The sequence below is a fragment of the Balaenoptera musculus genome, chromosome 5 (genome assembly GCF_009873245.2).
Source record: "Balaenoptera musculus isolate JJ_BM4_2016_0621 chromosome 5, mBalMus1.pri.v3, whole genome shotgun sequence".
NCBI lineage: Eukaryota > Metazoa > Chordata > Mammalia > Artiodactyla > Balaenopteridae > Balaenoptera > Balaenoptera musculus.
The window spans coordinates 28,316,229-28,892,944 of NC_045789.1; the positions used below are offsets into that span (position 1 = coordinate 28,316,229).

General features: G+C 37.9%; 2 protein-coding genes, 1 long non-coding RNA gene and 1 pseudogene across 3 annotated transcripts; 2 read left to right on the forward strand and 2 right to left on the reverse strand.

Annotated features, from left to right (window-relative positions):
* Nucleotides 1-8,165: 8,165 nt before the first annotated feature.
* LOC118895708 lies at nucleotides 8,166-13,114 on the forward strand. The gene is made up of 3 exons (XR_005020007.1): nucleotides 8,166-8,205; nucleotides 8,495-8,575; nucleotides 11,996-13,114. It is a non-coding gene; the product is annotated as an uncharacterized LOC118895708 (long non-coding RNA).
* A 64,398-nt stretch (nucleotides 13,115-77,512) lies between these two features.
* On the forward strand, nucleotides 77,513-79,192 carry POU4F2 (POU class 4 homeobox 2). Its single transcript, XM_036853688.1, has 2 exons — nucleotides 77,513-77,797; nucleotides 78,251-79,192. The coding sequence occupies exons 1-2, from the start codon at nucleotides 77,513-77,515 to the stop codon at nucleotides 79,190-79,192; spliced, it is 1,227 nt and encodes a 408-aa protein (XP_036709583.1).
* Nucleotides 79,193-96,487: 17,295 nt separating this feature from the next.
* Nucleotides 96,488-97,735, reverse strand: LOC118895972 (annotated as a pseudogene).
* Nucleotides 97,736-149,511: 51,776 nt separating this feature from the next.
* Nucleotides 149,512-413,816, reverse strand: TTC29 (tetratricopeptide repeat domain 29). Its single transcript, XM_036853302.1, has 13 exons — nucleotides 413,720-413,816; nucleotides 412,949-412,995; nucleotides 407,243-407,340; nucleotides 405,167-405,250; nucleotides 371,828-372,051; nucleotides 366,665-366,850; nucleotides 339,658-339,870; nucleotides 331,884-331,969; nucleotides 295,039-295,130; nucleotides 270,406-270,529; nucleotides 256,206-256,434; nucleotides 150,211-150,280; nucleotides 149,512-149,647 (listed from the first exon to the last, which is right to left on the reverse strand). The coding sequence occupies exons 3-13, from the start codon at nucleotides 407,332-407,334 to the stop codon at nucleotides 149,623-149,625; spliced, it is 1,425 nt and encodes a 474-aa protein (XP_036709197.1). The 5' UTR covers nucleotides 407,335-407,340; nucleotides 412,949-412,995; nucleotides 413,720-413,816; the 3' UTR covers nucleotides 149,512-149,622.
* Nucleotides 413,817-576,716: the final 162,900 nt, after the last annotated feature.

Below are 576,716 nucleotides of genomic sequence, written 5' to 3' on the forward strand. Positions count from 1 at the left end.
ATAGGCAGTAATGTAGCAAATATTTACTTTTATACTTTGTCACATTGGTTACTCAATCTCTGAATATAGTTCACTTACTTATAATATTTATGAATGTTTATTATGTGCTAAGAATAGGAGTACACCTTGTGATTGAACCCGTCCCATCAGGCTATTGAAAAGATTCAGTGGGACGTACGTTGTATGTACGTTGCTTTGCATGGAAAAAATGCTCAGTTATTCATTTATTCCACAAATACTTATTGAGCTCCTACTTTGTGCTAGGCGTTATTCTGTAAATACTGGGGTTACAAGGAAAAGTGAGAGACAAGGTTTCAGCTTTCCTTGTGTGTTCCAATAATGACATAAAAGAGAAAATTAACAAGTAGTGATAACCGCCACAATGAAAATAAAACAGGTCGCTTGAGAAAGTAACAAGGAGGCTACTTTGAGTGGTCAGGGAAGGCCTTTCTGAAGGATGCAATTTAAGCAGAGACCCAAATGATGGGGGAACATTCATGATGCTGATATCTGAGAGATAAGCACCTCAGGCAGAGGGAGAACTGGTGAACAACCTTTGTAAATGCCCTAAGGTGGAAATGATCTTGACATGTGTATTAAGTTTCCTATTTGCTGTAACAAATTAACTCAATGGCTTAAAACAACATAAATTTATTATCTTACAGTTCAGGGGCTCAGAAGTTCAAAATGGCTCTCACTGGGCTAAAAATCAATGTGTCCACAAGTATGCATTCCTTTCTGGGTTTCTAGAGGAGAATCTTTCCTCTTCCTGCTTCTAGGGGCTCCCTTCATCTTCAAAGTCCACAACTGCCCATCCAGTCTTTCTCATGAAGAATCATTCTGGCACCGCCTCCCTCCTTCACTTACAGAGACCCTTCTGATTCCAATGTGCATACCCAGATAATCCAAGGTGATGTTCCTATTTAGTTTAATCCTTAATTTAATCGCAATAACATAGTCACAGGTTCTGAGGATTAGCATGTGGTCATCTTTAGGGGCCATTATTCTACCTACTACCGCATGTTAAAGGAAGGAAGGCCAAAGGACTGGGATACAGTGTGCTGGGGAGCCAGAGGAAGCAGGGCCAGAGCCTTTGGATCATGTAGGTATTTGTAGACCAGGTAATAAAATTTAGATTTTATTTAAGTGTGGTGGGAAGCTATAGGAAATTTTTAAGCAAGGAAAAATCATTCTTAGGTCACTCTGGCTGTTGTGTGGAGGAGGAATTTTAAAGAAGATGGAAAAGGAGATAGGAGGCTTTTGGAGTAGTTAAAAGAAGAGATCCTGCTGGCCTGTGCTGGAGGGGCAGTGGTAATGGGGAGGAGAAAAGACAATCATTTCCAGTTATGTCACAGAGGCAGAGACAGCATTTGCTGTTGGACTGGATGTAGATGAGTTAGGGAAAGGAATCAGGGATTTATTATTTATTTAGCTAAACCTAAGGTTTAGCTAAATCCACTGTTTATTTGGGTGAACATTGGTATCCATTTACAAAGATGAAAGAGATAGGGCAGAGCAGATTTAGTGAGGAAAATCAAGATTTATTTTGAGATAGCTTTGAGGGGCCTGTTAGAATTTCAGGTGGAGGGAATTCCCTGGCAGTCCAGTAGTTAGGACTCAGCCCTCTCACTGCTGGGGCCCTGGGTTCGATCCCTGGTCGGGAACTAAAATTCTATAAGCCACGTGGCACGGCCAGAAAAAAAAAAAAGAAAAGAAAAGGAAAGAAATTCAGGTGGAGGGAGATCAGGCAGTTGACCAAACAGTTCACAGAGGGAGATCAAAGCTAGAGAGAAAAATATAGGAGTCATAGGCGTGAGTGGTCTTTAAAGCCATGCAATTGGATAAGATTACCCAAACAGAAAAAAGTTTAAATAAAGGACTATAAGTCAACTACCACCAACTAGAAATCTCACCCTCTTTCCAGAAATATGGCCCCACTCGACTCAAAGATCTTCAATGGCTTCATATATCCCACAGAATAAAAGTTTAATAAAAAGGCACCTGGCAATGCACAGAAACAATTTAGATGGTAGTGTCCGGTTCAATAATCAACCCATGTAATTTATCATTGATGAATAATTTGTGAAAATTATATAGGGTGCGGTGATATTTTATATTTTTCTTTTGAGAAGTTAAGTCATTTGTATTCTTTTTAATGATTGGAAGTAATTACAAATTAAATGAAAAATCCATAAGGACATAATCTTCAACATGTCATGTAATCTTCCCACAAATGTATATAACAAATGCAACTGTTTTGATCAGAGAATACTTTTACACTAGTGAATATTGTTGGCTCCAAAATGTTACCATGAAAGGAAATGCTGACTTATTTTCCTGTACAGTATTCTAAATATAGCAAAGATAGAGATAAATAGTGGCCTCGCCAATTACAGCAGAAAACTACCAATACATGCATAATTTGAAAATATATCGTAGCTAGCTAGCTAATTTCCAAAATAAATATCTGGTAGTCCGCTTCTCTGAGCGTTGCTAAAATGCTTTATGGAGGTAGAGTATTATTTTCTTCTTTGCTATTGGCTCTCCCTGGAACAATTCACAGACTAATATTAAAAACAGTTATGAAAACCAACTCAAATATAGGAGGCCATGCTTTACATTAGACTAGAAGTATAACCACTTCGGTTTTTCCTGCACAGGAATTTAGGCACTTAGCTCCTATTGTACTTGTGTTAATGAGAGTTATGCGTGTAGATTCCCTCAATTTAAATGTGTTTCTGCCCTCTTCACATTGATAGGGACTGGGTTTGTCAGGTGGAGATGTAATGCTACTTTCTTTAACCCATAGTGGGTGAAGTGTCTCTTTGCAGAAGACCTTCTGCTCCTGTGGTTTGTGGAAACTCTCTAATAGTTTCTCAGTCTCTTAAGTGGAAATCTGTCTCAGGAAATTAAGGACAGAGAGGAGAGTCAACAGCCATGGATGATAACCTATGGGGAGGCCCAGTAAATAATAGAGGGAAATGCAGCCCAAAAGAGAGGGATCATTTAAGGCTATTAGATGACAAATCCACTTCAATGCAGTTATTATACCTGTAAATATAGAAAAATGATAATGTTGACAACTCTTCATCACACAATCTGGGTCATTAATAAATGATGAAGGATAGAAAGAGTAAAAGAAATAAAGCTGAGACTTCCCTGGTGGCGCAGTGGTTAAGAATCCGCCTGCCAGTGCAGGGGACATGGGTTTGAGCCCTGGTCTGGGAAGATCCCACATGCCGCGGAGCAACTAAGCCTATGTGCCACAACTATTGAGCCTACTCTCTAGGGCCCATGAGCCACAACTACTGAGCTCATGTGCCACAACTACTGAACCCACGTGCCTCGAGCCCATGCTCCGCAACAAAGAGAAGCCACCGCAATGAGAAGCCCGTGCACTGCATCGAAGAATAGCCCCCGCTGGCCTCAGCTAGAGAAAGCCCGCACGCAGCGATGAAGACCCAACACAGCAAAGAAATAAATAAATAAATTTATTTATTTAAAAAAAAAGAAAGAGCAAAGATCTAAAAGAAATTCAGAGAGCCTTAAGTCTCTGTGATGTGGAGACCTGTGTGTATTACACTAGTTTCATGGAGCTCCCCAAAGCTGCACATTTCATAGACTTGATTAATTAATATAAAGGCTGTGTACGTAATTAGAATGGGTGCTAGGACCCATTCTTAGTGGCAAAACTCCTGATTCTAGCTGGGCACATGGCCACCAAATAAAGATTACAACTTCCTTTGCAGCTAGTAAATGGGCATGAGACTAAATTCCAGGAATAGAATGTGATTGGAAGTACCTGATTTCTAGGATGATTCTTATAGGAAGGCAATGTTCACTTTATACCCTTCTTCTTGCTGGCTATGATGCAGATGTAAAGGCTAAAATCCCAGCAGCCAGCTTCCACCAAGACTGGCAGAGTAGCAAGACAGCGGGTGCATCCTGGAGCTACCATAGTAGCTCTAGACCAGATTGTATGTGTGTAAGTGAGAAACAGACTTCTATTGTGGTCATTACTATTATTGTGAGTTTTCTGTTGCTTATAGCCAAGCCTAATTTTAATTAATATGCCATACATTTTTGAAAACTTGAAAAGTAAGCAGTGATCTCTTGACCTAATGAGTGATCAAAAAAGTGAATTGCTAACCCTAATGCCTAATTGCTTGCTTTCCGCTCATACAATCTTTTGAATTTACACATAGTAGAAACTGAATCATCAGTGATAAATTAATTTTTTTTGTTTGTTTTGGTTTTATTTTTCTACATAATTTATTGTGAGGTTATCAATGTCAGATAAAATATTGATTTTCATCACTTGCTTCTGTTCATCTGTTCTGATCCAGTTCCTCATTTTTCCTTCTAAAACATTGCATGCCACACTTGAGATAATGAAGAATTTCTGAACACCACAGCTAAGAACCTGGACATTCATCTGTAGCTACCTATGTGCTCCTTACATGCAGCTGTGGTCCTAGTGCTTTTTTCACAGCTCTCCTCTATGACAAGTCCTTGGAAAACATTTATCCCAATGACCTTCATGCATCTTCAAAACTCAGGCTTTGTTGCACCTTGAAGGCTCTCCTGCTGCCTGGCTGATGTGACTGATGGTGCCTCATACACCTTCCTTCCTTGGCAGCTTTGCAGAAAAGCAATAGATTATTAAGTAGGAAACTAAGACTGGAGTTTGCTGTTGTGATTGGCCTACCTGTCTTGGTGGATCCAATTTGTGCATACTGTTTGGAGGAAGAAAAAGTTTGACCTAGGGGCCAGAAGCTGTATCTGAAGACACTTTAAAGCCACACTGGCCAGGCATCTATAAATATTATTTTTGAATACACTGCATCTCCTAGCATCATTTTTGAGGCTGACTCATGATCTCTTAAGTGGCCTGGGTACTGGTATTGAAACTCTTGAACAGTGAGGAGGAAAACAGGTGCCACTACCATTCTCCGAGGAAAGTGTCACTCTATTCTTCGACTGGAAGGGCTGTGGCAATTGTGTTTCCCTAGAAACAAAGGATTGAATAACTGGACCAATGGCATGTCCTAATTCGTTCAGTTGATCAAAGTGGAGCTCTTAAATTCACATCTCCAAATTACTAGCCTGGTATTTCTCTTATACCAGCAGTGAGCACACTAAAGCCCACCCCTTGTGTTTTGTTTTGTTTGTTTGTCTTTTGTAAATAAAACAAATCCTGAGGCTATAAATAAAGTTTATTGAAACATGGCCACAGCTCTGCCTGTTTGTTTGGTATTATCTATGGCTGTTTTTCCTGCAAAGTAGGGTTGAGTAGTTGCACAATGATCTCCTTACCCAGCAAAGCCAAAAATATTTATATCTGGCCTGTTCCAGACATTTGTCTCTGTAATAAATATTGGCTGCCCTCTCCCTCCCCAGACAGCACTGCCTTAGATAAGAAAAACTTAAGGTTCTTAAGATTCCTCTTTGACTTTTAAGTCCCTCCTATGCTAAGATAACTCCCCACCTCTGTCTACTTCTGGGTGCAGCTGACATGCTTTGCTAGGGCATGAGTAGAAATTTATTGTCAAGTCTCACTGTCAAATTTGCCTGCAACACTTCCCGACAATATAAAGACCTGAAGCCAAAGATGGTATCTATACCACTTAGTACTTGCATCTAGAAAGTTATGTCCTTGGGTAGCCAGACGATGTCATGACATAATTTTTGTTCCTTTCTGGAATGTAGAAAAAAATACAGAGGAAATGAAACCAACAAATGATCAAGGAAAGAAACAGGAAAAGGATTCAGCTGACAATATATGGCTGAGGGAAAGAAGTAAAGTTAAAGATAGGACCATCGAAAATAGCATAGAAGAAAAGCAGTGCAAGGAGGTATATTAAGGTAGGCAGAAATAATTCAGATAAGGCAAATAGACTTTCCTGGTCAAGTCATTCATTTCTGGTTGAAAGTTATTCACATGTTTCTTCCATGTGTTGCAGGAAGGGGACCCCTTCCAGGGCCCGAGAGTGAGCTCTTGTCTAACACTTGGAAATGAATTGTCCGAGGAGACACACGTGCTGACAAAGCAAGAGACTTTGTTGGGACGGGGTGCCTGGGTCGAGAGCAGCAGAGTAAGGGAACCCAGAAGGACTGCTCTGCCACGTGGTTTTCGGTCTCAGGTTTAATGGTAATGAGGTTAGTTTCCAGGTTGTCTCTGGCCAATCACTCTGACTCAGGGTCTTTCCCAGTGGCATGCACATCTCTTAGCCAAGATGGATTCCAGCAAGAAGGATTCTGGGAGGTTGGTAGGAGATATGGACTGAAGTCTCCTCTCTCCTTTTGACCTTTCCCGAATTCTTCTGGTTGGTGGTAGCTTGTTAGTTCCGCGTTCCTTACCAGGAGCTCCTGTTGTAAGATATTACATGCAAGTGGTTACTATCAGCCTGGCCAGGCTGGGTGGTTTCGGTCAGTGGTTCCCCTAACACAGGAGTGCTTACCCAAAAAAGATCAACCCTATTTGGATGTGTCACCATTTTCCTGGGATTTTAGAAATTTAAAACTGAAGGTAAAACTGATACCAAGCAGGACCCTGTGGGGCTCCTGGGCACAAAAGCCTTTCTGTGTCCCCCATTTCTTGATTATAGGCAATAGGCTTCATTCAGCCTCCGTGACCTTCCCTGAATTCCAATGAGCAGGTTCAAACAGTTACTAATCAGGGAAGGGAGGAGATGCGGGAGACACGGGAGGAACAGCTCAAAGAAACAATAGTGCAGCCTTGGGGCAGGGTCCTGGTTCCCCCTCAAGGATACACATAACGCTATCTTTGAGCTGTTTTGCAGATGCTGAAACGCCCACCAGGTGGGAGAGGTTAACGGTTAATGAAGGTATACTGTCCACAAGCACACAGACCCCAGACCAGTTGGATCCAGAAGGTTGATGATACTGACTCCCATTTACCACCAACCAATCAGAAATTGTCCACTAGCTGATCATGCCCTCTTTGAACCATTACTATAAAACTCCTCACTACCCCCTCCAGGTTGGGACACACAGTTTTAAGGGCATTAGCCCGCTGTGGCCCCCATGGCAAAGCAACAAATCTATTCTTTTCTGCTTCACCCAAAACTCTGTCTCTGAGATTTAATTTGGTGTCGGGGTACAAAAGCCAGATTCGGCTTCAAAACTAAAACAATTTTTTTTTTTTTTAATTTTTGGCTGTGTTGGGTTTTCGTTGCTGTGCGAGGGCTTTCTCTAGTTGCGGCGAGCGTGGGCCTCTCTTCATCGCGGTGCGCGGGCCTCTCACTGTCGTGGCCTCTCTTGTTGCGGAGCACAGGCTCCAGACGCGCAGGCTCAGTAGTTGTGGCTCACGGGCCCAGTTGCTCCGCAGCATGTGGGATCTTCCCAGACCAGGGCTCGAACCCGTGTTCCCTGCATTAGCAGGCAGATTCTCAACCACTGCGCCACCAGGGAAGCCCTAAAACTAAATTTTAAAAGTAAAAATAATTCTAGTCCAACATGCTGATTATACCAACAAGAACCAATTGTACCCCTGCTGAAAATCACAGCATGGTGACAGAGCTGGGACAAGCAATCGGAGCCCTCAGTCACTCTGTGCTTTCTCCCATATACACTACAGTAGGACATACACCCTCCCAGAAAGCTATTTTAATGGTGAAAATTATTAGACACAGAATTCAGTTTGGGGAAAGAAAGTACAAAACCTTTGGAGATTTAGAGTTGTCTTAAACAATTGGAAGATAAGCCTTTAGAAGTTCCTTTGAAAGATAAAGTCAATTCCTAATGTACCTGTGCTAGCTGCAAAATGAATGAAATGTAACAGGACTTTGATAACCCAAATATATCTTCAGATTAAGAACAGAGAAGGGGAAAACTCCACTAATATTTTTCCTCTTTCCTCATGTGGTAAACAAATTAATAAAACGATTTTGAGTATTTTAATTACTGTAACTTTTTGATGTATTTCCCTGAACTGTGTGCCATCTTCCTTTTACCATCTACTTCCAGTAATTAAAATTTCTTATCATTTCTTTATTTCCACATTCTTTTTTTTAAAAAAAATTATTTATTATTTATTTATTTATTTAGTCTGTGCCGGGTCTTAGTTGCAACACACAGGATCTTCGTCACAGCATGCATGCAGGATCTAGTTCCCCAACCAGGGATTGAACCCGGGCCGCTGCATTGAGAGCTCGGAGTCTTACCCACTGGACCACCAGGCAAGTACGTATTTCCACATTCTTAAATGCCTGAGCTTTTATTTTTCTTAAAGTGATCTCAATCACTGTATTCCCATAGTCCTTTATGGAACAGTGTTAGAGAGTATGGAGTGTTTTAGAGATAGAAATGAGAATAAAAAGGTAAACCATGCTACTAGATATATAGGAATATTAATTAGGTCGTAATAATACTTAAATGCTTCTTTGTGGTGGCAATAGCACATCTTCCTTACAAGTTCTCTTCTTTGTCTTACCTTGAGTGGCAGGTAATATTTTTTGTGTCTCCTCTTCAGCTGGGTGCCAGCTGCATTGTCTCAGTGGCTTTCCAAAGGAGACTGACGGACCTACTCCATAAATACTGACTGGAAGCCAGAGTAAGGCAAGAGGCTCTGTTTATTGGCCATTAGTCATCAATAAATAATAGCAGTGTTAAACAGTAAACACAGAGCTCTGAGAATATCATCAACATTACTTACAAAATAAATGTTTCTGTGATATATCAGTGTGTGGCAGTCAAATCCCCCGAGGGCTCTAGGACTGAATTTGTCATCTGCTGTGTTTTAAACTGAAATATCTTCTTAAAAAGCTCTTTCTGGCTCTCTGCTCGATTGACTTGTAAGAAGACTGGGATTTTCTCAAAGAATAAGATCTTCATTTCCTCTGGTTATGTGTCATGTCTTTATTGGGTTGACTTCATGAAGAGCTGGCAATATCTGACAAATATTTTGGGTCCCTATACTTGAGATATATGTTATAGGAAGCATGCCTAACCCCACTGACTACCTAGCCCAAGAAAGCAAAGTATAAACCTTGGGGCTTTAAGAAATAACTAACCACAAGCAAGATATTGTAAATCTTTTTTTGTATTGCTTTCTAGAAGAACATGGGGAAAAGCAATAAAAAAGTACTTTGTAAATAGTCTGTTTCTCCGCACCCCCTTTTCCTTGAAATCATATGCCTCCTCACTTGGTACCACGTTGCAAACAGCTGGAGTCTATCACTTCTCATTATTCCCACTTGTTGAATGTCCTAAAACCAAACACTCTAAAAGCAATAAAGAAGGAAAGAGTAAACATGTTCTAAATGATTCCATTTTCATGCTTTATGACTTTCTCATGATCATTTTAGTCATCTACCTGAAGATTTATTTTGAAGGCTAAGTGGTGATTACACAGATGAATAACCCATTTGAAATGCCTTACTTTAAAACACTAGAATGCGAGAGAGTGAAAACCTGGAGCCTTCAAACTCCACATCCACCATTTGCGTAAATTACCTGACCACAGTTATAGGTCTGTTTCTTCATTGGCAGAACAGAGTCGTCAAGGAGCAAGGTTGCTATCTGGCATATGTGAGTTCTCAAAAATCATAGGGAAGACATGATTTTGTTGTTACTTTTTAAAATTGTATAAAAATCTCATGCTGTCTCAATTGAGAGGCACGTGACCCTCTTATTCCCCAGTGAAACTTGTTATGGTTAATAATATTTACTTCACAAGGTTGTCATGACAGTTAGATATAAATTACCTAGCAGTAGAGTTAATGATCAATAAATGTTCATTCTTATCCCCTTGTGTTTTGTCTTTCTTCCCATTCTATTTTGTTTTAATATTTATTTATTTATTTTATTATTTATTTATTTATTTTGGCTGCGCCTGGTCTTAGTTTCAGTGTGCAAGATCTTTAGTTGTGGCATGCAATCAGGATCTAGTTCCCCAACCAGGGATCGAACCCAGGCCCCCTGCATTGGGAACACGGAGTCCTACCCACTGGACCACCAGGGAAGTCCCTCTTTCTTCCTGTTCTTAAAAAGGAGAAAAGTCAGCAGTGATCCTAAACATGAATATTTGTGGAATGGACTTAAAAACAGAATAAGAGGAAAGTCTCAGACTTTTTAATGATAAACATAAAATGATAGCAAGACATATAATGCCTTTCTAATGCCTTTTGCACAGGGAAAATATCATACGATTTCCCTCATTTTGAAAACACAGACAAAGAAGCATCAAAATGTTAATACCTTCCCTGAAGTTACCTAAGATCAGATACAAAAAGAATGTCAAAATCTCCAAATTGAAATTCAAAATTCTAAAACCAAATACATTATTTTTAAGATATTATTTGGTGTACTGTATGTGTGTCAGCAACCAGTAGTGAAATCACTAGTTAATTTTAGGTTATGATTTTCTTCTGTGCTTTTTTGTTTCTTTTCTTTTCTTTTTTTTTCTTTTTTTTTTTGCCGTGTCACGCAGCCTTTGAGGTACTAGTTCCCCAACCAGGGATCAAACCCAGTCCCCAGAAGTGAAATCGCTGAGTTCTAACCACTGGACCACCAGGGAATTCCCTCTTCTGTGCATTTTTAAATGGATATCTCAGTACAGGTTTAGATCAGGAAGGCAACAGGGCCTAAAGAGACCCACAGTGGAGAGAAAGAATGAGGCTATAAGCAAGCAAGTACAGGTGCAACTGCCATGGCTGTCATGGTGGAGAAGCTGTTTTGTTTCAGTAGTTGATATCATTCTCCTCTGCCTCTTACTGAACTTCCTGTGTTTCTATAGCTGAGTCTGTGAAACTTTATTTTCTGCTACTTTAGAGCCAGGTCCCACTTGCATAGTTGCCTGGGGTCTCTCCCAAGACTGCACTCTTCAAGACTGGTTCTCTTCCTATTTCTTCTTATTGCATTTGCTGACTTGGCCCTCTGTCAACTTACACGTGCTTCACTGCTGCCAGGTTATTGCCCTCTGCACCCAGGATGCTAACCGTGTGATCTCTGCTAGTCCTAGGACACCCTTTGCTTGATAGAGTATAAAACACATCAATGCCCTGTGACAGTGTTAGAACATCCCCCAGAATGCTGTAAGTGGGTGACATACAGTGTTTGCATGCAAAGATCTCTAAATATGTTCCAGGACGTGGCCTCATTCTCAGACCATGGCCACCTGAGGGATGAGAATTTTGCTCCTGTCTCCAGGTTGAAGGTTTTCCAGAGAGTCACTTTGATCTAGTTTCAGAGGGTCCCTGATGGGATAGCTTTAGTGTACCCCTGTAGCTTGGATCCTGCTGCAGTTCAGTATCCTCAAGATGTCTCTAATCCTAGTTTTCTTGAGATAGACATCCTTGGAGGTTCTAAGACCAAGCCATGCTTCCAGATGTTCATGGATCACAAAGAACACGGGACCAGGCCACTGCCTTTCGATGCTTCCAAATAGCAGAGTAGGATGAACCGTACACAACGATCCACGTGAACACTTAGCCTTATTTGCAGTAAGGACCCAGATAGGCCATCAGCCTGCAGCTACTTGGCAAAGTGCACTTCAATTTCAAGCTGATGGGTTTACTTTCCAAGGCTGAAATTGTTGTCAGCAATTTTTATTTTAAATAGAAGTTGCAGTCACTGGTCTTTTAGAATAAGTCATATTTACAAAGGTGCATTTTATAAGAACATCCTAAAGTGCTGTATGAATATCATTTCATTTATCTTTATGACACCTCTGTGAGGGAGAGCAGCCCATATCATCCTTCCCATCATCACCAGGCTTAGTGTTCAAATGAAAGCACACAAAGGCTTTCTAGAGAGCAGCACAGAGCTCACAGTGGACCCAAGAGTAGGCCTGTTGGGGTTGTATATGAATATTCAGCCTCCAGCAAAAGGCTTGGGGCATAATTCTATCAACCCAAGAAAATAACACTTTCTTAAGTGTTCTTAAGGGCAGAAGAAAGGGGTCTCACTACAAAATGTGCCCGTTGTGTTGAAGACACTTTCTTTTTGATTTCTTGTTTCTCTGGTTCTCCAGTTACCAGTTATTATTATCACTATAGAAAAAGAGTGGCAGGGAGACATGGAGCCAACTGGACCGTGAACCTGTGAAACTGCTGCAGGAAAGAAAGTGGGGTGCGAGAGGATGACCACGTCCCAGGTCTCAGGCAAGTCCCTGGATGGCTGCCAAGTGTGGGTTCTTGGCTTTGTGCAGGAAAGAATTCAAGAGTGAGCCATAGTAAAGTGAAAGAAGGTTTATTCAGGGAAATACACACTCCATAGACAGAGTGTGGGCCATACACACTCCATAGACAGAGGCGAGAGGCCCCAGGATACAGGATTGTCAGTTTTTATAGGGGTGGGTGATTTCACAGGCTAATGAGTGGGATGATTTTTCCAACAATTTGGGGGAAGGGGTGGAGATTTCCAGGAATTGGGCCACCGCCCTCTTTTTGGCCTTTTATGGTGGGCCTTGGAACTGTCATGGTGCTGGTGAGTGTGTCATTTAGAGGCTAATGTATTACAAGGAACACATAAGGAAGCTCAAGGTCTAGTGGAAGTCAACTCATCCACCATCTTGGACCTAGTTGGTTCTAACCAGTTTATATTGTGTCCTCAACAGCTGTGTCATTCTTTTAAAGGTTGTGCCCGGCCCCCTTCCTGTCTTAAAATGTTGGTCCTGTTATTTGAAATACTCACCTGTCTCTAGATCAGAGACCAACATTTTTATTCGGCATCACTTACAAGTAATTAGGATAGTCCATTAAACATATCCTAAGAACCTTTTATTTCCAAGGGTTAAACGAGTCTGATTTGACTGTTTAGTAGAGGTCTTGATAACTGTACAGAGTGTTGACAAAAAAAGTTGGGAAGGGTGAAGGTAATAGAAATTTATCTCTTTCTTTTACTGAGAAGTAAGGAAAAGAGTATTGAGTATCTACATTGTACCAGTAGCTCTTTTAGATGAGCTCATTTATTCACTGAATTTTCAGAGTTATAATTACCATGCTACCTGCCAAGAAACCATGGCTCAGAAAAAATAGATGACTTACTCAAGGTCACACAGTTAGTGAAAGTAAACTACAGAGTCTGGATTCAACCCAGGCCTTTCTAATTCTTTTTTTTTAATATAAATTTATTTTTATTTATATTATTTATTTTTGGCTGCATTGGGTCTTCGTTGCTGCTCACGGGCTTTCTCTAGTTGTGGCGAGCAGAGGCTACTCTTCATTGCAGTGCACGGGCTTCTCATTGCGGTGGCTCCTCTTGTTGTGGAGCATGGGCTGTAGGTGCATGGGCTTCAGTAGTTGTGGCACACGGGCTCAGTAGTTGTGGCTCACAGGCTCTAGAGCGCAGGCTTAGTAGTTGTGGCACACGGGCTTGGTTGCTCCGCGGCATGTGGGATCTTTCCAGACCATGGCTTGAACCCGTGTCCCCTGCATTGGCAGGCAGATTCTTAACCACTCTGCCACCAGGGAAGTCCCCAGACCTTTCTAATTCTTAAACTCTGGTTAAGAGCTGCTTAGGGATTGTCCTTATATGCTAATGTGAAGTTACTCAAGAATATAGCAGAAATACTCTTACCAAGAATCAATTGTATTTGTTCCCAAACCAGCCTGTCTTTTGTACTTGTTATTTGAATTATGTTATTTAATTTAATTAATTAATAACACCCTTCTGGACTAATAAAATAAAAATACAAAGGAAAGAGGTTTATGTTTCTATGAAGACTAACTAGAATGCTTTGGAAATACAAACTGAGCAAGACCCTGTGGGCCCTTTTGGGTACAAAAGCCACTCCATGTGCCTCTTTTCTTGTTTGAAGGAAAAAGGCTTTCAGCCTCCTAGACTTTCTGTGAGTTCCAAGGGCAGCTTCAAACAGTTACTCATTAGGGGAGTGAGGGAATGCAGAAACAAAGGAAAGGCAGTCAAGAAACAATGGCGCAGTGATGGGGCAGGGTCCTGATTCCTCCTTAGTGAATATACATAACAATCTGATATGTGTCTCTGAGTTCTTCTGCAGGAACTAAGGCCCCCACCCAGGTGGAGGATGTCAACTTCAGGCTGAGCACAGGCACATGGACCCCAGACTGGTGGAAACCAGAAGGATGATTCCTGGAACACTGCCCTGTTGCCTCACTACCAACCAATCAGAGGAAGGTCTCACACCCTCCAGCCCTTCCCCCAGATCTTGCCTATAAAAACTCTTCCCCAAAACCCCCTTGGGGTTTTTGAGCACGAGCCGCCCCTTCTCCTTGTATGGTCCTTGCAATAAACCTTCTCTGCTCCAAACTCTGACGTTTTGGTGTGTTTGACCTCAGTGTGTGTTGGGCACACAAACTTAAGTTCAGCAACACTCTGTATTCTGGATTTCTTCTTGTTTTTATAGATGTGGTTCATCTTCTCTTCCCCCAGTAGCTTTGCTCTTCTGCACAATTTCTACTCACTCTTCAGGACTCGCTTTAGGTGTCTCCTCCTCTATGAAGTACTGCTGACGCCCCTGGGACAGAAAGTGAGGTCTGCCTCCTATTGTGTCTCCAACCCCCATACACCTAGCCTCTGATACGGGGAACACCGTGTGCAAAGAAGCCAAGGAGAATTCGCCAACAATAGATGGAGAGGATCAAAGGTCACTGTGCTCTTGGGGAATCAGGTGTGCTGGACCAGTGTCTAAGCAGCTGTGGACTTGAGGAGAGCAAATCAGGGAAAAAAATCCCAGCTGTGGGATCCATCCTCCCTGCCTGAGCTATCCTCTGTGGAGATTTTTTTTTTTTTTTTTTGGTTGCGCTGCATGGCTTGTGGGATTTTATTTCCCTGACCAAGGATCGAACCGTGGTCCTTGTAGTTGAAGCTTAGAGCCCTAACCACTGGACCACCAGGGAATTCCTGCTCTGTGGGGGATTATCCCATAAATGCTGAGAATCAGTTTCTTTCTTTCTCTTTTTATTTTGGCCGCACTGTGCACTGTGTGTTTTCAGGATCTTAGTTCTCCGACCAGGGATGGAACCCAGGTCCCTTGCAGTGGAAGCACAGAGTCCTAACCACTGACTGCAAGGGAATTCTCTAGAATCAGTTTTAATCTTGCGCTTTTTATCAGAATCTTCTTATCAGAATCTTCTCTTTATTCACACTGAATATCACCTTATTTTTTTGTATTTATATTAATCTGCCCAGTTAAATTATCAAGGGGAAATACCAAAGGATTTACAATTTCCCAGCAGCTTGACCTTGCCTTTTGGCCTTCTACAAGAACTATAAATTCAGTCTGGCAGCAAAGTGAATTCTCAAGTTTTTCTTATGCTTATACAATCTCTAAGACCAATGTAAACTTGAAATTGGTTATTCTTAGTGTCTGGCATTTATTTCATGAAGGTGGAGCATATTTGGAAATTATCACTAAATTTAATTTTTCTCATTCTAAAACTATTTACATACGTATCAGCTGTTGTTAAGAGGCTCCATTTTTATATTCTTAAAATTGCACCAAGTAAACATTATATTTACATATAGTTGTATGCAGTAGTTTACAGTTAAGGAAACCACATGAATTCATTCACTTCTCATAGTGGCATAGACAGAGCAGGTATTATTTCCTCATTTTATTTAAAGGAAACTCAGGGTTGTCTGAGGTCTCTGCCCAGGCTTAGCATTGATTCAAAAACAAACAAACAAATCAAGTTATCTGGTTCCTGAGAAGAGCTGGTGCATAGGCAGTTGCAAGCATTCTTTTTTTCTAAGAAGGAAATGTATTGGATATAGTATTTTAAGCTTGGTAAAACCATTTTTCAAGTGTTAAAATCTATCGATAATACCAAGGAATAGAAAATATGGGCTCAAAATTAATTCTTCCTTGACTTTTTTATCATGACCTTGTATATAAGAACAATGGTTTTATTAACTAGACACATCTATCATTAGCTTATAAGAAGTCTGTTTTACCTCTTCAGCCATCTGAGACAACTTACGTATAGAATTAAATATTTACAAAAAAAGAAATGTAAAGGTTTTTTCTGATTTCTCTAATTCTCAAAGTAGCATATCTACATTTTTAAATACTACAGAAGGAAATCAGGACAGTGTTTACATTTGTTACTATTTTTATGGCAATTAGTCAAACTAGGTGGAAAAAAAAAGAACCTAAGATTTTAGTGACTAAAAAGTAAGCTCCAAGGAAGCGGGAACTTTGTCTCTTTGTTCACTGGCACATTCCAAAGGCCTTGAACAGGGCTGGAATATAGTAAGTACTTAATAAATATTTGTTGAGTTAATAAATGAACAAACAAAGGAAATAGACAAAGTCGAGGCTCGCAACCTTACGTTATTGGAGAAATAAAAAGAATTCATTTATTCGGCAAATATTGACTGAAGGCCTAAGAAGTTCTAGACAGATTCAGAGGCTCTGGACTAGGACCACCGTGCCCCTGCGGCTGCCCAGGGGGAGGTGAAGCCGAATCCAGCCTCTGTACCCCGACACCAAATTAAATCTTGGCGACAGAGTTTGGGTGAAGTAGAAAAGAATAGCTTTTTTGCTTTGCCAGGCAAAGGAGGCTAGAGGGAGCTAATGCCCCCAAAACTGTGTGTCCCAACCTGGAGGGAGTAGTGAGAAGTTTTATAGTAATGGTTCAAAGAAGGTGTGATCAGCTCGTGGCCATTCTTCTGATTGGTTGGTGGTAAGTGGGAGTCAACATCATCAACCTTCTGAGGGTCAACCCCAACCGGTCTGGGGTCTATGTGCCTGTGGGCAGCATACCATTAACTTCTTCCACCTGGCGGGCGTTGCAGTATCTGCAAAACAGCTCAAAGATAGTGTTATGTGTATCCTTGAGGGGGAACCAGGACCCTGCCCCAAGGCTGCACCTTTGTTTCTTTTAACTGTTCCTCCCTTGTCTCTGCATCCCCTCCTTTCCCTAATGAGCAACTGTTTGAACCCACCCATTGGAACTCAGGGAAGGTCATGGAGGCTGAATGAAGCCTATTTCCTGTAATCAAGAAATGAGGGACAGAGAAAGGCTTTTGTGCCCAGGGGCCCCACAGGGTCTTGCTGGATATCAGAGGTATTCTAATTTAGCCTGAGTGACTAGGGAAGGAGGAGCTGCCCTTTGGGATCTGAATGAAATGAAAGAGCTAGCCAAGCAAAAATAGTATGACCTACCTGTTGTTGCAGCATTAAATTAGATGATGCATAGAAAGCACTTATCTCAGTGATCAGCAACTGGTAGTGCTGAGGTTCAGGACACAACATCCCAAAATGTGATCCCTTGGCATATTGAATATTTCAAGCTGAAGGAATATGAGAAATGGCAGGTGAAGGAAGGACTTTCTGGCTTCCCCTGAGGCAGGTCACAAAACCCTCATATGAGAGGTGCCTCCCTTAGAAAGGAACATCCTTATCTCCAAAAACGGAGGGACACCAAGAGAACCCCCCCCCTTTTTTTGGTCTTATCACATTTTCCCACTACTCTCCTCTCTTCATCAAACCCGGCATGAAAACATTCAGGTTTAACTGCTTCTTCAGGTCTTATTTCCTTATGAAATCTCCAGTGTCCTGTAAAACCTACATTAAATAAACTTGTATGCCTTTCTCTTGTTAATCTTTTGGGACAGGGACCCAAGTCAAGAACTTAGAAGGGCAGAAGAAAAAGATATTTTTCCTCTCCTATAGTAGATATTATTGTTATTTCTATAGATGGCAACCAAGATATTTATTCACCATGTTCAAAACCGAGACAAGTCCATGGTGCTATGATGCATATGTATCTCTAGATGGCTTTTGGGGGTTTTTGCAAACCTTGGGCTTGCGTGCTCCAAATCCTTGGAAGGAAGGAGGACTTAACTCCTGCCCCCGGAGGATCAGGATCTGCTATACATTCTGACTTTCTATATCAAAACCCAACATTTCAAAGCCTGCATACCCCATTTTGACAGATATTCTAGTTGGTTTTAATGACCCTTGAACAGGATTAGGCTTTGCACATGGTCTGCTTTTTGTACTTGGACCATAACATATCAGCATAATATAAATCCTTGATGCAATGTTAAAGATTTGCCAAATCAAAATATTTCTGACTGGTTATCTGGATAATATATGATGCCTTATATTTGAAAACATAATATTAATTTTTGGCCTTTCGAAAGCCTGTTTATATATTCTGTATTTTACAGATTTGAAAAGTGTTTTCTTAAATTGAACATTAAAATTGCTACTGGTAATTCTTTACACTTCTTTCCATCTCATTGTACAAGTAAAATATGCTATGTTGTAATCAACTGGGGCAAAAAAATTTAAGAAAGAAACTAAAGATCATCTGAGATAACCACTATTAAAACTTTAGTAACCATCCTTTAACATATCTCTTCAGACTAATATATGCAGACTTATATATAAAATGTTGAGGGAATTCCCTGGGAGTCCAGTGGTTAGGACTCTACTCTTCCACTGTGTGTGTGTGTGTAGAGGCCTGGGTTTGATGCCTGGTTGGGGAACTAAGATCCCACAAGCCACGCTGTGCGGCCAAAATAAATAAAATTAAATTCTGAAAAAATAGGATCATATTATACATGTATTTTATTAAGAATATTCTTTAAAGCATTTTAAGTTCTTTATGTATTTCCTCTCCCTCACTTGTCCATCCCTCCTCACCATTCCTATAAAAAATGTTAGAAAACTCTTTTTCTCTCTTGAACACACAGTGTGAAAATCCCTCCAATCAACTAATACAGACCTAACATGTTTTCTTTAGTGAATGCATGCCATTTCATGGTATGAATGAACCCCAGTTTATTTATCTATATCTCTAGTGATCAGCACTCCCTTTATATTCCTGTTTTTTACCCCAATGAACAAAGCTACAGTAAACATCTTTCACATGCACCCTTATGGGCTGGTAGATTAGTTTTTATGGTACTGCTAGGAGAGGGGGTGTATGTACGGTAATCTTAGTAGAGATGTCCAGAATTGCATTCTCAAAAGATGTTAACAGTTTACATTTCCCCTTTGGTTTTAACCAATGTTTACTTTTAGTGTTTATATGCATATATGCATACATAATTGGGGGTAATTACTATATACATTACTTCCTTAGTGATGCTAGAAAAATTCAGTGATTATTCGAGTTTCACCAGGCTCATTGATCCTGTCACCTGTATTTTAAAAGTAAGTGAGGGACTTCCCTGGTGGTCTGGTGGTTAAGACTCCGTGCTTCCACTGCAGGGGGCACGGGTTCAGTCCCTGGGTGGGGAACTAGGATTCTGCATGCTGCATGGCATGGCCAAAAAAAAAAAAAAAGTAAGTGAAACAGGCCTTCAATAGCCATGTTTCTGAAGCTCTGACAGGTAACAAAATAGAGCTCTAACCGCCAACAGTTCTGAGAGCCGCAGTGGGAAGTTATTCACTCATTCCACCGGTTCATTTATTTATTTATTTATTTATTTATTGTTGGCTGTGTTGGGTCTTTGTTGCTGCACATGGGCTTTCTCTAGTTGTGGCGAGCAGGGGCTACTCTTTGTTGCGGTGCGTGGGCTTCTCATTGCGGTGGATTATCTTGTTGTGGAGCTTGGGCTCAAGGCGCGCAGGCTTCAGTAGTTGTGGCACGTGGGCTCAGTAGTTGTGGCGCATGGGCTTAGTTGCTCCGTGGCATGTGGGATCTTCCTGGACCAGGGCTCAAACCCATGTCCCTTGTATTGGCAGGCGAATTCTTAACCACTGCGCCACCAGGGAAGTACCTCCACCGGTTCTTGAAGTTAAGAATGCTCTCTGCATCCCATTCAGCAGAGGACAACAGCTCCATTTTGCCAGCATTGCTTTCTGATTTTCATCCTGCTGCTATGCTATTTGCTTCTAGCACCTGAAAGCACTATAAAAATGCATTTTAAATCATTGACTAGAATTTCTATGCTCTGATTTGCATTACAAACTTTTTAAAAAAAGGACAATTTAGAGGTATGAATCGCAGCATCTTGGTAGCATTCTTATTTTTTAAGTGCTAGAAAAAAAAAATTAAGATCACCCATCTAAGAAATGTAATGCCATTTAACCCATTGTACTGATACAGGATGAATTATTTATAACCTAATTATTATAATTAGAATTAACCCACCAAACACATTCAGGCTTGGGTTTCACAACAATGTTCTGATTGATTTTCTGAAATACACAATCACTGGCATGTATTTGCACAGGTGGAAATCAGTGTCTCCTCAGTGGTCCTCCCAGATATAACAGTCTGTTAACCTGACTCTTATGCTAAGCTCTGAACTGTAAACTGAAAAAGGGCAAAAGACTATTCATCATCAAACACCATATTTTCAGTCACTTCTTCAAGTAGGAAAAATTAAGTTACCTTCTACTGTAATCACAGAAAAAAATGTCTAAAGATGCCCTATTATTTATTTTTTTAATTTATTTATGGCTGTGTTGGGTCTTCGTTTCTGTGCGAGGGCTTTCTCTCTAGTTGTGGCAAGTGGGGGCCACTCTTCATCGCGGTGTGCGGGCCTCTCACTATCGCGGCCTCTCTTGTTGCGGAGCACAGGCTCCAGACACGCAGGCTCAGCAATTGTGGCTCATGGGCCTAGTTTCTCCGCGGCATGTGGGATCTTCCCAGACCAGGGCTCGAACCCATGTCCCCTGCATTAGCAGGCAGATTCTCAACCACTGCGCCACCAGGGAAGCCCCCCTATTATTTTTTAAATATTTTAATTTTCTTGGAGTATAGTTGATTTACAATGTTGTGTTAGTTTCAGGTGTATAGCAAAGTGATTCAGTTATACATATACATATACTCATTCTTTTTTAGATTCTTTTCTCATATAGGTTATCACAGAATATTGGATAGAGTTCCCTATGCTATACAGTAGGTCCTTGTTGGTTAAAAGATGCCTTCTTTTTAAAAGCCTGCTATTGTGATTATTTGATCCACATCATAAATTCATCTCCAAGTATGATAGAAAAGCAATCTTGGTATATAAATGAAGCCCAGACTTTTTTTTTTAAATCATCTGTCCAGTAGCTGTTTATAAACAGCTGGGCGAGCCCCAAATGAAACGCCCAGCAATAATCATTGCATATACGCCAGTCCCCAGTGAGCTGTGTATTAATGTCTGGCTTGGTAATTTAATGGCACCTCTAGGCATAAACAAAGGTTTATTAAAATAGTAAGTAAAATATTCCTGAACACTGGATCACTTTTAAAATTTTCCTATTCTGCTTTTGAAAATTAAGAAAGCCTATATTGTGATGCTAAAAGACACTGACTGAATCCACACTTGGTGTCCTTTTATTTAGGTTGTATTTAACATAGCCCAAAGTAAATAATCTACCTATATTTATATTAAAGTTTTTTTATTTCTGGGAGAAAAACCATAATGGGAAAGAATAGAGTCCCTTTCTTCAGGTTTGCTTCTTCAATCTACCTCCTAGTTTTACTTCCACTTTCTCCCTGCACAGTTTCTACCCTCTTCTCCATGGCAAAATCTCTGAAAGCTTTTTTTTTTTTTTAATGAAAAACAAATAATGAAAGTAAATGAATCTTACAGAATCTACCTCATGAATCCATCTTGGATCTGCAGCTTTGGAGTTCTCATGGTCTCCTTATAACCATGGTATCCACATGGCTTCTGGTGGGTCATAGATCAGAATAATTCTTAGTTTTTCAAACTAATAGTTTTTCAAACTATTTTCCTTTTTTTCAAAGGAAAATAGTCCAAGGCTATCGCCAGCATCATTGCGCTTTCTTTGTAGACTCCCAGCAGGTAGAATACACTGATATCTTGAGAATATTGACTTCAGAGAATGTGGTTATAATTTCTTCTGTGGATATGTTACATCACTATACTCATAGCTTAGGGTCTTTCAGCTTAAAGAAACATCAAAACTGTACCTAATGGTATGATCTGCCCCACCCTCTTCTACAAGTGACAATACAACTCTTTTCTTTTTTAAATTATTTATTTATTTATTTTTGGCTGCGTTGGGTCTTCGTTGCCGCACGTGGGCTTTCTCTAGTTGCAGAGAGCGGGGGCTACTCTTCGTTGCGGTGCGCAGGCTTTTCATTGAGGTGGCTTCTCTTGTTTTGCAGCACGGGCTCTAGGCGCGCGGGCTTCAGTAGCTGTGGCTCGCGGACTCTAGAGCGCAGGCTCAATAGTTGTGGCTCACAGGCTTAGTTGCTCCGCGACATGTGGGATCTTCCCGGACCAGGGCTCGAACCTGTGTTCCCTGCATTGGCAGGCGGATTCTTAACCACTGCGCCACCAGGGAAGCCTAATACAACTTTTTTTGAAGAGACTAGAAGCTCATAATTCTTAACTTTCTCTTAGATATCTATCTATCTATCTGTCTCTCTCTCTCTCTCTCTCTCTACCTATCCAGAAGTTAACCCAATATCATAAGACACTGATTTGTAAAAGTTTGTCACCAAATCTTTTCATGTAGATTTTACCTTACACTATGAAATTCTATTGCTACTGGTACTTCACCAATGGATAGTGCTCAGTATACATCTGGTTGACTTTTCAATAACCAAAAAAGATATTTGATGATGATATTTAATGAAACTTGATATACATTTTTTAAATAATAGAAGTTGGTAGTGACCTGTGTCAGAAGTTTATTTTGCCTGCACGTATAGTTACAGGTAGCAATTTTAGCTATGCACCCATACCAAATCACTTTGAGTAACTTTCATGAGAGAGTTTTAGCAGTAATGACTGGTTTAGGTACAGTTTTCTGACCTAAGAATATATTTAAGGACCTCTGGGGGATATCTTCTTTCAGTCCTTTGAGTTAATATTTTAATCTAAAATCTGTTTTATATAATGTCTCCCAAAGCAGACATTGTTTTCCTTCATTAAAAAGGATAATGTTCCAGTCTTCATCCAGAAAACGTAGTTTTGTTTTTTGGTTTTTTTGTTTTTTTGTTTTCTTTTTGGCCACTCCCTGTGGCTTGCAGAATAGTTCCACTGCAGGGGGCAGGGATCGAACCCGTGCCCCCTGCAGTGGAAGCACAGAGTCTTAACCACTGGACTGCCACGGAAGTTCTCAGAAAACTAGCTTAAAATTATAATCATGGGGGTTGCAGGGGGAAGGGATAGACTGAGAGTTTGGGATTAGCAAATGCGAACTATTATATATATGTATAACTGAATCACTTTGCTGTACACCAGAAACTAACACAACATTGTAAATCAACTATACTTCAATGAAATAAATTTTAAAAAATTACAATCATGGGCACAATCTACTATGTTGAGTAATACTTATTTGGGTGATTTATTTCCCCTCCAAAAACGTATACTTATTCTTTATATCTTTCAACAATGCAGAGTGTGGGCAAAACAGTGTCACTTTATGAGCTCTGTCCACAGGTTTTAGTAAAAATAATTGCTTTACCAATAAGAAGAATGACAGGAAGTTAAGAAATAAAGGACAGGCTGGTCTCAAAACGAAGAAAATTGCCCTAACATGAGGATAAAGTTTAATTAGGGAAGCTCTGTGGTGCCCCATCTCATAAAACTCATTTTATTAAATGTATGTCCCATATTTTTGCCAGACTATATTGCTTTCTGCCCTTAAAATCCAGGCATGAGGATATGAAATTATTTTCCCACTCAGTCACTGGCTTCAGGAGACAGGGTCCTGATTTCACCAGGGTCTTTGGTCCTCTTGCCCTTTTGTATCTTATTCAAAAATTTCAGCAAATTTGACCTCTGAGAAGGTACAATTTCCTGTTAGCCTTATAGTTTGCCTTTTCTGTTTGCATATTTGGACACCGCTCAGAAGTAGAAAGTCTTAAAGCTGAGCTTGGGGGTCAGCACCAATATCAAGTGAAGTTTTGCTGTCAACGTATTTCACAACTCAGCCAGTTTCCTTACTTAGGACTTGACATCTGAATCCTATTCTTCTTACGGTCTGTTTTGGAGTGACATGTTTGTATAGTTCTCCCCATAATCCACTCTTGAGTATTATCTGGTTAGTTCTGCAAAATGTCTTTGTCTCCAACATTGAGCCATGCACTTGAAGGGGAAAAAACCCATGAGTTTCAGAAGTATTGGTTACTGGGGAAGGGGGTGGGGGGGAGGTGCTGTCTACACTGCTAACATCCAGACAAGTGCTCAGCTCCCCAGTCCTTCATTGGTAGCGACCCAGCCAGACCAGAACATTCTTTTGTCGAATTTGGTCCTATTTGAGAAGAAGCAACATTCCCAATTTCTACTTGAATTGTATTTCACAGATTCACTTGTTAGCTAGCTGCTTGGAATGCACTGTCCAATGAAAACAGTGTTAAAAATCGGAGGCCGAAATGCAAACACAGGTGTTTGGGAACGGGCAAGAGTGAAGTAGGCAGGGAGGAATGTGCATGATTTTTAAAGATTTCAGTGAAACAGAAAATACTGGACAAAAGCCCTGACCTTTATTCCCTGTCAAATGCTGAGAGATAAGCAGATAGCCCTGAGCCCCTCTTGGCCTGATGAGGAGACTCAGCTTTGACGGAACAACAGAGGGTCACTCATGACTGATTTGCATAACTGGGTGATGATTGGGAGAGAGGAGGTGAAAAGGTAGGATCAGGGGTTGGGTTTTGACTCATTTTAGTAGTAAATTAGGGCAGAAATGATGGTCCTGTGTGAACTTCCAACACAGCTCTCTTACCCTGTCTGGGGACACTGTAGGGAGATGGTTCCCCATTCCTTTTATAGAAATGCAGAAAGAAATGAGCAAGGTTTTTGCATAAAGCAGCTTTAAGCAGAGAATTTTCAGACATAACACATTTTCTTTCCTTGTGATCTATCTTCTGAAAAGAAGCGCACAGATTTTGATCTACCTTGCTTACAGTAATCCATTAATCCTACTCACTTCCTGTAAGAAGAGTCACTATACAGTTATGTTAGGGAGTCTGAGGCCTTATAAAATGTCTATAAAATGCTATGTAATAAATACTAACATTCATATGGAAAATAGCAGAAAAATAATTTTATAATATTAGTCAAAATGCACGGAAACAGTGAAAACTTAAAGAAAACACCTCAGGGAATTCCCTGGCAGTCCAGTGGTTAGGGCTCCATGTGTTCACTACCGTGGCACAGGTTCAATCCCTGGTTGGAGAACTAAGATCCTGCAAGCTGCTCTGAGCAGAAAAAAAAAAAAAAAGGAAAAAGAAAAAGAAAACACCTCAGATGCTAGAACTTGAAGAACAGTAGGTTTAATGTGGATGAAATACTGGGGGGAAACGTGAGGAAATTCTGAAAGTGACTATGTTTAATTTCAAAAGTTATGAAATTGTTCTTAATACAAGAGTTGCCTAGCACCGTCAGGGCAAGGATGGCAAACACATGGACTTCAGGCCAAAGTTTAGAGTCAAACTAACATTAGGATGAACTGACCAGCTTTCATCAAAACTGGGAGCCTGGCTCCAAAAACTGTATTTTTTTACATTTTCTGAACTAACATTATTGTATCATAGATTAACATTTAAAATTGCTATAATAATGCTATGTGAATGTAAAACTACTGGCTTTGTGAGGGGATGTTTGTGAATTTTTTTTTCTCTAGTGTATAATAGTGTTGAATTGATTAAAAATCTCCCAGAATTAGTATTCCCTTTTATCACAGTTTAAAAACATAGTAAATCACTTGTATCTATGCCTTCGGGTCTCTAAAGTATTGTGGAATTTTCAAGTGTCTATATCTGATTGTCTAAAAATAATATTCACAATATAGCTGATAAATAAATGTTACTCCCCTAAAAAAAATTTAAAAAATTAAAAAAAGAGGTGTGTTGAGAGGTGTGCTGTTTAACCTTTTAAAATTGGAATTTGAATAGTTTGGGACGGGGCAGACACACTCTACCACTCCTGTATTTCTACTCCTAGTTGCTTCACACATTTATAGTGTACTGGGGTTCTGAGGTGAATTTTTTGGCCCTAGATTATGTTACTCTGGAACTCAGAAATGTTAAGAAAAGCAGTCTAAGACAGAAGACCAGGAGGGGAGAGATGAAAATGCAAGGGTTAGAGAAAGATAAAAGGAGAGCTGCATGGCAAATAATTATTTGGTTCCTTTCCTGCACTGAGCACTGTTCAAAACACTAGGTAAGAAAAAATAAATAAAACAAAGTCCCTACTCTCATGGAGGTTATATTCTAGTGGAAAGAAATATAAAACAAACAAATCAGTACTGTCAGTGGAGGTAAGAAACCTGAAGAAAAATGAAGGAAAATAAGAGCTGTAAGTCATGGTGGGGATAAAGAAAGATGCTAATATGTGGAGTGGTCAGGGAAGGACATTTTGACAAGGCTACATTTTTTTAAAAATTTATTTATTTCGTTGTGCTGGGTCTTAGTTGTGGCAGGCGGGCTCCTTAGTTGCGGCATTTGAACTCTTAGTTGTGGCATGTGTGTGGGATCTAGTGCCCTGACCAGGGATCGAACCCCAGGCCCCCTCCATTGGGAATGTGGAGTCTTAACCACTGCGCCACCAGGGAAGTCCCTTGACAAGATTACATTTGAGCAGAGACTTAAAGCATGTAAAGGAATGGCATTCCAGGCAGAGAAATGGGAAGTGCAAAGGTCCTGAGGCCAGAGCATGGGCAGTGAGTTAGAGGAGAAAGGAGGCCATGCTGGGGGCAGAAAGCATGAGCGGGGAAGTGATAAGACATGCGGCAGTGGGCCAGATGATGTAGGGCACAGCTGTTAGGCTGCACCCCAAAGGCCTACAAGGCCTATACTTGCCCAGCTTCAGGACTGAAGAAAGAGCTCGGAGTCAGCGACAGAGACATCAACAGTTTAATGGATGGAGGATCTTACACATCTGAAACAAGGTCCTGGAGCGACACCCCACCATGTGGGGCAGGACACTGCAGCAGCCTTGGCTCCAGGGAAAGGGGAAGTTACCAGTTAAAGGGGGAATTGATGTCAGGTTGGCTCATTGGTTACCAGGGAAACTAGCAGAGGGGCACGCTCACACAACCCCTTTGATAAGCTCTGGTGGTGGAGATATTCTGATCTAAAGTTTAGAACAATCACTAGCTGGGGCCTTGGGCAAGTATGTATCAATAGGAAGTCAGTCATTGAAGTAGCGTGTAGGTGAAGCAGGCACTGGTCAAGCAGGGGATGTACAGAGAGCAAGAGAACAGTCATCTTGGGTGGCCTGACCATACATACAACAGCCATCCCAAGACCTTTGGCATTTCCTCTGAAAGAGATGAGAATTTTGATCAGAGTAATGATAAGATCTTGCATGAATTTCAGAAGGATCTGGTTGTTGTGTTGAAAACAGAGTCAAAGGCAGAAGTTAGTAGAACAGTTAAGAGTCTCTTGCAGTACTAATTCTGGGTCAGGAGGGTAATAATGGTAGGGATGCTGAGAAGTGGTCTTTTTAATCTTTGATGGTAGAACAAATAGGATTTGTTGGTGGATTAGGTGTAGAGTATGAGCAAAAAAAAAAAAATGGAGTCAAGGTTCACTCTACTTTTGTGTATGTTAAAAATGTCCATGACAAAAGTGAAAAAAGAGTCAAGGAAGACTCAAGATGTTGGGCTTGGGAAACTAAGAGAATCAAGTTTCCATTTACTGTTATGAGCAAAACCAGGGAGAGGAACACATTTGAGAGGGTGGGATCATGGCTCCAGTTTGTGATATGTTATTTTTGAGATGTCTGTTTAGACTTCCATGTGATGATACCAAGATGGAAGTTGATTATTTGAGTCTAGAATTCAAAGGGGGAAGTGTGAGCTACAGATAGAAATTTTAAGTTATGTACAGCTAGTTGGCATTTAAACTTAGAGGACTGAGTGAGATCATGTGAAGAGTGAATGACAAAGAAGAGACCTGAGGAGGAATACTTTGGCACTCTCCAGTTTGGAGTCTGGAATATGAGGAGGAACCAGCAAGAATATGACAAGAGGAATGACCAGAGAAATAGGAAGATAAAGAGACAAGAAAAGAGAACATTTTAAGAGGAAGTGATCGACTGACACAAATGCTACTGATAATGCAGACGATGAGAACTGAGAAAAAACCATTAGCTTGGCAACATGGGAATCACTGTTAATCTTTGAGAGCTAGGGCTTGCAAGTGGAATTGGCTCAGGAAATATTAGAAGAAAGGCAGACAGCAAATGGAGTTCACCATTTGGAAGATATTTGCTATGAAGGGGAGCAGAGAAATGGGGTGGTATCTGGAGGTGCACGTGTGATCAAGGTTAGGTTTTATTTTTTAAAAAATGAAAGAGATCTAGTTAGAGAAGGAGATATCAACAACGCAGAGAAGACACGCAACTGCAGGAAGGATACTCTTAGTGGAAGAGAAGCCATTTTATTCGTGGGGGATGGAGGTTGTCCTTAGTTAGGAGCAATGTATTCAGTGTAACAGAAGGGAAGGCAGAGGTTGGGCATCGAGGGAGGAAAGTCTGTGGATTTGGTGGTGGGAGTATGAGGAAGTTCCTTCTAATGGCCTCTATTTTTTTAGTAAAATGAGAAGCAAGGTCATTAAAAGTAAGAGTAAGGGTAAAGGATGAAATGCTGTAGGTTTGAGGAGAGAAGAAAGTTGAGAAATAGTTGTCTGGGAGAATAAGAGAGGAAAGGGACCAGTCAAAGGCAATAAAATTTCCTGGCAACAGTAAGGGCTCACCTGAGATTAATGATAAGAAATTGAAGTACTATGTGCCAGCACAAGTGTGTTTTCTTTTAGCCACCTTCAACAGTTCAGGGACAGGGAGGAGTAGGTGGAAGTTTTGATTGAATTAAGAATGAGTGGGGCTTCCCTGGTGGCGCAGTGGTTGAGAATCTGCCTGCCAATACAGGGGACACGGGTTCGAGCCCTGATCTGGGAAGATCCCACATGCCGCGGAGCAACTGGGCCCGTGAGCCACAACTACTGAGCCTGCGCGTCTGGAGCCTGTGCTCCGCAACGAGAGAAGCCGCGACAATGAGAGACCCGCGCACCGCGATGAAGAGTGGCCCCCACTCGCCGCAACTAGAGAAAGCCCTCGCACAGAAACGAAGACCCAACACAGCCATAAATAAATAAGTAAATAAATAAATAAATTTAAAAAAGAAAAGATGACTACTATCTTAAAAAAAAAAAAAAGAAAGAGTACATTTGATGACAGGAGAGAAGGACAGGAAATTGGGATGTATGCAAGGGAATGATCATCATGTTGAGCCACTGAGTCTTAATTAAAGAAAGAGGTAAAATAGGACCCAGGGAGGTGGGGGACAAATGCTGAGGTCAATAGATAGGTGTTCCTCCTGGGCTAAAAAAATGATGAGAGTGGGAGTGCATGATGTCTGAAATTAACATTATGCAGGGGATGCAGTTACTAGTAACAATACCGTCTAGGGCGTGACCCTGGAGAAGGTGGCTGGAGTGATACAGAGAATAAGATCAGAGGAGAAGAGGACATCAAGAGCCTGAGGTGAGTTTATTGCAATGATCTTTCCAATGATTTTGAAATCACCAAGAATTATGAGAAGAGTGCTGTTGGAGAGATTGACAGTGGGTCATGCATGAGACCCTTCAAGGAATGATGAGACGTGACTGTAAAGTCTGTAGATGCTTGACACATGGAGAAGTGGATGACCAAAGGCTGAGCTTCAAAGGAAGCAAGAATGTTTAGGGAGAAGAAAAGGGGGAGCATCTGGAACTGGCAGTGAGTACTCACAGCTGTAGGAAGAACAGGTTTCATTTAGAATAAAGAGGTGGAGGTAACATGGAGAAGACCTTGAGGATACAGGAAATTTTGCTGATGACAGACAATGAGTTCCAGAGGGCACAGTGAAGAGTTTGTGTCAACCATGTGCAATTAAGAGTTTGGGAAGAGTGTGAGATTGGGTCGTATAAGAGGAAGGACAGAGCTGTAGGGGGATGTGATTTAAAGGTTGAGTCGTGTTGGGGCTTCTCTTGATGGCTGAGATAGCATGTGGGCGTGTGATTTGCAACTGAAGAAAAATTTCTAAAATGATTTACTGAGTTTTGAATGTAGACAACATGGGAGAATATGGCTTGTGCGTGTGCTAAAGCCATTTCTTTAGACAATTTACCACCACGACCCATAGACAGTGCTGTTGGCCCAAGATAGCTTGTTTGCTGTTCAGCATAGAGAAGGGAAGGGAAGGAGGTCACAGGTTGGGTATGATGGGGAGAAGGCAGTACATCTGCCACGAGGTAAAATGCAGAGGTTGCTGGTAGACTTAAGAGATCTCCCTTTCTGGATTAATCATTCTTATACAAAATTAATTTTCTGTAGGATAGACAAACAAGCAATGATTCTCAGAAAGGACTGGGACTTAAAAAAAACAAAAAACAAAAAAACCCTTGAGTATAAAGACAATTATGGAAATATATAAAGTGAACATGATGGTGTGTTTGCTTTTTATCCTTTGGATTAAAAAATTAGAAACAGAGCAAGAGACAAACGTCAAGAACCACTGAAGACAATTCAGGATGCCAAGCCATTGGGATTTCTCTTATTTCACCTCTGGGACAACCATGTGCAATTAATCGTGGTAGACAACTGGATGAGAAATCACTGACTAAATCCTGATATTTGTCTGAAAACACATGCTCTGTAAAAGGCAAATTCAGTTTTTGGTATAAAAACAAACAAACAAAACTCTCTCCCCTTCTCTTCGCTCTTCTCCTGCTTGCTTTGGGGATTCAGAACACAGAGCTTAGAAAGCCGGGGGCACAGCGACTTCCTTTTCAGAAGGAGGAGAGGCTGAGAGAAGTTGCTGATCAGAGACCATGAGCTTCGCATATTCATATTCCTCAGTTGCTCAGCACTAGAAAATTCCGGTAATGAGCCTGTGAAAACTCTAGCAGCCTTTGTATAGCTTGGGGGTTTGCTATTCTCGTGCCCTCTGTGTAGAATTGCCTCTTATCAAACCAGGAGGCTCTCACTCCTCAAACTGAATCAGCACTTGTACGTTGAAGTTTTCAACATCACCCACAAGATTTTTACGGGCTTGTCAAAAGACTCTTCGTAGTCTCTAACCATGAATAAAAATGATTTCAGATATCATCTCTATTGCATATTTTATTTCATGGGATTAATTTAATTGATTGAGCTGAATGGTTAAGGGCTGTTAAGTGGCTGCTAGTAATAAGGAGAAGTTTTAAATTTTTAGGAAAATATTCCAAGTACATACTGACATTTTATTTAAATGGTTGAAGCTCTTCTTTAATGTTAACACAGTTACACCTTGATTAAACAATCTTCTAAGACAAAAAAAAAAAAAAAAGCCAACAAACTCCTTTACAATGAAATCAGCCTTATTAAGAAAAAAATCTGCAACTATCACATGAAGTTGCTTCGCTTGGGATTTATTTGCACATTAAAAATGTTATATGATTATCTCTGCCCACATCTCTTATTTGGCCAAATATAGTCAAAAGTTAATAACACTAGCCCTGGGAAAAATTACTATTTTCTAGTTTCTCCTGGGTACATCATCCTGGTTAGGCATTTGAGGGCCAAGGTATTATTTTAAAATTTGTCTAGCGTTTATGAACTAAGCTCCAGGAAATTTTTTGGAGAGAATTACTATTTCTTCTCCTTATTAAAAATTACAATAAAAGACCAGAAATCTTCACTTTTCCCCCACTGTTAGGTAGACAGTGGGGCCTGACCTACTTCTTCCTTAAGTGTGATTCATTCTAGAATAATGGAGGACATTCTAGAATAATGGAGATCTTCAGCATGTGCTATAATAAAACTTTCTGTCTCTGAACCTTGAACAAAAGCTGCTCTTCAGCGGCAATGTCTTCTAGAACAAATCAAGGGCACCCCACACGATCAGCAGCTGTTTCTATCAACTGTTCCAGTCTGCAAGCAATTCAGAGCAGTGTTTATCACAGTGTTCAAAATTATCCATGGTATTTGTTAAAAATTCCTGGACCTTACCCCAGACATAATGAATCGGGATCACTGGGGGGATGGGCTGAAAAATCTGCATTTTACAAACTCAGAGTTGAATCTTTGCTTACATCTCCTATTGGCAACTAGTGTGCAGCTGTGCTCCCAAAAGAACTTTTAAACAGAACTACTTTAAATGTCTGCAGAGAAGACAAACAGTATGAAATATCATTATGTCACAAACCTAGCTCTTCGTCTGACATATCATGAGTGGGCTCAGAGGAATCTTTTTGATGACCCATTTAACTTTTACTAATTCCTCAAAACCCCTTACTCAGCCTTCTTTACCCTTCTTCTCAGCACTTTACCTTGTGTCCTACTTCATCAGGAAACTAGAGGTGATCATCAGTAGACATTCACTCTTCTTTCTTTCAATAATTATATGAGCTTCTAACTCCCTGGAATAATTCAATCCTGCTCAAAATCCCTAGACTATTATGACTGATACAGGCTACTTCCAACCTTCTCCTTTTATTTACAAACAATGATTTTAAAAAATATACCATTCTAGACTTAATGTTCAAAACTCCAGAGTCACATAGCCAAGTGTTACTTGAAGTTTTAATTGGGTACATGTATAATAGTCATCTCAGTGTAAACATATTGAAAACTGAGCTCCTGTCATCTTCTTCTGCAGTCTTCATCACCTAAGTTTATGACAATTCCCTCCCCATAGTTGCTCAAGCCAATCACTTTGGTGTCATCTTGGACTCCTTTATTTTCCTAACAATCCACACAAGCCCATCTGCAAAAGCTGGCACCTCTACCTTTAAAATATATCTAGCATAAGATCACTTTTCACCACCTGCTTTACCATCTTTCTGTCCCAAACCACTCATCCCTCATCTGGATTATTAAAAGCCTTGTTCTCTTCTGCTCTTACCTCTCTGCAGGCTATTCTCAGTGCAGTGGCTAGAGTTAACTTGAAAAACTGAAGGCAAGTAATATCGTTTATTTGCTCAAAACTTTCCAGTGTCTTCCCATCGATTACAGTAGAAGACAACTTGCTCACTATTATCTGCAAGGCGGCCCTTTCACCTCTCTAAGCTTCATCACCTACCCTTTCCTTTTTCTCTTTGCAGCAGCTACACAGCCCTCGTTACTGGTCCTAGAGCATGCCATTTAGGCTCTCAAGGTCGTTGCGTATGCTTTCTTACTTTGCTAGCTCTCTCACATCCTTCAAAAAATGACCTTCTCTTTGAGGCATTCCCTGGCCACCCGATTTAAAATGTCAATTTCCTCAACCCCTGATATTTTCTATCTCCTTTCCTTAATTTATTTTTTCTTTTTAGCATTTAATGTTATCTTACATGCTAAATATTTTACTTATTTGTCTTGTTTATAAAATATCCTCTTCTAGAGGGCTCTCACCAGAACCTGACCATGCTGGCACCTGATCTTGGGCTTTCAGCCTCTAGAACTTGAGAAATAAATTTCTGTTGTTTGGAAGCCAAAAAAAAAAAAAAAAAAAAAATCACGCAGTGCAAGTTTTGACATATTCTGGCTTATAGCAGACACACGAATAAATGACAATTTTTTTTGGTAAAAAATATGTGCATAATTAAACATGCCTCCATGAAATCATAAAAAAAAAAATCCTCTTCTAGAAGAGCCATGAAAGTAGAGTATTTTTTAGTTTTGTTTAATATTATAGCCCCAGCACCTAGAATGATGTCTGGCGCATAGTAGGTGCTCAATACATATTTGCTGGATTTTGACTAAATAATTCTTTGAAATGTTGACACAGATCATTCCTGTCATAGTTGGTATATATTTCTGGAGAAAGACTCATTAAAGTAAGAGAATAAAAGCGTCTCCTGTATTTGTAGCATTTGGACTATTCACGTCAATCAACAGATATTTATTAAGTGGATGGAGTGGAAATATCAAATGATGATAATAAAAGTGATGAGAATATGATATAAAGTAATGGTGACAGAAAAGTCACTGCTTTTATGGAGTGAAATGTTAGGATGAACTATAACTTTTATTCTTGTGGGAGAAGATAGTCATAAATAAACCAACCAACCAACAAACAGATAAAGGACAGTACTAATACACCAAATGATAAATGCTATGGAAAAGAAAATGGTGGATAAAGGGAAAGATAGTCATGGTGTGGATGCACTTTATTTATTTATTATTTTGTTGAGGTATAATTGCCATATAACATCATATTAATTTCAGATGTACAACATAATGATTCAATACTTCCATGCATTGCAAAGTGATCTACACAATAAGTCTAGTTACCATCAGTCACCACACAAAGTTACACATTTTTTTTCCCGGTGCTGAGAGTTTCTAAGATTTACTGCCTTGGCAACTTTCAAATATGCACACCAGTATTATTGACTCTGGTCACCATGCTGTACATTATCAATGTGCTATTTTAGAAAGCCTCTCAGAGGAGGTGATGTTTGAGTGGAGACCTGAAGGAAGGGAGGAAGGAAGCCAAGTGGATATTTGGAGTGAATGTGTTTCACACAGAAGAGATTGCAAGCACAAAAGCCCTGAGGCAAGTGTATACTGGGGCGTTGAGGTGACCATAGTTAGGCTAAGGAGGATGGGGCAGAGAGAGCCTGAAATACAGAGAGGGACGTTGAGGAAAGTCAAGGGATGCCCTGGGCTCAGCTCATTTGAGTTCTTGTAGGCTGGGGTAAAGCTTTTGGATTGTACTTGGAGTGAGCTGGGAAGCCATTGGAGAGTTTTTGAGTAGAAGACAGTCATGATCAGACTTGCATGTTAGAAGGATCACCCAGGCTTCTGAGTGGAGAATAGGATGTGGGGAGTTAAGGGCAGCAACAAGGAAGCCAATGGCCATTGTCAAGAAGGAGTTGATGGTATTAGTAAAAGTAATAGAGAGTGGTAAAATTTGGAAATGATTTGAAAGTAGAGCCAACAGAATTTGAGATTAGATGTGGAATATGATAGAAAAGATTTAAGGCAACTCCAACATTTGGGGCTGAATAGCTGGGAGACTGGAGTTGCCACATCATAAGAAGGGGCAGACTTTGAGGGGTGGGGTAAATACCTCAAAACAATAATTTTTTTTCATGCTAAGTTTGAGATTCTCAAACTCTCAAGCCAAGAGTTTCAGTATGTAGTTAGTTGTATGGATCTGGAGTCCAGAGAAGAGATAGAGGCTGAAGATACAAATTTGAGGGCCTCAATAGATAGTATTTAAAGCCATGAAGTTTCCAGAGAGTGAATATAATAGAGACAAGATCTGAAGAAATATCAAAGATGAGAAGGAATCAGCAAAGAAGCTTGGGAGTTAGAAAGAGAATCTAGAAAGGGTAGAGTCCCATAAGCCAAGTGCAGCAAGTGTTTCAAGAAGGAGGGAGAGATTTTCTGTGTCTGACAGGTAAGACAGTAAGAGGAGGACAGAGAAACACAGAGACCATTAGTGACCTTGACAAGAGCAACTTCACAAAATGGGGAGACAAAAGCATGATTAAAAAGAGTTCAGGAAAGAATGGGAAAAGAGGAAGTGAAGACAGTGAGAGTAAGACAAATTAGCCTAAGAATTTTACTACAAAGAGGAGAAAATAATGAGCCTATAGCTGAATGAAGATGTAGGATCAAGAGATCTCTTTTTAAAATTTAAGTTGGGCAATATTATTGCACGTTTATAGGCCAATGGGAATAATGCAGTAAAGAGGGAAAAAAGTCAATGATTCAGGAGAAGGGACCACTAGGAGAGTGAGATCCTTGGATGAAAGAAGGAATGGAAATGGAATTGGGGATTGGCTTTAATTAGGATAAATAAATATAAACTCACCGTTTTGGGTTTGGTTTTCTCACAACAGGAGAGAAAGCATAATAGGTGGGCACCAATACAGGTGGCTTTGTAAATTTGGTTGTAGGAACAAATAGTAAATGCTTTCTGATCGTTTCTATTTTCTCAATGAAATAAAAAAGGTCAAGGTCATCAGCTGAGTGTTGAGGAAGGACAGGGAAAGGAAAGAGGAAGGACTGAGAACCCATGATCTGGGGGAACTTAGAGCAATTGGACTGGGTCAGTGAGGTGGGATCACAGGACAGTACTAAGTGGACACAGAGAGCAGTGATGAATTTGCAGTGAGACCAGCAGGGCAGAGGAGGGGTTGGATTTAACCACTTGGGCATTTCCCCACATAACCACTGCTTGAAGAAAGAAAAGCAAGAGATTTAAAGGTATGCCTAAGGAATAATTTTAATGAAGGATAACTGGGTTGGAACTATGTCAGAAGGGAAGAAAAGACATGAGGGGTGTGGGAATACTCTGGCAGTCCAGCAGTTAGGACTCACTGCTTTCACTGCTGAGGACCCAGGATCAATCCCTGGTCAGGGAACTAAGATCCCACAAGCCGGGCCGTGTAACCAAAAAAGTTTAAAAAATTATATGAGGGGAGTGAGGCTGAGTGAAAAGGTGGCCAAAACAATCAAATTGGAGGTTCCAGTGGGGTTGATGAATCATCGGTGTCAAGATATCAGAGGGAGTGAAGTAGAGTTGGAGTGAAAGTGCTTGAGAGTGAATTATGGGAAAGGCGGTGATGAGGTCTAGATGACCCTGGAGTTAGGTGGCTGAATGGCATGAAGGACAAGATCCTTGGAGAGAGGCAATCAAGGGACCAATAACTCACTTTAATGGAAGGATCATATCAGTGATAATGAGATGACTGGAGAGGCTGACAGTGAGGCAAGAGCTAAAATCTTTAAGGACTGATGGAGAGTGACCTGGAGAGCTGTAGGTGATGGCAACTTGGAGGCACAGTGGCAGAACTGACAAAAGTTTGAGCTTCCAAGGAGTTGCTGGGTTTAGGGAAGAGGAGAAAGCATGGTCTGGAAGTGTCCATGAAGTACACAAAGGACAGCTACCCCTTCTGGGCCCAGGGATAGGAGACAAAAACAGTCACTACTTGAGGGGATTTTAGGGGAAGTAGTGTTTTCAGGGGAGGGCTGGGTTAGAGTTGCAGCAAGATGAGATTGAGGGTATAGGAGATTTTGTGGGGTTTTTGTTGTTTTTGTTTGTTTTTGGCCACGCCGCACAGCTTGCGGGATCTTAGTTCCCTGACCAGGGATTGAACCCTGGCCCTTGGCAGTGAGAGCATGGAGTCCTAACCACTGGACTGCCAGGGAATTCCCTAGGTGATTTTGTTGATACAGATTTGAATTCTGGAGGTTACAGCAAAAGTGACCGTGACTGCAGAGGGAAGAAAGATTGGGACAGATTATTACAGGATTCCCAGAGCCTTAGGAAGTGGGCGCTGGAGTAAAGCAGCATGATCTGGGAGTCTTGGCTTTCTTGAGTTTGCCAAAGTTAATAGGGATGGAGAATATGATGGGATTTTTCCTAGTGGATTCTTGGGCAGATAAAGGTGCAGAGGCTGGGAGTGCATCGAAGAGTGAAGTCAGGGCTCCTGCCCACAGCAGGTAGAGCTCTGAGGGTTCACGGTTCAGTCATTCTGACGGTGGCTTTGAGGCTGACGCAAATGTAGCGGCACCAGGGACCCTGGGGACTTTGACAGAGTCAGTGTATGCAATGGGGCCTTAGTAATGGGCAGAGGGAAGTTCTTGACGGCCTTCCATCAGAATGGGCAAAATAGTTTTCTCCATCTAAAAGAATAACAAATGTAACAAATGTTCCCCCTGGAGTTAAGTCTTGGGAGCGTACACGTCACTCTACAAAACCGGGGTGCAGGGTGGGTCAGACTCAGCCATAAAAAGAAACGAAATTGAGTTATTTGTAGTGAGGTGGATGGACCTAGAGTCTGTCATACAGAGTGAAGTATGTCAGAAAGAGAAAAACAAATACAATATGCTAACACACATATATGGAATATTAAAAAAAAAAGAAAAAAAAATGGTACTGATGAACCTAGTGGCAGGGCAGGAATAAAGATGCAGACGTAGAGAATGGACTTGAGGACACGGGGAGGGGGAAGCTGGGGCGTAATGAGAGTAGCATCGATATATATACACTACTGAATATAAAATAGATAGCTAGTGGGAAGCAGCAGCTTAGCACAGGGAGATCAGCTTAGTGCTTTGTGATGACCTAGAGGGGTGGGATAGGGAGGGTGGGAGGGAGGCTCAAGAGGGAGGGGATATGGGGCTATATGTATGCATATAGCTGATTCAATTTGTTGTACAACAGAAACGAACACAGCATTGTGAAGCAATTATACTCCAATAAAGATCTATTTTAAAAAAAAAAGGAAGATGCATGTTCCACAAACTACATAATGGAAGCAAACTAGTTCATTTAAAAAATTACTGGGGAATTCCCTGATGGTCCAGTGGTTAGGACTCCACGTTTCCACTACAGGGGGCAAGGGTTCAATCCCTGCTTGCGGAACTAAGATCACACAGGCCGCGCCGCCCGGCCAAAAAATAAAAAACCACCACAAAACAAACAAACAAACAAACAAAACAAAAACAAAAAGCCCCCAAAAAACACTTAAGATTCTTGGTTTTGTTGGCTTAGAATTTGGGAGATGAATAACTCTGAGATGGCTTAATATGAGTTTCATTGAGAAGGAGATGACTTTTTCATGGAAAATGTTCACAGGCTTATGAAGTTGGAGCCCATCTTAGCAGGGCCTGGAAGAGTGTTTCCCAACACAGGAAGCTTATCTGTGTTGCTGGATGTCCTCCCCATAGGGCACTGATACCAGTCAGATCATCTGGTGGTTTTCTACCCATTACTTCTGCAAAGAAAATGTTAATGGTATATTGAGGAATTTAAGACTCTGAATATCTTCTTTTCAAGGAGAATGACATTTAGGATGGAAAATAAAGGAAAGCACTGCAGGGTAAGGGAAAATGGGTAGGACTTCTCTCCCTCTTTCCAAATCAGAAACTGCTTCAATCTGCCTTTTCCCTCATGAGTCAGAAAAATAAAGTGATACAAAATCCAGTCTATTCCTATGCCTTGAGGCATGACTATAACTAAACCATTAGGGGATGCAAATTGAATCCTCTCTGACTAAAATTCAGTGTATAACTTACTGTTTGGGCCACATGCAGAAACCATCCATTCATAAATGGGCTTTTCCTCTGAACGTTCACAGGCAGGCTCTGCTCAAGCAAGGAGAAAAGTTTGACTCACAGGATTATTAAAAATGAAACAATACTTTAAATTTTTCCTTAAGTTAGCTGATAATATGCTGAGAATGATATCAGTTTTAGTCACTGAATTTTGAAAAATGAGACATTTTATTAACTTGATAGTTTATGAAGAGAAATGCAAGTGATGAGGAGTAGATAGCTTGTTTCTTACCTCATTGTTTGGGAGCCTGGAATTAAACTATTGTCAGACAGTTTTGTCCTGCCTCCCCACCAGTGATGGATAGGATTGAAGCATTCATTTACTGTAAGCTCCTGTGACTCCTTACAAATGCTAATGGGAATAGTACTGCTGTTCCTTATGAAAATTAAAAATAGGATTACATTATGTCCCAGCAAGTCCATTCTGGATGTATACCCAAAAGAACTGAAAGCGGGATCTCAGAGACACTTGTGCTCTCTGTACACTCAGGTTCATGGCAGCATTATTCACAATAGCCAAAGGTGGAAGCAACCCAAATGTCCATTGACAGATGAATGGTTAAACAAAGCGTGGTGTATACATACAATGGAATATTATATAGTCTTAAAAAGGAAGGAAATTCTGACACATGCTACAGTGTGCATGTATCTTACATGTGCCAAGTGAAGTAAACCAGACACCAAAGAACAAACACTGTATGACTCCACTTATATGACTTGCCCAGAGGAGTCAAATTCGTAGACACAGAAAGTAGAAAGGTGGTCGCCAGGGGCTGGGGGAAGGGGAGAATGGGAAGTCATGGTTTAAGGAGTATAGAGTTTCATTTTAGGATGATGAAAACGTACTGGAGATGCATAGTGGTGATGACTGAACAATAATGTGAATGAAATGAATAACACTGAACTTAAAACTGGTTACAATGGTAAATTTTGTGTTATGTGTATTTTACCACAATTAAAAAAAATGCTAAAGGCTCTATGGATTTGCCTGTTCTGAGCATTCCATAACAATGAGCTCATACAGTATGTGGTCTTTTGTATCTGGCTTCTTTCACTTCCTGTAATGTTTCAAGGTTCATTCATGTTATAGTATGTGTCAATACTTCATCCACTTTTATTGCTGAATAATAGTCCATTGTATGGATAAAGCAACATTTTTTTTTCAGGAGCTGGATGGAAGAGGTAATGGAGAGTGACTTTTTTTTTTTTTTTTTGGCCTCACCGCATAGCTCGCTGAACCTTAGTTCCCTGACCAGGGATTGAACCCGGTCCCCAGAAAGGTCATATCAGGTTTGGAAGAATGGTCTGATCTTTCTTTCTGGTCCTCTCTTTCTAATCATTCTCTTGATCCCTATAGAGCCAGGAAGGAGACTTAGTCTTTAAGATACAGTCAACACACACTACTGTATATAAGATAGATAACCAACAAGGACCTACTGTACAGAACAGGGAACTCTACTCAATATCCTGTGATAACGTATATGAGAAAAGAATCTGAAAAAGAATGAGTATATGTATATAAATAACTGAATCACTTTGCTGTACAGCTGAAACTAACACAACATTGTAAATCAACTATACTCCAATAAAATTAACAGAAAAAAGATACAGCCATTTCCTTTGCCCCACCTTGATGCTGCTCTCCAAAGACAGGGGAAGAGTGCCACTCAACCAGTTCTCCAATTTCCTCACCAACATTTTATATTCTATTGTGAGCTATTATTAGGAAAAATGGGTCAATGAAAGAATAATTGGATTTCCCCTCTCTGAACATCTTAGGGATAGTTTAGATGCACCTCCTGCTTTTCCTACTTAAGAGAAAGACACTCAGGGGAATTCCCTGGTGGTCCAGTGGTTAGGACTCCACACTTCCACTGCCGAAGGCCCTGGGTTCCATCCCTGGTTGGGGAAATAGGATCCCGCAAGGCTCGGCCAAAAAAAAAAAAAAAAAAGACACTCAGAGTGTGTGCTCAGAGGACAGGTCTTTATTATGCATCTTGATTTAAGAGACAACTTACCAAACAACAAGTCTTGAGATAAAGCTGAGCTCCCCATCCATCCCCAGAGCTGGTGATTCCTTAGCTAATTAGATTGTACATTGAAGATGGTGGGCAGGGGGTATTAGTATTCCTGTAGTTGAACATACTGAATTGATGCGAAATTTAGTGTTTCTAGGACAGCAGAAGGTAAGAGAGTAAAAGAATAAGAATGTTTGCTGAGAAGCTTAATCCTTTAGGTTTGAGGCATTTACTGGCAGTAGAAAAGGGACATTTTAGAGAGAAAATCTCAGTTTTATGCTATTTAATGTAAGAAACTTCAAGTATGTCAGATTGCTGACACCTCAAACTTTCTATGGCCAGCTGCTCAAAATATTTATCTCTTTATGAAAACTCCTTAAAATATTGTTTCAAAAAATTCTGTCCATTCAGGTATCTTTGCAGAGGTGAATAATATTTCAATATGTTTGTAAAAGCCAAATGCTTGGCCTGTGGCCTCACTAGGGGTGGGTGTTATCATGCTCCCACCAAAGAAAAATATCTATCTTATTTAAAAAAGAAATCTTTCATTTTATGCTCTATGGGAAAGTTTAAAATAGAGAAATATTATTTTCCTTAGAAGGCCTGATAAATAATTCAGACTAGCTATAAATCTTAATGAAAAAAAATCTTTTTTCTTTTTCAGTGAGTCTCAGTCCTCTGTCTGTAATGGAATATAGTTGTTCTTTGGCTATTCCACATCTAATCACAATACTTTCTGGAAATGGCCTCTGGTTTTCTTCTCTTTCTCATTCTCAATCTTTGCGATTCTGGTGAAATATATTCCAAGGGTGGACATGTGACCCAAGTCTGGCCAATCAGACTGGGGATAGTGATTGGTTCAGAAAAGGAACATGATCCAAGTTAGACCAATTAGAGACAACAATGTTAATTTCAGGACATCATCGGTATCAGCTGGTACATTTTCAAACAAGTTACCATTATAGGTAACTGGGGTTTAATCTTGCTTTGAAATCCTGGAAGCAAATGTAGGACACATACCTCAGAGTTATCCCACCCTGGGGGCAAAGGAATTGGGTATTTTTACCCCACCTCCCATCAGTCATTTGTTGAGGGCTACTGGTGGTGGTGGGAGAAGATCATTAATCCCTTGCATTTTGGGCTTGGGTGATCAGAGAAAACCCTCAGGCAAAGAAATACATTTGGAAGTTGGTCCTGTATGTACTGAAATAGTAAAGGCATGGGGAATATGGGTGGGGCATATCCATCTACTGCCATAAATAATGATCTTAGTACAATACTTATTCCAATTTATCCTAAACACTTGGTAAATATCAATTACTGATGATATTTATTCATTCAACAAATATATATTATACTATGTATTAAGGTAGATTTATTGTGCTAGATGCTGGGAATAAAACAAGATAGAGAATATCCCATCCTTCAAGAAGCTGACAATCTATAATAGAGACAAACAAGTAAGCAAGAAATTATGTGCTAATGATAGGAAAGTATGGATTGCTGGGAGAACATGCATGAGAAGAACCTAACCCAGAATGTGTTTTCTAAGCACCTCCTCAGCTTTTGGCAGCAGGAAGAAGACAGTTGGAAGAAGATTAAAAAAAAAAATAGGAGACAGAGGTGGGAAGGAAGTGGAGATTTCACTGTACATCCTTTTGTATTGTTACATTTCATACTATGTGCATGTATTAGGTATATAAAAAAGTTAACTTTTTGATGCAGACCTACTAGAGAATGGACTTGAGGATATGGGGAGGGGGAAGGGTAAGCTGGGACAAAGTAAGAGAGTGGCATGGACATATATACACTACCAAACGTAAAACAGATAGCTAGTGGGAAGCAGCCGCATAGCACAGGGAGATCAGCTCTGTGCCTTGTGACCACCTAGAGGGGTGGGATAGGGAGGGTGAGAGGGAGACGCAAGAGGGAAGAGATATGGGGACATATGTATATGTTTAACTGATTCACTTTGTTATAAAGCAGAAACTAACACACCATTGTAAAGCAATTATACTCCAATAAAGATGTTTAAAAAAAAAGAAAAGAAAAAAAATTGAAAAAAAGAAGTTAACTTTTTAAAAGAATAATCATTTCATTTTAAAGGAGTAAATCTAGTAAGCGCCAACATAGAATAAAATTACCAGCTGTGCTAGTAATCTAAGCGACCATCTGTGAAGGGTGGCAAAAAAAGATCTGCAGACACAAGTTCAGTTTGGGTGATGTGGACACATGTCACACAAAGGCACAGCCGGAATGCAATAGCATCTAGAAAGTTTTGAACTAACATTTTGCACCCTGCTGGTCCAAGGGAAGGACCACCAGAGGTGTGGCAGTAGGAAGGTCAGAGAGTGGAGAGGCAGAGATGAGGTATCTTGTCATCACGTCTCCAGGGCTGTCAGAGAAGAGGCTGCACAAACAGGCCATCACAATTGCTAGGTCTTCCTTGCGGGGCTTTGGCGGATGCTCAGGAGACAATCACTGAATTAAATTAATTCTATTTGAAATGGATAAATTAACTTACTACAACGCAATAGCACTAACCATTAAGAATATCCCTGGCAGTGTATATATGTCCATGCCACTCCCTCACTTCATCCCAGCTTACCCTCCTCCCTGCCCCACCCCCATGTCCTCAAGTCCATCCTCTATGTCTGCATCTTTATTCCTGTCCTGCCCTTAGGTTCTTCAGAACCATTTTTTATTTTTTTTTAGATTCCATGTATAGATAGCTAGTGGGAAGCAGCCACATAGCACAGGGAGATCAGCTCAGTGCTTTGTGATGACCTAGAGGGGTGGGATGGGGAGGGTGGGAGGGAGACGCAAGAGGGAGGAGATATGGTGATATATGTATATGTATAGCTGATTCACTTTGTTATAAAGCAGAAACTAACACACCACTGTAAAGCAATTATACTCCAATAAAGATGTTAAAAACAACAAAAAAAAGAACATCCCTGGCTCAGGAATTCCCTGGCAGTTGAGTGGTTAGGACTCCGTGCTTCCACTGCAGGGGGCGCGGGTTCCATCCCTCGTCTGGAACTAAGATCCCACAAGCTGAGTGGTGTGGCTAAAAAACAAAACCCAAGAATATCCCTAGCTCCAATTTCACACTCACTCAGAAGCAGAGTTGGCTCTCTGAGTGAACTTCCTGGCCCCTTTGATAGTTATACGTTTCTTTTTTTTTTTTTTTTTAAATGAAAGTCTTTTTTTTTTTTTTTTTAAACACTATTTTATTTATTTTATTTATTTATGGCTGTGTTGGGTCTTCGTTTCTGTGCGAGGGCTTTCTCCAGCTGCGGCAAGCGGGGGCCACTCTTCATCGCGGTGCGCGGGCCTCTCACTATCGCGGCCTCTCTTGTTGCGGAGCACAGGCTCCAGACGCGCAGGCTCAGTAATTGTGGCTCACGGGCCTAGTTGCTCCGCGGCATGTGGGATCCTCCCAGACCAGGGTTCGAACCCATGTCCCCTGAACCGGCAGGCAGATTCTCAACCACTGCGCCACCAGGGAAGCCCTGATAGTTATACGTTTCTTAAGTGAATGCATTGGCTCTTCTCTGCTGGGTTAGTGTGACTCAGGGACTCTAAACCTGACCATTACCTCAGGGTAAACTGACAAAAATCATGTTTCTTGACCTACAGAGCCAAGCACAGGACTTGAAGTACACTAGCCCCACCAAGGTAAGCACCTGGTGAGTGAGGCCCTAAATCACATCTCTATTTCATTTCACTCTAACTACAAGTGCACACCCAGAATTTTGAAGGTATCCACGGCTGTGATGAAGTTCATTCAACTCAGGGCCATCCCATTGCTCAAACTGGAGGCCATAGTTCCCAAGGGCAAAATCCACGTACCTACCTCAGGATTTAATCAATGTTAACATTTTACTGTATTTGCTTTATATATATATATATTATATTGTAGGAAATAAAATGTGCTGTAGTGAACTTTGTACCCTTTTATGATCCCGTGCTCCTTACTCTCTCCTTTTCTTCTGGAAGTTAGATTATCTGAGGTTAGTATGCATTGTTTTTACCCATGTTTTTATATTTTTTACTACATATTTTTGAACCTCTAAGGAATATAATATGGATTTGTAAATTTTTAAGCTTTAGATGAGTGGTATTCTTTTCTCTATATTATCCTGCCCTTTGTTTACTTAACATTATGTTTCCTAGACTTATGTAGCTAAGTTGGTGGTACTTACATTTAAAGTGTTTTCTTTAATTAATTAATTTATTTATTGGGCTGGGTCGGGTCTTAGCTGCGGCACACAGATCTTTCCTTGTGGTGTGCAGGCTTCTCTCTAGTTGTGGTGCACGGGATCCGGAGCATGAGGGCTCAATAGTTGTAGCATACGGGCTTAGTTGCCTTGCAGCATGTGGGATCTTAGTTCCCTGACCAGGGATTGAACCTGTGTCCCCTGCATTGGAAGGTGGATTCTTAACCGCTGGACCACCAGGGAAGTCCCCATTTAACGTTTTAATATGCATACTCACCAACAAATTTCTCCAGTCATCTCAGGCTATCCACTGTCTCTGCACTGCTCCTCAAGACAAAGACCCTGGTCTGCTCTAACCACACACTGAAAACCCTTTTGTCATCTTTCCTGTTATTGTTGTTTGGAATTTAATTCTAACTTACGAATACAAATTGCTATTATTAATTTTTCCAGTTTATACGTTCCCTGTTTATTTCTCTGGATCCAATTTCTTTCTCCCTGAATTATTTTCTTTCACTGTTGTTTCAGATCATCATGAAGTTTCAGTGTCCTCTTGACTGGAAATCCACACCACATTTTCCACAAAATGAGATTATATTATAAATGTAGTGTTGAAATTTTCTCTTTTTGTTGAATGATAAATATAGTTCTACAGATTCATTTCTAAAGCCCATTTAGTTCCGTGATTTAACGCACTAATCCCCTACTGATATTTAAATTGTTTCCAAATATTTGCTAATAAAAATAGCGTTACAGTGAGTGGCCTTGAATACCTGGGTCTCTGTGCATTGGGCTGGTTCTTGTCTTGGTTAAATTATTAACCAGAGCATTTCATAGTCAAAACTACATACATTTCAACTTTTGATACATACTGCCAACCTGCCTTCAGGAAAATTATTACACTCCTGCCAACATTGTGTGTTTCCCACTTTCCAAACATTTCATCTAAAACGGTTTATCAATCTTTTAAGATTTTTGACCCACTTTTCTTCGATTATTAGTAATGTTGAGAGGCCACACTGACCTCCCTCTGTTCACAGAATGCACTTTGATCCTTCTCACCTGGGAGGTCTTCATGTGTGCTCTTCCTTCTGCCCAGAACATGCTTCATTTTTTTTTTTTCATTAAAAAACTCTCCAATAATTCCATGACATTGAAAGCACAAAATGTTGGAAGCTGGCCCATACTTAGAAAGGAGTATGACGATTTGCCAAGATGTAGAGAAGATGCTTGCTCCATATTGTAAATTTGCCTCACTTTCTACTCAGCTTTCAGAGGCCATCTTAAGCATCCCTCAGAGAAGCCTTCCCTGGATCCCAGATTAGTTTAGGTCATCCTGTTACAGCTTCTCAGAGCACCCTCTGCTTCCTAACATGAAACATAAGTGTTGACATAGTAATCTGAATGAACGTTTATCTCTGTTTATTCTGCGAGATTGTGAGGCCCATGTGGGCAGGACCTTGCCTCTCTCATTCACGATATCCCAGCACCTGGGACAAGTGATCTATGAATCCTTTTTGGCGAGTGAATGAATGAAGCATGCAGCCATTGGTTTGCCAGAGAATATTTTGTATCATATTAAGAAAATATTCAAACTCTTTCAGTTTTTAATATTAAACTTTTGCATTAGTCTGCTTCTGAGACAGCAACAAAAGTAATAAATAAACAACTAGTTCTTCTAATTCCCAGTGCTAACATAGTTTCCTCTTTTACCTAACAAGCTACTGACATACAATAAAACCTTTGTTGAAGACCTTGTATATGCTGGGCATTGAGAATACAAATCTTTAAGAAGATGTGTCACTAAGAAGTTCTTCATCTAGTACCGAGAAACAGGCTTATAAACAGCAAGGTCAGTAAAATATGCTATTGAACTTGAGGTAGGGTATGGAGGGAGCACAAAGATTTCATCTAGGGGCAAGAGCCCTCAATGATCTTGAAAGGTTTTTTCCCAGCAGAGAGAACAGCAGGAGTAAAGTCATGGGCATCTGTTGACAGATTCAGGCAAACACCACAATGAGAAAGAAGGTTGAAGAGTTAAGTAAGAGACCAGACCTTGGTGAGCCAAGTGGGCTATGATTAACAGTTTGGACTTTATTCTTTAGGCATCTATTCTTAGATGTTTCAGCAGAAAGATCTAAGATTGTTGGTGATTTTAAGAAGTAGTTGGAAACACTTGCTTAAAGTAAAAACCTAGCGGATAGAGCCTTGTAAATGTGTTACAATGCTGTCTACCTTTGTAATCCTGTTTTCTTCAAACATTTTCAGTGCAGTCTATTAGGAAAATGTATTTCTGATTTTATCATGTTGGTCATCAAGAATTCAATTCCCTTCATCATGTGTTTATTGAACCCCTATTATGTCTAGGTCATTACAGAAAGTACAAAAATAAATTAGACATGGTCTTTCACTTTGTACGACCAAAGGCAACAAAAATTGTATAACAATAATCTTATGGTCACATGGGGCAGGGAGGCCTAGTTCTGAATTAGCTTACCAAAATTCATTTACCTTCCTCTTTGCTGAAATACATTTATTTCCCAATAGGATATCTTTGGAGGGAGAAAAAAGGAAAATATACAAACAAATCTCATACGTAAAACCTGGAATCTAGGGACTTCCCTGGTGGCGCAGTGGTTAAGAATCTGCCTGCCAATGCAGGGGACATGGGTTTGAGCCCTGATCCGGGAGGATCCCACATGCCGCGGAGCAACTAAGCCTGAGCGCCACAACTACCGAGCCTGCGCTCTGGAGCCCGTGAGCCACAACTACTGAGCCTGCGTGCCACAACTACTGAAGCCCACGTGCCTAGAGCCCGTGCTCCGCATCAAGAGAAGCCAGCACAATGAGAAGCCTGCGCACCGCAACGAGGAGTAGCCCCGCTCACAGCAACTAGAGAAAGCCCGCGTGCAGCAACGAAGACCCAACGCAGACAAAAAACAAACAAACAAGCAAAACAAAGAAACCCCTGGAATCTAAGGAAAACTGCTATCCATATGACACAAAATGTTTCTCAACATCCCATTTTTTCTTTTCTTTCTTTCTTTTTTTTTTGCCACCCCACCTGGCTTGCGGGGATCCTAGTTCCCTGACTGGGAATCGAACCCATCCCCCCTGCAGTGAAAGCGCCGTGTCCTAACCACTGGACCACCAGGGAGTTCCCTCTAACACCCTATTTATGCCACCTGTAAACAGAGCCCGCTCCAGCCGGTACCTACCACAGGTCTGCCCCCACCCAAGTCCCTGCCTCCGCCTCCCACACCCAACTTATAAACTCTTGGGCCAGGCTTCTCACTTCTTTCATGCCCCAGCTGTTATTGGAGCCTCCTCTTAACCCACAGCGTGCTGTGGGAGCCACCCAGATGCTGATTCTCCACCAGCCCTGATCCTGTTCTACATCATATCCGGGTTTAGAGAAACGCTAGTCTGGGGGCTGCTCCAACCTTACAGGAAATTGGGCTCTGGACTGAGAAAGATTCAAAGTTAAAACAGTGCTCAGGGTTTGGAAAGGCTTAGGGGGAGTAGGTAAACTCTGACTTCTTAGGAGTAATATTGAAGCTGCATTGATGACTTCAATAGCCTTTTGGAGCTTGCCAAGAATGGTGTGATGAGGGCAAGACTTGAAATTGACCTGCATTAAAATCCCAACTCTGCTATTTGTAAGCTGTGCGAGCGTCAGCAAGTTACTTAACCTCTTTCAGCTTCAGTTTCCTCATCTGTAAAGTGGGAGTAATTTATACACTTTAAAATATTTTGTGGGAGACTAGAAAATCATATTTGTAAAGCACCCAATACATAGTAGACACTTTATAAATGCTGCCTATAATTATTGTTTTATACGGAAATGCAAATGAGATTTCAAACTAATTTTGGGAACACCACCTATTTATAAATTGGGACTACCCATAATCAATACTTCACTAACATTTTTTATCACTCTTAATATTTAATAAAAAAGCTGTTTAATGTGAGACAACCTTTCAAATCTTTCACCCTTTTAATACAGAGTTTTCAACAGCTATTAACTTAGAGTTGTAATCATGAAATGCAGAATAGATACTATATATGTTTATATAACAATGGAGTATATTCATAGAAAAATTGAATATTTTTCTACCCTAACATAGCAAAAAAGAAAAAAGAAGGAGTTTCTATCTTTACAATTATTCCAATTTTGTAACATGCTTTGTAGTTTCAAGAACAGAAAGATAAGGATCTTTAAACTTGCTTTGAAATATAACACAAACAAGCACAGAATTCCCTGGTGGTCCAGTGGTTGGGACTCCATGCTTCCACTGAAGGGGGCACCGGTTTGATCCCTGGTTGGGGAACTAAGATCCTGAATGTCACGTGGCCAAAACAAACAAACAAACAAGCAAACAAAAGCAAGGTGATTTTAGATCCCTGGTTCTTGAAGGGATGATTTATTCCTGTTCTGAATCATAGCCCTTTGGCTCAGCTATCCACATTGTGGCCTGACTTCTCACCTTCCTGATGCGTTAGGTGTCCGAGCACTTAGTCTGCAACTTTGGGTCTCTCTCCAGGTGAAGCAAAAAATCTATCTGACAGGATTCTTATGAGGATTAAAGGAGAAATCCATTTTAAGTCCTACTGCAGTGCCCTGGCCCATAGAGACCTTCAATTGATATTAGCTATTATTTATGGTTAACACACATTGAAGCCAGCTACACTGTATGAGACAGTACTCTGATTCCATCTTATGCTGGGAAGCAACTGCACCTAATTTTCTTATTGCACCCAATCCATCAATCTAAGCCTCCATGATTGCTTTCCTGGACCAGTGCCAATGCCTCCTGACTGGTTTCATCATATCCACGTTTGCCCTTCCTACCCTCCATTCTCCTCACAGAAGCCAAAGTTATCATGTTAAAGATAGATCAATATAATTTGGGGAGAGGACAATTGAAATAAAATTGTTCTAAGGCACTTCTATTTTTGGGGAAGAAGAGTTAATATATTGATTAACTTTAAGCTTTTTCAAGTTGTTAAGTAACCATGGTAAAATTTCAAAGATTACTACTAACAGAATAAAACAGTAAATAATGAATTGAGAAAACAAAGAAACAGGAAAAAAAATTAAAATAAAAAATTTAAAAGTCAGAAATGTAACCAAAAGAGAACCCTCTTGCACTGTTGGTGGGAATGTAAATTGATATAGCCATTATGGAGAAAAGTATGGACGTTCCTTAAAAAACTAAAAATAGAACTACCATATGACCCAGCAATCCCACTACTGGGCATATAACCTGAGAAAACCATAATTCAAAAAGAGTCATGTACCAAAATGTTCATTGCAGCTCTATTTACAATAGCCAGGACATGGAAGCAACCTAAGTGTCCATCAACAGATGAATGGATAAAGAAGATGTGGCACATATATACAATGGAATATTACTCAACCATAAAAAGGAATGAAACTGAGGTATTTGTAGTGAGGTGGATGGACCTAGAGACTGTCATACAGAGTGAAGTAAGTCAGAAAGAGAAAAACAAATACCGTTTGCTAACACATATATATGGAATCTAGGGAAAAAAAAAAAAGGTCATGAAGAACCTAGGGGCAAGATGGGAATAAAGACACAGACCTACTAGAGAATGGACTTGAGGATACGGAGAGGGGGAAGGGTAAGCTGTGACAAAGTGAGAGAGTGGCATGGACATATATACACTACCAAATGTAAAATAGATAGCTAGTGGGAAGCAGCCGCATAGCACAGGGAGATCAGCTCAGTGCTTTGTGACCACCCAGAGGGGTGGGATAGGGAGGGTGGGAAGGAGGGAGATGCAACATATGTATATGTTTAACTGATTCACTTTGTTATAAAGCAGAAACTAACACACCATTGTAAAGCAATTATACTCCAATAAAGATGTTAAAAAAAAAAAGAAATGTAACAAAAAGAAAGCTGAGTTTCTATACAATATCATATGAAATAGATTTTATCTTAGAAATTATTTTTAAGGATAAGAGATGTCATTTTATAATGATACAAATTCACTTCTTAATAATGAAAGATATAACAATTCTTAAGTGATACACCTCTAATAATAAATTGACCTCAAAATATGTAAAGAAAAATGTTTGAAGCTATAGGAGAAACTGAAAAATGCACAATTATAATGGGAGGTTTCACCACCTTTCTTCTGAAGCTTGATAGATAAAACAACAAAAAATTAGTAAGCAAATAAGACTTGAAGAACACAATTAGCAAGCTTTATTTAGTAAACACATACAGAAGTCTGGACCCCCGAATTAGTGTAAACTTCTGCCATGCAAGACCTAATGCATCATTGGCTGCTCACACAGTTAAAGATTACCGAAAAATACAGCTGCCATGCCAACATCAGATGTGTTTAGAACAGAGCTGGTAAACACCAGAGACTTAGAGGGAATGCTCTGGGTCTGCAATCAGTGCTCCCAGATGAGCTAGAAACACCAGGAGACCTTTTCCGCCCTGATCATCTGAGAATTATCTTAGATGATTTATTGGCTGAAATCTTGGAGTCATCCTTGAGACTCTTTTTCTTTTCATCTCGTACCCAATCTATTAGCAAATCCTATGGTTTCTACTTTCTAAATATATCCTGCAAATGAAACGGACCGTTTCTCACTACTTTCATTGCTGATATCCTAATCCGAGCTGCATTCATCTCTTGTCCGGACTACAGCTATAGGCTTTCAATTAGTGTCCCCACTCCCAGCTTGATCTTCTATAGGCGACTCTCAACACAACAACCAGACTGATGTTTTAAAGCCAAAACTTACTTTGAATCACATTCACTACCCTGACTTCAGTTCTCCAGTGGTTTCCTGTCACATTGGGAATGAATCCATTTTTTCCATGGTTTACAAGGCTCTGCATGATCTGTCCCTTGGCGACCTCTCTGAGCTCATGCCCTGCTCCTCTTCTTCCTCCTCCTCCTCCCCATCCCCTTCACTCCACTCTAGTCATACTGGCTCCTTGTTGTCCTTCAAGAATCATGCCCTCTCCTGCCTCTGGCCTTTGTGCAACTCTTCCACCTTCCTGGAACTCTCTTCTTCTATAGATGGGCCTTCCCAAACCCACTTTACCTAAAATAGCACCCCTTGATCTTCTCTATATCTTTACCCTCTTTTATTTTTCTTCATTATTTTTAAGCATCTGATTTTATACATCTATTTAGCTATTTGTTAATTATCTGGTCATCCCACTAGAATGTGAGTTCTGGAGTTTATCTTCTTTGCTGTTGATTCCATAGCACCTAAAATGATATATAACACTTAGTGAGCATTCGATACATTTTTTTCAAATGAATGAACATTTTTTGTCTTACAAAGCATGTATGGTTGAATGACTGGTATGAAGAATATACAGCACTGTAAACCTCCATTTTTCATCTTCCCTCCAATCCAGGCCAAACTGAGAATGTTTTAAAACATAAGTCTGTTCTTTATATTTTAAAATACATCCACACCTCAAAACCTCTGTATCATACATCTAAAGTTGAACTTTCTGAAGATGCATTCTACTTCTGAAATAAAGGATTCCAGAGAAAATTATTATTTTGGGGGTAAGGACATAGATCATGAATCGCGTTACTGATGATCATTCCTATACACTTACCCAAGAAATTCTCTCCACCGTGGAAAACATTTTCTTGGCAGCAAGGACCTTTAACGTGAATGAGAAAAAATGAAAAATTTGAATACTGGGAAAAGACCCCCACACAGCTCTGGGTTTAAAGATTTCTTTCTCTTCCTACCTATATCCATGGTAGACTATAAAATCCTTCTCCAAGTTTTAGGAAATAGACAAGAGGAGAAAAATATCATGTAGAAAGAGCGTGACCCACGAGAGCCTTCTTCTTGCATGTCTTGAGTTATACACATTTGAACAATGGAAATTAGGGACAAGATTAAAACAAAGAAGGCAAAAGTGAATGAACTCTGCCAAGAAACAGAAAGCCTATAATCTAAGGAAAGAACTTAGAACAGTTGCAGTCAAAGTAACTCAAGTTCTCTACAACTACTGAATAAATGTTAGTATTTGAAAGTGGCCAGACAAATGTGGGTCAAAGTAAAATGAGGAATACATGGTGGGTCAGAGGCACACAGCTAAGACAGTGAGCCATGAACATCCTGTTGGACACTGGTTCATAAATTACTACACCCTCAAGACAGGGGCTTGGAGGTAAACTACAGGTCAACACTGGGCATCATGGCCGGTTCCTTCTTTAAATTACCTGAAAATAAACTGCTCATAATAGGGTTGCAGTTAATTTATCCATTTGTTGTCTCTGTAAAGAACTGAGCAAACACAATTCCTTTAGATGTTAAAGAGGTGAGCTGGGAGGTCTGCTCTGACATTTGCATTCTCAGAGACAGAAATATAAGTGTAAAATGGCTCTTTAACCCTCATTTCTGTTTAGGAGATTGGTCCCTTCAATTGACACAATATATTTGGATTATTTAGTATTTCGACTAATTCTTCCTTGAAAGGAAACAGACTGAGAGTATATATTGAATTTTTCTGAATAATTACACAAATTTCCCACATTATTCTGTATGTCTGTATATTCAGGCAGTTTCTTCAAGTTTAATACATTTTTCTAAAGTCCAAAAAGCCACTCCATCAAATTTCAATGTTTTGATTCTCAGAAAAAAAGTTTAGCCAAAATACACTTTTTTTTCTTTTACTAAGAAACTGAGATAATAGTAGTGCTTTATATCACTGGAGATGAATAAGAATTACTTAATTAAAATTAACTCCATAAATAAAAAATCTGGAAAAAAGAAGTCTGCAAAATCTCCATGGTAATTTTGACATGAAAGCCCTATTACCTAAAACTGAATATGTCCATATTTAGTTTTCAAATATAGAATTACTTGTCCTTTTAGAAAAAAGGAACCAGAAACAAGGTGTCTTACAATACATATAGTCTGATACCATTTAAATAAGCCTCAGGCATATAAACACATATGTACTTATACATAACAACATTTATCGTTACTGGATTCCTTATGGCTGAACATTAAGGATGTTTCTTTTTATTTTTTCCTATTATAAACAAGCTAAAGAACACAGACTTGATTTCCTAAAGAAAAGCTTTAACACATTATGGAGATTAGACATTAAATTTTCAACTAACCATCAGTATATCAGTGTAGGGGGATTATGGTTGATTTTTTTTTTCTTTGTGGATATCACTCTGGACTACACTTTTATTAAACATTTTTATATTTTGTGTATCATGGATTTTATATTAATTTTTAGTTTTATAAAATAGTGCATTAAACTATTATCTTGGTTGCTGAGTATTTTTAAATTAAAAAAAATTTTAATTTAAATTGGAATGTAGTTGATTAACAATGTGTTAGTTTCAGGTGTACAGCGAAGTGATTCCCTTATACATATGCATGTATCTATTCTCTTTCAAATTCTTTTCCCATTTAGGTTATTACAGAATATTGAGCAGAGTTCCCTGTGCTATACAGAAGGTCCTTATTGGTTATCTATGTTAAATATAGCAGTATGTATATGTCAATCCCCAACTCCCAATCTATCTCTCCCCCTACCCTTCCCCCCTGGTAACCATAAGTTCCTTCTCTAAGTCTGTGAGTCTGTTTCTGTTTTGTAAATAAGTTCATTTGTATCCTTTTTTTTTTTTAGACAGCATATAAGCAATATCATATGATAGTTGTCTTTCTCTGTCTGACTTACTTCACTTAGTATGGTAATCTCCAGGTCCATCCATGTTGCTGCAAATGGCATTATTTCATTCTTTTTAATGGCTAAAAAAAATTTAATCCGCATTATGTACTTTCTCAAAAAATAAATATATATTACTTGCTTAATTACACAATAGTAAAGGGGACAAAAACAAGCAAAAAAGAAAAAGAAACAAGGTGTCTTAGCATCTCCCGAATGTTACTGCATTCTGTCCACAGCTGACACCTATGATTTTCCTTACCCTTCTAACAACAAGAATCTACATTTAATAAGGCATTCAGAATTCTGTGTTAACAAGAGATAATCGAGGATCAGGGCCCCTTCCCTAGCTTGTCCTCCTCCCCACAGTTAAATTTTGTAAAATACCCTGCAGATATAGAGCATGAGAGAGAAAAAAGGAGAAACACCATGTGGTATAAGCTAATAATTATTTATATTCTTAATCAAAGGCTTGGCATTTTACATGCATGGTTCACTACTCTGACCCACCCAGGCCCTGAAGCTATTTTTCTTTCTTCAAATTAGGAATTTGCTGATCAAATCAAATGCTGATTCTGTATCTAAAATGATATGTTTTCTCTTTGTGCAAGTGATTAGTCCCACTAAGAAACTAATTGCTGCCATTTCAAATTGCACAAGTCGCAAAAAATCGCTTTCCTTAAGAAAGAATTCCAGCTATATCCCTGATATTTTTTCACCATTTTATTTATTTTATTTTATTTTTTTGGCTGCGCTGTGTGGCAGTGAAAGCACAGAGTCCTAACTACTGGACTGCCAGGGAATTCCCTTCACCATTTTAAAGCCATGTTTTCCTTCAGCTCTGTTGTTCCATCCATAAAAATGGCAAAGAGTAATTGTGAGGTAATAAGGCCAACATGGGTTAAATTTAAATGTATATTTCCTTTGACAAGTGTGTTATCTCTTATCAATCTTATATGCATGTGGACACTTACATGCACGTTGAATTATTGAAGATAATACCTCAGTATTGTCTTCAGTTTTACGTATTGCCTATTCACAGGTTTAAGTTCTTTTGGCAATAGGTCAACTAACTGCTTATTTTACCAAGTGATCCTAAGTAGTTTAGCCTCTTTTTGTCATGTCCACCCTAACAAGTAGGTAGACTAAACAGCAATTTGCATACTATGATTTCAGGGCTGCTTCTCTTTCTCCACCATTGTCTTCTTTGCTAATGTTGGACCCTTTACAACTAGACATTCACTTTGAGAAATTCTATTAAAATGCAGATTTTCCCAGATAAAGTGATTCATGATACCTGCCTGATAGAGTAGCAAGTCAATTACACCTCAGTGTGAACGAATATATCAGAGCCTTTTCTGAGAGCTGGTTTTGAGGATGATGGGAGCAGAAGACCCTGAAAGAAAAAGGGAATGAAGGGAATGAAGCAATCAGGATAAAGAAAGAGAAAAGACAGAGGATCCAGACAGTTCTTTTAAAGAGGTGTGCAGGCAGAGTGATATATATATATATATATATATATATATATATATATATATATATATATATATATATATATAATATCACATCTTCTTTATCCATTCATCTGTTGATGGGCACTTGGGTTGCTTCTGTATCTTGGCTATCGCAAATAACGCTGCTATGAACACTGGGGGCATGTATCTGTTTGAATTAGTGTTTTTCTTTCCCTCTGATAGAAACCCAGGAGTGGAATTGCTGGATCGTACGGTAATTGTGTTTTTAATTTTTTGAGGAATCTGCATACTGTTTTCCATAGTGGCTGCACCAATTTACACTCCTACCAACAGTCCATGAGGGTTCCCTTTTCTCCACATCCTTGCCAACATTGTTATTTGTTGTCTTTTTGATAATTGCCATTCTGACAGATGTGAGGTGTTATCTCATTGTGGTTTTTATTTTTTTTAATTTTATTTATTTATTTATTTATGGCTGTGTTGGGTCTTCGTTTCTGTGCGAGGGCTTTCTCCAGTTGCGGCAAGTGGGGGCCACTCTTCATTGTGGTGTGCGGGCCTCTCACTATCGCGGCCTCTCTTGTTGCGGAGCACAGGCTTCAGACGCGCAGGCTCAGTAATTGTGGCTCACCGGCCTAGTCGCTCCGCGGCATGTGGGATCTTCCCAGACCAGGGCTCGAACCCCTGTCCCCTGCATTGGCAGGCAGATTCTCAACCACTGCGCCACCAGGGAAGCCCCTCATTGTGGTTTTGATTTGCATTTCCCTGTTGATTAGTGATGTTGAGCATCTTTTTTGGTGCCTGTTGATCATCTGTATGTCTTCTTTGGAAAAATGCCTATTCAGATCTTCTGTCCATTTTTAAATCAGATTGTTTGCTTTCTTGCTACTGAGTTGTATGAGTTCTTTGTATTTTTTGGTATTAACCCCTTACCAGATATATTGTTTGCAAATATCTTCTCCCATTCAGTAGGCTTCCTTTTTATTTTATTAATAGTTTCCTTTGCTGTGCAAAAGCTTTTTAGTTTGATATAATTATGTTTGTTTATTTTTGTTTTTGTTTCCCCTGCCTGAGGAGATATACCCAAAAAAAATGTTACTAAAGACCCATGTCAAAGAGAGTACTGCCTGTGTTTTCTTCTAGAAGTTTTCTGGTTTCAGGTCTTACATTTAAGTCTTTAATCCATTTTGAATTTATGTTGGTGCATGGTGTGAAAGAGCAGTCCAGTTTGATTCTTTTGTATGTAGCTATCCAGGTTTCCCAACACCATTTATTGAAGAGGTGTCTTTTCTCCATTGTGTATTCTTGCCTCCTTTGTCATAGATTATTTGCCCGTATAAGTGTGGGTTTATTTCTGGTCTCTCTAGTCTGTTCCACTGATTTATGTGTCTGCTTTTGTGCCAGCACCATACTGTTTTGATGACTGTGGCTTTGTAATATTGTTTGAAATCAGGGAGTGTGATATCTCCAACTTCGTTTTTCTCTCTCAAGATTGTTTTGACTGTTCAGGTTCGGGGGCGGTGGGAGTCTTTTGTGTTTCCATACAAATTTTAGAATTATTTGTTCTAGTTCTGTGAAAAATGCCATTGGTATTTTGATAGGGATTGCATTGAATCTGTAGATTGTATGTTATACGTGAAAGTTGTTAAGAGAGTAAAAGTCATGAGTTCTCTTCACAGGAAAAAATGTTTTTCTATTTCTTTAATTTTGTATTTATATGACATAAGGGACATTCACTAAACTTACTGTGATAATCATTTCATGATTTATGTAAGTCAAATCATCATGCTGTACAGCTTAAATGTATACATTGTTGTATGTCAATTATGTCTCAATAAAACTGGAGGAAAAACAAATAAATTAAAAAAATAAAGAGGTGTGCAGGTTGTTTTCCTATGGAAAATGTCTTTATAGGGAAATCTTCAGTGAACAAAATGTACTGCCCCTGAAACTTCTTTGAGGGCTCTTTTTATTGAAGAATAATTAAAAGCTGCCAACTACTGCAACCCCAAATGTTTGGTCTCAGTAAGAACATCTCCAGTGTTTCCTCCTCTCTTCTTGTGTTGCTGGAAGAAACTCAGCCAAATGATAGGGACAGTTATTTGGTAAGAGACTGAAGTTGCCAGAGGAATGAAGACTGGAAACAAGCAAAATTAAATGAATTTACCACTGGGGCTTTTAAACATCCCATCTGTAAGGGGATGGAAACTTTAAACTTGCACTTAAGTATTTAATGCCAAAGGGAATCAGACTTTTTGTGTGTGTGTTCACTGTAGTAATGCTTGATTCACTTAATGGTTTCACATATGTAAGTGATTTACTTACAGGGTTTAGTGTTGCACAAAATGAACTGAGATTTAAGGGGAGACTTGTTTCTTTCTGATGCTATAGTACCTCTTTTCAGACTTACTTCTGTTCAAAATAATATTTTAAAATATAGCACTAGTGCTTATTTTAAGAGCTAAATTAACTCTCAGGGAGAAATCAATAAGGACATGATATTACTGAATATATTTTAATTCATTGGTAAAATTGGCTCTGGAAATAGTCTGTATCCTAGACTTTGTATGGTAAAATTTTACTAGGACACTTTTTAAATGCCTAATTTATAACTCTCAGACAATATACTTCAGGGTCTTCAATATACTTACAGTACATAAAATGCTTAATTGAACATTTGAACCTCAACTAAAAATTCATTGCATCCTGCTATCACTAATGTTTACTTTTTTAAAAATTTATTTTATTTATTTTATTTTTGGCTGCATTGGGTCTTCGTTGCTGTGCACAGGCTTTCTCGAGTTGCTGTGAGTGGGGGCTACTCTTCATTGTGGTGTGCGGGCTTCTCATTGTGGTGGCTTCTCTTGTTGCGGAGCATGGGCTCTAGGCATGTGGGCTTCAGCAGTTGTGGCATGTGGGCTCAGTAGTTGTGGCTCGCAGGCTCTAGAGCGCAGGTCCAGCAGTTGAGGCGCACTGGCTTAGTTGCTCTGCGGCATGCGAGATCCTCCCGGACCAGGGCTTGAACCAGTGTCCCCTGCATTGGCAGGCAGATTCTTAGCCACTGCACCACCAGGGAAGTCCACTAATGTTTACTTTAAACATTTTCTTTCATCTGCCTTTTTCTAAAAGAAAGAAAAGTGTAAAACTAGTCTTCACACTTATAGTTATTTGTAAACTATACATTTTAATTGTATCCACTTTTCTTCTATAAGATCTTTGAGAAATAAAAAAATTCAAAAATTTTGAAGATGACCATTTGTGTATTGATCTTGGATAAACATTTAAACATTACACACTAGCTAATAAAGACATTAACCTGTAATTTGAGCAAGAAATGACTTTATAGTTGTTATTTTTTTTAAAAAACACACAGAAAACATTATTAGTCAAGACATAAACTGCAACTGTACAAACTTCCAAACCATTTTGAGATTAACCTAGGCCACTTGCTACAAGAAATTTATAGGCCAACGTGCTATAGTTGATCCAGGCCTATCTGTAAGATCATAGAAGTAGAACAGGCAGTTAACTAGATTGTCTTAAAATCCAATGCAGATCAGCATCATACTGGGGCAACGGGTATCTTAGAAATGTCCTTTCCTGAAGACTGAAAATAATTTAAATTTGATAAAGGAAAATAGATTCTGAGCTACCACTAAAAGTGGCATAAATCAACAGCCTTGATTATTGAAAAACTCAATAATTCTTACTGGAATCTGGACCTTTTTTAGGATATTTCAAGTCCCCAGCTGGCCCTAATCTCTAGCCTTCAGATGCAAGATCCTTCTAATCATATGCTACTGTTTTCCTGTGGAACACACATTAGCCAGGCATGCTACTAATCAACTCAATAAGAAGGTTAACTCTGTAGCCAGACTGCCTGGTTTTGCTATTTTACTCACTGTAAGACATAAGCAAGTTAGTTAACATAACTATGCTTCAAGTTCCTCTTCGGTAAAATGGAGATTATAGCATTATAATAATGTGAAATAGATATTTAAATGAATTTACACGTATAATGTTCTGATAAGTGTTCCCAGTACATAGTAGGCCCTAAGTAGATATTATTATGATTATCATCATTATCATCATCATCATTGTGTAGAGCAGAATTGGCAAACTTGGGAGCCAAATATTGCCTGCCACCTAAAGATAGTTTTTACACATTTAAAGGGTTAAAAACAAAAAACAAAGAAGAATATGCAGCTGAGACTTATGTGGCCCTCAAAACTTAAAACACTACCTGACCAATTACATAGAAGTTTGCCAACCTCTTGTCTTGTCTAGAGGATGCCTGTTTAATTGGAATATTTAGTCCATTCACATTTGATGTAATTACTGGTATATTTGGTTTAAATCAACCATATTACTATTTACCTTCTGTTTGTTGCCTCTGGTCTTTGTTCCTTATTATTTACTTTCATACTTCTTTTAGGTCAATCGGGTATTAAAAAATTCTATCACCCCTCTCTACTAGCTTTTATTATTCTTTTAGTAGTTACCTAAAGATTACAGTACGCATCCTTAACTTTATAGAGTTAACTATACATTAAGATTTTTATCCTCTCTTGGATAATGCAAGGATTTTAACACACTTGAACTCTATTTAATTCCTTCCCCCTCTTTTGTGTTATTGTTGTCATATATTTTGATTCTGCATACATTTATATTCACTCTGTGTTAATCTGTTACAATGCTCATCAATTCTTCATGACTTTAAATGCTGCTTTTTTTGAATCATTTTTCTTCTTCCTGAAGAACTCACTTTAGAATTTCTTTGAGTAGAGGTCTGTTGGTGAAAAATTCTTTTGGTATTTGTCTGAAAAGTCTTCATTTCAAAGCACCTTTCCCAGTTATTGGGTTATGGACTGGCAGAAAACTGTCTTTCAGTGCTTTAAATATCTCATCCCATATTTTCTTCAGAAAGTCTGCTGTAAGTCTTATTGTTGCTCCTTTGAAGTTCATATACATTTTTCCTCTTGCTATGTTAAGACTTTCTCTTTGCTTTCAGCAGTCTTACTATGAAATGACTAAATAATGTTTTCTTTGTATTTATCCTGTTGGAAGTTCATAGAGCTTTTTGAAGCTGCAGGTTTTTTCTACATATTCCATCTTTTTTCTCTCCATGATTCAGTCCAGACCCATATTCCGGGCCAATAATCCTCTCTTCTGATGTGTCTAACCTGATATTAAACATATTTTATTCACCTCTAGTATTTCCATCTGATTTTTTATGGATTATAACTGTCATCTACTTTCTTAAGACTGTTAATCCCAGTTATTTAAAAGTGTTTGTCTGATGACCAAATATCTATATCACCTAGAGGGTCCATTCTTTCATCTGTTTTTTTCTCTTTATTTTTTGGTCTTTTGGTCCTATTTCCTTGTATTATTGATAATTTTTTTCATGAATGCCTTACATTGTTTAAAAAAAGCTATCCATTCTCAGGCACAGTCCATCCTGGCAATACTGCTTTTAAACCAGGGCAAACTAGGAACTATACCAGGCCCACACTTCAGGAGCCTTACACTTTGGTGTACCTTCCTTAAAAGAAAAAAAAATTTTTTTTTGGGCTGTGCTACACAGCCTGCGGGATCTTAGTTCCCTGACCAGGGATTGAACCCAGGCCCTCAGCAGTGAGAGCGTGGTGTCCTAACCACTGGACAGGGACTTCCCTACCTTCCTTGAAATTTTTAAAGTCATCCTCTGATGCCTTGAGTTGGCAAGGACCAGTAGCATCATCCAGACAGGGCTTGCCATGCTCAGACCCTGTCTTGCATGGGTCCTAGTTGCCAGAAGCACTTTGTGAAAAATTCTAATTCCTCTTCTGTTGCCAAAATGGGACTTAGCCAGCAGGGCTGTCTTCATGCCTGTACTGGGATCTGCATGGACCCTGGTCCCAGTTTTCATCCTCAGCTTGTTTTAGACCTTCTACCTTCTACTTTATCCATGGTTTCAACCAGATACCCCAAAGACCCCCAGGACTGGAGCCTATGGGTTATCCTAAATTACTGTGGCCTTATTCTTGTTCCAGGAGGGCAGCTTAGTAAATGGATTATTACTGCTGACCTGTGTAGTATTTCTTTCACAGGATAGTATGAGATTGGGTCACCAGAATGCTGTTGACACTCTGATTTGGGGCTTGAGTCAGGTGTCTCATACTGTGTATTGACTTTTGCCCATCTGTCTTCTAACCACAATGTCACCTCTGGTGTGCAACACCCAAGGGCAGTGGAGAAGGGGAGGGTGTCAGGCTTTTAGTGATTGTCTTCTGTCCCTGAAACCAAAAGTGGTTATCTCACCATCTTTACCATCTTGTCAGGCATCCTCTGGATGGCCATGCCTTCCTCCTCTGAGAGATTTTGAAATCATGGGTCCACAATGCTAAAGATCTTCTGATCAATGTCCTCTCTTGGCATTATTCCCAGGTAGATGCCATGTTCTCCGGGACTGGTTTTATGCCATGCTGAACTAGGGATGGATATCCTTGAGTGAAGAAGACCACTCTTTTTCTCTGCCCATAGGGGCCTCACCTATCCTCCTTGTTAGTGGTGGTATGTGGAAGGCAGGGGTACAGTTAACACTGTACAATCTAGAAAGGCACTGTTTATGGCCTTAAAAAGTTCAAGAGAAAACAGGGTTGGAAAATATGTTATTCTACCTTTGTTCTATAAAATTCTGAAAGGTAAATTTAACATCATCAGAAAACAAATTATAATTCACATTTTTCAGCATGCTCTGAGTATGACTTGCATTTGAGGTCATCATCAACAAAGCACAACACAATGTTTGAGAGAGTCAACGGAAATCAGTATTCATGGATGGCAGGATGGAGAATGCAGACTCATGAGTAATGATGAAGCTAACATTAAGAAAATGGTATTAAGACACTGCAGAACAAGAAAATCTGTATCTCATGAACACAAACAGATTCTAAAGAGCTATCATTTTCTTATCATGGGAGATATGAAATCAGCCAGGAAGAGCATATTTAACAATAAAGAATGTGAAGAGATGGTCCTGGTCATGTACAGGAAGAGATGGTGCCTGCATAATATGAAGAAAGAATCTTCACACATACTGATTGGACAATAAACACTATGTAAGTATCCCTTCTCTATCCATCATTCTGAATTTTCATCAGTAAATCCCTCCATCTCACAAGAGCCCATGAATCTCATAATACATTTCTCAATCAAATTATTTATATAGACAAAGCCCTATGAGGTTTTCTTTTCTTATATTTTATCTAACATTGCCGTGTTGGCAACTAATGGGGTAGTCAAAGATTGAAGTTACTGCACCATCTTGAGCATAAATCTAATCATCATTGTGTGTTAATTTTTCAATTAAAAAAAAACAACTAGTTTACAAAAGTTCTCCTTTGTGTATATCAGCTAGGGAACCAAGGTAGAGAATATAATGGATCCTGCCTCTGAGAACAGAGATGCTATTTTAACACTTTCTCAATAAAGTGTATTTTTTCCCTTAAACTAATCAAGTGTGTATTTTTTTTCCCTAATAAAATATTGGAAAGGGTGAAAATAAGGAGTCTGATAACATACCCCTTCTTGTCCCTGTCTCTTAGCTACCTAGGGAGCATCTTGGACCCTGCTTTAGGCAAAGAGAGGCGATATGGATTGCAGTTGAAATGATTTAGGCCATATTTAGAGGATCATTTTGTAGGGTCCCCAGCTAAGCATGTGATAGTCAAGGCTGGCTTCTCTATGTAATCTTGTGAGCTTTTCCGCATTTCAGAGATGCACTATAAAATTTAGATGGCAAAATGCATCTTTCTCAAGTCAATTAAATACCATTTCCAATCTATAAATATTCACTACAGCTAGTGTTAGTGAATGAGTTCAGCTGATGGATCACTTAGCTACAGCACTTTAAATAAGAGGTGCAATGAATCTTATAGGAAAAAGTATACAACCTAGGAAAGATATCTATAACTACATCTAAATCTGTACACACATGTAATTCTGGTAATAAGAGGAATACAGTTCATCATAGATAATTTGGGAAATTAAAATCTCTCACAATGCAACACTCAAAGTACTTATTTTTTCACTATTTTCTGTGTATCTATATACTTCTTTTGAACAAAAAGAATCTTTGTTTTATATCATGTTTGCTCTTTCTTAAAGAATGTATTTTCCCATGTCATTAAAAATTCCCTGAAAACATGATTGCAGTGGCTGAGTACTATTTAATAATATGGCTGTACTACAGTTATTAAACTATTTCTCTGCTACTGGACACTCTCCAGTTTTTACTCTTATAATCAAAGCTGCCTTACATCTTTGTGGGCATTGAAAACAAATTGTTTTCTTAAGAGAAATTCCTAGAAGTGGGATTCATAGGAGAAAATGAACCTTTAAAGCCTTTGATGTATCTTAATGAATTTATTTCCCAGTTACATTCCTACTAGACAATGACACTTATGCTAAAGAATTGAATCTATCTTTGTGTGTATATATATATATCCTTGAAAAATACACAGCTTTTTTTTTGTGTTCAAGTATAAAAATAGCATTATAGTACATACAGTGTTCAGTTTTCACTCAACTTTTTAAAGCCTTTCTATATTGCCATAAGAGTCATTGCTTCTATCTGCTGCCTCTACCTCTCTGACATTATAAACAACACTGATAGGAACATCTTCAAATATTACCTTTTGGATCTGTAGGAAAAGTTCTTTGGAGTATAACCCAGCAATGGAATTGGTAGGTCAGAGGTTATCTGCATAGTCGTGTTACTAAAGATTACCAGTTTGCATTTCACAATGGCCATCCAATACTTATACTTCTATCAATATTGTGTTATGATTTCTATTCTACATCCTTAATAACTTTTGGTATTATCTAACTTTTCAATTTTATGAAGATGATAGCTATAAATTGGTACCTCACTGTTTGTTTATTTTTAAACTGTTCTTAAATTTATTTATTTATTTATTTATTTTTGGCTGTGTTGGGTCTTCGTTTCTGTGCGAGGGCTTTCTTTAGTTGTGGCGAGCGGGGGCCACTCTTCTTCGCAGTGCGCGGGCCTCTCACTGTCGTGGCCTCTCTTGTTGCAGAGCACAGGCTCCAGACGTGCAGGCTCAGTGGTTGTGGCTCACGGGCCCAGTTGCTCTGCGGCATGTGGGATCCTCCCAGACCAGGGCTCGAACCTGTGTCCCCTGCATTGGCAGGCAGACTCCCAACCACTGCGCCACCAGGGAAGCCCCCTACCTCACTGTTTTAACTAACATTTGTGTGGTTACTTAAGCGAGATTTGGCACTTCTCCAATCTTAGTTAGCGCTTGGCTTTGCCAACCTATAAATTGCCTATTTATGTCTTTTTCTATTATATTTCTTTTCATGTTAGTTTGCAGGGGTACTTTGTATGATCTAGTTTTTCCTTTGTCGTTTTTAGCCAATACAAATGTTTTCTCCCAGTCTCTCATTTACCTGTTAATTTGAGGTCAGGTTCTAAAAAGATTCAGAAAAGAATAAGCATTGGTGAGATTTTAATGCACAGCAGTCTCATCATTTGCTATCATAACAATCATCCATTGTCAGCCAGCGAATAAATATCAAGCACCTACTCTATACAGGATGCGATGATAAGCTTGTTAAGGGCACGGAAGGAGTTAAACATAGACTCTGTCTTCGGGGATCTCACAGTCTCATCTAGGAGATCAGACAAGAATAAAAAATTATACAAATGGAAAGTAATACATTTCATAAGTGAATTATTATAAAGTGGTATGGGTCTGTAGGGATTGAGTTTGAAGGTAGAGCAGGCATCCAGGTGGAGAAATTGAGTAAACTGTTGGAATATGAAACTGACTTTCAGAAGACATCAGAGTAATATCGTTTGGGGAGGCATTTGGGTGAGAGTAGAAGCTATGAAAATGCTTTAATTAGCAAAGGAGAAGCAGAAATAGAGTTTATAGATCCTTAGGTAATCACTACCTTCAGAAAATGGGAGAGTAGCCAAGGAAAAGAAGAAAGGAAACTGTCTCAGAAGGTAGATGTGCAGAATACTCTTGACTTGAGAAAGGGACCCACATGCTTAGGTGTAGATACTGGGTATGTTATTCTTTCAAAATTTATTAGCTTTTTAAGGAAATAAGTTAGAAATCATGTTAAAATGGTAGGGGAAGCCTGGTGACAAAATTTTGGGTCTTCTGAGCAAGATAAAGCATTTAATCAATAACAATTAATCCCTGGTTTCTCTGAATGTGTCTCTGAGTTAATGAATAAATGATATATACGCCTACATTTTTGATAGAACAGCCTTGGGGAGATGGATCACTGGGGTGCTGGCCTTGTTTGATGGGCAGGAGAGGATAGGACAAGAATAACGAGAAAGGCCAAAACCTGGTTTAAAGGATGATTCTGTTGAGGTTGGTAAATCCTGCCTTTACAGACCATAGGCTGAGATCCAAGCCAATCCATTTCAGGAAAGAGAGAATTGCCAGCCCTCACATTCCATAATGACTATTATTGGTATTGTATTATTAGCTAGTATTTATCAAGTACTTATCACATACAAGGAAATATCCTAAGCCCTTTACATGTTACGTGTTGTTTAATCCACTCAGTACTCTGGGGGAAGAATATGCTATTATTATCCACGATTTTCAGAGGGGTAAAATGAGAATTGGAGTCAATAAGAAGTAGAACTAGCACAAAATTCCAAGTTTGAAGCCTACGCTTTTGGAACAAGTACCGCAGAGTGTGTAAACTAAGAGACCGTTGGTATCCTATGAGGCAGCATCATGAGTAGAGAGTTAAGAAGTGATTGGCTGGTAATAAGATGAAAGCAGATGAATGGTAGTAAATGCAACTACCATTTGCAAAACTCTGATGGCAAAAGGAAGAGAGATATTGGAGGAAAGAAATGTAAAGAGTTTTTGTTTTATTTAAATTTTATGGCCAAAACATCTTGAATATATTAGTAGGGTAAGGAGAGAGAGACTGGAGAGGAAAAATTGAAGATGCAAGAAAAAGAATAAATTGACAGACCAAGGTTCAGAAGGTGGTGAGAGGATAGAAATCACGAGCACATTAAAGGGTTAACTTGAAGGAGGAGGTGAACACTTATGGGAGAATCGAAGGAGGAGACGCTGGGTAAAAACACAGAAAACATGCCTAGGTGGCAGTAGAAAACTTAAAGGAATGTGTGGCAGTAAAATAATTTATTTGTAAACTGTGAGGTGAGGTTTTATGCTCAAAATCATGATGGCAGAGGTAGAAAATGTTTGCAGTAGACACTGTAGGGCATGAGATGGAGAGTCAATTAACAGCGAGTAAAAAGGATACTAAGCAGTAGAGAAAATAAGGTTAAGGCTGGAATATAGGTCGGGGGGTAGCTGCAAATAACAGAAACTACTTTGTTTTAAACAAAGAGAGATTTCATACAGGCAGGTGCTTACACATCTTTGGAAAGAATGAAGTCACAAACTCTACACTGAACTTTCTGGAACAACACCCAGAGCCACAGTGCAGAACTAGTCTGCCAGGAAAGCTGTGGGCTCTCCCACAGTTAAGAAGGAGGAGAATAAGAAAGGCACTGGTGAAACTCCAGACTTCAAGAATATACCATCTTAGCAGCACGTAACTGTTGGATCTAAGGAAGTACCACTCCTCTTAGGTTCACACCAGAAGAGAATAGCTGAGCTACACCTCTGCCTCTCGGTCACAGCCAGTACCTGAACTGTAGGAGAGCCTGGGAAATGTAGTTTTTAGCTTCACAGACTGTGCAGTAGAGGAAGGCACATCAGAACGATATTGAGTTTCAAGCTATTACAGATATACGTATCTGTATATATCTGATATATATATATATATCTCAGATGGATAGCATGAATATACAATAAATTATAATTTAAAGAGAAACTAGCCTATTATCCTATCGCCAGTGAAATCAGCAGCCTATTGGCAAAAGTGGAGAAAACAGGAAAGGTAAGGTTGATATGGGAAAGGTAAGGGAGCAAAGAGATTAAGGGGTCTAGCAGGGTTACTATAGAAATGACTTGTCATATGGTCCAGACTAGACAGTGGAGTCCAGGAGAAACCAGTGGAACATGAGTATAGGAATATGCCAGATAAGCACAATGTTGACAACGCCTTCTTTGGCCTTGCTTTGACAAGCAAAGAAGGGGTGTAATAAGCACATGACATCACAAAATATATAGATTTTGTGTTTTGAAGAGGAGAGATCTTAATGCTTTCAAATACAGCTTGCTTGTCATAATGCTAGAGCGATTTCCTGTCTTAAGTGCATGTCAGGAAAAACTAGTCAAGGCACTAGTCAAGTTATAACATCTTCCAGAGCACATGTTAGCTGAACTCTACCTTGATGATCTATTTATGAGTATAAAGGAGAGAAAGGAAAACAGAGACAACAACACATCCTTAGGTACAAATATTATAATTCTATGATTGATTTGCTCACTTCTATATATATGAGATTTACAGGCAAATCATAGGCAATATGTAAAATTTTAAGAAAGGATAAAATGTTTAAATGTGAGTTTGTTGTCATTGTGGTCATGGTGTCCTTCTGCTGCATTTAAACAAAAACAGAGTGGATGCCTACACGGACCCTATCATGCTTTACGCACTCAGGTCATATTTATACAGCCAAAAAGTATTTATAATCTTTGTAGGCAATCTATTAGCATTTCTCCTTAGGTTTTTCTGTTTCCTATAAAAGGCATGCTGTTTTGTTTCTAATTTATCTGGGGATGGGGAAGGAAGGAAGCTTCAAATTCTTTAGATTTAAAAGATTTGACATGGGCTGTAGGTCTCCACTTCCTTATAGCTTCCCAGCAGATGCCTCAGCCATGACTTCATTGAATTCCAGTTGCATGTCTGCAAATCTCTCCTTTTGTAAGAATTCCCTTTATCTCTGAAAAGAGGCAGTGAAGTTTGCTTTCCGCCAGGCTGCTTTGATTTCCTCCCAGTGTCTCCAAACATCAACAGAGCACTCTAGGGCAGTCCCATGTGTCTCTCAAACAAAATAAAGAAGAATATGCAGTGAAAATCAGAATGGAGTCACTGTATCTTCCTTCCCAACATCTTTTTAAAGTTCTAGTGCATGATTAAAAGTTTACTGCATGATTAAGTGTAGAAAACTGCTCTAAAGCCTTGGAACATTGAAAAACACATACTGGAAAGAAAATAAATATAATTTAGGTAAAAGAAAAATACACACACATTTAAAAAAAAATACTGGAACGTAACACCTCTGGTGAGAAGTACAAGAAAAAGGATGACAATGAATCCTTAAAGGATGACTCATCTTTTTTAAAAAAGTGATCACAAGCAAGAACAGGGAACAAACTGCTGTCTTTAGAGGGTCATTATTTTGTGAAATCCTTGTGGGATGGGATTGTCCACCCAAAATCTATTACAGAAGCATGGATCTCTTAGACACCTATAAATATTTGTCAGTGAGGATAGTTAATAGACAAGCCATCTGGTGCCCCTGATCTCCACAATTCGATAAGGTCTGTATTGTAATTGCTCAAGAGATTTCTGTTGCATAAACTCTGACACTCAGTGTATATGAAGAGGAAGATCCAAGCTAACTCTGAGAGAATTAAAATATGTGGGGACAGTGTGTGGGGGGGTGGGAAACAAGGAAACTCCTCTCCTTCGACAAATGCACAGTCCTTCGTTAACTTCTCATTAGCAGTCTGTTCACATCTCATTCCCATTAAGAGTATTCCGTTTTCTTTGTCTAAAGTGTTGAGTGGTTATGAATAGTAAGGATAGACTATCTGTAATTATTTTTTAATTATTAATGGTTTTGTTAGATCCTTTCACTTTTACATTACATTTCTGTTAATGTAAGTTAAATCAAAATGTACTTCAGTTTCCAAGCTGTTCCTCAGTGTATTTTTTCATTCTTTCATAACATTACTTCAGATTTCTATAAGGTGTCTATGAGAAAGCTTGTCTTTCTGGAATCAACCTCACCATGCTAATAGATTCAGGGACCATTCTATTCTGCAAATCCACTAGCCATAGCTTTAGTAATCACAAAATTTCTAAATTCCCAATAGTACTTAACGTCAGAGTCACAACATGTACAAAAGTCATTTGATATTAGCCAGTATCTTTAAGCTGAATGCAGGAGCATCTATTTTATTTAGTGCTCCCACATGAAGATCTTTTGGCACTTTATAGATATGGAGATTCTCAAGTAATCAGAAACCAAAGGAGAGGAGAAAATGAGTGACTCTGAAAGGAACAGATATCAGAGCAAGAAACTACTGTCCTGGGTTTGTGGTCCAGCTAAAAAATACTTTGAAGAGTAGTTTAGTCAGAACAAATATTCAAGCAGTGTGCCTTAGGAAGATAAAGACGAAAGAGAGAGAGAGAGAGAGAGGAAATTTCCCTGGAGAGAAAGAAAAAAAAAGTCCACCTTTTAATCAATTTTTCCATCACCAGCAGAATGGCACTTTTTGATGGGGCACTGTTCCTTCAGAGAAATGTTCCTGCCTTGTATTTACTAAGGGTACTGATTTCAGATCTAGTGTTAAGCAACTCACACAAATTCAAGTACAGCCCCAGTGAGCAAAAAGAAGAGAGAACGGGTGAGATTTTTTATTTTTAAACTACACGCAACACTCAGCCCCAGGGATTCTTGTACCGTTACAGTTGGTGACTTCTGGAAGAAGTTACTAGATCAGCTCTGAGGAGTGGGAAGAAGGAGGAACCCAGTGCAGGGCAAAATTCCTGGCTGAGGCCGGCTGCAGCTACCTCCAAGGAATCAACGAAGGAAGCCAGATCTTGGCCCAAAGTATAGCGTTAACATACACTGCACCGAACACCAACGCTCCGAAAAATGACTGGGTAAATTATGCAGAGGGATTTCTGGATTTCTTTCAAGTAATTAAGTTTCGATTTCTTGCATTTATTTTAGTTCCAGGAAGCGCAGGGCGCCATGGATCGCAAAAGTCTTCATTGATTGTTCCAATGCTTTAAGTTTGATTTCGAGAACTGGACTTAACTTTGGGAAGAGAAACACACGGACCAAGGAAATTCACTACGACGAAAAATAACAGTTTCGTCGGGGAAAGTAAACACAGGGGCTCTTGCATGAGGACAAGAACGCGGAGCTCTCTCTGTCTCTTCCCCCCCAGCCCCTTCCACGGAAGGTGGGGAGGGGAGAAACAGGTGTGAATCTGAGTGAGTGTGCGTGAGTGTTAGCGCTTGTGTGTCTGCATGCGCGGGTGTGAGCGTGCCTGTGTGTGTGTCCGTGCCTGAGTACGTGCGTCCCCGCGCTCTGGGGAGTGCGGAGTTGGAAACGGAGGACTCAACGCTTTCCCTCCGGCCGATGTTAATTTCTCGGCGCCTGTTGTGTTTGCTCCAAAGGTTGGTCGACTCCAGTGGGTGAGTCAGCAGTCCCCGCGTGCGGGTTCCTCGCCACCCTCGGCCTCAGCCAACCTACCCTGCGGAATCGTGAAGGCGTCTAGGAGCCTCGCAGGCATCCAGCGGGCCTGGGGCTGGCTGCGTCCCGCGTCCCTTCTTCCCAGTCTGCTTTTTTTGAAATTCAGCTCTGCGCCTTTCCCTCCACCGGGGAAAGAGGGAGCCGTTACTTTCCTTTCTACCTTGCCTCTTCTCATCCTCTTGTCCCCTGCCCGGCCACTGTCCTCAGTCCACAATTATCTAGAGAGAGCCCCACTCGGCTCATTCGGCGACTACAGGGGCCTGGCCCTGGCGCAGGTCTCTCCCTGCCCTCAAAGTGCGTCCTCCCGATCGCCAGTGGCCATTTGTTTTTACCCCCGCCCCTCCCTTCGCTCTGCCAGGCCTTGATGGGAGGGCAGGAGTTGGCGAGCCCGAATTTTGATCTAGGAGGGCCTGGGAACTGCCGGATGCAGAGGTTTCCGGAGACACTTGCTGAGTGCTTGCAGTGAGAGGCGGAGAGAGAGAGCGTTAGCCAGGAAAGCACTGAGGCGAGGCTGTGCCCTCGGCCACAGGGGGTGCCTGGGAGCTTTGGGCGAAAGAGGGGCTCCTTGGAATCTCTAAGCGAGGTGGACTTGGGACTCACGGGAGAGCCAGTAGAGAGAGAAAGTTAGAGACAAACACGAGAGCAGAGGTGGACGTGCTCGGAAGAGGAAAGGTGTTTGAGCAAAACGCACCCATAGTCCCCGAACTTAGCCCCAGGACGTACGAAACCCAGGAGAGCTCTCCCTCCCGGCCCTTCGCTCTGTACCAGGCTCTCTGGGCGCTCCCAGAGGTCTCAGTTTCAGGGATAATTCCCTCCTTTTTTTCTTTCTTGGTACCGCCGAGGCCATGGAGGAGTTTAATCATCCCATATCCTTCTGCCCCAAGCTACAGAGTGCAGAGAGCTCAGAGGATCTGACTCTATTCAAAATCCAGAGCCGATTGACCTTGAGGAGATGGGATGGGGGAGAATCCATCCTTTCCCTCTTTCCTCCCTCAAACCCTGTTTACCCGAGATGGACATGGTGCATGAGTAGGGTCAGATCTCTCTTTTAAGATATCTTCCTTGTAATCCAACTCAGTTCTGTTTGAAATACGGAGAAATCACACTGCCCTTAATGGATTAAAATTTAATAAAACACATTAGGTCCAGTAAAATATGAATGCACTGCTTACAATTTTAGTACTAAATTAGGTCCCAGATACAGGAGAGGAGACAGTGATTTCTCCCCTCGGGATGGCTGCGGGCCGATTTCGGGGTGTGGGGGGAACCTTCTGCAGGGACCCCGCTGCCCGGGAGCTTGGGTGGAACCTCAAGCGATTCCTCGCCTGTCGGAAGGGAAGCTTGTCATGTCTCTCCACATCTGGCAGCGGGTGGGACAGAAGCTATTGTCAAACAAAGAGGCTTGGCGAGAAGAAAAGGCGCCCCTCGTGTAGTCACACAGTTGATTCATTTTCCATTTCTCTACTTAAAAAAAAAAAATCACTTCTCTGTTTTCGGTTTATTAGGTAGATCTGAGGGTGTGCATAGGTGCCAGCACAGATAGGTGCTGGGACATAAAAGTGTACGTTGAAGTCATATGAAGCAGATTTCCAATGTTGGGCCATTTGTTGCCACCCCTTGGGTTTATTCCCAACTTTCGGTTGTTTAGATGGTTTCCGCTACCTGGGGGGCTGGAGTTTTACTTCCTCAGAAAGCAGCTTCCACGCTTGCTGGAGCACTTCGCAACATTGCCTGTGGACAAAACCGAAATGGGTTTTATTGATATCACCGCAAAGACGTTGGTATTCTGGGCACTTCTGGTAGAAGAGATTGCAAGATTGCAAGTCGTGGTGATGAAAGAAGAATTGCATTTTCACTCTAATACAACACAATCACTGCTATTCACTTTTCACTTTGAGTGAGAAAAGGAGAAATCGAACTCTGACCTCTTTTTGAAAACATGTATGTTTTCTAAGAGGAAGTGAATACGGGTAAATAAACTCTTGACTTGCTCTACAACTACATATTAATTTATCTCACCTTGATAATTAGAATAAAGGGCTTCCTTTTTTTCTGTCTGGAATTAGAGATATCACTGAGAAGTATCTGAAAGATTTTTCAAAGTTATATTGAATTAATTTAATGATATATTGATTTCAGCCACCAGGAAAATATTCTCTTGGGAGTTGTCCTGCTTAAAATAGTTTTCATCACTAAATTCCACATCAAACGAAGTTTGTCCAGTCATTTCAACAGTGCCCTCTTTATTTCATGAATTTATTTTACTCCCTTATTTACCATATGAAGTGGTGACAAGTGTTTAGCATTTTGGAGATCAGTTGTCAGTTGCTATTAAAATCAAGATTAATTCGTATTAACGACATGCATTTCTCAATACTCCCGGGTGACAACATACATTAAAACAACTATTGCAAGTAATTAAGCTCAATGAAGGGGGAGGGGAGAGGGAGAGGTTCAAAACACCCCCAAATATTTGATTTTGCAATCCAAGTTCAGCTGACGGATGCCACAATAATGCTTGGGAAACTCCTCAGGGTTGCTTTTCACTTTACATCTAATTAGGCACCTAATGAAAGAGAAGAATTTTTTCCCCTTGTGGTTTTTTTTTTCTCCTTGATATTCTTATGCCTTTATTTAAACACATAAACACCCTGTTTAGGAGGTGCAATACCCAAAAGTTTCTCCCGTGATTCACTTAGTATTATAATCTTGGGGAACTGGTAGATGCAGACCTTTGCCTTCCATTTATTTTCCTCCTCCACTCTCACTTTTAGCCCTTTGGTTCTTACACAGTATTGATAGAATACATACCGAAAATATTTTAATGGATTTTTTTTTTTAGGCTTTAGAGATGCTCAACAGTTTATACTAATTAGACCATCCAAAGCCTTTTGAAGATTAAGCAGATTGGACAACCCTTGTTAATTAGAACATAATTTGAAGTTTGAAGTTATATCACTGATGAAGTAGTCTAATTAGTATGACGATACGTTAATGGACCAGTGAGACCCAGCAACACTGGAGTTTGGCGTGAACCTCTCCAAGGTTTGCACGAAAATCCTCCCGCCTATACTGACGTTAATACAAGATTTCTATAGACTTTAGCCTTTCCACGATGACATACAATTTATAGTGCACACAATGCATTAGCCCATAGTACTGCTCAATTTTTTCACTATTATGAAAACTAATAAATTCGTCAAGCTGAATTAAGCATACAAATCAGATGAGGCATAGCAGATTACACAGTGAAGCGCGGTGTCTCCCGAGCCTAAATGAAATTTCAATCTAATAATTCCTTCCTGGCCCAGTCATAATTTGTTTAGAGATGTTGTTCTACTTCTTTCAAAGCGCTATTCGCACTATAATTAAATGATACTCAAGCCTTTAACTTTGATTTATTTCATTTCTAGAATCTTGAGACAGTGAGAGCTGTGCAATGTCATTTTTTTATTTCCTTGAAATTACCCTGGCTGTTGTTGAGGTAGAAATTAAACACCTAAGCATTTACTTGAACCGACCTGCGCAAGACACATTCATTCATGTCAACACCCCCTCTCCAGTCCCGCGTCCAGGCTTCTCCGGGCTTCTGCTCAGGAACACTGCTGGTAGGAATTCCCTTCGGCTGCTATTTATTATTTCCCTCCACATAAGGTAGGAGGAAGGCATGCCCCGGGGTTGCAAGGGGGTTAAGCACCATGGACAGAGCCCGTCGCGCGACGTTTGCGGCAGCCTGCCTAGTACTCTGGCGACTCCCGAGGACTGAGCTCCCGACTTGAACCTGCCATCTCGCCCCGCAGGGGTCATGGGTGAACGAGAGACCCCCTACTTGCCGCCGCCGCGGGGCTTCCAGGCGCTGACCACTCGAGGGTCCCCCTTCGCCACGCTCGTTCCCACTCTGTTTCGTCCCAGCGCGCGCCAGCGCCTCTCAGGCCTGCCGCCTGCTCTCGCACCTGCTCGCCTTCCCCAGGCACCGTGTGCCTGCACCTGCTCCCAGCCATCCCCGTCCGGGTCGGGCCACCGGCGGGCTCCAGCGTCCCGGTCTTAGGGCCTTCCACCCTCGCTTGTATCCCGCTCCTCCCGCGCTCTGGGGAGGTGACAGCAGCCCCAGCACAGAGGAAAGTAGAGAGAAGACCGGAGCGGGGAGGAGAGGAAGGCGGCGCGTGTGTGTGTAGGAGAGGTTGTCTGCTTCTTTTACAAATGGAACCAAGAGTGTGTGTCCACTTCTAAGAAAAGTGGTCCACGATGGGACAAAAGTGCGAGCAAAGTGTTGGCTAAAAATAGGCTCTCTGCACCGAGCGGCTGTGGAAATGAAGATAAGTGGGGCTTGTGCCAGCCCCTGAGGGCGTGTGTGTGTGTTTATTAGGGTGAGTGTGTGGGGGGATATTCTGCGGCACATGCGCTCTGTGATCTCTGGCCCTGCCTCTCCGTCAGTTGCCCCTTCCTCCTTTGATTGTGGCTAATGAAGTGGCAGGGTTTGCCAGTGGATCCGCCCAAGACCCAACTCACACTGCACTGGAGACAGGGAGGAGGAGGAGGAAGATCCGGAGGAAGAGAAAAGAGGGTGGAGAGGAGTGTCTGTCGGTGGTGGCGTTGGGGGAGTACACTGGGGTCTGGCTGGCGGGGGGGGGGGGGGAGGAGTCGCATGCGCACAGGCGACCGGAGCACTCTCCTCTGCCGTCCAATCCGCTGAGAGCTGTGAGAAACCGAGTAAGAGAAAGCCCTGCAGCCCTGCGGACCCCAGGTCTCTTTGGCACCAGGCACCCGGCAGGCCGAGGGGGCGCAGAGAGAAGCGCCAAGGGCTGCTCGTACCAGCCGGAAGCGCAGAGCAGAGCAGAGGATCCAGGTCGGCGGCAGGGTCCGCGTTCTCCACTGTGGTGGCGAGCCAGGGATCAGGGTCACCCGAGCTGCGGGGAGAGGCGGGCCGAGTTGGGGGCGGAGGCCTGGAACTTAGCGGTAAGCAGGAGGCGGGGGAGGCAGCTAGGTAAGAGGCGTTCCTTGTAGTCTAGGGAAAATCCCACCCAAGGCTGCCTTGGTCCGCAACTTTATTTAGTAGTTTCTTTTCCCCGCGAGACGGAGACGGAGTGGGAGAAGCAGGAGGGGCAGGAGGCCGGCGCTTAGGTAGGAAGTGCCCCGCGACTGGAGCGCAGACCTGGCCGGGGGGGCGTGGGTTTGAGCAGGGGCACTGCTGTAAGTGAGAGCTGCGGGGCGCAGGGAAGGGGAGGCGGCATCAGAGCGCCGGCGGGGGCAGAAAGGGGAGGTGGAGGGCGCGGCGGGGGAGCGGGAGGCGGGTGTCGGGAGAGCAGAAAGGACCAAAGCCTGGAGGAAGCCGAGAGGGAGAAGGGGCGACGCCAGAATCCGAGCAGGAGAAGCCTGCGCTTTCAGGCAGGGGAGGGCGGGGGCGCGCGGGAGGGAGGGCGGGCGGGCGGGGGTGCGGGGGCAGGCGCGGGGAGAGGGGAGTATAACTCGGCGGCCGCGAAGCGCGGGGCAGTTTCGCGTGCCCAGGTCTGCAGCCAGCGCCAAGCGGAGCCCAGCATCAGCGCAGACTGACCTCGTAGCCAGCGGTGGAGCGCGGAGCCGGGGCAAGGCGCGCCGAGCTCGGAGCGCCGGCGAGTGAGAGCAACTCTGCCTCGCCCTTCCCCGCTCCGGCTCTCGCCCAGCGCTTCTGCGGAGGGTCCCGGCAACCGGGGCCAGTTGCGTGCGCCACATACAAGCGCGCGGGCAGGCCGGGAAGATGATGATGATGTCCCTGAACAGCAAGCAGGCGTTCAGCATGCCGCACGGCGGCAGCCTGCACGTGGAGCCCAAGTACTCGGCATTGCACAGCGCCTCGCCCGGGTCCTCTGCACCCGCGGCGCCCTCCGCCAGCTCTCCTAGCAGCTCGAGCAATGCTGGCGGCGGTGGCGGCAGTGGCGGGGGCGGTGGAGGCCGGAGCAGCAGCTCCAGTAGCAGTGGCAGCAGCGGCGGCAGCGGCGGGGGCTCCGAGGCGATGCGGAGAGCGTGTCTTCCAACCCCACCGGTGCGTATTTCTGCATAATCACCGCTTAAAGGCACATTTTGACAGCCCCCTTTATCTGCTTGATGTTTTTTTCATGTCTGCACAGCAAATCACCCCGCACCTCCAACCCATTTTCCCCCCTCTCTCTCTTATGTATTCAGCGGGTCTTTCCTTTCATATTAATTTTTAAGACCTGGAATGTTGCCTGTGCGCGTGTTGTGTTGTGTTGTGTTTGCAGGCTCACTTTCCTCCTCCTCGTGCACTCGTGGCTTCTCTCCGTGGCTTCCCTTCTCTCCTCCTCACCTGCTAGTTTCAGGATTGTTATTATTATTTTTTTATTTTTTAAATTTATTTTTAACGTTCTGGGAATGTTGTAGGCGCGGCGGCGGTGTCGAGCTCTGGGCCGGAGCTTCCGGAGAGAGTGCGCACAATTCCCCGCTGAGAGTGATGTGTGCCTTTTACTTGCAATTGCAGAGCAATATATTCGGCGGGCTGGATGAGAGTCTGCTGGCCCGCGCCGAGGCTCTGGCGGCGGTGGACATCGTCTCCCAGAGCAAGAGCCACCACCATCACCCGCCCCACCACAGCCCCTTCAAGCCGGACGCCACCTACCACACCATGAATACCATCCCGTGCACGTCGGCTGCCTCCTCTTCGTCGGTGCCCATCTCGCACCCGTCCGCGCTGGCGGGCACGCACCACCACCACCACCACCACCACCATCACCACCATCAGCCGCATCAGGCGCTTGAGGGCGAGTTGCTGGAGCACCTGAGTCCCGGGCTAGCGCTGGGTGCCATGGCGGGCCCCGACGGCGCCGTGGTGTCCACTCCAGCTCACGCGCCGCCCATGGCTACCATGAACCCCATGCACCAAGCCGCTCTCAGCATGGCCCACGCGCACGGGCTGCCCTCACACATGGGCTGCATGAGCGACGTGGACGCCGACCCCCGGGACCTGGAGGCGTTCGCCGAGCGCTTCAAGCAGCGACGCATCAAGCTGGGGGTGACCCAGGCCGATGTGGGCTCCGCGCTGGCCAACCTCAAGATCCCCGGCGTGGGCTCGCTCAGCCAGAGCACCATCTGCAGGTTCGAGTCTCTCACGTTGTCTCACAACAATATGATCGCGCTCAAACCCATCCTGCAAGCGTGGCTAGAGGAGGCGGAGAAGTCTCACCGCGAGAAGCTCACCAAGCCGGAGCTCTTCAACGGCGCGGAGAAGAAGCGCAAGCGCACGTCCATCGCGGCGCCGGAGAAGCGCTCGCTCGAAGCCTACTTCGCCATCCAGCCGCGGCCCTCTTCCGAGAAGATCGCCGCCATCGCTGAGAAGCTGGACCTTAAGAAGAACGTGGTGCGCGTCTGGTTCTGCAACCAGAGGCAGAAACAGAAAAGAATGAAATATTCCGCGGGCATTTAGGAGACCCACGGCCTCTCCAGGGACAGGCCCCTCCTCATCTCCTCTTTTCCCTCCCTCTCTCTCCTGCCTCTTCCCCCCCCCCCCTCCACTTTTCGCGACGAGAAACAATTCCATTAAATGTGAATCCAGAGAAAGCGAGGATTGGAGAGCGAGCGAACGAGCAAGCCACTGAGCCCAAGCCCGGTGAGAATGTGAAACGATTTCTCAAGGGAAAGAGTAACAAAAGAAGGGATTTGTCAAGTTGTAGCAAAGTTGCCCCTTTCGACCCCACCCCACCCGGAAAAGGCACCTCGGCCTCTTCAGAGGAAGTCTGGAGCTGGCTGTTTGCAGGAAGGCAGACGAGACAGCCTTTTAAAAGGCCCCCAGAATGATCAAGTAAGATTTGTTTTTATTCCTAAAGACATCACCCTTGTTCAAGTTTAAAAGTACACTTTGCAGCTATTTTTCAGAAATAGAAATTGATTCAGGACTGAAACTTTAAACTAGAGTTGATGCTTAATGTGATAGAGACATCTCTAAAGTATTTTGAATTAAAAAAAAAAAGATGGCAGATTTTCTGCATTTACACTGTATATTATATATATATTTTTATTGTGGTTCTTACCCCCTTCTTCCTTCTCTAAAGTGTTAATGCTTAAGGAAGGAGTTGCGCCTGCTGTGTTCACTGATCTTGAAAGCTATTATTAGATTATTGCTGAACAACCCTCTGTAAATTATTAATTTATCTCTCTAGCAACTTAATTTGTGCACATTCTAATTAATTAAACTTATTTACTCTTCAAAAACGGGAGAACGTATGGCTAGTGAAGTTAAAAAATTTTTTTTGTTTGATGAGTTTACTGAATTTTTACAGCTTTCCTCTTATACTATGTTCCTTTTGGCCCATTTGTATATTCTCACTTTGAATGAAGATTGCTTTTTCTTTGTTTTTACTGGTAGTGTTCTGATTTGTGAGTCGACACTCAGTAATGGATGTCTTAATCGTGTAGACCTGATTCACTGTCCAAAGTATTGTTTACTTCGTTACATATTTAATGGGGATTCCCACATTGTCCCTACTACACAGGCACTCTCTCACTCACTCTTAGACACACACACACACACACACACACACACACCTCTAATGGAAGAGAAGAAGTCAAGCAGTTGGAAGCATGACTATGATACATCATTTTCTAGCTTTAGGTGCATTTGTCACTTGGTGTTTGCCCCTCCAGATTCTAAGATTTCACCAAGGTATTTCAGTCTTCTAGTTTTCAATTGCTCTGTTGACTACATTTTAACATTTACAAGAATCCTTCCGTTTTTCCTTTCGGAGGTTTGTTTGTAGGAAAACAAATTTGAACTATAAGAAAGACAGTGCACTGCTTGTAAATTCACATTGTTTGGTAGAATTCTTTTGAAACAACAACAAAAATTAGGTACATGATGACTGGTACCTTATCTACTGTAAATACTTCATTCAAAATGATGCACATATAGATATATTCTTACAAATTTTGCTGTATTGCTGTTCCATTTAAGGCTCTCTGAAGTCTTGAGTTCTGTATATGACCTGGTTTCTTGTTTTTGTTAATAGATGGTTTATTTACTATGGTAATGTATTAAGTTATTTTTGGTGTTGTTTGATTGTCTTTCATGAAGAGATGATTTTAATGTTTTATTGGCAAAGTATGATGCTTTTTTTTCATTAAAATATGCTATTGAAATTAAATGGCTTTTAAAATGTGATGTTGTTTTAAATCATTTACATGGGAATTATTTTGATGGGGGATTTTTTTAAAGCAGAAACACATTTTAACGGTTTATAATGCAGTGGTTGTTGCCAAAGTCTGGCTTGGATTTAGTAGAGGGTGTTTCTCTAGGAAAATATAAAAGAACAGGGTTTATAATAGCCTTCTCATAGCCAGAGCTCATCTCACAGGGTGCTTTGCTTTTCTGCCCAGATGAGGTCACAACATTTGGCTCCAAATACCTCTCTTGAAGTTCTTTCTCCAGATCAGCAAAATTCTGCGAAGACCATCTTTGTGAGCAGAGGTATTGCATGGGTAAAAGAAAGGAACCCAGTTCAGTTTTCAGCAGCACTGGGAGACTGGGTGTGGCAAGTGTCAAGGCCTGGTTGGTGGAATAGGACACCCTGGCTGAGACCTAGGGGATGGCCCACCAGAGTTCTCAGTTCAGTCACCACTCCTGGAGAGCAGTGCCCCACAGCCAGAGCACAAAGCACCTAGGTTACTGGGTTATGAAGTAAAGCACTTCTCTCTCTCTCTTTCTCTCGCCCTCTCTCTCTCTCCATTGCCATGACCTTTAAGGAAACTCACATTCTGCAAGAGGCAGAGTGGGGCTGAGGAAGAAATCCTGGGTGGTTAGAGGGAGCAAAATTTTGCCCCCTTTCTATGACTCATCCAGACGCCAGAGTTGGTGGAAGTCTGTCTACTGGTGGTTTGGCACAAAGAAATTTTGCCTATTTGATACACTGACTTTTATTTTTCTGATCTTAGTTTAAAAAAACCTCCTCACAAATTTTAATAATTTTCAGACTGCCTACAATATTTGGGCAACATGTTAAGTTTTCAAAGTTTTTATTTTTCAGGAAAGCTCTGGTTTAGATATTTACATTATTAATGATGAAAGCATCATATTAATTATAGGTACAACAAGAGAGAGGAATCAGGCCATCCTCCATGGGTAATTCTGCTAACCAGAGCTGTTACCTCTCTAATATGGAACTGTCTTGGAATATTTCTTATTTTGAGGATGAGGTAAGGAAACATCCCATGAGTCAATGAAAATTGTTATAGTGGCTCAAGTTGGAATGAAATGTTGTTGGAAAACTGATTATGACTTTCAGATGTAACAAAAAGAGTTCTGAAAGTTGGATGGATAATGGGTGGAGGGACTTCTTTCCCTATAACTGAATAAAAGGCACCTGAAAGAACAAAATCCATATGTCCATTTAGAAATAATGAGATACATTGCATAGATATCTAAGGAAATATAGAAAGTTGTAGAGATTTAAAAGAAAGAATTGTAATTTCATATATAGTGATATTGATAGTTCAGTTTTATTTCTGTGTTGTGAAGGCTGAGTGTCCTTTCTTCCACTTTACCCCCTACTATTAGATTCAGTTTTCCTGAAAATCTTTTCAAACAGCCAGTCTCCAATCTCACTGTACTAGGTACTGGTTTCAGCACCACGGATAGTAACCACATGACTCAGTCTTGCTCCAACACGTTTGACCATACAGTTCTAGCCAACTGGAGAACTTTCTGCTTGCTTACTTTTTCTGGAGTGTGGAAAATGAATTAAATGGCTTGAATGTATAGCAAACCAGACTTTCTGATCTAGAATAAAAATTATCTTCAGTAAATAACGCCTCCTCCTTCCCATATGTGGCTGTTAACTAAGCATCCAGGAAATGTGTGTTAGGAGGAAGGGGAGTCAGTTAGGGGAAAGACAGGTGTGCTTGTGTTTTCCTTCTACAAATATAACATCTTTAAATGAAGAGAGAAATACTGTAAAAGTAGTAGAAATTAAGAAGTATAATGGATAGAAATAAAATAGGTGGTCTTTTTAGTGCATTTTGAAATATATGATAGCTTGCATGTATGCATGTTTGTCCTAGATTTTTGTAAGGAATGTGACAGGAAAGCAGCTATCCGTTTACTTCAACAGTTGATAGTGAACACCTATATTTCCCCCTTCATTCATCAACTGTTCTTTGTCTCCTGTGTTCCTGGACTTCTACAACTATCACATTTTAAGTTCATCTTCTTGATGTTATCACAAGGGTAAAAAAAATTTCTTGCCTACAAAACGGAAATTATATCCATTATTTAAGGCTGCTTAAATGTGTTTGTTTTATGAGAAAAGCAGAACTTTAAAAAGAAATATATTCTGAAAGTTTTTAAGTGAATGATAGTTGCAGAGATATACCAAAACAAAGAGATTTGAAGAGGATTGGTCTTAAAGAAGAAATTAAAGGTAAAACTAGAAGGATCTGTTTATAAACTGCTGAGAAATATCCATTTGGTATTGGATTTCAAAATACTCAGATAGATAAATAGCAAATTGTGTCTGAAGACCCTTGTCATATCAATCAAATCCATTGGCATTCATGACTCCTTTCCTAATTTTTTCCCCTAAAGGTCCACAATGACTATTTTATCAGAAAAAGGTATTTTATGAATTGACTTAGCTGCATACCTAATCTTCCTCAATATGACGTTTCAGAATTATGTAGTTTATTTTCTTTTAACTTCTTTAAAGGCAAATGATCCAAATGATTCAATGGGTAATCATTTAAGTCTAAAATGGAATGGAATAGTGACTAATAGCAAAGATCATTGTGGCCTGGTTGAGAGCTAAGTACTCTCTACACCAATTGGATAATACTATTATCTGCAATTTTTTTTGAAATTTGACATTAAATCAGTTGGTCAGTTCTTTATAGATTAAGTTTCATTGATACACAGCTTGGGGAAAAATAATGGAAATATGAAAAAGCAAATGAAATAACTGGGCTTTACATTCAATGTAACACTCTCCTATCTTCTATAAAATGTATTTTAAAAATAAATAACAATACGTAACTAAGTTTTTTTTTACTATCAAGGACAGATTCTGGGACCTCTTTTTGCCAAGAGAATTGGAATTTGGGGGGTAAAAATGCTTTATTTTAAACTTTAAATGAATCAATTCATTTTGATCTATCTGTTGGGGAAGCCCTTGAGGAGATGGTGGAAAAGGCATTAAAAAATTCACTTGATCTTAAAAGGTGTATTATTCAGAAGATGAAGCTCAAATTTTTCTAAGCAAGCCATAACAGTAAGTTTAGAAATTCATCCTTTCAATTGTTTGGCAACAACAATTTATATTTCTAGGTAAATGGTCCACATTAGAACTCAAAACTATGCTTTACTTTTTAGTTAGCCTTGGAGGGAGGGGCTGCAACAGAAGGAAAAAAAAAAAAAAGAAGAAGTTGGATTGGTATCCTGATAGGACGAAAAGGAAGACAAAGGTTCCTGGATAGTTATGATAGAAATATTCCTGAAGTCTGCATTTGTCAGGAGACAGATTTATGACAATGTGAAAAAATAATCACTAAAATTTCCCTGCTTTTCTCCTTTAAAGGAGACATTCCCTGTCCTGAAAGGCTATTATGAGCGAATTAATAAATTACACAGCGTATTATTAAATCCAGATAATTACAAGGAATAAGTAAGTAATCATTAGTTATCTCAGCTAATTACTGTGGGTCACAGCCAGCCGGAATGTGAAATCCTCCTCGGGAATTGAAATTAAGTTTGCACAGTGAGTCTCTCTGCTTGACATCCCCAGTCTGTAGGCACATGGCAGCTCCCTTGTGAGCCAGTCTTTCTATTTAACTTGGAGAGAATAGAAATAAAATTAAGTGGCGATGTGATAATAGGAAGCTGCTCAGAAAGCAAACTGTGGGTTTTATTCTACTTAGAGATGAAACGCTTTATTTACACCAGTTTCAAAATTTTTTGAAGTACCCTTGTTGAGACAGGCTTCCTGAATACTCACACTGACACACACACACACACACACACACACACACATACAGGCATCTGGTGTGACAGTCCGATTAGTAGCATATGAAGAAGGCTCAAGAAGAACAAACGTTTTGAGGTGTCTGTGTGTTTGTGCGTGTGTGCGTGTGTGTGTGTTTGGGGGCAGCAGTGAGAAAGAAAGAAATAAAATGAAAATAGTACGCTTTGCTTTCATCCCACACAGTGGAAAGGCTGTCGAAAAGTGCAGCCTGGTCTAATAATCTGTTTGTTTTGTTTGGGTAGCAATATGCTTTCATCTTGCTACAGGAAGAACCAGCTTAGTGCAAATGTTGTCTCTCGTTGATCTTTCGCCAGATGCTTCAAGAACTGATGTCACCTTTTTTCTTTTTCCCCCATATAGCATCACTTTCTGAAACCAGTCTCCACTACCCTTTCTCCCTCCATTCCCACCCCACCCCTAGGCCTTCTCAAAGGGCAGAGAAGACAGTCAAGCCTGGTGCCTGCTGGAAAGTTGAAAACGTATCTGTGTGATAAAATGTGTGTATCACAGGGCTGGGAAACACTGGACGTATGAAGAAAACTACTGTTAATATATTAAAATGAGGGGGGACTCTAAGAGCTTTTTTTTTTTATCAATTGCAATTAGATGGACAGTCTTTCCGCTCATTCCCTGCCCTAGTCTGGGATGATAATAAAAATTTAATGAAGCCTGGGACGAACAGAGAGCTCTGTCTAGGGACTGTGGAATAGAATATTTTAACTGTACATTTATACCAACTGTCTGGCTTCAAAGACGTGACTGCTTTTAATCTCGAATTAGAAAACCACAGACTTGAAATTAAATATTAGATACCCTCGGATCCCCTTCCTTTCTGAAATATTGTCACGACTCTGTTTTCCTCCATTGGCCTGTAACACACATATCTTAGGTCTCCAATTACATTTCCGTGAATAATAGATGGCTTTGATAGGGTGCAGTATTCTGGTGCTTTTGTTTTTTGTTTTTTTTTTTAAATAGAGTTAATGCAATATTAATTGGCTGTAGACGTTATAAGAATGCACAGCCCCCTTTTCAGGAACAAATCGATGAGATAGGGATGTGAGAGAGAGAGGGAAGGCGAAGGCTTTCCCCAGCCTAGGTCACTTCTTTGTGGAGGGGACCTTCTTAGAGCTTTGGGTAAGTGAAGGGGCGCCTTGAGTTCCACGACCCTGGCAGCCTGGAGCGAGGACCTACCGGTGAGGGCAGCGGTAGCGAAAGGGAACTGTGCGTGTGAGAACCAGGGCGTGGGGTCAGTGGTCACCGAGAGGCTTTCCTCTCTGTTCAAGGCTAAGGCTTCGTGATTGCCTGGCCGGCTCTGGCGGTGCACAGGAATCAAGATCTTTGCACCCACCCGCTGGCTTACCATCACTTACACCCGCCGGCCTTGGGTTGCCTGCAAGTCCCAATTCCCCTCTCCTCCAGGTCCGGGTGCACGTTGATGAGAAACTGATTGGGAGGGGGTGACTGTTACAGTGCACAGCTTTAGGGGGCGGGGAGCAGAGCCGCCCTCTGCGCCGGACGAGCTTGCCCTGGCCCCGCGTGGCCCCCAGAGCCTGCGGGGAGCAGGCGCCTTGCCAGGCGCTCAGCCAGGAACCTGCGAGAAAGAGAGGCCCGGGCGCCTCGCCCCCTTGCATTTTACTAATCACTTCTATTTAAATTCTAGCGCGGTCCGCCGCGCTCTCTCCGGGAAAGCTCTGGAGAACTGGACCCATCAATTATTCTGAAAAAATCCCAGACTACGTGAGGCTTCCAGCCTGCGGGAGGGAGGCGGCGGGAGGAGGTGGAGAACCTAACTCCTACCCCTCTCCCCTCCTCTCCGCCCTCCCCAGCGCGGATCCCTCGGTGTACGCTTAACTTCAGGTTCGGGGCCCAAGGGAGCGCTTGCGCCTTCTGAGGGTTTGAGCTTTGTGGACCGGGAGGAGAGGTGGTGGGATTAGGCTGGCACCTGGCCTCGCTTTTCCTTCCACCCGCGTGGAAGGGTTTCAGTCCTGTGCAGCCAGATCAGATGGATCGCTGCTCCCCGGGCTGCTACCGACCCCCACCGCTCACTTTCTGCCGGGTCCCTAACGCGGGCCGAGGGCTGGAGGGCTGCTGGGCGCGGAGCAGTCTCTGCTCAGCCTTCTTTTACTCCACAGCCCTGCAAGGCTGAGACCTTGGGGACTTTCTAGTTCAGAAGCCTTTTAGGAACCTCGATTTAAAGTTCTCTAGCACTCACCCCTGCTCTCCCAGCGATTCAGGCTCCAGGATGCCCCGAGGCCGAGCAGCTAGCCGAGCGCGCAGCTGGACGCGCAAAAGGAACGCATTCGCTCTAAAGTAGGGAGGCGGGTGAGCCTGGATCGTAATTACTGCCCCCACCCAGCCTCACCACCCCCCGCCCCAGCACTGGGTCTGCAGCCATTACTCCAGCTGTCACTCGGCGGAAAGCAAGAGCCCTCCCCCATCCCCAGACTTCGCAGTAGCCAACGGAACCCTGCGTCCGCTCACCCTCCCCTAGGGTCTGAGTCGTGGTTCTTCAAATTTTGTTATAATTCTTCATAAACACATTAGTTCCTCTTTCCCCATAACCCTCCCATTTTCTGGACCTTGGGAGCATATTCAAAGTCGTAATGTGTGCCTATTGGTGAGTTTTTTGTTGTCGTTGTTGTTCTTGTTGTTTTTGATGGGCGGGTTCTCTTGTAGCTTCCCGATTTCCCTAAATAATTTGAGGCTACAAGAAAATGAGAAGTATGCGTCCAATATTTTTGAAAGAAGTCAACTGGCTTCTGGAATACTTGTAAGATGCCAAAGTCGTCCTGTTAATCGGTAGGATTTGGTTTAAAAAAATCAAACAAGTAATTGATGGGTTTGTAAGTGATTGGAAGGCATAAATCAACACCCTCTGCACGAGTGGCTGGGGTAGTGACTGCATTTTCAGAAGGCCTGTGTGACTCGGAGGTTGGTGGACTCACCAGGAGGTGGAGGGTTAATACACACAGGGCCAGACAGTCCGACTTTCCCAGTGGGCCCCCAGGGCTTTGCTAAATGGCAGTCTGCATCTTTGTGCATTTTGGTTAAAAGGGGTGGAGGCTCCCTGATTTCTAGGGACAGAGTAGGTCCTTGGCTTGGGGAGTTATTGGCCTGGTTGTGTAAGGTGTTGGAGGCGAAGGTGGCGGAAGGCAGTAATCCTGTTGTGTGGGGGGCAGTCACCGTATGCTCCAAGTTCAACAGCAGTCCAGGGCCCATATAGGTAAGGGTAGATGTCACAGGAAGGCCCCTGACTCTTGCCCGGAATAGTCACCTTTTCTGTTCCAATTCTAGGTGAACCAACTCACTTTGCAGTGCGTGGGAGGCACACCTCTGACCAGAGTACACTGAGCCTCTGCAGGCTTGGCCTGAAGCCACAGACTGGAAGAGAAGTGGAGATCCCCTGCTGCAACACGGGCATTTTCCTCGTTGTTTGTCATTCAGTAACACACATGTAGCTGGACGTTCACACACCAACACACAGGTTCACTCAGAGCCATTCCCTGGGGCCCGCATGCCTTGGTGAAACTTTTCAAACTCACTCAAAATCTCTCCTTCTTAGTCTATCCAAGACACGCGATTCGCCTGGGAAGATTCTCGAGGCTCCGTGCGTGCCTCTTCTTAGTGCACCAACAGGCTCTGACCTTCTGTTTGCCACAGGTGTACTTCCTGCCCATCCTGCCTTTACGCGGAGCTCAAACATGGTGTCTTTGGGGCAGCACCTCTGGCTCCGAGAGGGAAGCGGTCTGTGGCTCCCAGGATGGGCGTGAGGACAGGACCTGTGGCTGGACTCAGCGGGGGTAAGGAGCCAGAATTAGATCGAGGGTTCCCTGTGAAATCAGGATTCAGTGCTTCAGGCTCTGGGCTCTCCCGGACTTCAGCGTGGCTTCCGGAGAGGGCGGCCTGGCTCACCGGTTGTAAGTGTCGTTTTGGTACCATCTTCGAGGTTCTAATTAACAATGCCACTCACGTCTTCACCTGGAGCCAGAATGAGGGCAACTGCTTTCTCCTCTTCCTCCAGAGTCTTTGGTCTTTGGGGTGGGGTTAGGGGGTGGGTGGTGAGTGGGGAAGAGAACCCAGACCCTGGCTGCCCAGCTAGGATTTCTGATTCCTTTTGAGAGGAAAGTCGTTTCTGAGGACGTGGGGTTCACGTCCCTAAATTAAGTCTCTAACTTCCGCGAAATGGTCCTAAATGGGTTAGATAAGAATCAGTTGGCAACTTGCACTTTTCTTTCATCAACTTTTCACTTTGGAGCCCTGAGAGCTTTTAATTACAGTATTGTCAGAGGGGCCCATTCTTCCATTTCCTAAATCATTTCATTGATTTTTTTCCCCCTCATGCTGCCTTCTTTTTCAGTAAGACTTATTTTTATCCCCCTTGGGATTCACTCAGAGTTTGAGAGGTGAACAAGGAAAAAGAGGGTGTATGGGGGGAGATGGGTGGTTAATAGGAGATGATCTCTACTTTTACCCGGGGAGAGGAAGACGTGCAGAGTGACCACATCTGCCGTCTCCCTATCTTAGATAGTGTAGATGCCCAAAAGAGAAAAGAGAGCTATAATGAAATAGAAAGGGCACATCACAGGGAGCCAGAGCAGCCCCATTTGGTCAGGTATCCTCTATGTGTCCCCAGGAGGAGTGGAAGTACCACATAGCTGGGAATTAATCTGGAGAATATGAGTTCATTCACTGTAAATAAAATCACAAAATTCCCTAAAGGTGACATGATTTATCCACTCTGGGCAGGAGGAAAAAGTGGAAGAAGAAGCAAATCCAGCTCTCTAAGCTGTAATGTGCCAAACATCGCTTGGCATTCTAAAAAGCTCAGCCACTTTTCTCTCTCCCAACCCAGTGAGATCAGAATTCTGCAGTTTTGTGATTAATTTTGCTGTTCACATAATTCTAAGTTTTATTTTTCCAAGTTAGTTTTTACCATCCAATTCTGCCATCACACGGAGCATCCAACAGCCAGTGGAAAACAGAGGGGAGGCTGGATGTTGCTGTCAGACAAAATGAGAGCTGAGTCTGCTCTTTCTACTTGCTCCCATTGCTGCAGAATCTTACACTGGTGGGTAGAAGAAATGTCCAGATGTTTCCCCCCTGTCCTGTTAGCCCTAGAAGTGTGTGTGATTGGGGAGGAGGGTTAGAGGGAAGAGTAGACAGATTAATGGAAGATGAGAGCAATCGTATTTATTGTACCCCAATTTAAAACTACTTCATAACTCAGTAATGATGGTTAAGAAGCATCCTTACTCTCCACCATTTAACTCCTGGCTATTAGGTATCAGTTACTGCAAGATAAAATGATTTAATCAGTCTAGGAGAAATCTCTTTAATGCTCAACGCCTCACCCTTCCATTTTCCCCTCCCCTGTGCTCTTCTCATTACTCTTAGCTCTCAAATGGCTTGGATGAGGAAATCTTAGAAGCTGGTGTCACTGGTAGAAATAGCTCCCTTATTGAGGCAGGATTTCTGTATTAACTTTAACACCGCCCACAAATTGCTTATGAAAAAACGACCCCCTCCCCCCAAATCCATATTTATATTGTGTATGTAAGGCAGAGAAAACTGCCCTGAGATGCAGTAATGCTTGAATTTCCTGCAGCAGAAAGGCTGAGGTTTTGTTTGTTTGTAATTCATAATAAACAAGTCATTGACAAGCTAGAGTTTGCTGGTTTTTCAGGTTATGCAAATTCACTCTTATGCAAACTCTTTCCCCTTGTTCAGGAAAGGATGTTATCTCTGAAACTGCAACCAGAAATAGATCTAAGCAATCCCAGTGTTAAATGTGGCAATCACCCCAGCTGATGTCAAATAGACGTGATAAAGCAGAAACTGGACACAGGTAACACAGTCTTAGGGTAACTCCTCTTCCAAGCTTCCCATGAACCACCAGAGCAGGAATAGGCTGGAAGGAAATCAACATGAAGAATCAGTCCCCAAACCCTTTTATACACTCTGATGGCTTGAGACTTAACTCTTAAAATGTGGAAGGCACAGAAGGAAAAAAAAAAAGAAAGAAAGAAAGAAAAAGCAAAGCTACAGATGTCTCCTCCACTTTAAATTAGGTAGGTATTAGAGTTCCTCCAATCTTTCCTATCTGAACTCTTCTGCTCTCACATTCTTTTCCACTCCCCTTCTTCCCATCTCACCATTACCATCATCATTTCCCCCTTCCTCCTCCCCCTCCTCCTCCTCTTCACTTTCCTCCTCCCAATCCCTTCCTCTTCCCAGCACTGTCTTAGAGAACCTGAATTGTGTGCAAAGCTAGGAATGAGAGCTCAAGCAATTTCACAGCGAAAGGATTCTAAAAAGTGATCAATAGAGCGTAGATCCCAGTACAGTTGACGGTGTCTTTGAAGATGATGCGGGGATGTGTGTTTAGGGAGCATATAACGCAGATGTGGGTCCCAGTGAAGGAGAAAGTTGTGGCTGTTCTGGGTATCTCAGTGGGTGTGAGGTGCAGGTCTAGGGAGATGAGGCTGAATGATCTTCTTTTGTGAACCTCTTTAACCATGTGGAGGAGATGCCAAGGACGTCTTTTACTCTTTCGGTTGAAGAAGAAGCACACATTGACTCTAGAAGCTATCATATTTACTACCTAAACACATTGACTTTTAGATGGAAATGCCATCAGTTGTCTCTGCCCAGTTCTCTTGCAGATCTATTAATCATATCCACAAGGATTGCCAAAATGGCAGGGCTCTCTTCGCTTTTCAGTTTATACAGAACAGAATCATTTACATAAAGTCCTTAAGGCAAATAACTGTTGGGGCTCTAATTTATATCTGATCGAAAATTAGCCGTCATTATGCGCTCCATTAGCAGCGTCTTTAATGTGCTTCTGAGCACCATTTGTCAAGCGGCTTGTTAATATCTTTCAAGTCTTTAAAGTTGAGAGCTCATTAAAGAGTACGGTCTGTTATTGATGTAATTTAGATGAGTTTGGAAGAGCAAGTACACCATGCCTTGAATGGGCAACCTCCAGAAGCCAGGGCAAGGGGGCATGTGGTGGCCAAGTTCGCTATTAATGATTTCCCAGAAGGCTTCATGCTCCCTTGATGGAAGATTTCTGGATCCTGCAAAGGTGTTTTGGAAGCCCCCCCACCGCTCCTTGACCTGGATGTAAGTCATTCATTTCTCTGGGAAGGAGTATGTTTGTCTTCAATGTTTCTTTTCTTTTTTTTTTTTTTTCTTCTCATCTATTCACTGAACCTTATGAGGTTTGGGATGGGGAATATGAAAAAAATGGGCTCTAATCTAAAATCCTTTATAAGAGAATTTGCCAGTTTTCTTTTCTTTTTTTTTTCTTCATACCTCCATCCCTCACTTAGTGCCTAGTTGTTTACTTCCTGAGGTTCTGCCCTTTATTCCACAGGATGGAGGAAGTAAATATCCATTGAGAAAACCATAGGCCTAAAGACAGAGCTACTGCCCCTGAACCTATTTTGACACAGGTATAGTAAACCCACTTAATTATGTACATATTATTACATTATCTATCAACCACACCATCAGAAGAGCATAGAGGCCAATAAATTACCTCAGTTATTTATCTGAAAATCTATATATTTTGTCATTTTATTTTCTGGAGGAGATTATGTTAGTGTAACACAATAAAGACAAACATTAGTACAGCCAGAAAATTGCAAGTGAGTGCAACGATAATTCCACTAGACGGAATAAATAACAGAAAGCTGCATTTTGTCCTGAATTTTCTGGTAGGTTAGATCAGCCTCCTTTGGATTCAAGTACTGAGCGTATCTGTGAATCTTGCTATCAGGGGTTTGTTTGTAAGATATTGCACCCCATTCTAAATCTCACATTAAAAGAAAAGCATTCCAACCACCATGATTTTTTAACCCCGCTTCTTATCACTACTCTAAATTCACTTCCCCTCCTGAGACCTTCTGGGAACTCAGAGATTAATGCAAGATAATGAAAGACATTAGGCATTTTATTCTCTCCTCCAAATTTCTAAGATTCTTTCAGCCTTAGCTTGTGTGTGAAGATAGCTCTACTTTATCAGATTAAGTAAAAAATAAAACCAAGAGTTTAGGAACTGGACCTGGATGGGGTTGGTTCAAATACCTCAAAGTCTTTTTAGGGAAGACCCATCTCCCCCTTTACCCCCTCTTCCAAGAATAATCTTATTTTCATCATTTGTTAAACAGTTTATTCTTACACTCCACACCTTAAAAGAGTTCATCACATACACACGGAGAAAGAGAAGAGAGAAAGATGTAATAGGATCAATCTAAGGACATATTGAGGTCATATAACAGCACAAATATTCTCAAGTGCTCTGTATAATGTGCAGTGGGGATTTTGGGCAGTTTTATTGTGTGGTAGGATCCTCATCTCCGTTGTTTTTTACAGGATTCCTTCAGGCTAAAGTAATAAAGCGAGTAATTAGAATGCTAAAGACAGATGTAAATAACAGGAATGAGACAGCGGTGACAGATGAGCGGCTGGGTCAGGAAAGAGCCCGGTTGGTGTAAATGACACCGCTTCCTCGCTCCCGATCCCCTCCCCCACCCCATTCCCTTTTTCTCTTTCGGCCTCGCTGTCCTCCCAGCCGTGGCCTTAGGCGACCGACCGGGGACACACCGGTCGAATTGCACTCGGGAGGCGCAGCGCGGCTGCCGGGTTGGACAGCCGCGCGGGGGGCGTCTCGGGAGCCACAGGCTCACCCACCGATCGGCCGCGAGGCGGGCGCCAGTCGGGTGCCAGGGCCTTCCCGGGGTCCCTCCCTGGCCGCCAGGACTGGGAGGTCGCCGCAGCCCCCGGTCGCGCAGTCCGCGCCTCCCTGCAGCGCCCCCGCCTGCGCCCCGCCGGGGACCTCGGGCGCGATGGCTGAGCGCCGCAGCCGCTTCGTCCTCCCATCCGGCCGGCTGCCCTCGGGCCTTTGTCGCCTTTTCTCCCAAACCTGAGCGAAGAGGCCTGGGAGGTGCCTTCACCGCCCACTTTGGCGGAGGAAGACGGGCCCGCCCAGGCGTCTAGCTGGCCATACGGCTGCGGCCCGATGCCCTGGAAGCGGCCCAACTGCGCGCCGGGGTCTCCAAGGCCCTTTTCCTCCGGTGACTCCCACCCTGGAAGTGCATTGTAGGGCTTCCTTGGACTCCCCAAGGCCACCCCTGGCAGAAGCCAGCCCTTCCTGTTGTAAATGTACAAATTACCCCACGAAGAACCGGAGAAAAGCAACTCACCTTGCCTTTTGATTAAAAGATGTAGCAGCAGTTTGCCTTTCCCACCCCTGACCTATCAACAGCGAGACGCGTAGGAGAGCAAATACAGTAATTAGTAAGTGAATGCATTTCATTCCTTCGCAATAATTTAAATAGACCGGAGCAGCCTGGTCCCAGCTTGTTATATGGAAGTTTAAAAATGTAAATCCTACTTAACCACTATCTTTGGCGTTAAAGAAGGAAGAATAATCAGATCTCATCCAAATCTCATTAACAGGTCGTTTAGTCACGAAAACCTCATAGATAACTTTACGGGTCTGCTTTACAGAAAGACCTCTTATTCATTCTTAGAGGAGCCTTAGCCCTAAAATTGGGGCCTATGCAGGTATGAAGATTCATTTTAAGGAAAATGACAATTCTAGGGACACTGCTGCCCTTTGGAGTGGCATTGGTTAAGAGTAGACATAAATGAGCATTCATCCTCACCTTCCCGGTTTAGCTTTAGAGCATTAAATGCCATCAGTATTCTTCAGATTACACACACACACACACACACACACATCAGACAAACAAAAAACTCTTGAGTGAGCCAAATTGGCCAGGAGGCAGCTCCAGTCTCCCCTGGTAATGTTGGTACTGGGGTAGGTTAGCAGGTGCGTATGAAACACAGTGACGTACATGTCAGCTGAGGAATTCCCCTGTTCCTTCCCAGATTGTTAACATTAGTTATGCCTATCAGCAGACTAAGATGACCATTCTTCCAGACTTTTAAAGGAGGCTTGTAAATGGTAGGGCAAAATGAGAAATGTATATTTATTAATTTGGGTCTTAATTTTTAATACCTGATCAATAAATATATTTTCATCATTTGTATCAATAAATGCAATGGATGCATTTCTGAACCTGATTCCTGCCTGATTCAGACTGATTATTATTTTGTTTTGAGTTAACATTTTATTTTTAGACAACTCTCTCTTCCTTAAAAAAGAAAACACTGAGGAATGTCTGTGAACTGTTTATGAAGCTGGTGATGACGAGCACTGTTCCTCTTAGGCTCTTAGGTCAAATCTATAGGGCAAATTTTTGGAGGCTTTTGTTAAGTCTATACTTGATGAAAGTGAGTATTTCAGTTAGGCATGACTAAAGAATGAGAGCTCCTTCCCAGATGAAAAGTTTATCAACATTGGTGGGTATTGATGAGGGATCACCATAAATTTGTGGAAAATTGGTAGCCTGCTTTGCATGATATATATTTTTCTATCTTTAGTAACTGGAGGTCTGATCAATTTTAAAAAGTCTGACCTTGGAAAACTGAATTGGGTCAAAAACGAATGCTCATGAAGAAACATATGGGACTAATGGATAAATTCCCTCTGTTTATGTGTAGCCTCAGGACCTAAAATGCAGGTCTGATCTGAAATCTTGATCTAGTCCTCTGATAGCAACCTTCACTTATGCACTTGTGAAGCAGCTTCATACATTCCGACTAAGAATCAGGCTGGTGCTGCTGGTGGTGCTAGAAGGTGGTAGGTTATCATGTAAATATGTGATGTAGCCACATTCTGGGTGTGGATTGCTTATTGCTAAGGTAGCTATGCAACTGGAAATGAGGAGAAGCAGAAGGAATGGTGGAAAAGAGTTAGAGGTCATGCTGGCTTGGATCACTTTTGTAGGAGGTGAGAATTACTTTTGGGTTTCCTTTTATTTCATGAAGGACCTTTACTGTGTGCAGAAATATTTTCTGTTAGAGAAATTGCCAATGTTAGGTTGTGACTCATTAGTGGGTAATGAACTTAATTTAGTGGATTGTGACCAGCATAAAGAAAAATTTAAGAGAATGAAATAGAATAGAAACAATCAATTGGATCTCATTTTGTGAGAACAAGCTTTGCTTCATGAAACTTGTTTTACTTTTATTTATATCTGTATGTTTATATTGTGCCATAGTTTAAAATATATATTTTTCAATTTTTTAAAAATTTTATTGAAGTATAGTTGATTTACAGTGTTAATTTCTACTGAACAGCAAAGTTGACTCAGTAAAATGTATTTCTTATTGTGTGTTTTAGTCAAAAACATTTGAAAACCATTGTTGTAGGGTCTACATCCTGTCCTGCTTTCTCTGAGAACTCTTTCTGGGTTATACAAGCCCCTAATGATTCATCAGTCCCTTTGCCTTTTATCACTTATTTGTGCCACATATTTGATGCCTTTCTAATGCTTTCTTGTATTAAACTTCTCATGTGTACACGTCTTTTCTGTGTAATTGAATTTAAACTTCTTCAAAGTTGTGAATGTTAGGCTTCTTTGTATACTTAATTCTTGGTCTCTAAGGTAACACTGTACACATAATGACTAATCGGCAAGCAAGTCAGATCTCAGCTCATATGTCATTTTTCAGGGATGCATTTCTTTTTTTTTTTTTTTTTTTTTAGTTCTGCTATATTTGTTAAATGGCTCTTGAAGTATTTGATTCTTGGTTGAAGGTAGAAGATATCCACATTGGTATAAAGGGAGTAGTTATTTTCAGAAGTCTTTTTATAAATCACTCTTCTTGAGAAGTTCTCCTTTTCGAGACTTATCCAGGTTTTCAAGAAACTGCTCAAAAACTTTTACAAAAGGAGCTAGACTGGTCTTCTTATAATCTCTGGTTCTATGTTTGATATCAGTTTCAGCGCTATTCTGTTTTTCTTCTTAATTAGTGGAATTAACATCCAATTCATGGCAAATGGAACTTATGGTTGGGACAGTAAATGGATCAAACTGATCCACTTTCTGTAAATCAATAGGCACAGAAATGCAACCTGTTTTAGGATGAACACTAAAAGGGCTCTTCAGTAAATGATTGATTCGTTTGCTAACATTAAAATCCAGTTGTGGAAAACAGTACTGGAGCATGATCTCCCACTCAAGCCAGGGTCATTTTTGCTGTTATTCTGATACCTGCTGGCTGCTTTCTTTAAATGCCCCCAATGCTGAAGTGAATTGTGATGCTTTTGGAAGCTTTGTTGAAGTTCATCATGCATTGTTTCAGGAACAAGGGTTAAAATCTTATCCCAGTTTTCTTTATTCTCAAGAATATCTTAATCAACCAAAGCATATTCTTCAAAGTATTTTTCATTATATTTATAGATTTTCTGACAAAAGGGTGAATTTTTGTTACTTAGATGAACTTTCTTTTTAACGTCCTGACCACCCTTTACAAGATTCAAATATTCAAATATCCCAGAACGTACTGCAGAGGACAGTTTTCTAACTGATTCATCACAGACCCAAAAATGAACATCTCTCCTTCCGGAATATACCCGGAGATGATGTTTAAATCCAAAGTCCTCCTTCAATGCTCAGTTGATGATGTATATGGCCATCGTCATGAGGGTCCAGCACTTAGAACACGTCTGCACAACTACAGTGTCTCCTCACATCGTCATAGTCTGTCATGTCAATGTCAAACACCAGTTCTTTTTCCTGAGCCTGGAAAGCTCCCAGATGCACTGTATTGTGTTGATTTGGTCTGTGGGAGTATACTAAGCCTATATCAATCTTGTATGGATTCATTTTCTGCATCTCCTTTTCCAGATCACTCTGGTTGTTGAAGGATTGGTATTGAATGTAAATATCACCTTTCAATGTGAATGAAAATTCATGATGTTGCAAGTAATTCTTTACCACTCCGCCATAGTTGAGCCAGTGATAGTACTGGGCTTAGGGAAAGAGCCTCTGGTAATAAAGCTTAAGCAGCTTGCGCAGCTGGGTGAGGTCAAATGCCTTCATGGAGCGTGGAACTCAACTCAGGGAGTGATGCATTTCTTAAACCTGTTCTCTGCCTCTGCTCTAAGCTAGATCATGTCCCTATTACTGGCTCTCAGAGCATTTTATTTTTATTTATTTTATTATTTATTTATTTATTTTTCATTTTATTTATTTATTTAACATCTTTATTGGAGTATAATTGCTTTACAATGGTGTGTTAGTTTCTGCTTTATTCTCCTGGCACTTTGTAATGCCTTCATAACAAGTACTGGAGTTTGAATATAAGTATTTGGGTGACTAGGTAAACTGTTTCCTCCACGAAAGAGTCAACTTCCTCAAAGTGGACAAGATCTGTCGAGCTCACTTGTACCGAGCACAGTACTTGGCACATGATGGGCACTCAATAAATATTTGTTGACTGACTGATTGATTGACGGGCTAAATGACTTAAAGAATGACCAGTAGTTCTGGCAGAGGCAGCAGGCCCATTCTTACTTGTTATCAGAAAGATGTTTTGCTAATGAATGTGAGATGAGAAAGAAAGACTCAGATCTAATGATTTGAGGAAGTTAGAGCTTTGTATGGGGACATTGTTGTTTTTCTTCAATTGTGCTATCAGCACCTTATTTTTGGTTTGCCTGTACCTGGCTATGGAAGTGTGTCTGTGAAGAAACAGCTATGTGAATGACACCTCCGGATCTTTGGATAACTGCTACAGAGAAAATGGATTCTACTGTATGAGGTTCAGTTTGTGACATACATAAGAAATCCCCCTTAGAACTTGTAAGCTGTTTCTCCTTTTTGATAGACTGACAGTCTTCTTTTTATTAGATAAATAAGAGCTGCTACCCCTCTGTTTCCCTCTTTGCCTTGGCTCATAATGCAGACCTAAGATTTGGGTTTAAATGCAATAGGTTTTTTTCAATATGTGTATTTTGGGAATATGTATTTATCTTCTCTTTCTCCAGCCTTTTATAGCTTGCTTTTTTTGCGGTTTGTCTTTTATTTATTTATTTATTTATTTATTTATTTATTTATTTATTTATTCATTCATTTGAGATTATGTGCTTCTGGTTTAATTATACCTATGTTAGAATACTGTAGAGGAAATGGTATCAGCCTTGGTGTTGGAAAGACCTGGGTTCAAATTCTGAACAAATTTGGATGGTAATACTTCCTAGCTATGTGATCCTGGAAAAAAACACCCCTCTGTGTCTTAGTCTTCTCATGTGTAAAATGAGACCAACACTACTTTCTTCATTGTTTTAATTATTATCTGAGTTATTAGCACAGCGTTCAGCACATTTTAGGTACTCAGAAAACATTAGTTCTGAGTACCATTTATGGTGTATAACTTCAAATCCTTTTTGGAGGGAGGTAAATAGGATCCGTGATAACCAGAGGGTTTGGTGTGTTAATGTTACATTTTCTATTATTTTTGAGAACTTGGGAAAATAATCTTGTTTCTCTCAATCACTTTATCTACAAAATGAAGAAAATAATAATTATATACTACCTCAGGGAATTATTTGTTAATACTATTGATGTGCACAATATTTGAAGATGCTCATCTATTGTCTCAAGGATAATCTTGAAAAGGATAAAAGAGATAATTTGATATGCTGAGAAAGTCATTTCTAGTTTCAATAATTAGGTTTTTGTATTAATCACGTAAAATGTATTTTTTTTAAAAACTAGCGTTTTAGGTGGAAATTCATCTTATGTTTCTTGAGAAAATTGAAGATAAAATAATTCACATTCTATGCTATCCTAAATGGTTATAATGTAGAACCAGGTATCAGAAACAAGTCAAATGTCTGGTATCTAGGAGGTCGATAACCAGGGAATGAGACACTAGTATCTGATGTTCCAGGTAACCAGGAGTTCAATGTGTAGAGTATGAAGGTAGTTCAAAATATGATTCCATCAACAGATGCATAGAAAGGAAATTAACAGGGTATTTTTCTCTAGTTTCCTTTACACTTTTTGGGCTTTATATATGAACCTATGGTTATAGGTGTATTCTGGAAGTAATTGTCATTTAGGGAATTCTGCTATTATATTTATGGTTTGAGTGAGATATGAGACCTTGTTTTTCCCATTATATGATTTTTTTAAACCAAGATTCCTGGAATTACTATATTAATGAGTAAATTGAACATTGAAATCATTAGTTTAACAAACTTTGAGTTTCAGGTATTTTGAAAGATGCTGGGGATAAAAGACATATTTTATCTTTGAAAAGTTCATGGATTTGTGGGGAGAGAGACACCTGAAGAAGATGATGAGCAAATGGTGAGAGCCGTGGAGTCAAGTCCCACGTGCTCTGGCAGGAGGGAAGCTGGAGCAGCAATTTACATTTTATCAGATAGCGGTTTATACCAACCCACTCTTCCCTTCACCCTGCAGCACATACCCTGAAGTGACACAGGTAGGATGAAGAATTTCCTTTCTTTGGATCTTATTTTGGCTTATGTGAAACTATAAATATTTGCTAAGGTCAAGTGGAGAAATGAGATAACTGTCATGGAGGTTCAAGGAAAGATTCTGTTTTGCCATTGAACTTTGTATGCCTTTGCCATTTCAACTAACATATTTTTTAAAAAAATAATTAATTAATTAATTTTATTTTTGGCTGTGTTGGGTCTTCTTTGCTGTGCGTGCTTTCTCTAGTTGCAGCGAGTCGGGGCTACTCTTCATTGCAGTGCGCGGGCTTCTCACTGAGGTGGCTTCTCTTGTTGTGGATCACAGGCTCTAGGCACACGGGCTTCAGTAGTTGTGGCTCATGGGCTCTAGAGCACAGGCTCAGTAGTTGTGGCGCACGGGCTTAGTTGCTCCGCGGCATGTGGGATCTTCCCGGACCAGAGCTCGAACCTGTGTCCCCTGCATTGGCAGGTAGATTCTTAACCACTGAGTCACCAGGGAAGTCCCTAACATGCTTTTTGATACATATATTTGCTCAAGAATTTTAGGTTTACCCACATTTACTGTAAACATTCTTGGCTCAGCAAAAACAATGCTCCATCCCCTATCCCTTTAATGAGAATCGATCATTTCTTTTGGTTTCTAGAAAGCAGAATATTAGAACTAGAAAAGATTTTCCTTTATTTTACAAAAATGGTAAAATGGTTTTATGTTTAGAATCAACACAGTTTTGAGAAATTTAATAGGTCATCAACTGGGCAAAGTTTCTCTTTTACTCTCTTTGTGGAGCTGTATGATTGTATTTTCTGTGCTACTGCTTCAAAGATGGTTTCACTTTTATTATTTGCAAAACATGTCAGTTCAATATCTGGGGAAATGTTTTGGGGCGAGAAACAGCCACTGCATGCTTTAACAATTGTGGATGTGAAGAGTGGTGGTTTTGCGTGATGAGAAACTCATACTGCTAATAAACTTAAGAAAATGATAACATGTTAGTAAGCATCAGTTATCTATTAAAAACCTATGTTTTATTTGCTTTTAACATATAGTAATCTGGCCACTATGTAATAATCTGAGCACCACATTTCCCAGCAGCTGGGGAGCTGGCTTTGGCAGCTTTGGCTGCCCTTCAGGACTTGGCTGGGAGCCAGGCCACAAGAAAAGGCCATGTGGGTGAGGAAAATTAGTTAAGCTTTTAATTAACTCACCCTTTGTTGTTGCAGGGATGGGTAGAGACTCAAATCTTCAGTTATCCTTCAAATGCTCAATAAGCCCACTTATTGAAGTAAGCGATAACACAGTTTACTGAGCTGTAGGTATGAGAGTACAGAGGTATAGCAAGGCTTTAAAAAGATACTCAGCAGACCTAGGAACCTGCAAGAATTTGTATAGAGATGAGAGATCTGAGGCATCTCAAGGAGCTGGGAGCTCTGCTCCAGTCAATTGTAGCCACCATTCTGGGCATGGAAAGCAGTTGCTTTCAAAGTAATAAGACATTTGAACATGTTCCACTTACATATTTGTATGCAGCTAACCTGGGTATTTCCAGACATTCAGTTTATTTACACCCGTGGACTATAGCCCTTGTAGGGTCCTTAGTCTGGGCATGTTATCCATACAAATCTCCTTTTAAATCCCCCAATTCTTATAGGTTACAGTTTTGAGTGGTCATATACTCAAGTGACCACCGTCTCTGAAGTCAACTTTTACATTTTTAATAATAAGAAATGTTTATCGTTCTCACATAATAGGAAGTCCTGAGAAAGGGCACTCTGAAGTTGGTTCACCCAATGAGAAATCAAAATTTTATCCCCTGAAGGCAAAGCAGGAAGAACCACACTGCTTAGTGCAATGTCAAGCATGATCTAGAGAGCAGAATTGGTCATTTGCATCTCAGACTCTTTAATGCATGCAGCCCAGCCCACAGTGTAGGTGGCTGGCGGCTAAGTCAGCTGCCTGTGACTTTTGTATTGTATTGGGAGGTTGGGGTGGAAGGTGAGGAGCACGAGTGTGTATAATAAAGATAATTTGATTTCTGTTTATTGTCTGGGAGATTTAGTAGACATTACATATGATATAAGGGATGATAAAAGTTGCCTTCCTTGATTGTATTTTTCAAATTCAAATTACAGTTTTCACTGAGCTTTTGGTTTCCAAAGGCTGTTCCCACATTACCTAAAGCTAAACAACTTATTTCTCTCCTTCCTTCACTTCTTCCTTGCTTCCTCTCCCTCCCCATACATCCTATTCCTCTTATTCAATCTCTCCCTTAAACCTCTCTTCTGTCTTTTCCTTAGGATAGATTTTATCTGAAATCTATTTTACATTACAATGGTTATTTAAGTTTTTAATTATATAGCTAAATTTTAATAGCTAAAAATTTTCTGTGAAAGTGTTAAATGAAAGTGATTCTTTTTGATTTTTATACTAGCATTTTGATTTTAGAGCTGAGCTTAAAGTCTTGGTATATATAAGAAGCACATTGGTAAACTGAAAAGTTTCAAATTCATCCTGTGAGAAGGACTCAAGGGGAAGAGAACCAGCAAGCACTAACAAAAGAGGTTGGATTTATTGTGCCCTATATTTTTGAAGCACAGTAGCTAAAGCTTTGTAAAAACACTTGCACATAATAATAAAATGTTATAGTCAAAAGAAGTTTGAGAGATGATTTAGTCCAAACTTCTTACATTATAGGAACAAAGAGATGAAGCGACTTATCCAAGGTCACATAGCGAGTTAGCAATAGTTTGTGCTGGAATTCGGGTAGAAGGAGCTTTTATTATGTGCCTTTTCATCAGATAATGACCTCATAAGAAATCAGGATAACATAAAAGCAAAGTAAATAATTACCAATGTCAACCTATGTATTTTCACTTTCATTACAATTATTTTCAAAGCAGTTTTTCATTTTTCTGACTGTGAGGCTGAACTCAGAGAGACCATGACAAGAAACTAGTCTAGTCTGTCTCCGTAGCATAACTAGGAAGGGGTAGCTGTTGTGTGTGCCTCTGTCTCTGAAGCTGTTTCTTCCCTATTGCCCTGACTTGCCTTGTTGACCTCTTGACTAGAAGATAATTCTTTTTTTTTTAATTTTATTTTTTAATTGGAGTATAGTTGCTTTATAATGTTGTGTTAGTTTCTACCGTGCAGCAAAGTGAATCATCTATACGTATACATATATCCCCTCTTTTTTGGATTTCCTTCCCATTTAGGCCACCACAGAGCGTTGAGTAGAGTTCCCTGTGGTATACAGCCGGTTCTCATTAGTTGTCTATTTTACACATAGTAGTGTATATATGCCAATCCCAATCTCCCAGTTCATCCCACCCACCCCTTCCCCGCTTGGTATCCATACATTTGTTCTCTACGTCTGTGTCTCTATTTCTGCTTTGCAAATAAGTTCATCTGTACCATTTTTCTAGATTCCACATATATGTGTTAATATATGATATTTGTTTTTCTCTTTCTGACTTACTTCACTTTGTATGACAGTCTCTAGGTCCATCCACGTCTCTACAAATGACCCAATTTTGTTCCTTTTTATGGCTGAGTAATACTCCATTGTATATATATATGTATCACATCTTTATCCTATTTTTTTAAATCTAATTTTATTTTTTAGAAGTTAATTCTTAATGATCTTTCTCATCCTCCTTTGTAGACACTTGAAGAGTGCTGTGAATTACACTCTGCCTGGGACAACTGAAGTTCTGTATGTCAAGCATTCCTTTCCCCTCTTCTGGTAAGACTACCTGCCATGTGTTGATTTATCTCACCCTATGATGTCATTGATGTCAAGCAGTGGCATACCTGTCTGGGTCTTAGCAGTTGATCTAATGGGACATGTGACCCAAGCCTGGCCAATGAGACTTCTTTTTTTTTTTTTTTTTTTTTAATTATTATTTATTTATTTATTTATTTGGCTGTGTTGGGTCTTTGTTTCTGTGCGAGGGCTTTCTCTAGTTGCGGCGAGCGGGGGCCACTCTTCATCGCGGTGCGTGGGCCTCTCACTATCGCGGCCTCTCTTGTTGCGGAGCACGGGCTCCAGACGCGCAGGCTCAGTAGTTGTGGCTCACGGGCCTAGTTGCCCTGCGGCATGTGGGGTCTTCCCAGACCAGGGCACGAACCCGTGTCCCCTGCATTAGCAGGCAGATTCTCAACCACTGCGCCACCAGGGAAGCCCCCAATGAGACTTCTTTCCCTGAGTTTTTATATACCGAAAGTTGAAGTGCTCTGTCCTTTGGGGTTTCTGAGCTGTGATGCTATAACTTGGGGCTGTGTGAAAGAGTAAGAGACATGAGGAGAGGGGAGAAGGAATGGGGAAAAGAAGCAGAAGAACAGAGGAGGGAGGAGTGAGTTGAATTCCTTAATTCAGTTATTTCCAAGGTCAATGGCATCCATATGCTTCCCAGTTACATCAGGCAGTAACTCCTTTTATGTAGTTAAGCCAGTTTGAATAGGATATATTTGACTTGTCTCTGAAAGAGTCCTAATATACATCCCCACTTTTATCTGTAGTTCCAGGTTAAACTAAAGGCCTATAATGTAAATTTCCCACTCTGCCTTGCTCTGATGCCAAGTGTTAATCATAATCAGCATCGGTATTAATTACAATAGATCTTCATGCTTAAACTAAAAGTGCTGAATTGGTCAGCATTTGAATCCAGATTAGTGACAACAAATAAATTACACTTTAAATTAATAAACGAGGTGTTGAATGAGTATTAAAATTTATAGGATGTTTATTCTCACCTTGAATTTAATATGATAGGTTTGTTACTTTTTCTCTCTGCATCCCTCTCTAAACTGTCTATTCTCAGGTAGAAAAATTCCAGGAAAAGATTATTTTTTTTGCTATCATTAAATTCTTGATTTGTTCATGAAAAAGAAAATCTTATATTTATTTCCTTCAAGAGTATCCAGTATATTTCTTAGCTTTTTGTAATGTTTGGATTGTATCTGAGACCGTATTTGAGGGTAAATTATGTCCATTCCAGGTGTCTTGAGTTGCTCCCAAAGTGGGCTGGTAGATATATGTCATCAATTTGATCAATTCCTAAAAGACTTCTACCATAAAGTAGATGTGAGAAGGTCTCCGGGGGGTGGGGAGATGTGTGTGTGTGGGGTGGAGGGGTGGAGGGATGGGGGGCAGGGGGGTGGGGAGGTGGACGCAGGCTTGCTTAAAACTGTAGCTTCTCAAAGCCTTTAAAATGCTAATTTGCACAGTTAATCCTCCAAAGGAGACTGCAAAAGGTAGCATTTCTCAAACTTTTTTTTTTTTTAACCCTGGGGTACCTTTTTCATCATCAGTTATGTGTTTGGTCCTGGAGCTATAGCAGTGAACAAGGTAAGAAGTTTCTCTGCTTTCACAGAATTTGTAGAAATTACAGTGGATCAGTTAATTGCCTTGCTGAAACATAAGTACAAATGAGCACCTATATATCATATGCCAATATATTTAAGAGCTATACATTAAGCTAACAAATTGTTAAAATGTGTTCCATGTTCTTACCTTGACTGACATACCTACAAAATGACCTGGAATGCAGACTTTCATTTAGAATTTTTGGATTCCTTGGCATTTTGTGCCCTGGCTCTCTGCTTTCTGAGTCTCTTTCCCACTTCTCTTCCCACCCCAGGAGAAGTTTTGCTTGCATGTTTGCGGACACCACAGTCTCTTCATCCAAAGTCTACCCTCCTGGTCCTGAGGAAGCCCCGAGCACTGAGGGTGATGGGGAGTGCCTAGGATAGAGACCCCGGAGCTGGTTCTAAGTAGTACTACTCACTATATCACCTATGAATATCCTGTGTTCTGAGGGATGCGCTTTGGGAACCTGACGGAGTTCATCATTTTGAAAACAGTGACAACCTTGAGAAGATTATGCCATAGAATTTTGTTTCATTTTGTTTTGTTTGTTTTGTTTTTTTCATGCCATAGAATTTTTTAAAAAAATATTTATTTATTTATTTGGGGGGGTCTTAGTTGCAACATACAGGATCTTTAGTTGCAGCATGCAAACTCTTAGTTGTGGCATGTGGGATCTAGTTCCCTGACCAGGGATTGAACCCAGGCCCCCGGCATTGGGAGCACGGAGTCCCAGCCACTGGACCACAAGGGAAGTCCCCAAGCCATAGAATTTTGACTTAACTATAGTGTTGTCTTTTGTGACAATATGCAGGTTAGAATGTTGAAACAGTTAATAAAATTCTGGAATTATATTAAATTAATCCACCACTTTTCCAGAAGTCAGATTTAACCTATAACATATTTTGTCTTAAGCCTGGAAGTAATTGACAAAAGCTTCTGAACACCAAAGATCTGCCCAGAGCACACTGGGATCTGTAAGAGAAGTTGAGCGCTACCATTCAGGTCTCACCCAGTGTCTGAAAAACAGGCAGCACATACTGTTAGTAAGTTGAATTAATAACAGATAGCAGGGAAAAGAGAGGAGTGCAAAAAGTTGACAGAAAAACTATAAAAACACAGCCCAGCCATCAGTGGCAGGTAGCGTATAGGAACAGACAGCCTTACACCCCTCAATCCTTGCTTCATAGGACTTTACATGAGTCTCCATAGATTTAAAGAGTGAAATTATGTTTATAATACTCTTTATTTAAAAAATGATAATGTGGTGCGATAGACTCTTTGTACATGTTTAGGATGGAAAAAAAACTGCTTTGAGATAATGGCTTCTGTAATTAATAACATTCACTTATGTGGAATATCTAACAAAGAAATGAATGTATTTAGTATTTGCGGAAAACTTCCAGATTAATGGCATTCACCAGCATACGAATTACCACGCTTACACTTAAAATGCCGCACAGCATGACTTGTTTTTCTTTTAAAGGAGGCTGTACGTTTTCAGCCTTCTCTTACCCACACTGCGCAGAGTTCTAGGAAGTCCTTTGGAGACAAGTGTTTATCTCTTCACTGAAGGACATACTAGGAAGAACTCAGGTCATTCCTTGATAAGGGCTCCTTTAGCACTTGATGGGAGAATCCTTCCTGCACACTGACAGACCAGTTTTTTGGGAGCTGGAGCAGTGTTTGTTGAAGGATATTGGATCATTGCTTATTGGACCTGATTAAAGGCTCCTTTTATTTCCTTTAGAGTATGTTGCAGACATTTTCTGAAAGCATTTTGTGATCTTCCTCTGGCAAAATGCTTATTTGCCAGTGTATCTAGTGGACAAGGAGGGAGAACAATGAATGTGCTAGTATTATGTATGTACCATGAATTTAAGTTGTTGATAGACATTGACTATGACAATACTGTGCTGCAGCTTTCCTTATTCTTTGCAGCTGAGGTTCAGAGAATTACACTTGATTGCACACTATCTGTTCACAGAAATTATAAGAATGGCATGCCCTAACAGTGCTTATTTACACAGAACACCCTAGTTTGCTGTTTCCCCTCCAGCTTTTCTTAAACAAGCAATTTATTCTCAACAGTTTTAAATTTAAAATCAATATTTCTAATAAAATAGTTTTACGCTTTTCATCTTATGAATGGACAAGTATTGGAAGAGAATCCAAATGAGTTTAAGCAGTAAAGACGAGACTATCGATAAAACATATTCTAGGGGAGTCTGTGAAAACGAAATATTTCTGTTTTATCTTTCAACACAAAAATAAATGTGAATGGACATATAATGCAACTTTCACCCATTAACTAGATATTAAGTAGTGAAATTGGTTTCTGGGAAAGAAAGTAGATTGGTGTAAAATTTAAAAAATGATCGCTTATATGTGGAATATATTTTTAAAAAAAGATACAAATGAACTTATTTCCAAAATAGAAAAAGACTCACAGACATAGAAAACAAACTGATGGTTCCCAAAGGGGAAAATGGGGTGGGATGAGGGATAAATTAGGAGGTTGGGATTAACATATACACACTACTATATATGAAATAGATAACCAACAAGGACCTACTGTGTAGCACAGGGAACTATACTCAATATTTTGTAATAACCTATAAGGGAAGAGAGTCTGAAGAAGAATATATATATATCTATTATAGATATGTATATATATCTGAATATATATATATCTGAATCACTGTGCTGTATACCTGAAACTAGCATGATACTGTAAATCAACTATACTTCAACAAATAAAAAATGAAAATAAAGAAAAAATAAAAATTTTTAAAAATGCATTTGGTAGTTTGAAAATAATAAGCAGTTTGCTCTTTTAAGGTTCGTACTGAGTACTCTTCACTGACAGGATCTTCAGCAGAACACATATAGAAAAAATTTACTTTGCGGGGCCAGGTATTCATAAGCATTCTTGAAGTTGCTCCAAGTGCTTATACTGAGATACTACTGAATTATTCTCCATTAATTTGGGGAAGTCAGATGATAAGTTTTTGAAACTACTTAAAATTACACAGATAATACATATTTATTGTAGAAAACTCACAAAGTACAAATAAGTAAACAAAGAGAATAAAAATCATAAATAAGTAAATGAAAAAAATCACAAAAAGATGAGTGTCATTCATATTTTGCTCTATTATATCTGTGTGATTATAAAAAAGATTATATTATATACTTGCTACTTTATTTTGTTATGAGTTGGCAATACATAATTTTTGTGACACAAAATTTAAGAATCTACTAAAGTATACGTTTCCAAGTCTAGCTTTCATTCATGTCTCTGTTTTCCCTATTACCCAGACCGACTTTTGTTAGATTTGTGTGTAGCCTTCCACTGTTTTGTTTTCTTAAGTTAAATTTAAAAATTAAAACAAAACAAAACAAAACAAAAAAATATATATATATATATTTAGGGCAGTTTAAATTGACAACGAAATTGAGAGAAAGGTACAGAGATTTATATACCCCCTGCCTCCACACATGCATAGACCCCCAATATCAACGTCCCCTGCCAGAGTGGTACATTTGTTACAATGGATGAACCTACATTGACACATCGTTATCACCCAAAGTCTGTTGTCTATATCAGGGTTCACTCTTGCTGTTATATATTCTGTGGGCTTGGACGAATGTATAATGAAGCGGATCCACCATCATAATATCATACATTGTATTTTCACTGCCTTAAAAATCCTCTGTGCTTCGCCTATTCATCCTTCTCTCCACCCTTAACCCCTGGCAACCACTGATCTTTTTGCTGTCTCTGTTGTTTTCCCTTTTCCAGAATGTTATATATTTGGAATCCTACAGTATATAGCCTTTTCACATTGACTTCTTTCCCGTAGTAATATGCATTTACTATTACTCCATGTCTTTTCATGGCTTGATAGTTCATTTCTTTTTAGTGCTGAACAGTATTCCACTGTCTGGATGTACCATAGTTTATTTAACCATTTACCTACTGAAGGACATCCTGCTTGCTTCCAAGTTTTGGCACTTATGAATAAAGCTGCTATAAATACTTACATGCAGGTTTTTGCGTGGACATAATTTTCAACTCCACATACCAAGAAGTATGACTGCTGGGTGGTATGACAAGAGTATGTTTAGTTTTGTAGGCAACTGCCAACTGTCTTCCATTTTTCCATTCCCACCAACAATATATGAGAATTCCTGTTGCTCCACATCCCCATTGGCATTTAGTGTTATCGTTTTTCTGGATTTTGGCCAAGAATGACCAAATAGTTATAGTGGTATCTCATTTTTTTTTTTTAATTTGCATTTTCCTGATGACATATGATGTGTAATATCTTTTCATATGTTTATTTTCCTTCTGTATATCTTCTTTGGTGAGGTATCTCTTTGGTTCTTTGGCCCATTTTAAAATTACATTGTTTGTTTTCTTATTGTTGAGTTTTAAGTGTTCTCTGTATATTTTGGATAACACTCCTTCATCAGATGTGTCTTTTGCAAATATTTTCTCCCAGTCTGTGACTTCTCATTCTCTTGATGTTGTCTTTTGCAGAGCAGAAGTTTTTAATTTTAATGAAGTTCTGCTTAGCAATTCTTTCTTTCATGGATCATGCCTTTGCTATTGTATGTAAAAAGTCATCATCATACCCAAGGTCATCTAGGTTTTCTCCTATGTTATGTTCTAGGAGTTAGTTTTGCATTTTACATTTAGGTCTATAATCCATTTTGAGTTAATTTTTGTGAAGGGTATGAGTTTGGGTCTAGATTAATCTTTTTGCATGTGGATGCCCAGTTGGTTCAGCACCTTTGTTGAAAAGATGATTTTTGCTCCATTGTATTGCCTTTACTGCTTTGTCAGAGATCAGTTGACTGTATTTATGTGGGTTTATTTCTGGGTGCTCTATTCTGTCCTAATGATCTAATTTGTCTGTTATCTTGCCAATACCATACTGTCTTGATTACTCTATAGTAAGACTTGAAGTCGAGTAGTGTCAAGCCTTCAACTTTTATGAAATCATCATTTGTTAAATTTTGGTATAGTATCAAAGAAGAATACCCACAATTATCTGAGAAGAATGTGAAATACTCCACCCTTTTTCAACTGCACATCTATGTGAGGTTGGATTTTCTTTATAATAGTTCAAAGCAATATATTGCTAATAGATTGAATTTAGAAGCAGATGTGAGAATCCAATTGTGTTTTATTAAGCCAGACATTAAAGATACTTGCAAAACTTTAAAACACTTTCACTAAATTTTTTATTTTGGAAAATGCAGTTGTTTTCATAAAAGCATACCACTTGTGTTAACATGTAATGGGTTTATTAAAACGTTTAAAATAAACATTTTTAAAATTTCTATTTCAGGGCTTCCCTGGTGGCACAGTGGTTAAGATTCCACCTGCCAATGCAGGGGACATGGGTTTGAGCCCTGGCTGGGGAAGATCCCACATGCCGCGGAGCAACTAAGCCCATGAACAACTACTGAGCCTGTGCTCTAGAGCTCGTGTGCCACAACTACTGAGCCCACGTGCCACAACTACTGAGCCTGTGTGCCACAACTACTGAAGCACGTGTGCCTAGAGCCCGTGCTCTGAAACAAGAGAAGCCACTGCAATGAGAAGGCCGCGCACGGCAATGAAGAGGAGCCCCCACTCGCTGCAACCAGAGAAAGCCCGCACACAGCAACAAAGACCCAATGCAGCCAGAAATATAAATAAATAAATAAATAAATAAATAAATTTATTTTAAAAAATTCTTTTTCAATTTCTAATATGGTAAGTATCAATATATATAGCCTACATAAACGAAATCTCTTTGGGGTCATCAGTAATTTTTCGGAATCTGAAGCCCCCTGAGACCAAAATGCTTGAGAATCATATTCTTGCTTCTCTGTTAGGGTTGGGCAATTTGAAAATGGGTGAGGTCTAAAGGTTCAAGGCAAATCATTCGTTAGGGTGGTTTTTTTTTTCTTTTTTTTTAATGTGCATGATCTATTCTCTGAGTTAATTCTCATGTCTCCATTGATACAAGTGGAAGTTTGTTCGCTTTAGAATAGTGCACAAACTGAGCTAAACTATTGTGAACGTGTTTTTTCTTTTCCTCTTCTCTTTCTATTTTTACCATTTTGCTTCTAGCCCAATGATTCCTACTTATAGCGATACCTTTTATGCCTTAAATAATCTTGTTTTTAGTCTTTTATTCAGAATTCACCAAGAAGCCTACTTTGTCCACTCTATTCTGAAGCAGTGCTATCACCATGGGGGAAGTACACTGAGCATGGGATATGGCTATGTGTGGTGAGAGGCTGCTATGAAGTTTTATAAGTGGCAGAGGGTTATGGATAAGAAGTCATCATTATCAGCAAGAACAAAAACAACCATAAGACAATCCATTGAGAATCTTTATATTCCATCTCTATGTTTTTGTATCTGGGAAAATTTAGTTTGGAGATAAAGAATTTCTATATATATCTATGTGGATATGGGGTATAATGTTCTGTCTAGGAGACAGATGTTTGGTTACATACTTCCTTTTAGGGATGCACCATAGTTTGGTGTTAGCTAAAATATTTGGCCAACGTTTTTGTCTTTGGTTCAGGCTAAGGCTTTTGGAAGGATGACTAGACAAATGTCTACTTCAACTGTCATCCCTAAACATTCAGCAATGTGGTCATATAAGTTAAACCATGTTGAATCAGCATAACAATGCCAAGAACAAAGCATATAATTCAGATTGACTACTACTACCTGCATATTCACTTTCAAACAGATTACATTCTATATGTAGTTTGGGATGAAAAACATCTCTGTAGATTCTAAATGTTGATAGTCTATCGATCTGTTGAAGTATAAATGTAAATGATATTGCAAAAGTAAAATGCAACAATAATTAATGATTGTAGAAATTATTTTATATACAAAAATAACCAGAATATTTCAAATAATAAATGTATAAGGAAATAGATATAAAATAAAGATTAATATTAAGATAGAATATGTTAGCTAAATAACTTTAGGAAGAATATTATATCTTCTTAGATCCAGTGAATATTTATAAAATTTAAATAATACAAGAAAGAATAATAGAAATCATAGCATAGAGATTAGAATTAATCTTTGAAGTTGTATTAGTATTCAAATATTAATGAAAATTACCTTTAAATCTATTCTTCTTGTACAGTATTTTTTAGTTATTTAATTCCGTTTAGGCCATGAGTCTTTCAGGAAAAAGTTCTCTTTAGAAATTCTTCACATCTTGAAGGATGGATAAAAAGTAAAATGTTAAATTTGCCTTGTTCAATTTGACAAGGTGGGAAAACAACCCAAATCATGTACAACATCTGTAATAGATCATCTTTGATCTAGACATAACAAAGAATATATAGAATAAAGGAAGACAGTGTTAAACAAAAATGAAGAACTTCTAAATATGTCCATCTACCAACCTCAGTTGAAAGAGTGAATCTATTTAGTATAACAGATGAAGTGTATGAAGTGTATGGTGAACTCAGGATCAATCCATCAGCTGACAGTATTGAGGAACTGATTTTCCTATATTATGTCAAATTTAAAAAATTTTACTAGTGGCTTTAATGAAAAATTATAGTAAAAACTACTTTTGGGGTAAAATCCCAAGATTCTGACATCTGAGAAGTTCAATCTATGGTGGTCACCTAAGGGTTTGGTCTTAGATTTGGCTGAATGTTGATTTTAACATTTGTTTATTTTGTGTTACCACGTAATTTGGTGCATCTCTACTTTTTTAAAGCGTCACCCACCCCCTTTTATAATGAATGAAAACGGAAGAGCTAATAGTGCTACTAATGAGGTAGGACATCTTTCCTCTGTGTTTTTCTTTGTTGTTTATTTGTTTTGTAATTTTTTCTTCCCTGAAATGTTTATTTGCTTTCTGTCCATTTTTTTTAGGGAGTGATGGTTATCTTTTTTACTTACAGTTTTGTAAGAGTGCTTCACAAATTCTGTTTATCCTTGTTTTATCATTCATTTTGTGGCTTTTGTTTCCCCACTCTGCTTTTGATGTCTTTTGATGAACGGAAATTTAAAATTTTAATGTGTCACGTTTATCGGTATATTTTGTTTGAAAAGTTCTTTCCTAACGTGAGGTCATAAAAGTATTCTCTTATATGTTTTTCTAAAAGTTTTGAAGTTTTGCCCTTCACATGTAAATCTTCAGTCAGTTTGGAGTTTATTTTTTGTGTGTCTGTATTAAGGTAAGGATCCAATTTTATTTCCATTTGAATAGCCAATTCTTTCAGTACTAGTCATTGAGTAATCTGTTTCAGTGATTTTCGATGTCATCTCTGGCATAAATCAAGGTTCCATCTGTGTGTGGTTCTGCTTTGGGCCTCTCTATTCCATCGGTCAATTTAGCTATTCATTTATAAATACTACATTTTAAAATTACGGTGGATTTATAATGTCTTGATTTTAGTGCAGAAAGTGTTTTCCTAACTTACTCCTTTCCTCCTTCTTCAACAGTGTCTTCACTATTTGTATGCTTTGCTTCTCCTCATAAATTGAAAACTTGGGTTACCAATTTTTTTGAAAATTTTGCAGTGATTTTTGTTTCTTGAAGTAAATGTTACATACCATAAAACACAGATTTTTAATGTACAATTCAATGAGTTTTGAAAAGTGTATAGCCTTATATAGCCAGTAGCCAGTCAAGGTAGAGAATGTTTCTATCACCTCAAAAGTTCCCCTGTGATCCCTTTCAGTTAATCCCTACCTGCCAGAAGCAACCACTGTTCTGGTTTTCTGTCATCATAGGTTAGTTTTGCATGTTACTGAATTTTAAATAAATAAATTCATTTGGTATGTACTCTTTTCGGTCTGACTTTTTTGCTTAACTTAATGTTTTTGAGATTTATTCATGTTTTGTGTATATCTGTACACATAAATACTATTTTTTAAATTGTTGAGTAATTTTCCACTGCATGGATATCTCACAATTTGTTAGTCCATTCTGTTGATGGTCATTTGCATTGTTTTCAATTTTTGGCTATTATGCATAAAGCTGCTCTAAATATTCACATACTTTGTATGGACATACATTTTCATTTCTCTTGGTAATTACCTAAATGTGGAGTTGGAGGGTGATAGCATAGGAATATGTTTAAATTTATAAGAAAATGCCAAATAGATTAATTTTTTTTTAATCAGTCATCAATTTTATACACATCAGTTTATACATGTCAATCCCAATCGCCCAATTCAGCACACCACCATCACCACCCTACCGCAGTTTTCCCCCCTTGGTGTCCATACGTTTGTTCTCTACATCTGTGTCTCAACTTCTGCCCTGCAACCCGGTTCATCTGTACCATTTTTCTAGGTTCCACATACATGCGTTAATATACGATATTTGTTTTTCTCTTTCTGACTTACTTCACTCTGTATGACAGTCTCTAGATCCATCCACGTCTCAACAAATGACTCAATTTCGTTCTTTTTATGGCTGAGCAATATTCCATTGTATATATGTACCACAACTTCTTTATCCATTCATCTGTTGATGGGCATTTAGGTTGCTTCCATGACCTGGCTATTGTAAATAGTGCTGCAATGAACATTCGGGTGCATGTGTCTTTTTGAATTACGGTTTTCTCTGGGTATATGCCCAGTAGTGGGATTGCTGGGTCATATGGTAATTCTATTTTTAGTTTTTTAAGGAAGCTCCATATTGTTCTCCATAGTGGCTGTATCAATTTACATTCCCACCAACAGTGCAAGAGGGTTCCCTTTTCTCCACACCCTCTCCAGCATTTGTTGTTTGTTGATTTTCTGATGATGCCCATTCTAACTGGTGTGAGGTGATACCTCATTGTAGTTTTGATTTGCATTTCTCTAATAATTAGTGATGTTGAGCAGCTTTTCATGTGCTTCGTGGCCGTCTGTATGTCTTCTTTGGAGAAATGTCTATTTAGGTCTTCTGCCCATTTTTGGATTGGGGTGTTTCTTTCTTTAATATTGAGCTGCATGAGCTGTTTATATATTTTGGAGATTAATCCTTTGTCCGTTGATTAGTTTGCAAATATTTTCTCCCATTCTGAGGGTTGTCTTTTCATCTTGTTTATGGTTTCCTTTGCTGTGCAAAAGCTTTGAAGTTTCATTAGGCCCCATTTGTTTATTTTTGTTTTAATTTCCATTACTCTAGGAGGTGGATCAAAAAAGATCCTGCTGTGATTTATGTCAAAGAGTGTTCTTCCTATGTTTTCCTCTAAGGGTTTTATAGTGTCCAGTCTTACATTTAGGTCTCTAATCCATTTTGAGTTTATTTTTGTGTATGGTGTTAAGGAGTATTCTAACTTCATTCTTTTACATGTAGCTGTCCAGTTTTCCCAGCACCACTTGTTGAAGAGACTGTCTTTTCTCCATTGTATATCTTTGCTTCCTTTGTCATAGATTAGTTGACCATAGGTGCGTGGGTTTATCTCTGGGCTTTCTATCTTGTTCCATTGATCTATATTTCTGTTTTTGTGCCAGTACCATATTGTCTTGATTACTGTAGCTTTGTAGTATAGTCTGAAGTCAGGGAGTCTGATTCCTCCAGCTCCGTTTTTTTCCCTCAAGACTGCTTTGGCAATTCGGGGTCTTTTTTGTCTCCATACAAATTTTAAGATGATTTGTTCTAGTTCCATAAAAAATGCCATTGGTAATTTGATAGGGATTGCATTGAATCTGTAGATTGCTTTGGGTAGTATAGTCTTTTTCACAATATTAATTCTTCCAATCCAAGAACATGGTATATCTCTCCATCTGTTGGTATCATCTTTAATTTCTTTCATCAGTGTCTTATAGTTTTCTGCATACAGGTCTTTTGTCTCCCTAGGTAGGTTTATTCCTAGGTATTTTATTCTTTTTGTTGCAATGGTAAATGGGAGTGTTTCCTTAATTTCTCTTTCAGATTTTTCATCATTAGTGTATTGGAATGCAAGAGATTTCTGTGCATTAACTTTGTATCCTGAAACTTTACCAAATTCATTAATTAGCTCTAGCAGTTTTCTGGTGGCAGTTTTAGGATTCTCTATGTATAGTATCATGTCATCTGCAAACAGTGACAGTTTCACTTCTTCTTTTCAAATTTGTATTCCTTTTATTTCTTCTTCTTCTCTGATTGCCATGGCTAGGACTTCCAGAACTATGTTGAATAATAGTGGTGAGAGTGGACATCCTTGTCTCGTTCCTTATCTTAGAGGAAATGCTTTCAGTTTTTCACCATTGAGAATGATGTTTGCTGTGGGTTTGTCATATATGACCTTTATTATGTTGAGGTAGGTTCCCTCTATGCCCACTTTCAGGAGAGTTTTTATCATAAATAGGTGTTGAATTTTGTCAAAAGCTTTCTCTGCATCTATTGAGATGATCATATGGTTTTTATTCTTCAATTTGTTAATATGGTGTATCACATTGATTGATTTGCATATATTGAAGAATCCTTGCATCCCTGGGATAAATCCCACTTGATCGTGGTGTATGATCCTTTTAAAGTGTTGTTGGATTCTGTTTGCTAGTATTTTGTTGAGGATTTTTGCATCTATATTCATCAGTGATATTGGTCTGTAATTTTCTTTTTTTGTAGTGTCTTTGTCTGGTTTTGGTATCAGGGTGATGGTGGCCTCATAGAATGAGTTTGGGAGTGTTCCTTCCTCTGCAATTTTTTGGAAGAGTTTGAGAAGGATAGGTGTTAGCTCTTCTCTAAATGTTTGATAGACTTCACCTGTGAAGCCATCTGGTCCTGGACTTTTGTTTGTTGGAAGATTTTTAATCACAGTTTCAATTTCATTACTTGTGATTGGTCTGCTCATATTTTCTGTTTCTTCCTGGTTCAGTCTTGGGAGGTTATACCTTTCTAAGAATTTGTCCATTTCTTCCAGGTTGTCCATTTTATTGGCATAGAGTTGCTTGTAGTAGTCTCTTAGGATGCTTTGTATTTCTGCGGTATCTGTTGTAACTTCTCCTTTTTCATTTCTGATTTTATTGATTTGAGTCCTCTCCCTCTTTTTCTTGATGAGTCTGGCTAATGGCTTATCAATTTTGTTTATCTTCTCAAAGAACCAACTTTTAGTTTTATTGATCTTTGCTATTGTTTTCTTTGTTTCTATTTCATTTATTTCCCCTCTGATCTTTATGATTTCTTTCCTTCTGCTAACTTTGGATTTTGTTTGTTCTTCTTTCTCTAGTTTCTTTAGGTGTAAGGTTAGATTGTTTACTTGAGATTTTTCTTGTTTCTTGAGGTAGACTTGTATAGCTATAAACTTCCCTCTTAGAACTGCTTTTGCTTCATCCCATAGGTTTTGGGTTGTCGTGTTTTCAGTGTCATTTGTCTGTAGGTATTTTTTGATTTCCTCTTTGATTTCTTCAGTGATCTCTTGATTATTTAGTAATGTATTGTTTAGCCTCCATGTGTTTGTGTTTTTTACGTTTTTTTCCCTGTAATTCATTTCTAATCTCATAGCGTTGTGGTCAGAAAAGATGCTTGATATGATTTCAATTTTCTTAAATTTACTGAGGCTTGATTTGTGACCCAAGATGTGATCTATCCTGGAGAATGTTCTGTGCGCACTTGAGAGGAACGTGTATTCTGCTGTTTTTGGATGGAATGTCCTATAAATATCAATTAAATCTATCTGGTCTATTGTGTCATTTAAAGCTTCTGTTTCCTTATTTATTTTCATTTTGGATGATCTGTCCATTGGTGTAAGTGAGGTGTTAAAGTCCCCCACTATTATTGTGTTACTGTCAATTTCCTCTTTTATAGCTGTTAGCAGTTGCCTTATGTATTGAGGTGCTCCTATGTTGGGTGCATATATATTTATAATTGTTATATCTTCTTCTTGGATTGATCCCTTGATCATTATGTAGTGTCCTTCCTTATCTCTTGTAACATTCTTTATTTTAAAGTCTATTTTATCTGATATGAGTATAGCTACTCCAGCTTTCTTTTGATTTCCATTTGCATGGAATATCTTTTTCCATCCCCTCACTTTCAGTCTGTATGTGTCCCTAGGTCTAAAGTGGGTCTCTTGTAGACAGCATATATATGGGTCTTGTTTTTGTATCCATTCAGCAAGCCTGTGTCTTTTGGTTGGAGCATTTAATCCATTCACGTTTAAGGTAATTATCGATATGTATGTTCCTATGACCATTTTCTTAATTGTTTTGGGTTTGTTTTTGTAGGTCCTTTTCTTCTCTTGTGTTTCCCACTTAGAGAAGTTCCTTTAGCATTTGTTGTAGAGCTGGTTTGGTGGTGCTGAATTCTCTTAGCTTTTGCTTGTCTGTAAAGCTTTTGATTTCTCCATCAAATCTAAATGAGATCCTTGCCGGGTAGAGTAATCTTGGTTGTAGGTTCTTCCCTTTCATCACTTTAAGTATATCATGCCACTCCCTTCTGGCTTGTAGAGTTTCTGCTGAGAAATCAGCTGTTAACCTTATGGGAGTTCCCTTATATGTTATTTGTCATTTTTCCCTTGCTGCTTTCAATAATTTTTCTTTGTCTTTAATTTTTGCCACTTTCATTACTATGTGTCTCGGTGTGTTTCTCCTTGGGTTTATCCTGTATGGGACTCTCTGTGCTTCCTGGACTTGGGTGGCTATTTCCTTTCCCGTGTTAGGGAAGTTTTCGACTATAATCTCTTCAAATATTTTCTCTGGTCCTTTCTCTCTCTCTTCTCCTTCTGGGACCCCTATAATGCGAATGTTGTTGCGTTTAATGTTGTCCCAGAGGTCTCTTAGGCTGTCTTCATTTCTTTTCATTCTTTTTTCTTTAGTCTGTTCCGCAGCAGTGAATTCCACCATTCTGTCTTCCAGGTCACTTATCCGTTCTTCTGCCTCAGTTATTCTGCTATTGATTCCTTCTAGTGTAGTTTTCATTTCAGTTATTGTATTGTTCACCTCTGTTTGTTTGTTCTTTAATTCTTCTAGGTCTTTGTTAATTATTTCTTGCATCTTCTCAATCTTTGCCTCCATTCTTATTCCAAGGTCCTGGATCATCTTCACTATCATTATTCTGAATTCTTTTTCTGGAAGGTTGCCTACCTCCACTTCATTTAGTTGTTTTTCTGGGGTTTTTTCTTGGTCCTTCATCTGGTATATAGCCCTCTGCCTTTTCATCTTGTCTATCTTTCTGTAAATGTGGTTTTTGTTCCACAGGCTGCAGGATTGTAGTTTTTCTTGCTTCTGCCATCTGCCCTCTGGTGGTTGAGGTTATCTAAGAGGCTTGATTGGAGGCTCTGGTGGTGGGTAGAGCTGACTGTTGCTGTGGCGGTCAGAGCTCCATAAAACTTTAATCCACTTGACTGTTGATAGGTGAGGCTGGGTTCATTCCCTGTTGGTTGTTTGGCCTGAGGCAACCCAACACTGGAGCCTACCTGGGCTCTTTGGTGGGGCTAATGGCAGACTCTGGGAGGGCTCATGCCAAAGTGTACTTCCCAGAACCTCTGCTGCCAGTGTCCTTGTCCCCACGGTGAAACAGAGCCAGCCCCTGCCTCTGCAGGAGACCCTCCAACACTAGCAGGTAGGTCTGGTTCAGTCTCCCCAAGGGTCACTGCTCCTTCCCCTGGGACCCGATGCACACACTATTCCATGTGCACCCTCCAAGAGTGGGGTCTCTGTTTCCCCCAGTCCTGTCGAAGTCCTGCAATCAATTCCCACTAGGCTTCAAAGTCTGATTCTCTGTGAATTTCTCCTCCTGTTGCCAGACCCCCAGGTTGGGAAGCCTGACGTGGGGCTCAGAACCTTCACTCCAGTGGGTGGACTTCTGTGGTATAAGTGTTCGCCAGTCTGTGAGTCACCCACCCAGCAGTTATGGGATTTGATTTTATTCTGATTGTGCCCCTCCTACCGTCTCACTGTGGCTTCTCCTCTGTCCTTGGATGTGGGGTATCCTCCTTGGTGAAGTCCAGTGTCTTCCTGTCGATGATTGTCCAGCAGCCAGTTGTGATTCTGATGCTCTCACAAGAGGGAGTGAGGGCACGTCCTTCTACTCCGCCATCTTGGTTAATCTCCCAAATAGCTTAAATTTATAAGAAACTGCCAAATAATTTCCAAATAGTTTCCAATAGTTTCCATTTTACATTCCCACAGCAATGCATGAGAGTTCCAGTTGCTCACATCCCTGCCCAATGTTTAGGGATATCAATCTTTTTAATTTTAGCCATTTTAATGGGTGTGAAGTAATATCTCATTGTGTTTTAATTTGCATCACCCTGGTGACTAGTAATGTTGAGCACCTTTCCATGTGCTTATTGTTCATTTGTAGATGTTCTTTTGTGAAGTGTCTGTTCAAGTCTTTTGCCTATTTAGTAAATTGGAATTGTCTTGATATTGAGTTGTATGAGTTCTTTCTGTATTCTATGTATAAGATCTTTTTCATATATTTGTATTGTGAATAGTTTCTCCCAATCTGTGGTTTGAGTTTATTTTCATAATAGTCTTCATTACCAGTTGAGCGCTGCTGATCTTGAGTTGTCTGTGATTTTGTTCATTTTCAAATGTCTTTTTAAAAAAAAAATTTTTTTTAATTTATTTATTTAGGTTGCGCCAGGTCTTAGTTGCGGCAGGCGGGCTCCTTAGTTGTGGCATACAAACTCTTAATTGCAGCATGCACATGGAATCTAGTTCCCTGACCAGGGATAGAGCCTGGGCCCCCTGCATTGGGAGTGTGGAGTCTTATCCACTGCGCCACCAGGGAAGTCCCCTCAAATGTCTTTATTCCAATCATTTGGGATATATTCACTTGACAGAGAGTTCTCTTTGACAGTTTTTTCCTTCAGCAGTTTAAAAATATCATTTCATTGTCTTCTGGTTTCCATTATTTCTGATGTGAAGTCTGCCATGACTTGTGTTGTTGTATATTATGTACCTTTCTCTCTATTAGATTTTCTCTTTAACTTGGATTGTCAGTAATTTGACTATGATGTACCCAGGTTTTGCCCACTTTGTATTTATTGTGTTTGGGTTCACTGAGCTTGTTGGAGCTGTAAGTTGATGTTTTCCAACACAGCTGGAAAATTTTGGCCATTATTTTTTCATATACATATATATATGTTTATGTATACATATGTATATATATTTTTTCCTTTGTCTTCTCTCTCTTCTCCATCTGGGACTCTATTTATACTACATGCATTAGACCATTTTATATTATCCTTCAGGTCACTAAGTTTGTTAACTTTTTTCAATTATTTTTCTCTCTGTTCTGTTGGATAATTTTTTTTGACTTGCCTTCAGGTTCATTATAACTTTCTTCTACAGTCTCCAATATACTCTTAAACCCATCTGGGAATTTAAAAATATATATCAGCATAATTTACAGTTATAAGACTTCCATTCAACTCTTTTTTTTTATAGTTTCTATTTCTTTGCTGGATTCTTCATATGCTTACTTATTTTGATCATCTCTTCCTTTAGGCGCATGAACAAATTTATAATATCTGCTTTAAAGCCCTTGTCTGCTAATACTAAAATGCACATCATCTCAGGTCTGTGTCTATTACCTGCTGTTTTTCTTGGTTATCAGCCATAGTTTTCTAATTTTTCATATATCTAATAATTCACTATTGTATGCTGGACATTGCTATGGTACATTTTTGAGAGACTAGATTTTTTTTTTTTTTTGAATGCTGTTGAGTATTGTGTTGTAAGACACAACAAATTACTGGCAGATCATTTTGGTTCTGACAAGTCTGCTTTGATTTTTTTCCCTATATTACACTTATTTGTGAAAATTACAAAAATCTCTCATATATATATTTACACACACCAATTTGCATGAAGCTCAAACATCTTGTACCACTTAAAGATATTTTACTAATCATGAAATTATTACATTCTATTATTATTAATTTCTTGTAAGTATATTCTATTTCCTTAATTACATTGTGAGCCTCAGGGATGGATCTTCATTTTATAGCTTTTTGTAGTCACGGGATTTGACACACAGCTGGCACTCAATAAAAGTTATTATTTTAATGAATATGAAGGATGTCTTGCTGTGGTCCTTTGGGCTTTGCTCCAGTGTTTCTTCCATACCTAGTTTTACTCCAATTTTATGAGTATCAAACATTGAGTTTATTCATTCATTCACTCACATACATCCATTAATCTGTTCATTCAACAAATATTTATTGAGAACCTACTATATGCCAGTTCCTATGCTGGTGCTGTGATTACAACAGTGAATAAGATGAACAATGTTCACACCCTCAGAGAACTAATGTTAGTGGGTACTGAGAGTTTAGCCTTGCTACTCCAAGGTATTCCTGGCTTGGCATCCATTTTGTTTGGCTAACCAACCCACAGGGGCCTTAAAAGGACACTATTCCCTTTATGCAAAAGCATGCCCTAGATAACAGAGTCACAAGTAATTTTAAGTTCTTGATATGATTTCCCCAACAGCCCTTGTGATAAACAGTCTTCTCTACTTTCCAGGACCTTCTCCTTGTGTGCCTCTTAGATAAGAACCTATGTGGAGCTTACTGAAACCCTGCTTCTTTTGATTTGAATTGACCAATCTGGTCTTAGTCAGAACCCTAGAGCACTCCACCCGTGGATGCTCATAAAGGCATGTGCCTCAGGTCCTGCCCCTCTCTCTGCTTGTACCCTGCCTGGCCTCCCAGTGTGGCCCTTCAAAATGTGCTGTGTACTGCACAAGACCTGTGAGCAATAAACTTCTTTATTTCAATTATTCTTGTGGTCTTTTGTTCCTTGTCATCTGGCACTCTGTGTTCTACTTAACAAATGTTAATTTAACAGTGAGGGAGACTAATAATAAGGAAATAAACAAGTAACCACATAGATAAAGTGAGTATTCTATGAAGATAAAGAGTAAAGGAGGTAGTTATTGTGATGAAGATGCATGTGTATTTTTAAAAATAGAGTTGTAAGTAAAGGCCTGTCTGAGTAGGTGATATTTTAGCATAGACCTTAAGCAATCAGTCAAGCCCTGATTGGTAGCACTTGCAAATATCCATGGTGTAAATGGTTCCAGTGTTGCTGAGTTCAAGCTGCCAATGTGACATCAATGAAAGTGGAACTGGGATGAGATGTACAGTAGTACAGTGTTATATAGCATTTCCACTGTTCAGTTATAATAGATGTAAATAACATCTAGAGCATGGGTAACAGTGAAATGAGGTAAAATACATTGTAAAAGGTAAAGTAGTAAAATGAATACAATAAAATGAAGTTTAATTTTTAATAATGGCTGTATTTAATGATAAACTTGTAAAATTCTTAAAATTTAACAATTAAATCTTGCAAAGCTGTGTAAGCTGGCTCCAGCACACTACTGGGGGAGGGTGACTGGTGCAGTGCCCTTAGAGAACCTTTGGGCAAACCTCTGTAACATTACCTGTGTGCCCTTTGGCTGATACCCCTACTCTGGAGCATACCTTTCAGACCCTTATACATAGTCCTGGAGGGGTTTGTACAAGCGTCCTCATCGAAGATTGTAGGATGGGAAATTGGAAACAATTTTAATCCTAGGGGAATGGAAAGCTATAATGTGGTGGACACAAGATCCGGCACAGTCTCCTCTCTGTCCATTGAAGACACAAACATACACCTAACAACATTTTATGTTTGTCAAGGACATGCACCTTAAGGCACACTAGAGTAGGGGGTGACGTGCCTAAGGAAAGAAGTGAGCTTTGGGATTGATGGTAGAAGGAAGAAAAATAGACTTGAATAAAATAAAATCAGAATTGGGCCTCATCCCAATCAATGAGGACAGTAAGCCCTGATCTGAAGGTCTGGATTTCTGACCTCTCCATGGCCCAGGTGCAGAAGGAAGGCCTATGAAATGTGAGTGGATATGATATATATATATATATATATATATATATATAACTTATAAGCAGAAATTTTTAAGAGCCACCGTATATGTCCACCACTCTCTCTTTTCTCTCTGTCATGAGAATGGTGATGTCTCAGTTAGGGGTTTCCTCAGCTTGGATTCTGGAGTAAAGAGATTATGAAGAAGAACAACACACAAAGCCAGCATATAATATGTGAGAAATCTACTTTGTTGTTGTGAGCCACTGAGATTTCTTATTGCTGCATTATGTAGCCTAATCTTACTGATACAAAATGATAATTATTATTAGCATGCTTATTATTAAACATGCTATTTTAAACTGATGCATAGTGTATCTGACACATATTGTAAAATAAATAAATAAATAAGATCTTGAGGGTGTCTGGCTGTTGAAGAAAGACTGGAATAGAATTGCAAGTGTCTGGGGCAGCAAAGCCAAACTTTCTGAGTACTTCCTGATTCTGCCATAATCTTGTAAGCTAGATATAAAATATAATGATGTGTCATTATTCTTAAGATCTGAAGTGTATATTAGAAATAAGAGGTTGGAGTTGAATAATTTGCTAATGTGTTGCATTGTATTTACAAAGTGTATCTTATGCAGTCTTTACTCCTCAGCTCCTATATATGCTTCTTAAGAGTAGAGATTGTGGCCTATTAAAAAATATGTACTCACAGCCTATTACACTGTTCTCATAAAACAATCTCTCTCTAATGCTTTTTGACTAACTGGATAACCATTAGAAAATATTAAATTGTGACAGGCTTCCCTGGTGGTGCAGTGGTTGAGAATCCACCTACCAATGCAGTGGACATGGGTTTGAGCCCTGGTCCGGAAAGATCCCACATGCCACGGAGCAACTAAGCCCATGTTTCACAGCTACTGAGCCTGTGCTCTAGAGCCCACGAGCCACAACTACTGAAGCCCACATGCCTAGAGCTTGTGTTCCGCAACAAGAGAAGCCACCACAATGAGAAGCCTGCTCAGTGCAACGAAGAGTAGCCCCCGCTTGCTGCAACTAAAGAAAGCCCACGCACAGCAACGAAGACCCAATGAAGCCAAAATAAATAAATAAATTAATTAATTAATTTTAAAAAAGAAAATATTAAATTGTTAATCTGGAGGGTTTGAAAAAAGGAGAGTTCTGTTCATCCTGTATATATTTGAGAGTGAGTTTGATTTTCCTAATCACATTCTATTTGCTTTGTTAGCTAAGTTATTGTACTAAATTCTGAAGCTTATGTTTCTCCATAAGTTTTTTATTGGGAATTTAATGGTTTCTAAGTTATTTTCACATAATTTGGTTCTTGTGGATTAACTGGGTAAAGGAAGAATGAAGACTATTCCTTTTTCTTTTTATGTCTATCAAAAAGTCAGAGGTTTAAGAATATATTAGAAGTTGATTATAGCAATAATACCTTTTTAAAAGGGTAGATTAACCTAAATTGACTAAATTGTGATTAAAGAATGATGTTAAAATTTGACTGAACAATTTCCCCCTTGAATCATTGCATGACTTTAAAAATGTCTAAGCTGATTAAAAAAAAAAAGTTCTGCAGTAAGTCTAGAAATGGAAGAGCAACTAGAGTATTATTGATACATTCATAGTAAAAATTCAGTGCATGAAAGGAACTTTATTGCAAACTTGTAATTATCTTGTATATTTTCATTTTTTAAATGTTTAAAATATCCTTAATTAAATGGTTATTTAATTACAACCAAAAGTACTTAGTCATTGAGGCTATTAGGGAAGAAATTCCACCAAAAATGGATGAAATATCAAAAAAAAAAATAAATTAGTGCTTGTGACTCAAAAATAATCTTTTTGATTGTGGGCTGGAAGGCATGAATTTTTTAAAAAATTTACTTCTTAAAAATTATTCTTTATTATTGTTAAAAACTAAAATTTCAGTGAGTAAATTTGAAGATCTAATTGGCTTTATTCAACAGTTCATGAGTTGGGCAGCATCCCATCTAGTAAACAGAAGGGTGCTCCAAGGAGCCTTACAAAATGGAAGGTTTGTATAGGCAAAGAGAGAGTGGGGTAAGGAAATTATCAGGAAAAGAAAAGAAAGATTGTTTCCAGCCAGGTCATCTTTTGGGGGGAAGGTATGCAGATTACCTCACTAGAGCTAATCAGGAAATTTCAGATTATCTGTTTAAAATCACATTCCTGGGAGAGGTTGAAACTGCAGTTAAGCCTTGGTTTGCTGTTGTGGAGACAAATGAATCCACCCTGAACCTGTTATTTCTTTTCTTTTCTTTTTCTTTTCTTTTCTTCTCTTTTCAACAATTCCCCCTTTTGATCAAACTCTCAGCCTGAGAGATGTGATAAAAAATTAAAGAATTAACACCATTCTCATACCTCTCTGTAGTTATCTCATTTTTCTTCATATTTGATGTGATATCCATAGGTCATGATGCTTTTCCATAATCCCTATGACATTCACGAGTCAGGTTCGTTATCCTTAAATCCGTCATTCTCTTTGTTTCTTTTCTGATGTTCCAGTCTTAGAGAGATTATTTGCTTGGTGGTTAGTGGCTTCACAAGCATTTAAACTTTTTGAGAGAATACAACATGCCAAGGGGATTATTATGATTACAATAAGCAGGATAATTTCCAACATTTAGAGTGCAATTTGGAGCCATAGTCCCCAAGACCCAAACCAATCAGAGAAAGACCCCCATTGAAGGAGTCACCCCTTTAAGCCAAGTGGCTTGATCAAGTGATCTTACATAACTGTGTTTCAACTTCCCCAAAAGTGTCAGTCCTGGTATAGCAGGTGGTGTTGGCCACAGAATAGACACCTCTTTGTTTGGTAAAAGATAATCAAGGGCCATCTTTTATCAAGAACAACTTTGGCCAGAGAGGCTAGTGATCTATTCTGGCAAGCCAATGCCTTAGCAATGGAATCTGTAATATTGTCAAGAGTTAAGAGGAGGTTTCTTAGTATATTCTCATTTGTATTTACTCTTAACCAGGGAATGTATTTAGTCACAGGTATTTCTGTGTTTACCTGTTCAGTCCAGGAGATAGTCAGGTTTTTAGTGAGTATGGGAAGAGAATCTCACAGCCTGAAATAAAGAGTCATCCTAAATCCCTTGCAAAGATGGGAGCTGCTGGTGAGATCTCTTAGTGAGTGGGGACAATTATGATCTAGATAATTATGGATAGATCAGAATCTTTGATGATAAATCCAGCAATCTGAAAGGTTACCCCCGCCCTTAGCAATGGCCTGGGAGATACAGATGAAGGTGTTAGCTTTCCAAGCAAATGCTGGAGTAAAGAAAAGGAAAAGAAGGAGAAAGAGTTTCCTGTTTAGTTAAAGTATAAAGTTTTGATCCATTATCTTGGGTGGAGGCAGTCTTACCTTGTAGACTACCTGTCAGCTATTTCCTTTCCCCATCAATTTGATTCAGAGTTCTTCAGTGTCTGTATCAGATATTAGGTGGAGCCTTCTTTAGCTGTGAGATGTATATAAAAGGCTTAATGCTTTCTAGTTTTTCAGCAGCATCAGTGTTCAGGAGTACTTGGTAAGATCCCTTCTGATAGGGCTCAAGTGCTATCTTTGTTCTTAGTGATTCCAAATCAGAAGGATGGGAACTTAGTTTGGTGAAGCATAGCCAGATATTTGAGGAAACCAGAAGAATTTAGGATCCAGTCCAGTTTACAGGTATGTAACAGAACCTTGAAGACAATTAACAGGACTAGAATCTTATATATACAATGGTGCAATTGTAATTTTTCTCTCTACAATTAGCCCCATTTTTTACCAAAGATAATCACAGTAAAACTAATTTATTTGTATTAAACTTGGCCTGATTATTTATATAAGTGCAGCTAGAATAGCGATTGGTCATATAAGTTCTTTTTAAGACTGATTTGTTGGTAATAAGAATACTCACTGAGAGTTTCTGAATTCTGGAGGGACCAGATAGGGAGAAAAAAGTAAATGTTTCATCTTTGTTCCCAAAGATATATCTTACCAAATCATAGATAGCTTCAGAGAAAAGATTTCATTACATCTGGAAAAACATTAAAGATGTTCTGAACTTTTTTTTAGCATTTTGAGAGGTATAGGCAAGGTTTGGGGAATTGGTTAAAAAAAAAAATGCAGATGACCTTTGAACTTTTAGAGCCACACGTTTGGCCCTGCAGCAGAAATTTGCAAGACAAAGACAATTGCTTCCAATTCCCCAAAGAAATGGATTGCAGCCTGAATGATAAAGAGGTTGACTCACCCTTCCAACTACATTTTCTCTAATTTACTTCTTTCCCTCTGGGCACATAGTTTTATTTTAGCTTAGAAGAGAGGGCTTGAAAAAATTTTCTATCAGGCTCTGGTTATCAGCTTCCAATTTGGCCAAATTTCTGATCATAAAGTTATTAAATCCTCTCAAATATCTTGTCAGGTTTCAGCTGGGACAAACAATAAATATTTCTGGCAGTTTTAAATAACCTCGTAAATTTTAATTTTAGTTTCCTTTCTCTGTTTAAGGGAATAACAAAGCAGTTTTACCAGAAAAAACCTCAGAGTCCCATCAACTTTGGGAGGGGCCCATCTGGGGCCTTTCTGAAGGTAGATAAGAGGGCACTGAAGAATTTGCATAGGGCCTTTGAGGACAATCTCGATTTCTGAGCCAGTGTTTTGATGATAAACCCTTAGGAGGGTGTAATGGGAGAGACCTAGGAGTTGTTTTAGATGCCTTTTGCATCTTTAATTTTTCATTAGCCGTTTGTAACGAATCTTTCAATGAAGACATTTTGGAACACTGAAGCCTTTTGTAAGCGTCTGTGTACCAGTTAAAATAGGCATCCCATTCTATTTGTTCACCTTGAGATCCCTTGCTCTCAAGTGCATTTCTTAAATGAGTGATTTTGTCTAATTGGAGTAAAATTTTGCCATTTTTGTAGATATCCACAGCTTTCGGCACCACAGTTCCAGACATAAAATAAGCAGGTGTGGGGCTTCCCTGGTGGCGCAGTGGTTGAGAATCTGCATGCTAATGCTGGGGACACGGGTTCGAGCCCTGGTCTGGGAAGATCCCACATGCCGCAGAGCAACTGGGCCCGTGAGCCACAATTACCGAGCCTGCGCGTCTGGAGCCTGTGCTCCGCAACAAGAGAGGTCGCGATAGTGTAGGGCCCGCGCACCGCGATGAAGAGTGGCCCCCGCTTGCCGCGACTGGAGAAAGCCCTCGCACAGAAACGAAGACCCAACACAGACAAAAATAAAAAAAAAAAAAAAAAAAAAAAAAAAAGCAGGTGTGCCAGAAGGTGGAGTGTCCAATTCTTTGAATATAAAGGATCCCATTATCAATTAGCCTTTATCTACATGAAACAAGAAATATGAACATGTGAATATACTGGAAGGAACCAAGAGATGTTACTGCATGCTGGCCAAAAGAAGGCCCTGTGTGTACCACTATCAATGCCTGTGGAACCTTGGACATGGAAAAGGATTGAACCAATAAACCCCAAGGACTGGGAACTGTGGACTGATTTGAAACAAAATGCAGAACTGCAGCTGCCCCCAAATTCCAAGAGTGGAATCTGGGGATGGATTCCAAAGAAATAGGGAACTGTGGACTAAACCATCAGCAGTTCCCAAGGTGGAATCTGGGAGCAGAATCAAGGGCTGGGGTTATCCACTCAAAAACCCGGGAATTTCAGTCTGAAAGGCTAGGGGCTTGAGTCTAGGCAGTATGGTTTGCCAGCTCAACTGGGCTTCAGGCAGAATCATCTACCAGTTCAAGTTGACCTGTTCAGTAAAGGAAAACCAATTAGATTGGGAGCTTGAATGCAAGAAGAGCAGAGCTCAAAACAAGAGGAACTCAACGATGGCCCCTTGGAAATAGCGAGAAAGAGAACACAAAAAGCGTTCTCAGGGTGCCACACTTGTGTTTCTCATTGACCCCAAATGCTGATCACGTCACTGCCACCAAATCTTGTAAAAAGCAAAATTCAACTGAGTAAATTTGAAAATCTAATTGGCTTTTTTCAACAATTCATGAATCGAGCAGCATCCCATCTAGTTCTTAGAAGGGCAGTTCGAGGAGTTGTACGAAATGGAAGGTTTTTATAAGCAGAAGGTGGAGCAAGGAAATTATTAACAAAAGAAAAGACAGAGTTATTTCAGGCCAGGTCATCTTCTTTTTGGGGAAAAGGAACGGCAGGGGTCTTATTATACAGATTACTTCACTAGTACAGATCAGGAAATTTCAGATTGTCTGTTTAAACGCCACGTTCCTGGGAGACATTGAAAATACCATTAAGTCTTGGTTTGCTGTCTGTGGAATAACTCCACCTTGTTATTTCTTTTTTAACATTATATAGGCAAGTTTGAAAAATATAATGTATACCCATGTTCCTACCAGTCACCTTTAGCAAATCTTTATCTTATTCTGTATTTACTTCAGTTAGGAATTTTTAAAGAAATACGAAATTACAGATATAATTGCTGCCTCATGTGTATCCCTCCATGATCCCATTTTCCTCCTTCCCTCCATAGAGGTAATCACTAACCTGAATTTGTTGTTAATTATTTTCATGCTATTTTTGTTTTTTAGCTACACACATGTATATGCATATGTAAAGTATATAGCATTGTTTCACATGTTAAAAATTTTTTTAAACTATACCCATCATTTTATATATATACATATAATGTACAAATCACTCTGAAACATTTCTTTTTGTATAAATTATGTTTTTGGAGATTTGTCCATGTTAATACATGCAGCTCTAGTTCATCCATCAACTACTGTATATGGTTTCCATTGTAGGAGTACCACAGTGCATCCATTCTCATTTTAATAGTTATTTTTCAATTTTCATTACCATAAACAAGGATACAATAAAAATTCTCAGTCTGTCTCCTTACTTCTTTAGGGTATGTGCTTAGAAATGGAATTTCTGGTTCATACATTCTAAGTATCTTCAATTTTATTATCTAGTGTCATGTCAAATTTACTAGATAGTGTCCAATTGTTCTCTAGAATGTTTATTTCTCCATATCCTCATCAACACTTGAGGTTATTAGAATTTTGTATTTTTTGCCAAAGTGGGTGAGTATAAAATGTATCTTCTTATTTTACTATGAATTTTCCTGATTAACTGTAAAGTTGATTATATTTTCATATCTTTATGGGCCATTTGGAGTTCTTTGCCTATAAATTGTTCTTATACTCTGTTCATTTTTCTGTTGTGTTTTTTTTCTTACTGATTTTATATGATTTATCACATCCTAAATACTTACATTTTATTGGTTGTATATACTGCAAATTATTCTTATATTTACTCCATTAATACTATGTGTCTGGAAGGGGTGGGAATGTATACCAAAACATAAACTTTTACCTTGACAGGAAATTTTATTTATCACTTATGTAGCACTTACAATGGGTCAAATATTTTCCTTTGAGCACTTTACACACATTAACTCATTTTAAATTTGATAAAGCCCATGAGATAGATGAGATAGGTACTATCATTATCCCATATTATTTTTATTGTTACTTCAAAAATAATAGCTTTATTGAGATACAATTCACATATCATAAAACTTACCCTTTTAAAAATTGTACAGTTCAGTGATTTTAGAATATTCACAAAGGTGTGCAACCATTATACATTCCATTGTATGATAAACCACATTTTATTTATCCATCCATCAGTTTATGGACATTTGGGTTGTTCTACTTTTTGGCTGTTATGATTAATACTGCTGTGAACATTTATGTACACGTTTTTGTTTGAACGTATGTTTCCACTTCTTTTGGGAAGATACCTAGGACTGGACTTGCTGAGTCATAAGTTAACTCTATATTTAATTTTTTGAGGCACTGCCAAGTTGTTTTCTAAAGCAGCTGCATCATTCGATATTCCTGTTAGCAATGTGTGAAGGTTACAATTTCTCTACATTCTCCTCAACTTGTTACTGTCTACCTTTTTTTGTTATAGTCATCCAAATGGATGTGAAGTGATCTTGTAGGTTTCAGTTCAAATTCTACTTCCCCAGAGAGTCCTTCCTTTATGGCCCTTCTACATTATTATCTAGCACATCTCACTTATATCCTTCAAATTTTTATAACAATCTGTCTTGTTTATGTACTCACTTGATAAGACATCGTTTGTGTTCTCCATCTTGAATATTGGCTTCATGGATGTAGCTTCTCTGTCTTGTCTACTGTAATTTACAATATCCTCAGTGCTTGTTGCTTCAATAATGACAGTTCAGGACATGTGGTTTAAAAGCTAGAATAAATTACAGCACCTGGGCAATTAGCAGAGGTGAATAAATAACTGCATTGGGAACCTCAGTCTTGAATGAATTGTCACCTTAAAAAGCAATTATAGTTTTCTACAATGTGTGAAATAGACAAAATGAAGACAATTTCTTGTAATACCAATGGACTCCCTCCTTCCTGAAGATTCTCCTCCTTCTTTCCTTTTTTCTTTAAACCTAGATTGAATCTGAGTACCGAGTTGAGTGGCCGATTAAAAATCAGAAACCTTTAGAAATGGATAGGATGAGAAAAATATCATATAGTTTATTTTACTGATTAAGAAACAGAGGTTCAAAAATGAGGGAATTTTTTCCCCCAAGGTCACAACAGAAAAAGTCCAGACATTATTTTGTTTTATGTTTATTTATGTATTAATATGCCAAAAGCACATGTTCATGGATTTAAATACAGAAAATTAAAAAAAATAAATTTACATCACCTAAAATTCTACCTTTCATTTTATATTTCTTTATTATTATTATTTTTTTAATAGTAATTTTTTAACATCCTTATTAGAGTATAATTGCTTTAAAATGGTGTGTTAGCTTCTGCTGTATAACAAAGTGAATCAGCTATATGTATACAAATATTACCATATCCTCTCCCTCTTGTGTCTCCCTCTCACCCTCCCTATCCCACTGTTCTAGGTGGTCACAAAGCACCGAGGTGATCTCCCTGTGCTGTGTGGCTGCTTCCCACTAGCTAGCTATTTTACATTTGGTAGTGTATATATGTCCATGCCACTCTCTCACTTCGTCCCAGCTTACCCTTCGCCCTCCCCGTGTACTCAAGTCCATTCTCTATGTCTCATCTACATCTTTATTCCTGCCTTGCCCATAGGATCTTCAGAACCATTTTTTTAAAATTCCATATATATGCGTTAGCATACGGTATTTGTTTTTCTCTTTCTGACTTGCTTCACTCTGTATGACAGACTCTAGGTCCATCCAGCTCATTACAAATAACTCAATTTCATTTCTTTTTATGGCTGAGTAATAGTCCATTGTATATATTGGCCACATCTTCTTTATCTGTTCATCTATCGATGGACATTTAGGTTGCTTCCATGTCCTGCCTATTGTAAATAGAGCTGCAATGACAGTTTGGTACATGACTCTTTTTGAATTATGGTTTTCTCAGGGTATATGCCCAGTAGTGGGATTGCTGGGTCATATGGTAGTTCTATTTTTACTTTTTTAAGGAACCTCTATACTTTTCTCCACAGTGGCTCTATCAATTTACATTCCCACTAACAGGGCAAGAGGGTTCCCTTTTCTCCACACCCTCTCCAGCATTTATTGTCTGTAGATTTTTTTGATGAAGACCATTCTGACCAGTGTGAGGTGATACCCCATTGTAGTTTTGATTTGCATTTCTCTAATGATTAGTGATGTTGAGCATTCTTTCATGTGTTTGTTGCCAATCTGTTTATCTTCTTTGGAGAAATGTCTATTTAGGTCTTCTGCCCATTTTTGGATTGGGTTGTTTGTTTTTTTGACATTGAGCTGCATGGACTGCTTGTATATTTTGGAGATTAATCCTTTGTCAGTTGCTTCATTTGCAAATATTTTCTCCCATTATGAGGGTTATCTTTTCATCTTCTTTATGTTATTCTTTGCTGTGCAAAAGATTTTGTTTCAATAGGTCCCATTTATTTATTTTTGTTTTTATTTCCATTTCTCTAGGAGGTGGGTGAAAAAGGATCTTGTTGTGATTTGTCATAGAGTGTTCTGCCTATGTTTTCCTCTAAGAGTTTGGTAGTTTCTGGCCTTACATGTAGGTCTTTAATCCATTTTGAGTTTATTTTTGTGTATGGTGTTAGGAAGTGTTCTAAATTCATTCTTTTATATGTAGCTGTCCAGTTTTCCCAGCACCACTTATTGAAGAGGCTGTCTTTTCTCCATTGTATATTCTTGCCTCCTTTATCAAAGATAAGGTGACCATGTGTGCATGGGTTTATCTCTGGGCTTTCTATCCTGTTCCATTGATCTATATTTCTGTTTTTGTGCCAGTACCATACGGTCTTGATTACTGTAGCTTTGTAGTATAATCTGAAGTCAGGGAGTCTGGTTCCTCCAGCTCCGCTTTTCTTTCTCAAGATTGCTTTGGCTATTGAGGGTCTTTTGTGTTTCCATACAAATTGTGAAATTTCTGGTTCTAATTCTGTGGAAAATGCCATTGGTAGTTTGATAGGGATTGCACTAAATCTGTAGACTGCTTTGGGTAGTATAGTCAGTTTCACAATGTTGATTCTTCCAATCCAAGAACATGGTATATCTCCCCATCTGTTCGTATCATCTTTAATTTCTTTCATCAGTATCTTACAGTTTTCTGAATACAAGTCATTTGTCTCCTTAGGTAGGTTTATTCCTAGGTATTTTATTCTTTTTGTTGCAGTGGTAAATGGGAGTGTTTCCTTAATTTCTCTTTCAGATTTTGCATCATTAGTGTATAGGAATGCAAGAGATTTCTGTTCATTAATTTTGTATCCTGCTACTTCACCAAATCCATTGATTAACTCTAGTAATTTTTTGGTAGCATCTTTAGGATTCTCTACGTATTTCATGTCACCTGCAAACAGTGACACTTTTACTTCTTCTTTTCTGATTTGGATTCCTTTTATTTCTTTTTCTTCTCTGATTGCTGTGGCTAAAACTACCAAGACTATGTAGAATAATAGTGGTGAGAGTGGGCAACCTTGTCTTGTTCCTGATCTTAGTGGAAATGCTTTCAGTTTTCCACCATTGAGAATGATGTTGGCTGTGAGTTTTTCATATATGGCCTTTATTATGTTGAGGTAAGTTCCCTCTATGCCTATTTTCTGCAGGGTTTTTATCATAAATGGGTGTTGAATTTTGTCAAAAGCTTTTTCTGCATCTATTGTGATGATCATATGGTTTTTCTCCTTCAGTTTAATATGGTTTATCATATTGATTAATTTGCATATATTGAAGAATCCTTGCATTCCTGGGATACACCCCACTTGATCATAGTGTATGATCCCTTTAATGTGCTGATGGATTCTGTTTGCTAGTATTTTGTGGAAGATTTTTGCACCTATGTTCATCAGTGATATTGGCCTGTAGTTTTCTATTTTTCTGACATCTTTGTCTGGTTTTGGTGTCAGGGTGATCGTGGCCTTGTATAATTAGTTTGAGAGTGTTCCTCCCTCTGCTATACTTTGGAAGAGTTTGAGAAGGATCGGTGTTAGCTCTTCTCTAAATGTATGATAGAATTCGCCTGTGAAGCCATCTGCTCCTGGGCTTCTGTTTGTTGGAAGAGTTTTAATCACAGTTTCAATTTCAGTGCATGTGATTGGTCTTTTCATATTTTCTATTTCTTCCTGGTTCAGTCTTGGAAGGTTGTGTTTTTCTAAGAATTTGTCCATTTCTTCCAGGTTGTCCGTTTTATTGGCATAGAGTTGCTTGTAGTAGTCTCTCATGATCCTGTGTATTTCTGCATTGTCCATTGTTACTTCTCCTTTTTCATTTCTAATTCTATTGATTTGAGTCTTCTCTCTTTTTTTCTTGATGAGTCTGGCTAATGGTTTATTAGTTTCGTTTATCTTCTCAAAGAACCAACTTTTAGTTTTATTGATCTTTGCTATCATTTCCTTCATTTCTTTTTCATTTATTTCTGATTTGATCTTTATGCTTTCTTTCCTTTTGCTAACTTTGGGGATTTTTTGTTCTTCTTTCTCTAATTGCTTTAAGTGTAAGGTTAGGTTGTGTATTTGAGATGTTTCCTGTTTCTTGAAGTAAGATTGTATTGCTATAGACTTCCCTCTTAGAACTGCTTTTGCTGCATCCCATAGGATTTGGGTCATTGTGTTTTCATTGTCATTTGTTTCTAGGTATTTTTTGATTTCCTCTTTGATTTCTTCAGTGATCTCTTGGTTATTTAATAGTGTCTTTTTTAGCCTGCAGGTGTTTGTATTTTTTACAGCTTTTTTTCCCGTATAATTGATATCTAGTCTTGCAGCATTGTGGTCAGAAATGGTATTGATACGATTTCAATTTTCTTAAATTTACCAAGGCTTGATTTGTGACCCAAGATATGATCTATCCTGGAGAATGTTCCATGAGCACTTGAGAAGAAAGTGTATTCTGTTGTTTTTGGATGGAATGTCCTATAAATATCAATTAAGTCCATCTTGTGTAATGTATCATTTAAAGCTTGTGTTTCCTTATTTATTTTCATTTTGAATGATCTGTCCATTGGTGAAAGTGGGGTGTTAAAATCCACTATTATTATTGTGTTACTGTCTATTTCCCCTTTTTTTAAAATTTCATTAATGTTGTATCTAGTTTATTTATTTATTTATTTTTGGCTGCATTGGGTTTTTGTTGCTGTGCGCGGGCTTTTCTCTAGTTATGGCAAGTGGAGGCTACTCTTTGTTGCGGTGCGCGGGCTTCTCATTGAGGTGGCTTCTCTTGTTGCGGAGCATGGGCTCTAGGCGTGTGGGCTTCAGTATTTGTGGCTCACGGGCTCTGGAGCACAGGCTCAGCAGTTGTGGCACACAGGCTTAGTTGCTCCGTGGCATGTGGGATCTTCCTGGACCAGGGCTCAAACCCATGTCCCCTGCATTGGTAGGTAGATTCTTAACCACTGCACCACCCGGGAAGCCCTATTTCCCCTTTTATGGTTGTTAGCATTTGCCTTATGTATTGAGGTGCTCCTATGTTGGGTGCATAAATATTTACAATAGTTTTATCTTCTTCTTGGATTGATCCCTTGATCATTATGTAGTGTCCTTCTTTGTCTCTTCAAATAGTCTTTATTTTAAAGTCTGTTTTGTCTGATATGAGAATTGTTACTCTAGCTTTCTTTTGATTTCCATTTGAATGGAATATCTTTTTCCATCCCCTCACTTTCAAGTCTGTATGTGTTCCTAGGTCTGAAGTGGGTCTCTTGTAGACAGCTTATATACGGGTCTTGTTTTTGTATCCATTCAACCAGTCTGTGTCTTCTGGTTGGAGCATTTAATCCATTTACGTTTAAGGTAATTATCAATATGTATATTCCTATTACCATTTTCTTAACTGTTTTGGCTTTGTTATTGTAGGTCTTTTCCTTCTCTTGTCCTTCCTGCCTAGAGAAGTTCCTTTAGCATTTGTTGCAAAGTTGGTTTGGTGGTGCTGAATTCTCTTAGCTTTTGCGTGTCTGTAAAGATTTTAATTTCTCTGTCGAATCTGAATGAGATCCTTTCTGAGTAGAGTAATATTGGTTGTATGTTTTTCCCTTTCATCACTTAAAATATGTCCTGCTACACCCTTCTGGCTTGCAGAGTTTCTGGTGAAAGATCAGCTGTTAACTTTATGGGGATTCCCTTGTATGTTATTTGTTGCTTTTCTCTTGCTGCTTTTAATATTTTTTCTTTGTATTTAATTTTTGATAGTTTGATTAATATATGTCTTGGTGTGTTTCTCCTTGGATTTATCCTGTATTAGACTCTCTGCGCTTCCTGGAATTGATTGACTGTTTCCTTTCCCCCATTAGGGAAGTTTTCAATTATGATCTCTTCAAATATTTTCTCAGTCCCTTTCTTTTTCTCTTCTTCTAGGATCCCTATAATTTGAATGTTGGTGCGTTTAATGTTGTCCCAGTGGTCTCTGAGACTGTCCTCAATTCTTTTGTCTTTTTTCGTTATTGTGCTCTGCAGTAGTTATTTCCACTCTTTTATCTTCCAGGTCACTTATCTGTTTTTCTGCCTCAGTTATTCTGCTATTAATTCCTTCTGGAGAATTTTAAATTTCATTTATTGTGTTTTTCATCATTGTTTGTTTGCTCTTTAGTTCTTCTAGGTCCTTGTTAAATGTTTTTGCATTTTCTCCATTCTGTTTCCAAGATTTTGGATCATCTTTACTATCATTACTCTGAATTCTTTTTCAGGTAGACTATCTATTTCCTCTTCATTTGTTTGGTCTGGTGGGTTTTTACCTTCCTCCTTCCTCTGCTGTGTATTTCTCTGTCTTTTCATTTTACTTAACTTACTGTGTTTGGGATCTCCTTTTCGCAGGCTGCAGGTTCGTAGTTCCCATTGTTTTTGGTATCTGTCCCCAGTGGGTAAGGTTGGTTCAGTTGGTTGTGTAGGCTTCCTGGTGGAGGGGACTGGTGCCTGTGTTATGGTGCATAAGGCTGGATCTTGTCCTTCTGGTGGGCAGGACCACATCCAGTGGTGTGTTTTGGGGTCTGTGAACTTATGATTTTAGGCAGCCTCTCTGTTAATGGGTGGGGTTGTGTGTCTGTCTTGCTAGTTGTTTAGCATGGGGAATCCAGCACTGGAGCTTGCTGGTCATTGACCGGCGCTGGGTCTTAGCATTGAGAAGGTCATCTCTGGGAGAGCTCTTGCCGATTGATATTACGTGGGGCTGGGAGGTCTTTGGTGGACCAGTATCCGGAACTCAGCTCTCCCACCTCAGAGGCTCAGGCCTGACACCCGGTCAGAGCACCAAGACCTGTCAGCCATATGGCCAGGTACGTGGGGTGTTTCTTGCCTTTTGGGAAGTCTGAGGTCTTCTGTCAGTGTTCAGTAGGTGTTCTCTAGGAGCTCTTCCACACTTAGATGTATTTTTGATGTGTTTGTCGGGAGGAAGGTGATCTCCATGTCTTACTCCTCCACCATCTTGAAGGTCCTCCTCCCACTGAGTCCCTGAGCTCACTACCTCTCCCGCCTCAGGAGGTGCTGGGTGTCCCTCTCGGTGCCTCTGCAGCTTATGCCTGAGGAGCTTTCAGGCTTTACTTGAGCATTTCTTTTCCAGACTGTGTCCAGAAACCTTCATTAAATCTTGATTGAGATAGTTTGAGAAGAGGGCAGTGTGGTATCTCATTTGTCACAGGGCAGAGCTAAATTGGACTCCATGTTCTATCTGTTTCTTTGACTTTTTTTCTAAAACTCTACCTTTTAGAAATAACTGTTAACATTTTATGGAATATCTTTCAGGAATTGCTTCTATGCATATTCAGTAATATAAATGTAAATATAAATGTTAAATTTGTAGTAAATTGTTGCAGCAACAACAGAAAACTAATATACCTAGTATGAAGGTACTGTAAGTTATTTGACCAATTACTTATTATTGGGTATTTAGGTTGAATCTTGGTTTGGTTCATTTGTTCTTATGCCAGCATGAGAAAGGAACTTCAATAAGCAGTTTTGCACCTTCAACATTTCTCACTTGTCTGATTATTTCCTCAGATAAGCTCTTAGAGATGAAATTGCAGGGTCAAAAAGTTTTTAAAGGCTTTTGGCACCTGCTGTCAAATTGCATTTAGATCAAAAACATTTTTTTTTTTTTACCACTTTATTTTACTGAGCATTGGAACACTGGTGATTTTTATTCTTTTAAAATTTTGATCATATGATAGGTAAAATATTAGGATTACATTTTTGTTTTAATTTGGATTTTTTTTGACCACTAGTGGGTGCAGAACATGTTTTAAAGTTTAGGGATTAAAAGTGGTGACACGCTAATTGTTCTCTGATGCCAAATTTATTCACCCTGGTTAATTCTATTAGATTGTCTGAATAACAATGAAAATGTTTTCTTAAACTACTGAGACAATTCACATTTATATAAATATATATAATATATAATTATATAAAATATAAAATATAAAGTTATTGTATATATACTCAAAATTTTTGAGATAACAATATAATCAATTGCAATTTCATGAAGTTTATGGGTATGATTTTATGAAGAAATGCTTATTTCAGATGGAGGTTAAGAAGTTAGAAACAAAAGCAACAGGTTTGTAAAGCAAAGCAATTTTTAGTGAAGTATTAATTAAATCTAAAGCATTTGAATCTTTTTCTTTCTTTGATTTTCAGTCAATTTGGGTCATCTTTTTTTAAAAAAATAAGAATCTGTAAATAATTGCATGGCCACATTACTCTCCAGGGCACATTTTATAATTTCTGTGGTACGTGTGTGTGTGTGAGGGTGGTGGGGAGAAGAGATAAATACCAGTTAGTAATAATGATAATATAATACATTCTTTGAAAAAATATCTGGGTAAAGTAACTTTGGAAAGAAGGCACTTAATGCTTTTCACCTTAATGGAAATTATGTTCATTTCTTTTTTCTAAGTACTCCCTATATTTCACCATTAAATGAGGCTCTTGAAAGTCAACCAAATATGTGTTCTACATTTCTATATATACCGTCATTCCTGTGCAGATATGTTATCCCTATCCTATGAGAGGAAAGGAAAGCCCCTAGAAGGGAAGAAGTAAGGGGACAGAATAAAGATAAAGGGTCCCTTAAAAATTAGATCAGTGCATATCTACACCAGGATACTATCAGTGTTACCTAAAATGTGGGGGAACAAAGATATTTGCTTACTGTAACTTGGGATACAATTTTTTTTTTACCACTTTTAGGGAATCTTATTAGAAAGTATGAAAAACTGAAAAGGCATGATGATACCATAGCAGTTTTTTAAAGGAGAAACTGAAAGCTCAAGTAATTGTGGTACATTAGGGAATGTTGTATTTTAGGCACTGTCATTTTGATAAAAAAGGAATTTGAGACTATTGTAAATACTTATACTTTCTCAGTGAGTGGTCCTCACTGCATTATTTATGGAGGGACCTTTTATAGATAAGAACTAGCATTTGATGCAATTGTGATTTGCATCTGTCATCATAAAACCTTGATTTTGTTTTCAGATTTGTTTTCAGTTTCACAAATAAAAATGACTCAAACTGAAATTTAAGGAGAAACCACCAAAGAAACCTTTTGATTAAATCTATCAGAAGGGATAACAGTGTGGCTGTTTAGCATTTGATTGTAAATTCTTTTTTTGGTTGACCTTCCCGGCAGGTTTACGTTGGATACATCTAATTTCCTAAGTGTTTTCCAAGATGTGGGCATTTTGATTAAAAATATTCCCACAACTTTCCAAACATCTTTTTAAGGTATCTTAAAATTAATTTAAGAAGACACTATAGGAAAATGCTATTATTACAGAAACAGTTTCAGAGGAAAAAAAAATAAGATGTGTTATTTGGATTTAGAACTTCAAAGCTAGAATTGTTCTTATAAAAGGAAAAAAAAGTTTTCTCATGGTTAATCTCACTTTTTAAATGGAGTGAGATGAGATGGGGTATTTGAAATGAAAATGGTTAAGGAATCACTTTTACACCATGGTGGCAGAATGTTTTTTGTCTTTAATATTTTTTATTGTTAAAACACCTACACACAATATATAGTCATGTACGTGGAAAATTTTAAACCAATACATGTACAAAATTAAAATTATTCCCCCTTTCCCATTCCCTAGAGATAATCACAGTTCACACTTCGATTTAGAACATTTAAGAGCTTTTTCTATACACATATAAATATATATGTAACCATGAATACACAGAACTGTATTTAAATAACACTGTGATCAGACCGAATTTACTCCATAGTCATATCCTCTTTGTTTTTTGCTTTTTTTAAAAGTCAGATTTATTGAGTTATAATTTATACAGTAAAATATATCCTCTAGTGTAGAGTTCAGTTACCTTTGAGAAATGTTTATAGTAGTACAACCACCATCACAATCAAAATACAGAACATTCCTATAGGCCCCAAAATTCCCTCATACCCTTTAACAGTCACTTCCTTTTCTCTGCCCCCAGTACTGGCAGCTATTGATCTGACTTCTGTTCTGTACTTTTGTCTTTTTTAGAATGTTATATAAATGGAATTTTTGTGATTGGCTTTTTTCACTTAGCATAATGCTTTTGATGTTCATCTTGTTATATTTAGTTGCTTTCATTTTATTGCTGAGTTGTATTTCATTTCATAAATATATTACAATTTGTTTATTTACTCACCATTGATGAACATTTGGTAATTTCAAGTTTTTGGCTATTATGAATAAAATTGCTATAAATATTCACATACAGGTCTTAGTGAACATGCGTTTTCATTTCTCTTAGGTGATTAAGAGTAGGTTGCTGGTCATATGGTGTATATTTAAATTTATAAGAAATTGCTAAACTCTTTTCCAAAGCAGCTGTATGGTTTTGTGTTTCCATTAGTGATTTTGAGAATTCTACTTGCTCCAGCATTTGGTATTTTCAGACTTTCATTTTAGCCATTTTAGTAGGTGTGTAGTGATATCTCATTGTGGTTTTAATTTGAATTTCTCTAACGACAAATGGTACTGAGAATCTTTTCATGTGCTTATTTGCTATATTTGTATCTTTGGCAAAATGCCTGTTCAAATCTTTTGCCTATTTCTTAAATCGCATTCTTTGTCTTATTACTGAGTTATGAGAATTCTTTATATATTCACAATACAAGTTCTTATCAGATAGGTGTTTTGTAAGTATTTTCTCCTATTTGTAGGTTTCCTTTACATTTTGTTGATGATTTTCTTTGCTGTATAGAAGCTTTTTAGTTTGATGCCATTTGTTTATTTTGCTTTTGTTGCCTTTGCTTTTGGTGTCAATTCCAAAATTATCATCACCAAGACTAATGTCAAGGAGATTACCCCTTATGTTTTCTTCTAGGGGTTTTATGATTTCCGGTCTTGCATTCAATTTTTAATCCATTTTGAGTTAATTTTTGTGTATGGCGTAAGATAGTGGTCCAGTTTCATTCTTTTGCATGTGACTGTCCAGATTTGCCAATACTACTTATTGGAGTGACTCTCTTTTCCCCACTGTATATTCTTGGCTCTTTTTCATAAGTTAATTGACCATGTATGCGTGTGTTTATTCTGGGCTCTCTATTCAATTCTATTGATCTATGTGTCTGTTTTTATGTCAATACCATATTGTTTTGATTGCTAGAGGCTTGTAATATAGTTTGAAATCAGGAAGTGTGATGCTTCTAGCTTTGTTCTTCTTCATGAAGATTGCTTTGATTATTTGGGATCTTTTGTGTTTCCATACAAATTTTAGGAGTTTGTTATATTTCTTTGAAAAATGCCAGTTGGAATTTTGATTGGGATTGCATTGAATCTGTAGATTGCTTTGGGTAGTATGGACATTTTAACAGTATTACTTCTTCTCATACTGAGCATGGACTATCTTTCCATTTATTTGTGTATTCAATATCTTTCATCAATGTCTTATGGTTTTTAGTGTACAAGTCTTTCACCATCTTGGTTAAATTTATTCTTAGGTACTTTATTCTTTTTGATGCAATTGTAAATAGGATTGTTTTCTTAATTTCTGTCTGATAGTTTGTGTATAAAAATGCAACTGATTTTTGTATGTAGATTTTTTATCTTGCAACTTTGCTAAATTCATTTATTAGTTCTAACAGTTTTTTGGTGGAGTCTTCAGGGTTTTCTATTTATAATACTGTGTCGTCTGCAAATAAAGACACTTTTACTTCTTCCTTTCTGATTTGGTTGCCTATTATTTCTTTTTCTTGCCTAATTGCTCTGGGTAGAACTTCCAATACTATGTTGAATCAAAGTGGCAAGAGTGGGCATCCTTGTCTTGGTCCTGATCTTAGGGAAAATCTTTCAGCTTTTCACCACTGAGTATGATGTTAGCTGTGGGTTTTTTATAAATGGCCTTTGATATATTGAGGTATGTTCTCTCTATACTCACTTTGTTGAGAGTTTTTATCATGAATGGATGTTGAATTTTGTCAAATGCTTTTTCTGCATTTGTTGAGATGATCTTATGATTTTTATACTTCATTTTGTTAATGTGGTGTATTATATTGATAGACTGGCAGATGTTGAACCATCCTTGCATCCCTGGAATAAATCCCACTTGACCGTGGTATATGATCCTTTTAATATATTGTTGGATTTGGTTGGCTAATATTTTGTTGATGATTAATACATTGTTGTTCAGCAGGAATGTTGGCCTGTAACTTTCTCTTATGGGATGTCCTTGTTTGATTTTAATATCAGGGTGGCCTTGTAAAAAAGAGTTTAGCAGTGTCCCTTCCTCTTCTATTTTTGGAAGAGTTTGAGAAGGATTGATATTAATCTTTCTTCAAATGTTTGGTAGATTTCACCAGTGAATCCATCCAGTCCTGGACTTTTGTTGGGAGCTTTTTGATTACTGAGTCAATCTCCTTACTAATAATCAGTCTGTTCATATTTTTGTTTCTTCATGATTCGGTTTTGGTAGGTTATATGTTTATAGTAATTTATCCATTTCTTCTATGTTGCTCAATTTGTTGCCATATAATTGTTCATAGTATTTTCTTATACTGTTTTGTATTCCTGTGGTATCAGTTTTAATATCTATTTTTCATTTCTGATTTTATTTATTTCAGTCCTCTCTCCTTTTTGTTGCTGAGTCTAGCTAAAGCTTTGTATATTTTACCTTAAAAAAATAGATGTTAGTTTGTTCATCTTTTCTATTGTCTCTTTAGTCTCTCTTTTATTTCTGTTCCAATATTTTAAAATTTCCTTCCTTGTACTAACTTTGGGCTTCATTTGTTCTTATTTTTCTAGCTCCTTGAGGTGCAAAGTTAGGTTGTTTATTTGAAATATTTCTTTCTCTAATGTAGGCATTCATCACTATGAACAGCTCTATTAGGACACCTTTTGTTGCACCCCATAAGTTTTGATATGTTGTATTTCCATTTTCATTTGTCTCAAGTTTTTCTTTTTTTTTTTCTTTGACCCATTGGTCATGCTGTTTATGAACCAGTAACATGTTGTTTAATCTCCATATGTTTGTGATTTTTTTCACTTTTCTTCCTGTAATTAATTTCTAATTTATTAAGACTTGTTTTGTGACCTATTATATTCTGTGTGTGCTTGAGAAGAATATATACTCTGTTGTTTTTGGATGAAATGTTCTAGATATGTCTGTTAAGGCCATTTGATCTAACGTGTCATTTAAGGCCAATGTGTCCTTGTTGATTTTCTGTCTGTATGATCTGTCTTTGATGAAAGTGAGGTGTTAAAGTCCCCTACTATTATTGTATGCTGTCTATTTCTCCCTTTAGGTCTGTTAATGTTTGCTTTGTATATTTAGATGCTCCTATGTTGGGTGCATAAATATTTACCAATGTTATATCCTCTTGTTGGATTGAACTGTTTATCATTATATTAATGTCCTTATCTCTTATTACAGTCTTTTGACTTAAAGTTTATTTTGACTGATATAAATATAGTTACCCCAGCTGTCTTTTGATTTCCATTTACATGCAATATCTTTTTCCATCCCTTTACTTTCAGTCCCATTTGTCCTTAAAGCTGAAGAGAATCTCTTGCAGGCATTATGTCTCTCTCTCTCTCTCTCTCTCTCTATATATATATATCCGTTCAGCCACTCGATGTCTTTTGATTGGGCAATTTAGCCCATTTACAGTTAAAGTAAGTATTGATAGGTATGGACTTATTACCACTTTTAAAATTGTTCTCTGGAGGTTTTGTAATTCATTTTTTCCTTCTTCTCTTGTTCTCTTCCTTTGTGATTTGATGATTTTCTGTAGTAGTATGCTTAGATTTCTTTCTCTTTCACTTTTGTGTATCTACTATAGGTTTTTGCTTTGTGGCTACCATAAGGCTTACATAAAACCTCTTACATTTATATCAGTCTATTTTAAGCTAATAACAACTTAAATTCAAGGCTATGCTCTGTCCTTTCCCCATTAAGTTATCTTTCTCTTTTTCTTCTCCTTTTCTCTTTCTTCTTCCTCTTCTCTTCTTTTTTTTTTTAGAAAGAAATCCTAAGTTATTTATTTATTTATTTATGGCTGTGTTGGGTCTTCATTTCTGTGCGGGGGCTTTCTCTAGTTGCGGCGAGCGGGGGCCACTCTTCATCGCAGTGCGTGGGCCTCTCACTATGGCGGCCTCTCTTGTTGCGGAGCACAGGCTCCGGACGTGCAGGCTCAGTAGTTGTGGCTCACGGGCCTAGTTGCTCCACGGCATGTGGGATCTTCCCAGACCAGGGCTCGAACCCGTGTCCCCTGCATTGGCAGGCAGATTCTCAACCACTGTGCCACCAGGGAAGCCCATCCTCTTCTCTTCTTTATTAATCTTTTTAAAATAAATTATTTGTGTTTTATGATCATTAATTCTTTTGTCATTTTAAATTCTCCTGCTCTGTCGTTGGTATTTTAACTCCATTTAGTTAACTTTTCACCATATTAATATTTTTAATGTAGTCACATATGTTGTAGTCATTGTTCATTCTGCAACTGACTTTGATTTTTGAATTAGGAAGGCATTCCCCAACCCAAGGTTAGAAACACAGTCCTCTCTGTTTGATCCTGGTTTATTTCTAATTCTATCTGATTAGATGATGTGAGATAGGGAACACAGTCTAGATTTTGTTCCTTAACAGATAACCAGTGGTTTCAGAATGTTTATTATATATGCCATCCTTTCCCAATTGTTTTGAAATATCACCTTCATCATAAACTAAATTTATATATATAATTTCGGCTGTTTCTGAATGCCCTTTTCTGTTCCATTGATCTATTTTCCTGTTCCTGACTAACACCACCCTTTTAAATGACTGTTTCTAGCTAAACCAGGAAATTTCTGGAAAAAAGAGATCTGGTGATCTCCAGAGAAGGTGTTAAAAGATAAGCTGAGGCATTAAAAAAGGTTAAAACCCAATGTGAATCAGGTAGTAGTGCCAAACTGGAAATGGTTAGGAACACCACTGATAGGAGGTAGGGGCAAGACTTTTATAAAAGCAAGGAAATTATTTGATTAGCTATAGCTTAAGCAGTTGTCTTATTTGGGAAACCATAGTTGGCTGTTTGTGATTGATTGTCTTTAATTTTGATTTCTTAACTTTGAGGCAATTACAGGCTTAGGTTTTAGCTTATTTACTTAGGCCACCAAGGCATTAGAACCACCTCAGTCCAATGGCCTCCTTGTTTGTTAATTTAACAAAGATTTGTTCTCAGAAAACCTCCTTAACCAATTTATTTATCTGTCTCAATATTTTGTAAGGCTTGATGGAGACATCTGGGGTTTCCTTAAAGAGATAAACACACTTTAATTCTACTTTTTGGGCAAAACAAAACATAGAAGTCTGTGGGAATGGCAAAAAAAAAAAAAATAATTCAGGAATCAGAGATGCTGTGGAAATTGGATTTATTGATTCAATAAACAACAAAGGATAATTCTTCTATTTTTCCACTTACCCCATCTACAGTTTTTGGTATTTGCACCGAATCATCACCTTGAGCAGAGTGTGGATGCATCACTATTATGTGAAAGCAGTATGACTCCACACCTCAGTGTTCTAGGGTTAGTCCCCAAACTTGAATCATGAGGAATTAAAAAGAAGCAAAATTAAAGTGTATATTGACTAAGGTTAAGTGGGAGTAAAAGTCTTTATTTTTGGTAAAGAATTTCATTTGTGGATTCCCCTAGATCTGCAAATCTCTAGAAATTATACACATAATTATTTCAGCTATGTCCTCTCATTTTGTAAGTCACATTAGGGGAGGGGCCTAAGACTGAAGGATTTTCATAGTCTTTTAAGATTGGTATGGATACATTATATACTATATACTATATAGTATATATATACTATATACTATACTATATACTATATACTATATACATTATATACTATACATTATATACATTATATACTATCAGCTAAAAGTATCATAAAATATACTTTTACACAGTGTAATGTTGTAATAAGAAATATATATGTGGTCTTCCTCTCTGGTTTCTGGCACAGAACTCCTAATATTATATGATAAATTAATATTTGTTTTTTTGTCCCTGGCACCTTAAACAACTCTGGAAAGGTGAATAAAGGTGAAAGGAGCATGTTTTGTCATTAATAACAAGACCTTTTCAACCACACCTTGGTTTATTTTAATAAAGTGACTTTTTTGGAAAGCCCATAAAATAAGGGGCTAGTGGTCAGGGGAGTCAACCATGTGACTAGAGGGTTGAAACTTTCCACCCTATGTCCTGACCTCTGGGGAGAGAGTGGCTGGAGGTTGAGTTAATCACTAATTGTCAATGATTTAACCAATCATATCTAGGTAATAAAGCCTCCATAAAAAACAACTGAGAGGATTTGGGGAGCATCTATGTTGGTGAATGAACTGAGGTGCTCAGAGGGAGCTACTCCCTGAGAGGGCATGGAAGCCCTGTTCCCCTTACCCCATGCCTTGCCCTATACTTCTATTTTTCTGTTCATCTATATCTTTTATTATACTCTTTATAATAAACTGGCAAGTGTAAGTATCTTCTTCCCTGAGTTCTGTGAGTTGTTATAGCAAATTATTGAAGCTGAGAAGGGGGTTGTGGGAATCCTCAGTTCTGGCCAACTCAGCCAGAAGTACAGGTGACAAGCTGGGGCTTGCAATTGGCATATGAAGTGGGGGACAGTCTTACGGACCTGATCCCTTAATCTGTGGTCTGTGCCAACTCCTGGCAGTTAGTGTCAGAATTAAGTTAAATTGTAAGACACCCAGTCAGTGTCTGCTGAGAACTGGAGTGGAAAAACTCACACATTTGGTGTCAGAAGTGGGGCAAATAGAGGAAACGAGTTTTCCTTTACCTTGGTGAAGCAGACTGTTTTGAGCAGTACTTATCAGTATGATAGTCTCGATTGGTTACAATCCTTTTACATATGTTGAAAAGGTTTCCAGGAATTTTAGTAAATCTTTTCCTACCTTTATTCAGCATAGACTTCCTTAAGCTTAAAACAATTTTCTCATTAGACACAACCAAATTTTGATTCTATAATAGCATTATTTCTATTGCTTCTCAGCCTTTTGGCTAACATCAAGTGTAATAGCACTATTTCTGGTAGAATAATGGATAAGAGGAAAATTTTACAGTTTAGCTTATGGATAATTATTGATATTTCTAAGCATTTGGGATATATTTAATTTTCATGGATTTAGATGTTTTAGACTAAATTTGTAGTAGCAAATTATAATACAAAATCCAATGAAAATGTAGTCATAGTTTTATTATAACTCTATTATTTGTAACATACTCATATTACAGGTATCAAAGACTGAAGTGATATGATAAATTACTTCTTGATTTGTTGTTGAGTCAAAAGTTGGTTTAAGTCTCATTTTTTTTGATTATCTGGAAATCTGAAATAAAATAAATTATAAAATTAAATTTTATATTGGACTAGAAAGCAAAAAAAAAAAAACAAACAAAAACCTTGCTTTTAAGATATTGCAATTGACCTTGAATAACATGGTTTTGAACTGTGGGAGTCCACTTATATGCAGACTTTTTTCAATAGTAAATACTACAGTACTATACAATCAGTGGCTGATTGAATCTGCAAATGCAGAGCCTAGGATATGGAGAAAAATATGTATACAGAGGGCTGACTATAAGTTATATGCATATTTTTGACTGTGGGGAGGGTTGGCATCCCTAACCTCCATGTTGTTCAAGGGTCGACTGGATTTTGTATTCTGTAATTTTTAGACATAGCTTAAAAGATCAAAAGTACTTAACCTTATGTATTATTTAAAAGTACCTCTATGATTTCTTTCTTTCTTTCTTTTTTTAACCAGTGTTTCAGTAGTAGCTTATCAAGTGTTAGATGAAGTTACCTTTTTTGTGTTTGGAGAATTACATTATACTTAGCATCTTGCATAATGTGGATACGTAATAGAAAGTTTAACTTGATTTATCATACCCACTGAGGTCCTCTTCCGAAAATTCTGAGGTTTGATATAAACTTTCCATTGTGGATCTTCTAGACCCTCCTAAAGAAAAAAAGATGTATATATTTAATGGTTTATCACAAATACAGTTTACAGTTCTTTTGAGTTTGAACGTGGGAATCTCTTTTCAGGGGTATCTACCCTTATCACCTGTATGACAAAAGTTTATGTATCACTTGTATCACCAGTGCAGATTATATTGGTCAAAGATGGCCACAATGATATCTCTCACTCTACACGTTCCTCAAAACTATGACCTTGCCACTTCCCCTTCAAGAGGTGGAATCCAATTCCCCTCCTCTTGAAACTAGGCTAGGCATAGTACTATTTTGTAATCAATAGAATGTGGAGGAAGTGACTGCATGACTTCCAAACCTAGATAAGAAGAGGCTATGCTGCTTCCACCTGGTTCTCTTAGGATGCTTGCTTTGGAGGAAGCCAGTTGCCATATAAAAAGTCCTACCACCCTGAGATTGCCATCCTGGTGAGACCATGTACAGATGCTCCAGTTGACAGTCCCAGTTGAGCCCAGCCTTCTAGCCATCCCGCCAAAGCTCCACTCTGTGAGTAAAACTTTCTTGGATCCTTCAGATCAACCCATCTGTAAGTTGAGTATTATCATTGGGTAACCTCAATGGATGTCTAGCCAAGCCAGGTTCGAATTCCTAACTCACAGAATTCTTGTGATATATGAAATGGCAAATGGAACAGCCACTGTTTGGAGATAAGATAACTTGTTAAAGCAAAACTCTGAAGGACAATTAATTTATAGAGCAATATAAAGAATCCAAATAATCAAATAAGATATGGGAAATTTAGACATAAATAGAAATATTAATTTATTACTTAACTTTCATATCTGCTCTTCTACTTTTTTTTTTTAACATCTTTATTGGAGTGTAATTGCTTTACAATGGTGTGTTAGTTTCTGCTTTATAACAAAGTGAATCAGCTGTACAAATACATATATCCCCATATCTCCTACCTCTTGTATCTCCCTCCCACTCTCCCTATCCCACCCCTCTAGGTGGTCACAAAGCACTGAGCTGATATCCCTGTGCTATGCGGCTGCTTCCCACTAGCTATCTATTTTACATTTGGTAGTCTATATAAGTCCATGCCACTCTCTCACTTCGTCCCAGGTTACCCTTCCTCCTCCCCGTGTCCTCAAGTCTATTCTCTATGTCTGCGTCTTTATTCCTGTCCTGCTCCTAGGTTCTTCATGACCAAGTTTTTTTTGTTTGTTTTGTTTTTTAGATTCCATATATATGTGTTAGCATTTGCTATTTGTTTTTCTCTTTCTGACTTACTTTACTCTGTATGACAGACTCTAAGTCCATCCACCTCATTACAAATAACTCAATTTCATTTCTTTTTATGGCTGAGTAATATTCCATTGTATATATGGGCCACATCTTCTTTATCCAAACATCTATCAATGGACATTTAGGTTGCTTCCATGTCCTGCCTATTGTAAATAGAGCTGCAATGACAATTTGGTACATGACCCTTTTTGAATTACGGTTTTCTCAGGGTATATGTCCAGTAGTGGGATCGCTGGGTCATATGGCAGTTCTATTTTTAGTTTTCTAAGGAACCTCCATAAAGTTCTCCATAGTGGCTGTATCAATTTACACTCCCACCAAGAGTGCAAGAGTGTTCCCTTTTCTCCACACGCACTCCAGCATTTACTGTTTGTAGATTTTTTGAAGATGGCCATCCTGACTGGTGTGAGGTGATACCTCATTGTAGTTTTGATTTGCATTTCTCTAACGATTAGTGATGTTGAGCAATATTTCATGTGCTTGTTGGCATTCTGTATTTCTTCTTTGGAGAAATGTCTATCTAGGTCTTCTGCCCATTTTTGGATTGGGTTGTTTGTTTTTTTGATATTGAGCTACATGAGCTGCTTGTAAATTTTGGAGATTAATGCTTTGTCAGTTGCTTCATTTGAAAATATTTTCACCCATTCTGAGGGTTATCTTTTCGTTTTGCTTATGTTTCCCTTTGCTGTGCAAAAGCTTTTGTTTCATTACGTCCCATGTGTTTATTTTTGTTTTTATTTCCATTTCTCTAGGAGGTGGGTCAAAAAGGATCTTGTTGTGATTTATATCATAGAGTGTTCTGCCTGTGTTTTCCTCTAAGAGTTTTCTACTGTCTGGCCTAACATTTAGGTCTTTAATCCATTTTGAGTTTATTTTTGTGTATAGTGTTAGGGAGTGTTCTAATGTCATTCTTTTACATGTGACTGTCCAGTTTTCCCAGCACCACTTATTGAAGAGGTTGTCTTTTCTCCATTGTATATTCTTGCCTCCTTTATCAAAGATAAGGTGACCTTATGTGCATGGGTTTATCTCTGGGCTTTCTATCCTGTTCCATTGATTTACATTTCTGTTTTTGTGCCATGACCATACAGTCTTGATTATTGTAGCTTTGTAGTATAGTCTGAAGTCAGGGAGCCTGATTCCTCAAGCTCCATTTTTCTTTCTCAAGATTGGTTTGGCTATTGAGGGCTGTGGCTAAAACGTCCAAAACTATGTTGAATAATAGTGGTGAGAGTGGGCAACCTTGTCTTGTTCCTGATCTTAGTGGAAATGGTTTCAGTTTTTCACCATTGAGAACGATGTTGGCTGTGGGTTTGTCATATATGGCCTTTATTATGTTGAGGTAAGTTCCCTGTAAGCCTACTTTCTGGAGGATTTTTATCATAAATGAGTGTTGAATTTTGTCTTCCAGGTCATGTGTCTGTTTTTCTGCCTCAGGTATTCTGCTATTGATTACATCTAGAGAATTTTTAATTTCATTTATTCTGCTGTTCAACATTGTTTGCTCTTTAGTTCTTCTAGGTCCTTGTTGAGTGGAGCTGGGTCTTAGCGTTGAGATGGAGATCTCTGGGAGAGCTTTTGCTGTTTGATGTTACGTGGTGTTGGGAGGTCTCTGGTGGACTCATTTCCTGAACTCAGCTCTCCCACCTCAGAGGCACAGGACTGACACTGGCTGGAGCACCAAGACCCTGTCAGCCACACGACTCAGAAGAAAAGGGAGAAAAAAAGAAAGAAAGAAAAAATAAAATAAAATAAAGTTATTAAAATAAAAAATAATTATTAAAAATTAAAAAAAATAAAAAGTAATTTAAAAAAGAAAAAAGGAAAGAAAGAAAGAACAGAGCAACTAAACCAAAAAACAAATCCAGCAATGATAACAAGCACTAAAAAGTGTACTAAAGAAACAAAACAAAACTATCCAAAAAAAAAAAAAAAGGACAGACAGAATCCTAGGACTAATGGTAATAGCAAAGCTATACAGACAAAATCACACACAGAAGCATACACATACACACTCACAAAAAGAGAAAAAGGAAGAAAATTTATATATCGTTGTTCCCAAAGTCCACCACCTCAACTTTGGGATGATTTTTTGTCTACTCAGGTATTCCACTAATGCAGGGTACATCAATTTGATTGTGGAGATTTTATCCGCTGCTCCTGAGGCTGTTGGGAGAGATTTCCCTTTCTCTTCTTTGTTTGCACAGCTCCTGGGGTTCAGCTTTGGATTTGGTCCTGCCTCTGCATGTAGGTCACCTGAGGGCGTCTGTTCTTTGCTCAGATAGGACGGGGTTAAAGGAGTAGCTGATTAGGGGGCTCTGGCTCACTCAGGCTGGGGGGAGGGAGGAGTACGGAACGTGGGGAGAGCCTGCTGCGGCACAGACCTGCATGACATTGCAATAGCCTGAGGCATGGCATGTGTTCTCCCGGGGCAGTTGTCCCTGGATCACAGGACCCTGGCAGTGGCGGGCTGCACGGGCTCCCGGGAGGGGAGGTGTGGATAGTGACCTGTGCTCGCACACAGGCTTCTTGGTGGCTGCAGCAGCAGCCTTAGCATGTCATACCCGTCTCTGGGGTCCACGCTGATACTCGTGGCTAACGCCAGTCTCTGGAGCTCGTTTAGGCAGTGTTCTGAATCCCGTCTCCTCGCGCACCCCACAACAATGGTCTCTTGCCTCTTAGGCAGTTCCAGACTTTTTCCCAGACTCCCTCCCGGCTAGCTGTGGTGCACTAGCCCCTTTCAGGCTGTGTTCATGCAGCCAACCCCAGTCCTCTCCCTGGGGTCTGACCTCTGAAGCCTGAGCCTCAGCTCCCAGCCCCCACCCCTCCGGCAGGTAAGCAGACAAGCCTCTCAGGCTGGTGAGTGTTGGTTCATACCGATCCTCTGTGTGGGCATCTCTCCACTTTGCCCTCTGCACCCCTGTTGCTGCCCTCTCCCCTGTGGCTCTGAAGCTTCCCCTTTGCCACTCCCCCCATCTCCACCAGTGAAGGGGCTTCCTAGTGTGTGGAAACCTTTCCTCCTTCACAGCTCCCTCCCAGTGGTGCAGGTCCCGTCCCTATTCTTTTGTCTCTGTTTTTTCTTTTTTCTTTTGCCCTACCCAGGTACGTGGGGAGTTTCTTGCCTTTTGGGAGGTCTGAGGTCTTCTGCCAGCATTCAGTTGGTGTTCTGTAAGAGTTGTTCCACATGTAGATGTATTTCTGATGTATTTGTGGGGAGGAAGGTGATCTCCACATCTTCCTCTTCTGACATCTTGAAGGTCTCCTGCCTTTCTACTTTAGACTTGAATGCACTTATCTAATAAGATGCTCTTTATCCTTGCTTATAACAGGCCTCAGTGTCCAGGTCCTCTTTCATTTCCTGCATTCTACTTTTCATAAAGTGCTGCATATTTCATATTTTGTCCCCATGTCCCACCTACCACAACTCCTGAAACATTTCCACTATATTCTCACTTTATTTTCTGAAATTCCTTTTACTTTCTTGTTCTGACAGAATCTTGGCTGTCCTCTGAGGATACTGCCAGCCCAGAAGCCCTTCTTGTTTTTCTTTTCATCAGTCCTCTTACCATTGTACTTGCAGAAGGGCAGGTGTCCTCCTCCTTATTGTTCTCTTTCAGCGTATTTGCCCTCCCTTCTTCCCTTCCTAAAACTCACATCATCAATTTATATAATCAACTATTGTTGTGATATACCTGCAACTGGATCATTCTCAGTTCATTTCATCATTGGTTCATTGTCAATTTCCCACTACTTTCTTAATTTAGCAATTTAAATGTACATTTAGAAGATTCTTTCACCCTGGGTCTCAATTCCTTGAGCTCTGTTCTTTTAGATCTTGTCCTTTACCTTACCGTAGCCATTAATTCCCATGGTCATTCTCAGACTTTTTCATTACCAGTAACTGCAAGCCCCCCTCAAACTCAGTTTCCTGCATTCAACTAGTAGACTGCCAGCTTTTATTTTTTCTGGATCACTCCCTCTACTACCCCACCACCAGCAATTCTTCAACCCCACTGGGACTTCCAATTCTACCATCTTTTCATTGTTCCTCCCTATCTGGATTTCTTCTTTCCCTTCTTTGTACCATTTAAACTCCATGGTCATTCACCCTCTTGCATATAGGCTGACTTCCTTATCCTTTTTTTCTCACTTTGTTATATTCGTTTGACAAAACTATAATCCCAGTTAAATCCAACTCTCTGCCTATTCCTCTCCTGCAGTGAAAGGCTCGGTGTGGCTGGAAAAACATACAAGTGGGTCTCACTTTAAATTCATGGTCACCGACATTAGGGGGAACTCAATACTTTCAGGCCATCCTATTAAATGTTCCTAGTCCATTCATTCTTCCACTCTCCTAGATGACTGATTTACTCTTTCTTGCATTTTCTCAAACCTCCAACTCTCTATATTCATTATCATTCTCAGCTGATGATTTATTTTCCAGTTTCATAGAGGAAATAAAACAGAGTAGGAAAAAGCTTCCACAAGCTGTGTCAAGTTACTTGCTTGTTTCTGTTCTATATGCTTCATGTCCCCCATACTCCCATCTAAGGTCAACCCCTCTAAGTCTTCACTAGATCTCATCCTCTCTTGCCTACATAAGACATGGTTCTAGTAATTCCTTCTGTCTTTCACTTATCAGTTTTTTTGCACTCTACTAAATCTTCCCCATCAGCATATACATATTTGGTTGAAGACACATGAGTAAGTTCTCATCAATGAATGTGGACAGAATGATACATACTGCTTCTGGGTCTGAGCATTAGGCATTGGGCATTCACTTTTCCTTAAACTTTCCATTTTCCTCAATCTTGAACATGGAAATTTATGATTCAGTTTCAACCATGCAGACAATAACAACATCCAAGTCAATCGTTCTCAACTGGGATGATTTTGCTCCACAGGGCAGATTTGGAAATATCTGGAGATATTTTTGTCATCAGAACTGGTCGGTGGAAGTGCTACTGGCATCTAGTGGGTAGAGACCAGGAATGCTGCTAAATATCCTACAATGCTCATGACAGCCATTCCCCACCCTTCTCTCCAACAAAAAAATCATCCAGCTCAAAATTTTAATAGTGCTATATTGAGAAACCCTGCCCTGGGGGATGGTGGAACAATAAGACAGAAGGTCATGGCCCCCTGAATGCCTGTGGGACTACCTTGTAAATGTAGACAGCTCACTTCAGGATTAAGGAAGAAACAAACTTCTATATTCTTAAGCTACTGTACTTTTGGGACTCTTTGTAATAGTAGCTTAGCCTTTACTTTAACTAATATATTCTATCACCTTTTGAAGTAAAGAACTATCCTGGGCTTCTCAGTTTAATATTTTGATTGCATCACAATACAGAGAACCATCCTGACATCCTAATGCCTGTTTTATACTATCTAATGTCTTAAACTCAGCATTCCCTTTGGTTTGGCAGGATGTAACAATATTTTTTAAATTGGAGAAATTGTTCCTGGATTTTCCAAGTTTGAAATTATGCCTGGTTGGTCGCAAATAATTGTTTAGCATTCATTCCCCAGATGCTCAGCAAAGGTGATTTTTATTGTGGAATAGTTTTCAAGTAGATTCTCTGAGAAGAATAGCTACATCTGCAGCTACTCTTTTACTCAACTTGGGCCACAATTGCTAGTTTAAAAAAAAGACATTCACACTTGCTGTGTTAGGAAACCTTAGCAAAGGTTAATTTATACAGGGGAACATTTGAAGTTATCATTCAGGTTTTCTGAGACTTCTGTTCATTTGCAACAAGGTGAGCATCATGGGATTGTTGACTCTTGGTTCCATCATGCAAAAGCACTCATTTTGATTCCTAACCTAGGTTTCCTGTTGTGGGTCTGTTCTTAGGGTATGATTTGAGATGTTTGATCTGTAGATCTTCAAGGAAGCTGGAATATTAGGACCCATATCACTCCAGCAAGGGAGACCAGAACCAATGCAAAGCTGAGAGTTTGGTATTTGCTTACACCGCCTCCATTTCAATAGCAATAGGCACTTCCCTGTTGCTAATAGTAAAGGCTCTCAAAGGGTAGATTCCCTCAAGTGAGCAACAAAAGGATCTCATTTTACCACATTTTAGCCTACCTTGTACCAAAGAGCAATAGAATAAGTCAATGATGCTGAATTGCAATAAACCTACAATCCGATTCCTTTACTTGAAACAATGGCATATAATTTTCATATAATACAGTACTATATATAAATGAGATTTAAAAAAAATGTTATCTGTAGGGGAGTATAAATTGAAATGGGAGAGATGCTACCTGGTAGTTTTGTGACTGAAAAGGTGAATGAATTTTTATCATTTCGTCATGCAAAACATTTTTAGTGGCCTTACTAGAAAAAGGTAAATAATAACTCATACATAAATGTTGTGTCATAGTTTATAGACTATAACCCTGGTAATGGATTCAACCTTTCCACAACAAATCAAAAGTATTGTTGTATGCTCACATGAATATACAGCGGTCATTACCTTAAATTTAAAACTCACTGTAAGCAGCAAACACGTAGAGCAGGATATGAAGGATGTATTGTATCAGTGTGGTCTGCAGAGAATTTCTTCAAAACGTTTTTGCTTTGTTGAAATATGTGTTGCAGTTCAAAGTTAAAGGGATTACTTCTGAATAGTCGTCATAGGGTTGATTACGTTTGTATATTATATTTAGCTGGACACTGCAGGCTATTATTCCATTAGGTTTGCCGGTCCTGCTATTGTCAAAAAGTTGATCACCTAATGTTAAAAGACTGTGCTTTCTGTTGACCTTATCAAAATGTCTCAAAAGGCTTTGTTAACAAATAAAATTCAGGTTGTGTTTCATGAAAATGATTAAGAATAAATACCATGTATGAAAACTGCTCGTATCTTATGGGTGATCTTAGCATTATGCCATTATTAATGAGGAGATTATATTTTCCTTTAGTATTGCAGCAAAATTCAATATTAGTAGAAATAGTTCTTTTTCATGCTCATAGTAGACAGTCTCAGAAACTGATTTCCAAAAAGAGGACAGAAATAGCTCCCCCTCTCCCATGTATTCAAATCACATAAAATTAACACCATGGAAGTAAGCCCAGTATATCAATATTAATACAGTGCTATATGTACAATGGCCTATTACAGTGTGGTTTTAGAAGGTAACTGTACTGAGGAGAACAGAGTAGATACACTGAAAATTTGTCATTCATATTTGATAATCAGAAAATCACTTTAAATAAATATATTAAAATTTAACTGCTTATCTTCTAGACAGTGTTATATAGTTTCATTCATTTAATCACAACAGTTGGAAAATTTTAAAGAAACGAGTTGAATATATATTCTTATAAATCCCAAGTCCAATTGCCAATATAAAGCATATTTTGATAACCTTGACTTTTAACCTATGTCATTAGGAATTAATGACAGACTAAGTAACAAAATGAAAATATATTTTTGATAAAGATATTGACAGGGATGGTTTTATTATTTAAATTAGCCTGTATAAAATTTTCACTAGAATCACAAAAGCTGTTCTTTGAGAACAAAGATGATTTTGAAGCTATCTCAATTGAAGAGCTCGTCTTTGAATTATGTTCCCAGAAGTAGTGATGGATTGGCACAGACTGCCGTGTCCTTTTTGGCATGGTCCTCCTTGTAACTGATGGTGTGTAAAATGGCTGGTCAGAGATATAGCCTGTGAGCCTGGAGCACAGCCAGACACACATTATGGCCTCATTGGCACTGTTCTCTCATCAACTGAACTTTTTAGCAAGTGGAAGTTTCCTAATATTTCTTGTACTTGCTTGCCTTTAGCCACCCCACTTGATACTCACAATAGAGAAGGCCTTGGGTATCAGTCAGTAGGAAGCAGATGGCACATTCAACTGGGATTTTGAAGAGATGTTAACGAAGGGGCTATTAAGAGATGAGGGCAGGGCTAGAATGACAAGAGATCATCAGGCACCCAGTGACTCCCAGTGGAGGGATGCTATGCCATTATCTTCCCCAGGCTGAAGTTAAAGGGGGACAGGATGGTGTTATTGGACCCAGAGTGAGGGATGGAAGTTTAGAATAGTGCTCAGCCAACTGAACCTAGAAGCAGCGGTTGTAGTGTCACAGCTGTCAGAACTGAGCTGAAGTCAGGGCCTAAGGAATAATTCCTGACCTTTCCACCTCCTAACCTCCGAGCCCCTGCTGATGACTCCCTTTAGATAAATCCAAACCAGGAAGACAGCAGGCAAGTTAACCTGTGAGATGCAGTCTGAAATCAGTCCCCTGGGACACAGAGCAAAGTGGGAGAATGGATCTTGTGCATGTGCGTGTGTGTGTGTGTGTGTGTGTGTGTGTGTGTGTGAAATTGCATATAATAATCACAAAGTGCTAATGTCACCAGTTTGGTCATGTGAAGCATGGTTTAAGTGTCAACATACTTGATGCTAGTATATGAGTTGATATTTCTCTTTTCCTTGTCTTTCTTTCCCCTTTCTCTTTCTTTTTCTCCTCCTTGCACCCCCCCCTTTTTCTTTTTTTTGGTAATATAGGTTTGTCATTCATCGCACTTCTCATTTTACAGTTTATAAAAATTCTATGAACCGAAGCCTGAGATTACAGAGTTAATCCCACTTTACCAAAAAAACAAACAAAACAAAAACAACAACCAAAACCAACCAAAAAAACCCAAAAAATCAAAACCATCCAAGTTTTCTTAGTAATACTTTCCTATTTTTTGTTAACAAACACAAAGGTAATCTCTTCCAACTGCGTTTTGAAGCAGAAGTCATGATGTGGTTATTCTATATCTGATGAGTATAATAGTCAAGATATAAACACTTTTAAGGCAGAACACATCAAGTTTGGGTAGATTCTCTTAAGTGTCAAAAACTGACATGTGACCTTTCATATTACAGGTTCTGGTATATAGCAACCCCCTTTTCAAAGGCTTTTGTTAATATATGAAGCCTATTAAAATTTGTACAAGGATCAGAAGTATATTTGAACTCAAAATTATAGGTTCTTTCACCTCCCTTAAGCATCATTATCTTAAATAGAATGGAGCCAGACTTGGATGAAGCATTGAAGAGATCACATTGACACAGAATTCTCCTGAGTTTCTTTTTCTAGATATCTAAACTTTTAATGAGAGTATCTTATTCACATCTGTCAATCTGTTCAGACACTGAATACTTTCTTAAGATAAATAAATATAGTGTTGATGTCTTCATACAGTTTTTAAAATTTCTCCAATTAATGCCACATTACAAATTCTGCAGTTTTTCTAGTCAAGATGGAATAACCAAAATCAGAGTACCCTCTTTCCTGAAACAACTCCCCTTCCTCCAAAAAACCCCCTAAATCTCAGACCCTACTCTAGACCTAGTAAATCAGAAACTGCATTTTAAAAGAATACCAAGGTCATTTGTTTGCTCACTAAAGTTTGAGACCCATTGTTTTGTATAACCTTCCTCTTATTTATACCTACTATTTAAGGTAGGAGAAAAATAGCCTGTTTGTTAAAAGGAGGAAGGATAGCTGCTTGTCTTTTGTTCAGTTGCAACATTCAGACCATGAGTAAAAATTAAATTCATTTCCATGGATTGAGAATGTATTTTGTATGAGGGAATGTGATAGAACTTTAAAAAATTTTTTAAATTAAAAAAATTTCATATCCTAACTATTGTCATACATATTTTATTGAAATATATACAGTATTGTGCTAGTTTCTGGTGTACAGCAAAAGTGATTCAGTTTTGCATACATACATACATATATATATATTCTTTTTTGTATTCTTTTTCACTATAGGTTAGTATAAGACATTAAATATAGTTCCTTGTGCTATACATTAGGACCTTGTCTTTTAATCTATATTATATATAGTAGTTTGTATCTGCTAATCCCATACTTCTAATTTTCCCTCCCCCACCCCCTTTCCCCTTTGGTAACCATAAGTTTGTTTTCTATGTCTGTGAGTCTGTTTCTTTTTTGTAAATAAGATCATTTGTATCATAGTTTAGATTCCACATATAAGTGATATGATATTTGTTTTTCTCTGTCTCATTTACTTCACTTAGTATGATAATCTCTAGGTCCATCCATGTTGCTGCAAATGGCATTATTTCATTCTTACACTCCGGAAGTGCCTGATCTCAGAAGCTAAGCAGGGTTGGGTCTGGTCAGTACTTGGATGAGAGCCTCTTTTTTTAAACTGCTCAACCTCCCTAACATGCAGATAAGGAAACCAAAGGTTGAAGGGATTGACTTTTTTTTTTTTATTGAAGTAGAGTTGATTTACAATGCTGTGGCAATCTCTGCTGTACAGCAAAGTGACTCAGTTATACACATGCAGCAACCTGGATGCGACTAGACATGATCATACTAAGGGATTGACTTTTGCTTAATATAGCACAGGTGAAAATTGGCTCAGTGGAGATGCAAACCTAGGTCAGTTTGGATCCAAAGCCCATGTTCATAACTTCTATACTCACTCTCACTCCAGTGAATTCAAAAGAAGGAAGGTAATAGGAAAGCCTCTTAGGCAGCTGTATTGTGTTAGGCTTGGAGAGGAGGATTTATTTGACCTTGTGGAGAACTGCCATGAAAATCCTATCTAGTCCTTTATTGTTGTTTGTCTATTTTCTTGTCTTCTAGAGATGGTTTCTAATATAGCAGTTAAAAAAAACTGCCACATGCCCCAGGGATCTCCCTGAAGACCACTAAGCTGACAGGAAATCTAGGACAACTGGGCTTGGGCAATGAGGAACCTAATCCAGGGTTTCCATCAGGTGCGTTGTTGCCTTTATTTCATTATACTTTGACTCAACCCCTAATGGATTCAGCTTCGTAAAGTCAGAAAAAGAGGGAAAGAAAAGCAATTTATTCATCTTGTCACTGGAACTCACTGCAGACATGAACTTTCTCTAAAAATGCAAATCATTTGGTACAACACAAGAGAAACTCAGTAGCTAAAGCTCTTAGAGGAAAGCGCTTTCCCAGAGCTAATGTTTTTATGCTCAGTGATTGAATAAATCGATCCATTTATTACAACATCTTCACTTAAGTTTTTTTATCCCTAGATGAATGTGTATAAGGGTACTAGGGGACTTTCTTTATCACTAAGAAAATTGATTACACTTGTTAATTTGGCTTTTAATCCTAGATATAACAAAACAAATACCATAAACAAGTGTAGAAGAAATCAATATAGATCTGCTCAATATCAGATTGATCAAAAAAGGATTTAGTAAGACTCTAAGATGTAAAATACTAATGTACAAACAAAGCCCTTACTTATGTAATATGGTTCTAGATGAGCTAGGATCTGAGAGAAACTATTTCTGAAAACAGAAATGGTGCACTTTTGTTGCATTAAAGAAAAATCCCCACAAGCCTTACCTATCCAAGGTATTTAATGTGAATATTTGTTTTTAAAAGATTTCTTGTCTTTTGTCCAGCCAATCTTGTTAATTCACAGGGAACCATATCATAGATTTGTTATGCTACATAAAGCAAACATTACACTTAACAAGTGTAAGGTTGGTCATAAAAATAGATAAAACAACACTCTTCAAGGCTCAGATATCACAAGGAAATGTTGTCAGCCATTCTTTTCAGAGAAGGTGAGGACAATGAGAAATAAAAATTATACACAAAGATTTCTAAAATGCTACTTAGACCAGCTCTGGGCCATTACCCATGTGTTTTGTAGAATCCAAGTAACAAACCAATTGCTCAGTGAACACTCTTGATTAAACATATTTTTAATTCCAGTTGTATAATAATAAATGAGACAGAGATTCACGATACTTTACTCTCCAAATGACACAAATTTTAAATTGCTTTTCCAATAGTGGATATAGCTTATGTTGCCCATACGCTGTGTCTGTCCACTGGTAACCCCTATTCAGTTGTCATTCATTCAACAGATATTCACTGAGTACCACCTGAGTGAAAAACCCACATTTGTGAGATAGGTGTTGGGATACAGTTGGTAGCAGTATTCAAATTAGATGGATTCAGGAGTACATGGCTGGGGAAGGGGTTGCAGTGGGGGACTCAATCTATAATCACAGCATGATTCTCTGTACTAGTGCCTGGTCTTCAGAGAAGGAATGAGAGTTTTATGTACAATTTATTAAAGCAATTAATAGGATAGTCTAGGAGGGAGCACAGGGTTTCAAAACAAACACTAAGACATTAACAGAATACATATAATAAATACATTTAAATGCTTGTCTCAGGGAAAATAAGCCTGTTGGGTTTTCCATGGTAGGACCCAGATTCCTCAATAGCTTGATTGATGGGTCAAAAATTTGAAGAACAGAGAATCTCTGTGCTAGAACATGTTCCCTTAATGGGTGCACATTACATACTGCACACTTATTTTGACTTATAGATAAGAAGAAGTCATTTCTGAAAAACTTTTTGTGGTTTGAACTTAAGTATATAATCACCATTTCTTTGTTATCTTCGTATTATAGACTTTTCTTTTTTGCAAAGTAGTATATTCATCCCTGTACCTTGCATGATATCTTAGAGATAGTACATATTTAATGTTTTCTGAATAAACACAGTTTTTAGCTTGTGATTTACTTTAAAAAATGTGACATGCCATCGACAGATGAATGGGTGAAGAAGATGTGGTGCATATATGCAATGGAATACTACTCAGCCATAAAAAAGAATGAAACAATGCCATTTGCAGCAACATGGATGGACATAGAGATTGTCATACTAAGTGAAGTAAGCCAGACAGAGTAAGACAAATATCATATGATATCACTTATATGTGGAATCTAAAATGTGACACAAATGAACTTATCTACAAAACAGAAACAGACTCACAGACATAGAGAACAGACTTGTGGTTGCCAAGGGGCAGGGAGGGAAGGACTGGGAGTTTGGGGTTAGCAGAAGCAAACTATTATATATAGAATGGATAAACAGCAAGGTCCTACTGTACAGCATAAGGAACTGTATTCAATATCCTGTGATAAACCATAATGGAAAAGAATATTAAAAAAGAAGGTATATATATGTACAACTGAATCACTTTGCTGTACAGCAGAAATTAACACAGCATTGTAAATCAACTATACCTCAATAAAAAAAGAATCTCAACTTCGCTTGTACCAAAGAAAGAAGTGACATAATAAAGTATTGCTTGGCACATAGTAGATAACCAATAAATGTCTGTTGAAAGACAGAATGAATGACTTATGCCTGTTCTTAAACATTTAGGTAAGAGCACAAAACATATATAAAGACAAAACTATTGGTTTGAAAAGGTAGCTAATTAAAAAAATTCTCCAGCAAGATCTACAGACAACTCTTTAACGAGCACATAAGAAATACACAGTTTTTAAGGACTGGTTTTCCTCTTGAATATTTTATTTGCTCATCTTGCAAGTAAAGCAGACAAAGTCTAAATGTTTAGTCAAAATATCTGAAGTTCTTCAGGGAAGAAATGGGATCTTTATGCACAATTGCGTAAAATAATTTAACACAGTTAAGTTTGAAGAACTATTTTTTTTGAGGGAGGATTATCATTATTTTTTTTAATTGAAGTACTATATAGTTATTTACAATGCTGTGTTAGTTTCAGGTGTACAGCAAAGTGATTCAGTTATACACACATATGTATCTATTTTTTTTTTCAGATTCTTTTCCCTTATAGGTTATTGCAAAATATTGAATAGAGTTCTCTGTGCTACACAGTAGGTCCTTGTTGGTTATCTATTTTATATATGGTAGTGTGTGTATGTTAATCCCAAACTCCTAATTTATCCCTCCCCTGCCCTTCCCCTTTTGGTAACCATAAGTTTGTTTTCTATGTCTGTGGATCTAGTGCTGTTTTGTAAATAAGAAAGAACTGCTTACTTAATTTTTCCTTCCTTCCATCTTAAAGAAGATTTAACCTACACAAAGTATCTTAATTTTCATGGATTCACTTATTTTAAAGAGCAATGAGGATATGGAGTCACCTTTCTCTGTATTGGTTATGTAATTGTATTGGGCGTAGAGGGCAGAAGAGAGGAAGAACAGCAGAGTTGGAAGACTGTTTTTCCTTACTACACAAATAACTTCCTCCCTTCAAGTTTACCTTCTTTGGCTTTCTTGCACTGTGGTTGGGGGAAAAAAAGAAAGGCACTATATCCTTTTTTTTTCTTTCATCAATTTTTTTTTTTTATTAGGGTATAGCTGCTTTACAATGTTGTGGTAGTTTCTGCTGTGCAATGAAGTGAATCAGCTATATGTATACATATATCCCCTCCCTCTTGGACCTCCCACTCCCTCCATCCCACCCATCTAGGTCACCACAGAGCACTAAGCTGAGCTCCCTGCGCTATACAGCAGGTTCCCACTAGCTATCTGTTTTGCACATGGTAGTGTATATATGTCAATCCCAAACTCCCAATTCATCTTCCCTCCATCCCCACCCCCTGCCCCCCTGTGTCCACAGGTTGGTTCTCTACATCTGTGTCTCTATTCCTGCCCTGCAGATAGGTTCATCTGTACCATTTTTCTAGATTCCTCATGTATACATTAATATATGATATTTGTTTTTTTATTTCTGACTTACTTCACTCTGTATGACAGACTCTAGGTCCATCCACATCTCTACAAGTGACTCAATTTCATTCCTTTTTATGGCTGAGTAATATTCCATTGTATATATATACCACATCTTCTTTATCCATTCATCTGTCAATGGACATTTAGGTTGCTTCCATGTCCTGGTTATTGTAAATAGTGCTGCAATGAACATTGCAGTGCATGTGTCTTTTTGAATTATGGTTTTCTCAGGGTATAGGCCCAGTAGTGGGATTGCTGGGTCATAAAGCTGACAAATTTTATGAGGGAAGACACTACATAAATTATGCTTTAATGAATGGGAAGATATTAAAAATGATAACAATACATATTCAGATGACAATAATTACTGGGAAAGGACTACTTTGATGGCTAAGCCCATGAGACTGAATTAAGTTGAAGAAGAATATAAAATAGGCTTTTCAGTGATAAGACCACATCGAATTTATGTGTGTGTATATATATATAATATGTAATTGTAAAAAAAATTTAATATATAAATAATAAAAATATATAAGTGAATATAATATAAATATATTAAAATATGTATGATATAAATAAAAAATACATTTTAAAATATATATATTCGATTGCCATTTTTATGTGACCTAGGAAACTGGGAGTAAGAAACCAAATACTCCATGTAGTTTAAAGTTGTGTGGATTTGCTCCAGCATATTGCAGCATTTCATTGCACATATTGCACATATTGGGAATGTCAAGTAAGTTACATATCAACTTGAATAGAGTTGCATGTATAAATGCACCTAAACCACCTATTTAAATCATTTCTTTGACACAGCCTTGTTCTCACATGACAGTTATCTCTCACTCACGCTGACCTGTTTTCTTATTTAAATATTGTCACATAATTACACTTATTTTTTTTTTTTTTTTTTTTTTTAGTTGTTTTGTTTGTTTTTTTATACTGCAGGTTCTTATTAGGCATCAGTTTCATACACATCAGTGTATACATGTCAATCCCAATTGCCCAATCCAGCACACCACCATCCCCACCTCACCGCAGTTTTCCCCCCTTGGTGTCCATATGACCATTCTCTACATTTGTGTCTCAACTTCTGCCCTGCAAACTGGCTCATCTGTACCATTTTTCTAGGTTCCGCATACATGCATTAATATACGATATTTGTTTTTCTCTTTCTGACTTACTTCACTCTGTATGACAGTCTCTAGATCCATCCATGTCTCAACAAATGACTCAATTTCGTTCCTTTTTATGGCTGAGTAATATTCCATTGTATATATGTACCACAACTTCTTTATCCATTCGTCTGTTGATGGGCATTTAGGTTGCTTCCATGACCTGGCTATTGTAAATAGTGCTGCAATGAACATTCGGGTGCATGTGTCTTTTTGAATTACGGTTTTCTCTGGGTATATGCCCAGTAGTGGGATTGCTGGGTCATATGGTAATTCTATTTTTAGTTTTTTAAGGAACCTCCATACTGTTCTCCATAGTGGCTGTATCAATTTACATTCCCACCAACAGTGCAAGAGGGTTCCCTTTTCTCCACACCCTCTCCAGCATTTGTTGTTTGTAGATTTTCTGATGATGCCCATTCTAACAGGAGTGAGGTGATACCTCATTGTAGTTTTGATTTGCATTTCTCTAATAATTAGTGATGTTGAGCATCTTTTCATGTGCTTCGTGGCCATCTGTATGTCTTCTTTGGAGAAATGTCTATTTAGGTCTTCTGCCCATTTTTGGATTGGGGTGTTTGTTTCTTTGATATTGAGCTGAATGAGCTGTTTATATATTTTGGAGATTAATCCTTTGTCCGTTGATTCATTTGCAAATATTTTCTCCCATTCTGAGGGTTGTCTTTTCGTCTTGTTTATGGTTTCCTTTGCTGTGCAAAAGCTTTGAAGTTTCATTAGGTCCCATTTGTTTATTTTTGTTTTTATTTCCATTACTCTAGAAGGTGGATCAAAAAAGATCTTGCTGTGATTTATGTCAAAGAGTGTTCTTCCTATGTTTTCCTCTAAGAGTTTTATAGTGTCCAGTCTTATATTTAGGTCTCTAATCCATTTTGAGTTTATTTTTGTGTATGGTGTTAGGGAGTATTCTAATTTCGTTCTTTTACATGTAGCTGTCCAGTTTTCCCAGCACCACTTATTGAAGAGACTGTCTTTTCTCCATTGTATATCTTTGCCTCCTTTGTCATAGATTAGTTGACCATAGGTGCGTGGGTTAATCTCTGGGCTTTCTATCTTGTTCCATTGATCTATGTTTCTGTTTTTGTGCCAGTACCATACTGTCTTGATTACTGTAGCTTTGTAGTATAGTCTGAAGTCTGGGAGTCTGATTCCTCCAGCTCCATTTTTTTCCCTCAAGACTGCTTTGGCTATTCGGGGTCTTTTGTGTCTCCATACAAATTTTAAGATGATTTGTTCTAGCTCCGTAAAAAATGCCATTGGTAATTTGATAGGGATTGCATTGAATCTGTAGATTGCTTTGGGTAGTATACTCATTTTCACAATGTTGATTCTTCCAATCCAAGAACATGGTATATCTCTCCATCTGTTGGTATCATCTTTAATTTCTTTCATCAGTGTCTTATAGTTTTCTGCATACAGGTCTTTCGTCTCCCTAGGTAGGTTTATTCCTAGGTATTTTATTCTTTTTGTTGCAATGGTAAATGGGAGTGTTTCCATAATTTCTCTTTCAGATTTTTCATCATTAGTGTATAGGAATGCAAGAGATTTCTGTGCATTAATTTTGTATCCTGCAACTTTACCATATTCATTAATCAGCTCTAGCAGTTTTCTGGTGGCAGTTTTAGGATTCTCTATGTATAGTATCATGTCATCCGCAAACAGTGACAGTTTTACTTCTTCTTTTCCAATTTGTATTCCTTTTATTTCTTTTTCTTCTCTGATTGCCGTGGCTAGGACTTCCAGAACTATGTTGAATAATAGTGGTGAGAGTGGACATCCTTGTCTCGTTCCTGATCTTAGAGGAAATGCTTTCAGTTTTTCACCATTGAGAATGATGTTTGCTGTGGGTTTGTCATATATGGCCTTTATTATGTTGAGGTAGGTTCCCTCTATGCCCACTTTCTGGAGAGTTTTTATCAGAAATGGGTGTTGAATTTTGTCAAAACCTTTTTCTGCATCTATTGAGATGATCATATGGTTTTTATTCTTCAATTTGTTAATATGGTGTATCACATTGATTGATTTGCGTATATTGAAGAATCCTTGCATCCCTGGGATAAATCCCACTTGATCATGGTGTATGATCCTTTTAATGTGTTGCTGGATTCTGTTTGCTAGTATTTTGTTGAGGATTTTTGCATCTATATTCATCAGTGATATTGGTCTGTAATTTTCTTTTTTTGTAGTGTCTTTGTCTGGTTTTGGTATCAGGGTGATGGTGGCCTCATAGAATGAGTTTGGGAGTGTTCCTTCCTCTGCAATTTTTTGGAAGAGTTTGAGAAGGATGGGTGTTAGCTCTTCTCTAAATGTTTGATAGAATTCACCTGTGAAGCCATCTGGTCCTGGACTTTTGTTTGTTGGAAGATTTTTAATCACAGTTTCAATTTCATTACTTGTGATTGGTCTGTTCATATTTTCTGTTTCTTCCTGATTCAGTCTGGGAAGGTTATACCTTTCTAAGAATTTGTCCATTTCTTCCAGGTTGTCCATTTTATTGGCATAAAGTTGCTTGTAGTAGTCTCTTAGGATGCTTTGTATTTCTGTGGTGTCTGTTGTAACTTCTCCTTTTTCATTTCTGATTTTATTGATTTGAGTCCTCTCCCTCTTTTTCTTGATGAGTCTGGCTAATGGCTTATCAATTTTGTTTATCTTCTCAAAGAACCAACTTTTAGTTTTATTGATCTTTGCTATTGTTTTCTTTGTTTCTATTTCATTTATTTCTGCTCTGATCTTTATGATTTCTTTCCTTCTGCTAACTTTGGGTTTTGTTTGTTCTTCTTTCTCTAGTTTCTTTAGGTGTAAGGTTAGATTGTTTACTTGAGATTTTTCTTGTTTCTTTAGGTAGGCTTGTATAGCTATAAACTTCCCTCTTAGAACCGCTTTTGCTGCATCCCATAGGTTTTGGATCGTCGTGTTTTCATTGTCATTTGTCTCTAGGTATTTTTTGATTTCCTCTTTGATTTCTTCAGTGATCTCTTGGTTATTTAGTAACGTATTGTTTAGCCTCCATGTGTTTGTCCTTTTTACGTTTTTTTCCCTGTAATTCATTTCTAATCTCATAGCGTTGTGGTCAGAAAAGATGCTTGATATGATTTCAATTTTCTTAAATTTACTGAGGCTTGATTTGTGACCCAAGATGTGATCTATCCTGGAGAATGTTCCGTGCGCACTTGAGAAGAACGTGTAATCTGCTGTTTTTGGATGTAATGTCCTATATATATCAATTAAATCTATCTGGTCTATTGTGTCATTTAAAGCTTCTGTTTCCTTATTTATTTTCATTTTGGATGATCTGTCCATTGGTGTAAGTGAGGTGTTAAAGTCCCCCACTATTATTGTGTTACTGTCGATTTCCTCTTTTATAGCTGTTAGCAGTTGCCTTATGTATTGAGGTGCTCCTATGTTGGGTGCATATATATTTATAATTGTTATATCTTCTTCTTGGATTGATCCCTGGATCATTATGTAGTGTCCTTCCTTGTCTCTTGTAACATTCTTTATTTTAAAGTCTATTTTATCTGATATGAGTATAGCTACTCCAGCTTTCTTTTGATTTCCATTTGCATGGAATATCTTTTTCCATCCCCTCACTTTCAGTCTGTATGTGTCCCTAGGTCTAAAGTGGGTCTCTTGTAGACAGCATATATATGGGTCTTGTTTTTGTATCCATTCAGCCAGTCTATGTCTTTTGGTTGGGGCATTTAATCCATTCACGTTTAAGGTAATTATCGATATGTATGTTCCTATGACCATTTTCTTAATTGTTTTGGGTTTGTCTTTGTAGGTCCTTTTCTTCTCTTGTGTTTCCCACTTAGAGAAGTTCCTTTAGCATTTGTTGTAGAGCTGGTTTGGTGGTGCTGAATTCTCTTAGCTTTTGCTTGTCTGCAAAGCTTTTGATTTCTCCCTCAAATGTAAATGAGATCCTTGCCGGGTAGAGTAATCTTGGTTGTAGGCTCTTCCCTTTCATCACTTTAAGTATATCATGCCACTCCCTTCTGGCTTGCAGAGTTTCTGCTGAGAAATCAGCTGTTAACCTTATGGGAGTTCCCTTGTATGTTATTTGTCGTTTTTCCCTTGCTGCTTTCAATAATTTTTCTTTGTCTTTAATTTTTGCCACTTTGATTACTATGTGTCTCGGCGTGTTTCTCCTTGGGTTTATTCTGTATGGGACTCTCTGCGCTTCCTGGACTTGGGTGGCTATTTCCTTTCCCATGTTAGGGAAGTTTTCGACTATAATCTCTTCAAATATTTTCTCTGGTCCTTTCTCTCTCTCTTCTCCTTCTGGGACCCCTATAATGCGAATGTTGTTGCGTTTAATGTTGTCCCAGAGGTCTCTTAGGCTGTCTTCATTTCTTTTCATTGTTTTTTCTTTAGTCTGTTCTGCAGCAGTGAATTCCACCATTCTGTCTTCCAGGTCACTTATCCGTTCTTCTGCCTCAGTTATTCTGCTATTGATTCCTTCTAGTGTAGTTTTCATTTCAGTTATTGTATTGGTGATCTCTGTTTGTTTGTTCTTTAATTCTTCTAGGTCTTTGTTAATCATTTCTTGCATCTTCTCAATCTTTGCCTCCATTCTTATTCCGAGGTCCTGGATCATCTTCACTATCATTATTCTGAATTCTTTTTCTGGAAGGTTGCCTATCTCCACTTCATTTAGTTGTTTTTCTGGGGTTTTTTCTTGTTCCTTCATCTGGTGCATAGCCCTCTGCCTTTTCATCTTCTCTATCTTTCTGTAACTGTGGTTTTTGGTCCACAGGCTGCAGGATCGTAGTTTTTCTTGCTTCTGTTGTCTGCCCTCTGGTCTACACTTATTTTTGATATCTGTTATCTTGCCCGAGGTTGAGTGATACTTTTCTTTAAGATGGTACAAAAACAATGTATCTGGAATGACGTTAAAGATGAGTGATCACTGATGACTCTATGATGCTACTTTTTTAATACTATAATATATAAATTAAGTGTAATAAAGAACTTCAACTTTAGAAAGTAGAATAAATAGAATATTCTCATTGCATTGACACTATTACAGTTGAAAAACTTTATTTAAATCCTTTGTGAAAGAGTGAAGAAATAATAGGCCTTGCTATAGGCTGAATGTTTGTGTCCCCCCAGATTCACATGTTAAATCCTAATGCCCAAAGTGATGGTATTTAGAGGTGAGGCCTTTGGGAGGTGATTAGATCATGTGGGTGGAGCCCTTATGAATGGGATTAGTGTCCCTATAAAAGAAGCAGCCAGAGAACTCCCTCATCCCTTCTGTCACATGAGGACAGCAAAAGGATGGCCTGCAATGAACCAGGAAGTGAGCTCTCACCAGACACTGAATCTGCCAATGCCTTGATCTTGGACTTCCCAGCCTCCAGAACTGTGAGAAATAAATTCCTGTTCTTTACAAGCTATCCAATCTATTGTATTTTTGTTACAGCAATCCAACGGACTAAGATAGGCTCTAAGAATTCTGTAATTATTCCTTTGCATATCATATTCTTTACTTTAAAAGTTAATTATTTTTTTAAGAGGTGATACATACATGTACTTTTTTTTAAAGGTTGGACAGTAAAAAATCTGTTCAAAATCCTTGATCCCCAGCTACTTACTTTTCTTCCCTAGAGGCAAACACTGTTACTATTTCTTGAGTGTCCTTTTGGAAATACTTCATGCTTATATAAAAGAATCCATATTCACATATAAATATAGAATACATATTTTTCTTATTTATACACAAATGTCACCATACTATACACATATTTCTGTACTTTAAAAAAAACTGTATATATTGGATATTGTTTTCTTTCTGTCTTTTTTTAGAAAAAAATAGACTTTATTTTTTTAGACTAGTTTTGGGTTCACAGAAAAACTGAGTGAAAAGTACAGAGCGTTCCCTCATACCTCTCATCCCCATATGTCAGAGTCTCCCCTACTATGAACATATTCCATGTTCCATGGGTTGACTCTTGATATTCTATGGGTTTGGACAAATATATAATGACATGTATCCATCATTATAATATCATACAGAATAGTTTCACTGCTGAAAAAAATCCACTGTGCTCTACCGATTCATTCCTCCCTCACCCCCAAACTCCGGCAACCACTGATTTTTTTTTTTTACTGTCTTCATAGTTTTGTCTTTTCCAGAATGTTACAGAGTTGGAATCATACAGTATGTAACCTTTTCAAGTTGGTTTATTTCACTTAGCAATATGCATTTTTTTCTTCCATGTCTTTCCATGGCTTAACATTTCTTTTAACACTGAGTAATATTTCATTTTCTGGGATGTATCACAATTTATTTATCCATTTACCTACTGAAGGACATCTTGGTTGTTTCCAAGTTTTGGCAAATATTAATAAAGCTGCTGTAATCATCCATGTGCAGGTGTCTGTGTGGACATAGTTTTCAACTCTTTTGGGTAAATACCAAGGAGTGTGACTGCTCAGTGGTAAGATAAGAGTATGTTTAGTCCTGTAAGAAACTCCCAAACTGTTTTCTAAGGTGGCTGTAACATTTTGCATTCTCACCAACAGTGAATGAGAATTTCTGTTGCTCCACATCCTCACCAAATTTGGTGCTCCAGATTTTGGCCACTCTACTAGGTGTGTAGTAGTATCTAGTTGTAGTACTATCTAGTATCATTAAGGAATTGCAAATTAACATTTGCAATTCCTTAATGACATATGATGTTGAGCATCTTTTCATATGCTTTTTTTTGCCATCTGTGTATTTTCTTTGGTGAGGCATCTGTCCAGATCTTTGGCTTTTTTTTTTTTTTTTTTTTAAATTGGGTTGCTTGTTTTCTTATTGTTGAGTTTTAAGAGTTTTTTGTATATTTTGGATAAGGTCCTTTATAAGAAGTGTCCGTTGCAAATATTTTCTTCCAGTCTGTGGCTATTGTTCTCATTCTCTTGACTATTATTTTTCAGTACATATGGAGTTGCTTCATTTGTTGCTAACAGTGGAATAGTGTCTAACATATGGATGTACCATAATTTAACCAATCACTAAATGCCTTGTTGAACATTTAAATTGTTTGCAATGTTTTATAATTAAAATACTTTAAATCAATACTTAAACCTTTGTAAGGCTTTTGCATTTGTTCATCCTTCAGCCTGGATTGTTTTCTCCTCCAAGAGATGCTTATGTCTCACTCCTTTACTTTATCCAGGTGTCTCCTGAAATGTTACCTCCTCTGAAAGGTCTTCTACATCCATTCTATCTAAAGTAGAATTGTTCCATTCCATCACTCCCTGTCTACACATAGTGGGATATATATGTACACATATATCACATTTTACTGCATATTATATTATAATGTATTATGTCATGTTATATGTTTATGTTTTCAGCTGTCTAGATTCCCCTCTAGTGAATAAGTTGCATGAGGGTGGAGACTTTGTTTTATTTGTTGCCAGTACCTCAGACAATGCTTAGTACATAAAGATGCTTAGTAAATAGTTGAATGAATGAATGAGTGAATGAATGAATGTGTTGGGTAAACATAAAATTATGGGTCAAAGCTGCATGCATTTTAAATTTCTGTATTGCCAAACTACTCTCCATAGAGGTTGTATTTATTCTTTCACCAGTAATACATGGGAGATCCTGTATCATCACACGCTCACCAACATATTGCATTATTAAACTTGCCAATCTGACAGCTGAAAATTCCTTCCTACACTTTTTTTTTTAAATTAATTAATTAATTACTTTATTTATTTATTTATGGCTGTGTTGGGTCTTCGTTTCTGTGCGAGGGCTTTCTCTAGTTGTGGCAAGTGGGGGCCACTCTTCCTCACGGTGCGTGGGCCTCTCACTATCGCGGCCTCTCTTGTTGTGGAACACAGGCTCCAGACACGCAGGCTCAGCAGTTGTGGCTCATGGGCCCAGTTGCTCCGCGGCATGTGGGATCTTCCCAGACCAGGGCTCGAACCCATGTCCCCTGCATTGGCAGGCAGACTCTCAACCACTGCGCCACCAGGGAAGCCCCTTCCTACACTTTTTAAAATTTAATTTTGGCTGCGCTGGGTCTTCGCTGCTACGCACGGGCTCTCTCTAGTTGCGGTGAGTGGGGGCTACTCTTCGTTGCGGTGCACGGGCTCTAGGCGCACGGGCTTCAGTAGTTGTGGCTCGTGGGCTCTAGAGCACGGGCTCAGTAGCTGTGTCGTGCGGGCTTAGTTGCTCCGTGGCATGTGGGATCTTCCCAGACCAGGGCTCAAACCTGTGTCCCCTCCATTGGCAGGCGGATTCTTAACCACTGCGCCACCAGGGAAGTCCCCTTCCTATACTTTTAATTCACATTTTTCTTATCATGAGTAAAGGCAGCAATTTTTGCACATTAAAATTCACTTTTTAATAAACTCTTCATATCCTTTTTCCATTTTTAAAAATTGAGTTATTGGTCTTTGGCCTACTGATTTATGACCTTTTTCGTAAAAGAGATGAGCTCTTTGTGACATTTGTAGATTTTTTTTCCAAGTTCACTTTAAAAAAAAACTTGTTTGTGGTGTTTTGTCATGCAGAATTGTTTTATTTTATGAAGGCATATTGTCATGCTTTTCTGTTTTGGTTGTAGAGTTGGGTTGGTTGCCTTGTGATCTCAGGTCTTTTATGGGTTCAAGAAAATTTTTTTTTGCAGGTTTTGTTGTTGTTGTTGCTGTAAGGATGAGAATGACATTCTTTCTAGTTTTCTGCATTTAAGCAGAAGCTAGAAGATTTTTGATTTTTACACATTAATTTTGTGTCTAGCCATCTTATCAAGTTCTGTTGTTGTTTATAAGGCTTTTCATTTGCTTTTCCTTGGTTTTCCAATTGAGGAAGTATGTAAATAAGTATACACTCTTGTCCTTTTCCAGTTCTTATATATCTTCTTTTTTTCTCTATAACAGTGTTAAATGATACTAGTGATAGTGGTTATCTTTATTTTATTATTGCCTTTAATGGAATTACTCCTAGTATAGATAATGAATTTTATTAAATGTATTATGAGCATCCATTAGGAATAATCATGTGATCTTCCTCTTTTCAGTTGTTCATTCATTCAACAAATACTTGACGAGTGCCTATAATGTGTCTATGTTCTAAGTTTTGGGGATACAACACTGAGGAAAGAAAACAGACAAAAATCCTGTTGTCATGATGTTTATAATTCTAGAGGTTAAAGACAGACAGTAAATCTTGATAAATAAAGCATACTTTATGTTAGATGATAACATATGCTATGGAGGGAAGCATATAAACACATGGAATGTACGTATGAGTGTGTGTGGGGGATGGTTTGCAACTTTTAAAAGTATGACCAGGTGATATTTGATTAAAATTCTTAGGGAAATAAGCTATGGGAATATCTTGAAGAAGAGCAGCACAGGCAAAAAGAACAGCAAGTACAAAAGTCCTGAGGTGGAGACATGCCTAGTATGTTCCAGGAACAGAAATAAGACCTGTGTGGCAAGAGGAGGCTAATCAAAGGTGGGCAGGAATAGTAGGAATGATTATCAGAGAGGTAATAGGGGGCCAGATCATGCATGGTCTCACAGGCCATTATGGGTATGTTAGCTTTTATTCCACATGAGATAGGAAATCATTTGGAGAGTTTTAAGCAGAGGAGTGACATAATCTAACTTGTATTTTAAAAGGGTTACACTGACTACTGTGTTGAGAATAGACTGTGTGAGAAGATATTACAACAGTCCAAGCAAGGTATGGGGGTGGCTTGGACTAGGAGATAGTAAGAAGTTACATGATACTGGATACATTTTCAAGGAATAGGATTTGTTGGCAGATTTGATGTGGGAGGTGAGGAGATTAAGGATGACTCTCAGGTTTTAAATTTGTGCAAATGTCCCATTAATTAAGACATGAAAGCCTGGGGGGAGGGCCCTTTGGGCTTATTTGAGGTAAGTGATAAGAGGATGATTTTGCACATTCCAAGTCTGGGATGTGTGCTAGACATCCAAGTGAAGGTGTCAAGTAGGAATTTGTGTACACAATCCTGGAATTCAGGAGAGAGCTCCAAGCAGTATATATAAAGTTGAGAATTATTAGTAAATAGATAATACTTAAGGCCATGAAATTGGATGAGATCAATAAGAGAATGAGTGCAAATAGAAAAGAGAAGAAACTAAAGCTTGAGCCATGGGTCACTCTAACATTTAAAGATCAGGAAGATTAGGTGGAACCAGCAAAGGAGATTGAGAAGGAGCGGCTAGGGAGGAAGGAGGAGCTGTAATAGGGAAGAACAAATCTGACTCCATATTAGATCTGTTCCTTTCACTTTAACCTCACTTTAACCTTTGGGCTCTGTTGCCTGTGCTTAGTCATGCTGGCTCTGTACATTTTGTAAAAGAATGTTGCCTACAGCTTGAAATATACATGAACACTGTGGCTTAGCTGTGACCTCACCTACACGGATAGCCACAAGAACAAAGAATCCAATGCCAAGAAGTTTGCAACAACTAACCCCGCCCTTCCCTCACTTTGCCTTTAAAAGACCTTTGCTGAAAGTCTTCGAGGAGTTTGGCATGAGCCACCCATCTCCGTGCATGGCCCTGCAATGAACCTTTCTCTGCTCCAAACTCCGATGTTTCTGTATTGTTTGGCCTCACTGTGTGTCGGGCACACAGAATTGCATTCAGTAACAGAGCCAGTAGGGTAAGCCATTTGAAAAGAGTATTTAAAGGAGGAGGGAGTAGTCAACTCTGTTCAGTGTTGCTGATAGTCAAATAAGATGAGGAGGGTTGAGAAATGACAATTGGGCTTGGCGATGTGAAAGTCATCAATGAGCTTGAGAAGAGCAACCTTGGTAGAAGGTGAGACTGATGAGAGTGGATTCAGGAGAGAATGGGAAGAGAGTAATTAGAGACAACTAACAAAGATGATCCTTTAAAGAGTATTGTGACAAAGTGGAGCAGAGAAATGAGACAGTAACTGGTGAGAAGTGTGAGGTCAAAAGACTTTTCTTTAAAGATGAGAGAAATTACAGCATGTTTGTATACTGAGAAGAATGATTTACAGACCATTTGATGCAGATGGAGAGAAAGGGGAGAATTGTTGGAGGTAATGGCTTTGAGAAAATGAGAATGGATGAGATATAGTACACAGGTGGACAGTTTGGCCTAGGCTAGGAGCATGACAGTCAATCCTCAGTAAAAGGAGAAAATGTATATTGAGCGGAGGTGTAGGTGACTGAGTAGAGGTGATAATATTTTTTTGAAATTTTCTTTTGAGTTTTTTTTAATGAAATAAGAAATAGGGTCATCAATTGAGAGTGAGGATGGGTGAGAAAATGTTGGAGATTTGGGTAAAGAGGACAAAATGTGAAGTAGCTGTCTAGGAGAAGGGAGAGAGAATGAACTCGGGATATATAGTGATTGGGGTGAGCATTAAGGGCCCACTTGAGGTTAGTGATCATGAATTTAAAACCAGATCAATTAGCATGGTTGTATGTTTTTCTGCATCAACATTCTGTTGTAAGGATACAAACAGGAAGTAGGCAGAGAGTTGAGTGTAGTTAATGTAATGGTTTTACCAGGCAAGTATGCAGAAGAAAGATAGGTAAGGGATGGATCACAGACTTTAAGCTGCTTAAAGACAGAAGTAGTTTCCGTGAGGCAATTTCTTCCTGGAATTTTTCAGGAAATTTATGTGTTTTGCTAAATCCTGAATCCCAGGAAAAAAAGATAAGTTGATAAATTGGGGAAACAGGTAAAAGTATTAGAATTCCCATGTGAGACAAAGTTTAACCACATAAAGATGTTAGTTTGGGGGGAAGAAATCCACTAGCATCAAGTTGAAAGCAAAGCAGGAAATGCTGACACTCAGGATCAAAGTTAAGGTTGACATTGCTGGAAACTTAATGAGAGCATGTAAGAGAGAAATAGTCGTGTTCTAGTCAGGCTTGTTTTTAGGTGTTGCCATAAGTATGTGCTTGTGGCACTGTCTGCTGCTAAGGGTGAGACGTCTTGCAAGCAAAATAAATGTTATTCAGCTTACATGAGTAGTATACTTTATAGAAATTCTGTGAATGGTGTTCCAAGAAATAAGTTTTGGAAGAAAAAAAATCTGTAAGTTTGCATTTTGAATATGTAATTCTGAGTAGTGTTTTTATGCTGCTAGGTGATTGCAATGTTATTTGAATACTCACCCAATAATGTTTGCTGGCATTTTCTAGTGTTTGAATATTCACTACAGGCAACAGCTCTTTGTAAATTTTACTCAACTTAATATTTCTTTATATATTTATATTTTTTAGATTGTAGACTATTTAATATATTGATAGTAAGTCAAGAGGATAAAGATTGTGGAAGCGTTTTAAGAATAACTTATGATTTGGGGAATTCCTAGAAATTTTGTTTCTCATTCCCAACACCCAAAGATTAATATATGCTGGGAACTTGGAAACAGTAGACAGAAGTGGGAACATGAGGGAACTGAGGGTAAATGAAAAGGTGGTAGGACCCACTGATGGTAGGTCCTGATAGGAACCCATTTATTATAGGAAGCAAAGTGGAGGGACAGGAGATAGTGGGGTTTTTGAAGTTGAGTTTATGAAGGCAGTGCAATTTTCACTATTGAAAAGGTCTAGGTTTAACGACAAGAATGAGTAGGTAAGATAAGATGGAAGACAAGGTCACTGAAATAGAGGAGGTCAAGAAACTGAGAGGAGAAAATGCTGGAAGGATTATTATGTGTAGTAACAATGAACCAGGCGCTGAAAGCTTCAAAGGATGAAAGGAGATACCTGGAGAGAGATGACTGCAAACCATAAGAGGTAGAAGAATATAGTCTCATTACTTGGGATTTATAGGTAGGGTTTTAGCCTATAAAAAGTGGCAAGGTCAAGGTTACTTGTGATACCTTTAGGCCCAAAGTATATGGGAGAGAAAACAGCCATCACTTGAGAGCACTGCAGAGAAAGCAGTGTCCTTGGAGGACAGCCAGGTTTCAGTAAGCACAGGCAGCAAAAGGAATATTGGGAGAAAAGGTGGAGGGTATTGCTTTTTTGACCATGGATTTCTGAGGACTTACTGAAAGGATTTCAGTGGTTGAAGAGAATTAGGAGATGGGATTGGGGAAAAATGTGTATATAGAAAACCTTATGGTAGGAGAGTCTCAGGAAATCGGAATTTTTTGTCATCACTGCTCTGAACAGTGATAATAGACATAATAAGATTACTCCTAATAGCCTCAGATAGATAGTGGGGTTAAAGCTGGGAGTCTGGAGCCAACACAAGGAGTTTTGTCTGGAGCTCACAAAGATTGGCTGCCCTCTCTGTTCCTGCCAACTTTGATGTGGAGGCATAAGTGAAGTGACATTATCCAGAACACCTGGATCTCTGGATGAGTAGGAGGAGCTCTGGGATTCATCTTGACTCTTATAGTGGAGACTGAGGGAAAGGCAGTCTTATCCCAGTTGCAGTGAGTTATATTAATAGATCTCCTAATACTGGGCTATCTTTACACTCTTGTTAGAAACCTCAGTTGGTCACGGCATGTTATTCTTTTAATGGTCTACTTCAGGGGTCCCCAACCCCTGGGCTGTGGACCGCTACCGGTCCATGGCCTGTTAGGAACCAGGACACACAGCAGGAGGTGGATGGCGGGAGAGTGAGCAAAGCTTCATCTGCCGCTCCCCATTGCTCGCATTACCCCCTGAACCATCTCCCCACCCTCACCCCCTGGTCCGTGGAAAAAATGTCTTCCATGAAACTGGTCCCTGGTACCAAAAAGGCAGGGGACACCTGGTCTACTTGAGTCTGCTTATTCAAAATTTTGTAGTGTTGTTTGAAAGTGAGATTGGTCTATAAATATTTTTCTCTTTTAGTGCTTTGTTAAATTTTTTTTTTTTGTATTTTATTTATTTGGCTGCATCAGGTCTTAGTTGCAGCATGTGGGCTCTTTGTTGTGGTGTATGGGCTTCTCTCTAGTTGTGGCGTGCAGGCTCAAGTGCATGGGCTCAGTAGTTGCAGTACGTGGACTTAGTTGCCCCGTGGCATGTGGGATCTTAGTTCACCAACCAGGGGTCAAACCCACATCCCCTGCATTGGAAGGTGGATTCTTAACCACTGGACTACCAGGGAAGTCCCAGTGTTTTGTTAAATTTTTGTATTAAATCTTATACTGGTTTCATAAAAATAATTGGATGTTTCTTTTTTCTTGTAACCTTGAAAAGTTTAAATAGCACTGGGGTTATCTATTCCTTAAAAGTTTGGTAGAATTCAATTGTGAAAACTTTTTATAGGGTTGAAATGTTACCATTACTTTTTGTTATATTGAATATTTAGAAAGAGGATACACATTTTATCTTTGTAGCCTTAGCACCTAGCTCAGTGCCTGAAACAAACTATATTATTATCATCAACATTATAAATTTTGATTCGTATTTCAAGAAGAAAAAGTATATTAAAATACCTTAACATGAAGATTTATATTAGCTGTCCCTCTCCATTTTCAAGGCTTCCACCTTAATTTACCCTCTATTACCTGATCTATTACAACAGTCTTCTAACTGGTCTCTCTGGCTTCTCTCTTTCTTATCTCCAATATCCATCTTATATTCTACTCCCAGATTAACCTTCCTAAAGGGCTGCTCTGCTCATTTGACACTTGCATAAAAACCTTAAAAATTTTTTTTATTTTATTGAAGTATAGTTGATTTACAATGTTGTGTTAATTTCTGGTGTACAGCAAAGTGATTCAGTTATATTTATATTCTTTTTCATATTCTTTTCCATTATGGTTTATTACAGGATATTGACTATAGTTCCCTGTGCTACACAGAAGGACCTTGTTTATCCATTCTATATATAACAGTTTGTATCTGCTAACCCCAACCTCCCACTCATCCCTCCCCACCTCCTCTCATCCTTGGTAACCACAAGTCTGTTTTCTATGTTTATGAGTTTGTTTTTGTTTTGTAGATAAGTCCATTTTTTGTCATATTTTAGATTCCACATATAAGTGATATCATATGGTATTTGTCTTTCTCTGTCTGACTTACTTCACTTAGTATAATAATCTCTAGGTCCATCCAACCCTTGCATAAAAACCTTGAGAAGCTTCCCAGTGACTAAAACACAAGTCCAAACTTTTCACTGCTCTCCATGTCAATCCACCTTCCCTTTGTCTTCCACTATTTCCCCACAGATATACTATGTTTAGGTAAGCTGGCTTCCTTGCCATTTCCCATACAATTTTTGTCTTATCATTTCTGTCCTTTGTTCATGCTATGCCACTATTTATTTAGACTTTTTCTTCTATTCCCTTGTCCCTACTGGCCAAAGAATCCTGCTCATCTCTCAAGTTCACCTCTTCCATGAATTCATCCATGAAGACAGAGTTATCTCTCATAGTTCTTTGAAAAAAAAACATGTGTATTTATCTTGTATCCTCTAGTAAAATGAAAACTTCTTGAAGGTAAGAATCCTAACTTAGAGATCTTTACAACACTTAGAGCATTTATTCAAAAATTAATTTTTGAATGGGTGAATGAATAGATCTATAAACTGATAATGATTTATTCTAACAATTTAAGGTAAATACTGAACATTCTCCTTTAGTATGGATTTAACATGCTATGGAATTTAGCATCATGTTTTGATTAATACATGAACATTTAGATGAAATATATATGTTTTACACACTCCTGTAAGTATGATATATATCACAATTACAAAAATTCATGAGCTTGCATGAAATAATGGCAGTCATAGACCTAATTTCAAATATGTTTTCCTTGAAAAAATAATAGATTAATACTTAATGGACTTTAAGAGGCATATTTTAAAATATTATTAGATCTATTATTTAAATAGAATCTATTTACTGCTTCAAGACGGTGGAAGAGTAAGATGTGGAGATAGCCTTCCTCTCCACAAATACATCAGAAATACATCTACATGTGGAACACCTCCTACAGAACAGCTACAGAGCGCTGGCAGAAGACCTCAGACCTTCCAAAAGGCAAGAAACTCCCCACGTACCTGGGTAGGGCAAAAGAAAAAGGAAAAACAGAGACAAAAGAATAGGGAGGAGACCTGCACCAGTGGGAGGAAACTGTGAAGGAGGAAAGGTTTCCACACACTAGGAAGCCCCTTCGCGGGCGGAGACTGCGGGTGGCAGAGGGGGGAAGCTTCGGAGTCGCAGAGGAGAGCTCAGCCACAGGGGTGAGGAGGGCAAAGCTGAGAGATTCCCACACGGAGGAGCGGTGCCAACCAGCACTCACCAGCCCGAGAGGCTTGTCTGCTCACCCGCTGGGGTGGGCGGGGGCTGGGAGCTGAGGCTCGGGCTTTGGAGGTCGGATCTCAGGGAGAGGACTGGGGTTGGCTGCGTGAACATAGCCTGAAGGGGGCTAGTGCACCACAGCTAGCCGGGAGGGAGTCCAGGAAAAAGTCTGGAGCTGCCAAAGAGGCAAGAGACTTTTTCTTGCCTCTTTGTTTCCTGGTGCGCGAGGAGAGGGGATTCACAGCGCTGCTTAAAGGAGCTCCAGAGATGGGCGCGAGCTGCGGCTATCAGCGTGGAACCCAGAGACGGGCGTGAGATGCTAATGCTGCTGCTGCAGCCACCAAGAGGCCTGTATGCAAGCACAGGTCACTATCCACACCACCCCTCCCAGGAGCCTGTGCAGCCCACCACTGCCAGGGCCCCGTGATCCAGGGACAACTTCCCCGGGAGAACACACGGCGCGCCTCAGGCTGGTGCAACGTCACGCAGGCATCTGCTGCCACAGGCTCGCCCCGCATCTGTACCCAACCCTCCCCCCGGCCTGAGTGAGCCAGAGCCCCCGAATCAGCTGCTCCTTTAACCCCCTCCTGTCTGAGTGAAGAACAGATGCCCTCAAGCGACCTACACTCAGAGGCGGGTCCAAATCCAAAGCTGAACCCCGGGAGCTGTGAGAACAAAGAAGAGAAAGGGAAATCTCTCCCAGCAGCCTCAGGAGCAGCAGATTAAATCTCCACAGTCAACGTGATGTACTCTGCATCTGTGGAATACCTGAATAGACAATGAATCATCCCAAATTGAGGAGCTGGACTTTGGGAGCAATGATATATATATTTTTTCCCTTTTTCTCTTTTTGTGAGTGTGTATGTGTATGCTTCTGTGTGTGATTCTGTCTGTATAGCTTTGCTTTTACCATTTGTCCTAGGATTCTGTCTGTCCGTTTTTGTTTTGTTTTGTTTTGTTTTGCTTTTTATTAGTTAAAAATTTTTTTTTCTTAATAATTATTTTTTACATTAATAACTTTATTTTATTTTATTTTATCTTCTTCTTTCTTTCTTTCTTTTATTTTCTCCATTTTATTCTGAGCTGTGTGGATGACAGTCTCTTGGTGCTCCAGGCAGGCATCAGGGCTGTGCCACTGAGGTGGGAGAGGCAACTTCAGGACACTGGTCCACGAGAGACCTCCCAGCTGCACGTAATATCAAACGGCGAAAATCTCACAGAGTTCTCCATCTCAACGTCAAGACCCAGCTCCACTCAATGATGAGCAAGCTACAGTGCTGGACACCCTATGCCAAACAACTAGCAAGACAGGAACACAACCCCATCCATTAGCAGAGAAGCTGCCTAAAATCATAATAAGGCCACAGACACCCCAAAACACACCACCAGATGTGGACCTGCCCACCAGAAAGACAAGATCCAATCTCATCCACCAGAATACAGTCACAAGTCCCCTCCACCAGGAAACCTACACAACCCACTGAACCAACCTTAGCCACTGGGGAGAGACACCAGAAACAATGGAAATTACGAACTTGCAGCCTGCGAAAAGAGACCGCAAACACAGTAAGTTAAGCAAAATGAGAAGACAGAGAAACACACAGCAGATGAAGGAGCAAGGCAAAAACCCACCAGACCTAACAAATGAAGAGGAAATAGTCTACCTGGAAAAGAATTCAGAATAGTGACAGTTTAACATGATCCAAAATCTTGGAAATAGAATGGAGAAAATACAAGAAACATTTAACAAGGAACTAGAAGAACTAAAGAGCAAACAAACAGTGATGAACAACACAATAAATGAAATTAAAAATTCTCTAGAAGGGATCAATAGCAGAATAACTGAGGCAGAAGAACAGATAAGTGTCCTGGAAGATAAAATAGTGGAAATAACTACTGCAGAGCAGAATAAAGAAAAAAGAATGAAAAGAATGGAGGACAGCCTCAGAGACCTCTGGGACAACATTAAACACACAAACATTTGACTTATAGGGGTCCCAGAAGAAGAGGAGAAAAAGAAAGGAACTGAGAAAATATTTGAAGAGATTATAGTTGAAAACTTCCCTAATATACGAAAGGAAATATTTAATAAAGTCCAGGAAGCAGAGAGAGTCCCATACAGGATAAATCCAAGGAGAAACACGTCAAGACATATATTAATCAAACTATCAAAAATTAAATATAAAGAAAACATATTAAAAGCAACAAGGGAAAAACAACAAATAACACACAAGGGAATCCCCATAAGGTTAACAGCTGATCTTTCAGCAGAAACTCTGCAAGTCAGAAGGGAGTGGCAGGACATATTTAAAGAGATGAAGGAGAAAAACCTACAACCAAGATTACTCTACCCATCAAGGATCTCATTCAGATTTGACGGAGAAATTAAAAGCTTTACAGACAAGCAAAAGTTAAGAGAATTCAGCACCACCAATCCAGCTTTACAACAAATGCTAAAGGAACTTCTCTAGGCAGGAAACGCAAGAGAAGGAAAAGACCTACAATAACAAACACAAAAGAATTAAGAAAATGGTAATAGGAACATACATATCGATAATTACCTTAAACGTAAATGGATTAAATGTTCCAACAAAAAGACATAGACTGGCTGAATGCATAAAAAAACAAGACCTGTATATATGCTGTCTACAAGAGATCCACTTCAGCCCTAGGGACACATACAGAGTGAAAGTGAGGGGATGGAAAAAGATATTCCATGCAAATGGAAATCAAAAGAAAGCTGGAGTAGCAATTCTCATCTCAGACAAAATAGACTTTAAAACAAAGACTATCAAAAGAGAGAAAGAAGGACACTACATAATGATCAAGGGATCAATCCAAGAAGAAGATATCACAATTGTAAATATTTATGCACCCAACATAGCAGCACCTCAATACATAAGGCAAATACTAACAGCCATAAAAGGGGAAATCGACAGTAACACAATCACAGTGTGGGACTTTAACACCCCACTTTCACCAATGGACAGATCATCCAAAATGAAAATAAGTAACGAAACCCAAGCTTTAAATGATACATTAAACAAGATGGACTTGATATTTATAGGACATTCCATCCAAAAACAACAGAATACACATTTTTCTCAAGTGCTCATGGAACATTCTCCAGGATAGATCATATCTTGGGTCACAAATCAAGCCGTGGAAAATTTAAGAAAATTGAAATCATATCAAGTATCTTTTCTGACCACAATGCTATGGGACTAGATATCAATTACAGGAAAAAATGTGTAAGAAATACAAACACATGGAGGCTAAACAGCACACTATCTAATAACCAAGAGATCACTGAAGAAATCAGAGAGGAAATCAAAAACTACCTAGAAACAAATGACAATGAAAACACAGTGACCCAAAACCTATGGGATGCAGCAAAAGCTGCATCAAAAGCAAGCCTAAGAGGGAAGTTTATAGGAATACAATCCTACCTTAAGAAACAAGAAACAACTCAAATAAACCACCTAAGCTTACACCTAAAGCAATTAGAGAAAGAAGAACAAAAAACCCCCGAAGTTAGCAGAAGGAAAGAAATCATTAAGATCAGATCAGAAATAAATGAAAAAGAAATGAAGGAAACGATAGCAAAGATTAATAAAACTAAAACCTGGTTCTTTGAGAAGATAAGGAAAATTGATAAACTGTTAGCCAGACTTATCAAGAAAAAAAGGGAGAAAACTCAAATCAATAGAATTGGAAATGAAAAAGGAGAAGTAACAACTGACACTGCAGAAATGCAAAGGATCATGAGAGATGAGTACAAGCAACTCTATGCCAATAAAATGGACAACCTGGGAGAAATGGACAAATTCTAAAAAAAGCACAACCTTCTGAGACTGAACCAGAAGAAATAGAAAATTTGAACAGACCAATCACAAGCACTGAAATTGAAATTGTGATTAAAAATCTTCCAACAAACAAAAGCCCAGGACCAGATGGCTTCACAGGCGAATTCTACTGAACATTTAGAGAAGAGCTAACACCTATCTTTCTCAAACTCTTCTAAAATATAGCAGAGGCAGAAACACTCCCAAACGCATTCTACAAGGCCACCATCACTCTGATACCAAAACCAGACAAAGATGTCACAGAGAAAGAAAACTACAGGCCAATATCACTGATGACCATAGATGCAAAAATCCTCAACAAAATACTAGCAAACAGAATCCAGCAGCACATTAAAAGGATCATACACTATGATCAAGTGGAGTTTATCCCAGGAATGCAAGGATTCTTCAATATATGCAAATTAAACAATGTGATACACCATATTAACAAATTGAAGGAGAAAAACCATATGATCATCTCAATAGATGCAGAGAAAGGTTTTGACAAAATTCAACACCCATTTATGATGAAAACTCTCCAGAAAGTGGACATAGAGGGAACTTTCCTCAACATAATAAAGGCCATATATGACAAACCCACAGCCAACATCGTCCTCAATGGTGAAAAACTGAAACCATTTCCACTAAGATCAGGAACAAGACAAGGTTGCCCACTCTCACCACTATTATTCAACATAGTTTTGGAAGTTTTAGCCACAGCAATCAGAGAAGAAAAAGAAATAAAAGGAATCCATATCAGAAAAGAAGAAGTAAAACTGTCACTGTTTACAGATGACATGATATTATACATAGGGAATCCTAAAGATGCTACCAGAAAACTACTAGAGCTAATTAATGAATATGGTAAAGTAGCAGGATACAAAAGAAATGCACAGAAATGTCCTGCATTTCTATACACTAATGATGAAAAATCTGAAAGTGAAATTAAGAAGACACTCCCATTTACCACTGCAACAAAAAGAATAAAATCTAGGAATATCTAGGAATAAAGCTACCCAAGTAGACAAAAGACCTTTATGCAGACAATTATAAGACACTGATGAAAGAAATTAAAGATGATACAAATAGATGGAGAGATACACCATGTTCTTGGATTGGAAGAATCAACATTGTGAAAATAACTCTGCTACCCAAAGCAATCTACAGATTCAATGCAATCTCTATCAAACTACCACTGGCATTTTTCACAGAACTAGAACAAAAAATTTCACAGTTTGTATGGAAACACAAAAGACCCCAAATAGCCAAAGCAATCTTGAGAAAGAAAAACGGAGCTGGAGGAATCAGGCTCCCTGACTTCAGACTATACTACAAAGCTACAGTAATCAAGACAGTACGGTACTGGCACAAAAACAGAAATATAGATCAATGGAACAGGATAGAAAGCCCAGAGATAAACCCACACACATATGGTCACCTTATCTTTGATAAAGGAGGCAAGAATATACAGTGGAGAAAAGACAGCCTCTTCAATAAGTGGTGCTGGGAAAACTGGACAGCTACATGTAAAAGAATGAAATTAGAACACTCCCTAACACCATGCAGAAAAATAAACTCAAAATGGATTAAAGACATAAAAGTAAGGCCAGACACCATCAAACTCTTAGAGGAAAACATAGGCAGAACACTCTATGAAATAAATCACAGCAAGATCCTTTTTGACCCACCTCCTAGAGAAATGGAAATAAAACCAAAGATAAACAAATGGGACCTAATGAAACTTAAAAGCTTTTGCCCAGCAAAGGAAACTATAAACAAGATGAAAAGACAACCCTCAGAATTGGAGAAAATATTTTCAAATGAATCAACTGACAAAGGATTAATCTCCAAAACATACAAGCAACTCAATATCAAAAAAACAAACAGCCCAATCCAAAAATGGCAGAAGACCTAAATAGACATTTCTCCAAAGAAGATATACAGATTGCCAACAAACACATGAAAGAATGCTCAACATCATTAATCATTAGAGAAATGCAAATGAAAACTACAATGAGACATCATCTCACACCGGTCAGAATGACCATCATCAAAAAATCTACAAACAATAAATGCTGAAGAGGGTGTGGAGAAAAGGGTACCCTCTTGCACTGTTGGTGGGAATGTAAATTGATACAGCCACTATGGAGAACGGTATGGAGGTTCCTTAAAAAACTAAAAATAGAACTACCATACGACCCAGCAATCCCGCTACTGAGCATATACCCTGAGAAAACCATAATTCAAAAAGAGTCATGTACCACAATGTTCATTGCAGCTCTATTTACAATAGCCAGGACATGGAAGCAACCTAAGTGTCCATCAACAGATGAATGGATAAAGAAGATGTGTGGCATATATATGCAGTGGAATATTACTCAGTCATAAAAAGGAACAAAACTGAGTTATTTGTAGTGAGGTGGATGGATCTAGAGACTGTCATACAGAGTGAAGTAAGTCAGAAAGAGAAAAACAAATACCGTATGCTAACACATATATATGGAATCTAAAAAAAAAAAAAGAAAAAAAATCGTGAGAAGAACCTAGGGGCAAGATGGGAATAAAGGTGCAGACCTCTTAGAGAATGGACTTGAGGATACGGGGAGGGGGAAGGGTAAGCGGGGACAAAGTGAGAGAGTGGCATGGACATATATACACTACCAAACATAATATAGATAGCTAGTGGGAAGCAGCCACATAGCACAGGGAGATCAGCTCAGTGCTTTGTGACCACCTAGAGTGGTGGGATAGGGAGGGTGTGAGGGAGGGAGATGCAAGAGGGAAGAGATATGGGGACATATGTATACGTATAACTGATTCACTTTGTTATAAAACAGAAACTAACACACCATTGTAAAGCTATTACACTCCAATAAAGATGTTAAAAAAATCTATTTACTGATCCTATTTTATGTTATTATGTTATCTAGCTGTAGTAATGGATAACTTATTGTTTAAAATCACTGGTTTTCATCTTAAGAGTGACAAATGCCTACCAAAGATGTCTTCCTGAGTGGCTTTCTCAAGACCTCAAATAAGAGATTGAGGAAATAGAACTATTACATTGATGATTTTCAGATAATATTTGAAGAAGCCAGGCTGTTATTAGCATGTAAACACAATATAACAGCTTTTCAGTGTACCTAGATATTTACTTCTGAGAGAACACTGGAGTCTCTTTACACTATAAGTGAGGTATTTTTTAAAAATGCAGAGGTTCTCCATAAGGAGTGAGGGCTCACAGCCCCATATTGGGCTCCCCAGCCTGGTGGTCCTGTACCAGAAGATAAGCCCCCAGAACATCTGGCTTTGAAGGCCATCAGAGCTTGTGTACAGGAGAGCCAGAGGGCTATAGGAAACAGACTCCACTGTTAAAGGGCTCATGCAGAATCTCACTGGCTCTGAGACCTTGGGCAGAGGCAGTATTTTGAAAGGAGCCTGGGTCAGAACCACTTGCTGAATTTGCAGAGCCTAGTGGAGAGGTAGGAGGCAACTGGGACTCCCTCCGGGGACAGGGACACTGGCAGCAGCAGACAGGGACACTGGCGGCAGCAATTTTTGGGAGTTCACTCTACCACTGGGACACTGGTGTTGGCAATCTGAATTCAATAAAGTTGTAGGATACAAATTAATATGCAAAATGTGTTGCATTTCTATATACTAACAACAAAAGTTCAGAAAGAGAAATTTTTTAAAATCCCATTTACTATTGCATCAAAAAGAATAAATCTAACTAAGAGGTGAAAGACCTATACTTGGAAAACTATGCAACATTAATGAAAAAAATTGAAGATGACCAAAGAAAGATATACTGTGCTCATGGATTGGAAGAATTAATATTGTTAAAATGACCACAGAGCCCAGGGCATTCTACAGATTCTGTGCAGCCCCTATCAAAATAGTAATGGCATTTTTCACAGAACGAGAACAAATAATTTAAAAACTTGTATGGAAACAAAAAAGACCCTGAATAGCCAAAAAATCTTGAGGAAGAAGAGCATAGAGGTATCATACTCTCTGGTTTCAAACTATACTACAAACCTACAATCATCAAAACAGTATGGTACCAGCACAGAAACAGACACACAGATCAATGGAACAGAATAGAAAGCCCAGAAATAAACACATGCTTATATGGTCAATTAATCTATGTCAAAGGAGGCAAGAATATACAGTGTCTTCAATAAATGGTGTCAGGAAAACTGGATAGCTACATGCAAAAGAATCAAGCTGGACTACTTTCTCACACCATGCACAAAAATAAATTCAAAATGGATTAAAAACTTAAATGTAAGACCTGAAACCATAAAACTCCTAGAAGAAAGCATAGGCAGTATTCTCTTTGACACTGGTCATAGTAATATTTTTTTGGATATGTCTTCTCAGGCAAGGGAAACAAAAGCAAAAATTAACAAATGGGACTACATCAAACTAAAAAGCTTTTGCATACCAAGGAAACTCTTAACAAAGCAAAAAGGCAGCCTACTGAATGGGAGAAAATATTTGCAAATGACATATCTGATAAGCAGTTAATATTCAAAATATACAAAGAACTCATGCAAGTTAACATCAATAAAAACCAAACAGCCCAATTAAAAAATGAGCAGAGGGCCTGAATAGATATTTTTTCAAAGAAGACATATGGATGGCTAACAGACACATGAAAAGATGCTCAGCATAACTAATCATCAGGGAAATGTAAATCAAAACCACAGTGAGATACCACCTCACACCTGTTAGAATGGCTATCATCAAAAAGACAAATAAGTCCTGAGGATGTGGAGAAAAGGGAACCTTCATGCACTGTTGGTGGGAATGTAAATTGTTACAACCACTATGAAAAACAGTATGGGGGTTCCTCAAAAAATTAAAACTATCATATGGATCCAGCAATTCCACTTCTGGGTATTTTCTTTTTTGATTTGAATTTTATTTTATTAATTTATTTTTATACAGCAGGTTCTTATTAGTTATCTATTTTATACATATTAGTGTATATATGTCAATCCCAATCTCCCAGTTCATCCCACCACCCCCCCCCACTTCCCCCCGTTGGTGCTGGGTATTTTCCCAAAGAAGACAAAAACAGTAATTTGAATGGATATATGCACTCCTATGTTCATTGCAGCATTATTTACAATAGCCAAGATATGGAAGCAACCTAAGCGTCCATTGATAGATAAATGGATAAAGATGTGGTATATATATATATATAATGGAATATTACTCAGCCACAAAAAATAATGAAATCTTACCATTTGCAACATCATAGATGAACCTAGAGGGTATTATGCTAAATGAAATGTCAGACAAGGAAAGACAAATACCATTTGATTTCACTTGTATGTGTAATCTAAAAACAAAATAAATGAACAAACATAACAAAGCAGAAACAGACTTAACAGATGCAGAGAACAAACAGGTGTTTGTCAGGGGTGAGAGCGTTGAGGGGATGAGTGAAATAGATGAGGGAGATTAATAGGTACAAACTTCCAGTTACAAAATAAACGAGTTACATGTTTAGTCATGTATAGCATGGGGAATATAGTCAATAACATTGTAATATCCTTGTATGGTGACAGATGGTAAGTAGACTTATTGTGGTGATCATTTTGGAATGTAGAGAAATATCAAGTCACTTTGTTGTGCACCTGGATCTACATAGTGTTGTATGTCAATTATACTTCAAAATAAGACAAAACAAAAACAAGAAAACCAAAACCACACACTCGGCTGCATAGAAACATGCCTGGGAGGATGCATACTAAGCTGTCAATAGTATTACTCTTCAAGAAAGTATCTGTGCGTGGAAGGCACTCTTACTCTTTACCGTATACATTTTAACTTTATCCTTCGTAGAGCATTTGGGGAAAGGATGCTGTCTAAGTATTAATGGGTGTGTGTGGAGGCTCAAGTTAAAAGTTAAGATCAGATATAGAGTGGTAAGGAATGTGACATTTTGGTTAAAAAAAAGAATTTATTTCTGTCACTTTTGGAATAGCAATAGAGCGTATATTGTGGGAGCTACTAAAGAATTTTATAGAGGGGGACACTAGGATTCTTTCCATACTTCTCTCTTTCTGGAAGGAGAGAATCCTTGCATTCTTTACAGCTGGGATGGTATAGAATCAGTCTATATAGCAAATATATCTAATAATTATAAATAAAAAATATTTCGAAACACTAAAATTTTTTTTTGTTTATACACATCAGTGTGAATTAACCTGCCTTCTTCCTTCCCTCCCTCTTTTCTTCTTCCCTTTTCCATTTCCTTTCCTCCCTCCTCTTCCTCCTCTTTTCATATGGAAGTAAGAGGTAGGAGGAAAGGAAAGGAAAAATGACTAGATTGAAGTAAAGGATAGATTAGAACAGCCTACGTTACATAAAACATCTTTTAATGATATAATTTTCTTCTCAGAAGAGATTTGAATGTAATATAAAACAAACCAAGATAACAGAGAACACAATGCAAAATAAACTCCCCAGACAGGCCTTTTTTTTTTTTTTTTTTTTCAGCAAAAACATTAGATAAGTTCTCAGCCTGACATCACAGGAGAAATCAGTCCTCTGGTCCTGAGCCTTTCACTCTCCACCAGCATTAGTTGAAGACCTTTTGTCCTAGCAGGAAAGGCCAGGTAAAGTCTCCAAGTCTCATGTGGGAAACGTGCTCAGGAACACGGTTTTTAAAAAGAAAAACATGCGAGGAAGCTTGAAAAGCATTTTATAATAGGTCTTAGGAGGGTTGAAAGAATGCAGTTCATAGTGAATTTCAAGACAATCAGATTTCATCTGAATAAGTGTTTTAAATGCTCCAAACTGGAAAATTTCTATTATCTTCCTTACAGATCACTGAAAACAAGTGCCTGGCCCATGCTCTACCCAAGGTACAGTCACTCTGTTTTCAAGCTCAAAACAGATATTGATTTTTGTTTCAAACTTTAATGCCAAAATTAGCAGTGTCAGGTTGTATTAGAGGCGGATGGTTTAGAGAGTTCAAGAGTGAACAAGCAGCACAGCCAGATTGCCTTTTCTGGGTTTTTTTTTTTTTTTTTCTTTTCATGTCTTACAGACAAAGCATGGAATATAAGACAGCCTTCAGTTTTACGGCACCCAAAGAAATATTTAGTCCAATTTCACTCATGTCTTTTGCCCATCAGTTTCCTTCAAGTGTCAGTTGAGGGGGCATAAGTACATCTAGTTTGAGGATGATTATAGTTTGCTTTAATCTCCTTCTTCTTGGCATTTTGCCTCTCACTTAGCTTTGGAAAAGCCAAGATTTGTCTAGCAGTTTAAACTGACAGAGCATTTCATCTGCATTGTCCCATAAAGGGGGAGGCGGCTCAATTATTGAATCGGTCCATCAGCCGAGTGTGCATCCTTTATATCTGGAATTGATTGAAAGGAAAGAACTACAAATTGCACTGTGAGAGCTTCCCTCACATGGAACATTTAATCAAAGGAGCAGCCCCAGCCCCATAATAGGGACTTTTAGAATGTTCATTCACTATGAGGAGCAAATGCCCACAAAGCTAAGTCACCCAACCTTGACTTGTCAATAAGGAAGGGTGCCTTATTGATAATAGTGGCTTATTTATCAATAAGGAAGAGTGTTGCCAGAGTGGCTTCGGGGAGTGAAGAGGGGAAAGGAATGAGTATGGATATCCTTGATATCCTGTGAAATACCTCTAAGTCTGTACAATTAATATCTCAGCGTATCTGGTTGTTGCTTCTCTGTATTCTGAATGAAGGTGGCTTTTATTAGAGGGCTCCCATGCAGAGTGTGCTTGGAGTGCATGTGTACGTGTGTATGTGTGTGTGTGAGAGAGACAGTGAGTGAGCGATGGAGGGAAGGAAGGAGGGGGAGGGAAGGGGAGGGGATGCAGAGGAGAGAAATGGAGAGTGAATAGGTAAACAGTAGCAGAGTTACAACCTAGAGGTTCTTCAAATACAGATGTGATGTAGTAAATGCCTATTAAGTTTCCCAAGCTGTCTTCTCATATACATTCTAGTCCCACAAAGGGTGTAGCCCAGTTACTGAATTACTCCCTGAGCATTGTGTGGAGAGGCAGTAACTAACTCAACAGCAGGACGGGTCTGCACTCCCACTGGTATGGTGAATGCCTGTCTCATCAACCGCTGAAGTATGTTGTCATCTGCTCACTTGTCTGTGTATGAGCTCTTTGATTACACGGATTGTGTTTGATTCATCTTCTATTTCCAGGGCCTAGAGAATGTCTGGTTTCTGGTTTGTACTCAAGTTGAGAAGTGAGTGGCTAGTGAGCTATATGGTTACTCCCTGTGGGGATGTATTAGAGGTGAAGATGGGGAGTGGTCCCCCCACGCTGTAATATTTTAGGAGTAAAAAAATCTAAACAATTAAGAGGAAAGTGGAGAGAGATTCCCTGTCATTCATCATCAACAGATCAAGAACCAGAGAGCAGACAATGCTGAACATTAAGACCCAGATGCCTGATGTGGGTGTTGAATTATCACCAGTTTTGATCAAGCTCCTGCCATATTCAGTTGGGGGAATATTAGAGGTCTGAGACAGACAGTGGCGGAAGTTGGGAGACCGATGGGTAAGGCAGGAATGAGGCAAGAGCCTAGGAAAAAAAGAGCATAGGGCATGCTGAGCCGACTGAGATTAAGTAGAAGAAATTTGTTGGCAAGAACCAATGTCTCCTGGATGCAGAAGGGGAAAATGAAATGCAGGCAGGCAGGTAGAGCACCCCTGGTCATGGAGCTGGGACTGGCTGTGGGTGTCGGAGAAGTCAGCCTCCAGTGGTTGGCCATGGCCGTGTTCTTTGGTGATTGCAGTAAGTAAAGCTTAGCTAGGCAATCAAGAGAGAGAAAATGAAGAATGCCTTTTCCTTCCAGTCTTAGCTATTAAATAAAATTTAGCTGAAGTCTGAAATACAGGCCATAGTTTAGTATTAACTATAGTCATGCTTAATACCCCTTGGGTGGAAGGCCACTTAAACCATACCTGATGGGAACAATCTTTGTGCTTTGGAAACTCCAGGTCTTCTGATACAAGATGTAGTGCCCTTCTGCCCACCCTACCTTGACTCATGCTGTACCATTGTTTTCAATAATCTCTGGAACAGCATGGTCACGTGTCAATAGGGTGAAGTACCTAAGGTTTATTATTTAAATGTTAATCTAGAGATGGTGATGGTTTTTTTTTTTTCTTTTTTGTGCAACTTTAAGCAATCTTTATTGAAAGAGTTTTTAGAACAGTATAAAATGGTGTACATGAAAATGATTCACTTAGCCTTTATCTAATTGGTCATTTTTATCCTTTCAGTGAAAAAAAGTGGAAGAATCCACTTATTCAGACAGGGTTTTCCCCCCTCCTTGAAACTGAGATAAAAACAACAGCAGTTTTTAAACTTTGTTTCTGGAAGAGAGATCCATTCCTTCTTGGTGACGGTTTTCTAAAAAAACATTTTTTCTCTTGCCTTTAGTACCGGCCTCTAGCATTTCCATTGAAAGAAAGGGCCCTGTTACCTAACAAGGTATTTCTCTAAATGTGTTCTGTTTAAAGAATGCCACAACAGGAAAACCTATTCGCTTTGCTTTCTATACTGTGATTGGGAAGCACAGCTAGTTCACTCTGTCAAAACACCCAGCTCAGCAAATGATGTTAGAGAAAGAAGCTCAGTCTCCTAGAGCGAGTGGAGTTTACAGACTAGCCTTCAGCTTGTAGATCCTCTGTACCAGCCCTAGGGGAGGATAGATTTTATAAATAAAATATCTGTGAACAGCAGTAGTCACAGCATTATTACAAACTTAAAAAATATATATCAAAGGGCACGGTTACATGAAGCCAGCATTTGCTTCTCTGAACCATCCAGGGCTGCACCACCAAGCAGGACTTGTTAGTTTGCTCAAAAGAAGATGGCGAGTTGTATTTAAAAGTAGGGATGTTAAAGATGTCACAAACTCCAAATATGTTGGTGCCGATTTTCCAATTGCCTTAACATTACGACGTTAGCTATTTGTATTTGGGAAGCAATTATGCTGTTTGATGGTGAACCCTAACTTGAGAAATTAAAGCAGTCACGATTTTCCTTTTAGTTTGATCTTGCGGCAAATATTCGAACATAATGAAATAATGGTTTATAAGTATTTTCCAGATAATTTTAGTTTAAACAATACCACTTTCAGGTAATTTTTATTTTTTGTTTTTGGGGTTGTTGTCTCTTGCCCTCCCCCACCGAGATGAAAATGTGTTTAGAGAATGCTGGAGAGAAGAGCTCCTCACTTCCCTGATTTCTTGAGTTGGTCTGGTTTCTGCCCCTTTCCAGGTGTGATTGAAATAGAAATTTAAGGTCCTGCATCACAGGTCCAAAGGTAGCTCAGAGAAGGACCCAGAACCAAGTCTAGCCTATCCCAGGAGCTAGTTTATTTCTGGAAGCTTCCATTCGAAAAGACTTTGGGTCTTCTTAAAACAAATGTATATCTCCCTACTCAATATATTATAGTTTACTGAAATTTGACTCTCATGTTTAAAAAAGAGTCAGACTCTGATTTTCCTTAGTGAAGTCTTTAGTCAGTTTCAGATACCTACTTATTTTATTATGCTCATGTCTTAGGAATCCTATTAAGTAGATGTTACAGCTATGAAGTTTGAAATGATACATCCTATGGACAGCATTCGAAGAGCAGAATAAAATTAGGTGTCTGAAGTCTAACATGATTTTGTCCAAAAATTATTCTGTGGTTTGACTGTCAAAAGGTTCTCTGTTTAGGAAAGTAAAGGGATAGCTCTGTAACAGGCTTAAGGAAAGCTGTCCCCATATGGACGAGGGAATTTTCAATACAAACTACCATCTTCTGCGCCATTCCATTGCAAATGCAATCTTAGATGGTTGGCAGCTATGCCGTGCCTCTGCTTCTTTTTATAGTCTAGGAAATAACCCTCAATTACATGAATTAGAGTAGGTCAATTAAAGAACACCAGGGCATAAAGCTTATGAAGAAGATTCTCTTGTGTCACAAATTATGCATGAAAAACAATTCTTCCTCTCTTATTCTTTAGTAATTGGTAATCTTTCTAGAACAAATATATTCAAGTAAGCTTCCAATGCACACTTTGTACATCGCATGCATAATCAGTGTTGAAATGAGAGCTGGATGTTGGTGAATAATATTTTTTGAGTCAAGGGTCAAGGCTGCCTTGTATTCCTCTGGGTAAGATGTAGAAGTTGCAGGAGATTTTAGTTGAGTATTATCCCTAAACAGATTTTCTTTATAGACTTGTCTCTTTGCTCCCTTTTACTTACTCTTTCTTTAGTGTGGTGTAGTATACATAATTTAAGTAACCAGGGAATGTCTCTGGGCTCAAAACCACCTGCTGGCTTATATTAGCTAATTAATGGTGATTTATCTGAGTTACTAATTTGAGTGGAGCTGATTGCCTTTAGGAATTTGGGAAACGTTGTAAGAATTCTGATTAAAATTATGACTTTGTGATGGACAGTCTCCTTAAAAAGCTTTTAAAAAATGTTGCCTGTTAGCAGATTAAAAAAAAAAAAACAGAACGAAAGTGCCAAATCGATGACCTTGTGCTGTTTTCTGGCTCAAATCATGTCTTATGGCAGCTTGCTTCACTCTGCGATTCAATTTTATCTCTGCCAGGCTTCTTCTCATTTTGTCTCTTACATTAGGGTTTATTTGGCTTTGACTGCTTGAAAAATAGAACTGATCTTGAATCCATAGAGTTTAATCATTTTTGCAAAAACTGATACAGTAGATTTATTTTAGCCAAACTTCTGTGTTAGGCTGGCTTGATTCCCAGGGCCTCAATGTGTGAATTTAATGGTGGTACAATGTCTGAGGTAGGAATATAATAGAAAGCTCTCAGAGGTATATCTATTGGATCAGTATAATTTCATTTTTTGTCTGCTGGTCTCAATGTCTCTTAAGGCAATGTAGTGTGTAGACAACAAAAGCTGGCCATCTCTCTCTACTGTGATCCCATGGATGTTAGAGCCACTCAAGAATTACCTTCTCAGATAAAGTATATAGTACGCAACTGTTAAACATACAATGAGGCTTCTATGAAACATCAATTTTATTAACTGTATTTAATTAATGAGTGGTAATGAACACGTGGTTACTGCTTTGAGTCTTTTGGATTTAGGAATAATTTGTCTAACCTAGGCAATCACCTCCCCCCCCCCAAATTAATGCAAGTAATAATAAAATGCATACAGTGAATTTTTATATATATATATATAATATATATATATTTAGTTTCTACTTATTACTTATTAATTCACAATATATCTTTTAAGGAAGAAGGTACTTTTCACATATGTACACTATTACAGTTAAAAAAATTTAACTATTGAAATATAGGCATAAAGGAATTCAGGGCTGAAAAAGAGATGAGAATTGAGTTCTCAGTGACCTCAGACTTATAGTTTGCCTGGCTTATCTGATACTAAGGAGTGTGGATGAAATAGGATTTGCCACTTTTTTCTGACTTCTGATACACTTCCATGATGACATGAACACCTTCCTTTAAAAAAATAATAATATACTCCCATGTTCTCCATTAGTTTTCAAATTTGACAACCAAACAAAGTTTTGTTATTTGAGTTTTGAGCTGCAAACGATTAAGCTAAAGTTATTTCTGGTTTTGGGACTTGTAGTCAGTTCCCTAGGGATGAAGTTTTCCTAGCAGTCAGTGCTTTTGCCTTTTCAATAGTTCTCTCCCCTCTTTGGTTCCTCAGAGTGAGGAATTTCAGTTCCCAGAACTTCTCTGTCTCTATTTTAATTGCACAACTTTCAGTCTTTGGCTAAAGTGCAAGGTTCTTTAGTCATGCTAAATTCAAACATTTTCTTCTCAGTTGTTTGTGCTCTACTTCTGAGTGCTGTCTCCGCCACCTACCCTCCCCCCACGCCCCCCATCCCCGCCTTGAACTATGACAGCTTTAAGTAAATGAGAAGCTCCTCTTAAAAGTCAATGAGCTCTTCTTCATCTCTTCATTTACTTTACATTGAAGAGCCATATAGTCTTGGGGATAGGGATGAAAAATTGCCTGGTCTCCACTACACATACTTAGTTCTCCTACTTCTGACTTTACTAAGTACAAGGCAATCCAAGTCAAAGTCCAACTCACTGCATGGTGGTTATAGATCTCAGGCATCCCCACCTTCACTGGAACATAGTGGAAAGTACGGTAAAACAGAACATTCATCTGCATGCAAATTAGTGTGCATATTGTGAGATTGCAAAGGGTTTGTTAAAGGTGATAAGTGATGGAATTTAAGCTACTGCTTTTAAGTTAACACAATGAGAAAATGTACTTAGCTCATAACTTTCAGATATTGATAGGTTTAGGTAAATGACACATTTTTGAAAAAGGTAAAATCTCTCAGTGGTTAACTGATTGAAGGCAGAGAGCATAGCAAAGAGAGAAGTAGAGGCTATATCAGTTTCTTTATTTTAGTTACCACCTAAAGTGAGCTCCAAAAGTGGAAGTCATAGACTGTGACCTCCAAACTTGCTGCACTTATAGACTTCACCAAAAAGCCTCCCTTTTTTTTTCCATCTGCACCTTATCCCTTTTTCAGAGATGGCACATTAATATTTATAGGCTAACTCCATGCAAGTTCTAAACTTTGTTCTAGAGAAAAGATGACACTAAATAACAGGGTTGATTATTGCTAAGCCAGAGTGGAGGGCAATGACGACAGTGACCTGAATTTAATTCCCACTTTTCCATCCTTCTTCTACAACAATGCAACATAGTGATGTTCCCAGAGCACAAAGCAGAGGATACACCCCCAAAGCATCTTAATCAAACCATTTTTTTGAAAGTCTGACTTATGGATTTGATGTTCTTGGTGATTTCTAATGCTCAGAACTAGTTTGGCCTTAAGTATTCAATCACCTTGTGATCTGTTCCATTTCAAGAGTGGTAGAGGGGAGAAAATAGACTCCAAGTCTGACTTATGGATTTGATGTTCTTGGTGATTTCTAATGCTCAGAACTAGTTTGGCCTTAAGTATTCAATCACCTTGTGATCTGTTCCATTTCAAGAGTGGTAGAGGGGAGAAAATAGACTCCAAATCATAGCTACTGTCTTGTGCAAGGTTCTTATTAAAAACAGCATATTTCTGTAGCCCAGAGGGCTTACAGCCTCTTCCAAAGCAGAAGCACTGCTCTAAGCTAACCTCAAGGGGCTACTCGAGAGAGATGCAGCCTTCACCCCTCTCACGGGGCAGGGGGGGACTGATAGTATCATATCCGATCCCAACTCCAAGCCTCCGTCAGCCCAATAAGAAATATTCCTTAAGGCATTACTGACATGCAGTTCCCTGGTTAATTGGTTAATAAGTATTTCAATAAGAATAATTAATTTTAAAGAGAAAGAAAACACTTCACAGTAGAATCCATTTAGGAGAGTACATATACTTAGGCTCAGTGAGGTAGGAGGATTTTGGTTTTTTATCATGTTCGAACATAGATATCATTTGCTTCTGTTATATCACTTGTGCTTGACATTTTATCTACAGATGATCAAAATATAATAAAGGGATCACCTCCAGACTGAGGCTCTTAACAATGATGAGCAAAGAGATGCTTGGAGACAAGATGCTGAGGAACAGAAATGCACTGAATAAATTCAGTTCAAAAAGGATGATCATGTCCTGAGGTTACACTAATGTGAGTGTTTTTTCTTATTGTGTGCTAAAAGTGACAGCAGCTATAAAGAGTTTTTTTTTCTTTTTTTTCTCATTTTTTTCGCACAGAGATCACCAGTTTCAAGTTTACTGATTAGACTGTTTCATTTTTCATGCAAAGGCTTGTTGACTTTAAGTTTGGCCATAAGCATTGTTTATATATTTTTATATGTGTTACCAAAAAAACCTTCATTAATATTATAAGTCAGATCTTAATGTACGATTTCATCATTGTATAGATCATAAAATTGCAATGAAAGGTTTGGAAGAATTTTAGGGCTTATTTAAAAATCGTTAGCCTGGTGTATCTTAAAGGCGTGTATGTATAGGTATGTCTTAAAGTGTAATTGTCTGCTATTTTTAACATTTAGAACATTACATCCTCAATATAAAAAAAAGAGAAAAGTTTGTAACTTTTTTTTTTTAAGGTTTTTTGGCTGCATTGGGTCTTCGTTGTTGCACACGGGCTTTCTCTAGTTGCAGCGAGCGGGGGCTACTCTTCATTGGGGTGCACGGGCTTCTCATTGTGGTGGCTTCTCTTGTTGTGAAGCACGGGCTTTAGGGCATGTGGGCTCAGTAGGTGTGGCTTGCGGACTCTAGAGCGCAGGCTCAGTAGTTGTGGCGCACAGGCTTAGTTGCTCCGCAGCATGTGGGATCTTCCCAGACCAGGGATAGAACCCGTGTCCCCAGCGTTAGCAGAATTCTTAACCACTGTGCACCAGGGAAGTCCCAGAAAAGTTTATATTAAGGTAAATTCACATGGAAGAGGTAAAATTTTTATAGAAAGTAATTCCTTGTAAGTTAAATTATAATTTAAATGTCTAGTTATTTCTTTAAAAGAAACCCAAATCACAAGTTAACGTTTAGTAAAATGCATTCAACTTCCAGGTCTTAATTTCTAAATTAAAGCATGGGCTAACTTTGAAAATAAAACTTTAATTTTTATCTTACCTACAAAATTGAGAGCATTTTATATAATTGCTCCCTGAAAGCATCTCTGCATGTAAGTACATGACCCTTCAGTGATATCAAGGTATTCATCGTCTTACTTCAGCACAAATGCAGTTGATTTGGTTTGTCATGTGGCTTCAAACCAAGTGAATCGATTAGACAGGCAGCCTTCAAGAGACAGGCAGACCTTGGCATTTGCCCAGATTTACCATTTTAAATGATGATGATACTCTATGGCTGGAAATAAAAAAAATCTTGATCTAGGAGTGCGAATTCAAAGGATGTAAATCAACTGTCAATAACATTGACTGAAATGTTTTTAAAGCTTCAACTCTCTAGAGGAGACTGTTGCTCAGAATATATGGCCTCTGCCATAAACACATATGCAAGTCAGACAGCTGAATTCTCAAGGAGAGCAGAATGCTAAGGGCAAGTTGGGGGTTTGAGAAATGGAGTACATCTGAGGAGCAGAGAGGTCTTGAGTCAAAAAATTATTTACTCACACTCACAGTGTCTAAGTTCAGCTGTGCTCTGCTAAACGTTAGGAAGAAAGCAGTCAGATTAAGCCAACCAATTCTAATGTATGAATGGCCATAACCTTCTTACAGGTGTTTACATTTAAAAATGAATGTTTGTTAACTTAAAGAAATACCTAATTACTGAACCTAACTAGAAGTACCTAATTACTGAATAGAGAAGCAAGATATATATAAGCAAGTAATTTTGACACGTGAAAAAAATGCTTTTGATCAGGAGATCATTATGTACAAGCCTGGTCTTTGGGTTGGTGTCTACCACAGAACAAATCCCTCTTTCATTTGTTACTATTTTCCTAGCTGTTTCTCTCTCTTTACTTCTGTACCAATAGCTATTCTCAGAAGTTTACAAATCATTTTAACATTCTTACGTCATTGATGATAGATGAGGAAGCTTCATTGTTTGGATGGGATTGGCAGACCTGAATGTTTCTAAGTGAATATTTTAATAATATATTTATTGTACATGGACTACCTGTCTGATTAAAAAAAAAGTAAACAAGAAAACTCAGTATTTTTTAAAAGTCAGTTTGTGATAAAGCCATTAGTCTCATAACTGCTAAATTCCATTGCAAGTGATATTCCAAACTGGGTTAAATGACATTATGTATAAATATATTTCAGCATTAGGTTTTATGGGATCTTTGGCAGAGGATGAAATCACAAGATATAATGAGTTGTTAAATAACTTTTTTGCAATCAATTTATTTTTTTTATTTTTGGCTGCGTTGGGTCTTCATTGCTGCGTGTGGGCTTTCTCTAGTTGCGGTGAGCTGGGGCTACTCTTCGTTGCAGTGCGCAGGCTTCTCATTGTGGTGCTTCTCTCGCTGTGGAGCACGGGCTCTAGACACATGGGCTGCAGTAATTGCAGCATGCGGGTTCAGTAGTTGCAGCACGTGGGCCCTAGAGTGCGCAGGCTTCTGTAGTTGTGGCACACGGGCTCAGTAGTTGTGGCTCGCTGGCTCTAGAGTGCAGGCTCAGTAGTTGTGGTGCACGGGCTTAGTTGCTCCGTGGCATGTGGGATCTTCCTGGACCAGGGCTCGAACCCGTGTCCCCTGCATTGGCAGGTGGCTTCTTAACCACTGTGCCACCAGGGAAGTCCTGCAATCAATTTATAAGCCAAGAAGAAAATACAAACTCTAGTTGGGTTAGAGGGATTGTCCTTCTAGGATTGTGAATTGAGAGGAAGCCTTGGTGGGTTAATCATTGTTCTTAGAACATTTAGAAGCTGTTCAGTTCTTCAATGAATTGTTTAAGGTTAAAGAAGATCACTAACAAATTTCAACCCGAATTCCTTTGGAATCATTCACTGAACTGTGCTGTAAACGAAACACTGAGTCCATCATTCCCTTAGCAAGTTGACGTTATAGATCTCTAGAGTTTCCTTAGGTTTCCTTCATAATATTTTTCACCTCCAGCTTTGGACGTGAGAAAAAAATGTTTTCTTATGATCTTAGTGCAAAAATTTCATTCTACTTGTGATTCTGTAATTTATTCCCCTTATAGTTAATTATATCTGGTCTTGAATCAGAAAGGCCTAGTTTCAGTCCTAGTTCTACCACCCTCTGTCTGGGTCACTGGGGTCAAATTACTTAACCTCTCCGAAACCTCCATTTTCTCAATTGTAAATTGGAGTCCTCCTCTCCTCTGCTGTCTCTCTTCTGTTTTTGACAACTGACCTTGGTGCCTCACTCTTCTGTTCCAATTACCCATGCCTTAGACCTTTCTCTACTTTTCTTCTCCCACAAATGAAAACTTATTGTTTTGTCCCATTGCCTCAAGGCCTTGCTCACATGTTAGCTAGCTAATAATTCCTCTCCAAGAAAACAAAATGACTTAATCTACTGGAAGCAGACATTTCTTCTTAATGATAATAACTTATATTTGTATAATGATTTATAGTTTATAGTGCCTATACATATATAATCCCAGTGAATTCACATGGCATCCCTGAAGTTGGGTATTATTATCTATATTTAGTGGATGAGGAAATAGACACTAACAAGAGGTCAGGAGATTTTCTCAAGAATATGTGCATAAGTTGAGACTCAAGTTCTAGGCCAGCTTACCCTAAGTGCAGTATTCATTCCACTTCACAGCTGTAATCAGGTAGTATCGAGAAATATAGGAATCTCAGAACTGAGGAATAGCTGATAATGCAAACATAACAATGGAGAGATTCTACCCATCATTCATAGCCATGTGTTCTAAGACAATCTATTTAACCTGTCTGGGCCTCAGTCTCTGCAGCTTTAAAATTCAAGGGCTGGACAAGGTGACCTCTTAGGTTCATTTCAGCTTTAACATTCCATGATTCTATGAACATTAGCATCATAGTTGCAATTTCTATACCAATTTTCACTTTCTTTTCAGTTTATGTCAATAGTTTGCACAGAGAATTTAGTTATCAGCAAGTATAACAGTGTTTAAAAATGTGTTATCATATATATTTTTAAGAGATAAGGAGAGAGAGTAGAGAAAATTGGGTATTAAATTTAAAGATTCAAATAGGAAAGTATAGCTACGAATTTCTCTTAACCAAACAACAGCTTCTGTGGGGTTGCCTTCTATATGGAAAAGTGCTTAGTTATAGGAGGGATGTCCATGGAGTAAGAAGGGGGCACCACTTAGCCATCCCCATCAGTCATATCAACTCTAGCCATTAGGGGTTGGAAATGTGCAAATAAAGAGACGTGGAAATAAGATCTTCAACATACTTGTGGATTAAATTTTAAAAAGTCAGATGTAAAACAGTATTAAGCCATGTAGTCAATACTGGTGTTGCCTAAGTTAAATACAATTCTCTACTATTATTATAAACTGTCTGAGAAAATCTGGCCCAATTTTATAGGACAGGCTAAAAGCAAAATTAAAGAAAAAGATGACATTTGGACGGTTTTTTCCCCCCCATTAACAAAAGGAGGCCGACTGAGCTGTGAAACTGTGATGGAAATATTAGAGCTGTTGTGTCTGAAGAAAAGGCAGTGATCATTTCATTTTTCCTGTCCTTTAATGCTCCAGGGTTTTGGAGACGAATAGGAGCAATAAGTTCACTTTGCAGAATTAATGCAGTAATTCTTTATCATAAGAGCAGAGCATTACCTCAATCTGATTTTGCTACGAAATGGTTCAAAGTCTATTTTTAATGATGGCCCTAATTTGTTAACACCTTTTAAATTATTAATCCCCTTTATATTCAAGTAGTTATTGCGTGTCATAACAATGTATCTATGCAGGGAAATTTAATAGTATTTTCTAGATGTCAAGAAAAGGCTTGTTCTGCAAAATGCTATTAAAACTGATAATGAGCTAAATAGTTGCCATAGCAAACACTGAAATTACTGTATCAATCAGCATTGGGTGCTCTTATTCAATAAACAGAAATTAACCTATTAACTATGCCTAACTTTCGGCAACAAAACGGTTGCTTTCAAGCATTTCTCTCCTCTTCAAATCTTTCTTTTCTTAAAACTACATATTGCTCTATAATATTAGAGTTTTGAATCAAGTCCTTGGTATCAGTATTTATGGTTGAAATTCTAAAAGTACACATGACATTATGTCATGAATGTTTTATGTTAATGATTGCAAATATTTACTTTCCTTTTAGATGGAGACTGATATTTTTGAAATAAAAAATACCATATCTGAAAAGTTAAATACTCAAGTTTTTAAATCATGTTTCAGAATATTTTCCTGATTTTGAGGATTTAAAATTTCTTTCTTATTTTATGAATTATGGGTTTTTACTAAGGCATACCCACAAAAAATATAATAGTGAAATGTAGTACAAGGGTATACCATTGGTTATTTAGTTTTTAGATACTAAAATAAGGATAAAGAATATATTTTTATACATGTCCCAAATAAAGATGTAGATTCAAAAGCATTTTACACATTATTAAAGGCAACAGAAAGTCAGTCCCAGAGTCTGCTGTGATTCAAGCAGAACAGAACAAATGTATCTTCACATAGTGGGTGTGCCTTAGTTCTAATTATCACCTTAGTTACGCTTTGGGCTGATAATCAGTGTCACACAAAAATGACCCAGAACTGGCTTTCATTCGGATACTTTTCTGTTATTTCTCATAAAGTTTAAGGAGCTTGTATGTCTTTAGTTGCTTTAATAATTTCTAAATTTCTAAAAAAAATATTACACTGCACACTCTAGGTCATTTAAAATAACATTCAAATGTTGAACATTAGAAATTACACGTGTAGCTGAACACAATAAAAATAATAAAAAAAATAACACGGGTTTTGTGCTTAAAGCATTTTGTGTCTGTTGCAACTCCCCTGAAGTAGAGAGGGTATATATATCATCTTCATTGAATAGATTAAAAGGCAGACCTATAGAAGTTAGCTGATTTGTTCAGCTAGCAGGGGCAACTGGGAAAAGAATCTAGACTTCTTAAGCTTAAAATTCTAGTGGGTCTCAATCCTAGCTGCTTCTTAGAAATCACTTGGGAAGCTTTAAAAAAATACCATTGTCTGGATGCCACCCAGTGAATGCCCATTTATATCCAAATCCTTGGGTATGAGATCTCTGCATCAGTGGTTTTAAAAAGCTGACAGAGGATTCTAAAGTGCAGCCTGGGTTGAGAACCGTAGGGAACTTGTTAAAATGCAGATTCTGATCCAGTAGATCTGGGTGAGCCTGAGCTTCTGCATTTCTATTGCAGGTAAAACTCCCAGGTGATGTTCAAACATTTTGAGTAACAAGGTCATCCTTCCTCCTTCACATCAGTTTCTATTACTACCTCAATGGGAAATTGTAAAACATCTTCACTTTCTAAAAAATAGGATCTTTTATATTTAAGGAATTAGAGGCAAGTATTTCCTTGAGTAGGTCTGTAATTTGACTTAAATAAATGATAATTTGTTTGACAGTAATACACTCAACTGAATTCTGATCTTTAAGGGGCTCAAAATTAAGCATAATCTAATAAGAGATAAACTCCAAATTCAGAAAATTTGGTGTCAATGACCAAACGGCATAGATCTTGGTTCAAAGCATGGATTCTGCGATCAAACAAACCTGGGTTCAGATTCCAGCTCTGTCACTCACTACTGTGTCTCCTAATCTTCCTAAACCTCAGTTTTCTAATGTGCAGAATGGTAGTACTAATAATATTCGTTTATTTATTCGATAAATACATTCAAAGCCTACTCAATGCGAGGCACTGATATTCAGTGGAGAAGAGGGTAGCCAAGGTCCCTGCCACCAAGAAGCTTACCTGTACCTAGCTTATAATATCTTTGTAGGAATAAAAGAGATACTGCCTAGAAATTGCTTAGTATGGGACCTAACATATAAGGGCTCAATAAATGTTAGTCATTATTTTATAATAGCTCTAAGACTTAGTTGTTATTATGTCCAATTAGCACATACTGCTTTGATATGTTGATAGCCCCAATAAGGACAGGAACCATTGATTAAATATACTAATCATAATTTTGGATACAGAAAAGAGCTTACAGGCACATTATGTGAATATGCCCAGGAGCAGAGAGCTTAAGCCTTCAATATTACAAAATGCATGGACTTTAGTTCTTAGTTTTATGGTCAGTTTTTGGTCAAAGGCTGTATGTTGTTTGGATGTTTCTAATAAAACTGATGACTATGTATGTCTGTAAATGTGATCAGTAAATTCAAGTAGTGGCAATATTGAAAAAAATTTAAAATTTCCTTGAATGCAAATTCATTGCTAAAAGCTTTGCATCTCATTAGCTTAGTATTGTTGAAAATGGCTCATTAAATTATGAAATATTTTTTAAAGCAGATTTTCCATTTTTTTACATTTTTAAAGAGATACCTTTTTTTTTAAGTTGAGGTATAGTTGACATATCACATTATGTTAGTTTCAGGTGTACAATATAATAATTCAATATTTGTACACATTGTGAAATGATTACCACAATAAGTCTAGTTACCATCTGTCACCATACAAAGTTACAATTTTTTTTTTTGTGACAAGAACTTTTCAAATATGCAATACAATATTATTGACTATAGTCACCATGCTGTATAGTACTTCCCTATGACTTATTTATTTTATAACGGGAAGACTGTACCTCTTGACCCCCCTTTGTTTAGCCCCCAACCTCCCTCCCCTTTGGCAGCCACCAATCTGTCTTGTGTACCTATTATGTTTTGTTTTGTTTGTTTGTTTTGTTTTTTTAGATTCCACATATAAGTGAAATCATATGGTTTTTGTCTTTCTCTGAATTATTTCAAATAGCAAAATACCCTTGAGGTCCATCCATGTTGCTGCAAATGGCAAGATTTTATTATTTTTTTATGGCTCTTCTTTATCCATTCATCCATCCATGGACTCTTAGGTAGTTTCCATATCTTGGCTATTGTAAATACTGCTGTAGTGAACATAGGGGTACATATCTCTTTTCAAATTAGTGTTTTCATTTTCTTCAGATAAATACCCAGAAGTGGAATTGCTGGATCATTTGGTAGTTCTATTTTTACTATTTGGAGAACCTCCATACTGTTTTCCACAGGGACTGCATCATTTTACATTCTCTCCAACAGTGTATCTGGGGTTCCTTTTCTCCACATCCTCACCAACACTTGTTATTCCATCTTTTTGTTAATAGCCATTCTATCAGGTGTGGTTTTGATTTGCATTTCCTGATGATTAGTGATGTTGAACACCTTTTCATGTGCTTGTTGGCCATCTGTATGTCTTCTTTGGAAAAACAGGTATTCAGATCCTCTGCCAATTTTTTAATCAGATATGTTGTTGAGTTGCATGAGTTGTTTGTATCTTTTGAATATTAAACCCTTACTGGATATATGATTTGCAAATATCTTCTCTTATTTAGTAGATTGCCTTTTTGTTTTGTTGCTGGTTTCCGTCACTGTGCAAGAGCATTTTAATTTGCTGTAGTCCCACTTGGATATTTTTGCATTTGTTGTCCTTGCCTTTGGAGTCAGAGCCACAAATTTATCACCAAAACCAATGTCAAGGAGATTAATGCCTCTGTTTTCTTCTAAGAGTTTTATGCTTTCAGGTCTTACATTCAGTCTTTAACCCATTTTGAGTTAATTTTTGTGCATGGTAAGATAGTAGTCTAATTTTATTCTTTTTCACTGGCTGTCCAGTTTTCCCAACACTATTTATTGAAGTGACTGTCCTTTTCCCATTGTATATTCTTGGCTCCTTTGTCATAAATTAATTGAACATATATGCATGATTTTATTTCAGGACTCTCTATTTGCTCCATTGATCTATATGTCTCTTTTTATGCCAATACCATACTGTTTTGATTACTGTAGCTTTATAAGATAGTGTGAAATCAGGGAGTGTGATGCCTCCAGCTTTGTTCTTCTTTTTCAAAATTGCTCTGGCTTTTCAGGATCTGTTGTTGTTCCATACAAATTTTAGAACTGTTTGTTCTATTACTGTGAAAAATGCCAATGGAATTTTGATAGGGATTGCATTGAATCTATAGATTGCTTTGGGTAGTATGGACATTTTAACAATATTAATTCTTCCAATTCCTGAACATGGAATATCTTTCCATTCAATTGTGTCTTCTTCAATTTCTTTCATCAAAGTCCTGTAGTTTTCAGTGTACAGTTCTTTTATCTCCGTTGTGAAATTTATTCCTAGGTATTAAATTCTTTTAGATGCAATTATCAATGGGATTATTTCTTAATTTCTCTTTCTGATAGTTTGTTATTAATATATAGAAACATAACCGATTTCTCTATATGAATTTTGTATCCTGCAACTTTACTGAATTCATTTATTAATTCTAAGGGTTTTTTTTTTTTTTAAGTCTTTAGAGTTTTCTATGTCATTTTCAGAATAATATCCTCTGCAAATAGTGAGTTTTACTTTTTTCTTATTTGGATGCATTTGTTGGCAGTCCTAACTCAATACTATGTTGACTAAAAGTGGAGAGAATGACCATCATTGTCTTTTTCCTCTTCTTAAAGGAAAACCTTTCAGCTTTTCATCATTGAGTCTTATTAGCTGTGGGACTGTCATACATTGCCTTTATTTAGCTGAAGTGTATTACCTCTAATCACACTTTGTTGAAAGTTTTTATCATGATGGATGTTGAATTTTGTCAAATACTTTTTCTGCATCTATTGAGATGATCTTATAACTTTTATCCTTCATTTTGTTAATGTGGTGTATCAGGTCGATTGATTTGCAGATGTTCAACCATCATTGAGTCCCTGGAATAAATCCCACTAGATCATGGTATATGATCCTTTTAATGTATTATTGAAATTGGTTTGCTAATATTTTGTTGAGGATTAATGCATCATTGTTCATCAGGAATGTTTGGCCTGTAATTTTCTTTTTATGTGATGTCCTCATCTGGTTTTGGTATTGGGTTAATGCTGGCCTTGTAAAATGTTTGGAAGCATTCCTTCCTCTTGAATTTTTTGGAAGAGTTTGAGAAGGAAGAGTATTAAATCTTCTTTGAATGTTTGGTAGAATTCACCAGTGAAGCCATCTGGTCCTAAACTCTTGTTTGTTGGGAGGTTTTTGATTACTGATTCAATCTTTTTATTAGTAATCATTCTACTTATATTTTCTATTTAGTCACGATTCAGTATTGGTGGGTTGTATGCTTTTAAGAACTTATCCATTTCTTCTACGTTGTCCATTTTGTTCGTGTATAATTGTTCATAGTAGTCTCTTATGATTCTTTGTGTTTCTGTGGTGTCACTTGTAATTTCTCCTCTTTCATTATACTGATTTTGTTTATTTGAGTCCTCCCTCTTTTTTCCTTAGTGAGACTAGCTAAAGGTTTGTCAATTTTGTTTATCCTTTAAAAGAACAAGATTCTAGTTTCACTGATGTTTTCTTTTGTCTTTTTATCCTCTACTTTATTTTTTTCTGCTTTGATTTTTATTGTTTCCTTCCTTCTACTAACTTTAGGATTCTCTGTTCTTTTTCTAGTGTAGAGTTAGATTGTTTGTTTGAGATTTGTATTGTTTCCTGAGGTAGGCTTGTATTGCTATGAACTTTACTCTTAAAACTGCTTTTGGTGCATCCATAGATATTGGGTTGTTATATTTCCAATTTCATTTGTCTTGAGGTATTTTAAAAATTTTCCCTTTGATTTCTTCTTGACCCGTTGGTTGTTTAGTAGCATGTTGTTTAATCTCCACCTATTTGTGATTTTTCCAGTTTTCTTCTTGTATTCAATTTCTAGTCTCATAGCATTGTGGTTGAAAAAGGTGCTTGATATGATTTCAATCTTCCTAAATTTGTTGAGACTTGTTTTGTGCCCTAAAATATGATCTATCCTGGAGAATGTCCCATGTGTACTTGAGAAGCGTGTGTGTTCTGCTCCTTTTGGATGAAATGTTTTGTATTTATCTGTTAAGTCCTTCTGGTCTAATGTGTCATTTAAGGCTGATGTTCTGTTATTGATTTTCTGTCTGGATGATCTATTCATTGATGTAAGTTGGGTTTTAAAGTTTCTACTATTATTGTACTGCTGTCAGTTTCTCTCTTTAGGTCTCTTAATATGTGCTTTATGTATTTAGGTGCTCCTATGCTGGGTGCATAAATATTTACAAATGTTATATCCTCTTGTTGGGTTGACTCCTTAACATTATGTAATGTCCATCTTTGTCTTTTATTACATTCTTTGTTTTAAAATCTATTTTGTCTGATATAAGCATAGGTATTCCAGCTTTCTATTGGTTTCCATTTTCCTGAAACATCTTTTTCTATCCCTTCACTTTTAGTCTGTGTATGCCCTTACCTCTGAAGTGTGTCTCTTGTGGGCAGCATTAAGATGGGTATTGCTTTTTTAATCCAATCAGCCACTCTGAGTCTTTTGATTGGAGCATTTAGATCATTTACATTTAAAATAATTATTGATAAATATGTACTTATTGACATTTTGTTAATTGTTTTCTGGCTGTTTTTTAGTTTCTCTCTGTTTCTTCCTTCTTTGTTATCTCCTGTTATTGATTGATGACATTCTTTATTGTTATACTTAGATTCTTTTCTTGTTATTTTTTGTATATTTACTATAGCTTTTTGCCTTATGGTTACAATGTGACTCACATATAATAGTCTACTTATACAATAGTCTATTCTAAGTCAATAGCAACTTAAGTTTGACTGCATTCTAAAACTGTACATTTTTACTCCCCCCCAACAAGTTTTATGTTTTTGATGTCTTTTTAACATATTTTTATTGTGTGTATCCCTTAACTAATACTGTAATTATAGTTGCTTTTTTCTTTTAACCTTCATCCTAGCTTTATAGGTAATTAACGCACTACCTTTACTGTATATTTACCTTTACCAGTATGATTTTTAGTTTCATATGTTTTCTTGTTACTAATTAGTGTCCTTTCTTTGCAGCTTAAAGACCTTTTAAAATTTCTTGGGGGCTGGTTTAGTGATGATGAACTCCTTTACCTTTTGCTTGTATGGAAAACTCTTTTCCTCTCCTTCAATTCTGAATGATAATCTTGCTGGGTAGAGAATTTTTGTTGGAAATTTTTCCCTTTCAGAACTTTAAATATATCCCTCCATTACCTTTTGGCTTACAAAGTCTCTGCTGGAAAGTCTACTGATAGTCTTAGGGGGCTTTCCCTTGTACATATCAAATTATTTACCTTTTCAGTTTTTAAGATTCTCTCTTTATCTTTGACTTTTGACACTTTAATTATAATGTGTCCTAATATAGATTTATTTGGGTTCCTCTTATTTGGAACTCTCTGGACTATTTGATCTGAAGGTCTGTTCCATCCTCAGGTTAGGAAAGTTTTCAGCCTTTTTTTTTTTGGCTGCGTTGAGTCTTCATTGCTGCATGCGGGCTTTCTCTAGTTGCAGCATGCGGGGGCTAGTCTTTGTTGCAGTGCGTGGGCTTCTCATTGTGGTGGCTTCTCATTGCAGAGCACAGGCTCTAGGCACGTGGGCTTCAGTAGTTGCAGCATGCGTGCCCTAGGGTGCATGGGTTTCAGTAGTTGTGGTGCATCGGCTTAGTTGCTCTGTGGCATGTGGGATCTTCCTGGACCAGGGATCGAACCTGTGTCCCCCTGCATTGGCAGGCGGATTCTAACCACTGCATCACCAGGAAGTCCAGCCATTATTTTTTGAAATAAGTTGTCTGCCCCTTTCTCTCTTTCTTCTTCTTTTGGGACCCCTATAATAAGAATATTGTTCTACTTGATGTTATCCCATTGGTTCCTTAAGCTATCTTCACTTTTTAAAATTCTTTTTTCTTTTTGCTGCTCTGTTTGGGTGAGTCCCAATGCCCTGTCTTCCAGATCACTGATCCCTTCTTTTGTTTCATCAAGACTGCTGTGAACCCCTCTTGTGTACTTTTCAGTTTAGTTACTGTATTCTTCAACTCTGTGCCCTCTGTTTGGTACTTTCTTATATTTTCTATCTCTTTGTTGAAGTGCTCACCATGTTCATCCATTCTTCTCCAGAGTTGGTGACCATTTTTATGACCATTACTTTGAACTCTTTATCAGGTAGATTACTTATCTCCATTTCATTAAGATTTTTTCTGGGGTTTTATCTTGTTCTTTCAGTTGAAATCATATTCCTTTTTTGCTTCATATTGGTTGACTCTCTGTGTTTGTTTCTATGTATTAAGCAAACAGCTACCTCTCCCAGTCTTGAAGGAGTGGCCTTGCATAGGAGGTGAACCTTGTCATTCAACCTTGCCCAAGCTCTTGGTTGTCTGTCAATCCTTTGTGATCTAAGTAGCCTGATACATTCCTGTTGGGTCCCAGTTGTTGAGGTTGTGCCAAGACCCATCTCATGTGGCCCTTTTTTCCTTTGTTGTGGAGGAGCTGTTCAGCTAGTTTTCAGTTCTTTTTCAAAGGGAGTTGTTCCATATGTAGCTGTAGATTTGGTGTGTTTGTGGAAAGAGGTTAGATTTGCCTTGGAATAATCATGTATTGGTGTAGTCCACATATTCTTTCATTCTCCTAGAAAATGATTTCATGTTTTCTCTTTTCTCCTTAAACCTCCCATCTGACTTCTAGATAATAATGTTGTTTCTTTTTTCACTAAGAAAACTGGAGCAGTTAAAAGATAACTTTGATAAACTCCCAACACATCTACTTACCTAACTTGCACTGTGCCTGCACTCCTGTTTCAATGGAGATGTGTCCATGCTGTCATCAAAGGCCAACCCTGCTATTTGTGCAGTAGATCCTATTCCCTCTTGCCTAACCAAGAACATTGTTCCAACAATTCTCCTCTCTTCTTCACTGTAATTTCTCCCCTCTCTATTGGGTCATTCCTACCCTATCCCAACCATTAACTCTGGGACCTCATATGCTATTACTTGTTTTCTTGTTCACCCATCTTAAGACAAAATGACTTCAAGCATAACAAGCACATCATTTTTTAAGCCCTTGGGTATTTTCCTTACTTTTTGCCAGATTGGCCATTTATTTTTAAAGTTAAAAAAAATTTGTTCTACATTTCAATGGAAATAGTGTCTCATGGATACACAGTCATCTGTGCTCTCTCCTGTCCTCTACTGCTAGCTCTTCTAAATCCTAACTTTTACTTGCAGAGTGACCTCATTTTCTCTTTCCTCATATGCTCTCTCAAGGTTATTTCATGAAGTACCACTGCTTCAAATACTATCTATAAGCTATGACTCTAAATTTTTATCTTCAGCCCAGTCCTTCCCTCTGAGCTCCAGACTTATATATCCAACTCTTGCTTGAAACCTGTAGTTTAGGATCTAAAAAACATCTTAAACATCTACAACAATACATCAAAATAGAACCTTTGGTTTTTCCCAGTCAAAATCATGTCTACAAGACAAAATTTTAAGAGTCATCTTTTATTTCTCTTTGTTGTTCATCCTCAAAGGTAATCCCTCCACAAGCCTTGGTTCTATACAAAAATGCATCTCAAAACTGTCTGCTTCTCTTTATCACTACATCTGGGCCACCACCTTGATGCAAGCTAAATTCTCAGAAAGGGAGAGCATTTCAGCATGTAATTTAGCCATTCATTGTATTCAGGGTTTTTTTTGGTGGAAATTAAGTTGAAAAATCTCCTTCCCACTTTGCTTTCTGTATTCTGCATGCTTAGGTTCTTATAGATTCTCTGTTGTAGAGAAGCAGTTGCATAGGTATGCACATCAAACAGCAACTTCCATACCCACGTTCAGACACAACTACATCTTATGTTTGCATATGTACAGACGTGAGTACACATTCTACATCAGGAAAGAAATGGACTACACATTAAGTTAATATTTAGAAATGATGAGCAAACAAAGAGCAACTTTGTAAAAAGCAGTTTTGAAATGCTGTTTTAAGATTTGTAGGCTGGGCAGCAACAACTTTGAACAATAAAAGGAGGAACTTAAAATCTGAAGTATGTTTGGTCTCAATATAACTTGGTTAGAATCCCTGTAAAGATAATGTATAAATATAAGAATAAAATAATAAACATCTCAGACCAGAATTATTATGTGAGAACTTTTGAAAACCATTTTATAATCATTTATTGCCAACCACAATGGAATATTTCCTGGTAATAATTTGTAGCATTTCTTAGTAATTTGATTCCTTTCAGTTAATTTCCAGATTTTCCTAAATAATTTCTAACTGTCCCAGTGTTTAAGTATAGCTTGATACTATAAACAAATAGGAGCAATAAGTTTCTAAAGGAATTCACTGTAGCTTAGGAAAAGCTTTGAAATAATATTGTTAACTGAATTCAAGCAAAATATATGGCACATTCTTAAACTGGATCCATTGGTAAACATTGTATGATATTTGAGATCTATTAGTAATTTAAAATATTGACTTAATTTAATATTTTAAATAAAAAAGATAATATGATTCTCTGTTTTAATTTCTGTCATGATAGTCATGATAGACTGGGGCTTTAGAACAGATTAGAATTAGATTAGACTTGACTTTATCTGGCTGAGTCTGGGCATAACTACATTTACCCCACAGTCACTGGCTCTCAACTATTGGTGAAACTGCCAAGGGCTCATTTTACTTCCTTTACATTGGTCCTGAATCTCCTCTTAATGGAAGACTACCCTGGAAGCTAGTCAAAATGAGATCGAATTTATAGGTTTTCATGAAGAATGGAACCACCTGCTATTTCCACTGCTTTTAGAGCCTCTTATAACTAGATAGCTGAAGCTCAAAAATGAATCTTAAATTCAATACTACATTCAAATAATCGTTTGGGCCGGTAAGATGTTATATTTCACGCCCAGCTCATCTTAGTAATGACATTTATAGCTACTTGGGATTCTAGACCTGTAGAGATTCTCAAAAATTGGAATATTTCACAATTTGAAAGTATTATATATATTTTTACTTTTCTTTGAAGTGTCAAGGATAGTAAACACAATTCTAACTCAAAATTTTAGCTTTAAGAGAAAGCAAAGAATGTTTAAATGTGATATAAAGTTACCTACTTCCTTCTAAAATCCTCCAATTTGAAATAAATGTGACATTATGCTTTGTAGTAGAACTTTTAAAATATTTTAATCAAATTTAAACAGTTGTGAAAGGGCAATTTTAGAGACATAAAATTCCAAGAGTTGATATATTCTTCCAGATCTGCTAAAATATTCCTGCTTCCCCCAAATTAAACCCAGTAGAATACTTCTTCTTAAAGCACTTTTCAGTCAACATTTATGGGTAGAGATCACAATGTCCCAGTCATCCCAGTAATACACAGGGCTGGACATCTTAATGGATATAGCATGGTCAAGTGAGTAATTTTCTAAATGAACCATTCTAAACTGTGTGTGTGTGTGTGTGTGTGTGTGTGTGTGTGTGTGTGTAAATGTATGAGTACCTTCACTTTCTGCACTATAAATATATCTTCTTATTGTTCAAATTGCTTAAACTGTTTAATAAGTACAAAAATAAAAAGAAGCATGTTCCACTGTACAATCTCATGAGACCAGCAGTCTCCAGCTCTCTTCTAAAGATCGTGTGTCCCATTTGGGAAAATGAGATAAGACATGCAGGCATGTATATAGTGGAAAATATCTGTAGGAATTTCTTTTTCTCTAAGACTGAGTGCTCTTCCACGGGTTAGTTTCAGTTTTCACTCTCTGGGGTTTCTCATAGCTCTAGATTTGTCTTTTCTGGAGTCCATTTCTTAAACAGCTGAACTAATATTTAGTTAATATTCTCTCTCTCTCTCTCTCTACATATATATATATATATATATATATATATACACACACACACACAAACTATCTATATCTATATCTATATCTATATATATCTATATCTATATCTATATCTATATCTATCTATCTATCTATCTATCTATCTATCTATCTATCTATCTATCTATCTATATATATATATCTCATCGTGCCAGGGGTTTTTCAACTCAATTTTTTCAATAGTCTTGTAAAGTTGGAATGATTTGTTCATATAACAAGTTAAAAAATGAAGATCAGATAGTAAATGGCTGGACTTGTATTATTATAGAATCCACATCTCTGTGTCTCACTACAGATAACTTCTCTTGATTCCAGGCCAGGGCACTGGAGCTTGTGGATTTGCATGAGTCTCACAAACATCAAAATATCCTGACAATCTTGGAATTGAGGACTTATAACAGATAAACTTTGTGTAACTTACTAGTTAGGCATACAACATAAACTATAAGAAAGGCAATGATTTATAAAGGAAAAGACAATGTCAGCAGACATACTTTGTTTACAAAAATACATCTTCCCCTTCTTGAAATAACAGTGTATGTTCAGAAATACACCTGACAATATAGTGTCTGTGACAAAGAATGAGAGTAGAAAAACTGTTAGATTGGATTATCCAGTATTAGATGGCTTTATATCTTTCTCAACCAAAAATATACTTTGAATAAAAATATATAGATTCCATCATATTGAAATGAGTTAACTTTTATATTAACCTGAAGAAAAGGGATTAAAAGAATCAAGCTCTAAACACTCCTGAAGCTGAGATTTTTGAAACCAAAATAGAAAATATGGTGCAACTTCAATATCCGGAAGCAAATGATGGTTGAAAACGTGTAATTTTATAGTTTAAGATTAAAATCTTGAAATGCACATGACAAACAAATCAGTAGACTATAAAGTTTGCTCGGCACAATGTAAATTTAATATAAGGACTGTATTCTGAAAGATTTACTCAATAAAAGCAAGCATTATATAAAACCAAGTCACTATATTTTGAATTCAGTAAGACTTCATTACAAGCAAGGTTCACTAACATGCTGCTTCAATACTGCATTATCTCAAATTATTCACCTCTGATGTAGGAGTACCAGAAAATGAAATTTTATCACAATAGACTTTTGAAATGTTTTGCCTTTGCTATCTTTACAAAGTGAAATACACCTAGCTGTGCACATATGGAGTGCCTCTCTACAGAAGTCTTTGTATGCACATATGGATTATTAAAGAAATTTGGTGGTAGTAGAAATTCAGTGGTAAACTAGATGACTATTCTGATAGCGAAGAGTAAACCTCTATTTTTTAAAATTTGTTTTTTATTGTGATAACATTGGTTTATAAAGTTATATGTTTCATGTGTGCAATATTATATTTTTACTTCTGTATGCACTACACCGTGAACACCACCAAAAATTTAGTTTCCATCTGAAACCATACAGTTGATTCCTTTACCCATTCCCCCCACACCCCCATCCTTCCCTTCTGCTAACCACTATTCTGTTTTCTGTATCTATATGAGAAAATCTTGACTATTCATTTTCAGTAAACAAAAATCTAAAATGACAACCATAAGTAAACCTCCAGGCTAATTACTATGAGGAAGAAAACAAACTGAAAAACAAAACAAAGGCAGCTATTAAACATGCTGTTTGACTAATTAAAACATGGTATCTACAATGACATCTTTTTAGATGTAATACCCTCACTTATAAGTGAATCTTGTGGTGCAACTTTCAATTTCAAATTCCCTATCTTTATTTTTACTTGTACAAATTGATTTCTGACATTCTGATCTAACACATGCAGAAGACAATGAAAGTTTAATACTTGGTAGTACATTTCTTCACTCCTTTTACACAGTACTGAAGTATTATCTGGTTTCCTAATAGTCCCTTCCCTGCCATTTCAGTGCAGAGAGTGACCACTTTTAAAATAAATTATTGAGGTCATTACTTTATAGATATTAAATATTGTATCTTGGCCATTTGTATGGAAAATATTATTATTTAAATTAATGGTTGTTGAGAATGTGTTATCAAGAGAAGGGAAAAGTCAAATAAATAACAAGATAAATGACTTAAATTATATTCCAATGTTACATAAAAAATAAAATATTTATTATGTATTTACTGCGACATTACTCTGTTGGTGAAATGTATAGAAAAATAAATTTGGGAATACCACATTCAATGCAAGAACAATGCCCGTTGTTTTCATTTAATAAGAAATGATAGTGACTGATTTTCTTATGTCATTGTAATCTATTCCATAATGTAAAATGCTGTCCATTATAGTATTTTTTGTTTGTTTTTAAGAGTACCATATAATACCTATAATACCATTTCTTTTGGGATATAACATAACACATTAAAAAAAACATTATCTCAATTACTTTTTCAAGATAAAAAGGAAAATATAGGGTTTTTTATAGATAGAGCAATTAACCTAGGACCCTACTCTTTTTAAAATGGCTATTAATAATTTTATTTTATTTATTTTTTAAAGTAATTTTTATTGGAGTATAGTTTCTCCTAGGACCCTAATCTTATATGGTACATTCAACCTAAGACTCATTTTTTCCCTTTTTTTTTTTTTAACAGATTTTATTTATTTATTTTTTGGCTGTGTTGGGTCTTTCATTCCTGTGTGCGGGCTTTCTCTAGTTGTGGCGAGCAGGGGCTTCTCATTGTGGTGGCTTCTCTTGTTGTGGAGTACAGGCTCTAGAGCACAGGCTTCAGTAGTTGTGGTGCGCGGGCTTAGTTGCTCCGTGGCATGTGGGATCTTCCCAGACCAGGACTTGAATCCGTGTCCCCTGCATTGGCAGGCACATTCTTAACCACTGTGCCATCAGGGAAGCCCCCCCCTTTTTTTTTTAATAGAGGTAAAATTGGCATATAACATAATATTAGTTTCAGGTGTATAGCATAATAATTCGATGTTTATATATACTACAAAGTCATCACCACAATAATTCTAGTTACCATCTGTTACCATACAGTTGACCCCTTCCCCTTTGATAACCACCAATCTGTTCTCTGTATCTGTGTGTTTTGTTTTGTCCATTACTTTTGTTTTTTTAGATCCCACATATAGGTGAAATCATAATGTATTGGTCTTTCTCTGGATGACTTATTTCACTTAGTTTAATACTCTCAAGGTTCATATATGTTGTCACATACAGCAAGATTTCTTTCATTTTTATGGCTGAGTAGTATTCCATTGTGTATTTTTACCACGTTTTCTTTATCCATTCATCCACTGATGGAAACTTAGGTTGTTTTCATGTCTTGGTTAATGTAAATAATGCTGCAATGAACATGGGGTGTATATATCTTTTTGAGATAGTGTTTTTGTTTTCTTCTAACCACCCGGAACTGGGATTGCTGGATCATATGGTGGTTTTATTTTTAATTTTTTGAGGAACTTCCAGGCTGTTTTCCATAGTGGCTGCATCATTTTACATTCCCAGTATCTGTGTAGGAGGGTTCCCTTTTCTCTACAACCTTTCCAACACTTGTTGTTTCTTGTCATCTTGGTAACAGCTATTCTAACAGCTGTGAGATGATAACGCACTGTAGTTTTGATTTGCATTTCCCAGATGATTAGTGATGTTGAGCATCTTTTCATGAGCCTGTTGGCCATCTGTATGTCTTCTTTGGAGAAATGTCTATTCAGATCCTTTGCCCATTTTTTACATTGAATTGTTTGCTTTTTTGTTATTGACTTGTATGAGTTATTTATATTTTGAGTATTATCTTTTATCAGATATATGATTTGCAAATATATTCTCCCATTCAGTAGGTTGCCTTTTTGTTTTATTGTGGTCTTCTCTGCTGTGCAGAAGCTTTTTAGTTTGATGTAGTCCCAGTTGTTTATAGTTGCTTTTGTTGCCATTGCCTTTGGAAAAATATTGCTAAGAGTGATGTAAAGAAACTTACCAGCTATGTTTTCTTCTAAGAGTTTTATGGTTTGTGGACTTATATTAAAGTCTTTAATTCATTTTGAGTTAGTTTTTGTGTACGGTGTAAGACAGTGGTACAGTTTCATTCTTTTGCATATGGTGGTCCAATTTTTTCAACACAGTTTATTGAAGAGACTGTCCTTTCTTCATTGTATATTCTTTGTTCCTTTGTCTCAAATTAATTAAGCATATATGTGTGGGTTTATTTCTAGGTTCAATAATTTGTTCCATTGATCTGTGTCTCTTTTTATGACAATACCATACTGTTTATATTGCTATAGCTTTGTAGTATAGTTTGAAATCTGCGTGTGATACCTACAAATTTGTTCTTCTTTTCAAGGTTGCTTTGGCTCTTTGGGATCTTTTGTGGTTTAATGGAAATTTTAGGATTATTTGTTCTATTTCTGTGAAAAATGCCATTGGAATTTTGATAGGAATTTTTTTGAATGTATGGATTGCTTGGGTAGTATGAGTATGGACATTTCAACAACATTAATTCTTCAAATTTATGAACATGAACTATCTTTCCATTTATTTGTGTCTTCTTCAGTTTTTTTTCATTGATGTCATAGTTTTCAGTGTACAGTTCTTTTACCTCCTTGGTGAAATTTATTCCTAGGTATTAAATTCTTTTTGATGCAACTATAAGTAGGATTGCTCTCCTAATTCTTCTTTCTGCTAGTTTGTTATTAGTGTACAGAAACATGACCAATTTCTGAATATTGATTTTGTATCTTGCAATTTTATTGAATTTATTATTAATTCTAAGAGTTTTTTGGTGGAGTCTTTGGGGTTTTCTCTATATTAGAATCATGTCATCTGCAAATAGTGACAGTTTTACTTCTTTCTTTCCTATTTGGATGCTTTTTACTTCTTTTTCTTGCCTAACTGCAATGGCTAGGACTTTCAGTACTATGCTGAATGAAAGTGGAGAGTGGAACATCTTGTCTTGTTCCTCATCTTAGAGGAAAAGCTTTCAGTTTTTCACCATTGAGTATGAAGTTAGCTGCAGGCTTGTCATATGTGGTCTTTATTAGGTTGAGGTACATTCCCTCTATACCCACTTTATTGAGAGTTTTTATCTCGAATGAATGTTGAATTTTGTCAAATGCTTTTTCTGCATCTATTAAGATGATCTTATAGTTTTTATCCTTCATTTTGTTAATGTGGTGTATCAGATTGATTGATTTGCAGATGTTGAACCATCCCTGAACACCTGGAATAAATTTCACTAGATCACAGTGTATGAGCCTCTTAATGTATTGTTGAACTCAGTTTGCAAATATTCTGCTGAGAATTTATGCATCTATGCTCATCAGGGATATTGGTCTGTAATTTTTGTGTGTGTGTGTGGTGTCCCTTTTTGGTTTTGGTATCAGGGTAATGCTGGCCTTATAACATGTGTTGGGAAGCACTTCCTCCTCTTGAACTCTTTGGAAGCACTTGTGTAGGATAGGTATCAAATCTTCTTTGAATGTTTGATAGAATTAATCACTAAGGCCTCTGGTCTTGGACTCTTGTTTGTTGGAAGGTTTTGATACTGATTCAATTTCCTTACCAGTAATTGGTTTATTCATATTCTGTATTTCTTCATGATTCAGTTTTGGAAGGTTGCATGTTTCTAGGAATTTATTCATTTCTTATCTGGCATTCATCGTATTCTCTTATGATCCTTTGTACTTTTTTTAGTATTTGTTGTAACTGCTCTTTCATTTCTGATTTTATTTATTTGAGCCCTCTCTCTTTTTTTCTTAGTGAGTGTAGCTAAAGTTTTGTCAATTTTATTTATCCTTTCAAAGAACAAGCTGTTAGCTTCACTGATCTTTTCTAGTGATTATTTTAGTTTCTATTTATTTTATTTTGGCTCTCATTTATTATGTTCTGCTTTCTGCTAACTTTGGGCTTCATCTGTCTTCTTTTTCTAGTTCCTTTAAGTATTAAGTTAATTTATTTATTTGAGATTTTCTTGTTTCTTGAGGTGGGATTGTATAACTATGAACTTTCCTCTTGGATCTGCTTATGCTGCAGCCCATAGATTTTGGTATGTTGTATTTCTATTTTCATTGTCTCTAGGTATTTTTTAATTTCCCCTTTGAGTTTTTACTGACCCACTCGTTGTTTAGTAGCATGTTGTTTAATCTCCATCTATATGTGGGTTTTTCAGTTTTCTTCTTTAAATTGATTTCTAGTTTCATACTGTTGTGGTTGGAAAAGGTGTTTGATATGATTTCAATATTCTTAAATTTACTGAGGCTTGTGTTTTGGCCTAACATACAATCTATCCTGGAGAATGTTCCATGTGCACTTGAGAGAAATGTGTATTCTGCTGCTTTTGGATGGAACGTTCTATAGATATCTATTAATTTCATCAGGTCTAATGTGTTGTTTAAGGCTGATGTTTTCTTATTTATTTCTGTCTGGATGATATACCCATTGATGTAAGTGGGATTTTCAAGTTCCCTACTATTATTGTATTGCTGTCAAAATCTCCTTTTAGGTTTGTTAATATTTGCTTTATGTATTTAGATGTTCCTATGCTGGGTGTATAAATATTTACAAATATCAAATCCCCTTGTTGGATTGACCCCTTTATCATTATGCAATGCCCTTCTTTGTCTTTTATTACATTCTGTGTTTTAAAGTCTATTTTGTCTAATACAAGTACAGCTATGCCAGCTATCTTTTGTTTCTATTTCCATGGAAAATCTTTTTCCATCCCTTCCTTTTTATACTGTGCGTCCTTAGATCTGAAGTGAGTCTCTTTTTTTTTTTTTTTAACATCTTTATTGAAGTATAATTGCCTTACAATGGTGTGTTAGCCTCTGCTTTACAACAAAGTGAATCAGTTATACATATAAAATATGTTCCCATTTCTCTTCCCTCTTGCATCTCCCTCCCTCCCACCCTCCCCATCCCACCCCTCTAGGTGGCCACAAAGCACTGAGCTGATCTCCCTGCACTATGCGACTGCTTCCCACTAGCTATCTATTTTACATTTGGTAGTGTATATATGTCCATGACACTCTCTTACCCTGTCACATCTCACCCCACCCCCTCCCCATATCCTCAAGTCCATTCTCTAGTAGGTCTGTGTCTTTATTCCCATCTTGCCACTAGGTTCTTCATGGCCTTTTTTTTTTTTTCCTTAGATTCCGTATATATGTGTTAGCATACTGTATTTGTTTATCTCTTTCTGACTTACTTCACTCTGTATGACAGACTCTACCTCCATCCACCTCATTACAAATACCTCCATTTCATTTCTTTTTATGGCTGAGTAATATTCCATTGTATATATGTGCCACATCTTCTTTATCCATTCATCTGTCGATGGACAGTTAGGTTGCTTCCATGTCCTGGCTATTGTAAATAGAGCTGCAATGAACATTTTGGTACATGACTCTTTTTGACCTATGGTTTTCTCAGGGTATATGCCCAGTAGTGGGATTGCTGGGTCGTATGGTAGTTCTATTTGTAGTTTTTTAAGGAACCTCCATACTGTTCTCCATAGTGGCTGTATCAATTTACATTCCCACCAACAGTGCAAGAGTGTTTCCTTTCCTCCACACCCTCTCCAGCATTTATTGTTTCTAGATTTTTTGATGATGGCCATTCTGACCGGTGTGAGATGATATCTCATTGTAGTTTTGATTTGCATTTCTCTAATGATTAATGATGTTGAGCATTCTTTCATGTGTCTGTAGGCCATCTATATATCTTCTTTGGAGAAATGTCTATTTAGGTCTTCTGCCCATTTTTGGATTGGGTTGTTCGTTTTTTTGTTATTGAGCTGCATGAGCTGCTTATAAATCTTGGAGATTAATCCTTTGTCAGTTGCTTCATTTGCAAATATTTTCTCCCATTCTGATGGTTGTCTTTTGGTCTTGTTTATGGTTTCCTTTGCTGTGCAAAAGCTTTTAAGTTTCATTAGGTCCCATTTGTTTATTTGTGTTCTTATTTCCATTTCTCTGGGAGCTGGGTCAAAAAGAATCTTGCTGTGATGTATGTCATAGAGTGTTCTGCCTATGTTTTCCTCTAAGAGTTTGATAGTGTCTGCCCTTACACTTAGGTCTTTAATCCATTTTGAGTTTATTTTTGTGCATGGTGTCAGGGAGTGTTCTAATTTCATACTTTAACATGTACCTGTCCAATTTTCCCAGCACCACTTATTGAAGAGGCTGTCTTTTCTCCACTGTATATGCTTGCCTCCTTTATCAAAGATAAGGTGACCATATGTGCGTGGGTTTATCTCTGGGCTTTCTATCCTGTTCCATTGATCTATATTTCTGTTTTTGTGCCAGTACCAAACTGTCTTGATTAATGTAGCTTTGTACTATAGTCTGAAGTCAGGGAGCCTGATTCCTCCAGCTCCATTTTTCGTTCTCAAGATTGCTTTGGCTATTCGGGGTCTTTTGTGTTTCCATACAAATTGTGAAATTTTTGGTTCTAGTTCTGTGAAAAATGCCAGTGGTAGTTTGATAGGGATTGCATTGAATCTGTAGATTGCTTTGGGTAGTAGAGTCATTTTCACAATGTTGATTCTTCCAATCCAGGAACGTGGTATATCTCTCCATCTATTTGTATCATCTTTAATTTCTTTCATCAGTGTCTTATAATTTTCTGCATACAGGTCTTTTGTCTCCTTAGGTAGGTTTATTCCTAGATATTTTATTCTTTTTGTTGCAATGGTAAACGGAAGTGTTTTCTTAATTTCACTTTCAGATTTTTCATCATTAGTGTATAGAAATGCAAGAGATTTCTGTGCATTAATTTTGTATCCTGCTACTTTACCAAATTCATTGATTAGCTCTAGGAGTTTTCTGGTAGCATCTTTAGGATTCTCTATGTATAGTATCATGTCATCTGCAAATAGTGACAGCTTTTACTTCTTCTTTTCCGATTTGGATTCCTTTTATTTCTTTGTCTTCTCTGATTGCTGTGGCTAACACTTCCAAAACTATGTTGAATAATAATGGTGAGAGTGGGCAACCTTGTCTTGTTCCTGATCTTAGTGGAAATGGTTTCAGTTTTTCACCATTGAGGACAATGTTGGCTGTGGGTTTGTCATATATGGCCTTTATTATGTTGAGGAAAGTTCCCTCTATGCCTACTTTCTGCAGGGCTTTTATCATAAATGGGTGTTGAATTTTGTCGAAAGCTTTCTCTGCATCTATTGAGATGATCATATGGTTTTTCTCCTTCAATTTGTTAATATGGTGTATCACATTGATTGATTTGCGTATGTTGAAGAATCCTTGCATTCCTGGGATAAACCACACTTGATCATGGTGTATGATCCTTTTAATGTGCTGTTGGATTCTGTTTGCTAGTATTTTGTTGAGGATTTTTGCATCTATGTTCATCAGTGATATTGGCCTGTAGTTTTCTTTCTTTGTGACATCTTTGTCTGGTTTTGGTATCAGGGTGATGGTGGCCTCGTAGAATGAGTTGGGGAGTGTTCCTCCCTCTGCAATGTTTTGGAAGAGTTTGAGAAGGATAGGTGTTAGCTATTCTCTAAATGTTTGATAGGATTCGCCTGTGAAGCCATCTGGTTCTGGGCTTTTGTTTGTTGGAAGGTTTTTAATTACAGTTTCAATTTCAGTGCTTGTGATTGGTCTGTTCATATTTTCTATTTCTTCCTGGTTCAGTCTCGGCAGTTTGTGCATTTCTAAGAATCTGTCCATTTCTTCCAGGTTGTCCATTTTATTGGCATAGAGTTGCTTGTAGTAATCTCCCATGATCTTTTGTATTTCTGCAGTGTCAGTGGTTACTTCTCCTTTTTCATTTCTAATTCTATTGATTTGAGTCTTCTCCCTTTTTCTCTTGATGAGTCTGGCTAATGGTTTATCAATTTTGTTTATCTTCTCAAAGAACCAGCTTTTAGTTTCATTGATTTTTGCTATTGTTTCCTTCACTTCTTTTTCATTTATTTCTGACCTAATCTTTACGATTTTTTTCCTTCTGCTGGCTTTGGGGTTTTTTTGTTCTTCTTTCTCTAATTGCTTTAGGTGCAAGGTTAGGTTGTTTATTCGAGATGTTTCCTGTTTCTTGAGGTAGGCTTGTATTGCTATAAACTTCCCTCTTATCACTGCTTTTGCTGTGTCCCATAGGTTTTGGGTCGTCGTATCTCCATTGTCATTTGTTTCTAGGTATTTTTTGATTTCCCCTTTGATTTCTTCAGTGATCACTTCGTTATTAAGTAGTGTATTGTTTAGCCTCCATGTGTTTGTATTTTTTACAGATCTTTTCCTGTAATTGATATCTAGTCTCATAGCGTTGTGGTCGGAAAAGATACTTGATACGATTTCAATTTTCTTAAATTTACCAAGACTTGATTTGTGACCCAAGATATGATCTATCCTGGAGAATGTTCCATAAGCACTTGAGAAAAATGTGTATTCTCTTGTTTTTGGGTGGAATGTCCTACAAATATCAATTAAGTCCATCTTGTTTAATGTATCATTTAAAGCTTGTGTTTCCTTTTTTATTTTCATTTTGGATGATCTGTCCATTGGTGAAAGTGGGGTGTTCAAGTCCCCTACTATGATTGTGTTGCTGTCGATTTCCCCTTTTATGGCTGTTAGTATTTGCCTTATGTATTGAGGTGCTCCTATGTTGGGTGCATAAATATTTACAATTGTTATACCTTCCTCTTGGATCGATCCCTTGATCATTATATAGTGTCCTTCTTTGTCTCTTGTAATAGTCTTTATTTTAAAGTCTATCTTGTCTGACATGAGAATTGCTACTCCAGCTTTCTTTTGATTTCCATTTGCATGGAATATCTTTTTCCATCCCCTCACTTTCAGTCTGTATGTGTCTCTAGGTCTGAAGTGGGTCTCTTGTAGACAGCATATATATATGGATCTTGTTTTTGTATCCATTCAGCCAGTCTGTGTCTTTTGGTGGGAGCATTTAATCCATTTACATTCAAGCTAATTATCGATATGTATGTTCCTATTCCCATTTTCTTAAATGTTTTGGGTTTGTTATTGTAGGTGTTTTCCTTCTCTTGTGTTTCTTGCCTAGAGAAGTTCCCTTAGCATTTGTTGTAAAGCTGGTTTGGTGGTGCTGAATTCTCTCATCTTTTGCTTGTCTGTAAAGGTTTTAATTTCTCCATCACATCTGAATGAGATCCTTGCTGGGTAGAGTAATCTTGGTTGTAGGTTTTTCTCCTTCATCACTTTAAGTATATCCTGCCACTCCCTTCTGGCTTGCAGAGTTTCTGCTGAAAGATCAGCTGTTAACCTTATGGGGATTCCCTTGTGTGTTATTTGTTGTTTTTCCCTTGCTGATTTTAATATGTTTTCCTTATATTTAATTTTTGACAGTTTGATTAATATGTGTCTTGGCGTGTTTCTCCTTGGGTTTATCCTGTATGGGACTCTCTGTGCTTATAGGACTTGATTAACTATTTCCTTTCCCATATTAGGGAAGTTTTCAACTATAATCTCTTCAAATATTTTCTTAGTCCCTTTCTTTTTCTCTTCTTCTTCTGGGACCCCTATAATTCGAATGTTGGTGCGTTTAATGTTGTCCCAGAGGTCTCTGAGACTGTCCTCAGTTCTTTTCATTCTTTTTTCTTTATCCTGCTCTGCAGTAGTTATTTCCACCATTTTATCTTCCAGGTCACTTATCCTTTCTTCTGCCTCAGTTATTCTGCTATTGATCCCATCTAGAGTATTTTTAATTTCATTTATTGTGTTTTTCATCATTGCTTGGTTCCTCTTTAGTTCTTCTAAGTCCTTGTTAAATGTTTCTTGCATTTTGTCTATTCTATTTCCAAGATTTTGGATCATCCTTACTATCATTATTCTGAATTCTTTTTCAGGTAGACTACCTATTTCCTCTTCATTTGTTAAGTCTGGTGTGTTTTGACCCTGCTCCTTCATCTGCTGTGTGTTTTTCTGTCATCTCATTTTGCTTATCTTACTGTGTTTGGGGTCTCCTTTTCACAGGCTGCAGGTTCGTAGTTCCCGTTGTTTTTGGTATCTGTCCCCAGTGGCTAAGGTTGGTTCAGTGGGTTGTGTAGGCTTCCTGGTGGAGGGAACTAGTGCCTGAGTTCTGGTGGATGAGGCTGGATCTTGTCTTTCTGGTGGGCACGTCCACGTTTGGTGGTGTATTTTGGGGTGTCTGTGGCCTTATTATGATTTTAGGTAGCCTCTCTGCTAATGGATGGGGCTGTGTTCCTGTCTTGCTAGTTGTTTGGCATAGGGTGTCCAGCACTGTAGCTTGCTGGTCATTGAGTGATGCTGGGTCTTGATGTTGAGATGGACATCTCTGAGAGATTTTCGCCGTTTGGTATTACGTGGAGCTAGGAGGTCTCTTGTGGACCAGTGTCCTGAAGTTGGCTCTCCCACCTCAGAGGTACAGCCCTGATGCCTGGCTGGAGCACCAAGAGCCTTTCGTCCAGACGGCTCAGAGTAAAAGGGAGGAAAAATAGAAAGAAAGAAAGAAAGAGGCTATAATATAGTGAAGTAAAATAAAGCTATTATAAAGCAAAGCTATACAGACATAATCTCACCCAGAAGCATATACATATACACTCACAAAAAAAAGGAAAAGGGGAAAAATTAATATATCCTGCTCCCAAAGTCCACCTCCTGAATTTGGGATGATTCGTTGTCTATTCAGGTATTCAACAGATGCAGGCACATCAAGCTGCTTGTGGAGTTTTAATCCACTGCTTCTGAGGCTGCTGGGAGAGGTTTCCCCTTCTCTTCTCTGTTCGCACAGCTCCTGGGGATCAGCTTTGGATTTGGACCCGCCTCTGTGTGTAGGTTGCCTGAGGGCGTCTTTTCCCCACCCAGTCAGGACGGGGTTAAAGGAGCAGCTGCTTTGGGGGCTCTGGCTCACCCAGGCCACGGGGAGGGAGGGGTACAGAGGAGGCAGGGCGAGCCTGCGGCTGCAGAGGCCGGCATGACGTTGCACCAGCCTGAGGCGCGCAGTGCGTTCTCCTGGGGAGGTTGTCCCTGGATCACGGGACCCTGGCAGTGGCGGGCTGCACAGGCTCCCGGGAGGGGCGCTGTGGAGAGTGACCTGTGCTCGCACACTGGATTTTTGGAGGCGGCAGCATCAGCCCCAGCATCTCACGCCCGTCTCTGGGGTCCGCGCTGATAGCCGCGGCTCGCGCCAGTCTCTGGAGTTCGTTTAGGCGGCGCTCTGAATCCCCTCTCCTTGCGCGCCACGAAACAAGGAGGCAAGAAAAAGTCTCTTGCCTCTTCGGCAGCTGCAGACTTTTTCCCGGACTCCCTCCCAGCCAGCTGTGGTGCGCTAACCCCTTCAGGCTGTGTTCACGCTGCCAACCCCAGTCCTCTCCCTGCGATCCGACCGAAGCTGAGCCTCAGCTCCCAGCCCCGCCCGCCCTGGCGGGTGAGCAGACAAGCCTCTCGGGCTGCTGAGTGCTGCTCGGCGCCGAGCCTCTGTGCGGGAATCTCTCCACTTTGCCCTCCACACCCCTGTGGCTGCGCTCTCCTCCGTGGGTCTGAAGCTTGCCCCCTCTGCCACCTGCAGTCTCTGCCCGCGAAGGGGCTTCCTAGTGCGTGGAAATCTTTCCTCCTTCACAGCTCCCTCCCACTGGTGCAGGTGCCGTCCCTATTCTTTTGTCTCTGTTATTTCTTTTTTCTTTTGCCCTACCCAAGTACGGGGGGAGTTTCTTGCCTTTTGGGAGGTCTGACGTTTTCTGCCAGCGTTCAGTGGGTGTTCTGTAGGAGCAGTTCCACGTGTAGATGTATTTCTACTGTATCTGTGGGAAGGAAGGTGATCTCCGCATCTTACTCTTCCACCATCTTCTCTCCTCCCTGAAGTAAGTCTCTTGTAGGTAACATATAGATGAGCTTGTTTATTTATCTGTTTAGCCACTCTATGTCTTTCAATTGGAGAATTTAGACCATTTACATTTAAAGTAATTTTTGATAAATATGTACTTATTGGCCTTTATTAATTGTATTTTGGCTGTTTTTGTAGGTCCTTTCTGTTCCTTTTTTCTTTTCTTCCCCTGTGGGTTGATAATTTCTTTAGTGTTATGTTTAGATTCCTTTCTTTTTATCTTTTGTGTATCTTCTGTAGGTTTTTCTTTTTTGTTACTATGAGGCTCACATATAACAGTCTACATATATAGCAGTCTATTTTAAGTTGGTGGTAACTTAAATTTGAACACATATCAAAAACTCTACATTTTTACATCCCCACCCCTCCTTTTTTGTTTTTGATATTATATTTTAAATCTTTTTATTTTGTATATCCCTTAACTAATTATGGTAGTTACAATTAATTTTATTGCTCTTGTATTTTTACCTTCATACTAACCACTACTAACCATAGTGGTTGATCCACTGCCCTTGCTATATATTCACCTTTACAAGTGAGATTTTTACTTTTGTATGTTTCCTTATTATTTGTTAGTGCCTTTTCTTTTCAGTTTAAATAAGACCTTTAAAAATTTCTTGCAAGGCTAGTTTAGTGGTGATGAACTCCTTTATCTTTTGCTTGTATGGAGATTCTTTATCTCTCTTTTCATTCTTATGATACCCTTGTTGAGTAGAGTATTCAGGGTTGGATGCTCTTTCTTTTCAGCACTTTGTAGATATCATACCACTCCCTTTTGGCCTGCAGAATTTCTGCTGAAAAATCAGCTGATAGTCTTATGGGGGTTCCCTTGTACATATCAAATTGTTTTTCTCCTGCTGCTTTTATGATTCTCTATTCAACTTTAGACATTTTAATTATAATGTGTCTCGGTGTGGATCTCTTTGAGTTCTTCTTATTTGGAACTCTCTGGGTTTCCTAGACCTGGATGTCTGCTTTCTTCCCCAGGTTAGAGCAGTTTTCAGTTATTTCTTCAAATAAGCTTTCTCCCCCTTTCTCTCTCTCTTCTCCTTCTGGGACCCCAATAATGTGAATGTCATTCCACTTGATGTTGTCCCACGGGTCTTAAGTTATCTTCAGTTTTCAAAATTCTTTTTTCTTTTTGCTGCTCTATTTGGGTGAGTTCCAATGCCCTGTCTTCCATGTCACTGATTTGTTCTTCTACTTCACCTAGTCTGCTATTGAATGCCTCTAGTGTATTTTTCAGTTCAGTTCTTCAACTCTGTGACTTCTATTTGGTACTTTCTTATATTTCCTATCTCTTTGTTGACATTCTCACTGTGTTCATCCATTCTTCTCTTGAGTTTGGTGAGCATTTTTATGACCATTACTTTGAACACTTTATCTGATACTTATCCCTGTTTCATTAATGTCTTTTTCTGAGGTTTTGTCTTGTTCTTTGGTTTGGAACATATTCCTGTTTTCTCATTTTCCTTAAATGTCTGTGTTGTTTGTATGTATTAGGTGAAACAGCTACCTCTCCTAGTCTTGAAGTAGTGGTCTTGTGTAGGAGATGAACCTTATCATTCATCCTCACCTTAGCTCTTGATTGTCTCTTGAACCTTTGCGATTGTTTTAGTAGCCTGATTTATTCTTGATATGTCTCAGTTGTTGAGGGTGTGCCAAGACCTCAGTGTTCCAAAGGAAGTGATCTCAGTCAGCACTTCAGTCAGTGATCTCAGATCAAGCTTACTGGAATCTAGATTCTCAGGCATCAGCTTTAAAGTACACAGATATATACAGTCCTGTGGGACTGGAATTGTAGATGCTGCTGACTTTCAGACTAGAAGATCTGAGGATGTCCTCAGGGCAACATTTGCAAGAATCAGGGATTCATATGAATGTAGAGTCTCATTTCTGTGAGGTACCAATGAGCTGTGGTGAGTTCAAGGGAGGACACATAGATGGTGCATATCTGTAGCCTTTAGATTTATAGCAAACCTGAAGCCTGTACCTCAGGTTAAAGCTCTAGGACAATTAAAAGGGCCTTTTTCACTTGTGGACTGGTGGTGTGTTTCAGGCTGCTGTCTGTGGAGTGTCCTGGGTGTGGTATCCTGCCCAGAACTCTGTCTTCCCAATTATTAAAGTCTTGTTGTGTCCAGGAGCACAAGCCTTTCTGTCCATCAGAGCCAGGCAATCAAGAGGTATCCCGTGTGTGTACTGTGCTGACCCACCAGCTTCAATGAGGCTGTGGAAGAGTATTGGATTGGGCATGCCCTTGGTTTTAGCGATGCCAGAGAAGAGTGCTAGGGTGGAGCACACCTGTGTTTTAAGCGAGGCCTGGGATGAGCACTGGGTGCACGGCATGCCCTCAGCTTTATCCATGTGTCTGCACATGCCCACCTGTGCTAGCAAGGTAAAGGGAGTGTGTAAAAATAGTGCTCTCCAGTGCCTCTGTCCCTGAGGAAAATTCCAACTAATCCCTGCCCCTCTGAAAGACACTATAAGATTAGCAACTGAATCTCCTTCACATATATTTCAGTCACCTCTCAAACTGTTGCCTTTTCACTGGCTCCCGGGATAAGTGAGTTTGCACATTAGCCCCTCAACAGGGGTATCTTAGATCCCCACAGTCCTCCAGATCCCCTGGATACAATCCCTGTTTGTCTCTAAAACCAGATTTTGGGGGGTGGGGGGGGCTTGTTTCTCTGGTGCAGGTTCCAAGGGTTGGGGTGCCCGATGTGTGGCACAAACCCCTTTGTCCTCAAGGGAGAGGCTCTGGGTCTGTGAGAGCCTTCCCTAGTGTGTGTCATTGCACCAGGAGTGAGGGTTTTGGTGAGACCATGTCTCTGACTTTCCTACCGTCTCACTGTGCCCTTCTATCCCTTGTTGTGGAGGAGGATGTTAAGCTAGTTTTCGGTTCTTTTTCAGCGGGGGTTATCCCATAGGTAGCTGCAGACTTTGTGTGTCCATGGAGGAGGTGAGTTCAGAATCTTCCTATGTTGCTATCTTGGACCATCCCCCAAAGACACACTTCTATCTCTAAACTTTCTAAAAACTTGTGATGTAGACTGAAAAATTAACTCAGTGCTTGAATTAATTCAGTAGTTTTCAAATCCCCTTATGTTTGTAATCTTCTGTTTAGATGGCAGAGGGTAAACCTTTTAGATAAATTTACCAGGTACCAAAAAAAAAAAAATTTAAATGGTAAACTTGTTGCAGGCAGTAGAGTAAAACGGAAAGGGTGTGAGGTGTGCTTTTTGGATATCCATTCAAGTTCTGATGCTGCCACCTCCTCTGTTTGGCCTGGGGTAGGACAACTCACCTCATGTAAACATAAGTTTCTTCATCTGTAAAATGAAGACTCAACTAGAAATCTGGGACTTTTATACATCACTAAAGTTCTACAAAAAGAAAATTTCCTTAAGATTACCCTGCATGTTTAAACAGACTAAAAATGAATGTACTTTAATCTTTTCTCAGTGGCTAAGGGCCATCAATAGAAAAAACAATATATGTGAATTTGTAAGGTTTCTTTGCTCCCACATAAATTGGCCCCAGACTACTGAGTGCTTGTACGAATGTTTATTTATGTGTGTGTGTGTGTCAACCTTCTTCTTATTTTCATCTAATGTTTATTGATGTTGTCACTGTGTCTGTTTATAACATGCTGCCTTGTTTTTAATATATTTATTAAGGGGTAAATATACTCTTCTATAAAGTATGTTGCAATTGATTCAACAGTATCAACAAAGTAAATGTTTGGTTTGTTGAAGTCATCAAAGTTTGACTGATTGATAAGTGAAGTATTTATATGCTCTAGTAGTAAATCCATTTTCTTTTGCTTTTTCCCTTAGAAGATGGAGGGAGGTTGTTAAAGTATCTTTTCCTTAATGACACCTACTTGAAGACAGTTATTAGAGAATCTTATCTCCCCACAGTCTAAAGTACTCTCAACCTTTACTCATGTGTCACATTTTCCCAATGATTAACCTTCTTCATTATAATTTTGTAAATCCCGCTCAGTGCTTTCACATGCCTCTCAAGCTGTCTGGTTTCAAAGGCAAAACTGTAGTCTAATAACAAGACTTACTATTTCTATGAACATTTCTGTTAATAAATCTTAAAGTGATATTAACTCTTTTGCTGTTGTTTCCATTTTTCTAATAGTATCTATGACTATACATACCCATGAACCTACACACACACAGACACACACACACACACACACACACACACACACACACACACTCTCACTCTCTCTCAATTGAAATAGTAGACTTGGTTGGCTAAGGAGACCAGAAGAATATTTCTATGAGTTACTTATAAGGCCTGATATCAGTAATTTAAATTTTTCTGAGAAATAAAACTAATGAATGGGGCTGTGTTTTGGAATCAGGTCATAATTTTAAAGCAAGAAGACTCCCTCTTCCTATTACTCTTCCTGCAGTGTGCCATGTTTGGAAGTCTCCTCTTACAGGTGTGTGTAAGTTGTAATGCAGGGGTGGTTAGTATCTGTTCTTCTATAAAAGTCTGGCACTGCCAGGCAATACTATGGGTAATAATCATGACTGTGTTTGAAATGCATGCTTTAAAATAACACAGTTGAGTCAACATGTAAAGCTTAATCCATTCTCCTCACATTCAGTACAAAGATAATTTGGATCTCACCTCATTTGTTTTATGCACACAAATGAAACCAGAGCACCATGCTCTACTCTTTTGATCAGTATTAATTTCCAGTAAATTTTCCCTACACAAGGTCCTACTCTAAAATCCCAAGGCAGTCTTGTATCACCACCTTCTGTATAGTGACTTTAAACCTCAGTTTCTGAAATCCTTTTTGTTCCTCAAGACTTTCCTAGTTATTTTGATACAGCATAGGAAACAATCTGTTTTCCTTTTTATTACCTACTACTCCAACATCTGTAAGTATTGGCTAACACTGTGATCAATGTCTCAGAAATAGTGTGTAGGGATGGACTATTGGTTAGAAAACTATATAAAATTTGGAAGCTGATATTTAGGTTCAGAAAAAAAAAAAGCTTTATAAATGTCACAGTGCTGAAACAAGGAAAAATAATATTATATATATATTAATTTAATGTAAATATTATTTAAGATAGAATCTGTTTCTCACATGCAAAGGGCAGATGGGAAATTGCTCAAAGTAATATGAAGGTAATGGTACACAAGTATTATCCTATTGCATTAGGATAAATTTCCAGTAGTTTATTTGAGTTGTTGAGATCAATTCCCATAAGTTTAAAATGGGACCAATGAAAGAATTCTATTAAAATCCTGCTCAAACACAATGTAAGATAATTTTATGTACACCTATTATACTCCCCATATGTCACCTTATAAATTTCGTGTGTGTGTGTGTGTGTGTGTGTGTGTGTGTGTGTGTGTGTGTGTGTGAAGAGTGAAATGGAGGTAGTGATAGTGAATTTAGTAAGCCAAATATTTGCGTTGTTCCCAAAAGGGGGAAAATTGATTTACATGATTGTTTGCTATTAAGGCTCAAATGAGTCTACCATGATTCGGTTTTCTCTTACGTTTTTCAATTTTGACAGCTGTCAGTTTACAGTTATGACTACTTTATCTAAGCATCACAAACACTGCATTAGTATCTTCAGAAAATATACTGTGAAAGCTGCAGTTTCACTGTCCCAAATCAATTACCACATTCTTAAACTTGCAGTGTAGTCGTTTGTGGGCACTGAGGCAGCCAGCGGAAGGGTATTGATTGAAGTATAATGTCATGTGTAGCAGGAGAGAAAGATGAAAAGTATTTTCTGCTTAATGGGTTGGTATTAAGTAGGAGGGAATGGCTTCTAATTAGCCAACAATTGCTGTGTTTCCCAGTTTCCCTCCTTTCCCTCCTCCTGTCCGTCACCAGCTGCCAATCTGCCCCCATTTTTTTGTTATTTGGAGTGCATTGCTCACTGCAGTGAAAGCCTTTGTTTAAGAAAGAGGGCTCCCAGGGTCTCAGCTGCCTGGGTACAGCTTGCTGCCTACGATGAGTAGCAACTGTCAGTTTATTTTATCTCAACCTTTTCATCATTCTGCTGAAACTGATCGACTGAAACCACCTGAGAGAACTGAGGATTCCGTACCTACAAGTCATTAGCTAGGACTGCAGCCTCTCGCCACAGAACAAGTCAACTGCACACTTCCCGAAATGCAGTCCACTTTAACCCCATGTTTCCCCATGAACACACAAGAATTCTGTCCCTTTTTTGTTTTTGAAGCAGAGTCAACAGGAGAGGATCCCTTTGATGTACGGGCATGTAAGTCAGGACATTTTGCTTTCGCTAAGGATGAGGATAATGTCCCCGTGACAGGCTTTGCTATGGTGATACCAGCGATACGGGGGACTTTGTTCCATCCACATCAAAAGTGAATGTGAAATTGGAAAAAATTTTACAAAGTGACTTTATGACGTCAGGTCTCAAGCCCCATTCTTTACCAACATCAAATGTGCCAGATTGAAGCCTGATTTCACATGCGTGTGATCCATATGACAGCTGTTTAGCGGGTTTCCTGTTTCATTTTAGAACCGAGTAAAGACAAATTTCCCATACACTTTAATGATACTGTGAAAACTTTTTTCTAGAGAAACCATCTAACCTGTTGTACCCGTAATGCATCAAAACAGAATGACATGATGAGAAAATTCCCCCCGTGCCACAGTGGAGGATATGTTTAGTAAATATCAGTGACACACGAACCTATTGAGAAATGATATGCCATACCATATACCACTGCCATATACCACTTAGACCTGTGGAGTTGTGAATATGTGGTATTTAACCATGTTTCAACATGGGTAGGTAGACTTCTTGGGGAAGTGAAATTTTAGAAACATTTAGAAGGAAAAGGGAAGGTAACTGAACAGAGAAAAAGATTATTATTTCTGATAAATGATGTGAACTAACAATAAAAGTTGGAATTAAGAAGGAAGAGTTCAAAGGCCTTCACTTGATTTTAAAATAGATATATAAAGGAAGCCAAGGGAAGAGAGGTATTGGTTTACAGTGCTTTCCATTTATCATATATGAATTTAAATATTGATAAGAAATGTTATCTGAAGACTCACTAAATAGGTTTGCATACATTAGTGAAATATCACATATTCATGAGGAAAAGCTAACCTTGCATTATCTAAACCTTAAAATATTGAAAAATTTAAGAGCAGTTCTCACACATGAGAATCACCTGGTGAGCTTGTTGAAAGTAGATTCTCAAGCCCCTTCACTGGATATTCTGGTTCAATGAGTCCGTGGTAAGGCCCTAGCATACGCATTTTAACAACCTCCCACCATCACCGATCAGATAATTTTTGATGCAAGTGGTCCTTGAGTTACACTCTTGAGAAACTGCCTAAGGCTTATTGTGAAGTTTAATTTTACACAGGGTATCTTCAAATACTTGAATCATAATAGAAAATGCAAAGGAATATCTTGAATCACCAATGAACAATTCTAATTTCAATGTCATTTTTCCTCCTAAGAATCTTCTACTTAAAATTTCTTTAAAATCATTAAAAATAAAATAGATTAGACTACAATAGAAAAATACCAGAGTGCATCACATGTAGTAAGTATGGTTTTGTCAAATTCTTGATTCAATTGCTTATTCTGCATCACAAGGTAAAATATATTTCTTACTGTAGGTTTTAGTCAAAAAGGCCACTGCTTTACAACCTGTTCTTCACACAGCAGCCAAAGTGATCTTTTTAAAAAGTCAGAGTCCTATTCTCAGACCTCAGTAACAATTTTCCATCACAATTGGAATAAAATCCAAAGTCATCACTATGGCCTGAAAGACCTAAATTAACTAGCTACCACTGGAACCTCAGTTCTTCCTTCTCCTCACTCAATTTTCTCCCACCATATTGGTCTTCTTGTTGTTACTCAAACAAGCCCAGCTTTACCTGGATATCTTCTTCCCACCCTCCTAGATATTCACACAGCTTGCTTCATCATTTCAATTCAGGTTTCTTTACAAACCATGCCTCTTTTGAAAGACTCCTCTGAACTTTCTGTTTAACATAGCCCTCCCCAAACCCAAGCACTTTGTGTCCTCTTACCCCTCTTTATTTTTCCTTCATAGCAATCAGCACTATTTCTAGTGGTTCTCTGACGGCATCTAAACCTCTGTTTCCATGCTTAAGATATTCCCTACTTTATAAATTTAAGTGGAAAACTGGGACTTGTTCCCACCTTACTCATTGAAAAGCCAGATATTCTCTTTCACAGCTTCCCTTGCAGCTGGGCAGGGTCATGTGAGCCAGTCTCCACCAATCAGCTGCACACATGTTGAACTTTGCCTCGGGATCTGTGATTTGTTAGGCAGGGCTGGTGAGACATGGCATCAGGCAGGATTCTATATTGTAAAGCTTCCTTAATATTCTCATGACAAGAAATTAACCTACCAATGTGTATGTGCTCATTAATTTTTTTCTGAACATTTTTTGCTGTTGTATAAACTAAGCTTAGTATCTGCAAACCTTAAAGACCTGCCATATACATATTTAGTTGTAGATCAGAACAGTTAGTTCTTTTGTATCCCCTGTTATCAAGTTTGTATAAATATTTATGTGGATCTAAAAATAGTTGTTGAATTATTACAAATATAGATTGTTTCATTTATAGGTATTTAGAATTTGCTTTAATTTTAGTATATGGCTTGATCTTTCTTTGTTTCCCTTCAAACTGATGTACTAAAGAGAGTCAAGAAGTCTCCTGGAGAAAGAGCAAAATAGATTGGTTTTGATTTATCTATCTTTTACAAATTATATTTTTCTTGGCATGTATTGAGAAGGCTACCAGTATAAAGCTGATGTATTTTTTTAAAAGGAAAATTCTATGTTAGATATAGAAAGTGACAGTATTATGCATAATTATCTATGTAATTACACTTGCACATGCTTGAAAATTTTTAGCCAGGAAATTCTTAATAACATTTGCATGGTTAAATGAGACAGCAGAAACAACTGGAAAGGCCTCAGGGCATGGTCATCTATTTAAGCATCCACTTGGATTTTCAACATAATTAGTCATATAATTGTGTGCCTAAACTTAGTAGATTCATGTAAGTAATCATAAATTATTTAAAAGCTGCGTGTGTAATGTTTTGTTCTCTGTTTCCTGCCAATCAAATTACTAAGGAATATACTATATTCACATTTCATCATATAAATCTTCAAGTAAGATTACAGTGTAAAGCCCTGGATGAAAGTGAATGAACAAGTGAATTCATTCAGATGGTATATATATGCATATGCATATATATATATCCAAAGATATATTAGACATATCTATAATCTATATATCTATTGATATATATATATATATTAATAATATATCTATTTGGACATCAATATTTTAGGGAGTATTCTTATGATAAAATTGTATCATTCTGTTCATCTGTCTCTACTAAGATTTATATGGAAAAAGAGTTTCCTTTCCTAATGTTGTATTCAACACAATGAATTTTTAATTTTTATTAATTTGGTTTTTAATTTTAATTAAGACCTAAAGGCTGGACATAATAGCTTCCTTCTGTAGAGCAGATTTTCTCCTTTTCATAATCCTGTTAGTGGGCGGTGGTGAAAACTTGGGCCAAACAAATGTGAATAGTAAAAATATTAACCTCAAAATTTATGATGGTCATTTTGACCGAAATTTCTCCCCCGGTTTTTCTCATTAATCTTCTCCCTGACTATTGATTTTGAAGCTTCATTTCATTTCATATATCTTCATTGTTACTTTTATATCTGAGTTACAAATATGTGGAGACTTGAGGAAAACTATGTATCTTTTCCCACGAGCACATTTAATAAGCAAAACTAGATCTTTGAAAGTGTTAAATTAAACTTCCTTTGATAAGAGTGCAAAATACACTTTATTACCTACTGATACAATGAAATGTATATGTAGTCTTAATTCTGAGAAATCAGACTGGTTTCACTAAAGGCCAAAATTAACTGGTCTTTTCTCACTTTGAGTGCTTGATTCCATGTTAGAAGTCAATAAATACAGTCCCTTAGAGGCACAGCACTTAAATGAGCTAACTTTAGTTTTCCCTATTGGTGTGACAAAGTCCAACTTTGTTTACCTTGAGGGCATGATGAAAGAACATCTATTTGGCTCAGATTTTTTGATTGAAGGTTAGCAGGCAATGAAAGGAAGAAAAAAACCTGAGTACACTGTCCTGTTAAAGGATTTGGGGTGACAAATATTGGTGCTGTTAATAGTTATTTTATTGCTACAGTAGTTCAGATGATTCAAAAAGTAACTGTATTCAGGTGCATTTGTAGTGTTTTCAGGGATTCACTTCAGGAAGGTCAAGACACCAGTCAGGATGATATGGCATTAAAATTAAGAAATATACTATCATTTCATCTGATTAGACTCTTGCTCAATATTTCCCATACTGAGCACATTGTACCCACCCCGGGAGGCAGACATTATCCATGAGAAGTGAAATATACATCCAAGGATTGTTAGTCAAGTCAGTCATCATAACAAGGCATTATAAATGATTTCTAATTTCTAAAAGAATATTCATCATGAAAAGTATTTATTTTTCTATTAATTATGCTAGGGAAACTAGATTATAAAAACATTCACTCAGGTCTGGGAGTTAAAAATACAGCGAGGACAGAGTAAAAGAATTTACAGGAAAGCAAATTCTGGGACCATGGATATAATTTTTTATTGATGTTGTGGTTAAAAAAATTAATAATAATGAAAATACCAAGGTGAGAGGTAAATAGAAATAAAACTCCCACACAATACCCAAAGTTTCGGGGAAACTCTGGAAAAAATTAGAAGCCAACAGAATTTGTGCCTTCAATATGTTCATATTTTAAATGTTAATGTTAACTTCTTTTTTTCAGAAGAAATCATATGGAATTGTCCAAATAGAGCCTTACTAACAAAGGATTAAATATACTTAGGAGAGGGTTGTTTTCCCCACAATTCTAGCAATGGTAGAAAGTATTTAGCTAAATTGACAGAGTATTTGGGATCCATGACCGCAAGTAAAAGGACATAGTTAGAAGCAGAGGTAAGACCCCCTCACCGGGAATGAGATAAACATAAATGGGTGACAACAGGGTTCCCCCAGAACTTCAAACCCTAGCCTTGCACTGGTACAGCTACAGCATTTACTCTGGTTTTACAATGGTCTAACCAAGCAACCAACAAACTTTTCATAAGCTTTTCAAACTAGCAATTAAAGACAAAATTGAAATAAAACCAGATTAGAAAAACCCAGCTACATTTTTCTTAGAAGTGATGAATTCAGTGTACATTGGAAGGTTAAAACTGGTAACGCCATCAGCTACTAAGAACTGTGAACAGAATCTAAAAGAAGTATAGTTTTTGTCTGAGCAATCAAGAATTCTCTTTTATTGAACCAAGGCAGCCGATAGAGAAGGAGGCTCTCAGAGGGGGGAAAAAAGAAAAAGAAAAAAAAAAGATCTTTCAACCCAAGGGATCTTGAGCTACATTATTATTTCCCAATGAAGTGAGCATTAGTTTTCTGAAGACATACTTGATTCCTAAGAAAGCAAACTTGTCATTTGTAGAAAATATATGAAGATGAGTGAACTGTATTTGAATGAGGAAATTTGAAATTAAGGCTCAAGTTCTGTGCTCTTTTTTATTTAAAAATTTGGCTACAATTAAGTATTGATTTGTCTTTTTCAGCCTGTTTCATCTTTGGAATTATTTTCTTATCAGGTACAGAAGCCACTGAATTCTCTAAGCTCTTTCGTGAAATTAGAAGTACACTTTGATTAATCTATCATGATTTAAATGATAGTAACAGAAAAGATGCTTATCTTTCTTAAGTTTTTTGACAGTAGCATAGAGTATATAAAGAATACATTTTACTGTTTTATCTCCCATTTGTCTTATCAAACTTGTTTTCCTGTGACTAGGAATGGAAGTGAAAAACAAAGGATTTTAGGGATCTCTGCCTCTAAAAAATTATAGGCAGACCTACAACCTATAAACACACAATTTATAAATTGTCATAGAAAACTGCTATCCCAGCTCTCCCACTGGAGTTCCCACTGCTACTATCTAGGGAGCCATCACAAAGAATCCTGAAGCTTGTGGATGTCAGGGCAGGCTAAATTAAGCTGTGGTAACAAACAACTCTGAAAATCTCAGTGGTTCACCACAAAGAAGGATTATTCTGTGTTCACACAAAGTCCGCTGCAGATATGAATGGCTTTCCAGGACAAATGTAGATATTTAGTGATCCAGGCTGCTTCCATCTTGTGGCTGCATAGTGTTTTTTAAGGCTTTCTCCATGATCACTGTAGCAGGGAGAGAATCAGCTGCAGTATCTCAGGTGGACTCTGCTTTGCTTTCACTGGGAAGTAAATTTTGCCCATTGGCCAGAACTAGTCACAGAGCCCTGCCTAATTCCCAGAAGCTGAGAAATGCAGTCTTCCATGTGACCAGAAGAGTAAAGAAGCAGACCTTGGCAAGCACTTGTAATTTCTACTCCCTTCCACAATGGTTACTGAACTGTCTGAAAATTATATGCAATAGTTGTATGTTTTTCTGAAGAGAGGAGAGAGACCTTAGCTTTCATCAGATTCCTTAAGGGGAGAGTGATCTGTCATCTGAAAACCCTAATAAGCATTTTTTTAAAGGTGGAGATTTATATTGAAAAAAGGAAAGCTCTGAAATTCAGGAACAGCTCAGTGAAGTTGAATTTAGGGCAAATTCCAAGACTTAGGAAGACCAGTCCATGTATTGGCCTCATTATTCATAATTGGCTTGCCCCTTACTCCCTGAGTGATTTCAATCCCATGCGATAGTACAATTAAGTTCTTGCAATAGGTAATCTTCCAACATTTAAAAAATCCTAGTTTTTCGAATAGGTTAAAGCACTTTCAGTCATTCATAATAAGGTGTTATCAGTTCAATTAGATTGATTTCTTCCACATCATGCTCATAACTTTGATCCTCTGAAGAACAGGTATCCTAATTAGAAAAGGAATTAAGTTGGGAGAAGGGGTAAGTAAATTTAGAATGTGGGGCATTTTTAAAATTCAGAAAGAATGTCAGATTTTGAGATACTGCCTAATGCTTGAAAAGTGAATTTAATAAAAAGTAGGTTTTTCAACAAACTGTCCACAGTTCAGTATTCGTTGAACACTATTACGTGCCAGGCATCGTGCTAGCTGCTGGGGCTTTGACAACAAACACAGTTGCCACTCTGTGCTGTGATAATGTGTCAGCACTACTTGGCATTTTATTGTCAGAGTGCTTTTAGCTGCAAGTAACAAAACCGAGCTGAAAGTGGCTTAAATAGGGAAATTTATGTCACACACAAAAAAACTGGTGGTGGCAATTACAGGGTTAGATAATGTAGCATGCAAGGATGTCATTAAGGATCTAGATTTTTTCTATGCTTTCCCACCGCCATCCTCATCATTTTTATATCTTAGTTGCACATTGGCTGTGGCAGCTCCAGGCAGCACATATTCATATATCAACATTTAAAGTCAGGAAAAAGGGAATCGCCTTGTTTGTGCCTCTTTTTAAGAATGAAGAAAAACTTTCTAGGAATTCCTCAGGAGATCTTCTTGTATCATTAATTACAATTGTGTTCCGTATCCCCCCGAAAGCTATCACTTGGCAAGTATAATGAGGTCATGGTGACTGGCTTATATTAGTAAATACTCCACCATTGGGGATAGAGAAGGTCCATCCTCTGCAAGGACATGGCAACTTGAAGAGAGAGAACAATCAGGATTATGTTAGCAGGAAGGAAGTTGGGCAATGGCCACTGGGTAGGGAACCAACAGGGTCTTCCACACAGATACATTCTGTCACTGGACCCTCAAGGCAACCTTGTGGGGTGGGAACTGTCATCTTTCTTTATAGATGAGGTAAAGTTACCCAGGTCCACCAGCTATGAAGTGAAGGAGCTGGGATTCAAACAGAGATTGCCTGACTTCAATCACCACACAATATCTGATGAATCTGGTCAAAGAAAACTGCTAATCACTGAAACATGCCTTTTCCAAATTCACAGCCTTGTCTCTTTTGAATTTACCTTAAATCTGTACTTCAGTTTGTCTGTCGAAAAAGCCTTAGAGAACTGTTACTGTAGAGTATGACTAAGGAACTTTGAAGTAACTGTATTTCAGTTTATGTAATGATTCTTCTCATAAATCTTCATTTTCCCCTCCCCCTTCACTATATGTTGATATACTTGTATTATGGCAAAAAAAATGTAAAGGAGTTATTATATGGAGTTTACTGCAAATCATATTGAGAACATGATGCTTTAAAAACCCATACTAATTCTTCTGGTTTTCAAGATTTCCTTAAATTTAATTAGAACAAAGTGAATTTTAAAAGCATAAGAATTTTCTTAGAAACCTAGGAGTCATAGACTTAAAGAACTAAAAAGAAATTCAGAGATCATGTAGTTTAATTACCTTCTTACACTGATTTTACAAATGAGGAAACTTGTGCAACACTGAAAATCCTAGTTTGCAAAGATACTGGGAATAAAAGACATAGTATATGAAATAATTATCCATTTGATGTATCCTACATCACACACAAACCGGTCTGACAATAATAAAACCAATATAAATACCAATAGTATGAATACTGAAAACAGTTTACTTGTTTTTTGGAGGGGGTACACTTTTTAGGATTTAGCCAACTAGAGACACACAGTCAAATTTCTGTTTTAAAGCTACTTCGAATATTTCATTTCTCTGTGACTATATCACCAACTGGATACATATTTAGGATCATTAGTTTTATTTTATTTTGGATTTTTAGAGACTGCTTTTTCAAAGTTTACGGGCTCCTTGGAGAAGTGGCTGATGGCAGATCTGAAGTCAAAGGTGTACATTATGAGTCTGAAACAATTTTCATAACACATAGCAAGGAAGCCATCGAAATCCACAAAGCCTACACCAGAGGCTGTTTGCGGGAGGCTGGGATGATTTGGGGCTGAAAGATACTCAGGATAGAAATGGATCACTCATCCTAAACCAGATTGTTTTTTTCAATCCAAGGAAAAACAAGATGGAACTCAAAATGTTGATAAATCCCCTTTAAAGAGACCCAACCACTAGGCAATGAGAATATAGCTTCAAAAACAGGGGGTTCCCAAAAAAGGGATTGATGGGATGAGCACTAAGAAATTCAGTCCAAATAGGGAGCTATTGTGGTTCCCAAGTTGGCAGCTGTCTGCCTGGCTGAAACTGAAAGTGTTTTTATAGAACCAGATTTCTCCATTTAATTTAATTGAATTCCACATTTCTTATAAACTCCACAATACTTTGTTATTACTTTTGCTTTCAACATTCAATTATTTTTTCAAGCAATTTTTAAAAGAAAAATATTTTATTTTTACTGACACATTTCTCATTTCCTTATTCATTCTTTATATAGATCCAGGTTTCTATCTAGATTCATGTTCTTTCTGCCTAGAGGAGTTTAACATTCCTTGTACTGGTGTATTAGTGATGAATTTTCTCAGCTTTTGTATGCCTGGAAAAATCTTCATTTTAACTACCTTTTCTTTTTTTTTAATTTTATTTATTTATTTTTTAACATCTTTATTGGAGTATAATTGCTTTACAATGTTGTGTTGGTTTCTGCTGTATAACAAAGTGAATCAGCTATATGTACACATATATCCCCATATCCCCTCCCTCTTGCATCTCCCTCCTACCCTCCCTATCCCACCCCTCTAGGTGGTCACAAAGCACTGAGCTGATCTCCCTGTGCTATGTGGCTGCTTCCCACTAGCTATCTATTTTACATTTGGTAGTGTATATATGTCAGTGCTACTCTCTCACTTTGTCCCAGCTTACCCTTCCCCCTCCCCATGTCCTCAAGTCCATTCTCTATGTCTGCGTATTTATTCCTGTACTGCCCCTAGGTTCTTCAGAACCTTTTTTTTTTTGTTAGATTCCATATATATGTGTTAGCATATGGTATTTGTTTTTCTCTTTCTGACTTACTTCACTCTGTATGACAGACTCTAGGTCCATCACCTCACTACAAATAACTCAATTTTGTTTCTTTTTATGGTTGAGTAATATTCCATTTTATATATATGCCACATCTTCTTTATCCATTCATCTGTCAATGGACACTTAGGTTGCTTCCATGTCCTGGCTATTGTAAATAGTGCTGCAATGAATATGACTCTTTTTGAATTATGGTTTTCTCCGGGTATATGCCCAGTAGTGGGATTGCTGGGTTATATGGTATTAACTATGTTTTTGAAAGATACTTTCATTGGGTATAGAATTCTAGGTTTGATGGTTCTTTTTTTCTTCTAGTACTTTAAATAAGTTGCTTCATTCATTCTTGTTTGATTTACATGTTTCCAGGGAGACTTCAGCTCCTATTATGTTTGTGCCACTGCACCACTACCATAGCTGCTTTTAAGATTTTTCACTTTATCACTCATTTTAAGCACTGTGATTATGGTGTATCTTGGTTTAATTTTCATGTTTCTTTTGCTTAGGGTTCATAGAGCTTCTTAGATTTGGGTTTATAGATTTCATCAAATTCAGAAAAAAAAATCAGCCACTCATTATTATTTTTATTTATTTATTTATTTATTTATTTTTAAACATCTTTATTGAAGTATAATTGCCTTACAATGGTGTGTTAGCTTCTGCTTTATAACAAAGTGAATCAGTTATACATATACAATATGTTCCCATTTCTCTTCCCTCTTGCATCTCCCTCCTTCCCACCCTCCCATTATTTTTTAAAATATTTTTTCAGTTCCCTCCTGTTTTCCTCTTCTTTGGGGTCTCCAAATTACTCACATTTAGGCTTCTTGAAGTTTACCCATGGTTCTCTAACATGCCAGTATTTTTTCTCTGTATTTCATTTTGGATAGTTTCTACTGCTATATTTCCAAAGCTAATCTTGTCCTTTGCATTATCTAAATCTGCTGCTAATCCCATCCAAGTTTTGTTTTTTTTTTTCATCTTCGACATTTTATTTCTTACTTCTAGAAACTCAACTTGGCTTTTTAAAATATCTTTCTTGGCTCTTTATGTTTAATCTTTCCATTACATCCTTCAACATATGAAATATAGTTTTAATAACATTTTTATGTCCTGTATGCTAATTCTATCATCTGTTGCATTTCTGCATCAATTTCTATTTATATATTTTCTCCTCATCATGAGTTATATCTTCCTGCTTCTTGGCGTATCTATGTAATTTTGATTGGATGCCAGAGTCTATGGAGTTTACCTTTTTGGGTGCTATATATTTTTACTCCTATAAATATTCTTGAGTTTTGTTCTAGAATTCAGTTAAGTTACTTAGAAGCAGTTTGATGCTTTTGATACTTGTTTTCAAACTTTGGTAGGTGGTACCAAAGTAGCCTTTCATCTTGAGATAATTTTTCTCTACTATTAAGGCTTATGAGTCCTCCACATGATGCCCCATATTTTATGAGGCTTTTCCATTCTGGCTGGTGGGAGCATAAACAATTCCTGGCTCTGTTTGAGCTTAGGTGATTATTCTGCTTGAGCCTTTTGGGTGGTTCTTTCCTTAGCCTTCCATAGTTTCTTTACATGCACATACTGATCAGTATGCAGAAGACTCTGCATATCTCTGGAGCTCTCACTCAGTCAATCTCTCTCACTCTTTCCTTCTCTGCAGCTCTCTCCTTTCTAGTACCCTTTGCTGTGAATTCTAGCCATCTTGGTCTCCCTGGACTCCTAGTTCAGTCTCCTCAACCCAAGGATCTCCTGCGCTGCCTCTACCTTCGTTCCCTTCCTTGTGTTACAGCCTGGCAACTTCCTCTAGGCTTGCGGAAATCATACAGCTCAGCTCATTTTGTTTCCCTTTCTCAGGGATCACTGTCCTGCACTGTGTGTTGTCCAGTTTCTGCAAACTTTTGTCTTATATGTTTTGTTTGGGTTCTTTTAGTTGTTTAAGATAGGAAGGTAAATCTTTTCCTTGTTACTCCATCTTGGCCAAAAGTAAAGCCCCACTTGTTTCTTTTCACTGAATATTTTTAACCAGACTTTAATTTAAAATGTAATCTTTTAAAAAGTTAGATATGGCTTTTACTAGCTATAAGATAATATGTAAGGAACTGTAAGGCATGGAAAGAATCCTGGACCAGAGTTCTAGAAAACTAGATTATAGATCCATTTTGTCTTTCAGATTATTGCATGACTGCCTTCCCCTGGACCTGAGAACATTTGGAAATAAAACATGTGGACCAAGTAATTTTTTTGGTAACCACACAACTCAGTCTTTTCCTGATTCTATAAAACCAAAAAAAAAAAAAAAATTCAAGAAGATTTTAACTCATTTTCAGAAGATACAAAGGTATTAGAGGAGTGCACAAACTAAAGTGCATGAAGAAGAGATAATGATGATCAGAGAACCAGGCATGTATAGGAATTGGAGGCCCCAGGAATAGTGGGGAAAAAGTAGGGGCTGAGGAAATGCTGAGGGGAAGTATGACATAGGTTTGAAAACAGGCGGATGAATTGAAAGTCTGTGGATAAAATGGTTAACTAGGTTTAGCAACCTCAACAGTGTCAACTAACCAGGGAAAAGTTAAATTGCATGTGACATCAGATAGCTAGAAACTCCTTTATTATAAATTCTAGCAGAAGGATCAAGTAATACATCTGGCATTTTGGCATTTATACAGCTGTTTGATATATTATAGTGATGATTATGATGGGGATGATAATAAAAATAATAATAATTACCTCTTGTGGAAACCCTCAGAAACCAGTGTTTACGGGGGAAAACAACAAATAAAATGCTCATGAAGCTCTAGATTGTATTCTTAAGGACTACAAAATATCTTACTTGTTTAGAAGATGCTCTTACTGAGGAATTGTGGTTGGTTCCAGAGGAATCTTATCAATGACCTATTTCAAACCTCAGATAACAGGCTAAAGAGACTTGAAGTGAAATCTATTGCCAAAAGTCATGAAGCTAATTAGTCTTCAATAGGGTATTATAACCCGGGTCATCAGACTCTTGAGTAACAGTCTCTCTCAATTACACCAAGCTGCCAGTAGGGTGAGCTTTGATTCATCCACAATTTTCACGAGAATCTTCTTTTTATATGTCATGTTTTTTAACACATTATTAGAGACGGGTTTGCTCTATGACGATAGGATGATATAAAACCTGCTTGCTGACTTTTTGGCTAGTTCCATAACATTTCCCTCATTGTTATTGTTATTTAACAAACAGAAGTAGAGATCAAAGTATAATAGAATGTGAGACTCACTTGTGAATGTGGTTTATTCACATCCTTTAAAATGGTTAAATTCATAAATGAAAAATACAAGAAAAGGATAGGGTAGGAAAACGTGGCTTGACTTTAAACCAAGGAACACACATCAAGCCAACACAAACCAAGGTTGAGAGACAAATTCATGCTCTTTCTTGTTTTCCTTTAAGTATATTAAATGATTCATAAAACTAGGATGATAGTTTTGGCACTCAAGGAAACCTTTACATGCTTTTTGGTAGAAAACAGTAAGTGTCTTTACTGACTAGCCAGTGTGTTCATCTTAATACTTCTGGTAAGGAAAATAAACTATATTCTGGAGAAATCAGCAGAAATTCATAGACACTTAAGCCTTCCAGAGCAAATTTCTGTTGCTTCGGGCTTGAATAATTTTACTGAACTGTAATAAAATTTGAATTCCTTCTAAATTCCTAAATTTGGGAGGAGAATCTATTCTTATTTTACTATTGGAAGGGAAAGGAGGAGTATGAAATCATTCCAGCCATATCTAAACGTATCAGAAGAGTATGAAGGTTCCTATATTTGCTGTGTTCCCTCTGAAAGATACAAAGATGAGAGGTGATTGCTGGTGAATCACTGTTCTATTTTATCTAGAGACCTGAGTGCTCTCATTGCTCTATTCCCTTAGGGGGTCATGTTCCTCTGCTTAAAAGAATATTGCCTGCTCTGTGAGCTAATGATTTGTTTGGAGGATGGAAGTCTCACAGGTGAAGATAACTGCACAGCTTTTATAATGTATCTTTCAAATCTTTGATCTGCTTTTTTCTGAATACCTGGGACCCCTCAATAGCAAGATTAAAGATGCCTCTTCAGAGAAGAAAGGTAAACTTTGAAAACCTAAAAGCTCCTCAGATTTCCAAATAATATTTCTGTATTTCTTCATTTTGTCAACATCGTACTTGCTGTTGTCCTGCATTCATGTGATAATTGGATGGTAATCAAAATACAGTGTTAGATCACTAGTTTGTGGTTTTTTTCCCCATATTTTTCAAGGAGGCAGGGAACTACAAATCTTGTTTCAAAAAGGGGTTAGTGCAAACTAGCCTATGGCGAGGACATACATACTCATTTGATTCTATTTAATCTGACAAATATTTACTTAGTACCTAGTAGGTGTCAGACAGTGTGCCTTGTTTTGTAGGGAATACCAAGAATCAGGACCTGTTTTCAAGAGATTCATACTCTAATTGGGCAGACAAGGCAATTACAGAAATGGCCATGATAGGATGCAGAATATGACAAATGAAAAATGCTTGCAGAGAAATGAATGACATTCAATATGGGAAGAGAGAGAAGAAATAATGTTCAAGTGAGAGGGGGTGAGGGAAGATTTCAGCATTTGAGAAGGACCTTGCAAGGTGGGAGAGATTTCCCTGGAGGGAACTGGAGCTGGAAGTAAGGTGATAATAGTGTATGTTGCGTGTGTGTGTGTGTCTGTGATTGTGTGTGTGTGTGTGTGTTGTTGGGGGAGGGAGGTGGTCAAAAAGGGTTGAGAATCTTATGTTTAACTTGTGGACAGTAGCGAGTCCATGAAGATTTTTAAGCAGAGCAAAGATAGAATAATACGAGTTGTGGTTTAAGAAATATTTTTGAAGCATTTTAAAATTTTAGTGTAAAATTTAGCTTTTTAGTGTATTTTGAGGTAAAACTATGTCTGTGTAAACAACAGGTGTTTGATAATGTCCTACAGGTCTTACTTCCAAACAGAATACCTATCATTTAAAATGTTGACTGTACCAATAGTATGAGAACTAACTTCTCATTTATATTTGAATCTTAAAGATTATTATTTTCACTCTTATAATGATGTAGCTCATCCACGCATAGATTTCTATTCTTGGTCAAATGAATCAGTAAGGGGGTGTACTTTTATAGCATTCTGGCAAATTTAATCTTCTCCACCACATGAACAGCTGGATTTTTACTGTCTGAGTAATATTTTTTCTTAATTTATATTTTATTGAGGTAGCATTGGTTTATACATTGTATAAGTTGCATGTGTACAACACTATATTTCTACTTCTGTATACTTCACAGCGTGCTCACCACCAAAAATTTAGTTTTCATCTGTCACCATACAGTTGCTCCCCTTCACCCATTTTGCCCTCCCCATTTTCCCCTGTGGTAACCACTACTCTGTCCTCTGTATCTATGTGTCTGTTTTTGTTCATTGGTTTGTTCATATATTTTGTTTTTTTGTTTGTTTTTTATATGTCTGAATAATATTTTGAAGTGCATTTTTTGTTTCCTCCTAAGCCCTTTAGAGCACAACATGCCCTTACAAAAAATGGGGAGATAAAACGTAACAAGAATAGAAAAATAAATAACTTCGTAGAGTAAAGCAAAGCAAAATAGATTTTTTAAAAGCCAAAAACAGGATTGCAATAAATGGCTCTTATCAGAAGCTAGTTTTGAGGAGTATTTTGTTTTTCATGATTATCATTATGATGATTAGGGTTAATCCCAGATAAATGTGAAAATGTGAGTAGCTCAATGTATTCTCCACCAAACCATTTATCAAAACAAGTAATCTAATAGATGGATCATACTTCCTCTGCTTTAGCTCCTGGGCAGAAAAAGTGAGAGCCTAAAGGGAAGATAACGCAAAACTACAGAACGAATGCCCAAATATATGACAAGACAACATCCTGGATAAGCAAAGTATTATCTGAAAGTAGTTAGTTAATAGTCAACTATAAATATTTCTTGAGCACTGAGCACATTGAAATTCAACAAGCCCTCTATTTCTGAAGACTTCATCTTGCTTTCTCTTATTATGGATCTATTAGGAACGAGACCTTTCCTTATTTTCTAACTAGAGGACAGACAGTGGTGAAGTGGTATTCTACTGATGTAAAAGAACCAATAAAATTTCTTTGTGCCAAATTTACTATTATTTACTATTTATTCTATGGAGGAAATAAACACCAAAACAAATTATTGTTTCATCTAAATGGCCTAAGGGGGAAAAAAAAAAAAAGAGTTCCAAATAGGAGATGCCCAGCAATTCCACTCCTGAGTATATAGACAAAAAAAAAACCTCCACTAATTCAAAAACATGCTTGCACCCCAATGTTCATATTAGTATTATTTACAATTGCCAAGGTATGGAAACTACCTAAGTGTCCATCAACAGATTAATGGATAGAGAAGATGTGCCATTCACACACACACACACACACACACACACACACAATGGAATACTACTCAGCCATTAAAAAGAATGAAATTCTTAACTGGGGACTAGAGCCCAATCAAGTTGATACATAAAACTGACCCTTACATTCCCCCTCTAGTTATTTGTTTGTTTTTTTTTTAATTTAATTTAATTTATTTATTTTTTCTCACTACATTAAAATTTAATATATTGCCCTGTCATGATAATGCAGTCCTAAATTTCCCTTACAACTTTATTTACCACTACCTACCCTGCATAAATCCCATGTTTTAGTCAAATTATTCTAGAGTAGTGGTTCTCAAACTTTGCTGGGCATCAAAATCACCCGGCAAGCTTGTTAGATTTCTGAGTTCTTCCCTCATTAGGTCTGGAGTGAGGCCTGAGCATTTGCATTTTTGTTGTTGTTGTTATTTCTGAGATATACATTTTAAAGTAATAACTAGAATTATGACTTATAACATTATACCAGAACATATAAGATTTTTAGAAATTTCATGTAATGTCTGAAACATTTATATTAACACATTTCCATACAAATAACCCAATGAAAGTTTAGTATTAGTTGTTTTGTTTGTTTGTTGTTTTATACTGCAGGTTCTTACTAGTCATCAATTTTATACACATCAGTATATACATGTCAATCCCTAGTTATTTGTTTTTAATTGACTATTTTGACTAATTATCACAAGAAAAGTATGTAAGGAAAAAAAGTAGAATTAAGAGAAATTACTATCAAATATTTTCTCAATTAGCATTCACACCTGAATTGAGAAAAAATAGGAAAACTTACTATCATCAGAAAAGTAAGAGTATAATACTAACTAGCATCTATGAACATTTGCTCTTGTCCATAAGGTACAACACTGAACATTTTTTAAAACATAAACCTATTTCATATTCCTTACAACTGATCAGTACCTACTGTTGAATATTTAAGATAACTGAAAAAATGGTGATTTATCAAGTTGAATAAATCTATCAATATTGTATGTTCCCTTACACATTGAAGGTATGATACAGCACAAAAATGCATCCAACATTCACATAGTAATGAATAAATAAAAATAAAATTGCCAATGGTCGAATAAAACTTTGCAATGAAAATGACTTAGCCATTAAGAATGGTACAAAGATCTAAATTGTTTTCAGAAACCAAGGCCTTACCAATAGTCGGATCAGGTGCAATGTCACTTCTACTCTCCTTCCATGACAGCAGGTAGTCAAGGCTGGTGAGATCTGCAGATTCTATATAACTATTAATGGTCAGCATCATCTGATGAGCTTTTGCTATTCCATAATGAACTTTTGTCTCATCCATCAGAGGTATGTTCGTTATCTCTGCTGTCGTGTCATAAGCTTGCTGAAAGTATTCAGAAGCTTTGTTGTAGTATCCCTAAAAATGTAAGAGAAATAATTTTTTTCTTAATTTTAATTTATCATTCCACATGTCTGCCCACCTTGGCATGTGCCACAGCGATCCTTCCACAGTTTTAGCAGTTCATCTTCAAGAAGAAAGAGGTGGCAAGCGGGGCCTCTATTAGAATAAGTACGTTTCCTTTTAAAAGCTGTGATTAATATCCATGCGATATCTTGAAGTTCATTCACCAAGAAAGGTGTATCTACCAGGTTGAACTGTATGAAACTTAATCTTTTTTGGATTAAAAATGGTCAAATATTAGCATTTTGCTTCCTAATATAAGGAAGAAAAAAGAAGTTTGGGAAAGAGTGAACTGATTCACATTGATTTGGATGGAATTTTCTTACTTGTTGCATTGGATTTACCAAATGAAATCTTTTTAACCAGGTTTTGTTTTCAGTCACAGCAAGAGATCATCATTCTAGCCAACCCATTTAATCAGTGGTGAGTGAAAATGGATGTATATTCCTGTTCTTCCATTATTACTCGTGTTTTCCCATGTGCACATATTCTTGACTAAGAATGTGGAAGAAGACAAGATTTTGAAATAACATGGTCTTGACAACAGCACTAGCATAACTCAAAAGATCATTTAAATGTTTATATCTTCTCCAAGTCCCTTGCAACATTTTAAGTTGCAAAAATTCAAGGTTTCCTCCCCTTCCCTTCCTTCTTTCTTTCCGTCCTTCCTTCCTTCCTCCCTCCCCTCTCTCTCTCTCCCTCTCTCTTCCTTTCTCTCTCTCCTTCTTTCTCTTTCTCCCTTTCTTTCTTTCCTTCTTTCTTTCTCATTCTCATCTCTCCTTCTAAAAGCTATTGTCTACAAATAAATAACATTTACCTAATTCTTATGAAGTGTCAGGGACAGTGGTAAATACTTCATATGTATTATGTCATTAGCTTTCATAGGTCACCCTATGAGGAAATATTATTCTTATTTTACAAATAATGAAATTGAGCCTCAGAGAAAAGACTATCTTCTGCCACCTCCCCAAGTCTTCTAAAAATCCTCCTTAAAAACTCTTCCTCAAAAGGGGATATTATTTTTACAATTAAGCTATACTTGTAAAGACTCTAGGGAAGAAAAATTTCCTTTCTTCACTGATTTATAACCCTGGGGAGTCCATCCTCTTCCCTTTCCTCCCCTCTCCTTTCTTTCTCTCTCTCATATGCACAAAAACATGTATGCACACTCTTGAAGAGAAATGTTTTACTATGAGCTTTCAAGTCATTTTTCTCACAATGTTTTATGAAGGAACTGGAAATGAAAAAAACACCATAGAAACAGCTTTATACCATATTCCATTACAGGTAAAATGCATACTCAACAACCACACATCTCTGTACAGTCATAGAGTCCAAAGAGCAGAAAAACTGATTGAATAAAGAGGCTGCTGGCAAGGTGAGGAGGGGGAGGAGTAGGGCTTATGTGACAGTTATGTTACATACATGAGCAGCACATGTAACACTGCTATATACCCACAGGGACAATTTAGGTGAACCATTCAAATGGCTCACTCCAATTAAATTTTCCAATTTAAACAGACTTCCTCTATATTACATCAATAACAATTTTTGTTTGTTGAGGTGAACAATTCTTTCTCATATTTCAAAGCATAAAACAGGATTTATATGAGACTAAGATCACTTAATTAAGAAAATATAAAAGTATATCAAAGATATTTGTATGTCAATGAAATAAATTATATGATTGAGAAATAATATCAATATTGAAGACAATAAAACTAATTAAAATTATAGATTGCCCTGTTAGATATCAAAGATATGGGACAAAATAGATGAAAATATATGACTAGACCAAACGTTTCTATTTTTAAAAACAGAGAAGTATAAATATCTAATTATTGTTCTAGCTATAATCCTGAGCTTTAGGCTGTTCATTGCTTTAGGTGAGGTCTCAGTTAGGAGAATTAGGGACTATAAATAAATGGACATATATTTGAATTTCCAGAATTTTTTTGATATATTATTATTTTGGAACAAACTCATTCATCCAATGAATAACTACTATTTACCAGGCCCATGCCAGGCAGTAGAGATTTAGCAGTGAACAAAGTTTAAGGTCAAGTAGGTGAGCTTGCTGCTAGTGGAAGTAGTCATCTGCCTATAACTTTTATTAGATCTTTTTTAACAAATGCTTTTTCCCCCTGAATACTTCTATTATTATAATAGGTAATTAGGCATTGTAATTAGGTAATTATTCTTCCCTCAAATTGTGTCTAGTGTTCAATCTTGAGACACACACATACTTGTCATAAAACTGGTATCAAGCTAGATTTTTCTAGTTTAAGGCACCCTTAAGAAATATAACATTAGTTCTTCTCAGATGCAAGAATTTTTATACATACCTTTTTAGAACGAGGTTTCATTAATGTGCATTGTATTTCCAGATTTTTCATTCTTAAAGAGTTTACTATTGAAATTTAATCTCTTCTCTAAAGGTTCTGTCCAACTTTCCACAGTTCCTGTTATCAGTGAATCCCTATGCTGTTATAAAATTCAGAAGATTCTAGTAATTAATCCTGGCAATCTTAAATATGAGTTTGGGAATACAGAAGTGAATTTATAGAAGTGAATTTATGCACTTCATAAGTGCATCTTATTGGAAGAGAAAACTTCATTTAATGTTATAAATATCACTAATAAGCATTAGGTGGACAATTTCAGGACAAGATCTTGACATCATAGACGTTGAAACACAAGTTGAATTATTACACTATAACATAGAATTTTCATGCATTATTGTGATTATTATCAGATCCTTCTTAGTGTCTGAATTGTCACTCTCTCCAATGAGCAAGCTCAAAATAAATGGGCATTTTCTCAGGACTAAGGAAGAATCTTTTCTTACACAATTTCCTTACTGTGTTAGTGTTGGAGCTACCTTTGTTTTAACTATGTGATTATGCTCTGCTCTTATTAGAGAATAAAAGATGTCATGAAGGGTCTATACCTAGTTATTTTCCCTAAAATATTCTCACTTGACCCCTTTACATTGATGATATATTTTCAATTAAAAACCAATCACATCAGGTGGGTGGGATGGGTGGCCCATCTTCCATGATTATATAGTAAAAGGTAAACTAATTAGGATGTTTTTAAGATGTGTTAACTTAAATTATAATAACACTATAATAATTAGAGAAAACTGTATTTTTCCACATACAGTTTTATATTATAATTGTGGTCTTATAACAATATTATTTCTTGGAAATTATTGTTAAGAATACAATTAGAATACATTGCATGAATAATATGAAGCCAGAAAAGGTATGATAAGGGCAGTTGGTAGAGATTCTTAAAAGGTAGACTGACAAATATCAGTAATATTAGAGTTGCTTTTAAAGATTCAGTGCAAGTTTTCAAAATGCCAAAATATTGGACAAAAATGAAACAGAAGTTTGGAATTTCAAAAGTGAGAGGCTACTACTCTCAACTGGTATAAAATTGGTTACAAATTTATGGATTGATTCAATGAACTCGCATATTTTTGTCCACAAACTCTGTGCCAGGTTCTCTTCTAGAAATTGTAATGAAATTTTAAAAAAGGCAGATCTGGTCTCTTTTCTCATTAAGCTTCCATTCTAGACACATTCAACAACAAGAAGAAAATATCACAAACAAGAAAACTATGAGACAAGTGCTGCATGGAAAATTAAAGTAGTATTAAAGAGTGAGTTCGTGGCTACTTTTGATTGGGTTGACTCAGGGAAGACCTTTCTGAAGTTGTGGCATTTAGCTGAGCTCTGAATGACAAGAAGCCAGCAATGTGAAGTTCAGATTGGGGAGTGGTCCACGCAAAGCATTCCAGCTAAAGCAAATGTCCTCAGGCAGAAATCAGCTCAGCATGTTTGAAGAACTCCACAAAAGTCCCTTTGGCTCTGGTGGAGAGCATAAGGAGAGTAGAAGGCAATAAAGTCAGAGACTGGGAGTGGGGGAGGTAATGCATCTCATATAGATTGTTTCAAGTCAGGGTGAGGATTTATATTTATGTTCTCAGAAGACTGGGAAGCAAAGGAAGTATTTTAAGCCGAGAAATAACATGATTTTATTTACATTTTGAAAGGATTACTTGGGCTTCTGTGTGGAGACTGGATTGGATGGAGGAGAAATGGGGAAATGGGTTCAGAGCTTATTGCAATAGTACGAGTGAGAAAACATTGTGTCATAACCAGATGTGGTGATAGTAGCAGAGATAGAGAGAAGAAGTGGGTGGATTTGAGATGCGTTTTGGTGGCATGAAGGTCAGGTTTTGCTTCTGGATTGGATATGGAGCAGGAGGGGAAAGATGAATCAAGAATATCCAGATTATTGGCTTGAGCAATCGAGTTGATGGATAATGGTACCATTTATTAAGATGTGGAAGCCTGGGGAGAAGTAGGTCAAGGAGGGAGGAATCACATTAAACTTGAGACGTCTATTAGAAGACATCCAGGGAGAGATGCTAGGGAGGCAGCTGGCTTTACAAGTCTGGAGTCCCAAGGAGAGGTCAGGGTTGGAGATATAAATTTAAGAGTCATCAGTGTATGGATGGTATTTAAACCATGGGCCTGTATGAGGTCAGATAAGGAGAGCTCACAGATTGAGAAAAGAAGGTTGCCTATGAAATGCCTGAATAGTATTCTATCCTGGTTGAACATTAAGTAGGAAGAGAAACAGAATTTAGGGGAAAGCTGATGAGTTGAGTTCAGTTTTTAATAGGTTACATTTGAAGAGATCTAAGTGAAGATGTCAAATAGGCAGTGAGAATGAGTCTGCAATGGAGGAGAGAGATCTGAGTTTGAGATATTAAGAAGGTAAGTGCTATTGTGTACCCAGTCTATGCTAGGAACTATATTAGGTACCACGTACATGTTTTAAAATTTCTAATCCTCATATAACCAGTCTTCAAGGTATCTTGTTATTGACATTTGAAAGATGAGGAAACTGAGGATCAAAGAATTAACTTGCCCAAGGTCGCATTTAATAAATAGTTGAGTGCAGATTCAAAGTCAGGTGGGCAAAACTTGGTGTAGTTCCTCTGTCTTGCTACAGTTTCCTTCAAGGGAAAGCTTAATAGATAGTGTGTGGTGCAAATAGTTTGTGAAACTGTTTGGGTGTAAAATTGGAACAAAGGAATTTGATACAATTAGGAAACATTCATAAGCAACTGAATAGCAGACATGAAATAACTCTTTGTCAATGCTTTCCTAGGAAATGGCTTTGTAGAACTAGGAGGAAATTCAGGATGTCATCAAGGCTATCACTTTGTCTCAAAATTACAAGGAGAAAAGAATAACTATCACTTAGTTCTAATCCACTTAGCTATACATTTTCAAATTATACTCATAGTAATGATATAACAACTCGGAGTCAGCATGAGAAGTCATCAGTAGATTTTCTGACTTGAGAAAATACCCGCAAAGAATCACAATAATGCACAAAAACTGAGTGTAACATTAACAAGTTTAGTATCAAATAAAGCTTTCTCTTGAAGTCTATGATGTCATAAAATTATTATAGTATTATGTTCTTAATACTATACTATTTATCAGTGACTATTTATTACATTAAGATGTAAGCAACCATGAAGGTATATGAATCAACTTGTACATTTGAAGGCATGCACATTTGAAGAGAGCATAAATACTTGGAATCCTACAAATTTTATACTAGAATAAGGATAAGCTGGTAAAAAAAAAATTAACTTTTGGTAGTTGACACAGCCTTTGGATATTACTCATGTCTCTAGCTTTAGATATTAAACTCTTCTTTAAGAATTACTAATCAGAGAATACAATACATATTGTTAAGATACAAACTCTTGGTAAAAAAAAAAATTAAGAAAATGCAAGTATAAAAATATTACCCCTCAGAAATGTTTATTGTTTTTACCTTCCTTATGCTTTCTGTAATTGGGAAAATACAGGCTAATACTTGATGTCCACATTATACTAAAAAACTGAGTCCTGGATATTGTTTGGTGGTAGGGTAAAACAATTTGTGCTTTTTGCACTTCTCTTTTGAAGAACAATCCTTTTAAAAGGTAGGACTATATTTACTAGAAATGTCAATTCTGCCACTATAGGATAAGCTTGTCCATTAGACTGTAAGCCTTACAAGGGCATAAGCCTTCTCTCTCTCTTTTTTTTTTTTTTTGCCACTGTATCCTGAAAAGCAAACAAAAGGAAATACAAATACAACAAGACAGGAGTCACCAGAGGCAGAGGGTAGATCACAGAAATGGGGGTGGCAGAAGGAGCACCCAGCAGAGAGAAAAACCTGGGGGTGAAAGACTGGGGGGGCACAAAGAAAGAGGGACAACAAATCAGGGGAGACCAGAGGGAGAGGAGAGGACAACCGAGAGGGAGAGAGCAGTTCTAGAAAGACAGGGGCAGGAGAGAAGAGAGCAAGGGGGGCGAGGGAAGAGGAGAGAAGAAAGAGGGTGACAGTCAAGACAAAAGGGGGTTACTGATTGTGAGTGAGAGGGGAGTGGAGGGAGGAGACCAATGAGCCAGGGTGAGCAAGAAAGAGGGGTGTAAAAAAAGATGAGATGCCCTGTTTGAAAGCATGCTTCCCATAGCAGGAACTGAAGATAGTAATTTTATTAATTCAAATTAATTTCAAGCTCTTATTTCCTTAAAAAAAAAAAAGCCTAAATAGGGACAATCATCGACAGGAAGACATTGGAACTCACCAAAAAAAGATACCCCACATCCAAAGACAAAGGAGAAGCAACAATGAGATGGTAGGAGGGGCGCAATCACAGTAAAATCAAATCCCATAACTGCTGGGTGGGTGACTCACAGACTGGAGAACACTTATACCACAGAAGTCCACCCACTGGAGTGAAGGTTCTGAGCCCCACGTCAGGCTTCCCAACCTGGGGGTCGGGCAATGGGAGGAGAAATTCCTAGAGAATCAGATTTTGAAGTCTAGTGGGATTTGATTGCAGGACTTCAACAGGACTGGGGGAAACAGAGACTCCACTCTTGGAGGGCACACACAAAATAGTGTGTGCATCGGGACCCAGGGGAAGGAGCAGTGACCCCAGGGGAGACTGAACCAGACCTACCTGCTAGTGTTGGAGGGTCTCCTGCAGAGGCGGGGCATGGCTGTGGCTCACTGTGGGGACAAGGACACTGGCAGCAGAAGTTCTGGGAAGTACTCCTTGGCATGAGACCTCCCAGAGTCTGTCTTTAGCCCCACCAAAGAGCCCAGGTAGGCTCCAGTGTTGGGTTGCCTCAGGCCAAACAACCAACAGGGAGGGAACCCAGTCCCACCCATCAACAGTCAAGTGGATTAAAGTTTTACTGAGCTCTGCCCACCAGGGCAACAGTCAGCTCTACCCACCATGAGTCATTTCCATCAGGAAACTTACACAAGCCTGTTAGATAGCCTCATCCACCAGAGGGCAGACAGCAGAAGCAAGAAGAACTACAATCCTGCAGCCTGTGGAACAAAAACCACATTCACAGAAAGATAGACAAGATGAAAAGGCAGAGGGCTATGTACCAGATGAAGGAACAAGAAAAAACCCCAGAAAAACAACTAAATGAAGTGGAGATAGGCAACCTTCCAGAAACAGAATTCAGAATAATGATAGTGAAGATGATCCAGGACCTCAGAAAAATAATGGAGACAGAGATCAAGAAGATGCAAGAAATGTTTAACAAAGACCTAGAAGAATTAAAGAACAAATGAACAGAGATGAACAATAAAATAACTGAAATGAAAATTACACTAGAAGGAATCAATAGCAGAATAACTGAGGCAGAAAAACGGATAAGTTACCTGGAATACAGAATGGTGGAATTCACTGTTGCAGAACAGAATAAAGAAAAAAGAATGAAAAGAAATGAGAAAGCCTAAGAGACCTCTGGGACAACATTAAGCACAACAACATTCGCATTATAGGGGTCCCAGAAGGAGAAGAGAGAGAGAAAGGACCAGAGAATATATCTGAAGGGATTATAGTTGAACACTTCCCTAACATGGGTAAGGAAATAGCCACCCAAGTCCAGGAAGCGCAGAGAGTCCCATACAGTATAAGCCCAAGGAGAAACATGCCAAGACACATAGTAATCAAATTGGCAAAAATTAAAGAAAAATTATTGAAAGCAGCAAGTGAAAAATGACAAATAACATACGAGGGAACTCCCATAAGGTTAACAGCTGATTTCTCAGCAGAAACTCTACAAGCCAGAAGGGAGTGGCATGATATACTTAAAGTGATGAAAGGGAAGAACCTACAACCAAGATTACTCTACCTGGCAAGTTTCTCATTCAGATTCGATGGAGAAATCAAAAGCTTTACAGACAAGCAAAAGCTAAGAGAATTCAGCACCACCAGACCAGCTTTACAACAAATGCTAAAGGAACTTCTCTAAGTGGGAAGCACAAGAAGAGGAAAGGACCTATGAAAACAAACCCAAAACAATTAAGAAAATGGTAATAGGAACATACATATCAGTAATTACCTTAAACGTGAATGGAATAAATGCTCCAACCAAAAGACACAGGCTTGCTGAATGGATACAAAAACAAGACCCATATATATGCTGTCTACAAGAGACCCACTTCAGACCTAGGGACACATACAGAGTGAAAGTGAGGGGACGGAAAAAGATATTCCATGCAAATGGAAATCAAAAGAAAGCTGGAGTAGCAATACTCATATCAGACAAAATAGACTTTAAAATAAAGAATGTTACAAGAGACAAGGAAGGACACTACATAATGATCAAGGGATCAATCCAAGAAGAAGATATAACAATTATAAATATATTTGCACCCAACATAGGAGCACCTTACATAGGCAACTGCTAACAGCTATAAAAGAGGAAATCGACAGTAACACAATAATAGTGGGGGACTTTAACACCTCACTTAAACCAATGGACAGATCATCCAAAATGAAAATAAATAAGGAAACAGAAGCTTTAAATGACACAATAGACCAGAAAGATTTAATTGATATTTATAAGCCATTCCATCCAAAAACAGTGGATTACACTTTCTTTTCAAGTGCGCATGGAACATTCTCCAGGATAGATCACATCTTGGGTCACAAATCAAGCCTCAGTAAATTTAAGAAAATTGAAATCATATCAAGCATCTTTTCTGACCACAACGCTATGAGATTAGAAATGAATTACAGGGAAAAAAACGTAAAAAACACAAACACATGGGGGCTAAACAATACGTTACTAAATAACCAAGAGATCACTGAAGAAATCAAAGAGGAAATAAAAAAATAGCTAGAGACAAATGACAACGAAAACACGACGATCCAAAACCTATGGGATGCAGCAAAAGCAGTTCTAAGAGGGAAGTTTATAGCTGTACAAGCCTACCTAAAGAAACAAGAAAAATCTCAAGTAAACAATCTAACCTTACACCTGAAGGAACTAGAGAAAGAAGAACAAACAAAACCCAAAGTTAGCAGAAGGAAAGAAATCATAAAGATCAGAGCGGAAATAAATGAAATAGAAACAAAGAAAACAATAGCAAAGATCAATGAAACTAAAAGCTTGTTCTTTAAGAAGATAAGCAAAATTGATAAAACATTAGCCAGACTCATCAAGAAAAAGAAGGAGAGGACTCAAATCAATAAAATTAGAAATGAAAAAGGAGAAGTTACAACAGACATCGCAGAGATTACTACAAGCAACTCTATGCCAACAAAACGGACAACTTGGAAGAAATGGACAAATTCTTAGAAAGGTATAACCTTCCAAGGTTGAACCAGGAAGAAATAGAAAATACGAACTGACCAATCACAAGTAATGAAATTGAAACTGTAATTAAAAATCTTCCAACAAATAAAAGTCCAGGACCAGATGGCTTCACAGGTGAATTCTATCAAACATTTAGAGCAGAGCTAACACCCATCCTTCTCAAACTTTTCCAAAAAATTGCAGAGGAAGAAACACTCCCAAACTCATTCTATGAGGCCAACATCACCCTGATACCAAAACCAGACAAAGATACTAAAAAAAAAGAAAATTACAGACCAATATCACTGATTAATATAGATGCAAAAATCCTCAACAAAACATTAGCAAACAGAATCCAACAACACATTAAAAGGATCATACACCATGATCAAGTGAGATTTATCCCAGAGATGCAAGGATTCTTCAATATACGCAAATCGGGCTTCCCTGGTGGCGCAGTGGTTGAGAGTCTGCCTGCCAATGCAGGGGACACAGGTTCGAGCCCTGGTCTGGGAAGATCCCACATGCCACGGAACAACTGGGCCCATGAGCCACAACTACTGAGCCTGTGTGTCTGGAGCTTGTGCTCCACAGGGAGAGGCCGCGACAGTGAGAGGCCCACACACTGCGATGAAGAGTGGCCCCTGCTCACCAGAACTGGAGAAAGCCCTTGCACAGAAATGAAGACTCAACACAGCCAAAAATAAATAACTAAATAAATTTATTAAAAAAAAATATAAGCAAATCAATCAATGTGATACACCACATTAACAAATTGAAGAATAAAAACCATATGATCATCTCAATAGATGCAGAAAAAGGTTTTGACAAAATTCAACACCCATTTATGATAAAAACTCTCCAGAAAGTGGGCATAGAGGGAACCTACCTCAACATAATAAAGGTCATATATGACAAACCCACAGCAAACATCATTCTCAATGGTGAAAAACTGAAAGCATTTCCTCTAAGATCAGGAACGAGACAAGGATGTCCACTCTCACCACTATTATTCAACATAGTTTTGGAAGTTCTAGCTATGGCAATCAAAGAAAAAGAAATAAAAGGAATACAAACTGGAAAAGAACAAGTAAAACTGTCACTGTTTGCAGATGACGTGATAATATACATAGAGAATCCTAAAGATGCCACCAGAAAACTACTAGAGCTAATCAATGAATTTGGTAAAGTTGCAAGATACAAAATTAATGCACAGAAATATCTTGCATTCATATACACTAATGATGAAAAATCTGAAAGAGAAATTATGGAAACACTTCCATTTACCATTGCAACAAAAAGAATAAAATACGTAGGAATAAACCTACCTAGGGAGACAAAAGACCTGTATGCAGAAAACTGTAAGACACTGATGAAAGAAATTAAAGATGATACCAACAGATGGAGAGATATACCATGTTCTTGGATTGGAAGAATCAATATTGTGAAAATGACTATACTACCCAAAGCAATCTACAGATTCAATGCAATTCCTATCAAATTACCAATGGCATTTTTTATGGAACTAGAACAAAAAAATCTTAAAATATGTATGGAGACACAAAAGACCCCGAATAGCCAAAGCAGTCTTGAGGGAAAAAAATGGAGCTGGAGGAATCAGACTCCCTGACTTCAGACTATACTACAAAGCTACAGTAATCAAGACAATATAGTACTGGCACAAAAACAGAAACATAGATCAATGGAACAAGATAGAAAGCCCAGAGATACACCCACGCACCTATGGTCAACTAATCTATGACAAAGGAGGCAAGGATATACAATGGAGAAAAGAGAGTCTCTTCAATAAGCGGTGCTGGGAAAACTGGACAGCTACATGTAAAAGAATGAAATTATAACACTCCCTAACACCATACACAAAAATAAACTCAAAATGGATTCGAGACCTAAATGTAAGACCGGACACTATAAAACTCTTAGAGGAAAACATAGGAAGAACACTCTTTGACGTAAATCACAGCAAGATCTTTTTTGATCCACCTCCTAGAGTAATGGAAATAAAAACAAAAATAAACAAATGGGGCCTAATGAAACTTAAAAGCTTTTGCACAGCAAAGGAAACCATAAACAAGACGAAAAGACAATCCTCAGAATGGGAGAAAATATTTGCACACGCATCAACAGAAAAAGGATTAATCTCCAAAATATATAAACAGCTCATGCAGCTCAATATCAAAAAAACAAACAACCCAATCCAAAAATGGGCAGAAGACCTAAATAGACATTTCTCCAAAGAAGACATACAGATGGCCAAGAAGCACATGAAAAGCTGCTCAACATCACTAATTATTAGAGAAATGCAAATCAAAACTACAATGAGGTATCACTTCACACCAGTTAGAATGGGCATCATCAGAAAATCTACAAACAACAAATGCTGTAGAGGGTGTGGAGAAAAGGGAACCTTCTTGCACTATTGGTGGGAATGTAAATTGATACAGCCACTATGGAGAACAGTATGGAGGTTCCTTGAAAAACTAAAAATAGAATTACCATATGATCCAGCAATTCCACTACTGGGCATATACACAGAGAAAACCATAATTCAAAAAGACACGTGCACCCCAGTGTTCATTGCAGCAGTATTTACAATAGCCAGGTCATGGAAGCAACCTAAATGCCCATCGACAGACGAATGGATAAAGAAGTTGTGGTACATATATACAATGGAATATTACTCAGCCATAAAAAGGAATGAAATTGAGTCATTTGTTGAGACGTAGATGGATCTAGAGACTGTCATACAGAGTGAAGTAAGTCAGAAATAGAAAAACAAATATCGTATATTAATGCATGTATGTGGAACCTAGAAAAATGGTACAGATGAACCGGTTTGCAGGGCAGAAGTTGAGACACAGATGTAGAGAACAAACGTATGGACACCAAGAGGGGAAAGCTGCTGGGGAGTGGGGATGGTGGTGTGCTGAATTGGGCGATTGGGATTGACATGTATACACTGATGTGTATAAAATTGATGACTAATAAGAAAGAACCTGCTGTATAAAAAATAAATAAAATAAAATTCAAAAATTCAAAAAAAAATGCCTAAATAATTCTGAAATAATCAAAATCAGTTATATGGCAAATAAAGGACTATAGTGGTTCAGGGTATGAGTTTGAATACCACTGCCCCTTGGAAGCTTGGAGACCTGGCATAGGTTACTCAAACGCTCTGAGCTTCGGGAAAAGGGGAATTGTGTGATATCACATAAGGGTATGGATATTAAGAATGGCTGTACCACTTTATATAGATGGCACTTGCTTCCCCTGCCAGGTACTGTTCTAAGTGCCTTCCATATATTAAGTCAACATTCACAGCAACCTTATGAGGTGAGAAAATTGAAGTCCTTAGAAGGTAAGTATCTTGTCTCAGGTCACAGATCTTGTTAGGGAGAAAACTGGGCTTTTAATCCAGTATGGTCTCAGAGTTAGTACTTTTCATTATTATATACATTGTCTCTCAAAAAGATTCAGACAAGGTGTATCAACACAGTGTGAGAATGTCACTACCCTCAAAAATGATAGATCCTACTCATGATCAAAACTGCAATTATAACTGGAGAAACAAGCCTTTTTCATACTGCTTCTAAAGGAGAATCTGCGTAATAAAAGATAAAGTCAGGAGAAAATAAACCAGAAGTCCATTATGATGAATGCATTTCACGAGTAATAGCCCCTGAATGAGATACTTTTATTTTAGACTTTTTCCTCTTCTTTCCCTCTTCTTTCACATAGCCAACCTATTGCTAGATTTCCATATTTCCTTCAGAATTACTCTTGGGATTGTCCATTCTTCACCTGAGGGACCTAACGGAGGCATCGCAGCTGGATTAATAAAACAAGAATTTGGAGCAAGAGAGGTGAATGTTAGTGCCAGCAGATAAGAGCCAACTGTTATAACAAAGTTTCTTTGAATTGACATATTTTAATTGCTCTTCAAATCCCAAATCACTTGACTCTGCGTTGGCTGTGAAGATAGGAATCAGCGTTAGCAGATTGTGGTGACTGGGCTAAGATGGCGGTCAGGTCCTGGAAGAGGAAGAAGTAAGAGGCATTTCTCTTCCCAGTCACTGCCTTGTGCATTGACTAAGTCCTGCAGTCCTGGAGCCATTCTGTACAACATGCTATGAGAAGGTGAGGATCAAATAAAAACAGAAGTTTAAAATTCTGCAAATTTCTCCCGTATAAGTAAGAAACACATTATACTCACTTTTTCGTTGTAGATGTCTCCAAGCATTGTACTTGCTCTCACAAAATCTAGGCTTTGAAAATTGTTTCTTGCAATTTTCACAACTTTTTTCAAGTATTTGACTGCTTCTGCCATCTGTCCTTGGCTAGAAAAAATAAAATAAGACACTATTGGAGTGTCATTTCATTTAATATCACAGTAAAGAGAAGATTTTTTTGTGTCTTTGCTTTAGAAAGTGTAAGACAGTTATCAGGATAATGAAATGTAAAGTGTATATTTTAAAAATATGCAGCTCGTCTTTGATGGAGTATACAGTGAGTTAGAACTTAAGCCTTTAAACTCTTATGCATCGCTGGTAGGATTGTAAAATAGTGCAGCTGCTTGGAAAAACAACTTGTCAGTTCTTCAAAAAGTATAATATACAGTTACCATATGACCCAAGAATTCCACTCCTACGTATATACCCAAGAGAAATGAAAATACATGTCCACACAAACACTTGGACATGAATGTTCATATCAATGCTATAATAATAGCTAAGAAGTGGAAACAATCCAAATGTCTATCAATTGACTGGATAAGCAAAATGTGCTGTATTCGTATGGTGGAACATTATTCAGCCACAAAAAGGAATGCAGTAGTTATACATACTCGACATGGATAAACCTTGAAAATATGCGAAGTGAAAGACGCCAGTTACACAAAAAACCCCACATATTGCATGATTCCATCTACATGAAATGTCCAGAACAGGCAAATCTATAGAAACAGGAAGTAGGTTAGTAATTACCAGAGGCCATGGGGGTGCGGTTGGGGGAATTGGGAGTGGCTGCTAATGGGTGTGGGTTTCTTTTAGAAGTGAAGAAAATTACCTGAAATTAAATAGTGGCGATGGCTGCACAACTCTGTGAACCTACTAAGAACTACTGAATTGTAGACTTTAAAAGGAGAAATGTATGGTATATGGATTATATCTCAGTAAAGCTGTTATTTTTAAAAGAAAATAAAACCTCTAAAAAGGTTGAAAATTTCCACATTCCTTTGCAAATGAAACCAGTTCTTTGAGGGGAGTCATATGCAATTCATATAATACGTTCTGGAGGTATTAGAACAAATATGATGAAAATAGAGGACTCTGAAATCTCCTATCCAGGATTCAAGGAAGGAAAGATAAAGCCTGAAGATGGAAGGAGCCTTGCTCCTGGCACAAGAATCTGGCAAACGGCAAGAATTTACATAACAAGAAATAAGACTTTATTGTCATACATCACTGAGATTTTGGCGACTGTTAGCACAGCTCAGATAACCCAGAATGACTAAAACAAGTTTGGCTATTTTTTTTTCTTTCATAAAGAATAGAGGGGTCAGATCATTATACTGTACATCATTATACTGTAAAATTAGTGCTGTATGTCAATAACATCTCAATAAAACTGGAAGAAAAAATAATAAAGTACTTGTATCTAGAATATTGAACAAACAAACAAATAAATAACACGTGGGGAGCATCGGCCAAAAAAAATAAAAGAGAGGCACATCATTTTAAAGATTTCAATGAATTATATTCAGAAACTTCTATTATTTGAATTCTGCTCTCATTTTACAAATCTGAGTCCCAAATACTCATTAGTTCCTCATGATCTGAATGCTACCCCAAAGATATACAAATCTTAGTTTCATAGGAGTAAGAGCTAAACAGTAAAATAAGAAGTGGAAAGAGTCTAAAAATTTCTCTAAAGGAGCTAATTATTTGAAAGCCAGTCTAAAGAGACGGGCTCTTTTCTTCTAGGAGCCAGTTGTAGTGATGTTCTATGTGAAGAACACTTGGGGGCCTACAACATTAAGAACCAAGGTGAAAAATCCTTGAGCAATCAAAGAGACAAACAGTAATTTTTGAAAACAGCTCCATCCAAGGTATCATAAGCTGTGACTGCCTTTTGCAGAGGTAGTTGAAGCCAAAGTCCCGCTCAAGGGACATTTGACTGCTGGTTCAAAGACTGCTGATTCAGAGCCACAAGGAATTAAAACGTTACGGACAAAGCAAGAAGTGATTTCAAAATAATGGCTCCAAATTAAGCATGCTGAAGAAGTTCAATATCTGTTGAATGGCTTTTTTTTTTTTTGGTCAATCCCTAAAAAAGAATGGTAGATCTAAGATGATATGCAATTCCATTATCAAATCATGTCAGAACTGTTGAAATTGTTTTATTAAAGTGACAAAATCCAGAATTAAGAGATTTTAAAATAACAAAAACCCCTGTAATTGTGTTCTTCAATGGAGCATAATAAAGGAAAAACTCTTACTCCTGAACGTGTCTGAATCCCTAGAACTACCTCTCTTTGCTTTCATAGGTCAACAGTTCCCAGTGAGCATCTGTGCCACGACCCTTAATAAATCACAAGATGAAATTCTGAAAGGAAGAGGTTGTTTAACAATTGAGCTGATTCTTGCATGGGCATTTCTTTATGTTTATAGGGCAAGGATTTACTCATAGGAGCTCCAGATAGGATGGTGTCAAATATGGCATATGGAGAAGCTTTGCTACAAATTTTTAAATTATTGCAACTATAGAAAAATCTAGCAACTCTAATACATACTTCACTGATTCTAAAACACCTACTTTCCCATATTTTAACATTTCTGAAATCGGGATCCCTTAGAACAGGTGGCATCTTATAATCTCTGTCAGACAGGAAGCAGTCAAGTCATAGCTGTTGCTGGATTTGTCCATGTTTCTGGTTATGACTTGCAATTGCAATGCCTTGATCTTTCTGTCAACAACTATTAAAGGATAATTTCAGAAAGAAATATGAGGATGGGTTGTTTTCTAAAAACCTTTCACTGAAATTCTGGAAGATAAGAGAGTACTAGCTTCAAGATTGGTAGACTGAGTGTCCATGACTTGGAAGAAATACTGGAGTGGGTACTGGGGCACTATTTTAAGAAAGGCTACATAGCACCAACGTTCTTGATGACACAAAAGATAATATGGATGAGGAAAAAAAGATAGTGACAATTCTGAGTTTAAAAGTGATTCAGAAGAATTGGACTTTGAATGCAAAGATGTTTGAGGAGTATAATAACCTTACTTTGTTTGTATTTTCTTTTTACATGAATTCTCAAGAGTCGTAAAAAATACCTATGTGTGAGTCTAAAATAGCTCTTTTATTAAGTATAAGATCAAAATTCTAAGCAATAGGAAACTATTACATCACAGTTTAGTTTGAATATTTTTCTTCCTTGGGTATGCAGGGTGTGTAGTCCAATAAAAAAAAGTTAGATTCGGTGAAATCTGAAAATAAAGCTACTCGTTCAGTATAGTGGATTAGGTTAGTTCATTGGTTAATAAATTTTTGATTAAAATTTTCTAGGAAGTTTAAAATTCACATTCAATTTATATGTGTATACATGATATGACTAGGACATATGAGATCGAACAACTCTAAAACTGGTCTAATTACTTTATAGTTCTAATAAATTTCTATCTGTACTGACTCAATTTAATTTTATGCAAAAATTAACTTACCTAATTTTTTGTTTGTGTTTATGTCATATGTGTATAGCCATAAAGCAATCAAATATTCAACACTGTTCCGTTTGTATGCTGGGCATCAAAATATTAACAGTTCTAACCTTACACATTTATTTGTGAAATGGCCCTCATTTTCCTGGTTGCAGTTAAAATAGCAAATTTAACATTCACACAAATCTCTGAGCAACTAGAACTCACTACAGAATCATTTTTTCCAAGAATATCTATAATCAATAATCAATGAGCATTACCATATGGAATAAATAGTTGGAAAAGCACTAAGAAGTAAGATAAAAGGTAATATTTGGTTTTTAGTGGTAAGAACTTGAGATTTGTCACACCAGAAATGGTCAGTATATGGAATAAATAAGTTCATGCAAAAACATTTTCATACATTTAGAATTTTCATAAAATAATCCCAAGAATGGGGTGCATATGTTAGCATCACTATTGGGAAAATTAAATTTGTTTGGCTGTTTTACGAATTCAAATAAAATGAGTTGGGAAATTATGCTTATAACCAAGGAAGAATTATCTAAGATTAGAACTCATATTTAACTTGGAAAAAATGTCAAACTGCCGTGAAACACTGACTGAAATGAAGTATTTTGTCTAAGTGCTATTATTCTATAACCCGTATGGAAATAAACACAGCAGCTCTGAGGAAAAACTGCATATCATTAGTCCACAGTCTTTGATCTATACTAAGCACTTAATAAAATTAGTCTTTAAATGTCAAAAAAAGAGGGGCGAATTGTATGGTTATTTAAAAGGATAAAACCTTTAAAAAGTTTCTATCCGCAGAGCTGGGTCTCTGGCAAGGACAGAGAAAGGGCATAGGCAGCCTTGTGACGAAGCGGACCGTGGAACAAACGTGCCGTGACAAAGGCACATGCGTGACGCTGGGACTGATTCACAGACAGGAAGGCTGTTCCAACAGCGAGAGGCCAGGGGCAGCTTCCTGCAGGAGCTGGGGAGGAGAGCAGCGGCCATGGGGGGGTCTCCTTGGAGATGTGATGCTTCTGCCCTCTCCAGGGGACTGGAATGTTCCACCTGACTGTTCCACAAAGGAATGGAAGTGAAAACAGGCAGCAGGTCCCTTTTGCCTATTAAACTAACATTAAAATGTATTTAGCGGAAATACCTAGTGCTGGCAACAGTGTAATGAAATTGGCATTCTTGTATATCTCTGGAAGCATCTGGTAAACCAGCAAATGGGAATAATAATAATAAATAATAATAATAATGAATTGGAAAGTATCAGTTAACACACCTGAGGAGCTATTATAAATTTTTGTTTCATTGGGCTCTGCAATCAGACATGTGGAAATCTGTCCTAATGGGTGTTGTTTTAAATAGAAGGGGAATGATGTTCACCACTGCATTCGTCTGCAAACAAGTGGAATCAAAATAGATGTCAAAGAATGGTTATGTAAATTGATTCTAACAACGCAGTGGTTAGTGGCCTTTAAAATATTTTTTTCTGAAGAAATTCAGCCACCTGCAAATAAAAATCTTAAGATATGTTAAGTTAAAAATCATGACTCAAACTTTACTAAGTATGTTTGCAAATATCTAATAAATAATAAACACTGGGGAAAAATACTGGAAGGAATTACAACAAAATAACAGTGCTGTCATTAAGATGAAAAAAAAAAAAGTTTATGAAAGCTGAATGGTAGTTTGTTCTTGCAAGTGTCCCTCAGTGGTGAAATCTCAGGTATCACTAAAATCACCTATACAAGTGGCAAAATGCTTAGAAAGACATACAGGTTCTAGCAGAGTTCTTGGCATGTATTAGGCCTTCATATATTTCTGAATAAAGAAACAGTCGAAAATTTGAGAAGGGAAACACTTATGTAGTACACATAAAAGTTAAGCTTCCAGGTAAGTCATTGGAGAACCTGTCATTGGATATTTGGAGACCATCACTGTAAACTGTCTCCTGGATATCTCAGTAACATCAAGAACATCTTTTTATTTTGGGAACATCTTTGAGAGACTATCAAACACCCTAGAATGTTCTTATGACTGCGGTATATGGTTCCTGCCCCTAGGCAGTTTCACTGTTTGGAGAGATTAATTTATACATTCATATGCGGGATTAACTGTGATCAGTACTATGAACTGTCTGTAGTGCCTTGAAACCTGGAGCACATTCATTTGAATATCTTTGCAAGAGCAGGTCTAGTGTTTGTGGGGTAAATTTGGTCTTAAAAGGGAGCCAAAAGGATATGGAGCCAAATCTAGTGAATACAATGGGGATCTCAAAGCATCAATAGAAATTTGAAAAATTGTAATATGCATTGTGGGAGATATCTCTGAACTGCACAAAAGGTTTAGTGTGCTTATAGAGTCACAGACTCTTTGCTCCACTCCATCTTTCTTCCTCTTCCACCCTTACCCAGGTCTTCAGCACAGGTTGGGGGTCACTGCTGTTAACCACCCATCTTTCTCCAAATGTTTCTCTCTGTCCAGTGCTTGGCACTCCCAGCCAGTCTCTTATTCTCTCATTTTTCCTATATCTCTCATTTTCTCAGTATCTTACTGACACTGAGGTCTCTGCTTACCCAAAGTTGGCTGTTTCCAGGGTTCTGTCCAAGGCCTTTCTCTCCCCTCCATTAAATGCTTCTACGGGCAATTTCATATACTGCTACGGTATGTCCTAATTCCTATATGCACATGCCTGGCACATCTACATTTCTAGCCCTGATTTCCCCCTGTACTTCACATCCATATTTCCAATTGTCCAGACATACAAGGCATGCAAAGGAAGACAGTTCCCTCCAAGTGATGTCATCTAATGATGAGAATGATGGCATTTTGGGAATTAATCATCAGGAAACCCTTTCATAGTATAGCGGTATAAAGTGTTCACAAGTAATTTAATGTATTTTGTTCTAAAAATGGGATTACCCAGAGAGATTATTTTCTATGTTTTCTAAATGTGTCTCTAGATCCTTTTGGCTGTTTTCAAAGATCAAGCCCACCTCTCAATCAGTGATGTGTGGCTATAGGAGCTATTCAAAAGGATATGCGACAGCTCAGAAAGTATTTCAAAAGAGTTTGATTTTAAGCAGGTAGTGGCAGGATTAGAGGTATAAACTTGCATAACCTCCCAAGATTTGATGAGAACAACATTCATTTTCATAGATAAGCTGTGGTATGCTTGTGAAAATAAATTAAATTGCTTTAAAATCACTATGTGTGCTATGGTGGATATTAGAAAGATCTAAGCTTGAATCCCAGTTTGGCCTCTTAGATGAATAACTTTGATGACATCTGCACTCTTTCTCAGCTTGTTTCCTCATTTTAAAAATGGCCATAAGTTACTGTGAGATGAAAAACTACATATATGTATAACCTGGCACATAGGAACAATTCAATAAATGACAGCTAGTTATTATTATTACTTCTCAGTGAAATAAAAAGCTATCATATCCATAGCTCTCTACTTGGTATTATCTGCCACTAGCTGATAGAAAAGTCAATTTAGCTAAGCATTACTTTTTGAAAGTCTTCCATTATGCAATGAATTAAACACCATAATTTGAACACACACTCTGCAAGACAGGCACATAAAGCCTTGATGTCTATTTTCTAGGGGGCACAGTCAAAGAACTAACACTTTTTGTTTATTTGAGTATCAGGTACTGCCAATGCATTCTTTTTTCCTTTCTTATTGGTAAAAGAATGCTCTACATATCAGAAATGGAATGGAATTTTATATACCCAAAGTTGTGAATACTGCTTTTTATGATTCTGTTCTCACCTTTTCATAACAACATTGTGAATAATCTTCTTCCACACTTAGGCATAGTTCAATTCTCCAGAAAAATTATGAATTGTTTGAGGAATATTTCAAATGCAGACATGGAGTAAAATATCATGAGAGGTGCACTCATTAATTTAAAATTTGTTTGGTGGAACAACTAAAATGGTATTGAGAGAGCTCGAGAGTATAAAAAATTAGTAAATAAAATAGTTATTTTACTTAGAATTTTAAGCAAACTTGCGGATTTCTAGGACTAAATTTATCATATTAGTGTTAACTCTCAAAGATCTTTCTTGTACTGTAATATTCAAGAAAAAATTGATGAAATAAGAAAAAAGTAGAGACTTTGCATAGCATTTTAAAACTGTAGGGGAAGATTACTATTTTTATTCAGCTGAAGCTTATTTATGTTCATGTTTCTAAAAGCTGATCTATTTTTTTAACATCTTATTTAAAAATTTTTTTTAATTTTTTAACATCTTTATTGGAGTATAATTACTTTACAATGTTGTGTTAGTTTCTGCTGTATAACAAAGTGAATCAGCTGTAAGTATATATATATCCCCATATCCCCTCCCTCTTGTGTCTCCCTCCCACCCTCCCTATCCCACCCCTCTAGGTCGTCACAAAGCATAGAGCTGATCTCCCTGTGCAATGCAGCTGCTTCCCACTAGCCATCTATTTTGCATTTGGTAGTGTATATATGTCAATGCCACTCTCACTTCGTCCCAGCTTACCCTTCCCTGTCCCCATGTCCTCAAGTCCATTCTCTACATCTGCGTCTTTATTCCTGTCCTGCCCCTAGGTTCATCAGAACCATTTTGGTTTTTTTTTAGATTCCATACATATGTGTTATAAAGGCTGATCTATTTTTGATGGAAGAACATTTTGGATTAGGTTTGGCTGGCTGAGGATTGTTAAATCACAACATACACAAACAAAAAAATGAGTTTGGTGAACAAGAAACACAACAGCATAAATAAAACTATTGCTGGGTGAGTCAAGTTGTTTTTCTCACAAAGGAGCAACAGATCTCCAAAACATCCAGAATTATCTGGAACTTGTTCTAACAAATAATGCTAGAGAAAAAGGCTTCCTATTATAAATTATATGCCCCACTCAACGAATGTACAGTGCTGTAGCCAGGAAAGTTGTTAATATAGCATCTGAAATATAAACATTATATGCTGCTTAAAGGATTTCCAAATTTAAAAGTTAGCAATAGATTTAGAAACCAGTTTTTCTTTGGAAGGGGAAGAATCAAATATTTTCTTACAGAAAAGCTACAGATTATTTGTATAAGTTAAAGGACAAGGTTAAAATGTTAGACAAATATTAATTCCAGTTTTCTACATGCAGTGCACAGGTGCAACTTGAACAGCATATTATATGGTATAATCATTAAATTCATTCAATCAGACCTTAGAGAGTTAAAAACATATATTCTGAGGAACAGGACTCCTCGGTCCAAAGAATGAGAATGAAACAGTGCAGAATATTTGTGTATCAAGGTGATTCCAGTTTCCAACTGGGAAAACAGGACTGTTAACACCCACATCCCCTGACAACTGTCCAATTATGTATATCACACTTGGCCTACTGTTTGCAGTAGAAGTAATCAATAAAGGATGTGGTTGAGTGAACATAGATTTTGGTTGAACCAATGCATGAAAACTTAATCATTTACTCAGAGAGAAGAAATCAAATAGAGCAGAGATGAAACAGCCACTGAGGGGTTTGTTGATTGTGCCACCAAGTTTGTGGGCCATAGATGAAAGTAATAAGGCAAATGGATCAGTGACAGGAGGAAAATGTAAAAAGCTATTCTTAATTTCATGAATTAATAGAAATGTTTTGATGTATTTTGGGGGGTCATTTTTAGGAAATTTCACATCAAAGCCTGGATGTTCCATTTTAAAGAATATATGAAAATTACTAGGGCATGTCGTTTCTCTCAAGCAAGAAGAAATTAATTTTCAGCTATAACAGAAAGGGTAATTTTCACACTTGAAACTTTGTACTGATTGATTTAAAGATCTCCACTGTGGAAAATTTTCTAGGAAATAACTTAACCCGAGGTTGCAAGAAAATTTAACAATTGGTAAGGAATAAACCCAGAGATGGGCTAGTTGTGACCAGTATGTCTTGAACGACTCTCATTTTTGTGATTTTCCCCCTAGATTCTTTATAAAAGTCATCCTGATTATTTGGAGAGTCGTAGCATTTCAGTAAATGAGGCAAAAAAAAAAAAAATGCCATAAGGAAAATAAGGATTTTTCCCTCTGTATTTACTCAAATTGTTTACCTATGTAATAATAATATTTAGTTGGTAATTTCTCAACTCACTATCTCTTTGTTTTATGGACCATAATTCTGGCTTTTATAGCTGTGTCATAGGCAATTTTTCTCATTTTAGAATACCAACCTTTTTTTTTTCACCAGTATTCCAAGTAGGAGGGGAAAAGACATTGTAAATGCTTATTTTTCTGTTATGCTACTTAAACCCTTCTGCAATTAATACAATTCAGACCAATAGCAAAAATAACAAACCCTGCTCACTATTGAAACCTTCATCAATAACCCTAATGCCAGGGCTGAGCCTAGCCTTACCAAATGGGCAACTGTATTACCAAGTCCTGAGTCTTGAGGGAATGTGGCATGTTTCTCAATTGAAGGCTTAGTATAAATTCTTATAACCATTTTAGAAGCTTCCAGCATTACAGCTTATTCACCTTTCATGCATGCTCTGCTGATGGCCTTAAACACACACTTATCCTAGACATGGCTATCCTCTTCCATTTCCTTTAAAGAGATAAAATATGTTTATAGAGATAGGACTCCCATTAGTGAAACTTGTGCAATTGCACAGGGTAGAAGAGAGAGATTTAGAGGTGATGCTAAGCTTCATATGCAGCTTGATTTATTTTTCAGTCACCACAACAATAATTTCCTCTATTTTGGTTGTGCTCCATTCCTTGCATGTTACTGCTATTCTGGGGACAGTTTAGGATGATGAAAGGGATATATGTGTGTGTGCGCATTTGTGCATTTGTGTGTGTGTGCATGTGTCAAAGAACACCAAGCACTTGAAGCAAGATTTTCTAAAAATGACCACAAAATGTATATCAAAATACTTCTGGTAATTAGTGGACTCAATTTAATAAGGCTTATCAGATATCTAGGGTGCTGTTGTCTACATGTATATAGAATTTTTGTTTTTGAAACATCTGTTTCTGAGTTATTGTGCACAAATGGTGAAAGAATATGCTGAGGTTTACACTCCCCTGAGTGCTCCCCCAACTACAGCAACAATGCTGCAAAATGGCAGATTTGGACTGGAAATCCTGTGGTGGCCTTGGGACACTATTTCCTTATGACCTCAGAGGAAGCTTTTCCTGCGCTCTTTTGTGCATTACATAACATTATACAATTAAGAACCCATGCCTACCATACAAATCACTGATGGCTTCATTGGTATTTTAGTAGATGGGAATTCTTACAAGTGGAATTCACTTCATTTGGTATAAAAGTGAGATGGGGATACATTTTCTTGCCCATTATATGTTTGCCCCAAGGCAGGTTGCTAGATTGTTGAGAGTGTTGGAATATAATCGTCCCCATTCCTACCAGAAACATACCCTACTTCATGATATATCACACATAGCTGGATCCGAAGGGCTCCAATCAACATGGTGGAATAGAAGGACGTAGAGCTCACCTTCTCCCACAAATACATCGAAAATACTTCTACATGTGGAAACATTCTGACAGAATACCTACTGAATGCTGGCACAAGATCTCGGACAGTCAAAATGGTAAGAAAGATCACCATGTAACCATGCAGGATGAAAGAAAAAAAAGAGAAAAATAGGAATTGTGACAGGACCTGTGCCCCTGGGAGGGAGCTGTGAAAGAGGGAAGGTTCCCTCACCCTGGGAAGCCTCCTTCATGGGTGAGAAGATCAGCTGGGACAGGAAGGGAACTTCAGAGGTTCAGAGAAGAGTGCAGCAACCAGCTTGCAGCAGGCAGAACAGAGAGAGACCTACACAGATAGTCCGTGTCACCTCACTGCACTCCCCAGCCCAATATGCACATTTGCTCGTGTGCACAGGGGCTGGGTGCTGAAACTCAGGCTTCAGAAGACAGACCCAGGGAGAGGACTGGGGTTGGCTTTGCAGAGATAGCCTGAAGGGGACAGAGTGTGGGACAGGCTGCAACTGGGGGGGGTGGTGTATGCAGAAGGAGCCTGGGCCCTCCATAAAAGTGAAATACCACTGTTAACAGGCACATGAAGGGAGGGGCAGAGCCCAAGCTATAGTAGCCTCATTCTTGGAGGGCTCACAGCTGGTGTGGCTCCACCTCTATGAGCTCTGGGAGCATGCAAGCAGGTTGCCCACACATGGAGGCTGGGCTGAAATCAGAGCCGATCCCCACGGGCCATGCCACTATGGAAGCAGGGCTGAAATCTGAGTCCTCTCCTTGTGGTTGTGTGATCTGTGGATTTATGCCACTGCTGCCACCGCTGGCTTTATAAACTCAGTGCCTGTGGGTCATCCAAGTAGATTACATGTGCTCCCGTGTCTGGGGCAGATCCAGAGTTAGAAGATGTGGGCTTTGTGAATGCACACACATGGAGACAGGGCAAGGGTCTGGGCTGCTTCCATAGCTCCCATGGCATGTCCAGGTGCGTGACCACTGTGGTCCTGATACGTGACTTCAGTGGATCTGTGACTACAAATCTGTGCTGGTGGCTTTGTGAACACAGTGCCTGAGGGACACCAAGGCCTGCATTCCACAGTTGAGGTGGAGCTGAGGGCAGTGTCCAAAACAGCGTACTTTGTGAACCCACACAGCGGATGGCAGGCAACACCACAGAGCACACTTCCTGGTGGGCAGCTCCTGTGGAGGAATACTCAGTGGCTCCTCTCACAGTGGGAGCGCTCCAGTCCTGCAGAGAGGACCCAAATAAACAAAATAAGAATGAAAGAGGCGAAATAACAACTGATACCGCAGAAATACAAAAACCATAAAAGAATACTATGAACGATTATATGCCAACAAATTTGACAACCTAGAAAAAATGAACAAGTTTCTAGAAGCATATAGCCCACCAAAACTGAATCAAGAAGAAATAGATATTTTGAACAGACTGATCACTAGAAGTGAAATCGAATCTGTAAAACAAAATGAAACAAACTCCCTGCAAACAAAAGTCCAGGACCAAATGGCCTCACTGGGGAATTCTACCCAAACATACAAAGAACTCATACCAATCCTTCTCAACCTCTTCCAAAAGACTGGAAGGAGGGGACACTCCCAAAGTCATTCTATGAAGCCTGATACCAAAACCAGATAAAGACACTACCAAAAAAGAAAATTACAGGCCAATATCTTTGATGAATATAGATGCAAAAATTCTTAACAAAATATTAGCAAACCAAATCCAGCAACACATAAAAAAGGTCAAACATCATGATCAAGGTGGATTCCTCCCATGGTCACAAGAATTGTTTAACATATGCAAATCAATCAATGTGATACACCATATCAACCAAAAAAAACAGACAAAAAGCACGTGATCACCTCAATAGATGCAGAGAAAGCATGTGATAAAATTCAACATCCATTCATGATAAAAAGTCTTACCAAAGTGGGTATAGAGGGAACATATCTCAACATAATAAAAGCTATTTATGACAAACCCACAGCCAACATAATACTCAACAATAAAAAGCTGAAAGCCTAACTGCTAAAATCTGGAATAAGACAAGAATGCCCACTCTCACCACTTCTGTTCAACATACTATTAGAAGTCCTAGCCACAGCAATCAGACAAGAAAAAGAAATTAAAAGTATCCAAATTGGAAGGGAAGAGGTAAAATTGTCAGTATCTGCAGATAACATGTTACTCTATGTAGAAAACCCTAAAGACTCCACATAAAAACTACTAGAACTGATGAACAAATTCAGAAAGGTAGCAGGATACAAGATTAACATACAGAAATCTGTTGCATTTCTTTACAATAAAAATGAAATATCAGAAAGTAAAAGTAAAAAAAAAATCCCTTTTAAAATCACATCAAAAAATAAAATACTTAGGAGGACCTTCAAGATGGTGGAGGAGTAAGATGTGGAGATCACCTTCCTCCCCACAAATACATCAAAAATACACCTACATGTGGAACAACTCCTACAGAACACCTACTGAACACTGGCAGAAGACCTCAGACTTCCCAAAAGGCAAGAAAATCCCCACTTACTTGGGTAGGGCAAAAGAAAAAAGAAAAAAACAGAGACAAAAGAATAGGAACTGACCTGCACCTCTGTGAGGCAGCTGTGAAGGAGGAAAAGTTTGTACACACTAGGGAGCCCCTACACTGGCAGAGATGGGGTGTGAGGGGGGGGGCAAGCTTCAGAGCCATGGAGGAGAGTGCAGCAACAGGGGTGCAGAGGGCAAAGCAGAGAGATTCCCACACAGAGGCTCAGTGCTGACCAGCACTCACCAGTCTGAGACGCTTGTCTCCTCACCAGCCAGGGCGGGTGGAGGCTGGGAGCTGAGGCTCAGGCTTTGGAGGTCAGACCACAGGAAGTGGACTGGGGTTGGTGGGCTGTGTGAAGACAGCCTGAAGGGGGCTAGGGCATCACAACTAGCTGGGAGGGAGTCAGGTAAAAAATCTGGACCTGCCAAAGAGGCAAGAGATCATTGTTTCGGGGTGCACGAGGAGAGGGGATTCCTTCCCTCTGTGCCCAAAGAAGGCAGAGCACCACCTAAGCAAGTTCCAGAGATGGGCGTGAGCTGTGGCTATCAGCTTGGACCCCAGAGATGGGCATGAAATGCTAACGCTGCTGCCACTGCCACCAAGAATCCTGTGTGCAAGCACAGGTCACTACCCACCCCCACCACCCCCAGGAGCCTGTGCAGCCCGCCACTGCCAGGGTCCCGAAATCTAGGGACAATTTCCCTGGGAGAACACATGGCACACCACAGGCTGTTGCAATGTCACTTCAGCCTCTGCTGCTGGAGGCTGGCCCTGCATTACAATTATGACTACAGTACCCCTCCATCTCCCCAGCCTGAGAGAGCAAGAGAGCCCTAACCAGCCGCTGCTTTAACCCCCACCTGTCTGAGCGGGGAACAGACGCCTGAGGGTGACCTACATGCAGAGGTAGGGCCAAAACCAAGGCTGAACCCCAGGAGCTGTGTGAACAAAGAAGAGAAAGGAAAATTTCTCCATGTACCCTCAGGAGCAGCAGATTAAATCCCCACAATCAACTTGATGAATGCTGCATCTGTGGAATACCTGAAGAGACAATGAATGTTCCCAAAAATGAGGTGGTGGATTTTGGGAGCAACTGTAGACTTGGGGCTTGCTGCCTGTGACTGATTTGTTTCTGATTTTTATGTTTATCTTAGTTTACTTTTTAGTGCTTGCTATCATTGGTGGATTTGTTTATTGGTTTGGTTGCTCTCTTCTTTTTTAAAGAAATTTAAAATTTTTTAAAATTTTAAAATTTTTTATTTTTTAAATTTTATTACTTTTTAAATTTATTATTTATTTATTTTTATTTATTTATTATTATTTTCTTCTTTTTTTTCCTTCCTTTTCTTCTGAGCCATGTGGCTGAAAGGGTCTTGGAGCTTTGGCCACGTGTCAGGCCTGAGCTTATGAGGTGGGAGAGCCGAGTCCAGCACATTGGACCACCAGAGACTTCCTGGCCCCACGTAATATCAATCGGCGAGAGCTCTCCCAGAGATCTCAATCTCAACGCGAAGACCCAGCTCCACCCAATGGCCAGCAAGCTCCAGTGCTAGATACCTCATGCCAAACAACTAGCAAGATAGGAACACAACCCCACCCATTAGCAGAGAGGCTGCCTAAAATCATAATTAGTTCACAGACACTCCAAAACACACCACCAGACTCGGCCCTGCCCGCCAGAAAGACAAGATCCAGTCCCACCCACCAGAACAGAGGCACCAGTCCTCTCCACCAGGAAGCTTACACAAGCCACTGAACCAACCTCACCCGCTGGGGGCAGACATCAAATACAACGGGAACTACAAATCTGCAGCCTGAAAAAAGGAGACCCCAAACACAGTAAGTTAAGCAAAATGAGAAGACAGAGGAGTACACAGCCGTTGAAGTAGCAAGGTAAAAACCTACCAGACCAAACAAATGAAAAGGAGATAGGCAGTCTACCTGAAAAAGAATTAGGAATAATGATAGTAAAGACGATCCAAAATCTTGGAAATAGAATGGAGAAAATACAATAAACGTTTAACAAGGACCCAGAAGAATTAAAGAGCAAACAAAGAATGATGAACAACACAATAAATGAAATTAAAAATTATCTAGAAGGGATCAATAGCAGAATATCTGAGGCAGAAGAATGTATAGTGACCCGGAAGATACAATAGTGGAAATAAATGCCACAGAGCAGAATAAAGAAAAAAGAATGAAAAGAATTGAGGAAAGTCTCAGAGACATCTGGGACATTAAATGCACCAACATTCGAATTATAGGGTTCCCAGAAGATGATGAGAAAAAGAAACGGTCTGACAAAATACTTGAAGAGATTTAGTTGAAAACTTCCCTAACATGGGAAAAGAAATAGTCAATCAAGTCCAGGAAGCACAGAGAGTCCCATACAAGATAAATCCAAGGAGAAACATGCTAAGACACATATTAATCAAACTATCAAAAATTAAATACAAAGAAAAAATATTAAAGCAGCAAGGGAAAAACAACAAATAACATACAAGGGAATCCCTATAAGGTTAACAGCTGATCTTTCAGCAGAAACTCTGCAAGCCAGAAGGGAATGGCAAGACATATTTAAAGTGATGAAAGGGAAAAACCTGCAGCTAAGATTTCTCAACCCAGCAAGGATCTCATTCAGATTCGGCAGAGAAATTAAAACCTTTACAGACACGCAAAAGCTAAGAGAATTCAGCACCACCAAACCAGCTTTAAAACAAATGCTAAAGGAATTTCTCTAGGCAGGAAGGACAAGAGAAGGAAAAGACCTACAATAACAAACCAAAAACAATTAAGAAAATGGTAATAGGAACATGCATATCGATAATCACCTTAAATGTAAATGGATTAAATGCTCCCACCAAAAGACATAGACTGGCTGAATGGATACAAAAACAAGACCCATATATATGCTGTCTACAAGAGACCCACTTCACACCTAGGGACACATACAGACAGAAAGTGAAGGCATGGAAAAAGATATTCCATGCAAACGGAAATCAAAAGAAAGCTGGAGTAGCAATTCTCATATCAGAAAAAATAGACTTTAAAATAAAGACTATTACAAGAGACAAAGAAGGACACTACATAATGATCAAGGGATCAATCCAAGAGGAAGATATAACAATTGTAAATATTTATGCACCCAGCATAGGAGCACCTCAATACATAAGGCAAATGCTAACAGCCATAAAAGGGGAAATCGACAGTAACACAACCATAGTAGGGGACTTTAACACCCCACTTTCACCAATGGACAGATCATTCAAAATGAAAATAAATAAGGAAACACAAGCTTTAAATGACACATTAGACAGGACGGACTTAATTGATATTTATAGGACATTCCATCCAAAAACAAGAGTACACTTTCTTCTCAAGTGCTCATGGAACATTCTCCAGGATAAATCATATCTTGGGTCACAAATCAAGCCTTGGTAAATTTAAGAAAATTGAAATTATATCAAATATCTTTTCTGACCGCAATGCTATGAGACTAGATATCAATTACAGGAAAAAAAGTTAAAAATTACAAACACATGGAGGCTAAACAATACATTACTAAATAACCAAGAGGTCACTGAAGAAATCAAAGAGGAAATCAAAAAACACCTAGAAACAAATGACAATGAAAACACAATGACCCAAAATCTATGGGATGCAGCAAAAGCATCTCTAAGAGGGAAGTTTATAGCAATACAATCCTACCTCAAGAAATGAGAAAAACCTCAAATAAACAACCTAAGCTTACACCTAAAGCAACTAGAAAATGAAGAACAAAAAAACCCAAAGTTAACAGAAGGAAAGAAATCATAAAGATCAGATCCTAAATAAAAAAGAAATGAAAGAAAGAATAGCAAAGATCAATAAAACTAAAAGCTGGTTCTTTGAGAAGATAAGCACAATTGATAAACCATTAGCCAGACTCATCAAGAAAAAAAGGGAGAAGACTCAAATCAATAGAATTAGAAATGAAACTGACACTGCAGAAATACAAAGATCATGAGAAACTACTATAAGCAACTATATGCCAATAAAATGGACAACCTGGAAGAAATGGACAAATTCTTAGAAAAGCACAACCTTCCGTGACTGAACCAGGATGAAATAGAAAATATGAAAAGACAAATCACAAGCACTGAAACTGGAACTGTGATTAAAAATCTTCAAACAAACAAAAGTCCAGCACCACATGGCTTCACAGGCAAATTCCATCAAATATTTAGAGAAGAGCTAACATCTATCCCACTCAAACTCTTCCAAAATATAGCAGAGGGAGGAACACTCCCAAACTCATTCTACAAGGCCACCATCACCCTGATACCAAAACCAGACAAAGATGTCACAAAGAAGGAAAGCGACAGGACAATATCGCTGTTGAACATAGATGCAAAAATCCTCAACAAAATACTAGCAAACAGAATCCAACAGCACATTAAAAGAATCATACACCATGATAAAGTGGGGTTTATCCCAGGAATGCAAGAATTCTTCATTATACACAAATCAATCAATGTGCTACACCATATTAACAAATTGAAGGATAAAAACCATATAATAATCAATAGATGCAGAAAAAGCTTTTGACAAAATTCAACACCCATCTATGATAAAAACTCTCCAGAAAGTGGGCATAGAGGGAACCTACTTCAACATAATAAAGGCCGTATATGACAAACTCACAGCCAACATCGTTCTCAGTGGTGAAAAACTGAAAGCATTTCCTCTAAGATCAGGAACAAGACAAGGTTGCCCACTCTCACCACTATTATTCAACACAGTTTTGGAAGTTTTAGCTATGGCATTCAGACAAATAAAAGAAATAAAAGGAATCCAAATCAGAAAAGAAGAAATAAAACTGTCACTGTTTGCAGATGACATCATACTATACATAGAGAATCATAAAGATGCTACCAGAAAAGTACTAGAGCTAATCAATGAATTTGGTAAAATAGCAGGATACAAAATTAATGCACAGAAATCTCTTGCATTCCTATACACTAACAATGAAATAGCTGAAAGAGAAATTAAGGAAACACTCTCATTTACCATTGCAACAAAAAGAATAAAATACCTAGGAATAAACCTACCTAAGGAGACAAAAGACCTGTATGCAGAAAACTATAAGACACTGATAAAAGAAATTAAAGATGATACAAACAGATGGAGAGATATACCATGTTCTTGGATTGGAAGAATCAACACTATGAAAATGACTATACTACACAGAGCAATCTACAGATTCAATGCAATCCCTATCAAACAATCAATGGCATTTTTCACTGAACTAGAACAAATAATTGAATAATTTGTATGGAAACACAAAAGACCCCGAATAGCCAAAGCAATCTTGAGAAAGAAAAACGGAGCTGGAGGAATCAGGTGCCTGGACTTCAAACTATACAAAGCTACAGTAATCAAGACAGTTTGGTACTGGCACAAAAACAGAAATATAGATCAATGGAACAGGATAGAAAGCCCAGAGATAAACCCATGCACATATGGTCACCTTATCTTTGATAAAGGAGGCAAGAATATACAATGGAGAAAAGATAGCCTCTTCAATAAGCGGTGCTGGGAAAACTGGACAGCCACATGTAAAAGAATGACATTAGAACACTCCCTAACACCATACACAAAAATAAACTCAAAATGGATTAAAGACCTAAATGTAAGGCCAGACACTATAAAACTCTTAAAGGAAAACATAGGCAGAACACTCTATGACATGAATCACAGCAAGATCCTTTTTGACCCACCTCCTAGAGAAATGGAAATAAAATAAAAAATAAACAAATGTACCTAATGAAACTTAAAAGCTTTTGCACAGCAAAGGAAACCATAAACAAGATGAAAAGACAACCCTCAGATGAGAGAAAATATTTGCAAACGAAGCAACTGACAAAGGATTAATCTCCAAAATATACAAGCAGCTCATGCAGCTCAATATCAAAAAAACAAACAACCCAATCCAAAAATGCATGGTAGAGCTTAATAGACAGTTCTCCAAAAAAGATATACAGATTGCCAACAAACACATGAAAGGATGCTCAACATCAGTAATCATTCGAGAAATGCAAATCAAAAGCACGATGAGGTATCACCTCGCACCAGTCAGAATGGCCATCATCAAAAAATCTACAAATAATAAATGCTGGAGAGGGTGTGGAGAAAAGGGAACCCTCTTGCACTGTTGATGGGAATGTAAATTAATACAGCCACTCTGGAGAACAGTATGGATCTTCCTTAGAAAATAAAAATAGAACTACCATATGACCCAGCAATCCCACTACTGGGCATATACCCTGAGAAAACCATAATTCAAAAAGAGACATGTACCACAATGTTCATTGCAGCACTATTTGCAATAGCCTGGACATGGAAGCAACCTAAATGTCCACTGACAGATGAATGGATAAAGAAGATGTGGTCCATATATACAATGGAATATTACTTAGCCATAAAAAGAAATGAAATTGAGTTATTTGTAGTGAGGTGAATGGATCTAGAGTCTGTCATACAGAGTGAAGTAAGTCAGAAAAAGAAAAACAAATACCATATGCTAACACATATATATGGAATCTAAAAAAAAAAATGGTTCTGAGGCACCTAGGGGCAGGACAGGAATAAAGTCACAGAGGTAGAGAATGGACTTGAGGACACGTGGAGGGGGAAGGGTAAGCTGGGACAAAGTGAGAGAGTGGCATGGACATATATACACTACCAAATGTAAAATAGATAGCTAGTGGGAAGCAGCCGTATAGCACAGGGAGATCAGCTCGGTGCTTTGTGACCACCTAGAGGAGTGGGATACGGAGGGTGGGAGGGTGACGCAAGAGGGAGGAGATATGGGGATATATGTATATGTATAGCTGATTCACTTTGTTATACAGCAGAAACTAACACACCATTGTTAAGCAATTATACTCCAATAAAGATGTTAAAAAAATATAAAGCTTATCATACTAGTAAAAAAAAACACAACAAAACAAAACAAATATCCTCTGCTAACACATATATATGGAATCTAAAAAAAAATGGTTTTGATGAACCAAGGGGCAGGACAAGGATAAAGATGTAGGCGTAGAGAATGGACTTGAGGACATGGGGAGGGGGAAGGGTAAGCTGGGATGAAGTGACAGAGTAGCATTGACAATATACACTACCAAATGTAAAATAGATACCTAGTGGGAAGCAGCTGCATAGCACAGGGAGATCAGCTCCACACTTTGTTAAGACCTAGAGGGGTGGGATTGGGAGGGTGGGAGGGATTAACAAGAGGGAGGAGGTATGGGGATATATGTATACATATAGCTGATTCACTTTGTTATACAGCAGAAATTAATACAACATTGTAAATCAATTATACTCCAATAAAACTGTTAATAAAATAAAATAAAATAAAATACTTAGGAATAAACCTATCCAAAGAGTTAAAAGACTTATATTCTGAGAACTATAAAAGATTGATAAAGTAAACTGAAGATGATAAGAAAGAAATGGAAAGGTAGCCCATGCTCTTAGATTGGAAGAATTAATATCATTAAAATGGCCATACTACCCAAAGCAATCTACAGATTTAATGCGATCCTTATCAAATTACCCATGACATTTTTCACAGAACTAGAACAAATAATCTTAAAATTTATGTGGAACCATAAAAGACCCAAAACTGCCAAAGCAATCCTGAGGTAAAAGAACAAAGCAGGAGGCATAACCCTCCCAGACTTCAGACAATACTACAAAGCTACAGTAATCGAAACAGGGTGGTATTGGCACAAAACCAGACATATGGATCAATGGAACAGAACAGAGAGCCCAGAAATAAACCCACACACTGACAGTCAATTAATCTTTCACATAGGAGGCAAGAAAGTACAATGAAGAAAAGACAGTCTCCTCAGCAAGTGATGTTGGGAAAGTTGGACAGCCACATTTAAATTAGTGAAGTAAGAACACACCCTCACACCATACGCAAAAATAAACTCAAAATGGCTTAAGGATTTAAATATAAGACATGACACCAAAAAACTCCTAGAAGAGAACATAGGTAAAACATTCTCTGAAATAAATTCTAGAAATGTTACCTTAGATCAGCCTCTCAAGACAATAGATATAAAAGCAAAACTAAACACATGGGACTGAATTAAACTTATAAGCTTTTGCACAGTGAATGAAACCATAAACAAAATGAAGACAACCTATGGACTGCAAGAAAATATTTGCAAATTATGTGACCAATAAGGGCTTAATTTCCTAAATATACAAACAGCTCATATAACTCAACATCAAAAAAAACCAAGCAACCCCATCAAAAAATGGACAGAAGAACTAAATAGACATTTCTCCAAAGAAGATGTACAGATGGCCAATAGGCATGTGAAAAGATGCTCAACTTTGCTATTTATTAGAGAAACTCAAATCAAAACTACAGTCATCTCACACTGGTCAGAATGGCCATCATTAAAAAGTCTACAAATAATAAATGCTGGAGAGGGTGTGAAGAAAAGGGAACACTCCTACACTGTTGGTGGGAATGTAAATTGGTGCAGCCACTGTGGAAAATAGTATGGAGGTTTCTCAAAAAACTAAAAATTGAACTACCATATGACCCGGCAATTCCACTCCTGGGTATATATCCAAAAAATACAAAAACACTAATTTGAAAAGATACACACACCCCAACGTTCATAGCAGCACTATTTACAATAACCAAGACATGGAAGCAACCTAAGTGTCTATCAACAGATAAATGGATAAAGAAAATGTGGTACATATACACAGTGGAATATTACTCAGCCATAAAAAAGAATGAAATAATGCCATTTGCAGCAACATGGATGGACCAAGAGATTACCATACTAGGTGAAGTAAGTCAGACAGAGAAAGACATATATCATATGAAATCACTTATATATGGAATTTAAAATACGATACACATGGACTTATTTACAAAACAGAAACAGACTCATAGACACAGAAAACAAACTTATGATTACCAAAGGGGAAGGGGAAGGAGGGATAAATTAAGAGTTTTGGATTAGCAGATACAAAACCACTATATATAAAATAGATAAACAACAAGGTCCTACTATATATCACAGGGAACTATATTCAATATCCTATAATAAACCATAAAGGAAAAGAATATGAAAAAGAATATATATATGTGTATATATATACCTGAATCACTTTGCTGTACACCAGAAAATAACACAACATTGTAAATTAACTACACTTCAAAAAAATATATATATATATGGATCCTTTTCCATACCTCAACCTAAAGTAATACTTAAGCAACGAAATTAAAACATTTGATTATCTGTTGTTGTTGCCAAGATACTTATTCAACTCTTCCCCTTAGCTTTCACAGTATAGAGCAGTAATTCAAATCCTGGAGTGTAAACTAAAATATTCCAGATGAGACCCCAGTTTAACAGGTGAGAAGTATTTTAAGATAACCTCAGGTCTCCAGAAGTTTCAAAAATAATTACAAAGACTATCAGTAACTGAAGGGGAAATCCAACACTTGTCTTGTCGTGTGACATAGTAAGTGCTCAGTACAGGTTTATGAAAGAAAACATTTTTCCCTGAAGTTTTCTCTCTCTAGCTAGATTGGAACACAATGTTATTTTGTAGAAATTATTTTATAAACATGTTGAGGGATGCATTTATTTAACTGTTTAGGCTTAGGTCAGGTCTGCTACTACAAAGCAAGAGAAATCAATCATTTCCTACTGATTCTGGGCAGTGTTAACAGCAGAATCAAGTAATTAAATAATCAAAATGAGCTGGATAAAAGGGCACAGAGTTGGTGTGTTCCAAACAGACATTACAGTGAATTCTTCTACATCTCTTTTTCGTGTTCAAACATCTGCTTCTTTCCGGTGATTATTTGGAAAATAAAAGTTTAAGGGATAGCTGGGTTCATCATGCAAAGGATGGTTATCAATCTTTATGTGGAGGGACCACAACACTCACAGGTTGCTTGCTTCACTCATGGCTGGCCCTGCCTTCCTTGAGTAAATGTCAATACTCTCCTTATAACTATGTCTGTCCCTTACTGTTCATCCAGTGATGACTGCAGTGCATTGTATTTATTTTGTCGGGCACCTTACATTTTATTGGTGTTGGTGTTTTGATCTTTAATTAATCATTTATTTAATATTTAATGATTATTATATTGGAATGGTAATTACATAATGAAGATCCACTTTCAAGGCATTACACATTTTAAATGCCTTTGGAATAACAATTTTGCCTTTTAAAACACCACTTTGTATGTGTTTACAACTGAAATACAAATGGGAAGATTAGAATTTGACACAATCTACGTTTATTATTATTATTATTGCTACTACTACTACTAAAAAATTATTTAACAGCTATATCTTGGATATAAGGTAACATACCAAAAACCAAGGCCATAACTTTGATAACTTTTTTTATTCTTACTCTATCTTGGCTTAAATATAATGCAGTGATTAAATGGAGTACACAGCAATCACAGTACAATAAGTGAAGGCTATATCATATATTTTCCATGGAAAAATTTGTATCACAAGTTGTTCATATATACTTTTGTTCAATTTTCTGTTTTAAAGGAAATATTGGGAATATTGGTTTTGCACCCAATTGTTTATCCAGATATGCTCAAAGGAGAGATGTCTTAATGGAAGAAGGACGATTGAAGCACAAAATGGAAACTTGCCTCAAAGAAGAGATCTGGAAAGGTTACGGTGAACCACAGTTACTGAAGCGTACTGTATATCTCTGTGCTCTCTGCCTTTTTAACCTGTGAGATGTGACCTGATTTTTCCCTCTCATTCAATCAAGGTCATCACTAAACTTCCAGAAAATCAAAAATAAAATAACATGAAGGAGGAAAAGACAAAGAAGAGTTTAGGTGTATATTTAAAAATACCACACTGGTTTAAAATAACTTACAATGAAAGGGTCACTTAAGAAGGGCACTGCTTAAAATTTAAGCAGGCAGTAATGGAAAGCGACAGACCTCAAACAATTTGTCTTTCACAGTTGAGTGAATTCACAGTGACAGCAAGACAAGGATGTGCTAACTTACCTCTGCAGGACCTTGGCTGTTGCTTCATAGGCTCTCCCCAGGCTGAGATCATCATCCAGGTCTGTAGAGATTTTACCATAAATGTTAAGGACCTATGGGGGAAGAGGAACACTTATTAAACATATAACATGACCAGATTCACTGATGTTTCATTTCATAACAGAAAAGACTCAAATTAACAGTTGTTTTTCACATCGCCATAAAATATTTTTTTGTTTATTAAAAATTCATGTTGGTTTGGTTTATTTTTACCTATAGTATAACTTGTTTTGCAGTGATCTCTTTGAACCGTGACAGTGAAGTCTTACTTTTGTAAAAATATTTCTTTTCCTGAACAATCCAAAATCTTCCAATTGATATAACTTAGGGGTGAGTAAATAATTGAATGGTTTACAACATTATTTTCAAATATGGGACCATTATCTTAGGTAATATAAGGCAGATTATAATAGTCTACTCAGGTAGCTTAAATATCACTTTTCTTTCTATAAATAGCTGCTTGAAAAGCATGAATTTATGTGTCAGGCAATTTCCAAATCTATCATTTTATTAGAGGCATATCTCACAGTTTGTACACATATTCAGTATACACTAAAAATATTTCTTACAAATGTACTTCATCACCAACAATCTCTTCAATAATCAAAAGATTATGGCTGCCACAGCCAAACGTATGATCTTAACACTGACATCATCTGCATGGTATAATTTTCCTTTTTATTCTTTTTTCCCTTTCAAGGGCTAGAAGAAGGAAAATATGTAAAATAAAATCCCCTTTCCCTCTTCCTCCTTCATTGTTACTTGAACCAACCTATTACACACATGAAGACACAGGAAATCTCCAAAGACCTCTATGGAAATCCTTTTTGCTCATTTTCTAAGAAGAAATTAGTGAAAGTCATTTGATGGCGTTGAGAGGGAGAGTCAGCGTGAGGGAGGATGTACATCCATGCTGTGGGTTCGGCCTGAATTAGGCATCTTAGAAAGTTTGTGTATGAAAGGCGGTGTTGATATTCAGCTTTACTTTCTTAAAGTTAATATTTGGGAAATAACTTCAGTGAGGCCACGTGATACCTCCTAATTTGTGTGTGTATGTGTCTCTGTGTGTGTGTGTGTGGTTTACAAGTGACTGCTTGACATAATACTGGTACTAAAACTTACTGATACATATTGACCCAGTATTTTAATTCCTGCTAAACCTGCAAAGTTCGTCATTTTGATTCTTCTTTTTTAGTCTCTTAATAAGCCTTGTATAAACCTGAGACTATTCTTTTCACTCTGTTGTGCAAAACTGATTCACCTAGATTAAGTCTCATATGACTTGACATTGAGCTTTCTGCGTTAAGGGGAAGAACCTCTGAATTTTGTGAATTTGTAAGAGACCTTATTAAATCCAAATATCAAAATATTTAGGAAGAGGCTGTCAAGTGTCTCTTTTGGTTCATATATGTTTTATATGGCATTCTAGAAAGTTAAAGATTGAATATTATATATTTTGTGTCAAAAATAGTTCGTTTTTTGGTAAATATTGTTACTGTGTGCCAATGTTGTGTTAGACCCTAGGAAATCTTAGAGAAGAGAGTATGCTTGCAAACCTTCAAGGCATTTATAGTCTAGTGGTACAGAGGTTTGCACTGATGCAGCTGTGTGAATTAGCTGAAAACAGATTTCTCCAGGGCTTCAGCTGTGCTTATCCTGCACCACTCTCCCACACCCCTGGCCACCATGAACCTGGAAGCAGTACAGTAGCATCCGGAAGTACCCAACATTATATTAGGGCTGTGACTCCTTGGACCGTGGTTAGGAGGGTAGTTTCCATGAGGAAGCTTCTATAGACTCAAGGAGCAAATACCAGCTCAGCCTGGGCTTCTGGTTTTGGCCTTGGACTTGATTCTATAGAAGCCTCCTCATGGAACCCGATGGGGTTTCCTGAAATGAACACCCACCTTAGAGTAAGAAGACTTGGATTCAAGACCTAATTCTACCACACCCAACACACCTGGCCCAAGAAATCTCCCTGAGAAGCTTTCCTCGAAGCAAAAAAGAAAACCTCCCTCTGAGAGTTGTTGTGAGGCTGCCGTGAGATGATACAGAGTGCTATTTGAACCTGGGATGAGAAGTTTCTGGGACTCTGTTAACCAGCCTTCAGTGACGAGCTCCTGGAGAGTTCCCTCCTCAGAGTAAAGGCAACACATTTTATTTGTGACTTGAGAGAGTGCCTCTCTCAGCTTAAATGTTTTACCTAAAAACAGGAAATATATAGGCAGTGGGAAGAACATAGTTCATTACTGGCCCAATAGGGAAATAATCAATTACAGTGGACCCCCCCATATCCACGGGGGCTACATTCCCAGACCCCCAGTGGATGCCTGAAACCTTGGACAGTACCGAACCCTATATATACTATGTTTTCTCCTGTACATACATACCTATAATAAAGTTTAATTTATAAATTAGGCACAGTAAGAGGTTAACAACTATAACTTATAATAACATAGAACAATCATAACAATATACTGTAATAAAAGTTATGTAAATGTGGTCACTCTCAAAATATCTTACAAATTTAATGTATTTTGCATCTTAACTAAACACTTATCATACACTGTGGCTATAACTTGCTGTTTGAGGTGTGACTGCAAAACTAGCATGAATTTCTTTTTCCTTCTTCACAGTTTCACAGATAGAAGATTCGTTCTTACTCTAGATTTTAGCAAACTCAGCATACAATTTTTTTTCTTTCCTTCCTAAGTTGAGAACTTTCACCTTTTTACTTAAAGGAAGCACTTTGGGCTCTTCTTTGGCATATCCAAATTGCCAGCATCACTCCCCTTGTACTTTTGGACTGTTATTAAGTAAAATAAGGGTTATCTGAACACAAGCACTATGATATCTCAACAATAACCCAATAACCTTGATGGCTACTAAGTGACTAATGGCCGGGATATGCTGGACAAGGGGATGTTTCACATCCGGGATGGATCAGGATGGAAGCCACAAGATTTCATCATGCTACTTAGAACACTGCACAATTTAAAACCTATGAATTGTTTATTTCTGGAAATTTCCATTTAATATTTTCAGATCTCGGTTGACCGTGGGTAACTGAAACTTCGGAAAGTGAAAACACAGGTAAGGGGGGACTACTGTTCATGAAGTCAGTACTGAGAACCTTGAAAGTGCTATAGGGGAGCTTGTCTAAATCAAAGACAGGGCCTCTGCTCCTCAGGAATGTGAGCTCTGACTGGAGAGAGCCGACTCAGGTAAAATCATAAGGGGAACACAAGACAAAACTCAGCAGATTGGTGAATTGTGTAGTCCAACCTAAGGGAAGTAGGAAGGATAGTGTTAAAATAAAAAGGAAAAAAAAATATAAAAGTAAGTGGAAAAATAACATGAGATTACAAATTGTGTAGAATATAACTGTTGGTGGGAATGTAAATTGATTCTTTTTTGTAAATCCAAAAAAGAGGGGATATATGTATACATATAGCTGATTCACTTTGCTGTACAGCAGAAACTAACACTACATTGTAAAGCAATTGTCCCCCAGTAAAAAACAAAAAACTAAAAATAGAGTTGTCATATGATCCAGCAATTCCACTCCTGGGCAAATAACCAGAAAAGAAAAAAAACTCTAATTCAAAAACATACATGCACCCCAATGTGCATAGCAGCACTATTTACAATAGCCAAGATATGGAAGCAACCTAAATGTCCATCAACAGATGAGTGGATAAAGAAGTTGTGGTACACATATACAATGGAATATTACTCAGCCATAAAAAAGAATGAAATAATGCCATTTGTAGCAACATGGGTGGACCTAGAGATTATCAAACTAAGTGAAATAAGTCAGACAAAGACAAATATTATGTGATATCACTTATATGTGAAATCTAAAAAAATAATACAAAAGAATCTATATACAAAATAGAACAGACTCACAGAGATAGAAAACAAACTTATAGTTACCAAAGAGGAAAGGGAGGGATAAATTAAGAGTATGGGATTAACAGATACACACTACTATATATAAAATAGATAGGTGTAATAACCTATAATAGAAAATAATCTGAAAATATATATGTATAACTGAATCACTTTGCTATACACCTGAAACTAACAAAATATTGTAAGTCAACTATACTTCAATTTAAAAAAGCATGAATATTAAATATCTCAAAAAACCCAAATTGTGTAGAAAATAAAGATGTTTTATATCGACCTTATGGTAAATTATGTTACCTGCTTTTTAATTAAGGTATAATTTACAAATTAATAAATATTGATCAACTTGAATCATCAGACAAATAGGAATCTTCTTTACAAAGAATACTTCAAGTGAGAAAATACAGTGTGGAAATCTGAGGGATCCACTGTACTTGACTGAATACCCCTGTGGCATGCAATATGTTGGAAACAAATCCAGGGTGTGGAAGGTTAAATTCTGTCATTGCAAATCAGAGATAAGAGGAGAGAAAAAAAGAATCTCAGGCAAAATATTTTGATGAGTTCAAAATTCATTATATATCCTTAAATTTTATGGACAATGAACTTAATCAAACTTTGTCAAAAGACCAAGGAAAACACTGATTAAGCATGCTACTATGTCAATTTCAATGAGCATGATTACAAGATTACCAAAGTTGGAAAAGTCAGTTCATGTACCTAATAAAAATTGAGTGCTTTGTGGCCACTCAATCACATTGCTCCAATAATTTCCCTGAATAATAGAGATGAAGTTTTGAAAGCTATTTTACTAGAAGTTTTAAAGGCAATGGACTTTATCTTCCCACTGGAATAAAACCGACTAACTTGAAAAGATATTTTCAAATAAAATCCAGGTTCTTAAAATGAGATAATTTCTATTGGTTACCTAAAAGCGAAACCAGTAGAATACTTAACATAAAAAATGAGAGTGTGCAAAAGAATAATGCTGGCAATATGCTACAAGTTCTTTGAAGAATTGTTTGCTGTAAAATCAAATTTTAAGGATCATTAATTCATTTTGCTGCAATAGCCTTCAAGGGAACATTGCATTTAAGTCAAGATTGTCATTGGTCAAGTAAGTGAGTGGTGCATATATATATATTTATATATATATGGTGTGTTTCCATAGATAGATATACATGAATATTAGACTATGTCTACATCTATATCTATATCTAGAGAGATTGAGAAAGAGAATAGAAAAGTAGCCTGGTCCCCCTGGAAGATTATAAGAATAAATTCTGTGCCTGAGCACCTTTAAGGCAGGAAGCATAAGAACGCATTACTATGTCTAATAACATCAGACACCCAGTTGTTTTCTTTCTTCTACATCTTTAGGATTTCCAATGATCAGGGCACCTTGGAACAAAAGAAAATGAACGATCTGATATTGATGCCCCTTCTTGTCTTCCAATATTTTCCCATTCCTTACCCTGCCGCAGTTCCTCTCTTATAGTCCCTTTATTTTAGACATTAAAACAGAAGAAATACCAGAAATCATGGCCCTCATATTTGCTTTCAAAACTGAAACTTACTTTAAGCCACTATGATGATGATCACTCCTGGCTTAATTTTCCCAAATTAGATGGAATTCTCTCCCCACCTCTCTGCCCAGCCAGCCATTATAAGAAAACACTGTCCCCTTCATTTGTTTTAAACCTTTTTTAATTTTAAGATAATTGTAGATTCACATGCAATTGTAAGAAACAATACAGAGCATGCTCATATATCCTTCAGCTAGCTTTTCCCAGTGGTTAAATCTTGCACAGCTATAGTATATCACAACCAGGGAATTCACAATCCACCCACCTTATTTCACCAGTTTTACACACACTCATGTCTGTGTGTGTGTGTGTGTGCACCCATGCATGCACATGTGGCATGTTAATTTTATGCCATTTCATCACATGTATATATTCACGTAACCACCACCACAGTCAAGATACAGAAAAGTTCTGTCACTACAATGATCTCTCATACTACCCTTTCTCAATTCATTTTTAATATGTTTGCTGCTTAGAAGAGAGAGAGAGATGGAAAAAAATTTTTTTCCCCTTTTCCTTAGGTTAAAGAAAGGTCTGCCTTGGGAAAAATTCTGAAATAACTTGGCATCTGACCTCTTCCCTTTTGGTACACCTCCCCTACCTTGTGTGTTTGTATCTCCCCAGGGAAATTTCCTCAGCTAAGTGACGGAAGAATAGTAGTTGATTAAACAAATTTATATTTTGGTATGAATGACTCAAGAATCATTAATCCTCCCAGAAGAAGTTGTTGTTTTAAAAAGAGGATGCTTTTTAGGTCCCAATTATTTCTTCTGGGAGGAGTGTTTTGCAGTCTAACAAAGGGAAATGAAACAATTCAGATAGTGTCTGGCAGGATAATTTGGGGCAAAGGTTATTAAAAAAAAGGCCAGCCTTGTCTTGAAATTCCACCTTATGATATGATCCCTTAAGCAGGTACTGATTTTTATAACCTCCTTTGGGGTCTACTTCTGCGCCTTCAGGTTTTCTAGACACTCCACATGCTTTTCCACAATGTTCCTTATCACAGTGGTGTGGAAGAGATGAAAACAGGGAGGAGGGAAATGTGAAGCAGCAGATGTGAAAATCAGGCATGTGTAAGTCACCGTTACCTGAAATGATAACTACATGCTGTTTTTATTCCCTCTTGTTACCACTTTTTTCATAATGCTTAGCCTTTGGAACCAACGTATTATGCAAAGAACTCTTCCAGTACATTCCATTCCATCATTAGATGTGACTGCAGGATAAAATTACCTGTGTGTGTGTGTGTGTGTGTGTGTGTGTATATATATATATATATATATATATATATATACACACACACACATAATTTTTATGGCTGCGCAGTATTCCATTGTATATATACCACATCTTCATTACCCACTCATCTGTCAATGGACATTTAGTTTGCTTCCATGTCTTGGCTATTGTAAATAGTGCTGCTATGAACATTGGGGTACATGTATCTTTTTGAATTAGAGTTTTCATCTTTTCCAGATAGAGATATATCCCTACTCTTAAAGGCCTTACTATCTAAGGCAGTAAGACATACAGACGTAGAAACTATATAGTGCTGTAAGCCTGCATAAAGAGCTAAAAATTTTTTTAACTCATTAAACAAATACTGAGTGTTTTCTATGGGCCAAGCTTTGTTCTAGGTGCTAATTATATAGCAGCGAATCCCTGGCCCCCATGCAGTCTACGCTATATTTAGGTGATGGGGAGATAATTTGTAATTAAATAAATAAGTGAATAAATCTCAAATAGTAATAAGAGCAATGAAGAAAATACAACGAGGAAAGGCTTCCTATAGAAAGGGAAACAATCTGCATTTTAAAGGAATGATAGAATTGGGTCCGTACTGAGAGGAGCTTAAGCCAAGGACTGGAGATGGGAATGGGTGATACAATGAGGAAAAAAAGCTTTCCCAGGTACATAGAAGCAACAATAACCAATAGAAAAGTTTGCTTTAAGGTTCCTGTATAGAATGTTTTTTCTAGTAACATCCACTAACTAATCACAGTTTTAACTGATGGTATGAAGTGACAAACTTTCAAGCTGCAATTTATCTTTCTGATGACAAAGAAAGAATTTGACTATTGTTTTGAAGGTAAGGCAGGTCCTTCACTTTCATCCTTTATTCTACATGTACATAAAAGCAGTCTTTTGCAGGACATTTTTATTCATAGTTTTTGTCTTTTCTGCTTTCCAGGCAGCTCAACGTGTTTGGTGAAAAATGCCACATGTAAGATGGTGCATTTGGCTGCCTTGTTTCCCATCATTCCAAGTTTTCCAAATTTTATGCAGAGTTATTCCCATGCCTAGGAAAAGGAGAGGAAATACTTTTATTTCTCCTTCAGGCATAGCACAGAGTATGAACAACTCAAACTAATACAGATCAGTGACATGAAGTTTAAATGGGTTTCTGTGCTCTGGCTGGTGACCCGAACTGCCATTGTTTCTGTAGGAAAATAACCCATGGAAAATATCATATAAAATAAGTTACAGCATCTAGCCTATTTGAGATGGAAATTTTGTAGTTTTTGAAAAATTTCAATAAACTCCAATTCTACTTTTATTTCATATTTTTGGTATTTTTTCTATATAAATTCCTTTCTCCACTTACTACCCTCCCCCCACTGCTCTCTTCCTTAGTTAATTTAATACTTGAAATCAGTAGGGACCCCTACTCTGAGGGCATAGACCAAGCTTTGGAAGGGCCTTATGGGAAAATTAATCAAATCTCCCTCTGGGTGTTCAAAGTTTCTCCAAATATCATAGGCTTTTGAGTCAGGCAGGTTCACTACCGAGCTGAGTGACATATGTCAAGTGATTTAATGTCTGTGAGTTTATTTCCTCGGGCATAAAATGAAAATGAATAAAGTCTACCTTGAAATGATGTTATAAGGTTCCACTAAGATGAGGTATTTAAAAGTACTTACCAAGGATTTGAATGAAGCAGCTGCTTAGTTTTCCCAAGTGCTTATCTAACCTAATGGTTCTCAGATGGGGGCGATTTTGCCTCCTGGGGATACTTGGGAATGTCTGGAGACATTTTAGGCTGTCATCATTGAGAGAAGCCAGGGATACTGCCCAATAGCCTACAATTCACACAATATCCCCCCATAGAAAAGAATGATCCAGCTCCAAATGTGAATAGTGTTGCTGTTGAGAAATCCTCATGTAGCCTTTTCTTGAACAATTTTCCTGATGGGAAACTATCCTCTTGTGAGACTACTCAATCATTGGAGAGTTATGTGAAAAATCTATTGGTGAAGTGGAAGCAAAATCTGTAACTCTGCCTGCTAGCCAAGGTTGTGTTTTGTGGGATAGGATGAGTGCATCCTTCTTCCATGTGACGGCTCTTCCAATACTGAAAAGATAGCTGTTTTTCCTCCTCAAAGATTCCAAACTTATAGAGGCATCCAGGATGCTCTGAAACATGTGAGGATGAAACCCCAGCAGCTGCACTACATTTGAACGTTTTATTTCTAATTTTGTCTACAAGTCTAAGAGTTCTAGAAGAGTTTAAATAAAGCCACCTGGACCAAAATACACCTATAAAACCATAAGGGGCATCCATCGGACTTATCTGTAAATAAGAAGTTATGAGTCCATTGCCTAGGGTGCGTTTTTTTATCTCTTTCTTCCTTGCCCACCATAAAAAGGCAGCAGAGCTAACACTTTGTTATACAGTCCCTACACAAACCCCAAATTGTGCCATTTCATAAAAAAGGTTCAGCACTGAGCTCAATACAGTGCATTACTTTGAGGAGGAAAAGGCAATGATACAGATTTATTCTTGTGCAATAAGAAATATAGAAATAAAAAAATCAAGTTTGCCATCTTGAGCTTGAAATCATTGTCAAATCTTATCGGAAATACACTTATTCTGATTTCTGGCAATCTAACCCCCTTTAGCCATTTCACAGTTGGTGAGCAGAAAGGATGTTTCTGCCTCATTTACAGCATCTGAACATGATTCAGACAATCAACTGCAACATTAGTCAAAGAAATCAGTGGCTAATGATTTCTGACAAGCCCTGCAGTAACAGGCTGAGGACCAGACTGGGCAGCAACAGCATTCAGAGCATTTTACTAGAGCCAGGAATAGGCAATGGGAGAAGATGATAAAAACAGGGGTAAACAGAACTGGTTTCCCATCACTTAAAGGCTCTTATACACTTTCTGCGAAGGCATAGCATCTGACATGCGATAAATACAGTAATCTTTTGCTACTAATATGTTATATTGAATGAACACTGAGGACAGTGAAATGTGCAGCTCTGCAAACAATAACACATGAAAGTAGTTGTATATTTTGCATTCTGCTGAAACTATATCCTTAAGTTAGGAGTAGTCTTGCCTTGCTATTTACATTGATCATTTGGACAGTGTACTCTTTCTCCCTGTAATGCATTACTCATCATTTGGACTGTTTACATCACCTGACACATAAAGTGAGGCCTGAATAGTCCAGTGCAGAAAGACCTGAGTGTTAAAAGATATGAGCTCTCACTTCTCTTTTGCCATGAGCTCAGGGTGTGACCTTGGACAGGTCACTTGGTTAACTTGAGCTTCAGTTTCGAAGTCTGAAAGATAAAGGGGCAGGACCAAATGATCTAGAATTCTCCCTTCCAAAAATATGACTTTGATTTTAGACTCTACATGACTATATTTACTAATTGAAGATATGCCCTAATTATTTTCAATCGTTTATCTTTGGCTTTAAAATCCCTGATGAATTTATTTTATGTTTGAAAATACTTTTTAAAACACGAGAAACAAAATGATGAGTCATTTCATTCATTTGAAATTTTATTTTCAGCCTTCTCCCTCATTTGAAAAAGCTTGCATATTCTTAATGAACTGCTTTAAAAAAATGTCCCTACCATGGAATAGGTGATAACAAGGAGAGCTAAATCTACAAAGCTTTTGGTTCATATTAAATAGCAATTGTTACAAATGCAATGATCAGTGCTCTTCAAAAATAGCAATTTTTTTACAGCCTGAAATATTTAAAAATTTGGTGAAAATTCAAGGTTATCCTTAAATTCATAAATTGAATTAGAATTGCTAGTTAATCTCTCACACAGTAGGAGTTTACATTGTATTTTCAAAAGCTATAAGGATAGAAATATATCTCAAAAATTTCCAAGAATTTTCTTTCAGCAAAAACTCTCTACACATTCAATATACAGATGACTCTCAAACCCCAAAACAATGAAATAGAATTCCACTTACAGTTAAAAACAAAGTTTCCTCAGTAGTATATTGGCACATATTGCTTAATACTGCCATTTTCTAAATTGGTCATTATACTTGTATACTATGTTAACAAGGGACATATTCATGAAGAATTTCTATTCTAATTCTCAACTACTTTCTATACTTTGAATCAGAAAGAATGCAAACATTTATCCTGTGCAGTCCAATCATGGTGTGAGTTATATTTACAGGTCCTTGAAAAGAAAATTTTCCTGCCCTTAATCTCCTGCAAGGGAAATCCATAGGAGGTTTTGCTTTATATTTTGTTAGAAGGCCCTTGCCCAAAGGCAGTCCAGTAATCTGTGCGGTGGTCTGACATGAAAATATTCCATGGAAGAGTAGAGTGATTAGTTAGTTCAATCACGTTCTCTTAGGAAATCCAGACCCGTTGAGCAGTTGGTAATGGCAAAAGTGAGAAGGTGCTCAAAGACCACCCAGAGCGTGATCAAGTCCCGTCAACAGAGTGGGTCAGACTGATGGCTACTGCTGAGGAGATAATAGGGAAACTCAGCCCCTCTTCTCCCAGGGCTCCTCCAGTTCCCAGGAGTCTTTCAGCTTATGAAGCCCAACTGTCTGCTCACCCTGGGTACTCATGGGCCATGATCTCCCTCATGGCCACAGGAATCTTTGCAATCAATCCCCTTGCCTGAGGTAATCTGAATGAATCTCTTTCTTGCACCCAAAGAAAAAAACAGAGAAGTTTTAGCTCTAGAGAACCGTTTTTTTCTGCCTTGAATCCCAAGTTTCATCCTTGATACAAAAAGGAAGATTTAGGATATAGAAATCTTTTTTTTTTTTTTTTTTTCACAAAAACCTAACTTGGTAGATATTGCCTTGCTCTGAACCAAAAAAAAAATAAGTAAATAAAGCCCCTAAAATCAAACCAAAAAAACCCATTTGAACTTGAAATTCCAAATTGAACATTGACTTTATTCTCTATTGTACCCACTGATGCAATGCAAGCAATTGATTCTCTGGATTGAGAGTTATGAGGCAACAAAACTTGGGGGACAGTTTTTAAAAATTAGTTTAGCGTCTTAAAAAATATGATTTCAATTACACTTCTTATTCAAAAATCCTCAGTACTTGCCAAGAAAAAGAAAAAATAGGGCCTTCTAACAAAATATAAATATTTTTTCAAGGGAGAAATAAAAGGGTTCTCTAGAGCTAAAGTGGCAAGGAAGTAACTTCAAGCCTTTTCCCCTTCCATGTTTGTCAGTGAAAGGCAATACGGGTGGATTCCTTCTAAGGCAAGAGACACAGGTTATATAAAATGATTAGAGATTTCATTGTCAGAAAAGATTTGGGGGAAAAAGGTTTGCATATTTTTTTAAACTAAGAAAGTCTCCAATTCCACTTGATTATGTTTATGGGAGGATGAAAAGTGAGTGTGACAAGTGATTCTATTACACCTATGATAACATTATCAGTGATTTCAGTTCTCTGTTACTTATGGAGACTAAAGATGGTGATGGCAAACGGAATCAAATGAAGTGCCAATCAAATCTAATTTGACCAAACATGTATTGTCACTTTGTCCATGCAGAAATGGCAACAATTATGGCTTGCTGGAATGGGCAGGACTCTGGGAACCTCCCCCTAGCCACATAGACCTCCCACTGTCAGGAATAAACTCAGTTCTCTCCACTTCCACGGCCCTCTGCCTGCATTGCTCTTTCTTATTTCACGCCCGGCTCCTCCGGTGCCTGTCCCGCACTCCCCAGGCCTCCACCACACCGACGACTTCTCTGTGCTGTTCCACCGCTTAGCAAAACACCGTATGTATCTGCTTAATAATATTTATCTCTCTCCAATTAGATCGTAGCTGCCACGAGATCAGGAACCATATGTGTTTTGCTCTCCATTGCACCCCTAGCTCCTAGTCTTACGTTAACATAGAATATTGTTGAATGAATATGGTAGAGCTTTTGGAAGGTGCTGGTGGTAAAGTACCAGCAGAAGCATTAATGTGTATATAATGAACTGTTGTATTACATAATATACTATTATATATAACTATTTACTTGGCCTTAAGGAAATTAAGCTCATAAATCAAGTATTATATAATATTAATATATTACATAGAATGTATGTTAGAGCTTATTATATATTAATTATATTATATAATGTTTTGCATTATATCTCAATAAAGGAAAAAATATGGCACTTTAAGACTATGGTAAATGGAAAGTATGTGAACATTTTCAGTTAACAGCCATCCTAGAGAGTTCAAGTATCAGCAAACAAGCCAGATGCCTAAAGGAAGACATAAATGACACTTTTGGGGGCAGGGGCTGTGCCACGTGGCTTGCGGGATCTTAGTTCCGGGGCCACGGCAGGGAAAGTGTGGAGTCCTAACCACTGGACCGCCAGGAAGTCCCTAAATGACATTTTAAGATGACATAAGAACCCCCTTATCTAAATGGGTGCCTGTTTCATCCAGTCACATTCTCAAATAAATAGCTTTCCCCGATTATGAGCCCGTGTGGCATTACGCTCAGTGAGTACAGGCAGATCAGAGGTTGAAATTATGTTAGATTCGTCATGGCATCTTGAGGTGTAATTCTTCCTGTCTGTGGAAGAAATATAAAAGAGTTTTTTCCTCTCTTTTAATCTAGAATGGTGAGCGACTACAGTTTCTACCTTGACAAGCAACAAGTTAAGACGGAGAGGTGAACAGTGAAAAGCCACTAGCTCGGTGACACACCAAGCCCCTCAGCTTCTCCTGAAACAGCCACTTAGCAATCTCCTCCCATTGGACCATTTTGCACAGAACGGTTTCGGGTTCCACAGGGAAGGATCAAGGAGGGTTCTATACTAGCGAGTGACGATCTAGAAGGTTTTAATAAACACTAATCCTGTGAAAATTTCTATATTTCTGCATGAACCAATTACCACTAGGAGATTTGTCTTTCCCCTGGCGGTAAAGCCATCATCTATTCATAATCCCTCTTACTAGATTTCTTCCTCATTTAAGGCAGGATTCAATAAAATTTCATTTTGTTTCCCCTTTCTCAGAAATCCATAAAAGCCTTGAAAAACATTTTGAGCATATTGTGTCTGTACAATTTGATATCCTTTCCACCACAGGCCATTATTCTGGTAAACTCGGTAAACCCTAATTTAGGTCCACGATGTAATGCTTTCCTAACTGGCTGCGCGAAAATGTTTCTTTAAAATAAAACAGGGTAGGAAAGTCTTCGTCTGAAGGCTTGCGCACAGAGGAAGCTTCATCTATTACCCTTTCACCACGATAGACGAGACAAGAAAACAATTTATGAGTCATTTCCATTCTGACAGATGTGACAATGACGGGAAATGCGAAGCCTGCCAAGAGCTTTTATCAAGTAGGTTATAACGACGAGTAATAAGTGTAAATAATAAATCGCTGGGATCTTAGGGGAAATGCTGGCAATATGAAACGGTTTGGGGTACTTCGGATGGGGCTCTGCTTCTCTTGGAATTCCCTGCCTTCCCAGTAGAGTTTTGGCCTGACAATAAACAACAGTTTAGTACTTTATCTAATCCTAGCCAGGAGGTGAGTTCAACAGCAAGCTTTTGCAGATGTTCACATCCAATAATCTATCCATAATTGATGAAACAGGGAGGTCAGATGTAATGGCTGCTACTATTCCAGCAACAAATAAATGGTTATTGACAAAACAAGCCAGCGTGGCACAGAGCGCGGAGCAGTGACAGGCGGGCGACAGGGCTGAGCAGAGGCAGGGAGGACGCCAGGATTCCTCAGCAAGCCGAGAGGCAGGAGGGCCACACTGACACACAAGCAGATGGAGGGGACTTGAAAAGGAAAAGGGAGGTTGCTGAAGTACAAAAAAAAATAACGGGAGACATTTGGAGCAGAGAAGAAAAGGATGGTGGCCCAGGGTAAGGCTGGGGACCCAGGTAAGTACAAATGCGTGCGGTTCAGAAATACCTTTGAATGCGTGCACCGTGATGCAGCCGTCTGATAGCTGCTTTCATCACCGGCGTGTCTTTGCTCACATCGCTGGCTGTCACACTGTGCTGCCCAGGTGACTCTACCACCAAAGTGTATGCATGGGACGCTTTGGTGTCCAAACCTCCCACTGAGGGATATTCATCGACATTCCATTTAACACTGCAGATACCGGTTTTTCTTCCTTATATATTAAAAAAAAATGCTAGGAAAATCATGTGGGCAATTTAAACCATATTTTTAGATAAGCCAAAGATGCATAATTTTGTGGCTGGAAAGTTTCTCAAGACTGAGACTAACCCTGAAATACGCGCTGCTTAAAATCAAATTTACCGCAAAGGAATGGGAGTGGAAGGCAAAGTTTTCTTTAATAATGAAAAACAAACATGGCACTCTAGCCACCTCAACCTAGGCAAAGAGTATAAGAAATGCATTAATCGAGTATACTTTTATTGACTGAATAAAATTCAAGATAGTTAAACATAAACAGCTGAAATCCTACATTTCTATTCCAGTGCTAAAAAACAATGTTCTTTTTACACAGTTTACTATGTAATATTATAGGATGAAGAATGGTAGAGTGAAATGGTAGTTATTATTGCTATAGGTAGTCGTAAAGAGGCTTGGGACAGAGATGTTTGAAATATTAATATTCTGAAAATCACTTAAATCAATTGAACACTCTTCAGTGGTTTATTTAGAAGTGTGATTTATTTTATACTTTGCAACCAATGCCTTTGATCAGCTCTGAAATAACACATGAGCTGAAAATAAAATGGTAAAACAAATTGCTGCTTACATTCTATAGTAAGCTTTAGGCTTTATAGGCTAAACTAGAAAATTTCCATTATATTTGGCATTTTCAAATTATTTATCAATACTTAGAAACGGAGAATTATAGAGCCGAAAAGATCATTTCTGCAATAACGTGCTAGTTACTCTGGTCCCTGAGCTCTGCTGTCTGCCCTGCTGGGGGTCCCCCCAGTTAGCAACTTCGACCTACCCCAGTCCCCGGGACCAACTCTGCCCCTGGTCTACCAGGGCAGAAGCTTGGTATCACATTAGTTTGCCACAGATTATATTGTGATTTTAACCTTTTTAAAAAGTGACCAGGCTCGGGCTTCCCTGGTGGCGCAGTGGTTAAGAATCCGCCTGCCAATGCAGGGGACGAGGGTTCGAGCCCTGGTCTGGGAAGATCCCACATGCCACGGAGCAACTAAGCCCGTGCGCCACAACTACCAAGCCTGCGCTCCAGAGCCTGCCAGCCACAACTACTGAGCCCACGTGCCACAACTACTGAGCCCGCGAGCCTAGAGCCCATGCTCGGCAACAAGAGAAGCCACCGCAATGAGAAGCCCGCACACCGCAGCAAAGAGTAGCCCCCGCTCACCGCAACTAGAGAAAGCCCGTGCACAACAACGAAGACCCAATGCAGCCAAAAATAAATTAATTAAATAAATAAATTTAAAAAAAAAAAGTGACCAGGCTCATGCTGGGTGCCTTGAGATCAAGGCCCCAACATGTATCCCAGCCTTTGGAGCTGCATCCCTGTCTTATTCTTCTTGCTTGAATCTCTGTCTTGGTACTTGGTACGTGGTTGGGTCCCTACTTACTGTGAGTCTGGAGACCTACCTTACCACCATCAATGTGCCCCCACCACAAGTCCCATTCCTGAACCCCAGTCCCTGTGACTTGGTGCTTGTCACTTGCCAATGGCGGTCACTACCATTAATTGAGCAAAAACTACCTGTGCGGAGTGTTTTGTATTCTTGGTACATTTACTCTTCACAGAGCTCTTTGAGATAAATATTAGCATTCCCATTGCACAAACGAGAAACACTAAGTGCACAGAGGCTGAGTAACTCTCTCTGGTACCCACAGTCCTAGAGTTGGAGGAGGAGAAAGGATCTGGACTGGGTTTATTGGACTTCGAATCCTACTTGTTTTCTTCTAGAGCACTGTGATATGCCTACTGCTGGGTAACCCTGAGGGTGGCTGTGCTGACGGAGACCTCACAGCTTACTGCCTCCTGGTACCTTTCCCAGAAGGTACTCTCCACTTACCTACAGGGCTACCCACTGCCTGGTGTCCGATGTTCTAGACGTTAACCTCATGCTGGTCTGGTTTCAGCTTTGCCTATTACCAGCTGCTACTTTTTTCACCACATGGCCTAATGATAATAACACGAGTATTTCTTATGTCATTCCTCTGCCTCCATGACCCCCTTTTCACCCAGACAAAAAACACATTGCATTATAATGGGATGCCTTCCGTGATCCCGCCCCTCATCTCTCCAACTTCGGCTCCTATTACTTTGTTCTCCTTTTGTTTCTTCTCAGCTTCCCAAGCCCCAAGCCTCTGAGGCACATTGCTGCCTCGGGGCTTTGACCTTGACCATCACCCCTGCTTGGAATGTACTTCCCTCACCTGCATGACTAACTCTCTCATCTGCTTCCAGTCTTCCAGCAAACGTCAACTTCTCGACAAGGCCTTCCTTCTCTGATCATCTGTTTAAAATTCCTCCCACCCACCACTTGCTTTGGCATTCCTGAATCATTCCTTTGTATTTTTTTTTCTTTATTTCTCTATCGCTTATGATTGTCTAACAAACTATCAACTGCTGTCATAACTCAATTGTTCATTATGTTTCATCTTCGTTGTCCGTCTTTCTCCAATGGGATGGAAGCTGCATGAGGACAAAGGTCTTTGTCTGTTTTGCTGTTGATGTATTCCAAGTGTCTAGAGCAGGATTTAGCAATAGGTGCTCCAAAACTATTTGCTGAATGAGTAAGTCATAGGTTGTTCTTAAGACTACACATATTAACTAATTTAATCTCCATGACACCCACAGGTAGGCATTATTATTATTATTACATTTTTTTTAAAGGTGAGAAAACTGAGGCACATAGAGGTGAAGCCACTGGGCCAAGGTCATATAAGTGGTAAGTGATCAAGGAAAGACTTGGACTCAAGCCATCTGATTTCAGAGACAGCACTTTTATCTGGTCCTCTCTCCCACCTCAGTGCCACGATGCTGCCTGCAGTCTGCCACCATGCAGACCGGGCTCTGAGTTCTGGTTCCTTTTGGTACCACCTGTCCTACTGTCAACCAAGATTATAACAATGGCGTCCTGCAACAATGTTGTTAAGGAAACTGAACAAGGTTTAATGACTCGTCCAAGGCCAAAGAGCTTGTTAACAAAACCACAACTAGAACTCAGCATGTCTGACTCCCAGTTTGGTGGTCTCTCTAGTACTTTCAAAACCAATTTTGAAGATCATAATGATTGCCTGGACAGTACTTTTCCATTCCCACATAATCTACTACAATAAACAATTAAAAAGTAATTTTTGCTTTGCAAGCTTGTGACAAACATTAATAATTATTTACATAATATTTTAAAGTGAAAATGTTTATTTTGGTAATATCTGTGATATTATAACATATAAAATGAACATCATAAACAGTCACTCTGCTGTAAGCTAATATAAGCTCATAGGGAAAATGAATATGTTTAATTAAATTTAGGAAAAAGCTATAGTTAAATCATTTGCAGTAGAATAATAAGGACCAATAAACCATTATCTCTTTACTATTCCATTGGAATTTTCAGCTACATGCTATATTAATAAATATCGTCTTCATTTTACAAAGTGGGATGCTAAGAGATTTGTCTATGACCTGGTAAGTCAGCGGTGGCAGCAAGAATAACATAATCCTTGCACTAACCCAGCAAATCATTCTTTTACTATTCCATACTATTCACCAGCATTTATTGAGGGAGTACAGTATGCCAGGCATAGATCTAAGTACTTTCTACATATTAACCTATTCAACCTTCACAACCACCCTATGTGTACCTATTAGCACCTAACTGGTACTAACATAATCCTTATGCTGCAAGTGAGAAACGGAGGCACAAGAGAGGTTAAGTAACTCACCCAAGGTCACAGAATTAGAAGTGGCAGGACCAGGATTTGGAATCAGGAGATGTGACTCCAGGGGCCGTGCTCTTAACCACGACATCATACTGTGATAATGGTTAAGACAGTAACAGAGAGATTTGAAATCTACAGGAAGGACCTATCTCCCTCCCCCTATTTTATTTTATCCAAAAATTACAAACATTCTGCTCTACCAGATTTTTCAACTGAAAATCTAACAAATGATACTTCTTATGCTCTTTCCCTTGCATTTACTAAGAGTTGCTGGTAGATAGCAAATTTGTATCACTAGCAAGAAGAGACCAGGGGTCATAGGAATAATGTGTTGAACACATGCTTTTGAAAAACAACTCTGCTACTTTTTTTTCTTTTTACAGATGTATTAACTCTAGCACTGCTACATAGTTCATTGTCAGCAAAACACCCAGAGAAAACAAGGCAAGTTCAGCTAAGCAGTTAAGTCATAACCAATGAGGAATCCATGGTACGCCATTATCTATGCCAATGGAGCGTAAGAGGGAGATGGGAGATGAAAATGAGAGGTGAGAATTCCTGGCATCTCTTTCTTTGGAGAAGCTACAAAGCAGTGGGTCACTCCTAGCCTGATGCCACTTGACACTCCCACGTCCTGTGCCCTCTCACTCTCTTCACCCAATTCTGTGCTGATTCTGAACTGGCCCGGCAGCAGGGAGGTGATTTTTCTTTTTAGGCATCAAGTGTTATTCAATAATAATTTCTACTGGACAAGAATAACAAAGTGTTATTTATGCCAATAAGTAGTTCATTAAGCAGAACAGATGAGAATATTTTTAAAAATGTACATGAGAAATTTCTGATGAGACTTAACAAAGGAGTTTAAAATCATCTTACTGACGACTTCGTCAGTTGCAACAGCATTAGCAATTAGGGGCATAGCTGACTCCTCAGTCAGTTTTAGCTCTGCATTTGCTAGCTTCGTGATCTCCATGCGGAGGTCACTTAGTCTAAGTCTCAGCCTTCTTCATCTATGAAACGGGAGTAAATAGAAAATACTAGTAATATCTGCCTCTTAGGGCTCTTGTGAGTATTAAATGAGATAAAGCATATAAATAATAAGGTTGGGTACAGTTCTAGACACATAACACACAAAGACACATCAGTTGTTATTGTTCAGGATGATGCTGGTCTATCAGTTAGGGCTCATTTGATTTCATGGGACAAAAACCACCCCAATCTAATTTAGGCCAAAGGGGAAACTAGGGACTCAAATGCCACTAGGAATTGTTCTCTCCATTTCTTATCTTGGTTTTTCCTCTGTGTTTTAGCTTTATTCTCTCAGCACACCATCCTCCAGGGCTCTAGAAGCTCCCAGGCTCACCACAGAGGACTGGCTCTGATTTAAAAAAACAAAATTACCAGGTAAGCAATCTGATTGGCTTAGCTCATTTCAGGACCCTTTCCTAGAGATTCGCTGGGGTGAGATGTAATGGTGGTGGTTATATCTGTAACCCAACATTAGAAACAAGACCGTAGCCCGCAGAAAGGTGGAGGTGGGAATGGTGTGATGCTCTGGGAAGACAGAGACAACAGATGTCCTCCAAATCGCTATTAAAAATTCCTCTGTGTAGTTGCTTCTCCTCCTGTGGCTTTATCTCAGTTAACAGTACCACTGTACTTTGGATTACTTGAACAAAAAACTCCAGATTCATCTTGGTCTCCATCCTGTCTCCTTACTTTCATCTACCCAGCCAGAAAAATTGTAAAGTTGTGAAATGTCTGTCAAATGTGTCTATTAGGAGCTACACCACCACCACCCGAGTTCGACACCCCAGTGTGACTGGAACGCATTTTCGGCCCTCCCAGGCCTTCACTTGTGTTGTCTCCTCTACACTGAGGGGACAGCTGCCCTTTACCTTGAAAAGTTCAATTCAAATGTCTTTGCCTCCATCTCCAAATAAGACAAAGTTTCCCTGTTGCTTCTCTAGCTCTTGGTTCCTGTTAAAGTATGGCACAAGTACGTGTTAGGTGCCTATTTCCTGTACAGACAATGCAGTCTTGCAGCATAATAAGAATCTACTTGAGCATGAGGAAATGGCTCAGATCTGTTATTCAAAAGTGTGCACCAAACTGAAGATTAAAACAAATCATCACTATATATAAAATAGATAAACAACAAGGTCCTACTGTATGGCACAGGGAACTATATTCAATATCTTGTAATAACCTATAATGGAAAAGAATCTGAAAAAGAATAGATATATGCACATATATATGTATAACTGATTCACTCTGCTGTACACCTGAAACTAACACAACACTGTAAATCAACTACACTTCAATAAATAAATAAACAAATAAAATAGTCCATCATCAACATAGTAGTTACTATTCTTGTTTACATGGACTTTGGCCAGATTTAATCAGGATACCAAAAGGCATAAGGCTGTATTTTTCTCCCTATTTTATTGTTTTTGCTTTATAATTTATATGATTGTCTTTTCACTTTATCAGATTATCTTTCTGTGTCCTTTATTAGTTGTCAAGCATTTAATAACTTTCTCTAATGTTTTGGGATAAGATGAGCTACAGAAATGACTAACTGCTACGATCAATCCTGTGTAGAAGATTTTTACTATGAAAACAGTCTATATAAAACCTACTGAAAACATTAATTAAAGTCTTTAAATTTTAATGGAATGGAAAAAATAATAGCTTACTTTTTCTTATTAAAAAATCAATATATGTTAATTGTTAGAAATTTTGAGGAATACAGATCCATCACTCCCTCCAAAATAGAAAATTAAAATCATCCGTTATTCCAGCTTCCACAATCACTGAAAACAATTTGGTGTTTCTAGTATTTTCATATATACATATGTATATGTGTGCATATAAACATATAAGTACAGTCATAATGTACATTGTATTGTATCCTGATATTTTATTTAATATATTGATATTGCTTTTATTGTTATAAAATATTTATTTTTTGTGTCAGGATACTCAACAATGTTTAATTAATTTGCTATTGTACATTTACTTTGCTTCTGGATTTTTCCCCATTATAAACAACACATAACATTGTATATAAAAGTTATAGCTGAATCTCTGACTATATTAATAATTATACAAACCATATTACAGTTAAATATTTGTATACATTAATAATTATTTCCTTTAGATAAATTCTGAAATGAGTAATTCCTGAGTCAAAAGATATGCAAAATTGTGAGTGTTCTTAAAACAGAACAAAGCTACCATTTATTGAATGCTTACTAAGTGCCAAGCACATTACTATCTTGTCTCATTTAATCCTCACAGCAACTATATCATCCCATTTTATGGGATGGAAAAGGAAGCTTAGAAATCAAATGATTTGCACGGGTGTAGCTGACACTGTCAGTGCCGCTCCTGTAATCTCTGCAGCCAAAGGCTGCTGAGGCAGCACCTGGAACTTTCTGTCTGATGGTAAACTGAAATTGCCAGAGAATATGTCCCTGGAAGCAGCTCTCAAGCAACAGAGGCTGGGAATTGGTGGATAAATACACCAGCTTCCTTGTTCCTCCATTGGGATAACTGATCTGTTTCCCAGAGTGTGCCAGCAGGACTGAGCTCCATTGGCGACAACACACCTTCTGTGGCCTCCTTCTTTGGCTTGATGCTCCTGCTTGTGGAACCTCTCCCAGATAAACAACCTGTACCCAAAACCATGTCTCAAAGTCTGCTACTGGGGAACCCAAATCAAAACATCAAGATGGTTAGTTGAATAGTAATGCAAAAATGTCCACCAGAAACTCAAAGAACTCTTTGTAAGCTTTGTAAAAAAAAACACATCTAAATATCTCAAATATCTATTTGAGCAAGAACCATGAGACACATTCAGGCTGCAACCAAAAGCATTTTGTGACTGCTACTTTATGTGATTATTTATTATGAAACTCTAGCACATAGAATCAATTTAGCCGCACTCTTTAGAGCAGGGCACACTACTGATTTGTGCACTCCCTCTCGATTGTTTTTAATAAATTTTTTTCTCCCTTCTCCCTCCCTCTTTTATTCCCTTTCCACTCAAAGGCCCTCTGTAACGTGTCACTGAAGAGTTTCTCTGTGGAGTGGGGCTGGCACCACAGGGTAATTATCCACTGACTGTCCCCCACCCATCACTCTGAACCAGACTCCACCTCTAACCATAGTTCCTGCTGTTTCACATCCTTGCCAGAATTTGATACTATTTGACCTTCTAATTTTTTGCCTCTAAGTCACGTTTTTATGTGAAAGAATGTTAACCTTCTCCCTTGAAACGCTCACAAACGAAAGCTGTTACATACATCTATGTAATCAACCCTCGGTTATTCAGGAACTGAACATCATTTTGTGGGTTGGTTAGTTTCTTCATTATCTTCCTTCTCTTTCTCTATCCCTGGCCATCAGCATTATCATTTAGGAAAAAAAAAAAAAATAGAGGGTCAAAAGAAGACATGCATGAAAAAAACGGTGATTTAATCTTCAACAAGTTGATTTTTATTAGTTATTAACTAAACTTTTACATGTTTATTTAGGGAGAAAGTTGAAATTACTGGGTAAAATAGTTTTAAAATATTTTTAAGTATATAGATTGAATATTAGTAGTATAGGATTAATGCTATTTTTTAGAGTCTAGTATACATTGTTTTTATTGAGCACTAATTATACTGATAATCTCTATAAGTCAATATAGCTGTTAATTGAAGATCAAGAAACTATCTACACTGCAGATACATTTGAGAATACTTTGGATAAGTTTTAAGATGTTGAACGACATTTTTCTTTCTGAAGTTACCCCTCCCATGTGGTAGAGGAAAAATATATAATTTGGCTCGATTTATAATGATGAAGTATGGTCTGCACAGGATTGTTGTTTAACCCATCTAATCCTATAATCATCTCCGGCTTCTTGCAGGCGTGATGCCTCTTCTTTGGGGGCCTCTGGATCAACGTTTGCTAACAGCTGTGCCGTTGCCCCTAGGTCTGTCATACAATTAGTCTTGTGATGAACTATGCAGGTTGCTTTATTGCTCCAAAGAACATTTTCATATGCTAGGCCTTGAACTTTAAGGAGTCTACATACATTATGTTCCATATGTCACTATTCGGGATAGTTGATTAGAGTCTCAATTTTCAGAGTCTTGAAGTTCACCCTCTTTAGAATGAACCAAATAGAAATAATTATCCTTCTCTTCATTTTCTCTCAAAGCAGATATCTGAAATTTTTGCACTATTTCTTAAAATGACTGGAAACAAAAATTTCAGCAGCTTTGTAAAGAGCTACTCTAGCAGCACTTTTTTTTTTTACAAGAAATAATAATAATATTCAGAAAGTTTTGGTTAAAGTAGTAGTCTGAGCTCCTCTCAGACACTCAGGCCATTAAACAGGCCATTAAACAGGAACAGAAGGGTCAATTTTAGGTAATGATTTCTAATTGCAAGTAAAGACAACTTCTATTTAATGGACAGTGAAGAGCTCTGATCTTTAAATTAAGAAATGACTCAAATTTCTTCTTTTATTTTTTGGATAAATGCCTTTTTTAACTCAAGGAAAAGTTATTAATAAATTAATAAAAAGTTTTCCATAAAATGTTGGTTTATTATATTTCCATTAGAAAAATATGTGCCACGACAAAGATAAATGTAAGCACTCTGTAATTTACATATGATACATTTAGTGAATTACAGTTAAGAAAAAAATAAGTACAAAGCAGGAGCTTTCAATAGATACTCAGTAAATGTTACCTACTAGAGTATCATTGCTGTCATTGTTCAGTGCTAATTATATCATAGCCTGTAGTAATAATGGTACCTTACATCTGAAAACTGTTGATAGACTAAAGTGTAAACATACTTTTATTTCTTTTGATTTTCACAAAGATATAGTGAAGCTGCCATCGTCATCCTTATTTTACAAATGAAACTGAGCCTCCAAGAAGTTAAGTGACTAAGCTAAGGTCAGCAGCCCATATGTGGCAGACAGGACTAAGATCCATCTCTTCTAACTTCAACTCTCACATGCTCTTTCTACACCGTAGTTACCTTCCATATAAAGACTACAGTTCAAAACCTACTGTCAATTCAAATATTTAACCGCTTAACAATTAGAGATATCACTTATATGTGAAATCTAAAAAAAAAATGATACAAATGAACTTATTTACAAAACAGAAATAGACTCACAGACATAGAAAACAAACTAATGGTTACAAAAGGGGAAAGGGGGGCATAAATTAGGAATTTGGCATTAACAGATACTATTATATATAAAATAGGTAAACAACAAGGACCTACTGTGTAGCACAGGGAACTATATTTAACATCTTGTAAAAACCTATAATGGAAAAGAATCTGGAAAAGAAAAAAATATATATATATAAAGAATAAATACATATTCATAAATATATATGTGAATCACTTTGCTGGTACACCTGAAACATTGTATAATAAATAAACTATACTTCAATAAAAAAAAAATTAGAGAGATATTGCTATGTACACTTGAGCTATATTACATAAAGACGATCTTTATCATGTAACATACTTTCTAAATAAAATCCTACTTCCAACAGCTTTTTAAAGACTTTCACCTACACATTTAACATTTTATCCTATGTTAACTGTTGGTTTGGGAATACTTGGGCCTAGAGCAAAAACCAGAAATTGTGATTTTTGTAGATGTTTGACCATCTAGCACTTTGGAAACTAGTTATTTTACGCATATTAATGGTAATATAATAGTCACAGTTTTCTGTATGTTAGGCTTTATGCCACAAACTTTACACACGTTTTCTCACTTAATTTTCACAGAGCTGTGCTGAGTTAGGGAGCAGTATTATCCCCACTTTACAGATGAAGAAACTAATGCTCAGAAACGTCACTTTGCTTATGTAATGTCATATGGTGAGGTGATAGCAGAGCTGGGATTCCATCCTCCATCAGCTGATTTTAAAGTCCACCATCTTAACCATTTCACATTGTCCTCTCTTTTCAAAGAGTTGTTAAATATACTCTCTAAAAAGCAATTGAGAGTTCCTTATCTGAAGAATGCTAGCATTTACTGCCTTTACTTCATGCAGACTTCTAAGAATCACAGATTTGGTAAAAGATGTGAGCATTGTATCCACCCAGGCAACTCTAAGTAAATATTATGATACCCTGTTAAACTGGTCCCAAACTTCTCACAGTCTAGTACACAGAGCTGAAAGAAGATAGGAAAGGGTGAAAGGCAGATTGAAGAAGCAATTGCTCCTGTAGACAAACTGATTCAGACTATGTACATTAGTAGGTATGGTCCATCAGAAAGATTTATCATATCATCCTATACTGCAAATGTGCAGAACTTTGTAGAGTTGAAGCATGTGAATGAATGCACCAAAGACCTAAATGAAGATAGAGCCTCAGAGCACCTCTTTCTCCATCTCTCCTTTGCCTTGGCCCTTGGCTTCTTCACTTTCTTTCCAGTTCTCTCTTTTTTTTTTTTTTTAACATTTCTTTTCACATATAGTTTTCAACAATGTGTCACATAAAGAGCAAGAGAATCAAAAGCAATTCCTGCAGGAGTATTTGTTTCCTTTCCTTTCCCAGCTACTAGTTCTGGCCTGGCCCACTCCTCCTTCCTCCCCCAAACCAGCCCCCCATACTGGGCCTCTACTATGCATATGAGAGTTAGAATTTTAGGGGGAAAGAGTAGGGATAGAAGAAGTAGAAACGAGCCTGCTAAAAAGAACCACAATTTCTTTTTCTTTTTAATTTATTTTATTAAAGTATAGTAATTTACAATGTTGTGTTAATTTCTACTGTATAGCAAAGTGATTCAGTTTTACATATATACATATACATTCTTTTCATATTCTTTCCCCTTATGGTTAATCACAGGAAACTATGAATATAGTTCCCTGTACTATATCGTAGGACTTTGTTGTTTGCCCATTCTATATATAATAGTTTGCATCTGCTAATACCAAACTCCCAATCCATCCCTCCCCCACTCCACCTCCCCCTTGGCAACCACAAGTCTGTTCTCAATGTCTGTGAGTCTGTTTCTGTTTCATAGATAGGTTCATTTGCATCATATTTCAGATTCCACATATAAGTGATATCATATGGTATCTGTCTTCCTCTGTCTGACTTACTTCACTTAGTATGATAATCTCTAGGTCGATCCATGTTGCTGCAAATGGCATTAGTTCATTCTTTTTTATGGCTCAGTAGTGTTCCATTGTATATATATACCACATCTTCTTTATCCATTCATCTGTCCATGGACATTTAGGTTGTTTCCATGTCTTGGCTTATTGTAAATAGTGCTGCTATGAACTTTGGGGTGCATGTATGTTTTCGAATTAGAGTTTTCTCTAGATATATGCCCAGGAGTGGGATTGTTGGATCATATGGCAGCTCTACTTTGAGTTTTATGAGGAACCTCCATACTGTTTTCCATAGTGGCTACACCAATTTACTTTCCCACCAATGGTGTATGAGGGTTCCCTTTTCTCCACACCTTCTCCAGCATTTGTTATTGGTAGACTTTTTAATGATGGCCATTCTGACCGGTATGAGGTGTACGTTATTATAGTTTTGATTTGCATTTCTCTAATAATTAGCGATGTTGAGCATCTTTTCATGTGCCTGTTGAAGAGGCACAATTTCTTGATGTGAGAGAGAAAAGCAGGCAGATGAGAGAGGGAAGGGAGAGGGGTGATTAACCATGTGTGAGTGGAACACAGGAAGGAACTCTGGGGTCCAGAGAGTGACATGAAGATACAGGCTTCAGGATATCTAGAGAAGGACAAATTGAAAAAAAATTTTAAATGGAAGGAGAGAAGAGTCTAAAAGATGTTACTGTGAGTTAAGAACTTTACCTCTTGTTCTTTGAGGACAAGTAAGGAGGAATTGATATTACTTTTCTTTTAGCTTGGTGGATGTTTTCCTTTTAATATGGTATTCTACCCAGAGAGCCATGAAGAACTCACATTTATTCGGGTTGCATCATGGTTTCATGGTAGATAAAAATCTTCACTTATAAAAGTGACAAAGGAAAATTTGTTTTATGTATGTTACCGTAGAATCTGCCAAGGCATGTGTGTGTCAGCTAGATTACCATTTAGATGAAGAACCCACTGTCATCAAGGATGGAGTGACTTTTAAGGGAGAAGGTATCAAGTTGAACACAGAAAAAACTAAATGGAAACAACTGTAAGAATCCCCAAACTTTCTGTGCCTTAAACATTACAAATCAAATAAATCATCCTTTGTTAAAAAGTCCATCATTGGATGAATGGATAAAGAAGATGTGGCACATATATACAATGGAATATTACTCAGCCATAAAGAGAAATGAAATGGAGGTATTTGTAATGAGGTGGATGGAGTTAGAGTCTGTCATACAGAGTGAAGTAATCAGAAAGAGAAAAACAAATACAGTACGCTAACGCATATATACGGAATCTAAGGAAAAAAAAAAAAGGCCATGAAGAACCTAGTGGCAAGATGGGAATAAAGACACAGACCTACTAGAGAATGGACTTGAGGATATGGGGAGGGGGAGGGGTGAGATGTGACAGGGTGAGAGAGTGTCATGGACATATATACACTACCAAATGTAAAATAGGTAGCTAGTGGGAAGCAGTCGCATAGCACAGGGAGATCAGCTCGGTGCTTTGTGACCACCTAGAGGGGTGGGATGGGGAGGGTGGGAGGGAGGGAGATGCAAGAGGGAAGAGATATGGGAACATATGTATATGTATAACTGATTCACTTTGTTATAAAGCAGAAACTAATACACCATTGTAAAGCAATTATACTTCAATAAAGATGTTTAAAACAAAACAAAACAAAACAAAACAAAACAAAAAAAAATGCTTGCTGATATATAATAGCTTTGTCTTTGTTTGCATCTATTGAGTTAAAAGAATAACTAAAATTTAATTACAATAGTGAAAACATAAGAATATATCATTTTACAAATATGACCCATACCCTCCATTGTTAATATTTATCTACAATCTGCTAGTTGCTAGAATATTAGTGTAACTATTTTTTTCTGCTATATCGTTTACATGCATTTTTCTATGGGATGCTGCTGATGAAGCTAGAGATTTGGGTTAACCATGCATACAAGCTAACACCAATATTAGAAGCATTCTAAGTTATTATAAAGATGCTGACATGTCTCCAAACATACAAAGAGCTACTGTTTTGTATATGGAATAATTAAATACTAGGACAAGAATTTTGTACTACAAAAGCAAATGAAATATCAATATGGTGAATTTTTCTTTCACAGTATAATTTTTGATAGGCTATATTATCACTAAACAATGGGAAGCAAATAACTCACTGAATGTACCGAAGACAAAGTAAAGTTGATGTTCCTAAGATTAGGAAGTGGAATAGAGTATTTAGAGAGAAAGAAAATTCGTGCATGAAAACAATTTACTACGATAGGACCATCCTTTTTCTTAAAATAACTTTATGGTTGCAATATTCGATTATGGGAGCTGGGCCAACTTTGCATAATGTCTTGAATGTGATTTTTGGTAAAATATTTTTCTCTTTGAAATCTTAGGACTTCATAAGATACATTTACTTTCTAAAATTCAGAATTTACTCTACTTGGAACATTTTCAGGTGGAAATTGATGATGGCCAAAGGGAATTACTACTTCTTTCCTCAGCACCTGATTGATATACGTGGGTAGCTTTCTCCTCTTTAAATGTCAGCGTCTCTGTGACCTGCTGCACAGGTTTATTACAGGAACTATCACTTCTCTTCACCAAATGCCCTTTTCTCATTAGTAGGTATTTCAGCCCTAAATAAATCCATTATTTGTTTTTAGTTTAGTGCTAGTCCGTCATTCAGTAAAGAATGCTTGGTCAGCAAAGAATGGATGACCAAACCTTATTCATATACTTGTCAACATAGTCTTCTATTACATGTATTAATCATTTATTAATAAATTAAAGTTTTAAAATTGAGATACATTAGCAAAATTTCAGAGTCCCTTCTGTTTCAGATCATCAGAACCATTCATTAGGGATATTTACTTGTGACAGGTTTCTCTAAGCCAAGATTCTTTGAAAAAATCACGTAAAAATCTTTAAACAGATGAACAACATTACCGGAAGGGAGAAGAAATTTGTTAGAGGTAGTGCTTGAATCTAGGGGCAAGATACTGAAAATCTGAAAATATTCCAAATTATAAACTTAAAATACAAGTGAGAGAATAAAAACAGTGTACAGAATTGAAGATGAGATAGACTGAATATGAAAAGGCAATGTTAAATCTAACTGGACGCTTTCTCAAGCTGGTTCCCACATGACGAAGTTGATTTCAGGGCATTCTTACTGCCCTCCAGAACTACAGTGTGACAGAAACACCATGGATGCTTTAGAACAGATGAAGATAGTGTTGGTAATACTACACAGGGTGGGAAAGTAGGATAAAAAAGGATTTCAAAAGAAAAATTCTTTTTTTATGTGTTGAATATTTACCTTGTGGTTAGATCACCAGGCAGATACCTAATCAACCAATCAGGGAATCAATCTTATCTATTAATTGATCATGTAATTCTTTTTTTACAATACATTCACTAAATAAGGTGTGGGTTTCCAATAGATATCTTGTAAACTAGAAGCCATGCCTTCAGACAGAGAGCAGCTGCAGAAGGAAAGACAGGCTGTAGTTTGAAAATAGAAAATAGATCACTAGGTTATATGATCACCTTCACCAAGTCCAGAAAGAAAAAAGTGAAAAGGCACAGAGAACTCTATTCAATATCCTGTGATAAACCATAATGGAAAAGAATATGAAAAAGAATGTATATATATGTATAACTGAGTCACTTTGCTGTTCAGCAGAAATTAACACAACATTGTGTATCAACTGTACTTCAATAAAATAAATGTAAAAAAAAACTGAAAGGGCATTGAAACTCAAGTCTGAAGAATGTCCTTTTATATCTGAAAGGAAGGAGGGAAACGTGGCTAAAGTAAGATACTAGAGAGAATGAAAAGATGCGGTCATCTATCTGAAATCAAAGCAAGATGTCAGGTTTTGTGGGAACTAATTTCAGTGCAACAGCAAAAACACGCTGCCCTCTAAAATCAGCCCCAGCTGGAAGACCTTCATGCCCCAAATCAGGTACAACTGTTCAGTGTCCATTCTCCACCCAGCCACATCCCAGCCCCAAATTCCCATTCTCTGGTGATTCCCTGGTACCTGTTTCCTGCCTCCTGTTTTCCAGCTGTGAATCTGATGCCTTTTCGAGTTTGCTCTTAGCATCTTGTATCCAGACCTGACAACAGATTCTTCATTGGCGCTGCAGCTCTGCCCGTGGGTCTGGCTCAAATCTTATGCTCGATTCCTGCAAATTCTCAGTTCTGGGTGAGCTGTGTTCCAAGAAGGTAACAATATTCTGCCTCAAGCAAGTCCCTGGTTCTTGCCAACCACACAGGTTACTCTTGACAGTAGCAGTGAGCTGACCTGCCTGGTTTTCCAAAGACTCCGCCCTGGCTGGAGAGTTACATGACAAGAATGAACTAACCTTGACTCTCAGGGAGGTACATGCCTGGGTGAGGGGGCTGAGATCTTACTGGAAATATCTGCAAGGAGCTCTCTCATTCCAGTCCCAAACCGGGATAGGAGACAGAAGGAATGTGCTCACTTCTATCCTTTAGACACGCTGGTTTCCTTGGCTTATATGCCATCATCTATTCCTGGTTTTCCTGCTACCTCTCCAGAGACACTGCTTAATCTCCTTGGCACCTCCTTCTCCCAGCTTGGCCCTAGAACTTTTTCATTCATCATTAACTGTCTCTAGGAAATCTCCTCCACTCAACAACTTCAATATGCTGAAAACTTGCAAATTTATACAGCCTCAAATTTACACAGCATCTTCAATCCAGACCTCCTCTTGAGCTCCAGGCCCACATATACCACTGTTTATAGATCTCTCCTTGGCTATCTCAAAAACTCCTCAAACTCAACATATTCAAAACTGAACTCCTCATTTCCCCCCAAGGCTGGGCGTCCTGTGGCAACCCCCACCAGAGGCCATGCAGCTCTACAGCCAGGAACCTAGGCCCATCTGCACGCCACTGTCTCCCTCACCTCCCAGATTTAATCTAATTCCAAGTCCCCCAGAACTTCTGAATCTATTTCCTTCCATATTCACTACTACTACTAAAGCCCAGAGACTTAGTTGATTAGTGTAAAAATAATAAAAGCTACTAATTGTCAAAAGTTTATTATATACCAGGCAGGCACTCTTTTAAAACTTGATATAAATTGTCTTTTCTAATCATCCTATGTATTAGCTTCCTAGGACTGAAGTAATAAGGCAAACTAAATGGCTCAAAAATAAAGGAATGCAAGAGAGTTCCCTTTTCTCCACATCCTCTCCAGCATTTATTTTTTGTAGAATTTTTGATGATGGCCATTCTGACCGGTGTGAGGTGATACCTCATTGTAGTTTTGATTTGCATTTCTCTAATGATTAGTGATGTTGAGCATCCTTTCATGTGTTTGTTGGCAATCTGTATATCTTCTTCAGAGAAATGTCTATTTAGGTCTTCTGCCCATTTTTGGATTGGGTTGTTTGTTTTTTTGATATTGAGTTGCATGAGCTGCTTGTATATTTTGGAGATTAATCCTTTGTCAGTTGTTTTGTTTGCAAATATTTTCTCCTATTCTGAGGGTTGTCTTTTCATCTTGTTTATGGTTTCCTTTGCTGTGCTTTTAAGTTTCATTAGGTCCCATTGTTTATTTTTGTTTTTATTTCCCTTTCTCTAGGAGGTGGGTCAAAAAGGATCTTGCTGTGATTTATGTCATAGAGTCTGCCTATGTTTTCCTCTAAGAGTTTGATAGTGTCTGGTCTTACATCTAGGTCTTTAATCCATTTTGAGTTTATTGTTGTGTATGGTGTTAGGGAGTGTTCTAATTTCATTCTCTTACATGTAGCTGTCCAGTTTTCCAAGCACCACTTATTGAAGAGGCTGTCTTTTCTCCATTGTATATTCTTGCCTCCTTTATCAAAGATAAAGTGACCATATGTGTGTGGGTTTATCTCTGGGCTTTCTATCCTGTTCCATTGATCTATATTTCTGTTTTTTTGTGCCAGTACCATATGGTCTTGATTACTGTAGCTTTGTAGTATAGTCTGAAGTCCAGGAGCCTGATTCCTCCAGCTCCATTTTTCTTTCTCAAGATTCCTTTGACTATTCGGGGTCTTTTTTGTTTCTATACAAACTGTGCAATTTTCTGTTTTAGTTCTGTGAAAAATGCCATTGGTAGTTTGATAGGGATTGCATTGAATCTGCAGATTGCTTTGGGTAGTGTAGTCATTTTCACAGTGTTGATTCTTCTGAACCAAGAACATGGTATATCTCTCCATCTGTTTGTATCATCTTTAATTTCTTTCATCAGTGTCTTATAGTCAGAATGTAAATTGATACAGCCACTATGGAGAACAGTATGGAGATTCCTTAAAAAACTAAAAATAGACTACCATATAACCCAGAATCCCACTACTGGGCATATACTCTGAGAAAGCCATAATTCAAAAAGCGTCATGTACCACAATGTTCATTGCAGCACTATTTACAATAGCCAGGAAATGAAAGCAACCTAAGTGTCCATCAACAGATGAATGGATAAATAAGATGTGGCACATATATACAATGGAATATTCCTCAGCCATAAAAAGAAATGAAATTGAGTTATTGGTAATGAGGGGGATGGACCTAGAGTCTGTCATACAGAGTGAAGTAAGTCAGAAAGAGAAAAACAAATACCGTATGCTATCACATATATATGGAATCTAAAAAAAAAAAAGATTCTGAAGAACCTAGGGGCAGGACAGGAATAAAGACACAGACATAGGGAATGGACTTGTGGACACGGGGAGGCAGAAGGGTAAGCTGGGAAGAAGTGAGAGAGTGGCATGGACATATGTACACTACCAAATGTAGAATAGATAGCTAGTGGGAAGTAGCCGCATAGCACAGGGAGATCAGCTCGGTGCTATGTGACCAGCTAGAAGGGTGGGATAGGGAGGGTGGGAGGGAGACACAAGAGGGAGGGGATATGGGGATATATGTATATGTATAGCTGATTCACTTCATTATACAGTAGAAACTAACACAACAATGTAAAGCAATTATACTCCAATAAAGATGTTAAAAAAAAAATAAAGGAATGGATTCTTTCACAGTTTTGAAGCCTAGCAATCTGAAATCAAAGGGTTGGCAGGACCATGTTCTTACGGGGAGGGGATCCTTCCTGCCTCTTCAAGCTTCTGGTTGCTCCAGGCATCCCTTGACTTGTGGCACTGCAACTTCAATCTCTACCACCATCTTCACAGGGACTTGCCCTCTGTGGGCATGTCTTCTTATCTTCTGTCTGTTTCAAACCTCCTTCTGCCTTTTTCTTATAAGGACCCTGTCACTGGATTTAGAGCCCAGCCAGAAAATCCAGCACAATGATCACCTCATCTCAAGAGCCTTAACTTAATTACATCTGCAAAGACCTTTTTTCTAAATATGGTAAAATTCATAGATTCCAGGGATTAGAAAGTGGACATATCTTTTTAAGGCCACCATTCAACCCCCCAAAAAGTAAATATACTTATTAGTTGAGGCAATTGAGACTTAGAGAATTTAAGGGATTTGTCCAAGGTCACACAGTTAATACGAATGCGAGCTTCACATTTGATTTATGGTTTCCTTACCTCCAGAAAAATAATTGCAATACTTTTCTGAAAGGAGTAACAGTATCAAGAAATTTGTCACTTGGATGCCAAATGCTGCTTCTTAAATACATTCATTACTAGACTATCCTACACCACTACTGTTATCTTCCAAAACTATAGATCAGATTCATCATGCCTGGCATGTTGTCTGTCACTTAGAAGGTGCTCAATAAACAGTGTCAGTAAATGAATGAGACCATGCCACCAGCCTCATCAAAGTCACCAAACATTCCACATTGCTTAAAAAATGAGCTTCACATTCCAACAAAGCATTCAAGACCCTCCAACCCTCCAAAAGATTAAAAAGTATAATCTTGGAATTACGATGAATTCCTAATTCTTAGAAAGGCTGTACTTAGAATGAGTACAGCCTTTCTAAGAATGTCCAGAAGTCATACAAGAAAAAATTGATAAATTTGGCCACACACATATCTAAAAGTTCAGGATGGAAGAATTTCATAATAAGGCCAAAAAACAGTGGCCTGGAAAAATATTCACAACATGTGTTAATACATATGTCTAATTTCCTAAAGATATACATAGCTCCTGAGGAAGCAGGCACCTTCATTTATTGTTGTTTGACAATAAACTTGTTAAGCTTCTTTGAAGGGAAGATTAGAAATAAAAATAAATTTATCTTTAAATTCATCTCCTCTCCTCTCTGAACCAGCATTTCCACCCTTAGGAATTTATTCTGTAGATCTTCTCTCACTTTGGCACAAAGCTATTCACTGCTATACCCTTTGTGAAACAAAACTGATTGGAAATAACCTAAATGCCCACCAACAGGAGATAGTTAAATCCATTAAAGTACAACTATACCATGGGATACTATGAGTCCCTTTTAAAATGAGGCATGTCTATATATACATTAGTATGGAGGAAGTTAACTCAGGGGACAGAACAGTGTGTATAAAACATTACCATTTTGTAAACAACAAAAAGGACACACATATATATATGCACCTATATGCCAGGCATATCTATGAATATTTTTGGAAGGATAAACCAGAAACTTGTAACTGTATTTGCCTTTGAGACTGAGTACAGGGACGGAAGGAAGATTTATTTTTCACTGTAAACCCTATTGTATTGTTTGAATTTATTTTGCTATGTGCCTGCCATGTGATAGAGAGAGAGAAAGAGAGAATCTATAAGCTAATTTTCACCTAATTTTCCAACTTGATCTCCTACTGTATCCTATCTTGTACATGACAATTCATTGCTTCTCAAACCCACTGACTATGATCATACTGAGTGTGTGGGAGTGTGTGTGTGTCTCATATGCTATCATCCTCGACTCTCACGCTTTCTGCCTGTATAAATCCTGCCCCTCAAAAGCTCTTCTGTGCAACCTTCCTGATCTTCAGTGTTGAAACTAACTACTCTTACCTCTGAACTCAGAAAACCCCTGTTCATCCTGCTTTGAATTATAGTTGTTTACAAGTTGGTTCCCCTCATTAAATTAGCTCCAAAAGGGAAGTGTGCATCTTGTTGGCCTCTGTGTTCCTCAAAGTACCTGGAACACAACAGCCTTGCTGTGTGCATGTCATTAACTAAAAAATATTAAGTAGAAGGGTCAACTAGGAAAACCCAAGTCTCTTACGATTAAACCCAATTTTAAGGATGATAGAGAAAAATATTTAGCACAATCACAGGAATGCTGTTTAGCATGAATATCTAAAAGAACCAACAAGAGCTCCTCAAAGCTGAAAAATAAAGCCAATACTTCATATCGAATAGGATTATTACATGAGATGTATGTGAAATTCAATAAGAAGTTACAGTTGAAATATATTAGAGGTAAGAGAAGAATGAAAGAAAAATGATTTCAGTTTTAATACAGAAAAGATAGCTCTTGACATTTTGTTTTTTGGGTTTTTTAGTCAAACACACCAAGCCTGGTCATAAAATAGGCAAACACTGATTTTTATCCTGAAGCAGGCTACTTCTCAGATTGGCACTAGCAATGCCTTCCACCTTTGCAGCCCTCCTTCTCCCACTCCCCACACACAAAGGAAAGGTGCACTGCAATGCAATTCAATCTATTGCTTATTAACTACAGTTTTTTCTAAGAAAACTTTCTCAGATCATATTATGTTTGCTGTAATTTTTTTTTTTTACTATTTACTTTTTGCTGTCATTTAAACCCATTTCCTCTTGTCCTTGGTGATATAGGAGTGGAGGGTCCCATTACTCCATATATTTAACTTTCATCAATAAAACCAATTTTTAATGCTTCTAGAATAGTGCTATTCTGCTTTAGTCTCTATAAATAGGTACACTGACACCCGGCCCACCCCATTTCTGTTGGCCTTATAACAACATACAATAAAAAAAATATAAAACAAATATAATAAAATAAAAATAAAAAGTGGTAGTGATTAAAAGTCAACTTGAACTTACTGCTAATGCTGTTTCATACTCTCCAGCAGCCAAGTGAGCTAAGCCCAAGTAATAGGAAGCTTCTTCTTCCATCTTTTTGTCATTTCCTAAAACGAAAATGTAGAAAAAATCATTAATGTATTACAGAAATTGGTTTATTACAACAAACAGAATCTTTGCTTTTTAAGAGAGTAGAAAGTTATTATAACAAAGTATACAGATTTATATCAACAATCTTTGAAACCTAACTGTGTACTCATCAAAAAGGCTGATGTTAATACAATTTACCTGGGTCACAGATATAAGTGAGTAACGTGCATTAGCAATATAATTATGAGAAGTTTCCCTCCACAAACAAAACCCAGTATTAGCATTTTGACATTCATATATAAATTCCATACCGGTCCACCATGTAAAACCTATAGTCATTCATCATAGCTGCGACTACGTACGTGAAATAATTGATAAAGAATATCAGCCTTACATGGTGCACAGACAAACACACACACACAGACTGGCATTCAGCTAAGTCTCTAATAGGGCAGATAATTAGCAGATTAAGGAATTATTGTCTTGATTAGGTTCAATTTTAAAGCTATTGGTTAAAACTGGGTGAGAAGGACTGCCAGAGCTTGGTTTCTTGGTATAAAATTCCATTCATATTTTGAAATCCAAATATATTTTTTCCTTGCTAATGACTGGTAAGTGCTTTTCACCATCTTTTCACAAGGAATTTAGCCTTTCTAATTTCTGCATAATGTGCTTTATTCCAGGAGTTATCAAATTTTTCTTTCCAAAAGCAAAATGTGTAAACGTGTAACACATGGTTCAACAAGACATACATCATACCATCTAATAAATACATAATTTATTTACATTTAATGTACTAAATTGAACACATAAATCTAATATACTTGCAAGAATCATTAGAGGTCCTTATTTTAAAATGGAATACTATCCTTTTTCTACTTTTGTAAGTCTTTGGCTTTTAATGCTACCTAACTCCTGGGTAATGCAAATGCTGACAGATCCACCCTCATTTTTGATGTTTGGAAAGTAAGCATCCTTAGATTTCTGAACTCTGCATTCCCACCATGGTGGATTTCCATAGGAGCTAGCAATTCTCTACGCTGCACTCACTCTCAGTAATCACTCAATTACTTCTCGTGAAGCAGTGGCTCAATTGGAAGACTATGAAGAAACAGGTTGGCAAATGTCAGTGACAGTAGTTTTTTTCTTCTCTAGCAATTTCATCAATTGCAAAGAATTATACCCTCAAGATCTCACTTCAGCAGAGTTGATGGTGCTAGCGATTCAGTCTGGGGAATTTGAACTCATAACTCAGCTGGGCCCTCACTTTTTCTGTTATGGGTTTATGAGTACTGGGGAGAAGGGTGGGACTAGGGAAGGGGAAGAAGGGGTAGAAGGAAGAGACTATGGTGGGAAGTTGCCTCTTAGATAATTAAAGGTTGACTATTTGTAACTTGTACTTTCTGTGTTAAATGGTGTAACCACGTTAAAGCACTAAAAACCTCATGCTTGGATAGAATATCGTCATTTGTATCTAACTTTATGTAAAGGGCAGTCCAGCAAAGAGGAGAAGAAAAAAGAAATCTACCCCTATTGATAGAAAGATTTTGAAGCAGCTAACTCAAATAGTCAGATCACACCAAATATTACTTTTAAAATAAGATTTAAGTATAAGAATTTTTCCTGCTTACTAATTGAGACAAAGTTAAAGTGAAAGCAATAAAATAATGGAGGAAGATGTCAGCATTATTAAAGCTGAGTAACACAAATACAAGAGAAAAAAGGGTAAAATATTATTTATACTGTGTTGTTTATTTGAGTGGGTTAAATTTATATTGGCCTTGCTATCCAAGTCAATAATCATTTATCTTAAAAAATCATGTTTTTATTTTTAAGACCAAATTGTTCATTCTTACACTAGTATGTTTACTAGAGAATCTAAAGAGGAAGTCGTCACAGGTGGAATAATGGACAGAGATGATGTTCTTCGGAGTAACTCAAATGTTTTATTAAAATGTGCCCTAAAACTTCCTTTTGTTATTTGGCTAAAACATATTCACTCATTTATTTATTCAATGAGTACTTACTGAGGACCTACTCTGTACCAGGCACAGCTCCAAGCACTTGGGATACATCAGCACATTAACCAGACAAATTCTCTGTCCTTGGGAAGTTTATATTTTAGAGAAATATAAAAAAGAGACAAGAAATTGAAAATAAACATAATAAATTATATGGTAAGTTGTATGGTGATAAGTATTCTGGGGAAAAAATAGAGCAGGGTAAGGGGATTTGGGAGTGCTAAGTAGGGGTACAAAGAAAAAGGCAGGTTTCAATATTAAATACAGTTGTCAGGGTAGTGGATATCACTGAGAAGATGGTATCTGCAAGAAAATGAAATTAAAGGTAACAGAAAATTTTGGGAAACACAGAACTATGTGGAAATTAAACACACTCCTAAATAACCAATGTGTCAAAGAAGAAATCAGAAGGTAAACTAGAAAATATTTGGAGATGAATGGAAATAAAAATACAAAAACCCAAAACTTGTGGGAATCAGCTAAAGCAGAGCATAGAGGGACAAGTACAGTTATAAATGTCTATTTTTAAAAATAGGAAACATCTTTCCACTTTACAAAACTAGAAAAAGAAGAGCTAACTAAACTCAAAACAAACAGAGTAAATAATAAAGACTAGAGAGGAAATAAATGAAATAGAAAAAAAATAGAGGATATCAATAAAACAAAAAGATGGTTAATTGAAAAAGTCAACAAAATTGACAGAACTTTAGCTAGACTGAACAAGAAAAAAAAAAAAAAGAGAAAAGCCTCAAGTTATGAAAATCAGGAATGAATGAGGGAAATCACCACAGTCCTTACAGAGATAAAAAATATTTTAAGAGAATATTATGGACAATGGTATACCAACAAATTAGGTACAGTAGATGAAATGGAAAAATTGTTAGAAAGACACAAACTAATGAAATTGACTCAAGAAGAAATAGAAAATATGAATAGATCCACAACAAGTAAAGAACTTAAATTAGAAATCAAGCTACTTTTCACAAAAGAAGCCCAGAGTGCTTCACTGGTGAATTCTACCAAATATTAAAAATATAATCAACACCAATCCTTCACAGACTCCTCCAAAAACTTAGGAGAAAATACTTCCCAAATATGAGACCACTATTATTTTGACATCAAACCAGACAAATACACCACAAGAAAAGAAAACTACAAACCAATATCCATTATGAATATAGACAAAAAATTCCCAACAAAATACTATCAAAGCCAGTCCAGCAGCATATAAAAAGGATTATATACCAGATCAAGCTGGATTTATCCTCCGCATGTAAGGTTGGTTCGACATCTGTAAATCAATCCATGTAAAATACCATTGTTATTAGAAAGTATAAAAACCACACGATCATCTCAATAAATGCAGAAAAAACATTTCACAAAATCCAATCCTTTTTTATGATTAAAAAAAACCCTCAACAAATTCAGAATAGAAGGGAACATCCTAAACCTGTTAAAAAAAGTATCTACAAAAAAACCCACAGCTAACATTACACTTTATGGTGAAAGACTGAAAGTTTCTGTCATAAGATCAGGAAGACAAAGATGTCCTCTGACACCAATTCTATTTAACACTGTACTGGAGGGTCTAGCCAGTGCAATTAGGCAAGAAAAAGAAAAGGCACTAGTGGGAGGCAAACTTTTACCTCTATCTTAGGGTTTTTTGGCTGTGCCTGAGAATTAAATTGACAAAAGACAGAATATCAGGAGAAAAGCATATAAATTTACATAAGCTTTAGGTCACATGGGAGCCTTCATAAGGAATGAAGAGCAATGAAATGGCAAAACCTACCTGCTTTAATATTGGGTTGAACAAAGATAGGCAATTGTGGAAAAAGATATAAAGGAAGGAAGGTTAAAGAAGATGAGGATTATTTTAACAAGGTCTGCTTGTGCAGAATTCTCTTGGCCTAGGCTCCCAATCAAAGAATGTTTCTTTTCTCATGGTACAGGGCATCTTTCATATGGGTGTTTCCATTTCCTATTTTTAGGAAGAGCAGGGGAGATTAGAATGTTCCTTTTTGCCTCTTGTTTTTCAAGTGCCTTTAGCTCACAGTACTCTTTATGCCAAAGTGGCATTTGGGGTGGCATATTCTGTTACCCTTAAGCATCAAGATCAGAAAGAAATAAGTAAAACTATACTTGTAGATGGCATGATCTTACATATAAAAAATCCTAAAGACTCCACAAAAAACATCAAAGCTAATAAATGAGTTTAGCAAGGTTGCAAGATACAAGATCAATATACAAAAGTTGATTTTATTTCTACACACGAGCAATGAACAATCTGAAAATAAAAGAAAAAATTCCATTTTCAACGGCATCAAAAAGAATAAAATATTAGAAATAAATGTAACAAACCAAGGGCAAAATGTGTACACTGAAAACTATAAAACATCATTAAAAGAAATTAAATAACATGTAAATAGACTGATAACCATATTCATGAATTGGAAGACAGTGTTAAGATAGTGGTATTTCCCAAACTGATCAACAAATTCAATGCAATCCTCATCAAAATCCCAGCTGTCATTTTTGGAGAAGTAGACAGACTGATCCTAAACATCATGTGGAAATATAAGCAATGTGGAAGAACCAAAGCAATATTGAAAAAGGATAATTTGGAAGACTCGCACCTCCCAATTTTAAAACTTACTACAAAACCACAATAAAAAATATGTAGTAGTAGAATAAGGACAGACATGAGGATCACCGCAATAGAATTAAGAATCCAGAAAACAACCCTCACATTTATGGTCAATTATTTTTAACAAGGGTCCCAAGACAATTTATTGAGAAAGAACAGCATTTTCAACAACTGGTACTGGGGCAACTGGATATCCACATACAAAACGTGAAGTTGGACCCTCTTGACATCACACACACACACACACACACACACACACACACCTAAATATAGGAGTTAAAACTATAAAACTGTTAGAATAAAGTGTAGAAGTAACTCTTCATGAGTTTGGATTAGTGGAAGCCTTCTTAGTTATGATACCAAAAGCACAAACAACAAAAGAAAAAACAAATTACTTTGCACTTTATCAAATTAAAAACTCGGGTTTCAATGGATACCATCAGAAAGTGAAAAGAAACCCAATCTGATGAAGGACTTGCATCTAGAGTATTAGAGAATTCTTGTAACTCTATAATAAAAGGACAAAATAATCCAATTAAAAATGGGCAAAGAAACTGAATAGACATTTCTGCAAAGAAGATATACAAATGGGCAATAAGCACATGAAAAGATGATCAACATCATTAACCAACAGGGAGATGCAAAATAAATTCACAGTGAGATATCACTTTATACCTACTAAGATGACTATAATTAAAAGACAAAAAGTAACAAGTACTGGTGAGGATGTGGCTAAATTGAAACCCTTTATACATTGTTGATGGGAATGTAAAACGGTTCAGCGACTTGGGAAAACTCTTTGCCAGTTCCTCAAGAAGTTAAACATAGAGTTATACCACCCAGCAATGCCACGTTTACGTATATACCCAAAGGAATTGAAAACATGTACACAGATGTTCATAGTAGCATTATTCATAATAGACAAAAGGTGGGAACAACGTCAATGTCCATCAACTGATGAATGGATAAAGAAAATGTGATACAACCATACAATAGTGTATTATTTGGCCATAAAAATGAATGAAGTAGTGATACCATCTACGAGATGGATGAACCTTGAAAACATGATGCTAAGTGAAAGAAGCTGGGCTCAAAAGAATACACAGCATGATTCCATTTGTGTGAACTATCCAGAAGAGGTAAAGCCACAGAGACAGAAAGTAGATTAATGGTTGCTAGGGGATAGGGAAAGGAGGGTATGGGGAATGCCTTCTAATGAGTATGGGGTCAGTGCTGATGTTTGTACAACTTTGTGAATTGATTAAAGACCATTGATGACTGAAAGATGAAAATAATAGAATAATAGAGTCATGAGACCACTGTATGGCTGGTGCTATACTTGTGCATTACACCAAGGTGCCCTAACTAAGGTGCACAGTGGATGTCAGTCCTCCTTAAATACCAGGTAAACCAATGTGGGAGGCAAGCCTTATCCATGCACTCGTCAGCTTGCTGCTTCATGTTCCCTGACCAAAGTAGGAGACAACAGTAAGAAGGGATGCTTTGTCCCAGAGCATTTCAGCGGCTGCCAGAGCTCTGTAAGATGCTGTGCAATCTTTTAACCTGTCTACTATCTTATATTAAAAACATGGGCACAAATATATATTGGCTTTAAAAGATATTAAAAATTATTACAGCAGAAGAAGCAAGTTTTCTCCTATTCTCTTTATCTGTCTTTTGGAAAGTGAGAGATGCTTTCAGAAAGGAGATGGCTTGGCAGGCTCTGACTATTGGAAGAGGGCCTAGGAACCTTGCTTTCTTTGTGAACAACCTTACAATTTAGCAAATGTGAACCTAAAGTGAAATATCTTTTCCTAACTGATACCATTAACTTACATTAAAAGTCCACATAACTTTTCACGTGACTAAAGTTAGCTGCTGAAATTGATCTAAGAGCTAACTACTTATGTCAGTGTGTACCCCTTTGGGGAAGGTACTAGACCACCATTCATTCAAAAGCAGTTCATTCAACGGGATACATCTTTCACTGGGGGTCATCTCCTATGGGTATTTTAAGTAATATTACTTTTAAAAATTAACAGAGAGAATAAGCTAAGATTTTACTTTCACTCCTTAAAAAATTAAAATCAAACCCAGGAAATCAGTCCTGTTTACTCCATATAAGCCATTTGTTACTCAAAAAGCCAATTGATTAAATATGTCCACAAGCTAGTGAACTTTAGTTCAAGAGCATAACTTCCATCTTTTTCTCCTTCATGAAAAGTAATTTATTAATATACTACTCTGAGGTCACAAAACATCCTTGCATCTCACAAAGTAAAAGCTTATGAGTATATGTTCCAATTTTTGTCTTTATATTTTATACATATTTTAATGATAATAGAATATTAAGGATGTGATCAGCTGTCACAAAAGCATTTTCACTGCTGTAAGCGTGCATACAAATCACCTGGAGATCTTGCAAACCTGCAGATTCTGATGCAGTCAGTCTGGGGTGGGGCCTGAGATGCTGCGTTTCTTATAAGCTTCCTGGTGATGCTGAGGCTGCCAGACCAAAGGCCACACACTTTGACAGGCATGGGTCTAAAATATATTCAAGTTCTATCTTCCTGTTACTCTTAACTAAATAGTTATCATACCTTTCCTATTACCCCACCACAGGGAATTTACAAACAATGAAAGGTCTCTCAGATTGTAAGAAATATATGACCTTAAGCACACACACACACACACACACACACACACGTGCACACACACACACACACACACACACACACACACAGAGTTAACTTTTGCAAATGACCTTACCTTCTCATCATGGGTTTACTGTTTTATAACATCATTCCCAGAGGGTTGCAATTTTGGAGATAAAGCTTTCAAGAAACGAATGGATTTCTTGCTGTCAGCACTAAGGCCCCTCTGTTTTACAGTGAAATTTGAAAGTATATTGATGGCATTTGTCCCTGCATTTCATAGGAAATAATCACCCAAACACTTGACGATTTTTACCTCCCTCTTGGGAGAAGCAGTATCTGCCCATTAAAGGCAGCAATGTGAGATGCTCTTTTCCACCCACCTTCTTTGGCTATTTCAGAAGCTTTTATTAGAATTCTGATGGCCTGTTTGTATTCTTTATTTTCCAGCATTTTGTCTGAGAGCAATCTGTAAGTCCTCAGGAGACTCTCACAGGCCAACAAGTTGAGAACGCGGCCTGTCTCATCCTTCCATATCCGTCCCTGCGTCAATTGATGGAAGGCCTCATAATGCTCTGCAGCTTCCAGAAGCTGACCTGTAGAATAAAAGCCATTCATAAATACAAACCACAGGCCAGAACATATTTTCAAATATTTTGCATACATCTTGTGCTTTACTATTAAAGTGTGTGTGGGCGGGGAGAGAACCACGGAATGCAGCCAAGTATTTCTAAGGCTGAAGAGGACTTCAGCTGTGAAAGGAGCTATCTCAATTTGGACCTCGGATTCAGCACTGATTTTGAAAGGACACCCGCTAAAGGCATATACTTGGGCTAGCAGAAATTGAGGAGAATTGCAAATGTTTAGAGACGGTGTGAATGTCAAGTAATAATTATTAATAACAATCATATTAGCTAACATTTATTCAACATTATATATGCAAGGAACTGTGCTGTGCACTTTATATGCATTTCTCATTTAATTGTCAAAACAGGCCTATGGAATAGAGAATTTTAAAATTACAATGTAACTTAACTGTCCTTCTCAATTATATTTTATAATATAGTCTGAAATATATCTTCTCAAAGCCAAAACTCTAAATTAACTTTAAGTTATTTGATTCCTTGAAATGTGACAAGCACGTTTCTGGAAGGGTAGTTTGTAGTTCCATGATATAGATTGTATTTTACTTGTGAATTGCCTTGTAGAAATGCACACAAAATCCTGTAATGTAAATGCTCTTTTATGGTATTGGAGTTACCTAATTGGAATGAACTGGAAAAGCACTTACATCTAGGCATTTCAACAATTGTAGTTAAGAGTGAGTGCAGGTTCCAAACAGACAGCCTGAATTCCTCTACCAGTTTTACCATTTTTGCTGTTTAGCCTCAGGTTAATTACTACACTCTCTGTGCCCAAATTTAATTCTTCTGCAGGTAAGATTATAGTGTAACTATTCAAGGTGTTATTGTGAGAAATGAATTAATACCTGTTCAATATCTGATACAGAGTATGTACTCAATAAACACGGCTGCTGTTACCAGTTGTCATAGTGATAATATTTTTAAAAACCCACAGGCCAATTGAATTATAGCCACTATTTATTTTCCCTTTCTTTAAGTACAACATAGTCTTCCTGCAAAATATGTAGCTGAGTCCTTATGACAATATTATCACAACTGATTAAATTAACCTATGTAGGCCATATTAGGCTCAATACATTTCCTCAAATAAGATGCACTGCATATTACAGATTGGACATTCCAGGATACTGTAGCCACTGCCATCACTATTGCATATAATTTCCTCCTATTTTTGCACTGAATTTGCTATCAAAATAAATATTAAAAATGCACAGATAAAGACGAACAGTATTTTCAAAGAAACACAACAGAGATGTATAATCAGCAAATAAGCTGTACAAAAATTCAATAAAGACATGGCCAGTCTGAGTCGCATGCAGAAGGAGGGCATATCAGCAAAGATACATAGAGAGAGGCGGGTGTGTGCTCCTGAGTTGTTTATAAACTTGTATTATGAAATTTTCACGTGATGAAAGACTACAAAGCCATAAATACGATATTACAGAAGAATATTTGATTACATGGACAGGTGCTTATGATAAGTGAAAATATTGAAAAACATCAGATAACATTTACAAAGTATTACCAGTGTTATATGGGTGATGAATTGGTTTCTTTTCTGCTTTTTTCCCTGATTATTGGCATTTTCTAATGTTTCTATCATCAAAATGTGTTCAGTTTGTAAAGAGAAATATATAATGGAAACTATTTTAAAATTAATGCCCAGTCCTTTTTCATTTTGATGCAGATACTCAAGGTTGAAGTTTACTGTTCTATCTTTACATTTAACTGACAATTTTTCTCTTACCTCCCACAAAAGCAGGCATAGTTTTTCACCTCTCTCCTGCAGCACCTCTGCCTGAAACACCTTTCTCCAAATACCCATGACTCTCGTTTCTTTTTTAAAACTCGAATGGAGCATTGACATATATGTGTGTTATGTTTCCTCTGTTAACTATATTTCTGCCTGTAAAGTATAGCTCTGTATCCCTGGAAAGATGTATATGAGAGTTCTTTTTTTTTGTCCAGCATCCATCTATTTATAAAGTATGGATACATATTTCTTTTTGGCCATGTGAATAGGGACAAGTGGATACAGGGAACTGTGAGTAAACCAGATAGTTCCAGAAAAACTTGGGACCATAAGGAGACTAGGAAGGGCCTAACAGCATCTGTGGTCACACACAGTAACCATATGGAAAGAGGGTCCAAAAATGTGTTATAAAATAACAGATTCACTAAGAATTCCAGGAGGAGAGCCAGGAGATGAAGCTTTGGATAACTCGACTAATTACAATGAGATGCAAATGATGCATAATTATGTAAATAGCATATGAGAACTGATAGCTGGGTCCAAGATTTGATCCACATGGTGGAAGAAAGGGGCGGTAAGGGGAGGGGAGGGTGAAAGTGGCGAAAGGATATGTGGGGGAAATGGGGAGAGGGCTGAAGAGGGGGAAGGGGGGGGGACAAAGGTGGGGACCGTGTCTCTGTATTCCAAACAAGCCAGACTTCCCTCTGTGTTACTGATGTGATTAGGTTTCCTGCACAGGCTAAGCAGAAATGAGAGGTTCTCGGGACATTGGTTTCAATTGGCCACTATGGAAGGGGGCCTTGGAATGACTGGGAAACAGACTTTTCAGTTGAGTTTGATTTTTGCTTGAGCACTTGGGTCTAGTATCAGTGTACTGCTTAGGTCATGATTATCAGCCAAGGTTCAGCTCTTACAAGGATATATTTGAAGTCTGCCATGAGGAAGGAGCAGTCCAAGATGCTTGGGTAAAAGGAACAGGGAGCTACTACTTCTTGAAGTCCTACTGGGTGCTAGTCAAAATGGAACTTTTTTTTCCCCAGACATTATCTTATTTAACCTTCCAAAACTGGTGCAGTAAATATGACTTTTCTTTTGCACCAAAGAGAAAACCGAGGCTCACAAACATTAAATGACTCAAATAGCTAAAAAGTGATGTTTAGGATTTAAACCCAGGGTCACCAAACACCCACACAGCTTAGTTCTGCCACATTAGGTACAAGTCAGAAAACTTGGGTGGAGTAAGTTAGATTCTCTGGACATAAATATCTGAAGTTAAAAACAATGCTTGAGTTATGTGATTTCTAGTCTCTACCAGTTCTATAATTCTGTGACTCTACTCAGGCAATCACAAGATCCTCCAGGATGAAAGAACAGATACTAGCCACTGATGTGCTTCTCATTGGTCTTCCTGAAGGAGCCTGATGTAAAACCAGCTCTGTAACCTGCCCCTAAATTCTCTAACCTAAACCATGAGGTGACATCCATGGGGTGAAGGCACCTAGGATGTCCCACACTTAGTCCTAACCTGTGGTCACAGGTTATTCATGGTTTCACGTCCCCTTCCTTAACCACTTTGCCACAGAGGAGGTCACTGGGGATTCTGACCAGCACAGCACGGTTTTAAAAATTTATTTATTTATTTATTTTAAAATTTTTATTGGACTATAGTTAATTTACAATGTTGTGTTAGTCTCAGGTGCACAGCAAAGTGATGCAGTTATACATACACATATATCCACTCTCTTTAGATTCTTTTCCCATACAGGTTATTAAAGAATACTGAGTAGAGTTCCCTGTGCTATACAGTAGGCCCTTAGTAGTTATCTATTTTAGATATAGTAGTGATCAGCACTGTTTTAAACCAAGGTGACTACGTAGAAGAAGAAGAGGTTTCCAGCCCTTCTGAGATGTAGGGAATCGTTTCTAAAGTTATTTGGTGGCAAGTAGGACTGTAAGTAAACCAGCAAGGATTTGATCCAAATAATCAGAAGCACACAAACGACCAGGCTGCAATTTCTAAAGGCTGGTCAGAATTTGAAAGTACATATTATAATATGGTATAATATTTGATTTAAAAATATTAAAATATGTCTACACTATGCAGGGAGCATAGTAGTTTAAATAGGCAAGTATTTCCCTTTAAGCATGATTAACAATGATATCATTTCCATGCAATGTATATTTCCAACTGTGAACGGGATTTTAAGGATTTTCTTACTTTCTCAGTAAAGACTCATATTACTATTGACTAGATATTTATTAAGACATAATGCATCCTGTGTTTATCTGAAATTTTTAAATTTAATATACCTGAGAGAAATGTTGTAAGAGGTCATCAATGTAGTGATCATTCTGACACTACACATGTAAATACAAATGAAGATCATAAACCAGTTTTTCAAATTTGGCTCACGGCAAACCTTTATAGCTTCTTCACCGTGTTCATGTGCTGTCTGCCCTTTGTTAGCAAATAAACTTGAATGTATCAGGACCAGACAAGATTCCCAGATCCCACCATCAATCTTGTTGAAGGACAAGCGTCTAGATAATCGTCCTTCTCCGGAATTCACAGGTGTTAACATTATTTTTCATTGAGAAAGAGGGCAGAGAGAAGAAGAAGAATTACACCAAGGTATCACAAAAGTAAAAGTTGACTGAAAATGGAAAAGAGAAGGGCACATTCATAGATGTTAAAGGTCTCCTGAGGGGACATGAGCTTTATCTTGTTGCACCAGGAATTACTCATCACTATGAGTAACAAACATCACAGGAGTAACTGTGACAAGAAAGGCATACTAACCATTGTTCAGCTAAGTGCCTGGTTCCATGCTAAGAAAAAAATCCAGAGTGTCCACTAATATTTCAAGTGAATCAGGGAAGAAAATGGAGCCAAGATGTTTTGTGGGAGCGACTGGAGATGACCTTCCACCAATACCGTCAGGAATGGATTTAGCTCAAGAACACGAGATAGTATCAGAAAACACATCATGGGAGACACACTGTGAACAATTGTGTAAGACAAGAATCCAGGCATGGATAGAAGTAGCCTCAGTCTCAGGTGTTGTTTTTTTCTTTTGGTTTGCTTTTGTTTTTTTTAAAACAATTATATAACATCTACATAAACGCCAATGTTGTATGCATTTATAGTTTTTCACCCAAAAGAAACTGTACTCTTAAAATAAAACTACTACAAAGGAGCTTCACTTTACCTAAAGCCCACATAAACAAGAAATCTAGCCATTTATTTAAAAATACAAACAAAACCCAAACAATGTTGTAAACTGCAAAATGTCTGGTAGGATGTTAAGATAAATACTACGCAGAGAAAATAAGATTTTATACATTTGGGTATTACCCAGGTTGTTGCTTACCCCTCTTCCCTGGTACAACATCTCTGAAAGTTTATAGATATTTGTTGTATCACAGCAGATGTCTAGAACAAATATTAAGCAAAGGAGAATGTATATGATCTCCCCCATTCTAGTTTTTTTTTTAAAGTAGGAAGATTGACTAGATATTAACACAAATGGGTTTAAATGTGAAGCTGCCATAAAAGCAGGAACATAAATGTAATTCTCCCAGCCGCTATTTTGATGCACATTTTTGATTCCATGAATATTTTATGAAATGGCCCAAACTAAAGCCATATAACATTCCTGCATTACTGATGCTTGCGCCCGTAAGCTACGAACATTAGAGGCATGATTGAGTGCATTAAAATGAACTCGTTCAGCAGTGCATTGATTACTTGAAGGGGGAGGGAAAAGAAAAAAGAAAAAAAAAAAGAAGAAGTTGCTCCACTTAAGGAAACAGCAAACAAATCTAAAGTTTGCAATATTATAAAGGCGTAAGCAAGTCTGAGATAAAATTTCCTAAATAGAGTGTGACTCTGTCTAGACCTGACATTAATTAGGCAAGGTGTTAATTATGCCCAAAAATGGCTCTGGTATTGTTCAGGTAATTTCAAATGTCACAGTCTCTAAGATGCACAGGCGGGTCTGCTTTAGCTCTATGCATCAGCAATTCTGAAAATAGCTAATTATTTCCTTTTCTATCAACTTGCACACTTGCCAGTAAAAATAACGCTACAGGAAAAATTGCATGAAAATAATTTGACAGGTCCATAAGGCCTATTTCTTCAGCAGCTCTGGTATAAGTCATAAGCATATTTAGTTGTAAATGGTGCACATTTGTTGAAGAATTTAGGGAAATATTCCACTTTGGTTTAAAACAACAACCTAAAGGAACAATAAAGCTTTATGTATATTATATTACATTTTAATCTGGAGCTACTGGACATCTTTGGCAGTTAAGTTACTATTCTGTGCAATGTAGACATAAAATCTGCTGGAAGCAAATTGAACAGTAGCAAAAAGAGAAATATGTTATTGCCTTTTTGTAAAAACAAAAGACATTGCTTTCCATTTCAGTTTAACTGCATGAGCAATTTATATTATCTTTAGGTTGTAACATTCAATTATGATAATAATAACGGCACGATACACGCTGAAATATTAAGGGCTCGTCATACTTCCCAATGGAAACTATCACTTTCAAGGGTTTATCTCTCGTCAGGGGAGATTTGCTCTGTACTATAACCCACTGCACACCATTGCAAAATGGAATGCTGGAAAACAAAGATTTGGTTTCTGTAACTCAATGGCATCCCTAATAAACTGGGAAGAAAATGTGCCCATACTTTTGAGTAGCTGTCTTGGGATACTTAGAAGAAATTTAAGGTGTTATTTAAAAAATGGAATCCTTTATCATTTTGAGCAAAGATTTCAGATAGACATTACAGGAATGCTATCATGTCCCTGTTAAAGAGTACAGGTCACTAAACCAGACAATGAAAAGGATCTCAGGAAGATAGGAAGCCAGGTGTGGGTGAAACTCACCAAAGTCTTTATCACTGATGTTGGCAATACTGGTGAGTTAACTTTTAAATTCCAGAAAATTTGCCTGGACTTTTCAAATATTCTGGAGGAACTGTTATTAATTGTTGTTGTTTGTGATTTTAGATTACTGAATTGTGGTCAGGGATGGACATGGTGCCCAAACTTGTCCTAAGAAACTTGTCATACTAAACCTCAGATGGTAGTTTCCATCCAAGTGTTATAATTTCTAAGGATTAAGCATTGGACAGTTTTGCTTTTAAATGCTCAAAATTGGAAGTATTGAAATCACTCAAATAATTTTTAAAAATGTAAACCACTTGTATAATGAATAAACAATAGGAAATTAATACTAGCCATTAAAAAGCTCATAAACATTCCACCTCATCTCAAAATACTAAGTAAAAAGTGTTGACAAGCGTAAAAGTCTGAAGAGAAATAAAGTCAATATTGACATTAGATCAACTAATGAATTATATTGCTCTGGACTTAATCAATAATGTAATTCTTGCTTGAATTATAGATTGCTCATGATTTTAAATAAACCACATTCTGATTGTGTGTACTATATGTTTATATGAGCAAAGAGAAAGGTGTAGAGCATATATGCCAAAGTATCAGTATTGATTCTTTTATGGGAGATGGTGGAGAGTGAGGATATTAACTTTTCCCCTTTACATTGTCGTTCTGATTGACAACATGCATGTGCTAATTCTGTATATTACAAAAACCTAATTAACTGAAAGTAATCTATTTAGGTGAGTATGGAGGGAGAAAAATAATGTTAGTGGAGTCCTTACCACCATATGCCTAGCATGAATAGTAACTGATATATATGTGTGTGTATATATATATGTATGCATGTATATCTATAGATATATAAGTATCTACATCTTATTTTAAATTTGTATTTATTTTTTATTGACGTATAGTTGATTTACAATATTATATTAGTTTCAGTTGTACAACAGAGTGATTCCAAATTGTTATAGATTATTTAATGTTATAAAATATTGGCTATATTCCCTGTGTTGTGCAATATATCCTTGCAGCTTATTTATTTTGTACATTGTAGTTTGTACCTCGTAACTCCCTACCCTTCTCTTGCCCCTCTCCCCTTCCCTCTCTCCACTGGTAACCACTAGTTTGTTCTCTGTATCTGTGAGTCCATTTCTATTTTGCTATTGTCATTTGTTAATTTTTTTAGATTCCACATATACGTGATAATAGTATCTACATTTTAGGGATGGAGAAAATGAGCCTCGGGGGGTTCTCTTGCCTAAATTTCACATACAAGCAGGTGGCAGAGCTGATGCCCAAAGCTCATGATGGCTCAAGGTGACCCCTCTTTGGAAACTGTCCAAGGAGGACAGTTTGACTTAAAAGCAAAGGCCAAGGTTTAAACCTGAGCACCATGATATCATTGGACCACTCGCACCCTTTCTTTAAGGGCTCTGAAACAAGGACAGCAACGCCAACCTCAGGGCATGGCTGGAACAGGCACTAATAGAGCTGCGTCGGCACCCTGCAAAGTGCCTGGTGCTTTGTGGACGTTCAGTAAGTTTTCATGCCATTTTATCTATTTTTTTTTCAGGTTTGCCATTTGGAGCCATATCTGGATGAGATATATCTGTTGTGTGGAATGCTTCAACTCCAAAACGTTATGCAACAGTGTGACTTATTCAAATGGAAAGCTTTTTAAGACACTAGATGGAAACAGCACACTTCATCCAACTTGCGCCCAGCACCCCTCTCACTCTTGGTCAGTGGTACCTCCTAGGAGCAGTGCCTCTTCTCAGAGAGTCAGAGGAGATACTGCGTCCAGAAGGGTGAATCAGTGGGGCAGGAACTGCAGGCTCAGTGCAGCGATTCAAGACCTCCTTGCAAAGCTTTGAAAAAGAGAAACCCGCTACAGAGCAGGCACCTCTGAATGAGGTTTCCTCTGCCTGCTACTCGTTAAGCAGTAAATAATTAAAACACCCTGAAAAAGACAGGTAAAATACAAGCCACAATGTCAGTAACACAGACATGAAAGAGAAGGGGAAAAAATGAATTAAAAAAAAGGCAATGAAATAATTCATTTGAAGCTCTAATAAAGTTTCATTTGCAGTCTTGTTTAAAGATATATCAGACTTTAGGGATGTAACCTAATTACATTTTTATTCTAAGTTCCATTCAAAGATCTTGGACTTTGATTCTTTAACACAGATCAAACATGGAATAATTTTCTTGTGGCTATCAATACTTAAAAAGGATCTCTTCATTAAATACTATAAGGTCTTAGGAACGTGTACACATAGTAGATGGAGAATAAACTGACATGCCTTTAAAAGTGACAGTTAATTTATGTAGAAATAGCGATGCTAATTCACTTAACTTCTGAAAAAAAAAAACTTTTTAACTGTGACGTTCACTTTTATTCAAATATAAAGTGACTCAGTTTCTAATACTGATCAAATCAGATGCCCCTTAGAAAACATATACTAGTGCCCACTTTCTAAATCCATTTTTGGAATTTACCTGGAAAATGAAATCCTGGAAGTAGCAAGTCTTGCAATCTTGCAGAGATTAAAGGGAAGATGCTTTCAACAGGCCTGCAGTCAACCCAAGAGCCTTAGTGACGGGTGGATGTGTGAGAGTAATCAATGCTCATACTTAGACACTTTCTGGATTGGCTTTACTTCATATTGTTACTAGGAAACCTCAATGGAATAATGCCTTTGCTCTTCCAGAGAATCTTTTTTGGAAAAGTTTCCTCCAAAGGGAAACTTTAAGATGCTAAATTAGAAGCAGTTTAAAAGTGGGGGAAAACAAACAAACAGGACTTATTTTTTTAACTATGAAGAGGAAAAATATGTTCCCAATGAACAGGCAGAGTTGTACTAGAGTTATGAACAGGTAGGGCAAGTACAGTAGGACTTAAAGAGGCCAGCAGGAAAGCCGGCAAAGAGTTTTGGTCATGATTCAGTGGCAACCATTGGGAGGTTTTGTCAGAGTTGGTTTTTGTTTGTTTTCACTGCTTTGAAATGTCCACAGTGTCCACCAGTGAATCTATTTTCAAGGATAAACACTGAATATGATGTCCTTTGTTGATTCAAGTGCTGTTTTCTCTTACAGTATTCTGTATGTAATGCAAGCTTCATTGTTACAAATTTTAAAATATGATAGCAATTTAAATAGAAAATAAGAGTTGTTTAAAACCAAAAATAACCATATTATGCTTGTCAAAATCTATTAATAGCAAATAACAAAGACGTCATTTTCTCACCACTGTTTGGTACATGAATAAACTACTAGGTTTAGAAAGACAAAAGAAAAATTTCAATCTTCACTATATTTAGGATGACCAATTCCTCCAGGTTTGCCAGGACATTTTTTGTTCCTACCCCAAAAATGTGGAATCCTGGGAACCCCCTGATTCTCAGGCAAATGGGATGATCAGTCTCCGAAATACTGACCCAAAATACAAAGAATTTTGAAAATATAATTGAGTAAAACACAAAAGTGATATTTAGCAAAAGCATAATGCAGTATGTGTTTTACTTGTTTTATGGGCAAAAATATTACATCAGCATGAATGAAATACTACATGGGTAAATCTCAAAAATTACTAACAATGACACCATCAGTCAATGAAAATGTTTTTATTTTGGTCAAGCATCATTCTACTCCTTATCCATGCATAATTTTTACACAGTTATAAAGAGATTACTATAATTAGTTTGCTTATGTAAATTATTTTATTAGAACTATTACTTTCCATATTAAGTATTTCCATAACTGCATTATAAAAGGCTGCACAATATTTTTTTGCGGGGGGATGTATACTTTAATCATCTGTCTAGTGCTTTTATATTTAGATTATTTCTCCACTATAAATAATGTTTCAATGAACCCCTTCATGTATTTTTCTATTTTTAATTTTTTTTTAATTTCTACAAGTGAAATTAATAGATAAAGATGTATGGGGGCTTCCTTGGTGGCATAGTGGTTGAGAATCTGCCTGCCAATGCAGGGGACACGGGTTCGAGCCCTGGTCTGGGAAGATCCCACATGCCGCAGAGCGACTAGGCCCATGAGCCACAATTGCTGAGCCTGCGCGTCTGGAGCCTGTGCTCTGCAACAAGAGAGGCCACGATAGTGAGAGGCCCGCACACCGCGATGAAGAGTGGCCCCCACTTGCCGCAACTAGAGAAAGCCCTCGCACAGAAACGAAGACCCAACACAGCCATAAATAAATAAATAAGTAAATAAAATTGAAAAAAAAAAAAGATGTATGGAAAATTTTGTAGTTCCTATGCATTGCCATATTACTGTCCAACCATTTAAATAATTCATATTACCACCAGCAATACACATAAGTATTATTTTAAGGAACCATGATTGCTTTGTTTTCTCGCATTTTACAAATATTTCACAATTATTCAAACTGATTTTTAGAGAAGTTAGTTATTTTCCTATATGTTCATTACATATCATATTTCCTTTTTTGGCAAATGATCTGTTTGTATCCCTTTTCTACTCATTACAGTGGTCTTCACATTTTCCTTACCAACTGATGTATTCATTACATAGAATACACCTACTAATGTCTTTGTAATATATGCTGCATATAAAGTTATTTTTTTCTCCTTTCTCCGACCCCCTACTCCATATCTGAATACTGTCTCTTCTGCTGAAATGTCTGGAAGTCATCCTTTCCATCGATTCAGCCAGCAGACTGGCTCGCTCTCCTTACCAGTCTTAATGCCTCCTTAATCCTCCCCTGCTTCTAGCTACCCCAGTTCCAGGTTACCCCACCACAATTACTGGACAACCTAATTCATACATGCATTCCACCAAATGACCAAAGGCCTTGTTATAAAGCCACCCAAGCCTTCATGTCCCCACTCACTCAGTTTGCTAGTCATTTTCTTTTCCACTTTGCTCTCCATATTTGGAAGGCCCTCTATACAGTATTAGCCTTTATGGATTTAGTTCTCTTAGAGAACCATCCTTTATATGCGTAATCTGGATAGGCTAAAATGGCAGTGGAGATTAAGTCATGAGGGGGTCATGTCACTGGTACTCCCTGATGGAATGAGTTTCTCACTGAGCACTACAGGGCATCTGGAGGGGTAGGGCTGGGGAAGGACCATGGAGGCAAATGGTTGGACAAGTTGGCAAATGACAGAGGACACAGAAAAGGAGATACAATTTTTTTTATTCATAATTTTGTGAGGGCCAGTTTTTTTTTTTCAGAAGCTTTTTCTTGTGACAATCTAAATAAAAATAAATGAAGGAAAAATAAACCCAGAAGGTCAACTTTGTGAGGTGTCCGTTGAGCAATCCTTGTCTAGGGAGGTGGTGTTGGGGAGTGGGAAGGGCACTGAACCAAAGATCTGAGGACACAGGGTCCCGTCTTGGCTCTGACAGGCTTTAGTTGTCATTTAACCTCTCAGAATCCTATTTTCTGCAAATCTGAAATGGGAATAATATCTCCTACCTCATTCATGAGAAAAAGCGTGACATCTGTATCATCTATATCTACTAATACACCTTTCTATATGTGACTGCCATTATGTACATTGCAGATACATCTGATTTGTTCTATGTCTGCCTAAATGTTAGTTAAATCAGTTTGCAGAGCCATGAACATATAGAGATGTTTGTGTGTATTTGTGTTGAGTATGACACAGAGAGGGGAGAGGGAGCTGACATGAATGTAGAACTCTGAATCCAAGTCTTGTGCCTGCTACTAACAAAATACGTGGCCATGGCAAAATTGTTTCATTATTCTGTTTCAGCTTCTTCATCTAGTAAATTAGAGTCTGGAATAGATGACTTTTTAGACCTAATATGGCTCTAACATTCATTCATCTAAAAGAATTAAACAACATAATTTCCCAACCCAGTTTTTGACAATTGAGAACAATTTTACAATTTACTAAATCCATATCTACCTGTTAATCCATAGAAAAGGTTTTTCCTGACCCTTAGGGCCACCCTTATAGCATCCCTTCCCGAACATCAACTGCAGGAATCATGAACACATATAAAATTAATCCCTCAGAGAACAATTCTCTTCTATTTCCCACCCAAGCTACCACCCTTCAAAGGGTTTCCTCATTTGTATGCAGTAGCCCAGCGTCCAATGGTACAACAAGGATAAGCATAAAAAGCCTGCAAGCTCTCGAGACCAAGAGAATACATACCTACTAAGCACCTACTGCACAAACAAAAGTGGTCCTACCACTTGGAAAGGCAGCAGGGAAGTTATTCATGGAAGCAAGGCCTCCAGTCTCCAGATAGGCTTAATGTTCTGAAGGAAAAGTAAAGAAGTTGACAGTTTTTAAGGACTGATCTTTCAGTAGACATTTAAGTGACCACAAAAATCAGAGCTGGAAGGGAACACAGAGCAAAGAGCATCTGCTCCCACTGCCTCATTTTACAGACGAGGAGAGCAAGATTCACAATGATGAAATAACTTACCCAGATACACATAGTTACTTAGCAAATGGCAGTGTCCAAAGAGAGTCTAAGTTTATTGCCCAATCTAATAGTTTTTCCTCTGCTAGATTTCATCTCTAGTCTGATGCTCAAATGCTGTTAGGTTAACTGTGCAGACCAAGATAGTCATCCAACGTCAATCAACCATCACTAATTTAAACTCTGTTATGAATTTGCAGGCTTCCAACTTATATCTTTATAAAAGATTTTGTCCCATATTTCTAATATCCCGGTAGATTTGGGCTTCCCTAGCTATCAGAAAAACCATCAATAATTAACATTTCCCCCCACTTTTCTACATGATTAATAATATGATTGGATCTCTAATAGTTCTTTAATCATCACCATTTTTTTTCTTACCAACTGTTAAAACCTCTGTCCTTTTCAATACTTTTTAATTCAATGAAATCTTTAAAATTAGCTAGTTCCCCCCTCACCCCTATTAAAAAATAACACATGCACAAGATAACCAATTCTAATAGTGCAAAACGGCGTATAATGCAGAATACCTCCTGCCATTCCACATCATCGGTGCCCTTCTCTGGGGTCGCCTCAGTTGAGATTTTGTGTATTTGATGGGTTTTAAATCTTCTCAACAGCGCTTACATCTCTATTAATTTTTAATAAAATGAAAGAGAAAATAAAACACCACACTAAAAACTGATATATCCTTTGCATTTCTTTTAGTTATTAAGGCTGTTTTTCTAAGAAACTGGCAAACATTATTCCATGACAAAATAGAAATTACCATGAAATATCTATCAATTTTGATGTGGCATCTTTGATGATATTAAAATCTTTGATGATATTATTGTATTTTAACCTTTTTTTGGAGAACTGAATACTGTGATGATAAACTTCATTTCAAATGCTGAAGAATAAAAGTATCCACCAAATGAAGTGATATTTATAATAGAATATAGAATAAGGTAAAAAGCCAAAACTCTAGGAAGAGATTGTTTATATCAGATATTAAGGAGTTTTTAAAAATTGCCTTATATTATTTTAGATAGTATTCTCACAATAAATGTTCTATCAGAATTTAAAATGAAAGAACATTACATTTTTCACATGTCAAATCATATCACTCCACCATTATTATATTCTTTTATTTTTTCCTAAAATAACATCTTTTTTTTTTTAGTTAAGAAAAGTCACTGACACCACATTGAATATTGTACTGGTTTCCTGAGGCTGCCATAATAGTACCACAAACTGGGTGGCTTAAACTGGAGGCTGGAAGTCCAAAATCAAGTTGTGGATTGGCAGGGCTGGTTCCTCCTCAGGACTGTGGGGGGAGAATCTGTTCAGTGTCTCCCTCCTAGCTTTTGGTAGCAGGTGTTTCTTGGTTTGTAGATGGTGTTCTCTCTATATCTTCACATCATCTTCTCTCTGTACATGTCTCTCTTTGTGCCCAAATTTCCCCTTTTTATAAGGATACCAGTCATATTGGATTAGGGCCACCCTAATAACCTCATCTTAACTTGATTGTCTGCAAAGATCCTATTTCCAAATAAGGTCACATTCATGGGTAGTGGAGGTTAAGATTAAGAATTCAACATCTTTTGGGGGTTCCACAATGCAACCCATAACAAATAGGATTGACAATTTTTCTCTCAAATGAGAAAGCAGAAAGTACCAGCATCCCATGCAATACTTGTCCTGTCTTGGCTGTGTAGTTACTAAAACCATTCAGCACCAACACTGGGGAAGGAAAGCCAAGCAGTGCAGCACATGTGACTCCATGACAAGAGACTGCAGGCTGGGTGTGAAAAGGCTTACCCCACCAAACACGGAGACAACTAGAATCACAGACACAGTTACGGGTAAGGTGTGTGTGGGAGCCCAAGTCAGTGGCAAATCTGAGCTCAAGGCAGAGAGGAGACAGGGTGGTTTGCAGGGCTCCTTTACCTTCTGAAGGATCCACTGGAAGAGGCATCAAATGAAGGATGGGGTCTCATGGTCTGGCAGATGATGGATTTGAAAACATGGAGTGTACAAAGAGAGATAAAGAAGGGAAGGTGGGAGGGAAGAAAGCCAGATGGATGGTGGCAATGATGAAAAGGGTCTCAGAAGTTTATTAGTCAAACTTTGGGATGGATGGATCGAGCAGAGCTAGAAACTACTCTGAACTGTGTTGAGGCCCAGTTCTGTGTCACGATCAATTGTAAAAGGTACTGCCAATAATTTTTATAACAGAAAACAACCAAACTTTTGGAATGGTTTGCTTTTTTTACCTATAATGATGATCTGTTATTATCCATTTTAAAAAGTCCTCTTTATTTGAATTCCAATGTGCTTTCTAGGTGGGAGAGAGAGGCTGTAGAACTTCAGAGAGCACATGACCCTCAGCCTATTTCCTTTTGACCACAGCCCATAATCTGTGGTGGTGTTACTACTTCTGCTTCGGGGGCAGGATACGTGTGTTGGGATTTCAGCAGTCTCATAAGAATGCTCTCTAAGTCAACATTAACAATCATATTTGCTCCCCTGAGAAAATAGGTTGAGAATGGCAACCATCCTGCACAGAATCACTGCCCCAAGGCTGGGGTAGCTGGAAGATAAAAATAAAAAGATATAGAAGCTCATGAACAATAGGTCGTGAGGAGGGGTACAGGGATTTTTTTCTTTTGAGCAGATATACTGACATGGTTTGAGGTCACCAAATGTTTCTACAGGCAGAACACGAGAGTCTGTGTGCCCATGGTGGGGATCTACAGGTAACCATCTCTCTAAAGCTGTTCTTCAGCAATGGAAGACTGTTCTGGGAATGTCCACAGATATCTAGATGTTTCTAGTTGTATGAATTACCTGAGATGATAGTTCAAGTGGGACTGAGTGGCAGAGATACTTGCATGGTAGGTTACCTTGGGGATAGCAGATCAGACGCCCCTGAGCTCTCAGATAAGGCATCTACAGAATCTGTTAAATCAGCTAAATGTTTCCATTTGATGAGTGTCTGAAGTGTCTGTGAGCAGTTTTCAATGTTGACAATCACAACTGCTATGCCTGCGCCTTTGACATCTTTGCTCTAATGGTTGGTTCTTCTTTTACACTGAGTTACTGAGTTAGTCTGGCGGGACCTTCCAGGAGACTTCAGTGTGGGGAATTAGGAGTCTAGAACTGAGTCAGAGAGCTCAAGTTTGGATCCCAATTCCAAGACCCATGATCAGAGACTGAGTCTCTGTTCCAGATGGAAACACTTCAAGACTGGATTAGCCAAGTGACCCACTATTTCCTCCTGGATTTAGTCTTAAATAATGATAATCATGGGATCTTGAAATAGTCCAGGACCCTGGATAGCAGGCAAAACACTATTGTAGACTTGTGATGGAGTCATTCTATATCAGTGAGCTTTAAAAGTTGTCTATTTTTATTTTTTGGATCATAAATACGTCGCTCATCTATTATATTCAAACAATACGGAAATGTGTTACAAAAAATGCATATATTTTTTCTACATTAAAAATAAAAATGGAATTTTTGGAAGACTAGGTTATATTAGTAAATTGAGAGATTTGTAAAGTGTCTAAAAATGTTAAAATGGACGTTTTTGGAAAAGCACAAAGACATATCACATCCCAAAGGGAATCTTTAGTGTAAAATTTTTGAAGAAATAGCAAAGAACCACTCAGAGGACTCGTGAAATCCCTCATTCAAAATAAGGGCATATAAGTGTTGGAGACTGTATCAGTCAAAGTTAGATTAGGCTACACTGTGGTAGTAAATAGACCCTGAAATCCCAGAGGCTTAGACAAAGTAGTTTTCTTGCTCACATGAAGTCCACTGAGGGTGGGTGACTCTCTAGAGTCACCCAATGCTCATTCAGGGAACCGGTTGCTTCCATCTCATGGTTTCACCATCTCAACATAATTCCTCCACGGTCACCATGGCAAAAACAGAGATAGTAGGGAGGACTGATATCTGCTTCAAGTTTCAGCCTGGAAGTGACTACTCATAGACTATTGGCCAGATTTAGCACTTTTTAGTGGCTGACACATAGTACTCAATAAGTGGTAGCTCTTATCATTATAGTCAATGGAAAACAGCATTTTGACTAGCTGAATAAGAGTTTATCATATGTAACTACCACCACTGATTATTACCCTAATGTAAGACATTTGTATTGTTTCCATTTATTTTTATTATTACCAATAATACATGTATAAAGATATAATATGTCTTCATATAAATTTTTGTCTTCATATCTGATTATTTCCTAGATATGTAATCCTAAATTGTTTGCTAGAAATGTCAGGCTAATTGATCCTATCACCAGCAATGTGAAAAGCCTGCTTAAATTTTTAAAATTTCACAGCATTAAATGCTATCTTCAATAAGTAAATAGACATTTATCTCTGCACATTTAAACATTTAAACATTCTGTACCTATCCTATCAGCCGACTCTCTCTGTAATTATCAGAGTATTGACTTGTCTCTTCCACTAAAATGTAAGCCTCTGAATCAAGGGGCCATAAATATCTTTTTCAGCCATATACTTCCAGCACTTATCCCAGTATCTTGCACATAGTAGAAGTACAATAAATGCTTGTTAGAAAATTACAGGGGAAAAGTAGCATATCGTTAGTGCTTTAATTTGTGCTTTTTATTATCAATGTTGGCTTTTTTTTTTAATGTTTATTACCCAGTTTAATTTCTTCTACTGGTGTGTTAGTGTTTTTTCTTACCAATTTGTAAATGTTCTTTATATAATAATGATACCAACCTGTTATATTTGTTTCTGATAATTCCCAATTTTAGTGTATCTTTATATGAGGTCTTTAATAAATAATTTTTTCTTTAAGTACATGTCAACTCTCTCATTGTTTGTTTCTGATAGAGGGGATGCTGTACCACTAGCCTCATGTTTCCATGAGAGGACCTCCTCTCTCCTTCCCTCTTCACTTCTCACCACAGAGGAGGAAAAACAATGTATCTGACTGGTGAAATCCTGAACTTTCATTCTCTCTGGACTCTGTTCTCAAGTTCCATGCTGAAGTTCACAGGCACAGGCTTAGAACCTGTAGAAGAGTCTGAACATGACCAGTCTTTCAGTAACTAGGTGGTTACGATGAATTCTGTGAGATAATAGTTTGATTTGAACAGATATAAGCTCTGTTCCCTAACTAGTCTTAGCTATTATGATCTGTCTGATTCCTATGTTTCTTCTGAATTGGTTCTGAACTTGGAGCAGTGAGAAGATTATAATTACCTCTCCTATAAAGCCCATTGTTTTTCTTTGTGCTTTGTTCCATTGTTTTCACGTTTCGAAGGTCTTTCTCATCTAAGACTGAAATAAATATTTGCCTCGAGTTTCTACTTTTTTCATAGTTTATTTTTAAATGTTTCTCATAAAATATAATTTTAAAATAAGATACAGAAGTAATTAACATTACCATAAAATGTTTGGAAAATCATAAAGAGAAAAATTTAAATCACACTTAGTTTTTATACTTTGTATCTTCTACTTCCAAAATTATTGACATGTTTTGTAGACTTAACATTTAATCAGTTCCGGTGTATACTGTCAATTCTTTGATATTAGGACTTCCTCTTCTTAAAATTTTTAATTTTGATTTATCTCTTGTTTGGTTGTAGATAGAATACGGCATACACGGAAACTACATTCAGAGTGTACTTTCTGAAGTACATAAGTAAGAATACCTTCCCATTGCTTCTTATGGGACAGAACTTACTTCTGTAGCATACTATCAGTTCTCAAGTTTATAGCATTCCACTCTCTTTCCCCTACCCTCAAAACCCCTGGACTCTACTTTTTTTTTTTTTGGCACTTATTGTTGCAAAGGAGAAAAAAATGAGTCTTATCTAATTTTTGTTCCAATGCAGGCAATCTGTGTTTTTTCTTTGGATGCAGGTGGGAGTCTGTCTTAACCTGAGTCATTCAAAAAATTCCCGAGAATTATCTAGTTATGGATTTTTCCTTATATTTTTGACTGGTTCATAAAGAGCTATTTCAATCTGAATATTCATATATTTTTAGGGTCAAGAAAGCTTTCTTAAAATGTCTTTGGTTATTACTTTCATTTTGGTTATCATCTACTCTACCTCAAAAACTTCCATATTGATAATGTCATTGTTTTCACTTCTTAGTCTTTCACTTGCATTTTGGGAAAATGTTTCGAGCTTGTCCTCAACACCACTGATTCAATATTCCATTGGGCCAATCCTGCCCTTTTTCTGCTCCGTATTTTAATTCTACCAACACTTTTCTTTGAAAGCCTTCCTTATTTCATCTGGGGCTCACTGTCATCTCATTTGGTTCTATCCTTAAGCCTTTCTGTCTCCTAGTTGTATCTTTCTGAAGACATTAATAATTTTTCTAAAATGATCACATTTACAGGTTTGTTCTTCAGATTAATGTTTTGTTTTCCTTGTATTTTCTACATCCCTCAATTAGGAGCGGTCTTTTTAGTCCAGGTATTTAAAGGCAAGCAGATAGACAGTCTGCCCTTGGCTCTGCTCGCTGGCTAGGTGGAGCTAGTAGAATCCTCCGCTTCTACCTCCATTTGGGGGGCAGTTAGTTGGTAAGAACAGCACTCACTCAATTCCAGTGTCTAGCAGGCATTCTTCTTGGACTGAGATTGGATCTTCTCTTCCTTTAACTGACTGCTTCTCTTCTACTTTAATCCGTTCTTTAAAATAGCTAGTCTTTGGCGGTAGAGCTCATTTTGACACATTTAGTCTTGCTCATGGTTCTATCTTTGTCCTAGTTCTTAAAAGACAGCACTCTGTGGTCATAATCTGACCCTAGTCTCTGTATGTTAACATCACTCCTTGTTCAGAACTTCCAGATTTAAGCGGTAAGGGTTAACTTGTCCAGGACTGATACCCTACAGGCCGGTTTCCTAGAAAAGGAGATGGACTCTAGCAAAATTCCAAGGAAACCAGTTAGGCTCAGTGCTTTTAGGACAATCAATTCTGACCTAGACCCTAGACTTAGACCCTAGAGTTCTTCTCTCCTGACAGGGGAGAGGTTGGGGCTCCCCAAATTATGAATGCCTATGTGGCAAGTCTTGCTATTTGTGTGCCATATCCTATGACTGCAACCACAAGGCAGAGACCTTATCCCCTGCCCCTCCCCTTTGCACCCTCCCCTGCCCCGTATGCTGATCATGGAGGGGAGGGGCTGGTTGATCCTACATCAAAAGATGAATGCTGGGCTGGCAGGATAGAGCATGTGTCAAGGCTCTGTCACGTCATGTTGCTATTGTGTCTGGCCCCAATCAGACAATACTCCCCTAAACATAGAGCATCCAATGAAAGGGCAATGGGAGACCAGCACACCTGCTCAGCTCCTGTCTCTGAGTTTTCTCAGAGCAGCACTGCTCCAGCAGGCCTGCTGTGAGTGCTGCTGACCAATTACTTTGTTAGCATGGCAGTTGTCCCAACAAACTGGGCATCTCTCCAGGCCAATAACATGGCCTTCTAGAAGCAAGTCAGGGGACTGGAAATAGATCAAAGACCAAGATGGGAGTGGGAAGAGTCTGCTAGTGATGTTGTTGTGGTCAGCCTTCAGGATGGCTTGTTAGTGACCATTAGCAGGAACTAGCTTTGAAAAATCCTTGGCAGTGGGAGCCCTATGGGGTTAAGACTCTCAGTGACAGAATTCCTTTCTCTGTGTGTGTGTGATATGGAAAGGAATTAATTACCTAATACACGGTGGATACTTCACTGAGAGGAAAGCTGAACTACTGCCCCTCATAAAATTCATGCAAAAAAAATGAAAGGGGGGGCTTCCCTGGTGGTGCAGTGGTTGAGGATCTGCCTGCCGGTTCAGGGGACACGGGTTCGAGCCCTGGTCTGGGAAGATCCCACATGCCTTGGAGCAACTGGGCCCGTGAGCCACAATCGCTGAGCCTGCGCGTCTGGAGCCTGTGCTCCACAGCAAGAGAGGCCGCGATAGTGAGAGGCCCGCGCACCGCGATGAAGAGTGGCCCCCGCTTGCCGCAACTAGAGAAAGCCCTCGCACAGAAACGAAGACCCAACACAGCCATAAATAAATAAATAAAAAATTAAAATAGCTTTACCTTAAAAAAAAAAAAATGAAAGGGGGCATCTTCCCCATGATCACTAAAAATGGGTGGAGCATGTGTTAGGGAAGGACTGAGCAAGACAGGATAAGTGGACTCCCAAATTCTACTCCTTTCCATGAGATCAAGATGGTAAGGGAGACAGTCCCTTACAGTGGTGGATTCATCCACAAATCTGTTGCTGTGTCTGCCTTTCACTACTGGATGCATCAGGGGAGAGGGGGACCATTCCACTGTATATTCACAACACTGCTCTTCTCCTGGTTCCTTCCAGCCCCTGGCAAATCACACTGGGATACACCATCTAGAATGTGTCCAAAGAACTGACTGTCAACAATCAATTCTAGGCCCTGAACTGAGCAAGCCAACCAGGATAACTCTTCTTCAGAAGTTCCCAGTCACTAGGAGAATTTGGGGTCAATGTTGTAGATCTGGGTTAGCCTTTACTCAATCCCTATGCTAAAATCGCAGTTGAAGGCCTGCAGAACTGGAAGATGTGCACTTCCCAAGCTGTACCTACAATGGCCTTCCCCTGCCTGTTCTCAGTGAACACGATCAGCACCCGTCGTTGTCACCCAACATCTACTTCTAATCATCCTCCTGGTCTCTCCGGGTGGGAGGTCTAGGCCCCAAGCCCATATGGGTTGAAATGGAATGGATTGCTGCCAGAGTGAGAGACGTTAACTTAGAAGCCACCCCTATATGAATTGGGGGAGAAGGGACATAACAAAAAGCTAGACAGAAATCAAGGGTTACCCTGACCGATACTAATCCTCTAGGCTAGCCCCTGCAGAAAACAGACTTGCCTCCTACAAGACTCCGTGGAAACCAGCCAGTCTCAGTGCTAAGTTCATTAATTTGGTCAAAGGCAAGGCTTGGACTCAGATCCTAAATCAATGGAAGGGGAGAAGGTGAAAGGTGTTGGTGCTTGCTCAACTATGAATGCCGATTGATCAACCCTGCCACTGGTTTGCTCCCCACCAATAAAGCTGCAACTGCAAGGCTTGGACCCCAGTCCCCTGACTCAACCACTAAATACTGACCTGGCAAGGAGGATTGAAGTTAAGGTTCTGCCACATCATCTTATTATTGTTGCCTTGGCCACAGACCATACCTGAGGGGAAGTCGGTGCTTCCCTAGTCATGGCTCTTAAAAAACCCTCTCTCTCCCAGGCTCTGACACTGGCCCTGCTAGACCTCTGTGTGCTGCTCTACAATGTATGGGCACATTTCTTTGAGGTCCAGGGTCTGAGAGCTTTCTCCAATACTCCACAGACGTGGTGTGAATACCGCTTGTCCATTTGTCCTTCCAAACAGGTGACAATTCTGAAAGCAGATACAGCCACTGATGTGCTACAAGTATTTGTCAGACCACAACTACTCCACACCTGCTACCCCAGCAGATATTTCACCTGAAGAATAAGACTGCCAGCCCTTGAGCCAATAGAAGCCAGACCACATTGCATACTAGAGCCCCATCTTCAGCAGCAGTGGGAACTAGAGCTTGTGCTCAGCTCTGGCCAGGGGGCTCTGGTCCCATGTGTGCTCGTGGGCTGAACATTGGCCCTGACTGCACCCAGGTGCCCTGGGACATGGTCTCTGCTCATGTTCATTTGCTCTCTAGTTCCCTGAGGGTGCTGGAGCCATGCCATGGCCTACAGCTGCTTTGCTGGGCCCTGACAACCTGCACTTTGCCATCTGCCGGCTGGTATCCTGCTTTTTTAACCTGAATGGGCACCCCTGGAACCAGGAGGATGCCACCTGCCCCTGAGCACAGCTGCCGCCTAGCTGTTGCTGCAGGGCCTCCATATGTGGGGGCTTGTCTGGACCAATCAGATCAGGTATGCGGAAGCTACACCATCATCACCTCAGGGGGACCCCCATATTCAGGTGAGCCCTCACGGCACTCTAGCCACGTATTTTAAGTAGTCCTAGTTTACCCTCCTCATAAAAATGCTACCCCAGATTACAGAAGCTGCACAGATAATTTTCATCATTGCTAAGTACATCAGATACTCAAAGTCAATCTCTAGAACTTCCATCAGCATCAACTCAGTCATTTTATCCATCAAACAATACAGGCATGGTTCTTGTGGCCAATGAACTGATTAAGGCCATAGAAAAATAGTTTAGATCTTTCAAAAAGTGGTTGCAAAACAAAATAACACCATCTAACTTAAAAATAGGTTTATAGCCAAAACATTCTACGTATTATGGAATTTGGGTGCATTTTATCATGCTATGGGGTGGGGCATCTAACTGTGAGCAAGCCACTGACCCGTGAAGACAATCTCACAGCAGCCCCACCCTGATCACATTTCCCAAACTCATCCTCACTCTCAGCTACTAAAATGATACAGTGCCATGGTTACTAATTGTATTAGTAGCCATTAGTAGTAAGTGCTCCAATATTTGTTGAATGAGTGAATGGATAGATGAATGAATAAATAAATAAGTAAAGGAAGCAATGAATAAATCCTCCAATAGAAATACATTCACAGATTTAAAAAAAAAATCAGAAGGCGAGGGAAATCAGGAGTTGTAGTTTAACGAGTATTGAGTGCCAGTTTTGCAAGATGAAAAAGTTCTGGAGACCAGTTGCAGAACAGAGCGATTGTACTTAAAACTACCGAACTGTACACTTACACATAGTTAAGATGGTAAATTCTGTTATACGTTTTTTACTGCAATAAATTTTCAAAAAATCAAACCAAATTTAAAAGTCAGAAATAAAATTTATAGGAAAATTCAGAATATGTTTATGATAGCTATCTGAATCTCACTGAGGCCACTCTTAAATTTTCATCAATGTAGCCCTGGCGTCTTCAGCCCTCATTTTCATGTATTATTTCTTATTTATTTTGTGACTTCTTTTTTCAGAGCCAGTAATTGACAGTTCCATTATTTGATTTCTCATAATTGGAGAAATTGATGCTTCCAATTGTAAAAACAAAATAAGACTGAAAACAATTCTTATTCTTTTCAACTGAGGGATGTTCCTATAGTAGAGAACAAAAAAGTGCTAAACTATACTTTATAATTTTCAGGAATTTTCATCATTAGCACATCATGAAAGTAAAGCAATTCTTGGTCTGCATAGAGCAATGGCTGCTAGCACAGGCTCTGAATCCAGCTGACTTAACACTAGCCCCACCACTAACCAGCTTAATTTCTTTGTGCCACAGTATCCTCATCATTCAAAATGAAGTTAATAATTTCTAAAAGCTTAAAAAAAGTATTTACATCACTGATGAAATGAGAATAATAATTTTAGAAAGCTTAAGCAAAGGTTTTACTTTGAATTTTACTTAAGCAAGAATCTATTCCATTTTTACAAATTGAAACACTAAACTCTACTTTTAACAATAGGCTAAGAGTTTTAACAGGTAACTTCTCAATTATAGTAAGTAATAACCCTTCAGTACACAATTTTATAATCACCTGCAGTTCCACATTCAAAAACAACCGCTGTTAACACATTGGTATATGATACATACCAAATATAATGATATTTTACATTGTGTTTTGAATCTTGTTTTCTATTTAATGTATCATGAGCATTTTCTCAAATTAATATACATTTGAGATTTCCTATACAATTTAGAATAAAATCCAAAGTCCTCAGCTTGTCCTACAAGCCCCAGTGTGATCCCAAGCCTCCTGGTCTAAACTTAGCTCCTTTCCTTCTACTCTCAGCCTTCCTCACTGGGCCCCAGACAGTGCTCAGCATGCACTTGCCTCAGGGCCTTTGCACTTCCCATGTCCTCTCTCTAAAAACCTCTTCCTCCAGATTCTCATAAGCCTTACTCCCTCACTTTATTCATGCCTCACCTTCTAAAAGGTGAACACCTTATGTAAAGTAGCAACCACTATCTATCCCTTTGCCTTGTTTCATTTTTCATCACAGCACGTACCAGTATTTCTTATGTTATATAGCCATGAGTGGTTAAGGCCTCTTTTTCCCAGTAGAATGTTAGTGCCAGGAGGGCAAAGATTTTGTCTGTCTTGTTTACTGTTTTATCCCCAGGCACTAGGTTCTAAACAAATATTTGTTGAATGAATGAATTTGGCTCTAGTTTGTAATTTCATGACTGCACAGAACTCTGTGGCATGGGTGTTGTTTAATGCTGCTAATCCCCTGTTTTGAGACATCATAAACTGTACTGCCATGGATATGCTTAAACACATTCTCTTAAATATTTTTGGATTGTTTCTTCAGGGTTGAATTAGTGGGGCAGCTTCCTAACCATCCCCCCTTTCTCTTATTCCTCTTCCCACAGGGTGTATCACAGCCAGACTTCCATCATACTCCTTTCCTTAGCCTGAAGGTATAACCCAAACTCTATAGAGTTTGGTTCAGTCCAAACTCTGAACGCTGGCATGCTCCTAGTTTGCCTTTGCATACTCAGTTCCCATCATTGCTCAGAAATACACTTTCCACTTTAACCAGGTCGCTCCTCTTATCAGTGTCTCTAATTATGCTTTAGTATGTAGTTCCCTCTTACAGAATATATTCCTGTTTCTTTACCCGCCTAAAGTCCACCCATCTTCCAGATCCCCCACCAGTCCGTTCTGACTCCATCATGTCTTCCTTGGATCCAGTTTGTATGATCTCTCACTTCTTTGAATTGTTCTGTTCTTCCCCATACCTATCACTCAAGAAAGCCCCTGACAATCAGCCACGTTCCAGCACCGACCATGCTGTAGATTACAATGTGCAATTTCCTGAAGCACAAAAACCTTTTCCCCTCCCTTCTCAAAGCCCTACGCAGTTCTAGCCACAAGATAATAAATATTTTCTAATTTAACTCTTATGCCAAAGTCAAAACTCTTGTGGAAAATGAGACAGTGTTCTGAGGGAAGAAAACAGAATTATTTCTGAGCAAATATTTTCATCTTCCCACATATTTTATTTGCATACTATCTACCCACTATCCTTCTATAAATAAATTTAATTCTTAACTTTCTGTTTGCAATCCTTATTAAACCACCAAATAAAATATGTTTCTGATAAATTTTTGTTGTCCTTTCAGACTTTGGCTTGTCTTAAGATAACATTATTAAGAATGACATTATTTTTAAAGGAACATTTCCTTCAGAAATTATTAAAAAAATCACAACGGGGTGGTACCCGAGTTATATAGGTTATATATATGGGACTTGGGATGCTAGGAAAATCACAAAGTGTGCCTTTCCTTTTTCCCATTTTCATACATGAGAAATCAAGTTAAAATGAACGAGCAGGTCTGTAAGAAAGGAAAAGCATTTCAAAACAGTGCAGCACATATGTGGACGAAGGATGTGCGTGGAGGCCTGGAGGAAGGTGCTTTCTCTCCGTAGTGACGCTGCTGGGAGCTCTAGGCTGAGCACTCAGCAGAGGTGTGACTGTAGCAATATGGACGGTGAGTCCAAAGTCTCACCCTTTTGCTTTTTAATCCCAGTAACTCACACTCTTCTACGCAGCCTCGGGTCTTTTTCTCCACCCCCATGTGCTTTCTGCTTGCCTGGACTTGGGATGCTTCAAAGCCCCCGCAGCAGACTGACAAACGGCCACTCACCATCCTCCTCGAAGAGCAGCCCCATGTGTGCGTGCGCCTCGGCTTCCTTCTTCCCACCGTCAATTTTGATGAGTTGAGCAATCTTAAAACATCGTTCATAGAAGTGGTTCCTTACCCACTTGTCTTCAGAATTATTGAAGTAACAGGCCAGAGCATACAAGTTATTATAGACCTCTTCAAAGTATTCTTCAAAGAGAGAAAAACATCATAAAATGCATTAGAAAGATGTCTCAAGGCACATCCCTTCAAATGGCAAACCAATATAGTGACATTTATCTTCTATTTTTCCTTAAAAGCATGATTAACCATTTAAAAAATGGAAATGCAAAAATTAATGTTTTAACTATTTAAATAGTTACATTAATTAAAGGATGTGCACACAAGAAAAACAACAAAATTCTTTCGGAGAGCTTAGACCCTGTTAGAAATTAACATACTCTTTGGTTGAAACAGGAGTCTTTATATAACACAAAAAAACAGAATAATATCTACCAGCAATGTGCTCAGTTCTTTTGGAAGAAATGAGTTTGTGGTATCAGCAAGTACTTTTCCCATTGAAGATATGAAAAGTATTTAGAGATTCCAGAGAAAGCAATGTTTGTTAACCATGGCAAAAAGATGAATGAAGAAAGCAGATGGAATCTGAAAATAGCAAGGTATTTTCACCCAGAAGAAAAGGCAAGCATGCAGCTTATAGGTAGAAGAAATGATGATCACAATGACCACATAACCTCCTTACACTTTCTAGTGCTCTTTCTGACAATACAAGTTACCAACAATGTTAAGAAAAAGTCGATTTCTATGCTTATCTTTTCTATGAGTATTTTTTTCTGCTGAAAATGCATTAATATTAGTCATCCCTCTCACTCAGTTACTAGTTTATTAGTTGTCAGTTTATTAACCCCCTCTTTTTTTTTCCAAAGTGGCATTTGACCTATTTGTACACAAAAAAAGTATATTAATAAACTGTGAATCAGTCTTATAAACTCCACTGCAATCAGTCATAAACTTAAACAAAAATGTTTGTGTTAAATTGTGCCTCACTCTCGTAAATTTCATTCTATTGGTGGATATGAACAAATTCATTATCTTTCTTTATGTTTCTTTGCATTTGTGCTTAAAGCACAGTAGTAAATATGTGGTAGCCTCTGGATTACCCTTCCAAGGATTTTTAACAACAATCATTATCTATTGGAATTAACTGATATTAATTGTTCACTACTATCAGAAGAGTCAACCTATATACTCCTGAAAGAATTACAATTATGAAAAGCATTTGTATATTGCCCACTGATACTCCTATAAGATTAAAATCAAAAGGCTCAGAAAAAATGACATTAGGCTGATTACAACAAAAATTAACTTTCAAAAACTGTACATAAGTCACTCCAATGTTTCCAAAGAAATTTCTAAAACCTATGTCATGTTTTTACACACACTGCTTCATAATTCCATAGGAAATGAAGATTTATCTCAAAATAAGTTTTAGACCTAAAAATTAAAGTTAAAAAACAGTTCTCCCTATCTCCCATTTTTGAAAGCACTGGGGATTCTGGAGACCATTCTGCTTTTTAAGGTTATTCACAATAGGCAATAGCTTAGGTGAAAAGTAGAGGGTACCCTGAGCTATTTACTTAAAATGAATACTCTCATTTCAGAACTGACTTCTCCTATGTTTTATCTTTCCATTCTGAACCTTCTGCCTAATATGAATAGAGCACTAAAATATGTTTTGTAGCATTTTATATTCTTTCTCATATTTAATGATTAGAGGGTTGCTGTTTTTTAAAACCTGTAAATAAAACATTTCATATCTTCCGTTTTAAAAAGTTACATGAAGCGCTTTTTAAAAATATATGCAATCCTGAAATAATTTTTCCTTTTTTCAGTAATTAAACCTTAATAGAAAAACATTTCCAACATTTCATAAACAAAGTTTTTGGTTTTGTTTAGAATGAGTTATATAAGCTATTTAGATTACATATTTAAAGGCTACTTGTCAGCAAAGCTATTTTTCTATGGAAAAACTGAGTGTTTTTCAGAGTATTAAGTATAAAGGACTATATCCAAGTTTTGAATCTTTGGATAATCCAAATATATGGTCTGTACCCTTTACGTTCTAAACAGCCTTTTCTCCTTGCTTGCGGAACACTTCCTTGAATTGTCAGCAGGTATATTTATAAGATGAAAATCAATTTTATTGTTGATTTATTATTTAGACCAATATTCATTATGCTACCTAAAAAGATCTCATGATGAAATAAATTTGGAAAATGCTCCTGCTAATTTCCCTCTTTCAGTGAACCACACAATATACATGAGCATGTTAAAGGCTCTGATAAGTCCTGCAATAAACCAACCTGCTTAATGTATATGTTAATTCACCTGGTTGTTTCTCAAACTTATTTCACCAGACAATTATTTTTGTTTTGCTTTACATAAACTGTATAAACATCCTGTGGGACTCTGCTTGGGTAGAACATACTTTGGGTATCTTAAATAAATGTTATTAGAAAAGAAAATTGCTGCTTAACCCTTAACAATAATTTAAAGTCAAGTGTAAATCATGTTTGAATTATCTATTGATTTGGCTACCCATTACCATTATTGCCATCTCTTCCCCAGCCCCATGGGGCACAAGGCCCTAATCATAATGTTACAGATGGTACAGAGATGATTCACAACAATGGGAAATATAAGAAATGCTATCAGGGACAAAGAAACACTTTAACAAATAGAAAATAATCCAAAAAGAAATGACTGGCTTACTTTAAACACTTCTTTGCTATAAAACAGAAAGTGCTATTTTGAAAAGTAATTTAAATAACTCTAGGTTCCTGCTCTGCCAAGTCTCAAGGGACAGAACTGACCTGAGATGACTATTGTTAGTGCCACAGCTTTGATTACATGGACTTCACTGTGACCCTAGAGTGATGGTCTTTCCAGTGAAAAGCAATGAGAATACTCAGAGATATGCTGCTTCAAGATAATTGTCTCAGATTCCACAACCATATGGGGTGAAATCTTCGAGGCACTATTATTAAGAGATTCTGTACTCTAGATTGCGTGTGTGTGTGTGTGTGTGTGTGTGTGTGTGTGTGTGTGTGTGTATGGGTTTTAAGATTTAAAATTAATTCAAGTTAATAAGAGTTTCTGTGCATATCCCTTATACCATTTTCTGGGACATTCTTAACTCAATCACAATTTTTCTCCTATGAAGTTCATGTGTTAAATGTGAAAAAATTACACACATTTTTAAAAAAGAGCATACAAATATTTACATGTCCTTCAACTGAAGTATTTCCAATAATTTTTTGCAATAATTTTAACTTTCTGTATTTTAACCAGGCAAAAGCCACTGCATTTTGAAGTCGATTACCCTACAGAAGAGTTGTTCTGAGCAAGAGGTGATTTTGTTCCATTTAACAAATGTAACCTTAGTTACCATGAATATATGATAAACCACTCAGTACAGAAAATATTTCATTACTTGTACCATGTGTATAAGACATTGGCTATTGTAAAGTTTGGACTTTTTAAATTTTTGGAATTGGAGAATCATTTTAATTTATATGTATATTTACTTTTCTTTAATAAAAGATTACAAATTAAAGTTTTCTACCTTCAAACAGATTATTTAACATTTAGTTTCTTTACAATTACAAAATGCTTTATGACAAGTTTCTCATATTTATGACACTTTATGACTAGTGATGTGTTTGGCTCCTATTTATGCTACTAAAATGAATGCTTCTATTTAAAACATTTAGTGAATGTGATTAATTCACCTTAGAAAATGACTATGAGCAAATTTTATCTGGATCAATTCTATTTTCAGTAAAAATATCATTTCAGAATTTGGGGCTGACACTAGAATGTAGGTTTTCTTACAATAGCATTTTAAAATGTTAAACAGTTAATTTCTTGAGAAATTATATGTAAATCACATTTTAAAATTCACCAAAGGACTCTATTTTTAAAGTCAATTCTGCAGTTAAATACTTTTCATTATACAAATAATCAAATATTCACCTCTTGTCTACACACACACACACACACACACACACACACACACGCACTCTAGTTCACATGTGGTGTTGTTAGGACTTTTGTATATCTCATATTTGTAAGTCAGGTCACAACCAGATAGGAAATATGTATATTGACTCCACTATAGAGGCTAAAAGACTTCTGCTACCCCTCTGATGCTGTTTCTATGTCCCTATCAATTTTCCACATTGTAGCACTGGGTAACAAAACGTTGTCTAATACTCTATTTTCCCATAGAAAGGCCTGAAAGGAAGTATAGACATCGTCATGTTGGGACTTGAGCTTCTCTTTTAGAGTCCTATGGTGTTTTCACACAAAAAGTTGAACAAAAGGATTTGTTTGGATTTGTTTGGTGAAAACACCAAATTTATATGCCAACTTTTGGGATTTCCTTTCTTTGATTATATAAAATGACCAATTATGAATATGTAAATAAGAAATACTTATGACAACAATATTGGTATAATTATAGTAGAGACTAAAATATTTTCTTCAGTACTTGAAGCATATAGACTTTCTGGAAAATTTTAGGATACCAAAAAAAAAAAAAAAAGGAATTTATTAGAGATGATGTGATGGAAAATATAAAATTAACAATTTTATTCATAATTGTAAATTGCAGGCTTTTTATGTCTCCTCACTATTCACTAATAAAAATTCTCTGATAGAAATCTATAGAACTTATGGATAAAATCTTTAAATTACATTATACAAATACAAGAAAATAAGTATAATTGTCAAGTTATAGTACTCTGAAAGTGTCTCCTCAGTGAAAGTCAATATTCAGATTATATATAAAAAAAACTATGGAACGATGTATAATTAATGATACCAAAGATTTTAATACATTGGAAAGCCCTGGAGATGTTATTAGGTGCTATTCATTGTCTTCCCTGGCTTAGAGTGACATCACCAGGATGGCCGTGTGTCTGGGCAGCCTTGTGATTCAGCGTCCTCTACCATTTATTCCATTAAGATGCTTAGCTGACTAGGTTGAATTGTGCTAAGGTGTCTCAATGTTTTAAATTCATACTTGAAACAATTTGGAACCTTCCCTCAGGTGCTCACTCTTCTGTCTTCTGCAGTGCTGCTTCCCCAAATCCTTCCACTCACCTTTCCTTTCAGCTGCTTCGGCCCTGGTCAGGTAGTAGTAGAAGTGATCCAGCTTGTCAGGCTGCTCTTCCAGGGGTCTCTGCAGCCAGAAGAGGGACCTTACTTTTGCAGCCTCCCTCAGGGCATCCCACTTCTCCATCAGAGCAAAGAGCTCAGTAAAAGACTTATGATAACCATCTCGCAGCATGTCCACACAGATGTTCTTCTTGTATGAGTTCCGGTAACTGGGAATAAGAATCAGAACACTGAACACGTTATTTTAATCCTTTAAATCTGTGCAGTGTTTTGATCCTATAATAATTAAAGGTTGAATCATGCTGCTTTTTTGTCCCTCAGTGGAAGCGCTGAAAACAATCTTGACCTCAAACACTTATAACTGAACAACTTCAGTTTAATGAAAGATGCCAGGAGCTATCTAAATACAGTAATTTTAGTGAAATTACATTATAAATATATCAGTTCCAGAGCTGAGCTCCCTTTGATAAGGACAAATAAGCTAGCTGACTGATGTTTTAGTCTATTTGGGCTGATATAACAAAATACCCCTGACTGAGTAGCTTATAAACAACTGAAATTTATTGCTCAGAGTTCTGCAGGCTGGAAATCCAAGATCAAGGCTCCAGGAAGGTCACCTTCTGGTGAGGGCCCTCTTCCTGGTTCACAGCCAGCATTTTCTAGTCATATCCTCACATAGTATAAGGAGCTAGGGAATAATCTGGAACCTCTTTTATAAGAGCACTAATCCCATTCATGAGCGCCCCACCCTCCTGACCTAATCACCTTCTAAAAGCCCCAGTGACCTACAGCTTTGGGGATTAGGATTTCAGTATATGAATTTTAGGGAACACAACATTCAGGCCATAGCAACTGACAGTATCCAAAAATACTTAATACATTAGCCACCCACCAAAACAAAACAAAAAAACAGTAAGGCAAGCAAAATTCAAATGTGTTGTCGAATATCAAAACAAAGCTCTATTAAGTGGTTTCACTGTATGTTATGGAGGTTCATTCATTCATTAATTCATTTATGCAGAAAATGTTTATTGAAATCTCTTGCTAAATATATTTTAAAAATTATTTTCAGTTAGGACGAACTTAATGATTTGTAATATTACTATTTCACTTCTAACAATAATAAATCATATGCAAGGAGATGAAATGACAATTGAATAGTCCATTTATTTATTCAACAAATAGCTATTGAGCTTCCTGCTAAGTGCCAGGCATTGTTCTAGACCAAATAGATTCAATGCCCTTGTGAAGTGTATACTCTAGTGGGAGAACACAACCAACAAATAAGCAAACAAATCATAAATAATTTCAGAGGATGAAAATTGCTATATAGGAAATAAAATGGTTATGGAATAACAGCTGTGTGGTGGCTATTATTATACTTAGCAAGAGGCCTAATGATATAGCTTTATACTAATTATTTTACATTTTTTTAAATAGGAGACAATTAAATATTTAGAACTGACTTGATGTGCTACTACTATCAATAAGCATTTCAGTGTGGAGTGGAGACAGTCTGGAATTAGAACACCTGAGGTTGAGGTCAGCTCTTTCTAACCTCTCTGGACTTCATTTCTTCTCATCTGTGACATGTGTATATTAATCTGTATTAATCTATGCCCTACCTACATCACAGGATTCTTCTAAGAACCAAGCAAAATTAAGTATGTGAAGATGCTCTGAGAAACATGAAGTCCTGCGATAGACTCACCCTACAGAGTTTAAAAAACAAATGAAACAAAAATGCCCAGCTCCCATCGCCAATAATTTTTTACTCAGGGGATCAGCTTAGGTCTAGAACAAAATACATACAGTGAGGAAGGGAGTGGGGAGAGGGAAGCGAAAAAAAAAAAAAAGGGGGGGGGGGAAAGACCCAGATCATGGACACCTCAAACCCATGGTAAGAAGTTTGGACTCCAAGCTAAGAGTGGGATAGAGCCGTAGAAGGGTTTGGGTCAGGGAAATGAGTCAAAGAGATTGTCTTTTAGAAAAATCATCTGGAAGGAATGTCCCAGCTGAACTGCAACCCTCCTGCACCCGGTGGCCAGTACAAGCCACCTATTGTTATAGAACTAGTCCACAAAGAGAGTACGGAAACCACAGTCCCAGGCCAAAAAGTCACAAACCACCATCTTGTCAAAATGATGACCAAAAATATTTGAAACGGAAAGGACAGAAGCTATCACAGATTTTTGTTTCTGCCCTCTAGCCGAGAGTGTGGAGAAGGAAACAGTGAGATGCTGAGAAGGGCCAGGTCCTCTCTCCCCTACCCCCACCCCCCTGCCCTTACACAAGGGCATGGAAAGGCAGCAAAAGTCAATGCAGAGACTTTCTCAGCAGAAGAGGACCGGAACCAGCCCACACAATGTCCCATAGCCCCTGAATGGTACGGGCCGAACACTGTAATTGTCTAGCGGACTCCGAGTGTGTGACATAAAAGTTAATGGGAAGACTGGGTAAAAATATGAATGAGCACAATAATGAAATTCTTTTACACTTAAAAAAAAATAAAAATAAAAAAATAAATTCAAAATATTTGGAAAATACCCAGGATAAAAAAAAAAAAGTTAATGGGAAGAGAGGACTGGTATGTTTAACACAATGTTGCTGGCCACAGCAAGGGGATGTGTGCTAAAAGGCTGTCGGATGCGCTGGGGACTGGGGACTGAAGGGGGACACAGCTGTAACTCTGCGGATAAGCAGCACTGCGGAGCTACTGAAAGAGTCAGGTCAGCATATTTCCAGAGCTGACAGAAAAGGATGAATCGAGTACATCAGTGACGGACCCCTGGACAGCATCCCATAGGTTAGGAACGCATTCAACTCCAAGTAAGAGAAAACTCGGCTCACAGTGCCTTCAGAACTAGACGTTTCTATTTCTCACAGCACAAGACACCTAAAGGTAGGCAGCTGCTGGTCTTGGTTCCATGGCCTGGCAAGTTCAAAGCCCATGCCTCTGGGATTATTTTATCCTTCCCCTCACTGGTCACTGGAGGGCTGCCCCAGCTCCAGACATCATGTCCACCTTCAAGGCAAGAAGAAAGGGGAGAGTTCGGTGGCATCAGCTGTGTCTTTCTCTATTATTGGGGAAAACAAAAGCATTCCTGCAACTTCTGTTGGAGTTCCACTTTGGTTCCATGGGTGAGAACTGTGTCACGTGGCCATCCCTGGCTGCAGGAGGCTAGAAAAACAAATATCCTGCCTGTTTTGGGGCACATTGCTGCCCCCAAATGAAACTGGAGTTATGTTAGCAAAGAGGGAGAAATGGATACCAGGGAGGCAAGTTCAATGTCTATCACAAGTTCCTAGATCAAGACCTGGGAGTAAATGCTGACAAACTTCCACTCTGAAGTTTGCCAGAGAAAGTTGGGCAGGATGCCCAGTTAAATTTGAATATCACAGAAACCACGAATGATGTTTTCTTAGTATTAGTATGCCCCAAATATTGCATGGGAATACTTACACCAAAAATATTTGTTTTTTTGAAACTCAAATTGAAGTGTATGTTGTATTTTTATTTGCTAAACCTAGTAACCCTATTTCCCTCTACCCTGCACTCATGCTGTGTTGCTTCTACGTGGGAAAACAGGGTGAGGGGAAGGAGTGTTAGAATCTGAATAACCTGAGAAATCACTGAATTGGACTGACTTTACCTAAGAGGGATGAGATTGGAATTTTACACTAGGGAGGATCAAGGCTTAGGGCCAGGAATTAAAATTAAGTCATAAAAAAATAAAGACTTTCAATTTAGCGTGCTTGAGCTTGTTGACTCTGAAATTCACACCAGATCCAAGAGAATAGAACCAGGAGCGGGGAGAAGAAACGGGAGATTCTGGTGTTCATGCAAAGGAGAGGCCACGGGGGTTGAACTGAAGTAAGGCAGGGGGATAAATAGAAGTAGGTGGATTCAATACATATTTAGGAGATAAAAATACTGATTACTTGGTGACTGACTGGATGTTGGGGCTGATGGAAAGAGAAGAGCTAGGGTGACAGCCAGGAGTCGCGTGTGGGTATTTGGTAATTTGCTAAAGAGGGGACCACAAAAGAATGAACAGGTTTGGGGAAAGATAATAAGTCTGGGTTCAGATAACTTGAGTTTGAGGAGACTGAAGGGGACATCCAGATGGTACCCAAAAGGGCAGTATGAGGGATGGTAAGGAGGTTTGAGGGGACAAGGGGGGACAATAATTAATATCCAACCTTGCCTCAAACAAGCACTGCCACACAGAGAACAAGCTTATGGTTACCAAAGGGGGAAGGTGGGGAAAGGGACAAATTAGGAGTTTGGGATTAACAGATACACACTGCTGTGTATAAAATTGATAAGCAACAGGGACCTACTGTATAGCATGGGGAACTGTATTCAATATCTTGTGATAACCTATAATGGAAAAGAATCTGGAAAAGAATATCTATATGTATACATATATATCTATATATACATGTATATATAACTGAATCGCTTTGCTGTATACCTGAAACTAACACAACATTGTAAATCAACTCTACTTCAATTAAAAAACAACAACAAGCACTGCCACCTTTGTATGTCTATGCCTTGGCTGCCAGCATGTTTTCCTGTGAGTGAAGAAAACATACTGGGGCAAAAAAATTATAAATAAATAAAAATTAGAACGTTGATTTAAACAATGAGAATAAGTACATGTCAGGAGGCCATCTCAGTTCTAATCCCAGCTGGGACAGAAATGCAGAGCTTCATTCCCTGGGCCTTATTTCCCTCACCTGGAAGACGAGGGTGCTTTGGCTGGATTTGGTCCACCCAGCATCTAGTTTCATGTCCACAGACGGCAGTACTCCAAAGTATTTTTGGAAATGGCACATCACGTATCATCTTGGTGGGGCTTGATTTCAAAGACTCCCTAACCAAGGGGTGGATCAGTGACCCAAATTAAGCCACTGGCCTCTCTCTCAGGATTCTGAATCTTGAGGCAAGAAACACAAAGATGTAGAAGGTTGCTGGAGCTCAGTCAACCTGGCAGTGACATCCTGACAAGAGTTGCAAGTAGTTCTTACTACCTAGACCCATTCAAGGGTCCCATGTCTTTTCCTTTTCTTTTGGGCCGGGTTCTCCCCTAAATTCAGCTAGTTACCAAATATCTTTCTAATAAAATCATTTCCATTTTATTTGGTCAGAATCAGTTTCTGCTGCCTGTGACCAAAGAATACGAACTGATTCAGAAGGGATTGTCTTGGTACCCAAGACATCTTTCAGCCTCAAAACATCCATGATATATAATTAATATCAATTTTTAAAATTTCTAGTAAATTTTTTAAAAAGACCATTCTTTGCAAAAGAGATTTCAAATAGAGATGTATTTAAAATGCCTATATAACTATGCTGATATCATCTCTATTTTATACACAGTTTTGTGTGCACACACATATGTACGTATGGTATTATTTAAGCCTCATTACTAATATTTGAGAGCCAGAAAGAGCAATTAGTGTTTTACTAAATGGGTTCCTATTTCAACCTTCATAGTTAATGAATATCATTTCTTTTAGCCAGAATAATTTTAATTTTTTAAATTTGCTATCTGAAAATATTTATAAAATTATATGTCAATTTCTACCATTATATGTGAATTTCTCAGGCTTTATATTTCATAACAGAGAATCATAGCCCGAAGTTTACTTGCTTTACAAAAAGGAATTTTTAAAAAACGCAAAGAGAATCCAAATTCATTATTTTATTTATTTCATTTGGACATGAAGTTATTAGTCTCTGGTTTTATTTACATATTAAAACAAATACTTATCTAAATTAAAACATGCTCTCTTTAAGTATCAGAAGAAGAAAAATCTCCTTGACCTGAAGTCACTATACTGGGTGGAAGCTAAGAATTCTAGTAAAATTTCTGGAGAGATTTGATATCATGGAGTTTGAGGAGAGTTCTCCTGACAGAAAAGAGGCCATTCATAGAAGGAGAAGTTGTGACATTCACAGATATGCTGAATATCTAGAAATTTATATCCTAAGGAAGATCTTTGCCACTGCAGATACCTAAGGCTTTACCAGGCTAAGGGATGTAGCTGGAGAAGAATGGTTTTAAGAATGGAATTAAGTGGTCATGCATTTCATATGGATTTTTATTACTATGTAAGGCATTATTCAATAGAGATTCTAAATACTTTGAATTTACATCCAAATTTCCCCAAAAATTCTAAGTTAAAAATGTCTGTATACTGGAATAAAGTAAATCTGAACAATCTGACATAACTCCATAGCAGCTGAATGTGTGGAGATGCTGGGAAAGGGGGAACTTTCTATTAAACAGCCACGGAGGAGATATTATATCATTTTTAAATTCTACCTTAAACCATTTTGAATAGCTACTATTTATAGAGCACCTATGATGTGTCAGACATCATTTCTAATCACACAATAACTCTACAAATACTACTTCCATTTTTACAGATAAAGAAACCATCTTCAGTGAGGTTGTGACTTACCCAAAATCATATAAGCTAATAAGTGGCAGAGGTGGGTTTCACACCCAGGTTTCTCTGATTCCAAATTCTGAATTTTTTCTCTTTACCACATTGCCTCCTATTATATCAAATATTGTTAAGTTTTCTTCTCCTCCTCATCCTGCACACGTTTTTTGGGTTTACTTATATTGATTGTTTAGAAATTTGACATCATTATACAAGTATGATGTCACTCTCCAATTAGAAAGCCATTATCTTTCTTGGGAGTAACATATACACACTACTATATATAAAATAGATAAACAAAAAGGACTTACTGTATAAGACAAGGAACTATACTCAATATTTTGTAATATACATATATATATAACTGAATCACTTTGTTGTACATCTGAAACTAACACAACATTGTAAATCAACTACACTTCAATCAAAAAGAAAAAAAAGAAAGCCATTTTCTTTATCCATGTTAATCCACATTTGCGCTGGACTGGGGAAAGAGACTAGTGTTATTTTGTGACTCAGAGAATCCCCTTCCTTAAAATGAGGGAGCAGACAACCAGTATCATCCATGCAAAGCAAATTAAATAGATGTGATTCCCACACAAGCGTGTAAAGTCTAATGGGGAAAACACTGACAAACATAAAACAAACATAAAAAAGGATAAAATTGTACGAATATGAAAAACATGAATGAATAGATATGTCAATCTATCTTATTCTCTTTGTACTTAGGTATTTATACTAGTTATTACATGGACTTTCAAAATTAAAATGCATTATCAACTATTCTAATATGATTAATATATTTAACATATTTTTTCATAAGTCAAACTGAAATACTGTATCAAGGTGAAGCTGCACATTCAGTAAAATATTTCAAAAGCAGTTCAATAAGCTCAATACTTTAAAACAAGATCATAAAACTTTTATTTAATCTGACAAAGATAAACTCAAAAGATATGTTATATCTAATCAAAAGCCAGGATAATACTTTTATTCCATTAAGTTAATATTTATAAGTCACTAGTGGGTTATCTATGTGTCAGTAACAACAGTCTTACATTCATATTGTAGGGATAAATGTTATTGGAATCACCCACGGGATAATTACATTGACTCTTAAATTAATACTTAAATAGCTTCAGTTAATATAATTTCCATGGAATAAAGTGAATCTCTATTCTTACTCATACTCTTCAGTGTAGGTAGATATTATGTATAATTTGAAGGAGGAAAAAATCCATTTCTTGACACACACACATACTGATAAAACTCATATGTCGTGTGGATATGTTTCATAGTTTTTTTGTGTGTATGAAAAGGATACTTTTCTTTCCTAAAAAGCTAAAACAAGGACATAGCATTTCTTTAGCCACATAAATACATAAAGAGAGAGGAATTAGAAAGAAAAAAATTAACTATGTTTGAAATGATTTTACTTTAAAAGCATGTAGAATGCTTTTACAATGAAAACTGAAAGCATTTTTCTTAATATTACACACTTAGGTTTTTAACAATTGATTGATATGGATTAAGAATACACTACTATCATTCATACATATTTTTGTGTAATAAACCATTGGAGTTGAGATTTTTAGAACTTTTAATTTTAATTTATTTTCTATGTACTTCAAAATAGAGCAAGAAAAAAAGTTTCAATACAGAAAAGGCTCTTTAAATTTAAAGGATTTCCAATGAGTTGACTGGTCTCTGGGGGCATCTACTGGAAATTTCACAAACTGCAGTCACATCATGTAAATTTGATAACTTTCATTATCCATTTTAATACAGATATTATTTTAATTGGTATGCAAATAAGGTGACACTCAAAGAAGATAAATGTAAAGTTATGCATGGTATTCTATCTCATCCATCTGGTAACAGCAAAACATGCAGCTGTCTTTGGGTTCAGTCAACAAATACTCAACTGCTAAAAATGTAAATAGGGCAGGTGGCATATCACAGATTAACAGTTTCCAAACCATCCAATTCTCAAGCTTGGAAAAATTAAAAATATATTCTAGAAAGAAACATATACATACTTAGTAAGGAATTTTTATTAATCCAAATTAAATGCATATAAAAAGCACTTTTAAAATTATGATGGTCTCTCTAAAACAAATTCATTTTGTATCTCAGTATGTCCACGAATCATAAATAACCTGGTAATCACTACTTATTTTCTATATAATTTAATTTGACTATTCATATGTTACTATCTCAAAAAGTATTTAGAATTTGTTATACTTGGAACAAAAGAATGTATCTATCCTTATAATTAATATTACAATTAGAATTAGTTATTAATATAAATATTGTTATTAATTTCTCCTTAACATTTTTGGAGAACCTCTTTAAGGAAAATGAACATATAATGAACATGATACAATCATTGCAGCTCATATATATATTTTTTTAATTTTATTTATTTATTTAGTTAGTTTTGGCTGCGTTGGGTCTTCGCTCCTGCGTGTGGGGAGCGGGGGCTACTCTTCATTGCGGTGCGCGGGCTTCTCACTGAAGTGGCTTCTCTTGTTGCAGAGCATGTGCTCTAGGCACGGGGGTTTCAGTAGTTGTGGCACACGGGCTTAGTTGCTCCGTGGCATGTGGGATTTTCCCAGACCAGGGCTCGAAACTGTGCCCCCTGCATTGGCAGGTGGATTCTTAACTGCTGTGCCACCAGGGAAGCCCCTCATGCATAGTTTTAACATATATTTAAAATAAACCAAATAACTCATAATATTATTGCAGTTGTGACTAATCTTGTAACAGGAATTTCTAATATCACAGGCATTATAAAAATCTTGATTTTCTTTGTAAAATATATTGGTCATATTTACTTTAAGAGAAAATTTTTAAAATAATTATGAAGATATATCTATTGTGCTATACTTAATTGTACTATAATATACTTTTTATTGCTATAATTTTATATAAACCCCTCTAATAAAGATCAAAATATTTAACATTTTAGCTTCATTCCAAAGAAATACCACTAACGCATGTGTAAGTTTATAGTTTCTGGAAACTTCACTAGAATTACCATCCAAATAAATGTGATATCACCTTTAATTGTATAAACCGAAAAAACTAATCAACATAAAATGTTTAAAAATCAGAACATGTTATTAATATAGCAGGACTTTTGTTTCAGTTTAGATTTAGATTCATTTTATAGCTGTATGTACTTGATAACTTAAAAAATAAATAAATAAATTCCACCCCCAAGAGGTTATGGAACATAATTTTTTGTGATTTTCTAAACAATTAGAAGTTTGCTAATTTGAATCTTTAGAGGAAACTGTTACATATACAAGTTTTGCTTTGTGTTTTTGGAAAATACAAATTTTCATCTATTAATAATCAAAGTTAGAAAGCACAGTTAGATTTTCAACATTTAAAGGTATATGTACATTGAAAAATTCCATTTGGAAAACAATTATTTAACTAAGTTCAACCTTTAATTATTTTCTAAAAATGTTAGTAATAATAACTAAGAGAGTTTACCCATCGCATTTTGTAAATGGGACTATTACTAATTTAATTCTTTTGACAAAAAATAAAATACTAACAAATTTGATCAGCAAAGAATTCTCCCAATAGCACAGTAAGAATTCACTTCAACATGAGTGATTTTTATTTTAGGATATATGGGCTATGGGTGTAGAATGGAACAAAGATGATTTCTCAGATTCGATTATATTAGAGCTGGTATTTAGCACAAAAGGCAGTAACTTTTTGTGAGATCAATAAACGTTAATCTGTCAAATAGTATTTTTGCTGGTGATTATTAGCCTTTATCAGAGGAAAGCTGTGGTTATTCAGCAGGCAGTACTGACTGCAATCCTTACAATGGCTTTAAATGATTCCCTTAATAATATAAAGGCATTTTTTTAATGTGTATACCCTGTAAGAATGATTTACTCAAATGATTTCCATTCACTCAAATATTTGAAGTACAGTGATCGTCATCAATCAGGAAGGAATAAACTATGCATCAATCAATATAAAGTATTCCCAAAATATTTACCCATGTAGCTGTCACACACATTTTCTTTACTGAAAGATTTTCTTTATTGGAAAAATCTCAAACTTAAACACATTTTTAAAGTATTTCATTAGCAGCTCAGTGAAAAAGCACCAGAAGAAGCCTCCTTATGTGAGGCTAATTACAGATATAATCTTTATAAATGGTCTTATTACTTGCAAACCCCTTCAAGAAATTCAAACTTTTTTATGAAAGAATGTTTTATGCCGAAGATCAAACATGGAAAGGTATAAAATGAATGTCATTGTTTGAGAAGAATTTTCAGGGAACATATTTTCAACCCAGAAGTACCACACTTGAATCCAAACACCTTTGGCTAAACGAAGGAATCATATCAAGTCTTGTTCTTTCAATTTACACTGTAACTTTCCACTACAGGAAAACATAATTATATAACCAATTTATATTGATTATATTGTTACTTATCCAATTAAATATAGGCTGAAAAATAAGCCTAAAAATAATCTTAGCTTTTGGAGTAAGTTATAATGATTAAAAAAACTGAATAAATAATATAATCCTGTCAGATTCTGTATCCTACTATCATGACAATAAATGTAAGAAAAAGAGGAGAAAAACAAAAAATAAGGTTCATGCTACAAACAATGGACTATACACACATGTAAACATGATCACTCTAACTCAACGCCATATTTTTGTCTAAATTAGTACTTCCAGTTTTAATTAATATAAAACTCCATATAATATGAGTCACTCTGTTTTTTTTAAACAATTCAGTGATTGCTCTCCAAATTTCTTGAAATTCTATTACTTAGGAAATTTTGCCTCAAATAATATCACTTAAAACTTTTCTTTCAATTCTTCATCTTTACACCTTTATAAATAAAAGAACTATCAATTCTCCACATAAATTGAGGGAAATAATCAAACTTTAATAAAGATGGAAAGCTGGAGAATATAAAGACAAAACTTAGTAAAAACAACAAGTTGCATTAAAAAGAAAACTTCAGCTCACTGTATTTTTTTTTTACTAAAGTATGTCATACATTTTATCTTTGCAAGAGTTTGACGAATTTTGCAAGTAAAATTCTGTTTCCTCTACACTTGCTAATAGTCATGAGAATCTGTAGTTTGCACCTTCCCATTAAAAATGTATTGTATTTTTTTGAAATTATTCACCCCGCCTTTTATCCAGATCATGTCTTTGAAAGGAGGAAGTAGATAATAAATGGAATAATTCATGATTTCCCATTAAATATGAAACTTTCTTTTGCAGAGTTTAGAAAATGAAGTTCTACATAATGTACAAAAGTTGATTAGAACTTTTTTAACCTTTTCAGGAAAAAACCTTTCACATTAAACAACTGCATGTGTAGGTTTCTTTGGGAAAAGTAAACCAATCAATTCCTTATACCTATGGCTTTATCATACATATTCAAATGTTGCTCTTTCCAAACATATATCCCTTTATAATGTGTAAGTAGTTATTAAAATGATGGCTAGAAAAATAGTGTACATTGGGCTATAAACATGACAAGTATCTAAGAAATATATAACTGATGTTTAAATTACAAAGGGAAAAATCACATAAATTAGAAATGAAAACGAAACATTATTCGTGCTCTTTTCAGCAAGGTAATGGAAGATAGTGTGAGGGTAAATAACAAAACCTACATTTAGATGTCTCTTATTATGGCATTTCTTCTAGTGAGGTAATATTTTGTCATGATAAACAAATATATACCTTTATAAAACTTTTCCTTGCAAAACTATCCATTGGGATCTGTTAACTACATTCTTTTTCTTTTGCCTTTTTTAAAAATTAATTTTAATTGGAGTATAGCTGCTTTACAATGTTGTGTTAGTTTCTACTGTACAGCAAAGTGAATCAGCTATACGTATACATATATCCCCTCTTTTTTCTTTTGCCTTTTTTTAAGATTAAGAAAAACAAAAAACAAATGATTTTTAGGCTCATTCTAGCTCTATCATTCTTTATTTCTTGGATAAGAAATCTGGAGTAAATTTAACTGAAGATAAATGTCAAGTTCTGACTATTTTAGGGCAGCTGGTGACCTCATTAGGTTTTGAAAAATTTTTTGTGTCATAATTCTTTCCAATAAATATATTTCAATTTTCCCCATATCAAAAAATAAATCAAGAATATATTTTCCCCTTTCAAACATGAATGCTTAAAAAGGTAACTACCATGTTGTAAGCCATGTGAAGAAACCTTTCATACTGTGTGCTCCTTAATTACCGTTGCAAAGGAGGTATGCATTACACATACAAACAGTGAAGCCAGGATTTCTCACAAACTGTATGTACACAGTGATCAAACTTCCAGAACATACTTTTCATTTTACGTTTAGTAAAAACTAAATTAATAAAAACAAAAAATAAGTTGATAATTTTGAAGCTTTTGTCAGACAACATCTGTATATAGCTATCTTATTTTCCTGAATGCTGCATTTTATTGCATTTCCTGAATGTTAATTTTATTGCAGCTATCTCAAACATTTAGGAAATTCCTACTTATAACTAAGACCTTAGGGTATATCAAATCAAATATGTGCAACAATAAGAATATTGGAAGAACAAAAGGAAGTATTTGTGAGAAGATAAAATAAAAGAGCCTTGAATTCAAACTTTTAAAAAATTGTACAAGATAGATATATAGTAGGGATTATAACTTCCTTGAGATGGAGAACATGTTATTTGTTCCTTTTGTATTTTCTTATAATAGCACAAATGCCAACAAAAATAAAGATTATATAACATTATTAATATCAAATAAAATAGAATCAGGGCATAAAAAAATTAAAAAGGCATATGAATATCAGAGAGTCATAAATAGATTATTTTACTGAGAAATATGGCAGCTAGAAAACAATACTCCTAAAAACAATAGCTTCAAAATATATAAAATTCACAGAAAAAGGAGAAATTGATCTTAATGTATTTTTTTTTCAGAAAATTATAAATTAGAGGGAAAAAAGATTTGAATAACAATTGTCTAGCTTGATTGAAATAACAGGCTCAATCTAATAGATTCTGATCGTTTTCTGTATGAGAACTATCTACCAAATAGAAAATATATATTTATTTTTCAGACATACAAGGAATATTTATAAAATTAATCATGCACTGGCCACACTAAAAATGTCATAAACTGATATCACATATGGCACATTTCCTGAGCACAAGTATATATTCACTCCCCAATCCTGCATTCCCTCTTGCAAAAAAAAAAAAAAAAAAAAAAAAAAAACCAAAAAGCCACAAGAAAAAACTATTCACCTGCAAATTTATAAATACACTTCTAATTTATTCATGGCCAAAAGGGGAAACCACTGTAGAAATTTTCATACACTTAGAACTGAAAGAAAAAAATTAAACATTAAATCCTGGGGGAAGAAATCATCATGGTATCAAAAGGAAATTTATAAGTTAAATTCACTTGTTAGAAAACAAGAGCAACACTTGGGAGTGAAAAAGCTAGCTTTCAACTTAGGATGCTAGAAATAAAATCCTAACAAATTAAACAATGACATGAAGTCAAATAAAGGACAGGGAGGGAAATATTAAAGGCAAATGCATGAATTCATAAAATAGAGAACAAAAAATGTGACCCATAAAACAAACAAACAAAAAAACCTGGTTATGTGAAAAGACAAATAAATTTTGCAAGTACTTTATAATCAAGAAAAACAAAAATAGATAAGTCATCAAAATTGTACCAGGAATGGAAGAGATAATATATCTTCTATTACAATTATAGTAACTGCTAACTTTTAGTGTAGCAAAAGAAAATTATGGGTTAATATTATTATATTTAGATACAAATTCCCCCCATACCACCCCCCAAAAAAGAAGTCATAGCAAACTAAAACCATAATGAATAAGTAGGGTTTATCCCAGAATTCCAAGAACAGTTCAAAATTAGAAAATCTCTTAACTTTATGATAATCTCAGGAGATGTTAGAAAATTATTTAGTAAAGTTCAAAACTCATTCTTGATTAAGAAAAGTGGAAACTAAAAAATGAATTCTCTATCTTGGTAATATGTATCTACTAAAACCCTATAGCATAAAGCTTCATATTTTGCGGTACATTAGAATCATTTCCACTAAAGTAAGGAATTTGAAGGGATCCCTGCTGTCACTCCTATTATTTAACACCATGTACTGTTAAATAGACATTCTTGCCAATGTGGGACTCAATATTTTAATGATACCAATTCTCCTAAAATAACATATAAAATCAAAGCAGTCCTAATAAAACCTCAATGATATTCTCCTGACTCTTGGCAAGATAATTCTAAAATTCATATAAAATGGTTAATGTACAAGAAAAACCTGATCATTTGGAACAAAGAGGGGGACTGTCTGCCAGATATAAAATACATTTTAACTATATTAATAAAATGATTTGTGGCACTGACACAAGAAAAGACAAATAAATCAATGGAACAGAATATATATGTATATGTGTATGTATACACACATGAAAATTTGGTATTTAATAGAAGTGACATTTCAATTCAGGGGAAAGTTTTGGGTAGAATTGATATATTTGCAAATTTTGTTGGTTTTATATATTAATATTTCTATATTATTATTTTTGTATATAAATAATATAGATGATAGCATATGTTATATTACCTTTCCACATTTAATGGAACATTTAAGCGATACACAAATCTCAATTTCCTAATCATTTTCTTGACCTTAATGTATGTGTTACATATATATTAAACCTTTATCACTAAGAACTTTCAGGTGTTTAATCACAACAGTTTTAAAGCAACTTTGTAACATTCATTTTGAACCTCTGAGTTATGTACTTTTTTTCTTAGCCCCCTAGCTTCCTCTTTCTTGAATTCTCTTTTCTTTCCCCTAAGACTCTAAAGTGGCCATTTGGGGCAGGGTTGAAGGGTCCAGAAAGACTGCATAGGAAGAGATGTTTTCCAGTCCTCATATCTGAAAAGATTTTTGTTTTGCCCTCAGTTTTAATTAATAGTTTATCTGGGTACAGAATTCTAAGTTAAAATAATTGTTCTGCATATCTTAAAGACATCCTTCCTTTTTTTATAGAACCAAGTGTTATTACTGACAACTGTGATGGTAGTCTGATCTTTGTTTCTTGATGACAACCATTCTCCCAAACCCTGAAAGCTTTTAGTATCTTCTCTGTATACTTAGTATTCTGAAATTTCATAAAGATATATTGAAGTGGGTTTTTTATTTTCTTTTCTTCCTTTTTCTTTCTTTCTTTCTTTCCTTTTTTTTTTTTTTTTTTTTTTGTTGTTGTTCTTTCCTTTCTGGTTACTTTGGTAGTCACAGCCCAAAGATCTGTGGGTTTTTTCCAGTCTAAGATATCTATGTCTATGTCTCTATCCATATCTCTATCTCTGTCCGTCTATATCTACCTATATAGCTATCATCATTCATTCTCTCATCTCTTTCTCTTGGATAAATATTCACCACCTGGACTGTGTTCTGTATCTTATGCCTTTTAAAATATTTTCTATATCTTTTCTGTTTTTATTCTACATGTTGATAGCCTTATTTTTCTTTTCCATCATTTCCTTTGAGTTTTAAAAAATATTTCAGCTACCTTTAATTTTGAAGAATTCTTTTTCTTTAAATGATTTCATAGCATCAGGTTACATTTGAGGGATGTAAGATTTTTCTACAACATCTGTAAGGAAAGAAATTGGAAATCTCTCAAAGTTCCTCTTTTCCCTATAGAAACTTTGTTTCAGCTGACATTGAGTGTTCTCTCTGTTCATCTTTTTTTCTTTTGTATTGTAATATTTTCTCAAATATCAGAGGCTATTTGTCTATTCATAATAATGAAGTTCTCAATTTCTTAACATAGGTAGTACATTTGGGTTTCCTCTGTTTGTAGGATTCATCCTGAGATTTATGGGTTGGGAGAGCACAAGCTGGCTATTCCTTTCACTGAGGCCAAATGAAACGGACTCTGTACAGTACACCAGCTTCCCTGACAGGAGCTCAGGCCAACTGTTACTTTTTAAGGTTTTTTTGCATCACTGTTTATGAGGAATATTATTATTCTGTGGTTTTCTTTTTATGTAATGACTTTTTCTGGTATTGGTATCAGGATAATTCTGGTCTCATAGAATGACTTGAGAAGTGTTTCTTCTATTTTATTGAAGAGTTTGTGCCAAATTGATGGTTTGGTTTTTTTTCCCAAATGTTAGGTAGAATTCACCAGTGAAGCAAAATGGGCCTGGAATTTTCTTTGTGGGAAGTTTTTAAACTATTAATTCAATGTGTTTAGTGAATCTACGGCGATATTGATTTCTACTTAAGTGAATTTTGGCAGTGTCTCAAGAAATTTAGCCATTTCTGTAAGTTGTTGAGTTTACCAGTATAAAGTTTATTTCCTAATTAGCATTTTAATATTTATGTAATCTGTAGTGATGTGTCCCCTCTTTCACTTCTGAAATTGGTAAATTGTGTCTTCTTTTTTTTTCTCTGATCATTATGACTAAAGATTGATCAACTTTACTGATCTTTTCAAAGAAGCAGTTTTTAGTTTCATTGATTTTCTCTACTGTTTTCCTGTTTTCTGTCCCCATTTTACTACTACTTTTTCTCTATTTTCAGTTTAATTTTTTTCTAGTTTTTTAAAATGAAAACTTAGGGCAATAACTTTAGACATTTCTATTTTTCAAATATAAACATTTTAATGCTATAAACTTCCCTTTAAGCACTGCTTTAGCTTCATCCTACCAATTTTGATATGCCATTTTTTTTTTAATTCAGTTCAAAGGATTTTCTAATTTGCCTTGATTTCTTCTTTGATCTATGGTTTATTTAGAAATACGTTGTCTAGTTTCCAAATTTGTGGGGATTTTTCAGAGATCTTCCTGTCGTTATTTCTAATTTAATTCCATTGTTGTAAGAGAAAATAATTTTTAGGATTTAAATCCTTTTAAGTATATTGAAATTTGTTTTATGGCTCAGAATATCATCCCCTTTGAAAAGTGTTCCATGTGTACTTGAAAATAATGTGTGTTCTGCTGTTGTTTGGTGGAATGTATGTAAATGCCAATTATTTAAGCTGATCAATGGTATTGTTCAAGTCTTCAATATTCTACTGATTTTTTAATCAATTATTGAGAGAGTGGTGTTAGAATCTCCAACTATAATTGTGGACTTGTCTGTTTTTCCTTTTCCTTCTATCAGTTTTTGTTTTATTACTTTGAAGTTCTGTCATAGGAACACAAACATTTAGGATTATGTGTTCTTGATGAACCAACTTCTTGTATCATTATGAAATGTTACTTTTTATCCCTGGTAATATTCCAACTGCTTTCTGAAAATGTATTTCTGAAAATTTTGGAATCTCTCATTTTTCTTCCTTTCCTATCATGTTAAGAATTTACTATCTTTTGGACTTTTGAGTGGTCATTTCAAATATAGGAAGGAAATGTGTTTAGCCATCCATCTTGATCTTGAAGTGGAAAAACCCCTAAACTAAACTTTTAAGACAGTTGCCTCATTCAGCAATGTATTTCTGTGGCTACATTGGCTGTAGGATAAGGGATTGTTTCAGACAAGCTTAAGGGGATTTTATGGAAATATGAGTCAGGGTTATAGAATAACTGGGTCCTTATGAGATGAACCCAGAGAGAGGTTCTAGATCCATAACAGTACTGGGAATTCACGAGGAGTCTAGAAATCTGATCTCTGATTCATGCCTGATTCATTTTCTTTCTAGTTTGTTCATTCCTTCCTCTCTGTGAATCATTTCTTCTGTCTCATTGTTTCTGCTTCTTTATAACATTAGATTGCCTTGGTCAAAGTACTTAATCTCCCTATGCCTTGGTCTCTGGAAGTAATAACAAGGTTTATTTCCAGGTTTATTGTGAGGATCACTAAAAACACAGACCAGCACACAGTATTAATGTAATATGTCTTACCCATTACTATTTGGCCTAAAATAAAACCTGGCTAAGAGATGTAATATTTATGACAAGCTGTCTATACATCCATTTCATTGTTCATTAGGTGTGCAAAGTTTTATATTGCTCCATTTTTCTTATATAAGATCATGTGATAACTTTCTTTTGGAATTTAGTATCAGGAAAAAGCTTATCTCTCTTGAAGAACTGATATGCTTCCTTTCATCGGGTAATGAGGATTCTCTAGTCCATCACATCTCCCTTTTTGCCCAGTCTGCCCAGAAGTTCAGAGTGAAGTTTAATGTTTCTTCAGGGGAACTATATTAACCCTGATGGGCAGTATATTTATGTATTTTTCCTTTTTTGCCTTTCATTTTCTATATCTAATCTGACAGTTATGTAATATAAAACATTAATTTTAAGTTTCTTCAATCCTCTCCAGAAAGAAAGTTAACAAGAAATAAAGCATTATTTTATGTAAGTCAGAAGAATCTTAAAGGAGAATGAAACACTGCTTTCAAAGAACTCTGAGTCTAGAGCAGAATCCTTTCCTTATGGCAATTCACAGCAAGAAAGACATTTTACATTGCAATTCAGTACATGTACATATATATTTCACATATGTATGTATATGAAACAAATTTTAAAAGCACTAATACTCAAAATGTTCTGATCTCTTTGTAAATATTAACTCAATTAATCCTCATAACCATTCCATGAGCCAGGCCCTCTTATTGTTACCCTTATTTTTTTACATGAGAAAACTGAGGCACAGAAGGGTTAAGTAACTTGGCCAAAGTTGACCAGTTACCTTGTTAGTAAGTATAAAGCTGGGTTTGAGTCCAGGGAGTCTGGTTTTAGAACCCATGCTCTATTTCATTACATCTGGCAACCCGCTCTATGGAATGAACCCCTTTGTAATTTTATTTTACTATAGTCTTTCATATTTTAAATGTTTATCATGATACCCAAACTCATGGGTCATAAATCACTACCCACTAATGGACCACAATCTTAGATTTTTAAACATTAATCAGGAAGGAAAAAAAAAACAAAACACATGTACATGATTGTCAATGGCTATTAAGAGTGTTCAAGCAGGGCTTCCCTGGTGGCGCAGTGGTTGAGAATCTGCCTGCTAATGCAGGGGACACGGGTTCGAGCCCTGGTCTGGGAAGATCCCACATGCCACGGAGCAGCTGGGCCCGTGAGCCACAACTACTGAGCCTGCGCGTCTGGAGCCTGTGCCCCGCAACGAGAGGGGCCGCGATAGTGAAAGGCCCATGCACCGCGATGAAGAGCGGTCCCCGCACCGCGATGAAGAGTGGCCCCCACTTGCCGTAACTAGAGAAAGCCCTCGCACGAACCGAAGACCCAACACAGACAAAAATAAATAATAAATAAATAAATAAAGTAGCTATAAAATTAAAAGAAAAAAAAAAAGAGTTTAAAAAAAAAAATTACATTTAAAAAAAAAAAAAAAAAAGAGTGTTCAAGCAGGCACTCTGAATTCTTACCATGTGAGTGAGGATGGATCAAAGGAGGCCTCAAAGGGCAAGAAACAGTTAAGCTGAGGCTGATAGAGAAGTTTATCAAGTACACAAGGCATGGGAGAAGGAGAAGGGCATTGCAGGCAGAGCACATATATAAGGCTACAAAGGGGTAAAAGATCCCCATTCATCAATTGCCCCAACACCTGTGAGCCAAGCACTGTATGAGTACTGAGGATGCACATGTGAGCAAAGTAGCCATGGCTCCATACATACATACAAATACATACTATATATATTTATTTATAAACATATGTGTATTTATAAACACACACCTCCCAGCTCAAAGTACAGAGTATTTAAAATGATCTCAGAGACTCATCCCAATACAAAATTTTGAAAATTTCCAAATAATCTAATTAAAAATAATAGAGGAAAAATATTTCCTGCAAATTTATATATTCAACTTAATAGACCAACATATGCGTTGTGGGAGTCCCAGGAGGAGAACAGAGATTCTTTTAAGAAAAATGGTGAAAACTTCCCAAGTTTGATAAATGTCATGAATATAAGTATTTGAGAAATTCAACAAACTCTAAGTAGGAAAATTCAAAGAGGTACACACTGAGACACATTATAATCAAACTCCCAAAGGCAAAGACAAAGAGTGAATCTTTAAAGCAGCAATTGAGAAGCAACTCATCACATACACAGCATCCTCAATAAGGTTTTAAGCAGATTTCTCACTAGAAACTTTGGAGGCCAGAAAGCAGGGTCTTTTTTTAAAATTTTTTTTTATTGGGGTATAGTTGTTTTACAATGTTGTGTTAGTTTCTACTGTACAGTGAAGTGAATTATATATTCAAAATGCTAAAAGAAAAAAACTGTCAACCAAAATTCTTACATCTGGCAAAATTGTCCTTCTAAAGTGAGGAAGAAATTAAGAACATTCCCAGATAAACAAAAGCTGAGGAACTTTATTTCTACTGGACCTGCCCTGCAAGAAGTGCTAAAAGGAGTCCTGCAGGTTCAAAAAGAGTAACCTGAAGTCCTATGAAGAAATAAAAGTCTCAGCAAAGGTAGACACATAGTCAATTATAGAAGTTAGTATTTTTGTAACAATAGTTGGTAACTTCACATTTTGTTTTCTACATAATTTAAGAGACTAATGCATTTATAAAAATAATTATTCTAAGAACTAGCAGTATTGTATATTTGATTTGTAACTCCACATGTTGTTTTCTACATAATTTAGGATACAGCATTAAAAAAACAATTATTAATGTATGTGTGGGAGCAGAGGGTATCTGTAAATCTCTATACCTTCCCGTCAGTTTTGCTGTGAACCTAAAACTCTAAAAAAATAAAGCCTTTCAATAACAAAATGATTAGTTTGTTTTTTGGATGCAAAATGTATAAAGATGTAGTTTTACAACATCAATAATCAAAAGAGGTAGGAATGGAGCTCTCAAGAAGCAAAGTTTTTGTATGTTAGTGAAGATAAACTGGTAAAAATTCAAAACAGAGGTTATAATTTTAGGATATCAGATGTAAGCCCCATGGCAACCATAAATAAAATAGTTACAGAATATACACAAAAGGAAATGAGAAGGGAAGTCAAAGGTTTCACTACAAAAAAAAATCAACATAAAAGAATACAGTAATGCAGGAAATGAGGAACAAAGAAGCTATAAGGTACATAAAAAACAAACAGTAAGTGACAGAAGTCCCTCCTTGTTAGTAATTACTTTAAATGTCAGTGGATTAAACTCTCCAATCAAAGGACAGAGACTGGCAGAATGAATTAAAAAACGTGATCCAACTATGTGCTGTCTACAAGACACTCACTTTAGATCCAAAGACACAAATAGGCTAAAATGAAATGATGGGGAAAGATATTTCATGCCAATAGTAACAAAAAGAGAGTAGGGGTGGCTATACTAATGTCAGACAAAATAGACTTGAAATTAAAAAAGGGCTATAAGAGACAAAGGAGGCTGTAATATATTAATAACAGATTCAATACAGGAAGAAGATACAACTGTCATAAACGTTGATGCACTTAAGAAGAGACCATCAAAATAAATAAAGCAAAAATTGACAGAATTGAGGGGAGAAATAGACAGTTATACAATAATAGCTGGAGATTTCAATACCTGACTCTCAATAATGGATAGAACAACCAAACAGAAGATAAGTAAGAAAACAGAGGACTTGAACAATACAATAAACCAACTAGATGTAACAGATATATGCAGAACACTCTACCCAACAATGACAGAATACACAGTCTTCTCAAGGGCACACAGGACATTTTCCAGGATTGACCATATATTAGGGCAAAAATTAAGTCTTGATAGATATCACACAAAGTATCTTCTTCAGCCACAACTAGAGTAGTCATTAAGGGAGGGAAAACTGGAGAATTCACAAATTGTGGAAATTAAATAACACACTCTTAAACAACCAATGAATCAAAGAAGAAATCACAAGGGAAATTAGAAAATACTTAGTGATGAATGAAAATGAAAACACAACATGGCAAAACTTATGAAATGCAGTGAAAGCAGTGCTAAAGGGGAAATTTATAACTATAAATGCTTAAATTTATAAAAAAGAAAGATCTTTTAAAAAACATTTAAAAACAAAAAGATCTCAAATCAACATTCTAACCTTACAATTTAATGAATTAGGAAAAGAACAAACTAAACCCAAAGCTTTCAGAAGAAAAAAAATAATAAAGATTAGGGCAGAGATAAATGAAATAGAGGATAGAAAAAGAACTCAATGAAAACAAAAGTTGGTTCTTTGCAAAGATCAACAAAATTGAGAAACCTTTAGCTAGATCAACTAAGAAAAAAACAGAGAAGACTCAAAGTACTACAATCAGAAATGAAAGTAGGCTTTGCTGTACAGCAGAAACTAACACAACATTGTAAAGCAACTATACTCCAATAAAAAGAAAGAAATGAAAGTAGGGACATTACTACCAATTTTAGAGATAAAAAGGATTATTAGAGAGTACTGTGAACAACTCTGTGTAAAAAGTTGGATAACGTAAATGAAATGGACAAATTCCGAGAAACAAAACCTACCAAGACTGAACCATGAAGAAATAATAAGCCTGAACTGACCTATAACTTGTAAGGATAATGAGTCAGTAATCAAATATCTCCCAACAAAGAAAAGCCCTGGATGATGGCCTCACTGATTCATTCTACCAAAAATGTAACGGACTACCACCAATTCTTCTCTAACATTTCAAAAAACTGAATGGGAGAGAACACTTCCTATTTCATTCTGTTAGGCCAGCATTGCCCTGATACCAAAGCCAGAAAAAAAATACCTCAAGAAAAGAGAACTACAGACAAATATCTCTTATGAACATTAATTCAACAAAATACTAGTGAAGGGAATTCAGCAGCATATTAAAAGGATTATATATCATGGCCAATTGGAATGCAAGGATGGTTCAACGTACTAATACTTATCAATGTAATACATCATATTAACAGAATGAAGAAAAAATTACCATATGATCATCTCAATGCAGAAAAAGTATTTGACAAAATTAAATACCCTTTCATGATAAAATACTCAACAAATTAGGAATAGAAGGAAACTGCCTCAACATAACAAAAGCCATATATGAAAAACTCACAGTGAGCATCATACTCAATAGTGAAAGACTGAAAGCTTTCCTCTACGATTAGAAACAAGGCAAGAAGGCCCAGTTTCATCACTTCTATTCAACACAGTACTTAGAGCAATTAGGCAAGAAAAAGAAATAAAAGGCATTAAAACTGGAAAGGAAGAAGTAAAATCATCTCTGTTTCTAGCTGTTGTGATTTTATATGTCGAAAACTCGAAAGATTCCACAAAAAGCTATTAGAACTAACAAACAAATTCAGCAAAGTAATAACAAATTCTGGATACAAGATCAACATTCAAAATTCAGTAGTATATGTATACACTAAGAATAAATAATTTGAAAAGGAAATTAAAAAACAATTCCACTTACAATAACAAAAATAATAAAATAAAATACTCAGGAATTAACTTTACCAAGGAGGTAAAAGACCTGTGCAATGAAAACTATAAAACATTGCTGAAAGAAATTAAAGAAGACATAAATAAATAAAAAGACATCTTATGTTCATGGATTAGAATATTTAATATTGTTATGATGTCAATACTACCTAAAGCAATTTACAGATTCAATGCAATCCCTATCAAAATACCAATGACAATTTTTTTAGAAGTAGAAAAATTCATTCTAAAATTCATATGTAATTTCAAGGGACCTGAATAACCAAAATAATCTTGAAAAAGAAAAAAGGTGGACTCATACTTCCTGATTTCAAAACTACTACACAGTTACAGTAATCAGTGTGGTACTGGCATAAAGACAAACATATAGACCAAAGGAATAGAATAGAGAGCTCAGAAATAAATCTTCACATATATGGTCAAACAATTTTTGACAAGGGTATTAAGACTATTCAAAGGGGAAAGGACAGTTTTTTTTCAACAAATGATGATGGGAAAACTAGATATCCACATGCAAAAGAATGAAGTTGGATGCTTACCTAACACTATAGACATAAATTAACTCAAAATGGATCAAAGACCTAAACACAGTAGCTAAAAGTATAAAACTCTTGGATTTGGCAATGATTTCTTGGATATGACAACAAAAGTACAGGCAACACAAGAAAAAGTAGACAAATTAGACTTCATGAAATTAAAAACAATTTTGCCATCAAAGGATACTATCAACAGAGTGAAAGGCAATCAATGGAATAGGAGAAAATAATTGCAAATCACATATCTGATAAAGAATTAATATCCAGAATATAGAAGTATTCCTAAAACTTAATAATAAAAAACAAACAACCCAATTCAAAAACAGAAAGGACTTGAATAAACATTTCTCCAAAGAAGAGATCCCAAGGACCAATAAGCACATGAAAAGATGCTCAATATTACTAATCACTGGAGAAATGTAAATCAAGAACTCAATGAGATACCCCTCACACTCATTATGATGGCGACTAGCATGAAAGCAGAAAACGATAAATGTTGGTGAAGATGTGAAGCAACTGGAACCCGTGTGCATTGTTGGTGAGAATGAAAAATGGTACAGCCTTTGTGGTGGCAGAATGGTGGTTCTCAAAAAATTTTAAATAAAGTTATCAAATGATTCAGTAATTCCACTCCTGGGTATATACTCAAATGAACTGAGAACAGGGTCTTAAAGAGATATTTATACACCCGTGTTCACAGGAAACATTATTCACAATAGGTAAAACACTGAAGCAGCCCAAGTGTCCATTGACAAATGAATGGATAAGCGAAATATAAACATACAATGGAATAGTATTCAGCCATAAAAAGGAAGGAAATTGTTACAAATGCTACAACATGGAAGAAACTTGAGGATACTGCAAGCCCTAGGAAAGCAAGAGTACTTGTGAGCCCATAATCTGATTTTGCTTTAAGTACTGAGATGACACTGTTTACTATAATATCTCCATTTTCCAACATGGAAAACAGAATAGGGTATGGATATGAGTTAGGGGGATGGTTTTTATAGAATTGCAGCAATATCAACATTTTGAGGATTATGATTTAACCATAACAGAGAATGGGAAAGAGTCAAAATAGTTTCGGATAGTCCCATGCAAGCTTTTCTTAATATGGACAGAACACAATATCAGAAACAAAGCTCAACATAGTAAAATCATCTTGCCCCATGAATTATGCATGATGAGGCTTGGTCATTGTTCACCCCACTTTTAATTCCAACTGATTCAACCTCTGTAGTACCTGGGTGCTTATCCCTTTTTATCACTTTGTTCTTCATTACTAAATTTCCCAAATGATTTCTAGATAGAGTGCCATTATGCACTTCCAGGTTTATGAGCTATTGTAGGAAAAGTCACATTCTCTGGCTATATTCTACACATTTCTAAAGCAGTAGGTTTATACTTAAAGCAATCTTATGGTAGTAACAATAAGTTTAAGCAATTTATAGACATTTTAAAAAACTGTTTGCAATAGCTCAGCAGGCTCTGCAAATTATATTGTTTAGTACAGCATAAAAAATTTCTGAAAAGTTTACTATAAGTTGAAATTAAAAAATTCCCCTCATTAGTTAGCATTACTGTTTGAAATGCATCTCACTAAAAACTCTGTCTTCTAAACATGATGAATATGATACCTAGCACAAAGAAAATATGTAACTATACATATTTGAAGAAAAATGGTAAGTTAATATTACTACCTAAATCAAGACAAAGTTAATGCAAAATATTTAGGATATTTACATTATAACTTTTAAAAGCCAAAGAAAAATAATCAATGACAGTTAATGATAATAGCTGAAGTGAGAATTGTCTACATGTGTTTCATATAGAGAATCTCTTTTAACTTCCACAAGAATGTCCTATTATTATTATGGTCTCCAAATAGTTGTGGAAATCAAAGATTAGCAAAGTCAGGTAACCTGCAAAAAATTACAGAAGCATTAAGTAGCAAAGCCAAATTTCCAGCTGAGGAAGAAATCATCTCCCCTAACAGCCAGAGCTGCAATGTCATGGTTCCTATGCTTTTCCCTTACAAAGATTTTTTTAGGTCTATTTACAGCTGATAAGTTTAAACACCATATGTGAAAATAATATTTTAAAGAAAACTTTTTTTTTAATATCTTTATTGGAGTATAATTGCTTTACAATGTTGTGTTAGTTTCTGCTGTATAACAAAGTGAATCAGCTGTATGTTTACATATATCCCCATATCCCCTCCCTCTTGCATCTCCCTCCCACCCTCCCTATCCTACCCCTCTAGGTGGTCACAAAGCACTGAGCTGATCTCCCTGTGCTATGCAGCTGTTAAAGCAAACTTTTAAAGAACATAAAGACATAAATGCCTAAGAAATTGGCATTTCTGTGTTCCGTTCACATTTGAAATCTTTCCTCCTTTCGTATTTATTTAGACTTGGCTTTGGTGTAAATTTGAGATCCTTTTTGCACTTATTAAACAATTTTTAAAAGTGCCTTTCAACAGTATTTTTTTTAATTCCCAAATTGTAAACTTATTGATATCAATATTCTTTTTAAAAAATTTATTGTCAAAAATTCTTTTCTTTCCTAGTTTCACATCTTAGAGATCTGCTGTGGAAGACAGTATCAGAATGTAAATAAGTAAGTAAATAATAAAAATAAAAAGGAGTGGCATCTCTCCTGTGTTCCCATGTGTATTCTCTGCTGTTGCTTTTTTTTATACATTCAGGAGAAAGTAAGGAATAATTGTCTCTCCACTTCAGAACACCAAAATCCTGTCTCTTTTTCTTGAATAAGGAAGAAGATCTTAAAACCCTATTTGCTACCTAGAAGGGAAGAGGGTCATCTTCCTTTCCTTCTCTCTCCTGCCTATTCTTGTTAGTCAAGTAACCATTTATTCGGCAATTGGCATCTTCAGAAAGTTTAACTGGCAAACCTCTGCATGGAATTTAATTTATTACTTTAAAAGAGACGCAAAATGTTTTGAAGAGAAAACAAGATGATATCACAAAATTATTCAAAAGTAAACAAGAGGAATGAAGCAGAGGAAGAGCTCACCTAAAGGGGCCTAAATTCCCATAATGTTATCATGAAATAGTATATCCTGAATAAACATCTTCACCTTGTTACAGATACTTTGAGTGCCTGACCATGGTGCAAATCCAAATGCTAAATTTGCTCATAACATGTCCCTTGATAATTTTGCTTATTTGTATCCTCATATACACAGCTAAAGCTGTAAAAACTTCCCCCCAGAAAATTTTTTTGAATCTATAAATGACACTTTTATTACTTAGCTACTCAAAGCAATTATGATATGATAATAAGTGATACTTTAAGTATCACTTAAATAATACATTCTGATAATATAATACAGAATAAAAAAGCACAAAGTACAGAACTTCTTTAGTTGTTAAAGATCAGTTAAATACTATCAATGGACTATTCAACAGCTTATCTAAGAAAGTCAAATAACCAGTGTCAGGGCTTCCCTGGTGGCGCAGTGGTTAAGAATCCGCCTGTCAATGCAGGGGACATGGGTTCGAGCCCTGGTCTGGGAAGACCCCACATGCCGCGGAGCAACTAAGCCCGTGAGCCACAACTACTGAGCCTGCGCGTCTGGAGCCTGTGCTCCGCAACGGGAGAGACCGGGACAGTGAGAGGCCCGCGCACCGCGATGAAGAGTGGCCCCCGTTCACCGCAACTGGAGAAAGCCCTGGCACAGAAACGAGGACCCAATACAGCCAAAAATAAATAAATAAATAAATTTATTTAAAAAAAAAAATTACCAGTGTCAAATATGTTGTACTTTAGTACAATACGTTTGAAAAAAATATACCTATTAGGCACAGCAATAATCTGGTCACTTAAAAGTAATAAAGCATAGTAGAATTCCTTCTGTAAATGTGGATGATAAAAAACTCAGAAGCCCTTTGCCTTTGAACCGTTTTACCCCATTCCAAAGTAAAATGATCCCCCATCAATTGGGTTTGACCATTCCAGTAACAACTACCTTAGCTTGTCTTGCTCAATTACTCACTTAAAGTTTATACTCTTACTTGTAAACATATAACACTTTTGAGGAATTAAACTTCCTCAATACAACAGTTAAATTAGCTACCTACAACACTGAACTAAAAAATGTTGTAATCAAAAAATATTCACAGCAGGATACCTATTTCATGGTGTTAGTAATCCGACATTTATTCTTCACTAATTTATTCATTTAACAGCAAGTTATTGAGCTCCGCCCGAGTGCCAGGCCCTGTTTAATCCCTGGGGACACAGTGGCATACACACAGACACGTTCCTGTCCTGTGGAGCATACATTCCACTAGGTATGACACAGTTGACGTACAAACTCCCAACAGAAGATGAGGACCAGATGACTGCAGAAATACACCCGGGTGATTTGACTGGGAATAAGTGTGTGTGGGGTGAGGGCTCCTTGATTATGGGGTCAGGGAATAGCAGACTGAGGTCACATTCAAGGTGACACCTGCATGACAAGAAGTGTCAGCAGTAAGGCCACACTCAAAGGAGTGAGTGGTAGGGAGAATGGGGGATAAGGCCAGAGAGGTCAGCAAAGCCCAAATCACACACAGCTTTAGGCCATGATGAAGAGTTTAGAGTTTATCATAAGACCAATGGGAAGCTCTTGGAGGGTTTTAAACAGGTGAGTGTCCCCATGATCTAATTTTTAAAAGGTCATTCTGGTGGCTGAATTTTGGTGGAATTCAAGGGGATATTAGAAGAGCAAGTAGGAGACTCTTCTAGTGACCTTGGCAAGAGATGCTGGTGACTATGCAATGAAGAGAATAGATGAACACAGGATATGTTTTGGAGTTATATCTGATAGTACATACTGATGGATTAGATGGGGGAGTGGTGGTGAAGGCAAGGTGAAACTCAAGGCTGCCTTGATACCATTTACTGAACTGAGGGAAGACTGGGGGAGGGATATTAGGAGGGGGGAGTGTGAGGGGAGTGTCCAGTGGGGGGCCATGTTAGCCTTGGAATGTGTATTAAAAATCCAAGTAAATATGTCAAGGAGGCAGTTGGATATAAAAATTTGAAGCTTAATGGAGAGGTCAGAGCTGGATTTATAAATGTGATAGCCATCAGGTATTGCTTGTATTTAAAGCTATAGGACTAGATCCAGGTAGAGAGTGTAGCTGGAGTAGAGGGTCAAAGACCCACCCCTAGAACAATCCACCACTGAGAGTTTGAAAACAGAAAAGCAGCCAGCAAAGGAGACTGAAGGCAGCATAGTTGAAGAGTTTGGAGGGAAACCATAGAACATGGCATCCTGGAAGCCACAAGCACAGAATGTTCAAGGAGAGAGTATTCATCTCTATCAAATAATGTGAAGACATCAAGCAAGATGAGAACAGAAACATGACCATTAGATGTGATAAAAATGGAGGACATCAGTCACAGTAAACAGATTTCAGTGAGTTCTGGGTCTGGAAACCTATTTAGAGTCAATTGAGGTAAGAATGGGATGTGGAAGATGGAGACAATGCTTCTGGTTACTGCGAAGGGTACAGAAAAATGGGGTAGAAACTGGAGGAGGATAAGAAGTCAAGGGAGATACTAGGGTAGAAGCGAATGCTAGTGAGATTGCTCCAATGGAAAAGGAGAAACTGATGATGTAGCAAGAAAACACATTTAACTGGTGGAGAAAGTCTTGGAACAAGTAAGAGGGGATGGTATCCAGAGCACAAGTAGAGACATCATCCTTAGACAAGAACAGGAACTCTCCACCCATTGCAATAGGAGGCACACAGAGTGTGAGTTTACGTATTAGTAGGTTGGTATGTTTTGGAGTAGATGATGAAGTGTTATTCTGGGACTAGACAAAGAACACATCCATATTACAGGATATCAAAGCTAGTATACATGAATTATGTAAGTATATATTTCTGTTATCATCTTAGGGAAGAATAAGGCAGTTTAGAGAGGAATTTGAGGATATATCTTAGATATTGCTTTTGCCTGATTGGAAATTTGATTCACCAATTTCTCCCCTTTATATTCTTGTATACTGAGGATCTGTGATGCACCAGTTTGATCATTTTGTAATGCTAACAGATAGGGAGTCAAACTCAAAATCTGTCTTCTTTGGCAAGTTGTATCCAACATCTTATTTTTCTCTGATTTTTTCCAGACCTCTAGGTTGCACCTCACAGTATAAATATGCAACTCATTCATTGCATATTTATTTCCTGCTTGTATTATTTCAAATAGAGACAAGGATAAGAACAAGTACTTTATACTAAAATAACATTGTTTTCCCCTCTGTGAAAAACCTAGTGTTAGATATAAAGTAGGCAATTAATAAATGCTTGCTGACCAATTTATCTTTTTAGAGTTCAATGGCTGATAAAAAGTTTTACACAGAAATTCTTTGGAATATGCATAATTCCTCATGGCACCTGCTGGGTGTTGCTGAGAGATGCTGAAATCAATTTTCTCCTTTACATGCTATTCAATTTGTTTGGGGCAAGGTCTACAATGTATATCAATCAGGAGCATAATAGTGAGCCAAGTACAAGTTACCTTCCTACCAAGGTTTGTACCCACTATCTTTGAGCTTTGATATAAAAAAGTATTCAAGTGTAGGAAGCTTTAAGGAGAATTCAACAGTAAGGGGTGAGAATTACCCAGGGCTACTTGTATTCTGTAGCATAATATGGATTTGAAATCCATTTGGTAATATCCTTAGTGAAAAAAAATAATATTTGTAACAGAACACTCATTAACATAGCCTACTTTGCATTGCCTTATAATAATGTTTTCTTCAGTGCAGACTGAAAGCAGATTTCAAATATATAGATGTCTAATTTGTTAAAATATGTGAAGCATAAGTTTAATTCCAAATTTAATTCCTAATTCTTAAGCCAATTATAACTATTTGGATATCACTATATTTAAATCAGAAAGCAAATATCAATCATATGTATTTTTCTTTTAAGAAGGAATTGTGGGGCTTCCCTGGTGGCACAGTGGTTGAGAATCTGCCTGCTAATGCAGGGGACACGGGTTCGATCCCTGGTCTGGGAAGATCCCACATGCCGCGGAGCAACTGGGCCCGTGAGCCACAGCTACTGACCCTGCGCGTTTGGAGCCTGTGCTCCACAACAAGAGAGGCCGCGATAGTGAGAGGCCCGCGCACCGCGATGAAGAGTGGCCCCCGCTTGCCGCAACTAGAGAAAGCCCACGCACAGAAACGAAGACCCAACACAGCCAAAAATAAATAAATAAATAAATTAATTAACTAATTTAAAAAAATGTGTGTTCCAATAATGGCTAAGAAGCAGAAAAATGTTTAAAAAAAAAAGAAGGAATTGTATCATCAGATAACATTGACCTTTAATTTTGTCCAACAGGCTACCATGGAAAGCTAATGAATTAGCAATTAGAATAGCAGTTAAAAACCAAAGATCCCAGATTCTACATTTGGCAGTCAATAGAACTCCCAGGAAGACAGTGATTATAGCTACTATAAATTTTGTCACTCTATAAAATAAAGTAGCTACTGATAGAATGAACTATTCCATTTTTCCACGCTATATGCATACTGACAATTATCTAATGAAATATATCAAGAGACTTAGAATTTTAGACTATGTGAAAACCTATACCAAAACCATCAATAGGAATACCCTGTCAGTGGAATCCCATAGCACTAGGCAACATTAGCAGAGACAATCTTTTAAAAGCATTTATTGTATAAAATATTTTTGAATAGTTGAATAGGTGAATCATTTAATGAATTCCGTAAGATGCATGTGCATATATAAGATTTCTATTTGTCAAAAATTACATATAAAAATCTGATAACAGAGTCACCAAGTCTATAGGTAAGAAATATTAAACCTGTTTAGCTATTATTCTAGGTTTCTATTTATTTCTCACTAACCTACATGGATTTTTTTTTTTTTTTAAAGCACTTTTCTTTTTTATAGCTACTTTATTTATTTATTTTATTTTATTTTATTTTTTTGGCTGTGTTGGGTCTTCGGTTCATGCGAGGGCTTTCTCTAGTTGAGGCAAGTGGGGGCCACTCTTCATCGCGGTGCGGGGACCGCTCTTCATCGCGGTGCGCGGGCCTTTCACTATCATGGCCCCTCCCGTCGCGGGGCACAGGCTCCAGACGCGCAGGCTCAGTAGTTGTGGCTCACGGGCCCAGCTGCTCCGTGGCATGTGGGATCTTCCCAGACCAGGGCTCGAACCCGTGTCCCCTGCATTAGCAGGCAGATTCTCAACCACTGCGCCACCAGGGAAGCCCTACATGGATTTTTATACTGTTTTTACTCAGATCATAAATTAGGTTCTGACTAGCTGTAAAATGGCAAAGTTTACTCTGTTCATTAAAAAAATAAATCCAGACAATTTAGAATTATTTTTAAATTAACCAATAAACTATGATCCATTAATTCTTTTTGTGGGTTCTTGACGGGAGAGAGAATATACATTAGTAAGGGATTATTTTTTAAATCATCAGGAAAAAAAGATATATGAATCCTTCTCTTAAACTGTTTTTTTCTGCCCCATGGAGGCAATATACCTTAAAATGGAAGTTAGTAAACAATTAATGACACAGACTTAACTAAAATATTGCAAATATGATAGTATAATATCTTGGTAAATATGAGAATTTTGAAAATCATAAAATTAAAGACAGATATGTGTAAGATCAATAGACATGATTTATCACTATTTAATATGAGCTTTAATTTTTAAATGCTATGTTCCAATGAAAAAGTGGACTGCACAGGAAAATTGAAATTTCAATAAAGAATCAAGACAAAATAAACTAACTTTATATTAAAGTACCTTTAAGGGGTATATACTTACGCAGCAACCTCCTCTTTTGACAGTCCTTTGAAATTCAACTCCAGATAATGATCTATGTCGTCTTTTTCTTTGATCAACTGAGACCTAAATGAAATGGAAAGAAATAATAAAGCACTGCCTTAAATCGAGTTGAAAAGCTACCAAACATATAAAATGCCACCAGAAGAACAGAAATATTCTGGGGATAATATCATAGATAATAAATGTTCTGCAAGAGCTATAGAGTTAGGTTGTTCATTGATAATTTCAAAATTTTAATTTTCTTGAATGGGAAGAATACTAACCTCAGTGTGTAAACAAATAAAACACCAACACATTAAAATACTCTGCATTCTTAAGTAAATGGGGTTTTCTCCTCAGAGCATTATAAGATCTTGCACTTTACTCATGTTCTCTCACAATATAACTTTCCAGCTACAGAAGTCAGATTCTGTTTGGCACAGGATCTTGAACTAAGAATACTTATTTGATACAAATGTGTTAAAATTATTGGTTGCAAACATTACAGAATTTTGCTCTGACATGCTGTTTGAGGGGTTTTTAAAATCACACCTAAAACTCAAATTATTATTAAAAGTTCAAGGTGAAAGTGATTTTAAGAAGACTTTAATGAGAAATATATTACACATGTAGTATGTTCAATCTTCATACACCTGGCACCTTTAAAAATAAGCAGACTATGAACATCTTATGACAATAGGAGTATGGGATACACAGATAGCTTTTTATTCAGAAGCTAATGGAGAATGTTGATACAAAGCTTTGCCTTAAATGGTTATGACAAAAATGTTTTTTTTCAATAAAATGAATATAAAAAATTTTTTCTTTAAAATCTCTCTTATTCTAGGGATGTGAGACTGGGCTATGTTTTTGCTCGTGTTGAAAAGAAAATGTAATCTCAATTATTACAAAAGACAGGAAGAAGAAGCTAGCTATTTCAGATTTTGTAAATATTTCACATTATTCAAAAGGAAAATGGAAAATAAGAATGTATATACTGGAATTATGCATCTATTGAAAATTTTCTGTTTTTCACATTATTTGAAAATAAAATTACAATTTTCTACACTTCTATTTTACAATTTCTACAGTTTTCAATTCTATTACCAAAGAACTTTGATGGTAGTTTAGCTGAATGTATTTATTTTGGTCCAGGGGCTTTGGTCTTTGCCAGAAATACCAAAAATGAGGTATGGTCCTTCTCAGAACAAAGTAGTCTCATAATACTTTGATCATTATGCCTTGTAGGAATTGAAAGGTAAGCATAAAAAAAATCAAACCTATATATAGGTTTTAATTTTCTTGAATGGAAAGAGGCAGGGAAGAATACTAACCTCAGTGTGTAAACAAATAAAACACCAACACATTAAAATACTCTGCATTCTTAAGTAAATGGGTTTTTCTCCACATCCACCTATCCTATATATAGGTTTATACTGCATATAAATAATATGTGCATTACTAAAAATCAATAAAACTATAAGTGGAAATTTCTAAATAACACAATCTTAGTTAATATTCATAATTATGATAAAATACATCAAGTTCCTGCCCTGCAGTTTTTCAGCTGCAGTTGAAAACTCCATAAGCTCAGCAGACATTCACAGGCAGTGGTGGTTTGATGATGCATTTTCAAGCCCCAGGATCATTTCAGGAGCTAAATCGTGCCTGCCAGTTTCCCCGGTAGTAAGACTGTGTCGTCCTTCCTCCAAAACAGAAATCAGTGCTTGGGACCTTGTGGTTTAGATGCCATACATCTTTCATGCCTAAAGCTTCTGCTTTCAATTCTCTACATGTATTTTAAAAAGGAAATGTATTTCCAAAGCTTTACAGGCAGCACAATATAATGGTAATAGAAAATAAAATGATCAAATGAGTGCTAGCCTGCTAAATAAATATATTCTTAATCTTTGAATGAGGTTCCTCAATCTTTCTGAAACAGCAAATTTGAATATTCTGAATATAACAATACACTTTTGTTTTTAAACAATTTTGTTTTCTGAGATATGCTATTTACATTTTTTATTGCAAGAAATTCGTTCTGTAGGAAAAAAAATGAAAGCCAGGGTCACGTACCTTGGAATTGTTCTGGGGGAACATGGCAGCTTCTGTCTGGCTAAGGCCGTAAGCTTTGGGCGTGTCATGGGCAGTGGGGGCAGGGTGGTCATTTTGGACTACTAAAAAAAAAAAAAAAACCAGAAATGGTATTTTAAAGAATAAATCATTCAAAGAATCTTTTAAGACATTATTAGAGATGCACAGTCAGTTGTCTGAGCTGAGAATGCCTCTGTGTGTAGATCTATAGCTCTGTTATTCAGGCATGAAGCTCAGAGAGTGAATTCTGCAGGTTGCTTCTCTCATTATTTTCTTCTACTATCTGCCTTTTGCCCAATTTATTACTTGTCTGCATCTCCATCACAAAGTGGAAAAGGAGAAAATCTGATAAATGCATTGAAGATTCAGACAATTAGGAGCTTTGTTATGGGTTTTGTTAGTGGAGCTGGTTGCAATTAAAAAGGGAAGATTTTTAGGACAGCTATAGATTTCAAATGCTCATGCTTTTCTCTCCTGTTACAATCAATAATTAAAATTTTTTCATACTTTGCTGTTTTCTTAAAACTTTCTCACTCACAAATAAAGCCTTTCCCTTAGAAGTGATAAATGCTAAGAACAATTCTCAACAAGGAGACAGCTTCCCTGAGAGAGCACATAGCTACAACAGTGTACAAATCACTTCAAAATGTAGTGGTTTAATCACACCAAAAACAATAAAATACCTAGGAATAAACCTACCTAAGGAGGCAAAAGACCTGTACTCTGAAACCTATAAGATGCTGATGAAAGAAGTTGAAGACAATACAAACAGATGGAAAGATACACCATGTTCTTGGATTGGAAGAATAAATATTGTTAAAATGACCATACTACCTATGGCAATCTACAGATTCGATGCAATCCCTATCAAATTACCAATGGCATTTTTCACAAAATTCGAACAAAAAATTTGAGAATTTATATGGAAATACAAAAGACCCCAAATAGCCAAAACAATCTTGAGAAAGAAGAATGGAGCTGGAGGAATCACACTCCCTGACTTCACACTATACTACAAAGCTACAGTAACCAAAATAGTATGGTACCAGCACAAAAACAGACACAAAGATCAATGGAACAGGATAGAAAGCCCAGAAATAAATCCACACTCTTATGGTCAAAAAATCTATGATGAAGGAGATGAGAATATACAATGGAACAAAGACAATCTCTTCAATAAGTGGTGCTGGGAAAACTGGACAGTTACATGTAAAAGAATGAAATTAGAACATTCTCTAACACCATATACAAAATTAAACTCAAAATGGATTAAAGACCTAAATGTAAGACTGGATATAAAGTTCCTAGAGGAAAACATAGGCAGAACATTCTTTGACATAAATTGCAGCAATATTTTTTTGGATCTGTCTCCCAGAGTAATGGAAACAAAAGCAAAGATAAACAAATGGCACCTAATTAAACTTAAAAGACTTTGCACAGCACAGGAAACCATAAACAAAATGAAAAGACAACCTATGAAATGAGAGAAAATATTTGCAAACAATGTGACCAACAAGGGATTAATTTCCAAAATGTACAAATAGCTTATACAGCTCAATATCAAAAAAGCAAACAACCCAATCAAAAAATGGGCAGAGACCTAAATAGACATTTCTCCAAAGAAGACATACAGATGGCCAACAGGCACATGAAAAGATGCTCAACATCACTAATTATTAGAGAAATACAAATCAAAACTACAATGAGGTATCACCTCACACGAGTCAGAATGGCCATCATCAAAAAGCCTGCAAGTAATAAATGCTGGAGAGAGTGTTAAGAAAAAGGAAATCTCCTATACTGTGTGTAGGAATGTAAATTGGTGCAGCCACTATGGAAAACAGTATGGAGTTTCCTTAAAAAAAACTAAAAATAGCGTTACCATATGATCCAGCAATCCCATTCCTGGGCACATATCTGGAAAAGACGAAAACTCTAAATCAAAAAGATACATTCACCCCCATGTTCACAGCAGCACTATTTACAATAGCCAAGACATGGGAGCAACCTAAATGCCCATCGACCAATGAATGGATAAAGAAGATATGATAAACACACACACACACACACACACACACACAATGGAAATATTACTCAGCCATAGAAAGAATGAAATAATGCCATTTGCAGCAACACGGATGGACTTAGAGATTATCATAGTAAGTGAAGTAAGTCAGACAAAAAAAGACAAATATCATATAATATTACTTATATGTGGAATCTTAAAAAAAATGATACAAATGACCTTATTTACAAAACGGAAATAGACTCACACATTCAGTAATAAAAACTTATGTTTACCAAAGGGAAAAAGGGGAGGGATATATTAGAAATTTGGGATTAACAGATACACAATACTATATATAAAATAGATAAACAATAGGATCTATTGTAGAGCACAAGGAACCATATTCAGTACCTTGTAATAACCTATACTGGAAAAGAATTTGAAAAAGAATATACATATATATATTCATATATATATATAATTGAATCACTTTGCTATATACTTGAAATATTGTATATCAACTATACTTCAACTAAAAAAAATGTAGTGGTTTAAAACAACAATCAAAGTAAAAAAAGTCTTTTACTTTATGTGGGTCAGGAATTAGGAGAAAGCACAATGGGAATGGATGGCTTTTCCCTACTCAGTTTTGACTGGGGCCTCTGCTGGGAAGACTCAGAAGCATGGGGGTAACTCGGTGGTGGGAAATAGGAATTATCTGTAAGGTCTTCACTCATGTAACTGGTGGCTGATGCAACTAGCTGGGACCTCAACTGAGGCTGTCTGTCAGAACACATACATGTGACCTCCTCACACGGCTTGGGCTTCCTCTCAGCATGGCAGCCTCAGACTTCTTAGGTGGCAACTCAGGGTTCCAAGGGCAAGTACCCAAAGAAAAGCCAGATGGAAGCTGTATTCCCTTCTAGGGCCTGGCTTTGGAAGTCACATAGCATCTCTTCCACTGTAAAAATCGGCTGCTCACCAGTAGCCAAGGGATGAATAAGAGCAGAAAAAGATGAAGTCAGAGAAGCTAAGGAGAAATCTGGTGCTGTTCTGATGGTATAGGGTCTTGAAGGTTACTGTAAAAAAATGTAACTTTTACTCTGATTGGAGGATTTTGAGCCCGGGAGTGACATGTTCTGAGTTACACCTTGAAAGGATTACTCTGGCTTCTCTTTTGGATTTAGACTGTCGGGGGCAGAAGGAAAGGCAGCGGAGGCCAGTTGGAGGTTGCTGTGAAATCTGGGTGACAGAGAATGGTAGAGGTGGAGAGACATGGTCACAGCCAAGGTAGCATCACCTGTGGCCAGCAGAGACAAGATATTCCTCTAGTGCTACAAAGCCATGGGGGGACGGAGGGTGGAAAGCAATGAGATTTGAGGGAAAATCTTTTGAAATTCAGTGTAGAAATAGGCAGTCTTTTGTTTCTGAAAAAAAGATTATTACTCCAGCCTGAAAATAATTATTCATATAATTAAAGAGAATATTCTAATGGAGATCAGTGTCATGATATAACAGAATCCTGATATTACCCAGGTTATCAGTGCATGATATGATCCATGAAATATAAGGTCAACTTATCTTTATACAGTTATAGCTTTAAAGCACTCAGTCTAAACAGCAAATGTTAGTCTTCTCCTCCAAAACAAACATTAGAAACATAATGTATTATACTCCATAACTTCATAATATAGTGACTTAACTCTTTTGTATTTAAAAAAAAAATCTAATTTTCTGATCACATGTTATATCAACTCTTTGAGTTAATTGGATAACCAGAACTTACTAAATGGCAACATTATGTAGAACATGCGGTAAGAAGTTAAAACTAACATAGGATTAGACCTCGTGTACAGATTTGAAGGGCAAAGGCTCCCCAAACCTACCTCTTGTAAGTCTATTTCAGAGAAGCTGTGAAGACTCTACATTCTAGAGTCCTCCAAGGATATGGAGCAAATCTGGGCCATCTCAGTTCTTAACCCAGACCTCTCTGCCCCCAGGGGATTTGGAAAGGGAAAGAAACAATGCCTGTGCTGGCTTCAGTCCGCAGGTCCTTCCCTGACAAATTAAGATTTTGTTCTGAGAGCTCCCACTTTGCTCACCAAGGGCACTGGGCAGAGGTATCTGTGCATAATTGCAGGGACCTTTGAAGGGTTCCCCAAGGAACTTCAAAATGAGAAAAGAGTACTTGTAATTTCTCCCCAAACTAGGAAGACCCACCTACTTGTACACAGATAGAGGGATCAAACCCCAGAAGCTCCGATCCATCTCACATATCCCATCAAGGTGTGTATAAGCCTCCCAAGAACTGGCCTACCAGGTTGGGACATAAAATTTATCCTTATTGATGTTTACTTGGGTCAGACTGTTTTTCCTAGAAAATATAAGCCTCTCATGAAATCTTATGCAAATGTTATATACATGGAGAGGAAAACGTCTTCTTTGTCACCCAGATCAAATGCGATTTTTTTTTTTTTCAAAATCAGAGTCAACGTTTCCAACCATTAAAGTTTCAGCTGCCAGTTCCTTCATTTTGCTCCTTTCTGATCTGAGAACATTAGCAGCAGGAGCACCTTTACTCTTAAATTTAGTTTAATGTAAGTATTGCAAGGCCTGCTGGCAAGCCTCAAGGCACAACTCTGAATGGGGGTGGTCAGGGCAGAATGATAAAGTGGGTGCTACTGCAGGAAGGCGAATGGTTCAGATTCAGGTATATAAGGGAGGATAATGAGAGGTACTACTCTGGCTGGTACCAAAATGGGCTTAGCCCCAGGAGGTTAGGGTGAAGCAGTCTGTTAGGGGACCGAGAGGCAGCTCCCCCCGTGCTACCAAATGGGCAGTCTACTCGGGTCACCGCAGGTGCTGAGACAAAGATCAAAAGGCTGCCTTTAGCCACTCCACTCTTGGTATTCAGAAGAGAGTTGGTGGATTCTCTGATCTCCTGGTTGGCTCCTGTATCACAGTTACAGTCTCTAAGTTTGGCCCGCACATGCAAAAACAAATGAGAATGGAGAAATACAGGATGAAAGGTTTGAGAGGCGTGGATCAGGCTGAATGTGTCCCATGGTGTGAGTTTAAATTTCTGGTCCCCAAGTAAAATTCTTCAAAGAGTAGCCCTCTTGCCCATGATCCCCAGAGATCCTTATCAGGAAACACAAAGGAAGGGGAGGCCTAGAGTTGTATAGGCAGAGGCTACCTGCGAGTAACTATGTCTGAGGCTGACCACTGTCTCCAGAATTCAGTCATTTTGGGGTAAAAGCTGAAATGTGAGAAATAAAACCAATAAACCACAGCAAGCAAATGTATCTTGTGTCATCAAGAGAGTTCAAAATAAATATGATTTTACTATCACCAACAAAATCATTGATAAGCATTGGAACTTTTCATATTATCAGCATAAGCTCTTTTACTATGAAAGTTTAAAGAAAACTACAGAAGAAATATCAATAATTTGCTCCTGAAAAGAGTAAAAAAAATCACATAAAATAGTTTAAAGAGTCAGTAAATGTTTATCCCTTGTATCATAATTTTTGGATACATCTAGCATTCTATGGTAGGTTATTAGGTTGTTAAATAAATAGAAATCACACATTTCCTACTAACTAACATTTATTGATGGTTAAATCAAAATTTAAAGCAGGAAAAGTGTTTGAAGGCAGGCCATGTTTCACTTGACTTACATTTGGAGATTACTGCTGAAGGCCTCTCCAGGCTTACAGACTTCAGCCTGAAAATTTGGAAGCAAAGAATAACAGCAAAGGAGAGAAGGGAAAAAGTTAAAAATTAGTTAAAAGAATAACCCCCCTTCCTGCTCCAAATAATGGAATAAGATTTATTCATACAACAAAAACCAGGTACTTACTATACAGTTAGATAAACTTAAAAAAAAAATCCTGCTGTGATAGATGACTTATTATGTCGATAATTAAAGATGCAAACCATAAAAAAAATTCCAAAGTATAGCTCCTATGGAAGAAACTAATCACTAATTCAATGAAATGCCAATACATCTGAAATATGTATGTGTACTGATATATTCTTATACAAATGTGACATTAGCGATAACTTGATCTCTCAAACTTATGACAGACTGGGTTATCTACCAAAACCGAGGGCATCTCAGTTCCCTTGTGCTCCTATCCAGTTCTAAACAGGACTAATTGATTTATTCCTACTCCTGTTTATTTTTTCCATTGCCCTCACAGGGTGAACTGGGCGGCGAGAAGAGCGCCTTTCTGTGCTCCTACTTCTATGCATTTCTTGAAGTAAATAGTGAGGGCCTTGGCTCAGGAAGCTTGAGTCCCTAGATTGACGGAGGAAGGTCTGTCGGGGTCAGGGGAAGGACTGCCTGAAAGAACGACTCGTCTCTTCTAAGAGTTCGTCACGAACCTCGAGGGACTGGCCCTGGGGAACAACTCCGGTTTTCCGTTCCGCCTAAGTGTGTCCCCCACCTGTGGCAGGTGCTGGGCGCCGGCGCTGCCCTCTCCTCCCGCGGTGGTTCCCGCACCCTGCAGAGCAGGCGCAGAGAGAGGACGCGAGAGCGTTTCCAGGGATACAGAGGGGGCGGGGAGGGACGGGCGGGGGCGGGGTTAGGATAAACCGGGATTCGGGATTGGGGCAGTTTCCTGGTTCGTCGGGCACGGGGGGGAGCCTAGAGGAGGCGGAGCCTACTGAGCTCTGTGCGGGGTCTCCAGACCCGGCAGGCTTTTCCCTTCAGACTGCTCTCAGAAGTTAGACTTCTTTCAGAAATTAGTTCACGCAACCGAAGAGCCTCGAATTTGCCGCCCTGAATCATTTCCTTCACGGCACCGAATCCTCAGTATTTTGCAACATTTCCCTGTCGTCCACAGATTGATGGAAAAACGCTCAGGTTGGGAATCAAGACCCTCAAGACCCGAAGTCACTTTAACCAGCTGAATAAGTCCTTCCTTAGCCTCTGTTGCGGTCAGAACCATCTTTTTCCAGCCCCATGCAAATACCTTTCCCAATCCAGTCTCCAGAAAGAGAATCCAATTTTGAGTTGTGGTGAGCTAAAAACCCGAGGTCTCTGACATAGACTCCCCCTCCGTCCTGTCTTTATATGTATATATTTTAAAATTTCCCCTGAAACTCAGGATTTTATATTTACACCCACTTAATGTCAGCCTGTTAATCCCAGCCCATGCTTTCATCCCTCCTCTCACATATAAATGTAAGAAAGTGAGCGTCCTAGCTCATTGTCTCATACAGGTAGAGGGCAAGAGAGTGAGGCTTGTTGTTTATTACTCCCCCAAATATAGATGTGCTGGAAGGCAAGGCTTTTATTCATTGGCTACTGTCACGCACTGTAGGCAAGCCAGGAATACTGTTCACACCAATCATTCTACTAACCATAAATCAATTCTATTTGGACTACAAACATAGCAACCATAACCACGCTTTCATTCCAACATCTAATTTGCTGCAATAAATTACTAAATTATTTCCACCAAGTAAGTTTACACTGTACATTCAGTTGATCACTGTGACTATCTGTGACTGAGCTCCACGCGATCCCTCACATCAGTAAGGATCATTCTATTCTCATGAATTCATTTCCCAGTTTCTAGCAACACCTTAACACAACTCCGCGGTGACCTGTGTGAATTCTGTTCCAGTCCTTGCTGCCTTTTCAGGTTCAAGGTCTGTGAATTCCATGCACCTTCCTTCCTACATGAGGCCCTTCCAGCCTCTTTGGACTTACTCCTCCTGCTTGCTGTTTTTTCACTGGCAGTTCATTGGCTAATTCTCTTTCTCCTCTGCTTAGCACAAGATTTCGTAGAGCTAGGGAATTCAGTTAGAGAACATTGTTTGCAAGTGGCAGAAAAATCTGACTCAAACTGTTTTAAGGCAAAAATGAAAACAGATTGTTTTCTACAACAAAAGGATGCTAGCTCTGGGTACAATTTTATCTGGAGACTCAGGACCTTATGAAAACTTTGAGGACTCTACAACACACACACAGAATTAACTGAACAGAGTTAATCTCTCCCTCTCTCTATTCCTTCCCTTAGACCTACTTTTATTATGAGTATTACTTTGCATGGTGCTTGGTTTAAATGAGTAAATCTCCAGTGAAAGATTGTGAGCTCTTTGAGAGCAAAGACTGCCGTATTTTTCTCTGAATTCCCTGGAATGATACAGGGGTTAGTATATAGTATGTGTTCAGAAATATTTTTTGAGTTAATTGAATGAGTAACAGAACGCATAGAGGTTCCTCAAGCTGATTCTTCCATATATAATTCTTCTCATTACTTCCTCTCCCTTCCCCACCTAGAACTAGGAATAACGGTACACTCTGTCCAAGAAGATGCACACATCATTTCTTGGTACATCTCATTGGCAAGAGCTTCATCACATTGCCACCTTTAGCTTCAAGAGCAGTTGGAAAATATGATCTTTATTTTGAGTAGCCATATGACTTGCTAAAAATCAAGATCCTTTAACTATGGAAAATAAGAAAGAGGGGATGATGGGGGGAATCAGCATGTCAATTCATATTTAAGAGAGAAGGACTAGATTTCTGATGTGAGTTTCCTCTGTTGTTGTCTGAATAGGACTGTTCTTCTCCAAGTTTCCTCCTTGGGTGAGAGTTTTCATAGCTGTGGATGAGGTGGGCAAGCCACATCTCCTTGAGTTTCTTTTAGGATCAGAGCTTAGGGAACAAGCTCTCAGGCTGTGCCCTCTATGCCAGAATAACAAGGAGTCAACCCTGAGGACCAACATGTCCACCTGGAACCTAAACTCCCCCCTGAAAGTTCACTGTAAGTCTTTATAAAAGTGCTATGGTTTAAAGTACTCCTTCCTGCTCTCTGCCTGGGGGTGAGGGAGTTACATAGGGTGTTGAGCAGTTAAATTGTATCATGTTCAGACTTCCTTTTTTCTCTTATTTTCAGCCCCCCTTCTCCTTCCCTTGCTCTTCTTCACCTGTAGGTGCTGGGCAGTGACTCCAGGGTTTTGTTGGAAGATTATCCTCAGCTGCTTCAGAGCTGTGGCTTTTTCTACTCTTTCACCCTTCCCTCTGCTCCCTTCTACTTTGTGTCTTCTGACAGTTTAGAAAATCCCTCATCCATTGACAACTCTTACCCTATTTTTATCACTATTATTAGTATGTTTCTTCATTTCAGGACTTACACATTTTTATTTCACTGGAATCTTGGGAGGGAAGGGAGATGAATATATGTGCTGTTTGTCATCCTCTGAACCTTTCTCAGGCAAACAATACTAAATTAAGACAAAGGAAAAATTAAAGGGCAGAAAATAGAGGAAGAGAAAATATAGAACAAAAATAGAAAATGGTGAAAAATGACAGGGGTGCCTTGATGAACTCATAATAGCCAAGTCACAAACTACCTGTCTTAAATTTGTGATAGATAAATGAACTAAAATAATTTTCTAAAAATCTGAATGAATCAATTTGTTTGTATGTGGGTTGGCTGTTCTGCATCCATTTCCTATTTCTGAAAATATATCTTAAGGAAATATCAGCTTCCCATTAGACACAGCCCAGAGGGGCAGATTTAGGTATCCTATTCTCCTCTGTTCAAGAGAGAATATGACGTAAGCAAGGCCAGTTTCAGACTTTCAACCTGGAGTTTGAATTTTGAGCAGCACAACAAAAAACCTGAAAATGTTTAGCATTTATTCCATACTAGCAGTGGCCTCTGTCAAGATCATGCCAGGGAACCACTGTTGTGGTTTCTGCTTCCTTAGCCTCAGAATCTGCATTGATTCTTGCCAGTTCCCAATCCTGATTTTTCAGATCGCTGTTGCTAAATTTACAGTAAATTTTCAGTACAGTAAAACTCTGTTCATTGGGATTGAATTCTAACTAATATAAATGTTGGTACTAATGGCTGGATTGTGGGAAAGGGCCTTCAGGGAAATGTAGGGTTCTTGGGATTGGCCACCTACACTGAAGTGAAAAGTAATGAAGCTCTAGCTCATAGTTTTGTAAGGAAACAACAAACAGTGACACCTTTGGTGAAACAGTAATTATCAACTGAGATTACTTGTAACCAACGTCCATTGAGGGTAAAATTCCAACAGATCATGGAGCTACCATCAAAGGGCATCATGAAAAAATGAGGAATTCAAGCATTTGAGGATGATGTCTGCTTCTGGTGACACTGGATAATACAAACAAGAGAATTACAGATTCAGAATAGTAAGTTCTGTTCTCAAAACATGGATTAAAACCCTTTATAGAACCATCCTGAAAATGTCAAGTGACTTAATCACAGCAAGAGCTGACTGTAGAGCCAGGAAAGATCTCCCATGTGAATGTTAGGGCATTCATGAGAAAAGAGTGATATTTTAACAATGGAGTTGGAGTCATAAGGGCATATTCAGAAGACTTTGAGTAACCTGAAGTCCGAATCCCCTCTTACACATCTTCTACTGAGGCGTATTTGCTCAGAAAATCTCCCTCCTTTGTCTGAGGTAGCTATTTTTTCCTTGCTTAAAGACACTGTTTCTTTGCCTGAGGTTGTTTCCTTGAAGAAAAAATACACTAATTTCTTTCTTATTCAACATCTCATAATATCAACAGATCTGTAATTAGACGTAGATACCATCATGTCCTGGGGGGACAAAAAATGAAAAAAATCAAGCTCTGAGAAGGCTCATGTGTACACATACACAGAGACACACACACACACACACACACACACACAGACACACACACAGAAATTGCTAGTTTATGTTGGCAAAACTCCACACACGTACAAGGAATTTGCTAGTTTATGTTAGCAAAACTCTAGGGATATTGTTTTTCCTTCAGAATGCAGTTTGAAGGCTCGTGAACAAAAAGGGTGAAACACAATAATATTACAAAGAAAAAGTTTGTCAAGATGGGTACATTTTCCAGAGACTCTAGATTCCACACGGTATTTTGGGTGACTAGGTATATTTTATTTAACAGTTTCCTGGTTTAATTAATGAATATCTGGCCTCCTGGAAAGTAAGTTATGTTGCCAAAAAAAAAAAAAATTGGTCTAATTTAAAGGAAGGAACTGAAAGTCTTTCAGAGACAGAAATACTAGGATGAACATATCGTATGTCTCACCTCTGAACTATGTTCCCTAAGAAAGTCTTGAACATTTTTCCTTCACCAACGATTTGAGATCTACGGAGGGAAATTCCACAGGCTCTGTAAGTTCTCTACTCACTTTATTTCCCGAGGTTAAGAGTGCTGGTGAGAAATGTTATAACTGAAATGAGCACCATGACTTCAGTGGAAATGCAATGTTTCCAGGGTGATGGAGGTCATATTATTACATTTCAGTGTGAGGTTGGGTGTATTCACCATAATATACAGCCATGCCATTGTGTTCATTAGAATGCTCTGATCTACAGAGATCTGTGGCTGTGATTAACTGGTCATGACATTGCTAGGAATCAAACTAATGAATAAACATCTTACTTAGAATTTGATTTGTATGAGAAGAGAAGGAAAAAAAAAATCTCCTAAATCTGATAAACAGAGGCCTGACTTGAGTTACCAAAATAGAGAGTGGAGAGTACTGGTCTCTCATTATTCCAAGACTAGACCCACAGCCCCTTGAATGAAAGCTCTGTATGTACCCTGGGGTCCAGAAACAGCACCACAATGCACACTGTGAATCTCTTTTCTTCCCCCTCAAAGGTAATTACTTATTTACTTAAGTAACTACACTGGGGAAAAGAATATACTCAAAACTTTTGAGTTACACACTGAACACTAACTCTGAACTAATGCTAATTTTTAAAGGCCAAGAATGCCATTATTAATAGATTTAAAGTAAGTTAATTGTTTTTTAAAACATTCTAAAATAATATAGTAGACCCCAAGCCCATGGTATCGTTATTCCCCTACATGTGTAAATATACAAAGAAAAATGGCAGGACTTTTTTAGTGACCACCTGACCTATCAAATAAAGGTTATTATAGTAGGAGAAGGTCAAGAGGAATCTCTTGAAATTCTCCCTTCATGCAGCAATTACACTAGGTCAGAAAACTGAAAAGATTTAATAGACTCTTGCAAGGTTTACTCAGAAAGATTTCTGAGTCAAAGGCTACACAGAAGCAGGGGCAACAAATATAAGGCAGCGTCAGATTGGTGCTAAACACACCCAGATACAACTCATTTTATCCTCTCCCAGTTGTACAGGATGCGCTTTGCCTTCAGAATAAAAATGTACCAAGGGATCTTTAATTAATTTATTTATTTTTAGATTTAAGAGGATATAAACTTTATTTTTTTCTAATTTTATTTTTTTCCAGCTTTGTTGAGGAATAACTGAAAAAAATGATTGTATATATTTAAAGTGTATAACGTGACGATTTGATATACATATACGTTGTAAAATGATTACCAAGATCAATTAACACTTTCATCACCTCACATAATTAACTATTTGTGTGTGTGTGTGTGTGTGTGTGGTAAGATTACTTAAGACCTACTCTCAGCACATTTCAAGTATACAATACTGTATTATTAACTCCAGTCACCATGCTATGCATTAGTTCCTCAGAATTTAGTCCTCTTATAACTGAAAGTTTGTATCCTTTGACCTACATCTCCCCACTTCCTCCTCCCCCCAATCCCTGGCAACCACCATTCCATTCTCTGTTTCTATGAAATCGCCTTTTTTTTTTAGATTCTACATATAAGTGATAATATACAGTATTTGTCCATCTCTGCTTGGCTTATTTCACTTGGCATAATGCCCTGCAAGTTTATCTATGTTATTGCAAATGGCAAGACTTCCTTTTTTATGGCTGAGTAATATTCCATTATATAATATGAAACAGTGTACATATATATATGTCTCATTATATATGATATATATCACATTTTCTTTATTTATTCATCCATTGAAGGCACAAAGGTTGTTTATATACCTTGGCTACTATAAATAATGCTGCCATGAATGTGGGAGTGCAGTTATCTCTTCAAGATACTGATTTTGTCTTTTCTGGATATATACCCAAAAGTGGGATGGCTATATCATATGTTAGTTCTATTTTTAATTTTTTGAGGAAGCTCCATGTTTTTTTCCATAATGACTGTAACAATTTACATCCCCATCAACAGTGTGCAAGGGTTCCCTTTTCCCCAGGGGGTCTTTTATATTCCACCAGTCACATAGCCAAAATAGGCTATGTAAACAGGTGGAACAGGTGCAGATTAGCAACCTATGTATTTTTCATAAGCAATGTATACAAGCTAGTCCATAGTGCCTTCAAGAGAGTTTTAGACTTTAAACAGCGCATTATATATCACCAGCCAGTACATTTCATTCCTATTTTGGCCAAGGCAGAGCACCGTGGCTCTAGGTATACCTGGAGATAAACAAAAAGCTACCATGGATCAGTTGCAAACTAACCCTACACTTCCCTACCAAAATAGTAAGTCAAAAGTAGTATTGCGGGGCTTCCCTGGTGGCGCAGTGGTTGGGGGTCCGCCTGCCGGTTCGGGGGACACGGGTTCGAGCCCTGGTCTGGTAGGATCCCACGTGCCGCGGAGCGACTGGGCCCGTGAGCCACGGCTGCTGAGCCTGCGTGTCTGGAGCCTGTGCTCCGCAGCGGGAGGGGCCGCGATGGTGAGAGGCCCGCGCACCGCGGTGAAGAGTGGCCCCCACTTGCCGCAGCTAGAGAAAGCCCTGGCACAGAGGCGAAGATCCAACACAGCCAAGAATAAATGGATAGATTAATTAATTTAAAAACAAAAATGTACTTAAAAAAAAAATTTAAAAAAAAAAAAGTAGTATTGCATCATGACGGAATTTCAGACTTGAAAAATTTAACAGTGATAATTCTTTGTATATTTCCATTTAATTCTCTGGGTTAGCTGATCAAAATACATTTGCATTTTGAAAAATAAAACGTTAATCAGATGGTAGCTCTCATTCTACTGCTGTACTTAACAGAGCCTTCTTGCTTGGACAAACTAGTATGCAGCCTAGACTACCCTGCCCCCTGTATTTTGATTAATCAAAAAAAGAAAAGCAGAAGCAATTTGCCTTTACCTAGCAGGGACAGCAGTGCACTATTATTTTTCAACTCAGTAATTTGTCAACTCTGGCTCTTTGTGGCAACTTAATTATCTTACAGAATATCTGTAATATCTCACAGAATATCCAGCTGGATCACTGCACTGATAGGTCCTGTAACAGAACCTGGAGAGCAAGAATTAGCAAGCACCCTCCACGCCTTGGTGCTATAAATACATGCCAAAAGGAAAGATATACATCTTGTGAAAATACAGGAGTCTTTCATCTCAGTGAAGTTTGGGGGGAGGGGTTAGATGGATGGATACTTCAATCCAATGTAAAGGAGAGTTTATTGAAATTTGCACATCAAACCAAAATGCTTATTTGCATATCTTTGGATTTTGGAGCCAGATATGATATGAATTGTGGCCTCTCACCATGTCTGCAGCTATAACCTGCCCTGAGAGAATAACTGTAATTCTTGTTTTCTAGCCCCAGTATCTGCCCTGATATCTGCCCTTCCCAAGTCTGGTTCACAGCTGCAAAATGATTTTGTGAAACTCTAATATCATTTCGATAAATTAATTTTTCTAAAGTTAGCCAGAATTGATTTTATTACTTACAACTAAAGAAAGTTAATTTATACAATAATTAGGAAATTATTACAAATGAGATGATAAAATGTAGTCACAGAATAGTAGGTATTAATTACAGATAATATCAGTTATTCATACTAAACAATTGAGAACATTATACTTTTTCTAAAGTAATAGCTGAAATTCTTAAAATTCTATTAAGAAATTGCATTAAAGAGCATACATAATTACATTTATTTTTCTATTGTTACATAGAAATTTGATAAAATTAGTTTAAAAATTTGAGGCCAAAATATCCGATTTATATAGTCAAATGATGTGGTTTTGATCTGGCTGAAAATATAAAATGTTTTTGAGGTTTAAATATTTTCTATTTGTACAGTAAATCAGGTGGAGAAATCTAGTCAATATTTATTAATCTTACATAAAGAGTGCACTGCACTAGATAGTCTAAGGTAAAAACAAAAAGCCGTTTGCTTATTGATACCTGTAAGTAATCTTTTTTTTTTTTAATTATTTGCTTTTTATTTTAAATTTTATTTATTTATTTATTTATTTATGGCTGTGTTGGGTCTTCGTTTCTGTGCGAGGGCTTTCTCTAGTTGCGGCAAGTGGGGGCCACTCTTCATCGCGGTGCGCGGGCCCCTCACTATCGCGGCCTCTCTTGTTGCAGAGCACAGGCTCCAGACGCGCAGGCTCAGCAATTGTGGCTCACGGGCCTAGTTGCTCCACGGCATGTGGGATCTTCCCACACCAGGGCTCGAACCCGTGTCCCCTGCATTGGCAGGCAGATTCTCAACCATTGCACCACCAGGGAAGCCCAGTAATCTGTTTATACTGCATTTAGAGTTGAAAGCCTTTTTATAAAAGATTATACCAATATGTATAACACCCTTGTAATTCTCATAAGTGTTTTTCAGTTAAAAGAACCTAGAAAAATAGCTTTTATTTTTTTAACATCTTTATTGGAGTATAATTGCTTTACAATGGTGTGTTAGTTTCTGCTTTATAACAAACTGAATCAGCTATACATGTACATATATCCTCAGATCTCCTCCCTTTTGCGTCTCCCTTCCATCCTCCCTATCCCACCCCTCTAGGTGGTCACAAAGCACCGAGCTGATCTCCCTGTGCTATGCAGCTGCTTCCCACTAGCTATCTGTTTTACAACTGGTAGTGTATATATGTCCATGCCACTCTCTCACTTCGTCCCAGCTTACCCTTCCCCTCCCCGTGTCCACAAGTCCATTCCCAACATCTGCATCTTTATTCTTGTCCTGCCCCTAGGTTCTTCAGAAACTTTTTTTTTTTTTTTTTTTTTTAGATTCCATATATATGTGTTAGCACATGGTATTTGTTTTTCTCTTTCTGACTTACTTCACTCTGTATGACAGACTCTAGGTCCATCCACCTCACTACAAATAACTCAATTTCGTTTCTTTTTATGGCTGAGTAATAGTCCATTGTATATACCTGCAACATCTTTATCCGTTCATCTGTTCATGGACACTAAGGTTGCTTCCAGGTCCTGGCTATTGTAAACAGAGCTGCAATGAACATTGTGTTACATGACTCTTTTTGAATTATGGTTTTCTCAGGGTATATGCCCAGTAGTGAGATTGCTGGGTCATATGGCAGTTCTATTTTGAGTTTTTTAAGGAACCTCCATACTGTTCTCCAGAGTAGCTGTCTCAATTTACATTCCCATCAACAGTGCAAGAGGGTTCCCTTTTCTCCACACCCTCTCCAGCATTTATTGTTTCTAGATTTTTTGATGATGGCCATTCTGACTGGTGTGAGGTGATACCTCATTGTAGTTTTGATTTGCATTTCTCTAATGATTAGTGATGTTGAGCACCCTTTCATGTGTTTCTTGGCAATCTCTATATCTTCTTTGGAGAAATGTCTATTCAGGTCTTCTGCCCATTTTTGGATTGGGTTGTTTGTTTTTTTGACATTCAGCTGCATGAGCTGCTTATAAATTTGGAGATTAATCCTTTGTCAGTTGCATCATTTGCAAATATTTTCTCTCATTCTGAGGGTTTTCTTTTCATCTTGTTCATGGTTTCCTTTGCTGTGCAAAAACTTTTAAGTTTCATTAGGTGCCATTTGTTTATTTTTCTTTTTAATTCCATTTCTCTAGGAGGTGGGTCAAAAAGGATCTTGCTCTGACTTATGTCTTAGAGTATTCTGCCTGTTTTCCTCTAAGAGTTTTGGTCTTTAATCCATTTTGAGTTTATTTTTGTGTATGGTTTTAGGGAGTGTTCTAATGTCATTCTTTTACATGTAGCTGTCCAGTTTTCCCAGCACCACTTATTGAAGAGGCTGTCTTTTCTCCATTGTATATTCTTGCCTCCTTTATCAGAAATAAGGTGACCGTATGTGCATGGGTTTATCTCTGGGCTTTTTATCCTGTTCCATTGCTCTATATTTCTGTTTTTGTGCCAGTACCATACTGTCTTGATTACTGTAGCTTTGTAGTATAGTCTGAAGTCCAGGAGCCTGACTCCTCCAGCTCCGTTTTTTTCTCATGATTACTTTGGTTATTCAGGGTCTTTTGTGTTTCCATACAAATTGTCAAATTTTTTGTTCTCGTTCTGTGAAAAATGCCATTGGTAGTTTGATAGGGATTGCATTGAATCTATAGATTACTTTGGGTAGTATAGTCATTTTCACAATTTTGATTCTTCCAATCCAAGGACATGGTATATCTCTCCATCTATTTGTATTATCTTTAATTTCTTTCATCAGTGTCTTATACTTTTCTGCATACAGGCCATTTGTCTCCTTAGGTAGGTTTATTCTTAGGTATTTTATTCTTTTTGCTGCAGTTGTATATGGGAGTGTTTCCTTAATTTCTCTTTCAGATTTTTCATCATTAGTGTATAGGAATGCAAGAGATTTCTGTGCATTAATTTTTTTTTTTTCAAAATGTTTTTTTTTTAAAACATCTTTATTGAAGTATAATTGCTTCACAATGGTGTGTTAGTTTCTGCTTTATAACAAAGTGAATCAGCTACACATATACACACGTTCCCATATCTCCTCCCTCCCGCATCTCCCTCCCTCCCACCCTCCCAATCACACCCCCCAGGCGGTCACAAAGCACTGAGCTGATCTCCCTGTGCTATGTGGCTGCTTCCCACTAGCTATCTATTTTACATTTGGTAGTGTATATATGTCCATGACACTCTCTCACCCTGTCACATCTCACCCCTCCCCCTCCCCATATCCTCAAGTCCATTCTTTAGTAGGTCTGTGTCTTTATTCCCATCTTGCAACTGGGCCACTGGGTTCTTCATAACCTTTTTTTTTTTCCTTAGATTCCATATATATGTGTTAGCATACTGTATTTGTTTTTCTCTTTCTGACTTACTTCACTCTGTATGACAGACTCTAACTCCATCCACCTCATTATAAATACCTCCATTTCATTTCTTTTTATGGCTGAGTAATATTCCATTGTATATATGTGCCACATCTTCTTTATCCATTCATCCGATGATGGACACTTAGGTTGCTTCCGTGTCCTGGATATTGTAAATAGAGCTGCAATGAACATTGTGGTACATGACTCTTTTTGAATTATGGTTTTCTCAGGGTATATGCCCAGTAGCGGGATTGCTGGGTCGTATGGTAGTTCTATGTTTAGTTTTTTAAGGAACCTCCATACTGTTCTCCATAGTGGCTGTATCAATTTACATTCCCACCAACAGTGCAAGAGTGTTCCCTTTTCTCCACACCCTCTCCAGCATTTATTGTTTCTAGATTTTTTGATGATGGCCATTCTGACCAGTGTGAGATGGTACCTCATTGTAGTTTTGATTTGCATTTGTCTAATGATTAATGATGTTGAGCATTCTTTCATGTGTCTGTTGGCCATCTGTATATCTTCTTTGGAGAAATGTCTATTTAGGTCTTCTGCCCATTTTTGGATTGGGTTGTTTGTTTTTTTGTTATTGAGCTGCATGAGCTGCTTGTAAATCTTGGAGATTAATCCTTTGTCAGTTGCTTCATTTGCAAATATTTTCTCCCATTCTGAGGGTTATCTTTTCGTCTTGTTTATGGTTTCCTTTGCTGTGCAAAAGCTTTTAAGTTTCATTAGGTCCCATTTGTTTATTTGTGTTTTTATTTCCATTTCTCTAGGAGGTGGGTCAAAAAAGGATCTTGCTGTGATGTATGTCATAGAGTGTTCTGCCTATGTTTTCCTCTAAGAGTTTGATAGTGTCTGGCTTTACACTTAGGTCTTTAATCCATTTTGAGTTTATTTTTGTGTATGGTGTCAGGGAGTGTTCTAATTTCATACTTTTACATGTACCTGTCCAGTTTTCCCAGCACCACTTATTGAAGAGGCTGTCTTTTCTCCACTGTATATGCTTGCCTCCTTTATCAAAGATAAGGTGACCATATGTGCGTCGGATTATCTCTGGGCTTTCTATCCTGTTCCATTGATCTATATTTCTGTTTTTGTGCCAGTACCAAACTGTCTTGATTACTGTAGCTTTGTACTATAGTCTGAAGTCAGGGAGCCTGATTCCTCCAGATCCATTTTTTGTTCTCAAGATTGCTTTGGCTATTCGGGGTCTTTTGTGTCTCCATACAAATTGTGAAATTTTTTGTTCTAGTTCTGTGCAAAATGCCAGTGGTAGTTTGATAGGGATTGCATTGAAGCTGTAGATTCCTTTGGTTAGTAGAGTCATTTTCACAATGTTGATTCTTCCAATCCAAGAACATGGTATATCTCTCCATCTATTTGTATCATCTTTAATTTCTTTCATCAGTGTCCTATAATTTTCTGCATACAGGTCTTTTGTCTCCTTAGGTAGGTTTATTCCTAGATATTTTATTCTTTTTGTTGCAATGGTAAATGGGAGTGTTTTCTTAATTTCACTTTCAGATTTTTCATCATTAGTATATAGGAATGCAAGAGATTTCTGTGCATTAATTTTGTATCCTGCTACTTTACCAAATTCATTGATTAGTTCTAGTAGTTTTCTGGTAGCAGTTTTAGGATTCTCTATGTATAGTATCATGTCATCTGCAAACAGTGACAGCTTTACTTCTTCTTTTCCGATTTGGATTCCTTTTATTTCTTTTTCTTCTCTGATTGCTGTGGCTAACACTTCCAAAACTATGTTGAATAATAGTGGTGAGAGTGGGCAACCTTGTCTTGTTCCTGATCTTAGTGGAAATGGTTTCAGTTTTTCACCATTGAGGACAATGTTGGTTGTGGGTTTGTCATATATGGCCTTTATTATGTTGAGGAAAGTTCCCTCTATGCCTACTTTCTGCAGGGCTTTTATCATAAATGGGTGTTGAATTTTGTCAAAAGCTTTCTCTGCATCTATTGTGATGATCATATGGTTTTTCTCCTTCAATTTGTTAATATGATGTATCACGTTGATTGATTTGCGTGTTGAAGAATCCTTGCATTCCTGGGATAAACCCCACTTGATCATGGTATATGATCCTTTTAATGTGCTGTTGGATTCTGTTTGCTAGTATTTTGTTGAGGATTTTTGCATCTATGTTCATCAGTGATATTGGCCTGTAGTTTTCTTTCTTTGTGACATCTTTGTCTGGTTTTGGTATCAGGGTGATGGTGGCCTCGTAGAATGAGTTTGGGACTGTTCCTCCCTCTGCAATATTTTGGAAGAGTTTGAGAAGGATAGGTGTTAGCTCTTCTCTAAATGTTTGATAGAATTCGCCTGTGAAGCCATCTGGTCCTGGGCTTTTGTTTGTTGGAAGATTTTTCATCACAGTTTCAATTTCAGTGCTTGTGATCAGTCTGTTCATATTTTCTATTTCTTCCTGGTTCAGTCTCGGTAGGTTGTGCCTTTCTAAGAATCTGTCCATTTCTTCCAGGTTGTCCATTTTATTGGCATAGAGTTGTTTGTAGTAATCTCTCATGATCGTTTGTATTTCTGCAGTGTCAGTGGTTACTTCTCCTTTTTCATTTCTAATTCTATTGATTTGAGTCTTCTCCCTTTTTCTCTTGATGAGTCTGGCTAATGGTTTATCAATTTTGTTTATCTTCTCGAAGAACAAGCTTTTAGTTTCATTGATTTTTGCTATTGTTTCCTTCATTTCTTTTTCATTTATTTCTGATCTGATCTTTATGATTTCTTTCCTTCTGCTAGCTTTGGGGTTTTTTTGCTCTTCTTTCTTTAATTGCTTTAGGTGCAAGGTTAGGTTGTTTATTCGAGATGTTTCCTGTTTCTTGAGGTAGGCTTGTATTGCTATAAACTTCCCTCTTAGCACTGCTTTTGCTGCATCCCATAGGTTTTGGGTCATCGTGTCTCCATTGTCATTTGTTTCTAGGTATTTTTTGATTTCCCCTTTGATTTCTTCAGTGATCACTTCGTTATTAAGTAGTGTATTGTGTAGCCTCCATGTGTTTGTATTTTTTACAGATCTTTTCCTTTAATTGATATCTAGTCTCATAGCATTGTGGTCGGAAAAGATACTTGATATGATTTCAATTTTCTTAAATTTACCAAGGCTTGATTTGTGACCCAAGATATGATCTATCCTGGAGAATGTTCCATGAGCACTTGAGAAAAATGTGTATTCTGTTGTTTTTGGGTGGAATGTTCTATAAATATCAATTAAGTCCATCTTGTTTAATGTATCATTTAAAGCTTGTGTTTCTTTATTTATTTTCATTTTGGATGATTTGTCCATTGGTGAAAGTGAGGTGTTAAAGTCCCCTACTATGATTGTGTTACTGTCAATTTCCCCTTTTATGGATGTTAGTATTTGCCTTATGTATTGAGGTGCTCCTATGTTGGGTGCATAAATATTTACAATTGTTATACCTTCCTCTTGGATCGATCCCTTGATCATTATATAGTGTCCTTCTTTGTCTCTTGTAATAGTCTTTATTTTAAAGTCTATTTTGTCTGATATGAGAATTGCTACTCCAGCTTTCTTTTGATTTCCATTTGCATGGAATATCTTTTTCCATCCCCTCACTTTCAGTCTGTAAGTGTCTCTAGGTCTGAAGTGGGTCTCTTGTAGACAGCATATATATGGGTCTTGTTTTTGTATCCATTCAGCCAGTCTGTGTCTTTTGGTGGGAGAATTTAATTCATTTACATTTAAGGTAATTATCGATATGCATGTTCCTATTCCCATTTTCTTAAATATTTTGGGTTTGTTATTGTAGGTGTTTTCCTTCTCTTGTGTTTCTTGCCTAGAGAAGTTCCTTTAGCATTTGTTGTAAAGCTGGTTTGGTGGTGCTGAACTCTCTCAGCTTTTGCTTGTCTGTAAAGGTTTTAATTTCTCCATCAAATCTGAATGAGATCCTTGCTGGGTAGAGTAATCTTGGTTGTAGGTTTTTCTCCTTCATGACTTTAAGTATATCCTGCCCCTCCCTTCTGGCTTGCAGAGTTTCTGCCGAAATATCAGATGTTAACCTTATGGGGATTCCCTTGTGTGTTATTTGTTGTTTTTCCTTTGCTGCTTTTAATATGTTTTCTTTATATTAAATTTTTAATAGTTTGATTAATATGTGTCTTGGCGTGTTTCTCCTTGGATTTATCCTGTATGGGGCTCTGTGTGCTTCCAGGATTTGATTAAGTATTTCCTTTCCCATATTAGGGAAGTTTTCAACTATAATCTCTTCAAACATTTTCTCAGTCCCTTTCTTTTTCTCTTCTTCTTCTGGGACCCCTATAATTCGAATGGTGGTGCGTTTAAAGTTGTCCCAGAGGTCTCTGAGACTGTCCTCATTTCTTTTCATTCTTTTTTCTTTATTCTGCTCTGCAGTAGTTATTTCCACTATTTTATCCTCCAGGTCACTTATCCGTTCTTCTGCCTCAGTTATTCTGCTATTGATCCCGTCTAGAATATTTTTAATTTCATGTATTGTGTTTTTCATCGTTGCTTGGTTCCTCTTTAGTTCTTCTAAATCCTTGTTAAATGTTTCTTGCATTTTGTCTATTCTATTTCCAAGATTTTGGATCATCTTTACTATCATTCTTCTGAATTCTTTTTCAGGTAGACTGGCTATTTCCTCTTCATTTGTTAGGTCTGGTGTGTTTTGACCCTGCTCCTTCACCTGCTGTGTGGTTTTTTGTCTTCTCATTTTGCTTATCTTACTGTGTTTGGGGTCTCCTTTTCACAGGCTGCAGGTTTGTAGTTCCCGTTGTTTTTGGTATCTGTCCCCAGTGGCTAAGGTTGGTTCAGTGGGTTGTGTAGGCTTCCTGGTGGAGGGACTAGTGCCTGTGTTCTGGTGGATGAGGTTGGATCTTGTCTTTCTGGTGGGCATGTCCACGTCTGGTGGTGTGTTTTGGGGTGTCTGTGGCCTTATTATGTTTTTAGGCAGGCTCTCTGTGAATGGATGGGGCTGTGTTCCTGTCTTGCTAGTTGTTTGGCATAGGGTGTCCAGCACTGTAGCTTGCTGGTCGTTGAGTGAAGCTGGGTCTTGATGTTGAGATGGAGATCTCTGAGAGATTTTTGCCATTTGCTATTACGTGGAGCTGGGAGGTCTCTTGTGGACCAGTGTCCTGAAGTTGGCTCTCCCACCTCAGAGGCACAGCCCTGATGCCTGGCTGGAGCACCAAGAGCCTTTCATCCACACGGCTCAGAATAAAAGGGAGAAAAAAATAGAAAGAAAGAAAGAAAGAGGATAAAATAAAATAAAATAAAGCTATTATAATAAAAAATAAGAAAAAAAAATTTTAAGAATAAATGTATTCAGAAAAATTTTTTTTTTAATTTTTAAAAATAGATTTATTAATTTTTTATAGTAAAAAATAAGAAAAAAATTTATTAAGAAAAAATTTTTTTAAATTTTTTAAAATAAAAAATATGAAAAAACTTATTAAATTTTTTTTTAATTTCTAAAAATAGAAAATAAGGAAAAAATTATTAAGAAAACATTTATTAGGAAAAAGAATTTTTAAGAAAAAAAAAAAAAAACACGGACGTACCTAACCCTAGGACTAATGGTGACAGCAAAGCTATACAGACAAAATCTCACCCAGAAGCATACACACATACACTCACAAAAAAAGGAAAAGGGGAAAAATTAATATATCCTGCTCCCAAAGTCCACCTCTTAATTTGGGATGATTCGTTGTCTATTCAGGTATTCAACAGATGCAGGCACATCAAGTTGTTTGTGGAGCTTTAATCCGCTGCTTCTGAGGCTGCTGGGAGAGATTTCCCTTTCTCTTCTTTGTTCGTACAGCTCCTGGGGTTCAGCTTTGGATTTGGACCGGCCTCTGCATGTAGGTCGCCTGAGGGAGTCTGTTCCCCGCCCAGACAGACCGGGGTTAAAGGAGCAGCTGCTTCAGGGGCTCTGGCTCACTCAGGCCGGGGGGGAGGGAGCGGTACGGAGGAGGCGGGGCGAGCCTGCGGCGTCAGAGGCCGGCGTGACGTTGCACCAGCCTGAGGCGCGCAGTGCGTTCTCCCGGGGAAGTTGTCCCCGGATCACGGGACCCTGGCAGTGGCGGGCTGCACAGGCTCCCGGGAGGGGCGGTGTGGAGAGTGACCTGTGCTCGCACACAGGCTTTTTGGTGGCAGCAGCAGCAGCAGCCTTAGCGTCTCCTGCCCGTCTCTGGGGTCCACGCTGATAACTGCGGCTCACGCCTGTCTCTGGAGTTCGTTTAGGCGGCGCTCTGAATCCCCTCTCCTTGCGCGCCGTGAAACAAAGAGGCAAGAAAAAGTCTCTTGCCTCTTCGGCAGCTGCAGACTTTTTCCCGGACTCCCTCCCGGCTAGCACCGAAGCCCAAGCCTCAGCCCCCAGTCTCCGCCCGCCCCGGCGGGTGAGCAGACAAGCCTCTCGGGCTGGTGAGTGCTACTCAGCACCGATCCTCCATGCGGGAATCTCTCCGCTTTGCCCTCTGCACCCCTGTGGCTGCGCTCTCCTCCGTGGCTCCGAAGCTTCCCCCCTCTGCCACCTGCAGTCTCTGCCCACGAAGGGGCTTCCTAGTGTGTGGAAACCTTTCCTCCTTCACAGCTCCCTCCCACTGGTGCAGGTCCCATCCCTATTCTTTTGTCTCTGTTATTTATTTTTTCTTTTGCCCTACCCAAGTACGTGGGGAGTGTCTTGCCTTTTGGGAGGTCTGACGTCTTCTGCCAGCGTTCAGTGGGTGTTCTGTAGGAGCAGTTCCACGTGTAGATGTATTTCTACTGTATCTGTGGGAAGGAAGTTGATCTCCGCGTCTTACTCTTCCACCATCTTGCCAGAATCCTGTGCATTAATTTTGTATCCTGCTACTTTGCCAAATTCATTGATTAGTTCTAGTAGTTTTCTGGTAGCATCTTTAGGATTCTCTATGTATAATATCATGTCATCTGCAAACAGTGACAGTTTTACTTCTTCTTTTCTGATTTGGATTCCTTTTATTTCTTTTCTTCTCTGATTGCTGTGGCTAAAACTTCCAAAGCTATGTTGAATAATAGTGGTGAGAGTGGGCAACCTTTTCTTGTTCCTGATCTTAGAGGAAATGGTTTCAGTTTTGAAAAACAGCTTTTAAGGTTCAATTGAATAGAATCATGAAGAGTTTTTGATTTATGCCTTCTCAAATTGTCCCTTTGCTTGCAAGATTTTGTAAAATGAAAAGAGATTGTAGAAGAAGGAGCAGACTGAAGGCATAACACTCCGGCATTCCAAGGCTAGGAAAGAGCACATGTGAAAGAAACTGAGGGTCTGGAAAAGGATTTCTTTAAAACCATCAACATCTAAGAAGCCTGGAAATTCTTCAGGACCTAGCTTGAAAACCTCAACTACCTTCTTTAACATCGAGTGTATATTTCCTTGGTTTTAATCTAGTTTTAGTTGTTTTTTTTTTCTTAATATGTACAACCACATTGTTTTTAAATCCAAAGTTATGCAGAGAAGCAACTTCCTTTAATAATGTCTTATAAACATCAGTTGGTATTAAAACTTATTTGCTCATTTTTTTCAGTATTTTCATACTTTTGGTTCTGATAGGTGCAATTCTGTTCTCTCAGACTGCTAAATCTGCTAATTTAAAAAAATGTCATTTGAACTTGAACATACATATATGCTTTATTGTTAATTTTACTCTATTTTGTGCCTTCGCACACTGGATCAAGGTACAAGGGCAATGTTTTCTACAAGTGGATACAAATTTCCACAACATAATCTCCTTCAGTAGTTGTCAGATCTCTTGAAACCTTAATTATGTGTGTATATAATAAGAAACATATACATGTCTATACATCCATCCAGTTACTTATATGTGTACAAATACCATTCTAAGATATTAAGAGCTATATCAGTATTTTTCCAATGCAATTCAGAAACGAAATTTCCCATTCTCCAAGGACAAAGATCTAACTGTGTATGTGCAAGGGGAATTGTAAATTCATGAACAAAAATATAGAATATAATGACATTTTTCAAAGACTGTTATAAACAAATGACAAATATCACATTTGGTAAAATTCTTCTATAACTTCCACTTCAGTCTCACAGGGAAAATACTTATTAAATAAAAGTATAAATAAAAACTGAATTAGATATAACTGAAAAAATATATATAAAGTAGCAGTCCTAAACACTAAATTTGCAAGTCTAAGTCTATCCCTCCATCTGTCTGTCCATCCATCCATCCATCCATCCATCATTCAACAAACCAAGTGGTCTGCTAGGGTAGGAATATAAATGTAAGTCATGTCCTCAGTGAACTCACAGCCTGGAAGTGAAGACAGATGTGCAAAAGAGACAACTGTTATTTTGCTTTCATGCTCTATGCCCCATCTTCACCAGAATCAGAGAGAGCTGGACGGATGTCCTTGTCTTCTACCATTACATTCTGTTCCCCAATCTGTTCCTAATCCTCTCTGCTCCTAATTCGTTTCTTTTTAAATTTTTAAAAAAACATTTTTATTGGAGTATAGTTGCTTTACAATGTTGTGTTAGTTTCTGCTGTACAGCAAAGTGAATCAGTTATAAGTATACATATATCCCCTCTTTTTTAGATTTCCTTCCCATTTAGGTCACCACAGAGCATTGAGTAGAGTTCTCTGTGCTATACAGTAGATTCTCATTAGTTATCTATTTTATACGTAGTAGTGTATATATGTCAATCCCAATCTCCCAATTCATACCACCCCCCCTTGGTATCCATAAGTTTGTTCTCTACATCTGTGACTCTATTTCTGCTTTGCAAGTAAGTTCATCTGTACCATTTTTCTAGATTCCACATATAAGCGATATTATACGATATTTGTTTATCTCTTTCTGACTTACTTCACTCTGTATGACAGTCTGTAGGTCTATCCACGTCTCTGCAAATGGCACTATATCATTCCTTTGTGTGGCTGAATAATATTCCATTGTATATATGTACCACATCTTCTTTAACCATTCCTCTGTTGATGGCCATTTAGGTTGCTTCTATGTCCTGGCTATTGTAAATAGTGCTGTAATGAACATTGGGGTACATGTATCTTTTTGAAGAATGGTTTTCTCCAGGTTTCATTTCTTATATAGGGTCTTAAACTTGGCACTTAGATGGGACTCTTTCTTCTCTGGTACTGACCTCAGGCCTCCCAGGCATTTATACCCCATTAGTTACCTGCCTCCAGCCAGTTTTCATAACCAGTTACCCCAATGGAACTTGGTACAGCACAGACCATTGTGACTGATACTTCTCCCTGGATCATCCAATCCTGTGGACATCCACAGTCCACATAACATGTGCTATAAAAGTGATATCATGTTTGGTGCCTCAAGGAAGGACCACACTGCTGCCCAGGACTGAGTGGAAGTTTGGCAGTCACAAAAGTGTTCACAGAGGGGATAGTGCTTGAGATGTGATTTTGAGCCTTGAAAAAAAGAGTAGAGGTGTGTCAGGTGTACTGAAGGGAATAGAAGTGCAGAAAACCTTAGCTTTGGGGATACCACCAATTCTAGAATACAGAGGCAGAGAGCTGTAGAAGATGAATCTATCCCACAGAAAAAATATAGCAGTATAACATTTTGACAACAAAGGAAATGAAAACCTGAACACACAACAACATATTCATTAATGTGGCATATTTAGGATTATAATTGGAATAGATCTTGATTTTATAGTATTTGTCATAGCTAGGACATGGGAAAATTATGAATGCCCCTCAAGAAGATTGAAATAAAGTCATTCTGGGACTTCACTGGTGGCACAGTGGTTAAGAATCCGCCTGCAGATGCAGGGGACATGGGTTCAATCCCTGGTCCGGGAAGATCCCACATGCCCCGGAGCAACTAAGCCCGTGTGGCACAACTACTGAGCCCGAGCACCACAACTACTAAAGCCCGCGTGCCTAGAGACTGTGCTCTGCAATGAAAGAAGCCACCGCAATGAGAAGCCCATGCACCGCAACGAAGAGTAGCCCCGGCTCGCCACAACTAGAGAAAGCCTGCGTGCAGCAATGAAGACCCAATGCAGCCAAAAATAAATAAATAAATAATAAATAAATAAACTAAAAAAAGAAAAGAAGGGAAATAAAGTCATTCTTTGAAAATAAAATAAAATTTCATCAGTCCTTTATGGGTGAAATTGGTTACTTATAAAAACCTTCTACAAAGAACCTTGGTCTGGCTGACTCTAAAGCTTTTCTCCTAAATTATGCTTTTAATTAACCCTTTTTCTACTAATCCCATGCTTCCCAAGCAATCTCATAAGTATAATTCATGTATAGTGTAGAGATTCTTAAATGGGTGGAAATTATGTTCTGACTAAGTGACATGAATATTTATGTTCTCCTGGAAATTATATTTTCACTGTAAATTAATACATCGGCATTTGGTTTGTGTGTCAACATGTATGAGTTTGGTTAATTAGGGTTAAAGCCTTTACTAAGCTCGATCACCTCTGGGTATGCTTCAAAGTCATGTTTCTGGATCTCCAAAATTGAGGAATAGGTCTTTGACTAGGGTAATCTATCCAAAAAGGATCATCTTATACAGGCCAGTTTAGTGACCATTGACTTCTCCTGGTAATACCTCTATCATGACCCTCTTTATTACTAATAATAATGAGTCCATGTGATTTATTAAAAATTTTTAAGTACCATAAAGGACCATAAGAGAAAATAGAAGATCAATGAAACTTAATTAGTAACATAGCTAGGAAGGCAGAATTTTGGATATTACAAACCAAAGTGTTCAAAAAACAATAATTTCAGTGGTTCTATAAACAACTTCAGCAGTAACCTCTTAATATTTTTCTAGGATAATAAGATAATTAGGGATATATCATCCATTGCAGTGGTCATGAAAGTGCACCTTATAGGCTGCTAACTACAGGGTATGTAGTTAATCAAGGGTCCCAGTTACTGTGTTTTGAAATTTGTTTCCTCACCTTTCATGGGTTACTCACAGCCAATGACTCTGCATCAAAAGTACTAAGGCAAACCCATTCCTGAGAGACGCTGGACTCCCCAGAAAGCCAACTCTGGCTAAAAGATTCCCCTATGGTTTTCCTAGCAGTCCAAGATTACTTTCAATTGACCTCTCCCTCTCTTCTTGGGGTCAGAATTGCATCACAGTCTGATGGCTTTCTTAGCCTTCTTCAGCGACTTCTCTATTTTCTCTCCAATAGTAATATCTTCAGATAAAACCCTTGCATATTACCCCATCTTTGCATCAGCTCTTGAAGGACCTGACAAGTACCTCTAAAAACTTACCTAAATTCTGGTCAACATATTATGTCTTGATATTCAAAGTCAGAATGCCAATTGGGCTAATCCTTCCAGTGGCCATTAAATGGCATTTACTCTTGTCCACTTTACCCAGATGGAGAAAGTGTCTGAGAAAAGAGTCCACACTGATATATGGGCATTTTCTAGTAGCTTTCCTGAATGATCAGAGACCTGAAATAAGCACGATTGCTAACATGGGGTCTGGGGAAAGGGTTATATGGACAACTACTTAGAATGGACCCAGAATGGACAGAAGAGGCTCTTAATAACCAGGTAGACATACTTTCTTGCTCAGTGGAGGTAAATTTATTCCAAAGTTTACTAAATAATTTATGAACAACTTGGTCGTATTGATAGGATTGGAGGTTGTACATGGTCAGGCACAGTAACAAGAATTTGCCCTCCCCAAGAGCAGTCTTTCCCACTGCTGAGAGCCCATTTGGCAACCCCATGTTCCTGACACAATACCCTGGAAGGGCCAACCTACTAGATGGTAGCAAGTTGGTCATATTATATCCCCTCCATCACAGAGGAGGCAGTATCTTGTCCTAACTAGAATAGACACGTGTTCTGTATATAGGTTTGCCTTCCTTATCGGCTATGCTTCTGAAAGAAGAATCACCTATGGACTTATAAATGCCTTATTTATGGCCATAGTACCGATGGCTTCTGGGGATTAAGTCAGGGGGTTGATATTCATGGATAAACTGCCTTTACACATAACCTGTTATCCACAAAGACTTGATTTTATAGAAAGAAACAAATGAAGGCTTGAACAGCTGGCATACACTTCTTTCTAAGCTTGGGGTATTGTGCTATAGGATACAGCATGTACTCTGAACCAGGAATACTTGTACCAGAGTCAGGATACTCGGGTCCAAGAACCAAGAGGTAGAAGAGGGAATGGTACTGCTTGATATTACACCTAGTATACCATTTACAAAAATTTACTTCTCAGCAACACAACTCCAGGATGTGCTGAGTTAGAGTTCTTAGTAACAAAGGAAGAAATGATTCTACCAAGAGATACGTTTTGTTTCCATTTTAAATCACCTCTCCCTTTAAAAAATGTTCAGGTTTAAAGATGAGATGGTGACAGCAGAGCTGTTGAAGATCAAATAAACTACCATTGTATGTGTCCTCTGTAGATAGAGCTCATCCCACAAGTCATTAAACACATAAATTCCAGAAGAGCATATCGATGTCACGTTTCACTGTTCCAATAACACATCAAAAGACGAGTAAAATATTTTCAATAAATCTGACACCAAATTACTTATTTCAGTATTTTCATTTTTCTCTTCATCACCTTCTGTTCCAGAGAGAAAAAGTTGAAAATTGTGATACAAAGTTTCAGATGTTTTCCAATAGCTTATTCTTCTAAAATATTGATGAAATTCATAATGAAAATATTTTTTAGTTTTTCTGTTAGTGCCACCAAAACTATTGAAGCAGATAGTTGTTTAATAAAATAAAGAGCAATGCATATAGTCAATTCATAGGAAGCTACAGGTACCAAAGAGGTTGTTATCAAGAGGATTTGAGAACAGTGAGAAGAAGTTATCAAGTGAAACTGAGAGCTGTGAAAATCAACTCTCGTGGGCAGATGAAACCCTTGTAGAAGTAGCCCATTGTATGAATGGCTTATAACAGTGTTGCCTCTGAGACTGAGGACTTGTGGTTATCAAGACCTAGTAATATTTTCAGAAAATTGTGCTGTAATTGATTCCACTGAAATATAAGTTGCCTAGAAGAGATAATGTCATGACTGACAAAAACGGAAAGCAGTAGATGAAGAAGAATTTGCCACGTGTCCTATAGCAGTTTCCAGAGAAGCTGGGGTTGACTCCAATGGCAAATTCCAATCATCGAGCCAGAGATCTCCCTAGAGTAATGCGGTCCTATAGGTGGCCAAAGCTTGGCAGACATGTCTTGTAAGGGCATCTGACACCATTCTCATTCTGTGCTCACCAGTGGACTTTCTGATCTACAATTTGCTTTCTACCGTGAAATGGGAAGTTATGTCCTAAGTAAGTAATCAGGATTTGTTGCCTGGTCAAACACAGATTTGAACATAAATTGGCAATCTTGTGTATAAACTAGCTTTTAAAATGTTTGGTTAATGTAAATCGGTTTCTGTCTCCTGATTATTTCTTGGTGAACTGGGAAATATTTTTCTTTCAGAAACTGCAGGGCTATAAACCAGACACTGAGCTGGTGTTTCCACCAAAGTTTGCCTTCCCATGAAACTCTATGCAGCAGCTTACTTCAGTATCTCTGTTACTCCAGTAAGTATTACAACCATTTATTTTTTCTATTTTTCCAACTTGGAAAGGCATAGGAGTTATCTAAATTGAGATGAAACTTTGTGATTAGAGTCTGCACAATTCACAAAATGACACACTACCATATATACATGGAGATGCTAATCTTCATATAAATAAGTATTATACATTTAGGAATAGGATTATCACTGCAGAGATAAAAATTTTATAAGCCCTATCTTTCTCTTTCATAATCCTTTTAAATAAGAAGGCATAAATAATTATAAGCCTTAATTTAGACTTTCGTAGTCCAAGTATTTTATTTTACACTTTGTTGCTCACATTAACAGATTAATTTTTAGAACAGGGTTTTGATAAACTTATTCATTTTTTAAAAAACTTCAGATGTGAATCTTATAATCTTTCAGTTCTTTATGCTAAGTAAAATTATGAACTATCAGTTATTTATTCCAATATTATTTTAAATTTACCCAACAACATTATTCATGCTAGTACATACCACTTTGTGAAAACACAGTGCAAAAAAAGACACACAGGTATCTAGTCTAACTGGCCTTTTGGGCATTACATTCTAGTGGGGGAAATGGGAGACAGATAGTACATAAGTAAACAAGATGATTTCAGGGCTATGAATAAGATAAAACAAGGTAATATAAGAGTAGTGTGTGTATGTGTGTGTGTGTGTATGTGTTTGTGTGTGCATGTGTGTGTGTGTGTTTGGGGGCTGAATTCTTAGAGAAGGCCTCCATGTGAAAGTGACATTGGAGCTGAAACCTGAGTGAATGATGGAATAGAGAAGTCAGGCACAGATCTGGGGAGAGAGCATCACAGGTAGATGGAATAGAACAAGCAGAGCTCCAGAGGTGGGAACAGAGTCGGTATGCTGGCCTATGGCAGACACACAATTCAGGGGCTTCCTTATGATTGACTCTTTCTGGTGTTTACATCTTTGGATAATCCTCTCTCCATATGTGTAGGTAATATCTGTGATGTACTTCTAACCAATAAAATGATGAGTGGTCACTTCCATGATTATTTTATGTGACATAGGACTCTATCTTGCTATCAGACTCACTCTAGTCTCGTTTTCTTGTGTTGGCTTTGGAACAACCACAGCCATAAGGAACTGAATGTTTCCAAAAACCACACCAGTGGGGAAACCAATGTTTCCTTAGTTGGACCTCCAGATGAGAACGCAGCCCTAGCCAATCCCTTGATTGCAGCCTGTGAGACCCTAAGCAGAGGATCCAGGTAAACCATGCCTGGACTCCTGACCCACAGAAACTATGAGATAATAGATGTGTTGTTCTTCTAACTTGTTAAATTTGTAGCAATCTGTTACAGAACCTAAAAGTCAATTCATGGCCCAACAGTCAGAATACACATTTAGTTGGAGGGTAGTGAACCAAGGGGATAGGAGTACATTTGAGATGAGGTAGAATGGTGACTACATAGAACTTCAGGCCATGGTAAGAAAATTAGATTTTACTATAAATGTATTAGAAAGTCATCACGGGGATTTAAGCAAAGGAGTGACATGATTAAAAGTCTCCTGGTTACTTGTAAAGGGTGGACTATGGGCTGACCAGAGTGAACAGGGAGACTTCTCAGAAGCCAGCTACATTCATTCATCTAGGTGAGAGAATGTGGTGGCTCAGATGAGGATGGTTGAAATGGAGTATGGTAAAAAAAAAAAAAGAGAGAGAGAGAAAGAGAAAGAAGAGTCAGGAAACATTTGAATGCAGTCTACAAAATCCTAGACCTTTTGATTCAGCAACTGGAAGTATGGTGATTTCTTTACCGAAATGGAGAAATCTGAGAGAGTTAAAGTTGGGTTTCTCAGGTGGAACAGAAAGAGGGCAAATCCAGGGTGCTATTTTGACATGTTAAATTTGAGATGTCAGTGAGATATTCAGGGGTAAGATGTCAAGGAAGCTGTTGAATAAATAGGTCTGGAACTCAGTATGAGTGATATATATTTGGAAGTAATTAAAACACCGACTGTAGTTAAAACCAGAAATGGGATGAAAACCATCAAAGGAGGAAGTGTTAACATGATACGTAATAAGGAAAAAATTAAATAAATATATAAACTCACTTCTGACACTGAATAGAGAATTTTGCTTTGTCAACATCATTTTTTTTTGTTTCTCAAATCTATTACGTTTTCTGTACAATGTTCCACTGTACATCACACATTCTTCTCCTCTTGCTTACACAGTAAACAAGTGTTACTAGCCCTTTGGTTCAGGTTCACAGGTTTTCCCTGGAGAAGGGTGTCAGGCCAGTTAAACTCAAGGTGTCTTTTTCTGATGCCTTCTGGGAGCACTGGAAAGTTCTGGGCTCTGAGGGGCACAAGCAGAACCCAGCCATGTAGGTGTGCAGAGAGCTCCATGTACAGAGCTCTGTGCCTCGGTGCTGAACAGCTTTTCTGTCTAGGACAGCCCAGAGTTTTGCCCAACTACTGAGGGCAAAATCAAGCCCATGGGAAAGGATCATACAACTGAAGGAAGATGTCTGCAAACACCCAGGCTCCAGCTCCAGGTTGGACTTCAGACCGATGCCAAGAGGAGCTGGGGGTGGCATGGGCATCCCTGAGGAACTCAGTCCAAAGGACCCATGTCATGAGGCTTTGAGAAGGAGGTGTGGGGCAGGAAGTTTGGGGAGAAAGAGCATGTTAAGTGGGAATAAATGAAAGGTGAGAGAAGCTGTAGAGCAAGGGGCTTGTGCTATCCTTCCAACAGATGGTGAGTAGACCAGGGCTGGGTTAGAGGAAGCAGGCGAGAAGAACTTGATACACTATCAGAAGATACACTATCAGTAGGCTATTATCACTATATTCAACAATATTCATGAAATAATTATTTTATGTGCCCTTAGTATTTGCTTGGAATTTGGAGAATGGGAGTGATGTAGATATAGTGAAACCAAGGTTGGCTGAAGTCCCACTGCAGCCATCTTGGTGGCCAGCTCCTCCCTGGGTAGCCCTTCATGTTCCCCCGTCATCACCACCCCTGTTTCTATTTGAGCCATTGATTCAGCCCCGGTGAGCCATCTCTACTAATCTACCTTCACCCTTTCCTAGTTTTGTGTGATCTCTTTGCTTCCTTGCTTTCAGCCATTAGTCATACCTGTTAAATTGCCATTTTAATTTAGTAGTTAGAAATGATTACTTCCAAAATAAAATGACCTAATGGTACACATTTGAACTATACCCTCTCTTACTCTTTAGTTGTTTGTGGTAATGCTAACACATGGCTGCCATGGATTATGGTTTAAGAGTCAAACAAATTGAAGAAAATAAACCAAGGGTCTACAAAGATGTGATTTGGTTAAAGGAAACAGATAATCCCACACTGAGTTTTTGCAGTAGGATTTCTCACTTCTCAAGAGTGACTCTTATTTTTCTTTTATGAGCTTGAAAAAAGCCTGGAGCTCAGCAGTGCCTCAGGCAAGTGAGTTTGAAGGTCTTCTTCAAGACTGAATGAAAGATAATAATCAAAATCTAGGTCAAGATACTATTTATTCTGCAGAGAATTGTTTAAGCTAATGCTTTAAATTTAAGTCAGAACGCATTTTAATATATGATTCATACCATGCCTATCAGATATTCTTAATGACTGCACACATTGTAATATCATTCGGACCATTGTACTATGAGGAATTTTCTAACATCAAGTGGAACAGCCATTAAATTATCATTACAAAGATATCAAACTTCCTCATTGCATCTAACTATTTCTCAAGACACAGGTATGTGGTATGAGTCTGAAAGCTTTAGAAACTTCAATACACCTTTTCAGAAAGAGAATGAAAACAGAGGTTTATGGCAAAAAAAGAGTGAAACAGAATGGAAAAAGAGGCAAAGAAGAAGGATCTAGTCTGATGCATGACAAGGAAAGTTTACCCTCAGAGAACCAGAAGGAAACTGCTTCTAGTTATCATTAGTAATAGCATATTTTAAGTTTCGTAATAATTATTTAAAAAATAAGAAGTAAAAAAATTATTAATTAGCAAAATTTTATAATGTGGGGAACAATTGGTGGGGAATAAAAATAATTATTCAATATGAATATTTTTTATGGAAGAAATTAAGCTGTACTGCATATGATCTACATTTCAACAAAATCGTTCTAGTTTGTAGCATACAACAAGTGAATTTGGTATTTGTGTATTTAAATGAACTACATTAAGTAGTTTGTGAGTTTCTTTTATCTTATCAATTCATTCATATAGTTGGCTATGAACACTGGCTCCCTATGAAGAAACATACATCATACCATGAATGAAATTAGGATAAAGTCAAAGTGAGTTCCAAAAGACGCAGACACAGACCAAAATTGCATTCTCTGGCTAAAGACTCCACAGGACTATTTGGAAGAAAAAAAATAAAGTGTTAAAAGAGATAGAAACAGCATGTTTGAGTTATAATAGAATAAGAGAGTTATGGTAGAATACATGTTTGAGTTATGTTAGAATAAGTGTTAGCTACATAACTTGAAGTCTAGAGACGCTAAAGAGGTAGATTGGATAGCCAGGGCCCTGAACTGTAGGATGAGGGAGTTATTCACAGTAAAGTTCACACATCCAGCACTGAGGATGGAAGAAGAGGCCACTTCTAATTAGTACTTGAGGACAAGGAGAGTAAGGCATGGCGACAGGAACTGGCTAGAGCTCTGTAGGGAGGTGAGAGCAGGGGAAAGAGCAAAGGATTAACGAGAGCAAGGCCAGATTTCTGGCTCTGTTTTATGACCAAAAATTTGCACCAAACTTCCATAAAATGATGCCTTTCTCAAAAATGATGCCTAACAGTCACAAGGAGGTTAGATAGGTGTAAGGACTCTTAGTTGCAAATAAATTTCCATAACTTCCAGTGGCTCAACAGAAGGTTTCTAGGTATATGGAGATCATCCAATCCAAATTATAATTGAGGAAATTGAGGTCCAAAGGATGACATGAGCATCCAGCTAAAAGCAAAGGCAGAAGAACACAGGTCATACAGCTCTTACAAGGTCAGGCCTCTCTCCAACACACTACAAGAAGGGCAATATGTCCACTCTCCTTCAGAGAGATGGATCTTTGAATCCTTCCATGGATCGTTGAAATTCACAGATAAGCCCTGAACTTTTCAGCCAACAGGTCCAACTTTCCCCAGAGCTAAATCAGAGTAAATCAGAGAGAAATAATAGAACATAGTTGATCAGAGTTTTATCTTCTATGATTTCCTCTTTTATTTCTTACAGGGTTGCTAATGAGCAGTGAAATGGCCAAAAAATCAGAAAAGGAGAGAAAACAAAGGATACAGAAAAATCCACCAAGTGACTATTCAGCCCCAATGTGACCGAGCGTTAACACTAACGTATTTATTTGGTACAGATCAAAAATCTTCACCACATTTTCAGATCTCAAAGAACCCAGGTGAATCTGGACCTGGTAGAACAATTTCTCTGGAATATAAAGACTGGCCAGCCTCCCCAAGAATCGATTGAAGCTTGCCATAGGAAACTGAGGCACAATTACTCTCATCACGAGAGGTGCAGTTGTAACTGAACATAAAAATGGTCTACTGGTGAGTCATTTCCATGCACGATTCCTTCACCTTCCCATCTTCTGCCCTGGACAAGTATAGGCAACAGATGATCTTCAGACTGGGGAGAAGAAAACTTAGGTGTTCCTTTCCACTTCCGAGCATGCGCACACACACGAGGGACGTGTAATCAGCCGGCTCCTTCCTGAAGAGCTGTCATTCCATCCACACCAATACAGACAAATAGACAGATGCCAAAGGGCCAAGGAGTGTTTTCCTGGGTTGGCTAACTTACCCACACTGCCTTTCTTGGGCTCACATCCTCCACACCAGCTCCACCCCACCATGTGTTAGAGAGCCTCTATGGTCATTGCTGAGTCCAATCTTCCTTGACACTCTTTTATCTCAGCCCCACCTTCCCAATCCCAGATAATCCCCATCCCTTGGCCTTTAAAACCATTTCCCTCAGCCATTAAAAAGAATGAAATAATACCATTTGCAGCAACATGGATGGACCTAGAGGTTGTCATAGTGAGTAAAGTAAGTCAGACAGAGAAAGAGAAATATCATATGATATCACTGATATGCAGAATCTAAAAAGAAATGATATCAATACAAATAAACTTATTTACAAAACAGAAACAGACTTAGAGAACAAACTTATGGTTACCAGGGGGGAAGGGTGAGGGGAAGGGATAGTTAGGGAGTTTGGGATTGACATGTACACACTGCTATATTTAAAATAAATAACCAACAAGGACCTACTGTATAGCACAGGGAACTCTGCTCAATATTCTGTAACAACCTAAATGGGAAAAGAATTTGAAAAAGAATAGATACATGTATATGTATAACTGAACCATTTTGTTGTACACCTGAAACTAACACAACAGTGTTAATCAACTGTACTCCAATATAAAATAAAAAGTTAAAAAACAAAAATTTCCTCCTATCCTTCTGAGCAACTACCAACTCCTGTGGCCCAGACCTACCCAGAGTTTCAGATATTTTCTCCTGGCTTGTCTCCCTGTTAGCAAGGAAAAAGAGGATTTTTCTAATTCTGAGAGCAATGGATAGAGGAGTCAAAAAAAGAAAGTGACCCCTGAAAAGGTCTGGTCTAAAGGTGAAATATCTAACAAAATCAGCCCCATCTGCCAACGAGGGTGACTCTTCTGGGGCTCATCTCCTGTTTCTGTGAGTAGCTATCCTCTTCCTGGCTTTTTTAGGTGCAGATTCTAGGAAGGGTGAGCAGAATGTAAGAGCAGAAAATCGCTCTATTCCCCCAAACAATCCATTTCTGGTTGTTGCTGCGTGGGTTGAAGTTTTCTTTGTTAAAAAGCTTTATATATCCATCTATTAGGATAATGTTGTGTAACTTGATATCAACTCCCATCAGCAGAAAGAGAGAAAGGTACCGAATTTAATTTACCTAGCAGATATGGTCATGTGAAATATCTCATTCAGACCCCTCAGGAGCATGAGTACAGGGTCAAAGACACCACTGTGTGTCTCAGACCTGTCACAAAGGCTCCTGAGGAGAGGGGATGTGAAGTGAGGGCTAAAATCCAGCCCATTTCCACTTGCCTGCTTTGTGCCCCAACCAGCCCTGTAACCCCTGCAGAAAGGGGTGACTTCTTTTTCCTGTTTTGTTTTTAAAAACAATTTCTTTCTATTTCTCTAGAGCCCAAGACTGGGAAATTTCTCTCTCTTTTTCTAAAGGGAAAACTAAGTTTGATCACTTAATGAATGTGCTGTGTGTGGAAAATGCAAGAGGAATAACCTCGTTCAGATATGAAGAGTAACTGGGCTGAGTGAAATCAACAGCCAGTTTTTAAAAAGCCCCTCATCACCTCAAGAGTAATAAACATGGAACCGATGCTTACATGAACCAGAAACCGCAATGAGCACTCTTCCATGTTATAGCTCATAATCCTCCAACCACTTAATGAAGTGGCTGCCATTATGATTATATTTTGTTATGTTATCATTATATTTTAGTATTGTATTATATTTTACTTTTTTTTTTACCTTTTGAACCCCTTCAAAAAATGAGGTCACCCTTAGGTGATGTATTTTGTCTTACAAAGCCCCCTTTTGTCAGCCAAGCTTTGTGTCAGCTGCCTCAGGATCACTTTTCTGTTTATTTTATGGACATACTAAAAATTATAATGTCTTTAAATGAAGACATGGGATCAACAGTGATTCTTCAAGCTTTCTTTGGCAGTGAAATCAATTTTACAAATGAATCCTGGTAACTTGATGTCTAAATCAGAGCTGCTCTGGTTAAATTCAACATGGAGGTCTGACTTTCCCCTTCCCCCAAACCATCGTTTACTGTGGACTGTAGTTTAAGAACTTAACTCGCTAAAAATTACTTTTAATGAAGTATCAGCTAGCTTAAACTAAGGCAAATAAATTTCTACGAAAAAGTACTCAAAGTTTCTTTTTATATGCCAAAATCACTTACCACTGTCCAAATGTACAAAGTACACTGGTAATTCATTATCATTCATTATTCTCCTCCTCCTTAATTTATTTTCCAGGGAAACTAAGACTGTAAAAATAGTGATCTGGCTTGCATGAAATGGTAGCACCACGCTGAGGGTCAAAAAGTCATCATTTATTTCATGACAAGTTATGAAACAAACGACACTCTTGGTTCTTTATGTTTTTAGTAAGTGCCCCTTCTTTTACCACACAGTTTTATGCTTTGCTGGGTTACAACTGAAGTATACTACATGTGCATATTTTAGATGCCATGAGTGCATATCTGTACATAAAACATAAGATAATATTCTTAATATGACTAAAGATCAGTTGCCCAACATTACTTTTTTCTTTCAACCCAAACTCTTTTTCCTAGTTTGATGCTGAGACTTTATCAAGTATTATATTTAATTTTTCATCTATTTTAAGTGCTTACTATTCTAAAATAAATATTCTCATTTCTGGTTTTTTTTTCCCAAGGTTGTGATGATTAATTTTGTGTGTCAACTTGGCTAAGTCACAGTACTCAGATATTTGATCAAACACTGGTTTTGATATTGTCAAAGTATTTTTTAGATGAGATTAACATTTCTTTAAATTGAGGTATAGGTGCTTTACAATATCGTGTTAGTTTCAGGTGTACAGCACAGTGATTCAGATTCTTTTCCCTTACAGGTTATTATAAAATATTGAGTATATTTCCCTGTGCTATACAGTAGGTTCTTGTTGGTTATCTATTTTATATATAGTAGTGTGTACATGTTAATCCCAACATATTAGATGAACATTTGCAATCAGTAACCTCTGAGTAAAGCAGATGAATGAAAAACTGAAGTCCCTGGAAGAAGAATGAATTCTGCCTCCAGACTGCCTTGGACTTGAGCTGCAATATCAACTCTTCCTGGGTCTCCATCCTGCTAGGCTGACTTGCAGAGTTTAGACTTGCCAGCCTCCACAATCACAGGAGCGAATTCTTTAAAATAAATCTCTCTGTCTCAGTCTCTCTCTCTCTCCACACACACACACACACACACACCACACACTATGTGTTCTGTTTTTCTGAAGAACACTAATACACAGGTTCTTGGTTCTGCCTTGGTATCCATGCCCTCATGTTATCGCATACTCTTGCTTTCATTAAGAAGACCACTAAAATTCCAGTGCAGGCCATGTCCCCATTTCTTATAAGTTGTATGACTATAAGCATCTCTTATTAATTGCTGTTGATTACCCAAAATGCAAATATTTAATTAAACCTTGAGAGAGAAAATTGCACATGAATTATCTATCTAAGAGCACATAGGTCTGTACATTTCATTAAGATGGTTTAACTAACCATCATGTCTCTTATACCCAGTCTTTTTTGAGCAAGTTGATTGTTTTCTGTTTTGTTTTTTTTTTTTCCTCTCAAGTTCCCTAGAGGGATGGCATTATTTTTTTCTAAAGTCATTTGTTTGTTGATGTGTATTTACTTTGCTTCTCCTCCTTGTGCCATTAGAAGCACTGCTGATCACAGCACAGATGAACACTTTTGATTAGTATCCTTGAAAATGTATAATCAAGAGTAATTATTGACCAGATTGAATGACAATGAAGCCTCTTAAGAGAAAAAAACACAGCTGGCAAGTGAAAAAAACTCAGTTTTCCATCTTTTTTTACATGTTTGTATTTCCTAGGGATTTTCTTGGTCCTGGTATTCTATAGATTTCCACAAGACAAGAGGGTCACTCTGGTATTGGTGGAGTGGGTTGTGAATGTTTACTTTAAGGACAAACACAGACTTCTATTTGGTTATTTAAAGAAACAGTAAAAATCTAAACATGTCTTGTGTGCCCACACAGGACTGAACAGAAGCTTCTGGTGAGGTCTTACGAGATTGTTCCCGAAGAGGATGAGGCAGACGGCTTCCCTGGGCGGTTGCCAAGATGAACCATCAACCACAGGGGCCAAACCTTGTGAAAAAGAAAAAAAAAAAAACACAAGGAACTGCCACTTATAGAACTACTGAAATAATGTCCTCCCCGATTATTTTATTTTTTAGCATTACCTATCCTTCCATGTATGATGGTGACAGTTAATAGTCTGGTGCATGTGTTTGTTTTTTTAATGGCCTCTATATTGGTTCTGCTCATTCTTTTAAAAACTATTTTGAAATTGTCTGTCTTATGAAAATGCCTGGAAAATGCTGGCCTAACATACAGCTTTCTTGCTTATGTTTGATGCTACGGCTTCCGAATTCTAGTCACCCCTCTGATGTGGTAAGAGTGTATGTCTACACAATGGAGAACATGTGGTTATTTGTCATCTCCATGGTGCAGGGTACTGATCTCTGTGACCAGATGGCACTACTGGAGTGTTTGACACAAAGTTGTTAAAGGAGGTGCTCTCCTTTAATGGAATGGAGCTAGAACAACTCAGGAATCTGCACACGCGTTTGCCCAGGCAGCACGTGCTTCTCTTCTAAATGAGACTGTTAGCCAGACCTTGACTCTGCTCTATAGGCTGCCTCTAAGGATTGCTTACACAACATGAACCATGTCTGGGGCTCTGCAGAGTTAGGAAAATTACACCATTAACTGGGCTGAAAAGTACCCTACAAATACGCTGAGGTATGACTCTAAGTGCAGGCATAACCACCTTGCTCTCTCAAGCAAGGAGTTACTTTGTATTGTGTTTCTCTAACCATACAAGCCACTCTGATTGCATTAATATATAAGAAGCCTTCTTATATAAAGATGGCATTTACATATTTAAAATCATTTTGTGCATAGGATTCAAAGGATTACAAGAATCATGCTCAAGAAAAAGACCCCCTAAAATTGTTCTAGTTACAAAGCTAGGATTTTAGAGGTCAGTTGTTTATATTGACTACCTCAGATTTACTTTACTAATTTACACTGTATAATTAAAATGCATAGCATAATAATTCTTTTTATTGTCACAGTTGTAACATCCTTGAGAGTCATTCTTTCATTCATCCATCACTGAGTTTCTTTTATGGGTCAGGCATTGTGCGGGGTCTTGGAGACACAAAATCATACAAATGCAATACAATAATTAATAAAAAATGGTAAGTTCTATGTCAGGAGCAAGCTGCGGCAGCTAAGAGCTATAAGCTACAATATAATTCATGGCCAGATTGATGATTCACAAAGGGAAACCAACCCTAACCTTCATCCCCTTTTTGCTCTTCTCCATACCTACCTTGGACACACACACCTTTTAAGGCTAACTAAGATGATATTTTCCATTCCTTTCTTTCCTGCTTCCCCAGAAGCATAGTAAGTTTGAAATTCTGAGAAACTGACTGATTTAAACCATGGGACTTTCTAGGGGAATAGTGATTTATCGGTACTGCTGAAACACTGGTCATTGATTTAAGACTCTTAGAGAATCTGCTGCTAAATTATCCAATGCTTGTTTGAAAAGAAACTCAAATAACCACAGTCATTGCAAATACATGAACGTGGAAATAGTGGCTTAGCTGGAATATTGGAGGAAGGGATGGAGAGAGCTTCATGCAAGAGCTTGGGTGATACTAACAGTGGGGTGAATGCCGAGGACAGCTGACTTCAACACAACCTTACAATTGCTACTGGGAGAGAGGACCAGAGTGAGCCCAAATGAAACCTGCAAGCAGCTGGAGAGCCCCTCAAGTTCAATGCAGAGACTTTCATTCTTGTGCACAGTTATTTAGACTGAAAATGGAAACGTGCAACTGTGAGGCAGATCTCATTCATGCATAATTGAAACACCCAAGGGTAAAATAGTGAGGCACAATGGATGACATCTGATAAAAAGAGAGCAAGGCAAGAGAGGAAGTTAAAAACAAGATACAAGACCCTGGGGACCACAGAGAAGAATACCTGACATAGGCCAAATAATCTCAAATAAAAATATCCAAATTAACAGACAATGCAAATATAAAGACAAATGCATGGAAGAGGCATGAGGATTGGGGAGGAAAAAAATGCTTAGAATATGAAACACTCGAGGGATGAGTCAGTGGTGAGTGAAACTCTTATTGTAACAAAATGCAACCAAAATAGCATTTATGTAGTGTTCTCATATCCATAGGAACTAAACAGAATTAAACTAGTACTTAAAGAAGTTACATTCTAAATGACTACATAATATGTATATAATATGTATATATGTATATAATACATACATATATAAAACTATGGACCATATGTATGCATAAATATTAAAATTTTCTTAACTTACAGGAGAGAGCAGTAATGTGTGTGTACATGTGTGTACCTGTATATAGTCAGCTTCCTAGTTATGAAGGATCAGTTCTATTTCATTGAGAGATTTGCAAAAAAGTAAGTATTGTGACAAGTATTTTAAGGAGAAAAGTGACTGACTGGGAAACAGTGAACAAGTAGTACAGTTGTCTTGTCCATTTTTCTTGCAAACTCAAGTATTTCATTGAGTACCTGTCATGGACCAGGGACAATTCTGGATCCTCTGGACTATTCCATTTAATTCCCACAAGAATTTCCTGAAAGGCATTATTGCTTCCGTTTCAGGATGGAGATTCTGAGACTCGGAGAAATTAAGTCACATTGTCTTATCTGGTATAAACCCAAACTCTTCCCATCACACAGGCCTTCATTCTCTTCGAGAGATGAAAAGGGAAGGCTGCCTAGAAAAGTTCTCACGATGCAACTTTCTAGTGTTGTGTTAAAAATTATTTTTTTATTTATTTTAAAATTATTTTTCAAATTCTTTTCCCATTTAGGTTGTTACATAATATTGAGCAGAGTTCCCTGTGCTATACAGTAGGTCCTTGTTGGTTATCCATTTTAAATATAGCCATGTGTACATATGATGTACATTTTCATTAAGCAATGTGAATATTGCAAAAATAAAGCTACTTTTATTTCCTTTTGTTAAAAAAATGAGAGAGAGCAAAGCTGTTAGATTGCTTAATGGTTCTGCAGTTTGGTTCTGTATTTAGGCCCATTCTTGCTCCCATCCGTATCCCTTGCAATGAGAAGGAAATCTGAAGCGATGCAACCATACCAATGAGAACCTGAGCTAGTTGTAAGGAAATGATCCTGCCAAATACCCTATGAATTTACCATCTATGTCTTTACTAAGAAAGTTATAATGAAGCAACTAACTTCATGCCATCAAATGGTTATTATATGTTTATGTACAAGGTATTGAGAATTTAAAGAACTTTGTCACAGTTCCCATCTTCCAGGGACTCCAAGCAAACCTGTGTGTAAACATGTACATATATGTACTTGTAACTATGTGTAAGGCAAGTGATAAATACCTCTTGAGAGACATGGAAAATAAGAACAACAGGAATTGGAGACAAGAAAGATCATCTAAGGCTTGGATTCATTCAGCTTCCAACACATGAGCCTGCAAAGTTTGCATCCACATAGCAAACGTTCCTACCTCAGCTCTTTTCTGATGATGGAAAAATGGCTTTGCTTTCAAGAATCATGGTCTCAGATTCTGGAGGACCTATTAAGGTAGTAGGAAAAACTGGTCCAAGCCTGTCACAAATGTGAAAACTGAAGTTTAGAGGGACTAAGTTACTTATTGAGAGTAACTATGTTACACTGAAAGTCTTGAAAATAAAACTTTTAGCTGGAAATCAGGACTGGCTCTAAACCAAATGGAAAACATTGAACTGCGGGAATCAGACAACCATGGTTTTAGTTGGATCAATAGTTTTGTGGGTTTTTTTCTAATATGTTTATTTAACTCCATCTTCATTGTCCTAAAGTACACACACACATGCACACACAGGCACATATATACACACGCATCACTTTTATAAAGTATGCTTTTTTTTTTAACATCTTTATTGGAGTATAATTGCTTTACAATGGTGTGTTAGTTTCTGCTGTATAACAAAGTGAATCAGCTATATGTATATATATAACCCCATATCCCCTCCCTCTTGCATCTCCCTCCTACCTTCCCTATCTCACCTCTCTAGGTGGTCACAACTGATCTCCCCGTGCGATGCAGCTGCTTCCCACTAGCTATCTATTTTACATTTGGTAGTGTATGTATGGCAATGCTACTCTCTCATTTCATCCCAGTTTACCCTTCCCCCTCCCCGTGTCCTCAAGTCCATCCTCTACGGCTATGTCTTTATTCCTGTCCTGCCCCTAGGTTCATCAGAACATTTTTTTTTTTTTTTTTTTTTTTTTTTAGATTCCATATATATGTGTTAGTTTTTGCAGCCTGGAACATATTGTTAAACTTCAGGGGTGGCTATCTCTTCCATCTGTACAAGGAGGGCCAATGAATCAATGCTTTCTGTGGTCATTTCCAATCAATGGGATACCAGGATTTAATAATTCTAAATTAATATTAAACATCTGCTTCCTTCTAATTTTACAATCTCCTTCTTTCTGAATTAATATTTTTTGTAGGTGTCCATGCCCTACATATTTGCTTTGCAACCGAGGACACAAAAATTGTGAAACAATCCAGCACCTTTCCACTTTGCATGGGGTCTTTAAGCAAACTCGTAGCAGGTCTGAAACTAGAATTGAGGTGTTTAAACATTCTCCTGTTACGTTCCTTTTCCCTGGCACCATATTCCATCCAACTTTGCCTGATTCATTACCTATTCACTTGGAACCTGACAATATCAAAGTTATCTGGCTAGTTAATAATTTTCCTACACTTTTCCCATCTGAAGTGACCTGTGCAAATTGACTTTGTCTTCCTGAGGATAAAGTCCCCACATTGAGTTCTGAATTTGTAGAAGTACTTCTAATGGTAGCAATTTCAGATGAGGTAGAAAGGGAGCTATGGTAGCCTGTCTTATGAAACACTCCTTTTCTCGTTCCCAGAATAAAACTAAGAATAAACTTTTTACACAGGTTCACAGACCCTGCAACAGAGTAAAACCAAAGCAACCTTTAATGCTCCCCCAACTTTTCCACACCCAGTGAGGGCTTCCTCACCCAAAGAAGATGAAAGGGTTTGATGCCACTCTTCCAGATTGGGTGAAAAATACTCCAGGGCCCTGGCAGGGTAAGTGGTTCTAGCAACTTGAAGAACCCCAGGAAAGTACAGCTACCTCACCAGCTGGACCATATTCCCAAGGCATGTTCCCTTAGGTTCCTTCTGAGAGAACCAGGAGGCCCTGAGAGTGGCTTTATTTTTCACAAGGTGAACAGCCAGGCTGTTAGTGGCTGGGCTGCCTAAGGGCTTACTTAAGCCCTCTCTCCCCCATCCCTGGACTCTGGCCAATACAAGGCACTAGGGAGAGGCCAACAAAGATTGATGACATTTTTTTTCATAAGGAGCTTTGCGCTTACTCTGTTTTCTCCCAGTGTGGGTGGCAACTTCTCTCTCTTAAACTGAGTGCCGTTTCTACCTAAGAGATGTTGTAAAAGCGAGTGGTATCTATTAAGAAATGGTACATAGTATATCAATGCTTCTCAACCCTGGATATATGTTCATTTATATATGCATCTGTGTACTGTTTCATCTATGAGTTGTTTTTATTTTTTTATGTGGGCACCCAAGTCCCACCTGAGAAGTACTAAATCAGAATATATACAGGGCTGGGTCCATGTGTCTGTTAACCTTTCAATTATCTGTTGAAAAAGTGTCTTTAGTTATTAAATCTTGTATTCATTTGGAGCTATTGAACTTAATATAATTTAAGATCAAATGATTAATTATGCATATGTTTATCCTTTTGTTATGGGATTAGATTATTTTTACTCTCATGATTTTTAAAAATCTTCTGAAAAAGAGTTAATACTTAAATCAACCAACCATTAGATTGAAAGATTGTCCCTTGCTTGTCCACTGATGGTCAGTGGGGGATATTGGCTCTTTAGGCAATTCTAGCTCTAATAAAAATTCTATAAAACTTTAAAAAATTGCAGGTGGATGCTTAAACTCAGGGTAAGTAGATAGCAAAGTTGTAAAGCAGCAGATGCTGGTCCACAGCTTGTGGGGAGTCTACTATGGTGGAAAACCCTTGGCTTACCTGTCCCATCACACCGAAGCCCCTCCAGGGAAACACACCTGGTCTGAGAAGTCCACCCAGGGCAAAGCAGTCAGGCCACCTCTTTTTGGACAGATGCTTCTGGTTAAAACTATCTAATAAATCATATCCAAATTTCTCTACTGGCGGTTCAACCTCCAATAGGAGAGAGGAAGTAAAAAAGGTGAAGTGCAGGGCTTCCCTGGTGGCGCAGTGGTGGGTAGTCTGCCTGCCAATGCAGTGGACACGGGTTCGAGCCCTGGTCGGGGAAGATCCCAAATGCCGCAGAGCAGCTGATCCCGTGTGCCACAGCTACTGAGCCTGTGCTCTAGAGCCCGTGAGCCACAACTACTGAAGCCCACGCGCCTAGAGCCCATGCTCCGCAACAAGAGAAGCCACCGCAATGAGAAGCCCGCGCACTGCAACGAAGAGTAGCCCCAGCTCGCCGCAACTAGAGAAAATCCCACGCGCAGCAACGAAGACCCAACGCAGCAAAAATAAATAAATTAATTAATTAACAAAAAAAAGATGAAGTGCAGTGAGTAGCAAAGGATGAACATGTCTAAGGGCAGCTGAGAAAAGAAGGGGGAAGTGGTTAGGTTTAAAAGACCACTCTGAGAGTCCACTGATGAACTCTTGGACGTCTAAGAGCACTATAAACTGTGATCGATCAATATGTTACAATACTACACTGCCAAATGTTTCCACAGTAAGGGATAATGACTTTCAGCATACTATCAGTAAAATGGAGAATAAGTGGGAATTCAGGAGGTGAAAGTTAAAATTTCCATCTGGAGAGGAGCACACATTTTGTTAATCCAAATTCACATTCTAGCCCTGACACTTCTCTTCATGTAATCTTGGCAAGATACTTACATTTTCTAGACATCAGTTTATTCATCTACTTTATGGGATTAATGATAATAGCTTTATAACAACAGTAAAGGGATTAAATAAAATACTCTGTATAAAGTGCCAGACACAGAGCAGTTATTGAATAAAGGTTAGAGATTCTGATTAGGGATAGATAATAGAAGGGATAAAAAACATTTTTACTAAAGTTAACCAATGTTTACATCTTTTAAATAAATAGAATGCTAGACTAAGACTAAAATCTCATCTCGTTTTAATGGACAGTACTGCTCTAGAGATTCTGTAAATGAAAAGAAAAATGTATTGAGGATAAGAGGAAAACTTATAAAGATAACATTTATAGAATCGAATGATAATTATCTTCCATTTACTTATTCACTGTGGATCAGACTTTATGATACACGTGCTAGCTTTGAGGTTGCATGGGAGTAGAAATTGCTTAAGTTCTTGATTCAAACAGACTAGGGTCTAATCTCACTAGATATGTAACTTTAGGCAAGTTTTATAACCTCTCAGAGACTCAGATAATGATAAGAAAATATTCAATCCTCGGGCTTCCCTGGTGGCGCAGTGGTTGAGAATCTGCCTGCCGATGCAGGGGACACGGGTTCGAGCCCTGGTCTGGGAAGATTCCACATGCCATGGAACAACTAGGCCCATGATCCACAACTACTGAGCCTGCGCGTCTGGAGCCTGTGCTCCGCAACAAGAGAGGCCACAATAGTGAGAGGTCCGTGCACCGCGATGAAGAGTGGCCCCCACTTGCCGCAACTAGAGAAAGCCCTCGCACAGAAACGAAGACCCAACACACCCAAAAATAAATAAATTAATTAATAATAATAAAAAATTTTAAAAAAAAAGAAAAAATTCAATCCTCAATGATAAGTAGCCGACTTCAGGTGTGATTGTCTCCCTTCAAAGCTTTGATTATCTACCTGCAGTTTCCTTCCTCTTTGCCCTGTAGCCCACAACTGCTAAGCATATGACAGATCCTCTTGTCCTGGTTCATCATGTTGACCATGACCCACAGTCATCTAACCTGGCATTAACACTGGCAATAAAAGGGCAAGCACGCATAGCACAGGGAGATCAGCTCGGGGCTTTGTGACCACATAGAGGGGTGGGATAGGGAGGGTGGGAGGGAGGCTCAAGAGGGAGGGAATATGGGGCTATATGTATACATATAGCTGATTCACTTTGTTATACAACAGAAATTAACACAACATTGTAAAGAAATTGTACTCCAACAAAGATGTTAAAAAAAAAAGGGGGGGCAAACATTACCAGAGGACTCTTCCCAAAGAGAAGGAGGGGCCAGGACTACCAAGAATCTTCTTTTCCTTCTCTGTAGTCCCATATATATATATATGTGTGTTTGTGTGTGCATGTGTTCAGGTAGAGGGGCAAGTGGGTTTCAGGAGTCTCAGAAAGACCACTATACTTTTTTTATATTCCTCTGGAAATTTGCTTATAACAGTAGCTCCAGTGATAGCTTAAACTATGTCTACTACTGGGATCTATAATATTCTATTTTTTTCATTGATTCATTTATTTGTCAATTCTATAAAGATTCACCAAACCCTTGCTATTTTCCAGACACAGTTATAGGTTTGAAAGTCAGAAGGTTTAGTGAGGTAAAGGCCCACAGGCAACTATTTTTATAAACTGAGTTGTGTGGGGTTGAGAGTCTGGATAAAAGAGTTGGGAAAGGAGGGAATATGCTTGAAGGTTGAGTCTATTGCTTCATGCAACCTACCTCCAGAAGTTTGTATTAGAGCCCTGTGTAAAGAGGGCTTGAAGCAAAAAGCTCAAGAAACTATTTTAATGAGATTCCAGGAGACATATGTTCATGGGGTTTCTTTGGTGTCTACATGTGACCTAGGGTTAGAAATGAAAACATTGTCCTTACTACTGGGTAGAATGGCTTTAAATCACTGAAGACCCCAATGACTGTGTTCCTAACATTCTCAAAGAGTACATAGTACTTTTGGTCTGAGTGCCAAGATTTTCATTATGGGCACCAGGAACAATGGTCATAGTGAGGGGGTTTGCAGAGAGCACATAAATGAAAAAGGCCACAGTTGGACAGGAGGACCATGGTGTGTACACTACATATTGTAACCAGCTAACTCGTACCTAAGCACATGGAAGATATTCCCCGGGACTATAGAAATCATGAAGTGAGGTCTTGCAAGGGAATGAGATGATGTATGAACACATAGAGTCGAAGCCAGTGAGATGAGAGTCACTACTGTTAATATGATCCCTCATCTGATGTAATTGTCATGTCTGGGGAACTGTTTCCATCTAATTACAGATTCACTTGGATTAACAACATGTTATCATTGGGACAGTTAAAAAGGATCTTGTTAGTCATTTCAACCTTAGTATGATGTATTTTAATCAGATTGCTTTCCTAAAGTCAAGCGATGATTAGATTCTGCTTCTCTATAGGAATGCGAGTTTTGAATGATTGAAGAAGGGTAGAAAGAGGACAATTTTTGTCACTATAATTGTTTGTTTTTCTTTTTGTTTTTGTAACATAGGACACTTCAAGGAGGGTCAGGTCTGCATATACCAATAAAGATTTGCACAGCCTTAAAGTCTTGCAATGATGTGGTACATGTGGGAGAGGAGAGAGCATATTAATGTACAATGCTGAAAAATGCCAGAAGGTAGCTAGGAAGGTGGCGACAAGCTTTTAAATTTAGACTTGATGAGAGAGAACTTCATCTTCAACCTTCTTTGTCTCATCCCAACTAAGCACAAATTTCTTTCACTTTTCTCAGATTGCCAATTCCTGCCACCAATCCTCGTGTATCCCATCAAGCTTGGAGTATTAAATGGTGAGGTAGGAAGGAGAGTTGAGCCTGGAACATAAGTCTCTGCCCTCAGTCTTCTTTTACAAATCAGCTGCAATGGACACAACCAGCCAGCTCTAGCCTTGTTCTTCTTCAGTGAGAGTCACATAATTTAATCTATAAATATCTGTGTATACTTTACAAGAGAAAAAATGCTAGCTTGATAGAAATATGTGTTTCTAAACACACTCCTTTCCATTATTAACTAATATTTGCCATGTACATGTAGGATACATACAAAACACTGTATCATTGGTTTAAAAAGGCAATTTGGCTTCTACTATGTTAATCCAAATGTTCCAATTAGTTTAGTGCCTTCATAATTATGTATAATTCAGTTTGCATTTATGCATGAAATGTTTATTTCTGTAATTGTAACAAGCACTTTAATTAATTACACTCTAACCTCTTGATTCTATGGGCCAACTGTTGAGTCTTTTTGTTAACGTTTTAAACTCATGCCCTTTTATTTTTGAATTCCACCACCCCACCGCCTGTCTTTGATGTGTTGTTTCTTATCCTTGTTTGGAAATCTCTATGGAATCTTCTCAGAATAATCTTGCAGTTTTCTATTATGACTGAAACTTTGCATTTTAACAGTTGTCTGGAGATAGTTTCTTCCTTGTGAAATATCAGTTTTAATAACAGGAAAAGAAAAGTGCTATAAATCTGCACTAACTACATAAAGCTGAAGTCTCTGAGAGACTGATTAACATGTAGACTCTACACAGGTTTTTCAATAATTAGAGGATGTGCTTGCAATGAAACCACGACTGCTCCAGCCTTGGAGCCATTTCCCAGGGCAGCCAGCAATTATTACAGCCTGGAGTACCTTTCTTCTATTCTATGCCTCTAGCTATTGAAGTTGTTTTCAAATAAAGGTCTCTTAATTTCACAAAAAGTTAACATCACCTTGGAAGCACAACACTTTTCTGCTAATACCTACGCCACTTGATTGCGAGAGAGCCCTCAGAGAGAAGGCAATTAGAAATTCCTAATCTGTTGTTCATCCACCCAGAAAAGGTTAAGAATATTCGGGTCTCTGATTACATGAGCTGAGCTGAGGACAGATTCGGGCTCCCGCGGTACCCTAGTTAACTGCCTGCCCTATCAGAGAAGGCTGGCAAACATTCTCTGCAGTGCACGCGAGTGAGTTCGTAGTTTTCTTGTGGGTTTGAGTATTTGTTTTTTGTTTTTTTCTTTTTGTATCAATGAATTATGGATAGCAAATATATTATGAGAAAGATTGTCATTTTTTGTTTTGGTACAGTGCTCAGTATACTATCAGCATGCAATAAATGCTAAATGTTTGCCATGATTTTAAAGAAAAGAATTCATATGATAGCTTATCACCAATAACCACAAAGTTCTACTTTCTGATACATATTTGCTGGTATGGTCTGGATGTAATGCAGCATTATGAACAATTATAAAAAAGTAGCTCGCTTCAGTACATTACTTTTCTTCAATGAGTGCTGATGAAATTTTGACTCCATGATAAACTTGCAGAAACATAAGGCTTCTGCCTGGTGGGCTTGCTATTAAATAAGCAACACATACTGTAAATGACAAGAGAAAATTTATCTCATGGGTCAAGGTAATTGACTTGGCATTTGATTATCCTTCACCCATTCTTTCTGTTCTGCCAATTCAACTATTTATTCAATAATTTGGCCAAATGAGCAAATTGAGTCCCGAACAAAATCTCCTTAAGCTGGAGTGGGCCAGGCAGTGGGTCTTTTTAAAAAATTCTTTTCCATTATAGTTTATTACAAGATACTGAATATAGTTCCCTGTGCTATACAGTATGACCTTGTTGTTTATCTATTTTATACATAGTAGCTTGTACCTGCCAATCCCAAATTCATGATTTATCCCTCCCCCAACTTTCCCCTTTGGTAACCATAAGTTTGTTTTCTATGTCTGTGAATCTGTTTCTGTTTTGTAAATAAGTTCATTTGTATCATATTTTTTTAGATTCCACATAAAAGTGATACCATATGGTATATGTCTTTCTCTGTCTGACACACTTCACTTAGTATGACAATCTCTAAGTCCATCCATATTGCTGAAAATGGCATTATGTCATTCTTTTTTTACCGCTGAGTAGTATTCCACTGTATATATGTACCACATCTTCTTTATCTATTCATCTGTTGATGGACACTTAGGTTGCTTCCATGTCTTGGCTATTGTAAATAGTGCTGCTATGAACATTGGGATGCATGTATCTTTTCAAATAAGAGTTTGTAGCTTTTATTGTTGGATAATAGTCCACTGTATGAATATGCCACTTTTTTTTTAATCAATTCATGGGTTTATGGATATTTGGGTTGTTTCTGTTTTTAAATTTGTTATAAATAAAACTGTTGTGATCATTTGAGTACAAGTCCTTGTATTGACATATATATATTTTTTATCTTGGGAAAACACTTAGGAATAACATTACTGGGTAATATGGTAAACGTCTCACTTTATGGTTGCCAAGCTATTTTCCAAATAGCTGTATAATTTCACTTTCCCAACAGCAACATCCAGGAGTTCCTATTGCTCCAAGTTCTTGGCAATACTTGGTACTTATTGCCATTCTTTCTGCTACAGCCTTTCTAATGGGGGTGTAATTTGCATTTCCCTAATGACTAACGATATTGCATCTTTTCTTGCATGTTTGCCACTTATTTATATATTTTGCATATATTATTTGGTGAAGAGTCAATGCAAAGTTTTTACTGTTTTTTAATCATGCTGCTTTGTCTTATTATTAAGTTGTAAAAGTTCTTTATGTGTTCTGTAAACAAGTCTTTTACCAGATATGTTTTGTGAATGTATTCTCTCAGTCTGTGGTTTGCTTTTTTTTAATCTTCTTAACAGCGCCTTTCAAAGAGAAAATGTTTTTAATTTTGATGTACTGAATCTAACAATTTTTTCTTTTATGATCTGTGCTTTTTGTATCCTTGAAATGAGACATAAAATTTAGTTAGAAATCTTTGTCTATCTCGAGGTCACAAAATTTTCTATGTTTTCTTCTAGAAGTTTTATAGGTTTACCCTTGCATTTAGGACTGTGATCCATTTCAAGTTAATCTTTTATGTATGGAGTAAGGCAAGGATCAAGGTTCTTTTTTTTTCTTTTCTTTTTTTTTTTTTTTTGCTTAAGATTATCCATTTGTTCCAGCAATTTTTTCTTTTTTTTGAGTGTCCTTGGTCCCTTTATGGAAACTCAGTTAACCATCTATGAGTGAGTCTATTTCTCAACTCTCTATTCTGTTCCATTGATTTGTATGTTTAACCTTACTAGTATCTTTGTTAACTTTATAGTAAGTCTTAAAATCAAATAGTGTGAGTCTTCTGACTTTGTTGGTTTTTATTTTCTTCCAAATAGTTTAGCTATTATAGGTTCTTTGATTTCCATACACTTCTAGAATTACCCTGTCAATTTCCAGTAAAAATCTTACTGGGATTTTGATCAGAATTGCCTTGAATCTCTAAACCGGTTTTAGGATAATTGACATCTTAGCAATATTGAGTCTTCTGACCCATGGAAAAGACATACCTCTTGTTTACTGAGGTGTTTCTTGATCTCTCTTGTAATATACTGAAGTTTTCAGTGTACAGATCTTGCACATATTTTGTTAAATTTTCCCTATTTATTTTAAATTTTTAATGCTACTTTGTATGATTTTATTTTATTAATTTCAATTTCTAATTGTTTCTTACTAGTATATAAAAATACCATTAATTTTTGAATGCTGCAGCATTGCTTAACTCATTTACTCATGTTGGCATGATTTTTCATTTGCTTCTACATAAAAAATTTTACTTAAACATTTCCAAACTAGAAATGCAGATATCCTTGCCTTATACCTGATCTTAAGGGGAAAACACCCAGTCTCTTACCATTTAGTGTGATGTTATCTACATATTTTAGTAGATGTTATTCATCAGGTTAAGAAAGTTTCTGTCTCCTTTACTGAGAACTTTTACTACAAATGGGTGATACATTTTATCAAATGTTTACCTTTTTTTAAACTCTATACTATGAATCATAATTTATTTTAGTATGTTAAGGTAATGTTGCATTCCTGAGTTAAATTCCTTTTGTTATATTATCCATCTTACATGTTGCTGGATTTGATTTGCTAAAATTTTAAGAGTTTTTGTCTGATTTTGGTAACTAGTGTAATGTTGGTTGCACAGAGTGAGTTGAGGTGTTTTCCCTCTTCTTCTATTATCTAGAATAGTTTGGGTAAAACTAGTACTTTTTTCTGTCATCTATTTTTGGTAGAATTCACCAGTGAAGCCATCTCAGCCTGGAGTTTTCTTTGTGGATCTTAATTCAAGTGTACAGGCCCACTTAGCCCTATCTTGTTAGTTTTACCCACACATTTACCATTTTCTTTGCTCATTATTACTTTTTGTATCTCAGATTTTCTTTCTAGGATCATATTATTTTCCTTCTTCTTGAAGTACATATTTTAGAAATTCCACTTTGTATGTCCACTCGATTTAATGCTCGAAAGAAAATTTCCACAAGGTGCCAGCACCATAATTATCCACTTACTAGCATCGGAGCCATACGAGCCTTAGTTTTCTCTTGCTGTTGTAGATGACCTTTTCACGCACCTAGCCAGGGCCAGGATTCTCTCTTATACACCACGCTTCATCCCCTTTTGCTATTCGAGGGTGTGGCTCCAGCCATTCTCTCCCACTACTCTACAATTTTGGCTTCATTCCCATCAGCCTACAAGTATGCAGTCATTTCTATCATCCTTAAAGCAAAGGTCTCTTAACGCCCACATCCAAATTTTGTATAGTTAGGATTTGACCAGAGACGCAGAACCAGAAGTCTACACACACACACACACACACATCCATAGATTTACAAAGAGGTAGAATCGGTTTGCACAATTGCAGGGGCTGGCTGAGCAGTCTCTGTGAAAATGTCTCTGTCAAATGCTGAAGCCGGAAGTGGGTGGGCAGGCACTCGAGAACGGAAGATGATGAGCAGGCTGGACCCCTACAGGGACAGAATGAAACTTGTGTCCATTCTTGTTGCCTCTGACCTTGATGACGAGGGTCTCCTTCAGAAGCTAGGACTCTTCTTCATGGAGATGAACACACACACCTGAACCCAGGGGTGAGAGAAACTGAAGGAAGATCCAGGGGCAAAGAGAGAGTAGTTGAAGGCCCAGTTGCTGCTTCACACGAAGGAAGTGAATGAGCAGATCAGCAAGAACACAGTGACAATCGAAGCTCCAGAATATGGAACGATTTTATAATGTTTCTTCCCCTCTGCTGTCTGGAATCTTTGTACCTTCGGAAAGTTAGGAGATATTCTTTATTTTCTCCCTTTTTCCCATCCCGAAACTGGAGGAACTAACCTACAAGAGGGAGGGAGAGTACACATGGGAAACCCAGATAATGTTTTTACTGCCATGTTAGAAGCTATAGTGATAAATCCTACTTACATTGGGAGTAGGAAAAAAGAGCTTTGGACGAGATTGAGATCAAAGATGAGATGAAAAGGACAAATCTTAAATACACGAATGGTACTTAAATACATGAATGGTACTGAAGGTACCTGAAAATTGATGGAATCCGGCCAAGGTGTTGAGGAGAGGTTGACTCTGACAGCAGTTGGTGATGAGGGATTTAAGGGAGTCCCAATAAAGGTATGAAGACCAAGCAAGAAGCTTATGAAGATCAGTCAAAGGATGAGAATGGTCTAATTATTCTTATAAATTTGTAAATTGGAAATATGACTCTGGCTAGAATAAAAAAGGAAGAGATATGTGAATATGGTTGGACATGGTGGTGCAGAATAATTGAGACTTGTCCACAGTCACAGTGTTGGAAACGTGAGTCAGAAAACTCGCCTTCTATTCTCAAGATCCATGATTTCCATAGACAAGGCATTAAACTTCATTGAACCCCAGTTTCCTCTGTAAGGAGTAGATAATATTCATCTTAACAGCTTTGGTAGGGCTCAAGCAAAATGACTCATGAGAAAGCATTTTGAAAACTAAAAATCAGATTGTATTATTAAACAAACCAGTAAAATTAACTTGATTTTTGTATTTTAAAACTCTAAAGTATTTTCTTTATTTCCAGGTTAGATGGTCAGGGAAATGGGGAAGAGAATAAAGTAAGATGGGAGAAGTGCATGTGCCCATCATTTTGGCCGGTGTGAAGAGACAGGCAGGAAGGAAAGAGTCCCTAATCCGACTGCCTGAGATTTGGCACACACACCTTTCATCCTCCTGGCAGGTGGATCGCACATCCTCCATCCAGCAAAGTCTCATTTACGAGCAGTTTTGCAGGTAAGGGTGCTGCAGCTTCTCACTTGCAAAAACATTTCCAAAGCCACTAATAAAAAGGTAACACGCTATGTGCTATGAGAGATGACAAGCGCACCTTGGGATGAATGATGGGTAAAGACTTGTCATTTCTCTTTTCATAATCAGGCCAGCACTGGCTCCTGTGGCTTGTTAGCAATTACATGTGGAAGCCAGCCCATTCAAAGTGGCCCCTGTAGAGCAAACAGTTTTCGGCTCTTGCCTTCAGTCTGTCTTTACATGGTTTCAGGGCACTCCGATATGTGTTTGAGAAGAAGTTTTATTTTATTTATTTATTTATTTTCACTGTCCAGAACCTCTTTGTATATATATTTTTTAACATCTTTATTGGAGTATAATTGCTTTACAATGGTGTGTTAGTTTCTGCTGTATAACAAAGTGATTCAGCTATATGTATACATATATCCCCATATCCCCTCCCTCTTGCGTCTCCTTCCCACCTTCCCTATCCCACCCCTCTAGGTGGTCACAAAACACCGAGCTGATCTCCCTGTGCTATGCAGCTGCTTCCCACTAGCTATCTATTTTATATTTGGTAGTGTATATATGTCAATGCCACTCTCTCACTTCGTCCCAACTTACCCTTCCCCCTCCCCATGTCCTCAAATCCATTCTCTACGTCTGCATCTTTATTCCTGTCCTGGTTCTTCAGAACCTTTTTTTTTTTAGATTCCACATACATGTGTTACCATACAGTATTTGTTTTTCTCTTTCTGACTTACTTCACTCTGTATGACAGACTCTAGCTCCATCCACCTCACTATAATAACTCAATTTCGTTTCTTTTTATGGTTGAGTAATATTCCATTGTATATATGTGCCACATCTTCTTTATCCATTCATCTGTTGATGGACATTTAGGTTGCTTCCATGTCCTGGCTATTGTAAATGGTACTTCCATGAACATGACTCTTTATCAATTTTGGTTTTCTCAGGGTATATGCCCAGTAGTGGGATTGCTGGGTCATATGGTAGTTCTATTTTTAGGTTTTAAGAAACTTCCATACTGTTCTCCATAATGGCTGTATCAATTTACATTCCCACCAACAGTTCAAGAGTGTTCACTTTTCTCCTCACCTCCTCTAGCATTTATTGTTTGTAGATTTTTTGATGATGGCCATTCTGACTGGTGTGAGGTGATACCTCATTGTAGTTTTGATGTGCATTTTTCTAATGATTAGTGATGTTGAGCATCCTTTCATGTGATTGTTGGCAATCTGTATGTCTTCTTTGGAGAAATGTCTATTTAGGTCTTCTGCCCATTTTTGGATTGAGTTGATTTTTTTTTGATATTGAGCTGCATGAGCTGCTTGTATGTTTTAGAGATTAATCCTTTGTCAGTTGCTTCGTTTGCAAATATTTTCTCCCATCTGAAGGTTGTCTTTTCATCTTGTCTATGGTTTACTTTGCTCTGCAAAGGCTTTTAAATTTCATTAGGTCTCATTTGTTTATTTCTGTTTTTATTTCCATTTCTCTAGGAGGTGGGTGAAAAAGGATCTTGTTGTGATTTATGTCATAGAGTGTTCTGCCTATGTTTTCCTCTAAGAGTTTTATAGTGTCTGGCTTTACATTTAGGGCTTTAATCCATTTTGAGTTTATTTTTATGTATGGTGTTATGGAGTGTTCTAATTTCATTATTTTACATGTAGCTGTCCAGTTTTCACAGCACCACTTATTGAAGAGGCTGTCTTTTCTCCATTGTATATTCTTGCTTCCTTTATCAAAGATAAGGTGACCATATGGGTGTGGGTTTACCTCTGGGCTTTCTATCCTGTTCCATTGATCTATATTTCTGTTTCCGTGCCAGTACCATACTCTCTTGATTACTGTAGCTTTGTAGTATAGCCTGAAGTGCAGGAGCCTGATTCCTCCAGCTCCGTTTTTCTTTCTCAAGATTGCATTGGCTATTTGGGGTCTTTTGTGTTTCCATACAAATTGTGAAATTTTTTGTTCTCGTTCTGTGAAAAATGTCATTGGTAATTTGATAGGGATTGCATTGAATCTGTAGATTGCTTTGAGTAGTATAGTCATTTTCACAAGTTGGATTCTTCCAATCCAAGAACATGGTATATCACTCCATCTGTTTGTATCATCTTTAATTTCTTTCATCAGTGCCTTATAGTTTTCTGAGTACAGGTCTTTTGTCTCCTTAGGTAGGTATATTCCTAGGTATTTGCTTCTTTTTGTTGCAATGGTATATAGAAGTGTTTTCTTAATTTCTCTTTCAGATTTTTCATCATTAGTGTATAGGAATGCAAGAGATTTCTGTGTATTAATTTTGCATCTTGCTACCTTACCACATTCATTGATTAGCTCTCGTAGTTTTCTGGTAGCATCTTTAGGATTCTCTATGTGTAGTATCATGTCATCTGCAAACAGTGACAGCTTTACTTCTTCTTTTCCAATTTGGATTCCTTTTATTTCTTTTTCTTCTCTGATTGCCTGGCTAAAACTTCCAAAACTATGTTGAATAATAGTGGTGAGAGTAGGCAAGCTTGTGCTGTTCTTGATCTTAGGGGAAATGGTTTCAGTTTTTCACCATTGAGAAAGATGTTGCCTGTGGGTTTGTCATATATGGCCTTTATTATGTTGAGGAAAGTTCCCTCTATGCTACATTCTGGAGAGTTTTTATTGCAAGTAGGTGTTTAATTTTGTCAAAAGCTTTTTCTACATATATTGAGATTATCATATGGTTTTCATCCTTCAATTTGTTAATATGGTGTTTCACATTGATTGATTTGTGTATATTGAAGAATCCTTGCATTCCTGGGAAGAACCCCACTTGATCATGGTGTATGATCCTTTTAATGTGCTGCTGGATTCTGTCTGCTAGTATTTTGTTGAGGATTTTTACATCTATGTTCATCAGGGATATTGTCCTGTAGCTTTCCTTCTTTGTGACATCTTTGTCTGGTTTTGGTATCAGGGTGATGGTGGCCTTGCAGAATGAGTTTGGGAGTGTTCCTCCCTCTGCTATATTTTGGAAGAGTTTGAGAAGGATAGGTGTTAGCTCCTCTCTAAATGTTTGATAGAATTTGCCTGTGAAGCCATCTGGTCCTGGGCTTTTGTTCGTTGGAAGATTTTTAATCACAGTTTCAATTTCAGTGCTTGAGATTGTTTATATTTTCTCTTTCTTCCTGGTTCAGTCTGGGAAGGTTGTGCTTCTCTAAGAATTTGTGCATTTCTTCCAGATTGTACATTTTATTGGCATAGAGTTGCTTGTAGTAATCTCTCATGATCCTTTGTATTTCTGCAGTGTCAGTTGTTGCTTCTCTTTTTTCATTGCTAATTCTATTGATTTGAGTCTTCTCCTTTTTTTCTTGATGAGTCTGGCTAATGGTTTATCAATTTTGTTTATTTTCTCAAAGAACCACCTTTTAGTTTTATTGATCTTTGCTATCGATTCCTTCATTTCTTTTTCATTTATTTCTCATCTGATCTTTATGATTTCTTTCCTTCTTCTAATTTTGGGGTTTTTTTGGTTCTTCTTTCTCTAATTGCTTTAGGTGTAAGTTTAGGTAGTTTATTTGAGATGTTTCTTGTTTCTTGAGGTGGGATTGTATTGCTATAAATTTCCCTTTTAGAACTGCTTTTGCTGCATCCCATAGGTTTTGGGTCGTGTTTTCATTGTCATTTGTTTCTACGTATTTTTTGATTTCTTCTTTGATTTCTTCAGTGATCTCTTGGTTATTTAGTAGTTTATTTTTTAGCCTCCATGTGTTTGTATATTTTACAGATTTTTTTCCTGTAATTGATATCTAGTCTCATAGCATTGTGGTTGGAAAAGATATTCAACACAATTTCAATTTTCTTAAATTTACCAAGGCTTGATTTGTGACCCAAGATATGATCTATCCTGGAGAATATTCCATGAGCACTTGAGAAGAAAGTGTATTTTGTTTTTGGATGGAATGTCCTATAAATGTCAATTAAGTACATCTTGTTTAATGTATCATTTAAAGCTTGTGTTTCCTTATTTATTTCCACTTTGGATGATCTGTCCATTGGTGAAAGTGGGGTGTTCAAGTCCCCTTCTATGATTGTGTTACTGTCGACTTCTCCTTTTATGGCTGTTAGCACTTGCCTTATGTATTGAGGTGCTCCTATGCTGGATGTATAAATATATACAATTGTTTTATCTTCTTCTTGGATTGATTCCTTGATCACTATGTAGTGTCCTTCTTTGTCCCTTGTAATAGTCTTTATTTTAAAGTCTATTTTGTCTGATATGAGAATTGCTACTCCAGCTTTCTTTTGATTTTCATTTGCATGGAATATTTTTTTCCATCCCCTCACTTTCAGTCTGTATGTGTCCCTAGGTATGAAGTGGTCTCTTGTAGATGGCATATATACATGCCTTGTTTTGGTATCCATTCAGCCAGTCTATGTCTTTTTGTTGGAGGATTTAATCCATTTACATTTACGGTAATTATCAATATGTATATTCCCATTACCATTTTCTTAATTGTTTTTTGTTTGTTATTGTAGGTCTTTTCCTTCTCTTGTGTTTCCTGCCTAGAGAAGTTCCTTTAGCATTTGTTGTAAAGCTGGTTAGGTGGTGCTGAATTCTCTTAGCTTTTGCTTGTCTGTAAAGGTTTTAATTTCTCCGTTGAGTCTGAATGAGATCCTTGCTGGGTAGAGTAATCTTGGTTGTAGGTTTTTCCCTTTCATCACTTTAAATATCTCCTGCCACTCCCTTCTGGCTTGCAGATTTTCTGTGAAAGATCAGCTGTTAACCTTATGAGGATTCCCTTGTATGTTATTTGCTGCTTTTCCCTTGCTGCTTTTAATATTTTTTCTTTGTATTTAATTTTTGATAGTTTGATTAATATGTGTCTTGGTGTGTTTCTTCTTGGATTTATCCTGTGTGGCACTCTCTGGGCTTCCTGGACTTGACTGACTATTTCCTTTCCCCATATTAGGGAAGTTGTCAACTATAATCTCTTCAAATATTTTCTCATACCCTTTCTTTTTCTCTTCTTCTTCTGGGTCCCCTATAATTTGAATGTTGGTGTGTTTAATGTTGTCCCAGATGTCTCTGAGACTGTCCTCAATTCTTTTCATTCTTTTTTCTTTATTCTGCTGTGTGGTAGTTATTTCCACTATTTTATCTTCCAGGTCACTTATCCGTTCTTCTGCTTCAGTTATTCTGCTACTGGTTCCTTCTAGAGAATTTTTAACTTCATTTATTGTGTTGTTCATCATTGTTTGTTTGCTCTTTAGTTCTTCTAGTTCCTTGTTAAATGTTTCTTGTATTTTATCCATTCTATTTCCAAGATTTTGGATCATCTTTACTATCATTACTCTGAATTCTTTTTCTGGTAGACTGCCTATTTCCTCTTCATTTGTTTGGTCTGTTGGGTTTTTTCCTTGCTCTTTCATCTGCTGTGTATTTCTCTGTCTTCTCATTTTCCTTAACTTACTGTGTTTGTGGTCTCCTTTTCTCAGGCTGCAGGTTTGTAGCTCCCATTGTTTTTGGTGTCTGCCCCCAGTGGGTATGTTTGGTTCATTGGGTTGTGTAGGCTTCCAGGTGGAGGGCACTGGTGCCTGTGTTCTGGTTGATGAGGCTAGATCTTGTCTTTCTGGTGGGCAGGACCACATCCCATGGTGTGTTTTGGGGCATCTGTGAGCTTTTTATAAATTTAGGCAGCCTCTCTGCTAATGGGTGGAGTTGTGTACCTGTCTTGCTAGTTGTTTGGCATGCAGTGTCCAGCCTTGGAGCTTGCTGGTCATTGAGTGGAGCTGGGTCTTATCATTCAGACGGAGATCTCTTGGAGAGCTCTTGCTGATTGATATTACATGTGGCCAGGAGGTCTCTGGTGTTCCAATGTCCTGACCTCAGCTCTCCCACCTCAGAGGCTCAGGCCTGACACCCGGCCGGAGGACCAAGACCGTGTCAGCCACACAGCTCAGAAGAAAAGGGAGAAAGAAAAGAAAGAAAGAAAAAATAATAAAATAAAATAAAGTTATTAAAATAAAAAAATTTAAAAAGTAATAAAAAGAAAAAGAAGAGAGCAACCAAACCAATAAACAAATCCACCAATGATAACAAGCACTAAAAACTAAGCTAAGATAAACATATAAATCAGAAACTACTCAGTCGTATACAGCAAACCCTAAGTCTACAGTTGCTCCCAAAGTCCACTGCCTCATTTTTAGGATGATTCCTTGTCTATTCACGTATTCCACAGATGCAGGGTACATCAAGTTGATTGTGGAGATTTAATACACTGCTCCTGAGGCTGCTGGGAGAGATTTCCCTTTCTCTTCTTTGTTTGCACAGCTCCTGAGGTTCAGCTTTGGATTTGGACCTGCCTCTGCATGTAGGTCACCTGAGGGCGTCTGTTCTTTGCTCAGACAGGACCGGGTTACAGTAGCAGCTGATTCGGGGGCTCTGGCTCACTCAGGCCAGGGGGAGGGAGGGGTACGGAATGCAGGGTGAGCTTGAGGCGGCAGAGGCTGGTGTGATGTTGCAACAGCCTGAGGCCCACCGTGTGTTCTCCCAGGGAAATTGTCCCTGCGTCATGGGACCCTGGCAGTGGAAGGCTGCACAGGCTCCCGTGAGGGGAGGTGTGGATAGTGACCTATGCTTGCCCACAGGCTTCTTGGTGGCTGCACGAGCAGCATTAGCATTTCATGCCCATCTCTGGTGTCCACGCTGACAGCTGCCGCTCACACCCATCTCTGAAGCTGGTTTAGGCAGTGCTCTGAATCCCCTCTCCTTGCGCACCCTGAAACAATGGTCTCTTGACTCTTAGGCAGTTCCAGACTTTTTCCAGGATTCCCTCCCTGTTAGCTGTGGTGCACTAGCCCCCTTCAGGCTGTGTTCACACAGCCAACCCCAGTCCTCTCCCTGGGATCTGACCTCTGAAGCCGGAGCCTCAGCTCCCAGCTCCCACCTGCCCCAGGAGGCGAGCAGACAATCCTCTCAGGCTGGTGAGTGCTGGTCGGCACCGATCCTCTGTGTGGGAATCTCCGCTTTGCCCTCTGCACCCCTGCCACTGTGTTCTCCTCCATGGCTCCGAAGCTTCCCCCCAACCAACCCCTGTCTCCGCCAGTGAAGGGGCTTCCTAGTGTGTGGAAGCTTTTCCTCCTTCACAGCTCCCTCTCAGTAGTGCACTTCCCATCTCTATTCTTTTGTCTCTGTTTTTTCTTTTCTCTTTTGCCCTACCCAGGTACGTGGGGAGTTTCTTGCTTTTCGGGAAGTCTGAGGTCTTCTGCCAGCATTCAGTAGGTGTTCTGTAGGAGTTGTTCCACATGTAGATGTATTTTTGATGTATTTGTTGGGAGGAAGGTGATCTCCACATCTTACTCCTCTGCCATCTTGAAGGTCCTTCGAGAGGAAGCTTTAAAATCAGTTTTCTTTCTCCTTTCCACTTTTCTCCCATTTTATTTTTTTGTGATTTTATGAGCTTTTCTTCCAGGATTTAAGGAGAAGTGAGAATAGCAATCCTTTTGCATGTGATGATTTGGGTTATACTTGGTCTTAGTTTGGGAACACATGATTTGATACTGACTCATATTAGAAATGGCAGTTGTACCTCAAAAATATTTCAAAGTCATTTGAGCTGAAACAGTGCCCTGTTTTTGATAATATTAACAATAATAACAAAAAAATTATTTTTCACTTAAAATGTACCTGGCACTGTTCTAAGTACTTATATGATTTACCCCATTTAATCATCATTATAATGCCCCGATTATCCCCATTTTTCATATGACAAAACTGAAGCACAAGAATGTTAAGTAATTCAGTTATTTAATATATAGTATATGCATACTTATATATATTTTACAAAAATGCAGTTATAGAAACTGCCAAATTATTCTCCCTAAATCACAACCCTGATTCTGTAATTCCCTAGCCCAGAAATCTTTAGTAAATACCCTTTGTCTATCAAATTAAGTATAAATACCTTATCCTGACATACCAGAGCTCTCAAATTTTGATCCTACCTCCCTTCTCCTCCTCTGTTTTCCAGCAATTACCTAACACAATGGTCCTCAACCAGGAATGATTTTTGTCCCCTGGGGGATGTTTAGCAATGTCTGCAGATGTTTGGGGCTGTCACAACTTGGGAGATGTCACCAGCATCTAGTAGGTAGAAGTCAGTGACCCTGCTAAACATCCTGAAATGCAAAGGACCATCCCTTCCCACAACAAGGAATTATCTTGTCCTAACCATCAGTAGTACCAACATTGGAAAACCCTGACCTAACTTATTCTCTGGCCAAACTGGACAACTTGTGGTTTCTTAAGTAGTCTCTGTGTGGTTTACCTTTGTAGCTTTCTTTCCATTATTCCTTCACTAAACGATCACAGAGCACCTACTATGTGCCAGGCCCTACTATGTGTAAGGGATAATCCTTGATCTCACACTGACCAGTACTTGGCTTCCCATCCTTGTCCCTCTTCAATATAAAGACCTGCCTGCTCTTCCAGACCCCTCTCAAATGCCATTTTCCTTTATAAGTTAAATCTTTGCTCTTTCATAGTTTTCAAAAATAAAATATTATGATATGAAGCTCTTGATATTAAATATAAGTTGATAAGAAAACTTACTCCTATATGATGGTTTTAATATGAATATTTAAGTGTCATTTTTCACTGCAGAAGTGTTTTAAAATCTTCTCAAATTTAGCATTCTCAGTGTTGTAGAGCAGCTTAATTTTTATTCCTGATAAGATTTTTTTTTTTTAAATCACAGTTTTGGAAGTGAAAGTAGTAGGTTGCAGTGAGCATATTGTAGTTTTTGAAGAGGAGGATGTGAGAGGCTGTGTTAAAAGGCTAATACCCCTGTTTCATTTCAGCAATAAAAATTTTTAAATCAATTCAATAAGAGTTTATTGAGTGCCATTGTGGGCCAGACACTGTGTTAGATGCTGAAATTTGAAAGGAACACCTCATGTTCTCTCATACAATGAGTTCAAGTAAACATTTTTAATACTTCAAAATGTTTTATTATAGAAGTAGAGGGATTCTTCACATGGATAAGTATTCTGATGACCAGGTAAATGTAGAGGTGATAACGGATGTACGTAATGAGGCATTGTGTCTTCCTAGTACTTTAGAAGAAACTTAAGGAGGGGAAACTAGGAATGCATGAATTATTGAAGGTCTTAACCATGACATTGATTAGGAGTAAATGGACAAGAGGATATGGAAATGACATGCAATGCTAAGTGTTCCACATTTAAAGGTATGATTCCATATATGAACAATGTAGTCTGCCATTCCAAAAATTATTCTTAATATGCCTAAACCTCCATATATTAGCATGTTACCAAAATTTGACTATGAATATATTTGACACATATCATAAAGTTTTGACCCTCCCCTCTTTGTTCAGTCTCCCAGATTTATGGTAAGTAATTTCTGCCTTCTTGTTCAGAATCAAGTCATCGTAATCTGCCCTCTGGTTGCACAATCTTAGGGCTTCAATACAAAAAACAAACGGATGAAACAAAAAAATTGCTATACTTTATAGGCAGATTATGCAAAGGATGCATCAGTCAAATTGCCTCTGTCAAGAGCCACAAGACATGTGTCGGTGTCCTCTAAACTCTGGCTGCTTCTTGGGAATTTTCTCCTTCCATAGCTTCACTGGACCTGGAGGCTTGAGTAATTCAGGGGGAAGGAAGGAGTGGTAGAAAGAAAGAGGAAGACTGGAAAATTAACTACTGGAATATAAAACAATACCTTTGAATCAAGAAGGAAGAAATTACACAGTCCTGGGGATAATGATCCTTGTAGCATCCTGTCGGGTCAGGAGAGCAATTCTACATCAGAGTTTCACAAGTTTATTGGCCCTAAGAATCACAGGGGTGCTTATTATAAATACAGATTCCCCTCCAATACTTCTCAAACTTTGATGTTTGTATGAATCATCTGAAAATCTTGTTAAAAGGCAGATTCCAATTCAGTACGTCCAAGAAGGGACCTGAGAGTCTGCAGTTCCAATACGGTGCTTGTCCATAGACTGTATTCTGTGTAACAAGAGCAAGGCAGCACTGGTTCTCAGGCTTGGCTGCGCGCTGGAATCATCCAAGGAGCTTTAAAATTCCTGCTGCCTGAGTTCCAGTCTTAGAGATTTCTACTTAATTGATACAAGAATTTTTTTTTAAAGTTCCTCTGGTGACCCAAATGCACAGCAAAGTTTGAGAACCATCATGCTAGAGATGTTAATTTCATAGACAGCCCGAGTCTACATCCTGGCCATGCCCAAATCCTTCCCCAATGCCCTTTCACTGTTGTGGACCTAGAGCAGTGAGTATCCATGGTAAGTGATTTTGGTCCCAGGAGGACACTGAGAATTATCAAAATTGGATTATCTTAAGTAACAAAGAATCCTTGTTTTCTAGAAGGGGTGCTGAGTGGGTCACCATGGAAAACCATCAGGGCCTGGTGAGTTAGTCTTCTTGGACCATTGGAATCTAAAGCTTTGTTTCTCTTTTTTTGTCCTTACGTTTATGTATCCCACCATATCCATTCAGCTCTGGGGGAATTGTGACCTATCTCACACCCCAAAGAGAGAGAAATCTCCCTGGCCCTGTCTTTTAGAGGGCCTTGACACAGATGCATATGACCCAAAGCAGAGATGCCTGAGATGAATTGGGGAGAGTAAGTACAAAAGAAAGAAAATTCTACATTTACTACTGATGATGGAGCATCTGAGTAGCATTGACAGCTGTCCTTGAATGCGTTATCCTACACATTAGAAACCTCACTATTGCGTCCCTCCACCTTAATGGGGGACGTGGGTTGTCTGTGGGTGTAGACTGGGGTATATAGGTATCGGATGCACTCACCAAGCCGGTCTTTTCTGTGTCCGAAACTATTTTGCAATATTCCCCATTTTGCCACCGGCTGGTTCATCAGTTTCAGAAATAAGCATTACAAGACAATGTTAAAAGCATTCATTGTGTGAATCCAACAAGGACCAGCAGTGTCGGCATGGTCTTCTTAAGCCAGGAGCATGCCGTTTTCTCCGAAAACGCCACCTGTAGTAACATATTTTCTTGAGTTCATAGATTCTCCAGAAGAACAATCATGAAAGTGGCTCCTAAAATTCAAAGCATTAGGCATTTATAAAAAGAACTTCATATATGAGATGAGGACATTTTCTGCTGAATTTTTAAACACGGTTCATGGGGCCCCCTACAGTCAGAATGAGTTTCATGCTGAGATCTTTTTTTTTTTTTCTTTTCTTGAGTAAGTTTAAAGCAGATAATGAGAACACTAGCTTGTATGACAAGGCGGGAGTTAGTGTCTCTGGCTGACATTACTTTTTACCGAGCTGAATATGGAGGAAAGGAAAAGTAATGTTTGCTACTTCTGTATAAGTTTCATCAGAGAGGAAAAATATTTTAAGGGACAAAAATTTCCCAAGGGAAATTTTTAAAATTTATTTTATAATAGGCATTATTCTAACTTTGAATCCTTGAGAACGACTTAAGTTGCTGTGGTTTGTTTGGTGCGTGATGTCCAATAAAGCTGTTTTCTGTTCAGAGGATGGTACTGGTTTGTTAAGCCTCAGCTAAAGGTCGCCTGACACTCTAGTCAATTCTCTTTGAGCCTGAAGCTTTGAAAGGAAAACTTATCACAAAACACAGGGTCCCTTTCTGTACTGCCTGGTCTCCGTGAGATGCTGTAAATAAAACATTGGTGAACTAAAACACAAGTAGACAGATCTTTGGAAATGATCTGGATAAACAAAGAATTGCTTCTGGGGAACCCGGCAGGACACATCACCCCACCTCGTCCTAAATGTAACTGATCAGGAAGTGACGTGTAGTTACACAGTGGATGCAGGGATACGAATGATCTCCTAGAAGAGCTCTTGTTACGGAGGTTTACCACATCACTCCCCTTGCAGCCCTTGAGATAACATGTTTATACAAACAAAGCAAATGCATTAGTAAACAACTATCAGGACACAGGCGAGCAGTCCAGGCAAATACTATGAACCAGGGCCTCTTTCGTTTTAGGTAGCAGGGAAAAAGGTCTGACTGCAAGATTTCTGATCCATGGAAGCTCTGCTTCTGACTAACGAGTGCTCATACCCAGTGTCTGAAAGTCTCACTTAAGTCTGGAACGCTGTTCTCTCCCTCCTCCTCGTGGCCAATGTCCTTTCCTAAGGATCGCTTAGTCTGCACTTCTTGCAAGTCAAAATATTTTTCCAGTTTTGCTCAAATCCTTTTTTGAAAATAATACATTTTATTATTATAAAATAAATAATATTGGAGTGCTGCAATTTAGTGCACCTCCTTTGTCTGTGAAAATGGGTATAGTAATACACTTGCTTCTTAGCGTTGTGAGAATTGAATGTAAAGCCCATGGGTAGTATCTGGCACATAGTATGTGATCGATGAATGTTATCACAAACAGGCCAAGACAAAAAATATTCAATAATTACATCAAACTTCCCCAATACATCTAGATTCCCAGTGAAACCCATTAGAGTTTTTTCTGTTTTCAAATACAAAGGAGAGACATGGTAAAGTACATTTCCCTAAGTTCTCTGGCTTTATTCCCTTTAGATCTATCTTTATAGTCTTCATGGTTTATTGGTCAAAGCTTCTTTTCATGGTGGACCACACTGTATGACCCACAGGTGAGAAGTGGAAACTGTTTCTTGGCATCTATGAGTTGTTGCTTTTCTCGTTCACTCTTTGTTAATTAGCAAGGTGAGGTGAAGGTTATGACCTCTAGAGTCATCTCATGACCTGAGAAGTACCTTGACCCCTTGCTTCTACTCCAGCAAGAGACCAATGGAAACCATAAGCTTGGTCAGCCCCCTCTCTGGGTATTAATGACATCAGAATTGATTATATCAACATAGACAACCTTCCACCCCTCCTCAGCTTCCCTCTAAGCCAGAGAAGGAGAGATGTCTCTCTTATATCACTTTCCATTTATCATTCCAGAAATGGTTTGGCAAACACTTACTTAAAATTGGAAATTAAGGTGAATGCAGAGAGCTGTGAATTCCTTGGGGCTTACATTCACAGGGTAGGCTTGGTTTGTATTTGAATCACCTGCAAATGTCACTCCTGTAAATCCAGGTGGTTTTCTGACTGGTTGGACCTGCCCCTATGTGAGAGAGGATTCAGCTGTACCTATTAAGTACCACATTTTCATGGAGGAATTTTTTTTTGTTGAGTCGGGCTCTGTAACTTATTTCCGAAAGCACCCAAATAGTTTAAATTTTTATAAGTTTGCATGCACCCATCACTTCCCTTGAATAGCTAAGTAAGGAAGTCAGGGAGGGCTGAAGGGAAGTTTTCCTGTGAATACAGTGTTTGTGACTGGATTAACATTTTCCTGCTAGAATTGCACGTCCTCTTAGCTCTCAGAAGGTCCCAATTAGGCCTGACACATTGCCATCATAGCACACATACTCCCTGTAACAACCGTATTAAGCTCAGTTGGTGCTGGGTGAGTTTTAAAGTAGGTTTTCCACCAGTGTGGGTGGACAGATTTCCACTTCATCACCCACACCCCTTCCCCCAGCCCATCGCAAATTCCTATTAGAACACCCTGCCTAGGAATATGCTAGCTCCTGACACAGTTGGTGTTTATTTGTCAACAATTTTATACACCTGAAACACAGAAAACCATCCTGCCTGCACTGACTGGCAAGAATACACTAAAACACTACAGATTTTTTTTTAACTTTTTATTTTATATTGGAGTATAGCTGATTAACAATGCTGTGATAGTTTCAGACACACAGCAAAGCGACTCAGCCATACATATACATGTATCCATTCTCCCCCAAACTCCCCGCCCATCCAGGCTGCCACATAACATTCAGCAGAGTTCCCTGTGCTATAGAGTAGGTCCCTGTTGGTTATCCATTTTAAATATAGCCGTGTGTACAAACTCCCTAACTATCCCTCTCCCAGACCCTTCGCCACCCCACCCCTGTAACCATAAGTTTGTTCTCTAAGTCTGTGAGTCTGTTTCTGTTTTGTAAATAAGTTCATTTGTATCATTTCTTTTTAGATTCTGCATATAAGGGATATCATATGATATTTCTCTTTCTCTGTTGGACTTCACTCAGTATGACAATCTCTAGGTCTATCCATGTTGCTGCAAATGGCATTATTTCATTCTTTTTAATGGCTGAGTAATATTCCATTGTATATATGTACCACATCTTCTTTATCCATTCCTCTGTTGATGGACACTTAGGGTGCTTCCATGTCTTGGCTATTGTAAACAGCACTGCAATGAACATTGGGGTGCATGTGTCCTTTTGGACCATGTTTTTCTCCAGATATATGCCCAGGAGTGGGATTGCAGGTCATATGTAGTTCTATTTTTAGTTTTTTAAGGAACCTCCATCCTGTTCTCCATAGTGGCTGCACCAATTTACATTCCCACCAGCAGTGTAGGAGGGTTCCCTTCTTTCCACCCAAACGCTATAGATTTTGTGAAACAGGTCAGAAGTTATGAGAAAACAGCCATTTGAAAACTTTAAGTTTCAAACGTGCTCAAATGAAATTTAAATAGTTCACATCTGAGGAGTGCTCCAAATAAAAGGCTGAAAAGAAAAGAATCCCATTCAAGAAGCCATTGCTTTGTCTCCACGATACCAAAAATATTCTTGTTTAAATGATGTCTCCCTTGTGTTAATCTGTCGTTTGACATTTGGGACATGCAAAGAAGTACCCATAAGCCCACAGAACATCCATTCTTTTGTCAAGATTCCCCAAGACCTTGTCAAGGTCCCCAAGACTTTCCTCTGCCCACCCCTCCTGCCCCTGGCGTCCCCTTCATCCAGGGGGGGCTTTGTGAGAACCCCACCCCAGCCCTTACAGAAGTGTAGACCCACCTCCCTCTTTCGGCTGGTGTAGAACAGCCAATAGTGTAGCGCAGCATGCTTTTCCATAACGGCGAGTGGGCAGTGGACTGCGAGTGGGCAGCGGACTGCTGGCTCCGCGCAGCCGTCAGTTCCCCAATCCGCCGGCGGCGGCCCGTGCTATGTTCTGTGCTGTGTCCACGTGCTGCGGCGACCCCTTCCCGTGTACCAACTCCTCTAAGCACTTCTCTTTGCATAGTCACAACAAGACAACTCATTTCTCCATTTTTTTCTACAATCTTTTACTGAACACTTACTAAATGCCAGATTGGTTCTTGGGGATGCATGTTTGAATACGTTCTCAGGACACTTATCCTTTAACACAGGGGCGACCCACAATAAAAAAGTTAACAAGAAAGGAGCAGACAGTTACAAGTGCCAAATGATGAGGATAATCAGTGATGTCCTAGAGAACACCTGGGAACTTTTTTGGCTGAGTGGTCAGAGCGTTCAGAGAAGCCTTCTCCAAAGAGGAGATGTAAGCTGAGGCCTTCATGGTAGGAAGGAGCGTGCTTTGTGAGCATCTGGGCCTACCAGGTAGAGAGAACAGCTAGCGCATAGGCCCTGTGGTGGGAATAAGTTTGGCACATACTTGGCATAGGAAGAAGGTAAATGTAAGATGAGCACAGTGGTTAAAGCAGATAGCAAAGGGTAAAATGTAAGAAAGTTAGGCAGGTGCCAGGTGAGGCAGGACCTTTGTAGGCTCAGTGAGGAGGTTGGATTGTACTTTAACTGCTACAGGAACACATCGAAGGGTTTAAAGCAGGAGCATGACATGATACGATTCATATTTTTACAAGATTACTTCAGCCTTTCTGCAGAGAACAGAATGGTGTAAGGGGCAAGAGTAAAAGCAGGAAGGCCAACTAAGAGGCTACAGCAGTGGTTTACGTGAGAGATGATAACATTTGGACCAAGGTGGCAGCAGTGGAAATGGAAAGAAATTTTGAAATTACAACTCTTTTGAGGCAGTACTAATATTCTACTTTACAATCATCTCCCTCTCCACTCATCAGAATCCCACACATACAGCATTCATTCATTTATTTTACCATTAATGATAGTTTATTACACGCTTACTATGTGTCAGATGCAGAGCAAGGTGGTAAGGACACACTGAAGGATAAAGAACAGCTGTTTCCAACAAATCATTTTGCTCAGTCATCAAAACCAAACAACTTCATCCTAAGAAACAAGTTATGAGTGAGATACTATTTTAGGCTAAAGTCTCACACAGAGAAGGCATAAAAAACCTGGGGGGTTAAAACTTACAGCCAAGAGAACTCTATCCTTTAGTTTAATTTTTCTGCTTATAGTCTATCCTTATTCCATAGAATTCTATTTGCTGATTTCATCTCATTCATATCCTCTTATCCATCTTCATGGCCAATTAGAGGACCAACTAGGAGAGCTTCCCCATACACTTGCTAGGAGAAGAATTGTTCCTACTTTCAGCTCCCCTGACTTGCTTTGCTGCCGAGGTTGAATGAGACACCCATGCAACTTGTTATGTAGGCTTAAATCTTAATATATATTACTACCACCTTTCTGCCCCATTTTTCTTAGGTGGGTTTTTTCAGCATCTAACCTCTGTTCTGATACCTAAAAGTCGGGAAGCTAATCCTGCAATCCTACATTGACTTTGGACATTCTAAATGAGAATCACAATGTTATGCTAACAAAAGGAGACAATACTAGCCTTAGGAACTTGTTTAAAAAATTCCAGGTCAGGCACAATTTATAGGCCTTTCCAGATCCATAAAAAAATAGTCTCAAATTTCTATGTCAGTTCTTTGAAGAATTAGCAGTAACCACTTCCTTTCTATTTTACGAACTCAACTTTTCCTATTAGACTTTCTTTTCATGTATTTTACAATAGAGTCCATTCTATTATTTTGTGCTTTCATCACTTATACTATGATTCATTCTTGACTCATAAATGACTTACTATGAGCCATATGGGCAAAATCCTGGAAATCATACCCATGTTATTTATTTACTTTATTTATTGAAGAGAATGAACCAACTGTACCACCTGCTGGGGTGCAACTCCTCCCTCCCCCCATTTGCTGACATGACCCCTTGGTCCAGGCCCACCCAGGACAGGCCCAAGCCCAGGAGTCCTCAGTTGCTTCCTCAGACTTCTCTGGGGATCTATTGGATAAATGTGTATCATTGGTTCTTTTCTTGCTTCCCTATTTGATTAACAAACATGTTACAGAATGTTATTTATAATGTACCATTTACAGAAATGTGGTTAGAACATTTTATGCTGTGTGATGTAAAAGTATTTCTGGCAATTGGTTAAATGGTATCTTTGTGAGAAGATGTGGTACATATATACAATGGAGTATTAGTCAGCCACTAAAAAGAGTGAAATAATGCCATTTGCAGCAACATGGATGGACCTAGAGATTATCATACTAATCGAAGTAAGTCAGGTAGAGAAAGACAAATACCATATGATATCACTTATATGTGGAATCTAAAATACGACACAGATGAACATATCTACAAAACAACAACAGACCCACAAATATAGAGAACAGACTTGTGATTGCCAAGGGGGAGGTGGGGTGGGGGAGGGATGGATTGGGAGTTTGGGATTAGCAGATGAAAACTATTACACATAAGATGGAATAACAACAAGGTCCTACTCTGTAGCACAGGGAATTATATTCAGTATTCTGTGATAAACCATAATGGAAAATAATATATATATATGTATAACTGAGTCACTTTGCTGTACAGCAGAAATTAAACACAACATTGTAAATCAACTATTCTTCAATAAAATTTTTTTAAAAAAGGAAAAAAATTTATTTTTGTGGCACCAGTTTCTTGGTCAGGAAAGTAGCCTGCTATTACTGTGAGTCCCAAAGATATTCAACTAGTTGAACAACTAAAAGTCATAACATGAAACATAATGAAACATTAAAGGAACAAATTCAGTTTAGTTCTAAACGAGATAGTTTATAGTAAAGTCTTATACAGAGAAGGCTTTAAAAATATGCCAGGGGGGGTGGTAAAAATTTTAGCAGAGAAAATTCTATCAATTGAATTTTTTCCTACATATTTGAAAAAAGATGATATTCATTAAGTTTTAACAGTGAAGCTCCGTGGTCCAGCTTGTAGAATGGGAGCAGAGTCTGAAACTCATTGTCCTGTTATAATATAGTTTATGTGCACGGATCAGATTTGATTACATTGTTCACATTCAAGGGTTGTGATCCAGCCAGAATGCTGAGAATTTCTTGTAGTAAAGTGTCCTTAGCAAGGAGGTTCCACATTGAGATAAAAACTTTTGAAGAAATCAGCTTTACTTGGTACTTTGTGCTTCACTTTAATGATTTCAAACACATTTGAGGAGTTGGACTTGATGTTCTTAGGGGTCCCTTTTAGCCCTGAAATTTTGTGATTTCATATTAAGTGGCTTAGGTTACTGAATAACCTTGTAATTTGAAAAATCTTTCACATTTGGCTAAGCCCAAGGTACAAGGGCTGTGTGTTTACAATTCCATTTCCGTAAGCAGCCCAAGGGTTGGTGTCAGATTCTTTGGAAAAGTGTGTCCCTAGGAAATCTCTTAAAGTCTGAAAATAAAAGCAGATTAGGGAGCAGTGAGTGAAAGAAATGTACATACCATATAATCCTAAGAAAACCTTTCAGGAAAGCTCTTTTTAATCTTTTGATGATTTGGCAAAGTAAGTAGACCATGAGTGGAGGTAAAAACATCCTTTCCAAAGACCCTTTTTTCCAGCCAAGACGATATGGAAACTTATGTCAGAGATCAAAACTATATGTGGAACATTTATTTTGGAAATGTGTAGACTTTAAAATTGGTATTTAAAAATGTAACTGCAATAGCAGGTATGTTCTAATCATTCAAATTAATTGTTATTGATGGGTTTGTAGGCAGAGGCCCTGCTAGGCTGATTTTGCATGTACTGGGACCCTAAATTATTGCCGAAGAAAGAGCTTGGGTGTTGGCATCTGGGAGACTTGATGTGGGGTTTGGGGTTTCAGCCTGTTAACTAGCTGTGCAAAATACTAGCTTGGGCATAATGCTATGGCTTTCCCAGCTGTAAACTGGAGATAATAATAGTTACCTCATAGTTGAGAACTAAAATGTAATAATATGTGAGAAAACACCAAACAGTACAATCAGCATGTTGTCTTCCTCTTCCCTCTGACCCCCCATCACTCTCTCCCACCAATGGCAACATTTGTGAGTGAACACAAAGCACTTGGGTCCTCCAAAAGAATTTGTACTCGTTACCGTTCCTTTCACATTTTTGTTTACTCTTCGAATTATAACACATTAGCACTGTGTCAAATACAAGAAAATTAAGTTAGCAGAATTCTGAATTAATGATATGTTTTATATGCAAGACATGGCATTTTCTTTCCATTCTTTGTAATCTTTCAAGACGTGGTCATAGTGGAATGCTTGCTTATCTTCCTTCCGAGGAATTCAGCACTCTTAATCTATTTTAGAATCTGTATAACGTTCCTGAGAGATGCATTTACAGGCAAAAGGACTGGCCAAATGAAGAAACACCGAAGAGCTGCAAAGTTGGGTCACTGCGTCCACATCCTCTCCTCATGCATCCATGCCCACACTTGGAATCGCTCCATTCTTCCCCTGCAGAAGCCATGACCTCACACCCTTTCAACCAGACCTTTTACATCATCATTTTCTCCTGAGGTGCATTGCAGGATAAACAGCTTTTTCTACCCTACAATAACTTCAGACATCTATAAAATGGCCATTTGGGGGGCTGGGGGAGAAAGGCCAGATTTGAGGGAAGCGGATTCAGCACCTCCCTCCTCTGCACAAGCTCAACTCTGTTTCTGGGGCAAGGATTCCTATTCATCTGCCTCGAGCTGGGCCGTCTCCATCCTGCCCTTCACACTGTAAAATGGTACCTCAAGAGTGGGGCAGCATCTTCCTTTCCATTCATTCATAACACATCCACTTCAGGGGACAAACCCTGCCCGCTGTCATTTTCCAACCATCCTTTAAAAGGGATTGGTGCTAGACCCACCTGAACTTTGGTCATGAGGAAAACAGGAACTTCTGATTTCAAATGGATATTTGATTTTCCTTGAAATATAATTTCAATTTGATAAACTTACTATGTAAGGCTTCATTTATATTGCTTGAGTTTTTTTCCCACACAGTGAAATATGAAACATATTACATATAATATGTAATAAAAGATGATGATGATAGATAGATAGATTAGATGTCCTTTACTTTTGTCCCCTTAGTGCACACGTAAAAGTGAGCATTTGTAATCCGAGATTGCGCTGAATGTGATGAGTGGGAGCAGACCAGTGCCTGACGCAGGCCATTTTCTTTGTAGTGTCAATCATTTTTGTCTTAATTTACAAAGTTAGATAAATGGTTGCGAATAATGAGCAATTGAAGTGTTTCACTTAAAACCAATAGACTGTGGAAGTAGATGAATTATATAATACTACCTAACCTATTCACCTTTCTGAATGATTGGTATATAAAAAGTGTCAGAACATTTGAGTTTAAATCTAGAAGTATATGCCTGTGATTAACGTGTTGAAGTAAGAGAAGTGTTTTGATGGCCATGACTCATGCTAATATGTTAATTGCATATGTAAAATATGAATCAGAAGAAATTACTTCAGGTGTAAATAGGAAAAACAATGCATCAAAAAAGATGGCATTTGGGCTTCCGTGGTGGCGCAGTGGTTGAGAAACTGCCTGCCAATGCAGGGGACACCGGTTCGAGCCCTGGTCTGGGAAGATCCCACATGCCGCGGAGCAAATGGGCCCGTGAGCCACAACTGCTGAGCCTGCGCGTCTGGAGCCTGTGCTCCGCAACAAGAGAGGCCGCGACAGTGAGAGGCCCGCGCACCGCGATGAAGAGTGGCCCCCGCTCGCCGCAACTAGAGAAAATCCTCGCACAGAAACGAAGACCCAACACAGCTAAAAATAAATAAATAAATAAATAAATTTATAAAAACAAAACAAAACATAAATACAGAAATATGTTTTTAAAAAAAGATGGCATTTGAAATATTATGTTGGAGTTTCTGAGAGAAAAATGTTACATGCATTATTACTATGATTATTATTATTATTATTTAGTTATGACCATCTCAGCTATGGTATACTGTATTATCACCTGAAATATATTTGTCAGCTTTTCTCACACATGTGAGTAAAACACCTCTGTGTTCATGTACATTATGGTGCCCAATAAGAACAGCATCAGACAGTTTGTCCCAATATTAATAATTACAACATTATTATTATTTCACTTATGGAATTTTAAAACTCCTCATAATCACTTCAAAGTCCCAGGTCTATGGGCCTGACTTAATTTGCATGCTGGGCACAATTTCTTTCTAACAGAAACTATCCTATAAGAAACAGACATCTGATAAAAAGTTTACATTTTCAGAAGTGGGGCTGGGGTTTTATAAGCCCTAAAATAAAAACTGAATCCCTTAAATCCTGATTTTTCAATCTACATTTGAATGGGTTTAAACTCTGGCTGGGAGCAGTTACCAAAAACTCATTTCCTTGGTCACCTCCCCATTCCCACCCCCAGTTGCCTTTGCAAGGCAAGTTAACATTTAATCCTCTGGGCATATGTGAGAATCAACCAGGTAGCTGTGCCAAAGCGCATCTGGTTACTAGTGATGAAGGCGGCGGCTGGCTAGCAGTTCCTGCCTCTGGTACCCAGCATCACCAAGATCTCTTTCACAAATAGAATCGCCTTAGATCCTTACAGTCAGCTCCACAAAGATAGCAGCGAGATTATCATCTGCATGAAGAAATGAATGAACGGGGCGGGGGGGGGGGGGGAGGGGAGACTTCCATTTACAACTCATCAATAACAGAGAGCATTAGTTACATCAGAACAAAGAACCTCCGCAGGATATCGGCAAATATATTTTTACATATTTCAGATTGTCACTTGATATTAATTAAGAGACTGTTCAAATTATCCCCCTCCCACACTTAGATGGGTTGCTTATTTGTTCTTCCTAAGACTGTGGAGATGGAGATTTAATCAAAAGACCTTAAGATGAGTGCCTTGTCAGAGCACAAACATTTTGAAATCCCACTGAAAATGCAGTTTAATGCATCCAGTTAAATTGCCTGAGAGGAAAGAGCGAATATGGCTTTCTTAAAGCCTTTCCCCTCAGGCCATTAACTAAGAAACTGGTCACTAACTGCTGGTAACAACCCATTTTGGAGGGATTATTGCTATTATTGGCATTCTGTGGTTTATGGCAACATTTTGTTAAAGGCATTAAAAACGATGGTGCAGCTGGACTTGGGGCTTCAGTGAAGTCAGTCGCTTCCCTTGGGGTTAATGGCCATTTTTTTTTTTTTATTCCAATCTAAATGTACCGAGGCTGAGCTCGCTGCTGAGTTTATTACCTGCTACATTTCTTGTTGCTCTAAGAAATATGCTTTACACCAGAGTCAGCATTCAAATCAATGGAGCCAAAATATAGCATTTACTGTTAGTAAAATTGAATCATGCTGAAAAGGCTGACTGAATGCTTGACTTAAACTGGATGTTAGAAATCATTTCACTTGCCACGAGTGTTTCTGGCTGATACAGAGCCCCACGCTACTCCCTTCCGGTGATTAATTGTTAGCTGGAGCAGGCATATATACATTGCCAAATGGAGAATAATAACCAAAGTTATATTATTGATTTCCCTTAACTCTATGTGAACCTCTATACCTAGAGAGGGGCCTACTCTGTGTGACTCATAGCTGCCTGCTGATAATTCTACAATCTGATAATTCCATTTACTAAAAACAGAATTAGAAAGGAGGCAGCCCGGTGAAGGGCAGGCAAGCATCACACAATGAAAGAGAAGTGCTCAAGAGTTTCAAAAATATTTCTTTTGTTCACGTCCAATGGCAAAAACAAGTCAGGAGGCTGATAACTTAAAACTATGAGGTCTATTAGTAAGATCAAATGCAGATTACAAATATGTTATTTGCATGGGAGACATTTTTTTTTTTTTTCCTTTTTGGGGTCCTTTTTTCCTCCTATCTTTTAATTACCAAAAGAAGGGAAGATCAGAACATATCATTAGCTCTGCTTCTTAGTGAACCTGACTTTTCTCAAGAAATTTACATCTTTCCCTCATTTTCTGTTAAGGTTTCTTCCCCTGTTTTCTCACCTAAAGAATTATAATGAGGGAGAGTGAATGAGATCTATGGGGAGAGCAGTGGACCCAGAGACTAAAGGTAAAAGGATGATTGATGGTATGAAATTACCATAAAAGTACAATCAGGATCAGATTTTAAAATGAATTTTTAAGCAGCCTAAGAGATACTCTTTGATTTGCAGTCTGGTGGAATGGATAATGTCTCATTCAGTGGATAAAGTTTCTCACTGTGTGACCTGAGCTTTTTCTGATCTTTCTGACTGGGAGTAAAATGGAACCAAAGCCTAAAGTGGCTTTCAATGCAGAAGATATCAAACACAATATTCTTAATGTCAAAACCTGGGCGTAGCAGGTGAGGAACGAAAAATAAATAGAAGAATATTACTGTTAGTATTATTGTATTAGGCTCTCCTTTTACTGACAAATGGGGTTAAAACATACATTATTTTTAAAGGGTAAACTTGTTTACATATTGAAAAAAATTAAAGTTTAGGCTGGTGTCAGATTTTAATCTTTCTTAGATGTGTAAAATGCTCCGATTAAAATAGTAAAGCAAACTACATTTCTTGGCTTTATGTTTTCCCATTGCTTTTTAAAAGTGTAAATACACTTTTTATTTTGGAATAATTTTAGATACAGAAAAGTTGCAAAGATATTAGAGAAAGTTCCGGTACACCCCTCATCCAGTTTCTCCTAACATTATTATCTTACGTTACTACTAGGGTTGCCAGATTTAGCTGATAAAGTACAGGACACGCAGTTAAACTGGAATTTCAGATAAACAACAAATCATTTTTTTTTAGTATACATGTGTCCCATGGCGTACTCTAAGTGCTATTACATATTTGTCACAACTAAGGAACCAATGCTGGTTAACTAAGCTCTATGCTTTATTCAACTTCACTAGCCTCTCCTAAGGTCTCTTTTCTGTCCTGGGATCCTGTTCAGGATACCACACTACAATTAGTCATCCTGTCTCTGAAGCTCCTCTGGTCTGTGACAGTTTTTCAGACATGCCATTTGTTTTTAAATACTGTACAAAATGAGCTAAACTAGTCATTGATCATCTAATAGTGGTAATAAACACTCGAAATATATACTTAGGATCTTTCTGTAATGAATGCATTTCAAAAAATATGTTTGAACTTATAAATCATTTTAATGGTCTGTAGATCCAATGCTCTCTATAGAAGATTAAAAAACCATAACAAATTCTGATTTTAAATCAGAAATTTTCATTTTTAACATCAGAAAAAAAAAAAAAAAAACCTGCTAGCAACTTATAAACGTGTCCAGGATCATCGCCGGATTGGAAATAGTGTTCTATCAAATATTAAAGTTATCATCATCTTTGGCTATAAAAATAATGATTGAAATCTTTCAAATGATGTGCTACTATTTTACTCAGTTTCAGCTTTATTTCCTCAATCTTTTTACAGAGTATGCCTGCTTCCAATAACAGATACTTGAAAGATGTTAATTCATTTTTGTTGTAAACTTCATTCATAGCCATAAGTACAAAGGTTTATTTTGATTTTGATTTTTTCGGAATTGTCCCAAGAAGGTTAAAAGTAAAGAAAATAAAGGGATGTGGGATTCATCAACCTAGCAGAAAATATTTGAAGCTTGCAGCTTTATAATTTAGGTTGATCTTCATTAGGTTAAAATCTCCTGCTTTAAAACTGTTAAACATTATGGGAATCATGAACATTTCAGACAGTTGCTTCTTGTGACAGTTTCCATTTCTTTCCCCCGCTGACAGTTCCTATAATGACTTTAATCATAGATTCTGGAAACGGACCGTCTATTGAATAGCAACAAACTCAATGGTCAATGTCTGTGTCACTTTTCTGGGAGCAGGACTTACTGAGCATCAAGGAGCCGGTGCTCCGAGCCTCCTGGAAAAGTGCTAAGTGCATTAACTCTCTGTCAATCACATCTGTAACACGCAGGGCAAATTACTACTATTTGGCTCCAGACATTCCATTGAAACTTATTTGTGTGGTGTTCGGATCTGTGTACCGTATATAACTAATGATGATTGTTTATGGAAAGGTGCCTGTCCAATTATTTTTGAAGAAACACAAGAATGCAGAATGACTGGAAGCATCAGGTTTTTGCCAGAGAATGCCTCAGGTAAGAGGAGAATGGCTAGAGGCTATAAGGAATCACAAGAGACAAGTCAGAGTCATAAATTGGGAAACTGACATATCTCATCTAATATACTTGCTAACTAGGCCTTTAAACACCTTGACATTTAACTAAGTTTGTGGAAAAGTTATGGGTTTTTGTCCTTTTCTATGGGCTCTAACTCATTAATCCGGTGAATTAAGGTGTTGATCATTGTTCCCAATATTAGCAGATGACTGTTTAGAGAGGCAGGTATGCGTCTGGCGGCTGAGCGGCTGTTTACCCAGCCCGTGCCTCTTTCAAAGTCAAGTCAGTCAGAAGTGATACTTCAAGTTATTTACCCTTTTGGTACTTGAGGGCTTGAAATGGCATGAAAGGAACCTTTCATTTGGCAGAGGTATTTAAATAAAGCTTTCGAAAGGCTGATGTGTTTGGAAGATGGTGGGCTCTTTACTGAAATAAACAAGTTTCTGGGGATTTTCAGAAAGTAGGAAAAGGAATGCCAACTTTCCAGTGAATGTCGTCTACTTCAATACCTGATTTTGATCAAATTTATATTATTTAAGGGCATAGCGATGGCTCATGGCAAGATAATCTTTGGCTTTATATGTTAATGTTCCTGAGGTAGGTTTTGTTTTTCCATAATGTTAGACTCCGGAAACATTAAGAAACAAGACAAAATACAGATCATTTATAATCAGAAAGCAGCAGAGTTTCCCAAAAAGGCAGAAAGAGAAGTGATGCTCACAAAGCACGTAGTAAAATACTTGAGCTTTTTATACAGTATTTTATTAAATATATGTTAAAAGGAACTTCATTAAACTGAAATGTTTCAACAGGAGGTGTTGGCATTTGCCTTCATGAAACAGTGTCACCAAAATCAAACCAAAACGCTACCCTCCTTTTTTTTATATACAATTGCAAGGCTCAAGTTTTTAATATGTTTATATAAGGTGGATGATTAAGACATCTAGAGACACTTTAGAAAATGTTGAGATAAGACTACCTACAATTGGGACTTCCCCGGTGGTCCAGTGGTTAAAAATCTGCCTCCTGATGCAGGGGACACGGGTTCAATCCCTGGTCGGGGAACTAAGATCCCACATGCCCGAGGGACGACTAAGCCCGTGTGCCACAACTACAAAGCCCCCGCGCTCTGGAGCCCCTGCGCCACAGCTAGAGAGAAGTCCACACGCCGCAACTAAGACCCGACACAGCCAAAACTCAATCAATCAATCAATCAATATTAAAATAGCACCAAGTTTAAAAAAAAAAAAAACTACCTAACAATTAATGTGTGAAAATTATTACTTAGAAACCCTAAGAAACTATCTTAACTCTTTTTTCAAGTTATTAAAAATCATAAGTGTATGTTTCCTTTTCCACCATTTATCTATGAACTATGAGATTCATCTCTTTGAAAAAAATTTTTTTTAGAAGAAAGCAGTTTTTTTTTTTTTTTTTTTTTTTTTATTTATCTATTTTTGGCTGTGTTGGGTCCCCGTCTCCGCGCGAGGGCCCCCTCCAGTTGCGGCAAGCGGGGGCCACCCTTCATCGCGGCGCGCGGTCCCCTCACCACCGCGGCCTCTCCCGTTGCGGAGCACAGGCTCCAGAAGCGCAGGCTCAGTAGTTGTGGCTCACGGGTCCAGCCGCTCCGCGGTATGCGGGATCCTCCCAGACCCGGGCCCAAACCCGCGCCCCCCGCACTAGCAGGCAGACTCCCAACCACTGCACCACCAGGGAAGCCCTGAAATTTTTTTAATAAAGATAAAAAGGCTCTACTACTTGCTTCTAGAGTGATTACCGACAATTTGTAGCACTTATAAATGTTTTGTCCATATGAAAATAATTCAAAACATACACTTTAAGGGACATTATAAAATTATTTATACCAGTTTCTTTTTTTTTTTTTTTTGGTTAATTCTTGTCAACAATATATCAAGCCAATATTCATTTAGCATATTGTATGAACTTAGCATAGGATTAAATTCTTGGAGAAAACATAAGTTTGACATGGTCCTTACCTTCAAAGGAGTTCTAATTTTATGTGGAAGACAAGTCCAACACATATAGAAATAAAAAGCATAGGGGAACAAAGTATGATGAAATGTAGTGATTAATAAAGACCTTTTGTAATACGTACTAAAACTCCATGCTTTGTGGTTTAACGAAAATAAAAAGAAGTGCTTATAGCAGTGCGGACAAGGAAGGTCTCTGTGGATCGAGTCCAAAAAAGTCTTTATAGAGACCCCAAGGTTGAGGAGTAAGGGCTGTGTTGTCCATGAGTGATAAATCAGGGGTGGCATGTTTCGAAAATGTGGGGTGAGTCAACAGGAAGTAACTCAGAAATTAGCAAATGTCCTGATGTTGGTTTGTTGTGCTTTCGTGCATTGCCTATGGGGGGTAGGGCCTAGGGAAAGGCCTTGTGCGTAGGGACCAGGTTGTTCTTCATCCTGGGGTGGAAAATGAGAGCCCAAGGATTAGGTTTCAGATAATGGGGATAACTGTCCCCATGGCTGTCCATCTTTAGAACTGAAGAAGAAATTTGGAATCAGAGTACAAGACACATTTGTGAGGAAGTCTCATTGCCAACATGAGCTGGCCTCTGCAACATGTTGGAAGAAAGGAGTGGGAGATCAGTACATTGTAGGGGTTTCGGTCTCAGAAGGGGCCTCAGAGGGGCTTGGGCCCAAGGACTCTGAAAGCAATCATACCTAGTAACCAATTTTAAATCTTCTGTGTATTATTCCATCTGTTCCCCAAAGCCTTCATGAGTCTCGCTAAAACATTACAGGTCAACCTTCCCTACCACAGAAGGGAAATATGGGAAGCATCTGAGCCTACACTTGAGACAAAGCTGTGCCAGGGAGAATAGAATCTGCTGCCTGAGTGAAACAAATCTCAGGGCAGGAAAAGGAGACCTGCAAAAAGCCCAGGGGTGGCCCAAATCCACACCAACATGGCACAGAGAGCCAGGTTTGGGGGTGGGAAGAATTTCCTAGGGTTCCAAGAAATTCATGGAAGGGAAACTGGTAAAGATGCTGGACATCTGATAGTGACCAGAAGTATAGACCCAGATGATTGTGACCTGGGTATTAATGGGAGATGTAGCCTGCTGATGTATGGAGTTTCTGGGTTACATGGGATTGCTGTGAGGTTGAAATGAGGTAACAAAGGAAAAATCTTAGCATAACATCTAGCTTTTAATAGGCTCACAATTAATATCTGTTGTTGCTGATGTTATTGTGATTGACTATGGAATACCATGTTAGGGGATTATGTTAGGGCACTGGAACAGAAGGTCATATAAGATGTGCTCCTTAAGCAAGTTCTGTAGATACCCACACTCTTACACACGAAAACACCAAATGGCACCACTGTGTGCACAGCCAGACCAAGGTGTGACTAGAAGGCCATTTTCCACTTGTCACTTTTCCAACTATGGAGAAGATGGTAGGTACCCAGAAGTATAATTTTCTAAAAATGACAAATCATGAATAATTCAACAGAACTGTTTCAGAAGGTCCTGAGTCTGTGGGAGCAGGTGCAAGCCTCCATTGGTGAGTGCATTGAGACAGTGGTAGCTCTGTGGGAGCTTGTCTATTTTCCTTTCATGAGACCACCAGAGCCCCCCTGGAGCAGGTGGGTGGTCTAATAAACTCTACCATAATTGGGTGTCTTTATTCTTCTGTAGGGTTTCTTCAGCTCAAAGAGAGAAGTAGCCATTTGACAAAAACACAGGCCCCAGTGACACATGTATTCTGTGTCTAAAGACATCTCCCTACAAGATAAACAATTGTCCTGGATCCCTGGCACGATGATGGTGAGAGGGCTGGAGATTGGCAAGTGACATAGGCAGTACTGGCAACAGAAATCTGATAAAAAGCAGAAGATAGAGTTGACGTAAGGGGTTGAATGGATGTCTGGCTAGTAGAAACCAAGACACGGGAGGAAGGATGAGCCCCAGATGAGACACAGCACTGGCTTCTCAACTTTTTACACATACGAATTAGTTTTTCCAACAGGGAACAGCAGGTGGCAGTGTTCCCAAATATCAGGGTGGCCTCACATCAGGTGGGGATCTGAACTAGCTGGGCTATAATATATGAAGCAGTCTTATAATACTAACAACTAACATTTATCAAGAAATATTTATGTACAGGCTCTATTTAAAGTTTTTAAATGAATTAACTCACAACTGTATTTAATAGGCAATATTATCCCAAGCACACTTCAGCCTCAGGGCCTTTGCACCTGCATGTTTCTATGAAAGGAACAGCAGTTACATATGTGGTTTATTTTTCACTACAATCAGACCTCTGGTCAGATGTCATCTTCTAAGAGAAGACTGTTCTGATGACTCCCTCTCTCTAGTCTCTCACCATGATTTATTTTTCTGCATAGCACTTATCTTTTTGACAGTATATATTTATTTGTGTGTTGTCTATTTACAAGGAAGAATCTGAGTTACAGAGAGTTCAAGCAAATTGCTCAAGGTCTCAGATTCACACATGGAGAATCAGGCTTGGAATCCAGGCAGGGTGGCTCCAAGACCCCATCTCTTGACCTCTAATCTGTATTGCTCCATGAGTACTTTGTTGTAGCATCACCTCAGTCCTGGGAGAGAAGCAGATACACTGCAAGCAGGACAGCAGCATGCAAACACTACTCTCCATTAACAAGGACTAGAAAGTGTGGACACCCACATCTGGCCTCCCTGGTTCTTGTAGGCAGCATTTGAGAAAAATGATTGCCTTTTCAGTATAAAAAAAGTCAGTTTCACATTAACTTCTCAAACACTTTTTGCTGAGTTTCTAGCAAATCAAAAGCATCATCCTCTATTTTAAAAAAAAATTTAATATGAGGACTATGTCTTCATAGGACAGGATAATATAGGGGTGGGTATTTGACAGATAAGTTTTTCTCTTTGAAAGTGTTACATAGGAAACAGTGAAAAAACCCATTTTGGCTTGGTGGGTTCGCCTCAGCCATAAATTACTTCAGCATCTGGCATAGTAGGCTCTGAATAAATAATTGTTGAATTAATGAAAGAATGTAGTGACCCATGAAGAGTAGAGCATAATGACACCCCACAGCTCAGGGAATGGGGTGTCACTACCATCACTTCCATAACCTGTTATTGGCCTTGGTGGGGAGAGAGGCAGAGTTAGCTTAGGTAACTGCCATTATGGAGAGTGGGCTCTAATAAACTTAGGGAAAAAGAAAAGTAAAGTGAGTATTTCTGTTTTTATATCCCAAGAGCTCAAAATATTTCACAGATTCTACTCTACTTTTTAAAAAATGAAGGATGATGCTTTTGATTTGCTATAAACTCAGCAAAAAATGTTTGAAAAGTTAATGTGAAACTGACTTTTTTTATACTGAAAAGGTGATCATTTTTGCTCAGATGTTGCCTACAAGTCTACCAATCCAGTCTAGAGCTACTAATGTGTGTCTTTCCATAAAGACTACTATCCCAATCCCACTCAAAGTACCTGTCAGGTTTACAGGCCAGTTTCCCTGAAGCTTTTTAAAAAATATTGTTCTCTGTGTGTTGTTGCCATTTTGAATCTCTTATTGTAACTCCTCTGAGTGAATCAAAACTCTCTATCAAGTGTTGATTCTCCATCAATTATATGTCCAAATGGCTTCACACTCAAAGGACAGGGTCTTTCAAATAAAGGAAGAGAGCGTTAATCACTCACACTGGTGATGACTATTAATAGGCTTACACGTATTTATTGGGCACCTACTTAGACTTACAGGTAAGAACATATATTAATGAACACAACTTGAAGTTGCTGTGGTGACAGTTAGTCATTCCAGGTTATTTGTCTCAGAAAATTTAACTAACAATTGTCAGGCATTTGAATCAAGAGAATATATGGAGGCCAAAGCTGGAAATTAATTGATTAATTAATAATTTCATAATTTAAAAAGTAGAGGCCAGGAAGCAATTGAGAGCTCCAACTTTGACTCACTTAGAAATCACTCAAAAGTGCCCACAGGCCATCTGGTAAACCAAGGAAGCTAGATCAAGTTTGACCTCACTGACACGTGCCGCCAGCAAGTGTGTTTTAGGTATTCCACAAAGGGTGACATATACTTACTTAGTCATTTAATGAAGCATGTTAATATTGATAATGACAAATATATGGGAATTCTTCCCCCAGCACCTTCCAGCTAGTATACTTCTCAAGTGCACTAAATAAAATCCAGTGGTTTGAAAGAGTGTATTTATTTTTAATACATTTTTATTAAGGATATTACATGGGTTAGACTCCATGTTTTGTAATATAACAAAGTTTACATTGTACCATATGTGTCTTCTGTCCCCATGAAGTTATTGCAGTAAGTTACTCTCTCTTGATTGAATGCCCCAGTATGAGTTAAAGACAAATCCTGTTGAAGTCACACCACAGTCTAATACACTAATCTGATGAACCTTTATTATCCCCATTTACCACTGAAAAAAGCATGTCGTAAACAGGCTAAACAGCTTTCCAAAAGTGTTAGTATTGGCGAAACCCAGCATAAAATCCATTTATCTTTACTTCCAAACCCTGAGTATTGACTCCAATGCTAATGTACATCCTAACACCAGAACTAAACATTTTTTATTTTGCCCTTGGGCAGAAGTCATTGTTCCTGAAGTCTTTTTGATTGACCAAGAAAATCACTCTGGGATCACGAAGCCTACGTTTCTTCAGGATACCAACTAACCAACCAAGAATAAAATGTCTCTCCACAATATCCTTTGAATGAACTTGGCCACATCTCAGACTGGTAATAATGAAGCAGAATTGTTTGACAAGCAAAGAACATGATTACAGGAAGGAGAAAACAACCGAGGAACACATTAGTGACAACTAAAAATTTTTCTTTTCATTTTATGATAATGGGAAACACTATCTAGATCCCTGCTGAGCAGAGTAAGTCTGGGAAAAGCAAAAGGGAGGATTATGAGGTTGTCTAAGACTAATGAAAATAGACGTCGTTGCTTCAGGCCAAGTTCTCTCCTGTTAGATCTCTATAAAGAGCCACCTATACATCCCGAGGTGAGATGTCTTTCAATAACAAGGCCCCAGGCTGGCCCAGCCCTTGTTTTTTTTCAGCCTGTGTTTTAGGACCAAGAGAGGCTGTGAGATCCCTCCAGGGGCCCCTGTGGTGTGTCAAGTCCCCCAGTCCCCCAGGGCTTGGCTTCTCCCTCCGCTCTGATGCTCTCTCCTAGCCAGACTGAGCTCCTCACACATCTGCCGGAAATGATCACTTCTTGAAGAGTTCGTTTCCCTCAGAAAGATCTGAGTCTCCTCTATTTCTTCTTAGTCTTCTAACTTACTGAATCCTTAAGAAAACACAATTTTTTCCTGTCCCAGAAACATTCAGCCACAAGCAATTTGTTTTCTCCTCACTCTGTTTTTGTCCCGTTGTTTAATTTTTATGTATATATTGAATGCTATGCCTGCACTCAGTCCTTTATGATCATTACACAATCTGATTTTATGTTTACAACCTCACTAACTAGGTTTTATTATCCCCATTTAACAGATGAGAAATCTGAGGCCCCAAATAAGCAATACATTTTGCCTAAAGTCACAGAGCTCAGATATAACACATTGACCCAAGATCTCAGATTCCAAGTGCTATACTGTTACTCTCTGCATTCTATTACTTCCATCGTAGATGGCAGGCATGGACTTTTCTTTTTATTCATAATATTTATCACTGACATTATGTTACTCTTCCACTTACAGCCAGGTGACCTTGACACCACAAATACCTATTTATACTGCATCTGTAAAAATGGGAATCATGGGACTTCCCTGGTGGCACAGTGGTTAAGAATATGCCTGCCATTGCAGGGGACATGGGTTCAATCCCTGGCCTGGGAAGATCCTACATGCCACAGGGCAACTAAGCCCATGCACCACAACTACTGAGCCCGCATGCCACAACTACTGAAGCCCACGTGCCTAGAGCCCATGCTCCGCAACAAGAGAAGCCATGGCAATGAGAAGCCTGTGCACCACAACAAAGAGTAGCCCCTGCTCGCCACAACTAGAGAAAGCCCGCGTGCAGCAATGAAGACCCAATGCAGCCAAAAATAAATAAATAAACAAATTTTTAAAAATTAGGTTTAAAAAAAAAATGGGAATCATTATACCAGCTACCTTAGAAGAGAGTTGTGAGAATTAAGGGAGTTAATGTATGTAAAAGAATCAGAACAGGGAATTCCCTGGCAGTCTAATGGTTAGGACTCTGCGTTTTCACTGCCAAGGGCCCAGGTTCAGTCCCTGGTAAGGGAACTAAGATCCCGTAAGTCGTGTGGTGCAGACAAAAAAAAAAAGAATCAGACCAATACTTGGCCAATTGTATGCATCAGATAAGGGTTGATTATCATTATTAGTAGTATAGGAACAGTAGTGGTAGTAATGACAAGAGGAGTAATAGTTGTAGTCGTTCATTAATAGGTTTAGGGATTTATTATCTTTCTCCTTCACTACAACATAAGCTCCTTAAGTGTAGAAATTTCGTTTAGTTTACTATGTACTCTCCTTGTCAAGAATAGTACTGAGCACAAAGTAAAGGCTTAACAATTATTTGTTAAAGGCATGAATACATAAATGACTTCAAGCCTTCATATTCCTTTTTCCGTGACTTTCAGGATATGAGCAGTGAAAATTCACAGTGGGTGAATATAGTCTCCATTGTCAAAGCTGTACCTACCTGATCTGGCACCCCCATATGCCCAGAGACAAAGTGGGAACCACTTGTGTTCTTTGGCCTTCCTTATGCTGATGGCCTTCTTTCCTGGTATATTCTTCCCAGGGACCCTGAGCACAGCTGAGTCATTCTTCATTCCCTTCATGCTCTCCTTTACTCTACATCCCATAAAAATGAATCTGTCCTTAATTTTATTGCCTAAAGCCTCCTCCCTGGTAGGTGAGACCTAATTACTCTTGTCAACTAACCTGCTGTTCAAACTTTTCTAACGTCCCTTGCAATTCTAAATTCTAAAAACTCTGATCTCATGCGACTGTGTGTTTGTTTCAGTTTGCTCTATGTGTGATGACAATAGTTTATCAAAAAATGTGCTAATAGTTACCCTCTATCTGGTAATAAAGAGGGTAAAGAAGAAGGTAAAGCCTTCATCCAAAGGAGGAGCTTTAGTGGTAGAACTCGGGCATCAAGGCTAACTTCTTGGGGAAAAAAATGGTGCTGATGGAGCCTTAAAAAGTCCCTGGTCAACATCGCTTGTTTTTGTTTCCCAGAAGTAGGGCTGGTGCTCTCCGGTTAATCCAATCAGCTTTTTCTCCTGACTGCATTAGAGACACAGGCTTCATTCCTAACTGGGTAAGTCTGGAATTTAACTTCTTTCTCTCCTCTGGAAAGTAGCAGAGATTCCTGAGAGAAACCATGAGTGAGGATAGAAAAGAAGAAAGAACAAAGAACAGAAGGAGAGGGCAAGAAATCAGTGCAGGGAGCAGCAGTAGAAGAGAAGGGGCAGGCCAGGCCAAAGGGAAATGAGAGAACAAAAGAGAGAGCTGCAAAGTAAAGAGGAAAAAAGGGAGGAAATGCAACGGAAAAGCTGAGAGCAGGAGAATGAGCACAGCAAGAAGGTGGTGAAACGCAGAGGATCCCACCAGACTGCCCAGCAGGGACGGGTGGGCAAAGAGAAAGAGACAGGAGGCAAATGCATAAAGATGCGGAGGAGCCACTGTCAGTGACCTACGTAAGGAAGGCTTGGCGGTCTAAATAAAATGCACGTTGTTCATTTATAACTCGGATGGTTTAAGCTATTTATGATACATCTGGATGTTCCATTTAATCTTATTAAGTTACAGTTATAGTTTTATTCATTACATGAAACCAATTATTTTCCATGTATCATGTATTGAGGGTCCCTAATCAAGGGGTAGAAGTGATATCACTTCACTTAAAATCTATTATTATTCAGATGTGGATTAACCTTACATTGTTGGAAGCTTCCTGGTGATGTCCGGCTGTGCTGAGCACTGTTTGTGACAAAATAAGTATGGATGTACCATTTTACAGAAAGGGGAGCCATTATTACCCAGGAAGTGACATGGCTTAAATGCTTTGGCCTAATTAGCTGTGAAAAAGGACATAGCCCAGGTCGAGTTTGCAGAAAAGCCAATTCACATATGTACAGGCTTCTCTCTCCAACCTCACCACCCCAGCCTCGTTCGACTCATCATCATCTCTCTCTGACTTGAAATGTTGTGAGAGTCTCTTAGCCCCTTTCCACCTTTTGATCTCTCCAGTTACCCACAATACATCCAAAGTGAACCTTTAAAAATACTGTACCTCAGCCTGTATGTAAATTTTCAATGATTTCCACTGCACAAGGGATAAACTTAAGCTCCCATAAGGACTTACACAATCTTGCCCCTGTGTATCCCATCTTTATGTTCAACTCTGCTCATCTTCCTTTTTCCCCTCAGATGTGCCACCCTCTTTTTCATCCCAGAGCCTTCGCGTATGTTCTGTCCTAAGACTGGAACTCTCTTCCCCATTCTCCATCTGGCTAAGCACTCCTCATGCTTCCTGTCTCAGCATTAATACTGTTTACCTCAGAGAAGCTTTGCCTGACTGCCCCAGCCTAGGCCAGGTCGTTCTATTACACGTGCTCCTGGCATATTTTGCTTCTATATACCAAGTCACATACTTTAATACTTATTTGTGTACTTATTGGTGCTGTCTGTGACCCCCAGTTGGTTGTAAGTCTTATGAAAGCCAAGTCCGGGTGTATCTTGCCCATCATTCTTTCCCTAGTGTCCGCCATAGTTCCTATCACATGACAAGCACTAAATACACCGGGTGAAGGAGCAAGCGAGATCTGCATTTCCAACAACCCAGATTTGTTTCCGTCCCAAGGTGTCTGCCTCAGGTAGAGCACATACAATGCTTTCAATGCATTCATTTGCTGAAAGGAGAGAGAGAATCCCTTCTGCATCCCCAGGTAGAAGTGTTCTGGATGGGCTCCAGATCGCAGCACCATGGTAGGGATGGAAGTAGCAAGCTTGCAAACCTTCTACGTGCAGAGCGATGCCGGCCATTGTCCCCCATGAAAACAATGTGATGCTCGGTATTCACAACCTTTTCAGCCGCTGTAAGCAGAAGAGTTGCGGTGCTTTTTAGTTAAGGTGGAATCTGGCTGAAGGGCAGAATGTAGTTGGAAAAAAGAGAAGCATTACTAGTACGTTGTATGAAATAAAGGAGACAATATCTTTGGTTCTCTACTTACTTGACACAACTTTCTTTGCAGCAAGTCTCCTATTATCCTCCCCTGATGTGCAATTGCACAGCATTTCACACTGGTCACCAGGCCCTCATGCTTTATTCTGAAACAATGACATCCAAAATCTGTGATTCTAACCTAAGTGTCCACCAACAGATGAATGGATAAAGAAGATGTGGTACATATATACAATGGAATATTACTCAGCCATAAAGAAAGAATGAAATCATGCCATTTGCAGGAACATGGATGGTCCTAGAGATTATCACACTAAGTGAAGTAAGTCAGAGAAAGACAAATATCATATGATAGCACTTACATGTGGAATCTAAAAAAAAATGATACAAATGAACTTATTTACAAAACAGAAATAGACCCACAGACATAGAAAACAAACTTATGGTTATGAAAGGGGGAAGGGGGAGGATAAATTAGGAGTTTGGGATTAACAGATACAAACTACAGTATATAAAATAGATAACCAACAAGGACCTACTGTATAGCACAGAGAACTCTACTCAATATCTTTTAATAACCTATAGGGAAAAGAATCTGAAAAAGGATACATATATATATGACCTTGCTGTACACCTGAAACAAATACAACATTGTAAATAGAGTATACTTCAATTTTTAAAAAAATCTGTGCTTCTCAGAGCGATGACTGGTTTCTAACATCCCAGGATCCTCAAGGACTTTTGACCAAATGTTGCCAGTTGGGTTGGGACAGTCTCCAGCAGAGCCATATTCAATCAAATGCAGTTTCCAGCTGTGTTCCTATGTCCCCAAATATTCTTTTAAAATTACTGACATCAGTTGACCTATTATGCATGCTTGTCCCTTTCTGGTGTTGACGGGGACTAGGATAGACAGTGCACTGCTAACTCCAACATAAGTGACCAGATAAAACTGTTAGGATTTGGTGATTCTCTTCTGACAGCCAAACCTGCTTGTAGCTTTCAGAATTCATGCCCACTGATGGCATTAAACACTGAGAGCCTCTCATCACAAAAGGACACCATGTACACAATTATCTTTCCAATGGTTAGATCAGTCCATGTCAATGTCATGTTTAATATATAAACCTACTCTGTCATTTGTATCTGTTTACTCAGTGGCCATCTGCAGAACCAATACGAATAAAAAATGGAGCTTGTGGGGCAAAAAAAATATATTGAAAATCATTGAAGTGGACAGACTAGTGAGTCTACTCAAACACCTGTCTCTCCCCCTCCCACCATCTGTGCAATCACTTCACCTTCCAGCCTCACGACTCACCCCTGCAATTACCCTGTCAAGAGGAGAGTGCAGCTCAGGTGGATTTAATGTGGGTTTAATATGGTCTGTTGAGTTTAATGTTGATTTCCTTTAAGTAAGTGTTTCTCTTCTTGCTGAAAATCTATGTCTATGTGTCTTTGCTTAATTTGGATGATGAGTCCATCTAAGGCAAGAGTCAGGTTCTGTGTTTTGTAAAGAGACTAGATCAAATAAGCAGAGGATAGGCGTCCAGAGCTGTAAGTGGAAACAGCAGAATGATGCATAATTCACAGGTTATAGTGAAGCTAAAATGGAAGGTTACTATTTTAATGCATTCTCAAGAATTCTTTCCCACAAATTCTCCATATGAATATAACAATCGCCTATATATAGCTATAAAGGAGAGGGAAGGAGCTGATATGTAATCCAGATCTACTACATATCGTTAGATGTGATGCTATAGAGTGTATATTCATTTTCTCATCTAAGAAAATAATTCTTCAAGGTGGGTATTTTAAGGCAAGGGACCCAAGAGGCTGAGAGTTGAAGTATCTTGGGATACAAGCCTAAGGATATTTGTTTCAAAGGTATGTGTTCTTTCCTCTAAGTGGTCTTATCATTTACCTGGTGATAGTGCATCATCTGATTGATTCAACCCTCTAAGGGTCTCACCTCACCAAGTGTGATATATGATGCTATATCCCCTGTAGAAGGCAAAAAAGTGATTAGAAAAAAATAGAAATTGTCCTCCCAACTACCTAGACATGACATCATTAGAGCTCAAAGCAATTGGTTAGCCATAACTGCTCTCTTTCCATCCATTCAATTTTTTCACCAAAAACATATTATTTTGATTGCCAACTATCTGCCAGGCACTGGGATAGACATTTGGGATAGAGTGATAAGCCAGATGGAAATGTCCTACAGAGGACAGCATAGCACAGATTGGCCTCTGGACTCTGAAGTGGTATATGACTCCATGTGGCCTGCCTCAGAGTATGAGAAACGAAGTACACATAGCTACTGCTTCTTTGAAATAATTTATGAAATTTAAAGAAGGCAGCAGGATCAGTAATGTTTTCTATTTAGTCAGGCTTAAAATATTTATTTTATCAGATAGACTTCAACCATGATATTTCATAAATATGAGACAAGTCATTAAAGGAAAAGTTTGTGGTTGATTTTCTGAATTTGTCAACGTGCTTACCCATTGGGTACTTTTATATTTCGCAGAGGTATTGAGGAAAGGCAACACTGGCCTTCAGTTACAACGTACAGCATCTCAGTACTGAACCAAGAAATTCCTATTTAAATAGTAAGGTACTTAGAATTATTCAGCAGCATGAACAAGTCAGAAGTCATTCCCAGAGGAAAATTTACCCCCTTCCCTGGTTTCTGAGCCACAAGTAGAGACTGGCATTCACTTACTCCTCATCTTAGTGAGGTCAATCAAAAAATCCATATGATACATTGAGTATGTCACATCAATCTCTTTGCTGTTTGGATGAAATGAGCTTTGTGTTATTCTCAAATTAGACACTCATCATGTATAATTTGCCTCTTACATAGAACAGCTGCTGGCTTTTACAATGCTTTCAATCCAATGCTGAGTGCAGCCATTGTTGGTGTTACTGTGAGCATTATTTAGTCAGTTCTGTGATATATGCATCATTTGATTTGATGATAAAATACAGAAAAGCATTGTCTAGAGAAAAGCATGGTGTGTTTACCTTCACCTAGAAAAGTTAACTCTGAAGTAATTATACTAAAAGGCTTAGGCTATTATACTGGAAAGCTATTTTACTTTTTTAATTAAAAATTATTTTATTTTAATATTAAATATTATTCTGTGGCTGTTTATGAAGGAGACAGCACATTTCTCATCAGTATGTTCAAAGAGGCAACTGAATCACTAGAATGGGTCTCATGGATAAACTGGGAATCAGGAAATCATGAATTTAAAACTTCGCTAACACACCCCCTACTTTTGCCATCTATAAAACTGAGTGGGGAGATCATCGACAAGCATTTACATGAAGCGCTTTAAGATGGAAATTGTTAACACCTATATACAAAATGTAGTTCTCAGAGTACAGTTCTAAATTTAAACACCATAATGATTTGTATTTGCCACTAATTGGAGATCTCGTAGTATAATAGATTCTGTTGGTGTTAGTTTATGTATTTGAGAAGTGGGAAAGCTTGGGAGATATCTAATGTAATCATTACAAGCAGTAGTCTCTCTTTTTTTGAGTGTATGTATTTCTCAACTCTAATTGGAATCATTGTTTTATAAATAAGATAACTGAGGAAAGGGAAACCTACAAAGTCACAGTGAGTTAGAGAAGGACATATTACTACAACTCATCAGATTATAAATTTTATTCTTAATCCGACCCAGCTAAAATGAGAAGTATAAATTTAATAAACCATATTTTAGATGATAAAGGGCAATAAAAGCTGTGTCATAAGCACAATTATCATTTTTCAAATTATAAAGGTAAAATTTGGCTAAGGGGATATATTCAAATTTTCACTGCCAATGTGCACCATTCCTATTAAATTGGCTTTCATGGACTAGTCTACATGCTCTTTATGATATTGGAGCTGTGTATTTAGGAGTGATGTACTGTTTTGAGAGAGATTATCTATCTCTTCTATATGAATATTTGTACATATGTGTGGATATGTACACACACACACATACAAACACATGAAAAGAGTTCATTAAACAGAGTTCTTCTTTTTTTTTTTTTTAATTTATTTATGGCTGTGTTGGGTCTTCGTTTCTGTGCGAGGGCTTTCTCTAGTTGCGGCAAGTGGGGGGCCACTCTTCATTGCGGTGCGCGGGCCTCTCATTATCGCGGCCTCCCTTGTTGCGGAGCACAGGCTCCAGACGTGCAGGCTCAGTAATTGTGGCTCACGGGCCTAGTTGCTCCGTGGCATGTGGGATCTTCCCAGACCAGGGCTCGAACCCATGTCCCCTGCATTGGCAGGCAGATTCTCAACCACTGCACCACCAGGGAAGCCCAGAGTTCTTTTATAAACAGCCTTTGATTGAATTCAACTGCTTGTTCTGAGAATAACTGTTTGATTTAGTTCAACTAGTTTTGTCAAGTTAACTTGATTATGTAGATTCACTTTACATTTAAGATCTTTAATTTATTTACTTTGTTTCATGAGGCAAAACCTTGTAAAACTGAATAAGAAAACAATCATAAAGGATTCTCTACATTTATTCTCTACATCTATAAAAAACATATAATTCATCATAAAAAAAAAACTAAATCATTTTTTAAAATAGCTAACCAAAGTTATTCTAGAACCATAGGTCTTGGTCTTCTTATAAGCATCAACTTTATAGATAACTTCCTTGTGACTTATTCCATTTGTAGAAATGTAGGAGCATTCATATAAAAATATAGAGAGAAAAATTTCCCATCAAGAATCCTTACTCCAATCTAAGTAAAGTAGGAAATTTTAGCTTGCAAGAAATCTCTAAATGCAATTTAATGATTGGTATAATGTAGCCTACACTGAAATACATGGACTTAAGTAAATCTTTAAAAAGGAAGAAAAGAAAAGCATATTAACGAATGTATTTAAAAGATCTCAAACATGATTTTTCCATACTTTCAAATGATATATTGAGACGGAAGGAAGGAAGGAAGGAGGGAGGGAGGAAAGAGAGAGAAAGAAAGAAAGGAAGAAAGAAAGAGAGAGAAAATGTGTGAAGACTGGGAAAATGTAGTATTTGTATAATTTTATGTTGATAGCAATGTACATGGGTGCTGCCATAGTCTGTTAAAAATGCTGAGTTGGATGGCTAAAAAACGACTGGGAAACATCTATTCAAAGTCATTGAAGAATCTGAAGAATTCATTAAAGAGTTCCCATTGAAGAAATTCAGAGAGGAAAAAAAAAAGGCAGTCTGTCAGACATTATGTGAATGAAGCATAAATAATCTGTGTCAACATGACCGTGTGTTTCCAACTCTCTCTTCCATTTTGCTATGACATACGTCAAGGTTTTGTCACAGGGAACCACAAAGGAAAAAATCACTTAAGTACAGGAAGGATTTTCAGCATTTGTGTCAATCCATCCATTGTAGGAGAGGTTTCAATCAATAAGTTATAGATGGGTAATCAGGAAGGCATAACCACCAGGAAAGTTGAGAGAGGAGCAGTGAGCCTATTAGGACCATCTTCATGCGTTCTAACTAAGATTCGTGTGGAGAGTTATTGTCTGATTTTCAACCAAGAACTGAAAACTGGTTCATCCACGTATTCGAAAAAGTATAATTGAACACCTTCTGCATGCCTGCTATCATTGTATCTGTATGCCAGAAACCACTATCGATGCTAGAGGGAAAAACCAAAAACTTACTTGTGTTTTCTCAAACTGATATGTCTTAGGAAGGTAAATGAAAGCGAGAACTACAAACGATGGCAAGTGTTATGAACTGAATGCATGTCCTTCCCCCAAATTCGTGTTAAAACCCTAACCCGCAGTGTGATGGGATTTGGAAGTGGGGCCTTTGGGAGGTGATTAGCATTAGATGAGGTCATGAGGGAAGAACCCTCAGGATGGAATGAGTGTCCTTATAAGAAGAGACCAGAGAGCTTGCTCTCTGTCCGCCATGTGAGGATACAGCAAGACGACTGCCAGGAGGAGGGTTCCCCCACCAAGAACCCGACCATGCTGGCACCCTGTGCTGGAGAACTTCCAGACTCCAGGCTGAGAAATAAAGATCTGTTGTTTAATCCACCCAATCTATGGCATTTTGTTATAGCAGACTAAGAGAGTCAGAGAGGGTACTTTCAGGGGAGAAAGGGGTTGGAGGGGGGGCGGATTTCAGCAGTAAGATACACAGCTTAGAGATGGTCATTAAGGCCTTTATATTTGGATGGTTTACTTTTACCCCTAACAAAACAAACAAACAAAAAAAGCAGTAATTGATTTACACTAAAGCAGACCAATAAGCTAGACAAGACTAAACCAGTATGATTCGTGTGTCTCTTAATGATGAAAGGTCTGGTGGAGAGAGTCGGGTCTGCACTCTACTTCTGGCTTAGCCACTGTGCAGCTTAACACACAGCTTAAATTTCCCAACCTTTCTTGGCCTTGGGAACCTCATCTGTATAGCAGGGGACCGAAACCCTTCTAGATTCTCCCTATTATTATTCTGAATCCTGCAGGCACCCCAAATATGTGCTAGTGGTCTGGGATGAAGATGTTTGACTTAGCCCCACCAATGGCTCACCAAAAATCTATTTCCATTCCTAGAGAAAATAACTCATTACATGTTCCACCATGCCTGAATTATTAAATATGAAAGAGAGAACCCTTAGTTTTTCTTACAGATGTCAGTTAAGGAGAACCCAAAACCCAAAGTTTGCTAGGCTGTGCTTTATAATAGCTTCTAAGTTACTTGCTTTTTTAAAAAAAATTAATTTTTTAAAAAAACTTGCTTTAGATTATATTCTCAGCTCTAAATATGAGCAGATATATTTTTAAAAAAACAGTGTTCTGATATACATTTCTTTTTTTTCAAACTGGAGGTTGAATCTCAAGCCCAAATTAAAAGAGAAAATTTTCCCTTTACTCCAAGTTTAATACAGGGCAGATTTTCCATGATCCAAGTCTTCAGATATTTGCTTGACTCAGGGAGACCTTTCTCAATTATTTGTCATTCCTGCTCAGATTCCAACAGATGTCTGAGATCAGATTTATTCTGAGTTAAGCCAAGCTTTTTAACTCGTCAAACGTGTTCTTCCTGGAAATAGGATTGTCGTGCAGGGAGGAGTCGATGACACTCTTAAGATAAATGACACATATTTACCATAAAAATATAATTATATCAATATGATACACATTTTGAGGTATATGATTACAGACACTGGAATCTGAGCAAGAAAACTGAGTTGCATTTTTCCCTGAATGTAAGCATATTTATATGCCTTTCTTTTAAAAACATCCCTTGGGTTTATCCTTTTAAAGCTTTCACCTGGTCCTGCTTATTTGCCTCTGAGATGATGTCCCTGGGGTCTGCAAACACTGGTCGTGTCTTCAAGGGCTGCAATGTCTGTAAGGATTCAGAGTTCAGTATCTTGGGGAGGAATAAATATAGAAGCAGAAGAACTTGTCTGGAACTAAGACCTTCTTTACGGATAATGAAAACCACCTAATGTATGTTATTAGCATTTGGGTTTCAAAGCAGAATGCTTTTTAAGTGCTTGCTTTCAAGTTTTCTCCCTCCTCGTAGTTATAGCACTTTGTTAGAGCTTGGCTTCTTTCCTAAATAGAATTATTTGTATGCCCAGAATTACACCACGGAATCTCATGCTTGCAGAAAGACATTTTCAGATCTCTCAGTTAACGGAAGCATCCTTTCTTACCTCCCTTTGCACCCTTGGAATTTTAGAAGAGGGCCCATTAGTGCCTAAACCTAACAAACCTGCCAGAGCTTCCTCTCTCTTCTTAGTGAATTAAAGAGGGTTTTTAAAAGATCACTATTTTTACAATGTTGTGTCAAAAATAATGATCTTTTAAAAACCTTCTTTAATTGTAAAGCAACTATACTCCAATAAAAATTAATTTAAAAAAAGAAGATCATTATTTGTGTGTTTTCTCTTGCTTCCAGGAGTTTGAAAATGCAGCTCTCTGCTCCACACCCTTCTTATAAAGTCTGTGTTCTAATAAGGAATGACTCTCTCCCTTGCTGTGACTCTTTTCCTTGATTCTCACTTTCATTTTTCCCTGTCATGCCTCAGGTTTCTTTCAAGGGCAATCCCTTTTATTTCCAACCATACTTTGTAGGTCGCTGGGCTCGTTAAGTCCTGGCCTGCACTGGCTTTTCCCAACCAACACTTGCTCTCGGCTCTAACTCCCTGCCATCCCACTGAGCCCCCAGTAAACAGTCAGGCTCCTTCTCCACCTCGGGCTGCTCCACAGTCTTCCTTCCCACGACTCCACCCTCAAGTTCATGGTCAGCATGGAACTTTTCAAGTAACTTAAAAAAAGCTCCTGGGCCTCATCTCTCTCTCCTCCATAAGGGATGGTCGGAGCAGAACCAGTTCACATCTTTTAGAGTTGAGATGGGCAGTAAAAGCCTTTGGATTTGCCTGCTGGAAGATTACCACTTCCTTGCGGTGGAGATCCTGTACTCTTTGGAGAATCTCTAGTGGGGCTGTCACTCTCCGCCAGGTTCAGAGGGGTTTTTTTTTTTTTTTATTGTCTCTGTCAGTTAGCAGCCCAAGGTTACTGCCAGCTCTCTGTCAGGGCTTTGATTTTTGTCAGCTATGGTCAGGTCCTTTTAGTTATCTGCTATCTTTTCAGCTTTGTTCAGGCTGAGCTCTACTTGTCTACTAATTAGCTCTTTGGAGATTTCTCTTTAAAAACTCACTATCACAGAGGACAGGAACTGTTCAAAAGTTTTGTGCTTCATAGAAATTCCATATTCATCCATATCTCATACAGCCACATTTTTGAAATTAAAAGTGGCAGGTCAGGCCAATTTAAGGTATAGAAGTAACATCGTCTCTAAAGAGAGACCTTCGGGTTCTTGATCAGGTATGGAGATGAGTGACAGGGAAAGGAAAGGGTTTACATCAAAAAAAAAACACTGAGGGGTACAAATTAAAAAGAAACTATCACTCTGGATAACATATTCACATTTTCTTTATCTTCTGGTGTGCAAATATTGTGCTAGCTGAATATAAAAGTAGCACAACTTTAGGGTACAAAAAAAAAAAAACACACTGTAATAACATCAAGAGTGGTCTTACATCAAGGAGGGCCCTGAGGATGTCTTTGTTGTCAACTTCAGAAGAAAAGAGAGGAACAGAAGAGGAAACTGGCAGAAGGAATGGATGCCAAAGAGAACTCAAAGGATTAGGTCCGGGTGAAGTGATCGGTATTCGAAAACAGTCTGCCTTATGGCTCTGATCTAAGGGAATAGGCTGGCAGCCAAGCCAGAGGGCATAGGAGCACAAACACACCTTCAGCACACTGCTTGAGGGTTGCCTCAGTGCCTTAGAAATTGTGCTGGCAATTAGAAAGGAAGCTCTGTAAGAGCAATAGGCAAAAGACTCTATTTCTAGGTAAAATCCGGCTTTTTCCGTAATTCCTAACATGCCTGTCCCCTCCACACAAACATACCTTTTCTTTTTTTCTTTTTTTCTTCTCTTTTGTTGGCTCCCTTCTTTGGCTAGGCTCCCAAGTACATTTTCCTTCTGCTAACTTAGTGCTGTTGTAAGTTGCACTTACACTGCATTTACACAATGTTAATGCCTGCAAGATGAAAGTAAAAACCTTTGAATATATTAATGCTATAACACAGATGTCTTACTTTTTACTCTCTCTCTCTTTTTTTTTTTAGCAAGTTGATGTGGCTAATAATGATGCAGATTGTGTTGGATGGATGTGCAGATGAAACAGGGGAATACAGATTAAATAAAAATTTCTTCAAAGCTTACATTTGCTTCATAATTTAACTTCTGGGCTTGTCTCAGTGGTAGTAGGTGTGACCAGGCATCATAACATTGTTCTAAAATATCTTGGCATCACAGAAGCACAATCATCCAAACAGCACTGCTGTACTTCTTCGAAGCCAGGGGAAAAAAAAAGATAGGGAAAATAAAGACTGTCAGCAGCTCCATACAGAGAAACCTGACCCAGATGCTAATGATGGGGGAGCTGAGAGAAATCAGGGACAGAGGTTCTGGGCTTAAGAAGTAATCTGCTTGTATACTGAACTTGGCTTTTTGTAGCTACATTCAAAGCATCAGTAGCCTGATATTGAATGAGGTGTGTGCCAGAGGTGGTCACATACTCACTCTGGAAACATCCATGGAATGACTTTGTCATTGAGCTCTTTTAAACAATGAATAAAAGGGGGTATTGATGACATAAGACCTTGGAGCAGGTGCAATTTCTCTTTCATGTATCTGTTCATTCAAGGAGAATTTGTCAACATGCCACTCTATGCTAGGGACCTTGCTAGGTCCCTAGGATATAACAAAACCCCTCCCCTCAAGGAACTCATAGTCTAGTGGAGAAGACATGTGCAAGCAGAAAACCAATAATATCATCTTTTAAAGGAATGAAGAAGTGCTGTGGGTTCTCCCAGGAGGGAATGGCTCTGTCTGCCAGACCAAATGGGACAAGACTACATCTGAGTTCTGCATCTTTAAGGCATGAGGAGAAACATACCAGCTGGACAGACGTGATGGAGAAGCATGTGTTGAGGCCTGGAGTCATGGATGAGCAGAGCTTTGGGGAGTGATCAGGACATCAGCATGACCAGAGATTAATCTGTATTCAGGGGAAGGCCACGGTTGGGGGACAGAATGATGGACAATAAGATTAGGGTTTGAAGCAGCCTCTACAAGGCCTCTTATGCTGAGCTAAGGCATTTAGAATTTACACTATAGGCAACAGAAAGGCAACAGAAAGCTTGGGCAAAGGGAAGGGTGACACGATCTGACGTCCCTTCTATGATAACTGATAGTTGTAAGGAAGGGACATGGCCCCTCTAGAAGAGACTGTTTATGACGTGTGCAGTTCTCCAGACTGTGATGACAATAGTTAGCTGAAGAAAAAAGGCTGGATTCAAGAGACACTATTGAGAAACTTAGAGGAGCAGAATTGAGCTTCAGCTCAAAATTTCTGCCAGTAACCACATCATCCCTCTGCCCCTCCAGGATGATCTTACAGTTATCTTGCTGTTCCAAGGTAACTTGCTGGGAAGCCCAGGCTCCTTTCCAGGTAAAATGCACTCAGCGCATAAGGGTCTAATAAGATACATGAAAAAAATCTCATTCATCTTCCCTCTTACACCTTGAGCTTTGTGAACACAGACAGCAGCCTTATCCCCTTCGTTACCTCTGATGGCATCTAAATAGAACTTTGAAGAGAACACACATTTATGTTTTTCCAAATGAATGACTCAAAATGAGTGACAAAACTGGAGTGTAACCCCCTCCTCCCCATCCAGATTGTAAAAAAGCATTGTGTTTGTTTAAAATAGTTGCTAGATTGTAAAATTTATTTTAATTTTTTTTATTTTGAGAGAGGGAAAGTGATCAATTTATTGTAAACAATAAAAAACTATGCTCTGGTGCTTTATGGAAATGAGTGCCCACCTCTTTGTAGAAATAAACTAAGTATAGACTAAGTTATTTAGGTAGTGACCTAGAATGTTGATTTCCCAGATTCCTAAGTGATGCACACAGAACAGGTCTATGTGGTTACATGGTAAACATGCTTCAGGGAGTGACTGTCCAGGCCTGGGCTTTTTGGAGGTAGTGAGTTCCTGATGCTATAAGAGAGGAGATCCATTACCTTCTGCTGATGTTACTAAAGAAGCACTAGGTGAACACAGCTGACAGGGACAGTTGGGTAGGTTGGGCACTGCATCAAGACACCCTGCTGAGGGGCAAGTGGCAACTAAAATCTAAGAGTTGTGTCCATCTTGAGGGTTTTTTTAAAAATCAAGAGCTGGATGGGAGAATGGGATCCTGGACTCAAGGTAAAAGGACTAGAATGAATGGAAAAGCGTATTGCTGGGACCAGTTTCACAGACAATGCCCCAATCATACCTGTCGCCAGTCTGCGTTGTGTCCTTTCAAAATATCTTCCCCATTTCTTTTCTCAGTGGTTTTCGAGTTTCATTTCAACCCTGATGTTTAGACCTTCTCTCTCACACTCAGCTTGGCTGGTACAGCTTTAAAAGAACCTGAAAGGGAACAGGAGCACACAGTGTCTTTAAACACAATTGACACCGCCATCTGTCAGGCGCCGAGGGCATCTGGGAGAGATGCTCTCCATGCTCATCTGGCCAACTGGTCAACTGCGGGACCCTAATAATTACATTATCAAAACCAGAGCATCGTCCACTGCATGAAACTTCAGACATTACTTATGGATGAAATGAGGTCAGAAGAGGTCAGAAAAGACAAGAGATGAGCTGGCCATGACAGCTGTCCAAGCTGCCCTTGAGATGCAACTCACAGCATTAGAGCCAGGGCTGCATCTTCTCTTGGAGAAAAGGTTCTGTCCACCAGATTCGCTGCTGCTGTGGTGTTTCAACCCTGGGGCAAATCTCCCAGGCTAAGCAACCCTCCTGGAGGAGAATGCAGGAAAGGCAAGCAAACACTGCTTTTAAAATATAAAAAGCATTAATCTCATGTTTGTGCCTGTCTAGTGAGCTTTACTGCCAGGCTCGGAGCTCCACAAGAGCAGTTATTAGCGTTGTGGCTAGTCCTTAAGCAACTCTCTGAATGAAAGCATGTATCAGGCATGAATGAACAGACAGCTTGACGACAGCAAAAAACAACACATACACCCTGGTGTAGAGAGTTGAGGAGAGAGCTTTTTAGGAACAAGTGTGATAAACATTGTTGTACATGTCTCTTCTTGACTTGTGGTTTTCTCAGGGTATATGCCCACTAGTGGGATTGCTAGGTCATACGGTAGTTCTATTTTTAGTTTTTTTAAGGAACCTCCATACTGTTTTCCATAGTGGCTGTATCAATTTACATTCCCACCAACAGTGCAAGAGGGTTCCCTTTTCTCCACATCCTCTCCAGCATTATTCTTTGTAGATTTTTAAAACATTTTTATTGCAGTATAATTGTTTTACAATGGTGTCTTAGTTTCTGCTTTATAACAAAGTGAATCAGCTATACATATACATATTTCCCCATATCTCCTCCCTCTTGCGTCTCCCTCCCACACTCCCTATCCCACCCCTCTAGGTGGTCACAAAGCACCGAGTTGATCTCCCTGTGCTATGCGGCTCTTTCCCACTAGCTATCTATTTTACATTTGGTAGCATATATAAGTCCATGCCACTCTCTCACTTCGTCCCAGCTTACCCTTCCCCTTCCCCGTGTCCTGAAGTCCATTCTCTATGTCTACATCTTTATTCCTATCCTGCACCTAGGTTCTTCAGAAACATTTTTTTTAATTCCATATATATGTGTTAGCATACGGTATTTGTTTTTCTCTTTCTGACTTAACTTCACTCTGTATGACAGACTCTAGGTGCATCCATCTCACTACAAATAACTCAATTTTGTTTCTTTTTATGGTTGAGTAATATTCCATTGTATATATGTGCCACATCTTCTTTACCCATTCATCTGTTGATGGACACTTAGATTGCTTCCATATCCTGGCTATTGTAAATAGAGCTACAATGAACATTGTGGTACATGACTCTTTTTGAAATATGGTTTTCTCAGGGTATATGCCCAGTAGTGGGATTGCTGGGTCATATGGTAGTTCCATTTTTAGGTTTTTAAGGAACTTCCATACTGTTCTCCATAGTGGCTGTATCAATTTACATTCCCACCAACAGTGCAAGAGGGTTCCCTTTTCTCCACACCCTCTCCAGCATTTATTGTTTGTAGATTTTTTGATGATGGTCATTCTGACTGGTGTGAGGTGATAACTCATTGTAGCTTTGATTTGCATTTCTCTAATGATTAGTGATGTTGAGCTTCCTTTCATGTGCTTGTTGGCAATCTGTATACCTTCTTTGGAGAAATGTCTATTTAGGTCTTCTGGCTGTTTTTGGATTGTGTTGTTTGTTTTTCTGATATTGAGCTGCATGAGATGCTTGTAAATTTTGGAGATTAATCCTCTGTCAGTTGCTTCATTTGAAAATATTTTCTCCCATTCTGAGGGTTGATTTTCATCTTGTTTATGTTTCCTTTGCTGGGAAAAAGCTTTTAAGTTTCATTAGGTGCCATTTGTTTATTTATCTTTTTAATTCCATTTCTCTAGGAGGTAGGTCAAAAAGGATCTTGCTGTGATTTATGTCATGGAGTGTTCTGCCTATGTTTTCCTCTAAGAGTTTTATAGTGTCTGGCCTTACATATAGGTCTTTAATCTATTTTGAGTTTATTTTTGTGTATGGTGTTAGGAAGTGTTCTAATTTCATTCTTTTACATGTAGCTGTCCAGTTTTCCCAGCACCACTTATTGAAGAGGCTGTCTTCTCCATTGTATATTCTTGCCTCCTTTATCAAAAATAAGGTGACCACATGTGTGTGGGTTTATCTCTGGGCTTTCTATCCTGTTCCATTGATCTATATTTCTGTTTTGGGGCCAGTACCATACTGTCTTGATTACTGTAGCTTTGTAGTATAGTCTGAAGTCAGGGAGCCTGATTCCTCCAGCTCCGTTTTTTTTTCTCAAAATTGGTTTAGCTATTCGGGGTCTTTTGTGTTTCCATACAAAGTGTGAATTTTTTTGTTCTAGTTTTGTGAAAAATGCCATTGGTAGTTTTATAAGGATTGCATTGAATCTGTAGATAGCTTTGGGTAGTATAGTCATTTTCACAATGTTGATTCTTCCAATCCAAGAACATGGTATATCTCTCCATCTGTTTGTATCATCTTTAATTTCTTTCATCAGTGTCATAGTTTTCTGCATACAGGTCTTTTGTCTCCTTAGGTAGGTTTATTCCTAGGTATTTTCTTCTTTTTGTTGCAGTGGTAAATGGGAGTGTTTCCTTAATTTCTCTTTCAGATTTTTTATCATTAGTATATAGGAATGCAAGAGATTTCTCTGCATTAACTTTGTATCCTGCTACTTGGCCGAATTCATTGATTAGTTCTGGTAGTTTTCTGGTAGCATCTTTAGGACTCTCTATGTATTGTATCATGTCATCTGCAAACAGTGACAGCTTTACTTCTTGTTTTCTGACTTGGTTTCCTTTTATTTGTTTTTCTTTTCTAATTGCTGTGGCTAAAACCTCCAAAACTATGTTGAATAATAGTGGTAAGAGTGGAAAACCTTGTCTTGTTCCTGCTCTTAGAGAAAAAAGTTTCAATTTTTCACCATTGAGAATGATGTTGGCGGTGGGTTTGTCATATACGGCCTTTATTATGTTCAGGTAAATTCCCTCTATGCCTACTTTCTGGAGGTTTTTTATCATAAATGGGTGTTGAATTTTGTTGAAAGCTTTTTATGCATCTATTGAGAAGATCATATGGTTTCTCTCCTTCAATTTGTTAACATGGTTTATCACATTGATTGATTTGCATATATTGAAGAATCCTTGCATTCCTGGGATGAACCCCACTTGATCATGGGGTATGATCCTTTTAATGTGGTGTTGGATTCTGTTTGCTAGTATTTTGTTGAGGATTTTTGCATCTATATTCATCACTGAGAATGACCTGTAGTTTTCTTTCTTTGTGACATCTTTGTTTGGTTTTGGTATCAGGGTGATGGTGGCCTCGTAGAATGAGTTTGGGAGTGTTCCTCCCTCTGCTATATTTTGGAAGAGTTTGAGAAGGATAGGTGTTAGCCCTTCTCTAAATGTTTGATAGAATTCGCCTGTGAAGCCATCTGGTCTTGGACTTTTGTTTGTTGGGAGATTTTTAATCACAGTGTCAATTTCAGTGCTTGTGATTGGTCTGTTTATATTTCCTATTTCTTCCTGGTTCAGCCTCGGAAGGTTGTGCTTTTCTAAGAATTTCTCCATTTCCTCCCAGTTGTCCATTTTATTGCCGTAGAGTTGCTTGTAGCAATCTCTCATGATCCTTTGTATTTCTGCAGTGTCAGTTGTTACTTCTCCTTTTTCATTTCTAATTCTGTATTTCTGTCCTCTTCCTTTTTTTCTTGATGAGCCTGGATAATGGTTTATCAATTTTGTTTATCTTCTCAAAGAACCAGCTTTTAGTTTTATTGATCTTTGCTATCGTTTCCTTTATTTCTTTTTCAATTATTTCTGATCTGATCTTTATGGTTTCTTTCCTTCTGCTAACTTTGGGGTTTTTTTAATTTTCTTTCTCTAGTTGCTTTAGGTTTAGGGTTAGGTTATTTATTTAGATGTTTGTTGTTTCTTGAGGTAGGATTTTATTGCTATAAACTTCCCTCTTAGAAATCCTTTTGCTGCATCCCATAGGTTTTGAGTCATCGTGTTTTCATTGTCATTTGTTTCTAGGTATTTTTTGATTTCTTTGATTTCTTCAGTGATCTCTTGGTTATTAAGTAGTGTATTGTTTAGCCTCCATGTTTTTGTATTTTTTACACTTTTTTTCCTGTAATTGATATCTAGTCTCATAGCATTGTGTTTGGAAAAGTTACTTGATAAGATTTCAATTTTCTTAAAATTACCATTGCTTGATTTGTGACCCAAGATATGATCTATCCTGGAGAATGTTCCATGAGCACTTGAGAAGAGACTGTATTCTGTTGTTTTTGGATGGAATGTCCTATGAATATCAATTAAGTGCATCTTGTTTAGTGTATCATTTAAAGCTTGTGTTTCCTTATTTATTTTCATTTTGGATGAACTGTCCTTTGGTGAAAGTGGGGTGTTAAAATCCCCTACTACGTTTGTGTTACTGTCGATTTCCCCTTTTATGGCTGTTAGCATTTGCCTTATGTATTGAGGTGCTCCCATGTTGGGAAATATTTACAATTTTATATCTTCTTCTTGGATTGATCCCTTGATCATTATGTAGTGTTGTTCTTTGTCTCTTTTAATAGACTTTACTTTAAAGTCTATTTTGTCTGATATGAGAATTGCTACTCCAGCTTTCTTTTGATTTCCATTTGCATGGAATATCTTTTTCCATCACTTCACTTTCAGTCTGTATGTGTCCCTAGGTCTGATGTTGGCCTCTTGTAGACAGCATATATATGTGTCTTGTTTTGGTATCCATCCAGCCAGTCTATGTCTTTTTTTTGGAGGACTTAATCCATTTACATTTAAGGTAATTATCAATATGTATATTCCCATTACCATGTTCTTAATTGTTTTTTGTTTGTTATTGTAGGTCTTTTCCTTCTCTTGTGTTTCCTGCCTAGAGAAGTTTCTTTAGCATTTGTTGTAAAGCTGGTTTGGTGGTGCTGAATTCTCTTAGCTTTTGCTTATCTGTAAAGGTTTTAATTTCTCTGTCGAATCTGAATGAGATCTTTGGTGGGTAGAGAAATCTTGGTTGCAGGTTTTTCCCTTTCATCACTTTAAATATGTCTTGCCACTCCCTTCTGGCTTGCAGAGTTTCTGCTGAAGGATCAGCTGTTAACCTTGTGGGGATTCCCTTGTGTGTTATTTGTTGTTTTTTCCCTTGCTGCTTTAATATTTTTTCTTTGTATTTAATTTTTGATAGTTTGATTAATATGTCTTGGTGTGTTTCTTCTTGGATTTATCCTGTATGGGATTCTATGCTTCCTGGACTTGATTCACTATTTCTTTTCCCATATTAGGGAAGTTTCCAACTATAATCTCTTCAAATACTTTCTCATACCCTTACTTTTCCTCTCCTTCTTCTGGGACCCCTATAATTTGCTTGTTGGTGTGTTTAATGTTGCCCCAGAGGTCTCTAAGACTGTCCTAAATTCTTTTCATTCTTTTTTCTTTATTCTGCTCTGCAATAGTTATTTCCACCCTTTTAGCTTCCAGGTCACTTATCCATTCTTCTGCCTCAGTTATTCTTCTATTGATTCCTTCTAGAGAATTTTTAATTTCATTTATTGTATTGTTCATTATTGTTCATTTGCTCTTTAGTTCTTTTAGGTCCTTGTTAAACGTTTCTTATATTTTCCCCATTGTATTTCCAAGATTTTGGCTCATCTTTACTATGATTACTCTGAATTTTTTTTCAAGTCGACTGCGTATTTCCTCTTCATTTGTTTGGTCTGATGGGTTTTTACCTTGCTCCTTCATCTGCTGTGCGTTTCTCTGTCTTCTCATTTTGCTTAACTTACTGTGTTTGGGGTCTCATTTTCACAGACTGCACATTCGTAGTTCCTGTTGTTTTTGGTGTCTGCCCCCGTTGCCTAAGGTTGGTTCAGTGTGTTGTGTAGGCTTCCTGGCAGACGGGACTAGTGCTGTTTTCTGGTAGATGAGGCTGGATCTTGTCTTTCTGGTGGGCAGGACTGCATCTGGTGGTGTGTTTTGGGGTGTCTGTGACCTTATTATGATTTTAGGCAGCCTCTCTGCTAATGGGTGTGGTTGTGTTCCTGTCTTGCTAGTTGTTTGGCATAGGGTGTCCAGCACTGTAGCTTGCTGGTTGTTGTGTGGAGCTGGGTCTTAGCATTGAGATGGAGATCTCTGGGAAAGCTTTCATCATTTGATATTACATGGAGCTGGGAGGTCTCTGCTGGATCAATGTCCTGAACTCGGCTCTTCCACCTCAGAGGCACAAGCCTGACATCTGGCCAGAGCACAAAGACCCTGTCAGCCACACAGAAGGCAAGGAAGATACCTCAGGAGAAACCAAATCTTCGTCATCTTGACCTTTGACTTCATCCTCCAGGACAGTGAAAAAATAAATTTCTGTTGTTTAAGCCACCCAATCTTCTGGTATTTTATTATGGCAACCCTAGAAGACTGGCAGAAGCATCTATGTGCCACCATCTCTGAGGGCTGCTCCCTGCCTTGGCCCCAGCCCAGTAGCCCCTTGACACCAAGGAAGTGGATCACAAAACCCCAGATCTGCTCCAGCTGCTTGCGGGCACCTCAGAGGCCCCAGCGCTGAGTTGGAGCAGTTTGTAGATTCTTTGATGATGGCCATTCTGACCATTGTGAGCTATTACCTCATTATGGTTTTGATTTGCATTTTAATGATTAGTGATGTTGAGCATCCTTTCACGTGTTTGTTGTCAATCTGTATATCTTCTTTGGAGAATGTCTATTTAGGTCTTCCTCCCATTTTTGGATTGGGTTCTTTGTTTTTTTGATATTGAGCTTTATGAGCCTCTTATATATTTTGGAGATAAATCCTTTGTCAGTTGCTTCATTTGCAGATATCTTCTCCGATTCTGAGGGTTGTCTTTTCATCTTGTTTATTGTTTCCTGTGATGTGCAAAAGCTATCTACAATAGCAACCTAAGTGTCCATCGACAGATGAATGGATAAAAAAGATGTGGCACATATATACAATGGAACATTACTTGGCCATAAATAGAAATGAAATTGAGTTATTTGTAGTGAGCTGGGTGGACCTAGAGTCTGTCATACAGAGTGAAGTATGTCAGAAAGAGAAAAACAAATACCATATGCTAACACATATATATGGAATCTAAAAAAAAAAAATTGTTCTGATGGATCTAGGGGCAGGACAGGAATAAAGATGCAGACGCAGAGGATGGATTTGAGGACACAGAGAGGGGGAAGGGGAAGCTGGGACGAAATGAGAGAGTAGCATTGACATATATACACTACCAAATGTAAAATAGATAAGTAGTGGGAAGCAGCTGCACAGGGAGATCAGCTCAGTGCTTTGTTGATGACCTAGAGGGGTGGGATAGGGAATGTAGCAGGGAGGTGCAAGAGGGAGGGGATATGGGGATATATGTATACGTATGGCTGATTCACTTTGTTATACAGCAGAAATTAGCACAACATTGTAAAGCTATTATACTCCAATAAAGATGTTAAAAAAAAGAACAGGTGTCATGGATGAAAAAACATTTTAAGTCTATTTCTTTGGTTGTACAGTCAAATAAAAAGATCTACTCCTGTGAGTGATAATTCACTGTTGTTTACCTAATTTTCTGGAGTAGAAATATGAAGTTAGAAGTTCACTTGGAGAATTACAACAGGATTTACTCTATCTTATATATGAAGACACAAACAAAGCCTTAAAACAAAATCATTTCAGTCTTTTATTAATGGCCCCTTACCTAGGGCCAGAAATATTAATAAAAGGAATAGATCTAGATACTTAAATTTATCCTTCATAAAATTTCTTGTTTCTTGCACAAGAAAATAACATACTGAATTGAGAATTTGTCACTTCATTAAGTGTTGCAAAGCACCTTTTCAATTTTACCTGAATGCTGTCCCAATTATAGCCACCACTTAGAAAGAAATACAAATATAATACACACATTCTTTGTGAAAAATATTAATTAATATTAACCTCAAGGAGCTAAAGGTTAAAAAGAGCAGAGTTCCCATTTCCAAGTGTAATAAATCAGTCCAAGTATGAATCAAGGCTGTAAAAACATGTCTAGAGCTTTATACTATAAACAGTGAGATTAAGAATTTTTCTTTCTGAAGAAGCAAAAAATGCATTTCTAAACTGCAAGCCCTTCTAGCACATTGCTCAATACCAAATGCAGCTTCCTTCTGTTGTGCTTTATGTTAATGTTTTCTTTTCACAGATGAAAGTTTCATTTAAAAAAAAAAGGATAGAGGAATATGTAGATAGTATTGGAGTGATGGCTGGGAGGAATAACAATAGTATGTGGTCTGGGAATTCTCTTCTATGTCACAATCTCTTCCCCTCCTGTGAATGTAGCAAAATAATTGGCCAACATAATTAAATATGAATCCACATAACTTCAGACTCTGACCGTGGGATCAGTCCTTTGATAGGCTAAAACAGGTGCTTCATCCAGCCCTGTACTCCGAAAGCAAAGTGGAAAACCTGTACTTCCTTTGATTTGTGAAAAGATGCATCTGCTGTAAATAAGAAGCACCTACTTGACATTTCCTTAGGAAGACATCTGAAACCTTAGAATGTATTTATCACAAATGTGGTGGTGACATTATAGTTCCTCGGGCCCAGTTTTCCCCACCAGCATTCATATATTCTTAAAGGGAAGATGTTTTCAGCTTACTTGGGAGATTGCAATACTATAGAACTAAAATGAAAGAAAGAAAGAAACAAAAAACCATAATGTAATAGTGATCAACGGTTGGAAAATGATTCAATAATATTTACTGAAGACCTGTGATGGGCAGAGCTCTTTACCAGGTACCATGGAAAGGTATAAATAAAATAGCAAATGAGTTCCTTTTCTCAAAAGGCCTATAGTCAAATGGAAGAAACATATATAAACAAATGCATGTGAATCTTTAAAAATCAGCACATGCAAAACCAAGCACAAGCGAATACACACAAGTTTGTGCAAAGGCACCTCACTGGCAGGCTGATTTCATATGAAATGGTCTCAAAACTTGGGCTGCCAGGCACAGAAACACAGCTGCATGACAGTTCTGTCCACAATATCAACTTAGTAATTTTCTGTCAAAGCATTTATTTACTGTGAGATAAGGTAGTAGTTCTACTGTTTGATAATATGATAAAGATTTAATAAAATTAATCCAATAATTGATTTACACTCTTCTGTTGATTGTCTTGTACAGACTATGAATTTTACTTTAGCTATTAAAAAGCTATTAGAAACACGCCAAGATAGTTTGTAGGTTTTTAACTTGAAATATTTAAAGAATGTACCAGAAAGAAGATAATTTTTTAGGTTAATTGGAAGGAAATGTGACACACCTCTATGCTAATATAGGGATTTTAAATTTACAAGGCAAGGAATAAGAAAGCATCTTAACAGATTTTCCCCCCTTACATTAAGAATCACTAATGGAGACTATCATCTTAATTTTATTATCATCTTAACATTTTAGTAGGATAGAGAAAGAAGAAAGTATCTGGTTCTAAGAAATAATTTCTCATAGAAAATTTTAATAGTTACAACCAAATCTCATAAACATACTAAAGGAATAAGCAGAAGGTCTACCTGAGTACAGAAATACTTGCTGCTATTTTCTGATAAAGATTCAACCCATAAGACAATGCTGATACAATCATATACATGGTAGGATTACAGGCAGGAACATGAGTACAGTAAGAAGTTACTGATCTCTATATTTGGGTTAAGAAATTAGGGAGACAAGTTAATTTTTAACAGGATTCACTCTGACTGAACAGCTATACTTACAGCTGTGTAAGTGAATGGTCAAACAAGTTAGTCACAATTGTAACATCTATGAGTTACCACTTATTTTGAAAAGCAGTGTGGTTAGATTTAAATGATAAAAGCATTATTTCAAATGCATCTCTGCCATAAATTACCTGTTTTTCTAGAGTCTTCTTTAACATTTTGATATACAGTCTATGGGCATATTATAAGAAATAGTATGCATCCAGCAGAATCAAAAACGAAGAACAAAACGATCAATAGAGCCCAGATAAAACTGTCATATGTAAATTGTTTATTTAAATTATATTAATCAGAAAATCCATTTAATTGTGATATTTCTGTCAATAGTTTAACAATAATAATAAATATTGATATTTAGAATTATATATATGGCACCCTTGAAGTACCTTCTGAATCATTAGTTTTGGATATAGCATATATGTCTTTTGTTTGTTTACAGATATTAATTCATACCAAATTGCTATCGAAAAAAAAGGGTGGGACGTTTGCAATGGTATAGCATAAACACACACACACACAAGATCTCTAAAATAAAAATACATTACTTAGTGTAGTAGAGATAACAATTTAATTTTTAAAAAATCTTTTTTGAAACTGTGAGAATTGTAGAGAAACATGACAAGTGCCATTGGAATGCAGTGCAGCAGAAAGGTCCCTGGCCATGGAGTCAGGAAAGTCCAGTTCCAGGAGCAGGGATGGCTTTTTGTGTGTTTCAGTTTCCTCATCTGTACAAAGCCGAAGCCCTTGACCACTCCCAGTGCTGATCTTCCTGTGCTCCAATTACGGGGTCGGAAAGAATCTTTCTCTGGCACTTCCCACACATCCTGCATGTAGATCAGAGGCTGAAGATCTTAAAACCAAGCTGAACATAAATGATAAATTAATGGGGGCATTGTTTAGTGAGTGGTCTTAAATAAACCAAAGAGCAAAAATTTCTGAGATTGGAATACTAAGAGTCAGTTCCCCAAACCATGCTATCTTCATCATTTCATCTGCACCGAAAGCAACATTCACTGTAAACTGATGCATAAAAAATGCATTTTGTTTTAATTAACTTTGAACATGTTAATATGCTAATTTATATAAGTCAAAATTTATTTGCTCATACATTTATAAATCCTGACCTGTGACACATTTTTCATGCTCAATTAGACATTTCTGTTAGATAATCTGTTCTAAAATATGGAACCTTTCAATATTTTTAGAAACTACTTTAGTTATCTTCCAAAGATATTACAAGATGGTGGGAGCAAGGGAAGAAGGGAACCTTAGCCATTTTTATAAAACTGGCAAAACAGAACAGTTTGTAGATTGCCTCACGTTTAACAGGTGTTTGCAATGGGCACAATAGGAATTCCGCCCAGCCCAGTAAACACCGGGGAGCTGAGCTTGAAATGTTGGAGAAAGTTGGGTCCAGCTGGGAATGTTGCACCTTTAATTTCTCATGGTTGAATATGAACGGAATGAAAAACTATAATTAGAAATTATACGGATACAAAAAAAAGCACCTTCTGTGTCATAAAAGCAACGTGGGTTCTACCTGGTCCCTTTTGGGCTAAGTAAGCTGTTTGATCAGCTTCTTTCAGTCTCTGTGGATGTCCTTATATGAGTCTAATTGAAGGACTCCTGTTCTCTTTTTATTTTTGCTCTATGAAAAATGTATCAGAGATGTCATAATGAACTTTGATATGGTGAAATGATAATAATGTCCTAATTATATATAAAAATGTAATTACACTTGCTTCTATTATAGAAAAACTCCCTTTATAATGAAGTGTTATGTTGGAAAAAGATTTTCATTATAGGTGGACTCCTTTACTTGTTAATTTGAGCTCTGATTCATCACTTTAATATTAAAAAAGTTCTTTGTAAGTTACTTTTGATGTGTCTCATTTATGGTTCATTTCGCTTCCTGGACACCACCAGGAGCCCAAATCCAAACTTCTTTAAAAGGCACTTAAAAATACATCTTTCGAAAGAAATTCTTCTTTCTAGATGGTGGAACAGCAGTAATCAAGAAAAATATTACTGACCTTCTCATTTACCTGAGCTCTGAAAACTTTTCTTTTGAAATTTGAAAATAAAAAGAGATGTGTGGTTTCTCAGATGTTTAAAAATCTGTCAGTGCATGAGGTGGTAATATGTAGACTATTTAAAGATAGGTTTTAGCCAAAAATCAATTATATGGGTAAAGTCATGGCACTCAAACAATATAGTTCCTTTTCTACTCCTTTTGGGATTGCTCAGATCATCATTCTACCAAATCAAGTGCAAAATTGAGGAGTGCAACAAATCCTTCTTCCTTGTTCTTTGTAACAAACCAAAGTCTTTGTAGGAAAAATAATTAGATGATTAAAATTAGTTTTGAAATATTCAGTTATTCAGCTGAATCTGTCCACCATCACAGGAGATAAATATTTCAACATTAACATCAGAAAAAAAGAGATTAAGCTATAAATTGTCAGAATCAACAAGAAAATGTAACTGGCATAAAGAAGACGTTCAAAAATGTGGCAAGAAAAATCAAAAATTAACCTACAACTACCACAAAGTATTATATTTATTTTAGGACACCCACTTTTAGACTGTCGGTAAGATAAATTTGTTTAAAAATCATTTACTTAGAGTAGTGGGTCCTTCGAAGGGAGACTATGATTTAAACAGGTCTGACTTTTATAACATCAGAGTTCCTATCTCTGTTTATTGTTCTATAATTTTTAAGTAGAATGGGAATCTTGAAAATTTTAGAGAATTCCAACTTCTTTGAAAACCTCTTCCCGAATTCGATGACTCTAGGAATTTCATTATAACTTTAGTTATGGGACTTTAAGGGAGTCATACTTGATTGCTCCCTCTCCACTGCCCAAAACCAACATTCAGCATTTTTAGTGAATCCTCTTGACTCTACCTCCCAAGTGTCTCTCATATCCACCTCCATCCCTCAGTTTAAGCCACTGCCATATCTCATTCAGATTCCTGCAATGGCCTCCTAGCCTTTCTGCTTCCTCCTCAATCTATTCTCCGTAAGTCAGTTAATGACCTAGTAAATCATAAACCAAACCATGCCACCTCCATGTATAAATACTTCCCATGGTTCATCTGTGCACTCAGAATAAAACCCAAGCTCCTTACATGGCACAAGAGGCTGGCCATGGTCTAATGCTGATGCATGCCTCCAACCTCACCTCCCACCACTCCACCATCAATGGTCAACTCCTCAACACACTTGCAGTCTCATAAAAATACTGTGTTCTGCTCCCTCTGTCTAAGTGATCCTTTCCAAACATTCCATGGCTGGTTCTTTTCAGGTCTGTTTCACTGCTACTGGAAGGGCCTGGCAGCCTGCCCAAGCAGGGCCCCACTTTGGCTGTTCTCTCCCCTAGCACCCTATTTCCCCTTTCATTCTTCCCTCCCTAATCACTCAGGTGTTTGTCCCATGTCTGTATCCGTAATAAGATGTGGCTTTCAAGAACAAGAGTCATGCTAAGTCCCACATCCACTCCCCCATCTCCTGCCTCCAAGAATTGAACTTTCCCTGTTCTCCCAAATTTACCAAGCATTTCCACCCCACCAGGCTCTGCAAATATGCTGCTCTCTGCCTGGGTAGTGCTCTCACAATCTGAAGACTTTCAAAATCTTTCTTGTCTTTCAAGACCCCACTCAACTGCCTTCCCATCTCAGAAGACTTCTTTGATTCTCATATTCAGAATTAATTTCTCCTGGAGTCACAGTACCACTTTATTTATAGTATCAATCCCATCTTGGTGTGAACCAAGGTTAGGTATATAGAGGTCTGTCACCTTCATAACCACACTTCTGTTTGTTTGGGGTATTTTTCTCAGTATGGGTTTTCTAAATTTTGGACAATATTTATTTGATGCCCTGCCTTCACCTCCTTTCAGAAAATAAATTGTATAACTTAATAGACAAAGGATATTTCCACTTATTAAACACAACTGGTAAAGAAGTCAATGGTTTTCTCTACGAGAATTTTCATTGAAATGTCTAAAATCTTTGCTATTTGAGAAAGCAAGTTAATCGTAAAGTAATTCAAATGCCATTTGACAAATAATGGCAAATTAACGAGAACAATTATATTTCCACCTTTACATTTTTACTTTTCTCCAGCTAAAAACAGAGAACAAAGTTTGTCAACAGCCATTGCTAATGTGTATGGTATATCGTAGGAATGTAAACATGATGAGGTCTCACTTACAACAGCCATTTATCAGTCATTTACAGCAGGCATTTATTGAACTTCATGAGCTGCTTGTATGTTTTAGAGATTAATCCTTTGTCAATTGCTTCATTTGCAAATATTTTCTCCCATTTTGAGGGTTGTCTTTTCGTCTTGTTTATGGTTTCCTTTGCTGTGCAAAAGCTTTTAAGTTTCATTAGGTCCCATTTGTATATTTTTGTTTTTATTTCCATTTCTCTAGGAGGTGGGTCAAAAAGGATCTTGCTGTGATTTATATCATGGTGTCTTCTGCCTATGTTTTCCTCTAAGAGTTCTATAGTGTCTGGTCTTACATTTAGGGTTTTAATCCATTTTGAGTTTATTTTTGTGTGTGGTGTTAGTGTTCTAATTTCATTCTTTTACATGTAGCTTTCCAGTTTTCCCAACACTGCTTATTGAAGAGGCTGTCTTTTCTCCATTGTATATTCTTGCCTCCTTTATCAAAGATAAGGTGACCATATGGGTGTGGGTTTACCTCTGGGCTTTCTATCCTGGTCCATTGATCTATATTTCTGTTTTTGTGCCAGTACCATACTGTCTTGATTACTGTAGTTTTGTAGTATAGTCTGAAGTCCAGGAGCCTGATTCCTCCAGCTCCCTTTTTATTTCTCAAGATTGCTGTGGCTATTTGGGGTCTTTTGTGTTTCCATACAAATTGTGAAATTTTTTGTTCTAGTTCTGTGCAAAATGTCATGGGTAGTTTGACAGGGATTGCATTGAATCTGTAGATTGCTTTGAGTAGTATAGTCATTTTCACAATGTTGATTCATTCTTCAAATCCAAGACATGGTATATCTCTCCATCTATTTGTATCATCTTTAATTTCTTTCATCAGTGTCTTATAGTTTTCTGAGTACAGGTCTTTTGTCTCCTTAGGTAGGTTTATTCCTAGGTATTTTAATCTTTTTGTTGCACTGGTAAATGGGAGTGTTTCCTTAATTTCTCTTCCAGATTTTTCATCATTAGTGTATAGGAATGCAAGAGATTTCTGTACATTAATTTTGTATCCTGCTAACTTTACCAAATTCATTGATTAGCTCTAGTAGTTTTCTGGTAGCATCTTTAGGATTCTCTATGTATAGTATCATGTAATCTACAAACAGTGACAGTTTTACTCATTCTTTTCCAATTTGTATTCCTTTTATTTCTTTTTCTTCTCTGATTGCTGTGGCTAAAACTTCCAAAACTATGTTGAATAATAGTGGTGAGAGCGGACAACCTTGTTTTGTTCCTGACCTTAGAGAAATGGTTTCACTTTTTCACCACTGGGAACAATATTGACTGTGGGTTTGTCATATATGGGTCTTTATTGTGTTGAGGTAGGTTCCCTCTATGCTCACTTTCTGGAGAGTTTTTTATCATAAATGTGTGTTGAATTGTGTCAAAAGCTATTTCTGCATCTATTGAGATGATCATATCGTTTTTATCCTTCAATTTGTTAATATGGTGTAAACATTGAATGATTTGCATATATTGAAGAATCCTTGCATTCCTGGGATGAACCTCACTTGATTATGGTGTATGATCCTTTTAATGTGCTGTTGGATTCTGTTTGCTAGTATTTTGCTGAGGATTTTTGCATCTATGTTCATCAGTGAGATTGACCTGTAGTTTTCTTTCTTTGTGACATCTTTGTCTGGTTTTGGTATCAGGGTGATGGTGGCCTCGTAGAATGAGTTTGGAAGTGTTCCTCCCTCTGCTCTATTTTGGAAGAGTTTGAGAAGGATAGGTGTTAGCACTTCTCTAAATGTTTGATAGAATTCGCCTGTGAAGCCATCTGGTCCTGGACTTTTGTTTGTTGGAAGATTTTTAATCACAGTGTCAATTTCAGTGCTTGTGATTGGTCTGTTTGTATTTTCTATTTCTTCCTGGTTCAGTCTCAGGAAAGTTGTGCTTTTCTAAGAATTTGTCCGTTTCCTCCAGGTTTTCCATTTTATTGGCATATAGTTGCTTGTAGTAATCTCTCATGATCCTTTGTATTTCTGCACTGTCAGTTGTTACTTCTCCTTTTTCATTTCTAATTCTGTTGATTCGGGTCTTCTCCCTTTTTTTCTTGATGAGTCTGGCTAATGGTTTATCAATTTTGTTTATCTTCTCAAAGAATCAACTTTATTTTTATTGCTCTTTGCTATTGTTTCATTCATTTCTTTTTCTTTTATTTCTGATCTGATCTTTATGATTTCTTTCCTTCTGCTAACTTTGGGGTTTTTTTGTTTGTTTGTTTTTCTTTCTCTAATTGCTTTAGGTGTAAGGTTACATTGTTTATTTGAAATGTTTCTTGAGGTAGGATTGTATTGCTATAAACTCCCCTCTTAGAACTGCTTTTGCTGGATCCCATAGGTTTGGGGTCATCATGTTTTCATTGTCATTTGTTCCTAGGTATTTTTTTAGTTCCTCTTTGATTTCTTCAGTGATCTCTTGGTTATTTAGTAGCATATTGTTTAGCCTCCATGTGTTTGTATTTTTTACACTTTTTTTTCCGGTAATTGATATCTAGTCTCATAGCGTTGTGGTTGGAAAAGATACTTGATATGGTTTCAATTTTCTTAAATTTACCAGTGCTTGATTTGTGACCCAAGATATGATCTATCCTGGAGAATGTTCCATGAGGACTTGAGAAGAATGTGTATTCTTTGTTTTTGGATGGACTGTCCTATAAATATCAATTAAGTCCATGTAGTCTAATGTATCATTTAAAGCTTGTGTTTTGTTTTTTATTTTCATTTTGGTTGATCTGTCCATTGGTGAAAGTGGAGTGTTAAAGTCCCCTACTATGATTGTGTCACTGCTGATTTCCCCTTTTATGGCTGTTAGCATTTGCCTTATGTATTGAGGTGCTCCTATGTTGGGTTCATAAGTATTTACAATTGTTATATCTTCTACTTGGATTGATTCCTTGATCATTATGTAGTGTCCTTCTTTGTCTCTTTTAATAGTCTTTATTTTAAAATCATTTTTTCTGATATGAGAATTGTTACTCCAGCTTTCTTTTGATTTCCGTTTGCATGGAATATCTTTTTCCATCCCCTCACTTTCAGTTTGTATGTGTCCCTAGGTCTGAAGTGGGTCTCTTGTAGACAGCATATATCTGGGTCTTGTTATTGTATCCATTCAGCCAGTCTGTGTCTTTTGGTTGGAGCATTTAATCCATTTACGTTTGAGGTAATTATTGATATGTATGTTCCTATTACCATTTTCTTAATTGTCTTGGGCTTGTTATTGTAGGTCTTTTCCATCTCTTGTGTTTCCTGCCTAGAGAAGTTCCTTTAGCATTTGTTGTAAAGCTGGTTTAGTGGTGCTGAATTCTCCTAGCTTTTGCTTGTCTGTAAAGTTTTTAATTTCTCTGTCAAGTCTGAATGAGATCCTTGCTGGGTTAAGTAATCTTTGTTGTGGGTTTTTCCCTTTCATCACTTTAAATATGTCTTGCCACTCCCTTCTCGCTTGCAGAGTTTCTGCCAGAAGATCAGCTCTTAACCTTATATGGATTCCCTTGTATGTTATTTGTTGCTTTTCTCTGGCTGCTTTTAATATTTTTTCTTTGTATTTAATTTTTGATATTTTGATTAATATGTGTCTTAGTGTGTTTCTCCTTGGATTTATCCTGTATGGGACTGTCTGCGCTTCCTGGAGTTGATTGACTATTTCCTTTCCCATGTTAGGAAAGGGAAGTTTTCGACTATAATCTTTTCAAATATTTTCTCAGTCCCTTTCTTTTTCTCTTCTTCTTCTGGGACCCCTATAATTCAAATGCTGGTATGTTTAATGTTGTCCCAGAGGTCTCTGAGACTGTCCTCAATTCTTTTCATTTTTTTTTCTTTATTCTGCTCTGCAGCAGTTATTTCCACTATTTTATCTTCCAGGTCACTTATCCATCCTTCTGCTTCAGTTATTCTGCTCTTGATTCCTTCTAGAGTATTTTTAATTTCCTTTCTTGTATTGTCATCATTGTTTGTTTGCTCTTTTGTTCTTCTAAGTCCTTGTTAAACATTTCTTCTATTTTCTCCATTCTATTTCTGAGATTTTGTATCATCTTTACTATCATTACTCTGAATTCTTTTTCAGGTAGACTGCCTATTTCCTCTTCACTTGTTTGGTCTGCTGGGTTTTTACTTTGCTCCTTCATCTCCTGTGTGTTTCTCTGTCTTCTCATTTTGCTTAACTTACTGTGTTTGGGGTCTCCTTTTTGCAGGCTGCAGGTTCATAGTTCCTGTTATTTTTGGTGTCTGTCACCAGTGGGTGAGGTTGGTTCAGTGGTTTGTGTAGGCTTCCTGGTGGAGGCGTGCCTGTGCTCTGGTGGGTGGGGCTGGATCTTGCCCTTCTGGTGGGGTAGGCCACGTCTGGTGGTGTGTTTTGGAGTGTCTGTGAACTTAGTATGACTTTAGGCATCCTCTCTGCTAATGGGTGGGGTTGTGTTTCTGTCTTGCTAGTTGTTTGGCATGGGGCATCCAGCACTGGAGCTTACTGGCCATTGGGTGGAGCTGTGTCTTAGTGTTAAGATGGAGATCTCTGGGAGAGCTCTTGCCAATTCATATTACGTGGGGCCAGGAGGTCTCTGGTCATCCAGTGTCCTGGACTCAGCTCTCCCACCTCAGAGGTTCAGGCCCGACACATGGCTGGAGCAACAAGGCCCTGCCAGCCACATGGCTCAGAAGAAAAGGAAGAAAAAAAAAAAGAACAGATAGAACCCCAAACCAAATGGTAAAAGCAAAACTAAACAGACAAAATCACACTAAGAAACATACACATACACAGTCCTAAAAAGAAAAAAACAAACAAACAAAAAGAAAAAAAACGAACCCTAGGACAAATGGTAAAAGCAAAGTTAGACACAATCACATAAAGAAACATACACATACACACTCACAAAAAGAGAAAAAAGGAAAAAAAAAGAGAGAAAAGGAAAAAAAAATTAAAAATAAAAAATAGTAAAAAATAGTAAAATTTAAAAAATTAAAAATAAGAAATTTTTTAAAAAAGAAGAGAGCAACCAAACCAATAAACAAATCCACCAATGATAACAAGCACTAAAAACTAAACTAAGATAAACATAAAACCAAAAACAAATCAGATGCAGAAAGCAAACCCCAAGTCTACAGTTGCTCCCAAAGCCCACTGCCTCATTTTTGGGAACATTCATTGTCTATTCAGGTATTCCACAGATGCAGTGTTATCAAGTTGATGGTGGGGATTTCATCTGCTGCTCCTGAGGCTACATGATGAAATTTCCCTTTCTCTTCTTTGTTCTCACAGCTCCTGGGGTTCAGCTTTGGTTTTGGCCCTGCCTCTATGTGTAAGCCGCCCTCAGGCATCTGTTCCCCACCCAGACAGGGGATTAAAGCAGCAGCTGATTAGGGCTCTCTTGCTCACTCAGACCCGGGCAAGGGAGGGGTATGGTAGTCATAATTGGAATGCGGGGCGAGCCTGCAGCAGCAGAGGCCACCATGACATTGCAAGAGCCTGAGGCACTCTGTGTGTTCCCCCAGGGATGTTGTCCCTGGATCACGGACCCTGGCATTGGCTGGCTGCACAGGTTTCCAGGGGGCTGAGGGTAGTGACCTGTGCTTGCTCACAGGATTCTTGGTGGCAGCAGTGGCAGTGAGCGTTAGCAGTTCAGGCCTGTCTCTGGGATCCGAGCTGATAGCTGCTGCTCACACCCGTCTCTGGAGCTCATTTAGTCAGTGCTCTGCCTTCTGTGGGCACACAGGGAGGAAATCCCTTCTCCTCGCACACCCCAAAACAATAGTCTCTTGCCTCTCCAGCAGGTCCAGACTTTTTCCCAGACTCCCTCTAGGCTAGCTGTGGTACACTAGCCCCCTTCAAGTTGTGTTCACACAGCCAACCCCAGTCTTCTCACTGGGATCTGACCTCCAAAGCCCGAGCCTCAGCTCCCAGCCCCAACCCGTCCCGGTGGGTGAGCAGAAAAGTGTCTCAGGTTGGTGAGTGCTTGTCAGTACCGATCCTCATTGTGGGAATCTCTCCGCTTTGCCCTCTGCATCCCTGTTGCTGTGCTCTCCTCCATGGATCCAAAGCTTCCCACCCACCCACCCCCCATCCCCCCCAATGAAGGGGCTCCCTAGAGTGTGGAAACTTTTCCTCCTTCACAACTCCCTCCCAGAGGTGCAGGTCCTGTCCCTATTCTTTTGTCTCTGTTTTTTCTTTTTTCTTTTGCCCTACCCAGGTACATGGGGATTTTCTTGCCTTTTGGCAAGTCTGAGGTCTTCTGCCAGCGTTCAGTAGGTATTCTGTAGGAGTTGTTCCACATGTAGATGTATTTTTGATGTATTTGTGGGGAGGAAGGTGATCTCCACGTCTTACTCCTCCACCATCTTGTAGGTCTCTCCCTCATTAGACATTTTGAGATTTTCATTTTTCTACTTGTAAGATCTTTCAAGTTGTCTCATTTTAAATGTTAAAAGGGTGAAAGAATGTATATATGAGTCATCTCTGAAAATAATTTTCCAAGAACATTATTAGTACTGAGAAAATTCTTTTCAAAATTCCTATTTTTAAAAAAATCTTAGCAATGTCTCCTTTCCTAGCAAACTATATCATATTCATTCTTTCAACAACTAGTATTTGAGTCCAAAAGGTAAAATCTAAAACACGACTTGGTGTGGTGTTTCTGAAAGAATTATGTTCCACTGCATACAGCAATTCAGTATAAATTGAATCAGATAAGAGGTTTATTATTTTCTTATATGGGGGTTAGGCACTCATTGGCTAATATGGAGATGCCCTAGTCAACAGGGACTTTGCTTCTTCTAGTTTGTGCTCTACTGTTTTTAGTCACAGCTTTTATTCTCAGTATTGACACATGGCCCAATATAGCTGCTGGAGCACCAGCTTAACTACTGAATTCCAGGCAAGAAAAAAGAGGAAGGGGAAGAAGGACAAAAAAGTCATGTTTCTTAGCTGAGTCAATTCTCTTAAAGAGACTTCCCAGAAATCCTGCCCAGTGTGTTAATATCTTCTGCTTATACTTCATTAACCATCCTTACCAAAAGAAGTCAGGAAAAGTAATCTTTATCTAGGCATGTTACTGTTTGGAATAAAATCATGACTGTGTTAGTAAGGAATGAGAGAATGGATATTGGGAAAACCACATTCTGTAATGCTGAAATGACTTATATACTTGAAGATAAATATTTTCAACCTTATCTCATGCCCTCTCTTGTTCACTCACTCTGCTCCAAACATAATAGCTTCCTGGTAGGACCTGTAGAATTCCTACAAGTGCTTTCCTTCTCCATTGAAAGTTTGCCATCTGACTTTTTCCATGGCTGGCTCCTTCTCACTTTTCAGGTAAAATGCCATCTCCTCAGCAAGACCGTCCTCACAACTCTAGTCTGTAAGAGCCTCCATCCCTAGCCCTGTTATTCTCTCCATGATACCCTGCTTCATCTCCCAAACCACTTAACACAGTCAATAATTGCTGCTTTTATGTATTTGTTTATTAGTTTATTACTTGTATATCCTTAAAGAGAGTGTAAACCCCATAAGAGCAGAGGTCAGCCTTCAACACTCTTGTTTTCCCAGAGCTTACTCTCATGCCTAATGTGTTGTAGGGTTCAATAAACACTTGTTAAACAAATCAGGAGAAAAACACCAAGAAAATTGTTATTCAACGAATAAATAAAAACATCACTTTGCCAATACCTTCCTTTTGTGTGACCAGTTAAATCTTAAATCCCCTCTTGCAGTTATGATCTGTTTGAGTCACAAGAATCAGGCTTCATATGTGACAACCGAGGCAGTTCAGTTGGTTGGAATCATTCTGCTGAGCCCAAGAGTTTCTCTCCCTCTGCATGACAAGGTAGGAAAGTTGGATTCATCTGCAAGCTTGGCTATGAAAGTCTCTGAGAGAGAGAAACACCCCATCAAGCACACAACCTTCTCCAAATGATTCTTGTAGGAACCTCGTCAGATCACCCAGGTATCTTTTTTTGTTCCTTTAATGCATCAGAAGTTTATGGAGAAAAGTGATTCTCAAGTTTTCCTCCAACTTAGTATTTTACCTGGCATTCTTATGATGTCAATGGAAGGATGGAAGAAATACAAACAATGAAAGAAGAGAGGGTAAGAGGGAGGGAGAAGGAAAAAAAGAGAAAGGAAGAGAGAGAGAAAGTAAGAAAATAGAGCCTTTAGTTCCGGAGGAGAACTTTCCATTGTGGCAGTTTGAGTCCCAGACTTTGGAGAATTGCTGGAAGACATTTTAGCATCTCATTCTTCAAGTAGCTCATTAGGGTGATGAAAACCCTGTGATGAAGGGGCAGTGCCATGTTTGAAGAGCCAGGGGTTCCTGTTATCCTGAATTATTAAGTAGTCAATATTCAGTGGACCACTGCCTGCCCGTCTGTCTTCAGCAGGTGGTGGCTCTCTGCCTTTCTCTGGAAAGCAGCTGCTTCCTCCCAGCCTCCCCAGAGCCTGCAACAGCCATTTGTTTCAATTTAAGACAGACACTGTCATTATTTTGTGCAGAACTTCACAGAAATGTTTCCTACTAAATGCTTGAACCATCTGAGTAGCACCAGGCAGACTGCTGGCTTCATTAATAATGTACCCGTGCTTATCAATAGGTTTAGACAACTGGTATTTAGAAGCTTCTTCGGAAGCTTCGGGGTGGATTTTTTTCACACCAGTTAGCTTCAATCTGTCAGTTCCTTGATGTTGACATTACATCCAACTGTGTTCTGAAAACCAGAGGTGTTAAAACTGTCTGGGCTGTTCTCTCTTGCTTTTCAGTGCTTCTTGATGAAGTTAAGTCATGGTGGTTGGCTTTCCCTACTTTCTGCTCTTCCTTTCAAGTGTACTCTAAAGGAAAAAATATTTCTAATCACTTCACTTTAAACTTTATTACAGGGAGGATCCTCACAATTAATTTGGGCTGGTTCTTCTTGGCACTCTGCTCTAGCCTCCGTATATTTCAGTAGAATACAGTAGCGCTGAACTCTGTGGCATGTATCCTGTGCATGGAAAGTTACAAAACTATTTTTTAGATCACTTACAGTCAAAAAAGAAGTAATACACCTTCTAAACATTTGGATTTGAATATATTTCAAAGGGCCACTGCAAAATTCAATGTTCTCTTTTTTCTGTAACCTATTTGTCCTTTGCCATAAAGCAATGCCAAAAATAAGGAAGGTACCCTGAGATCCTGTAGGGCATCAGTGACAGAAAGAAAAGCCAGGAAAGTACAACCAAAACATTATTTTTTAGTGCTGGAGTACGGACTATACCAATGTGATAATTTCTTTTCAAAATAGTGATTTCTCAAGATTTACTTTTTAAAGCTCACCTATCACTGTTACTTATCAAAATACATAGGTATCCAAGTGAAGCTGACAGAGCTCGTATCAGAGTCCCATTTTTAATGGAGAAATTATCCAGAAGGAAGCTTAAGGATTTTTTTTCTAGAGCCATACATATAGAAGTACAATACAGAACTTCCTCGACTTAGGATGAAGTTACATTCTGATCAACCCATCGTAAGTTGAAAATATTGTAAGTCAAAAATGCATTCAACATGCCTAACTTACTGAATATCATAGTTTAGCCTCACCTACATTAAAGTGCTCAGAACACTTACATGAGCTTACAATTGGGCAAAATCATCTAACACAAAACCTATTTTATAATAAAGTGTTGAACATCTCATGTAATTTATTGATCACTGTACCAAAAGTGACAAACAGTCACTTTTACACAGTCACAAACAGTGTATGGGTTGTTTACCCCTGTGATTTCACAGTTGACTGGGAGCTGTGGCTGTCACAGTCCAACATCATGAGAGTATCCTACCGTATATCACTAGCTGGGGAAAAGATCAAAATTCAAAATGTGAAGTACAGATTCTACTAAATACATATTGCTTTCACACCATCATGAAGTCAAAAAACTGTAAGTTGAACCATCTAAGTTGGGAATCATCTGTATACATAAAATGACACACATATACATACCTATATATATCTGCACATAGGTAATGTGAATGTAGAATTCAAATTGCATGTACCAATTCATCAAAAATTCTTTGCTATGCTGTATTTTCCCTTGTAAGAGATGAAACAGGTTGTAGGCAGAATACCCATCCACCCCAAGATTTCCATGTCCTAACCCCAGAGCCTGTGAATGAGTTGTGTTACAAGGCAAGAGGAAATTAAGGTTGTAAATGGAATTTAGGTTGCTAATCAGCTAGAGAAATTATTCGGGATTATCCAGGTGAGCCAATGTAAACACAAGGGTTCATAAAAAGGGGATGGAGAGGCAGAAGAATCAGAACCATAGAGATAGTGTTATTAGAAAGACTCAATCAGCCCTTGCTGGCTTTATAGATGGAGTGGGGGCCACTAGCCAAGGAATGCAGGCAGGCTCTGGAAGCTGGGAAAGGCAAGAAAACTGATTCTCCCCTAGAATTCTACTGATACCTGCATTTTAGCCCCACGAGATCATTTCAAACTGCTGGCCTTGAACTATAAGATGATACTTATAGGATGGTAAATTTGTGGGTTTTTTTTTTTAAAGCCACTAAATTTGTGGTAATTTGTTATACCAGTAACAGAAAGCTAATATAATGCAATTTCTAGAAAAAGCATAAAAATGAAAAATATTGAAATAAACAAGGTTAAGGTAAACAATGTCAATCAAAATGACCACGTAAAAACTGGCCACTCTCCTACACCACTGGCAGCACAGCATTTCTTTAGAATGATTTAGCATTATTTATCGAAAACAGTTAAAAAACTTACCATTTCTCAATGAAGAAATTGTGCTTCTCAGGATTTTTTTCATACTGAAGTAGGTGCAATTTCATACATACTTGCAAGCATATGCAGTTTTTGAAGCACGATTTGAAATACTAAACAGTTAGAAGCAAGCAAAATATGCAACAGTATGGGATTGATTGAAATAAATGATGGTATATGTGTATATTATGTAGCCAGTGAAAATAATAATCTAGGAGAATATCCAATGACATAGAAAGATCTCACAATGTATTATATAAAAAAAGGTTTACAAAATAGTATGATTTCTTTTATGTATGATAGAATACACACATTTATACACATTTAAATGTATTTGTAAGACTAGAGTAAAAAAAGAAAAATAATAACAATGATCATTTCTGGGTATGATGATTCTTATTTCTTTTTCAATATTTTCCAAAATGAAAATGTATCATTTCCATATTCAGAAAAAGTATACAACAAACTCTATTTTTAATATGGCCTTAGAGAAATGCCTTTCCCTAGTTCAAGCTAGGGGAGATTGAGACCATTTCCCTCCCTAGGCACTCATATCTTTTGTTCAAAAATGAATGACTGTAAGTTATCCAAAGTAGCGAGAATTCTGAGCTGAAAGTATCGCATATGCGCAGAGAAGTGAATTGAAATAGGTCACATGACATCAACCACTGACAGCCTGAATTAACCCAAAATAAGAAAGATGCCTGAGGGTTGTTTGTTCATGAGGCAAAGCAGCATATTTGGAAGCCAATGAGTAGGTTGGAGAAAAATTCCTCGTTTGGCACTGTCTGATGTTCTTTTTTCAGGTTTTACGGAGTATCAGTGTGAACGAGCCACAGAAGACTCATCAGACAGAGCCTTTCTGGCTTAATTGAATGCTTTCCCTGCTTTAGAAGCCTCTGACGCCTTTGTTAATTGATTTGTGATTTTCTAGAAGCCAATATATTTCTGGCTCACAGATGGGCAAAGGAATAAGGCTTTTGTTTATTTTAAACCATCTAATACATTAAAATCTTATGTTTTGGAAAGATTTTAGAATTTTCAGAAGTTTGGTTATCTGTAGCAAAATATTTGGAATTTAAACTTCTAAGGCATTGAAACAAATTTACATTTTATTGAGCACAACAACCCTATGGTATTTCAGTGTTGCCATAGTGGAATTGACTAGTAAATTAGGTTCGCTTCTTACAGTTTTAGACGAATTTTTAAAAAGAGAGAAAGAAAATTGTAATAATACCTTACTCCTTTTTTTTTCCATAGGGAATGGAATTCAAGAATTTATCAAAATTTAACAATTGACATTTTAATTCTGTCTACATGATTTTTCATAAATTGGCATCAATTTATTCTCCCAATTTTACTTCCTTTCTCCTGACAGGAATACAAGTCCTCCTCTAACAGAAGAATCCCCTGAAATACACTGTCTTTGTTACTATTTGCATAGCAGAATGCATATATTTTATCAGTTAACACAAGAGTTTCCCTGATTGTTTAGGAAAATTCCATGATGGATGGCAACCTTGCGTGAGGAAGTTGGGTCTTAACTTAATCCAAGAGGATGGCCTGGAGGAGAGAGTAGTAAACCAACAAATAATTGGATTGTTTCATTCACACAGTTAATGAGGATTGGAGATGGGAGTAAAATGGAGGAAAAGGAGAACAAAACAGAACCAAAAAAGAGAGCAGCATGTTAAGAAGCTGGATCTGACAGAGAAATGACTGCAGAAAGATTGACAGGGGTCAGGTGCTTAAAAAGACTATTAGAAACAGGACTTCTTAATAATCAACTGAAAAGCACTTGCCTACTTTAATATAAACCATCTCTGTGACTCGAATCTATCAGAAAGTTTACATCAAGGCTGGTATTGGTATTTTGGTCAGTGAACGAGTCCAGGTGTTGTTCACTATGGGACAGAATGGCAAAACTGGGACAGTTAGATGATCCAGGACTTGGGACCAGAGGAGACCTGGATAATCCCAACCTTCCTCACCCACCCCAAGCCCATCCCATGAGGACACTCAGAGGTTCTCAGGGAGGCCAGGTCTTCCACTGCAGGTGAGATGGAGGTTTGAACCAATTTTTCTTAAATCACAAAAGCCTGGAGGACCCATGCTAATATCTGGCTTGTATGTGGTTTCATGGGGTCATAGAGTTCTCAGTTTCTGAAAATCTTATGTAGACTTGGCGATTTTTATCAAGACTTTTATTGTGTCTATTGTTTGCCTAAAATATGAGTCATTTACTCATTGGGAACTTGCAATCTCATGGGAGGTGATAAAGCAGGCATACATGAAGTTATAAGCAAGCCACAACTCATCATGTGTGTGGCAATACATACATCGGAATTTTTAAACTATTATAGCAAAGTCAAAAATCATGCCGTGCAATAAAAATGGACAAGTAAAGAAATTAACAATGAAAACAATAGTAAACTCCATTGCCACTGCCAATTATCTGTCATTAGACTATGGTAAAAGTCTCCTGGCTCCCCGTCTTCAGTGCCCTTATCACTAAAATTTATTCTTTAGTTTGCTATGAAATTAATCATAATGAGGCAGAGTTCTGTCTGGCACAATGCATGGCACAAGACAGGGTCTCAAGAAACACTTGTTAAATGAACAAATCCGTCGATGATTCTTTTCCATCCTACACAAAAATGTCAGTGTCTCATTATTTTCTTTTTATCTTTTAACACTATATCTCATTGTTTCATTATTGCTTATTATGTTTCTATGTTCCAGCTTTACTCCTATTTTTATATCTTATTCTATGCTCTTCCTTCATCTGGTGTGCCATTTCCCCCATTCCAGAAGTTTTCAAAGCCTTTCTCAAGAATCAATAGCTCTTTCTCTCAGAACACCCAAGCAAGAAATAATAACTCTTTCTCCCATCTTTCTTACAAATTTATATTCCCCTTTCCATAGCACTAGTTATTATTTACTTGATATTAAAATAATCTGTGCCCACAACATCTGCCACTTGCATAGTGTAAAGGTCAGAGTACTTCGATGCAGACAACAGAATCCACTCCAGCTAGCTTACACAGAATGGCATTTATTACAGATTATTACATATAGAATTATATATGTAATATATACATATATATTAGTTTATAGAATTACGATAAACATATAGTTTATAGAATTACTGGGAAGGCCAGGGAATCAAGCATAAGTCATTTACATCCAGGAGCAATGCAGCCAAAGGGACTGTTTGCATAGAAATTCCATTTCTACTGCCTCCTCTCAATTCATGGTAACTACCAAGGACAAAACATAGAGTCTAAAATTGATGCCTTGGGAAAACCAAATACTTCCACCACAACCTTCAATCTCCCCACACGTGACCCCAAGCTCATGTTACTTTACTTCCATTTTCAAAGCATTTATTTAGTGAAACCTAGTGCCTGCATGGAATTCTAGCTACAAGGGAATCTGAGAAATGTTATTCCTAGGTGTCCATCCTCTATAATACAGAAAGGCATGACAGAACTGGGACAGGGAAGATTAATCCAACCTACAAGATCTACCAGGTCTAGTAGGCATACTGAGGACATAACTCATGTTTGTTCAGCTTTGTGTTTCCCATTTGCCCATAGGCAGTTGCTCAGTGACTGTGTATTGAATGAATGAATGTCTGAGTGAATGTATATTACAGGTATGGTATAGAAAACAGGGGCAAAGGAGAGTTAAGAAAAGGGACCCGGAGTCAGTAAAAACCTCGATGTTTCATTTAAGAGTTCTAGTTCTATTTAAATCATCAAACTACCACCCTTTAAAATAAGTTACCTTGTTTACCGAAAGCTGTGAAGAAAGAAGCAAGTGGGAGAGAAAGAGGGTCCTCGACATCAACTGCCTCCTTTTTCTTTTACCACTGATGAAAAATTGCTTGGATGTTCTGGCTGCAAGGAAAATAGCAATTTGTTCATTTTGCCTCCCAAAATAAAAAAAAGATGTGTTTTTTTTTCAGAAAGTTTATAGGCCAAGAATGAAACCTTAAACAACTGATGATATATGTAATATATATATAATAGATTTATAAATCACTGAAATAACTTTTCTTATTTCGTCTATTCAAAATCTGCCTAAGAGAACCTTATCAAGTGCCAATTTAATTTCATTCACAAGTAAGGAATGGATTTTGATAACATTCTTAAAATGTTACCTTCTAAGAAAAATCCAAGAAAAAAATCCAAGAAAGTAAAAAAACGGGTGTTTTGTATTAATGATAATTTAGACATAAACTATTAACAATTAAATAGTGAATTAAAAATCAACAATATTAAATAACATTTAGATAACTCACTTCACTGATAAAACCACGAAGGCTATCATGGACCAAAGGCAAAGTATTTCACATCCTATTCATAATATTGGCCATTGAGTGTTGCCATCCCTAAGTTCACGGCTACCAACAAGCTTTAGTCCCTTCTGCCTTCCCTAATGAATTAATGGCAGCCCATCACTCAAATACCAGGATTATTAAGAGATTCAAAAACAGCTTCTAGGGTCACATTTAATGGAAATAAAGGTGGATAAAACTCTCCCATTTTAATAAACACAAATGAGGGGCTTCCCTCGTGGTGCAGTGCTTAAGAATCTGCCTGCCAATGCAAGGGACACGGGTTCAAGCCTTGGTCCAGGAAGATCCCAAATGCCGCAGAGCAACTAAGCCCGTGCGTCACAACTACTGAGCCCGCATGCCACAACTACTGAGTCCGTGTCCCACAACTACTGAAGCCCACATGCCTAGAGCCCGTGCTCCACAACAAGAGAAGCCACCGCAATGAGAAGCATGCGCACAGCAACAAAGAGTAGCCCCTGCTCACCACAACTAGAGAAAGCCAACGTGCAGCAACAAAGACCCAATGCAGCCATAAATAAATAAATAAATAAATAAATAAATAAATAAATTTATATAAAAAACACAAATGAAATATTTCAAGAAACCATAAAAATATATTTTTGCTTAGTGAAATATTGCTTTGTTAGAGAAGGTAGAGGTAAGATAGCTGTTTTTCTAAGCTCCATGGTAATTCACTGTAGTAAAAAAAGATTCTGGAAGAAAGGAACCTAGCTTTATATCTGCTTGCACAAACATGTTCCTAACCACGTAAAACTCTGTATCACTTTCAAAATTTTCCTTTTAGTTTTCCCATAACTCTGAACAGACTATTAGTAGAAACCGATATTCAGGGAAGCTATGAGATGCAGCTATGATTCCAAAGGAAATAGAAAGCAATAATATAAAATACCATTACATAACCCACCTCATCTGAGGAACCCTACATCATTTGAAATTAAGAATATACACCTACTGAAAAGGGCCGGCTTTCTCCTTACACGCCACAGGTTCTTGCGTGGTCTGTTTTTATTGTTGTTTGGGTTTGTTTTAATTTTGTGAAAAAGGTGGTTTTAGGATACAATACACAGGTACACACACACACTGTGAACATTTAAGATAGTTTTTTTTTTTAATTTATTTATTTAGTTATTTTATTTTTGGCTGTTTTGGGTCTTCGTTTCTGTGCAAGGGGTTTCTCTAGTTGCGGCGAGCGGGGACCACTCTTCATCGCGGTGCACGGGCCTCTCACTATCATGGCCTCTCTTGTTGCGGAGCACAGGCTCCAGACGCGCAGTCTCAGTAGTTGTGGCGCACGGCCTTAGTTGCTCCGCGGCATGTGGGATCTTCCCAAACCAGGGCTCGAACCCGTGTCCCCTGCATTGGCAGGCAGATTCTCAACCACTGCGCCACCAGGGAAGCCCCTTAAGATAGTTTTTAAATGTCCATTTGAGTTATGGAGTTGGAGAATGATCAGCTTCTGTTAACAGGCACAAGACCATAGTCAATAGAGCAAGTTGCTTCCTAATCGCTTGATGTGTTTAAAAGAGCCAATGGGAGGCTGCCTTGTGAAGGAAGGGACTGAAGGCAGAAGATAGAGGGTTTCTCTGGAGGGACCAAAGTGCTGAGTAGAAAAATGCAGGAATTCAGAGCTTACTTGCCTCCTTTGTGCTCCGTCATAGGAAAGACCCCCCACTACCCCCTCACTCCTCAATTAAATGCTTGCTCTTTGGCAGTGGAGAACGTTCTTTTCCACTAAACATAAAGTTACACGAATTCACACCTTCCCTCTCCGTGCATCATTTTAGGTGGTGGTTGTGTACAGTGAAGGAAAGAAGAATCCAATAACATAAAACTACTTTAATAATTTTAAAAGGAAGTTTAAATGATCCATACTCAATTGGGGTGGGTGAAAAGGGCTCTGGTGTCGAAGGGCAACAGGTTGCTAATAAATACAATAGTTTAGGAAAGTGCTGTTTCTGTCATGGAAAAACTATATTCTGGGAAAAATAATACTTCTGTAATTCATTTTTGAAAGCTATGGAGACTTCTCGGATGAAGAATGTAGTTATTAAAGGCAAAAATACACAATATGTTGTAATGAAATGTTTGTGCTTAGCACTTCATTAAGTGTTTTGTGGGCCTCTGGGGAAATTCTCTCCCACACACAGAAATAATGTTTATACATGGTGGGATCACTAGAGGGAGTGCAGAGAGCAATGCTGAAAGGAAGAACCTGCTACAACTTCCTTAGGTTCAATTTAAAGCACGAAACGAGACGTTGAAAAAACGCCTAAGACTGATGAAAGAGCACACAAAATTTTACTCTGACTTTGGTTGTCTTTATATTTAATCCAAATGCTATTTTTTCTTAATTTTAAAATACAAAATTGGGGGTTTTGCTTGAAGATGGGGTGATGGAGAAAACTGATTCTTCGAATTGGTTGGATTAACTGAAAAAGCATCTGATTACAAATTCTGCTGCCTAAGGTAACCAATAACACATTTAGGACTCTGAGAATTCAGAAGATTGGCAGTTTGGAGGTCTGTTGGCTGTGTTAACTTAGAGTATGTTGAAAGTGAAAATGTAAAATAGTGGTAAAGTTGCAAAGAAATTCACAAAAAATAAAATTATTGGGAGGTGGGAAAATCTATTCAGAGGAAATATACAAAAATATGAGTAACTTAAGAAAGTCTCATGAGCAAAGGATCTTTAATCAAGAAAAGTAAATCATGTGACAAAAAGCAAACTATGGAAGTTCTTGCCTGTATACACTTTTGTTTTGTACACTCTGTGGGCTCCATCTTCTCAGCAGTGCTTTTTTTAGGAAGAATGTGTCCGTTTGTCTAGTCTAAAAGTACATACTGATGCAACATTTCTAAGGAAAACAAAACAAGGAAATGTAAAAGGGAATCACACTCCAAAAAAAAAAAAAAATCAGGAGATAAATATTAAAGACCACCAGGTAAAGAGTGCTAACATCAAGATTCTTTTAAAAATACTGTATGAAATTTTCAAGGAAGCATTCCTTTGCCTCAAGAATTTTTTTTCCCCTCCAGAAGTATGTTAACCTTAATGGCTTTCCCTAGAGCTAGAATTTCAATTAGTTGCTTTACTACTGTGACTCTAGTCACATAAAAAAGTGGTTTCTCTCCAAGATTCGTGTTCCAAGCCATATTGAAACATCTGAGTTGAATTTAATTTTTTTTTTAATTTCCAAGCTTCTGTATAATAGTAAGATGCTAGTTATAGGAAAGATACGACTTAAACTTGGAAAAACATAGCCTTGAGTTTCCCTCTTGTTAATAAAAATACATGTTATATAAATAGGTTCATTAATTGAAGTCAAAAATGTTACTAAAAATACAAGAAATATATCAGAACTCAGAAAGTATGATGCCAACCTGTGACAAAACTCTCAGTTTCTATAATCATTTTTATCTGCTGAATTTTATAATTTAATGCATTATACTATATTAGGAGTTATGACAATATAATAACAAAATTATATTATATTATGCTCTATTATACATAATAGGCATTATGATAATAAGTTTGAAAAACTAAAACAAATAAGCCTTTTGAAGCATTCACGTACTGAAGATAACAAATGGTACAATATCAAATAGTGTGTTCCTAATCAATATTTTTCAGAATAATGATCATCATGACAATAATATTGTCAATATTAAGTGACAATAATATGTAAATGGGCCTTTTCACAGTTCTCTTGAAATACACAAGAACATCATCCCTGAGGACATTCAGAATAAAACACAAGTGACAGATAAATAACTAATGAAAACTTCAAAGATCTGTAAAAGAGCTAAGAAAGTGACAAGAGTTCAAATAGAGTTTATTCTCTTGACTGCAACTTGTACTTCAGTTCTTTAGGTAATTTTAGCACCTTTTTGTTTCTTTAAAAGACATATAAGGTCTAATTTCAGATTACCTAAATTACCTAAACAAAGGTCAAAATATTTTTTTTAAATAATTCTTTTCATCACAAGAAAAAATATTTTTTGTAACTATGTGAGGTGATGGATGTTAGCTAAATTTATTGTGGTTATTATTTTGTAATATAGACATCTATCAAATCATTAGGTTGTACCTCTAAAACTAATACAGTGTTACATGTCAATTATATCTCAGTAAAACTGAGAAAAAAATTAGAATCCTATTACAAAATTGTCCCTCAACATATGAGCTATTAAGGCTGCAGTATGGTGTCTCGTCACCCTTTCCTCCCAAGCAGTTTCTATCTTCTTTCTTAACTTTATTTGTATATTAAGCCTGGGGAGGTGTTGGTTTTAGTGGTTGGACTTCTTGATATATGCATCAATCTGGGTTCAGTTAGGAAGACAGAAATCACTCTAGGTGTTTCCAGTGGAGAATTTAATGTAAGACATTCACTACACAGGTGATAGAAAGTAACCAACAAGGGGGTGGTGAGACAACTCAGCAATTAGTAACAGCCACAAGCTGTTATCAGCCTTAGAGATAAAAGGACAAAGAGAAGAGGTAGTGCTGTCAGAAGCCAGAAGGTGGGACCTTTGAACAAGAACTATAACATGGCAGAGGCTGTCCAGTAGGAACTGGGGTCATGTAGGGAGAGGTTGTCCAGCTGATTTGGAGCCATGGAGGACATGCAACTATTGCTGAAGATGCAGCAGTGTCAAGAAAGAAGAAATACCCTGGATTTTCCCTTTCTCTAAATCTCAGCTGTTGTCTCCCATTGCCCATGGCTACTTGGAAGCCAGAAGGAAGGAAATCTGAGAAATGCAATTCTTGACCACAAGAACAGAGAATAAGGATGATCAGGGCAAGGAACAGATCTGAGAGCACAAATGGCAAGAATGTTTCCAAACCAGCCTGGTAACTAACTGCCTATTGCAAATGTCCTGGTTCACGTCATCACTTTTACCTGGTATCTGTCAAAAAAACTCTGTAGAGTTCTTTTTGTCTTTAGTTTTTGCCTCCTTCCAATCGCTCCATACTTTGCCCAGAATAGTTTTTCTAAGAGGGAAACCTGATACAGGGCACTCTCTGGCTCTACATTGTTCAATGATCCCCATGGTCAATAGACTAATATCTAAACTCCGTTAGATGATGTCCTTCTCCCTAATTAACTCTCACCTTCAATTATGTAATTTACATCCAGAATACTGAACTGCTTGTGATTTACAGAACATTCCATACTGTCATGCCTTCCCATATTTGTCTCCTAGGGAAACAACTACTTAACCAATGTGAGGTAGTGGTTATGAGCAGACTGCCTTGGTTTGAACCCAGGCACCAGTGCTTACTAGCTATATGAACTTGGTCAAGTTACTTAAACTTCCTGTGACTTAGCTTCCTCACCTGTAAATTGAGGATAATAATAGAACCTACTTCATACAGTTGCCTTGAAGACTAAAGGAAAGTTAATATATGTAAAGCACTTATAACTGTGACTGGCATAAATATATGTTATTATGATTATTATCATTTAATTATTCTTTAAGACCCAACTTAATTAGTACCACTTCTGTGAATGCCTCTCTTAGAAAGAGATAAGTACTATTTTCTTCTTCTCCTCTGGACTTTCTGCACATCTCTAATCATTTTATGGTCTGTGTGTATGTTGGTCTCCAACAGCAGTGGATAGACAGTTTGAGGGCAGGGTCTGAGCCCTTCTATCTTGGTACACCAGGTCTTCTGCAGGGCCTGATCCAAGTAGACATTAATAATAATGATAACAATAGACATACATCTGTCATGGAAAGGAAATTTCTAAACAATATAATCTGAATAAAGCAGGATAAGAATAAACTTAAATTTAATGAAAATAGTGTCTTGGGATCTTTAGATAAATAGAAACAGTGGAACTTTTGTCTTTATGATTCTCCAGAAAAAAAAGTAAATATTCCTTTATGGCAGGTTTTGCAATACTCATATCAGACAAAGTAAACTTTAAACCAAAGGCTATAACAAAAGACAAAGAAGGCCATTATATAATGTTATAGCGATCAACATAAGAAGAGGATATTACACTTGTTAACATATATGCACCCAATACAGGATCACCTAAATACATAAAGCAAATACTAACAGGGAGAAATTGACAATAATACAATGATAGTAGGGGACTTTAACACTGTACTTATATCACTGGATAGGTCATCCAGATAGAAAATCAATAAGGCAACAGTGGTCTTAAGTGACACAATAGACCAGTTGGACTTAATATATATCTACAATATATTACATCCCCAAACAGTAAAATACACATTCTTTTCAAGTACACATGGAGCATTCTCCAGTATAGATCACACACTAAGCCACAAAACAAGTCTCAATAAACTTAAGAGGATAGAAATTATATCAAGCATTTTTTCTAACCACAATGGTATAAAGCTAGAAATCAATTACAGAAGGGAAAATGGGAAAAGAACAAACACATGGAGAATAAACAACATGCTACTAAAAAACTAAAAAATAGTCAATGAAAAAATCAAAGAGGATATCAGAAAATACCTTGAGACAAATGGAAATGGAAACACAACATTCCAAAATCTATGGGATGCAACAAAATTCTAAAAGTGAAATTTACAGTGTTACAGGTCTTCCTCAAGAAACAAGAAAAATCTCAAATAGACAAGACAACCTACAAATCTAAAGGAATAAGAAAAAGAAAAACAAACAGAACCAAAGTCAGCAGAGTAAGGAAATAATACATATCAGAGAGGAAATAAATAAAATAGAGATTTAAAAAAAAAAAAGAAAAGATCAATGAAACCAAGAGCAGGTTTTTTTGAAAGGATAAACAAAACTGATTAACCTTTAGCTAGGCTCACCAAAAAGAGAGGACCCAAATAAACAATAAGAAATGAAAGAGGAGAAATAGCAACCAATACCACAGAGATATAAAATATCATAAGAGAATACTATGAAAAGTTTTATGCCAGCAAATTGGACAAACTAGAAGATATGGACAAATTTCTAGAAACATGCAAACTTCCAAGATTGAATCAAGAAGAAACAGGCAATTTGAACAGACTGATCACTAGTAGTGAAACTGAATTTGTAATAATAAAAAAAAAAAACTCCCAGCAAACAAAAATCTAGGACTGGATGACTTCACATGGGAATTCTACAAAATTATGAAGAAGAGCTACTACCTATCCTTCTCAAACTATTCCAAAAAGTTGAAGAGGGCAGAACACTCCTAATGCATTCTATGAGGCCACCATTATCCTGATGCCAAAACCAGACAAAGATATTACAAAAAAGGGAAAAATTACAGGCCAATGTCTTCGATAAATATTGATGCAAAAGTCCCCACCAGATATTAGCAAACCAAATCCAACAATATGTAAAGGGGATTATACATAATGATCAAGTTGGATTTATTCCAGGTACACAAGAATGGTTCAATATTTGCAAATCAATCTACATGAAACATCACATAAACAAAAGGAAGTATAAAAATCACATGATCATCCCAATAAATGCAGAAAATGCATCTGACAAAATTCAACATCAATTCATGATAAAAAAATCTCAAAAATGTGAGTACAGAGGGAACAAATCTCAACATAATAAAAGCCATTTATGACAAACACACCGGTAACATCATACTCAACAGTGAAAAGCTGATAACCCTTTCCCTAAATTCAGGAATAAGACAAGGATGCCCACTCTCACCACTTCTATTCAATTGGAAGTCCCAGCCACAGCAATCAGACAAGAAAAATAATAAAAGGCATCCAAATTGGAAGGGAAGAACTAACACTGTTAATATTTGCAGATGACATGATACTTTATATAGAAAACACTACAGTCTACACCCAAAAATTATTAGAACTAGTAAATAAATTCAGCAAAGTTGCAGAATTCAAGATTAGTAGAGAAATTTGTTGCTTTTCTATACACTAATAATGAACAATCAGAAATAGAAAGTAAAAAAACAATCCTGTTTAAAATCTCATCAAAAATAAAACACCCAGGAATAAACTCAACCAAGGAGGTGAAAGACTTATACCCTAAAAACTATAAAACATTAATGAAGGAAGTTGAAGCTGATTCAAAGAAATTGAAAAGATATCTTGTGCTCTTGAATTGGAAGAACTAATATTGTTTAAAAGGCCATACTACCCCCAAAACACTACAGATTTAATTCAATCTCTATCAAAATACCCATTTTTCAGAGAACTGAAACAAATACTCCTAAAATGTATATGGCAACACGCAGAAAAAACCCAAACTGCCAAAGCAATCTTGAGGAAAAAAGAACAAAGCTGGAGGTATCACCCTCCCTGACTTCCTTCTATACTACAAAGCTACAGTAATCAAAACAGTATGGTACTGGTGCAAAAACAGACACATAGATCAATAGAACAGAATAGAAATCCCAGAAATAACCTCATGTACCTATGGCCAATTAATCTATGACAAAGGAAGCGAGACTATACAATGGAGAAAAGAGAGTCTCTTCAATAAGCAGTACTGGGAAAACAGGACAGCTACATGTGAAACAGTGAGTTTCGAACATTTCCTCACAATATATACAAAAATAAAATCAAAATGGATTAAAGACCTAAATGTAAGACCTGAAATCATAAAACTCCTAGAAGAGAACATAGGTGGAGCACACTTTGACATAAATTGCAACAATATATTTTTTGGATCTGTTCCAAAGGCAAAAGAAATAAAAACAAAAATAAATGAATGGGACCTAATTAAACTTAAAAGTTTTTTCACAGCAAATGAAACCATCAACAAAATGAAAAGACAACCTACTGAATAGGAGAAAGTAGTTGCAAATGATATGACAAAAAAGGGGTTAATATCCAAATTGAACAATCAGTTAATACCACTGAACATCGAAAAAACAAACATCCCGATCAAAAAATGTGCAGAAGACATAAGTACACAGTTCTCCAAAGAAGACATACAGATGGCTAACAGGCACAAGAAAATATGCTCAACATTGCTAATTATTAGAGAAATGAAAATCAAAACAGCGAGGTATCACCTTACATCAGTCAGAATGACTATCATCAAAAAGTCTACAAATAACAAGTGTTGACGAGGATGTGGAGAAAATGGAAACTTTTTACACTGCAGGTGGAAATGTAAATTGGTACAACCACTATGGAGAACAGTATGGAGGTTCCTCAAAAAACTAAAAATTGAACTACCAGGGGGGAGACCTTCAAAACGGCAGAGGAGTAAGACGTGGAGATCACCTTCCTCCACACAAATACATCAGAAATACATCTACATGTGGAACAACTCCTACAGAACACCTACTGAATGCTGGCAGAAGATCTCAGACTTCCCAAAAGTCAAGAAACTCCCCACGTACCTGGGTAGGGCAAAAGAGAAAAGAAAAAACAGAGACAAAAGAATAGGGATGGGAGCCGCACCTCTGGGAGGGAGCTGTGAGGAGGAAAAGTTTCCACACAGTAGGAATCCCCTTCACTGGTGGAGACAGGAGGTCACGGGGGGGAAGCTTCGGAGCCACAGAGGACAGCACAGCCACAGGGGTGCAGAGGGCAAAGCAGAGAGATACCCGCACAGAGGATCAGTGCTGACCAGCACTCACCAGCCTGAGAGGCTTGTCTGCTCACCCGCCAGGACAGGTGGGGGCTGGGAGCTGAGGCTCTGGCTTCGGAGGTCAGATCCCAGGGAGAGGACTGGGGTTGGCTGTGTGAACACAGCCTGAAGGGGGCTAGTGCGCCAAAGCTAGCCAGGAGGGAGTCGGGGAAAAGTCTGGAACTGCCTAAGAGGCAAGAGATCATTGTTTCGGGGTGCACGAGGAGAGGGGATTCAGAGCACCGCCTAAATGGGCTCCAGAGACAGGCATGAGATGCTAAGGCTGCTGCTGCAGCCACAAAAAAGGTTGTCTGCAAGCGCAGGACACTATCCACACCTCCCCTCCTGGGAACCTGTGCAGACCGCCACTGCCAGGGTCCTGTGATCCAAGGACAACTTCCCCAGGAGAACACACGGTGCACCTCAGGCTGTTGCAATGTCACGCTGGCCTCTGCCACTGCAGGTTCACCCCGCATTCTGTACAGGACAACTTCCCCAGGAGAACACACGGCGCACCTCAGGCTGTTGCAATGTCACGCTGGCCTCTGCCACTGCAGGTTCACCCCGCATTCTGTACCCCTCCCTCCCCCCAGCCTGAGTGAGCCAGAGCCCCCTAATCAGCTGCTACTTTAACCACATCCTGTCTGAGTGGGAACAGATGCCTTCAAGTGACCTGCACATTGAGGCAGGGCCAAATCAAAAGCTGAACCCCAGGAGCTGTGTGAACAAAGAAGAGAAAGGGAAATTTCTCCCAGCAGCCTCAGGAGCAGCAGATTAAATCTCCACAATCAACTTGATGTACCTGCATCTGTGGAATACCTGAATAGACAATGAATAATCCCAAAAATGAGGTGGTGGACTTTGGGAGTAACGGTAGACTTGGGGTTTGCTTTCTGCACCTAATATTTTTCAGGTTTTATGTTTATCTTAGTTTAGTATTTAGAGTATATTATCATTGGTAGATTTGTTTATTGATTTGGTTGCTGTCTTCCTCATTTTTTTTAATATGGATATAATTTTTTTTTCCTTTTTCTCTTTTTGTGAGTATGTATGGGTATGCTTCTTTGTGTGATTTTGTCTGTATAGCTTTGCTTTTACCATTTGTCCTAGGGTTCTGTCTGTCCATTTGTTTGTTTGTTTGTTTGTCTGTTTTTGTTTTTTATTTTGTTTTAGTACAGTTTTAACTGCTTGTTATCATTGGTGGATTTGTTTTTTGGTTTGGTTGCTCTCTTCTTTCTTTCTTTCTTTCCTTTTTTTATTTTTTTAAATTACCTTTGAATTTTTTATTTCTAATAATTATTTTTTATTTTAATAACTTTATTTTACTTTATTTCATTAATTTCTTCTTATTATTTTTTCTCCTTTTTCTTCTGAGCTGTGTGGCTACAGAGTCTTGGTGCTCCAGACGGGTGTCAGGTCTGTGCCTCTGAGGTGGGATAGACGAGGTCAGGACATTGGTCCACCAGAGATCTCCTGGCTCCATGTAACATCAAATGACGAAAACTCTCCCAGAGATCTCCATCTCAACGCTAAGACCCAGCTCCACTCAATAACCAGCAAACTACAGTGCTGGACACCCTATGCCAAACAACTAGCAAGACAGGAACACAACCACACCCATTAGCAGAGAGGCTGCCTAAAATCATAATAAGGTCACAGACACCCCAAAACACACCACCAGATGCAGTCCTGCCCACCAGAAAGACAAAATCCAGCCTCATCCACCACAACACAAGCAGTAGTCTGCTACACCAGGAAGCCTACAAAAACCGCTGAACAAACCTTAGCCACTGGGGGCAGACTCCAAAAACAAGAAGAACTATGAACCTGCAGCCTACGAAAAGGAGTCCCCAAACACAGTAAGGTAAGCAAAATGAGAAGACAAAGAAGCACACAGCAGATGAAGGAGCAAGGTAAAAACCCAGCAGACTAAACAAATGAAGAGGAAATACGTACTCGACCTGAAAAAAAAATCAAACAAATGATACTAAAGATGAGCCAAAATCTTGGAAATAGCATGGAGAAAATATAAGAAGCATTTAACAAGGACCTAAAAGAACTAAACAGTAAACAAACAATGATAAACAACACAATAAATGAAATTAAAAATTCTCTAGAAGGAATCAAGAGCAGAATAACTGAGGCAGAGAATGGATAAGTGACAGGGAAGCTAAAAGGGTAGAAATAACTAATGCAGAGCAGAATAAAGAAAAAAGAATGAAAAGAATTGAGGACAGTCTCAGAGACCTTTGGGACAACATTAAACACACCAACATTCGAATTATCGGGGTCCCAGAAGAAGAAGAGAAAAAGTAAGGGTATGAGAATATATTTGAAGAGATTATAGTTGACAACTTCCCTAATATGGGAAAGGAAATAGTCAGTGAAGTCCAGGAAGCCCAGAGAGTCCCATACAGGCTAAATCCAAGGAAAAACATGCCAAGACAAATATAAACCAAACTATCAAAAATTAAATACAAAGAAAAAATATTAAAAGCAGCAAGGGAAAAAACAACAAATAACATACAAGGGAATCTCCATAAGGTTAACAGCTGATCTTTCAGCAGGAACTCTGCAAGTGAGAAGAGAGTGGGAAGACATATTTAAAGTAATGAAAGGGAAAAACCTACAACCAAAATTTCTCTACCCAGCAAGGATCTCATTCAGATTCAATGGAGAAATTAAAACTTTTACAAACAAGCAAAAGTTAAGAGAATTCAGCACCACCAAACCAGCTTTACAACAAATGCTAAGGGAACTTCTCTAGGCAGGAAACACAAGAGAAGGAAAAGACCTACAATAACAAACCCAAGAAAATTAAGAAAATGGTAATAGGAACATACATATCGACAATTACCTTAAATGTAAATGGATTAAATGCTCCAACCAAAAGACATAGACTGGCTGAATGGATACAAAAACAAGACCCATAAATATGCTCTTTACAAGAGACCCACTTCAGACTTAGGGACATATACAGACTGAAAGTGAAGGGATGGAAAAAGATATTCCATGCAAATGGAAATCAAAAGAAAGCTGTAATAGAAATTCTCATATAAGACAAAACAGACTTTAAAATAAAGACTATTACAAGAGACAAAGAAGGACATTACATAATGATCAAGGGATCAATCCAAGAAGAAGATATAACAATTGTAAATATTTATGCACCCAACATGGGAGCACCTCAATACATAAGGCAAATGCTAACAGCCATAAAAGGGGAAATTGACAGTAAGACAATCATAGTAGGGGACTTTAACACTCCACTTTCATCAATGGACAGATCATCCAAAATGAAAATAAATAAGGAAACCAAGCTTTAAATGATATTTTAAACACAATGGACTTAATTGATATTTATAGGACATTCCATCCAAAAACAACAGAATACACTTTCTTCTCAAGTGCTCATGGAACATTCTCCAGGATAGATCATACCTTGGGTCACAAACTAAGCATTGATAAATTTAAGAAAATTGAAATAGTATCAAGTATCTTTTCTTACCACAACGCTATGGGACTAGATATCAATTACAGGAAAAAATCTGCAAAAAATACAAACACATGGAGGCTAAACAATACACTACGTAATAACCAAGAAATCAAAGGTGAAATCAAAAAATACCTAGAAACAAATGACAATGAAAACACGATGACCCAAAACCTATGGGATGTAACAAAAGCAGTTCTAAGAGGGAAGTTTATAGCAATACAATCCTATCTCAAGGAACGAGAAACATCTCAAATAAACAACCTAACCTTACACCTAAAGCAATTAGAAAAAGAAGAATAAATAAACCACAAAATTAGCAGAAGGAAAGAAATCATAAAGATCAGATCAGAAATAAATGAAAAAGAAATGAAGGAAACAATAGCAAAGATCAATAAAACTAAAAGCTGGTTCTTTGAGAAGATAAACAAAATTGACAAACCATTAGCCGACTCATCAAGAAAAAAAGAGAGAAGACTCAAAACAATAGAATTACAAATGAAAAAGGAGAAGTAACAACGGACACTGCAGAAATACAAAGGATCATGAGAGATTACTACAAGCAAATTGATGCCAATAAAATGGACAACCTGGAAAAAATGGACAAATTCTTAGAAAAGCACAACCTTCTGAGATTGAACTAGGAAGAAATAGAAAATATAAACAGACCAATCACAAGCAGTGAAGTTGAGACTGTGATTAAAAATTTTCCAACAAACAAAAGCCCAGGACCAGATGGCTTCACAGGCGAATTCTATCAAACATTTAGAGAAGAGCTAACACCTATCCTTCTCAAACTCTTCCAAAATATAGCAGAGGGAGGAACACTCCCCAACTCATTCTATGAGGCCACAATCACCCTGATACAAAAACCAAAGATGTCACAAAGAAGGAAAGCTACAGGACAATATCACTGTTGATCATAGATGCAAAACTCCTCAACAAAATACTAGCAAACAGAATCCAACAGCACATTAAAAGGATCATACACCATGATCAAGGGGGGTTTAATCCCAGGAATGCAAGGATTCTTCAATATATGCAAGTCAATAAATGTGAGAAACCATATTAACAAATTGAAGGAGAAAAACCATATGACCATCTCAATAGTTGCAGAAAAAGTTTTTGACAAAATTCGACAACCATTTATGACAAAAACCCTCCAGAAAGTAGGCATAGAAGGAACTTACCTAAACATAATAAAGGCCATATATGACAAACCCACAGCCAACATCATTCTCAATGGTGAAAAATTGAAACCATTTCCTGTAAGATCAGGAACAAAACAAGGTTGTCCACTCTCACGACTACTATTCAACATAGTTTCGGAAGTTTTAGCCACAGCAATCAGAGAAGAAAAAGAAATAAAAGGCATCAAAATTGGAAAAGAAGAAGTAAAACTGTCACCATTTGCAGATGACATGATACTATACGTAGCGAACCCTAAAGATGCTACCAGTAAACTACTAGATCTTATCAATGAATTTGGTAAAGTTAGCAGGATACAAAATTAATATACAGAAATCTCTTGCATTCCTATACACTAATGATGAAAAATCTGAAAAAGAAATTAAGGAAACACTCCCATTTACCATTGCAACATAAAGAAGAAAATATCTAGGAATAAACCTATCTAAGGAGACAAAAGACCTGTACTCAGAAAACTATAAGACACTGATGAAAGAAATTAAACATGATACAAACAGATGGAGACATATACTATGTTCTTGAATTGGAAGAATCAACATTGTGAAAATGAGTATACTACCCAAAGCAATCTACACATTCAGTGCAATCCCTATAAAACTACCAATGGCATTTTTCACAGAACTAGAACAAAAAATTTCACAATTTCTATGGAAACACAAAAGACCCCGAGTAGCTGAAGTAATCTTCACAAAGAAAAAGGGAGCTGGAGGAATCAGGCTCCCGGACTTCAGACTATACTACAAACTTACAGTATCAAGACAGTATGGTACTGGCACAAAAACAGAAGTATAGATCAATCGAAGAGGATAGAAAGCCCAGTGATAAACCCATGCACATATGGTCACTTTATCTTTGATAAAGGAGGCAAGAATATACTATGGAGAAAAGACAGCCTCTTCAATAAGTGGTGCTGGGAAAACTGGACTGCTACATGTAAAAGAATGAAATTAGGAGACTCTCATCAAGCCTCTTAGATAGCCTCAACCACCAGAGGGCAGACAGCAGAAGCAAGAAAAACTACAATCCTGCAGCCTGTGGAACAAAAACCACATTCACAGAAAGATAGACAATATGAAAAGGCAGAGGGCTATGTACCAGATGAAGGAACAAGAAAAAACCCCAGAAAAACAACTAAATGAAGTGGAGATAGACAACCCTCCAGAAAAAGAATTCAGAATAATGATAGTGAAGATGATCCAGGACCTCGGAATAAGAATGGAGGCAAAGATCAAGAAGATGCAAGAAATGATTAACAAAGACCTAGAAGAATTAAAGAACAAACAAACAGAGATGACCAATACAATAACTGAAATGAAAACTACACTAGAAGGAATCAATAGCAGAATAACTGAGGCAGAAGAACGGATAAGTGACCTGGAAGACAGAATGGTGGAATTCACTGCTGCGGAACAGACTAAAGAAAAAAGAATGAAAAGAAATGAAGACAGCCTAAGAGATCACTGGGACAACATTAAACACAACAACATTCGCATTATAGGGGTCCCAGAAGGAGAAGAGAGAGAGAAAGGACCAGAGAAAATATATGAAGAGATTATAGTCAAAAACTTCCCTAACATGGGAAAGGAAATAGCCACCCAAGTCCAGGAAGCGCAGAGAGTCCCATACAGGATACACCGAAGGAGAAACACGCCGAGACACATAGTAATCAAAGTGGCAAAAATTAAAGACAAAGAAAAATTATTGAAAGCAGCAAGGGAAAAATGACAAATAACATACAAGGGAACTCCCATAAGGTTAACAGCTGATTTCTCAGCAGAAACTCTACAAGCCAGAAGGGCGTGGCATGATATACTTAAAGTGATGAAAGGGAAGGACCTACAACGAAGATTGTTCTACCTGGCAAGGATCTCATTTAGATTTGATGGAGAAATCAAAAGCTTTACAGACAAGCAAAAGCTAAGAGAATTCAGCACCACCAAACCAGCTCTACAACAAATGCTAAGGGAACTTCTGTAAGTGGGAAACACAGGAGAAGAAAAGGACCTACAAAAACAAACACAAAACAATTAAGAAAATGGTCATAGGAACATACATATTGATAATTACCTTAAACGTGAATGGATTAAATGCTCCAACCAAAAGACACAGACTGGCTGAATGGATACAAAAACAAGACCCATAAATATGCTGTCTACAAGAGACCCACTTTAGACCTAGGGACACATACAGATTGAAAGTGAGGGGATGGAAAAAGATATTCCATGCAAATGGAAATCAAAAGAAAGCTGGAGGAGCTATACTCATATCAGATAAAACAGACTTTAAAGTAAAGAATGTTACAAGAGACAAAGAAGGACACTACATAATGATCAAGGGATCAATCCAAGAAGAAGATATAACAATTATAAATATATATGCACTCAACATAGGAGCACCTCAGTACATAAGGCAACTGCTAACAGCTATAAAAGAGGAAATCGACAGTAACACAATAATAGTGGGGGACTTTAACACCTCACTTACACCAATGGACAGATCATCCAAAATGAAAATAAATAAGGAAACAGAAGCTTTAAATGACACAATAGACCAGATAGATATAATTGATATTTATAGGACATTCCATCCAAAAACAGCTGATTACACTTTCTTCTCAAGTGCGCACGGAACATTCTCCAGGATAGATCACATCTTGGGTCACAAATCAAGCCTCAATAAATTTAAGAAAATTGAAATCATATCAAGCATCTTTTCGGACCACAACGCTATGAGATTAGAAATGAATTACAGGGGAAAAAACGTAAAAAACACATACACATGGAGGCTAAACAATACGTAACTAAATAACCAAGAGATCACTGAAGAAATCAAAGAGGAAATCAAAAAATACCTAGAGACAAATGACAATAAAACATGATGATCCAAAACCTATGGGATGCAGCAAAAGCAGTTCTAAGAGGGAAGTTTATAGCTATAAAGCCTACCTAAAGAAACAAGAAAAATCTCAAGTAAACAATCTAATCTTTCACCTAAAGCAACTAGAGAAAGAAGAACAAACAAAACCCAAAGTTAGCAGAAGGAAAGAAATCATGAAGATCAGAGCAGAAATAAATGAAATAGAAACAAAGAAAACAATAGCAAAGATCAATAAAACTAAAAGCTGGTTCTTTGAGAAGATAAACAAAATTGATAAGCCATTAGCCAGACTCATCAAGAAAAAGAGGGAGAGGACTCAAATCAATAAAATCAGAAATGAAAAAGGAGAAGTTACAACACACACCACAGAAATACAAAGCATTCTAAGAGACTACTACAAGCAACTCTATGCCAATAAAATGGACAACCTGGAAGAAATGGACAAATTCTTAGAAAGGTATAATCTTCCAAGACTGAACCAGGAAGAAACAGAAAATATGAGCAGACCAATCACAAGTAATGAAATTGAAACTGTGATTAAAAATCTTCCAACGAACAAAAGCCCAGGACCAGATGGCTTCAGAGGTGAATTCTATCAAACATTTAGAGAAGAGCTAACACCCATCCTTCTGAAACTCTTCCAAAAAATTGCAGAGGAAAGAACACTCCCAAACTCATTCTATGAGGTCACCATCACCCTGATACCAAAACCAGACAAAGATACTACAAAAAAAGAAAATTACAGACCAATATCACTGATGAATATAGATGCAAAAATCCTCAACAAAATACTAGCAAACAGAATCCAACAACATATTAAAAGGATCATACCCCACGATCAAGTGGGATTTATCCCAGGGATGCAAGGATTCCTCAATATACACAAGTCAATCAATGTGATACACCATATTAACAAATTGAAGAATAAAAACCATATGATCATCTCAATAGATGCAGAGAAAGCTTTTGACAAAATTCAACACCCATTTATGATAAAAACTCTCCAGAAAGTGGGCATAGAGGGAACCTACCTCAACATAATAAAGGCCATATAAGACAAACCCACAGCAAACATCATTCTTAATGGTGAAAAACTGAAAGCATTTCCTCTAAGATCAGGAACAAGACAACGATATCCACTCTCACCATTATTATTCAACATAGTTTTGGAAGTCCTAGCCATGGCAATCAGAGAAGAAAAAGAAATAAAAGGAATCCAAATTGGAAAAGAAGTAAAACTGTCACTGTTTGCAGATGACATGATAATATACATAGAGAATCCTAAAACTGCCACCAGAAAACTGCTAGAGCTAATTAATGAATTTGGTAAAGTTGCAGGATACAAAACTAATGCACAGAAATCTCTTGCATTCCTATACACTAATGATGAAAAATCTGAAAGAGAAATTAAGGAAACACTCCCATTTACCATTGCAACAAAAAGAATAAAATACCTAGGAATAAACCTACCTAAGGAGACAAAAGATCTGTATGCAGAAAACTATAAGACACTGATGAGCGAAATTAAAGATGATACCAACAAATGGAGAGATATACCATGTTCTTGGATTGGAAGAATCAATATTGTGAAAATGACTATACTACCCAAAGCAATCTACAGATTCAATGCAATCCCTATCAAATTATCAGTGGCATTTTTTACGGAACTAGAACAAATCATCTTAAAATTTGTATGGAGACACAAAAGACCCTGAATAGCCAAAGCAGTCTTGAGGGAAAAAAATGGAGCTGGAGGAATTAGACTCCCTGACTTCAGACTATACTACAAAGCTACAGTAATCAAGACAATATGGTACTGGCACAAAAACAGAAACATAGATCAATGGAACAAGATAGAAAGCCCAGAGATAAACCCACACACCTATGGCCAACTAATCTATGACAAAGGAGGCAAAGATATACAATGGAGAAAAGACAGTCTCTTCAATAAGTTGTGTTGGGAAAACTGGACAGCTCCATGTAAAAGAATGAAATTAGAATAGTCCCTAACAACATACACAAAAATAAACTCAAAATGGATTACAGACCTAAATGTAAGACCAGACGCTATAAAACTCTTAGAGGAAAACATAGGCAGAACACTCTTTGACATAAATCACAGCAAGATCTTTTTTGATCCACCTCCTAGAGAAATGGAAATAAAAATAAAAATAAACAAATGGGACCTAATGAAATTTCAAAGCTTTTGCACAGCAAAGGAAACCATTAACAAGACAAAAAGACAACCCTCAGAATGGGAGAAAATATTTGCAAACGAATCAACGGACAAAGGATTAATCTCCAAAATATATAAACAGCACATTCAGCTCAATATTAAAGAAACAAACAACCCCATCCAAAAATGGGCAGAAGACCTAAATAGACATTTCTCCAAAGAAGACATACAGACGGCCATGAAGCACATGAAAAGATGCTCAACATCACTAATTATTAGAGAAATGCAAATCAAAGCTACAATGAGGTATCACGTCACACCAGTTAGAATGGGCATCATCAGAAAATCTACAAACAGCAAATGCTGGAGAGGGTGTGGAGAAAAGGGAACCCTCTTGCACTGTTGTTGGGAATGTAAATTGATACAGCCACTATGGAGAACAATATGGAGGTTCCGTAAAAAACTAAAAATAGAATTACCATATGACCCAGCAATCCCACTACTGGGCATATACCCAGAGAAAACCGTAATTCAAAAAGACACATGCACCCCAATGTTCATTGCAGCACTATTTACAATAGCCAGGTCGTGGAAGCAACCTGAATGCCCATCGACAGATGAATGGATAAAGAAGATGTGGTACATATATATGATGAAATATTACTCAGCCGTAAAAAGGAGCGAAATTGAGTCATTTGTTGAGACGTGGATGGATCTAGAGACTGTCATACAGAGTGAAGTAAGTCAGAAAGAGAAAAACAAATATCGTATATTAACGCATGTATGTGGATCCTAGAAAAATGGGACAGATGAACCAGGTTGCAGGGCAGAAGTTGAGACACAGATGTAGAGAACAAACGTATGGACACCAAGGAGGGAAAACTACGGTGGGGTGGGGATGGTGGTGTGCTGAATTGGGCGATTGGGATTGACATGTATACAGTGATGTGTATAAAAAAAAAAAGAAAGAAAGAATGAAATTAGAACACTCCCTAACACCACACACAAAAATAAACTCAAAACGGATTAAAGCCCTAAATGTAAGACCAGACACTATAAAACTCTTAGAGGAAAACATAGGCAGAACACTCTATGACATAAATCACTGCAAGATCCTTTTTGACCCACCTCCTAGAGAAATGGAAATAAAAACAAAAATAAACAAATGGGACCTAATGAAACTTAAAAGCTTTTGCACAGTAAATGAAAACATAAACAAGATGAAAAGACTACACACAGAATGGGAGAAAATATTTGCAAATGAAGCAACTGACAAAGGATTAATCTCCAAAATATACAAGCAGCTCATGAAGCTCAATATCTAAAAACAAAAAACCCAATCCAAAAATGGGCAGAAGACCTAAATAGACATTTCTATAAGAAGATATACAGATTGTCAGCAAACACATGAAAGAATGTTCAACATCACTAATCATTAGAGAAATGCAAATCAAAACCACAATGAGATATCACCTCACACCAGTAAGAATGGCCTTCATCAAAAAATCTATAAACAATAAATGCTGGAGAGGGTGTGGAGAAAAGGGAACCCTTCTGCGCTGTTGGTGGGAATGTAAATTGATACAGCCACTATGGAGAACAGTATGGAGGTTCCTTAAAAAACTAAAAATAGAACTACCATACAACCTAGCAATTCCACTACTGGGCATATACCCGGAGAAAACTATAATTCTAAAAGAGTCATGTACCACAATGTTCATTGCAGCTCTATTTATAATAGCCAGGCACGGAAGCAACCTTAGTGTCCATCAACAGACGAATGGATTAAGAAGATGTGGTACATATATCCAATGAAATATTACTCAGCCATAAAAAGAAACGAAACTGAGTTATTTGCAGTGAGGTAGATGGACCTAGAATCTGTCATACAGAGTGAAGTAAGTCAGAAAGAGAAAAACAAATACTGTATGCTAACACATATATATGGAATCTAAAAAAAAGAAAAAATGGTTCTGAAGAACCTAGGGGCTGGACAGGAATAAAGACGCAGACGTAGAAATGGACTTGAGGACACGGGGAGGGGGAAGGGTAAGCTGGGATGAAATGAGAGAGTGGCATGGACATATATATACTACCAAATGTAAAGTAGCTAGCTAGTGGGAAGCAGCGCATAGAACAGGGAGATCAGCTCTGTGCTTTGTGACCACTTAGAGGGGTGGGATAGGGAGGGTGGGAGGTAGGCTCAAGAGGGAGGGGATATGGGGATATATGTATACGTATAGCTGGTTCACTTTGTTATACAGCAGAAACTAACACCCATTGTAAACAATTATACTCCAATAAAGATGTCAAAAAAAAATTTTTTTAAATAGAACTAGCATATGATCCACTCTTGGGTATATATATGGAAGAAGGAAAACACTCATTCAAAAGGATATATGCACCCCAATGTTCATAGCAGCACTACTTACAACAGCCAGGATATGGAAGCAAACCAAGTGTCCATCAACAGACAAGTGGATAAAGAAGATGTGGTGTGCATTTGCAATGGAATATTACTCAGCCATAAGAAAGAATGGAATCCTGCCATTTTTGGCAATGTGGAAGGATTTAGAAAATATTTTCTTTATTACAATAAGTCAGATAGAAAAAGACAAATACTATGTGATATCACTTATATATGTGGAATATAAAAAATAAAAGAAATGAATATACATAGCAAAACAGAAATAGACTTACGGATACAGAAAACAAACTAATAGTTAACAGTAGGGAGAGAATATGGGGGACGAGGAAAATAGGGGTACAGGATTAACAAACTACTATGTATAAAATATATAAGCTATGAGGACATATTGTATAGCACAATGAATTATAGCCATTATCTTGTAATAACTTTTAATGTAGTAAAATCTGTAAAAATCCTGAATCACTATACTGTACTCCAGAAACTGACATATTGTAAATCAACTACGCTTCAATAAATAATAATCATCACCATTCCCCATTTTCTTCCATGCTCTTTCAGATGTCACCATCTCCATGAAGTTCTCCTTGATATATGCAGCTAGAAGATGGCCATTCTGTCACCTCTACTCATGTTACTAGTTCTTGCGACACATCACTTCGCATCCCCAGCACTGAGCCACCTTTAAAATACTAAATCTGAATTCCTCACCCTGACCACAGGTTGCTAATGTCCCAGACTATCAATGCTGTCCTGCTGTAACACCCTGACTTTGCTGAAATTCCAGCTTTGACCCCTTCCCTTTTCTCTCAGTCGATCACCGCCCCCCAACCCCCGGGCACACTTTCTTTCCCCATCTTGTTTCTCACTGCAGAGCTCCAACAAGGATCTCAGAAAAGACTGCAAACTACCTTCCACCCTTTTCAACAGCTTGTTATATTAGATAAATTGGGACTTTTTTTAAATCCAACATTGTACACTAAGCCTCATCTAAGAAGATGCTTCTGTGTTCCTTAAAAATCCTGGTAGTTGAGTGATGATGTCACTGTGTGAAGGCAGATGGTGTTAAAGGAACGTGTCAACTCCTCTCAGGTGCATTTGGTAAGTATTAGGGACGGTAGTGTTCAGTGGTCGCGTAATGTGGAAAAGAGACTGCTCTGCCTTCAGCGAGTATCTTCCTGCTGTCTTCAGGGTAATAGTCCATCACTTTCTGGCTTTCTTCCCCATTCCAAGGTAACCATGATAAGCTTCCCAACATGATCCAATTCTAACATTGCTTTTCTTCACTCAGAACTAGAGAAAATCTCAAACCACATTCAGGTGACAGGACTCTAAATTTAAGGTTCCCAATCTTACCTCGACCCTTAATACCGCTTATAAGTTGTTCACATGTCTTCCATCAACCTCTTCTCCCACCTCCCAAAGCAGCAATTCCAACTTCCACTGCACCTCGCACAATCTTCATTGTTCAAATTCACTGTTAACTTCTTTAATAAAGAAGTTAATTCAGTAAAGTCTAGCATCAATTACCCATATACTCTCCTATAGCAAATAAGTGGTTCCCAGGAGGCCTTACATTTTTGTAAGCATCACTTTAGTGAAGCACTAATGCAATGAAAGTTGATGATGGAGAAAAGTGCTGGCTGCTGAGCATGTGCAGTGGTCATCTGTTTCTTTATCCTGATCAGTATCCATTCTTCCTCTCTCTGAGAGCAGCACACCACACTTTCCTAGGACTCGCCAATCAAAGATGTGCTTGTCTCCACCTACGCCGCATGCTGGTCATAGTAACTGGCTTGGGATAGATAGATGACTTTATCAGTAATAAAGTGATTCACATGGGAGGGATTTGACTGAAAAGGTTGGGAAAGGGAGCATCTCTCTTTTATTTCTGGAGTAGCTAAGTGCTTAGAATATAAGCCTGGAGCTAGGGTTGGGCATTTCTTTCCCATTAAGGGAAAATCAGTAGAATGAAGCCTATATAGAAAAGCAGAATCAAGAAATTTTAAAAAATTAAGTCTGATACCTGATGATATTTTTTGAGGAGCTGGGTCCAGTCATATCTGAACATCAGTTTTGGGAACCAGTACCTTTCCATCTTCCATAAAACAACATGAAAGAGTTGGAGTCAGATTTTGATTATTTATTAACAAAAGAATCCCAACTAATATAGCATCTTTCCCTATTCAAGAGGGCAGAAAGAAGAAATAAATAGTCTGTAAATAAATCTAAGCTAAAAAAAAAATGGAAGACTTAGACAAAGAAATTGTCTTCTAGGAAGATATAACTTACCAAAATTAACTTAAGAAGAAAGAGAAACAACCTAAAAATACCAATGATCACTAAAGAAATTGAATCAGTAGATAAAAATATACCTTCCAACCCACACAAACACAAAGAATAATATCAAAAGGTCAAGGCCAAGTAATTCTATTAGCAATTTATGCCAAACTTAAAAAAAAATAAAGAACATCTCAAGTAATTTTATAAGATTAATATAAGTTTAAGTCAAAATCAGAAGAGTACAAAAAACAATTATAAGCCAATTTTACTTTTAATATAGAATGAGGCTGGACAAGAAAGGTTTGATTTAAGTTCAAAGACCAGTAGGAATCATGGCAAATCTAATTGATGGTGAGCTTCATTTCAGTTTCCTGATGAACCAGTAAGAAGATAAAACACAAAATATATGAGATAAAGAGAGAAGTGAGAAAGTAGATACAGCTTCCCAGTTCTTGCCCAGTTTCCCAGAGAAGTGCTTCCTAAGTTTTGTTTTGAAAGAAGAGAGGGCAGGATGAGAAACACATCACATCAAAAAAGCTTAAGTCACCAGCTTGCTTCCATTTGTACATTAGAAATGGAGAGGGGTCCTATCATCATTCAAGGGTTTCTCTACTACTATATAAAGCAATTCCCTTCTATACTACAGTGACACAATTTGTGTCAATATATTGGTGTTTTTATTGCATCACTAGGACAACAGTAGTCTTAACCATAGCCTATTACAAATATACACAAAACTTCTAAAAATGTGTATCTGCAAATTAAAATCTGCAATGTATTTTAAAAAATTAAAAACAGAAGAAATAAATAGTCTGTGTTCATAAGGGGCTCAAAGAGCAACAAAGAGGGGCCATGTGATAAGAAGTGGGTTGGAAATCTGAGTTCTTATGGAAATTTCTAATTTTTGTTATTATTTTTACAAAACTGAATAATGTTAAGTTCTTGTTAATCTGTTTACCCAATTTCATGCTTCATTAGTTGAAATATATATTGTAGAATGTTGTATATTGTCCTGAATGCCTGCAAAAAATGTGTTCCTTCTGAAATGCCCACAGTCTGCTTGAATTCCTCTTCCTCTGGCAGTAGTTCATACTTTCTGTTGGTATTGCTATGATTCCTCTGTGTCTGCCTTTAGGCTTGTGTGTGTTCCAGTGAATTCTTCATTCTTTTCATCTGTTTCCTTTTAAAGCTGTTTTAAGGTTCATTGCTCCTTAACCTATTCGGCCTCGCAGCTCTTCCAGTCCAATCTAATTCCCCAATTGGGGCTTATGCTATGCTGTCAACAACTTTTTGTTTTTCTTTCACTAACTTTTGGTGACTCCTTGATCACATTCAGGGTGCAAAAATGCTAGAAGTGAACAGTCAACCAATCCACAACCCTTACAAGCAGCACACATGACAGAACCTATTTGGAATCCTTTTCCATGATGTACTAGCTAATGCAGCTAAACTCTGTAGCATCCATTCACCCTCTGGAAGAAACCCAAATAGCAACACAAGACAGGGTCAAGGATTAACTGATGCTAATATAAATGTTCACAGTGATAGCCCAGACAAAACAGGGCATCCCAACTGATGAAGGCCTGCATATCAATCATTACAACAGTATGGGGAGGTATGCTTTCCTGGGAAGGAAAAAAAACCCTTTTGTTTGTAATGGAGCTTAATAGTCCACATCTTGTCTGCTAGTGGCATTGACTGTGGTAAGAACTACATACCACAAGAAGAGTTCATAATGGCAGCGTGAGCCACAAATATGAAGTTTATTCCATGTCTAAGCCAATAAGCTCAATGCAGTACTTCATGGCTCTTCACCTTTTTCCATATTATATTAGGCTGATCCTTTCAGCAGGAGTTTTAATGCATTGTAAACCTATTTGGTGGCCAGCTTTAAAAGCATTTAATAAAAGGAACATAGAGGAAACATCATCAATGAGCAAGGTTGGCCTTAACGATTCCTTTATCTGTTTATTATTAGCTCCTGCTTCCTAGAGATGATGGGTCAGCAGTTCTACAAATCAAGCTGAAAAAAAACCTGAGACTTTTAGGAGCCAAAGGCCCTTCATCCCTGCAGGATAATGCAGCCTACTAGCCTTCCATAATGGGCAGGTTGTGGTTTATTCTGTTTCTTTGAAGGGACTTTCTGCAAGGAATTTTATGGCTCACACAGGCTTTGTGTGAGCATTAAGCAATCTGTAGCATGTGTGGGAAGAGAAAGCACTTGCCCTGAAAGCTGTGACGTCAATTTTCCTTCCTACTTGCTGCCCAGGAGTCTCCATTAGACCCAACGTCTCTTTGGAGAAAGCACTGGAAAAGCAGTAGACTACATTCATTCATGGGACGTGCAACTCAGGCATTCTTGGGGGACAGCCTGAACTTCTCTGCTCACTAAATCACTGAGGTGGAGAGATCTAACCTGAATAGAAGAGTTTAGGAAAAGTACTTCTGCTTCCTGAATAGGGGCCAGCCTTGCTTTGAGGGTATCTGGGGAGGTGATGCTCGTTCCCACCTTTGTTCTTAGTTGACCCAGTCTTTCCCTTTGGTAAACACACATTTCTCCAGACAGAAGCATTATGTTGACTTCCACTGGAAAGATATACAAGCAAAGGTGAAGCAGAACTATATGGAGAAAATGAAAATAGAACCCGTGGGATAACCTGCCACTTTACAGAAGTAAATATGACAAACTTCGACCCACGGGAAACCATTTTATGGCAGAGGGTTTGTCTTTTCAAAGAAAGGACTGGGCATTTTATTTTTCAAAATGAAACCTTAGATTAGTGAAACTATTGCTAGGTGCCTGGTGGAAATGATTTTATCCATAGGGACTTCATGGGGCTCTCTCGTGGAAAGAAAAATTAACCTTCAATAAATAAAAAAACTTTAAATTTCATGTTGGTAAAATTAGTCTTACATTTGAGTTCTCATCAAGGACTAATATATATATAACACTTGAAGTTTTTCCATTAAACCGTTTTTGAGTTATGAGTGACAAAAAAAAAATGTTTGAACAAATTGAAGGAAAAAAATGAAAAGACAGAACTCTCATGTCCCTGAGCTGGAAAGTATGTTATTTACATCTCTGACAATTCTCTAAGCATCGTCCCCCACCCCCATGTAGCTCTGGGCAGGTGCCATTATTTACAAGTTTTAGGTAGAAAACCTTTTACCTTCAGCATTTACTTTAATTCAACAAATATGTGTACCTACTATGGGCAAAACTGTGTATGAAGCACCCAAAACGTGTGATTGTGATACAGCATTTGGATTTTTTCTTTATAAAAGAGCAAGCTTTGTGTAATGAGGAATAATGACTATTTAAATTTTGGAAATGTCAAATTCGAAATGTCTGCAAAGGAGGGAGGATGTTTGTCAGGCAGCTGGGAATTTGGTCAGGAAACAGATGAAATTGGGTACATTGGGGTGGTAGTCTTACATGTCACATGATATAATACATTTCCAGTGGAAAATTATTAAATTATTTTAATTTTAACACATATTTAAAATCTTCTAAGTTGAAGGTATACAGCAGGGTTGTTTGATTTCACATGTATTGTAAAATGATAACCACAATAGGCTTAGTTAACATCCATCTTCTCATATAGATGAAAGAAAAAGAAAAGACAAAAATCTCCGTGTGATGAGAACTCTTAGGATCTACTCTCTTAACAACTTTCCTAGGTATCATACAGCAGTGTTAGCTATGGTTGTCATGTTGTACATTACATCCCTAGCACTTATTTACCTTGTAACTGGAAGTTTGCACCTTTTGACCACCTGCCTCTAATTTCCCCTTCCTCATCCCCCTCCTCTGGTAACCACAAATCTGATTTGTGAGTTTGGTGTGGATTGTTTGTTTGTTTGTTTTGTTTTTGACTCCATGTATAAGTGAAATCATACACTATTTGTCTTTCTTTCTCTGACTTATTTCACTTAGTATAATGTCTTCAAGGTCCATCCATGTTGTCACTATGGTAGGATTTCCTCCTTTTTATGACTGAATTATATATGTATATATATATCTCACAACTTCTTTATTTCTTTATTTAGATTGTTTCTATGTCTTGGCAATTGCAAATAATGCTGCTATGAATGTGAGGGTGCAGATATCTTTTTGAGATAGTGCTTTTGTTTCCTTTGGATATATTCCCAGAAGTTAAATTGTTGGATCATATGGTAGTAAATACACTTTCCCTTGAAGCATTTCACAGTGAATATGTCCAGTTCTCCCCACTGCCAGCCAGCTAAGTGAAGGTCTCAGGGAACTACATTAACTCTTTGAGGCTACCTACCCAGGACCATGAGGAATGATATTGGGTCCAATAACACGGTAGTGCCTGGGAAGGAGGAGAGGGTGGAGTGGGGAGCTGGGCTATAGAACTGGTAAGGGAGAATTTTCTAAAGAGTTGGTAAATATCAGAGAATTTTCACATAAAGAGTAAAAACATTTCAAAAAAAAAAAAAAAAAACAGCAAAGTCGGAATTGGTTACTAACCCACTTAAAATTTATCATATATTTTTTTTAATCCTTAAAAATATCTCCCCTCTGAAATTTAGTCAGAAGTCATTTCTAACATTGGGAATTGTGCTGAAGTCCAAACAACTCAGACAGGATTTGCTACTATCCTGCAATGTTAATTGTCAGCCTATATCAAATTTTTGGTGTCCCATTCATTCATTCACCCCTTTATTATTTAAGTTTTTTTCATGCACAATTACTGATATCATTTTCCTAAGGCAGAAGCCCTACACAAAATGCCCATTAGGCTGTAAAACACTTTTCTTAAGGGAAGGAAACAGAGCTGATATCAAGCAAAATCCTTCAGAGACATTTGAATGAATCTGGTTCTGGTATGTACTTTAGCCAGTAATTTATTTTTCATTTAAATAAATGCCTTAGTTTCTCCTTTTATAAAAATGAAGTAAAAAAAAAAAATGAAGTAACACTGTACACCTGAAACTAACACAACACTGTAAATCAACTATACTACAGTAAAAATTGCCAAAATAAAAAACCAAACAATAAAAAGAAGTAACACTAGGCAGGAGAAAGATTTGTATTTGCTTTAGAGGTTTAGCTAGCTGATGCATTACTAAAAGCTGGAGTACTGATGCTATTAGATAACATTGGACGTCATGTCCTCCACAAATTATCTCGTAACAAACCAGACCTTAGAAGAGACAAAATGGGAGCATCTTGTTCCAATAAGGAATGATCCATCATACTGCATCTGGTAAATTCAATTAATCAGTAAGAGGTTAGTTTGTGTCACACCAAATATCAAGGTGATTGATTAAAAGTGTTTTTCACTTTTCATAACTTTGGCATCTTATTGTCTGCTTGCCATATAGCTCTGCATTCAGATCATGGGTGATAGAGTCAGACAGACCTGGGATTGGAGTCCCATCCCACTACTAATAGCTATCTCACTTTGGCAAGTTAGTTCACCTCTCTGACCCTCAGTATCTGTAAAACGAGGATTTATAATAATTCCCACCTCAAGAGTTATTATGAGAATTAAAGGAGGCAATACGTGAAAGGCTTTGAACGGTGTCTGGAGAGTAATAGATATTCTCTCTATATTTTTAGTTTTAGTGTTAGTAATCTGATTCGAATGTACAAAGTTCAAACAAGTTGAAAAAATTAAAGACAAAAATGATTATGATAATTAGAATTACCTTGTCCCTGAGTGTTTGGGGATGGAAGACAGTACAAAATCCCTCTCTTTTTCCCTCTCTCCTCCTTTTTTTTAAAAGAGGCTATTTCATTCTCTTCCTTTTTTACTCTGTCAAAGCACTCACCTGCTAAGGACCCTTTTTCCCTACTCAGAGCACATACCAAGTCAGATCCCCAATAGCCTTTGAACCCTTATAGAAGTCATACAGCCAAGCGAGGCAGCAAAGACTAGACTTTTGCTACGTCAATTATGATATTTTGGCAACATGATATCTTGGCAGCCCTTTTTCATTACACTGCTGGCAATGGGCTGACAAAATGAAGTTGTACGGGAAAAACATAAAAGCCTGGAATGCAAATTGGTTTAGTCTCGAGTTCTTGGGATGGAAAGAGTTGCTTTGCAAGATGCCTCCCATGGAAGGAAAATAGTTCTGCTGGATGTCAATTTGGGTATGAGAGAACATGGTCTGGTAGTGTTCCATACTACTGAGGACCAAAGCAAAATTCTTTCCTTGAACCTACTTGGAATTATACATTTGGTTTCTGTTGAAACTCATAATAGAAACTGAAGTTCACACAAAGATGGATACAGTTTAGAGTGGATCTGAATTTAGACAATTACATTTTTAAAGAACCATTTGTTAAGTCGTAGGATTTTTAGAAACAAAAATAGCATTTGAAGGTATAAAGATTTGACTGGAACTATTTAAAACAATAAGCCAGTATTCATATATACTAGTGCTCATTCATTTTTTTAGTGAGAAAATGATTATTGTCTCATGAATTGTAGCTTTCTTGTCTGGCCCTAAATAATGCAACTTTAGTGAGGAAAATCTGGCCTCTAAGACACATCACAAACAGTTACAAATAGAGCAGTTAAATTACTCTATTCCTTAGTAGCAGAAGTTTTCATTATAAATACAGATATTAAAAGGTTCATCATTCGTATATGTCCATGCTCTAATCTGATTCTTGACAAACATAGAAATGAACTCTTCCATATGTGGGTGAAGATGTTTTCTTTTCTTTCTTTTCAATTTTTCTAGAGATACAAAAAGCTCATCTTGTGAAAGCATCTTTCTCGCGGACCAATACCCTTTTAACATATTCCCTGATCTTTCAGGGTAAAGATGGAGACAGGAGTGAATCCCACTCCTGTATAGCATCTGTTTTTGGTTTTTAATTGCACAAATCCTATGTGAATATATTATTTTTGTAGGAAAATTAAACAATACAGATTAATTCCCACCAGGCTTTTTCACTGGAGCTTCAGCCAAAAAATTTTGGATTTCTTGTTTGAGGAAATCTTCCTGGTTATAGAGCATGCTGAATATGTTTGAAGAGCAGATTGGACAATTAACTCTTCTGTACACAGACTCTTGGTAAGCTCCCTGTTTTCTGGCCTATGTCTCGTGGTTGCCCTCTATTACAACTGGTGATTAAAGTCCTGAGCCTACCCAAGATTATTATCCAGAGTTCTCTAATGTGGTTCCCAAACCAGCAACATCAGTACCACTTGAGAACTTATCAGGAATGCAAATTCTCTGGCTCTGAATTCTCTGACCCACTGAATCAGAAACTGTGGGATGAGGGAGTAGCAATCTGCATTTTAGCAAGCATGACAGGCAATTCTGATGCCCGCTGGCATATGGGCACCATAGATTTGGAGCAAATTGGCTCCTTTGGAGGACAGATCTGCTGTCTATGCTCTAGGCTCCGGTTTCTCTGCCCTGCTGCACTGATAACCACCCTTCCACCTGCTCTCAAGCTTTCTAATACGTGTTAGAAAGTCCATGGTCTATACCATAGGGGATCATAGACTTTCTAATACATGTTAGAAAGTCTATGGTCCCCTAATGACCTCATTCCTATTCTCTTTATTTGTGTGTTCTTATAGCATTTTAATTTCTTTTCTACTGTATCTATTCATTGTAGTTTGGCCATGTTTAGAATTTGGAGTTCAAAATCATTTTCTTCCTGAACTTTGATGTCCCTAGGTTGTATATTTTATTCATTTTGTTTGACTCTGAGTGGGACTGTACAGATAAATATTCAATCTTGAGGATTTCTTAATTTTTACAATCATAATTTCCTATATTGTTAATTACTTAACAGAAATTATTTTTGTTTTGTAAATGCTCTAATGAGATTATCTTGTCCTGATAAAGATATTAATAATACTTATGCAGTGTACTTATGTTTGTTTTGTTAATTTGATTTTCTCAGCTGTTAAACACTCTTGTTGCTTGTTGAAATTGGTACCTTTTGATTCAAGTTTCCATGCTGGCTCATCTATGAATGCGATTTCTATTTAGAGCAATCTACTACAGTATTGTTTTGAATGGGAAGGGAGGAGAGAGGAAGGAGACACCATGTGACAACAGCTGATTTTCTGGATGTGAGTTCACACCTGTTCCTCCTGGATCCACAAGACGCCTGGAGCACCGCCTACCTCCCAAGTTCATGCACCCACACCCTCTGTCCTGTCTGGGGGCAGATGGTTTCTTTCCATATTATCCTCGTCACCACACTCTGAGCCAGTTAAGGCACATTCTTCTCACTCTAAATTTGGGGGGAACTGAAGCACAGTGGAGTAAAGTGATTTGTTCTAGCGTTCCACTAAGCAGTGTTGGAGCCAAGATCAAAAGGAATCTCCAGACTCCTGCCTGGGTCTAAACCTATTTCCTGGATCATGCCAAGCAGATCTTTTGTCTTGGCCTGAGTTGATTAATTGCCATTAAATGACTGACCAACTGGAGAAAAGAGTGTTAAAGTGTAAAAGCATCTCATTGGAGTGGGGGGCAAAATTGACTATTCTTTAAAACAAGAAAAAATGGGGAGTTTCCTGGTGGTCTAGTGGTTAGGATTTGACGCTTTCATTGCCATGGTCCGGGTTCAATCCCTGGTTGGGGAACTGAGATCCCATAAGCCACGCAACGCGACGCTGCCAAATAAAGAAAAAACTGTATATTTTTTCCCATAAAATGATATTGGACTGAAAGAATCATGGAAAACAACATTTTTCAGGGTGAATGTTAAAGTCAGTGGCCACCAAGGTTAGCCAAGGTGTTCTCTTCTGCTTCTGCCAGTTCTGCTGCCACCATCACCACGCACGTTGAGCAATTTGGGCCTCTGATCTGACCAAGGATATAGCTAAGCTGTAAAAATTTGATGGAATCCTCATTGAGCTGAGGCACTCGTGTGGAAGGTGACCCAACACAAGCAATTGCTCAATGACGCCAGTGTCGTAAAAGGGAATTCTGCACGTCTGGGCATACATGCTAGAAAGACAGTGTAGTTTGGTCAGAATATCTATGTCATCTCAGAAATTGTAAGAATAACATCTCCGACTGGAATTTTAGGACAAGGGTAAGTAATAGACTAATTCTTAAGTGCTGAGCTATTTTAGGATGATAGGACCATGGGATGATTTTATTTTAAAGGTTCTTTATGATTTCCAGACATCAAATAATAATGTTGTATCAGATAGCTCTGGCTGCATAACAAACTACCCTAAAACATATTGGCATAAACACAAATAAACTATTTCATTCACAGATATGCAGTTAGCAGTTTGGGCCACTTTGACTGATCTGACGTGAGTTCTCTCTTGTGTCTGCAGTCAGATGTGAGATCAGCAGAGGCAGGCTGGCCTTGAACAGGGACACCTCAGTGTCTTCCCTATATCAAGGAGTGAATTTACACTGCTGCTATCATGATTTTAGGATGCGTTCGTTGTTGAGGATGAACCATGAATCCTCTCCTTGTCTTGTTAAAAATACACTTGTAATTATTCAGCTTAAAAAATTCACTAAAGGGGCTTCCCTAGTGGCGCAGTGGTTGAGAATCTGCCTGCCAATGCAGAGGACACGGGTTCGAGCCCTGGTCTGGGAAGATCCCACATGCCGCGGAGCAACTAGGCCCGTGAGCCACAATTACTGAGCCTGCGCGTCTGGAGCCTGTGCTCCCCAACAAGAGAGGCCGCGAGAGTGAGAGGCCCGCGCACCGCGATGAAGAGTGGCCCCCACTTGCCGCAACTAGAGAAAGCCCTCGCACAGAAACGAAGACCCAACACAGCCATAAATAAATAAATAAATAAATAAAAATTGTATAAAAAAAAAAATTCACTAAAGAAAATAATATATTGGTTTATTTGAGGTCTCCAGTCCTTGAGTTCTAGGAATGGAAATTTTTTATTTTCCAGTCATTTCTATCAGTTGTGCTGCCAGCTCTCTTCCCGTTAACAATCTCTCAATCCAATCTCATGGCTTTGCTGTCATCTTCAGTTATTCACACGTGGTCCAGACCAACCTCCCGTTAGAGTCAAGGCTTTTCCCCTGAGATGCATGAAGTTCCCTCAGCCTT

Bases quoted from the DNA above. Each gene is read 5' to 3' on its own strand.
- POU4F2 (XM_036853688.1), top strand. From the start codon at position 77,513: ATGATGATGATGTCCCTGAACAGCAAGCAGGCGTTCAGCATGCCGCAC. The intron at 77,798-78,250 runs GTGCGTATTTCT...TTGCAATTGCAG, and splicing joins CGTGTCTTCCAACCCCACCG to AGCAATATATTCGGCGGGCT.
- TTC29 (XM_036853302.1), bottom strand. From the start codon at position 407,334: ATGACCACCCTGCCCCCACTGCCCATGACACGCCCAAAGCTTACGGCC. The intron at 270,530-295,038 runs GTAAGTTAGCAC...TATTTTTTCTAG, and splicing joins ACAGCCAAGGTCCTGCAGAG to CCAAGGACAGATGGCAGAAG. The intron at 256,435-270,405 runs GTGAGTATAATG...TTACATTTTTAG, and splicing joins GAGACATCTACAACGAAAAA to GGATACTACAACAAAGCTTC.